The sequence below is a fragment of the Zophobas morio genome, unplaced genomic scaffold (genome assembly GCF_036711695.1).
Source record: "Zophobas morio isolate AGI-343-1 ecotype UQ-CSIRO unplaced genomic scaffold, CSIRO_AGI_Zmor_V1 ptg000012l, whole genome shotgun sequence".
NCBI lineage: Eukaryota > Metazoa > Arthropoda > Insecta > Coleoptera > Tenebrionidae > Zophobas > Zophobas morio.
In genome coordinates this window covers 25,261,439-25,787,761 of record NW_026972117.1, presented here as the reverse complement: position 1 = coordinate 25,787,761, position 526,323 = coordinate 25,261,439, and the positions used below count along the sequence as shown (strand labels likewise).

The 526,323-nt window shown below is 32.8% G+C and overlaps 19 protein-coding genes, 3 long non-coding RNA genes and 2 other non-coding genes across 52 annotated transcripts; 10 read left to right on the top strand and 14 right to left on the bottom strand.

Moving 5' to 3' along the window:
• Window positions 1-18,237: 18,237 nt before the first annotated feature.
• LOC135128116 (tyrosine-protein kinase-like otk) lies at window positions 18,238-151,329 on the bottom strand. The gene is made up of 14 exons (XM_064054974.1): window positions 151,047-151,329; window positions 125,563-125,700; window positions 117,723-117,884; window positions 38,511-38,634; window positions 32,513-32,673; window positions 32,305-32,452; window positions 32,114-32,250; window positions 24,976-25,584; window positions 20,793-21,338; window positions 20,587-20,739; window positions 20,020-20,537; window positions 19,721-19,966; window positions 19,448-19,669; window positions 18,238-19,362 (listed from the first exon to the last, which is right to left on the bottom strand). The coding sequence occupies exons 1-14, from the start codon at window positions 151,084-151,086 to the stop codon at window positions 19,276-19,278; spliced, it is 3,291 nt and encodes a 1,096-aa protein (XP_063911044.1). The 5' UTR covers window positions 151,087-151,329; the 3' UTR covers window positions 18,238-19,275.
• LOC135128117 (uncharacterized) lies at window positions 96,923-100,248 on the top strand. 5 transcript variants are annotated; one of them, XR_010280332.1, is made up of 3 exons: window positions 96,923-97,312; window positions 97,600-97,941; window positions 97,992-100,248. It is a non-coding gene; the product is annotated as an uncharacterized LOC135128117 (long non-coding RNA). The 5 variants fall into 5 exon arrangements; XR_010280334.1 differs by having other exon boundaries at window positions 97,986-100,248; XR_010280333.1 differs by having other exon boundaries at window positions 97,600-98,256; window positions 98,314-100,248.
• Window positions 112,745-112,815, top strand: Trnag-gcc (transfer RNA glycine (anticodon GCC)). The gene has a single exon. It is a non-coding gene; the product is annotated as a tRNA-Gly (tRNA).
• Window positions 151,330-157,737: 6,408 nt separating the features above from the next.
• Window positions 157,738-161,613, top strand: LOC135128115 (uncharacterized protein). 2 transcript variants are annotated; one of them, XM_064054973.1, is made up of 6 exons: window positions 157,738-158,032; window positions 158,089-158,300; window positions 158,356-158,530; window positions 158,588-158,671; window positions 158,728-159,171; window positions 159,360-159,481. In XM_064054973.1, the coding sequence occupies exons 1-6, from the start codon at window positions 158,018-158,020 to the stop codon at window positions 159,381-159,383; spliced, it is 954 nt and encodes a 317-aa protein (XP_063911043.1). In that variant the 5' UTR covers window positions 157,738-158,017; the 3' UTR covers window positions 159,384-159,481. The 2 variants fall into 2 exon arrangements, with proteins under 2 accessions (XP_063911043.1, XP_063911042.1); XM_064054972.1 differs by having other exon boundaries at window positions 158,728-161,613.
• Window positions 161,614-182,840: 21,227 nt separating this feature from the next.
• LOC135128111 (uncharacterized) lies at window positions 182,841-284,598 on the top strand. 5 transcript variants are annotated; one of them, XM_064054962.1, is made up of 10 exons: window positions 182,841-183,060; window positions 256,077-256,768; window positions 264,505-264,688; window positions 271,664-271,779; window positions 276,914-277,011; window positions 277,068-277,335; window positions 277,387-277,698; window positions 282,352-282,580; window positions 282,636-283,299; window positions 283,359-284,598. In XM_064054962.1, the coding sequence occupies exons 1-10, from the start codon at window positions 183,012-183,014 to the stop codon at window positions 284,272-284,274; spliced, it is 3,528 nt and encodes a 1,175-aa protein (XP_063911032.1). In that variant the 5' UTR covers window positions 182,841-183,011; the 3' UTR covers window positions 284,275-284,598. The 5 variants fall into 5 exon arrangements, with proteins under 5 accessions (XP_063911032.1, XP_063911034.1, XP_063911033.1 ...); XM_064054964.1 differs by lacking the exon at window positions 182,841-183,060 and adding an exon at window positions 183,624-183,769; XM_064054963.1 differs by lacking the exon at window positions 182,841-183,060 and adding an exon at window positions 209,851-209,869.
• Window positions 217,411-219,546, bottom strand: LOC135128110 (uncharacterized). 2 transcript variants are annotated; one of them, XR_010280330.1, is made up of 5 exons: window positions 219,078-219,546; window positions 218,847-219,028; window positions 218,447-218,797; window positions 218,100-218,394; window positions 217,411-218,047 (listed from the first exon to the last, which is right to left on the bottom strand). It is a non-coding gene; the product is annotated as an uncharacterized LOC135128110 (long non-coding RNA). The 2 variants fall into 2 exon arrangements; XR_010280329.1 differs by having other exon boundaries at window positions 218,100-218,797.
• LOC135128108 (uncharacterized) lies at window positions 246,006-248,106 on the bottom strand. Of its 3 annotated transcripts, XR_010280328.1 has the most exons (6): window positions 247,978-248,106; window positions 247,637-247,834; window positions 247,406-247,587; window positions 247,006-247,356; window positions 246,659-246,953; window positions 246,006-246,606 (listed from the first exon to the last, which is right to left on the bottom strand). It is a non-coding gene; the product is annotated as an uncharacterized LOC135128108 (long non-coding RNA). The 3 variants fall into 3 exon arrangements; XR_010280326.1 differs by having other exon boundaries at window positions 247,637-248,106; XR_010280327.1 differs by having other exon boundaries at window positions 246,659-246,973; window positions 247,024-247,356; window positions 247,637-248,106.
• LOC135128113 (3-hydroxyacyl-CoA dehydrogenase type-2) lies at window positions 284,589-294,808 on the bottom strand. The gene is made up of 5 exons (XM_064054969.1): window positions 294,717-294,808; window positions 285,430-285,597; window positions 285,209-285,373; window positions 284,904-285,141; window positions 284,589-284,834 (listed from the first exon to the last, which is right to left on the bottom strand). The coding sequence occupies exons 1-5, from the start codon at window positions 294,723-294,725 to the stop codon at window positions 284,644-284,646; spliced, it is 771 nt and encodes a 256-aa protein (XP_063911039.1). The 5' UTR covers window positions 294,726-294,808; the 3' UTR covers window positions 284,589-284,643.
• LOC135128112 (uncharacterized) lies at window positions 291,030-296,191 on the top strand. 4 transcript variants are annotated; one of them, XM_064054968.1, is made up of 2 exons: window positions 291,030-291,106; window positions 295,008-296,191. In XM_064054968.1, the coding sequence occupies exon 2, from the start codon at window positions 295,021-295,023 to the stop codon at window positions 296,122-296,124; it is 1,104 nt and encodes a 367-aa protein (XP_063911038.1). In that variant the 5' UTR covers window positions 291,030-291,106; window positions 295,008-295,020; the 3' UTR covers window positions 296,125-296,191. The 4 variants fall into 4 exon arrangements, with proteins under 4 accessions (XP_063911038.1, XP_063911035.1, XP_063911036.1 ...); XM_064054965.1 differs by lacking the exon at window positions 291,030-291,106 and adding an exon at window positions 294,418-294,575; XM_064054966.1 differs by lacking the exon at window positions 291,030-291,106 and adding an exon at window positions 294,831-294,908.
• LOC135128114 (UDP-N-acetylglucosamine transferase subunit ALG14 homolog) lies at window positions 296,113-297,024 on the bottom strand. The gene is made up of 2 exons (XM_064054970.1): window positions 296,857-297,024; window positions 296,113-296,805 (listed from the first exon to the last, which is right to left on the bottom strand). Exons 1-2 carry the CDS (start codon window positions 296,861-296,863, stop codon window positions 296,156-296,158), a joined length of 657 nt encoding a protein of 218 aa, XP_063911040.1. The 5' UTR covers window positions 296,864-297,024; the 3' UTR covers window positions 296,113-296,155.
• A 167-nt stretch (window positions 297,025-297,191) lies between these two features.
• Trnai-aau (transfer RNA isoleucine (anticodon AAU)) lies at window positions 297,192-297,265 on the bottom strand. The gene has a single exon. It is a non-coding gene; the product is annotated as a tRNA-Ile (tRNA).
• A 5,735-nt stretch (window positions 297,266-303,000) lies between these two features.
• Window positions 303,001-326,626, bottom strand: LOC135128118 (transcription initiation factor TFIID subunit 1). 2 transcript variants are annotated; one of them, XM_064054975.1, is made up of 26 exons: window positions 326,168-326,626; window positions 325,950-326,113; window positions 325,832-325,896; window positions 325,554-325,784; window positions 325,282-325,500; window positions 325,044-325,229; window positions 324,862-324,993; window positions 324,636-324,808; window positions 324,357-324,583; window positions 317,153-317,312; window positions 316,854-317,094; window positions 316,490-316,791; window positions 316,172-316,349; window positions 315,850-316,122; window positions 315,582-315,803; window positions 315,408-315,533; window positions 314,590-315,337; window positions 305,093-305,397; window positions 304,797-305,039; window positions 304,594-304,738; window positions 304,248-304,541; window positions 304,053-304,195; window positions 303,871-303,999; window positions 303,651-303,819; window positions 303,387-303,599; window positions 303,001-303,336 (listed from the first exon to the last, which is right to left on the bottom strand). In XM_064054975.1, exons 1-26 carry the CDS (start codon window positions 326,314-326,316, stop codon window positions 303,107-303,109), a joined length of 5,667 nt encoding a protein of 1,888 aa, XP_063911045.1. In that variant the 5' UTR covers window positions 326,317-326,626; the 3' UTR covers window positions 303,001-303,106. The 2 variants fall into 2 exon arrangements, with proteins under 2 accessions (XP_063911045.1, XP_063911046.1); XM_064054976.1 differs by having other exon boundaries at window positions 324,636-324,796.
• A 274-nt stretch (window positions 326,627-326,900) lies between these two features.
• LOC135128107 (aprataxin) lies at window positions 326,901-327,843 on the top strand. The gene is made up of 2 exons (XM_064054958.1): window positions 326,901-327,522; window positions 327,578-327,843. The coding sequence occupies exons 1-2, from the start codon at window positions 327,072-327,074 to the stop codon at window positions 327,727-327,729; spliced, it is 603 nt and encodes a 200-aa protein (XP_063911028.1). The 5' UTR covers window positions 326,901-327,071; the 3' UTR covers window positions 327,730-327,843.
• LOC135128106 (uncharacterized protein) lies at window positions 327,835-360,590 on the bottom strand. Of its 2 annotated transcripts, XM_064054957.1 has the most exons (5): window positions 360,419-360,590; window positions 357,791-360,338; window positions 345,894-346,120; window positions 345,668-345,750; window positions 329,065-329,156 (listed from the first exon to the last, which is right to left on the bottom strand). In XM_064054957.1, the coding sequence occupies exons 2-4, from the start codon at window positions 360,303-360,305 to the stop codon at window positions 345,712-345,714; spliced, it is 2,781 nt and encodes a 926-aa protein (XP_063911027.1). In that variant the 5' UTR covers window positions 360,306-360,338; window positions 360,419-360,590; the 3' UTR covers window positions 329,065-329,156; window positions 345,668-345,711. The 2 variants fall into 2 exon arrangements, with proteins under 2 accessions (XP_063911026.1, XP_063911027.1); XM_064054956.1 differs by lacking the exon at window positions 345,668-345,750 and having other exon boundaries at window positions 327,835-329,156; window positions 360,419-360,589.
• Window positions 360,591-368,124: 7,534 nt separating this feature from the next.
• LOC135128452 (BTB/POZ domain-containing protein 9-like) lies at window positions 368,125-369,647 on the bottom strand. 2 transcript variants are annotated; one of them, XR_010280406.1, is made up of 6 exons: window positions 369,384-369,647; window positions 369,256-369,315; window positions 369,130-369,196; window positions 368,809-369,085; window positions 368,480-368,750; window positions 368,125-368,272 (listed from the first exon to the last, which is right to left on the bottom strand). XR_010280406.1 is itself a non-coding variant. In XM_064055361.1 (6 exons), exons 1-6 carry the CDS (start codon window positions 369,525-369,527, stop codon window positions 368,178-368,180), a joined length of 900 nt encoding a protein of 299 aa, XP_063911431.1. In that variant the 5' UTR covers window positions 369,528-369,647; the 3' UTR covers window positions 368,125-368,177. The 2 variants fall into 2 exon arrangements, 1 of the variants encoding a protein (XP_063911431.1); XM_064055361.1 differs by having other exon boundaries at window positions 368,809-369,071.
• A 2,312-nt stretch (window positions 369,648-371,959) lies between these two features.
• On the bottom strand, window positions 371,960-430,689 carry LOC135128100 (uncharacterized). Of its 6 annotated transcripts, XM_064054942.1 has the most exons (16): window positions 430,424-430,688; window positions 417,141-417,716; window positions 406,828-406,923; window positions 394,678-394,931; window positions 394,492-394,624; window positions 377,815-378,038; window positions 377,576-377,765; window positions 377,391-377,520; window positions 374,726-374,835; window positions 374,644-374,667; window positions 374,316-374,513; window positions 373,962-374,178; window positions 373,645-373,909; window positions 373,437-373,589; window positions 373,030-373,063; window positions 371,960-372,584 (listed from the first exon to the last, which is right to left on the bottom strand). In XM_064054942.1, the coding sequence occupies exons 2-15, from the start codon at window positions 417,669-417,671 to the stop codon at window positions 373,036-373,038; spliced, it is 2,553 nt and encodes an 850-aa protein (XP_063911012.1). In that variant the 5' UTR covers window positions 417,672-417,716; window positions 430,424-430,688; the 3' UTR covers window positions 371,960-372,584; window positions 373,030-373,035. The 6 variants fall into 6 exon arrangements, with proteins under 6 accessions (XP_063911012.1, XP_063911010.1, XP_063911008.1 ...); XM_064054940.1 differs by lacking the exon at window positions 373,030-373,063 and having other exon boundaries at window positions 373,962-374,175; window positions 430,424-430,689; XM_064054938.1 differs by lacking the exon at window positions 373,030-373,063.
• Window positions 430,690-439,703: 9,014 nt separating this feature from the next.
• LOC135128102 (protein enabled) lies at window positions 439,704-479,501 on the bottom strand. 5 transcript variants are annotated; one of them, XM_064054949.1, is made up of 8 exons: window positions 479,289-479,501; window positions 472,125-472,163; window positions 455,543-455,708; window positions 455,335-455,490; window positions 450,249-450,737; window positions 440,966-441,112; window positions 440,633-440,909; window positions 439,704-440,583 (listed from the first exon to the last, which is right to left on the bottom strand). In XM_064054949.1, the coding sequence occupies exons 1-8, from the start codon at window positions 479,291-479,293 to the stop codon at window positions 440,555-440,557; spliced, it is 1,308 nt and encodes a 435-aa protein (XP_063911019.1). In that variant the 5' UTR covers window positions 479,294-479,501; the 3' UTR covers window positions 439,704-440,554. The 5 variants fall into 5 exon arrangements, with proteins under 5 accessions (XP_063911019.1, XP_063911018.1, XP_063911016.1 ...); XM_064054948.1 differs by lacking the exon at window positions 479,289-479,501 and adding an exon at window positions 478,895-478,968; XM_064054946.1 differs by lacking the exon at window positions 479,289-479,501 and adding an exon at window positions 478,803-478,840.
• Window positions 479,502-479,595: 94 nt separating this feature from the next.
• On the bottom strand, window positions 479,596-481,523 carry LOC135128105 (lysophosphatidylserine lipase ABHD12-like). Its single transcript, XM_064054955.1, has 8 exons — window positions 481,120-481,523; window positions 480,962-481,060; window positions 480,815-480,915; window positions 480,458-480,760; window positions 480,162-480,409; window positions 479,943-480,104; window positions 479,762-479,889; window positions 479,596-479,710 (listed from the first exon to the last, which is right to left on the bottom strand). Exons 2-8 carry the CDS (start codon window positions 481,006-481,008, stop codon window positions 479,650-479,652), a joined length of 1,050 nt encoding a protein of 349 aa, XP_063911025.1. The 5' UTR covers window positions 481,009-481,060; window positions 481,120-481,523; the 3' UTR covers window positions 479,596-479,649.
• Window positions 481,524-481,599: 76 nt separating this feature from the next.
• Window positions 481,600-483,718, bottom strand: LOC135128103 (lysophosphatidylserine lipase ABHD12-like). The gene is made up of 7 exons (XM_064054953.1): window positions 483,147-483,718; window positions 482,996-483,096; window positions 482,634-482,942; window positions 482,328-482,581; window positions 482,113-482,274; window positions 481,934-482,055; window positions 481,600-481,883 (listed from the first exon to the last, which is right to left on the bottom strand). Exons 1-7 carry the CDS (start codon window positions 483,359-483,361, stop codon window positions 481,838-481,840), a joined length of 1,209 nt encoding a protein of 402 aa, XP_063911023.1. The 5' UTR covers window positions 483,362-483,718; the 3' UTR covers window positions 481,600-481,837.
• Window positions 483,719-483,810: 92 nt separating this feature from the next.
• On the top strand, window positions 483,811-497,542 carry LOC135128098 (active breakpoint cluster region-related protein). Of its 2 annotated transcripts, XM_064054937.1 has the most exons (14): window positions 483,815-484,249; window positions 484,371-484,588; window positions 484,638-484,913; window positions 484,963-485,104; window positions 485,156-485,263; window positions 485,317-485,496; window positions 485,549-485,875; window positions 485,924-486,046; window positions 495,503-495,694; window positions 495,745-496,126; window positions 496,180-496,552; window positions 496,602-496,741; window positions 496,791-497,037; window positions 497,083-497,542. In XM_064054937.1, exons 1-14 carry the CDS (start codon window positions 483,971-483,973, stop codon window positions 497,285-497,287), a joined length of 3,192 nt encoding a protein of 1,063 aa, XP_063911007.1. In that variant the 5' UTR covers window positions 483,815-483,970; the 3' UTR covers window positions 497,288-497,542. The 2 variants fall into 2 exon arrangements, with proteins under 2 accessions (XP_063911006.1, XP_063911007.1); XM_064054936.1 differs by having other exon boundaries at window positions 483,811-484,249; window positions 485,549-486,046.
• Window positions 489,932-491,792, top strand: LOC135128097 (uncharacterized). The gene is made up of 2 exons (XM_064054935.1): window positions 489,932-491,146; window positions 491,204-491,792. The coding sequence occupies exons 1-2, from the start codon at window positions 490,694-490,696 to the stop codon at window positions 491,471-491,473; spliced, it is 723 nt and encodes a 240-aa protein (XP_063911005.1). The 5' UTR covers window positions 489,932-490,693; the 3' UTR covers window positions 491,474-491,792.
• A 470-nt stretch (window positions 497,543-498,012) lies between the features above and the next one.
• On the bottom strand, window positions 498,013-515,305 carry LOC135128101 (CCR4-NOT transcription complex subunit 3). Its single transcript, XM_064054945.1, has 10 exons — window positions 515,070-515,305; window positions 514,275-514,507; window positions 514,069-514,224; window positions 513,837-514,016; window positions 513,489-513,785; window positions 512,566-512,803; window positions 512,393-512,511; window positions 512,176-512,337; window positions 498,196-498,708; window positions 498,013-498,144 (listed from the first exon to the last, which is right to left on the bottom strand). Exons 1-10 carry the CDS (start codon window positions 515,092-515,094, stop codon window positions 498,046-498,048), a joined length of 2,022 nt encoding a protein of 673 aa, XP_063911015.1. The 5' UTR covers window positions 515,095-515,305; the 3' UTR covers window positions 498,013-498,045.
• Window positions 515,306-515,537: 232 nt separating this feature from the next.
• LOC135128104 (transmembrane protein 120 homolog) lies at window positions 515,538-517,288 on the top strand. Its single transcript, XM_064054954.1, has 8 exons — window positions 515,538-515,780; window positions 515,839-515,957; window positions 516,037-516,207; window positions 516,263-516,355; window positions 516,411-516,628; window positions 516,681-516,904; window positions 516,961-517,110; window positions 517,163-517,288. The coding sequence occupies exons 1-8, from the start codon at window positions 515,721-515,723 to the stop codon at window positions 517,193-517,195; spliced, it is 1,068 nt and encodes a 355-aa protein (XP_063911024.1). The 5' UTR covers window positions 515,538-515,720; the 3' UTR covers window positions 517,196-517,288.
• A 6,178-nt stretch (window positions 517,289-523,466) lies between these two features.
• LOC135128242 (G2/mitotic-specific cyclin-B3-like) lies at window positions 523,467-525,082 on the top strand. The gene is made up of 6 exons (XM_064055140.1): window positions 523,467-523,986; window positions 524,058-524,107; window positions 524,161-524,280; window positions 524,330-524,485; window positions 524,535-524,696; window positions 524,752-525,082. Exons 1-6 carry the CDS (start codon window positions 523,467-523,469, stop codon window positions 525,064-525,066), a joined length of 1,323 nt encoding a protein of 440 aa, XP_063911210.1. The 3' UTR covers window positions 525,067-525,082.
• The last annotated feature ends 1,241 nt before the right edge of the window (window positions 525,083-526,323 follow it).

Sequence of the window (526,323 nt, the reverse complement as noted above, 5' to 3'; positions counted from 1 at the left end):
ACCTGTTGAGCTGAGATTGTGTTCAGACCATAGTATGGTACTACTATGTCATTATTATTAATCAAAAAACTGGGAATTTTTACCCCCCGAACAAATCCGGGACAATATGTTGATGTTTACTATACATAGCAGATATTTTTTAAAATAAAAACAGACAAGTTTATTAGATCATAGCCCAACAGAGATCTGATGCAGGTAAAGACTTTTTATAGCAGAATATCTATCAACTTGAGGACAAAACAGTTTAACAAATCAGAGTAATAAATTTTGAAGACCTTTTTTAAAACTGTTTTAAAAACATGATAACCCGTCTGGAGGACAAAGTAAGGCTTCTCTTTTTTTTATTTGTGTGTCTTCATCACAATTTGTTTTATTTGCATTCGGCAGTAGTGCTTTCTTTTACTGTTATAGGTATTAACAAAAATACTTCTTACTAAAATTAAGCAACGAATAATTCATATAACGAAAAATGGCTTTTCGAAAAGAACACAAAGATGTGACAATCGTAATATGAATGAAGATACAATAGGTACTTATATTAAACTTGTTCCTAAGAATTATTTAGAAAAAAGTCCTGAAGTTTGCGTTAATGTTTATGTGAATTTATTTAGGTATTATAACGCTAATGGATAACCATTCATTGTCATTAAAACAGAAAAATTTCATAGGATGTGCTATGTTAACACTGGCAAATTTTCTTTATTGAAAACTGTTACAACATATAAAAAGACTACCTATTACTTAAGTATAGGTCATTTTATTTATTTTTCCAAAATAGAGAGAAATAATTTATGAACTTTCTTGAAAAAGTTCCTGACACACTTTCGAAAAATTCTCACCTGTAGGTAAAGCAAAAATAATTTTTTAACTCATGTTACCGAGATTTGACTTTAGACAAAAACGGAAGCAAGAAGAAAACGAAAAAGGCAGTTGTTTCTAATAATATATAGGTATTTATCGATAGAAGGCAATGTCAAGTTTAATCGCTTTAAGTTTAAAGCCAGTTTATAATCTAGTCCAGAAAAAATACTATTTCCACATGTTGCATAATATTTTATCGGTGTTATTTAGAAATCAAATAAGAGTGGTTGAATTGTTTTCAATTTTGTCTATGTTGACAAGGAAATTTTTATGTGATGTCTTTATTTTCTTCACGTTGTTATACCAGTAGCGATAGAAGGAAAGTGGAACATCTGGAAAAGCAGAAACACCAAAGCTATCAATATTTGCTGTGATTTGTTCATGTTTAAAAAGAACTGAATCTATTTTGGATTTAAATAAAAAAAAATTAAAAACTACTATATAGCACATACATTTTAGGTATCAAGTTGTCCAGTTTTCTTAGGTCAGTCTTGATTTAATTAACTAATTAATTAATAATTGATGTAACAAAACCCTGTCCTGGTAAAGAAGAAAAAAAAATGTCTGTTGACGATCTTGAAATCAAAAGTGCAATGTTAATATAAAAGGACAAATAAAATAAGGCACTTCATATTTTTTATACAGAGAGAGTAACAGTGAGCAGTGACAGCCATTGATTTTTAAAGATTTGTCTTTAATAGAATTGTCGTTTCGTCAGATTACTATCAATTGGAGAAAGTGTAACAATCAAAGACAAACTTTCAAAAATCTATGGCTGTTTTTGATTTTGTTCTTTACTATTCTCTCGGTAGATGTTGGTGAAGTAAACAGTATAAGCTTGATTTCGTCTTTTATAAGAACCTATGTTATCTTGCGTCAAAACTTAAATACCGCATTGACGTATCTTTGTGTCCTACAAAAATCGAAAGTGTTTTGTAAGTCTGGTGGACTTCTTTACATTCGAGAAATTCAGAGGTAAAACGAACTAACAACTTAACTATCTTGGGTTATCGAACCTACTTACAAAATAATTATAGGTCAAACTGGGTGGAAATTCCATAAGTGCCTAACACCATGACTGTTGTTGAATATCGGCTACCATTTATATTTTCGGCTGCAACTTAATCATCAATATTACCTACTATGAACAAATTGAAACTTTGTAAAATTACAGTTGGACCAATTGGTATCAATACCGAAAATTTAGATTTTTTATTCGATGACTTTGAGAAGTGGTAATTTTTAAAATAGTCAAATTCGTCATTTGGATGACGTTGCTTTTAATAAGGATTACCACTGAAAGAGTGTGACTACTACGGTTTAGGTAACCGTATTCGTAAATTCATCTTAAGCTGAATTCTTTTATCAAAATGCTGCAACGTAGATCGAGGGACAGCAGATTTTTGCAGACTTCAGTGTTCCCATCTTTTTTTCTCAACTGTACTTTTCACAACTGCCTATACAAATGTGTAGTGTAGCACTTTAACACTTACCGGCATACTTGGTAAGACTTTTTACAACGTTTCCTTCAGTAACATCTTAAACTGTGCGTATACAGGACGTTCCAAAATTATCGCAGAAAAAATGTAGAGCAAGACAAAATGCGCCAACATCAAAAATAATTTTAAATAATAAAACTAATTTTAGCAAATGACATATCCTCTAAGAAAAGAGAGGGCGGGTGGGCGGGGCTAGTACCTGTTAAGATAACACTGACTTTTGGAAATTACATACCCTCTGAAAAAAGAGAGGGTAGCTGGTGGGCAGGGCTAGTACCTACTAAAATAAGACTGATTTTGGCAAATGAGATATGACTTAAATGACGTATCCTAAGGAATTTAATTAAATTATTATAAGGAAAACACTAGAGGCCCCAAAGCACTTTCAAATTCTTTCCAAACAGAAATACTTAGAACTTCAAGATCGTTTTAAATTTTTCAAAAATAAAACAGGGTCCCAAAATCGAGGGAAAAACAGGTCAGCTCAGAATTTTCCAAAAATAGAACTGCGGCAGTCAAGACGTTTTCATATTCATAAAAAATAAAACACTCAAAGCTCAAAAGTTTTTTTCAGTTTCATCCAGCAACAAAACACCAGATTCCTTTAAATTTGTCCGAAAATAGAACACCAAGGGATCTAAAATTAACTGCGAACATTTTAAACGTAGGGCTTTGAAAACTTTGACAATTTTTTATACGTCAAACATTTTTAACTGCTTATTCGATTCTTACTGATTTGTACATACCTTCGGTTTATATCAGGTAAACATTGTTGTCAAATGGAATTTTATCAAATTATTACAAAAACAACACAATCATATCTTTGTACATTCTAACTGAAATGGTAATTAAACATGCTCATGAACCAGGGAAATATGTATTAAACTAAAAGTTTTATTACTAGTTATTGTGATGGTGAATGTGTTATAACTCCACCAAAATGTGAGAAGGAATTTTTTAATTCTTTTTCCCAGACGCACCAATTGATTGTTAAGACGTAGCGGAGAGTTAATCCGCAATTTTCCCCCAGTAGCAACAATCATATATTCAACATTATTTTGTTTGGTCAGAGAGCCCATACAAAATGTTTGCCTACTAAAAATGGGACAACTGAAAAAAAAACACAACAATTTTTAGCTAAGGTTCACACAATGTGTTTGATTTTGTATTCTTTCTGTGGCAAGTTTAGAACATCTGTATATAATATTTCACAGATTCATAACTAAATGGCATATTATGATTCTATAGCTCATATTCGGACCTTTTTCTCAACTAATACGAAATTTGTAATTATTGGAATCCTATTTTCGTTATTACCAGTAATGATGGTGTTGCTATTCCAAACACAACATCAGTACATTATTTTCTGACGTACCTAAATATGTATATGTGTGCATCAACTGTGGCAAATGCGGCTATTAATATTAAAATTTCACATTAATTTAATTTATACTTACTTAAATAAAATTTGTAAACCACTACAAATTGCCTGATACATCTAATGGGATACTTGCTTGAATGAATTCTGTCGGAGAATTATTACTTACCGGTTTCAGAAAAAAATATTTGCCCACCTAACTTTCCCAACTGATATCCAGACAGACAGCATAAATTGGTTGTCTTCACCAAAACAACGTCTTTCGCTAGTAATCTTTAGATGTTTCTAACCGGATGTTCAACGACCAAAGGAGGATGTTCTAAAATTTAAAAAGTAGATGAAGAACAAAAAATATTACAAAAACGTATTCTAAGCAATTGTTACATATCAAGGCAGGCAGAAGCATATTCCTCTGATTCTTTCTGATCGTTTTGCTTAGGTGAGTGCAAATTTCATCTGCATGATCTTGTGAAAATTAATGAGAAGGCTGAAACTGGCACTATAATCAAAAGTATTAATATAGGACCTAAAATAAGTCCTTTCTGAAAGCAAATATAATACGTTTTATGACAACAAGATCGTCAGAGGCGTGATAATATTTCTTTTTCTATTAATTTTACATTCCGTATTCCGTAAATTGAATCTTATTTTGAATAAAATCTTGCGGGGATAAACCTAGACCTCTCAAGGTCTCAGCCATTTGGAAAAAACACATTTATCCCAGTGATGTGTTCTACGAGTGTCCATTACGTGCGGAAAAAATCCAAGATAATTCCTCCGAATTATACCATTCTCCAGAATAAAAACTTAACAAATGTTTTGTAATTACCTATCCTTTTTAGCAGGAATACTTAGTTTAAAACTTCATTACACAATTATAAAAAACACAAATAAAGAAAAAAAACTTTATACGATACGAAAACTAATGACGAAAAAAAAATTAAAAAAATAGTCATTTTAATCCAAATGTTCCAAACTTTGTGCAAGATCTGAAGAAATTGCTCTAACCCTTATGAACATATAATGATATTACAAATATAGGTATGCATAATCAATTAAAAAATAAACTAATAATTTTTTAAATTATATAAATAATATACTGTTTCGTAAGTAAAAAGCTACTAAAAGGTAAAGAAGAGCCAAGCAAATCGACTTTGTTTCCATTAGCCAGCAATGAACTAAATGTAATTTATTTTGAAGATTTAACCCAAAAACGGATGTAGTTTATTCGCCTAAACGATTTTTTTTTTGCGTTTCTAAGACCACAAACAAATATTAAAATTCTCAAATGATTTCAAAAGATGGATTACTCAATTTTGTCTTGGTTTTAAAATCTGTTATCGCCATCTAATATTATTTAATAAATACAAAATGATATTAACATTCCAAATTTCATAAAAACTATTAATATTTAGTTACATATTTAAAAATTAAGTATTGAGAAAAAAAAGTGTACAGAAACGCTCACTAACAGAATGTGGAGTGTAATCTCTAATCACTTAATCAGAATTAAGACAGCAGGATAATCAGCAACTTTTTTAAAAAACTGAAAGTCAAAAACCACGTCATTTTGTTAATTTTCAGTCTTTTATATCATAACAATTATATTGGACGGATCTGAGGCAAACGTAAGACCAATGAATAATTATTAATTAGTATTTTAACATTTGGAATATCTTCGCATTACAGGTATTTATACTGACAGAAATTGTCATCTTTAAGTGTTGAGTACCCTATAGGTATGTATAAAGCGTGGTGCGTGAATAAAGGCCATTTGTTTATTTTTGAACACGAAAATTAACTTTTTGTGCTTTACCTACTTACTAAAAAGTCTGTTTAATTTCTGCATTATTTTTCGTTTACAAGACTACTATTTCCAACTATGATAGTTACAGTCGGTTTGTGACAGTGATGAACTCATGTCATGCGGAGTTAGGTGAAACATTATTATTGACCCCTCGCCCGTGCGCATAGGGTGCAAATTATGGTCACATCAGAAAAGGCCTCAAAGAGGGCACAAGGGCACAAACAACACGCAGCTGCGTGGACCCGGACACTCACAATGTGGAAAATTTAAATAAAACCTTAAAAAAATTAGAAAGGCTAGTAAAAAAATTAGTTGAATTTTTCATGATCGATATATTTTACGACAATCAAAGGCGTTAAACCCACACAAATAGTTATTTTTTGACGAAATGCTATATTACTTTCATCAATTAAGTAAGTATATGATTTTATGTTATGTTATAGATGAATTTTTTACCGAAGAACTTGAAAAGTGTCTGCTCCATCAGCTTAAATTTTCTTATTTTCTTACTTTTGTTGACTACAAAACTAATTAAACCCTACGCTTTCAAATTTTCAAAAATTAAATAAGTAAGTATGTATATATTTAGTTTAAATAACAAGAATTAACACAACTAAATACATGAACTGTAATATAAGTATGTATTTCGTAGTTTTAGTAATAACACTACTTTGGATATATAAATTCTGTACTTCATTCTTTCATTTATTATTATTCTCCTTTCGTATAATGGTCTTAGGTACCTCGGTTATTTTCATGAAAGAACTTTTTTTGGAACAATCAGTTATCAATATTTCATAAAACAGCAAAATTATATGAGTATACATACCACTATTCGTTATCCCACCCAATACGATAATATAATCGCTCAGTTTTCAGAGTCCTTTTTTCTTTTGTGGCAATAGGATATTTTATCCAATTTCGAACCTATAGTATAAAAAAATTTGAAACTGACATGATTTCCTCCAACTGCATTTCTGCAACAATGGATAGCGGTATCAATTGTCACCTCTGTATTTACAATTGGTACGATAATAGCATTTCTGTATACAAACACATCTCATAGCCCGTCCTTATAACAATACCTTTTGGTCGGTCGGTGGATATATCTATTTTCTATTTCTAACATAGTCCAAACGATGTTGATTGACACTAGGGCGAAAACCCCTGTCAGGCCTTGTCTACAAACAATCCACCATTCATTCGTACCTCGACGATATAACTGAGATGTTATACAATAAAACGACATAACTAGGTAGGTGTATTCACAAAAACGTACCTAAAACATCTGAAGATAAACTCGTGTTTTGTCTGGCGTCAGGAAAACATTTTTCCATTATTGCTTTTGTAAATATCTTCATTACATCATTCATTACACGGTATTCATTACTAATTTCAATGAATAATTATATACAAACGCAGAAACAAACACTCACAAACGTGCGTATAATAATAATTAATGGCTTTGTTTAAAAATATCCGCTTAATATTACAACACAATTTAAAAATAATAACCATTCTAATGATCTCACCTTACCGACACTGATCTCAAGTAAGAATTCTTTTATGGTCTCCGTCACTGGCGTGGTGTATGTCGATAGTTCATATTTCATATCTACCTACTTATACCTGCACCACATAAAGAAAAGTAAAGCCTGTGAATGTAGGGCTTGCAATATAAACATAGTCACTGATATTCGATAAACGATCGTACGAACGTGCGAAATTAGCACGAAATTGAATTTTTTTTACTAAATCTGCATAACATATTACATAATAAATATTTTAATAATTCTATGCACTTATATATACGATCTCACCATTCCGATAATAAAAGATTTGAGTAGATATTTTAATAAACTTACTCTTACGTCCACGATTCATAAGGGATAATTTATTTTGTAATTATGTACCTATTTACAAACTAAGACATTTGTAATAAAGGGTGAGAATTCGTTATGTGAAAATGATACAAATTGATGAGGGAAAGAACTGAATATACCGGGTGTCCCATTATATCGTTTTCAGTTATCTCATATTCTACATATTTCACATTTAGAATTGATCGTTAACACAAAGAAATCTGTGAAATGACATCAACTTTTTCCTTTAATCAAAATTTAATGACAGTATTCCTGTTCACGCGTTCCGCTCGAACACTTCATTGTTGGCACTATATCTTATTATGAAATAAAAAATGGGGTATCAATGTTTATTGTCTTGCTGTTTTTTTATCAATATAGGAAGTACAAAAACAAAAATTGAAATAAATGGCACACATAAGGTATATTCCTCGTAAAGTTTATGCAGAATTCATCGAGCAGTGATAAATAACCTGAATTATTTCTTGCTTTAAATGTTGAAATTATATATCTTTTCTATTCTTAAAATTTATAAGCATAATTACTGTATTCTATGTCAATAAAAAAATGTAAAACTATCAATATTTTAGTTGGTTCATAAGCGGTGAAGACTATAAAGAAAGTGGTGCACACCGACCTCTCGTAACTACAACACGAACTCACATCAGAGACCAGGAAGAAATCGCTATATGGTGTACATCAGCGACCACCAAAATGTAAAAGATTGTTTCATCTGCATTTGTAAAATTTATTGATGGACCTACGATAACTAATTAACAAATATTCACATATTATTATAAGTGTAATAATTATAAGAGTGATAAAAACTCAGTCTTCGAAAAAAAAAAAATTGTCCACACTTCGGTGAAATAATGGTGTCGTCAAATGTTCTTGCATATAAATTATAATATCTGGTTGACCGAGTTTCACTCGGCTCGTTTGGTAGTATTAGATCAGATTAGGACAGATAAATATGCGTATAGTATGCATTTTGAAGTACACGCGCTACTTAAAAATACACATTAAAAAAGAAATTCCATAAGCAGTCTTTGTTTTAAACACTGATAAGTGACATGTAGAGATTAAAGAACAGAAAACTGGAATTATTGTTTGACATCTCATTTGTTACCCAAGTTTTCTCTCTGTCGTTTTTTTTTTCCTAGTTCTCTCTCTTAATCTAGAAAAAGGTCACAACCACATTCTTACTGCCAGAAGAGTTTCGCCTCTGGTGTGGTTAACATACTGAGTTACCGTGCTCTTTTGTGTTATTCCTAATTTCTCAATCTCAACCCTGCTCCCGAAGATGCCATTTACGAAAGTGTGCGAAACGTTGAGCCCAAAAACTCAAATAACACGGTCCCATCCCCGAAAACGATCACATGTTGACACTGACCGTGGAACCTCTGAAATGAATGCTTGACAAAATAATCTCAATTCAACACACTTTCGTGTGCCTTTTATCCGCTCACTGTTTAGTTTTTGGTAAATTTTCTCACCTCAGGAGGTGAACTTCAACGTCCTCTATACAGTGGAGTATGTTTCGGTACGTACAATTGAAGATAAAAAGGTACGTCAAACGTACTGTCAGACTGTCACCCAAACTTCTCATATAAAACAATCTCGTGTTCGTGTAGTGTCATCTGATGTTGCCTAGCAACAAATATAATTCACTGCCTGAAAATTGCTGAAAATGCATGAAGCTGTAATTTTCAGAAGTTAAAACTATGATCAATCGATTTCTTGACCCAAAAAACCCCTAACCTGTAAATTTCATCGAAATCGTTAGAGCCGTTTTCGAGAAACCCATTACATATATATATATATATATTAGGGTGATTCAAAAAAAAAAATAATTTTTTTTTTTCGTGCAAAGAGGTTCAAAAGTTTCTTTTCAACGTAAAAAAATACCAGTTAAAATTTGAGCTCTTAATATTAATATTAAGACCGTCCGCATCGCGTTTTTCTATTTCCCATAAGAATAACATGGGAAAATTTTTGTTTGCACCTTCTGATTTTTATTGCTAGCCCGTCGTGTGTCGTGAAAAAAATTCAATCACATATTTTTATAGAGAATTGAACGCTCTACAAAAAGTGTCTCCTATGATTGTGCGAGAAACCTGATAGTTGAAGAGTTATTTTAGGCTAAAGTTAAATTTATCCAAATTTTGACGTTTTTGATGCATTACAATAAATTTGATGGTCTTATTGGAATAAATCACCACAAAAATTTAAACACATTTTAAATTTAATTTTTTAAACAGTAATTGTTTATAATTTTATGCTATAATAAGGCCAGTAAAACTCTTTCCGAACATTTTCAGCATCAGTGGGTTAAAAAATCATAGTCAGGTTTCTCGCAAAATCATAGGAGACACTTTTTGTAGAGCGTTCAATTCTCTATAAAAATATGTGATTGAATTTTTTTCACGACACACGACGGGCTAGCAATAAAAATCAGAAGGTGCAAACAAAAATTTTCCCATGTTATTCTTATGGGAAATAGAAAAACGCGATGCGGACGGTCTTAATATTAATATTAAGAGCTCAACTTTTAACTGGTATTTTTTTACGTTGAAAAGAAACTTTTGAACCTCTTTGACACGAAAAAAAAAATTATTTTTTTTTTTTGAATCACCCTAATATATATATATATATATATACAAACTTTGCTCGTTTAATAGTATTAGATATACCTTTGCACCTTAATAATAACCCACAATACTGAAATAAGGAACAAGGAATACAACAAATTATATTTCTTATTTTTTATTTCTTATTTCTTGCATTGTATTTGGGCCTTAATATGTCATTTGTAAGACACAAAAAAAACAACATTGTTACTGTTAGTGCTTGTATTTATTTTTCACATTTATTTTATATTATACTGATGTTTGGATGAAGAAATCGTTCGACTAGGTGTATTTGTAGACTTCGTTAAAAGCCACGAGATGACGCATCTCTCTTTGTCTACGACAATATCAGTGGGATAACTAAACAACCATATCGTCATTACTCAAGGTATAGAATAGAGACAAATGGAATCATAGACGAAGAAGCCTTTAGTAAGTAATTAAATTACAAACAGTTTTACACATGTCAGTCAACCGTGACAGTACAAAAACAAAATTATAAAGAACACTTGTATTGATTTATAGATTTCGGCAAAACAGTAAATAGTAATTTACGCAACTAGTTCGGGATAGCCTGCTTCCCGCATGAACGCTTGTTTGAGGCACGACCGAAGGGAGTGCCGCATTTGCGTGAATGCGGGAAGCAGGCTCACGAACGTGTTGTGTACAATATTTTTTGCGACGAATAAACCTTTAAACTGAAGAGATTAACTGTGAGTTATTTATAAACAACGCCATTGACAGCGCCGTCAACACGTCACAATGTTGACACTACCCGAGTATTTTAAGGTTACCATGGCAACGGGAAGTTAAATGCACGTGTGCGGGAAGTTCGACCTCCCGCACTCTGGTGAATGCGCGAAAGCTATCAAAAAAGGTCATGAGTGCAAAAAAATAATATGCAGTCATATCTTGGACAATTTCTAGTTTTTAGTGTCTTCGAAAAATTGGGGAAATAAAAGTATGTTACAGATCACTTTAATACTGCTGAAATGTGTATTACGGTAAACAAAGAAAATAAAATTGAAATTTCTTAAAACATGTACTGATCACTACTAGCAAACCGAAACCGTATGAGTCCAAGAACAGTACAGTATTGTTTTCTGCTTTGATTCAGGCTTCAAGTATACTTGTTTTCTTTACAGAGTGATAGGTACTCGGCCGATTTATTGTTTTCACAATGTTCGATTTTTCATAATTATTACTTTTGTAAATTTAAACAGCGCCACTAGTACACTGCTAACGTCTCATGGCCCCTAGAGTTTGAAAAAATAGGTCTCTCGTTTCCGTATGTCTGTCAACTTGACCGGACTGGACCGTTTGTTGTCAAATTTTATATATATTTTGGGAATATCATGTGGATGGTAAAACGCTATTCAAAGTTTGTTTTATCATGGACACTAACAATGGGATAACATCCCCTCAAACTTTTTTATAGTAAATAAGATTTAAATTTTATAAAATAACATACTCCCTGTACTTGTTGTTTATGAATCCGCCTTGAAATCTTTTCCGAGGCATCCAAACTTTCTCAAAAAATCCAAATTGTACAGCAACCTTTTTTTTACACTAGTATAAACAGAGCTCATAGGTTATTCTTTAGCTTATTGGTTCAAATATTCGCCTTCAAACTTGTAACGCGAAAATCGCAGACGTTCGAATGTGGCATGGAATTTATTGTTTCTGTTACTGCTACATTTTTTTATTGATCAGATCTTAAGAACTGTACACCCCATTGTTTTATTATTAGCATTACACTGCACCTATCGCAATTTACAGGTGTTCTTGCTGAAATAATGTTGATCGTAACATTTTCAAATGAAAAAACTCATTAGAAATACAGTCAGTTGGCTTTTATCAATGCATTCATATTTTTGGAGCAATTGCTAATACATTTCGTATCATAGGTGGAGTAGAAGTGCACCCCTGACCAAATACAAGGTGATTGCGAAACATACTGCTTTTACTAAAAACTGCAACATCTATTATGTGTCAAGGGATTTTGTTGAAAGTTTCACAGAAGTACGTGTAATCTAGTATGCAAAGAGAAGAAGCGATAGCTGGATTTTTCCTTATGTCGTTTTTCTGCAAGGTCTGGCTCTCGGTCTGGCTCTGCCACATAGCCAATGAACAACTCTTACCAGATTTTCTGTCAAATTCGTGTCAAACACATCTTTTAAAAGCCTAAAATTCAACAACCTGCCAAGTATCGTCACCTAAATCAGTTTGAACGGGACCAAATCATTGGTATGGGAGAGGCTGCATTTTCATTGCGGGAAATTGCCAATCGTGTGGACCGCAACGTAGCAACGGTACTAAGATGTTGGTGGAGATGGTCTGAAGAAGGACTTCATGAGCGTCGCCGCGGATCTGGACGTCCTAGGACTACTACTGCTCGTGAAGAACGTCTCCTAAGAGCTTTGGCTCTAAGAGACAGGGTTTCCACAACACGTGCTGTGGGAAATCATTGGCTGGAATCTCTAGAAGGAAGACTGTCAATGGCATCCATACATCGCCGAATAAGATCTTATGGACTTCTATCGTACTCGCGCCCGCAGGCTAGAGTGGTGTAATGAACTGGTGAATTGGGTGCAGGAATGGCTTAAGGTGATGTTATCCGTTTAGTTTTCAGTGAATTTACAGTAGATTTTGTTTCACAAATACTAGACAACTAGTTGGAAACTGAACCCATTTTTTTTTTTACAATATCTTTGATATGCTATTAGTGTCCGGAACTTATAAAATTGGAGAAAAAATGACCTGTTTTGCTCTAATAAAATCGCAAATATGCTCAAAATCACACTAATATTAGGTCCGACTGTGCCGACCATAGTTATAAAATTCACATTAAAGTAAGTCATGGACATTCTTTGAAGTGTTTACTATGATATTTCAAAAAAAATAAAAAATTCTCGATTTATAAAACTTCATAATTTTGATTTAAAACTGATCATGGTTGAAGCTTTATTTTATTCGTTCCATTTGCTGTCTCTTGCTGCGGTCTCTCTCGGATTGGGGTATAACACCCACCGAACGTTCTTGGACCGATGGGATAATTTATTACTTCCGACATCTTTTCGGTGACAAATTTAATCTTTGCATAAATTTACTTCAGTGTAGTTAGTGAACTCGTTGTGACCATTGAAATATATAAAGAGTAAATTTTGAAATGGGACAAAAGTCGAAGATTCCACTTTCAAATCCACGAAAAAGTCGAAAAAACTTTTATCAGAATTATTACGTCAAAAACCTACTAAAACTACAAACAAAAAATGCAGTTTAATCATCATTTGATTAGTTTTACTATTATTATGCTTTTATTTCCTAATTTCTGTACATATAAATATTATTGTTTTTTAGACCCGTCGCTGTTTTTATACACTTACATAAAGTGTAAGTCAATGTTACTAATAGAAATTTTATTATTGTTACTTTTTATAATCACCAATCCTATTGCTTCTCGGCTTTTTGTCAAAGATCAAAGTGTATTACCTGAAAGAATTTTATTTTGTTGAATAAAAGATTACCATAAACCTTATAATTAGCCGGATAACCATTCAGTATACACAGGTAGTTTCTATACCTCTTTAGTTTGAACTTAGCCGATACTAACCAGCTAGGGAACCAGTTATAATTGAAATATGTAATCCAAATAATTGAAGTACTTAGTTTTAAGTAAAACAATTGGGTATATTTATAAATACGCATAAATAAAAACGAAACAAATTATTGGCCTCTAGTTTATTTTATAATTTGCATTACATCATGACATATAGGTACGTACTGATGCACAAATTGGTGATTTTCTCGTTGCATTTCAGTATCGGGACACACTCAGTAGAACCATTTGGACACTTAAAATTGATTTTATTTTACTTGCCACAAATCTTTTTAAGTGTTGCGTAAGTGATTGTTTTGTGTCCGAAAAATAACTGCATTTATAATTATTCGGCTGACTGCTTTTTTTGTTGTAAATCAATCAGTTTCCCAATTAGATTATAATTGTTTGGTCTTACTATTTGTTGTCTTAATTTTTCGAAGTTCATTTTTGTACACATTCAGATTTTTATTTCTTATTAATTTCTTGTGGTCATTTTTATAAATTCGTATATGAAAATTGAACTGTTGACGAACGAAAATCGAACAATAATACACGACAAGCGGGTGCCGAACTGTTACCTGAGATTATGGGTGTCATAAATTACACCCCAGCTTTCCTGAGTTTCAACCAGCTTACCAGTACTTCTCGTCTTTATTTTTCTACACGCAAATTTCTTGTGAAGACAATAACACGGCAAAATTAAAAATCCGACAGTTTTCATTTAGCAAACATCCCCTTAACGTGGTGTTCAGTAACGAGTCTCGTTTTTGTTTGTGGGCCCATGAAGGGCGTAGGAGGATCAGACGATTACGTGGAGAATGCAGAAATTTAGATCTTGCTCTTGAACGTCACACTGCCCTTACGCAAGTGGTGATGGTTTGGCGGGTTATTCTTATGGTAGTAGATCACCCCTAGCTTTCATTGAAGGCAATTTAAACGCTGCAGGTTACATAGCAAACGTATTGGAGCCCGTTGCAGTACCATATTTTCGGCGGTTAATTAAACCCATTTTCCAACTAAATAATGCCCGCGCACACACGGCGAGGGTTACAACACAGTATCTGGACGAAGCTATTGTGGTGGTACTCCTATGACCTGCGCGGTCTCCCGATCTGTCTCCAATCGAGTACGTCTAGGATATGCTCGGTAACCGACTGGGTAATTTACCCCATACTCAGGATTCTTTAAATGATCTTCGGCTTCGTCTTCAAGAAGCTTGGCATAAGCTACCACAGGCCTATATTAATCATCTGAATGAAAGTGTACCTCGACGAGTAAATGAGTGCATAATGAATCGCGGTGGGGCAACTCATTATTAAGTAACTTTGTTAATTCTTACCATTTTTTTTTCAAATTGTAATCACTTTCTTGTCGTACTACATTTCAACTTCTGTGAAAATTTCAACAAAATGGGGAATAGCTCACAATAACATTATGTCACTGTGTAAAATTCACGGTCCAAAGTGGTAGAAAAAATTATTTGAAATTAAATATAAATTGTTATACACCCCCGCTGCTAGTGTTTCTTGTCCTACTTCTTTCAATCAATGGCACAAAACGTCTCGGATTAAGAACCAAAAAAGTGACTGATAAGCAACAACGAAAAACACGAAAACGGGCAGTCATGAACTGTTGCTTGCATCGAACGGTCGGAAGGTGGTTTATGGTGCATTTTTCCCATTCAGAGTGTGTCGATATGGTACTCCTTTATGGTGTACGCGAACATTTGCATCAGTGGTACAGCATCTCCGAGATCATGGTACATTCAACCTCAAACTCACGATCGTGGCCGTGATAGGACAGAAAGAATACTGCAAGTTGAAAAACATATTTTGGAATCCGACGAAGAAGAGCCCGACATCAGCATACCCATAAATAACACCCCTTGCCTTTCAGCAGTAGGTAATAGCAATCTGAAGCTTAATTGTTTATTTATGTTCATTCATCGAAAGAATGTCACGTAGAAATTAGTTTAATTGGAATGAGTTTGTCGCCTCAACACTGGATTAAAATTATTAACTAAACCAAAATCGATCAATGTTCTGAATATTGTAATTCGTATTTTATCATTATTATATAAAGACGTGCGTATTCTTTACATTTTCGAGAAAATGGGGTGACTCGTTTATTAATTAAAAGTAGTTACAGCGTTATATCAATGCAAGAAAAAAGAAAGGGCCGAGTTCGGCATCGAACCACAATCGCAGTACCGCAGGTCGCCATTATCTATTATACACCCACTGCGCCACGGAGACGTTCAAACCGTGTCGGGAGTAAAACGTTATTATACCTTGCAAATCTTTTTACGAAAATTTGAACGTTTAGCGGAAAAACTGAAAGTGGATTCGTACACTACAAGTATATGAATGCCTTTAATGCGTATTTTACGAACAATTACAGTAATTGTGCTGTCACCAACATTGACGATTATTTTGATTCTACATCTAATGTGTCTATCGGCCTGTCAGATATATCTGAGTCTGAAGTGTTAGGCGAAAAATGTTGAAATCCAATTTTACAGCTAATTTAAAAACGAAAACGTTCCCTGATATCTGGAAATTATCTACAATAACACCTGTTTTTAAGGGTGGCGCTAAAAATGATGTGGTTAATTATTATAGACCAATATCTTTAATATGTAATTTCGGTAAAATCTTTGAGATGGTATTACATAAATGTTTATTATTTAATATTAGTAGTTGTATTACTGATTCCCAGCATGGTTTTGTCAGTGTCGATCTACTACTACAAACTTATGTTCATTTACTCAATATGTTTCGGATAGCTTTGATGCTAAAACATTCAACAAATTAAACCACAGCATCTTACTGGCTAAATTGCATAATTTAGGCTTCGCTGATTCCTTGTTAACTTTAATATCGTCTTATCTGTCTAATCGATCCCAGTGTCTTAAATATTATGGTCATGCGTCTAATAAGATTTTGGTTCCATCAGTACAGTTCTTGGACCTCTCTTTTTCGCCACAGATATCAATGACATTGTGAAGAATATTAATTATAGCACATTTATATATGCATAAGGAGGAATACTAATTTACTTCCTGCGAATTTAAAGAAATGTTTTGTAATGTCATTTGCCAATAAGAATTTAGAAATATTGTACAATAATTAAACTATTGATGACACTGTACTATCCAGGGTTAATTTATTTCGGGACTTGGGAGTCACCTTTGATTCAAGATTAACCTTCATTAATCATATTAACATTTGTGGACGTGCATATAAATGTCTCGGTTTTATTCTGAGATGTGGCGGTAACTTCCATGATGTTACTTGCTTGCGCACTTTATATTTTACGTATGTGCGCCCCGTGCTTGAGTATGCGAGCCTGGTTTGGGCTCCGTTCTCTCAAATACATATTCACTCTTTCGAAAAGATTTAGCGGTGATTTTTGAAATTCTTGGTTTTTAGAATTGATGGCGTGTACCTATTCCGCAAGGAGCTCATCCCATTGCACACTGTTGGCACGTTTTGGTTTTGACGACTTACAGACTAGACGTATTAGGGCTTTTTTGAATTTTTTGCATAAATTACTTAATACACTGTCAAATTGATTGTCTTAATCTCAGTAAATTGTTATTCTCTGTTCCGAGACGTTCATCCCAATGCCATTACTCATTCTACTAGTATCAACTGCTCCATTTTGACATTGAAAAGCACTCTCCCATATTTGAAATGTGTTCCCTGGACAATCAACATCAAAATACTTTTGACATTTTCATGTGATAACACTGATAACTATTCTCTGCCGTTTCTCCCATCGGTCTAATTGTTCTATTGTCATAATTCAACCTTTCTGGGTCAGGCGGTAATTTATAGCTGCGTGATGAGTTTGACAGTAGTTTTTATTTTCAGTTTAACATCTATACTTTCTGTATATATCTGTTGGTCTGTAGTTGGGACTAGAACCTGTTGACCAACTTACTCTAATAATAATAATAATAATATGAGTATATTTTTGAGTAACATTCACATCATTTTAGAATACCATTCACTGAAATGACGTCATCAAAATTGTTAAAATTTGACAACAATGGGTCCAGCAGTTTCGGAGATTACGTGTCTAATAAAAATGGATACAGCCAGACAGACGGAAACAGGCTTCTACTTTTTTCGTACTGTAGGGGTCATGAAACGTCGAGAAACATAAAAGTGGCGATTCGTCCGATGGACTCGATTAGAATACTTCTTTCGCTTACGCTCGGGAAGTAAAAATATATAGTATTATTAAAATAGGATGTCATTATATGTTAAGTGTGGTCCTTGGGTACCATTTATGAAAAAAAAAAATGAAATTGGGCACTAACTACCGCTGTAACACATTGAATACCACTGTTTTTGTCGCTTATTAAAATTTGAAATGCTTGGGAACACCACTGATATCAAACTGAGCAGTAACTCTAAAATTTAATGGTATGTAATTGCAACATTGACAGGCTGACGGAATTAAACACATGCCTCCTACCATAACGTACCTCTACGAATACAATATCCTTTTAGATATAAGTTTATAGAATGTTATGGCAATTTAACGCGAAATTTTAATTAAACTTAATAAAATCCGGGGTTATTAATACAATTTGTTGGTATATTTTTGTATTTTAGAATACGTATCACAAGAGATGATTATGCATAATTATATAAAAATGGACAATACGGTATAAAATCATTATAAAAAGCTACGTCACTAAAATATATGGACAGATCATGTATCATACAAATGTAATTCATTAATAATAGTCCGCATTACATTTTGATGGGATAATTAACAATATTTTTTAATAATGTACATTTATCATTTAAGTACAAACATGTATAGGTACATTAAAAAAAGTTCGAATATTTTCATAGTCAAAACACTGGTTTTTAATTGTCCACATCTAGTTGAGAAACACTGGTATCAGCAAAGCCTCATTATAACGTGTTAGGCTTTACATTTTTTTCTACATTGACTGCGTATAAAAGCGTTGGATAGACTATAACGTACATCTGATAATGTCATGCTATTACATTAGTACAATGTGAACTTTGAATATTGTAAAAACAAACTACAATAAAATCCTGAAAACTACAAAGACTATGTATAATAGTACCTATATAAAAATGTGCAATATAAAAAGCTATGAGCAAAGAACACTTGTTATTGAAGTTGGAATATGATTGACAAATATTGTTACACTGTATTATTGACAATACCATTATTGTAAAACAGTCTATGTACTCGATTGTATATTACGTTGTCTTCAAGAGTATTTTGGCAGTGCTTCGTGGCTCAAGACAATCAATATACAATAATGTAACTTAAAATTACCTTAATGATATGCTTTATACATTACCTACATACTTAAATAAAAAAATGATATGTACAATTTTATAGACTTCTTTTAGCCAAGTATAATTTGAGATCAAAAATCTTATAAATTTTACAAACTCATAAAACTTAGCTGCTAATATAAATAAAAAAATTACAATAATAGTACACACAAGACACAATTTGCGTTCAATCTTGCAATTAATACTTAATATTTGTTTTCAATAAACTGGAAGCTTATATGATTATTAATTTCATATTCTAAATTTGGTTTATATGACTTTCGTTTTGTAATAAATAAAATATTTACATGGACTTAAGTATGTCTTCGATTTCTTTACCTAATTCGGAGAATGTCGGCCTATTCTGTGGATTAATGTCCCAGCAGTTTTCCTAAAAGACAAAAAAAAATGCTAGTATTGTACAAACGATTAAATAACCTATTTGGTTAATACACTAATTTTAATAAGAAACTTACTTGTAACTTCTGTAAAGATTCTGGGGTTGAGGAATGAGGCTTCCATTCCAGTTTTTTCTCCTTTAGCTTATTGAGAAAGCTTGTATCATTCATTTTAGAGAAAGGTAATTCGCCTTGATTAAATATTTCCCATACAACAACAGCAAAAGAATAAATATCACTCTTAGTAGAATATTCATCTTCATACACTGCCTCATATGGAAGCCACCGCAATGGAATTATCTAAAAATACGAACAACAATAATTTATTTCTTCCTTCATTAAGGTACATACCTGATTCATATGTTTACAGTATTCTTGACTGTAAGGATCTCTAGTAAGTCGTGGAAGACCAACTTTAGCTTTCAAAGCGGAAGTGACTAGACAATTTCTTGCTGCTAAATCTCTATGTATTAAACGAGTAGAAGCCAAATGGTCCAAACCTTGACACAGCTGATGAACTATCCCCACACACTGAACTGGTGTTAACGGAGGTGACGATCCCTTCTGAGTAGCAACTAAAAATTGTTTCAAATCACCCTGAAACAACTTCTGTCAAAGAAAAAGTCAACAGTGTCGTTAAAAAATGTTACCCAATCTGTATGTTCAAGGATCATGTAGTGAGGTTCTGCTTCCCGACATAAACCATACAATTTCGTTACATTGTCGTGCGACATTTTAGTAAACATGTCGAGTTCCCTTTTAAATTCAGACAAAGAATTTTCATCTTTGGTTTGGGTTAGTGCTTTCACCAATACTGTTAATTCTTTGTCCTCAGTCGAACTCGGTGTACTGGCTTGCGAATTCCGTTTCTCAGATGAAAGTGCACTTTTTGAAATTTTGGCTACCATTACATCTCCAAATTCGCCACGACCAATCAACTTTGTCTCTCTGAGGTGACTCCTTGATAAAGCTAATTTATCATAGTTGGATTTAGATTTTTTCGATTGACTTGAGCTTTGAGAGTGTGTAGTTTCTGCTCCGTCACTTTTTTGGCCATCTTTCAAAGATTCAATACCGTTCGTTTCGAGTTTTGACGTGCCAGCACAACGTCCATTCACACCGTCTTTAAGTTCGGCATGATCTAAGTCGCCATTTTCGGTTTTTGCAGCTGAAATTTTCCGTTAGAACATAATAATGTGTATAAATTTTTACTATACCATCAGTGACAGGAACTTTTCTTGATCTTCTTCTGTACCTGCACCACACCATCAAACCGATTACTAAAACAATGTACGCTCCAGCAACAGACATCGTAATTAGCACAGCTTTGGTCACCGTGGAGTCACCTTCTGGTAGGAAACCGTCTCGTGCTAAAAATAATTTTTAATTAGTTTCAAAATTTAATGAAAATTAATACACATACAGTGAACAATTAGTTGTACTTCTTGTCTGTTCAGCCCAGCGCTGTTACCCGCCGTGCATCCATACTTATTCTCATCATCTCTGTGAACTTCACTAATGAATAAAGTACCATTTTCCAAAACAGTAAATCGTGATTGATCGAAATCGTTCATTTTTAAATTTTTGTCCCAGTGGATTGTGGGTTTGGGGTCGCCTTCAACCACGCAGTCTATAGTGACTGACTGACCCTCTGTAGCTTCTGTAGGGTTTTTAGGTTGGACACTGAATTTTGGAGCCACGACAACATCAATGTTGATAGTCATATTAATTGTTCCTTGGCTACTACTAGCCGTACATGTATATTTTCCCTTATCTTCATTTAATACTTTGTTGAATATAAGAGTTCCGTTCATGCTACTAATACGGGAGTCGGAGTATTCGAGCGGGACGCCATCTTTTTCCCATGTGATGATTGGCGGTGGTGTTCCTTGAGCCTTACAGTGAACTCTTGCTACACTTAAAAGTTCCAGTTTCTTATTTACGGGTGGAGGTACAAACTTCAGTTGTTCTGTAAGATTGCCAAGTATAAAAAGATACATATTTTCAAAATATGATAATATATTTTATGAATTTATGATTTATTACTCTTCGTCTTTTAAAAATACAGTATTTAGAGCTGATACAGTCATCAGTATGAAGAGCAAAAGATAAAAGCAACGTTGATGAACAGATATTTAATATGAAATATGAAAATCAGATTAGGAATAAAATGGACACATATTGTGGTGTCCCGATTTGAAAATATTAATACCTGTGTTTGGATACCCATGGGAGCCCATGGTGATTTTTTTTGTAAATTACTTAAGAGAATTTTGGGGGACTTTGGTATGTTTTTGAGTTAATTTTGGGACCTCATTTTGTTTAACTTAAAACAGTCTTGAGGTTCTAGGTATTCCTATTTGGAAAGAATTTGAAAGTGCTTTGGAGCCTCTAGTGTCTTTTCTTATAATAATTTAATTAATTTTCTTAGAGGATACGTCATTTGATGAAATCGGTCTTATCTTAGCCAGTATTAGCCCCGCCCACCCGCCCTCTCTTTTCTTAGAAGGTATGTCATTTGCCAAAATCAGTTTTATCTTAGGAGGTACTAGCCCCGCCCACCCGCCCTCTCTTTTCTTAGAGGGTATCTCATTTGCCAAAATCAGTTTAATCTGAGCAGGTACTAGCTCCACCCATCCGCGAAACTGTATTCGAAAAATTTTAAAAATATTCCAGTAGTGTGAAATAGCGAAAAAATCCTCCATTCTAAGGTGTCTTAAGACAGTGCAGGTAGAATTCTAAAAGGACACTCACTTCTTATTTTTGGCGCGTTACTTCTTGTTTTGGTGTTGTGAGTGAAAACACATGTTAAAATTGACACCTAAAATGTTGTGTATAATTTCACTAAAGAATAATTGTTTAAACAAAAATGAATAGCATTCGACACCGCAGTCCCCTCTCAACAAACGTACCAAGTGAGAGAGACCAGTTAATGATTTCAGTGTTGTGAAATTTTGGGGATTTATCAAAACGTGCACTCTTTTTTTATTGTTTGTAAATTCACAGTTTATTTTAAGGTTTTTAACTGTTCAAGGTCCTAAAATAATTTAACTAATAGAAATGATACTGTAGAGCACGTGACAGGAAATTTACTTATTCACGTTGAACTTATTTTAATAACGATATATCTAAAGTTCTGTTTTTACTAAATTACGTATTAGAAATGCGCACTTCATAAACTTCTCACTCGAAATTTAAAATAGTTCATTAGTAGTGTTTAAGCTAATTTTAAACATTGATCCATTGTGAGACAGGACCCTGAAAGTTTTTTCTGTTAAAATAATATCGGGGACTCGAAAATCAGTTAACATTTTCTTACAGATTTAATATTTTCTTACACCCTGAATTCGAACATTTATTCTCAGATTATTATTTTAATTTTTACCGCATCTGATATGTGCCTGTTGTGTTTATTTCATATGCAGTTTATTTTATGTGATAAGGGAATTCGTTGAGTCTACGATGCAGTTTTTGTGAACTCCTTTTGATAAACTGAATTAATTTAACATCATCCTGCTCACAACTTCGGGAGTTCAAATTTCAGATTAACGTGTTCACCTGTACAAAGAGATGTCTATGCGTAACTGAATGAACCAGTTGAAGTTCATCGGTCAGTTGAAACAATGTTAGTAGGGAGGATTTTAATACAAATGATCCAGATATTATTCTAAATACCGTTACGAACAGGGTAACCCATTCCTCCGTGGAATGCACTTGCCCTTCGACCTGATAGCCCGTGAGGAAATGGATAAGACGGCAACATAACAAAACATAACGCCAAAAACTGAGAGAAGCTCGATCGCCTTGACCAGAGCCATCGATGCTGTAACCGCGATCTATGATTTGGACTACAGATATAATTGTACTTCGTTCATATTTAAATTTGTTGCCTCAGTTTGTGTACATTTCTCAATTCTGGCGGGATGTTTGAGTTATCACAATATATTGTACAGATTTTATCACAGGAATTTAGGAACAAATATGAAATTTAGCGATTAGTATTGTCAAGTTGTCACGTGATTTACAACAGATATTTTAATTACAAACAAAAATTAATTGTCAAACGCAGTAACGCCACAAATAAGGAAAATGGATTTGTAAAAAAAATAGGCAAGAAATTACATTATTTTGTTATTGAAATAAATTGTTCTAAAGGGTTAATCACTTGTGTTAAATTTATTTTTTTTTGAATAACATACATTTTACTTCCCTAGTGAAAGAAGCTAAAGAAGCACTATAACAGGGTCACATTTTATGCTTTCTTGATAATTCACAGCACGTAGAAAAAGAAAATATCAATTTTTCCCTTCCATGGTCTGTCATCTGCCTGCGATTTGATTATACAGATAATCTTCGAAATTAATAAATGATTATTCTGTAATTTTATGTTACTGTAAAAATGTAAAATAGCAGCACACCATATATCTAATAGTACTATTAGATATATGCAGCACACTAACCAAAGTTGATACACACAGTTGCCGCCAAAAAATTTCAGACGTCAATGTCATTCAGTCGTCAGATAGTGTAAAGCAACCTTTAGATGTTTCTAACCTAAATATTTGACGGTCATTTTTAACTTTTACATTTGACACTTACATGAATGTAGCTGTAGCGTAAGATGGAATTTTGCAAGTTTGACATTTCCGCTGTCCGAAATAATGACAATAAAGCATAGACTACATTAAAATTTTTGACATGACAGAAAAGTGATGTTTGAAATTTTTTGTCGGAAACTGTATGTTTATCCCCACCAAAAATTTGTGACGTCATCTCAAAATTTTGCCAAGTAATCCTTATCAGTTTATTAGTACATTTATATTTATAACAACATTTGAAAACTTTCTTTTAAAATTTACGTAAGGAATTTTTTTCAAATTTTTGCCAAAGGCTAACATTGTTGACTTCATGATTACAGAACATCGATCAATATTTGTTTTTTGCTCCACATCATCATACACGTACAATTCCAGAGGAATCGAGTTTACAAAACTATTGACTTCAATGTCTAATAAAACCAAGAGGTATATAGACAGGCAGACGACAGACTAATAAAACAACCGAAAACCTACATTTTCGTATTCTGCGGCCCATTAAAAAGGAAATATCCTAAATTATGAAAAGTATGGTAACTGCAGAATACAATTTTAAATTTAAATTCTGTTCCATTTTTACTTTATTGACACTGCTTTTAAGGCTTAATGTTTTGTTTGTAACATTACTGTAAAAATTTTCAAACAAGGTGGCTCACAATAGGGGGCTTTACTTAAAGATTTTTTTTGTACAAATTTAATAGCGGCTAATTTGCAAAAATTTGTGGCTTTTTTATTCAAAATTTGAAGATGACTTATAAAGACAACAATTAGTGTTTAAGAATAATAAAAGAAACAAATAAGTCGAATTATAAATTAAAAATTCCGGGACACTCTGTATATACTTTTAAACAAGATTTGCTCACTAAAAGCAAACATTTCTCTTCGTTGCATTTTGAAAACCGTACATTGCGTGAACTTTTTACCATATGAAAAACTAAACCCTAAAATAAATTACACCTACACCAGACAACCTACTAAAAAATTAATTCCCTCTACCCCAGAAGTACTCACCAATCACAGATATAGTGGCTGGCTGCGACAGAACGGGCTCAAAACCCTTCGTTACTAATTCACACACATATTCTCCTCGATCCTGCGTTTCAGTTGATCGTATCAGCAGCGTAGCGTTATGTTTAAAAATTTTAATCCTTTGACGATCCAACGGAGACTCATTAAAATCATGCTTCATTGTTTTCCCGTCCTTCCTCCACCTTACTGTCGTGAAATGTGTTCTGGGTTCGTAATCACACGTTAAAACTGACGGATCATTCTCGTCAACAGTTACACTCGAGGGATGTAAGGTAATCACAGGTTTACTTAGGACGATTAATTCAACAGTTTCCTCAGTTTTAGACGCCATATTTTCCGCTACGCAGGTATAGTTTCCAGCCTGGCTCATTTTCACCGAATCTATTATTAATCTGCCATCGTCGTCCACTTTCACTTCGCCGGAATCAGAAATTGTATGCCCTGCTATGTTTAACCACCATTTCTTTGCCGGAGGTAAACTGTCGGGTTCTAAACATGATAACTGGAACAGACTTCCCTCTGCTGCTACTACTTCCCTGGACTCGTCCGGGAATGGAGGCTCAAAGGACTTGGATGTAAAATCTTTCAAATCTGAAAGAAATATTATTTATAGGAAAAGGTCGATGCAGTTTTTCGCTAGGGTTTACACAAAGCTTTTTTATGACCGTACAGTTTGAAGAAAATAAAAAATAGATACTCCTAAGCTAGTATTTTTAATATAATTAATGTAATAAACTGTTTATTTTTACTAAACATACTCCTACTGAAATAAAAGTGATAAATATATAATACTCGTATACTTAACTGAATACGTTCAAACACTACGATTTAAAGTCCCTTATTAAATCAATGTCTTTCTGCACAAAAGAATGGAGTCAGAACAACATACTTAAAAATGATACTTTTTTAATGAAGACTTTAATATTTTTTGTTTAATTTCTTATAGCCAGATCGGGACTACATTTTCGGTTTCTCACGGCGAGGCGTTGCAAGCACATCGTTTTTCCCCAGTTCAATTTATTATTTTACAAACAACGAGTGTACATATATATTTAATACGTTATTTATATACCAAAACATCAAGATGTACGGTTATTGATTTTAAGTTAATAAGATGATCATGATAGCGAATTATGTACAATATTTACACTTGCCACCCATACGTGATAAACGCAAGAGTAACCAGCTTAATGTACCTGTTGGTTAGAAAACAGGTGTCTTAGAACCGGTTTCACAGTTTACTCGAAAATCGCAACTCCAGCTCTCGTCGAGTGTTATATTATAACTCTTGTACATTTATTGTGGCTGCGCGGAAATGCGTGTATTTTTTATAGCTTTAAAGATTTTGAGATATTTTATTCACTTTAAGTAGGGTTTTTCATTATTTTAACAAAATCAACTCTTCAAAACCTTTTTCCTTCATTATTTTGAATATGATGTATATTTTTCCTATTTCTTTTGACTTTAATAGTGTAAACTGGACAAAAATCCTATTATTCAGGTCACTTACTACACCTGAATTACACTAGTAAGATCTTCAGTTTGATGATTTACTTAGGTTGCAATAATAGCTGGTTTTATTATCTTGAAAATTATATATAGCATTTGTTGTAGCCCGAGTATGAGGTCGAATGTGAAAAGTTGTTGATTATTCTCAAATAAAAAGTCCTTGACAAACGACTGAAACGGTGGCTCGTGTATCCAGTCAATAAAAATATTCCAATTAAGATGGCACAAAATTCTTTAATATTAAAAATTTTCATCTGTTGGTTCTTTCGATCTTTATCTGTTTTTATAAATTATTTAATGCTGAAACAAAAACTGATTCGAGTGCTTGCGTGAATGTGATTTTTCAAAAAATATAGTCTGTGAGATCGTTTGAGTTTGTAATTCTACAGAAAAGTATCAACATAATATAATTATTGTAACATCGGACGATAAAATATACTAATAAATCTTTATTAAAATTCAAACGCAACTTTTGGGTTGATTTGTAATTCAGATATGCATTTCGATTGTATGTATTTGTAGGAATTACAAATTTCATTAATACATATACAAATGTCACAGTCGAAACTCCGCGACTTTATCTTTCATTTTTCCAAGTACCTATATAAATTTTATTTTTTTCTCAACTGAAAATGAAATAAATATCTAGGTAAGTCTTGTATATCATTGTAATCGCAATAAAAAAAAAAAATGTAGATTTGCGTCACGACACCGACACCATATGTGCATCATATTTGGAACGTACCAAATTAAGCGTTCCCGTTCAAGCAAAAAACAATGGCGTTTACAGAATTTCAATATCTCTATCCGTTCTTAAGATATAAGGTCGTGAAGGGACACCTGTACACAAAATCACTGATAAGAGTGATAAGTCAAGTCTCCTCGATATTTCCTTAATTATTACTAAACTCAACGACCAAAGTTGCATCGCTTTTTAGGCCGCATAACGTAAACAAATTATAGGGTTATTTACGAAAAACTCCACTTTTAAAAAATTCAAACCGCAACCAACAATACAAATGAATATCAATCTTTGACATTTACAATCATAATTTTCTTTAATTAAAACATCATTTTTGCTATTTGATTTTCATTATTTAGAATTTTTAGATGAAAATCAAACAAATTCAAAACAATACCTCGTCAGAATATGTCCTATAGCCGCATTTTTTCTACAGTCGGAATATATAATATATAATTTTTTGCTTATTTTGAAAACTTTGATGTAGTTTATGCCTTGTTGTCACTTTGGCGTCTGAAGTTTAAAAAATTTGTCACGTAGTAGTCAAAAATGACAAAACTAAAAAATAAGGGTAACCATTAATGATTGAAGTAAATTTTTGTGTTGGTAATTCCGAATTATTGGTATCCATGCTAGTATTATCAGTTCACAGTTGTTAATTTTGACATGACCATGACTAACAAACGAGTTGATTGGTTGAGACGATGGCAGCTGTCATATTTGTCACTTTAACAATCAGGTGTGCCATGATAAAATTTTAAATAGATTGCCAACCTGATAAAAAAATAAGCATTAATAGTCACTTGCTACTTAAAGACGGTTCACACTTTATGACACCTGGACGACATTAACGTATAAGATTTTCTGGCCACGATTGTATAAAAATCATTATGTATATATATATTTTTTTTGGCCATACATTTTCCATTAATTCTGCCGAAACGTCAATTTTAACATGGCAGTTAGTATCTGACCTTAGATCAATGTTCTTATAACAAAACGGATAACTCATTTTTTTGAGATGAAATTTCAGAGATGGTTTTGAAATTGTATTTCTGGTGGCATCCTCATTTTTTTAGGCGTGGAGCTTCTATGACCGAAAAAATACTCCAGTTGGACAATTACAGTCAAATAACTGTCAAATAAAGTGTCAAATAGCTACAATGCCAACATCATTATTTTAAAATTAAATTTCATGGGCTACTAGAAGACTTTTTTCCGATCATATGGTATTTTTTAGTAGAAAACCTATAACGTGTGAGCAACATAATTCATGATCACAGTTGACCTGTTTCAAAAACTTTGTGTCGACTTCTTAACCTGTTTCTCTCTGGCTGTCAAACATTTGAGTTTAAACGTCAAGACTTTGATAACTCAATAATTTTAATACAATTATATTGATTAAGTACAAACTCAAAAATCAAAATTTTGCTTCCAGAACCTTCTGTTGCTCAGCCGTTATATTTTGAGGTGTTCCGATTGGGTTTATCTTAGGCTTTAAGAGGATATTTTATTTTTAAAATTCCGATGTGATGTTGCCAAGTTATTCCTGTTTCCTACATTTTTTTTAACAACGCAGTGGATCACAAAAAAAATTACAGTAAAAAGTTGTTTTTGTGTTGCAATATTTTATCGACGGATAAATAAATTTAATAATAATATCCTAAAATATTATAATCTTCAAGCATTTACATTTTAATAGTGCATCTCACTGTGTGTTTCATTCTTTTATTCACAATCGGTCAGCAATGTGACACTTTAATTTTTTTTTTTTACAGTTTGGATTACCTACTAAGATAAAACTGATTTTGGCAAATGACATACCCTCTAAGAAAAGAGAGGGTGGATGGGCGGGGCTAAGATAAGACTGATTTTGGCAAATGAGATACCCTTGAAGAAAATAAAGGGTGGGTTGGCGGGGCCAATACTTGCCAAGATAAGACTGAGTTCGCCAAATGATATACCCTCTTCCCTTCATTTTCTTTGAGGGTATGTCATTTGGCAAAATCAGTCTTATCTTAGTAAGTTCCAGCCTCGTCCACTCGCCCATTTGCCAAAATCACTCTTATCTTAGCAAATAACATACCCTTTAACAAAATAAAGTCCTGGTGGGTGGGGCTAGTACTTGCCAAAATAAGACTGAATTTGGCAAATGACCCACTCTCTAAGAAAATAAAGAGAGGGTGGGCGGGACTATTATTTGCTAGTATAAAACTGCTATTGCCAAATGGCAGAAAATAAAGGGTGGGCGACCGGGGCCAATACTGACAAAATCAGTCTTATCTTCGTAAGTATCAGCCCCGTCCACTCGCCCTTTATTTTCTTAGAGAGTAGGTCATTTGCCAATATCAGTCTTATTTTAGCAGGTACTAGCCCCGCCCACCCACCCTCTCTTTTCTTAGAGGATATGTCATTTGCCAAAATCGGTCTTATTTTAGAAGGTACTAGCCCCGCCCACCCACCATCTTTTTTCCTAGAGGGATCTCATTTGGAAAATCGATCTTATCTTAGCAGCCACTATCTCCGCCCACTCACCTTCTCTTTCCTTAGAGGGTATGTCATTGCCAAAATCAGTTTTATCTTAGCAAGTACTGATGACTGATTCTTTCTTCACTTCCATCTCAAGGATGGAAAGTGACAGATAAGTGACATAATGATGTCACTTTCTAGCTTTTAGTCAGAAGTGAATGTCACTCTCTAAGCTAAAATATAACAATTGTAATCGCGTTATAAACGTCAATTTCTGCATTATTTTTTAAAAGCTAAATTTTCATTCTTTCTCAAGAAATAGTTCAATCTTTTTTCTCGAAAGTAATGAATGAGACACTGTCCACCTCGATATGATATAATACTAGTACACAATCAGTGAGTAACATACACCTTATTTTTACTTTAAAGTTTGGAAAGTGAGCGATTCCATGGATACACTTTAAAAAGTGCTGAAAGCGGTGAGTAATAACACGTAAGCGGTTAGAAATGAAGCCGTTTCCGACCCGCGGGGGCGTCATTGTCGATTTAAACAATAAATCTTAAATTAAAGTATCTAGAGTATGCAATCAACTTTTCTACCGGACATTTTATTTGTTAAAAAAAATTGAGATAATTTAAGGTTGGTATGAGTTTTTTTAGCTATCAATCGTGCATCGCCTATCAAGTGTTAATATTTTACCGAAATAAACCGTAATACTATAGATGTAGCGTTTTTTTATTATTATAATAATATTCCTAGTTTTATTAAATGATTGCCAATAAAATATTATACAAACCTCGGAAAAAGTACCATTCCTGTATCTCTCGACATGAATGAAATATTTTCCGTCTTTGTCTTTTCTGTATAATAAAACTCAAGTTGATTGACACTACAAAAAATATACCGTGAGGTTTTTTTTTCTCTAAACATAGGATAATTAATGTTAAGTTGGTTGCATACTTGCTTGTAATGGATTGATTTGGCACAGTATAGGTATCAATCAGTAGAGACAACTCGCTATTTTTACTGACCCGTTTTCATGGGTGGTCGTTTGTCTTGTGACCGTATGAGAGCGCGCAACGCAAGGTACTTCTCTTTCTCACACATTGGGACATTGAACTGCGGTACTTTGGTTATCTAGTGACTTTAATGTGAAATATTTGAAATTTGGCAGTTTAGTTGCATCGTTTTTGATGATTTAAGGCTGATTTTCCGGTGTAATTATTGCAGTTAAGTGTAATTTTCACAGACATTTTAAAAAGCGTTGTTCACGTTTTCATAGGACCATTGTTTACTGTTTAATTTTTTTGTAAAAAAATTAAATGTACATATATTAGCGTTTTCTAATAACGTTGAATTTTACAACCATTTACATCCATCATGAAAAAGAAATTAATGAAACGTAAAATCGTAATCAGAGAAGCGGGCCACATCTAAATTTTAACACGGCATCTCTGTTATAGGGTGCCTAATTAATTATTTATTATAATAGACTGTGTGGTTTCTAAAATCAACTAGTTACAAAATGTTATTGTTATTACACTATTTTTAAGTCTTTTCCAAAAATTAATTTGCACAAAGTGTAGTAAACTGTGAACACGAATCAATTTTAAAATGAAGCGTTTGTGATCCTTTTTAAATGGGGTGGCGACATCTAGAAATATTTTGGGCAACGACCACCGATGACGGCTTAAAATTCGGGTCAGAAAGATCAAAGATGCCGACACGAGTTGACCATACTGATTGATTGCTATACTGTGGACTTGGATTATTAAAAACTGAACATAAAATCTAATCGAGATTTAGGATATGTCAAAGATATTGCCATTGACATTTGGCACTACTGTCTTTATGTTAAGGTATTGTAATAAGTACAAGTTTAAAGAACAGAAAATTTACGTTATTGGCCTTCTTAAAAAAATTTCGTCAAAAATTTTACTGTAAATGTCACCGTTGACATGGCCTACTCCTCAATTATTACGAATCTTATGTGATCTTATGTTCAGATTTTAAAAGTCCAAATCAATCCATTAGAGGATGAATATGCAACCCAACATACATGAACTATCCTATGTTCAGAGAAAAAAACCTTCACGGTATACCTTTGTTTATATATCCATAAAATATTCCAAAATATTTATTAAAAATATACCTTTTGCGACTTAGCAATGCAACCTTAGATTTTTAAAAATAAAATATTGCTATAGAATCCAAGAAAAGATTAAGCAAGACACGTAGATAGGATGATGCTTAAAAAACAACGAACTCAAAAACAAAATATTCTGTATAGTCGAAAATAATTTTAGTTTATGTACAAAATTCTATAATGTACTAGGTACTAATTATTTTAGAACCGGTTTTCACAACAACAAAAATAATGGTCAATGGTCTGTACTTACAAGCAATTTTTAATTCAGCAATGTAAGTCTGAGGCACTTCGGTGGACTCGCTGCGGATCCCAACGCAACTATAAACTCCTTTGTCCGTGCCATGAACATCATTGATTTGAAGAGTACCATTAGAATGAATAACATATCTAAAAAAAAACAATATTAGTACCTAATATAGCAAACAATCAAAACCACTATACTTTTTGTTATTTTCTAGTGGTCTCGTATCCTTCTTGAAGTACCACTGAGTCACTTCAGCTTGCGAGTACTGACAATCGAAATACGCCGTCCCACCTTTACGTACTAATTGGTCCTTTGGAACCACTTGGATTAAAGCACTCTGATCACCTACATGAAAAGCATAACGTGAATGTAATGTAACATAATGTAGTGAACTTTACAACGCACCTGCAACCGCAAGAGCGAAATTTACGTTACTGTGACGTGTTCCTGCTGTGTTATTAGCTGAGCACCGGTATATGCCATTATCGGAAGGTCCTACGCTCTTGATGTGAAGTCTCTTTTTCTTGATTTCCACTCTATCGTTCTTTATGAGGCGGTCGGAATTGCTGGAAGAATAAAAACATCGTATTTGCTGATAACATAACTAAAATTATCGCGTTATTCATTAATTAAATCAGAAACTTGCTTATTAGTTTGCAGCAGATTCCACACCTGTTTCCGTTTGAGATAAAGTTTTATAAAACCCGACCGCGTTTAATCAAAAATTGTTGTTCTTTGTCTGATCCGCATTTATATTAGGCGGCAAATAATTGACAATGCAATATTAAAAGTCAGTTGGTTTAATGAGGACTGAGATAAATATCGTAATTATTAATATTGACATTTAAACGCGTTGCAGATTTATAGTGTGCTTTAGAACTTTTCTGATTGGTGAAAATGGATTATTATTTGCATTTAATTAATCAGACGGGTAAAAATTGCTAATAAATTCTATTTTAAAATAGACATTTATCGATTTTATAATTTGTTTCATTAATTGACAAATTCAATGTTTGTATAGATTGTAGAATATATCTTTACACCAGTGTCTCTAATGTTGTAAACATAAATTACATTGAGAGAGATCGTTTAAAATTATGGTCCAACGCAACAAGTATTAAATGTTTACTAACTCACATTTGGCAAAACTGATCCGTTTGTGTTTCAAATTATTTTTCTTCGTTTGCGTTCTCTCTTTCTAACTGTTTACTGCAAACTTAGCTTAACTTGTTTAATTTCTGATAATCAATTTACAATAGGTTGTTACAACGAACATATTCACTTCGCGCAATTTAGTTCTCTAGTGAGACAGTAAATAAAGATAATCACTTGATTATTTTTTATTAATTTATTGTAAAACAACTTATAGAGTGACTTGTAATTATTACATCAAAATAATACACAAACAAGTACTTTTTTATATCCCAGTGACAACAATATTCCTAATAAATTTTTGTCTTTCAGATCATTTAAACAATAATTATAATTTGGGTTATGAATGAGTATTACAAATTCGAGCTACACGAATAAATATAGACTATAGTGACTCTAAATAAAAACTTCAATCGAGTTCTGTCCTTCATGATTTAAAAAATTAAAAAAAAATAAAATCGATATTTCTAAAAATACAATTTCCCCAATTTTTGTTCGCAATCAGCACAAGGTGTTTAAATATCAACAAACGTGGTGTTTATATTTCAACAACCTGTTGATAAAGAAGATCAATTCTAAAACTACAACTATAGTTGTAGTAGTTGCTAGAAATTTTTCTTGACAATCCTCGATAAAAACTAATTTTATAAGTACAAAAATTTAAACAAAAGACTTTCAGAATTTGTTGTTTGCTGTTCTCCACATCAGAAATCATTAGAGCCGGCAGAAACATCATGAAACGAAGGAATACCATATGCGATTTTTGTTTATTATCTTATTTGCTTGCATTTATTTATTTATTGTTGTTATTTTATTAAATTGTCTCCACTTGCAGGTCAACAATCTGTTAAGCTCTAGCTCTTATCGTGTTGTATCTAATACAAACAAGAATTTATCATTTTTGCCAATAATCGGAAAGTGCATACTGTTGCAAGCTATAAAATTTTAATAATAAAGATTTAACGAAGCATAAAGAAGCGTAAATTTATAGATGATTATGATACAATGAAACATGAGAAAATATTTTTATAAATTTTCATAACACACATGTAGGTATTAAATTTACATAAAATACCTCGTCATATAATAATTAATTATAATTACATTTTATATTTCCCATTGGCAAAGGAGGGAAAAAATAAAGATGTGAGTTATTATTCTCGCGATATTTGCATTCTTGTTTATTAATATGATTATTATAGATAAAAATATACCGTTATCTATGATCAATTGTTTTCAAAATTTTGTGTAGTAAATAGGATTTAAAAAATTAAATAATATACACTGTACTGGTGGTTTATGAACCTGCCTTGAGGTTTACTCCGAGGCATCCAAACTGTCTCAAAAAAAAATCGAAAGGTACAGGCGAGGCAAGTTCTGTCGCAATAACTTTCGATTAATTTTTCTACTATTAAATGATTAATATGCGAAATGCGAAACAGCTTTCATTTTTGATGTAACATTGTTTTATGAATTTAGATATTTTCTTCTAATGTTCATTACGTGAAAATCACACATACACCTCTTGAATTTGATTTTTGATGCGATTTGTCTTTATTATTGTTATTATTAATACAAATCTAGAGCAGATTGTAACAAAAAGGTTTTAACGAGTGTTATCAGTTCAAAAGTTTTTAAATTAATCAACGTAACAAAATTAAAACTAGTGTACAGTATGTATACAATACATGAGTTCTCTCAGAAAGTATTAAAATAGTGTTTCAACAAATTAATAAAAACTAGCTTTTATCCACTCTAGGATGGTTATAAGATTTATCCACAATATATTCAACATTGGAACGGGAAATTAAAAACATGTTTTTGAGGATCGTCTTGTTCAAACGCAAAATACAAACTCCGTCCACACATCCCATCTCAATCGTGATGATTTTTTTTATTCTTAGAAACTTAAAACACGTTTAAAATGGTAACTTTTTGTAAGGAAATATGGATTTTGCAATTAGGCTCCGCCCCTAGGTCTGTCAACAAATGAAAACTGCATTACTATTTAGATCAGGACAGGCATGGGTGGGGCTTTAATTTTTTCTTAATATACATAGTATTGTTTGAAGAACACGATGCTCAAAAACATGTATTTAATTTCTCGTAGAGAAATAAGGATTTTGCAGTTATGCTCTGCCCCCTTGGCTCACGGCGAATAAAAAAAATCATTACAATTGAGACAGGGTGGGTGGGCGGGGCTTATATTTTGCCTTGTTTTCTTAATGTACATAGCATTCTTTGAACAACACGATACTCAAACACATGTTTTTAATTTCCCGTAGAGAAATAAGGATTTTGCAGTTAAGCTCCGAACCTTGGCTCACGACGAATAAAAAAAAAATCATTACAATTGAGACCGGGTGGGTGGGCGGGGCTTATATTGTTTTTTTTTTCTTGATATACATAGCCATCTTTTCACAACAAGAAACTAAATCATGGTTAAAATGGTACATTTTTGCAAGAAAATATGGTTTTTGCAATTATGGGGCGGAGCCTAATTCCAAAATTGATATTTTCTTATACAAATTTTACATTTCAAACATATTTTAAGTTTCATGTTGTGAAAAGAAACACTTATTAAAACAAAAAGGCAAAATGTAAACCTGCCCACTCGCCCTATCTCAATTGTGATGATTTTTTTATTCGCCGTGAACCAATGGCGAATTCATTATGTAAAATACTTATTTCTTACCCCGCCCACCCTCCCCACCTCAATTGTGACGATTTTTTTTTATTCTTCCGTTTTTCCTTTTTTTTTTTCATAATATGTGTAGACTTATTTCGGTAAAAAGAAACTTAAAACATGTCCAAAATGGTAAATTTTTTTCGTAATCAAGCTAAATCCTTTTTCTTGACATTTTCTTTACAAAAAAAGTAGGGTTATTTTCAAAATCTCTCACAGCATTTTGTACAAAGATAAAGAAAGGTAGGCGATTTGTTGTGGTATAAATGATATTAAATTTTCATCTACAGGGTGTTTATAAAAATGTTTTAATTATTACAATTTTCAAATACCGACATTTTTTATGTACCAAAATTTAGTTTTTTCAAACAGAACACCTATATTTCATTAGTGACCATCTTACTTTATTTTTTGTTCTCTTTCTTTTTGCTGAGTACTTTCTTTATTTAAAGTTGACGGTAACGACGATGCTTTACTTTTTTAATGGAAACATGGACATATTGGAAGACTGAGGACAAAAACTAGAGTATGATACAGTAATAAAATACACGGTGTTCCACTTGAAAAAACTGAAAAATCGAAATAATTAAAATACATAAAATTTTGAAGCACTTTTTACCAAAAGGGAAGACTTGAATAATTATCTGTCGTACTATACCAAAAGAGCTACCGACAATATAGCACTGTTTACAATTGGGGAAAACCGTATTACTTCATTGAAATAAATATTATTTCAGTCGCCTAACAGTAACAATGCTGTGTCAGAAATACTAGTGTTTTTCTTATACGTAGTTTCAGTTATTACCCTGTCATCGAGAAGTTAACTAATTAGCAATCATAACATCTGCAACGTGTTAGAGCTAGCAAGTATGTGACACGTGCTTGTTTACATACGCGCCGAATCCACGGGTGTCTCGGCGCTACCGAGCTAACGAAATATTGGGTGAGTTCTCAGCCCCCGACAGGATTTCCTCCCAAATTTTATTCTTTTGTGTTTAAAAAAATAAATCAACTTGTTAAATAAAGCTACAAGTTTGAATCCGTTTAGTCACTCCTTTTTTTTTGTACGATTTTTAATTGAATTTGTATTTTATTTAGATTTGAATCATACTAACTACAGAAATCAAAGATGATCATTGCCTAAAAATTTTAAGTGAATCTTCCATTAATAAAAAGACTCTAAATTCAAGATTTAAAAAATTATGAAGACCTGCAACTGAATTTCTTTTTATATACGTACAGCTCGACACAATTTTGTTGTACTCCCTGATTATATTTATTACAGAATGTTCCTTTTCACACACAAATAAACAAGATATACTCAGAATCTTGAAAAATATTAGTGTTCCAAAATTTTATTTTGTAACAAACTACTTTAACGTGGATATTGTGTAAACTTTACATTATTAATAATGACGTTTGGGTGTGATTGAAACATTCATGGCAAACGATTCAACAGAAATTTTGTTATTCAATGGAAGATACTATTTGAGCACTAATAATAATGTAACCAATTACATTCAACTGATAATAATTGTAAAATTTTTGCAATTTTTGCAAAAAGTCTAAAATCGCTAACTTCCCCAAAGCTATTTTAATCTAGCTTAAACTTATCGTGAAGATTTAAAGATCATTTCATTGAACAAATTTTTTACCACTATTTTCTAAAAACCTGTCTACAACATTTCTTTAATAAACTAAATTCGTTTTTTCTTCTAGAACACACAAATCTAAACACCAAAATGATTTTAGTTTGGTTTCGGAAGTTTTTAAACCGATTTTAATTGTTGCTGTCAAATTATTGTGTTATACGTACATTTTTTACTTAGCCTCTTCCTAAGCTTTATAATTATAGTTTATTTTTGAAATTCCGAAGGGACGTTGCCACGTTATTCCAATTTTCTCGAATTTTTGTGATATTTTTAAAACAAACGTTCTTGAGAAATATGTGTGTACCATTTATTAATTGCAGTGAATCTTAATTCATTTGTAATATCATCGTTAAATAGTAAATATTTGGTTTTTGAAATACTGATGATCGCTATATTCATATTTTTTTGTATCTACATATAACTTGAAACGATAAATTTAATTCATCAAGTGGTTGCTTTTTATTATTGTTATCTGTCTATTAAGACGCATAATTGACTGAAATTGTAACGGTTCACTGGTTAATTCAGTATCTAAGAATCTATTATTCTGTTGAACGAACTGACGTACTACAAAAATTATTATTCTTTGTAAGAAGCAATACGATAAATGGAATAAAGTGAATCATCAAATAAAATTAGACGAATTGATTCTGTTTATTCAGTAAAGTTCAATATTGTGTTATCAAACACAATGAACTTCTGAAATCTCTAAAACAAAGAACAGTAATATAAGGATTAAAGAATGAAATTCAATATACCTGGTGTTGTGTCAATAGTGGTATAAAGACCGAATATTGATTGATGAAAACAGTTTTATTTGATGCAGAGACTGCTAATCGAAACTAAGTAGAATAACCCTCGCCAAATTTACCACTCTACGTTATCACATTCTCTAATTGAATTAATTATTTACCGAAACCATTCGTAGTGGACATCTCCGGAAGCATCTGTGTGACACCTGAGCGTTACGTCACTTCCTCGTGATATAAACGAAGCTGATTCGGGTTCTTGCAGTTGTACGGCCACTTCGTCTATCCCTGTAACAATAAATTACACAGTTAAAAAGCGATTATGGCAATAGAAGGTAACGTTTGACATATCCTTTTTACATCCACAATGTGCTTTGGTTTTATAGCTTCCACAATATAGATAGATGTTAGTAACGTAGTGGGTATCTTTATGATAGACGATGAGCGGTACTAGGCCGTATCAGGAGAAAAACGGCAGGAACAGTAATAAAAAGACTGTTAAATTTAAGGAGCGATAAGAAGTCATATAAAATGTTTAGAACTCCTGCATTAACGGCATTAAACCAGTTTCGCAGCGAATTCATCCACAGTTGATGTGGTATTCACAGCGAGTCAGATGAATGTTGATCGTTGGGTGCTGAATTTTTCGTGCGTTAATCTTATGGGCGACCAGTTTAGTACAGGTTTCGGTGTTCTCTCTGATCTCTGTACCTCACCGCTGGTATTCTTACCAGACGGGGTGGATAATTCGCAATTCAATAATTTGCTGACTGATGCATTTACACGCGTTCAATTTAAATAGGAACAAAACCAGCCAACGACCATTGTGTTTCTACATTGTTGCTGCGTTCATTATGAAGAATAAAGGCAATATTTGCTCATGATTTACAACTTCCTCGGTTAAATCATACATTCATATACATATGTATATGCAGAAGGGTTGTCAAGCCAACTCCATTTGTTCATTTTAGAACATTACCGTTAACGTCAATTAAGTAACGTTGTTGTATTGTACGAATGCATTTGCATCAAAATCAGTTTTAATTTAAACACTTTTGATTAGAATTTTTTAGGACGAAGATTAATTAATCATTTTGTCAAAATACATAACCAGCAATGCAAAGATAGACGGTTCGTTTAAATCCACCAATTATTATACATATTATGAAAATTAATAGGTATTGTAGTTAAAATGTGTTTTGTCTATGTCATTGCAGACAGTGATAGGCTATTTATTTCATCAATTCGCCATAGCATATAAACAAGTAGAGGATTTTACTGAAAATACAGCCCTAAAATAACAATTAAATACGTATTTTGATTTTGGCACCAGTGTTTTAGGTATATATCATAAAACAGTTACACGTGACATTTTAAACTCCTGGTGAAATTATATCTTTCTATTTTCTAATATTTAACTTCCGACAAACATCATGTTTTGGCCGCCTGCGAGATAAATTTTAGTAGATGATGAGATACAATTTTAATTGTACATGAATACATATGTTTTTTGAAATAGACAATTAACACACCGGTTGTATACCTACCTATTAGTGGCTTCCGTTTTAAGTTAATACCTTGTTCAATTAAGTTTTTACCGAAATTATTTTCTAATTTTATTTGTTGATTTAGCTATTAAACGAGCGTAACATGGGTTTAAGTTATTTTAATGCTTGCGTTCTTAAATACTCTTTTAATACTTCCGGTGGCTATATTTCATTGTAATATTTCAAGCATGAGAAACTTATATTCTCACAAAGATAGCGATTATGAAAAGAAGCGCCGATTACATAGTAATGACTCATTAAAGCAACGTATCTATAAAAAACATACTCGTTTACTTTACTTACTTATATTTATGCTAACCACAAATGTTTTATAAATATGTAAAACCTATCCGTCGGTTTATACACATTTAAATATATTTAATTCGAATCTTGTACTTTACAACTCAATCCAAGCTGTCAAAAGAGCCATCAAAAATTGTGCTATTTACAAAAATAATGCAGTTATCTCAGTTTTATGTAGTCTTTTACAAAAATAAGGCTGTAATTTATACAGAATTTTTACAATGTATGTAATAAAAAATGTCAAAGTTGTTTCTAAAACTAACTATAGCGACGCGAGTGTTTCTAGAGCTGTATTTTCTTTCAATTTCACTTTCTTCCCTCAGTTATAAATAAAAATAATAATAGAATCTTTGGAACATGTTAAAAAAATATTCGTAAAGTAATAAAGTGCAGCTAGAATTTTATTTTTTTTCCTCCACAAGGTTGACGAGATATTTTTAAAATAAATTTAGTTTGAAATGATAATAGAAAATTTTACAGTCTATATCAGTACTGAATCGATTTCTGTGGAATTTTACGTTTTATGGTTATTGTGTATAGGTTTACACAATTTGTTTCTTTATCATCGACAATAATTTGATTTTAATATCACGACATTGTGTGTTTATTTCTCAAAAGTGATGATGATGTCTTATTTTTGAAAAAAATCGAAACGTTCTGTAGCTTGATGTTTCGTTTCTTTAAAGACTTTTAAGGAATCTTACGATTTCAAGTATTCTTCTAGTGCCTTATTTTTGAAAGGAATGGAAAAGATCTTGGGACTACTGGTGTTTTGTAATTGAAAAGTTTTAAAGAACCTTGTGGGCCACAAGTGTCTATTTTTTTGGAAAATGTGAACAAATCTTAGGAGGTCGTAGTGTCTTATTTATAAAAGAACTGAAAGGTATCTTGGGATTTTCTGGTGTTTTGTTTTTGAAAGAGTTGAGAACAATCTTGGGGCTCCTAATGTCTTTTTTTCAAACGCGAAAAAATCTTAGGGGTCTTCGATGTAAAAATTTCGAAAAGATCTTATGAGCTTCTGGTGTTTTCTTTTTGGAAGAGTTCCATAGAAACTTGGTGGCCCCTAGTACATTTTTTTAAGAGTGTGAAAAAAATCTTCGGGGTCTTGTTTTCCTTTTTTTTAAGGTGCAAGTATCTAGAGGGCCCCAGGTATCTTATTTTTGGAAAAGTTTAAAAAAATCTTGGGGACTCCTGGTGTTTAGTTTTTGGAAGAGTCTGAAAAAATCTTGTTAGTCCTTGGTGTCTTTATTTTTGAAAAAAATCGAAAATATCTTGGGGGTCGTAGTGTTATGTTTTTCAAAGAATTTTAAAGAACGTTGGGGCCCCTAATATTACAATTTCCGTAATAGATTTTGGGTTTTGATTTTTCATATATGGAAATCTTAGTTCTGGAAACATTAATTTTGAATGAATTTGTTTTAGAGTGTACACAATCGATTTATAAACCCTAAACCATGAACTATTCGAAAAATATAAATGATCTATTCAAAAATTTTCGAAATTTTAAATTTTAAATTCTCAAATTTTTAAATCCTATATTTGAAAATTTTCATTTCGAATGAATTTATTGTATAATTTCCACTTCAATTTAGAAACACTTAAGTTCTAACCATGATAGCAGGACCTATTCGTTAAATATATATAAATGATCAAAATTTTGAAATTTCCATAAATTTAAATACAATTCTGGATTTTGAATTCTCAAATTTTGAAATCTTACATCCGAAAACTTTTAATTTTATAGGAATGTATTGTCCGTCACTCACCATTTATAAACACTACATCGCGTTTGCAATTCAGAATTTATATATTATTCAAAACTAGAATTTTAAATTCTAAAATTTTGAAATCTTAATACCTGATTTTGAAAAAATAATTGCGAAATTTTGAACTAAGAAAATGTATTTCTGGAAAAATTGTTTGTCTGAAAGCTGGTGATCTGAACTTCTCGAGTAAGCCCAAGAAATGCTACTGAAACATGTGCAACTAATGAAAACTCGAAATGTAACAGAACTTCTTCTCAATCAAAGATAATAAACACCAGATTTTAAAATTCTAACCAAGTTAATACCGCTATTTCGAAATCCTGAGATTCCTGACTTTTGGTTTTACTTAATTAATTTCTTATTGGTGCGGAATCGAGTATTTACGTGTTTGCAAAAGTCTGCGACATATAAACCAAAAAGTAAAGGTCCGGGAGTACTACCTTGGGGAAACCATTGCCGAAAACGGTTTGGCATAGATTCGTGAGATACTGCTTAAGAAATTTAATATGTTTTCAGTCAAATCCGTATCATCTGTGTACAACCAGATGTAACATTCTCAAATTTATATGAGATATTCAATCTTACGAAGGACCATGATAACCTGCAAGACATCAATCATTTATATTAACAGTAGAAAAAAAAGTGTCCAAATTAGTAGCAAATTTGTAGTTCTGATAAAAATCATACATTCTTAGTTGGAATTTTGAATTTTAGGAATGCTTTTAATAATCTATATATTAAACAACCACTTTTTATTGATTCGTCATTGAATTAACATTAAAGCAACGTATAGAAGGCCAAAATTCTTTGGAGTTCTTTCTTAAATGGATTTTTTTTTCTCAGTCTTAATGCACACATTAATAAAGTTAGTTGATTTGTATTCATTATAGACATTTCTTGTATTTGGTTTAATGATGATTAGTTCTACACTGTCGGTCAACCATTGTTTTTAAGAGACTAATAACTACAACGTAGAACGTTTAGAACAATATTTAAGAAATCTTGCTCAGATAAGGAGCACCAGTTTGGGATCATTAGATCTCGAATGCAGTTATTTAAACGTTAGTAAACCTTCTAAAGACTGGATATTTCGGTAGAATTTTAGATTTTTTAATTCTTAACTCACACAGTCAAGCTTGTGGTCCGAATTACATCTACGTTGATAATTTCGTACCCACTGATCACGTTGAGGTTGTTCGTAACGGAAACATCCAAGAAGGTAGGGCCATCAATTGTAACACGAGTAGGCATCAACAAGTTGCACGAGACCATATTTTTCAAAAAAGCTATGTAGGACCGTCTTTCCGGAATACGAAATAAATCAACCTCCATCAAATAAAACGTAATCATATTCGGGTAATACGCGCCCGCTACCGTTAAATCCAGAACACCTGTAGTCTGAACCGTGATATAAATTGCTGTACCTACAGTTTTTTTTACAGACACATTAAGATGAGTGAATTTTTTTGTACCATTGTCGGACAAAAATAATATGTTAGGCCACGTCCACGAAGTGTCACTTAATCATCTGAACTTCAGATCGGGCGAAAAAATCTCCTTTATGATCTTGTTAGATACACGAATAACTATTTTATAATCATTGAAGCTGCTCAGTTACAAATACTATTACAAATATCGCCGAATAGAATTTATGTTAATGTTTTGTATTAAATATATGTACTTTTTTTGTTAAACCAGGAAATCCCACGAACAGCTTTTATTTTAATGCTAGAATATTAATTTTTCATTTTTTCCAAATCAGGAATGCGACATTATTAAACATTTTACTCGAGTCAGTACGCATAAATTTGACATTTGACTTTTTAAAACTAATCGAATCTGACATAGACATGAAGCTCAAAACACAGTTCACTTGAATTTGTAATTAGTTTGTAAACAGATGTGGAAGTTAACTCTTTTCTACAAATTTATTCTGATATAAATAATATTCTATGTAGATAATGCTTTTCATGTAATTTATTGTTTCAGTTCACATGAGACACTTATATATTTTCAGTTTATCAAGTAATCAGCCGTATTACGTTTCACTATCGGTAAAATACATTCTTAATGATGCTTTTATCCAAACCTTTCGTTTTTGTGAAATTCACTAAAAATTTTAGTAGTGTCCTCAAATAAGCTCGAAGTCACGCTCCATTCTGAATGAGGATAAATTAACTTTAACAAAAGTAAATAATCGAAAAGGAAAACACGTTGAATAAAAGACATGTTTTGTAACGTATCTCATAAGAAATATTCCTCACTAAATGTTGAAAATGTCTCCCTCACCTTAATTTCATTTTAGTCAAGATGGATTAGATATTATTATATTATTATTATTAATGAAAATCTTACGTTTTGCATTTATTACAAAAGGCATAATACAGGAACTTCATTAAACAATAATGATAATAATAAAACTAAAAATATGAAGATGATGGTCAAGGAAGACACATTATAATTTTATGTAGTTAGTCGATGTTGTAAAATTTATTGTAATTGCAAGTAGAGAAATAAAAAATAAGAATGTTGTAACTAGCTATAATCGAGTGTAATTTTAAAAGCATGTTATGCAAATAATAGAAGATTTTCCTCATTAAGTAGCACGTAGCTATGTTATTACTTAAATAATAACCAACGTTCGTAAATTGTACATAGTTAATAGTGAATGTCTCAATTAGACGTTGCAGGAGACATCCGCCCACGTGTATTTTTTTGTTTTCTAAAATTCTAAAAATAGTTGTTTGTTTTAAAGGATTGATTTTGTGGTCGGCACACACAAAAGCCTCCGTGTTGCCTATTGATGGTACTAGCTCGAAGATGATCCAGACTCGCTATGAGAAAGTTAAAGTAAATCCAATTAATGGTTTCCTGTAAATAGAAGACGTACACTGTGTGTATACGAAGCTGAGTAAATATACAAGCTCCGACAGCGTATCTTTAACACGTTGCCTTCAAATTTCATAAACCATAACAGATTCACTTAGCTGCTTTTATCGCCTAATCTTTAACACCTACCCCTGAACGTAAACTTTAACAGTTCTTTTAGGTCTGTACAAACATATCGACGGCAGCATGCACCAGTTTTACTAACCTTTTTATGCCGAAAACTCCACATTGCCTGCGGCACGGCTTTGATGGAGGTTTTAACCCTTCCTTAGTCTGTGTTATCACAATATGGAAGAAACATGTTGTGTTCAACTGTTCCTGTTTAATTTAGCAAACATGACCACCGCGATCCCTCGTCTTTGACGTTAATCAAAACTTCGTCAAGCTTTCCCTTGAATTTTCTTCGGAACTGTTAAGCCGGCGGTTTTACGGAGCAAAGAATTTCGAAACTCCATAAAAGTTCAATTAAGTATGCAAACTTTATTCGCGGCCTAAAGTGGGACAAGAGTGCTTCGTTACATAATAATTTTACATGTCATCAACTTGCATATTCTCTGTGCTGGCGGCGCGATACCAAAGAAAGCACTTTGCTGTATACCAGCCACGCATTACGAATTTTAAGGGCATTCGTAACTTTAAAAAATGATGTAGACTTGACTCACAGTACAGCCAGATAAGCGAATTTATATCAAAGTGCCTTCAGTCAAAGGGAAAGGATGAAGTTGCAAACTCTCTTGGATACAGCTTTAGTTGATAAAATCATGCATTCCTTTAAGAAAACCGGCTGAATCGAACTGAAACTAAAATGGAAAATCTTGTCCCTATGCAGATAATACCCAGTGGAAAGTGGAAGAAAAACTTCCAACAATAGTAATACTCTCGAGGATGAACTCACTTATCATAAACACCGGACTCGGAATCCATGCACAGAATACACAAGAATCTGTCTAACATACGTTTAACCGACTCTTACTCCTTAACTGACTTTCTGAGAAAAGCAATCTTTCTTAAATTACGACTTTTGACAATACGAATGGCGCTAAAGCTCTGGAATAGTAATGATATTCATGAAAAAAATTCCCGAATGTAGCTAGTATGTGACTGGGTTTATTCTCAAAGGTCGCGACGAAACCAAGATTCGAGAGGGAAATATTAAATAATACAGTTATTACTTGTGACAAATTGGATAGGAAGAGAAAGTAAAAGGAAAACGAGAAAATGAAAAATAATAAATAACTCTCGGAAAAGCACGCAGGGCGGCTACAGATGTTGACTTTAGCTATTCGATTTGAACGGCAAACCGTCAAAAGGACAATGTAATTCGTTTTTTCTAGGTCTTCTCTATCTCGGGAGGTCCAGAAGGAATTCTCCTTGGGATTACTGACGCGACGTCATAACTGAAGGGATAAAATATGTCAGAATTCTTGTTCGTTACGCTATGAGAAATATGTTTCGCCACCGGTCTGGACAACATAAATCCGTGCGTTTCTCACAATACCCTGTTACGCTTGATGCTCCATAAAATAATTTTCTCAGAATTTCTTACTTTTTACATTTAAAGGTAACCGCAAATTGCCTCTCAGGTAAAATTCCGCTAAAGCTGCATCATATTTAATAAGCAATATCCAGAACCATAAGTATCACTCTGCGGTAGACATGCGAGACCATTTTATTTCGTATTACACTGTTGTATTAACTTAATATTTGAAAGATGTATGTATATAATACATAAAATGCATACTTAACTACTGCAATATAATTTTTTTCAACACTATTTTATCTGTTAATTTATATTAATAATAATTATACTAATTTATACTGTCTAGAATATGAGTAAGGAACCATTACGAAAACCTTAACTGCCGTTAAAGTTTACTTAAATGCTCTATTATTGATATTCATGTTCCTGAACGTGCGTGCAATATAGTTCGTGTCACATAATTTGTCTAGTTAGTAAACACCCAATAGTTAATAATACTTCACTTAAATCAAGTCATGTACAACTGACGATTTAAAGTAAACGTATTTAGTACTAATATGCATTTGTTTAGTATAATGTTGATTAAAAAATTAGCTAAGTGTAAACTATTTTTTTTTTTATTATTACCAAAATTACGATAATACCACTCTGACAACTGCTTGACAGAACGCGTCGTCTAGTTGGACGATGAAGATGTCTTTGTCGCTGTATAATATTAACATAAAGTATCTGGTGAGGAAGTAAATTATATAAATCCGTATTAAAAAGGTCTTGCTAGCGTTAAATTATAAAGATTGTGTTAGCCAGGGCTACTTGCATGAATTTCTGTTAAGTAATTTAGAAAATATTCAAAATTAGAATTATTCAAATATTGCGCCAAATTATATTATACCAATTAGAACAGAGTCGGTAGAAATAATCACAACAAGGCAACAACGCTTGTCAAAAGGAGGTACTCGCTGTCATTTGGCGGTCACTGTTGTCGGTGTCTTGGTTGAAACTTGAAAACTTTGGAAATGCGGTAGGAAAATTGTTGGGTTATGTTTTTATTTGACAAGCACGTGCACTTTTACGATGTTGTCACATTTCAGTCCGTAGTGTGTAACGTCACAAACCGTACATCCTCGTTTAAAAATGAAATACATTTTAAACACGTGTTAAACAATTATTGTTAACTATTTATACGAAACTATTTGCAAATATCGATTAATGACATCGTATTAAGCCCTGAAGTTTGCAATTCTAAGACTCATGCAAGTAGCCTCCAAACCGCTTCTTTTTAAACACATTGTTGTGGGCTCTTTCCTCAGCTGTTCTAACTGTCTTGAGTGGTGTCATTAAACATCTTTCTATGCGGCAATCACGGCCACCTAATAAGACTGCTGTGTTATTACTTTGTTATTATACCATATGTATGGATCCGTGCCAAGGAGCTTCTAAATTTGTAAAAATTTAATTTGCGTACATAGCGACTTGGCGAGTTAGATTTAATATTTTAAAATCTGGTTCAATCGATAACATATGTGGCCACAGGAAATGTATACTTTGGTATCCACAGTTTCTTAACTTTCTGTGTCGGGTGATTTTTAAAATTCCTGATCTAGTTGCTCATGACGCTTACGTTAGCAGTTTCAATTGCACTGCTGACGTACTTGTCATAGCCAGCTAAAGCAGAAACTTAAAAAATCACTCGGTATTATTTCTTAACCATTCTTTGGAGCATATAACAACGTAAAATATCAACCACTTTTACATATAATTCTGGAAAATGAATCCATATACCATATGATCGAAACCAACGCTTTAATTGTGAAGTCAAATAACAGTAAAAAAAATTAATTGGACAGACTCCTAGAGTTTTTTTTTTTTGGTCATATGGTATTACTTTCCTGTAGTATAACCTCTTGAGCGTAAACTAAGGAAATATTTTAATAGAATCCCCTAGAGTACAAAAAATAGTAAATATTTTTCAAATTTTATAAAATAAGATACTTCTACATTCTTGGTTTATGAATGCGTGTTGAGTTTTCACCCTCTATATCCAGACTTTTGAAAAATAAACATAATAACTGAATAAAATCATTCAATTTTATTTAACTTTGAAAGTGTTAAACCGAATGATGTGAAATCTTGCAAACGTTGTAAATCCAAATTTATCCGTTTATCCCCTCCCGAAAAATTGATAACGTCATCTCATAGTTTTGGCAAATAAATCCTAACTCAAATATATAAAATACATATGAATTTCCACTTGTGGTTTATGAGTGCAATAATATTTTTAAGAATTTCTTATACAGACTGAAGAAGAAAATTAATTGAATGAGGCATATTTAATGCTACTTGTTACTCTCAGTTGATTTACACCTCGTGTTATCTTTGGAAACTGATCCCTGCAATACTAATTTATAGTTAGGTAATTAATAAATTTTAACTAAACATCATCTACAAATTTGTATCTAATAAGTTTCCAACAACAAATTGAAAATACTATAATTTTATTAATATGTGGATCAGCAAGTGCTACGAAAATTGCTACCAAAAGCAAAACGCTACCCTTGTCCGTGTGCACAACAGCGAATTTACAGGAAAGTTACATGATAATTTTTATTTATCCTTCGTTATAATCTTTTTCCAAAACATACGTGTTAGGCAAATTAACAACACAGGAAAGGCAGTTTTTACCTGAGTTTGTTAAATCACAATTGAAGAAGTATTCAACTACTATTCACATTCATTAATTACAAACTTAAATTACTTTTGTAATTTAAGATGAACACTAGTGCTTTAATCTATTTCAAACATAATTCTTTAGTTTAGTGATATTTCAGGAACTACGTTAATATAATTCCAGTTCTGAAATGGTTGACCAAGTATAACTTGGGATAGGTTTTTTTTAGATTCATCAGGACGAAAGATAAGACTTAAATGTTCTGTAAACAGAATTGTAAACTAATCCGAAGACGTTCATTACTTCAAAACTCAAACTATAACTATACTACTACTAAGTTAAATGCGTGAGTCGCTGTAAATAAAAAGCAAAAAGAAATTGTAAATATTTGAATCCAGCTTTGTATGGTAATAAATTACAAACTGTGGGTGCGTTGGCATTAATGAAAAAAGTTCATAAAATTTTATTTGAGATTCAAATAAAACGAACAAATCATATTAGTCCTATTAGTTATATCGCTGATTTTCCCAAACATCTGAAATATTGCCAGCTTTGTATGTGTGTGGACGATTTTCAGTTGTATTTTTTCTCTTCACTTTTTTTTCACCACTATATTAACTCAGAACTGGAAACTTCTCGCAAATCGATCTCTAAACGGCGTGAAAACTCGGACAATCACATTAGACATATGACACGTAATAAAAACCATTTCACTCTAGCAATAATCTTCAAATACATATATGGAACTGTTTTTTCTTCTGTACAGGTAGTTAAGAGTCGCGGCCTCATAACGATATCAGATAAAGTTCATTCACATTCAATAATATTGCCAAGACATTAATACTTTTAAAATGGTTTCTCTTTGCATACTGCTTTGAATACTCGCTTAAAAATTCTACTTTCTGTCGGCTGAACTTTTAATTAAAATTTGGTAGACTGTGGTCATTAACTTATCTAAAATGCACCTGCAGTATCAGATATGTGGTAGGTTCGAAGCTACGTACATCTTTATACTATTGCACGAATCAGGTCATCTGCATGGAAAATTTAATCGTAACGACTCATTGAATATAGCTTTTGCTTGTATCAATAAAGTTTAAGGTTAACTGATGTCTGAGTAATTAGCTTAGTAAAGTTATTGAGATAATGATTATTGCTAGGATAAACAGACACGATCCAAGCCTACGCTAGCTTCTATGGACCCCGTTGGTATTATTGTACCTTTATCGACAAAAGTAAATAGGGACATAAATTGTCGATCGGGTCTCTGAACTTAAATCCGCCACTGGTCATAATGTTTTATATCCTGGAAACACGTAGATTGTCTGATTTTCCTAAACCGTTTGCATCAAACGTTTTTCGCAAATTGTGGGGGCTAGAGAAAATCGATAACTAGGTTTCAAACATGCAAAAGCAGATTAGAATGGTACATTTGATTTTCTGAAAATTAAATAAAGGCGATTTTTACTTTCCAAGCGTATTGCATTTGTCTAATTTTATATTTTTTAGAAATTTTTGTATCTTCTACAGGACCAATTTCCTAAATTTCGGTAATATTAGTTTCAAATCTATTTAAAAAAAGATGTACCTAACACTGCGACCGTCAATATTATATTGTGCGAAACTTAGATTTAACAAACGTGCTGCTGCACTTGCATTTTAAATAAAAACCCTCCACAAATGAATAAAAGTAGATCTCTCTCCCTTCAATACAACTTGGCCAATTTTTTCACCACACGAACAAATAAAAGTCCAAATGTTCTTCCCCGGCAACTTGGTCAACCAAGCAAGCGATCCAACTAACTTCTCGGACCCTCCCAGTAACATCACGAGTTAATTCCTCCCAAGAACTTCTTGCTCTAATAACTTTGTGGCAGTTGTCGCATTCAATAAAACTGCTACACCCAATAACATCCCCTTAGCACTCTTTATCGGAAACATCGCCTTCCCGGCCTTTTGGCACATCGTCTCCATTTCAACAACATCCTCAACTACAACATCGAAAAGTTACAAAGTAGTAAAGCGTCGCGACGCCCCAGCGGCAGCGCCGAGCACTCTGCTGAATTAACGACGCTCGTAAAGTAGTTCGTTATCGCACGGTGCTCGCCGCTGGGTGCTTTTGGGGGCGAACGTAACGGACGCCGCTGTGTTTTACGAGCTTGCAGCAGACATAACGGCGCTGCTACCGACCGTTGAATCACGGCAGCGTCCAGAGAGCGTCGGCACCGTCGCGACGCCGACCGGCTGCGTGCGTCTGCACCGAAGACCATAAAACTTTACGACCGAAACATCGACCCGTTGCCGTGGCAACGCGCACGTGTACAGTACCCGGCAAAAATCCGCAGACTAGCACGTGCTCTGGGGCATCGGCGGCGGTTGCTGTCTCGACTGTACCCACCGTCCAATTGACATGTTCTGAATTTTGATAATGCCGACTCTGCTCTCTGTTTGCTTGCATTCGTCGTTGTGTGGAATTCAGTGGCGTAACTGGATAATTAGTGACCGTCACTGTTACACTCAATTTAGTCTAAGTGCACTGGCGGGCAAAGACGTTGCCATAAAGTGTCTAACTGTAAAGGCTGATTAGTCTTTAGCCACTCCAACAATTAAATATTGACATCTTCTAGTTCTTGTAAGTACAAGGAATTACAAGAAGTATTGCACTTGAACTGTGTCCTCAAAAACTATAGTGATTATTGTTAGCGGTATAAGCGTGGCAAGCAGAGTTTTGCTATTCAACATCTAACAGCAAAATTATGGAAAAATGATTTAAATAAAGTCTCTGATTACAATCACACTTTTATATTCGTGCAAAAACGATCTAGCACTAGTACTTTTACTACTAAATAAAAACATGAACAGGTTATTTTCGACTGAAATTGTAGAAAAACTGTCTGACTAAGTCACGTGAAACTTTAAACGTCGCGCACTTGTACAGAACTCTTATTCGAATATGACTCGCTCCCCATTTTCCCAATTCTCGCTGCGCCTATGTGTGGAATCTTGGCCCGGGTATCGCGAAAAGTCTGCTGCTTAAAGATGTTGGGGTGAGCGGAAAATTTTATAGTTTTATTTGAGGCCAAACCCGGAAAGAATGGAATTTGTAATAAAAGAGCAGGGTTATGGATTCTTTAGGTCTGGACGATGAAAAAAATTTTACGACCGAAATAAAATTCACAAAACAAAGTTGCGCGCGGAAAAGTGGGAACTGTTAAAAGCAATTTCTTTGCCCATTAAACTTTTCGCATTCGATGAAAGAATAAACGCTTTTGTAAAATCAACTTGTTGGGGTTTTTATTTTTCTCCACAAAAACGGCAATTTCCTTGGCAATTTGTGTTAATTCTTTGGAAAAAGGAGTTATTCTTGTGTCAGCAGTTTTGTTATCACTGGAATCACAAAATAAAGGCAAAGACGTCGTTATGTAAAGGATGTATCATTTTTCAACATCGTATGAAACAACATCTTTTTACGACAAAATTATACAACTTTGTTTTTAATAATGACATAATTCTAAGATTCGTTGCTATGACGAGAAGCAACGTCATCAACGAGAACATACTACCTTATGATTTTTACTTCCTGAGCGTAAGCTAAGTCCACTTGACGACTGATTACTTTTATGTTTTTTTGACGTTTCATAATACCTTCCGTTTCCGTCTGTCTGTCTATCCGTCTGGTGTCTGTCCGGATTTTTATTAGACAGATAATCTCATAAACTAGTATGTGTTGAATGTGTTTTGCGAATAATGTGCAGATGGCAAAACGCTAACCAAAATTTAGATGCAGATCTGGTTTGTGAATCCGAGTAGAGTTTTTACCCTAGATTTCCAGATTTTTTGGAAAAATTAAAATTGTATAACAAAATTTTGCAAACGTTTTAAGGTTATAAGAAGCATGCTCATTCGTTAATCAAAATGTATTCGTTGACAAGTCTACTGGATAAATATCTTTTAAATTTTATAAAATAGCATTCTTCTGGATGTATGGTTTATGAATTTGAATTTTTACCCTTGGCATCCAGATTTTTGGGAACAAAAATCAAAATTTCATAACAATATTTTACTATTTAACTTTGAATCTGCAAAAACCGAATGCTATGAAATCTTAGAAGTATTTTAAGGTTATTAGAAGCATGGTAACTTGTCCGTCATCTGACAATTTTGCCGAATAAATGTTCTTCAAATTTACGAGTATTTTTGGGAAAGAACTGAGTGACTATACTTTAAGGGCAAAGGTAGTTCTATCGAAATAACCTTCGACCAATTTTTTTATATGGACATAAGGGGAGGCTCTTGAAACAAAAGATGTGAAAGACGTAGGGCGTAGTTTAATTAGTTTAACCTCAATTTGTCTTACTGAGAGTGACATTTATATAACCAATTTGCCATTGACAGTGACATTTACATAAATAATAATTAAACTGCGCTCTACGTCTTTCTCATCTTTTGTTTTCAGAGCCTTTTCTTACGTTATATTTAAAAAACATACAATATTTCTTGTAGTAATCATTTTGGTGAATGTCTAATTTCATGTTTTCTCAACGTTTCGTAGCCCACAGAATACGACTACGTCGATTTCTCGTTTCAGCCTGTCTATCATCTGTTACCTATTTAATGGGACAAGTAATCCGAAACTACTGGGCTGATTATTGTAGACGCATATAGCTTATAAACTCAATGAAATTACTTTATGCAAAAATACGCTCTAACGTGCAGTGGTTTGCTTTAGAGGCGAGGAAAATTTTGTTAAAACTATTTTAAACCAACTTTTGTTAGTTTGGTGGTGTATGACGGTAAAAATTTACATAAAAAAATCTCTACTGTAACGAAGTTTTGTTACAGCAACATACAATGTATGAAGTAACGTGATTAGTGCCCTTTACGCACAAATATTCTGTGAATTTTACATGACTGTGTATATTAGCTTTATTTTTTATGCATCAAACCCCAAAAAAACCATTGTATGTTTGTTTCTCTTTGATGTACAGCTACCTGCCTCATACAAAAGAGAATTAAAAACCTAAACCCCCTTATAATATTATTAACGAGAACTTTCACCCTTCCCGTCTTGTCGTGAATGGCAGGTAACTTTATTGCTCGGGTCACGTCACTGATATACTCGTATGTACATGCATAACTTTACCAAATACGTTAAATACCTACGGTAATTGGTAATTCCAATCTACTTTTATTATCTCTGTTTTTGTTAATCTAGTTTTGATTAGAAATTGATCATGTTGGTTAATGCATCACAAATCTCTTTTTGCAGAATATATGCAAATATATGAAAATTATTTTTGAATTAGTCTCGCACCACGGATGAAGTAGAATGGAATAAAGTGACATTTCCAACAATATTTACCCCTTTTAGCATTATTCATAGCTTCAAACGTTTGTCGCCATTCCGTATACCATTTTTATGCTACAGAAATAAAACAGTAAAGGTCAAGGCACTCGGCTGTACCGACTAGTTTGATAAAGTTTTTGATAAAATCTTTTAGGTTTTTTCGTAGTGGGTATCTCGGATTTTGTTTCGCAGGTAGTCATTCTTTTATACGATGACGTCAAGCCGGCATTCGCTAAAAACTGAGTTCAATGACAAGTTGAATGTTATACAACAGTAGGTTTTTGGAAACTTTGTCTTATTAAATTTAATAATGTACCTTTGGTAATGCGCATTTTTAGAATTATTCATCGTTAAATAATACACATCATGTACATCAAAATCAAATACAAACATGCCCTATTGTAATTAATTTATTTTGCACTATGCCACTAATCCGTATTAGCGATTACACATATAAACACATTTAGCTTCATTACCATCATCATCGATAGCTTTGTGCTGCGCAAAAATAAACGCCAACAAAATTTTTAACAAACTCGGATAAATCAAATTAAAATTCCTTGATTCAAACACTCTAAAATTCATTTCATTTCAGCGCTTGATTTAACTGCCAGCTTGATTTCACAAAAGGTAGCCAATAGGAAGTTTCATACACCCGTACTCAGTATTTTATATTATGTTTTTTTTTTAACTGTTTTGTATGCAATTAACTCGGCTTCATACACTCAGACCCGCATTTAAAAAGACGGTTTGTTTATGATGTAAATGCACATTACCACATCCCATCCATAAGAACGACGTAGTTTACTACCGTCGATGCCCGATGAGCATAATAAATTTTCGTTGACATTTTTACTCCCTTGGCTGCAATAACGAAAGCGAATTATCAAATTAATTAATGGGCTTTGATTGAGGTTAATGGTCCATTGACACTAAATTACTCCAAGCAGTTTTACCTTAAAAACGTTAAATTCCTGGCAGACTAGTTGTTTAGATTGACGGAATAATAAAAAAGTATTAAATACTTAGTAGGGATAATGTAAAATCACAGTATCGTGCAGTATAAACTCTGGTCCAAATCAATACAGCTAGACGGCACGTTTGTCGTTGAATAACGTAGTTTGTTTATAATTTTCATTCAAGAACAAAGGGTGCAATGCGTAAAACGAAACCGTACATAGAAGAAATATAATTGCTGTTTTCGTTTAAAAAGCGGAGCAACTGGTTAGCCAGCTGGAGATGGAAAGGGATATGAGAATCCCTTGAGGATATTTCTCAGTTAAAACTATACAGAATCAATGCATAGTCAAACAGTGTCTCGTGGACAAATGCAGTGGATTCGTGTCTGCTACCTATACTTCTATAAAATATTTTCTGTGAGAAAACTCGCCAGTGGAACTAGTAGAAGGTGAATTACCGTCAGCCACGAGCTGTTCTTTCAGTAATCTGTTTGAGAGGTTTTCTGGACGAAGTCAAGGCCATTAAAAGACCATTGAGGACTTTCGGTCAATAATCTAGACTAGACTAGAAAATCTCCTATTACAACTCCAAAGAACGTCTGAAATAGTTGCAGCTAGAAGAGCGACTAGTGACTAGTAAAAAATATTTCTCTTGAGGCGAAAAATTAATCGCATACAGACATGTGGTATTCTGTTACGTGGATAATTTACTCTTTGCAGATGGCTTTGTTTTACTTATAAATATTTTAATTAATAAAGAGAATTCTACTTTTTTAGTGAGTTTCCAAAAACTTATTCCAAAAAATGTAGCAACATCGGTAGTCTGAACTTAGTTCTATATTCCACGTTCCAATCTAGTTGCAACAAATACCGGCATATTTCACTTTTTTGGCCAACAAAATTCTCATTTTTCTTCTAAATAATAGAGAAAGATCTGTTCAAAAATGTTTGTGTTCGTCCCCACCAAACGTTTCATGACCTCCTGTCAGAACTTTACAAAGGAAATCTTAGCGAAATTTATGCTACGGGATACTTCTTTATTTTTAGTTTAGCAATATGTCCATATCCAAGCCTGATGTAGACAGATTTAGTTTTCAAAGTGTTATCAAAAAAAGGCGACAAGCAGGGACGGATGGGGTACAGTCTTCCGGCCCGGGAAAATAACAAGTACGGCCCAGACTGAAAAGTATTTTTTTTATTTTTGTTGCGGAGATACCGATATTTGTCAGACATAATTAATCATGAGTAATGTGAAAAAGATATTCACTCTTTACAAAAAAAAATGCATTTCACAAAAAATAAAACCTATATTTCACAAAAAATTAGCAAAATCGAACTCACAACTATGTAATCTAATATATTAAAGCTTTTTTTAACAAACTACTCTCTGCCGCAAGACTGTTAATGACTTCTTCATTATCAACTGTGTTTAAAATGGATTTTTCCATATTCATGATGACGAAAGATTCCAGTCGGTCATCTGTTAATCTATTTCTTAATCTATTTTTAATATATTTCAGAACCGAGAACGATCTCTCACACTCCACTTGAGTTATTGGAAGTGTTAGGAGATACTGATACGCAAGTGCACAATATGCCCCCTGGAACATGTTATATTTCAAAATAACAGTGTAGCAACATATTGCACAGTTTTTGCAACTCTTGCAAATATTTTTTTTCAGTTTAACATCCGTAATTTCGGAAGAATTAGGTAAATTTACAGTATCGATACCATCCTCATCATCATAGTCGTCCTCAATGATATGTAGATCTAGATCGTAATTTGTCTTGTACGTATCCTCCAAAGTTAATTTTAGTTTCTCCCAATTTGAGGCAAAACTTAAAAGCTCCTCTTTTAACTGGGAAGAAGTTGCAGTCGAATTATATTTTATTATTTTCGCGGACAAGTACTTCATGCAGTTATCTGGCAAAATTTTTGTTACAAATTTCTTCAAAATTATTGGGATCTAATATTGCCATATCCCTACATATATCCATATTTTTTAAAAATCGATTATTCATGGCTTCAACCGCAATGTCCATCAACACGTTAAAAGTAGATATCTTAAATCTTTCTTCTGGAGATTGTGGCTGCTCATCAATTGATTTTTCTTCATAAAATTTTTTTACGTATCTTCGACGTACGTTAGTGAAATGTTCCTGTATATCTGCATCTATGTTTTTTGACTCTAACTCTAATTTAGCCCAACGTAAAAATGTGTTTGTAGCCTCCTGGATAGAGATAAAATCTCTCTGTATAGACCTCAGTTGTTCGATAGTCGTCTCTAACATGTGGTTACATTTAAGAAGATCTAATCCTCTAGTTTGCAGATATCTTGACAGAAGACCAGTTATACTAAAAATCTTTAAAAATATTTGCGCAGTGATTATATTTTCGTATTTCAATAAATTATCCTTATGATTTTTAGCTGTAACCCTGGTGTCAGGGTTAATTTTATCATTTTTTTCAATTTTTTCCAAAGTATCAATAACAACAACATATAAACTGTTGTCCGGTTTATTAAAATCTCCAAATATTTTCTTAAGCGCCAGTTCCTTAGCCCACCAACGGGTTGCACCAATACTTTGAATCTTTCTTTGTTTTGAATCAGTAGAATTATTAGACTCCCAAATGTTCATACGTTAATAAGATTCTTTAAAGAAAGAAGATATCGAGTTTAATAAAGAAAGAAGTGAAGCAGCTTTTAAATTTGCATTCAATATATATCACACAGGACTAGATTTAGGATGTGACTGTAACACCAAATGTGCACATGGTCTGAATTGAGGTTTTGCATATTTGCAGAAAAACCATTATATTCACCCTGCATATTTGCCGCGCCGTCTGTCGAATTTGCAATACAGTTTTGAGGATTTAAGCCATTACTTTCCAATACATTTAAGACAAGAGCCTGAAAACCTTTTCCAGTTGTATCGGTACATCGAATTAGCGAAAATAATCGTTCGATAATATTTCCCATGTAAACGTATCTGGCAAAAATACAAAAATGTTAATGTTTAATGCTACATATATAAAAATTTCACTATCTTACCTTATAACAACCGAGCATTGCTCCTTTGTGGAAATATCTTGCGTAGAATCTATTTCAACAGAAAACATTTCGGCTTCTAAAATCTCCACTGACATTTTCTTTTTCATAATTTTAGTTATAATAGAGATTATTGAATTTATTGTAGTCTTTGATAGGAATGTTAAAAAATTTCCAGTTCTTCGGGTGTTACCTTTTTCATGAGCTCTTTTGCTGGCTTTGATGATTACATCCAGATGTTTTTTCAAAATTATGTCATATTTGGATGTTAATAAAACTATTTCAAGAAAATTTCCATGGTCAATATTTTCATTTTCTAATGAATATGCGGCCTCATTTATATTTCCTCTGTAAGAAAGGCCTGTCTTGCCTATAAATTTAATGACGTTGATAATAGTACTTAATATTTGTCGATTGTTGATCACTTCCTGATTGCGCTTGTGTATAATAACTTGTCTATAGTTTTATTCTTCAGGTGCATAAAATATGCATCACAATTTTTCCCGTGTAGAATAGTTCGTTCGTGTTCTTCAATTCGCTGGTAAACATGTTTCCAATCCACCATGCCGCAGTTAGAGTTAAAGCTATTTCTTTCTTTGCTTTCAAAAGCTAAACAAACTGAACAAAATAACGCTTTTTTCGAGAAACTGTAGGTCAACCATACTCTATTAGTTCCATTTTCGCGTTTAAAAGTCTTACCAACTTTAAAAGGCAATCCTATTTGATTTTTTGGGATGACAGGATGATGATTAAAAAACATATTCAGTTCCATAACGTCCGGTCTTTTAAAAAAGTCGTAATCATCCGAATAATTCTCAGTTGGAGTGTTCTCTTTTGCCGCCACATTTTCATCTTTTTCACAACGCAATTCACTAGGAATATAATTGATAATTTTAGCATGTTCTGTCTCATTAGCTTCTTGATGTTCTGCGGTTGTATAATCGCAGAATCGCAGATCTTAGAGGTCGAAGGAAAATTGTATTTTTGATTTTCGGAAGCTGGTGTTTTTAGGAACATGCTTGTTAACGTCCTACAAGTTTTTGCTTCGTCCATCAGTCTTCGCTTTTTTCTCTCTCTTTCTTTTTCAGCGCCGCCCCTTGCTTTGGTTTTGTTGCTGCCTTTATCCAATGAACTATAATTAGGTCTATTTTTGTCAGTCCGCTTGTTGTTGTGATTTTGCAATTGAAGATCAAAGTTTGTATAAGCACTTTTGAGCGAACTGTACCTATATTATCTATAAATAAAAATACTAAATAGGCGGAAAAATAAACTAGAGAAAGGATTTACCTAAATTGATTAATCACTATAAGTAGTCACTAATATCAAATCGACACGTAAATTATTATTTAAACTGAAGTAAAGTATGTTTTTGATCTGAACTAGTAAACTACGAATACTGCGATCACTTTAAAATAAAATATTTGGCAGTGGTAATTATTGCAATGTAGTCAGCTCTATTTTGAATGGAACACTGCTGAAGAAACAAGGGAAGCAGAGATCTGGGGAGTGTTGGTGGTGTGTTTAACACGTGTTAGGGTTTGAGCAATTTATGCGATTTTAAAAGAGCTGACCGCTGCCGAAGATATATTACTGTGCCTGTACCGACTCATTTCCAAGAAATAAGTCATTCCGATTTCCTTGTTCGCAGGCGTGTTTCAAATCAGTTAATTTGGATTTAACCAATTTGACCGGCCCAGACTTGCCCAATTCGATCGGCCCTTCGGGATTTTTCCCGAATTCCCGACCGGCCCATCCGTCCCTGGCGACAAGGATGGGTTTCGAATTCATGCAGGTAGAGCTCCAGCTGCTCAAATTCAACGCCTCAGAGCATTCGACCACTACCCACAGACTGGTTTCTTATACGCAGTAAACATTTTTATTGTGATTAAAAATCAAGGCGGATTCATAAACCACAAGTGTAGGAGAATATTATTTTATAAAATTTCAATAATGTTTAATGTACAAAATTTTGAAGTTGTTACAAAGTATTGGTGTGGCTGACAGACAGACAGATGCTAATGGAAGATCTTTAGGGGTCATAAAGCGTACAGAACACACTTCCTTAGCTTACGCTTAAGAAGTGAAAAATGGAAAATATGTAAAATTTTATTTAACAAACGATTCCACTTAGGAACTCGTTTGATATCTTAATAAGATTTTAAAATTGATCTATTGTAAGAGAACATCAACCAAATTTTATCCCTTTATTATCGTTCAGAAATATAATATACTTGCCAAAATAAGACTGATTTTGGCAAATAACATATCCTCTAAGAAAAGAGAGGGTGGGTCGGCGGGGCTGGTACCTGCTAAGATAAGACTGACTTTGGCAAATGAGATACCTTCCAAGAAAAGAGAGGGTGCGTGGGCGGGGCTAGTACTTGCTAAGATAAAACTGACTTTGCCAAAGACTAAAACCAGGTTCTGATCAGATCCCAAACTTCATAATTAGGGATTGCAAGTTCCAAATTTTTAACCCACTCCTATTAATATTTAATAAATCTCTTGAAACATGGGTTTTACTTACAAAGTGAAAAGAATCAAAGACCTGCCCTGTCTTGAAGTCCGGTGATGCATCTAAAGTTGAAAGTTACAGACCGATTTCCCTCCTTTCAAATTTTTCAAAAATTTTCGAATAAATTCTCCATTCTTATACCTATCCTGTAGTGAAAAGTTATATAACAGAACATCAGAATGGTTTTTAAATTACAGATCAACAACTAAGAACCTTTCTTATTTGAGCAAGTACTAGCCTCACCCACCCGCCCTTTATTTTTCTAGAGAGTATGTCATTTGGCAATATCGTTTTTATTTTAGCAAGTATTAGCCCCGCCCACCCACCCTTTATTTTCTTAAAGGCTGTCATTCGCCACAATCAGCGTTTTCTTCACTAGTACTAGCCCCGCCCACCCACCGTCTTGTTTCTTAGAGGGTATGTCATCTGCCAAAATCAGTTTTATCTTAACAGGTACTAGCCCCGCCCACCCGCCCTCTCGTTTCTTGGAAGGTATCTCATTTGCCAAAGTCAGTCTTATCTTAGCAGGTACCTCCCCCGCCCACCCACCCTCTCTTTTTTTAGAAAATATGTCATTTATTAAAATCAGTCTTATCTTAACAAGTGCTAAGTGAAACGTGAAAGTCCAAGGTTTTCTAAATTTATTTACAAGCTTGAAAAGATAAAAAATCAATCAGGGGCTCCCCGATTCTTTAACATTCTTAAAATATATATATTAATATATATAATGCCATCTCAGAAAACTATTAAATAAATACTTACTAAAAGGTACGTCCTGGATCTAAGGACAACTCTTGGGGTCTTTATTAATAAAATTTAATTTTAGTAAATGAGTTAGTGAAATCAAAATTTACGATTTATCTAAGAAACTTAGTAAACTACCTTGAAGCAAGAAAAATAGTTTTGGAAAACATTAACTAACACTGATCTAGTGCTGACAAAATATTAACATTACTTTGCGCTCCGAAAGTATTATAATTTGGCGAAAGGTTAATTTGAACTTTTCTCGACGTTTCATCACCTCTAGAATATGAAAAAATGGCTCTTCCGTTTCCGTATGTCGCTCGTTTTGTCGATTTTATTAGAATAATCTTCAAAACTACTAGATTTATCATTGTAAAATTTTACTGCTTAACCCCTACTTAAATAATATAAAATAACATGACTCTTTCTATTCTTGTAATTATCAATCAGTCCGCATTTTTACCTTAAATATCTACATTTTTGGGAAAAAAGTCAAAATTTTACAATTTAACTTAAAAAATATAAAAACGAGTGCTCTGAAATCTTGCACACATTTTAACATAGTCGTAAGCATAGTAAATTGCTAATCAGACTTGATTTGTTTATCTCCTCCAAAAACTTGATGACGTCATCTCAAAGTTTTGCTGGATAAATCCCATCTAAAATATCTAAAATATTATCAGTGCTTCTTTATCTGTAGTTCAACGACAAGTTCTAAAAATCTGTAGAACAACATTATCTGAGTATTTGTTTCACAGTTATTCAGAAGTTTTGAATACTCAGTGACAATAAAATCTAAATTGATAAAATATGTCTCGAACAACACTTTATGTGTTTCTTGTGTTTCAGTTTGTTTAATTGTAAAATTCAACTGCATAGAATAAGATTTCTATTTCAGAAAATATTTATGTTGATTTCTAAAACCGATACTTAACTAATTTTCAGTAAATAATTAAAAAAGTTTTTTTTCAACATGTTTCAAAATAAAACGCGACTATTCTAGGACGAATAAATTCATCTTAAGTAGTCATTTCAATGACTTTTTTAAATTATAGTTTATGTAAATCGACTGTAAATAGTCTATAAGTAAAAACAAGGTTAACAGCGCTTCTAATTAACTAAAATAATTAAATTAATTAAAATCAATCGACATTAAAACAAATAACATCTTTTTGCAACAGGTGCTCAATTCGTGGCAGCAATGAAGGCGTTGAATAAATAAGTTTTTTGGGGATCCCCAATTCTACGACGCAGTAAAATTTTGATTAGGGTTATATTCTAGACATCAAACTTAACCAAAAAATTAATGAAAGTTTTTATGAAAAAGCTGCTTTGGTTTTTTTCTCATAAAGATTGCTTCGATAGGAAACCTTTCTAAAAAAAAACAGGCCTTGACATGCACCGATTATAAGTCACGATTCGGAGTACTGGCTACACACTTAGACAAATTTTTCATATTAGAAGTTTAGTTACCACTTTGCTTAAATTATTGCCTAAATGCCTAATGCACATATTTTTTTTTCTTAATAATTAAGAAATAATTGTCCCTAGAATGTTGTTCTATATTAACTCTTCTACCCTTAACCATAAACAGAAAAGAGAGCAAGAGTAAATTATTAAAACTCATCATGGAAAAACAGATGGTAGTGGAATCTCAGCCCACACTTATTTTCCTCAGACCTGATTATGATTTAATTATTTATTCATGAAGACGCAGAATCTTCATCCCCCTGCGTATTTCTCCATGCACTGGCTAAATAGGACGACAGGAGCGTTGTTCGCCTCCTCCACTTGAAATTGGTGAAGGATTTGAAGAGTTTAGCAGCGAACACGTAGCGCTGAAATGTGTATTACGAGCCGTCTGACTTAAAGTTGAATCGTGGCAACATCGACTAAGATTCGCCAGATAGCGCCTTTATCGTGGGGGCTGCTTTTTATTGGTAATAAGTGCCACGAGCTTCTGAAATACGCGGGCACTCGCTTTACTTACGGGGGTTACCACAGCGGCGTGCCGCATAATATTACGCCCGGAACTAATCCGAAAATTTAATAGCAAAAACATTTGAGAAATTTTATCGGAGCTGGGCCAGTATAAAAACGTTATCGTTATTATTTCACAACGACCCCATAACCCGAAAGCGGCGCAGACGAGAATTTTTATTGTCAGGAAAACAGTCGTATTTTCTGATAAGGAATGAGTTCGGGGCTCGTGAAAACCTAAAAAAGCACGTTGACATTAACATTTTATTTTTCACGATATTTTTGCTCGCCGAACTTTGCAACATATACATATTTTAAAACGCTTTCATAAAAACCGAAAGCTGAAAAAACCAGCTCAGCCGACCGTGCAATATTTCGTATCTAACATCAAATGTGGAATACCCACGGAATTCCTATAAAGATAGAACGAAAGTGCCGCGGTATCTTGTTTGCATTCGGATGTACTTGGAACATTAATAATTTTATAAGATCTTAGTCAAACAAAACTTTCGCAGCTTTGTTACTCGTATTAACGGCATTTTTTGGAAATGACTTTTAGTTCCGCCACTGCCTTTATTAGTGTTTCATTTATATTAAGTATATTACCAATTGCATGCAGAAATAGTGTTTTCAAATTCATCCACTTAATCACGCTAGAATCTTAATATTAAATAAACACTATATTTTGCATAATTCAAAAATCTCCATCTATGACAAATAAAAATGTGAACGTGGTTTGATTCATATCATAATAAAAATGCGAGAACAATGTTAAAACGTAGCTTTTGTTTAGCAAATTCTGCCTGAATTTAAATGTAACTCATCGTGTCGTAAATATGTAAGAATTGCTATGTTTTATTTAAACTTGGAACATATTCGTTTATTCTTACTTTTTTTTTTAATAGACGCAGTCTCAAACTACAAATTGTGTCATTTGAAATTTTAGACGCACTACCATGAAGATGATAAATCTAAACTAAATTTTTCTGTCGTCGCCACCATCCATATGTATTCAAGTTGTTTTAACACAATAAGTGTGAAAATAGAATTTTTTGTAGGCATTATAAGTTATGTTGTAATATAGTAAAGTAAGCGTTCTGCTGGACTTAAAAAAGTCATGTTTCACTAATTCAGTGGCTGGATTATACCTTGTTCCTATGAATAAATACAAAGAATAGTATCATACCCACATTAATTGAATGTTTTTTTTTTAAATAAACTTAGAAAATGTTAACCAACTCTAAATGTCAACATACATCCAATTATCTATTCATATCACAGACTGTGGTCAGTCGTGTGTACGTCAACTACTGCGTTATTAAAATCCAAACAAAATTTTCTGTTGAGATTTCTTTGCAACGAATATAACTTGCAGTTATTTTTTTCTGCATAACTTGTCATTCAGACTAACTCAGAGTGATTTATTTTTCGAAATTCAAATATGAGTGTATAATCTATATACTTAATTTTAATTCTGTAGTTTTTGTCAACATTTTTTAACAAATTTATATCTGTGTTAATTAGAAAGTTTAAAAATACTGTTTGCAAAGTACCATAGAGTAACTATTAAGATTTATGCAGAATAATAAATAAGAAAAAGCTTAGCAAAATTCATTTAATTTTAGAAGCGATGTATGCAAAAATGCTTTAAAAGTCCAATAGGATTCGTTACGTGAACAAAATGAGTGAGATTTTACAGTCAGATGACGTTTTGAGTGCAAACATCTCGGGTGGTGTTACGTGACCGGCACATCATAGAACTTTATTTGTTGTTGCCAACAAACACAATTTAATCTAAGTGCGTACCAAATTTGCATACAATATTAATTCTCAAACAAGAAAGACTTCCGAACCGCCGTGGCTTTTAAACTTTTCAATGCCATTTAAACGACAGTGATGTAAGGAGTGCACAAGTACAAACGTTATTTCGGTCTCTCAATCGCCAAAAATTTTAAAATATTTTTTTGGAAATGAATTTTTTCATTGCGACCACTTACATGTAAAAGCTCTATTTTATTAGTTTTTTTTTTTAACTAAGGTGTATTTAAAATTACGGTCATGTTCTTCGTTAAATATTAAATAGGTACACTAAAGTTCAACATAACTGAAAAAGTTACGTCTTCAGTGAACCACACTATACGTGGAAAAATTTTGTAAATCGTTGTTGCTGAAACGCTGTCACTATAAATATCTATGTATGCAGGTGCATGCGTTGCTAATGTATCAGATGAAGACAGAAACAAATACATATGAGACATCGCAATTGGTACAGGTTTACATCTTGCCAAAAAGAATTCTATTGTAGGGATGCCGTGTTGAAATTCAGATAGGACCTAGTTATCCGGTTCCAGTTTCAACAATAAAAATTTCGAACAAAATAATTTGAAGTTATAACTGGTGAACAACTAATAGATTCTTGTAATTTTTTTTAAACGAATATAAAGCTACTTATTTAATTCAGGTCATTAATCATGATCGTAATATAAATTAATGCTTATTGTTATTTTTATCCAATCGGTTTTAATGTTTTAAACTCATTTAGATTTGTAAATTTACAATTTGTGGTTAAAAAATGTAACGTATTAGATACAAATTTTATGATTATTGAAGAGACATTTGTGTCTTCAAATGGAAAAAAAACATCCATATCTTTTTTTCTATGGTATTTCTAAGAGATTTCTTGTTTTCTGTTGATTTTGAATAAACACAAATTAAACAAACAGTTACTTACCCCCCCCCCCTGTGGCGAACTCCAATTAGATACAGTTTACTTCTTATGTGAAAACTCTTGTCATTCGATTGCTTTCAATAAAACTTCCTAACAAAATATAAACCAAAAGATAGCTTACGTCGACTTATGAAAACCTATACTGGCTACTTACCATTTTCTGGGGGATCAGTAGTTTAGCTTTATAACACCCCAGAAAAGATGACATCACTTAGCGATGATTTCGAAACTAAAGTTACAAAAGATCGAAGAATGTGGTGGGAAAAATACGCCAAAACTGTTAAATTATACAAAGATTCTAGTAATTTAGTTATTAATTATGTTGTTTTATACACAGTGAAATATTTTAATAACGTTTTTGACTACTTTTAATAACCTGAATAAAGGTTTAAAACATTATTTTTCTTGTATCTAAACAAAAAATCTCCGAAAAAATGTTAGTGAGAAATCGAAAATTAAATCAACGGAATAAATTAAGTAAGTAATCTAGAAATGATTATTATTATACATATTTGATATTGTTCACATAATATTTATTTCACTGTCTTGGGGTTAATGACCATGGTAATGGTCGCAGGTTAACAAATAAAAATTTGGAAACACAATGGACAATAAAGCAGAAACAATTGAAACTACCGATCATTTCTGCCACTAGTCAGCAGATAATATCGTAAGATCGAATAAAAAAGTCGTCCAGCAACCTTTGAAATTTGTTGCTAAAAAGTGTCAAAATGCCAACAACATTGTTTTAAAAATAAATTTCACGACTTGTTTTTATTAAAATTTATCCAAAAGCGTTGAAAATAAGTTACATTTTTCTATTTCTGGAAATTATTCTGTTTCTTCTTTTGGATTAAAAACACAGTTGAACGAAGTATATTAATACCAGGATATAAAAACTTCAAGAGCAACGCTTATTTAAAAAAGAAGTTACAGTACCCTCTGCATTAAGCTGCTTAATTCCCGGAAATTTAAAATTATAATTTCATTGTTCCAATTAGTCTAATTTACTACTGCTGGGAGATTTAACGTCACGATCTCTAATAACCTATAAAATTGCCATAAAGCTACCATGACACCTAAAATAGCCTTAATTGAGTTTTACGTGTAGTAACTTACAGGATCAGTGCCAAAACCAATGCGACAAAAAGGAAGAGAGTGAATTACCTGTCCATAGCGGAGAGTCAGTAAGTAATTAACTTTTTGTGTTGTATTTTAGCATACTAATAGAGATTTCGTAAATAAATAAGTTATGACACATGCACGCAACCTTCAAAGATTTAAATTTCTCGAACAGCCACATATTCATTTAACAAAAGTGCCGACGAGGGTCGATCGAAACAATCGACTTTGCATAATTCATTCGTGAAATTATTTAATAATAAAATATTGTATCTGAGTGGCTGTATACAAAAACGGACGCCGGGGCTGAAGGGGAATAACTGCTCTTCCCAAGGGTGACTGCAAACCGATTACGCCTAAATAAGATTTCTGGCATTAAATTTCCCCTTATAAAAAAGCCCTACCCCTATCCCGCACATAATGCGCTCAGAGTCATAAATTAACAAAACAAAAATACCCACCATGGGTTTCATCATTTTATTTTTAATTTTGCCGCGCCGGTATAACGAACCGTGGAAGCGAATGACTGGTAAATAACATCCACTTGCCCAGGAATCCCAAGTTAATTCCAAACACGATAGCGCAAGCGATTATTTTTAATGAAACATGGTGTTCCATAAATAGATTGCAATTATTATCCATGTTTATTTTAATTTCATCATCATTAGGCCGACTTCATAGCAGATGGAGAAACATAAAGAGATGCCGCTTATGAATATTCTCGACCAGAAGGGAAGTTACATTTTCCACTGACAACAAATAACACAGGCCTTATTTTCCGCACGTCGCTCTGAAACAAAATACTTAATAAAACGGCTGCTAGCCTTTTGGAGAGGACGATAGCTTTTATGTGGAACCTTTCACGGGTGATCGCCTATGCGTTTTATATTTGCCGATTTAACCTTTTGGACGGAAGAGATAGAAAGGGCTATTCTAGTATTATAAAATAAACTTCACCGATAAATTCTAGTTTACCATCATTCCAAGAATTCAAAGGATCATTGCATTTTCAAAGCTTCGCTATTCTACAGTGAAGTTAGTCAAGGATTAAAGGCTACAACTCATGAATAAGATGTTTGACATAATGGAATGCTTCAAAACGCATATCGATTTACATTACAATTAAAAAAAAAATCTTTCACCAAAAATTAAAAAAAGATTAATAGAGGTATTATACAGAATATGTGAGTAATTAGCCAGAAAGCAGGAAATGGTTTTATCAAAATTATGTACTCCTAGAAAATATTTATGACTCTTGACAACTTTATATATTTTATTCAGGACCGATTTGATGTTTTATAAATTATTATTATTTTTATGCAAATAGTTTGGTTGATATGAAAATAATATCCATTTTCAACCAGTGTAATATTAGAAAGAATTTCTAAATTAACCACACAAGCGTTGGTAGTTTTTTCCACACACGCTTGCGTTTGTTTGGAACGTGTTATTTTAAAGAAACATGTAAAAGGAATAAAAATTTGTAAAAAACAAACAGTTCACCTATAAAAAACATTTTTTTGTGAATCTTTTACTGTATGTAACTACCACTTATAGTGTACATTTATTCATATTTAATTATAGCAAACTCACCCTAAGACCAACAATGTTATATAAAACACCCTATTATCATGTTGTCAACTTGAAGTCCATAATGGACGTGCAGCAGGGATACTTGACACTTATAAGCCCGATGCACCCGCAGAGGTCACACTAACAGAGGCTGTTAGTGGACATACCGCTTACATTGTTTACAAAAGCCCTGTTGCTGAAGATTTGACTGAACTATTCCACATTGTTCATCTCTTGTGTACACAAATACCGCATTTCTGACATCTTCCATCAATTCCCAGAATATTAAGAATTGAAATATTTTTAAATATTTCATCCATGTTAAATCTATCTGTCTAAACAATGGCATAGTTGTGCTCTTCCACTCAAATCAAATCATATTTATGTTTAAGTTCGATGTAACTTATTTATTTCTGTCGACATACGTAGTGTGTCTGTAGTAGCATACACCTGCCAGTTTTCACTCTTCAAGTAATCATATTAAACGTTTGTTTACAGTAGCTTTCAGAACCCATACTAAATTGATTATTTAAAAGAAGAGTGAAACGTTAAATCTTACCTAGCGACTGATAATACCAGAACACTAATTAAGTTTTGTGCCAAGCACTTTAGTAGATTATCTAAGTAGCTAGCTATCTACACGACTGCTTTTGTTCTCGTGCTATATGATGTCGCTTCATTATCAAGAAAGTTTGCTCTATAAACGTCTCGTTAAATAAGACTCCTTTACACAACCCTAAAATATTTTTGAAATGAATAATGCTCGAGTACTTCCTATCCATTGTGTGAAAAAGAAAACCCAACAACTGATTAAGATGCATAGCAGTCCATTGTGGTATGTACAAAGAGAAGGGCTAATTTGTTTGTACAATACCTGGTCTCCCGCTTTGTGTTTAATGAATACCGCTTCAAACGGTCAAGTTCATGGGGTTTAATAGCTGTATCTACAAGCTGTAAAATCTAATAGAAGGCTTTTAATGTCTCTCTTAATTAGTCATTAAAGAAAAATACCATACGCGGACCAAACGAAAAGAACCCAGGTGTTGAATTAATAAAACCATAAATTTCGTGTTGGCTTTCTCACTGGGGTAATATTCTCAAAAATCAAATAAAAGCCTATCTGCTTCACATGTTTGTATACCAAACTCCATAATCTTATTTAAATATCAAGAAGATCTAAATCGATAAGATTATAAAAAATCGCTGTTGTGGATAGTCACAGGGTTAGCATTATCTATCGTTTCATTTTATCACATAATAACCATAAAGTCAATATGGAAATTGATAAGGTGGATCAAGAATGTGAAGTAAAGTAATAAACACGTTATGCCACATGTTTTGAATGTAATATATACATAGACGCCGCTCAATTGAAACAATTAAGAAAACATTTAAGTGAAAAACAACTAACAAAAAGATTAAATTAAGAATTCAAAATAATAAAGTTACCGGATGAAGGAGAGTCTGAACTCCGTTAACACCGCAGACAAAATTAACATATTCATGACTTAAAATGCCAGAATTAATTACTAGCAACAGAACTGTTGTTGTAGTAGTGTGTACGATCAGGATCAGTAAAGTTCGCGTGTTCAAAAAAGAACGACAGAACATCTTCGATTTTTCGTTACAAAAAAATCAGTATTTGTTTTGATTCGTGACGAACTGTTATTTCCAAGCTTGTTTGTGCTAAAACAAGTTAACTTTGGATTTACTCAGTCGGATGTATTTTAATTAAATGTGCTACAGCTTCAAATCGATGCATACATGCCTGTCACTACCCTTTTACACAAATAATCGCAATATATCAAACCGTTAAGAATAGTAGCGATGTTCCCCCATTAATTATAATTAAAGACGTTTAGATAAATTTGTTTACGTACCCTATTAAAAACACGAGCAAAACATACTTAAGTTACAAAGAGTTTGGCACTTAATTTCAATTTGGACCTAACTCAATTGTTTATAACGCAACCCTCTAACTAACACATTTGTTCACCAGATCAATGTTGGGACTTGCATTAGGAAAAGTGAGTAAAGTGCTATTACGGTTAGTTGAAACTGCAAATTAAGTTCTCGCCACCCCTATTTATCGGTAGAGGCAACATTTACCAAGCACGTATAATTCGTTGATTTCATTAGAGAAACATGTCCGGAAAGAGGCTATTTAATTAACGCAAAATGATGACTCAGTCATTACCTGCACACCGTTGCAGTTCTCAAAATTATGTACCCATTAAACTAATTGTGTTCTTGCAGTTCAAAGTAACGATGTTTTTAACTTTTCCAGAGAATTTCTCCAAACAAACAGCACAACATCGTGCTGAAACTCATCGTAATAGTGCTGTTTGGCACGGGACCCTTTTAATACACAGTTTAACGTGTCCAAAACCCTCGCCACCCTAATTCTATATTTCTAATTCTTGACATTTATGGCGGCATTATTTAAGTTACACGTTTCTATTCACGACGTACGTCCAGGATGTGTTTATGATTCACCACCGAAAAGCTCCCTATCTAAATCGACGAGTGAAACTTTATCCCAGATTTAAAACAATGCGCTCGCCCGCAATGTAAATGCTGCAACCGATTTCATCTGATTAAACTTTACAAGAAGAAAAATAACATCCATTACGAAATTGAGAGTCACGCTTACCCCCCAGAGATGGAATTAAAATCTATAAATTCTGAGAAAAGGCACGTTTTTAATGCATTAGTAAACAGATACGTAGAAAAGTGCTTTCCTCGCTTAAACAACACAGAATACACATGGCACTGCTAAAAATGAAATCATGTGTAGGGTTTTTTCTGTTTTGCTTTTAGTAATGTATTAATCTCTCTCAACTCTTTTTGTCTGGTTTTGTTCTAAAACCATTACCTCGGTAAATGAGAAAGATCACTTACACGAGTGCTCTGAAATTATTGATTTTTTATAACACGAAAGCTGACTTAAGTGATTATGAGTGTCAGTTTGACAGTTTAAATTTCCCGACCCAAAGGGGAGGGAAATTTGTCAAACTAACGCGAGTGGTCACTTTTAACCAGCTTGAGTATTACAAAAGGGAATTTTAGAGCTCGAGCTGTAATTCAGTTATTATAAATATTTGATGCTTGGATTCCTGAAACTTCCATTCTTGTGGTGTTAGTGGTTATAGATCAATTTGATGTAGATGTACTATTTTTCATTCATAAGTATAATGTTTTCGTGATGTTGTTCGTCAATTTGAACGTAAGATTAAATGGAATTTGGATGTGTCCAAGTTTTTCCACTGAATTTTTCAATACAGTGAATTTGATTCTATAAGAAAGATCGACGATTCAGATATAATAAGTAATCTTAGCAAAATTATAACTGAAGGTTCAAGATTTACAATCTTGCAAGTACGTTGCCATTTGGACTTTTTATAAGAATCTAACTCTGTATTATATTCAAAAAATAACGACATATTACCATAAATCAAGGGATAGGACATTTTTCAAAATTGGATTCTTAATCAGCTCTTGCTGCTTTGAACAAATTGCAACAAAATATGTATGTGGTGGTAATGGGCAATGCACCGTATCATTTGGTGGAGTTGGCCGAACCGCCACATTTTCTAGCAGAACAAGACAAATGAAAGAGTACTTGGGTAACTACAGTATTGAATTTTTTCAAAATTTTACGAAAAACAACCTTTTAGAACTGATCGCAAAAACGATTTTGACGGGCGAGACATTACGGGAAAGTGATCATGAGGTCCTTAGATTACACACAAACTATTTTCAACTGTTGAAATGGCGTGGAAATTTTATTAATCCGATGTATAACAAAGACATACCCTTCGGCCTTCTTCCAAAAATAGGGTCGAGAATTTATGGCTTAACGGTTTTTTCGCCTGATTATTATAAAATATTGATAATGAGGATTGTGATTTGTATAAAGAAATAATAGGCAGAATCAAATTATTCGTAAGTGAATATAACTAAAATTCGTAATACTTAAATGCGTCTTGCCAGAAAATAGTCGTTTTTTCAAAATTAAAGTACAACAGGTAACATTTACTTTTAGATAATACATTTACCATGAGGAAAAGAAAAAATGCATGATTCTTACGAAAATACACCAGAAAATGGGTTATCAACAGAATTTTTGGCAGCTGAAATGCATTTAACATCAATTTTCTATGAAGGATTACTTATTACACTCACCTTTCAGTTAAAAAATAATTTTGCAAGTTTTAGATTAATTTAAATTCAGTAAAGTTATCAAGTGCTGAATATTTAATTAATGAGTTTAATATTAATGTTTCTTAATGATATTTAAGTTGACAACTATGGTTAGGTTGCTGCGCATGGGTCAGTTGCGCACCACGGTCAGGTAGGTTCATCTTATCAAAAATACAACAATTAGTTGAGAAATCTATAAGAAACATTTTTCACGAAAGCACATCTGCTGATCTTTTTTCCTTGTACTTCTAGACTTATTATGAAATTTATGGAACTGTAATATAGGAGGCTCCTTATGAGCTAGATACCTGTAGGCAGTGACAACTCTTTTAATCCTTTATTTGTGCGCAAGTGTCCTATAACCTTATTGGAGATTAGACTTCCCACATGGGGTAAACTAACCGCGGCTCGCAAGTGACCAACACCTAAATTTCTGGCACAGGTGACTACCCAAAACGACATCAAGTATGCCACTCTTTCTCAACAAACTTTAGCTTAGTAATGTTGATTACCAACCAAGTTACTAAATTTCAGTGGCTTGCTGGGGTCTAAAAAGGTCGCGAATGCATTATAGCTGCTTCGCCTCCTCTCTAAGCAAGTTTGACAGAAGCTATTAAATATATTTTTTTCTCCAAACCGTCTAGGGTGTTTTAATCGCCCAAGGGTATTATCCAGTCAAGCTCTTCCATTTCAGTGCTGTTGAATTCTGCTTTCTTTTTCGGAAATGGCTTGTAATTGTTCCCTTTTTTCTGTGTAACTCTAAATTTTGGACTGTTGAATGGGGTCGATCGTGAAATATTTGCTGAAATTTTTTGCAGCCCAAACCGATCATCTAGAAAATGATCAAAAAAAGAACAATTTGACAGAAATTATCGAATTATCACTGTAATTTGAATAAATGAGCTTTCTTATGGTCGAAAAGTGAATAAAACAATCACAAAAACGTGTGTAGAAGGGTAACTACCACGTTGCTGATTGCGCAGAGTGTGTAAACGGCGTAAAAGCGTGCCGCACTTTATCCCCCTCGAAGTCAACAACGTGACGTTCTATGTTGGTTTGCTAAATTATTTCGATTCAAAAAATGCCTAAAGTTTTAAACAGAAACGTGCTGTTTCCTTTGAGATATTTTAAATTTAAACAAGTCAGAACTTTCGTTTTGTTAACTTTTCATTGTTTAATTGTACAATTCATGTACTTTGCCTTTTCCAGCAAAAGTAACCCTTTCAAAATTACAATTATCCTTCTCGTCAAACCGATCACCACAATAACCATTGGAATAGAAAGGTTTATCCTCTTTATCCTCTCTCTTACGACACATTAAATGCTCAAAAGGTCATAACTGAATGCACACATGTGCAATATCAAGCTGCAGTTGCACAAGACTTGTTAAAATCCAATACCTCAGGGGCCGTAGGCTACGACCGACAATCGAATCAACACGAACCTAATTCGGTAATTGTAATATCCCTCTCTCGGAGATCTGCAGTGTGTGCGTAGACCGCAGAATAAGGGAAAGCAACCCCACAACGCTTGAACTACTAATTAAGACTTACCTAACAAAGCTTTTTTCCTTAATTACAGTAATGTTGAAGTACGATGTCAAACAAAATTATTGTCTTCCATTACTGAAAACATGATGAAATGTACACAAGACAACAAGATTTATGTATCTCTTTGTGGAAGGGCATAATCCACCACCACTCACTGCCGCCCCGAATGACTCATGCCATAACTGATGTGAAGCGATGCTTCGCAGCTCATTTGCTTTTTTTATCGGGTAGCAATATCTGGATTTGGATATGGATATTCTATTCTATGAGACGCCGTCTTATCAACGGCCATTTACCACGTTTCGTCGCCAACCAAACGTGTGATTTGAAAAATTGCGTGGAATGTGTGAGGCACGGTATGTTATTAATTAAAGCCAGTTAATATTCATTTACAACGTATAATTTTCACGAATTACTTGTGCAAAGTATATACCAATGTCAAGACCACAAATAAAAGTCATCCAAGAAAGCATTAACTGGCAGTTTGAGGTAAATTACGTTTGCGGTTATCTTATTTTAGGTTTTTATATTAGCTGTTAAAAATTCACAGCCGAATTAAGCCAAATCAGATTTGTTATCACGTAGCAGTTTTAAAATTATCCTGAATTTTTAATCAGTGACGCAAAATCTAAAATATGGAGACTAGTGCCTTCAGCCGTTTGGACATCTTTTTTAACGACACATTAGAATTAATTAATAACTGTTTTAAAAGAATTTTCAGCCAAATGAACAACGTTTTCACTACTTCATGATAGACTGAACTATTACAACTGTTAAGTGATACGACCTGCTGTAAATGTAGTTAAAATTCCGAGTTTTCTGTCTCAATTTTTTCCTAACCATCTAAAAAAAATCTAGCATTAAACAAAATCGAGTTCAAAATCACTGTCGATGCAAGTGTTCCACGTGGGTTAATTAATTACACTTAAGATAGAGATCTGTGATTCTTTTACGTTTCAAGGAAAACAGTCCCATATATTTCAGGTATAAACAGGTTAGAACAAGTTTTCAAAGGATTGATATGAAAATGGTTTACATCTTCGAGCCGACTCGTCAAAGGTTTCTTGCCAACCGAAGAATACATAAAATAGGGACAAAAGTACTGTCGGCGACTTAGAAAGCTCGAAAAGAGCATGACTCGTGTAAAATTTGCCCAACTGTTTTTGAAAATGGCTACAAAACTGTGAAAATTGTGTAAAATTAATCGTGGAGATCAATAACTGTAAATTTCTGAATGTTTCTGAGACTGTAAAAATAAAATTTAAAAACAACGATATTTTATTTTAGATTGGTTGGAAAAAATACGTCTCCCGTTTCCGTCTGTCTGCTATCTTCCAATGTGATGACGTTTCGTAGTAAATATAATTTAAATGCCACATAAAATAATAGACTCCTGTACTTGTGGTTTATGAATGCGCCTTATCACAGTTGCTTTAAAAATTGTGTGCAATATTTACCATGAGTATCACGTAGGCAATATTAAACATGAGGTTTGCTCGCGTTAGTACGAATCCCATCCTTTGCTACATTTTTTTTTAACACGTTATGTATTTTGATATATGGAAATTCTGTTGTACCTAGTTTTTGTTAAAGCATCACCTGTTACCAAAGTTTGCTTTTCATGCTATTGGCTCAAGCACCTAACATAAATACAATGATTTTTGAAAGTGTATTTGACATTTGAAGATTAATTCTTACGTAGAAAGTGGTGTACGGTTGAACTTATTTTGGATGTTATGATATACAAAAACATTTCGGATGTGCTGCATTTATTCTTATGTGATATTTTCGTAAAATTTGTTACAATAAAAATTTATATTACTCACACTAACTGGTTTTCTAAAATCTTTTGAACTTATGATCAAAAATGTTTTCTAAATTTTGTATTTAACAGTCAATTACTTTGAAAAATGTTTCCTATGATTATCTTTCTGCAGAGAGTCACATGGTTGTTGCAACTGAAATTTAACCGAATATAATTTTTCGCCAATTTAAATGCATTTAAAATTCAGAGATCAATTGTTTATGTTGGATAAAACAATACTTGTACAAATTAAACAAAAACAATACCTCTGAATGAATTTTGCAGTAGTTCACCTACAATGATTGATTTTGAAAGTTTCGTTTATCCATCGATTAAATACATATGGATATATTTAATTGGAAAAATGGAACTGCTGAAAGATGGAATTTAATTTTGCGAATTTTATTTTTTATGATAACTCTTATAAGTTATAAGTTAAAATAAAAATATGTGTGTAATAATGTTCAAGTAAAGTGAGTTTTTCCATTAGAAAATTTTGTGACGACGTGATCAATATTTTTGCAAGGACACGTAATATTAATTTTGATAAATGTAGTGTAAAACTAATAACGGTACTGTATTCCCAAATTTTCGATAAAATAGAGTGAGTCGTTCTTGAATCTCAATAGTACTCATAATTTAAGATTAATAGGGATAACGCTTGCCGAGATTGTACACGTGAGAGTAAAACAAACTAAACTAAACGATATTTTCTATGAATTGCAATAACCAAATCGCAATTCCAGACTCTCAGTTTACATATATCTAGTAAAACTTTACAGCTCCATTATGGCAACAATGGACAGTAATAATGCTTGAGGTTCGGGTCCATAAAGCTTACAATAGTTAGTTTGACTTATAAGGGTGGTTTGGTTTAAGGCGTTTAAGTCAAAAGTTTTACTAGGTGTATGTCAAGTGACTTTAGTTTACACTCAATCAATAAAAATGGCCTCTCAGCATTAATAACAACTTGAAGTGTTTATGTTTATACATCGGAAGAATGGAAGTGAACATGTGGACTCACTCAGGTAACAAAATCATAATTACCTGAAAATTCCGAAGCACTTTTTGCTTCAAAGAGTGCCGGCCTTAAATACTTAGAACCTACATGAATCAGACTAACTTTAAACATTTGAGTTATTAATATTAAAGTTTACATACCTGTATTTATTTTATTTGAAGGTTGCTTTGCAAATATATATTTTTTAAATTGTTTCGAAGATTATCTGTCTAACAAAAATCCACACAGATCTATGTTTCCCATTCTAGAGAAAATGTGAAAGTATTCAGTCGCCGGACTAGGTTAGGCTGGGGAAGTAAACATATAATAAAAAATAAACAAAATTAAGGTCGATTCATAAACCACGGCTATAGAAACACATTATTTTATGAAATTTACATGTCCTGTACTATGCAAATTGTTGAGCCAATTTTAGAATTATTACTCTACCAACGCAACGACATGAAAATGACTACGAAGTATGTGTCATAAAAAATCGGAAATATACAAGCACGTATCAAGCGGATCTAACCCTCTCTTTGTCGAACCACCAACGTCGTTCCAACAACTAAATATTTAGTAATTTTTTACGTCTAAGTTAATACAGGGTGTCCCTTTTGATAAGCAAACGCAGTCGTTATGTGTACAACACGTGACGCATATGCCGCATTACTTTAGGATTCTTACAAAAACAAACTCCGACCCCAGACACAGTGCCGGTTGCGCCTCTTATATCTCGGCACCCTTTTGAAACCTAAACTACTAAACCAAAATAGGCAAGCGGGGATAAATGAGAGAAACAGCATGACTGCAAGTGGGTCGAAAAACTACAATCCATGCGGCTGAACCGAGCCGAATGTTCACGGTCCTTTGGTTCTCGATTAGGTGGGTTACTTATCCTCCCTATACCTTCGGCCGCCCACCCCTGCAAGCCGCCCCATTCCGCATACATCCTATTTAACGAGCCCCAGCTGTACTCCATAAACAAGCAAGTTTTTGTTTTTGTTGTTGTACCGCCATTCAAGATGTTTCATTCGATCGTTTCTAGCTTTTACATTGATTAAGAGGAGGATCGGCCATTGATTAAACCAGAATTTTAGCTTGATTAAAGCTTTTTATATAGCTGCAATTATCGGGGTGCTTCCCTCGTCGTTAACGACAAGTCTGCGATTTACTGATTATTATTATTCGCACAATCAGCATCTGAAGTAGCTATAAAGAGCCCTTTTATTTCGAATAAAGCACAATATCGCCAGTTTTAACATTTGTTCTTATTATCGTGGGAACACCTGCGTATCATTGAGATTTATTTTATTTCTTCTACCTACGTTTTCATGTTTTAATTAAAGTTATGTACCTACTATTGTTGCAACTGTTTTTTACAAAGCTGTATTTGAATTTTACATAATGGGTACACACAGTGTCTGATGGCTCGTTAACTACTGAAAGGTCCCCCTGTCAACGAAGTGCACTAAGGTCCTAACGATTTATTAGATGGTCTGCATCACCATGGTAACCATTCTTCTCATAAGAACCAAATGGGCAACCATTTTTATGTATTTTAAATATTTATCAGAAAATTTTATATTATGTGAATATTTTAAAGTGTCTTAGTTCAAACTGAATTAAGTAAGATGGCCAACAAAACAAGGAGCTTTCGCTATAGATACCTAGATGACTGAAAATCACAATTATGGTTTTGTTATTAAATTTCACTGAAAAGCTCATCAAAGTCGAATGCCAGCAGATGTAACCTATACAAAACGAACTTCAAAAGAACGCACCCAAATACCATATGGCAACTACAGTAAAAGAAATCAGGTCATATTGAATAGCCATCCCAGCTAATACATTCTAATGTTATTTATGTATGTAGTACAGGCTATAACTGTGAGATCAAAGAACAAGAAGGAAAAATATCACTCTTTTTCAGCTAAGGTGCACATTTAAAAATGACTTTTTCGGGTTTTTGCAAATTTTATTAAATTAAAAAAAGCACCAAAATCTAGGTGTATTCATGAATGTACTGTCCTGGAAACTATATTTGCTGGTAGCGCAGAATTGCAATCAAATGTAATATGAAATAGGCGTTATTGCAATTATTAATGCATTAAATAACCTCTAAATGATGATAAACAGTAATTGTGTTTTTATTGCAGTGTCTGACTCCTACTAAAAGCTATTTTTAAATCTGTAGTTGCAGGTATGCGCATTCATACAGATAAAACTCAATGAGTTGTATCATTGTTTCCAAAATGTATACGAAATAAATTAAATAAAATAATATAGTCATAATTTACATAACGTATAATTTTACTAGCATGACAAGCTTGAAAAAATAGAAATAAGGTATAACAGAAAACAGCTACCGTTTACATCCTTACCTTTATAGTAAATCATGATACGAGTTTTATAAGAGGCATTTTGTCGAAGTAAGTGGCACAAAATACCTTATAAACGAGCTATCATGCAGTATTTTTTCTGCTTTGTGCCTTTTTAAACAAAACGATGAAATTTCAAAATCTGGGGAATTTTGCGGCAATTGGCAAGATTTGCAAAATGTTATTATTTTGACTTCCATTCGAGTGGCTTTTTGAGATTACGTATATTAAATTAAGCTTCCCCGTCCAAGCTAGAAACGATGATGTTCACAGAATTTCAATATTTCTCTTCCTTTTCAAGATATAAGGCCGCGGAGTTTTATATGGGACATACTGTATGTAAATGTAATACAAATGTATACATAAATGTTTTTTGTTAAGTGGTTTATCCATATATAAACAAATAATAATTTAATGTAACATTAATGTAACATTAAATTATTATTGCATCAAAATTCAATTATTTATACAGAGTGTTTACTTAACATGCGGCAAAAATTCAGAGGGTTTTCGAAGATGCGGGGGGGAATAAAAATAAAGTAAAACTATGGTGTATTCTATACTAGACCTACGAAGTACAAGAAAAGGGTGTTGGATTTTTATTTATGGTGTCATTTAAAAACTATAATGTACACTGTACACTACTCCACTGAAAAATGAAGATGTGAGAAATTGGATAATTGGGGAATGTATTAATGCAATAATAAACAATCCTGGTATTTTTGAAAAAGTTCGACAGTCAATGAGGAGAAAATTGGATACATGCATCCCAGTTGGCGGTAGTCAGTTTCAGAATTTTTGGTTTTTTTTTCCAAAAATCTCGTATTGCCTTGTACCTCGAAACATAGCGTCTTCCCGAAAATCATCCAAGAATAAAAAGACCTTAACCTGCCCTCCGCATATTTAATAAACACCCTGTATATACAATATCCTTTTTAGTCTGCCAACCTGATCCCAATAATCCAATGATTAATGCTTATTCAAATGTTTTGACGTACTGACTAAACTCACGCGGAATTAAACCTATAATTATTTTTCCGATTATCCATACAGGACGTATCATTATTATTAAATTACATATCCATGTATGGATTAACCATATTTTTGTAGATTTAAAAGCAATACCCAAAAAAACTAAGTATAGGGCAATAAGATTTTATAATCTACGGACCAGTTCATAACAGACATTCAAAACTAAACTAAAGTCACTTGACATACACCTCGTAAAACTTTTGACTTAAACGCCTTAAACCTAACCACCCTTAGAAGTCAAACTGGCTATTGTAAGCTTTATGGACCCGAACCTCAAGGATTATTACTGTCCATTGTTGTCATAATGGAGCTGTAAAGTTTTACTAGGTATATGTCGACTGAGTTAAGTTATGCAGTAGCCAGTTTGACTTATAAGGGTGGTTTGGCTTAAGCCGCTTAAGTCATAAAAGTTTTACTAGGTGTATGTCAAGTGAATTTAGTATACATATACAACTCCGTATCATGTATGAGTCGTGTTTCTACAGTTTTAGTTTTAACCAATAAAGAGAATTTATTTTCATTTACGTTGCTAAGTAGTAATATTGTTATTTATGTTTTCAAAGTTTACACCAAAATTTCTAAAAAATGTTTACCTGTTCTTAAAATAAAAAAAATGGTCTAGGGTAGTAGAGCGAATTTTTCTCGCCCAACAATTATTACAGCTTCTTCAAAAAATTACAAAATTTGATTTGCAAATTTATTATTATTTTTTTTATGATATGACAAGTTTAGAATTATGTATGTTATTTTATAAAATTTAAATACTATTACTATCCAAAATTTTTAGGTGACGTCATTAAATTGTTAGTGGAGATAAATTACGGAATTAAATAAATTCAGTTTCTTCCATAAATTATAAAATTTCGTTGTGCGGATTTTTCTTTTTAGAGTTCCTGTAAGTTAAACTTAAAATAGGTATGAATTGTGAAATTACAGGTAAAGAAGCACGTTATGTGTATGACTCAAATGAGTTTTTCTTTATAATGTAAACTTTTTAATACCGGCAAGTATGTCAATTCGAATAGGTACAGTATAATACCAACAACAACAATACTGTAATCAGAATTTCAGGAAAATGGCTTAAGTCGTTTTTTATTCAACCAATAAAATAAATTTCTGGATAAGCAATGTATTGATAAATCAAATGATGATGACGTCATCTAGTTTGTGGAGGAGATAAACAAATTCTGATTAGCAATTTACTATGCTTACGACAACCTAAGATTTTTTTTTTGTAAGATTTCAGAGCATTCAGTTTTATATTTTCTAAGTTAAATGGATAGAAGCATGTTCTTTTATAAAATTTAAATAGGTTTTACTGTGCAAATTCTGAGATGACCTAATCACATTATTAAACTAAGATGATAAGACAACTTTCAGTCATCGTTTTACCATCTACACGATATTACGGTCCTAACATACAAATAAAACTTGTTGATAAGTCCCATAGTTTAGCTTAATAAAGTCGACACAGACGAGGGACGACAGACAAACAGATGAAAACATTTATTTTTTCATACTCTGGGAGTTATGTAACGTCGAGAAAACAAAAGTTTGCAAAAATCAAAAGAAAATTAGCGTTTTATTTTATTCTAGTCTATGCTCAATTTACTTTAATTTAAACTGCATTTAAAAAGGCCGTAATATGAACTATATTTTCGTAATTTGAAAAAATAAATAAATAAATAAATAAATAAATAAAACTAAGAAGCATTTAAATCAGTGAGTGATTAAAAAAAAACTGCTCTAGTATGACAATTAAACGAATATACAGTGCAAATATCTTAAACTCAGAAGTTCATCAAAATTGGAATCTTAAGCTTAAGTTCATTGTTGCTTATTATCCTTGACCAACTAGCAGTGAGATACTATATACTTGACAGCCATAGAAGTGTCTCTCAGCTACAGTGGTATATTATATATCGAGGTGGAAAATGTTTCATTTCTTTCGAGAGAAAAAAAACTATTTCTCCAGAAAGAACTGGAACTTTCTCCCTGGTTACTATTTTATTTTAAACTAGGATGTTACATGACGGGATTGCAGAATCGATAGAACTTGTTCAGAAGTGCACCTTATGAACACTGAGAGCTAGCTCATTACGTAAATTAAATTGCATATTATTCTATTATGATAAAAGACGGATCCTTGTGATGATGTAACAGGAAAACCTTTCCTTCTTTTTCATGGCTAAAGAATAAACAGTTGTTAGGTTTTTATAAATAACAACCAAAATTAAATCACGATGTCTAAAAAGTCAAGAATAACTTGCTGAAACAAAGGAGTTTTTTCACGAGGCGTCGACGAATTATAAAATAATTCGCGAGCGAGTTGAAAACGTTTCTTCAAATATTGTTCTTTTCCTTTTAATCAAGAAACGTGGAAAGTAGTTGTTCGTACTTTAAAATATGCCCTGAGCTGAAAAAGATTGTAATTTCACAAACGCTGACACGAAAAAAATGTTTTTTTTTTGCAGTTGTAAAACATATTAGAGGGTAATTTGTTAGCTGGAAGAGCTTTTAATTACCTAGTTGTTGATAATAATCGACACAAATCCAACAAATTAATTTTCCGGCCGTGTGCGCATTAATAAATTAGCCGATATGCCTAATAACAATAAAAAAAGCAAACCCACTTTATTATGAGTATCATTAAATCATTTCCTTTGGCCCCGAATGTCTATCCGTAATTTAATACATTGATCATTAAGGTATGGTATCCGTGTTCCGTTGATAGCTTTGAATAAAGACCGAACCCGTTGAAAGAAATTTGAAACCTGTCTGGAAACATAATTAAAAATAAAAAACTCACAGTCGGACCATCAAACAGCGGATATCGCTCTCTCCTTTTCTGTTGCATCCATACATCTCAAGGAGTTACTGCTTATCTCAGACACAAATGACACAAAGCGTATTTAATTAAATCTGAATGCCTACGCGAATGATCCGAAAGTCTGACAGTTGCGCCAAACTTATTTTGCAGCGATGAAACAAAAACTTCATTGTTAAAGAAATTTTAATTTCATAGGAGTTATCGACCGGCGTTGTATAGCGTATTCATCGGGCCAATTTTTCAATAGCGTAAAGTGCAGGATCAAAATTAAATCAAAGAAGATAAAGCGTGTAGAAAATTGATGGGATCGATCACAAAAACGGCGACTGGCCGTCTCGACAGGTTTTTCGACAGGTCCGAATAACTACCATCGTCTGGGCGGGCACTTAGCCATGGTAAATTAACAAAAAATATGTTACAGTCGCGGCCATCCGAACAACAATAGAATTGGCCTTTGTCTAAATTCAGTTTGATACTTTCAGAACTTTGATGCGTCCAGCGCGTCAGCTTTTTATCTCGGACTCTTTCTTTTGGAACATTTCAAGAAAGCAAGTTCTGCCAACGACTGTTTGTTTTTAAGTTTGAGGTGGTTTTTGTAACTCTGCGTCGAGCGTTTTCGTATGAATAAAGTCAATAAAAGTAACAAGAAAAACTAAAAGAATGCTTTATTTTTTACGACTGTTAGTCAATCCTTTTCAATAGAAGCGAATCGATACTGATTTTTTGTAAGTTTTTCAAAAAGTCAACTATAATCATTTCTGGTGCGGAATTTTACTTTTTCCAAGTTATTCATTATTAATACACATAATTTTAAGTTTCTCTAAAACAATACTAAAGACCAAACTTACTAATAATACTATCCAATATAACTCAGCTAATTACGGAAGCTTTTGTAGCCTTAACATTGTATTCATTACAATGCAAACTTATTCGCTTCTTTAATAAAAAATATTTTTAAACTTCATCACTTCATCATTAGATCATTGTAAATCAATAAAATTCATACACTGATCTTGGAAGTGGAGGTGGTTTACTATGCTTTATTAAAATTTAAAAGTAACTATGCCTTAGTTTCCATCCATAAAACTATTTCAGTTCTCCTTTTTTGCTAAACCTCTCATATTGCTCTTCTAGGTGGTAAAACGTTAACTAAAATTTAGCTAGAGATCCCTACCAACAATAGGATGGCGTCATTTCTAAAATTTACATTCGTAAATATTATTTAATTTGTATAAAATATACATATGTGGTTTACGAACTTGTGTCGATTGATTTAAGGATCCGTGTTGAATTTTTACCCTAGACATCCAGATTTTTGAAAAAAAAAATCAAAATTATATAACAATATTTTACAATTCCACTTTCAAATTGTAAAATCGAATGCATTGAAGTATTGCAAACGTCTAAGGTTATCGGAAGCATCGTAAATCGTTAATCAAAATTTATCCGTTCATACCCCCCATGGAACTGATGATGCCATCCTACGGTTTTGTCGAATAAATGTTATTTAAATGTTAGAAGTAACATAGTCCTGAAGCTGTGGTTTATGAATTCATTACGAATTTTTATCCTGGACTTCGAGATTTTTGGAAAAAATCAAATTTGTAGATTGACAATTTTTCGAATTTTGTATTTTTCTGCTTTTCGATTTACGATTTTTCAACTTTTGATATATGAATTCGTCAATATTTCAGTTTTGGGATTTTTTAGTTTTTTTATTCTTCAATTTTTCGATTTTTCAATTTCCAGATTTTGCAGTTTCACAATTTTTCAGTTTTTCGACTCTTCAATTTTTGGAATTTTAAATTTTTCACGTTTCTAAATTTTCACTTTTTCGATTTCTCAATTCTTCGACTAGTCGATGTTTTGATTTTTCCGTTTCTCCATTTCCCGACTTTCCAATGTTTCTATTTTTCAGTTGTTCAATTTTTCAACTTCGCTTTTTCGACTTTTCGATGTTTAGTCTCGTCAACTTCTCAATTTTTTAATCTTCAAGGTTTGGGTTTTTTCAATTTTTCGGTTCTTGGATTTTTCTTCCGTTTATCAGTTTTTCAATATTTCAGTTTTCGGATTTTACAATATTTTAATTATTCAGTTTTTCGATTTCTCGATCTGTAGATCTTTAGATTTTTCGGTTTTTGATTTTAGATTTTTCAATTTTTCCATTTTTAAAATTTTGGATTTTTTGTTTTAAAAATTTTCGATTTTTCAATTTCCCAATTTTCCAGTTTCTCAACATCTTGATTTTCAATTTTTCAATTAGTGAAATTGTCGATTTCTACATTTTTTGATTTCCCAATTTTCCGATTTGTAGTTTTAGTATTGTTCAATTTTTGGGCTCCTCAATTTTTAGATTTTTACATTTTAAAATTTTTCAATTTTTGACATTTCTAACTTTTCAATTATTCGATTTCTCCGTTTGTCGACTAATTTATGTTTTGATTTTCCCATTTCTCGATTTCTCGACTTTTCAATGTTTCAATTTCTCAATTCTTCAATTTTTAGATTTTCACGTTCTTGATTTTTTCCATTTTTCGACTTCAATGCTTGTTTTTTTTGTTTCGACATTTCGATTTCTGTTTTTTACAGTTTTTTAATTTCTCAATTTTTCAATGTTTCAGTTTTGTTTTTGCAATATTTCGATTCCTCAATTTTTTGATTTGTCGATTTTTTACTTTTCGATTTTTCGATGTTTAGAGTTTTAATTTCAGAATTTTCAATTTTTCAATTTCTCGATTTTTCAATTTTTCGAATTTTTAAATGTTAGGTGTTTCAGTTCTTTTTGATGTTTCGGTTTCTCGATGTTCAGATTTTTCGAGTTCTCGGTTTCAGATTTCTGGTTTTTCAGTTTTTCGATTTTTAAAATTTTTGATTTTTCTATTTTAAATTTTTTCGATATTTCAGTTTTTCGATTTTTCAATTGTTAGATTTTTGAATTTTAGAATTTTCAATTTTTCGAATTCTGGATTTTTTAATTTCTCGAGTTTTAAAATTGAAGGTTTTTCAGTTTTTTTGATGTTTCGGTTTCTCGATCTTTGGATTTTTCGAATTTTCGATTTTAAATTTTTCGGTTTTTCAATTTTTCGATTTTCCAAAATTTTAAAAATCGAAAAATTGAAAAACCTAAAAATCTACAGATCGAGAAATTGAAAAACTGAATAATTAAAATATTGAAAAATGCGAAAACTGAAATATTGAAAACTGATAAACGGAAGAAAAATCCAAGAATCGAAAAATTTTTTTTGTTACATTTTTGAATTTTAGAATTTTCAATTTTTCGATTTCTCGATTTTTAAAATTTTAGGTTTTTCAGTTTTTTTGATGTTTCAGTTTCTCGATCTTTAGATTTTTCGAATTCTCGGTTTTAAATTTTTCGGTTTTTCAAATTTTCGATTTTTAAAATTTTGGATTTTTCAATTTTCCGATTTTTCAATTTTACTATTTATCTACTTAACGAGATTTCGCTGTTTTGATTTTTTGATTGTTCAGTTTTTCTATTTTTAGAATTTTCAATTTTTCCATTTGTCGAGTTTTTTAATTTTTCAATTTTTCAGTTATTAACTTTTCGATTTTTCGATTATGGCCTGTTTCGATTTTTTAATTTTTCGATTTTTCGAATTCTTGACTTTTCCATTTCTCGATCTCTAAATTTCTTGATGTTTCGATTTTTCAGTGTTTTAGATATTTAGATTTTTCGCATCTTTCATAGCAACAAAAAAAAAAGCCGTCTTGAAATTTGCCAGTTAGTCAGTATTGAAATAATACTGAATTAACCTTGTTATTAAATTTAGTGCAATTGCAGTAACCCTCTCAAATTCAAGTTAATGTTGTTTATATGACTGAAAACATTTAGCACGTTGTCAGTTTTTTAAAACGTCAAATTTTCAAATCATTCCTGACACCACAAAGAGAAAATTATTAAGGGTAGATATTAAGGAAACCTAACCTTCAGTGACATAATGCTTAACATGGGTATACTAAACTCACTTGACATACACCTAGTAAAACTTTTGACTTAAGCTGCTTAAGCCAAACCATCCTTACAAGTCAAACTGGCTATTGTAAGCTTTATGGATCCGAACCGCAATAATTATTAGTGTCCATTGCTGCCACAATGGAGTTGTAAAGTTTTACTAGGTATATGTCAACTGAGTTAAGTTATACAATAGTCAGTTTTACTTATAAGGGTAGTTTGGCTTAAGCCACTTAAGTCGGTGTATATCAAGTGAGTTTAGTATACTAAATCGACCATTGTTGTTGCGTACACAGGGGAAGCAAACGAGAAGCTGAGAGAGCATCTACTTGACAATATTTTTAATATTATTTTTAGATTGTATAAATTATTATTTACTGCAATAAGGAAGAGACAAATTTTTATTAAAAATTAAGTAACAGATTTTCCAAAACCGTCTAGATGTATGATAAACACCCTGTATTATATGTACTATGTCTATGTATGTTTTCTTTTGAACCAAAAACGCTGTTGCATGGAAGCTACATGTTCTTAAAAAGTGGAATAGAAATTGAATTTTATTTAAGCGTTTTATGACGAACCAAGCGATTTTCATAAAATTTAGTACAGTAATATCCTAAACAAATATCATGTATTATTTTAATAGTATTATTATTTTTAGTTTCTCTGAATGTGTATGTTTTTGTTTCTCAAGCGTAACCTCCTTAGGTTACGCTTGAGAAATAAAAAGGAAGTATTGTATTAGAATCCCTCCGGCGAATAGTTACTTTCATGTTTTGCTCGACGCTTCATAACCCCTGGAATATAAAAAATACGTCCCCCTTTTCCGCCTCTGTTTACAAAATAATAGACTGCGGTACTTGATTTTAATCACAATTTATGGCTACTGAAGAAGTCCGAATGGTTACCAACACCAACTGAGGATTCTAAAACTACCTCTACCGATTAGAGAAAATTTCCGAAAAGTTTCCGGAAAAAAACCTATAAAGCGTTGTAGAGGTGTGTGTACATGTACAGAAGTATCTGTTCTTCATTACAATGAAGGATAATTGGTTTTTAGCCCAGGCTTATACCAAATCTATTCAAACATGATGTACATAATAGTTACAAAGATATCAAAATAAAAAATCTTTTTTTGGACTTCTGTACATTTTATTTCGCAAGCCAAAATCTAAGGAAAATATTGTAAGAGAGTCATTTTCACAAGTATCTGATTTCTGAAATTTCAACTTTTCCTATCATCTTACAGGTAGAAGAAGATAAAATTAGAAATTTTCCGTTTTTGTTGCCAGCCTGTTCGTAATACCATATAATATAGATAATCGAAAAAAAAGTTGTATGGTCAGCTATGGAATTAACTTTTAAAATATTGTGATGGCAGTACGATTGTTTTCCATTGAAGTTAGCTGTCAGTTTGACATTTGTATTGTCAAACTGACAGCTAACTTCAACAAAATTATTAAAACAGGACATACAATTATTATCCACAGTTGTGAATTGTAATTGTAAAGATTTATACAGGATTCGTCATTTTTATCAAAAAATAATACTTATATAGGTTAGTTAGTACTAGTATTGCAAAAGTTTCTGTTACAGCGTCAACATCCAGAATAATTTTATTTATACTAAGCTTTTCCTCTTGAAAAAGTGAAAAATAATTATTCTTGCATAATTAGTTTTGTAATAATGCAATATTATATATTGGAGATTACTGGAAATATCGTTTTTTTTTTCATTTGGTAAATGCCGCTGTTTTGCAGAAGAACCATCACAAACCCAGACGGAGAAGAACTGAGGGCTGGTACCTGATTTTATTATCCCCTACAGTTTGTAGGTTATAAAAATTTACAACATGGACTGGAGCAGATTAACGGGTTAGTGCCCTTACCGAATTGAGTCAAAAAAGAAAATAAACTATGCACAGAAGAATTTCGCGAACAACTTCCCATACTCTTAAAAACGAACAGCTATGACAGTGCAGATTTTGCGAACACGATTAAAAAAAAAATAATTCCATGACTGACTGGAGGACATTTTTTTTTATTAGATGATACAGTGGAGGACAAATCATCATGTTGACGTTTGAAGTTTAAAAGATTTCTCGCAGTGTCAAAAATGACAAAACTAAAGCTATGTGTAAGGTTACAATACACACTTTGTGATGTTGATATTGACGTCCAAGATTTTTTGACCGCAACTGTATATTAAACAAATAATTTATAAATTTACTGAATTGATTACAGTGAATTTTATTTCTACCATAAAATTATCGTAAAACTGAATATACAATCTAATCAAAATTTGTTTACAAAAAAGTGACGCTATCACTGCGTATTTACGGTTTAATTCATCATTCCGATTTTTAACGTTCCACAGTAGAGTTGAGCTAAAAAAAGTTTTACAAACAAATTTTATAATTTATCCCAGAAGCTATAATATATCACGGACTTCTTTAAAATTTTGACAAGACTCATCTTGGGAAAAAAAACAACTAAATCTTGTTCAGCTATCCGATGCTATACCTATTTCACTGATATATTTTCATTTACATATTACGATTGCTTATTCAGGGTGTCACTAAATTATGTATGAATGTATAGATTATCTCAGAAAAGACTAATTAGACTAATTACTAATAAATGATGATCTTACATGTAGTAAGTACTTTTTTGAAGCAAGTATTTCTCTGTTTTTATAGAAGCTTTCTTGCTAGTCTCTTTTTATTTATATAAATCCAGAGATTCACGAACAATATTAAAAGAAAAAAAGTTTCCTTGTCTTCATTCATGCATCCATTTGATTTTCCCAAGTTACAGCCGAGTCACCTTTTTTCACCGCCGTCGCTCTGATTTAAAATCCTAATAAATCGCGATGAAGAACGTCATTAAATAACGACGGAAAAAACAAAACGTTCTCTGCTCAGTATCAAAGTAAAGCACCACAAATCACCGGTGCTCCCTGCGAACTCTCATATTTCACGATTTTAGGGCGATATATTTAAACGGTGTGCAAACAAAAACAAATTAACCTTTTCTTAAGAGCTACGAAGCAGGGTGATGCAGAAATCCGAAAGTAGAGAAAATTGCCAGATAAAAATATCTGCAGTAAACACAAAACATCCACTTGTATTTTCCAGGGTTTAACATGTTGATGATAATTTCCCCCGAATCCTGCAGCGTCGGGAGATAAACCCGGACTTGGACCAAACAAAAAACGTCACGAACACTCGATGCGCAAAAAGAGGAAGAACTCAGCCTCAATGAAGTTTTCTACCTGAACGTGCTTTCCAGCCCGTCGAAATCACGCAAGTTCACTGTCACCGTAGTAAGAAGTTTGTTCTGAAATTTATTATTTATGGTATTAGAAGCCTTATCGTGTTGGCCCGCATTAACCACGAAACTCCGTGTAAATAAATGTAATGGAATGAAAGTCTCTTGCAGCATCTTCCACTCCGGGTTTATAAGTCACGGCAGTGAGGTCACGGTTTAAACATCTTAAACATCTGAAAGTCATTTGAAGCCAATAAGTGAAAATTCACGAATGACACACTAGTGGATAGAGACATAATACTCATTCTACTAAAGCAAACACAACATTATGTATTTGTCACATATGAATTTATGTTGTCATAATGCACACATGCACACCTAATGCGAACGTTATTTGTTATTGGAATGGCGATTTGTAGCCTTCAAAGAGCCGACTAAACTTTTTAAAAACTTGCTTTGTTTGTCAATGTAAAATATCGTTATCCTAAAACACGACATATGGCACAGAATTTTAAAAAAGTAACTACGTACTTTCAGAACCAAAACAATATGCACTCCACCTACACCATAAAATTTCTGCTCTCACTCAACACCAATAGCCAATATTCTCAATTTTACGATTGTGAGACCTACTATTGTGTAAACACACGAACCACCTATAAGAAAATACTTCTGAACACTATTATTTACGATAAGAACTTGAACAATCAGAATACATTATTCTGGGGAGCAAAATTTTAAATTTCTAATAACTTTCTGCAAAAAAAAACTGAAAATAAAGTAGTAGGGTTACAGACGAATCTCCAGAAAATAAAATTCCCACACTTAATATCCTACGTGTTGTAATCAACAAGAATGAAGAGAGTCCCCGAGTCGCACACAACTCTATCAGTTGCTGAGAATAAGCTCGATCAGATTGAAAGAACGTCGGTGTAAGAATATTTTCAAGTTGCATTAGCAGATATGGAACAAGTTTGTATTCTCAAGAATATTGAATATTGATTAGTAAACGTGTAGGTACCTGATAACAAACTGATCGAACAAATTCCTACTTAGTGGAAGAGATTTCACGAATGTGGTTTATACACACTATATAATCGAAAAAAAACGTCGTCAAGCCAACCGTGGAATTAATTTTTTAAAAATCTGTTGTATTTTCAGTTTCAGCTTTTGCCAACACTATTTTTTTTTTAATCAATTCCATAGGCGACTAGTGGACGTTTTTTTTTTTCGATCATATGGTAGTTTACTGTAAAAACAATAAAGTAGGTTGTGATTGCAAATGTAGAATTGACAAATCTGCTTCGCGGTGTTATTTATGCTATCAGCGCTTTGTTAAGGTTAAAATAATGACACATGTAACGTAAATGTCATAGGCATGTGGTTGGACGTCAACGCGTTAGTTAATTTAACGGCATAAAGCATTGATGCCGTGACATTGCACAATCACTGTGTACAACCCGGAGGTGTAGTTTTTTAGTCACGTTCAGTCTATATATTATTTTTTCGAGATGGTACGATATAGCTTTTCCTATTCTCCAGCCTCAGCTGTCTACGAACAAAAATAGTTGTTATACAGACAATATAAATTTTTAAATAAAAATTGTAACAGATTTAATAATTTTAATATTTAAACAATATATGAGGGATTGACGGTGCGTACGTTATAAGTTATAATTTATAATATACTGGTTTGAAAATTTTGAAAAAATTACAGTGGTTGTAACATGATCAGATTAAGTTCAATCTTATCTAGTCCACATGTTGACCCACAAATATAGCAGATCCTTGAGAACCTTGCTTACTTTATTTCTACGACTGTCGCAATGACTTTTATAATATACATCAAAAATGGACTGAAATTCCGGTTTTGTCAAAACAACGAAGGTTTTTCATTCGCAAATAAAACGATATATTTTCTACTATTTTTCTAACTTCTGAATACAGTAAGCAGAACATAAAGCTAAAGTCAAATCAAAATCATTTCATCTTATTGTAAAAAATAATAAGTATAGTCCTCCTAAAATTAAAAGAAATTAATTCTACAATAACGAAAACAACTTCAACAAACCTTTTCATTAGACGAGTCTAAATTAACTTTATTTCCTGAGTAATTATTTAATTAGTAGAGATTTTTGTCTGCAACAAAAAAATTCCGCAGAGAAGCTAATTTTTATTCCCTTTTAATTACATAATAGCGTATTTATCTACACTAAAACCAATCTCCCGTCCGTTTGAATATATTAAACAGTTCAAATGAAAGATTTTTACGTAATTAATTATTATTGTTCTCTACTCGAGCTATTCTCCAAGTACAACTCTAGATTGGCTAGACATTGATAATATTTTCTTAGAATTATACTAAAAAAACTGCTCGCTGCGTGTGATTATAACTTTGCTGACAGTAAGTTTTATGATCCTGTGTTTGCAGGCTAAAATTAAAGCAATATTTTCCAAATTTCTCTTGCTTGAAATTGTTACGTTGTTTCGTAACAACGTGATGACGAAACGACATTGTCGAAGTCGGGTTCCGTATACATGAGATTGCAATTATCGTTATAAGCAAAGGTCTGACCAAAGGACCTAATAAACTCTAACGTTTTAACGGGTGTTTGCAAAGTTGTTGCAAGCAACTTCAAATTAAGGACTCTCGTTTGAAGTTAGTTGCCTTGTGTATCCTCTTCCAGCAACTTTAATCTTTCAAACTATCTAAGTTGCATATAGGCTCAAACAGAAATATTAATTCTGAAATGTTGCAAAAGGTAATTTTGCTAAATCTCAAGACATTATTGTGGGAGCACTCATTTCAGATACAATTTTTCTTCCTTTCAACGGCATTCTTTTGTGTTAAACATATGGTATTGGCAAATCCGTAGTTTTGGCAATGAGCAAATTTTGTGTAAAATCGGAGATAAATCAATACATAAATTCTAAAGAAGAGACAACTGACCTCCAACGTCACTGCTGTTGATTCAAAAGGTTCAAAGGGTCAACAAGCCAATAAAATGATGGAAGGTTTATTAATCATAATTATAAAGGTGCTGAAGCGATTCGATTTATCGTAAATAATTTTGAAATCGCAAAACTGATAGCAAAATTTGTGACCCCGGAAGTGTCCGGAACTATAGGTACGTCGTACGAACATTCCATAGTTATTGGATAATATATTTATTTGTTTTGACAGAAATTTATGTTTTATTGCAACTGAATGCCACACAAGGCGAATGTATTTTGAGAGAATATTTTATTACTCTATTACTCAATGAACGGAAGTCAAAAGACAAAGAACGAGAGAGAAAGATAGCAACTAGCAACTGCTAAGTGGTAGCATTCATGAAAATGTTTACGTTTCCATCAATGTTTGCAAATATGAAACAACGCATTTTCAGTTAAAAAATACTGCTTTTTTAGTAATCTTAACGTTCTAGATTTTTTGTTACGATACCAACATTTCAACGGACACTTACTTAAATAGTTGTACCACTAAATTGAAAGACTTACGTATTATAAGATGACAAAAAATCTCAACAACCAAGGTTTTTTACAAGACATCTCTATTATTCAATTCTGTTTGTGTTTTCATAATATATATTTGTTTTTATTTCCTGGCCCTTAGCTAGGGAAATACTGAAAAGGGTCCATTTAACAAATGGTTAATTTAATGTTTTTCCACGTTTTATGGCATCAATGTCGGTCTCCCGTTTCCGTTTATCTGTCGTCTACCAGTCTGTCTGTTGACGATTTTTTTAGACGTGCAATCTCCGAAACTACTGGACCGATTGCTCTGAAATTGTGGGTGTATTTTAAGACAGTTGAACGCTAACCAGTAGCCAATTATTATTTGTTCCCACTACCAATCTTATGAGTGAAATGATTTCTTTTAAATAATATGCTTGATGTTTTTTAATCCATCCCTATATTTTATCCCATAGAGAACTAATTACTAATTTTTCAAAAAAAAAGCCTAAATTGTACAAAAAAATGTGAAAATTAAATATCTCGGGAAGTACAAAACGACTGCTCGAATATGCAAATCCAGATGAAATCTGTTACCTGTCATTACATTTTGACACTTTAATCTAGTGACCAAAGTTTCAAAATTTTGACAATTTAAGTGTATACTATTCCGAATCCACTTGGTCACTAAGATTTGTCTGTGACTTTAACAAAATTTCACTTAATTAGGGTGCTTGGGACATACAGAGTTTATCTTAAAAATATAAGTTGGCAGAATTAAAATTTATAATTTATCTATGTAATTTTTTTTTTATGAAACACCTTATATATTTTTAGCTATTTTGATTGACTTCTTAGGATTTACAACCACAGTTTATTTTGTAATTCTGACGTTACGACGTTATTTAAATTTTCTTGGAATCTTTTTGTCTATTAAAAAATTGCAGTAGGATGATTTTGAAAATCTGTTATACAATATCTTACATGGAGATAAATAAAAGTACTCGCTTTGTTATAGTATAAATAAAATAAAATTTTCTTATACAGAGTGTTTACAAAATTTTTACTTAAAATTCTCAAATATTCGATTTTTTTTAATAGAGCATCCTGTATTTTATTACTGTATTTTATTTTCTTTCTTTTTTGTAAAGTATTTTCTACATTTAAAATTGATAGTGGAAACGGTTTTTTACTTTTTTAAGAGGCACACTGACACATTAGAAGAATGAGAAAAAATAGAGTAAGACTCAGTAATAAAATACAGGGTGTTCTAGTTGTAGAAACTGAAATATCGATATTTGAAAATTGTATTGTTTTAGAAATTGGAATAACGAGGCAACGTAGCATCGGAATTTTAAATATAAACTGTAGTTATATACAACCTAGGAGGAAGCTAATAAGAATATGTAAAAATATACAAGATATTTCATGAAAAAAACCCTAAGTTGTGTGTTACGCCTTAAAAACAGACCACTGTTAAAAATAAGTTTAGTCGCTAAAGAATCGTATGACTTTGTTCTTTGACTTTTTTAGAAGATAGTGAGGACGTATATTTTTATCACCTCCAAAAAACTGATGACCTCCTCCCCCTTTTTTTGAGTAAATTTGAACAAAAATATGTAATATGACGTGCACTCTAATGTATGTTAGTAATTCACCCTTATTTTTAACTTTACGCAGGTGGATTATTGTAGAATACAATAAAATATACATCTCAGAAAAAGAGTATGCAATGTATTTATTTGAAACCTTCATAGCTCATTGAAACGTATGGATAAACTTTATTAAACGCTTGTACGTTGACTAGAAAAACACAAAAATATAGAATTATGAAATCGTCCTAAATTTTACAGATTTTGCACCATTTAAGATCCATAGCACCTATTTTTTTTTCAAATTATTATCTTCACTAGTTTGTGAGAATTAATGTTAGTGGGTAGTGTCATTTCTTATTTTTACTTTTATTTCAAAAATATGTCTTATCATAAACTAACCGCCTATTTTCAAGTTGTTGTGCTAGCAATTATCAACAATCTGATTGGTCTTACTATATGGCAAATTTAATTTGTGGTGAGGCAAATTTCACTTGAATTTGGGCCAGAAAACTGATAATTGTACTTTTAAATAATTAAGAAATTAAAATTAGACAAAATGTCTAAATAAAGAACAATTTTTACTTTTCGTAGCAATAATGAAGGTACTAAATACAATGTTGTTTTCCGAGGATTCTAAAAAGCAGTAACGTTTCCACTAATAATAGATACATATTATAAATATACAAATGACATTAAGCGTCACTAAAATGTTAATAAATCGAACAGCGAGAGGTGCTATGAAAAAATTAATCTCGGTTTTCGATTTCTTTGACAAAAAAATATGTCCCGACAAGGTATAGGTGAGGCCATGATACAAGTAAATATGGTATGGACATCCCATGAACCAAAACTCGTCTTCTTCTGCGCAACGTTATCTGACGTCATGTGGAGTGAATGACCTTCCACTTCTGTGTTGACATCTGATGTCAAATATCAATTTTAAGGGTTATGAGGCAGTTATGAGTTTTTGTGGTTATGAGGGTTATTGTTTATTGTTACCAAACTGATGCGTAAAAACAAATTGGTGGTTTGCTAGCGACCTAGCGTTGTTAAAAAAATAGCGGGGATGATAGCAAATAATAAGTAAATATGTATATTTCAGCCGAAGATACTCTGCAGAATAAAAATTGTGAAACATTGCAAATTGTTTTTACACTGATTGTGAACAGTAATAATAATTGTACAAAGAATCTCGTACATTTGGTAAGTACAAACCAATAATTTAATACACAACTATTAAGAAAGAAAATGTGATGTTGGAAGCCGAAGATTATATTAAATATTTAAATCAGGGATTTTTTTCATTTTTCTTAAACCCTTGTGTTTTAAGCTGTCTTGATAATGTACCTTGTTCATTTCTCTTATTCTGATATAAGTTCTTGTTCGGACTAAACAAGTAAGCACTTCATCAGGAACACTCATACAGTCTATGTTCATTTTAACTAAATTAACAATATTTTGAATAATTTTTGGCTCTTTTTTTATTTCAGGCCCATGATAGGCCAGAAATAAAGTTTCCATCGCTTTTGCAATTTGTAAAAATTCTGGCGATGGCTGTATTAATTGCCCTTTGGATATAAATTGAATCCAATCAGAAGTAGATGTAGAAGCTACAACATTCTGTGATGAGACACCAAGATGAGAATATTTTGTACGAAAACGATGGGCAACATATCCAGCGAGATACCGGAGACCTTCATCGCTAACAATGGTGGATGGTAAAGAGACATGAATATCAGAGTCATTATCAGTGAACTGCAAATGTGCAAAATCGTCAAAATCTTGATTGCCTGACCATTCGTTTGAAGTACCGATTAATGATGTGAAAAGGGGTACTGTCAAACAAACTTCATTTCCACCTAATGGTTGAACTAAGTTGCAGGCGTTATCTTCCTCGCAATTTTTGTTGTTGCTTAAGGCTCTTGGTGAATGTCTTCCCAGAATATACCATCTTAAGCGATGCATAAAATCTACTGGATTTGGTTGGTCATTGGCAGCACCCATTGCTCTCATGTGAGAAAAGAAATTTTCCAATACATCTTGATTCAAGCGATGGGTCAAAATATATTCCAGATTGTATTGTTCTTTGAGGTGCAAAAACAACTTTTCTAGAGAGCTATTGCTAACAATAATCCCTTTTTGAAATGGTAACAAACATTTATGGCCTTTGACTCTTAGCTTTGTTATAGTTTCAGTCATTTTAGATAAAAGTTGTTGCTGCTTCTGGAGATCTAAACCATAGCCGACAACGCCAGTGCGCGAATATTTAGAATTGGTATTAAATAGATCAAACCAGTCATTAACTAACTCGACAAAGTTGGCAAGTAAATTAAAATTCGGATCATTAATTAAATTATTCTCCCCACAGTACTTAATGACATTTGCTGTGGTGCGAGAAAATAATTTAGCCGCCCATTTCACTTTTTGGCGTTGAGAACGCTTAACATCTATTAGGTGTTGGGTAATTTTATGACCCATTTTTAAATCAGATGTTTCACCCAGAGCTAAAAATTGTTCAACCGCGCTCTTTGTCAAGGTTGAATTTTCGAAAATAAATCCATGATCTAAAAAATGGTTCCTTATCAGTTTTAAAAGATGTGGAACATCTGCAAAAACATAAATGAGCTTTGTTTCATCACTAGGATGGCTAAAACTTGTGTTGCTGGTATTGATATTCAAACATTTCCATAGTCTCATGTTGGTCGTACCCATATCGCTTACTATGGCAGTCACTGTGTACCCACTGTGGTACAACTGTTTTAATGAATTATGTAATAATTCTTTGGTAACAGGAGTATCAAAATTATAAAATATAGGTTGCTTCCAATTGGAACACAAACCCCGGGCCATTATTACTTGGACTGCCTTGTGCGGCCCAAAAACTTGTTCCTTTGTTTTTAGAAAACAAATTTGTTTATTCACAAACATTTCATCGAATGATAAGACAGTGAGTCTTTCTAAAACTGTTAAGTTTTTGGCTTGTTTCTCCATGAGAAGAGCCACGTTTTTTAGCAAACCTGGACTTATATCAAAAGTATGGGCCCATCGTCTGAGAGTTCTCAGATCAGGGAATGGAAACTTGCAGGTTTGCCTCAAATATCGATAAGCTTTTGGACTCACACTTCTTAAAGAAATTGCTGATGCTATGTCATCGGACGACCAACAGACACGTTTCTGTTTAATTAGGCGCCGTATCTGACCAGGGGTAAACAGTTTTTTTGAAGCTGTACCAATCGTCACTAAATCATTTTTTTCATTTAATTTCTTTACGAGTCGTCTATTTTCCTCTTCAATTTTTTCATTTTCACGCTGTATGTCATCATACTTTTTCTGTAATGCATTAAATTTCTTTTCCCACTCGTTTTCATAATTTCTTTGTTTAGTTGTATCCTCAAAGTCATTTAGCGGCTGAATACCATGTTCCGTTTCTTTTGCTACGTCTGTTACACCAAACAAATTAACATGACACTTTTTGCGCGCGTTGATATCAACTTTTCGCACTATTTTTTCCGTTGAGCCGTTTTTATTTGGCGTAAAATTGTGTTCGACAGACACTTCCACTTGATCCGAACTTCCACAAAATCCACTTTTATTTGGAGATAAGGGAATTTTAATTGTGGGAATTGCCGTGGACACTAACCTTCTCCTGTTCTTTGGGCTATAGCCCAATATTATCTGCTGCATAGATTTATAATTAAATTTATCTTCAAAATGAAGAGAACATATTCGAGCTACAAAGAAAACAAATCTGTGTGAATATTCCACTGTTAAATGTAAAATACTTATGCTGTTACCATTTTTTGTATTAACAGGAGGAATCCTACAAAATGCTGACCACTGCTCTGATAGAACAGGATCCTTCGGAAATCTATAAAAGTGAATTCCTTTGGATTTCTTTTGGCTGGTGTTACAACCCATGACTGAACAGTAAGCCATGTTCCAAGATTTGTAATAAACAGGAGATACAATAACACAAAAACGACAAACTTAATTCTTGCATATACCTGCTACCTCAACTGTCACAATGTAGATATGACGTTATATTTTTGTTTTAAGAACGGTATAAAGTAAAAGAACTTTTCACAATATGTTAAATAATTTATTTCTGTCATTAAAACAATTCTATTTCATGATGAAAATGTTTTTTTTTTTGTAGTCCTCCGTTGGTGACTTTAGTTGGGCTCGGTAAATATTTCAATTTCCCGCCTGAATACAGCCAGGTGACGTCAGCAAACCTGCGTATGTCCATACCATATTTACTTGTATCATGGGTGAGGCTCACAGGGAGAGAAAATGCTATCAAAACACTTTACGCCAATTTTTATGTAGAAAAAACGTACACATGGAAATCATATTGACACATGATGTTTCGATAATAGCTTTCCGTGCACCAATTTATAGCAAGAATCTCCGGCTGAAACAGCATTCGGTTTGCGGCATTTTCACCACAATTGACACATTATCCAGACACTAATTTACTACATTTCCTCCGCCAGCACCGACATCGACAACATTTCTCCATCCTCAACAACAACAATAATAATCCACACTGACAAACCCATTAGACATATGTCGCTCGATCGAAGACATCAGATTTCTCTTCATAGCAGCAACAACATCACGAACACATAATGCATCAGACCCAGCCTCTCTGTAAATATTTCAGGTAGTAGATACGTTACCCGTTCGTGACGCGTCAAACAAAGCGCGGTTTGCTGCAATGAAGAGAAAATTGCTCTTCCCAGCCGAATACAAACGTGCTCGCTGGAGAAGTCTTCATTTAATTAGAATTCTTTATATTTCATTCAGCGAGAAAGCCATTTGTCCGCAGCGTCGTCGAAGGAATGTGTCGCGCACTTGAACATCTAGTGCTCTCCGAAGCCGCATCCAGCAGGTATTCAACGATGTGAACGACCGGCCCTAAAGACAAAAGATAGGGCTCTTTTGGTTCCGCTTTGGTGATTCTACTTCCGGTTCGCTAAGAAGATTGCTTCCGTTGCTCTGTTCAAGACGTGCCGCGCTTCTGATTAAATGGTTCGGCTTTTTGTTTTGCTTTGAGCTGGCATGGGTGAGGTGGTAAAAGGAAATGCCGAAGAAATATGTACTTGTTTGCTAACGATCGCGGCAGATGCGGTAATTGCTTGAGAGATATGCGTTTAGTGAAACGAAACCTTGATATTATAAATTGGACGACTTAACGCTAAAAGGGAAAATATGTTGCTCACGAATAAAAAAAAACGAAACTTTAAGTTGTTTGCAGCGAATTTCTCAGACATAATATATATAGCACAATAAATATCGCACAGAGTGCATTTCGTTTAGCGAGAATAAGTCATACTTAGTGTATTTAAGTAAATACCTAAACTGTAGGGAAAGATGTGTAATTTACTAGTCAACATGATTTCTGATAAGTATTTATAAAATTTCTATTCTGATCAGATGTCTTACCTACATTTCCAAAATGAAAATAGTGATCATATTAACAACTGTTTATTGTGTTGATGTAAAAGGGTACATATAAGGCTTAAAAGGGGAAAATAATATAAATCGCAATAATATTTCTGCGCTACAAGACCTAATTCTCACAGTTATCACGTAGCAGTGTGAACATCTCCGAATAGCCTGTCGTGTTCTGCGTTATTTGATCAGTAGAAACAGAAAACTCTCTTGCAATTACGTAAAAATACACATCCAAAAATATTTCTGAAACGAAGACCCCTCCATTCTGGTTATTGTTAAGTGTATTTAAAAGAAAACTTCGGAAACATACTGCCAAATAAAAAAAATCTACTGATTTTTATGAGAATAGTCAACTGATTGAGAAAGAGTATAGCTAAAAAGCGTTTCCTACATTATAATAAATAAGTTACAAAGAAAAACTGAAACTACTAACCTGATTATTGTGAAAATTACTTGTACTAACGTTTGCTATGTAATCCCTCGGGTGAGTTTCTAAATTTTTGCTCTAATTACCCATGGCGCTTATCAGCAGTTTCAATTTCACTCTTGACGTAAGCGCCATGGGTAACTAGAGCAGAAATTTAAAAAATCACCCGGTATTTAAAATGTGTAAAATAATTCGTTTCTACATTTGTGATTGATTGATTTTCGCCTTTATTTTTTTAGAGAATTTCCGAAACTACGTAACTGACTGTCGGAAAACCAATGAATGTGGCTAATCATTCAAATTTTACAATTTAACTTAGAAGAAACTACAAAACCAGTTTTGCAGACACTTTGAGATTTTCGTGAACATGGTAAATCGATATGCAGAATTCATCCCTCCATCCCTTTCAAAAACTTGATAACGTCATAGCCTAATTTTGTTAAGTACCAGTTGTTTAATAATAAAATTAATGGCAATAATAATTTATTCCCAACCACCAATTATTTGTAAGAAATATAAATTAAATTAAACAAAGGACGTAAAAAATATACATATCTAGTAATTTTTATTAATTCAAAACTTAAACAAAATCTCTCATCTCATCAAAAAAATACAATTCTTAAAATTCATACTGTGACATGCTGCTTTGTTTATGGTATAACAATGTATATACATATTTTTTAATGATACGTGTACGAATTAACCTAAAAAAAAAAAAAAATAAATACTACAGGAAACTTTTATATCTTTTTTTTTTATTTTCACAAGCGACCAACACTAATTTTGTGGTTACAGAACAACAATTAAAATGTACTTATGCATCCTCTCTACAAAAGTTAATCACGAAAGTGCGAACATTTTTTAAATAAATATTTGTTAAAAGTATCCTTATAGATGCAAAGTTGATTGCGCTTTAGTGATTTATTTTTATTTTTATTTCCCGAGCATAAACCTTGTAATATACTTATACTGTAATAGGATCCAGTGGCCGAATGATTACTTTGTTTTCTGAACGTTTCATTACCCTGAGAATACGAAAACACAGGTTACCCATTTCTGTCTGTCTGTCTGCCATGCTGTAAATATGACCAATGGAATTTCGTCTGTCATCCCCATCAACAAATTAATGACGTCACTTTTAAATTTTGCAATAGCAAATTTTATTTACATTTTATAAAATGTCCTTAAATACTCCTGCACTTGTGGTTCATGAGTGCGTGTTGAATTGTTAACCTAGATATTCAGATTTTTGGATTTTTGGAAAACAAGTTAAAATTGTATAACAATATTTTTTAATAATTTAATTCTGGAAATTTCGAAACCGAATGCTCTGAAATCTTGCCAACGTTTAAAGGTTATCGTAAGCAAGGTAAATAGTTAACCAAAATTCATCCATTTAATCCCTCCGCCCATGTTCATCACATCATATTTTTATACCAGGAACTAAAAATAGTTCTCTTTGAAGAATTGCTGATATTTTAAAAATCTCTCAAATGAAAACGTTTATATAACATTATCGTTTGAAGTTGAAATACTAAATGATATAATGAAAATTACTCAACAATAAATACAGAAATGAAGCACAAACGAAAATTTTCCTTTTTTGGGGCAAAAAAAAACCTCCAGAATTAGGGCTAACTTTAAAAAAAACTTTGACCAAATTTAATACATACAGCCAAAACGAATAATTTTTGCAACTCGAATCTTTGTGGCAAATTTCTTGTTGCTCATCATCTAAAATATGCAACATATTGTAAGTCTATGCTTGTGCTCTACATGCATTTATATTTTTTTTATTTATAGGGGTTATCACAAAAAAAATTCGCAAAATCAAATTTTTCTAAATTTTTCAAAGTGGGATTTATTACAAAGGGGCGAGGGAAGTTCTGTTCGAAACAGCTTTCCACTTTTTTTAAATTTTTACACAAAATGATAAAAAAAATGGTTTATTGTGGGAATTTTCAGTAGATTCTGGTAAAACAGTAAACTTGTTTGTTTTAATATGGAGACGTTTTCATTAAAATAAAATTTTGCCAAATCAATTTTTCAATCTATCTATCAAACTAGACATATGATTCAAAGGCGAAGGAGGTTCTGTCCAAATTTTTTATCCAGGTGTCCGAGATCAATAGCTAGCGGATAGAGATACTGAAATTCTATAAACGCCATTGTTGTTAGCTTGAATGATGAAGCTTTATTTACTACATTGCAAATATGACGGGTAAATAGCATCAGCGTCGTAACGCGAACCCATGTTTTTTTAAAGCGCAACGTATATATTTTTCAAAAGATTTTGATGCCATTAAATTTCTATTACAATGATATAGTGTTTATTAAAAAAAATAAGTTATAAATAAAAAAAATTACTTGGGTGAAATGAAGTCTAGAACCAGTTTTTTTTTTCCAAACAATTAGTTAAATCTGTTTCAAAAACATTTAAGCATATGTTCGAATTGTCGTCCATCACAATGAACACAGAACTTCTTACTAGTTAGCGATTAATAACGTATTACGCGTTAAGATTGCTCAAATATTCCCAATTCAACTTTTTTTAAATTCTAAATCACGTAAAGGCCGCAAATACGTCAAATCTTTTATGTGTAGCCACAATTAATTTAAGGACTTTAAATCTGGGCTGCGAGCTGGCCATCAAGTAAAGAGGGCATCTTATAACTGTTCCAATTTTCATAATGGATTATTTTTTTAGACTTAAATAATTGAACCAATTTCAACAGCGAGCAAAGAAAGATTACAATAGTCCAAGACTTTAAAACATAAAAGTATTATAATAATGTAACTCTTCATTTAAATATCTTATATTTTTTACATTAAAAACAACGGCGTTTATAGAATTTCAATACTTCTACCCATTCTCAAGATAATGCTGCGGAATTTTGCCTGCTACACCTCGCATACGAAAAATTAAAAATGAGCGCTTTTGTTGGAACTTACGCTGGGTACGGAATTTAAAAGGACCTCTTTAAAAAAATGCAAATTATTTCATAACAGAGAAGACTCAAATTATGAATAAGAAACATGTTGGAGAAATTAAAATTTTGGGCTTATCTAATAATAGTGTGTGAACTTACATTTTCTGCGCACTCGTCTGGACTATTTTTCGGAAAATTTTGGAAAGGTGATATAAAACAGGGTGAACGTTTTCAACAGAATATAAAATAGTGGAAAACAGATACAGAGGTAAAACCAATATCAATATGAGTAACAGCATATTGCTGCTGAATGCTGAAAAGTAACTCAACCAGCGACACTACGTAGCAGCGGACGCCTAAATAACACAGTTAAATTTATTCTAGGGTGAGAGTACGAAAAAAATGCATAGTTTGCTGTTTTATTTATGAAATACTTTTGGCTCAGTGAAACCAGTCGGTCTTTTACAGTCCTCGCGTAAAGTTCTATCTAGTTCACTTACAATAAGTAAGTCACTACATACTACTTTTGTTTTTTCAAATGGTGGTGGTGCTTCTCGATTTCTTGAGGTAGCGTCCTCGACTTTCGGAAGAGGGTTAAAATTAATGCAAAATTAAAAAAAAAATCGTTGTGTGGTTTTTTGCAATCGTATTTATCAAAACTGTTTTGTTGTTTAAATATTGCTAAAGTAAAACTGTAACCCTTTTTACCGTAACACAAAAACTGCAACTTTATTATGTTCAGACCAAATGGTGTCAAGAATGAATATATTTTAACACTAAAATTTCTCATGTAAAAAATCTCCAACTTTTTAATTAAAATATATGTTTCATAATTTACCAATTTATCACACTGCGGAATATTTTATGCGTCTGGGTCTTGATCTTTTGACCAAGCGCTTCTAGAATACGAGACATTTCGACGAAACGATTGCCACTTCAAAAAAATGAATACCGCAAAGGATAGCAAAACACGACATATAGATATATTGTCCCCACAAAAAAGCCGTTTGAGTTTGGCTACTGTGCATTGTATGTGTACAGGATAGCCCGTAGTGTACGTAGGATGCCCGTCATCACGATGTCATCTGTCAGCTACCGGTACACAGTTTATTGTTGCGTTACTTGTAAGCGGGATCATTTGTAAGAAGTAAGGGTCAAGTGGCAATACTGTGTACGTATACCGTGCATAGAGATATAGTGAACTCAATAATGGGTAAAACTTGTGGTTGTTTTATTAATACGCAAACAGTCACAAACAAATATGATTTAGGTAGTTCTGTAACAGTCGACTGACTTGTGACTTGTGACAAATTATTTACGACTCTGTTCCACGACTGAAAGGAACTGAAAAGATACTTTTTATTTTCCGAACATACACTACGGTCATATAATTTTGTGTTTCCTTGACATTTTATAGCTTCTGGAGTATGAAAATGTTTGCTTTCCGTTTCCGTTTGTCTGTCGGCGCTTGTCTGTCCGTTGGCGCTTTTCTGAACAGATTATCTTCAAAACACGAACTGATAACATCATTTAAAATTTTGTTAAGTAGGTCTCGCTTAAAATTTAATTTAATTAAAATTATTAAACATGTATTTAATATTACATATTTCTATATTTTTGTCCTTTAAATAAAATCTAGCATACGTTGTTACCATTTTTCTTGAACTTATACATAACGGACTGCTTTGACGTCTTCACAATGAGATATTAAGATTGCCTAGTGTTGAAAGAAAGTTATCACTTTATTCCCCCCACAAATTTGATAACGTTATCTCAAGAAAATTATTTAATATGTAAATGTTTATTAAAAATATGCCTTGTGATTTTAATGGTGTTTGTGTTTTCATAATAAGTTTTTTTTAATTACCGGATAAAGCAATTTCTTTATCAATTTAATTTCTGAAATTGTGCAAACGTAATATTGTTGTCATTAGTGTAAATTTCACAAACAAAATTTATGTTGCCCCATAAAAAAACTGACATCGGTATAAAATTCACTTTAAACACTCCCATCATGCATGCTGTTTTGATTTTGGTTTAATAATCCACTCTTATTTTTGACAGAGAGGGTTTATATTAAAAAATAAGGTTAACAAAATAAAGATTTTCAATTTATCTTAAAAAAAAAAAATTGATGACGCCACCTCAAAATTTTATTGAGTAGGTACTCCTATTTGAGAAGCATTAAATTAAATACTCATTTATCTGTGATTTAGTCACCTACTCTCAGATTTAACTATGGATGTGTGAGTTGTTGAAAAAAATCATAAGTAACGAGTGATCAAAAAGTTTTCACATTAAGTTAAACTGTGGAAATATTTTTCATTTCTTTGATTGAAAAACATTTGTGAGGTTTACCAATTTTCTCAAAAATCTTATCAAAAAACACGGAATGTTAGTCGTGTGACAATTTTATACGAATACTCGTGTAACTAATTTTAATTTAAGACATCTACCGCCAGCTTTTTTTAGAACTCCAGACGCGAAAAATGCGATAAAGTTGTTTGAAATATGAACGGATACGTCATGAGCAGTAACAATTATTGATTAATCTCACGGTGATTTCCTATGAATAACGTAATTATTAGTTATTACTCTACCAATTAGAATATCGTGGGCAGAGCAATAAATCGCGGTTTTAGAAGTTACCGACGCTCTGTACTAAGCGCGAACATAATGTCACGCTTAACTTTGTAAATTATTGAAACGAAAATGAACACGCATTGATAACTAAGTCACACTTATTACATTTCATGCTACATTTAACACAAAACCTTTGCTATAATTTTCAAAGATCTCCGACTAATAACAGCCAAACTGTAGACGCAGGTAGGTAATAATACCGACCAAACAATTCCGAGACGGATGAGCAATAAACTTTACGATAAACCGGGGAACGTTGGAGAGGTAGAAGAGAGAGTCTATTATTACACGAAGGTGGGTATAAAGTACCGAAAGAAAACATTATTAATACAAAATTGAAAATTTTAAATCAGTCCCCATTTTCAAAACGGCCAATCTTGAAAATTGCTCATCTGAAAAAACACATTTTATGCGTAAAAGTCTTTATATAAATAATGAGATTTTGGGTTAAATCCATCATAAAGTTTATCTAGTTGATCTAAAAATACCTTTTCCTACTTCAAGGTGCGGCTCTTCCCGTTGTAAACTTTTATAATTTAACAACTGCATCAACAAATTCGACGGCCTTTGAAATGTGCCGCCTCTAGTAAAATATTTACGATATGATTCATTCTCATGAAATTATTTACCTCAATGCGGAAACGGAGATTACTCATTTTATAAACCGTTTCCTGAGAGTTGAAATTTAACTTTTATTTAACATTTTCAAAAGTTTGCTGCCAAAGCATTACTTGTACAAATAAGCGAAAAGCTTCACTTTTAATGTTCACAAATGACATATCGTGTATACATAAAGATAGCAGATTTTACGTTTTCCCCACATTAATTACAATGTAGCTTCCAGAAACACGCGTTCTAATATACTTACAGTGTAAATACAATAAGATAAACTTTACAATGTCGTAAATCATGATACAAAATTTTATTTGATGTTATATTGGTGATTAAGTAACACCTTTTGTTGCATTACTGTTTATTAGACTATTAGTCTCTATTGGGTAATTTTAAATTTCTATTAAGGTTGGTGTCTGAGCGGAGAGCAGGTAGATAATTATATGGTGAGGTTACCAAAAAATGTTCACTACAATAGGCATTGGGTTATATATTATCTGCGGCTTGACAGTTTCTCGATTTATCAAAGCAGAAAAAATCAAACAAGAGAAAAACGACTACTTTTAGAATTGACGGTGAATAACAAAACTAATACTGGCACTGAAAATATAAAATAAAAACATACCACATACCAAGGCAAGCAGTGTTAGGTGTAATTTTTTACAAAATTACGCTTGTCATAATTGTCAGTTTTATTTTTACACTAGAGCCGTTTTAATTAGTTTGATGCAAGTTCAGTCTACGCAAATAAGTATTATTCCATGTATAACATATTACAAGCAAAAGTATCATTTCTATAAATAAAAATATGCTGAGATATTATCGACATTATCAATTCTTTACTGAAAACAAATAAACGATTTCAATATCTGTAATACATAATTCACTAAACACAGAATTATTCTCCTGCTAGAATTTTAGAAATATCAAATTAACCGTTTCTGACACAACAGCTAAATAAATTTGGCCCTTATTTTTATTATTTTGACAGAATCATCGTTTTGTAGAAAATGAATACATGGTATTTTCGTTTCTGCTCTACAACGACTAAATTATTGTTAGTGGTCTGCAAATATTAAAGAGTATACTAAACGAAAAGGAATTGTGAATTATTATAAAATTCGCTTGTAAAACATTTTTTAAGATAACCTGTAATAGCGTCTTCTTCTTCAAAACAACTCGTTAAATTAACGCTGTTATTATACTATAACACAATATTTCCGCCAACTATCGCTTGAAAAGTAAAAGTGTTATAGTTTGACTCGAAAAAAAAATCATGACACGTCATTGTCAAAGCGCCAATAGAATTTAATGAAGATCGTTACTCTGATCTATGCTACGAGATAGTTGTTGCTTTTTGACATTGCTTTCACACCTGTTGTTAATCTGAATGAATGTATTTAACTGCTTTAGAGTTTATCTCATTCTGTACTGTTTGCTTTGGAGTAGTGGTAAAAATATGTTGTTTGATAAGAAAAGAAACATTATAAAGTGACTACACAGTCACTGAACTTTTTTATCATAGTTTATTTTATTCGCGCAGTAGTGATTAAACAAATTGATGCGAGATTTCCTCAATAAATGGGTAAAAACTAGCATTGTAGTCACGTCGTACCCTAGGGATCAGTTTTGGGTCTCCTCATGTTTTTACTAGACATAAGCGATTCATTGTATATGTATTTAAATTGCTGTTCTGTTGTGACAACTTCTTATACAATGTAACCATATACGAAAGATTTTATTTATAGTCAATCCTTATTAATCGTTGTTGTCATACACTGAAGGTGTATTTTCTTTATAAATTGATGTTTCATTAGTTCAAAGCATGGTAACTATTATACACAAACTTTGCAATCCTTATCTATTGATATCCTTATCATGGGTCAGTTGCACGCCGCGGTCAAAAAAATTTGCAGGTGGCCAGGCAAGGGTCAGTTCCGCGTTGCAGTCAGAAAGATTCGCATATATTTTTAAAGATTAATACCATAAATACTTTAAAATAAAGTACTCTGAGTAATAATTCACACGTTCAGCGACATAATTGCACACGTATTCATTAAACATTATTTACTTATGTTTGTAAAGTTAAAAATATTTTTATTTTTCTTTAATTTTCTACCAATTGGTACATGTTGCAAAAAATAAAAACGTTTATCCAGAAATTGCTTTATATTTTTATATATCCATACGAAGTACTTTTTACAAAACGAAATCTCCTGATTTTATTGTCTTTTTCTTTTGTTTAAATTACTAATATATCTAATATAGGTAGTAAAGTATAAATTTCTATCAGAAACGCTGAAGACTAATAAGATCATTTTGGAATTTTTACGACTCTCTATTTTACGTTTCCTCGAGCTTTCATGGCATCTACAGTACGAAGAAGTAGGTCTCCCGTTTCCGTCTGTCCGTCTGTCAGCCGTCCCGGACTTTTATTATTCAGATAAGCTCCGAAAGTACTGGGCCGATTGTTGTCAAAATTTGTATTATCATCCCCATCAATAATGTGATGACGTCACTTCAAAATTGTACATAGTAAATGGGTTTTAAATTGTATAAAATAACATACCCCTACACATGTAGTTTATGACGCCGTGTTGAGTTTTTACCCGAAACGTCCAGATTTTTGGATAAAAATCTAAATTATAAAACAAAATTTTGCAACTTAATTTTGAATCTTTAAATCCGAATGCTTTGAAATCTTGCAGATGTTTTAAAGTTATGATAAGCACGATAAATGTTTAATCAAAATATACTTGCTTATCCCGTCCAAAAAATAAAAAAGCTCATCTAAAATATAAAAATATGATAAATCTGTACTTGTGATTTATCACTGCATTAATATTTTTTAAATTTGCTGATACAGGGTGTCTCAAAAAAATTAATGACTGACTCAATTTATTTTATTGATTAAATATAGAATTGCAAAACTAAATACTTTGAAATCTTGCGGACGTTTTGAAGTTATTGTGAGCTATGACACGCCGGAAAAACATGAAATTAATTATTAGTCAAATGTCAAATAAAGTCTAACCAGTGCTTACTTAGAAAGTAAAATCAGTATTATATTGTGACTCCATTTACATGTCGTTGAAATCAATTAAAAAAAAAGTTACTTTGACGTTTTGAATAATTAACAACTCTCAATTACAACTTGTTATAGTTTCCCCAGTTCTAATTCGATTTTATGATAGTACCCCATTGTGTAAAAGTTAACTTCCTTAACAATAGATTACTAGTGCCGGTGATGGGACAGTCATTAATAAGGATTTAACCATGCCGTTACCATTAAGAAATTTAATTTTTATACATCATAAAACCGAATTAGAACTGGGGAAACTATACTGAACAACATTTGTTATTCCATTTACGGCCTACTATGACCGAGAATTTTTTTTATATGTAACGAGCGTTCAAATGAAAACGACGTCAAGTTGACGTTGGAAATGTGACAAATCATTCACTAAGCCCTAAATTCACAAAGCCAGCTTGACGTCGTTTTTATTTGAACGCTGGTGTTGTAAGCGACTTTATTCGATGGTTGTTACACCCCCAACAATACTTAATTAAATGTTGATAACACTAGTTTACAAATTTTAACTTTTTTTCATATCCAAAAATAAAAAACATATTTTCTACTTCTAAATTACTAACTGATAACAAATCCAAAAACGGATAATCTCTATCACGTTAGTGTTACAACTGATTCATGTTAATGTTTATAATATATACTGGGTGTTGCTTTTATTTGATACAACCCCTGTAACTTCTTTATTCTTAAAGATAAACCTGTATTTCTTTGAACATATTTGGATCATTTTAAAAGATCTTTGTGAGGCCAACCTCACATTTTTATTATCAGTTCCCGTAGAAAAATAAAAAGCACCCAATTATTCTAAAATCAATATTTGAAAATTTTTAAATAAAACATTGATGACAATCTAGTAGCTTGAAAAATTGACTCATGTTATTTATTTACGTAAATAAATTTTTACAATGATACAAATTTGCTCAAAGAACTACATATTCATATCTATTTAAAAATAAAAAAAATTACAAGAGTTGTATAAAAGAAGGGAAATACGGGGTATGTTTATATAAATATCTCAAAAATCTGACGTGATGAATTTTTTCTGCTTTCAGATTTGAATTTCCCGAACCCAAATCCTTTAGATTCAACTATTTTTGTCTTTGGATATAAAACCTTGTAAACTGGTGTAATTAATGTTTATAGTCAAATTAGGTTTCTTCTGAGAATTTGCAGCCCATATATTTATTGAATCGTCCATATTTTTACTATTACCTTTATTTTACAAAAACAATATCACTTTTGGCGTCAAATCTGACATTGTACCGCCGATACTCAAAGCATGTTTTATTATATTTTTATAAAAATCCGAAGTAGAATTTTTGGATGTTAGTCAGTGTTATAATAATCGCACATGCTACTTTAAAATGATATTTGAAATTTGGGTTTATACTTTTAAAAATGTACAATTTTGTAGCTATAAAAACGCCTCACTTGATCCCGTATCTTTCTGACACAACCAACAATAAACATCAGCATCGGTGGTTCAGTGGTAGAATGCTCGCCTGCCACGCGGGCGGCCCGGGTTCGATTCCCGGCCGATGCAAGTCTTTTTTTTTGCATTTTGTAGCAACGACAAAACAGAGCAAAACTTAGTTTTAGTTCTTAAAATAAACTTAACCGCACAGCGCAAAGATCAGTGGATATTTACTTTGGAAAGGCCAACAAAAGCTGTTTACCTGTACGACTAGCAAATTAATAAATAAAACGACAGACGGCACGCATGGCTAACATCGCCAATTAGTTCAGCGGAGTGCACTTCCAAAGACATTTGTAAACCATCAACTATTCTTGACTGAAAAAGAAAAACCAGATTTACAACTTCATGTGAAAGCAGCCGCCACGCCGGCGGATGCGTATTGCAGATGATTTGACACGGGATACGCTGAATTTTAAAAAGTTTTTTGTACATTTTGCATTATATTTAAATTTAACCTTACAGGAAACTCGAGACACCGCCATATATTTTACATTTTAACAGGAAATAACCGTCATAACGATCAAAAACGTTCGTAAAGTAGGTAGGAATACAGTTAACTATCTCAGCGTTTTAAAAGGAGTCTTTTTCGGAGGATTTTCAGCTATTTTTAAACTTTTATTTCCGACACATGTAGTGAGTGCTTTTAATGCGTTTTTATGAGCGTGCTTTGGATTAACTGCAGTAATTCAGCGACAGACGCGCTCTTGTTTGATGCAGAGTGTTGACTTTATCTTCCATAAAAGCGAATAGTTCTCGTATTAATAGGCCATTCAGATGTAAAATTCATCTGTTACGTTAACAACCCCGTCAACTCTGCAGCGGCGAACAGTAAATTAAAAAGAACTCTCGTGGAAGAACTCAGTCAAAACATAATGAAGATGAATGGCCCAACACAACGGAATTAACGCATGTTATAAATAAAAATAGTGAATTCAGAATGGAAACACAACTACTCATAAATAATATATGATGCTCCTGGGAGTTCCTTACCCTTTTTTGTCTTCATAAAGCTCTCTCGAAGAACTTCGAACACGCACTCTCATTAGTTAAGGAATTTTTTGTAGCTAATCCTGTCATCCGAATACAGAGAGGCACCGCGTGGACGCAGAATGTTCGACTAATTATGTTCTAAGCATGGTTGTAAAAAATATTAGTAATAATTAATATGTTATTTAAAAATTAAAACCAAACATGAACGTATGTATACCTCTCACTCATTGTTTCTGGAAAAAAAAATACGTGACCACGTGACTACGCACATAAATTCATAGTCATTTACGCCGTTTCAGGACGGCAAATATTATTTTCATGCAGGGTTTATTTATCAATGAAAATTTAATCTATTTTTTTTTTAATGATACGCTTACCATTGCAACAACATTGTTTGCGTTATAGTGTTTAGAGAATTTCAGGAGAATCAAAAGACATTATTGACAAAATATCTCGATTAAATTAAAAATTTTCCCTAAATCAATATTAGTGTCTTATGAACATTTTAAAAATTTGTGTTATGTAGTTACTGAAATGTTATAAAAAGCGATATTATTTTTGTAAATATAATAATCCATATTTTGAAAGTTTAAGTAGGAGTGTATATTACAAGCTCGCTGCTGAAAAAACCAAATCCGTTTTAAAGTACTGAAAAAATAAAAAAATATTTCAGACTCACACATGTCAAGAGAAACGAAATTAAAAATTAGTTTTACTTCTTCAGTATGTACTATCTTTTGAGGTAAGATTTAAAACATTTAAATTTGATGTTCGTCGTAAAACAGCAGTGACGGCGAAGGTAACATAATATAATAATAAATTACATGCCTGCATATTAGGAATCTATATTAATTGAATAATTTTTAAAATTACTTAACAAAAACGGAAGTCGACCATTTAAATACATAATTATATATAACTAAAACATTATTTTTTATTAGCTGATCAGAAGCTATAATTATCATTTTCATTTTACTGTAACTGTAACTAATTTGAGTTTTTTTAGGAAACATTTTGTATCAGTCTCACGTTCAGCAGCTTGGGTAACCTTTGGGAAAATCATTGTAATTACCGTTTTACCTACCCGTAGTTAATGTTGAACTTACAGGCTTAGCTTAATCTAAATTGTTACTACTTACAAAATGGTTTTGCGCACCACTTATGCTTAAAATGTAAGGGTCAATTGTTCTCTATCTTTTTTATATGACAAAAATTACGCACAGATAAATTTTTTTCGAGGATTAATATGTAGAGATTCCCGAAAAGTTTAACGTTTTATTGACTTTAATGCTCCTTGCCTTAGTCAAAAAATGTCCAATGCTAAATTTTACCAAATTTAGTGTTTTTATTTTTAAGATGTTCTGCACCGGTTACTACTACAATTATTAAATATGCAGTATTAACTAAAATCAAAACTGTAAATTACTAACAAAAATTGGAACTGGAACTCTGAAGTACAGAAGCATAGAACTTTAGTCTATGACTTTTTTGTCTATGTTGTAACTCGCCTTACAAAACTCCAAAGAAAATTGATTATCTTTTTGACTTTACAAAAATGAATGAAGAAATGAAGACTCGTTGGACTACAAATCTCTTGAAATACGTTGTCTCAATTTATTAATAACTTCTAAATTTAAGACATTACATACTTAAAAGCAAATTGTTCTAGTAAGTTTATTCAACCTCAAAGTACCATTTTATACTACTCTTTGTCACAATACATTTGTCCGTTACGTGCCCCAAAAATTTAACGTTTTCAAATTTAAATTGAATAGTTAAATACCTGTTAACAGCGCCGAAACAAAATTCTAAATTCTTCATTTTATTTATTTTTTTCAAGTTTTCGATTTTGACTATAAATATATGTTCTTCAGTTGATATTCGCGTTACTCTGTTATTAGTTAAACTAAAATCTATAAATATCACTTTGGGCTTCTGGTGTTTTGTACTAGCCCCGCCCGCCCGCCCTCTATTTTTTTGGAGGGTATAACATTTGCCAAAATCAGTCTTATCTTAGCAAGTACTACCCCCGCCCACCCGCCCTCTATTTTCTTGGAGGGTATATCATTTGCCAAAATCAACCGTTTCTTAGCAAGTACTAGCCCCGCCCACCCACCCTCTTTTTTCTTAGAGTATATATCATTTGCCAAAATCAGTCTTATCTTAGGAAGTGCAGTACTTAACCAGTACTAAGAAAATAAATGGTGGGTGGGCGGGACAGTACTTGTTAAATTAAAACTGATTTTGTCAAATGATATACTTTTTAAAATAATAAGGGGGTGGGTTGGCGGTAGCTAATACTTGCAAGCACTACCCCGCCCACCCGCCCTCTAGTTTTTTAAAGAGTATATCAATGGCCAAAATCAGTAGTATCTTAGGAAGTACGCATATTTCTCGCTACATCCACATATCCAATTACATCATTTCTGCACGGGTGTGGTAAAGATTTTTTTAGATTTTTCTTTTGTAAAAGCCGACCACAGTTTTAAAGTTGTAATCGTCGCTATAAGTTTAACTAATTTTCAGCGTTAAGACATAATATTTCATGAATTACCGCTGACATTCCGAGTTCGTAATAAGAGTGGCAATTCGACCGACAAACTCGGTTACTATACGTCCTTAGCTTACGCTCAGGAAGTAAAAATATGCGCAATGCAGAGTGTTTACCTTCTGTTGAACGTGGTCATTGACCACGTTGCTTCTTATGGGCTATATTTGACTCTGTCTGCTTTGAGCGAAAGTTTATTTCACTTCTACTCAGAGGAAATGTACGTATAATACTCTGCGTGAGGTCAATAATTAAATTGACCAAACGAACCGCGAATGAGAATTGTGTGTGAAATTTTGTCAATGTCATGATACAACATATACGAATACAAAATAGACAGAAGTAATTTTAACAAAAAAATATTTTATTCAGTTTTTATCTTTTAAGAGGTTCTTTGGGAGGGGGGGTCATTGAGCATTTGACCCCATGGACGAGCCGCCACTGAGTATATATGAAAGAAAACAGTCCAGTTGGGCACGAAATATTTTCTTTTGTAAACTGACGACGTAAAATATATTCTTTTTACGTTAATAAATTGTTTATTCTATGATAACTCTGAATCGATCAAGTGTTCAAAAAGTTGCTGTTACAAGAATTTCTAAATAATTTAATATGATGTGTAGAAGTCTTATTTGAGTTAGTAGTTCTAGAAATGGGTGCAAATACCATAGTGAACCACCAGCATCTCCAATACCTTAATGTTTCGAATTGAAGGCACCATCTACTAAATTTTTAACCTTCTAAAATTTTTAATGTAAACTGGCAAGTAAAGACGGGGTTGCGAGAAGTCTCACAATTATTAAATCCAGCTCTGGTTGGAACTAACACAAGTAGCACATTTAAATGTAATTAAGGAAAATGTGTCTGCTCTTAAGGACCTCTTAACGGAGACACTTTTCACGCTCCATTTACGAATGGTAGAAAAAAAATCACAAGTTAATAGAAAATATCACTTTCTGTTATCAATGCAAATACACAATTAGAGCAACACGATCCACCAGTAGAGAACAATTTGTAAGCGACATCCGCTGAACCCACACCCGATAGATTTTTCCTGTTCGCAATTTATTTATTGGTGCCGCATCCACGTTCGCACAAAGCGCTACTGTCCCTTAAAATAACAACAATTGAGAGGTTTTTCATGTTTTTCGCAATTTTATTATACTTATCTAAATCCAATATTGACAAACGTACTCGTAGCAACATCAAAGCGGCTCTTTTTATCAATACACCGCGAAAAACGCACCAGCTGATCGACTCCGCTGCCGTTCATTATTCCGATTCTAAGTTCGGACAATGCTCGCAGATTCGTCTGACAGATTGTGTTTACCAATTGAGATTTCGCGATCGCGAAAAACTCGATCTAGATATGAACCGGCTCTGTTTGCCGTCGCATGCTGCTTGAATGAGAAGAACTAGTCGGATATATACTCACATTGAATGTTGAGCAAGGCCCCTGAACTCGTGATGGAACGGCTGGCTGAAGACTCTTCTGCTATGCAGGTGAACTGACCTGAGTCGCGTTCGCGGTCCACGCGTGTTATGTGGAGGTTGGAACCCTGCTGGTATCGGCGGGTTGTGTTGGCTATTTTAGAACCTGCACGAAACAATTACAACTCATTTACCTGTCAAAACATGAATCAGGGGATGTTATAGCGCAACTGGGTTTCTCTTTTGATTAATTTACTGTTAACGACATGGTCCCGGAGGACAGGGTAGAGGGATTGCGGGGATGAATCCGAACAAAAATGGTTGTACAATTTCTCTACAAACGGTGGAAATAACAACTGACAATATTAGGGGCTTCAAAGAGAAGGATCTGAATACAGCATCGTCTCAGAACTTAAAAAGATACATTTGTTGTATTACATTTGTATAGGCTTTGGAACCGTAGGACTTGGGAAGCTTGTGCTGTATAAAAAAGAAGTTGATAGTTTTATAAACGTAGAATTTAATACATAATAATAAGTTTACAGTGATAAGATACAAGCACTTGCAAATGTCAAAATAAACATCTAAAGAAAATATAACAATTTTCTTGAAAAAAATAACATAACATAAATAGTAAAGGTCTGAAAAAGGAAAAAATAATATTGGAACTGAAATGATGAAAATTATACTACAGACTGGCAAGTGCCATTCGGATAATCGTTGAATGAATGCCCTTTTTAACAAAAAAAAAAAACACCTGACTGGTTACTTTTATGTTTTTTAGACGTGTAATGATCCCTAGAGTATAAAACAAAAGGTTTCCCCTTTCCATCCATGTCTGTTTGTCTGCCGTCTGCAGTCTGTGTCAATTTTTATTAAATAAACCTCGAAAAGTTTATATATATGTTAAGAATGTCGTGTAGATAATAAATAAAACGTTAATCATATGGTTTCTGATCATCCCCACCAGCAGTGCGATGATGTCATTTACGCCACTAGTTCTTATTTTATAGACTGGACTGTACTTCTGGAAAGTTCTATCAAAATATCCCTCGACCAATTTATGTTTATATTTATAATTTCATTTCTGGTTTTCAATGGAAAATATACATATACTTATGACCGGAATAATTAAAATGAGAGCATATTAATAATGCATTTACTTTGAAAATTACGAATTTTAAATAAATTCAGACACTCAGGACTCAGGTTTTCAATTTCATATCATTTTCTCATGTAATGGAAAAATGGTTTTTTAATTCTAATTACATAATAAAAGAGCAAACAAATTCACCTGTTTTCAATATTGTTTCAAACGTTTTTATGTTTGTAGAAAAAATAACGCAGGGCGTAAAATGATATTTTGGTACACGGAGTGATTTTTACTTCCCAAATTATAGGAGTTTTTCAAGCGGAAGGTTATTTTCAAGTTTTTTCGACGTTTCATGGCCCCTAGAGTATGAAAATAGGTGTTACATTTCCGTCTATCTGTTTGTTGTCTGTTCGTTTGTCGTCTGTCGACTGTGTCGATATTTATTAAGCCGAAAATCTCCTGCGAAGCTACTGATCCATTATTACCAAAATACTTATATGTACTCTATGAATATCGTGTAGGTGGTAAAACAATAACCAAAATATATTTAATCATTCCCACCAACATTTTGATGACGCCACCTCAATTATGTATAATAACTGTTATCGTAATTTTATAAATCAACATGCTCCTGTACTTGTGGTTTATGAATTCGCTTTAAGTTTTCCCCTAGGAATCCAGATTTTTAACAAAAAAAAAACACCGGATTTTAGTTAACAAAATTTTGATAGGGAAAGTCCTTTGGTGATTTGGAATTTTGTTATAAAATTTAATAAAATAATAGTTTGTGCCATCTCTGGATTTTGATAATTTAACTTGTAATGATAGATATCTCTAGTACCAGTCTTAACAATCATGGCCAGTGTTTAATTTAAAATAAGATGTGGAATAGGTTGTAACATATTTTAAGTATGACTGGACATCATATGTAATAAAATATGTTTTTGGAAATTTTATTAGCAATAAATTTCCCGTGTGCATTCCAATTTAATTATACATCAATGTATACTTAGCTGATGCAGTGTATTGATCCGAATTAGAAATACTTTTTACCACTTTCTATTTTAAATTGTTCTAATGTAAAGACTGCACTACATTGTGTCATTACTACTCATCAGCATAAAAAAATAAAAATCGTTCATGTAAAATAATAACACAAATGGTCCAAGAAAGGACCCGTGCGGCACACCATGAGCAGTACATACTAGCATTGAGAAAATTTTTAGTTATTGCAGATACACTAAGTATAGTTAACTATGATAAAATTAACTCCGTGGTAGAAGGGCGTAGATTATATATAAGTATACGTATATAATTATTTAAGATCTGCCACCACCAGGACTTGGGGTGTTGTCATTCGGTCGCCATCTTGGAAATAAAGGTGTAATTATTTTTTTCATTTAATTCAGTATCCGAGAGTCTCACAAAATTTTGTGAGAAGGAATTTTATAGATAATATAATGATCTACAGCTCTTATCAATAACTTTTCAAAGTAATTTTAAGAATAAAAAGTTATGAGCAGAAACATGAAAAACCAAGAGATGAAAAAATTTAGGACGATTACTTAAGAACATATTTCACATGGTAAGTAGTTTCTAATTAAGCTCCGCCCCTCGACTTACGACGAATGAAAAAAATTATCAGAATTGAGATGGGGTGGGTGGGCGGTACTTATATTTTTTCACAACAAAAACCTTAAAACATGGTTAAAATGGTACAATTCTGCAAGGAAATATGGATTTTGCAATTATGGGACGGAGCCTAATTGCAAAATCGATATTTCCTTATACTTTTCCATTTTAAATATGTATTAAGTTTCATATTGTGAAAAGAAGTCTACACATATTAAAACAAAAAGGCAAAATGTAAGCCCGCCCACCCACCCTGTCTCTATTGTGATGATTTTTTTTATTCGTCGTTAACCAAGCGGACGAAGCTTAACTGCAAAATACTTATTTCTTTACAAGAAATTAAAAACATGTTTTTGAGTATCGGGTTGTTCAAAGAATACCATGTGTATCAAGAAAAAAGAACAATATTTATATTTATATTTTGCCTTTTTTTTCTTAATATAGATAGTATTCTTTGAACAACACGATACTCAAAAGTATGCTTTTAATCTCTCAAAAAGAAATAATTGTTTTGCAGTTAAGCTCCGGCTGTCAAAATATAAGCCCCGCCCACCCGCCCTGTCTCAATTCTGATGATTTTTTTTTTATTTGTCGTAAGCCGAGGGGCGGAGCTTAATTAAAAAATCCTTATTTTTGTACGAGAAATAACCATGTGAAATATGTTCTTAAGTAAAACTAATTGTATTAATTAAAAAAGGAAACCAAAAAGAAGCGCCACCCATCCGTCTCGATTTCAATCGTGATGAATTTTTCATTCGTCACATGTTAAGAAAAAAAGTTTAATAAAATTTTAGGCTCATATTTTGGCAATTTATGTCTATATTTTTAGAAAAGTAACTCTAGACAAGCGCAGTTCGGTTCTTCCTCTTCCAGAATCATTAAACTCATTTTCAGTCCCACAAAAAATACTTCTTAGTGATTTCAGCGTTTGTGAACTCACGTGCTTTAATTTTAGAACTTAGTGCCGAATAAAACTGTGATGGTAATGATTAAAACTCCAGTAATAAAATTTAGGACTAAAACAAATCCGAGACTTATAAAATGTAAAATGAAAATTTCGAAAATTGTTAATTTGGTGAAAAAAAATATCCCATTCACTTTCCATTCCATATCTTCTATTTTGGAAACTTAAAATTTTTAGAAAAATTCGTCATTAAACTCACGATAAATAAACAATAAATCCAATAAATTTATCTTACACACCTTAAAGTCCCCAGCAAGTTTTCAACGTTAGTATTCACAATACAAGATTAAATCAAACACAGTGAAATTTCTAAATTTCTAGAACTCCCGAGAAACGCGAAACAAATATTAAGGCAGGCAGCATTAAATGCAACTGAAGCTTCTTTCGTCGAAAAACAAAGGAAGATCTCTTGTATATTTCCCCATTTGCCGTCTTACTGTTTGTCCCATTTCCATTCCCCATAAATCGTCTGTGTTCCCCTTTACCTAACTGATTTTTAATTAATTTAATGTTTTACTTTTTTCTTAACTATTGTTTCACCCTCCTACACCGATTTACAACATAAGCGTGGAATCCTATAAGGCCGTCTTCTTTTTGTAGGATTGAAAATATGTCCTAGAGTTATCTCATCATTTTTCATTTCCAAGTTTTTCAATTTTTCGACTCATAACATTTTTATTATTAAGGACAGTCACCACATATTAGCCAAAATTTTGAGACGCTCTCATCAAATTTTTAGAGAGGATAAAAGTATAAATTTGACCATGTTTATGACGGTGGTGCAGTTTTCAAATTACAGTAGAATTCTTTTACTGTACCAATTACAACATCTAGTATGTTTCGGTTTCTGTCTTACTCCGACTTACTGTATTTATGCAGGTAAAAAATGCCCGCAGTTCTTAGAATTTTAGGGACGGAAACGATACCTGCGTGAATACAGTGTGTCGGAACGAAAACATAAACATATCGTTTTACAACACCTTGCAAAAATTAAAAAAATTCTACTATAAATTGTAAAAAGTGTTGTGGGATAATTTTGAATTTTTTTCAAGAAATCTGGTTGACCAAAGTAAAAAATAAAGGATTAGCAAACTACTCTTTTAGAGGAATATCATTTTATAAAATTTTAATAAGAGAAAAACTGACTTTTAGCTGCAACATCCACAACTAAATGAAACTTCGTTTTAATCCAACATTTCAAACCTCTTTATTTCACCACCGTGTCACTTGTAATACGGTAAACATTTATAATAATAATAATCATGTACCAAATACATAGTTCGAAAATAATGCTTTAATTTTAGTACAATACTCGGAACGTTGTACAATTACAAATTTAGAGAATCATTTACATTACTTATTTATGAAAGTGGCCTAATGAGGAAACTTTAGACTATTTTTAATAACTAAAATACATTTAGTAAAATTCTGATTTTATAAATGTACGTGAACACCTCCAACTTTTTTTAGATAAAAACCGACAAATTAATCTGTTTTTATAGAGCTGCAAGCTGTCATCGCTATTGACCGTGTTCCATGAATTTAAGCGCCAGTAAAAGGATTTTATGGACCACTCAACCAAATAATAAAATGGTTATCCGTTTATTATTTATGTTGCACCAACCTATAACAGTTACATCATGGTATTCCGTTAAAAATTAGCTAATGCTAAATATTTTGATAATTTTAGATTCAATTTATTTCATAAAATAAAACTTAAAAATGTTATTTTTGACACTCATTTGATTTATTAATTCTTTAAAACTATCATTAGCTGTCCCGAAAAATAGCTTTTTTACGAAAAATAATAACAGAAGAGATATTTAAAACAGGAAATATTTCACTAAACGGTAGCACGTGGCTTGTTGAAGTTTTCAATTCAACTATCTTTTTTTTTTCGACTTTTTTTTGCAAATCGCACTGCTGGATTATGTAACTACAATGGAGAAACAGGTTTTTTTTTCAAGGTCTTGATACAAATTAACAAGTTTCGGCAATGTGAGAAGTCAAATTTAAAAATTCTTAACGTTTTTAATTACCCTCTATTTTAGTATCCATAGTCGTACAGTCTTTTCAGTGCTGTTACGCTCGTCGATTATTTTCTAGTTGCAAATTAACTTAAGAATTTTATACCATACTTTTAATATGTTGCTTGATTTATTAAATTGTTAGTGTGTTTTAAAAAAAAAGAGTAAATTATAGTTTATTTCACATGATTATGATTTCATGTACTTGAATGAATAAATTTTTAAAATATTACAAAGTTTTTTTATTGTTGTACTGTTGTCTTTACCGTGTATTTCGAGCATTAGTGCTCGATTAACAAAAAATACAAAAATAAAAATTCGAATTTATTTTTAGACAGAGCGACATCGTTTGACACCCAACGTCTACTTGATTTGGAATGTGATGTAGGTATCTACAGTTGGCTGTGATTTTAAAACTTTAATTGGTAAGCATACTCAGTACTATTTTTATGCCTCGTCACGTTGTTTTTACATCTAAATTAATTAACGTAACTGTCAAATGCACATCTTAATATGTCTACGTAGCTATCAAAAGCGTCACCTCGAAACACGCTGATATTCACAAGGCAGATTGCCAACTGAAGATTTAAAATAACAGCCAGTTATAATTCATTTTTTTGTTGCCCCTGAAAGAAGACTACACGTCCTAGAAAACTGATCTGTTAATCTACATCAAACTATTGAACTTGTGTTTATTGATCTACTTGGTGTTTCGTCTGTTATTTATAATTATGATTACTGTTAATCGACAAAGTTTAGTATCACTCATTTACAGCGTTGTGACCTGAGACGTATTTTTTTGAAAAATGCTAAAATATTTCTCAAACATTTTGAATCTCCAAGAGATTTTTAGTTTATAGTCTTGTAGATATAGGTAAACTAAGTCCACAACAATACTTGTACTGTCATTGTTTTGGCACCATTAATTTTTAGACCTGTACAAAGCACAAAATTATATAAAAAATATATTTTACCGTTTACAAAATAAGAATCTCATTCAAACTATAGAACTTCTCACAGGCGAATAATTTGTGCTTACTTAGGAAAAGAAATGCGTTATAATACCGTGAGCAAACGGTCTCTCTTTTACAAGCTATGATTAAAACACGTATCTATACTTTACTGGATACTATCACCATATATTACCCAAAACAAAGCCATTTCACCGATACTTTATTGATCTCAATCTCGTTTTGTTTATTATCCCGACCATATCTGTCTGAACAAGTATGATTGTATCCACAAGGTGAATAACCAGAAACTAAACTATAAAAATAAAAACATTTGATCGGTCTTTGATTTAATTGGTTTGTCAACGAGTTACTTAATGAAACTCCCCCATATAGAGATATAATTCCAAAGAATATAGGTGTAATTTGGCAATTTTTCAAGGAAAACACATAGGTGGTGTTTTTTTTTTTGAACATAAGAATTCACGATGACCAGAATTAGAGGCGTAACCGTCTACTGGCACTTGTTTCCTCACAACTAAATGATAAAACTGACATTTGAATGACAACTGATAAACCATAGTTGCTTTTTTGAGGTACGTTGACATTATGGAGCAAACAAAAATAAACGCATATGTTTTTAATTAAAATCCTGTACTAAATATAGACTTCTTTGAACGGCATAAATTAGCCAACCATTTGGAGCAAATCATTTGAACACCACCTCGGTCCTAAAATATTTGAAAGAAATGAAACCACCATGGATACTAATTGCGGCGTAAACAAACAGTAATTCCAAGAAGGATCGCACAAGCGAGGCGGCATTTGTTTCCCTTTTTAAGTTGCCGCCTGTTGCCTGAGACATGATGACTAACCGGTAGATTCTGGTATGTATTATATCAAAGGATAACACCAGAGCGCTTTGTGAAAGAATGTTGATGTAACAATAACCTCATATATAACAAAACTGTTATGCAATAAACACAGCAGTAGTTGAAAGCACCTGTGAAGTAATTTGATCAAGGGAAAAGAACAAAAGCCTGAGAAACTAGCTGATAAACTGTACTGTGGGAGTATGATGCTACAAGATAATTGCTTATGATGTTAAAAACACATTAAATGTCGTGGAAGTAAAGTTGAGTGTCGTTAGTAGGTATCAAATCTCCAAATCCACTTACCATTGAGCTCCCAATAGTACGTCATCCCTATTCCGGGTGTCACCTTACAAGGTAGAGTAACGGATTCACCCTGCACTACGTCGACATTTTTAGGACTCTCACTGAAGTATGGTTCCTCGTTTGAATAAACCACATGTGCTGGAAAGAATTATAGCATTAAAAAAACGACAATAATAATGTACACACACATCATATGGAAACCCGGTAGAGAATTTACTACAAATGAGGTTTTAATGCAGAAAGTAAGAGACGTTTTTCGGGCCGACTTAAAACAATACAACGCATGTTACAACGTTATACCAAATAATTAATTTACTATAAAATTGGTTCCAAGCTATGCATTCATTTCATTCCAATTGTAACAAAGAGGTAATTTTCATGGCTAAATACGAGTACGTAGGTATACAGTTTATTGTGTATACATTGATCGATGCGGCACAGTTGAAAGTTGAAACTTATCGCGCAAGTAAGAATAGCAACATAACAAGTGCCATTGAAAGTAAGTAGACTTAATAATATTCGATAATAACAAATATTAGTATTACAGAATACTGAAAGGAAAAGCAAGTAAGATATCTTAAAATTACCTACTATTTGCGTGAAAAATACAACTGTGGAGAACCTAAAAAAATCGATTTGATATACATGTCATAAACAAATTGTAGCAGTTATAATTTGACCGGAACTGAATAAATATTTAAAGATATTGTTTGTGTCTTGGATATATCGTTGGTAAGGTCTCGATAAAAACGGACACCTAATCATGACTCATTTAGACTTTTTGTTTACACCGTTGCCATGGAAACCACGCCTCTAGTCGCAGTATTTGGGTGGAATTGCGTCACATTTGACCGTCACACAATTTCGTCAATTTCATCGATCAAATTGTGTCGCCCCCATCTGAAAAGGTCACGAGTCGCCACTGGATTATAGGCTAAAATATTTGAGCATATGAATTCGTTCTTAAAATGCTGGTAATTTTGTCATGTAAAATAATTAGTTTTGGACAATTAACACATCCGCACTTTATAATTTCTGAAAAACCACTGGTATTTCGAATTTACCCAAAAATTAGATATCTATCTAGCCTCTAGTGAATTTTGTCTTTGCAGAAACAAGATGCAGTTTTTCACAAAAAATTAAAAAATCAATAGTGGTACTTTAAAACATTTCATTTCAATTACAGCGAAACTCGAAGTGCGACGTTCGCTCTTTAAGCATACTTTATTGTGTAAATTCTCTTTACTCCCTGTAAAGGGAATAGTTTTTCAGTAATTTGAGCCTTCTATTCAGACAAAACATCCCGCACAGCACAAATATAAAAATTGGTTTAAAGTTCCATGGCACCTGAAGCACACATCAAACTCATTTTATGGTAACGCCAATACAAAATTAGTATTGTGTTTCCAGGGTTTTGGAAAATTACATAATCTGTTTTTTATTAAATCAATAAAATTAATTGATTCAATTCCTGAAGAAAATAACACTGGATCTCGAAAAACATTGTTTAACAAGCATTGGCTAAATAATTTTTTGCAATGACGTCATTAACTTCCTAGAGAAAAGAATTTTATCATTGGCCTGTAACCATTGAATCAATATTAGTTAGTATATTGCCAACTTTTCAAAAAGTATGTAAGACAAACCATAAAATTAGTTTTTTTTTTATTTTTTTTTTCTGCGATAATCTGTAGACAGCATGGATACATTATTAAACCACAAATAAGGGAGAATATTACACTACGAATTTTAAGCAACTTTCACTTGATAAGAATTTAAGGGAGAATGAATAGATAAATTGTATTTAATTAGCGATTAAATATGAAATCAATCGGTGTTTTGTAGTTTCTAAGTTAAATTGTAAAATTCGATTGCATAATTCTATTTTTTTCGAATACCACATTCATAAAATTAATAATAATATTTATAAGTCTAGCCCTTTCTTCGATTACCTGTCTAATACTATTATCTGTAGATGTCAAACGAGAGACCTACTTTTTCACACTCTAATAAGGGGTATGAAACATCGAGAAAACTTAAAGTCAGCCATTTGCCAAGTGGATATTACGACAATACTTCTCAAAGAATTGGTCTAAAATTATTTAGACAGAACTTCCCTTGCTCCTGAAGTGCATTCGAACAAACACAGCTTCTTCGAAATCAAAAAAAAAATATTTGCACAACAGGAGTATTTTATTCTATAAAATTTAGATACCTTTTGTTAACCAAAATGATGGGGGGATGTTATTAAAATGTTCGTGAAAATGATCCGACAAATTTTAGGTAACACGCACAGAGAATTTGACAACAATCGATACAGTAGTTTCCTTAACTTACGCTCGGGAAATACAAATTTAGCGGTTATTTAACTTTTGAAAAAAAAAAATGTAATTAATAAATTTACGCTAAGGCTATATGGAAAACTTCATTTTTCTAGCATTAACTTGTCTTTTTAAACATACACTTTTCAAACTAGTATTAAATTAATTTTTATAGTTTGGTTCATAAATACATACATTCTTCCAAGCAGAAAAGGTCCTATCATAAATTTGCAAGAGATATGTGATTTATGATAGATGTTGAAATTTATACAACACCTAGACATCTTAAAGCTATTGGTACGATATGTACTTTGTAGTGATTAAATTAAAAATTGACTGGTTTTCTATAGTTTGTTCCGAAATGTTGAAACAATAATAAATCAAAGTTTGTATAGGAGAAAAAATAATTTCCGAACTAAAACAATTTTGTATTTTAGTGCAAAATTTTAGAGACATATTTTGAGCATTTTGTTAATTATTAATATTATACAAATATGATATCCTCATTCAAGATCATGAAAAAATGTCAAAGGACAATGCATAACAAAACAAAAATTACTTTTTTACCTTAATTTACTTACTAGACAATCTCCGAAACTACAGGACCGATTGTTGTAAAATTTTATATGTATAGTAGGATGGTAAAACGTTAACCAATTTTATATACTCACTCCCACCAGCAATTTGACGACCCTTCATTATTTTGAGTAATTAAGGTCATCTAAACGTAATGAAATAACATATTCCTGTACTCGTGGTTAACGAATCCGGCTTGTTACATTTTTTTTACATGGTTGATTTTACTTATAGGGGTTATCATAAAATAATTTTTTATTAATAAGACATAGTTCTACCTAATAACCGTTAGAATTAGTCGACGCTACCCCTTGCCAGTTTCAGTATCAATAGCCTTAACTCTGAATCCGCCGATCCAACACTTGAGCAAAAAGAAGAAGCCCCAGTTGAATGATTTGCAAGTGTTTATTAAAAGCTTCTGTGTGGTTCTCGAAGCTTCGAGAGGTGTCGGCAGTTGTTTGGAGCCCTTGTCGAAAACTGCCGAATCACTCTCGGCGTCCATCAGTGTTTTACGAAAAACCCCCGAAGTTGATTACAACTAACATATTTAGTTCAAATAGGTACCGCATATCCACAAAATACCTAATTTTTATTTGGAGGAATGGAAGAATCATCAACTTAAAAAAAAAATCCAACAACAATTTCTTTTTAAATGCTACTTCTGCAAGTTAGCCAAGTATATCGAACCTCAACCTTCTTGATTTATAGCTTAGCATATAATTTATAACGCATAAAATAACTATCGTACAATATGTAATTAATGTAATCATGTAATTTATCAGTGTAACAGGTAATTTATTCGTCAAATTGCTGCTGGCACATTTAGTTATACTAAAACACGATCAAGTGAAAATAAATATACAAAAATTAATGAAACTAACGTAGAAACTAATTCATTCATACAATATGTAGGTACTTTTGAAGATTCACATTTACGTGAACACGTAAACCTATTAAGTGTAGACCATAAACGAAAAATAACAGTGTGCGTCTACCGCAAATTACAAGTTCTGTTTCGTCTGCATCTTCTTTAAAATTTCATCTCCCGAAGTATGCTACTATTACGTTCAGCCAGCGATATGACCATCTCATCCCCACAAATTACATGACTCTGGAATAACAGAACGAGCGAGCTGTTTATGCCATCATTAAAATTTCATCAGATATTAGTCCCACACTGGTAGGTCTTTTATCTTACAGCCTCAGTAGGAATATTAACGCACAGCGCGTAATAATTGAAGAAACAGGAAACCGCATCTGATAATTAATATTTGGAGTTGTATTACAGCCGCAAACATCTCCATTTTAATATATATTATTTAATTTATTCAGTTTCAGATGCGAAGGAAAATGCAGAACCGGGCAAATTCTTTCTCTGACTCACACCCCGCTGAATATTTATAATGGCATGCAAAATGCTAAATTTATTTATTTTTGTACTGAGTTTATTATTATTTATTCGGAAATTATGCGTACCAAGGCTGAAAACGCGATCAAGATACTGCATCTTTCGCTAAATTTGCTGAATTACAATGATATGATTATGAAAAAAGCGAACGTAAATAAACTCATGAAGAATTGCTCACATATTTTAATATTTTTATGTGTTTGTTCGCATTTCAACTTGTATTTTGGCTACGTTGAAGTTATCATATGATAATTTTAAACAACGTGCGACCTCCGAGCGGTTTTTGTTAGTATACAGAAGAAAACACCACTTTGGTAAATTTAGAATTCTGTGTTGGTACAACTTTTTGGCCCAATTTTGACATAAGAATTTTAAACAAAATTAACCTCCGATTGGTGTTTATTATTACAATCAATTGAAAATAATTTGTTTTTTAAACAGCCATCCCAAAATGTTGACACTGCCTAAAAGATCATGTTCAATTCAATCTCAGCTGACTCGCACAGAACACTGGTTAAGCAAATCGATCAAATTAGTTTAACATGACACCAAATTAATGTCAAACGTCAGAAAAAAATGAACGATTACTTCGACACCACGTCAACTTAATTTGGAAGACAAATCTAAAACCTGACCACGAACTTAACACTGGTCTGATTTTGTCCTCGCTAATAAAAAATCCATGGAACAAATTTGAAAACTCTAAAGGCTTGTTAAGCGAAAAGGTCTAATATACGCCGACCATTAAAAATGTTTTAAGCACTTAATCATAAAAATGAATCCCTTGAGAAATCATCCTGCAAACGTTGAAGCGTCATGCAGATGTCGACATACGTGCATGGTTAACATGCCGTCGATTGTTTCGCCTATGGAACCCAGACAAAGCACGGAACACGCTGGACCATGAGAAATGTGCCTGTATTGATTATGCACGCGTGATATGATCACCAGTGGCGTAGATAATAACACAAAGGGTATAACAATAAAACGAGTGGATTGGTCATGGTCTCTGTACGACGCTTGCAAAAGATGCCATTAAATTGTAAATTGCTGTCTTATGTCATTGAAGATCATCTTACATGGGTGCAGGTTCGTTTGGGATCGCCACCACTGTGGTGTGACTAGGTCGTTGAAACCAATGAATGGAAATTAAACGCTGTGAATCAAACGTTTTTTATAAAACAACATTACTGCTTTTATGACAAACATGAGTCTGTAAAAGCGAACTCTCCTCTCTCCGCACTGAACAAGTTTGGCTGGAATTACCCGAAATGAGGCTTACAAAAGATGTAATGCAATAAAATACCGAGATTTTACTAGCAACTTAAGGTAATCTGTCCGAGGTAGTTTTTGTAAACAGTTTAAACTATAACACTGAAACTGATAGCGACAATTCTCTCAGGGTGCCAAGGAATGACAGTCCTTAAGAAGGTTGAAGGCCTTCAGTAAACTAACTTCAAAGAAGAAATTAATGAATTAGTACCAATCCGCGAAGAGCAGCAGGATTTTAGGAAAACCGATCTAAAGTCGTGCAAATATCTCTGTTCAAAACACTTCGGCTGTGACGTTTTTTTAGTGACCAAAAGTATGTGCTTTCTTGTATGTTACGAATAACTTGCTATGATAACATGTCAATGCAAATTACAGAAATCCAAAATTAATTGAATAATTATAAATTTTATTCTTTAATCAGATATGTAATAATTTTTAAGATAAATCTAAATCATCAACACCACTATCATCTTCTTCATTATCACTATCATTTGAAACGAAATTAACATTGATAATGACTTGATTTGTTTCACAATTCTGTGGCAAAAAAGCAAAAGGGTATATCTCACTAAAATCAATTTTATAGGAAACGCAAAAATGTGATTTTTGTTTGTTTTTATTATTTATTCTATTATTACTTTCCAAGCGTAAGCGAAGGAAGTATTGTAATCGACGAATGGCCACTTTTATGTTTTCTCGATGTTTCATGACCCCTACAGTACGAAAAACGCAGTCTTCCATTTCCGTCTGTCTGTCTGTATCCATTTTTATTAGACAAGTAATCTCCGAAAAAAAAATCACTAAGAATAATAAGAAACTCATGCACTTGTGGTGTGTGAATCCGTGTAGAATTTTCACTCTAGACATCCAAAATTTTTGGAAAAAATTCAAAACTGAATAACAATATATTGCAATATAACGTTGAAACTGCAAAACCCATTGGTTTGAAATCTTGTAAATAGTTTAAGGTTATCGTAATCATGATAAATCGTTAGGTAAAATTTATTCGTTTATCCAGTCCAAAAAAAATTGCCGAATAAATCCTATCCAAAATGTGCAAAATTTGATGACTCTATACTTGTAGTTTATCAATGAATTAAGTTTTTAAATTTCTTATATAGGGTGACCCATAAAAATTAATGAATGGTTTACTCCGTTTTCCCAAAAACTTGGAAATACAATACTGTTATCTAAATATTACACTACACCTATCCAAAATGTTATACGTAACTTTGGAAAAATGTTGATGACGTTATCACAAAACTTTGTAACGGGAAAACTCAATTGAAACGTACGCCGAGCACGCTTCTATATATTTACTTTAACGTTACATACACATAAAAAATAAAATTCCCATAATCAAATTCTATAATTTTTTTGCAAAAGCTGGATTTGTTTTATTGTATTTCAGGGGCCAGGGAAGTTCTATTGAAATAACTTTCGACCGATTTTTTTTGCTTTTGAAATCAATGATCTTAAAATCTCCATCGATTAATGATTCTCGATATTAAATTATTCCAAAGTTATAACCACTTAACTGATCTCCAGGAAAATGTTTCTTTTCCGTGGGTCGGAAGCCTCCGAAAGAGCCCTATTTATCGGATTTCATGCCGACAAAGAGATACATCTTTAAATGTAACCTACATTTCATATTATAAGCAGTGGCAGTCAAAGAGATTTAACTTGAGTTCTACCCTTTTGCTTGCATGCAAGACTTTTCAAATTGTTGAGTACCAATGTGATATTTTGAGTTGAACACCGTTTTACAGATTGTAAATTTTTAAATATCTCGAATCATCTGTAGATATATCCTTGTGTATAGCAAACTAAAACATTTAAAGGAATATTATGTAGAGTTACACCCTTATTTATGAAACTTTATAACAAGATATGCCCTTATGCGGCTTAAAAACTTTTTATTGGTGGAAAACGAAATATATCCTTTTGCCATATTAATAAGCACAACTAACCGCATCGAATGGCATAAAAAAACTCATTTTCGTAAAAAATCGAGATATACCCTTTTGCCTTATTGCCACCGACTTGTCCAGAATCTTTTCCGTTTTCCACGCCGAATCTATGATTTTGTCCGTGTGCTTAGTATAATTGTCCCAGTGTATATTGGGAACTTGGTTTATTACATTTTCCCAAGTTTTCAGTACATCAACAGGAGAAGCATTAGTTTTTGAAATACTTTTATCATCCTTTCGTTTACATTCCGACCATACCATTTCAATTGCATTAAAATGACAGTGGTATGACGCAAGTCTTAGGACACAAGGTCTATGTTCTTGAGCATAGTGATCTAAAGATACAATTTTTCGGACAGTCTATTGCGTATAATATTCCAAATCTGATCTTTCACCGCTTTTTAGGATAATCTATCTTTTTTGGGTTTAACCATGCCACAACATGTTTTTCTTTGTCCAACTCTTTAGAGGATTTTTTTCCTACAAATAAAGCAGAAATATAACTATAATGTACTTATCAAAACTAAAAAAACACTATAAGTCTACTAGAAGGAAATAAGCAAGTAATGGTAACAACTGACAATAAATATTAGCTTATACTGTTATACCCAATTCAAGGTAGGCCACGGTACACCCAGAAATGACATGTGGCGTAGAAACGAGACCAGATGCAGCTAAAATCGCACACATGATGCGAAAAGCAGAAATGTTAACAATCAAAACTATAAACGGCAAAATCCAAAAAGATTGCATCCGAAACGAAGACCTATTAAAGCACACTGGTATACAAGACAAAAGAGAATGGATCAGAAAGCGAAAAAAGGCGTGGAAAGAACCCGAATGACTCAAGTCTCGTTAAAAAAGCAAAAGATCTTCAGCTAATCGAAAATCCAAGATCAACTTCCGAAGAACAAGACACTTAAAAATCAAAAAAAGCTGGTAGCCTGCCGACAAATAGAAGAAGAAAAAATTTGCTTTATGCAGCTACTTGTAGAGTTTTTACGAATCCGGCATTTTTTAATTTCGTAGAAGGGTCGGTCGTGAGTGTAAAACTGAATTTTCGGATCTGCTACCATCTTGAAAATAAGCATCTCTATTTTGAGTCTACCAAAAAATTTCCAGGGCGCATTTTTGTATATATTGTAATTCTGACTATAGAAATTTTGACGTCTTCAGTGTTTGTTCAGTGTGTTTGATTAAATCTTGTTCAACTGTGAAGACTAACTTTCAAAATTTACTGAGAAGATGTTTAATGTTTTGGGGAGTTCTAAATTTTTATTTCTCCAGAGCAAGTTAAGAATTGTAATAGGATTCATCTGACCAATGCCAATTTTCATATTTTTTCGACGTTTTATGACCCTTAAAGTACGAAAACATAGGTCTTCCATCCACGTCTGTCGTCAAATCGTAGTGTATGATACGAACACCGTGTAAATGGTACAACGCTCAGTCCAATCATTTCCACCGACAGTTTGATGACATCATCTCAAAAGTTTATACTTAGTTTTTAAATTGTATACAACAATACATATACTCATCCACGTATGGTTTATGAATTCGCTTTGAGTTTTTCGCTAGGCGTCCAAATTTTGGCAAAAAAAATCTAAATTGCATGCAAAGCATTTATAGATACTACTAATACTGGATGTTTATTAATGACTGAAGAAATTTTTGTGTTCGCATTTCTGAATTATTGGCAACCATGCTAATCTGTCAGTTCACAGTTGCCAATCTTTACATGGGCACGCCTAATAAAAGTGTTGATTGGTTGAGACGACAAAAGCTATGATTTGGTGTCATAAATGTCAATATATGACAATTAGATATGCCATTTTAAATATGTTGCCAACCTGACAAAAAAAAAACACAAACATTAATAATCACTTAGTACCTGTAACTGGAGCTGTCAGCTTAGATTGGGCAAATTCGGACGCCAAAGACGCGCGTTCGATCTCCTTATGTGCAGTTTTTTACTTCCCGAGCGTAAACAAAGGAAGTATTGTAATCGAGTCCGTCGGCCGACTCTCTACTTTTACGTTTTCTCGATCTTTCATGACCCCTAGAAGACGAAGAAATAGGTCTCCCATTTCCGTCTGTCTGTCCGTCTGTCCGTCTGTCCGTCTGTTGTCACGGATTTTTATTAGACAGATAATCTCCGAAAGTACTCGACCGATTGTTGTGAAATTTTGTACTTATATTAAGAATATCATGTAGATGGTAAAACGCTAACCAAAATTTGTCGAATCATCCCCACCACTAAAGCGATGACGTCACTTCAAAATTGTACATAGTAAATGGGTTTTCAATTGTATAAAATAACATAGTCCTACACATGTAGTTTACAACTCTGAATCGACTTTTCACCCGAAACGTCCAGATTTTTGGAAAAAAAATCAAAATTATAAAACAACATTTTGAAATTTAATTTTTAATCTGCTAACCAGAATGCTTTGAAATGTTGCAGATGTTTTAAGGCTATAAAGAGCATCATAAATCTTTAGTCAAAAAATATTTGCTTATCCCCTCCAAAAACTTGATGACGTCAGCTCAAAAGTTTGTGGAATAAATCATATCTAAAATGTACAAAATATGATGAGTCTGTACTTGTGAACTATCACTCCATTAATATTTTTTGGATTTGCATATACAGGGTGACTCAAAAAAATTAATGAATGCGTAAATATATTTTATTGATTTAATCAGGAACTACAAAACCGAATGCTCTGAAATCTTGCAGATGTTTTAAGGTCATAAAGAGCATAATAAATGTTTAGTCAAAATATATTTGCTTATCCCCTCCAAAAACTTGATGACGTCAGCTCGAAAGTTTGCCGAATAAATCATATCTAAAATGTACAAAATATGATGAGCCTGTACTTGTCATTTATCACTCCATTCATATTTTTTGGATTTGCATATACAGAGTGACTCAAAAAAATTAATGAATGCGTAAATTTATTTTATTGATTTAATCAGGAACTACAAAACCGAATGCTTTGAAATCTTGCAGATGTTTTAAGGTTATAAAGAGCATAATAAATTTTTAGTCAAAATATATTTGGTTATCTTCTACAAAAAACTGATGACGTCAGCTCAAAAGTTTTCCGAATAAATCGCATCTAAAATGTACAAAATATGATGAGTCTGTACTTGTGATTTATCATTCCATTCATATTTTTGGATTTGCATATGCAGGGTGACTGAAAAAAATTAATGAAGGCGTGAATTTATTTTATCGATTTAATCAGGAATTACAAAACCGAATGCTTTGAAATCTTGGGAATATTTTAAAGTTATTATAAGCATGGTAAACTTTTGTTCAAAATGTATTTGTTCATCCCTCCTAAAAAAATTGATGACGTCACCCTTAAATTTTGCTGAATAAATCCTATCTAAAATGCAAAAAATATGATGAGTTTGTACTTGTGATTTATCATTCCATTCATATTTTTTAGATTTTCTTAAATGGTGGTTCAAAAAAATTAATGAAGTCAATTTATTTTATTGATTAAATTAAAGGCAACACTTATTATTAGTATTACACCCCAACCAACCCAATTTGGTAGACACAAAATTTGTTAAAGGAAAAACTCGGTTGAAACATAAGGGTAGCACGCTTATTTACATCGACTTTAACGTTACAGATCTGCATTTGTTTTATGCGGTCACTTGGTTCCGCGAATGCGAAATAGACATGTTTATAATCAACCAATTGTGAATTTCACCGTCAAGAATTAAAATAAAACCCAATGTTTTATATAATAAGCGGAAGTCGAAGCAATAAAACCGACGGTCGTTTTGTTTACAGTTTCTGTGTTTGGCTCTCACGTATGCTGTTACGCCTGTCATCTTAAATTAACAATGTTTATACATACACGATTTTTAGTTGCCTCTGATACGTAGGTATACGTGAGTAAATTGTTTTGTTATTTTATTGATTATTACAAATCAATATTCAAACGACCCAATTCATTTTCCCGAAAATTTGAGAATATAATAATTTTATTCTTAGTATTGCACTACATCTATCCCAACTGATATACGTGTCCTTGCAAAAATGTTGATGACGTCATCGCAATTTTTTTTTAAATTCCCACTACAAAAATGTAATGAGAAAAAAAACACAATAGGCATGCAGTCGTCAAGTTTCCGACAGCGAGGGAAGTACTGTCTAAACTCTTTAGACCAATTTTTTTTCTTACACGATGATTGGTATTACGTTATATCGGTTTTACCTTATAGAGGGTATCACAAAAACAGTAAAATTTCCCAAAATCAAATTTAATAATTTTTCAAAGAAGTTGGATTTGTTTTCCCAAGTATTTAATGTTTCCAAGCGTACAAGATGTGGATTCTATAACAACAAAATGAAGGTTTTAATAATTTTTTCATAATACTAACAAATGTATTTTCGAAATTTCCTTTACGATTTCAAATACACTAAAAATAAATACACCCTAAATAAAAAAATCTCTGCCTGCCCAAAATACACAGTTGCCTATTTTAACGCCGGATCTACGGAATTAAGCTAATTATTCGTATCACATTTTAGTAGCGTTACTAACTTGCTCCAGTGAGACCTTTTCATTTGACTAAAATAAGACATAGTTATAAAAAATAATTGGCTTGCTTCTTCTTATAAAAAACCATAGCCTGCTCTAATTAAGAAAAAAAACAGTAAGTAATAAAAAAACTTAATAATAATAATGTGAGTGTACGAAGAGTGAAAATATGAATCAAAATATGGCCCGTTATAAACGCTTTATGAACGTATATATAACGGAAGTCCAGTAGACAATTAACAATAAAAATAAAGATAAAAATGTAAATAAGAAAGCAAAATCCCTCACGTAGTTAATCCTTACATGTTTCTTAAATTGCTTTTCACGTAACTTTATCGCTTCGCTTCAAATTCAATTTTCAGGCTTTACAAATTGTATTCTAATCTAGATTAAATAATACTGAGCCTAGCTAACCCTGCATTTTAGTATCAGAACAAAATTCGATTACGTTAAATGTATTGAGCATCGGTGCCTACATTTGGCTTCCTTTATTTTTCAACAGTTACTAGGTATTATTGGAAATCTTAGTTAGGATATCTGAGTATGTATCTTTACATAATTTTATTTTATTAATCCTTACAAAATGACGGTTAACATTCGCCACTCACACCGCCTAATTTTGTCATTTCATGGATCTTTGATAAAATTAAAATAAAATTACCAACGTCTGCCCCTATCTATTTGCACGTACATACCAGGTGTTCTAATAAAACGTTTTTAGAAGTAATAAATTTTTATAACCGAAGATATCACCCGATAGTATAACAATCAAGAACAGCCATCCATTTATCTGACTTTAATTGCTGTTGCCTATTTTATTTAGGTCACACTGATATCATCCGACACACTATGTCCGCAAAATACGGACCAAATTTATATCAAATTCCAAAAAAACATGAAAGCAAGACTCGTATACAAAAAGTATTTTTTGAGCACGCACGTACATGTGAAAATTTTTGCTTAAAACGCCAGTCAAATTCTTCTAATAGCGATCTTCGTTTTAATAAAACAAGCAAAAACTGGATAGTCATGTATATTTATGACATTCTAAAGTTTTTTGGATGTAAAGTTCCAAACTTAATTTACGAAAACAAATTTTAGTATTTTAAATTCCTGAATTTTTTACCAGATTTAATTCATATCTTTTGGATAGAATACATATATACTCTTATCAGAAAGTAAATAAGTGATCATGATTACGTAAATCATTCAAATTATCTGTGATATCGTATCAAAAATACATTATTCTCTATTATGCACTTATCGAACAAATACTATCATTCTCTTATTCACTTTTTGTGGGTAATGATTTCATCGAAAATAGGACGAAGGAAAATTATAAAAAAAATCTAATAACAGCTTCTGCTCTTATGTTTATTTTGCTATTACAAAATTTTAATTGCAAGCTTAAGATTTTCTACAAGAATATGTTGATTATGGCCACGTGTTGTTTACTATGTATGATTTTTCATCGGTATTTACTTTTTGTCATAATCATATACATAGTGCTACGATTTAGGTAAATTAATGTGATTAAAACAGCAAGAATGCGGAATGAGAACATTTCACAACTCTTAATAATATATAGAACTACGCATGGAATTGTATTAAAAATGTTAGAAGAAGTGATTTGAAACATTTCTCAGTGGCATACAACGAAGTGAATAAGATTCCAGCATGGCAAGAAACAAAGGATAAATAGATGACTAACTTTACATCGTCCATACTTGCTCGAGGTTGGGAAAAATACTTCTACCAAATTCTTAATAATGTAAAAACCACAAAACCACGTCTTCAAGTTGGTGTTGGATGCACAAGAGTGGCGAGAAATATAGCTTTAGACCCCAACAGCCAAGATTTAAAAATATAAGATAATAATGTATATTTTAGTGACGTCAGATTGTATCTACGTTTTTTGTCAACTTGGAGTTATTATCAAAATATTTTTAAAAGGCCAAATTTTACTTTTTATTTATTTAATAGGATTCTTATTTGCCACCAAGAAAACTGCCTGAATTCTACATACACATTTTTAATCGCGTGTAGCGAATAGTCCCTGAAATCAATAGAAACTATAATCACTTTCCCCTTTCATAAAGTCAAGTTTATTCGAGGTGCACTTTTTGCAGTTATCGTATATTCACACTCTGGTTTTTAAATTGTTGTTTTTATAGCTATTTGATATTTAATGTCACCAAAAATCTTAAATTTGTCTGAATTATTTTCAGATAAGTTAAATAATTAAGTTTCAGGTCATGCATATAATAACAGTATGAAAATAATAAACAAGTAAAATTTGCAAGTAAATGAAAAGCATACATTTATTGAAACTCAGTAGTCGTATTTTCCCGAGACCTCGCAAGTGGAAAGTACAATTAATGTGCTATTGCACGAGATCTATAAATAGAATCACTAACGCCACCAAAAAGCTACATCTTTTTGAACTAATTCATCTTTTCTGGTGGTACGCAATTTGTAGAATATGAAAATTCTAATTTCCAGTTTTCTGTCGCCTATAATTCAGTGGTAGTTTCCTTAGTAAACGGATGGCATTTGAAAATATAAACGCGATTATGTCGAAATTTTGTGAACTTTAAAATACAGATGTCCCAAATAACAAAACTTTAACTTATGTATTCATGGCTTTCAAAAAATTGCAAGTCATACACTTTTAGCTGTAACTTTAGGATCCATCTGTATTTTAACTTTATATGCACACATTGGTGCAATGCTTGATTTCTTAAAACTTTTTAAAAGTTTATACAAAATTAATTAGGAATTATCTCACAAATAATTTGTTCAATTTGAAATAATTCAAGAATTAAATCAAATGTATGTGTCGATTTTTATTAGAGAGATAATCTCCGAAACTGCTGCTACTATACCGATAGTTATAGTAGCCTGCATAGATATTGTAGCCGTCCATAGAGTCGAGATTTGCGAATAAAAATAAAATAAAACCGGCTCAAACGGAGCCGACGACGGCTTGCAAGTTCTGTCACTACGGCACGCGTCATATCACACAGGGGTGTATTTAAGGCTGTTTGCACAAAATCTTAGGGTCACTGTAATCTTACTATTTTCTATCTACGACAAACGATTTGTCACACAGCTACGAAACCGATGATCTAGAGAAAGATAGAAGTTTGAAAATTTATTTCAACAAATGTAATAACCGTTTGGTGCAACACAATTGGTTCAAGCAAACTAAAATATGACAGGAAACAAACAGTCCACGTGGACTAGTTTATAGGCGTGTTTGTTGCTAAGATGGCTAGGTTTTTCGCTCCACCTGCCTCCGCAACGATGAATATACCATACCACAACTTGTGTACAGTGAACAGAGCTTCGATTTTATTGACGAGATTCAGCTCAGAAATTAAACAGATTATATCATAACGGAAAAAATGACATTTAATAGTAATACGTCTCTGTGCAACGTGTGCCAGAGTGACATCAGACTTTGCAAGCCACCGTCGGCTCCGTTTGAACCGGTTTTATTTTATTTTTATTCGCAAATTTCGACTCTATGGACGGCTACAATATCTATGCAGGCTACTATATCAAATTATATACCTATGTATTTTAGGAATATCGTGTATATGGTAGAACACTAACCAAAATTTGACTATTCATCCCCACCAGCAATGGGATGACGTCATCTCCAAAATTTTTTTTAAATAAGATACTCCTGCACTCGCGGTGGTTTATGAATTCGTGTTGATTTTTAGCCTAAATTTTTGGAAAAAATAAATCAAAATTGTATAATAACATTTTGCAACTGTAAAACCGAATCGTAAATTTATCCGTTTATTACCCGCCAAAAAATTAATGACGTCATCTCAAACTTTTACCGAATAAATCCTGTCTGAAATATGCAAAATATCAAGAATTTATACGTGTAGTTTATCAGTGTATTCATATTTTTTAGAATTATATATACAGACTGACTCAAAAAAATTGATGAATGAGGAGACTTGTTTTACTAATTAAATCAAGAACAGCTCACCCCATTTTTTTGAAAATTTATACAAAGTGATCTGATATTTAAAATATACGTATATGCATCTATAAAAATAATTTAATTAAGAAAAAAAATTAAATAAATCTTCAGGGAAGAGTGCGTTTTGAATATTTAAAAAATATTGTTATATGTAATCAATTAATCATTTACTGTTGAATAAACTGTGGTTACAATTTAGTTTAGAAATTATCTCAGAACAGCTCATCTAATTTGCGTAAATTTTCTTAGTAACCTATGATTAGTGAGTGTTACCCTGTACACGTCCAAAATTAATGTATTTATCGTCACGAAAAAGTAGTCACGAATTTTCAAGGTGTTTAAAACACATGTTTCTAAATTCCACTTTACTTATGATCGAACAATCTGATCAGATATGGACAAAAATTCATATCATCCATGATAAATGATTTTACAAATGTGATTGTAATTATTGGTTCTAGTGAAATTTTGAATATAAAAACATTATTTTTTTAAAGGAAGTCAAATAAATTTATTCCTTTCTCTAAAAATTCGTTTCAAGTGGACAGAAGTTCCCTCACCCCTAAAGTCAGTCAATTTAACTCCAGTTTTTTAGTTAATCACAAAATTTGATTCTCAAAAATTAGATTTTTACTTCCCGAGCGTAAGCAAAGGAAGTATTGTAATCGAGTCCGTCGGCCGACTCTCTACTTTTACGTTTTCTCGATCTTTCATGACCCCTAGAAGACGAAGAAATAGGTCTCCCATTTCCGTCTGTCTGTCCGTCTGTCCGTCTGTCCGTCTGTTGTCACGGATTTTTATTAGACAGATAATCTCCGAAAGTACTCGACCGATTGTTGTGAAATTTTGTACTTATATTAAGAATATCATGTAGATGGTAAAACGCTAACCAAAATTTGTCGAATCATCCCCACCACTAATGCGATGACGTCACTTCAAAATTGTACATAGTAAATGGGTTTTCAATTGTATAAAATAACATAGTCCTACACATGTAGTTTACAACTCTGAATCGACTTTTCACCCGAAACATCCAGATTTTTGGAAAAAAAATCAAAATTATAAAACAACATTTTGAAATTTAATTTTTAATCTGCTAACCAGAATGCTTTGAAATGTTGCAGATGTTTTAAGGCTATAAAGAGCATCATAAATCTTTAGTCAAAAAATATTTGCTTATCCCCTCCAAAAACTTGATGACGTCAGCTCAAAAGTTTGTGGAATAAATCATATCTAAAATGTACAAAATATGATGAGTCTGTACTTGTGATCTATCACTCCATTCATATTTTTTGGATTTGCATATACAGAGTGACTCAAAAAAATTAATGAATGCGTAAATATATTTTATTGATTTAATCAGGAACTACAAAACGGAATGCTCTGACATCTTGCAGATGTTTTAAGGTTATAAAGAGCATAATAAATGTTTAGTCAAAATATATTTGCTTATCCCCTCCAAAAACTTGATGACGTCAGCTCGAAAATTTGCCGAATAAATCATATCTAAAATGTACAAAATATGATCAGTCTGTACTTGTGATCTATCACTCCATTCATATTTTTTGGATTTGCATATACAGGGTGATTCAAGAAAATAAATGAAAGCGTAAATTTATTTTACTGATTTACTCAGGAACTACAAAACCGAATGCTTCGAAATCTTGAAGATATTTTAAAATTATCATAAGCATGGTAAATTTTTGATCAAAACGTATTTGGTCGTCCCCCCTAAAAAATTTATGATGTCACCACAAAATTTTGCTGAAAAAATCCTATCTAAAATATACAAAATATGGTGAGTCTCTTCTTGTGATTTATCATTCCATTCAAATTTTTTCGATTTGCATATACAGGGTGACTCAAAAAAATTAATGAATGCGTAAATTTATTTTATTAATTTCATCAGGAACTACAAAACCGAATGCTTTGAAATCTTGCAGATGTTTTAAGGTTATAAAGAGGATAATAAATTTTTAGTCAAAATATATTTGGTTATCTTCTACAAAAAACTGATGACGTCAGCTCAAAAGTTTGCCGAATAAATCGTATCTAAAATGTACAAATTATGATGAGTCTGTACTTATGATTTATCATTCACCCTGCATAGTGACTCAAAAAAATTAATGAAGGCGTGAATTTATTTTATCGATTTAATCAGGAATTAGAAAACCGAATGCTTTGAAATCTTGGGAATATTTTAAAGTTATTATAAGCATGGTAAACTTTTGTTCAAAATGTATTTGTTCATCCCTCCTAAAAAAATTGATGACGTCACCCTTAAATTTTGCTGAATAAATCCTATCTAAAATGCAAAAAATATGATGAGTTTGTACTTGTGATTTATCATTCCATTCATATTTTTTAGATTTTCTTAAGAGGTGGTTCAAAAAAATTAATGAAGTCAATTTATTTTATTGATTAAATTAAAGGCAACACTTATTATTAGTATTACACCCCAACCAACCCAATTTGGTAGACACAAAATTTGTTAAAGGAAAAACTCGGTTGAAACATAAGGGTAGCACGCTTATTTACATCGACGTTAACATTACAGATCTGCATTTGTTTTATGCGGTCACTTGGTTCCGCGAATGCGAAATAGACATGTTTATAATCAACCAATTGTGAATTTCACCGTCAAGAATTAAAATAAAACCCAATGTTTTATATGATAAGCGGAAGTCGAAGCAATAAAACCGATGGTCGTTTTGTTTACAGTTTCTCTGTTTGACTCTCACGTATGCTGTTACGCCTGTCATCTTAAATTAAGAATGTTCATACATACACGATTTTCAGTTGCCTCTGATACGTATACGTGAGTAAATTGTTTCGTTATTTTATTGATTATTACAAATCAATATTCAAAACGACCCAATTCATTTTCCCGAAAATTTGAGAATATAATAATTTTATTCTTAGTATTACACTACATCTATCCCAACTGATATACGTGTCCTTGCAAAAATGTTGATGACGTCATCGCAATTTTTTTTTAAATTCCCACTACAAAAATGTAATGAGAAAAAAAACACAATAGGCATGCAGTCGTCAAGTTTCCGACAGCGAGGGAAGTACTGTCTAAACTCTTTAGACCAATTTTTTAGAATAACTTATGTATTAAAATAAAAATAGAAGTAGAGGTATAGACAAAGGAGCAAGCTGTGGTATAGGTTTCAAGCGAAATTCTTTCAATAATAACGACAGTAGTTTTTTTTTAAACATGTAGAGGAAGTTTACTAAACATGCGGAAATTCCTTGGGTTATTAAAAAAAGGTTTGTTTGGAAGATTTTCGGAAAAACTCTTCTTCTCAGTAACTGCTGAACTTTCTCAAAAATACCAGGGTTATTTACTGCATTGTATTTTTCAATTATCCAACTTCTCATTTTTTTTACCGGTAGTATAGTGGATGCTAATGTTTTCAAATGGCTCCAGAAATAAAAATCCAAAAGAGTTTAGTGTGGAGATCGAATAGTTTTATTTGATTTTACGAAACACGCGTTTTTCTGAAAATTATTCAAGGACAAAAAAAAACTTAAAATAAACTATAAGAAATAACCATGTCCCTTCTTTCGTAAACATCCTCTTTATAAAGGATTGAAAAACAATGTGGACGTTATTACACCACAAATAAACGAGCATATCACACTATAAATTTCAAATAAAATGAGTTTTTGAGATCACAACATCAATTGTTTGGACGGGATAAAGAGATAAATTGTAATCAACGCTGCATGTTGCTGCAAACTGCCACCGGACAGGGAAGATCATGACAATTAAGCAACCATGAAAACCGCAATCAGGCGGTAGGTAACGACATAACATAAATAAAATCTTCTTTGTTATTACCTTGCAATCGGGGCTTCGCCAAGTCCGTCCGTATTCACCACGTTTCATTGAACTAATGATAAAAACATTTAAACTGGTATAAAAGAATAGCACATTTATTTTACAATCACGTATTTAGCTAACTAGAAATGTAGAAAACGTAACGAGTCCTGTCCTGAGTATCGTTTCTAGAATTTTCTAGGTAAACCGCCCGGTGACCGGCTAAATATAATTTTCGGTACGTAGAAATCCGATTAGGGTTTGTTGCTTAATTTTTATGATCTTCACTGTCCGGTGGTAGTTTGCAAAAACTATGCAGTGTGCAACGATAACTTTAAAGTCTGCGTAAAATTCCAAAGGAATCAAACTTTATAGTTCCTAAATCCATCCTAAATCTTCTCCCCTTTTAATATTTTTTAACTAAAAGTTACTATATCCCTTGTATTTCTGAACATAACCAAAAAGGGTATTAGTGGCGAAAATTTATTGACTGCTTACTAATTTTCATTAATATGACCATTATTATACAGTTTCCACAAAATAATGCATTTATTTACATGTAATCAGTAGACTCCAACTTGAAAGGGTGCATATAAAAATCAATAACACGAGTAGTTAACTGCACATGTAAAGCTGCAAAGTCGCTTTTGGCAAATTTGCTATTTGGTTACAGTCAGTAATTTCTCTGCCTGAAGTTGGCAAGACATTATGTACTTCTGAAAACTTTCTGGCATACCAGTATCTAGAATAGCTTTCATTAGGTACTAACTTTCTTTGAAGATAATAAAATCTTGCCTTGCACTCTTAAACAAAATGTAACCATCAAAAAACAGAAAAACAAATGTCATTGCTAACTATACGACTACAACCCGTGTCACACACAACATGATTTCCTCAAGTGCCCTACTGGTGAATTCGTGTAACGAAAGAAACAGCAAGGCCATTATGGGTGGTATAAACACGGCTTTACAACCCTTCTAACTTAACTCGAGCGGGTATTCACGTTTACAAGCTATATGGACAGCCTCTCTTCAATGTACAGGCAACAACCTGCAAGTCTGAAGCCGGTTGAAAGCCCGACCTGCAAGTACACTCTGAAGAAAACAATAAAGCTACAACTTATTAACATTGAATGACGGGCTTACAAAATTATTACAGACTAGATACCGATCAAAAACCGCTTACACCTATTATACATAAGTGAGCAACTTAATTTTTCGCGAATATTAAACACCAATGCTGAACAAAGACAGCTTAAATTGTCAGCAGCCCACATTTGTCGGTGTAATAACAGGGTACGGCGGGCTGCGTTTCTGTGGTCTCGGATATCATGTGAGATACATATTTCCGAAATTTCAAATTATAAAAATGACAGTTATTTTGTAATAACATGGTGGAGTTTTTTGTCGTATTAGAGGTAATTGACTCGAACGGAGCAGTCTGGAATGCTGAGGGGCTACCTATATATTCATTTTCTTTGTATCGATGCGGAGAAGACAAGACTGAAATATATATTCCGGATGATTAGAGGGATAGAAAATTATTGGCAGAGCCCGATGTAAATTTTTTGCGTGCAAAATTGTATAAATTTATACTCCGAGTATCATTTTGGAATTTAAATTAGATAATTATATTTGAATTGGCTTTTTGATGCTGTCTGGTGGATTTGATTGGGTTAAAATCGTTTTAATTAGCATTTTCATTTTGGGGAAAATTAATATTTTAATTATAGGAATAATAACGACGATTAAATTACAGCATGTATTTTTAAAACGGCAGACAAATTAATTAACAGTCGATGACGATTTCATAAATGTGAAGAAGTGTTTATAATCACAAAAAAACGTATTAGCATTAAGATGCGATTAATTTCTTGGTTTTACGTGACGCGTAAAAACGAAAAACAAGAGTTTGATTACGTTCCATTAACAAATTAAGAAAAACAAGAATTTTATGAATAATGGTAATGGCAGAGCGACATTAAAACGTGCCCCGTGGATAAATTAAGGAAAGATAATAACCAGTACAATGGAATTCTTACGGTCGTAATAATATCTGAAATTTTATAAAGAGTTTCTTTCGAATTTAAACTCGTTTACATTCGGCGAGAGGCAAACTAAACCTTTGATCTTTGTTGTTAAAGAACTAGTTGTCCCTTGTTCGTGTGGTTCGACGAGATCCGACAAGCTGTGAACACATGAACTTGGCATTTCATGAATGGTAAGGCATAGTGGCACCATGCCTCGTGCTGACTAGACGAAAGTAAAACGAACCACGCCGTTACTGTTCACAGAATTTATGCCTTACAGTTGTTTATTAGTCTGTCATCGCCATTTTTAAAGACGCGCATTTTTTGTAATTTTTGTAAAAAAAAATGTTGGCAAAAAAGATATTACTACAATTTTCTAATAATAAAAACTGTTATTCTTAGACATTTCATGGATATGAAAATAATTATCCTGTGATGGCCGAGTATCACTGTTTCCATGGTACGAATCGCATTAGTACGAACTTTAATTTAAATCAGTGGCATGTCAAGCCAACCTTAACAATTGTTAATGTTACCATTTCAAAATGCAATGATCCTATTATTATTGAAATCATACAGATTTCCGATAAAACAGTTAGTATTTTTTAACCAAAGTGACAGAATTGCATAAATTTCATCACCTATTATACTCATTTCCAGACGGAAAATACCACCGTCGAATTTATTAATCATTTTCAAACGTCAATCTTTACACAGTTACCTGTTCACAGCATGGTCTGTGACTCTGATTACCAGTGTTCCCTCGGCCATTAAAAAACTAGGACAAGCTGTTGATGAAGGGTGTCAACCACAAGACTCGTGTCATTTAAATTGACTTAATTGTTATTTTTAATACATACATATAAAACCATTTATTATTGTTACTACGATTACTATTTGTACAATAGCATACCTAAAAGCGGTTCTCTATTTGATATCAAACTTACACCCTTGCTGTTAATGGTTTAGTTTTATAAATCACACTTTATACATTCAATTTTCAATATAATAAGTGTCTCATGCATTTTCAAATAATACATTGTTTTTTCAACAGAATCCATATAATTTTATTTGCAACTATTTATAGCTCTATAATTTAAGAAAATATCTCCAATAGCGATAAAAAATCGCGTCCCTGATCTTAATCGTAGAATGTTGATAAAGTTAAGTAATGAATATAAAGATAGAACAAAATAAATAATGAATTTAAAAACTTTATTATTAAAGAAAAAAAAACAACGACAAGCTCTATAGAATGTTTGTTACTGCAAACTCAAGTAAATATAGTCCAACGAATTAAAAATATGAACTAGTCGTACATAACATTGTTTGTATGATGTATACTAATTCACCTTTGACAAAATCTAGTAGAGAAGTTTTTTTAATTAAAAAATAATCATTTCATACAATATTTTTGTGCACGTCAGAGTTTGAATAACATTTAATTCATGATCTACATTTAATATAATCACTAGTAATTGCTGCGACAACCCAAGACACTAGTTTTTAGTAAATCTTGGCGAAAAACAATACGAAGAGTTCTATATTCCTATATTTAATTTTGTTTTTCAGCTATTACGCGAATTCGTTGCGGATCCACTTCTTATTTTTGAAGCATCTTTTGAAATCGTGTCCATGTTATAATCAAATTTATCACAGAACACCCACGTTGTCATATGTAAAGAACGTATCACATAAATAAAGACTGATTATAAATGTCTGTCCATCTAAGCTGGTTGTGTATACGCTCCATTCTGATGATGAATTCGATTAGTTATAAATCTGCCAAATGTCAAATTTATGTAACACGGTTCGCACACAATGTTTACACGTTCGAATCAATCATTTGGAACATATGAAAAATTTGTTATTTTAATGTAAAGTCATAGCCAACTTGATGAATAACATTTATAACGGGCCTGTAAAATTCGAATGTTAAAGATCTTTTTTTGTTTTAACAACTGTTTTGCACGTTTGTTGTATTGCTAATTCCGAATATGAATTTAATTTTTTGCTATCACGTAAGGTTTATGTTTAATCTTTTTCTCCTTTTATAGACAGAGTACAGAATTTTAATAAATGATCCAAGTGGGCACTGATTTGAGCCGCCTCTTCCGGAATGTGTAACTATAATAGTCGCTTCCAATCATCTCCATAGCAACGAAAGTGCAAATATGTATCATGATTATTCTGCGAGACGGGATATTAACCATATTAATTAAAACTTTCAAAACGTCTTCCAGTACTAAGGTATACAGTACTTTTGCCTACAAAAAATCATTTTTCAAGTCATGTCAACAATATTATCTTATGTTGCAACAAGCACACTTGAGTACAACATAATCGAATTATACTTCAAAAAAATCAAAAAATCTTACGGTATCAATTAATATGAAGCGGCAAGATTATCAATAAATCAATAACATTCGTTTAATACATACTTCAATGGTGAATTAATGTTAATAAATTTATAAAATCAAAAGTACGTATGACGATAAGTGCTTTTAGTTGAAAAAATAGCAGAATTTAATTTAAAAATAAAAAGTTGCAAACAGTAGCTCGAAACAATTACAACTTTGGTAATTTGGCTCCATTATTGTAAATTATTCCAATATACTTTTAAATTCGGCTTCTACCACGTGCTGATATATTTACTAAAAACAGCAGTATCTAAATCAATAAATCTAAAACAATGGGTAGTTCTGGTCATTTAGTATTAACCAAAATCAAGATCATCACATATCACATATACATAGATATATTATCTGGGCTTACTATTAGTTTAAGAAAAATAATGTGTGACAGGAATTAGTTTTTAAGTAATTAATTACGAACCTTTCAACAGTCGTGTTTATTTACCGAAAACCAACATCGTTCCTCTTATTGTTCCCCCTAAATTCACCAGTTTAGTAAAACTAATAAAGGTTTTCTTTCCCTGCTTTGAAATGTGTACATAAACAGTTTGTAATTAGAGTCAACCAATTAGGCAACCCTTCTACTTATTTAGAAGATACATGCACTTTTTATCAAACATCCAATTTATGCAACTACAAGTTATTAAATGTTCTAATTTACCATAATTAGCTTTATTAGAGCAATTCACAGTAATTCTACTTTTTTAAATAACCTGTTCAAGAAAAAAAAAATAAATAACGTTTACATGAATGTTTTCAACCGACTCTGTAGTTTGGAAAATTTAAATTGTGTTGTAAAATTGTATCAACCCTCAACTGCTATAGAAAAAAGTCTGCAGTTTAGTTATTTTTTATTTAACAAAATTACATTGAAAACATTTTTCATGTACTATTTTATCTTACTATTTTTGTGTAAACCTCTGCATTGCATTACGAAGAAAAAGAAAATGTATCTCCGTGTGTACAACTGAATGCTATATTTATCATGTTACGTATTTTTTTTTAAATCGGCCTTAACATTTTAATATGTAAAATTTCGTAACAAACTAAACGATACACAATAATTGAAAAAAATGTTAAAATACTCTTTTTCCACTTACCTAAGACGAACACAAAAAATACAAAATAAAGACCAGACATTTTTAAAAATAAAAAATAAACAATCACAAACAATTATCACGTGTGCACAAATAAACACAAATAAATAAAGTTTAGTTCACATTTCGTGTAAGTCAGTCAATGTAACCGTGAAGCCGTAGTAAACAATAGATAACGTAACGTACACACACACGGAGCCTGTGCACCCCTACGACAGTCATACGAAACTGGCTTTGGCTCTGGTTCTGGTTCGGTCTGATGCCTGATGAGCCAGACAGAAGGGAAAACTTGACAGGCGGCAGCCGGCAAAAGTTTATCCGGTTTATTTGAAAACCCAACAATTCCGACCCTAATCGAACTCGTACGAACTGAATTCGTGAAACAGACACGGCGTTGTAGGCAACCAAGAATGCATGAAAATTTCATGAATTTTTACTGTTCGGGGCATAACTACGTAACTACGCGAAAAATGAAAATACAATCCAAATCAGTTTATTGAACTTCACTTGTAGAATATATTTTGTTACAATTATTTGTATTTACAACAAACTTATCAAAATTCTGTTTATATTAATTTTATCGGTCCTGAAGTTTACAATAAACATACAAGTACCTACACTTAAAAAACACTCCTGTTTCTTTTTAGGTACGTTACTGCTTTGATGATGCCGTTTGCTCGTTTGCTGCTGTTTAGGAACATAAAAATCATATTATAAAAAAATTATCAAGATGTGTATTCTATATAAACTGCACTAAAATGAGTTTTTTTATAAAGATGATGATGATGATGATAATTGATAATACAGTTTTGTTACAACTAAATAAATCAGTCTCTGAATAAACTGTACCTACTTATAAATAAAAACCAATATGTATTAATACAAAGTATTCTGTCCTTTAAATTACTCACTATTTCTGAACTGTGTGCCAGTCTTTGCAACTTATGTTAAGTTAGTGTTTATGTTGGAACTACTGATAGTAAAACCTTTGCTATCATGTACTGGTTTGTATACTTGATAGTTAAGTTCTATTGTTAATTTTCGAAATATAAAGGGGAAGTTAACGCTGACGAAAAATTTGTTAGTAAAGTATTTGACGATTTCACCCAAGAAAAAAGGAACTTGCAGTTTGTTTTCGATTAATTTTATATCTTTCTAAATCATAGTAATAGTAAACAAATATTAACATATTGTTACCGGAAGAAGAAAACGCGAGAAAACTCAGGTGAGTCTCAATCCCGAAACCCGCGTCCCGACCAGATTCCGAACAAAGCACTGAAAAACCTGTCCGAAGACATCATTGTCGAAAAAAAAAATCAGTTTTTCCCCCAAAATTATCCTCCCATCAGTCTTCTGTCTCCTGTGGGGAAGATCGCTGAAAAAGTCATTCCGAAACGGCTTTCCGAGATCGTGAACGCATCCTTCCCGACGAGAAATTTGCCTTTCGACCCCACCACTCCACCTCCGACCAACTTCTTCGGGTCTAGAATTCGCAGCAAAGTCATCTGAATAAAAGCAATTCACAGGCGCAGTCTTTCTCGATGTAGCCAAAGCTTTCGATTGGGATGAGGGACTTGTTTACAAGTTCTACTTTCGAGGCGTGCCCTTGGCGATGGTGCAACTCATCGACTCATTTCTGGACGCCCGCACGTTTTGTGCCCGCATGGGCCACACTCTTATCAGCCCAACATCCAATAAGCGTTGGAGTCCATCTGGAATGAGCGCTCTCTCCTCTGCTGTATGGGAATCTTCACCGGAGATATTCCCAAACGCCTCGAACTAGTCTCGCGATCTATGTAGACTACACCACCATTCTTATACGCTCGAAATAGGGGCACAATTTGACTACCTACTTACAGGCGGCCACTGATGCGTTGGAAGAGTGGTGCAGACGCTGGCTCATCAGTCATCACAGCCTACCTCGATAAAAGCTCGGCAGCCTTCATCACGAAAAGTTGTCAAGGCCCGGTAGGCCAACTCATCCCATGGCAGGACAAAACAAAATATGTAAGTATCTTCATTGACAAAAATCTCAGCTTTTTTCCTCACATTAACCACACTGTAGCCAAGACGAATGGAATCAAAGACGTCCTGGTGCCACTACACCGGCAGACGCAGCAAGATGTCGATCAAAAACAAACTTCTTCTCTATCGAACAATAATTCTCCCTAACATGTCTTATGACTCGCTAGCCTCGAACTACGAGCCTTCCAAAATCCAATTTCATCGTCTGAAAGTCCTCCAAACAAAAATTCTCCGATAAGGTTTCAGGGCCCCCTAGTTTGTCAAAAACAACCAGATTCTTCGGGGGGGCAACATCCCAAAGCTAAAGTAATTTCTGCACGAAATTGCATTTCGCACCTTCAAGAAAACTGAAGAACACCGAGTTCGACAAGAAAGCCTCATCAAAACGCAAGCGGCCCCGCAGGACGTTACTTGACGACAAAATCGGCTTGTGACCCCACACGCTGCTCCCACCAACCGGCCACCCATCATAGGAGGACCGTAAAATTAAGCATGTGATGGGGGGTAACCTCCTAGGCGAATCAATACCTCAACCGAAGTACAGTCTGACAACACTTTTGTGACCACTCAGAAGTCAGGACACAGGTAAAGAGGACAAATTTCTGGCACCTCAGAAGCCAGGCCAGGAAGGCAGCCAGTACAGGCAAAGCAGCCAGACCAGGTAGAGCAGCTAGATCAAGTAGATCAGCCGGTCAGCCGGCCAAGAAAAGTGGGCAGACCAGACAGAGAACCCAGAGTAGGCAGCCGGCCTGACGGCCAGGAAGACCAGCCAGACCAGATAGGCCAGGCAGCCGGCCAACCACCTAGGTAGCCCAGGCAGAGGAGGAAATCAACCAGGCAACCGGCTAGGCAAAGCATCAAAAGCATCCAGAACAGCCAGAACAGGTAGCGGCCAATCGGCCAGGCAGAACAGTTAGACCAGACGGCCGGTCAGCGGGCCAGGCAGACAAACCACACAAGACAAACCAGGCAAGATCAGGCAGCCCGCCAGGCAGAGTAGTCAGAGCAGGCAGGTGGCCAGACAGGTAAAGCAGCGTGGCCAGATTGGGCAGCCGGCCAGTGAGACCAGGCAAACCAGGCAACCGGCCAGGCAGAGCAGGCAGGAACAGTTAGAGCAGGTAGCCATCCAGGCAGAGGACCCAGAGCAAGCAAGCCGGCCAGCGGACAATTCAGATCAGGCAGACCAGGCAGCGGGCCAGCGGGCAATGCAGAGCAGCCAGACCTGGCAGCCGGTCAGCTGACAATGCAGAGCAGCCAGACCAGGCAGCGAGCCAGTGGACAAGGCAGAGTAGCGAGATTGGGCAGCGGGCCAGGCAGAACAGCGAGACCAAGTAGCAGGCCAGCGGGCAAGGCAGAGCAGTCAGATCAGGCAGACCAGGCAGCGGGCCAGCGGGCAATGCAGAGCAGCCAGACCTGGCAGCCGGTCAGCTGACAATGCAGAGCAGCTGAGCAGCCAGACCAGACAGCGACCCAGTGGACAAGGCAGAGTAGCGAGATTAGGCAGCGGGCCAGGCAGAGCAGCGAGACCAGGTAGCAGGCTAGCGGCAAGGCAGAGCAGGCAGATCAGGCAGCCGGGCAGCAAGCTATGCAAAGCAATCAGACGAGGCAGTGGGCCAGCGGACAATGCAGAGCACCCAGACCTGGCAGCAGGATAGCGGGCAAGGCGGCGGGCCAGGACGCCAGGCGGAGCAGCCAGGCCAGGCAGCCCGCCCTGTGCCCTGTGCCCTGTGCCCTGTGCCCTGTGCCCTGTGCCTTGTGCCCTGTGCCTGTATTATCCGAGTATATAATGGGCCACATAATCAGAATAAATGAAAAATCAAGCCCGAATTAAAAAAATATCAAAATAATTAACAAAAGAAACTTCAGAGAACTTAACATCACTCCAGGATCAATTATCAACACTGTGGAAAAGAAAACAAAACAAATAGATATTTATTTTATTAGGAGTTTAAGTGATACTTTATGTGACGGAGTATGGACGATTAAACGCCGAGCAATAGCGAGGCGAATTAAGTCCATACGAGTCACATAAAGTCACTTAAACTCCGAATGAAATACAATATTTTATTTTCAAACGATTATTCTTCTTTTGAAATGATTATTTCCCATCTTCTTGCTTCATTAAGGAATTGCCTTGATTTCACTTACCATGGTTACTATGGTTGACAACCACTATGATTTTCACATATTTATACTCCGGCGGAGTATAAATGCTCTATTTATACGCCGGCGGAGTATAAGCAGTACTTATGCGCAGCTCAAACACGGTGTCATAGAAATGACACTTAAACCCCGGTAAGACCGTCATATAAATGTCAGTTATATGACGTTTGAAAATAAAATCATATACAGGGTTTTTATAAATGATTCTAAAAACCCCGCTTTGCTGAAATCATGCCTCATTATGACTTGCTGACTTGTCACATTAATATATAATGCACCTAATGTCATTTCTAACCTGTCATTTAAAGTCGTCGTTTTTATTGTTTTAGCTCAAAACAACAAAACAGTCGTTTTCAAAACTTTTGGTGGTTGTGCACGAAAATTTTGTTTTTGTGCTAGGAAGCGAAGACTGTGAAAATGGTTTATTTTGTTGAACAAGACACTTTCATCGTTATTGTCTTGTTATCGCAATGGGACTTCGTAAACGAAAAGTGGGTAAGCAAGAATATTACATTAGACATGTAATCAACAAATTTGTTCGAACTGGCAATGTCAACAAAGAGAAATCTCGTGGAAGACCTTGAGTATCTGAGCAAGTTCTAGATGATTTGAGACGACTTGAGCAGAATTGAACAATTGAACAACGGGTCCAAACTATTGACGAAAGGATGTTACAGAAAATTTTTAAAATTAAAAAGAGGGTGAACATGTGCCTTGAACAAAATAATGAACATTGTCAACATTTACTGTGATGTTTAACAGCAATAAATTTGTTTCTTTTTATTGTAATGAATTAGTTTTATTTTTTTAAAAGATATGAAGCATTTCGGCAACCAGTTATGCAAATGCGCGTGGTCTTTATCATGCCTCCTTGGGCATTTAATAAAGTCTAAAACTGAGAGACGGCACGTTTACATAACCTACTGCGACCCTATACTCATTTATAGAAACCCTGTATAATACGATAAGAACTATTCATTTACGCGATAAAATTAAGAGGTTACCTGAGAACATGTTGCTTAGGAAAATTTCACGAGCGCAAACACCAACTTTGACTCGATTTAAAGCCCAAACGTGAAGCTTGAGGATTTTAAGAGGCAGTGGAGGTGTTTGCATGAGGGGCATTTTCAGATGCAACAGTTTGAAGGTAACCTTGCAAATTTAATCGCGTAAATGAATAGCTCGAAGGGTATTCAGATGATTAATACATAAAACCGGAACATCTTGACAACTTTGAGATACTGTCAAAGTGTCAAAATCAATTTAATGTCCGACAATCAGACCACAAAGTTTCAAAAAAATTGTTACGACCCTGTTTTCTGTCGTTTTAACAGATACTTTTGCCGACTTACCCACAGAGGAGGGAGGACTCTTTGTTGTCAATATAATGGGCGCCACCAGTATTGTTTAATGAGATTCAGGGCCAGGACCAACAACTACTGGAAAATGTTCCCGACCCAATACATAATTTAATCAGTTACTAGTTTACAATTAAAATGGCAAAGAACAAATAATTAAAACGAGTTAACAATTAAGAATCACGGTCATAATACCCTTTAAGGGAACCACGCAATTAAAGCTTTAACTTTACAATTTTTACAACTCAACTTCAATTACTCAATAACTACTAACTACACTTCAGGAAAAAAAACAAAAAAAAACTAATATCTCTCTAAGAAAATGGAAAAGGGGGAGTCTTAAGGCTTATCTGACGAAGATGGTTGTCGACAGGTGGTCTTCCGTTAAGCCACAAGAAAGGTATCGGCAGGCTATCGCACTGGGAGACGGAGTCTTGACTCGGGCGAAGATAGGGGTATCGCCGGTCTAACGCACTCCGGAAGCGTAAACCTGGCTCGGCCAAAGAAAGACGACGGTGCCAAAAAAAAAACCTGCTTCCGAGGGTTTCCGCGCACCAAAGGACCTAATTCAGTCGTACTCTTGATTTATCTGTTTTTTTTTTTGTTTTTTTTTAAAGTCCCCATTCAATGTCAAGGAAACCGCCCTTACCTGGAATCCCCGGCACCACGATAAGCCGACTAATGTAACAAAATGTTTCACTGAAAAGTGGCGGAATGTATGTAAATAACGTAACTTAGTACAATAACTAACTATTCTGTTTTAACATTATTATATCTCTAGTAATTAAACACATAAACACATCCTTACCTGAGCTGAATAAACACCAACTTGGTGTTTATTCAGTGTAAAACTGTTGCTATTGGTTAAAATTCAAATTTTCATGCATTTTGATCGGTTGTACGTATGTATTAATCACTACAATTTTTTGTTGTTAGAAAAATTAAAATGAAGCGACACAAACTGCCCTAAGCTCTAAAACGCCTGATAAAATAATTGGAATGATTTAAATTTTAGCGTAGTGGAGTTTAAAAACTCTTGTCCATCTAGCGATCGACACGTTAACTAACTCTGCCGATAAACTACATTTCTTTCCCACATTTTGAAGGCCAATTTCCGATTCGTAAATATTTGACACTGACATTTCTCAAACAGCTGTCGAACCAGTGTTCAGAAAACACTCATCGTTATAATTTTATTGTTAAACAATTAAAGTGTTCATTGTCATTTACCGCTCGCTCTAATTTGCTACGTTGGTGATAAATCGATTTATAAATTTCGCAATAAATACGCGCGAAATTCTTCCGTGGAGAAAGTTGTAAAATTTTCTAGTTTTGTGTTAAATTGTTTCTTATCTGTTAAAGCTTTTTGTTCTCCAACGCATCATTTACACAATCTACGTGTCGCGATTTTAAAAATAAATCTTCAATATGGTAAAGTGTAAAGTAAGTGATACATCAAACTGTGACGGGTTTTTCCAATCTTAAGACGTATTTTCCAGGAATGTGGTTGTACCTGTAATAAGTGTCTTGCAACTGATCATGATGTCCATCTACACGTCGAAATCGAAAATCTCAAGCAAAAGCTTGTCGAACGTGAGACACACATTGTGACAATGGAAACGAATTTTTTAAATGAAGCTAATAAATTTCCTAGTGGAGAGTTGGTTGCACTTCGGGAAGAACTTTTAACGTGGCAAGATAAATACAAGAGGTAAACTTTGAACATTTTTTTGACTGGCAGTATTCTGATTGGCTTGTAATTTTAGACTATATGAAGCTCATAGACGAGTCCAAAGAGTAAACCAAGGATTAGAAGATAAACTTTTGAAATTAGTTGATGTGTGTGAAACTGAAAAAACTACATTGACAAAAGATGTAGCAATATTGTCACAAAAACTTGCTGAAGCTAATTATGCTATTAAGAAACTGACAGATGATAATGTATGTAGCACAATAGAGAGCTTTTTAATTATTTATTAACCATGGTTTTGTATTCAGGAAAGGTACAAGAATGATGTTTCATTAGCAATAGAGTTTCTTCAGTGCAAACAAAGTAATTTTGTGGCCCGTAAATTTGACTCGGTATGTGCAATTTATACATTTTTTTGTAAAACTGATAATAATCATTTTGTTAACAGTTACCTCAAGAAGTACAAGTGCAAGTGTCTTCTCACATGACAAATAAACGAAAACCTGAAGAGAAAAAAGTTTCTTATGAAATGAAGAGTATCAAAGTGCCCATTCCAACATTTCCGCCAACAGCGATGGTTTATTCAGTTCCTAAATCTCCCAAACCTGATAGAATTGCAGAATCTGATGTTGAAACTCCACAAGTAGATATAGTGTCGGCTGCAATAATGGCCAAAGTATTACAAGAAAGACAGAAAGAAAAAGCATATGCAAAGCATTGTGATTCATGTACTTGTTCCAAGAAACTCCACATAGTTCACGAGATAACGCATCATACTACTGGAACCCAAACAGGCGATTACAAAAAAGCGCTGTGTCTTAGATGTAATGAATATCTTACACAGAGTCCGCAGAAAATGAGATTAGTAAAACATGACATGGCATCTAAAAAGGTACAGATATATCCAAGCGAATTCACAGACACTGCTCAAACAAATGGAAATAATATTGTTAAAGTACAGCCAAATAATTTTTTAATTGATGAAACGTCACATGTTAATCCCAGTCGCGTTATTCCCCAGTCTAACAATAATTTATTGAACAATCCAATAAAAACCCATCCTGATATAAATTTTTTCAGTACAAACGAAGCTCCTCGAGTTAAAAATTCAAAATCTCCAAAGTTAGGAGTGAAAATGGAACATCATTATCTGTGTAATGAAACGTCCCCTACTTATGAGGTACCACATAAGGATAAATCCGAATCTGATGCAATTAGTGCCAAAAATGGTTCTTCCGATAATTTAAAGGGTCCTAGATATTGTTCAATGAGATTGCAGAGTGGCACTAGAAATATTCTGCTTGATAATGCTCATAATAATGTAGCTCCAGTATTGTACAAACGCCATCACAAAATTAAACGTGAAGAAACTCCCACAACACATGAAATATCACACACGGAATCGTGCTCTAGTGAAGACTTCAAACATACCTCAGTGATAAGTGATAATTCTATGCATAATCAACAAAGAGTAGCTGAATGGGTTCAAAGTAACTTAGAAAATGAAGTTAGTAGTTCAGATAATTCTCACTCGGAACTGTTAGTTAGTCCAGAAAAAAAAGAACTAGTTAAAGTAAATAGATTGAAATATGCTGAAATGGAAGAGAATGTTAAACGGTTCTTATTTGGGGAAAGTGAGTTTCTAAAGACTGTTGAATTAGGGAAAATGAAATATCAAAATTACAGGGAAAACGAGGGTGGGGATCACACTGATAGTAATAGTACAAGAAGTAACTCGCATACTGAAACAGAAATCTGAATATATATATTAGTGCATTATTTATTTTGTGATTTAGGGTTTGTACAGAATTATTTTTATATTTTTAATGAAATTAGAAATTTGTCAATACCGAGTTTTTAAAACTTTACTTTTGTTAAATAAAATTTACTATAACAATAAGGTAGGCATTATCGCTTTATTTTTTATTTTGTGGAATCACTTGACAAGCCACATAGACACAATGTAGTAATTTAAAAAACAGTATATTTGAATATTATACCAAAGATATTTGACATTGTTTTCGTCTTTGTAGCAATAAGTGAAAGTATCGTTAATTATGTGCAGTATTTATGATCTTCATTGTATTATGAGATCATTTGTAACATGTAACAATCCTTTTCAAACCTTCAAACCGATTCTGGAACGTTGTAAAGATTAAAGTGAGTATTCTCACAATCTACCTCTAACAAAAGTTGTTGTATAAAAAAAAACAATAATGGTTGGAGGGTTGAAAACGGATTCTATATTGCTATGTCTTTGGATCATTTCCATTTATTTACTGGGAGTACAGATTTATTCGTGTTATGACTTTAGATTAGAGTTGTCAAAAATCCAAATTATTGAAATACAAATGAGGTTATGGATGACATTTGCGGTTTAATCAAAGACATGACAAATATTTCCATGGCCAACTCTAATCTAAAAACATTGATCGCCCGTTATTAACAATCTATGGTTTAGTCACTGTACAATACCAAAGTTATTTTAACTGTCTTTTCATTGGAAAATTACATTTTTTCTTTATCTTTAATTTGTTGCTGGCTGTAGATGTCTATTTCTGTTCAAAATGACCAAAACTTAAGTTATTTGATTTAATCCCAAATAAATGAAAGTGATTAAAATCGTCATACCAACGATATTTGAATCTACACTTAATGAAGCTACTTTGTCACGAATAGTGATCAGAATTGTAAACAGTGTAGGTTAAAATACGGAGCTTATATGTTACAGAAAGCCATTTAAGTAAATGCCAAGCTGTTCTATGTAAAAGTTAGCATACTATAAGCCATTTTTTAATTGAACTATTATAATTCAAGTTCGATTCTTTCTCATTGTACCTGCAGAAAATCTCTCCTCCGAATTTTACACCCTAATTTTCTACTACATAATTTTATTTATTTTTATATTCCATAGGTACTAACAGCGATTTTTCCCCAAGTTATACCTATGTTTCCGTCGATAAAATAAAATTTAATAACCATTTTTGAAGGCGATATCAATTAAAAAGTGGAAATTATATGTCGTTTTTAAAAGTATATAATATTTCACAAGCTTTATATCTTTTAGAAGCTTCATTATCTCTTACCGCACTGCTTCCGATTTGTGTAAAACGTATCCTTAACCTCATATTTTTAATGCATTATGTAAATTCCGTACTTGCTTGTTGGTCCAGAATTTCAGTTGAGTGATTGTACCAGTTGCCAAATTTTTTAAAAACATCTAAATGTGGACTGAAACTCTGGACGAACAACGATTAATTTAATTTAGTTTGAAAAAAATCGACGCTGTGATTTATCATGTATGTGAGATTTTAAAATAGAATAGTAGAGGAAACTCTTTTTACATATGAGTTACCTGACCAATTGCTTTAGTTATTTTCATAAGTTTTTTGTGTGATACACATATGAATTGCTAACTGCAGAAAGGGGATATATCACATTTTTCAAAATGTTGAGGAAATGAATAAAACGTCTCAGATTTTTACAACTACTTGTTTCCGATCCCCGTTTTCAATTGTCGGTTCTCTATGTTCTCAGTTATCAACGAGTGTTGGTTAAATGCATGTTTTCTTTTTTGGGTCAATTTGGCTGTCAAATTTGACACTTGGACATATCCCCTTTTTGCAGTAAAATGAAAAAAAAGGTAAAAAAAACACAAAAAACAGCTTTATTTCAGTTATAATTTTACACAAACATGTTATATGTATATCTGACTAAAAAACTTAATCATTATCGCGCTCCTGTTCTACAGTTGGCCAAGTAGCAATCTCCTGCCAAAATGCGTTATAAGCGTCTGGGATAAATCGTAAAGTGTTTGTTATATCCGTCATTTTCTTCTGGCTGATGGCTAGTTATTATACTAATTTTGCACTTAATACACGTAGTCATCTTCTCACAACAAAAATTTAAATCATGTTTAAAACGGTAAATTTTTGTAGGAACTACGAATTTTGCAATTCTGCTCCGCCCCCCAGTCTGGCAACAAATGAAAATTTCACCACTATTGAGTTCGCGGCAGGTGTGGGTGGGGCCTAGTTTAATGATGAATTTTTCATTCATTTCCAGGCCGAAGAGTGAAGCGTCACTGAAAAATCTATATTTCCCTACAAAAATTTACTATTTCAAACATGTTTTAAATTTTTGTTGTGAAAAGATGGCTGCGGAGATTAAGAAAAATTGGCAAAATGTAAGCCCCGCCCACCCACCCTATCTCAATTGTGATGATTTTTTTTATTCGTCGTGAGCCAAGGGCGTAGCTTAATTGCAAAATTCTTATTTCTTTACAAGAAATTACTATGTAAGACATGTTTTTGAGCGTCGTGTTGGATAAGAATAATAATTAAAAAAAATAGAATTTTGCAGTTAAGCTCCGCCCTCTTGGCTCACGACGAATATAAAAATCATCACAATCGAGATAGGGTGGGTGGGCGGGGCTTATACTAATTTTGCACTTGATATACGTAGTCATCTTCTCACAGCAAAAATTTAAAACATGTTTAAAATGGTAAATTTTTGTAGGGAACTACAAATTTTGCAATTATGCTCCGCCCCCCAGTCTGGCAACGAATGAAAATTTCTCCACTATTGAGTTCGCGGCAAATGTGGGTGGGGCTTAGTTTAATGATGAATTTTTCATTCGTTTCCAGGCCGAGGAGTGAAGCGTCACTGAAAAATCTATATTTCCCTACAAAAATTTACCATTTTAAACATGTTTTAAATTTTTGTTGTGAAAAGATGACCGCGGAGATTAAGAAAAAAGGGCAAAATATAAGCCCCGCCCACCCACCCTATCTCAATTGTGATGATTTTTTTATTCGTCGTGAGCCAAGAGGGCGTAGCTTAATTGCAAAATTCTTACTTCTCTACAAGAAATTATCATGTAAGACATGTTTTTGAGTGTCGTGTTGGATAAGAATAACGCAAGACGTTGAGACCACGGTGTTTACTGCAGAAAGTCGATATCTCCTGGACATATCCCTTTTCTGCTGTAACCGTAAATTTCATCCGCTTGTAGCCCCGAGCTAAATCATTAAACATGGCCCGTTTTTGCAGTAAAGATGTGTTTAGACCTCTAGAACACGATTATGTACGAATGTTATTGTGGTAAAAAATGGGACATGTCCCCTTTCTGCAGTTAGCAATTCATATATTGTGACAGTTTGATGTGTTTTGTGAGAATTTTTATTCTAACAAGTAAACAGAGGCGAGTGACATGAAAAAGAATTGGAGTTACGCCGAAACGTTATTTTGTCGTAATGCCTGTCATAATTTTTCTTTGTATTCTTTAAGTACGGATCTGTTTTTCGGTACCATTCTTGTTTAAATTAAGCACCTTCGTGACATTTTTATTTGTATCTCTATGTACTGATGTTTCAGATCTTACGATTTAGTAAGCAAAAAAAGTTTTGTGTAGTGTTCATTTTCATGTCATTCACCATTTAGGGAAGTTCATGTGTAAAAAAAAATCATTAGTCTCATTCTAGTGTGTAGCTACTTAGTTTAAATAAATACAATATTTATCCATATAAGACTGACACGAAGTTTTATTTTACCACATTCTGTGCTTGATTGAGTGTGATGCTGATGATAATCTGCAATATTACATGACAGTTTGTGATTAATTGTAATTAAATATGACTGTGTAAAGTGAGTACATTGTTTCTTCTTTTTGTCTTATTAGACTTCATAAGAATATACGAAGAGATATATTAAGACTTGGAGTGATGATATAATTTCACGAAAATTATGGCAAGTCAATTCGTTATAGGTCAGTAAAGAGACCCCGCTCTAAAAATATTACAATAATGTTACTTATTACTCAGTTAAACAATAATTAGCTCAGTTTCTGCAATTAAGTTCAATTTACATATGAATAAAGTATACTTTTTATGTCTGGAACTGACAGTTATTGTCCAAGTCAGAGTAAGTAATTTCAGAATTATTGGCCAACACCAGTATGTTTATATGGTTAATTACAGGGAGATTTTAGTATATTTTGTAATACATAATTATATTTTCGCCACTATCGTAGAGGTGTTTCTGTAAAAAATTGTTTTAACAGTTTTACTGAAGCAAAAAAAATTACAAGAACTGGTAGGGTTTAAGTTACGTGACAGTGTCCCGCCCAAAACTTCGAAGGATAGTATTTCTCAACAATTTAATTTTCCTCTAAAGGTTGTAACTGTACTTTGAAAGTGTTTTATGACTTATAAGTAGAGAGCGGAAAATATGCAGCAAAATTTTGAGAAATATGATCATATGATATGCACCAAATTTATGCAAATATGCAGTAACTTTCTTAATATATGCAGAGATATGCAGTTGCATATGCTCCAAAAATTAAAAAAAGAAGCTTAATAAGCGAACTAAATTTATTTATAAAATTCAAAAACAGATTTCCCGAGCTTACGTTTTATTACAAAAAATACATAAATCACATTGCAAAGTGTTTAATTACATCTCACTAACACATAAATCACGTTTTTAAAGATAATATTCTTATACTAACAAATAAATATAAACAGATCAAATTAAAAACTAGTACAGTGAAACCTGTCTATGCCGGACTCTGTAGAAGGCGGAAAACTGCTCATCGCGGAAATTTTCCGCAGTCCCTTTTTTCAAATACCTAATTTAATGTATTTTGGTCCGTATAAGCCGGAAACTGCATAACGCGGAAACGGAAAATATTTGTAAGTCCCAAAGTGTCAAAATACATGCACCCAACTCAGTGTAAAACGGAAGCGAGAACAAAATTGATGATTTCTACGAAAAATATGTAATTCAATTGCAGGTGCATTTTTTGTCAACAGAAAATCACTGTTCTCAATTCTCATTTAATTGGTGTCTCTCGTGGTTATATGTGTGTTCGCAATGGCCCAAAAAACGACCAACAATAACAGCAAAACGGATTTAATTAATGTACACGAGCAGCAAAATTTGAGTGTTAAAGAAGTTTGCAAAAGTTCGGTTGCAAAAAACTCAAGTGTATCAAATTATAAAACATATTCCTAAAATAAATTAGAGAATAATGGCAAAGAGGTGAGCGTGTAGCCAACCTTTTGCAGTTGAGAACAAGCATGGAAAATATATCTCAATGGCCGAAAAAGCAAATAACAATAAACAACTATTTCAAATAATTCTTTTATATGTACCTATGTATTCAATTTAATAAAAATTGATTTCCATTTTATAGAGGTTTACTTTCCGTCATAGCCGGGTTTCCTATAAAAGCCGGAACCCTGTTTAAGACGGATAAAAATTTTGGACCCGGGCGATTCGGGCATAGACAGGTTTTACTGTAGTAATCCACTATTTCATTACTACTTTGGCAACAATTTGTTTTTAGATATTTTTTTAAATATTCTAACAAAAAGTTTTTCCGGTGATTCTAAAGTAAATGTATTTGTAAATAGAAAAAATGTGTACTACGTCCACAGATGTAAAAATACTTACCGGTTTAGGGCAGGCGCGACAAAACACAGTTCGTTCTTAAAGAATAACTTCAGGAAAAGATTTAATCCATAAATTAATTTGAGTATCTTCGACATATTGATACACCTGTATCCCTTTAAATGCTTTCAATACAAACTCACGATGAAAAATAATAGTATAACGTCCCTTCGACCACCACTAAACGTGCCATTAATACACTTAACTAACGAACAAAAATATTGGGAATGAACGGTATTTCCAAAAGTAATTAGGGCGCGAATTTACCTGGAAGGATGGCTTAACACACAGTGGTGTCTCCAAACTACCATAAAACCCAAACCTTTTCTAATTATTTGAAGCTCAGGACCTCGCTCAGGACAATATTTGCAATAAGATTCATAAAATTTCGTCTTTCTAGATAAATGCCTGTAATTGTTGTCGTCGAATTACTAACGGAAACGGTTTTAGTACAGGTTTATTTACAATACCAACTACAAAAATGATAACACGGCCCAAGGTTGTATGTGTATGTCCACGTGGAGGTCTTGAAGAGAAGAGGACGTCTGTACACGGTGAGTGGTCGGAGAAGAAGAAGGCGTCTGCACCCGGTGAGTGGTCGGAGAAGAAGAGAGTCTGTTTTACGTTTCCACCGTGGCGTTTCCTCTTTGGGCTTGCGCGTTGTAACTGCCAATCCGGTGGCTGCATTATGTATGTATAACTGGTTGCCTACTTCCAGGCGGCCACAGTAGTCCCCTCCCAGTGACTACGTTTCGTAGTCGCGGAATTTCACTGGTGGCCTGGCTGTTCTTCCTGACCTTGTAGTGGTGCTCGTCGACGCAGGTGTTGTCGGGACCTGTTGCGTTGGGGGCTGTACATGAGGCGGAGTGCAGGACTCTGCCGATATGAAAGCCGGTTTTACTCGGTCCAGGCTCACTGTGGTTTCTCTTCCATTCTTGCTTATCACTATCACCTTGTCTGTACGTCGTAATACGTGGTGTGGTCCGGTGTATGGTGGTTGTAGTGGCTTCCTGACTGAGTCATCTCTGAGGAAGATGTGGGAACAGTCAGACAGCTCTGGGTGGACAAAAGTCTTGTGGTGGCCATGGTGGGTTGCTGGTCTTGGTCGGACGTTGCGCATGTGGAGCCTCAACTTGTCGACGAAATTGCTGGGGTCGACTTCTGGCTCGTCGTTTGCGAAGAAAAATTCCCCCGGGATTCGTAGTTGCGTGCCGTAAGTCAGCTCGGCTGGGGAACACTGAAGGTCATCCTTGATTGTTGTCCTTAAACCTAACAGCACCGTAGGTAGGATGTCGTACCAGTCACTGGTCTCGTGGCACATGATGGCGGCTTTGATCGTTCTGTGCCACCTCTCGATCATCCCGTTGCACTGTGGTCGGTATGGCGTGGTTCGGCAACGTTTAGTGCCCAAAAGGTCTGTGAGGGCAGACATCAGTGTGGCCTCGAACTGCCGGCCTTGGTCAGTTGTAATACGGTGGGGGCAACCGAACCGCGCAACCCAGGTTGCGTAAAAGGTTTTCGCCACCGTCTCCGCCGTCATGTCCGTCATGGGAATTACTTCTGGCCATCGGGTGAACCTGTCTGTCATCGTGAGGCAGTACCGGTGTCCCTGTGATGGTGGTAATGGCCCAACGATGTCCATGTGTACATGTTCGAATCGGCATTCTGTAAGTTCAAAATGTTTTAGGGGTGTTCTAGTGTGCCTACTCACCTTTGACCGCTGGCAAGGAAGGCATTCGCGCGCCCATTTTTTTATGTTGCGTTCCATGTATGGCCACACGAAACTTTTATGTACCGCCTTGAATGTGGCTTTGCCGCCTGGGTGTGATTTCGAATGTACCATGTCGAATACCCTTTTTCGTAAGTGGAGGGGTATGTAGGGGCGAATTCTCCCTGTGGCCGTGTCGCACCAGATCGCCGTATCCGAATTCATGGGTGTGAGATTCTGGAGTTTCAAACTGGTACTGGAATTCAGCAGGTTTCTCAACTCCAGGTCTTGTTCTTGGGCGGAGGCGAGTTCGTCCGGGTCGATCACTGCTGCCGTGTGAACTTCGCTGATTCGGGATAATGTGTCCGCCACCATGTTGTTTTCGCCCGGTATGTGTTCTATCTCCGTGGTGAACTGACTGATGAAGTCGAGTTGGCGTAGCTGCCTCGGGGAAGCTTTCTCTGAGTTCTGTTTGAACACGTAAATCAAAGGCTTGTGGTCCGTTCTAACCGTGAAGACTCTCGCTTCTACCATGTAGCGAAAGAATTTGATGGCTTCGTATATCGCGAGCAGTTCGCGGTCGTACGTGCTGTACCTTCGTTGGGTGTTGGTCAACTTTTTTGAGAAAAATCCCAGGGGTTGCCAGTCGCCTTTAACCTCCTGCTCCAACACAGCCCCCATGGCTGTATCCGAAGCATCGGTGGTCAATCTTAATGAGGCGTTCTCGGAAGGGTGTGCTAGCAGCGCAGCACTGGACAACTCGCTCTTGCACTGGCTGAACGCTTCTTCCGCCTCGTTGGTCCAGCTGATTGGCGTCTTGTCATTTTTTTTCGAATTTCGCAGATACACATGTAGAGGTGCTTGGATAGATGCGGCATTTTTGACGAAGCGACGATAAAAGTTGATCATGCCGAGAAACTTTCGTAAGTCCTTCACAGTTTGCGGCTTAGGAAAATCACTTATCGCCGTCACTTTCGCGGTTGCTGGACGGGTCCCGTGAGTCGAAATGCTATGTCCTAGGTACTCCACTTCGCTTGCCCCGAACACGCACTTTGCTGCATTAACCACGATTTGGTGTTGCTTCAGTCTTTCAAACAGCGTTTTTAAATGTCGCACGTGCTCCTCTGGGTTCGCGGAAAAAACTAAAATATCGTCTATATATGCGAAACAAAAGTCTAAATCGTTGAGCACATTATTGAGGTGTCTTTGAAAAGTTTGCGCGGCATTGCGTAGGCCAAAAGTCATCACTGTGAACTCAAATAAACCGAATGGCGTACACACTGCAGTTTTTGGGATGTCCTCGTCGGCCACTCGAATTTGGTGGTAAGCACGTACCAAATCTATCGTGGAGAACACCGTTTTTCCCTCTAGTCTGGCCGAGAAGTCCTGGATGTGTGGTATGGGGTATCTGTCTGGGATTGTTACCCCGTTCAGCCTCCGATAATCCCCACACGGACGCCATTCCCCAGGATTCTTCTTCTGCACTAGGTGCAGTGGGCTGGCCCATGGACTGCTGGAGGGGCGACACCAACCTTGCTCCAACATGTACTGGATCTCAGCTTTGGCAGCCTTGAGTTTCTCCGGTGGTAGTCTGCGTGGTGTTTCAGCTACAGGAGGGCCTGTTGTGTATATGTGATGCACTACGGAGCTGGATATTTGACTTCCCGGACGTGGTGCTTTCGTCAATTCCGGGTATTCCGCCAGCAGGTTGTGGTAGCTGGAGGTTTTTGCCACCGTCGTAATACGTGGTACGGAGCAGGCCAATACGAAACCAGGGGAAGAGAGATGTGTCAAGGGGTCTACCAGCTTCCGGTTTCTCAGGTCCGGTAGGAGGTGGTAGTACTCGAGAAAATCGGCCCCTATTATTGGTTTCTCGACGTCCGCGAGGATGAAAACCCATTTAAAAGTTCTGCGTAGCTTCAAGTCAACCACCATGAATTTCTGGCCGAACGTGCGGATGGGTGTGTTGTTCGCTGCAAATAGGGCGGGTGTATCTTGTGTCTGTGACTGAGCCTTACCTGAAAACGTTTTCGGCAGGACTGAGACCTCTGCTCCGGTATCGACTAGGTACCTGATACCGGATTTGGGATCCGTGACGAAGAGACGATGATGAGGCGCGTCGTCGTGTACCGCCTCGATACCCGACGGCGCCTCTAGTTTTCCGGCTGTACAAACGTGCAGGGTTTGAAACACTTTCGGGCGTTTACACCGAACTTGGCGTGGTAATAACAAACGCCATTTTGATCCGTGCGTTGCCTGCTGTGTGTCCTTGACCGATTTCGGCTGTCATTTTGCCCTGCTTGTGGACTGCGCCCTCTCGTGTTGGTTAGATGAGTTACGGCTACCGATAAGGCCGCCATCTGTTTCTGGAGGTCTGCAATTACCGTAATGAGGTTAGTTTCCTGCGTTGGTACGATGGTGTTCTGCTGCGTCGTGTCGCTGGTGGCGCCTATCGCGTTGATACTGGAAGCCATAGCGTTGCTTCTGTGTATTTCCGCCAATTTGTCCGCGATTTCTGCCATCTTTTCCAGCGGTACTCCCTCGCTCGCAGACAGCACGAGTTGGACATGTGGTGGAAGTCGCTGTAGCCAGAGCGTTTTTATGACTTCGCTATTCATCTGTTGCCCCGCGAGCGCCTTCATTTCGCGGAATAACTGGGATGGTTGTCGGTCCCCTAGCTCCATCTCGTTTATCAGCTTTCGTAGCTGCTTCTCCTGTGAGTCGGTGTAGGCGGCTATCAGTTTCTTCTTAATTGTGTCGTACCTCTCTTTGTCTGGTGGGTTAGCTACGATGTCTGTGACTGGCTGGAGTGTGCTGCAGTCTAGCGCCGCTACCACGGTGCAATACTTCGTCTGGTCCGAGGTTATCCGTGCGGTGTGAAACTGTGCTTCAACCTGTGCGAACCACAACGCTGGATCGCGTCGCCAAAATGTCGGTAGCTTCAAGTTCGACGATGTGACCTTTACTTCGTCGAGGTTCTTGAGCAGCTCTTCATCTCCCGTGGTTTTGGTTGCTCGAGTATTGGCGAGTTCTTGCTCTAGCTTCCGGATGGCTTCTTGCTGTTTTTCGAGTTGCTGTTGCAGTTCTTCGGCAGTCGGCATGTTCGTACCCGTAGTTCTTCGATCACGTCGGGGTCACCAATTGTGATTGTTGTCGTCGAATTACTAACGGAAACGGTTTTAGTACAGGTTTATTTACAATACCAACTACAAAAATGATAACACGGCCCAAGGTTGTATGTGTATGTCCACGTGGAGGTCTTGAAGAGAAGAGGACGTCTGTACACGGTGAGTGGTCGGAGAAGAAGAAGGCGTCTGCACCCGGTGAGTGGTCGGAGAAGAAGAGAGTCTGTTTTACGTTTCCACCGTGGCGTTTCCTCTTTGGGCTTGCGCGTTGTAACTGCCAATCCGGTGGCTGCATTATGTATGTATAACTGGTTGCCTACTTCCAGGCGGCCACATGCCGATAGAATGACAATATTTTTTTTTTCAAATTAGCACAAAAATTGATAAAAATGCAAAATATGCACCTGTTCCGTGAAATATGCAGCAGAAGGCAAATATATGCAAATATGCAAGTTTTTTATAGCTGTATTCATTTTTAATTAGCATGATTCGTTCACATATTAAATATCAAGACTTATATGCAAAAAATAACGGATATGCAATTTTCATAAAATCCGCTCTCTACTTATAAGTTAACCACTTTTGAACTACTCGGGTATGAACGAATTTTTTGTGGAATAATTATGTGACTCTGTGACTTCTACTTGTTTCACACTTTTAACATAAAAACAGTCCGTCATTGCTTCCTCTGGAAAATAGTTCAGTTTTTACTTCCCCAGGGTAAGGAACAGTGGCGTAACTACCCTGTGTTCAGGGTGTTCGGTGAACACGGGCCCACCAGGATTGAGGGCCCACTGAGATTGAAGAATTAAAAAAAAGTTCAAGACTTTTTTTCATACTATAGTGTTTGGATCTGGCAAAATAATGATTTCCAAACAAAATTAATTTTATCAGTGACAAAAGGATATCAGTTCCCGAAAGTGATTTTAAAATAAACGTGTTTATTTTATCGTTTGACATAATAATTGGACAATTGCCACAAAGATACAGTTTACATAAAATTGCTAATCATTTTAAAGTTGTTACTCCCATTTTTTTCATTACATCTTCAGACGAAAAAACTCAAGTAGCACCTGAACAATTGTCATTGGACTATAATAAAGACCTATCAGAAAAAATTGTTACAGAAATTATGCAATTTAAACATACTTTATAGAAAATTTGTCAAAAATTAGCCAACCTATTGAGATTTTAAAATTATTGTTAATATATTATGATATTTTTTCCTTCCAAGAAGTTACCATATCAATAATTTTATTTTTAGTGTTACCTCTGTTACCGTCGCTTCAGCAGAAAGATCCTTTTCAGAATTAAAAATAATAAAAAACTAAGAAGCACAATGCCACAAAGTCGACTCAGTGCTTTAGCTATATTATTATCAATTGAAAACGAGACTGCCCAAAAAATTAAAACTAATCGATTAATCGAAATATTTGCCTAGATAAAGGCAAAACGGGTGTGCCTGAAATAAGGTTGTACTTTTTTTCTTCAGTTTATAAGTATATAATATTTTATTTTAACGGTTATTTAAAAAAAAAAAAGAATGTTTCATTTGTTTTGTTTAAATTTAGATTTTAGTGTTAAAAATTTGTTTTGTGTTTTGTATGGATTTAGATTTTTATTTTATTGTTGGTCGCTTAGGTAGTAGTAGTTATTAATTATAGTTTTTAAATGTACAATGAGTTTTGTTTGGTTTTTTTGTTTTCAATTTATTTATTTATTTATTTTTTTGAATATAACACTTTGTTGCTTTATGAGTCTTGATCAAGCACCTGCTACTAATCATATATCTCGTATAGAAATTGCATGAAACAAGGGCCCATTTTGTTATCTTGAACCCGGGCTCATTCTTCTGCTGTTACGCCACTGGAAGTTGTACTCAGATATTGTAATATCCGTCTGTCTGTCTATCGTCTGTGTCAATTTTTATTAGGCACAAAATCTCCGAAACTCTAGTGTGGTTTATTGTGAAATTTTATGTAGGTATTTTAGGAAAATGGTGCAGATGGTAAAACGTTAACCAAAATTTGTTTGATAATAATTGATCACCAACAATTTGATGACGCTATCTAAAAATTTTGCAAGGTAAACCTATTTAAATTTTCTAAAATGACGAATAAATGAAATCTGACTAGCAGTTTACCATGTTCATGATAATCTTATTAAGTTTGTTAAAATATGAAAGCAGTCGGTAATCGGCAATCGTAAGTTTTTGTTTTTTTTTCCAAAAACTAATATGTATAAGAGTAAATAGGGATAGATTAATAAATTCACAGATAAATAAAAGCATATTATTTTGCACATTTTAAATGGAATTTACCAGGTAAAATTTTGAGATGACAAATTTTGGTCAAACACCTGTTACAGATAACATTCGCGTTAGCCAAGTACACCAAGTATAATGTACTTTTTATTATTATTTAAATTTTACTGTACTGACTTAGAATCCTGCTAACACATAAATTCAATTATGTTACACTTTTTTTAAGAAAAAATGTTTATCTGCATTTCGTAAGTTGGAATTTTACAAATGATGGACGCTAATAAGATTGAACAAAGTTTACTTGGTTTATTCTTTCAAAAAAAAAAATGCCAACACCATGAACTTGGCTGAATACAATGGCGGCTCTTTACTTTTTGAAATGGGGGGGGGGGAACACAATTTGATTGATGAGTTAAATATGAAGATATAAAACAGAGTGTTAGCACCAATTAATAGATGGTAATAAATACAAAATAAATACAAAAATACATTCAATAAAAGTAAAAAAGAATGTATCCACATACCTTTGGTTTTAACTCATTACTGAAGAAACACACAAAAGAAAACAATTTATTCTTTTTTTCACAACTGTACATTCACAAACATTCATCATACTTGTTATGTCTCTCAAAATATCTGTGAAAATCTCTCGTTTTGCCATGAAAACTTTTTTTATTAATAAATCGGGGGATTTTTTATCAAATATTCAACTGAATTCGTTATTTTTATTTAAAATCAAACAATTTCACTTACGCAGAATGAAAATGAACTCCCGTATTTAAAATTACTACTAACGGTCACTGTTTCAAATGTGACCCGGTTCCAGCCAAATACAGCGACTAGACGCGCGATTTCCATGGCAACGTTGTTAACAAAATATCTAAATGGGTCATGACGATTTGGTTTTGATAATTATGACAGAAATTTCCGGATAATTTTTTAAATATTGAAGATTACTATTTTGCTATGTTGAGTGTGTTAGGAGACGTTGTAATTTTGGAGGGGCACATGCCCTTGTGCCCTCTCGCACCAGTCGCCCCTGGTTACATCCACACTTTTTGCTAAATTTGTCCGTAGAGGTTTTCCTTAAAAACTCAGATTTCACAATTAACTTGGAAAGTATATATTTTATAAAGAACTTTTTCGAAATTTTGTAAAATTCTAATAAGTAAAATAAGTTTTCCACGGTCGTTAGTAGGAGTTATTATTTATTATTAAAAAAAATATTGCTGACAGTCTGAGTCGTCGAAGGATCATTTGCAGATTATTTCCTGAAGAAGACGCAGAGCGTTAAAATGTTATTTTTATTGGTTTTTGAGACGAAGAATTAGAGACGCGATTCTTAAAACCATACATACCACTGTAAACTTGTTCAAGATTTGAATAAAAAATTCAAAAAGGTCTAGACTCAATAGCAACAATTTTCAAAAATGCCTCTAGGGGAAAAAATCAAACATTTTCACGTAATTCGCATCTTAAATAATTAGTATAAGTTCGAACCTTCTTCTCACTATACCATTCTCTATTCTCTTCGAGTTATTGCGACTGGGGAAAAATAGGTATATCGGGAGCAAAATTGCACCTCTGGAATAATCATGTATTTCTCTCATGTATTAGGTGATTTTTTAAAAATGTTTGCTTAAGTTACCCATAACACGTGAGTAGTTTCAACTTCCAGTGGCGTAACAATCAAACTACGGGCCTGTATTCTACAACACTGTGGGGCCCCTAATGAACAGCGAAATAAAAATTATTTAAAAATACGAGTATAATGAGTAAAGTATGAGTGTATTGCAATTAGGGCTTACGATTTATTAAAATCACTCTACCTGAAACACTGAATTAAGAAAACAAAATACAATAACTACCTAAATACATATAATTAAAATATATATTAGAAATAAAAATCCCCATTTTTTTTATCTCAAAATTGTTTTTTTCTTGCTCTCCAATGGGCACAAATTCATACAAGATTTGGCACATCTAAGTTTCTGGCAATTTGATTTTCAATTGAGATAATAGCCAGTGAAGATAATCTGCATGGTGTTTCTGCTGAAGCCACCGAAAGAGGTATTGTAATAAAAGTGAAACATGCTGTGAAAATTTCACTGAAACTAGTGCAGGTACTAGGTACTCATTCTGTAATAATATCGCGGTCCAGTGTTTTGTCTACTTAAAAAATTAGTTGTAACATACACAAAATTAAAATAATTTTTTTGAAAATACGAAAGTTTTCATAAAACACAACTGAAACTGAATTTTTTTTTCACGTCTTATTACAGCATAAAATTTCACTGAAGATCTGAGGACAAAATTTAAGTATTTTGTTGTCCTGAATCATAAATTACAATTAGTCATATTTTTGTCGGCTAAAGGTTGGTAATTTACTAAATGGGGTGTTAGATTTGCCACAATGAAATTGCGACAGTGCGACAGGTTTATTAGAAACAGATGCTGCTGCATTTCTGGCCACCGGTGCAGCAGGTCGCTAAAACCGGAGTTTATTGAGTCTATGATATTGAGATGCCGCTAGAGGTCCAGCCCATAAAAAAAATGTTCGTGTGACCGGACCGGGCCCCTTGAAGAAGCGGGCCCATGTTCCAGCGAACACATGGAACACCGGTAGTTACGCCACTGTCAACTTCACTGCTGACGTAAGCGTCATGAGTTACTAGAGAAGAAATTTAAAAAATCACCCCCTATAATTAGCTATATCGAAAAGTTCATTTGATTTTTCTGAAATTCTACGGACATAATAAAAAAACGACAGTGTTACACAATAAATAAATCTACTGATATGTTGATATGTAGGTATCCCAGTGTTATTCTCTGTTTATGATACAATGATACATGCTGCAGTATCGATTACCACAAATGATGCGCACCTATTGAAAATGCGGACAATCTAAACATCGAGCTTTTTCATGAAAGTATAAAATGTGGTGTTCTCCATTTCGCTCCTTGAAAGAAATACTTCAAGAAAACTGCAATTTGAATGACAGGCGTGTCGGACTTCAATCTATAATTTTTTTCTTCACAAACCTGCTCAATACTTATCACGAGCATGCTTTTGATTTCTTAGTTATTGATTTGCGCTAATTTATGGACATTTTGGTTCATTATACACTCAAGGATTCTTCCCCAAAACGTTGTAAAGTCATCTTTTCTGCACTTTTACAATGCTTTGAAAAATTCTTTCTAAACTTGATTTAAGTAGGTGTACCGACTTAGTTCATTTCACAACTTTAATTATGAAATTTTATAAACGACGTCGCGACATGTAAACATAATAAAGGGAAGGACTAAATGATTCTCAATTATTTGTTGAAATATAATCCTCCATTAACAAGCATCAACCGTAATGATATTGTTGGGGTCACATCATATTATAAACTCATTAATAAGGAAACGGCAATTTGACGCGACCAAGAAAATTAATGAGATTAAGGTGGGTACCCCATTATTTCAAGTGTTCAACTGTGTGCGTCATCCCACACTCGCCAGGGCCGTACCAGTATACAATCTTATCTTCCTGTGACACACTAAGAAAATATGTTTTGCTCCTCTGTCACGTTTGTGCAAATATTGTTCAAACTCCATTTGAGTGCGAAATAAATTCTGTATACATATAGTAGGGTTACACCACATTTTTTTATAATTGTAGGAAGAAGCTTGCTTATTTCTTAGAATATACGGAAAACTAAAAGAAAGTGTTGAAAGTCTGTTTGTCAGCGTCTAAGGAAATAGTAATTTAAAACGAGATCAGATTCGCAAAAAACGAACTTAGAATGTGCATCTGCTTATGTGATCCAGTATTTTAGACGAAAAAGATGAAGATTGGAAGAAAAATTTCGAGTTTCTCAAAAGTTAGGTACCAGAAATGAATAACAACAAATATAGGACCAGAAATAGAATAGCAAATTTAATTTAATAAAATTGAAAATCGCGTGTGATAAACAAAAAGATATTCCAAAATTGAAAAGAATAGCAAAAATAAAAAGGCTGAGATCCATGACAATGCTTCTCCTGAGGTATCTTTCCCGAACTAAGATGTCTTTTTCTAAAACTTTAAAATAATTTTCGAAAGTCTTAAAGGGTTTATCATTATACAGTTGCTTACATTCTGAATTATTTGGTAAAACAAAATAATGTACCATTTTACAGTGCTGAGTTATATGTCAATTTTACCAGTGTCCCATTATAAATGTGAGATAAAATTATTTCAAAATTAAATGCTATTTATCTGCAACAATTAGTCCTGTGTAAAATTGCAAAAATTTGGATGTTACTGTATCCTAGTTGGTTGGTGATTGTTTTATGAAGCGAATTCGGAAATATGGAAAGTGAATGAAATTGAACATACAATATTACAAAAAAAAATAGCTAACTCTATTGACTTATTGGTATGAAATTTTAAATATAACCTGCCCACAACTTTCTCTATATAACTTACAGTTTTTTATTAGTTAATTTATTATCATCTTTAAACAAACCCCATCTTTATGCCGAAGGAGCTGCTTTTACAGTATCTTATTTCCGACGAAAAAAGTCGATAATGTTAATTGTAGTATTTATATAGTTTTGTAATCTGAAAACACTGGTGATAATTGCGAACCAAAATTTCCATAAATAATTGAGAAATTGATTTTTAAAGATACGTCCTAAAAAAGTGTTTATAGAAATAATAATTTGTTTTTATGATTTATTCATTATTTATTCATTTATCTATTCGGTAACCAGAAACTTCGGAGACATAACTAGACGAAATAAAATTTACTTGGTCAGAATCTGAAAAACTCGGATGGGTAGCAAGCAGGCAGTGTTGTAAATTACCCTAATTATTATTATGTCACCCAAGGTTGGACAGTCAATATTACTGACAGCTCTTCCAAGCCCAAGAATTTTATCGTTACTTTTCAAGCTTTTTGTTGTGTTTTCTCTCGTTTCCGACACCCTACGGGCCCGAAAATCGTCTCTTAAATATTCCTGGTGGAAGAAAAAAAAAAATCGAAACAAAGATCACGTCGACTGTACCTTGTTGTTGTGAAAAAAAAAACGGAATTGGTAAAGTTGTAGCATAGAAAATTTTTTCTCATAATGAAAAACCGTAGGTGTTCTTATAAAGCTAGTAATGATTAATTTAGTTTCAGTTTCATTGTTTGTAGATATTTTCATGAAGTTGACATGAAAAATTAATAATTACATGAAGGATAATGTAAATAGTAAAATAGTAGGTAATATCTATTATTTCCATGTTCATTTTACAAACTATTTAAATTATTTATCTCACTTGAACGTAATAGATATTTTCAAATTTTATAAATATACTCTGACTGGGAAAAAAAAACGGTCACCCTGAAAATATACATGGCGCTGACTGCGACCGTCCTCGATCAGAGCGACAATTTGAGAGACGTCTGTAAGAGTTCACGGGATTAATTTCGCGTGAAAACGTTTGTTTGTTTGTTAACTGCCAAACTTATAATCAAATGATGAAAAACACTGTTTACAACAACAGCCTCCTTTATTGTTTTAATTAAGAAAATATCGTACTTCGTCTGTTTTTGTTATTTTGTTAAATTAAATTTAATTCTGCGTTTGTTTGTCTTCTTTTTTTTGCTAATTTGTACATCATGTGTCAATAGTGAATGGTTCTTTAATAAAATAACGATCACTAGTTATATGAATAATTTGTAAAGTGGTTTTGCGAAATTTTTCAGAATGGCCAGTTTTTTGCCGGTCAGTGTATTTTAAAGAGGTACTTCAATATTTCCTGTTCGTCTGTTGAATCAAATTTGATTAGTGCACTCTATAAATATTATATGTTATCTGATAACTTTACGAACACATATGTGCTTATTGTTGACTATTCTTGGAAGTGTTTAATATTGTTCCGATACAATCAGTGTTAAACGTTTGTAGAAACTCGTAGGTATAGTTTTGGAAATTTCATTCTACCCTATAAAATTTTAGTGACAATAACGAGACGGACAGTAGTACAAGGGTAAGAAATATTTATGGCTCACACGAGTTCATCCGAATTTGTCGGAGAACATTTAGCAGGTAGTTGTACTCGTAAAATAATGATCATTTTCGTTCTTGAGTGGCGATGGTCCCTGGATTATTCTGCTTTCTAACATCTGGGGATTATCGGCACACGACAACTTAAGTTGTAAATATCTCTTGCTATTGTACTACTGTCCGCCTCGTTATTAATAAATAAAATTTTATAGGGTGGAATAAAATTTCCAAAACTATACATCTACTTTATTACATTTATATCTTATCTAATCCTAATCTTCCCACCCTCCCCATTACATTATACTGGAGGGTATATGTTATTGTGGCCCAAATAATGTTCTCTTTCTCACTTCATCTAAAAACGTAAATAATATAAAGCAACTATTAATTTAACGCACATTTATTTCAATGCATTTCAGTCCAAACGTTATTATAATTACATTGTTATTACGGATATTTTACTTACTATTACTGAAAGAATACGTGCAGGTGATCATTCGCCCGTGACGTCATTGTTTTGAGCAAGTTTATACTGAATTTTCTAAACTACAAATTTCAGTCAAATAATAAATTTATCAAAACAAACAAAATCAAACTCACCTCAACATCAATCAATACCTTACAACAATTCAGTTCTAAAAAGATTATTAAAAAATAGAAGAAAATAGAGCAGCGAGATAACGTGTAAACGAACTAAAGCGTGTCAAAGCAGCATTGCCAATATTATATAGGGTGATTATATACATTGTTTTTAAGAGAAATATACTATTTTTCAAAGTCAAATACTTTATACTTTCTTTTTATTTAATTACTTTCTTTAATTCTTTCGTTCTTTATACACTTTTTTACTTCCTGAGCGTAAACTAAGGAACTATTGTAATAGGGTCCATCGGACGACTAGTTGCTTTTATGTTTTCGCGACGTTTTATGACCCTGAGGGTGGGAAAAAATAGATCTTCCGTTTCTGTTTGTCTAGCTATCTGCCTGTCTGCCTGTTAGACGCTAACTTCGAAACTATCGCATCGTTGTCAAAGTGTGCAATGTACATTAGGAATATCATGTACACTGTTGGACAAAAGTAGAGCAACCAATCTATTTTTTTAACAAACTTAATTATTGAGTTAGTGTAACTGAAATGTTTTCTTCTATATTCGAGTTGTTTGTTCTATAAATTTAATTAACTTTTCCAACCTTGAATCTACAAAATATTCAACATTTTAAGAATCTAGCAAAGATCTGTATGATAAAAGTGGAGCTAAAAATACAGAACTAATTCTTTATTGATTTATAACAAAACCAATAAAGCAAACGATGATATTAGTTTATTTAAAGCCAGTAGTCGATGGCATATCCATTATTTTGTCTACATTTTTCACATCGGCGTGACACTGAAGAGATTGCATTTTGTATGACCTTAGGGTTGCCCATACTTCTTGGATTTTTGTTAGCAGACCTTGTTAATTTGTAAATACGGAAGTTCTTATTTGTCGCTCCACTTTCTCTCACAAGTTTTCAATTGGATTTAAGTCTGGCTATTATGGCGGCCACTTGAAAACCTAGACGTCGTTTTCCTGAACCACGATTGAACAATAAGTGAAGAATGTTTTGGGGGCAATTCTCACTGTATGTACTTCGGCTTAAATCTACCACTAACTGAGCATCTTACGCGCTTCTTTCCATCAGAATTAAAATTTTTATAGCGAGTTTCATCAGAAAAGAATATTTTTTCCAATCGTCAAATTCTTTTTTACACTTTTAAGTCCAGCAGGTCTGTTTTTCGCAGAAATAAGTGTTTTTTTAGCAAATTGTCTACTAAATAATTTGGGTTAGAGAAAAACTGTTGCTTTACTTTTGTCGCTGCCTCGTATATAAAATTGAACGAAGGAGGTTTTTATTGGTTTCAATCATTTTTTATCTCTGATGAGTTGCTTTACTTTTTTCCAATAGTGTAGATGGTAAAACGCCAACCAAAATTTTTCTAATCATCCCCACGAACAACTGTATGACGTGCTTGTGGTTTATAAATCCGCTTTGATTTTGTTTATTATTAATGTATTTTTTATTGTTTAATTCCTCTTTTACTTTAGATACATCATACGAAGTGCGACCGGCTGGTCACGTGGAGTAGATTTTGAGTCCCAACTTTGCAAATGAAAGTCCTGGTACAAAGTCGATCTCCGGAAATTTCCTATTTTTTATTGATCACTCAAATGTTCGAGTACAATAAGGTCGCGCCCGCCTATATTTAATAAAAATAAAACAATAATTGTCATAATAACAGCTACTTACGCAAAATAATAAATGGACCTTTTTTGTTCCATTTTAGCTTATCTGTCCGAAGTTCTTCCAGTGCCGTATCGGATGTAGAGGGTGTTTTAGACTACTACTGGTGCCCTAAAAAACACATGGTTGTCTGGATTGTTGCAGTTGAGTTGCCCATTACCTACATATTTCTTTGGTCTTTGGTCTTTTTTGACATATACTATATATAACGATTAAAATTATGCAGTAGTTCCTTAAATTATCCTATACATATATCGCTGACACCCACGATTTTAGGCAGAGCAGATAAAATTACGTTACCATTTAAAAGGGTGGCCTCTGAAAAATTAATTCTGAAAAAATCATACTGCTATAGAAAAAATATTTATAAATTAATAATGTGTATGAATAAATTTCACTTAAAGTTGTAATTGTTATTTCTGAGACACATAAAAGATTGTTAGTTGAAATTCACATAGTAGTTTGTTTCTGTTTTTACTACCTACATTTCATCTTTACGTTTTCTCTACTTTTACGCACATTATTCTATTTTTCTAGCTTTCTTTTTGCTTAGATCCAGCATAGTACAAAATGAAGTATCATTTTTTAGTTTTGTTCGTTCTACTTTTGTGGGAAAGCTCAATATATATATATATATATATATAATATACCCGATCCACCCGAAAATTTCTTATATCTATATTTTTTCCTGTTTCATTTTTATATACAACATAGATATTGCATTGACAATAGATAAGCCAAGAATGTACTCATACTTAATCAACAAGATCATCAAATCGATGTAAAATAATGCCGATTATCTGACTCATTTGCGACTGGCATGGTCCTGCGGTTAACAATAAAATGTAAATAACGTAATTTACTGGGCTACGTCAACCACACAGGTGTGACAGAAAAAAAACAGCTTTCTTTGAAAAACTAAACAGAAAGATGACATATGACAAAGGGAGTTCTTTTCCCTCAAATTGGTTTGCCATTGGCAATCAAGGTGTTAATTATTAATATTTGATACTGTCCGCACTTGTGCGGACCGTGTCCCGTTGGAATTTGCGCCCCTGCGGCTGCGCTGGTGTTGGACTGTACTTCAGGGACAGGGAAGTTCCGTCGAAATAATCTCTAGATTTGTAATCAGAAGCACGACTTGATTTCCATTCAAGAACAAAATAATAGAAGTCTGTAAAAAGATTGATTTACAGAAAGTACCGATAAAACGATTAAAACAAATCACACAAAAAACGACAGGAAAGTGAAAACAAGCACAATACGAAGGCGCAAAGAAGAGTAAAGGTTCCAATTGATGCGAACAGAAAGGACAGCTCTATCTGTTCGGGAAACGAGATATAGTGTAGTTGTAGTTAATTCCTACTTAAGTTGAGCTTTGTCCAGATAATGCTAATATGGTTGGCGAAACGCGTCCACAGTTTTTATATTTTTCAGTATTTGTGGGGTAATAACCGTAAGAATCATGTCTATTAATACAGCGCTTTTGGTCCGGGTTACAACAAAAGTGTCACACAGTATGATCAAGAAAAAACAATCAAAAACGTATGATCTTTTTAATCAATTTTGACTTCTACTAGAAACTAACGACACACAAGACTTCAAACAGCGTGTAACACCCTGTATACAGATCTGTGCAGGCGTCCCAGCGGCATGGTAAAGAATGGAACGAGTGCGCGCGCCTTTTCGTCCGCATTTACTTGTGAAACAGACGCAGTGGTGGTCGCTGTACGATCGCGTGCTCGATTGTCCGAGTCACGTTTTGTTCTACAGATCGTAAATGTATACAAAAGCCGATTTCCGTGTTCTGCGATATTACGAGACATTTTTGTTAGAAATGTGACTGTTTACAGTGATTGACATCCTGTCGTTCCCTAAATATGAGTGACTCGGACCGGTGCGACGATGACACCTGGGAAGAATTCTTTGGTGAGTCTTAGAAGATATGTGAGGGTGAAAAGGGTTATTGATAGATCAAGACAACGCAAAAACGAGGGAACGATTTTCGCCGGTAATTGTAATTTGTCGGTAATTTGCAGCCTTGGCCGTTAATCATGTTGAAACGCGCTTTTCTCCGGTAATAATTATTATTTCCTACTTCAGTTTTTTATGTGCGGCCCTATTCACTCGTTTCCTTTTGTATATTCATAGAACATGTAACTGCAAGTACAATGCATTATTGTTTTCTTATTACGTATTTGGTTGCTTGCGATGACAACAACGAGAAACATTTCAAAGTACATGTTTTCGTGTATTCATGCTAAATTTTCAAGAATAATAATTGTTCAGATTGTATTGTTTACGTAAATACAAGATTTTTTAATAACAATGCTGTAAATTTGATTACGCATTGTGTACAGGTTTATCACACGTTTAATTTTAATTTAATAGTGTAATTTAGATAATGGTTTTATGATGGTTTCCTTAAAATTATGATTAATTCAGAACGCATGACTAGTAGAACAGTTTGTATTTGAACAACAAAGTGTCAAAAGTAATAGTGAAGTGAGATAGCTGTATAGAGACAAACTATATTAAAGTACTTTTCGAAAGATGTACAAACACGTGCATTTTATTTCGCAATACGAGAAACATAGGGTGTCTCGTCCAGATGTATAATCAAATTACATACTTGAAGGTTAGTAGATAATTAGTATAAGAATCTTGTATTCATCACGTGACGATCTTAATGACTTGTTATGATAGTTCTGTGGAGCTAACTATAGAACAGAACACCGCCCACGACATTTTTTTAAGTCTATATCTTAAAATGTTCCAAAATGAAAAGCGGCATATGCATAGGAAAATATTCCTTCGTAGTTACGTTACGATTTTTGACCAAGAGTACTATTTCATTAATCATCACGAAATAGTGAATATCAACGAATATAAAATCTTATTAGTTCACAGTAGTCCCGTCGCTCCATTAAAAGGAGTGTGAAACGGGCTTTATGAAACCAAATTAATTCAAAATAACTGCAATTACAGTCAGTACCCTTCATCTTATAGTGTTGGTTCTGAAAGAGTGAATATTGACTAATGATTTTTGATGAACCAACAGAAGTTATTTGGTCAATATGCACCATTTTCAAAACACAAATTATACCTACTTGTGTTATACTTTGTTTATTGTACAACTAAATACAATTTAATATATGTAATAAGATTATCACCTGTGGCAGTAGATTGTGAGAAAATCTCATTGTTAGGATTATTTCTTAACTGGTGATAGCCCATCTGTTTTTAGTTCATGAAGTTTTAACCCACTGCAGGAGACTTAAAAACGTTCCAGTTAATATTTTTTTGCACTAAAACCAAACTGCACTGGAACCTTTTTTTAGAGATTAACGTTCGGGCAGGTGGGATCTACAAGATCTGATGATAACTACCTGCATTTAAATGTGGCCAAAAGGTGCTAATTAATATGTTCGTATAATTTTTGAATTAAATTGATTATTGAACATATTTTCAATGTTGTGATCTGTCAAGATAGACATAATATGATTGTAATTGTGCTAGGAAAAGTCGACGTAAAATTTTTTAACCAGTTTGTTAGTCGTGCAAGATATCACTGTTATTTTTAAAACAGAGTTTTTTGACCTTCATTGTACATTGACATGTTACCCATTTTAATAGAATGCGATATTACGAGCATAGTAGTTATCGGGTACACATAATCCCGGATATTTTTAAATATTCACCAAATTAAGTTATTTCAATATTATTGGAAGTAAAATCTGATCAGGGTGACGTAATCGAATGAACTTTGAATATGCTATCATATGCCTCTTTTAAAATCACCTAATGATTATGAAGTATAGAATTTTTTATCGAAGATTGGTAAATACATATAAATTATCTTGTTCATCTTGGTCATGCGATACCTGCTTAGGAAATACAATGTGATGTACGTGGTTTTTGCAGTGACATTTAATACTCCATGTACGCCACTGTGCCTACACCTGACCCACTTCGATCAGCTGACGTTTTAATCCGTGAATTTTCTTATTAAATTTACATAAAAACTCGTACTGTAGGTCGAATAAGGATGTGAAAGGGTAAAATTAGTCCAGAGATGTGGCGTGTGTGCAATATTAATTATCACGCTTTGAATGGGTGAAATGTCGGCTTATGAAAATAACCGAACTATAGTTTCGTGCACAACTACTAAATTCGGAAAGTATAAAGAAATTAATCATTCGTCATTAGTTTCGATTAAACTTATTTTACGTGAGGCGCATTGAGAACGAGTTGATAACATTTTTATAATTACTCATAATTTTAGAATACTTGTGCCAAACATCACGTAGGTTTTACAAATCTGTAACATTTGAACATTGTAACAGTTTCCAAACAAAATTCACATTCTATTCTAAAAGTTCGTGTTCTATTTAGAGCTCAGGTTATGGATTTTATTGAGAACTTAAGAAAAATAGCACTATTTTACGTGGTTTGTGAAGATATCGTACAATATCAAAATAAAAATGAATAGAGTTTTTTAAACGAAAGTATTCTTATCGTTAACTTATTATTCTTAAGTGGGAATAAGATTGAGTAATGTTTGTCATAATGGAGGTTGGTTGTATGAATTCCCTTTGCTTGTATTTGACTTAGAACACACGCCCACATAGTACATACCATTGCTTGAAAAAGTAGCTACCTTTTTTGGAAAATTCATTTTCGTCCGAAAATGTTACATTATCAATATTTTAAGGTGGTGTCCAGAAATATTTACATACAAGGTGTTTCAACTGGCGTATCAAATTGTTTGGAAACTACTCGTTAAAATATAAAAGAGAGTCTGAATCAGCGTATCATCGTTTTACAGTTTTTACATTGTTTAATAATATGCATTTTAAATAATAATAAAACAACTGCTCTCAATTTTCTGTCGGCGTATTTTACTGTACCATGATTGGCATTTCCTGCTCAACTAATTAAGACATGGATGGAACCCCTTTGATTTCCACTTACTTTATGTTTGATTGGTTACATATTACGGTTAGCTGTTACAACGGGTGCAATGTCATCATCGATAGTTTCAAAGTAATAAACAAGATCCAGTCACTTCCTTTTGTCTATATAGGAAACAATAAGATGTCTATATGAACCATGTGGTTGAGGGACTTACGTGATAAGTAAAATTTCAAATGAAAACATTTATTACATACACAGTGATGCAATAGCCGTCTTTAGAACTCAGTTTATAATAGGTACAAATATTTATTAATAGATTAGTTCTTCAATTATCTCTAAGTTGCACAAGAACGCCTTTTTGTTTAAATATTTTTCAGTCGTACAAATAGAAAGATTAGTTGTTGTTACTTTGAACTGCAAGCAAATATTTTTTAAGTAAGAATAAAAATTTTATTATCGCCGACATGGTTAAAACAGAACACACATGCAAATTTACTTTACAGTTTCTCAACCGTTTTATTATATTCATTACAATATTTTTATTACAACGAAGCGTTGCGTGATTCAGAATCTTTGCACTTTCAACGGACCGATCCGTGCGATTTAAAATTCTTGTACTTGGTATAATGTAGCAATTAAAATGCCAACGGTATGATATTTTGATACACTTACGTATGTTCAACATTTAATACTTGAAGGACAGTTACCTTTTGTTTATAGTTTGTATTTTGTTTAAAAACAGACTTTGAACTGTTCGGGTCAGTCTAACGATATATTAATATTTATAATTTAGTCACAAATATTTTAATGCTGACAACTAAGGAATTGTAGCACTACAGTTAAAAGTAAAAGTGACAATAGCGGAAAAATGTGTAAAGGGCATTGTTGTATTGAGTCGTTATTAAAGTTGTGTAAATTTTGCAGTTTGTTGTGTTTCTTCTAAATTCCAAAATTTCAAAATTTGCGAAAGTGTGCTATCTATGAATCAAAAATTTATTTTTGTTAGAAATGTTTGCAGCAGCTAGTAGAATGCAACAAACAGTTTCGTTTGTTTAAATCAGTTTGCATACGTTCCATTGAACCAGATGTTATAATTAAATAAATATGCTTCTAAAATCGGACCAGTGTCTCTGAATGACTACCCAGGTTATATAACTATTTAGATATAGTATATACCTGTTACAAGTTCCACAAATAAATTGCATAGTTCAGTTGATAATTCTGCCCATTGAATGTTATTATATTTTTAGGTCAAGAATAATTGTCACGTTTTAATGTCTATGTGATAGTTATGTCAAAAATGTTAACTTCAGCGTTAAAACATTAGAGCGAGATAGCCTAATATTTACAAACAAAATATTGTCAAGAATAGAATTGAACATTGGTTAACTACCTTTAGTCAACACAGACAAAAAAAATCCTTCAAGGAAACCACTAGACACTAGGGAGATACGCGAACAGAGAACAGAGGGCGGACGACAATATTTACAAATGGACTCCACGGATACAAATATTTACATGCAGTAATAGACGTACCCCCATAACATACTGAACATTTGCCGTTAAGACACGTATAAATTTACTTCCGTTTCCACACCGCATGATACATAGATCCGGTGGCCTTCTTTCCATAAAGAACTTTTCCATTATTCACGGCACTGACTGATACCCGGGATTTCATTTACATTTAGTGACCATATTGTTCTAGTCTGTTCCAGGAATTTTACGCAGTGTTCAAATGGCAGTTTAATTGTTGTTTAAATTATACAGTCCACACACAAAGGAGAAATGTGGTTTGCAGCACACAAATGCTAATTTAATGTCAACTTATCATACAAAGGGCGTACAAAATATGCCGCAAATTCCAGGGAAAATTCACGAAAGAAAGATTCAGTACACAGTTTAGAGATAATTTTACAAGACAGACAGCTACAGGATGATTTTTGTTGATTCACTTCAACACTATAAAAAAATTGGTTTTAAATTATTTAGATAGAACTTCCCTCGCACCTGAAGTCAAACATTCAGCCTTGAAAAAAAAGCGTAAAGTTCTAGTTGCTCAAATTTAATGTCTTAAATCACTCGGCCATCGACCTGCTTATCTCGTACGTGCGCGAGATATCGGTGTCATAAAACAAATGGCAAATATTGCACAAACATTTTTGTGAAGTAACGGTGATCAAAAATCAAGCCGGATTCATAAACCGCAAGTCCAAGAGTAAGTTACGTTATAAAATTTAAATAGTATTTGCTAAGCAAAATGAAACGTGACGTCATCAAATTGTTGCTGGGGAGTGTTGGACAAATTTTAGTTAGGATTTTACGATCTACATGATTTCATAACGTACATGGAATCTTGTTTTAGAAATAATTAAAAACAAATCTTGGAATACATCATCATGGTGTTTTGTGTTAGAGCGAAGTTAATTGTATCTTGTTGTTTAAGTACATAATTTCATAGAATCGTGGCAGGCCTTCGCGTTTTATTGTAGAAATAATTAGAAAAATCTTGTGTTTGCTTTAGAAAGAATTTGAGACCATTTAGGGGACCCATGGTGTCTTGTGTTTTAAAAAATTTGTTAGACTCTGATTTGAGATTTTGTTTTGTGATAACCCCTATAAATTAAAAACCAGCGGCATAAATAACACCCCGCAGCCCCTGTAAATTCCGAACAAGTATGGACAAAATGTCCTTTCAGTTATAATAATATGCTTAACTTCGAGTGTTTGTGTTTATACAACCAAAGCATGTTAAATTTGGTTGATTTGAAAGAGTTGGTCTTCTCAAAACAGGATTAAAATTATTAATTAAGCCACAATCGAACGAAGGCAGAAACACTACCACTGAACCACGCTAGCTGTAACATGGTTGCGTACTATGTCCGTAAAGAACAAGGCGGATTAAACAGTAAACAAATATAATAGTAATACATAATAACAAACAAAATCATGATAGATTCGTAAACCATAAATACAGGAGTATATTATTTCATAAAATTTTGATAATGCAATATAATGAGCGACGTCATCAAATTGTTGGTGGGGGCCAAGTTTTGGCTAATCAACAAACATACAAAATTTGACAATAATCGGTCCAGTAGTTTCGGAGATATTTTATCTAGTAAAAGTCGACACAGACGACAGACAGATGGACGGACGGACAGGCGGAAACGGGAAACCACTTTTGAAGAATTTTAAGGAATTTTGGTTATTCCTGGTGTTTTGTTTTAGAAAGAATGTGAAATTATGTCTTGTGTTTTAAAGGGTTTTTTTGTTTTATAAATAATTAAGAAATTGTGTTTTAGTTATCGGAATAATTTAATTAGATCTCGGGATCCCCTTGTCTGGTTTTTTAAAAGAATGTACGGAATCTTGGAGAGTTCGTGTATTCCAGAAATAATTAGAATCTTGGTAGTCCCTGGTATTTCATTTTAGAATTTATTTGAAAGCATTTTGTGAGCCTCTTATTAGTGTCTTTGCTTGAAAGAATTTTGGTGGTCTATTTTAGCATAAATTAAAAAAAATTGTTGTATAGTCTCTTCAGTTCTAATTCGGTTTTATGATGTGTAAAAGTTAACAATGGATTACTGGCAGTAGTAATCTATTGTTAAGGAAGTTAACTTTTACACAAAACAGCGAATTAGAAGTTAGAATTGGGGAAACTATATCATTTTTACTTGACTCCAAGAACTTACATGCGCAATGTTAGAAATAAGGTTCGATTGGGAACCTACAAGTCTGGAAGGATATTATTTTGTACATTTTAGATAGGATTTATTTAGCAAAATTTTTGAATGATAAAATATTTTGTTTGGTGGGGACGAATAGAAAAATTTTTGATTAACATTTTAGCATCTACATGTTCTCAAAGAGTTCACAACGTGTTGTAGTTTGGAGCAGTGGCAGCTCGTGACCTTTTGAAATGGGGGGCACACAATTTGATCAATGAGTTAAATATGAAGGTATAAAATAGGCTGTTATTACCAACTGATAGACGAAATTGTGTGATGGAAATAAATAAATACAAAATTACATTCAATAAAAGTAAAAAGTATTTGTCCACATACAAGACAATTTATTTTTTTCACAACCGCACATTCACAAAAATTTATCATACGTGTTATGTCTATTAAAAAATATTTGTGAAAGTCTCTCGTTTTTCCATGAACACTTTTTTATTAATAAATCGGGTACGCTTTTTTATTAAATATTCAACTGAACTAATTGTTTTTATTTAAAATCAAATAATTTCACTCGCGCAGAATGAAAATAAACTCCCATAGTTGAATTACTGCTAGCGGTCATTTTTTCAAATGAGACCAGATTCCACCCAAATACAGCGACTAGAGGCGTGGTTTCCATGGCAACGGTGTAAACAAAAAATCTAAATGAGTCATGATTGGGTTTCCATTTTGATCGAGACCTTACCAACGATACAATATCTTTAGATTTAAGTTTTAGTACTTTTGGTACAAATGGAGCGAGATAAAAAAGATAGTTTTGATACTTGTGACACAAACTTCCGGATATATTTTTTTAAATATTGAAAATTGGTTTCGAGCATTAACCTTCTAATAAAATCGCTAAACGAAAACGGAAGATCTACTTGTTCCTATGAAGAAACTATGTAAACTTGCTGTATGATGCTTCATGACCTAATTTTCATCCAATACATTATTTCGAGTACCAAGTTCCGTTCGCGCAATAAGTATCAAATATAAATTTAAGATTAGAAGCGGTGAATCAGAATTCAAAAATCTGTAAAAAATAAATAATTGTAATCATAGTACCTACCAGAGGTTCAAAAAATATACATTTTTCAAAATAAACAGGTTTAAAGACTTCAAAATGCAGATTTGTGATTTAGAATTTATTCGAAAATAATTGTCTGGATTTTTTAACTATCTGCCAACTTTGAAACCTATTTGCGAGGAACAAATTTACCTATTTGAATTTTGCAAAATGTAAATATTTTTTCTCAAGCCAGTGACATTGCAGAACATTTTTCCTCAACTTTATCATCAGGTTAACACGTTACATTATCCCCCGTCTAAGCAAACACAGATAATATGAAGATTAATCTTTACAAGTGCAGCGTAAATAATAACAAGTGGTGCATCTAGATATCACTCATAATGGCAATATGTTATTCCCCCATATACCAGGAAAATGAAATCAAAGTAGGAAAATACAAATATGTATATTTTTTTACAGACTTGTTTGTAACCTTGGCGTAACTTAGAGGAAAAAAATTGGTACCGTCAATTAGCCGTACTGTCTGTAAAAATATTTGCGGTTACAAATATAATTTACACACAAAACCGCCTCACCGAACGAGTCCTGCATTTATTGCCCCACATTCAATTTCCATTTACGGTGTAGGTAAATGTGAGATGATCAATCAGTTAATTACAATACACGCAAACGCAGCCATTTTTTTAGAGTACACGGGAATATTTAACGAAGATATGTTTGAACAATTTTTTATTAAACTTTCACTTTATTGTGTGTCATTAATTATGCAATAGTTAATGATTTTACCCGTTTGCACTGTTCGTGGTGTAGGCAGTTTTACTTGCACCTCCATAATCGTAACATACTTGCTTCCATATTTTGAAGTGGCAGCACTGTTTGAATTTCGTTTGAAATGAGCAAACAGCGTCCAAGTTTAAACACGAACGTATAAATATCCTTGCAGTATTAGCATACAGGCCTCGTAACGACGAAAGGGTAGACACAACAAAATAAATAAAATGCAGAATAAATCACTTCATTTTGTCGAAAGAATTGTTCATGGCAGGCGCACATGTTAAAAAAAATCAATTAAAACCACTCGAAAACGCGGATTATCTCACGAATTTCATCACTTCGGCATCTTCTGTCATATTATATAACATTATTACGAAGAGTTGGACATTTTGTTCCAATTTTAACGCCGTTACTCTTATCCATAAGTGGGGTAAATGCATAAAGAACGGCATGTGCTATTGTTAGTGTGGGCAGGACATTACTTACAGTGAGACAGGTACGTTTTAAGAACTTGTGCTCGTAGGTTGCTGTGTGGTATTTTCAAAGTTCTCTTGGTCCATATACTTTGTGTTGTTGCGAAAGTCATTTTTCTGCTAATGGTTTGTTGCGGTTTGCTCAAGTTCGCGGGTGTCTTTGTTTTGTGCGATCCAAAGTGTTGGAGGATTACAAATTTGCTCTGTATTAGCAGTTTTGTTTAAGAATTTCTGATGGTGAGTACGTTTCTTTTATCAGGTTAAATCGTGTTCAACGTATTGTTTTAGCAGATTTTCGTGCTAGAATTCCAAGACACGACGAAACGATATTAAATGATTCATTCAATTATGTTAATGTGATCTGTCCAGAGAATTATGTATCTATTTTTATGAGAAAATTTTCAATTTTGGGTTTTTTTGTATTTTTTTTAGCCACGGCAAAAGTTTAATGTGACTATTACAGGGTGAATCTCTCAGAGCGCAGTCCTCGATATTTCAGTATAATTAATATTGACGCCAATAATATCTATCAACTTTAAATACAGAAAATACATATCAAAAGAGAAAGACAACAAAAAGTGGAATAAGATGCATCAATAAAATACAAGATGCATCATTTAAAAAACTCAAATATCGATTTTTGAAGTTTGTAATAAATGTAAATTTCTTTGTAAACACTGTGTTAATATTTAAAATAATAACTTAAGAGGTAGAACAAAAAATTACAGGATTTTTATTAGAGAGAAATTTAATCAATGGCGGCTCGTGATCTTTTGAAATGGGGGGACACAATTTGATTGATGAGTTAAATATAAAGATATAGAACAGGTTGTTATTACCCATTAATAGACGAAATTGTGTGACGGAAATAAATACAAAAATACATCCAATAAAAGTAAAAAAGGATTTCTCCACATACCTTTTTGCCTTCGGTTAAAATTTTACGTTCATGGCATCTAAAAGTTCATTTTGAACAGTTTTAGGCGTTCCTTTAAAAACCGTTGCGTCTTTCAAATGATTTGATAAAGCAGAGTCCAATTCAGCCGTAAAATCAATCAGACCTCGAAATATAACTGAATTTTGTGATTCCCTCCTTTCGTCATGTCCACGTAAAGTAAGTTCAAACACTCCACAAAATTTTATGCACATTATCAACCGGCGTAATATATGGCGATTTTTGTCGACCCTTGCGTTTATGTGCCCGAATATTATTAATATAAGCGGTCTGTAGTTGTTTCCGAATGTCTGTATTACCGAGAAGTCGAGAAGATTATCCAAGAATATTTATCATACGTGTTCGCGTAGAATGAAAATTAAAACCCGCGATAGTAACTCAATCTTCCCGAGCACGGTCGGAAGGAGACCCCAGTCCATTTCTATCAGACGACTACGACGTGTGGTTTTCATGGCAACGATGTAAACAAAACATCTAAATCAGCCATGATTCGGTCTCTGTGCCCAGGGGTGCGATTTTGTTTCTCGATCGAAGTGATACATTATCAAAATTATATAACAACTTTATAGTTTAACTTGGAAATTACAAAACCGAATGTTTTGAAAACTTGCAAACGTTTTAAGGTTATCGTAATCCTCTCTGAGGTATGCAAAATATTATTACTGATTCTATAATTGTGGTTTATCAGTGCACTTATCTAGGCTGATTAAAAAAAAATTGATAAATGAGGCAGTTTATTATATTAATTAAAATCAAGAACGACTCACTCCTTTTAATACAGTACTGTTATCAGCTATCCGAATTGATATACGTGTCCTTGCACAAATGTTGATGACGTCATCACAAAATTTTGTAATGGAAAAACTCACATGAAACAAACGCGTGTCACGCTTCTTGACGTTATTTACTTCAACATTCATTACAAAGCATATAGTTCGAAAAATCTGGATTTATTCACCTTCAACTAGTTTTTTGATGTCACGATTTTTGGTTTTTTTGAAAAAATTGAATCCGAAAAAACAAAAAATTATAAAAGCGGTACATTGAAAAATCGAAAATAAACAAAATTAAAACCGAAACGAAAAATTGAAAATTTAAAGAAATGACAAATTGAAGAATCGAAAAATTGAAAACTCGAGAAATTTGAAGTCGAGAAATTGCAAAATCTAAAAATTGAAGAAACACAATGAAAAATTGAAAAGACGCAAATCGAAACGTTGAAAAATCAAATAATTGAAAAAGTAAAGGAAATAAAAAATAGAAACATTGAAAAATCGAATAATTCAAAAAATGAAGATAATAAAAATCGAAACGAAAAATTATAAGCCGAAAAATTTAAAAATTACAAATTGAAAACTCAAACCCATTGAAAATTCGCAAAATCTAAAAACTGAAAAGTTTAAAAATTGAAAAACTAAAAAATTTGACTTGAAAACTCGAAACATTGCAAATTCAAAAACTGGAGAAAAAAAAGAAAAATGAAAGAATTGAAAAATTCAAGTCTAAAAAAAGCTGCGGGAATATTATTTACGTCACTGATTTTTACTTAATAGAGGTTATCAGAAAACAAAAATCGCGAAAAATTTGTAGGAGCATAATTTTTCAAGGAAGTTCTCTCGAAATAACTTTAACCATTTTAATTTTTTTTTTTGATGTTTATAATTTTTTTTTTAAATATAGCACCTTATATAGTAATAGTAATACTAGTAGTATATATTTTTGTATGTCTCATTAGTACTTCCTACAATTTATAACCATAGTTTATTTTTGAAATTCCAATGCGACGTTGCCATGTTATTCCATTTTTCTTATTTTTTTTTTATATAGAAAATAGTTAACAAAATCGAAAGTCAACTAAAAACAGAATAAGATGCAGCAATAAAATACAGGGTGCTTTTTTTGAAATTTGTAATTACATATTTACATTTCTTTATAAACATTCTGTATAGTAAGATTCGATTACATAACAAAGCCCTTACCTTGATTTGATAGTTAAACATGATTTGAGTTTCTTGTGGAAAAAAAGACTTCGTACGTTAAGAAAGAATGAACAAAATATAAGCCCCGCCCACCCACCCCTTCTCAATTGTGACGAATTTTTTTATTCATCGTGGGCGGGAGGGTGGAGTTTAGTTGCAAAATCCTTATTTCTCTATAAAAAATTACCATATGAAATATGTTTTTAAAAGGGTAGAATTTTCTAGAAAAATTTTGATGTTACAATTAAACTTCGCTTCTTGGTCTGATTAGGAATGAAAAACTCATCACAACTGATATCGGGGCGGGTGGGTGGGGTTTAATCTTTATTTATTTATCTTTTTTTTTTAATAAATAAAGTTTTCTTTCAAAAACAGGATAGTTAAAAACATGTTTTCAGTTTCTTGTTGGGAAATAAAGACTTCGTACGTTAAGAAAAAATCGTCAAAATATAATCTCAAATCGAAAAATTGCAAAATCTAAAAACTGAAAAATTCAAAAGCTCAACAATTGAAAAACTGAAAAATTCAAACCTGAAAACTCGAAAAATTGCAAACTGAGAAACTGGAGAAAAAAAAAGAAAAATTAATGAATTGAAAAATTCAGGTCATAAAAGCTGCTGGAATGTTATTTACGCCACTAGTTTTTATTTATAGAGATTAACAGGAAACGAAAAGATTTTATAATTTTTCAAAGCAGCGGGACTTGTTGGGTTGCACTCCAGGGGCAAGGGAAGTTCTGTCGAAATAACCTTTGATCATTTTGACTTTAAAATAACTCTCTTGCGATTTTTTGTAAAACCATTCCATTGCAAAAAAATTTCAAGAAAACGGAATTTCAAAATTAATCTGGGGTTATAAAGCCAAAAAAGAGGTTATAACACGTAAAAATATATAGGGTTTTCCATTAGAAAAAAATTAAAAACAAAACACTTTGTACAGTTCAAAATAATTTTAGTGTGCGGTTGTCAATGAACCGTACAACTTTAGTTTTTGTCTGTTTTCTATTTCTAATAATTAATGAGGTATCGAGGAGTGACTCACCCTCTATATTTGTACAATAAATTAACAATTTTAACCATTACAATAGACACATCAATTTGACGTAAACAAAGGAAAGTGAATTAATAAACTTACAATGCTTAATACAAATAAAAGCTATTGAATTTCTTAAATTACAAATGTGCCTTGATTGTATGCCAAAAATGTAATTGGGTCAGTAAATCAGAAATTCATAGTCTGTGTATAATTCAATTAGCAGTTATCCATTGAATTGGCTAAATGTTAGCTCTTGAGAGTGGGGTAGGTATATATACATATGTAAAATTTGATAAGTGTTTGAAGTAGGACTTCAGGGGGAAAATAATTACAGTTGGTAATTGGTGTTGATGCTTGTTAAACCTTTTCTATTTAGCTATGGTAATTACTTCATTATTGTTATGGTTAAATATTTAGAACTTTTTACAGTAATATTTGCCTAGTTATTCCGACAAAGGAATCGGCATCGAGTTTCGTGCCAGCGAACAATAAATTGGTTGTTTAGTGTATTGTAATGGTACCGTAATCTAATGCATAAATTTCATAAAGCCGTTAGATTATGTGCGAAAAAATCAAACATTAATACATATTACATACGTATATTTATTTCTTTGCTTGCAATGAAGCGTTCCAGATAGATATATGCAATTTAATAAGAAAAAACATTATTCATAATAATGAATAATAATTCTTTGTCCCGCCGACACGTAGTTCCTTAAGCTAATATGGAGACAGCTTAAGTCAAAATTTTGGTGGGTAAATCCGATTACATTTTATAAAATAGTATACTTTTATACTAGTGAAAAGTGCAGAATTGTACAAGACAATTATATATTGTATCTTAGACAACATAAAAATGACTTTGAGGTTGTTGTAAACATTTTAATTCAGTCATTAAAATTTTAGTGTTTATCTCCGCCAAAAACTTGGTCATCTCAAAATTTTACTTGATACATTGTTTCAGATTGTGGCAAATATTCTGCGTCTTCACTTGTGGTTTCTAAATGTATTCAGATTGACAATATGTGTAGACTTTTGGCAAAAAAAAAAAATCAAAATTTCAATGACCTAACCTCAAAAGTTTGCTAAGTGAATCGTGTTTTTTTATTTTTATTTCAGGAATGGTTGTCAATTTGATTGAGCTTTTCGAAACAAAGTGTGTATAAACTGGTTAAAAAAATTCTATATGGAAAATTTTAGAGGTAAAATTGATTCCATTTTTTTTTGTAAGCGCACTGTACAAGAAACAATACATTTGTTTTGCAAAACTATCATAAACTACAAATTTTACTACGTAGGAAATCAGTCGTAAAAAATAACTGGAAGTGTGTGTTTTTAAAATTAAAGTGATCCTATAAGAAAGACTATTTTATTTTTTGTTCGTACATTGTAGCGCCAGACAATGCTCAGAATTAAACGAATAAAGCGAGATTATTCGAGACAGTAAAAAAACTAATTTCGTTTAAAAGGTTTGATTAGAGCTTTTACAGTGGCCCGTTATTGAAAGCTCATTTTACTAAAATTAATGGGGTTTGGCGATCCGTTCAACTCTCCATTTGCATTTTCTCAACAGCGAACGTAAAGCGAGGTCAATACTCGGAAATTCATTTTCTCAATCTTGTTCCTAATTTTGTGCGTTCGTAAAACAACGCTTACAAATTTTACGAACGAGAATAGCCCGAGTTTAATCATTGGTGTAATGTCCTGCTGAACTATTTTGCAGTCTTCTGCACTTTTCACTCGCCATCAATTCTGAAACTTTTTTCGTGTCATGATTTATTGAAGTCCGCTCTATGTGTTTAAATCGCAATTAAAGTCTTCACATCACAGAGAAAACACAAATAACTCAATAACTGGTTGTAGACTTCCCTGTTGAATGTGATAATAACACTGATGATGATATCCTATCGAAGCCATAGTAATTCATCGTAGAAGCACGCTCAAATTATGTCTGGTCTAGACCCGTTTTTTTCAAATTACTGTATCGTAGCTTGCATCACGTCGGAAGGAAAGACGAATTAAAAATAGGGTGCAGGGATATGTGAGAACCGTTTTAGAAAGCGCTTCAGGTGTTAGATTTCTGTTATGGAGTTTAGTATGAAGAAAAGACTTCTTGCTTGAACGCATCCGACTAAGTAATGTGAAACGAATTGATTGAAACAAGATAGAATTTTGACAACGTTTAGCAGTTTCTTTTTACCATTTAACAACACCGTTATTTTTAGGCGACGCTAACAAAATGTGTTAATATTTACGGTGAATTTATTATCAAAGAAAGGAAATTATCACATAATGCATGTCACTAGTGCAATCAAATCAAGGAAAAATATACCAACGCAAAGATAAACAAACGCGAACTCGTCTAAATTTGTATCTTAGTAAAGCAGTCACTCGTTCCTGGAATAGATCCGTAGTATTTTTATTGGAATTGTAAATGATGATTGAAATTTTTCTCGTCTGGATGGATTCCTGAAGGCACTTGTTCTTAACTGTGCTCTTGAACTTGGTTACCCTTTGGAAAGTAAACAGTTCATCTGAATGTTCAACAGCTGAGTAAAGATAATATCGAGAAGTCTCGTATTGACGCTGGCGGGGACAAGAATGAGGAACGAGGATCTAATAATAACCAACCGGCTACGCCGAGATGTTTCAGTTTTTCAGGTATTCCAGAGGTTGTCATTTATTTTTTCCGATACAAACATGTGTAAGATGTACAGGATAGTCGTGGTGGTAGTGTTACAGTTTCTAATCGATTTACGGTACCTTGCTTCTCGCTATCAAACGGATGTACAATTATATGTTATATAGTTATTGCTGAAAGGTTGATAATCATGATCATTAGGTTTCTTTGACATCATCGCTAGACATACCAAGGAAAAACTATTAATTAGTTACAAAAACGTCTCTGTTATGGTTGCAGACAGCTGTGCGACTGAATGAATGTATAAAAGTTGTGAAAAATTGAAAACACTTGCTATATGTTTACGCAATGATATGGTGACGTTAGTATGAAAATTCTTTTGATTTAAAATTAATATTATTTAGAAAAAAGAAAATACTCGCGCAACATTTTGGCAAAATGGAGCATTTTATAGGGTTTATTGCGTGTATTAAGTACCCTTAAATGAGCTCCTGTTATTTACCGTTTTGTGTCGTAGCACATTTCAAAGATGTCATTGAAATGACGAAAATAACAGAAATACACAACAGGAATTAATTTAAAATATGTCAAAACAACCAAGTCACGTTCAGTGCAATGACAAGGTACAAATATTTCACGACTCAAATTAAGTTTCCTCGTGTGTGCGGTACGAAGTAATATTTATGAATGAAAATTTGATTTAAGTAATCAACTTTCTTAAGGTTATCAAATGGTGGCATCAAAACAAAATGATTTAAACATAATTGAAATGATATAATAAAACAATCACATTTCTATTTACACATATATGAACGAAAAAGTCGTCTAGTAAACGGTGAAATTTTAAACAATAATGTCGTCATTCATTACAGTTAACATTAAATGTCGAAGGTTGCTAGAGGACTTTCTCCGATCATATGGTATTATTTAAGATATACAGGGTGTTCGTCGACACAACATTTTAACTTGTTCATCGTCAGAATTATCGCTGGATTGGTAATAAAGGTTACCGCACTCGAGATGTAACATAATTTTTGTGGTAGGGCTAGAATATGTTAGATAAACAAGAATATGAAGAGAAAGTATTGTGTGTAAAGTAAAATATGAGTAAATAATTAGCTGTCCTATGAGCATACAGTCCGAGCTAGATGCAGAACAAATAATAGATGTTTAACAAAGCAAATTGCTTGCATTAAGTGCCATGTATAAATCAGTTGCGTTTGATTTTAATATCGGAGTGACGTGCGATCAATAAAAATCGTTTTTAAGTACCCGGTGGAATTTTAACCATTTTTCTCGTTTCCCGTTGTTAGTATATTTTCTTCTATGGAATATAAGGTAAGGAACCAGTAGCATGACACAAGATGATTGAAGTAAAAATTACACACATTGAGATTAATACCATACTAGTTTGCGAGCAGAAAAATATTGAGGAAACATTGGCCTAAGATTTAGAGAGTACATTCCTCGCTTTCAGGTTTTTTATGTCCCAAGCCTAAGCTAACGAAATATTGTAACAGCATTCTTCCGTTTCCGTCGGTTTGTCTGTCCACCGTCTGTGTCAATTTTTTTGTAGATAGATAATTTCCGGACCAATTTTATGTGTTTTAGAAATGTCGTGTAGAAGGTAAAACGCCAACTAAAATCTGTCTAGTCATTCCCACCAACAATTCAAATTTTTTCTATAGCAACTCCTATTCGCATTTTATAAAATAGTACACTTGTGGTGTATGAGTCCGCCTTGTGCATCCAAATTTTCGCAGAAAAAAGTCCAAATTGCACGTGTTATACCGGTGTATGAACACCGACGTGTGGTGATCTGCGTGGCTCTGTCCCAACAACACTTGCATTACTAACGCGAAGGTCGCTTATTGGATTGACCTACGGGTCATTGTTTTTTTTATTGATCAAATCAAGAAATATTCACTGCGTTTTCTTGAAAATTTGGGAATACAGTGATGTTGCACCCTCCTATATTTAATAATAATAAAATAAGAATTATGCACGCTACTAACGCAAAATATTATTTAGAATATTTTTGCTCCATTGTAACTTATTAATAATAATTATTATTAATAAATAATTAATTAGCTGTTTTGAGGAAACAAAATCATTCCAGTTTCTCGAAATACATGCTTTTTATTTGTCACTTATTCTCGTCAGCCAGCTTGGTACGTGCTTAATAGTTTCATTCTTTCTATGTAACGTGCGATTCTTTAAGTTTCTAGTCTAGGTAGGCTGGTAGTTTAGAAACAAATGTGCACGTCTGTCAGTATCAAATTGAAGGTGGAACAGTGATATCTAACCTAAACACGTTATCAATGGCATGCATTCTTATTCCAAAAATTAACATAAACAATCGAAGTTAAACATGTTCTTATGTACTGAAAAATTCCTTGGGTTGTTTCAATATTTTGTCTTCGAATGATTTTCGCAAAGATGCTTTGATTTGAAGACCCAGTGCGATAAAAGCTTTTCGAAAAATAAAACTTTATTAATTCATATTACTTGTACAGATTCTTAATCAACAAAAACTGCTGAAAATGACTACCACCAACTAGAATGCTTGAATCCATTTTTCTCCTCATTGACTGCCAAAGTTTTTCAAAAATATCAGGATGGTTTTTAATGATTACGGCCCCCAATTATGCGACTTTTCAATTTTTTTTTATTTTCCATTGAAGGAGTGTTCGTATACTTACTAATGTTTTCAAATGGCGTATAAGTCAAAACCGAAGTGATTTTTATTAATTTTTATTATCTCATATCTTCGAAATAAAGCGTGCTTCCGAAAATCATTCGGGCACAACATTTTGTTTTTTAAATAACCAAGCAATAACCCACTGAATTTTTGCGGCATGTTTAGTAAACACCTTGTATATATTTAATATTGAAATATCTGTGTGAAATGCGCCTTCCTCGATGCAGGAGCTACAGGGGTGTCTCTCTATTTTTACGTTTGTCCGTCTGTCAGATAATCTCCGAAAGTACTGGGCCGATTATTGTCAAATTTTGTATTTATATCAGGAATATCATGTAGATGGTAAAAAGCTAACCAGAAGTTGTCTGATCATTTCCACCAATAATGTGGTGACGATACAAAACCGAATGCTGTGAAATCTCGCAGTTGTTTTAAAGTCATGACAAACAATAATTTTTTAATCAAAATATATTTGCTTATCCCCTCCAAAAAATTGATGACGTCTGCTGAATCTATACTTGAGATTTATCATTGCACTCGATATTTTTTAGATTTGCGTATACAGGGTGATTCAAAAAAATTAATGAATCAGTCAATTTATTTTATTGAGTATGTTTCATTGTCCTTTACGTGCGAGGGTCGAAACAACTTCCGACCATTTTTTTTAACCAGAGAAAGAAAATCCAGATATGGGTGGATTAAAACATTACGCATAGAGGCGCATATTGTTTGACATATTAGGAACAGGGTTTACTTAAAAAAATTTTGGGGCAACATCATCTAAGTTGTATTGGGAATGGATGGACATATATATCTTAGCGATCTTTTAGGCTGGTAATAACCTCAAAACTTGTGCTAAATTTTGGAGTGTTGTGGTTTCTAAGATTTATTGTACAATATTTTTTTTTTTTGAAAATTCAACATGCAAGATTAACAAGATGACTGTATTGATAAGTTAAAAGAATTGACGGATATTTTGCATATTTTAGACAGAATTTATTATCATCAAATTTCTGGAGGGGAAAATTTTTGATGAACGATTTACTGGGTTCATGATAACCACCGGTTTTTCAAATTTTCTTGTACAATTTTGAAAATTGTTACAAAAATTTAGATGTGAGGTACAAATAAGGGCAGATTGATAAACCACAAGTATGGAAACATACGTAGCAAAATTTTGTGTTGACGTCATAAAATTCTTAGCGGGGATAGACAAACAAACTTTGGCTAACATTCAGCCTTGAAGTACATCCACAATTCTGCAGCAGTTAGTCCAATAGTAGAGATTACATATAAATAAAGACAGCTACAGACGACCGTGAAATGTCCAGAAAACCTGAAATTAGACGCTAAAATGCCCTATTACTATACTTTCGTAATTTACACCCGAGAAATAAGAAGAAGTCGTATAATAAACATAAACATTTGCCTGAAAGTCAATTTGTTTAACTTAGTCCCGTGCCCACACACCTATGTCAACAACTGGTTTTAAGCGACTGAAACTTATCAAGAATTTTTTAACACTAGAGCCGTAAAATGCACGGTACGAACACCTTTCCAGAAATTGTGTTTTGCAAACCCTATTTAATTACACTAAGCAGCTTTTTTCTGATTGCACTTTTTTTTTAAATATTTGTACTTGTATTTATTACTTAAAAACCACCCTGCTATGTACATATAGACATAATCGTTTCCTTCCAGTTATCAGTGCAAATATTGAAAAACCTGTCATCTTGTTACAACATCCGTAAAAGAAATAAAGTTGCGAAGTTCACATTTTTGTATTTTATGCAAAATTTTGTATTGGGATGAACTGAAATTTTATCCCTCTCACAATACCTTACTTCGGTCACTTTAACCTTAAGCTATCACTATATATTTCCCTGAGGTTGTTAATGTCCAGTAAATTATAAACTTTAAATCAAGAAAGGCGATAAGATGCCGTGAGCGGTTTAGTTCAAGAAGAATTCTTTTTTATTAGTTTTTGAAGTACAGAAAGTGATGAAAATTTATTACGCTCTCAGCGGTAGAAGATGCTGTACGCTTATTTCCCAGATAGGTTGGACAAAATGACTCTTTTAAGGATCCAGGATGTAGGTGGAACATACTTAATGAGAAGCACGTGTGACTGAAAAGTTAATGTAACGATGAAATAAGCTTCGTATACCTAACTGTCCGTGACTTATGTCATATCTGTTTTCAACCATATGCATAAAAATATAGAGAAGAGTTTGAGGTTTCTGGACAAAAATATTAATGCAATGTTAATGTTGAAATACATTGTGTACTGTATGGATAAAAATTTATTCATTGTTTATGGTAACTAGACAGCAATAAATTTAATGAAACAGTAATCACAAAATTGTAAGTAAAATGAAAGAAAAGAATGCAGCCAATGTTTTACTAAGACAACTGATGATGACATAAAATAAGCAACGATAGTAAAAACCCTGATACCAAAAAGCGGCAAATATTTCAAATCATATATCATCTCTTGAAAAAGGTATGTGGCATTTATTTAAATAGACTTCTAGAACACAGTCGTGAACATGTAATAAATAAATACTATAATTACTTAAAATTAAACCTATGCGGAGGTCAATGTCTTGATAACTGTTACAACATAGTATCTAGATGACACTTTTTAAGTTTGTCGTTTATCCACTTCTTACAGCAAAAACGAAAACTATCCCTGCTTTCATCGACTATTTCAGTAGAAAAAGATCCGTTACGGTTTGGTGCCTCCAACACATAATTGCGTAGAGCAAAGTTCTCGTCCCGGCCACTCCAGCTGAAAAAAATTTGCGTGGCATTCTTTTTCGAGGTCTGGTGTGCGCCAGGCCATTTCCTCGACGGTATCAAGCATTGCCCTTTCTTGAACTGAGTTCATCACGGTTTATTTATATCTTCAATAAAAACTCGGCGTACACGTAGAGATAGAAGGCCGTATTGAATACCGAGCTCCATAAAACAGTCCGACTGCCTCCTGCACCATATTAGGCATAATGTAACATTGTCTTCCTTCCAAGTTCTGTCCTGCGACTCTAACTCCACACCAGTGTGTATGAAGTCTCACGTATATGTACTACGAACTCTGCAACAGAGCTACCTTCTTATATAATATATGGTGTAGGTGGGCAGAAGTTTGTTTTGGACGTCCCAAAAATGGACTTCTTGGGTCAAGTTGAAGGTAATTCTGTATTGTGTTCATTGAGTGGGTGTATGTCTGGTACATGCTGTGGCCGAATGTTTTATGCGTTTGTTAAAAGGGGCGGTAGGTGTTCCGAAAGCTTCCCACATTTTTTTATTACCTGCATACTTAAGCGGTTATTTAACTTGACGTTAGTTATGTTTCAGAGCGTTTTACCACCTAGTAATTTGGGTTTAAATTTCCTTCAAACCTTTATTTTTGTCGCCGGGAAAGTCGTGTTATGACAGGACTGATTACGTGAAGATCGGTTTGGAATTATTTTTGGCACGTAGCAGTTTACGTATCTACAGAAATAACGGTCGCGTAACCAATAGGAAAAATCTACAACTGTCACAAAAATTTATTTTAAACGTCCGCAGACAAATTTTCATGGCGTCTGCTTAGATTATGATTTAATTTCAAATGAAAAACAACAAATTCAACAGTGTCATAGCAGTGGAACAGGTTTTTAATTTTTCTCGACACAAACTTCCCTCTTCCTGCAGCATTTACGCAACTTGTCTCATCCTATAAGCCGCTTTAAGTCTTTATGTTTGTTGTTTAGAATTGTAGTCCTATCAGACATATGGCCTTCGCAACATAATTAAAGGAATAATTATTTTCACTTTACGATAATTATTGTCAGCAGTGTTACGCAATAAAACTAGAACGATTTGTAAAATATGTACTGTCATACTATAACAACAAAATATTTTTTTGTTTTTTTGCACGTAAAAACCTCCATGCTGTTGGAATATCTCAGGAATGAACTCTTGTTTTTCGATATCGAAAGAAAACTTGTCACCTTACCACCTACAACACATTTACATTAACTGTAAATCTGTATCTGTTTAAACACTAGAATTAAGTTTACTTTGAGCTCGTGTCATGTGGAACAAGAAACAAGTGTATAAAACAATGTTCGAACTAATCGTGTCTTCCAGCTACGCCCTTTGCGGTACTCGGAACATGCATGTCAAGTCGAACACACTTTACGACTCTAGCCGGTGTACCTCTGAAGTCGTGCTTTGTCGTTCAGGTGTTAATTAATAATACTGCATTAACGTCAGAACACGTGTACGTAATAAAATAAGAGGTGCTAGAATGTGAAAATACTGTAAGTATATTACAAGTGATAATAGCCAGAGGAAAAGTAGGTGTGGTTGTGACTTTTTCTGTTTTGTGTTTCCCTGTATAAATTTGATTGAAGCTCACCCTAAGTTTGTTGATTGTAGTTTTTATGGATGGTCCCCTATGATGCGGTGACGGGAATGAATAAGAAGAGAGATATTTATGTTACTAGTCGTGTGCCATGTCGAAAGGATCCCCTTCAAAACAGACTAATGTAGCTGCCTTTTATTGAACATATTGGAAATATTTTTTCATTAATGGAGAAGGAGGGTAATGTCGTATATTGTTACTTATCGAGTGTAAGCTGAGGGAAATATTGTAATAGGGTCATTTTAAGAGACGTCTAATTTCATGTTTTTTGACGTGAAACGACTAAAATCGAAAATGTCGATCTCCTGTTTTCGTCTGTCTGTCCGCAGTCTTTCTGTGTGCAATTTTAATATGCATTGTTTTATTACAAATATTGACAAGGTTTAGCCGTGCTTTAATTTTACCCGAAAAGTTCATAACGTAATTCAAAATCTTGATAAATAATTGAAATTTGTAATATCAATAATTATGTAGTAGGAATTTTAATATTAAGTTTATTCATTTTTTTAATTATTTTATTTTAACGTACATTCACAAGTATACAACTCTGTGTCATGTTTGAATCGTGTTTCTCGGTTTTAAGAGAATTTATTTTCATTTACATTGGTAAATATGTACAGGTTGTTATTGAAAGGTACGTACAACAAAATTGACAGTTCTTCACGAAGTCTAAGACGTCTGAGGCGTACAACGAATTTGGACATAAATTTTAATAATTTTTATCTCAAAAAGGAGAACACTTTTACCTGAACTTTTTTTGACTTTTAGCACCCATACTTCGAGACCAATTGCCAATTTTATTTTGTACGTACCTTTCAATAATACGCTGTAGAACTCCTATTCAAATTTTATTGCAATATTTTTAATTAATGTTGTTTTATAGCACCTGAAGACAATTATTCAAACAAATTCAGTGCACTAGAAAAAAAAAGTCGACATGAATGGGATCGAACTAACGCGAGCAGAGCTCAAGTTTTCTAAGAAATTCACAGGTCCACCAGCAGTCGTTATGCACATAACCCAAATATCAGCTATGCGCACAAAAATGTTTGTAAAGTAATTGTGATAAAAATCAAGGCAGACTCATAAACCACAGTAGAGAAAAAATTGCCTGAACATACGCACATAAGGAAAAAAGCGCATAAAAATTAAAACATTAAAATCAAAATATTTAACAAAAAGACTTAAAAAAAATGTCGATAAAACAAAAATAAGACAGAATTACCGATCAAAATAGCATTCATAAAAGATAAAAAAATGTTAAAAAAACAACATGCAATTTAAAATTAATGCAAAATTCTAACCTTTAGGCTTTTCCTTCGTCTGCTACAATTTAGCGAATCCCCTCATCTTCATTTACGATTCCACTGCAACAAAAAACACATGAAATTTTTATTCACTTATTTTAGTGCGTGGAAGAAATTTAATCAATACAAAACTATTTGTTAACCACATTTTTTCTTTTCCACATAAAATGATACAATATAACTATTAGATATACATATATATTTTTTTCTAAAAAAACTGAATTTGTTCGAATGGACTTCCGTAGGGGATGCTCTGTCTAATAACATGAATTTTTTTTTAATGTATCGGATCCCTTAATAAGATGTTGCTCTTGTTTGAATTTTTTTTATTATTAATTCATTTTATTCTGACCGTTAAACTAGAGGAAATATTGGAGTAGGGCTAATAATTCCAAGAATGTGACAAGTAAGTCCAAAAAAGTAATTTTGACATTTCGGTACAAAAAAGTGATGTGAATGGGCACACAAAACGACTATATTTGTGATGATCGCCTATCAAAACAGTATTTTAAAAATATGCAGAAAAAATAGGTACTGTTTCGATATTTGTATTTTATATTAAGTATATTAATGATATTTAAATTTCACACTGAAAGATGGTACGATCCAAAACATTGTGTGAAGTTAAGTTTCACGTTTTTCTTTTTTTGTTTTTCTTGTTGATACACGACTGAATGTTAACAAATCTAAGTATCGGGTGATCAAAAAGTTTTTAGATTAGATGTGGCTATGGAAATATTTGTCATGTTTTTGATTAAACGGCAAACAAACGTCATGCATAATCTCATTTGTATTTGAATAATTTGGATTTTTGACATTTCCATTGCAATCAAAGGCATGCAAATATTTCCATGGCCAACTCGAATCTAACTTTTTAATCACTCATTATCTGTTTTTTTATTTTGTGTGCAAGGAGATATCAAGAAAGAAAGAGCAAAAGATCTTGTATGTAAATGGGATATCGATTAATTTCGAAATCTTTGTAGTTTAATTTAATTAATCTGAATTAGCGGTGTTTTATGAGAAAGAATACAAAATAAGAAACACCTTTTTGACAATACCTTATGTGAAATGTTAGTTTCTTTCGACCTTAACCGGATGTACAAAGATTTGTTTGTCTAAGAAATATTTACTCGAAAATTTCACTGATCAGCTCAATTTTATTCAATTTGGAAGGCTGACTATCCAGGGATCTAAGACGTCTCCCCTCCGGCTGCGAAATGAAGCTTATCAGGTGTGTTATGACTCCTAGCGACACTCGACGCAGTAAAAATTATAATAACACTGTCAAATTTACGATAAACATGTAACAAATGATTTTTAGGTGTTAAGAGACATATGTTTCAGTGGCGGCTTGTGAAATGGGGGACACAGTTTGATTGATGAGTTAAATATGAAGATATAAAACAGCCTGTTATTACCAATTAATAGATGAAATTGTGTGACGGAAGTAAATACATACAAAAATACATTCAATAAAAGTAAAAAAATATTTGCCCGCATACCTTTGGTTTTAACGCATTACTCTAGTAATTTCTGAGGAGACACACAAAACAAAACAATTTATAATTTTTTTTATAACCGCACTTGCGCAAAAATATCATACTTGTTATGTCTATTAAAATCCCTACGAAAGTCTCTCGTTTTGTCATGAATATTTTTTTTATTAAATATTCAACCGAATTCATTATTTTTATTTAAAATCAAACAATTTCACTTGCGCAGAATGAAAGTGAACTCCCGTAATTGAATTACTGCTAGCAGTCACTGTTTCAAATGTGACCCGATTCCAGCCAAATTCAGCGACTAGAGGCATGGTTTCCATGGCAACGATGTAAACAAAACGTTGAATGACTCATGATTGGGTCGCCGTTTTTATCGAGACCTTACCACAACACATAATATATATTTAGACGTAAGTTTTGATACATTTGGTATACGTGCCCCTATTCCCCCTGGCACCACCCGCCCCTGATCTGTTTGTTTTATGGAAGGCGAGAAAATGTGCACCTGAGAACACGAAATTGATACCTAGCACTGACGAAGTGATGACAGATATTTTTGATGTGAATTTAAACAGAGTCTATATGGATTATTTAATGATTTTCATTCCCAGAAATTTTGCAGAATATGTTGTAAGTTGGTGACAAATAGTAAACAGACGGCTGATTTCTTTGAAAACCATATATATATATAGAATAGACGAGATGTAGTTCATAAAGTAAGCTTTTTTGTATATTCAGGTTGTTCTCATAGAAAATGTATCTATTTGTTTCTGTATTAATTTATTAGTTATAATCAAAAGTTGAAATAAATAAAATAAAATATATAAGTCGTTATGTATGTTCATTTTTGAGTAATTTTTCTTTTCAAGAACAGTGAATCAGGTTCAGTGCTACATTTCCATCTCCATTAACTACTGTAATGTTGTTAACTGATAACTTTTTTCTAACTGTACGTAAAACAAATGATGATGCATATTGGATGCTACTATACACCATCTGTCCGTACTCGACTTGAAATCCTGTGGGAGCTTACACATCCGGTAAGAATAATGTGTTGGATTGGATGGAAGTTACACACCAACGACAATGTATGAAATGGCTGATCTGTTTATTTAATAGCATTTACTCTCATGTTCAATTTTTCATGTTCTTCGAACAAGTCTTTCAAGGAAAAAATCAAAAGCCGGCAGTTCTCGCATGTGATGGATAGGGCAAAAAGACGCGGTCACTATTATGGCATTGTGCACTAACCAGTATACATTAAAATAACTTCTAATAAGGAAAGGTGGGTAGCATTTTTCACATCTTTGCTTTGTCTATTTGTACGTGTAAATCTCGGTAGTTGGATAGATCAAATTATGATCGCATTATATCCAATCGGATTGAATACTCGTTGGTGTGGCATATAGTTAGTTGTTAGACTTGGGGCCATATGTTGAGTAGATAATAAAATTAGCTAAAATGCCTTTTTTATAAACAACAAATTTTTGCGGTTAATCTTGCAGACGTAAATTACAAATTTAAAATTTTTTGGTCAACACGTTATGTTGTTTTTTTGTTATTGTGGTGTATAAAATATGCAAATTATACACTAGGATCGAGAAGGAGCTGGATCATAGTTATCTCTGCTTATCACTTATGACTTTGTGTAATCTCTGTAGACCGCTGAAAATTTTATTACTCGAAGGATGTTAAAAGTCATGGAAGAAATGGAATGTAATTCAAATTAAGAAAGTTAAAATTATATGACGTTATTAGAAAAAACTCGAAGCAAATTAACTTGAAAAGATCAAAGGTAATGCAAAGATAGGATTAAGAAGACAATGGTTGGGCTCACGTTGACTTGGGGACATATAAATTCCATTAAACATTCTTTTTATACGAGAGATTGCTGGAGCCCCGGTAGTCGTTCTAATTTTCGAGAGATTTCATGGAAGTCGGCACATGAATCCTTGTATAATTTATCATAAAATCTTTGTTGTTCTACATCTACTGCTGTTCAAAGTTGAATTTTGCTTATCAGACGTTAGTTGTAAATCGTTTTTACTCAGAACGTCGTAATCTTATACATATTTCACAATTTAATAAAGTTTAAAATAGACTCTGAATTATGGCGTTATAAATAACAGAAAAAAATTATTTAAAAATGATGAAAAATCCAAAATGCAATTCGGTAAGAATTTCAATAAATGACACTACCAACAGTAATCTGACATGTGGAATATAGTGGCTTATATAAATGTATTTTGTATGATGAATTCCGCTAGAGCAATTGAGTAAATTTGTCAAACCATCAGGACGAGTTATTTTCTTTTTAGGATTTGAAAGTCGGAGAGGTTCCTCTTACGATTTTTTTGGAAGCACTTCGTCTTTATATGCGAATGCGCAATCCCATTAAGGCCAATTCCTACGTTTTTCTGTTCTGAGGTGCTCAATACGTTTTCATTATGTAATATTTCCATTATTAACGGACTTATTATAAATCAGTATCAGTTTTGTCCAAAAAACATGCCCTTAGTATATCTCGTTTCTGACAAAAAAGTCGATAATGTTACTTGGGTAGTGTCTAGAGTTCTGTAAGTTGAAAACGGTGGCGAAAACGGCGTTCCGAAATTTCCATAAGTAACCGAGATATTGATTTTTTAAAATACCTACGTGATGAAAAATTTCACTAAAATGCTAAAAAGAAGATGATGATAAACAAAAAAAACTGCTCTTGCCTTATATAGCGCAGTTGTGAACAGGTTATATTTAAAATTACACTTCTAAAATGTGCTGAAAATCACGGACTGTAATCATGATCAGTAATAACTAATAAGTAATAACGCGTATTTAGTGCTGCTGGCTGCCGGTTACCGGTTGGTGCAAAATTATTAATTAATTAGTTGTTCAGGAAGTACTAATTATTGCTGTTTGAATATTGTTGATTCAGTAAGATCCGTTAATAGTGTGTTTCGGCTAATATATTTTGCATAAATGAACATTGACACTGCAAAATGAATAGTGTTATTAAATTGAATAATTATATGATATGGTAAATTACTTAAAAAAAATTGAATGTTTTAACAATTAAGTTTTAATAGAGATAATTTATTTGCAGTGTTATTTCCTTTCGGGGAGCTATCACGACACATGAAATATTTCTAAGCAGAATGTTAGAGTGTATTTTTTATGTTTAGATTGTCATTTTTTTTACTTGTCCGGTAAACTAGATTTAACGGCCTTGCCTTTAATAACTTTCAATGTATCTAGACTTACAAAATATACCTAAGTAAAAAAATAATTACCTTGAAGTCTCTATAAGTTTTTAACATTATTTGTTAAAACCATTTTAAGAATTTCTTGTATTCAGAGATGATTTTGTCCCGTCCTAATTCGTGTTGACACTTACTTTTAAAAGCTCTTGCATTGAAGTGCAGTCCAACAAATCCCGTTGTGATATAACCTGCCTAAAGTAAAAACCAATGGAATAAATAACACCACCTCTGCCCGTGTGCCAAGAATTTGCGCTACCAAATACGGACAATATAAAATACATGTATAAAGCAGATAACCAAGGGAAAAATATCCTCTCAATTAACATCGAATGTTTATGTTTATACTTCCAAAAAAAAAAATAACAGCAGTTCCTGCATAGAGCGAGTGCAAATTCCAAAGCGACGTGATACGTACATGTAGGTACGCACAGTGTGCAATATACTTAAAACAGTGATCATCGGGAAAAATGTCTTTTCAGAAATAATAACATGCTTAACTTCAAGTATTTATGTTTATACAGCCAAAAAAATCTATTGGATTTAAATGAGTTTGTTTTGTAACTTAAACAGAGTACTAAATTATTAGTTAATTCATAATCGAACAAAATGTTCTGAATATTATTATTATAATGATTATTGTGGGTAACTCGTTCTTAACTGGATCAATAAAAAAAGAAAGGGCCACCTGTGGCATGCCGCGTACGACTGCAGGTCGGCTTCTCCTAAATTAGCTACAGCTCTAGGAAAGCTTATATCCCGTGTTAGTCAAGTGTTTATAATACTGTGCAATTGTTTTTGCGAAAATTTGGAAGTTTAAAAAAAATTCAAAACGGATTCATACGCCACAAGTGTAAGAGTATATTGTTGTATATCATTTTAAAACAAAATTCTTTGAGATGACGTCATCAAATTGTTGCTGGTAATGATTGGCCAAATTTTAGTTAGCGTTCTACCATGCATACGATATTCTTAATATACATACGAAATTTGACAACAAACGGTCTAGCAGTTTCGGAGATTTGTCTAATAAAAATTGATAGAGACGACACACAGACACATAGACAACCGACATGCAGACGAAAACAGGAGATCACTTTTTTCGTACTCTAGGGGTCATGAAACGTTGAGAAAAGATGAAAGCAGCAAGAGAAGTAAAAATAAAGGACTGGTGCTCGTTTATGTTTGGTATTTTTTTGCTTCCCAATCGTAAACGAAGGAAGTATTGTAATCGAGTCCGTCTACTTTTACTTTTTCTCGACCTTTCATGACCACTAGAGTACAAAAACATAGGGCTCCTGTTTCCGTCTGTCTGTCTGTGGTGTGTCAATCCGTGATACAAAGCAGAGGATTCATAGGGAATCTAAAATTTGAATTCCATGTTTGAGTGCCTCTATCGAAACAATATTTCAGTTAGTAGCTTCAGGGAAAATACAAGATTCACAAACTCATACATATACAATTTATTTGTTTTCTTTTCTTTTCGTTAGACACTAGTCAACAAGCGTTTATTCCACCGTCTTGTATCCACAAAATTAGTTATATGTATTTTGTATATCAGTCGGATTTTTGTTAAGTTAAACTATGTATATTTAAAAATCTACTAATTTAAATGTTTTCATAGATATATATTAGAAAGTGATACCCATAATATTGATGTTACTGACAAAATAAGCTGTTGAACGTTTCATGACTACATTGACAACGCATCATTCGTATCATTCACGGTTTTCTAGTTCACAATAGTGGACGAAAATTTAAACGAGGAACCATCACCCTGTACAATTACCAAAATACTTTTTTGGCTTTATTTTTTTCCAAACATGAGTAAATCTGAAATTTTACTTTTCAAATGAACATTTATTACCTTCAACTGTTATTTTTGTAGTCCTGAGGTCATTTGATAGGTAATCAACCCTATGTGTATCTACATCTTTCTCATATTAAGGAGTGTTCATTTTATTAAACGGACACCTTTAAAGTAACGCCACTTTTCTAATTTTTAATCTAAATTATTCTAGTTTTTATATATGAAAGCTTTAAGTTGTATCTATTAAATGCCATTTTTGTTTTCAAAATAACGTTATTTCTTTTTAAAATGAAGCGAATCGCCATTGGGGCAAGAAAATTATCTTTGCAAAAGTGATGCTAGGAAAAATTTCCATTGGGGGGACTGCCTAAAATAACTAAATGTTCAAAATCAGCTGTGTTCCAAATAATCAAAAAGTTTGGGGAGTTTAATACTTTAGAAGATTTGCTCAAATCCAGACCGAGAAAAGGCCCGCTTAACGAAAATATTGAGGAAAACATCATTAAACTGCTAAAATTAACGAAATGTATGTCTGTGTGGGAAATACCGAAGAAGCAAGGTGTTACCGTAGGTACTGTACAAAATATAAAGACTCGGAATAACATTAGAACGTATTAAAGCAAAAAATCCCAAAAAGAAGCGAAAAGCAGCGCACAAAGTTTCAAAAAAAAAGCAGGAAGTTATAAACAATTTTGGTCAGGAACAAAAATCGTTGTGTTTTGATGGACAACGAAACGAAGGTTAAAATGGACTGCAATACATTACCCGGCTCCCAGTTTTATAATGCAGTCGTAGGGGAAAATGTCCTCAATGACATGAAAACAAAAAAAATTGAAAAGTTTGGGAAAAAAGTCTTAGTGTGGCAACCGATTGGTTCTTGTGGGCTAAAAAGTTTTAGTTTTTTTTACGATTGGAACAATTCGGGCGATGATTACAGGAAAGAATGCGAGTTTGCAATAAACGCGATTATCGCCTGTTTATTGCAAACATCATAACCCTCCATTGTTTTGGCCAGATTTGGCTTCGGTTCATTACGCTGGTGCCACTCAGGAGCTTCTTAATGCCAATAATGTACAGTTTTTAAAAAAGGAAGATACACCACCCAACTGTCCTGAGCTTCGTCCACTTGAGCGATAATGGGTAAATATGAAATCAGTGTTAAGAAAAGATGGCCGAACAACATCATGAGTTAGAGAATTTAAAAAAATGTAGCCTCCTGCTATGAAGAAAATCACAAACAAACCTGTGCAAACAGTGATTCGCGGTATTCGCGCAATAGTTAGAAAATTTTATAGTTTCTGAATATAATTGATTAGAGAATAAGAATAATTATTTCATTTAACATTGTTAAACATTTTTATAACAACAAAAATTAAATTAACCCAAAGTACTCGAATTAGTACCAATTTTTCAGTGTCCGCTTTATAAAATGAACATTCCTTATGACATTATAAGGACAAACAATTTGCGCAAAAACTCGTCGCCATCGATAGTTTCTCCCAGACGGATTGAACCAATTTCTTACTCTAAAGTGTATGCTTATGTGCGGTTTCACTGGTGAGGCTGAGGAGGCATGCATCATGTATGTAAAAGAAAAGCGACGGTTCGTGTTGACATTTTTATGCAAGAAGCAGCATGAGTATGTGAGAAGGCCGCAGCCGCCGAGATGGCGAGACGCGACCACTACTGATTTAAGACTTTTTTTCTTCATGTCGCACCCAAGTGCTGAATTGATGTTAATTAGTTTTTTGACACTGTTCTTGAGCTTGAGAGTCAAGTGGCAGCGACGGTTTCAGGGTGATAATCGGCGTTTGTGCGGAAGCGGATGATACCGACACTTCACTAATATAATATCGATTCTGAAAATGGTTTTGACATAAACCAGACGGAAGACGAACTCGGTCTAAATCCGTGCAGGCATTAATGATAGCGGCTAAGAGCTCGGAAGGCAGTTTATCAGACCACCAAGGCAAGACAAGGAAATTAATGACTTTCTTTCGAGGCTTATCTTTGACCGTGGTGTATGGCGCGGATTAGGTCTCCTACGTGAGGGAAGGTTACGTTATTTTTATTTTCATGTATACAAGCAGTTCTTTGTTGTTGTTAAGGAAGGTACGGTGATAAGTGTGACAAAAAGGAGTAAAACCGAATTAAAATTTACCTGGATGTGGGAGTTTAAATTTAACCAAGTTTCTATAAAGGGTGAGTAGTGTAGTTACATGTTTGACCAGTGTATAAAAACTTGAAAGTTATTATTTAATTATATTACTCAATTATATTAATAGAAATGATGCAGTATTTGTGCGAAAAAGTAGTTGCATTTAATGATGTAGAAAATATTTTTACGATCATCTAAAATCTGTATATACCAGGTGAGTCACTAAGTGCACGCTCCTCAATATTTCATTAATAGAAATAGAAGAAAAAAGCTGAAGAACTAAATTCGTACGGGTTTTTTGAGTAGTAAGTAATACACTAAAATTATTTTCAACTATCAGGGTGTTAAAAATCCGGCCCTTATACGTTGAGAACGGATAGACATATAAAAATCTCCCCTTCAATATAAAAATAATAGCGTTTAAGAATTTTAATATCTATCCGTTCTCAGGATACAAGGTTGCGGAGTAACAACTTATTTTTCTTTTTAATAGAATACCTTGTATTTTGATTGTCTTCTTTATAGCCTTTTTAGTTTATTTTGCAATTACGGTGCAACGTTGTCAAGTTATTCCAATTTTCTTGCAATTTTTTCAATGCAAAGGTTACCTTTAAGACCTTTGTTACAATATTTTATAGACAGATAAACAAAGCTATATGCTTTCGTTTAGTATTAATAATATTCAGTTTTATTAACAGAGTGTTTGTAAATTCTTGTACTACCAAAAAATAAAGTATATAGTCAGGATCACGAAGCAATGCGTACACGTCACGGACTCTGTATGACGTCATGCGTCTACTACGTTTATCATACAAATGAATCGGTTTGAAAACTGTCAACAAACATGTCGGCTTGTTATTGTTTTGGTTTGTTCTATTTATGATTATAGCATGAGAAGACCGTTAGTGTGAAGCAACAGTTTAGAAATAAGCTACACTTGCAGTGTTTCAGCATACAAGGGCATGCTGCAGGCTGCATAGACGCTATGAATTACAAACTCAGGCACAGGAAAGATCACGACTGTAACCCCTTTCACGTGTTCCTAGTCACTGAAGCCTGCCACTCACGTTCCAACGCCGCGGTACAATTGTGTAGGATATGACAAAATTGAAGTGTTTTCGAACATCTGTGTATGCGATCAAGCAAATCGGTTGGATGTGGACGGTTGGTGAACAAGTCTGTCTGGAGCAGTACAATCGTGTTGTATTGGTTGGAAACTTAATCGTGTGGGGACAGTGTATGTTATACAAACCGTGAAAGCAGGTATAAAAGTCCATTTTCTTCGGACATGTTGCCACCACGATCGCAAATTTTTAACTGCAAGGTCGTAACGTGTGTGTACTGCTGCTTTTCAGCAGAATTGTACAGCAGTTGTATCCAATACAATCGTACCCCGGCGTTGGAACGTGAATGACTGGCTTTAAGAACGTTCATTTTTGCATTGACTGCTGGTAAAAACTGCTGACAATTGGGTGTTAAACACATACTTGGAGGGTGGTACAAGGCTTCATACTGTACTTAAAGCTACCAACGAGAATGTTAACATACGTCTCAAACAGACAGCATTGAACAGTTATGACAGGCTTCAAGTTAGAGAAATATGCTTACCGTCTTCAATGCCACAATAGGCACGTCACATCTACAGAATAAGTTACTTTATTGACATGGAATAGATACAAAAGTAAAGTATAAACAATAATAAATATGCATGTTGCACAACGTCGTCGTCTGACCAGTGATTTGTATATTTGGCCAGTGAAGTGATAGTGTGATTATAAAAGACATCAGCAGAACATGCCGCTAGTACAATCAATTAGGATGGTAATGGAAAATAACCTACATGTTACAGTGGCTGAATGCCCTCTGCAGTATTAGAATCTTCACTGTCATAATCACTAAAACTATAATGTGAATCTTCGTTAATGTCGATTATAAACGGCGCAATCTCTTCACGGTCAAATACTAATTCCCGTTCCCACCACTCCCGTATTATTTTATTCATATGGTCAACAGTATTTTTCCACATTGTGGGCGTGACATGTGCTAACGCTTCTTTCCACATTTCCACGGAATTTTTTGACCATAACCATCACGCCCAATGTGTTTGGAATAAAAATTTGTAGTAATTCCCCAAATATTTTCTATAGGGTTAAACACACAATGATATGGCGGCAATCGCAATACTCTATGGCCATTCTGTTGGCCCAATTCACGGCAACATACGTTTTTGGAGGTTTATTTCTGAAAAACATGATATTTTAAATGAAACGATAGAGAATAGTATATGCATTACTGTGCAACCAAATGAAGAAGTTCCGTTTTTAACAGCTGTGAATCTGAACTTATGTCATGTTGTTAAAGCCATTCACGAATTTCTGCTTTTTTCCATGAACCACTGGGACATTTGTTTGCAAAGGTACTGTGGTAGCTTGCATTGTCTATAATAATCTGTGATGGTTCTTCAAGGTTCATGAGCAATTGAAACCACTTGAGAAAATTCTGTTGATTCATTTCGCCATGATAGTCTGGATTTTTGGTATTAGAAGAAAATACTAGCGCTGCTTCATCAATAAATCCATTGCTTGTACCTGCATGTAATACAATATACCTAAAATATAGTGAGAAGAATAAATAACCAACGTGAAACTGACACATTACTAAATTTTCCCTTCTATTTTGAACATCCTGATACTTATGACACTATCGTCTTGCAATGACCTAACTACCGAACCATTTTCAAATATCCATGTTTCATCAAGACATACACATGGCAAAGAATTTGGGTTCTGCTGATTGTGCATGTATTCACGTAAGAATTTGGTTCTTGCATGAACAACATGTTGTAATTCCATAAGACGCTTCCGTACACTGGTTGGCGAATAACGAAACCCAATTGAGAATGTAAAATTTTTCTTAACGAGCTCACAGAACCCTCAAATATATGTTTCTCCTTCAAGCAATCAATTAATGGCGATCGTGTAACATGTATTTCTGTAAAATAGTCGTTAGTATCTATAAGGCGTGCGCATCAAATTCATACTTTCTTCGACCATTCCATATAAGCATTCTCGAATAGCACACTGCTCCGAAGTGCTAATATCACACACTTGCTTTGTTCGGGGGTCTCTATTTCTTGGGAGAATGTACACCTTCTCCGGTTTTTATTTGTTGTACCACGGAGTTCACTGTTCGCACACATACACCCAGAGCAGCAGCAACCCTCTGTACAATGTGACTGCATTAGTAATTGTAATAAAATACACCTACTTACGTCTTGAACAGCTGTTAGTGGTAAAAGAGGTTCCCCGCTATCGCGTTCTTTAGCAAAATAGTCCACTAAATTATCGTCCATTTGCTTTACATCTTTGTGCAAGGGCTTCGGCATGGTGGAATGTTTACGTTCAAGCAAGCGACACGTACCACGGTACAGGACAGTTAACTTGGAGTTCTATAAAGAACTGTTATAGTTCTGAAAAGAACTGATACGATTACACGAGCAGAAAAGTAGAAAAACGCGAAAAATCAAACAATAACACAACATAACCAAAGTTGACACCAATGACACTTGTGAAATCGATAAAACTTTAGCATATGTTTCGCTATCAGTCGTACCAATATAATTTCCCCCAAATTGATCGATTTTGATCCGTATTGCCACGTATTGCGGCGCGTATTTTTGATTTAGTGTTGGTAACGGATCTACGTCATCCATGACGTGTACGCATTGCTTCGTGATCCTGAGTATATTATGATGCGGCCTAAGAAGACGCTAATAAAAATATGTCAAAATGTACAGGATAATCTATTTTAAAGAATAAGTTTTGTGTTACGTCGCTATCTTTTCTAGTTTTAATTATAATGAAATATTAGAAGCGCGCACGCTTAGTGACCCACCCTGTATATTTTTGTTTGTTGTTTGATGTTAATGATAGCGTTATTACTTCCCGATCTTAAGCCACGGAAGTATTGTAATCGAGTCCGTCGACCGACCCTCTACTTTTACGTTTTCTCGACCTTTCATGACCCCCTACAGGACGAAGAAATAGGTCCCCCGTTTCCGTCTGTCTGTCTGTCTGTCTGTCCGTCTGTCTGCCGTTACGGATTTTTATTAGACAGACAATCTCCGAAAGTACTGGGCCGATTGTTGTCAAATTTGTTGCAGATGTTTCAAGGTTATAAAGAGCATGATAAATTTATAGTCAAAATATATTTGCTTATCCTCTCCAAAAAATTGATGACGGCAGCTCTAAAGTTTGCCGAAGAAATCCTATCTATGTACAAAATACAGGCGCGGGTACAGGATTTCGTTTAGGGGGGGGCAATTTTTGTGCGATTTTACCTATCTCCCAGATATTGGTTCTAAACAAAAAAAATTATAAAAGTTTTTATAATTTTAGCTAGTATACTCTTTTCCACATAACATGGGTGACAACTTCATACACAGTTGAAAACAAACTTCAAGAAATAAACCTTAATTTTATTAAACAAAATTAAAGAATTCTTTTTGGAATCAACACGTCGGGATCTATACCCTGAATTTTTTCAGAATTTTTAGATGAATTTTTCAAAAATGAAATTTTCCATTATGTGTTACCACCATTATGCAACTGTCGACCCATTCTTGACAATTTTCGAAATTTAACTGAATACATTTTCTTGTAGATTTTGGGCCTCAGAAGTTACTTCTGGCTTTATTTCTTCGATAACTTAAATCGTTTTTCCAGATTCGTCTAGCTGAAATATCGCAATTTTTAAAAATTTCGAAAAATTCGAATTTCACACCGAATTTTCCGAAAATATTGCTTGGTTACCATTAACATAGCACCTCGGGATATACTTATATCCCCGAATTTTTTTCAGAATTTTGAGGAAACTTTTTCAAAAATGAAATTTCCCTCATGCAAATTTCAAAATACTTTTTCTTGTAGATTTCGGGCCTCATTTCTTCGATAACTTCAACCTTTTTTCCAAAATTAGTTCATTAATTCAATGCAAAATTTCAAAATATTCCATACAACATATTGCACCCATTGCCGCCGCCGCCCCCCCCCCCTGGATCCGCGCCTGAGAAAATATGATGAGTCTGTATTTGTGATTCATCATTCCATTAATATTTTTTGGATTTGCGTATACAAGTGACCCAAAAAAATTATCATTGTATTTTAGGAGCGAGGGAAGTTCTGTCGAAACAACTTTCGACCAATTTTTTTGAACTTTTGGTTGTTTGAATATCTTTTTGTTTTGATCAAAAACAAATAATAAATTTATTTAGATCATTTTGCCCCACTTCTAAAATTTTCATTGTCATTTGTTTTTCAGTAGTAACGTTAATTATTTGACGTTTCACGATATACAGAGTGAGTCAGTAAGGGCTCATTCCTCATTATCTCATTAAAGATATAAACAAATCAAAAACCACAGCTGAGGAGCTTTTGCTAAAGCTTGCTAAGTTAAAACTGATTTTGGCAATTACATATCCTATAAGAAAAGAGAGGGTGGGTGGGCGGGGTTAGTAGCAGCTAAAATAAGACCGATATTGGCAAATGACACCCTCTAAAAAAAGGGAGGGTGGGTGGTCGGGGCTGCCTGCTAAAATAAAACTGATTTTGGTAAATGGCGTCCAATATTTTCTGGCCCCGACTGTATTCATACATGTCCTAATTGGCGTTTTCATATTTTTGAAAATCTGAAGCTAGTTTGATACGTTATGCTAATTTTCTTGAGACTTTAAATAATGTAAAATAACATAAAATAAAATTGCAATACAGAGTTGTCACAAATAATACAATTTATGGAATAAGTAGCTTTCACGCTGTATTTAAAAATAAGGCGGTTTCAGGTGACAGACGTGTAGGAATAATCCATTGTTGTGTAATCATTCTATATCGATTGCTTAATTTAAATATTTAAGTACTTGGGTAACAGTCAGTCGATCAATAGGTAACTGACATTTGCTAAGCTTTTTGAAAGATTGGAAGAAATGACTGTACTTTCTGAGTAATAAATAACCAACGAAGAATTCTCAAAGGGTCATTTTAACGAATGTGTAAGTTAATCTTTCATCATAGTTTTTTAAACATAAAACTGTAAGTTGCCTTCTTGTGGTCATGCCAAATAATTTGAACTTGGAAAGTAACATAAGATTATCATGAGGACCAAAATTGCTATTGTACCACCCAAAAAATGTCTTGACTCAAAATATATATTGTAACATGGTCATTTAGCTGTGATAATAATCCTTCCTTAGTTTTAACTAACGTTTAGAGGTTGTCCTAAAACATAAAGTAGTTCTTTATAACTGTCGCCGCGAAATTATTTCTTACTTATAATAGTATCGAAACTGTGGTTAGTGTTTATTACATCCAAAAAGTTCGTTAATGTAATTTCAAAAAAATTTGGAAAATGGACCCCTATATACGGATATGCAGCATCTTCATTGTGCTTGAGGTGTGACAGTAGTTCTTTTTATATAATAACGTTGTAGATTTGTTTTTGATTGTAAACAAAAAATTCATTACAGTGGTGATGAGTTCTTGAAATTGTTCTTCAGACTACGTAAAATTTTCCGGATGGTTAGCAGACAGTGTAGGAGTAAAATCGTTATAAAAGTTTATTCTCCAGTTAAATTAAGTCAAGTGGTATGCAACCAACAATTCAATTATTTCGGTATGCCACACACATGCCGTAATAAAAATTGATAATGCCAATACGCGAGCGTTGAACATTGGTTCTAATAATAACTAAATGTTTCATAATAGCAATAAACTTCGCGGTAGGTTAAGAACTTTATGATACTGAATGTGTTTGCACTGATATTCTTCTGTTGCGAGTCGCGAGTGTTTATCGTGAATAACCCAATTTATTATTTTAAGGTTTGAGTGAGGAATTTATTGTTTATGCTACAGATCGTGAAATCTACTTAATGAATCAAATTAAAAATGCTATTAAGCGGATTCCACGATGCAGCGGTTTTTAAATAGCAACTGTGTTGCAAATTTTGTTTTTGTTATACCGTCAGATTTATTCCGCCAACTTCGAATACAACATTGTTTTATATTTAAATTAACTTGGTTAGTCATTTATTATTATCACATATCAAGTAACACAAATATTATTAAATAAATTAATAAATAATCAAAAATGTCAGAAGTTTATTTCTCGTAGCAGTTGATGTGAATAATTTTTTGAAATTTTTGTTATAATACACTTTGTTATAGCGGCTATCTTATATGTAAAGCTATCATTATCATTATCAATTTAAATGCTGTTGTATAGAATATTAATTTTGCCAGTTTCATATTTGTACGTCAAAAAACGTAGTCTCTTTGGAACTGACCGTAAATGATGGATGGTCCTTCACAGATCCTAAGCAGATGAGGGATTTGCGTGCCTTTAAATCCGACTGTGACGATCAAGCGACAATTATAATGTCAAAGTCATCTTAGCTTAAGCAGCATACGTTTTTATATTGTGTATTGTGACTATACAATCTTATCTTTTGTAATACAACTTTTGTAAACCTCACTTGAAACATACGCGTATCATGTCCCTTTATTTGTAGTTTAATAATCCACCCCTATTTTTATATTAACTTACAGAAATTAATTGCACATAAAGTATAATGTTTGAATGTATGTGTTCCATCCACGTACTAACCATGATTTTTTTTATTTTAAAACAACTAAATTTGATGTATTTTTTATTAAGCGCGACTGTCCCGAAATAATTGAAAAACTCATAAATTTCATAGTTGGGAACATCGAACATAAATATAAAAAATATAATTAAAAGGAAGTTATTTTATTGTGATTATTTTTACAGCAAATTTTATCGAACCTTAATAAATCTGAAAGATGCTTACGGCATTTTTACGAGGCAATTTATACAGAATGTGTAATCTACTTATCACTTCACTTCTGAAGACGGTAATTAACCGAACATTTCGAGGGTCGTTTCAATTTCGGCTTCGCTTTGAAGGGTGAGACCTTGAACTTTTAGTTCTTTGATACATCCATCATTTTGAGTACCCACCATTTCCTTCCATTACCCGGTGTTCTCCATTTTAGGCATGGTGATTGTTTCGTTACCGGTAAATAAAAATTTCTACTTTACATGTTATCTCGTAACGAGTTACATGAAGGTTTATTGAAATTAGATACGAACACATTGAACCTGTCACGTTTTATCTGGGAGAATGTTGTTTTGGGGACGAAAAGCCTGTTATCGATTGGGATAATGTGGGCCACGTCTTCCTCATATGGAATACAGTTTTCCATAATTTTTTTACCTAGTGGTTGTGGGTACAACGTGGGTAGACGTCGGGTTGTTAGACATCCATCTCAATTTATCCGTTGACATATGTTCCCTATGCATCGCATTCTACTATTAATTAAATATAAATACGTGTATTATCACACTGATGGGTTTAAAACCGAAAAGGAATAGTAATTTAGATAACGTCTGCCAGTTCAGAAACGTCTTTATTTATCGTCGTTATTAATTTTTTCTAGCTGTTCGTGTTGATGTGGTACAGGTGACATGACGTTAAGTCAGTTGATAAACCTAGAGAAACACAAAGTAGATTTATCGAATTCCATTAACGAGATTTGGGTTTGGTAAATTGCTGAACAATACATCACGTAAAATAAATTTTGCCTTTTTTTTTTGAAAAATAGTTGGTCAAATTGCATGTTTATGTACGTGTTTACCATTCTCTTTTGATGTACTGTTTGTATCTTCCGCTATGTCAAATCCAATTGTCGCTATTTGCAGTAAATCAATCATTTCCGGCTAAACTCCCGATGTAGTTATTGTTGTTGGGGCCTCTAAATTGAACAAGTGCAAATTAATTACTTGAAGATTGTTTTTATGAGGAATTATGGTGGTGTACCGAGTCGTAAACATTATCTGCAACATTTACAACCTAAAGATTATAATATTTATTGTTAGATTTTATTGCTCCTGCACTTATCGTGTCAACTATGAATGACAGTGATTTGGCGACAACAATAGTGCTATTGTGTTGTGGCTATATTCGTTTGAAAAACTGCACATTTCGCCATAGTTCTAGCTGTTAATGTAATATTGGTGTTAGTAATAAATCCACCATAGAAAACTACTTTAGACACGTGAAACATGTGTCTCTAGACTGGACCTCATAAACTGTTAGTTTGTTTCGTTTTGATTGAGAAACTGTATCGCAACACCTAATTGTTGGCAACTAGGTTAGGGTGCTAAAAAGTGACTCCAGATTTATGTATCATCGGTATTACTTAAGCGACTCTAATTTTGTTTGAATAGTGTTAATTGGAAAAGTGCGCAGAGAAAGCTGGCGCTAAACCAGTCGGCTTGATAGCAACAATAAAATGTAATTACTGGTTGGTCTGTTGTAATTGTTTAATTAAGTGCCTCGTTCTTAATTCACAAGTGATAAGTATCTATTCTAGGATGTTTATCTCGCAGTTCACTCATTTACAGATGTCGGACAGGGAAAGGTTTTTCGAATTTAAAAGTTGTCGTAGTAGGTGAATTTTAGTAAATTATGGGTTGTGAAGTTGTAATACAAGATTACCGGAAGTAGAAGTGGTATCTTGGAATGTTTACTAATTTTAATTTGCCACATTCGTCAGTGCGCTGTCAGCAGCTGTCAGTTTTGCTTATCTAAATTGTCGTACAAACTCTCGTTGAATTACTTTGTTAATTGTCTTCTGAGTAGTGTCAAGCCTGCCATGAACCGTTTATTGTACAGGTTACATCGAAGTTTCAACAAACTTTTTTTTTAGCACGTTTCCGGATTCTTACTCTAAACAAAAAGTGGACTGATTTGTGTTCCCAAAGCTTGAGTTAGACAAATAAATCGTTATCAAATGTGAATACTTCCGTTGCAGAATTAATTTCATATATGCCTAGCTTTCTTCACCGCTTTAAAGTGACATAGCGCCAAGAATTTACATCAATTTTGGCAATAGCAACGCAAGAAAAGTTTCTAAAAATTAGTTGTTTCTATTGTCAACTCAAAAAAGTATTTGTTGGTCACAATGTAGTTACGTTGTATTTTAGGATAAATACTAATTCGGAGGAACAAATCTTGTATCAGCACGTATTTTAATCAAACTTAATTTTAATTCACTTATTGATACATACACTACTGTGATTACTCGTAATTCATGTATTTGTATCTCCATTGAAGCATCACATTACTTGTGAACTTCGCCATTTATTATATTGTGAATTTACCAAAAGCTACATCGACTGTCCATTCTGCTTCAGATTGTTGTATTACATGTATATGTACAGAGAAGATGTCAGTTGTTTACCTTTCTCTTAATCGATTTTGCATAACGAATTTCTTCAGCTTTCATGTAATTTGATCTTCATTTGAGACGCTCTATAAATTGCTTCATTTAATTTATGAACAGGAACTGTGTTAACAATGTGTTGAAACGTAATGACTTGTGTTTTATTTAAAAGATGAAAAATGATGAAGATTTGCTGTTTTCATTGGTAAATTATATTAATTCAAATTAAATAAGTAAAGAAATAATTTGTGTGAAATTATTCGCAAATGTCTTTGGGTCTTTTGAAAATTTTTTTAACTCACCTTTATTTCGTCAAAAAAAAATTGTCATCGTTTTGGTAGAAATGTTTGTTGTAGTTGGCATTTTGACAACTTCGGAAAAGTTTCTAATAGATTACCAATTAAAAGAAAATACGTTCAAAATTGTGTGTGAAGAAAACGGAACCGTGGTTCTTTTTTACAATTAAACATTAGTAAATTTGTCGTTAAAAACGGAATTTTGCGTTAGTAACGTGTCAAAAGTTCGAATCATTTCAATCTTTGAACCTCCACATTTTTCTATTGTTATTATTTTTTTGTTAATTTTGTGGCGAAAAGTTAGAAGTCGCAGATAAAACTTGTTGACAAAGTGGATTCGCAACACTTAATTTGTAAAAATTTGGAAGCTTTAGCCACTACATTTAAGTGTCAAAATAGAATGTCAGGTGGCAGATTTGATGTGGATATGAATTTATGTTACGTTGAACGGGTATTTAAAATCGGCGTGGGTTAAAGTCAACAATTTATTTCTCAGTAACTCAAATTTACACGACCAATTACAGAGCGATTATGTACAGAGGGATCGAGAACACCGCTTGGCCACCGTCAAGCTTCTAGACTTGTTTGGAGCACCCATTCGCGACTTTCGCTTTCAGGCTCTTCTCCGGCCGTTGTCACCGACAATGAGTCTTCATCGCCATTTACTTTAGATAGTATAAGTAACACTGGTCTTAATCTAAATTGTTGCTATATATATATCACATTAAACCCACGTCTCCGAGTGTAGCTTATCTCAAAGCAAATCTCCTGAAAATTTTGACACAATTGACGTTTCTTTGTCACTAAGTTTGTCTGCCACTTTAGCAAACAAGCAGACTCACAGTTATGAAGATAAGTTAAAAAGTAATTGCATCTTTATTTTTAAGATGGCGGATGAATAGTGTAACACCACCTGCAGTTCCGAAAATTGAATTTTACATCCAGAGCTGACTCACGAAATTAAAAAAAAAAGCGCTACCTACATTCTCATGCCGAACTGAGTGTACTAAAAAGTAATGGTTCCTTTTTTAAAGGAGATAAATAAATACGTTGTTGATTTTTGACGGTTTTCGAAGATTGTTACAAATTGAAGTCTACAATTATACAAACATCATATTATTTTTGGACATTTATGCTATAATGGAAAACGTTTCGTGTAGTCAAGTGTATAATTATAAGCTTTGCACACTACAATATTACCCGACTTAAATCTCAAGGTCAAATTCATTGCATTCCTTGTTGATAAGTGAATAGTAAAATTTCTCATTTTATCATTTTAATTTTTATTAATATAGGAGTAATATTTAATCACATTAGTCTTCACCGAAGAGTTATTATCTTAGAATTCTAAAGCTTAACTAATTCACGAAATTAAAATTGAATTATAATGTTAAATTTATTATATAATTTTTGTGGGATAAAGAAACTAGAAGAAACATATTTAGAACAGCAGAGCAGACCATAACTTCGTGATATTTTGGTTTTCAGCTTAAAATAGCTGTACGTCTGTGCGTGACGTCACGATGTCATTTTACCCTTTTAAAATATGTAATACAAAATTTGCTGCCTTTATCATGTCTAGGATTTTTAGAGGTTTTTCTGTTTTATCCGAATATACAGGGTGAATGACTAAGTGCGCGGTCCTCGATATCTCATTAATTATTATTAGAGATATACAGAAATAAAAGTAAATAACGAAATTTGTATGGTTCTTTGAGGTCTACACTATAAAATTATTTTTAACTCTACAGAGTGTTCTGTGCTAAGGCATAACACACAACTTGGTTTTTTTAAATGAAATGCCCTATGTATTTTGCAAATTCTCATTAGCTTCTTCCTAGGCTTTATAACTACCATTTATTTTTGAATTTCCGATGTGACGTTACCACATTTTTCCAATTTTCTTAAAATTTTTTGGCAATGCAGGTTTACAAAAAAAATTCACTGGGGTTATTTTTAAAATTTGTGTTACAATATTTTCACGCTTTGTTTCAATTCAATCAAATTCTATTATACAGAATGTTCATAAAAAATTCTAAAACTTTATAATTGTCCAATATCAACATTTTCGTTTTTTCAAATAGAAGACCGTATATTACTGCAGTAATAAAATGCAGGGCGTTCTAAATATCTGAAAATATTGAAATATTCATATTTAAGAATTGTAACGTTTACTGGATATAAAATTTTTATTTGATTTATACCTTTAATTATCTTTCCACAAAATATTGTAACACAGGTTTTAAAAATTGTGCCATTGCTAAAAACTTTCAAGAAAACTGGAATAAAGTGGCAACGTTGCATCGAAATTTCATAAATAAACTGTGGTTGTAAAGCCTAAAAAGAGGCCAATTAAAATATGTAAAAATCTATAGGGTGTTTTATTAAAAAAGTTGTGTGTCACACCTTAGAAACAGAAGATTCTGTATACTTAGTTAAAAATAATTTTACAGTATTGTCCTCAAAGAACTATGGTCTTTGACTTTTTTCTATTTCTAATAATTAATGAAATATCGAGGAATGCACGCTTAGTGACTCACCATGTATAAAAAAAAAGAAAAGCTCATTGTTACGTCATTTTGGATTCTTCCACGATAATAGAAACTTACATCAAGCACGTTAATCCAAAGTATTTTGCCCCCAAATGTAGTTTACTATTTGTCACTTGTATGATGCGGATTATCATAATTTGGATATAAATAAGTGCAAAAATATATATCGTAGTTGGAAAATAAAACGAAAATTTGTTGATGGAAAACTTTGTCTCGAAAAATATTCAAAAAAAACATTTGTGTTGAGATAAACCTCTATAAATTAACGCGACTCACCAGTATTAGTATTTTTGAAAACTTCCCCATATCATTTAACAGTGTTATCACTGAAAATACAAATATGTAAATTACCTACCCTTGTTTTGAATTTAAAAATGAAAATTAATAAGATGATGTAAATTTTCGATGCAGTTAAACTTTGTTTCAGATTTTTAACAAATCATTTTATCATATTTTGAAAAAGCAGAACAGCTCTCAGGCGCAATAAATAACACACAGGGGTCTCGCGCCATGTTGACCTGGGATATGTTTGTTCTTTTTTTATTTTTATTTATTTTTTATTTTATTTTATTCGATTACGTTTTTAAGTTATCCTTTGAGCACTTAAGCCTAAATATCAATTCTACATATCGGGTGTCCACTTGAAAAAGTCGCCAAGTTGGTCTTGATTTTTTGCAACTATTGTGGAGAATGTTTACTTACAATAAACTTAAAATTTAACCGATGACAGCTTATACACAACCATATGGATTAATAAAACACGTACGTTTTAGCTATTTTTCAAAAAGGCAACGCCAATTTGATGTCTTTTTCAATTGAACACCCGTTAATTGAAAATATTTACACTTTAGAGGAGATAAATTCACGTGACCTTGCAAAATTGAACTTCATTGAGATTATCCATAGGGAGACAGGCAAACAAAAGTCAGTTGTGTGAACAAACAAAATTATTAACATTGGCGATGCAAGAGATGTCGTGTTTGTTTTTTTATTCGTTTTGTCGTGCTTCTAACTACATCTCCGTGTACTTTAGAGTTAAACATTTTTTTTCAAACTTACCTTCACCCGTAGTAATACTGAATGGTTCAGTAATGAGTGTTAGTCGAGAAAGTTTTCTTCACGCATCATTACAACGATGATCGTTTCCCATAAGAATTTTGGTTAACGAAGAAATGATTAGCACAAAAATTTAACCGCCGGTAAATATTTACATCGTCGTTACTTGCAAGAACATAAAATAGAACTTATGTGCACATTAACATTGGCGCCACTCTTAAACAATGCCCCCACTGTTCCCAGTTTCCATGTTTCCTTTTTTCCATTCAACTGGAAATACCAGTAGAAGAACCTCCTACGCAATGTGACAAAATTTGTACCGGACATTAACATCTTAATTTTATTCATGGTATCAGAGAATTAAGATAACGAAATTAAGAGCCTCGGATTTTTGGTTGTATAGGCGATTGACCTCAAAACTTATTTTTAAACATTTGTGTGTCATTTTTTCATACCGAGTGCTATTACGCACATGACATAACAACTTCCTGTGCAAGATAATTTTAGGAGCGTCCAGCTTAAAATTCAGTTATCAGTCATTCACTTATGTCTATTTTTTGTCAGGACCGTATGACTTAATAAGCTCTATTGAAAGCAGTTGTCTTCTTGTGGCTGCAGGAACTGTTTACCATGATAAACTGAAATGTTAACAGTGCAGGACTTGCCGTCACGGGCCAATAATCACCTCGAGTTACTGCACCGGGTTTTCTGTTCATCCTCGTAAAGAATACGTTGTGGGCAGTATTTGAATAACGTGGTCGCGTTAGTAATGATCTATCGGTAGCATGGTAATGAGACTTGCAATCCTATTAGTGTCTGCGTCTAGTTAAGCGTTATTTGTGAACGCATTTACGTGGCTTTGTATGCACACCGTATTTAATTTAATGAGACAAGGGTGTGCAGGGGCTTGGCCAAAATAATCACAACTCTGCTAATACAGACGGAAGCCCACTCGGGGGAACTCGGTATGTTAGTGGTAATGAAAATTGTACTGGGGATAAGACGAGACGAAAATTGCATGGTTGAACTGTATGTCATGTTGCCTACAATGCCAGGAGCGAATTAGGAATTACGGTATTATATTGCGTGGAGACACTGGTTTAACTCCGGGCTTGACAAGACGGAGCCAAGGGGAGATTACGGGTGGATAAGTCTAGAGGAAATTCTGATCTCCCCTAACAAAGTATGGCTTTTGAAAAATACTTCCTATCACCAGGAATTTTATAAATGTTGTGTAGTTGTTGTAGTTTGTTTAGACATAATGTTATAAGAACGAGTTTGTTTAGAGTAAATGTGAATCACTAAATGTATTTTGGGAAAACACGGAGGAAAAAACTTGGAGGTTTGACAAAAACTATGAAGTGTGCAATTCAGAAGTGGGATTTGGTGTCGGTTAAAGCGTTTAAGCTTCACTGGCGGCGATTGGGTCATCGGTGTTGATGAGTGCTGGTTAGGGATTAACATATTAAAAAATCTGCCAGATTTATTTTTGTACTATAGGTCGTTAAATACCAAGAAATTTAATTAATTTGTGCTTAACTCCGTATGACAAAAAAGTCTAGACTTGAGGTGGCACTTCCTTTGCTCGTTGAAGTGTGACGAATACCAGGTTCATGTTAGCGCAGTTTTTTCACTAACATTAATGCCACAAAAATGTATCAAGTAAAAAATCAGTGCATTTTTTTGATAAAAGTCCGGACACATTTTTTATTATAGTATATATTAGTATAAAATTATGCATGCAACCATTGGATTGAAAAGAAATAACACTTTTTAACAATTTAGAGTAGAGTAACAATTACAGAATTTTGTTATGTGAGTTGAATGCTTTCCGCAATTTTCAGCGGAGTTCATTACGGTTTTTAGTTCCCGAGTGTAAGCTAAGGAAGAATGGTAATGGGATTCATCGGGCAACCGGCTACTTTCAGGTTTCTCAATGTTTCATGACCTCAAGAGTACGAAAAATTAGGTCTCCCGTTTTTGTCTGTTTGTCTCTCTGTCTGCTGTTGTCTGTAGTCTGTGTCGATTTTCATTAGACAGTTGATCGCCGAAACTACTGGACCGTTTGTTGTCGAATTTTATGACGTCAGCTCAATTTTTTGCGCAGTGAAGAATATCTAAATTTTATAAAATCATGCATTTTACTCGTACTGGACTTGTGATTTGTGAATCGACCTTGATTTTGTGTATTATTATTATAATTTTCATTGTTTTATGTTTGCTGTACTTCAAATTAACAATGCGAAGTTTGACAAGCGAGTTTTGTGGAGTAGGTCGCCTGCTTTGTAGATGAAAGGCCCGAGTCCGAACTCGATCCTGGGGTATATCTAAAATTTTTTTTATTGATCAAATCAAGAACAGATAATCATGATAATAAAATAATTATTGTCGTAGTAAATAACAGCTAATCACCCAAAATATGGATCGTTTTGGTCTACTGTACTTTAATGAATTAATTAATCCTCTCCTCTGTTTTTGAGTCATATTTGATTTTCTTTTAAGACAAATACATACTTTGATCTGCCCTTTTGCTGGTTATCTATACGTGTTTAATAGTCGAATTCTTAATATTTCGTATGTCTGCACACAGACGCTGCGGGAGTGTTATGTATACCACTTGATAACATTTTTGTTCATCTGTGCTTTAACGGTCCAGAATTATCTGTATTTTAATTTTAAAAATTATCATAAAAAATTTTATTTGCAATATTCGGCAGCGGGTTACGCACCTCCTCCCCTCTTCGCAATTCCTTCTACGACAAACCGATCACAGAACCGCAATTCCTCTCAACCCAAGATCATAGTATGAAGAGGGCTACAGTTACGGTCATTGCTGCGAAGTGACGCGATTCCTTTTACGACGAGCAGATCACGCAGAGAGCCGCAATTCTCTCCACCCCTGACGAAAAGACTGCCCCGATCGAGCTTTTATCCCCGCCCCGCGAAGGTACAAATTGCGTCAAGTAGTACAATTCGATCCAGACTAAATGTTCTGTCTAAATAACCTTAGACCAATTTTTTTGAAGTATAAATTGTAAATTTTGTTGTACAGTTTTGAATTTGTCACACTAATCCTTGTGTCGCATTGTTAAGTTAAAAATAATAATTGGATACTTAACCACAGACAAAGGAGTGTCGTTACTTTTTTAATAGGGACAAATACAGGATGTTCCAACTGTCTGGCGGCGAGCGAAACGTATTCAGTGTGGACTACCGCGGACTACAAAAATAGTTTAACTCGTGATTAAAATTCATTTGGGCCAGTAATTCAAAATTATTTCTTAATATACAGGGATCTTGTATAAAGATTATCTAATAAAGCTATTTTTTTAACATAACACTTGTAAATTTTACAAAATTAGTTGTCTTACTAAAACTGTTAAGTACACTAGATCTTTGATGGATGTTTTTTTTTATTTCATATTTAAAAATTCTCGCCTCTCCTAGTTTAAAAAATGCGTATAAAAAAGTGAACCGTATTTTGTGTTAATTAAATTTGCAAATTGTCAATTTTTGGCATGTTTTCCAAACGGGACCGTATTTTATGATATTTTCGAGCTTACTTGTTAGGTTAAAGGCCATACCCTGCCACTGATTTTTCTTTACCTTCCCCAGAATAGATTCTGTTTCAAATTTTTATCTTATTACTCAGTTTAGTACTTTATCTTTTTTTAAATTTTCAATTCTTTCCATAAATATTTCATTTCCATTCTTTTGGTTCTGATCTTCTACTTCTTTGTTAAGACTCCACTGTCACATCCGTGTGTAGGTGTTCTACATTTATCTACTACTATTTAGCTGTACATGTATTTAAAATTCTCAGTCTGCCCCAACTTTGTTTCCTTTAATTAACACCATAACTATAATTTTGTCTACGTAGATTTTAAGGCTTTTGCTATTTGTACTTCTACCCAGATCCTTATGCTTTTTTCGAGTGCTTTGCCATTTTGTGCAAAAATCGCTAGGTACTACGTGGTCCGCGCACTCTTTGCCTTGTACCTGTTCTGGGTTCTTCTACCCTACCGTTATTTAAGCTATTCTATCGTTGAATTTCTTTTTTAGCATCATTCGTTACTATTTTAAATAATATTGGACTTAGAATTCATCCTTGTCGTAATCCTTCATTTAGCCCTGATTCATTGTTTGTTCTAAAGGTTCTTCACCTTTAGTTCGTAGACATCGTTCGAGAATTTTTTTGTGAACTTTGACGACTGCTCAACAAGGTAATTCCTATCTTCGAATGCTTGAGTATTTTCCTACCTCCTCATACATTATTTATAATCTCAATTTTTCTTTTCTGTAGCTTCCTCCACCTTAATTTCTGCTTCTGTCAGTTTTGAAAATGCTACTTTATAACACTCTGGTTATATTCTTCTACTACGTTTGGAAATATACTCTGCAATACTCTAATTATGTTTTTGCCGTTTGCCTTTATCTGACCTTTGTTTGCTTAATCTTATGTTGTTTATTTGCCGAAGTCATGTTTTCCTCTACGATCCCTGTTTTGTACTTCCTAGACGTTGTCTCCAATTTCCAAAATTCCTCGTCTACTTTCTTCTGTATTCCTCTGGATTTGCTGCTTCTGCTAACTTTGATGTTCTGACTAGTGGTTTAGTTGGAGGCCACCCACTGCCAATTTTATTTATCGTATGTAAGTTAATAGCTTGTTAAATATTTTATTATGTAGGTCAGTGCAAAGCTATCAAGAAGTCTTGTGTAAATTTCTGGACTCTTAAAAACGATCGAGCTGTGAATTATGTAAATATCGTGAAAACTGTCGGTCACAAAATACTTAGGCCTTGTTTGGCAGATTTTTGAAATTCACTTTTAAATTCTATCCTGAATTGGGTTCTATTAGCAATGTCGAAAGAAACTGGGTCAAAGAATATTTGTGATAGGCCACGGTAAATAGAGAATTTTACTCCTAGAAGTAGGTGTGACATTAAAAATATCATTTTTAAAATTTCAAAGTAAATATTTCCGTAGTTTCGAAGATTATTATGTTCATTTAATAAATTCGTAATCTCAACGGCGACAAACAGATGAGTGACAGACAGACAGACAGACAGATGAAACATGCGGCGTATATTTTCATATTCTACGAGCTGTCACCCTGTTACAATACATACGCTTAGTAACTATGAATGAAACTCGTATGCACACCTCCAGACGACAGCTATATGCTTATTCTGCATTCTTGTAAATATACTTATTTCTTGTTTTTCATTACGTGTTCCAAGTGTGACAAAAGGTTTGTTTTTAAGAAGTTTCGACGCTTTCGTTTGAACTTTTTTGCGTGGTGAGCTTTTTACGGACAGTGTGATGTAACTCTTCTCGCCCAATCCCCTATAATCTATGCTTTTAATGTCTTCCTGGAACACTCTCACTAATTTACCTCTCACATCTAAATATATTCTTTCGCTTCAGGGACATACCCAAAAAACCTGTCAACCCACATCTTTGGGCAAAGGTGTAAAAAAACTCCTTCCTGGTATAGGCGCACCATCAAAAAGAAGGCGTTTTCAGCTAATCCTCAATTCTCCTCAACGACGATGTATGCAAATGAAGATGCTCTGTCGTGTATGTGGGATTTTAGACGCCGGTGTGCCGGTTGATTGGCAGTGTATGGTGATGGTGGCGGAATGCAGGCAGCGAGTGCGAGGCGCCGTGCCGTGCACATATCGGGGTCAATGCTTTGTGGCCGCGCCGTCATCATCCACCACCACTGGGATGGTTATATCCGCTGTACACGCATTCATGAACCCAACAAGACGCCCGCCCAGACACCAACAATGAGGTCCCACCAACGAATTACCATTTTACTATTTAATTACGATCTAAACGCCACGTTTTCAATCGACCAGTTGTGTGTTCTTTCACATGAATGGAGATGTGACAGGATGAATTGCGTCTTGGCGCTTCTTACGTCACCTTTAAACTTCACGGCAGTGGTTCCCAACTTCGGGTCGCGGGTCAAGTTGGAGTGTCAACGGTAGACGAGCGTCGCGAAAGATGGTAGAAAGTAAAATTATAATTCCTGCTTTTGGCGTTAACAATGTAGTAAAGTGAAATTTACTTGTAGTATTTTGATGTGACGTCATCCGTTTTTTTGGAGGGGATGATTAATTGTGGGTTGCCTATTTGTTGCACACATTTGTCGTGGTTCGTAGACCGATTACTGCTGGTTTGAGGTCACGCACAAAAAAGTTTAGAAACCTCTGTTTCGCTGCTTCTGGTAACGCTCTTTGTACACGCGTACTTTCACAATCAAATTCATTATTTACAGTGAGTGTTAAGTATTTATTTAGAAGTTTACTTTGGAATGCGACCCAACTGATAATTTTTTTTCTTTACGATTAAGTAACTGCGTAAAATGTTGTGTAAAACCCGCTTTTAACTGTTTTTAAATGTACTGTGATTTAAGCTTTTGGAGATGACCTTTTGATAATTTTCCTCAGTTTCTACAGTATAGGATATAATGTATCTTTGTAATGGTCAGACGCTGTCTCCTTAAAATACACAAACAATATATTTTTATTATTACACCTGCTGATTTTAGTACCTCGAAATTTCTGGGTAAATTATATTTGTTGTGTTAAAACAGCTATAAATTATTTTCGCATTTTATTTATTACTCCCTCATTTTTTCAAAAGAAAAATTCTTTGTTGCTTATTACTTCCTTTTTGAGCCATCTAGGTCACATTCTTCTAATTGTTATTATGTAATACCTTCGTCAATTTGATATATGTATATTTAAAATTTTGATTTTTTTAAATATGTTCCTTATTTATGTTTAGAATTTAGAAGTCACATTGATCGGGCCAATAAAAGACATCAAAGAACATTAATGGTACTACGCGAATCAATAAATTTCGGGCACTAGTTTACTGTCACGCCAAGAATTTGAATATAGTCGAAGCTTTATTGTCATTAGACAGAACACCTGCCGACATGACATTTAAGACTTAATCTTTAAAAGATGCGTAGGTATTTAGTAAAAATGTCAACTATAAAAAATGAGGTTATTGATAAGTAATGACTGTTTTAGAACTAATGCTAGTGAAATGAATGAAGTGCCTGAACTTTATTGATTGGCATTGTAATACAAAAGGATTTATTTCACATTTTGCTATCTTGGGTTATGAAGAATAAGAATAAAGCTGACCATATCTTTTCAAATATTCATTACAACTGTCCAAGTTCTTAGCACGAAAAATAACTATGAGAATACTTAATTTTTTATTTGCCCAGCGTGAAGCTAAGGAGGCATTGTAATAGAACTCAACCAACGAACGGCCACTTTCATGTTTTCTTGACCGTTCGTCCCTGATAGTATAAAAAAGAAGTTTCGCTTTTCCGGTGTCTGTCAATTTTTATTGGACATTTTAGGCATCTCGTGTAGAAGGTACAACACTAACCAAAATCCATGTCTAATCATCGGCATCAACAATTTCATAACGTCACCTCAACATTTTGCATAGTAAATGTTATTTAAATTTTATAAAATAGTTGTAATTGTGCTTTATGAATCCACTTTGATTTTTTTACGCAAGCCGTCTAATATTTCGAAAAAAAGTAAAAATTGTATAATGTTTTATAGTAAGATAAGCGGACGTTGAGTAACCGCTGTTGGTTCAGAATGTTAAGATGATTAGACGCGTGCTAAAAATGCGAAGATCGCGGATTCGAATCGCTCATAGGTCACTTTTTTCTAAAGGACTGGATTTGTTTGATTATACTTTGAGGGCGAAGGAAGTTCTGTCTAATAACATAAGACCAATTTAGTAGTTCAAAATAATTATTATATTAGGTACGTGTATGCTACCATTACATGCTTTAGTCTTTAATTTTTTTTCTGAGGCTAATAATAATAATAATTAATGAGATATCGAGAACCGCGCATTTAATGGCTTACTCAGTATATATGAAAGGGTACTGATCATTTTGAAAACGGTTTACTTATGATAAATATAATTAAAGTATTTGATAATTTTAGCCGTTTAGCTAAACCGAGTGGACCATGGATTCAGCGAAAATTAGAGGGGATCCATAATTATGCCACACACATTTTGTGGTTTTGACACTCCACCTGTTACAAGTTATCACATTTGTGTGCTACTCATCTTTATTTATATGAAGTAATATACAGTGTGGAAACTTTTTATGGAATAAATTCAATAATTGCAAAAGTAATGGTACTTGTCGAAAACGCTGAATCAGGTCAATTATTTCTAAATATGTACTTCACTTATTTATGACGTCATCCCCTTTTGAACTTTGACGTCAAACTTTTTTTTAATGATTTTTACTTCGATTTTTAAGAGAAGAAAGTACTGTAATGAGTTTATCGGGCGAGTTGCTACTTGCTACTGTCTGCCTGTCTGTCTGTTTGTCTATCTGTCTGCCTGTATCTGCTTTTGTTAGACAGATAATCTCCGAAACCACTGGACCGATTGTTCTGTAAAATAAATAGTCCTAGACGTGTGGTTTATGAACCTGTTGTGTGTTTACTCGAGACATCCAGATTTTTGGAAAAAAAATTGTATAGCAACATTCTGCAATTTAATTTTGAAATTGCAAAACCGAATACGCTGAAATCTTGCAGACGTTTCAAGGTTAAGCATGGTAAATTTTTATTCAAAATACATTTATTTCTCCTCCCTAAAAAATTGATGACGTCATCTCACAATTTTGCCGAACAAATCCTATCGAAAATGTGTAAAATATGACGAGCCTATACTCATTTATCATTGCATTAATATTTTTTAGAATTGCTTCTGCAGGATGACTCAAAAAAAGCTAATCAATGAGTCGGTTTATTTTATTGATTAAATCAAGAATGGCTTGCTCCATTTTCCCGAAAATTTGGGAATACAATACTGTTAATATTAGTATTACACTCCACTAATCCCAACTGATATACGTGTCCTTGTTGACGTATAGCGGTTATCGCAAAGAAATTGTCGCAAAACCAAATTGTATAATTTTTCAAAAAAGCTAGATCTTTTGGACTTTACTTTAAAGGAGAGGGAAGTTCTGTCGTGATAACCTTCGAACAATGTTTTGTTTAAGTTTTGGATAACTATCTTAAGGATCTTTTTAACAAATCCTACATAATATTAATATCTTCAATAGTTTTTGAAATACACATTTTCTCTAAACAATAAAGAATATTATATGTAAATAAACATCATACAAATGTGTAAAATTTTTTAAACAATAAGAAAATGAAGATTAGTCTAATTTTGGTCTTATCATGGAACAATCAGCAACTTTTGACGTATTTCTAACTTTTTTTCTTAAAAACTGTTGAAAGTACGAGCAATCTAAATATCTTCAAAAACTCTTCAAAGGTACTATTTACAAATACCCAATACCACTCCGCGGGAGGAGGGGAGGGGTTATTATTATTCACTTTTGGAGTAAGAGATTATTTAATTCGCAGAGTATTGTGTATGCAGTGTATTGACAAAAAAGTAGTTAATTTTTTCCTCAGCGTATTTCGGTCCACCTAACTTCAAGGCGCCAATAAACCTTATACCATATCGTTATCCAAACCATAAATGCAGTAGATAAATGTAAGAGAATGAAATGAAGGAAACTGAGCCGAATATTCTCCATAAATTGTGGGAACTTTTATAAACATAACATCGTGGTTGGATACCATATGTTTCTACATGTAAACTCAGGGATTTCATGTTTAACCGTGTAATAAAACTGTTTGTACACAATACACTTCTACCTCTTGAGTTAAAGAAAGCATTGTCAAAAATTTTTCCACATGATGTGGTTGTAATCATAACTTTAAATCCACGGCCCGGTATTCAATAATCCAAGCAATAATTGGTTGTAAAGCTCCAGTTGTCACGTTCGTTTATCTTCAAATGGCAGAAATTATAATATGGTCGTTAATTAGGTGCTCATGTCGTTTACTATGTTGTGTCAATAATCATCCGATAGTAATAAATGCCTCAAGAAGTTACACGCAGTGTGACTACAAAGTTACCAAACACCCTATTCAACGTGATCAAAGTGACCGCATTTTACAGCAGCTAATTATTTCTTCTCGCATTCCGACGTATCGTTCAAAAGGAAGATAATAAATCCCACCAACAACACAATATCAATCCATTTCATCCCCGCTTTTTTTATGAATCCACATTAAACCTCTAACAGTTCCTATAATAAAAGCACCTTCAATATGATAAATTCCAGGCTAAATTATACGCCAGAGATTTAATAACACCCCCAAAGGTAGTACCTATTAAAATCAGATATCTTTGTGGTAATAAATCTATTTCCGACACTAAACCCACCTTTCCCGCCGGCGACAAACTGGGGCTGTTGTTTATAACGTGGCTTTTCAATTAAACAGATACAAGAACGACGTAAAACGATAACGAATAATGGCCGTAAAGAATATGATCGGCGATGTAACAGATTTTATTGAACAATGATTGTTTCAGAACAAGTCAGCGGTGAATGCACGCTATAAACTGATACTAGACTTAAAAATTTGATGGAGTCTTCTTGTAGACAGAAAGTCTGACGCCCGGAGCAAGAAGGTTTCTGAATGATTTCCACATTGAGATTGATTATTGCGCCATATATGAGGAGTGGTTGACATTGGGCCACTTTAATTTCTGAACCATATGGTTCAAATAAGTGTTATTAACGTTTAATTAAACACTGCGGTGGCGTTATGTAATGCGAGCTGGTCACCGTCGGTGAAATTTTTTGCTTTTTCTGCCAGTTGTTGCAGATATTTTATTTTATTAAGAAGTGAAGAGTATAGTGGTATTCATTTAAAATGCGTAGTTCAGATACCGTTAAACGTAAAGCAAATCGGACAACAAAAATAATTTAATTGCTTCTTAGGTTACATAATTCTGTCGGTGAGTGACTTCAAGTTGTTAACCTTTATAGGAGGATTCTCAGTTTTAAGTAATATGCCACATGAATAACGGTTAATTAATTAATTGTAGCATTTTTACGTGGATTAACCAATGACCGTGAAGAGGGAATGTAATTCTTTGAAGAAGCCGATTCTTGGTGTTATTTTAATAAATTATAGGATAGAATAGGAGCCAACGTCGCAGATTTATTTAATTTTATTTCGTTGCTATTGCAAAATCTGTTTTGAAATTTAAATCAATATTTTTTTCACACACGTAGATAGAGTTGACTTTTCCGGCTATGCTATCTACTATCTAAATGAAATATTGAGTACTCAATATTGCAATCCGATGAGGTAACATAACTGACAACCATTTTTCTAATCACATTTATTATTTAATCATAGCTGTTTGTTTTCACTTACCAAATTAATATACAAGTTATTACTCAATGTGCTATTTTATTTGGGTTAGTGCAAATATACACATGGAAAATAGATATTTTAGTTGTAAGCAAACGTCCTACAATTGTTACGTTTACGTTACGTATGTGGTGTTCTAAAAAATTTTTCACTCGATTAAGATTTCTGAAATTTTTGACGTTTGTGTTGCCTGCTGTTGTATTTTCTATAAGTTAAACGTCATATTGATTATCTATCAGGCACCACAACGTTTTCCCCAAGAGAAGTAGATATTGAATTTACAAGAATAACGGACGAACTTCCCTTAGGCGCAGGAAATAGAAAAAAGATAAAGTTGTATTCTTCCATCCAACCACTGAACTGAATACCAAATATCTATTAGAAATGACGAAAGTTTCTCTGTTCAAGCAAATGTATATTGTAATATACTATTCAAGAAATTTCTAGTTGAAAATAATAACACAATTTGAAAAATGACACTCTTTTAGAGGATGTTAATTCATTTTTAGCCGAACTGCGAACTTTTAATTGGATCAAAATTGATGTGTCACATTGAAAAATTAATACTAATTATATGTTAAAAATTACTCCCCTAATTGTTTTGAGAATTTAAATGGAATTAAGTGAATTGTGGAAAATTTCAAAGCATAAATAGATTACTGGAAAATTCATGAAACATCTTTTGTTGAATGAAAAGAGGATTTGGTTAAAGTTGAAAGAGGACAATACCAAAATGCAGCGATTTACTTAACGTAATCCTGTTTACGACCAAGTCGCTGTGGGAAGTTTTGTTCTCCTTATTCTCCCCAACATCGATATTGTTGGAAATGTCGCAAAACAGATTGTTTAGAGAAAAATATTTCATTTTTGAATTATTTAAAACGTTTGTTACACGACAGATTACGATAATATAATATTTAAAAAATACATTTACATTTAAAACATGTTTATGGATTGAATAAATTATTTTGTCGCAGCAAGATAATACATAAATGTGAGAACGACTAATTTTTATTTGTTAGTGTTAGCAAATTATGACGCAAGTGGATAAAAACAATTCAAGTGTGATATTTTCAAATTGTGTTCCCGTTTTGAAGAACAATCAACACCGCAATTTGTACGAACCATCGAGTGGTGCTGTCGTTTACAAGACTCATCTTTTTATAATCAAATACTGGTTTTTCAGTGCTATCTTAAACTTTGTTTGTTACCATTATGAATCAGCAGGTAATAAGTGAATCCGCCATATGTGAATAATTTTAATTGTTGACTGCAATAAAACCTTGAATAACATGCAGGTTTTTTTTATTCAATAGTGCGTCTGAAAATTATGTATGAACAAATTTGATAAAGGAGAATCCTCTGCTTGATACTGCCAGAAAGACTTCCTTGAATGTAATAGAATAGTCCAAGTAAGAAACAATCTTGGTACTTGAAATTGATTATCAAGTGATTTTGTTCTATACCTTACGTTATTTTGTGTGTTAGCAGTGTTAGTATGATTTACAGGAAATACCAAAGCAAAATAATGATTAGTTTATACACAAACAGGTGATTCATTTTAGCGGGCGTGATTTTTATCTTTATTTTATGCTTGGAGATTCTAATAAGATCCCAGGAGCCCCATAAAGCGCAGTCGTACAAGATTACGTAGTAATTTTTTTCTTTATGTTGTTCAATAGACAGATGTGAAATATGTGCCTCATTTATTTTACTACTCTCAATTTCTCCAAATAGCCTTGACACTTGACCGTAAAGCACAATTAGATACCGAAACACGAAATTCTAAATCCTGTTAATTTTTTATCAGTTTGATTACTAATATGGTCAATTAGGGTCACGCAAAAATTAAACAAAGGGGAATTACGTTTCATATAACTGATACACTTAACAGTGGAGAAGTATTTTGAAGTTTTGCTCTATAGTATTTTTCCCTGGCGGTTTTTATTTTCCAAAAAAAAAAAAAAATAAATACTTTTTATGATGAAGCAATTATCTTTTGAGTGTCAATAAAAATATCAGTTTTTATATCTACAGTGCAGCATTAATGATGTCGTATTAATGTGTTCTCAGAATTTTAAAAATATTAGAGAAGATATTTGAGGTAAAATAAATAAACGAGTTCATAATTTTTGAAACACTTGCAAAAAATAAACACATTCAGGAGTGTTTTTCAATGAAAATCAATAATTTGCTGGTCCAAATTTATTAATATTATTATTATTATTTTAGTGTACTATCAATTCACAACTAAGTAAATAAACATGTATTGCAAAATTGACGTATTTTGAATTATATCAATTTTTTTATGGGTAGAATAAACAAATTTTTAATCAGCATTAGTCATTTTACGATCATCCTAAAGAACATCTAAAATTCAAAGGAATCGGTTCATTAGTTTCGGAAATTATCTGCGTAATAAAATTCTTATCGTCCGGGAAGTAAATAAACTTGGTTCTTTTATGCAATAGTGGAATCTAGATTTTACCGAATGGGATCACAACAAACGAGTTGGAATCATCCAAAAATTGTCAAATTTGTGTTATTAGTTAAAACGTTGTGACCAATTTTTTTTGTCAAATTCACATTTAATAATTTTCGCATTTTTAGAGCAGTTAGATGTTTAATTTTGTTAAATTGTTTACAAAAATTCGTAATGGTTTTTTTAGGTTTCAAAATGTCAGTAAAGTAATAGGATCCATTTACCCCTTCTAAAAATTTTATTGCTTATACAGGATGTCTCAAAAAAAAATCATGTATGAAGCAACATTTTTTTATGCATTAAATCATCATTTATTCTAATTTATAGGGATTATCATAACAAAAAAATAATTTCGCAAAGTCAAATTTATGATTTATCTAGAGTCTTGAGAAATTAAACACGTTTTATTGTGCTTACGGGGCGAGGGATGCTCTATCTATTTAGAGATATTTAACTGCAGAACAATTTTTGTTTTAATTTTACTAAAATTTACAATATTTTATCTAGTGGTGTATGTGGTGTACATTTGAGGTTAGTAAGCTTCACCATGGAAATAACGATTTCCTGTACACGAACCTAAAGTAGGCAAAACTATACATATTCATAGACTTTTGTGGTTTCGAAAAATATGGGTACTATAGATCGGAAAAACTGGTATGAATTCCCACCGATTAAACCGGGATCACGAAAAAATTATCTTTGTACATAATTCCGGATTATACAGTGTGTATAAATGATTCATACATCGCATTACTTCTGCAAAAGGGTTAGGGCGTGTTTACAGCACAATGGAGACCTGTTTTAACGTCTTTGTGACTTAGTTAAATTTTAATGGCAAAAATAAATTACTAGTTAAGAACATTATTTCTTACAAGCGGCAAAATTTTTTAATTAAAAAAATCTGTTATTTCCATGAAGTCCGGCATGTTATTTGTAAACACTCTGTAAATATAATTTAAAAAAGACAAAATCAATTAATCCGAACGAGCAAAAAAACTAAAGCCAAGCCTACATTTATTTATCGAAATTTTTCAACTTCATTTAATTGTTAACATAAACAAATGACAGATCTAAAATGTAAAGTAAAGTTTAAAAATTTACTTAACATATAAGTGACGCTACAGAGTTAACCTAAATTGTTACAACATTGAATTGTAATTTCTCGACGTTCCATAATCCCTAGAATACGAAAAAATAGGTCTCGTCGTCTGCTCGGATTTTTATTAGACAAATAATAATCAGCGAACTACTGGACCGATTGTTAAAGTTTGTATGTATATTAGGAATATTATGTATAGTCAGGATCACGAAGCAATGCGTACACGTCACGGACTCTGTATGACGTCATGCGTCTACCACGTTTATTATACAAATGAATCGGTTTGAAAACTGTCAACAAACATGTCGGCTTGTTATTGTTTTGGTTTGTTCTATTTATGATTATAGCATGAGAAGACCGTTAGTGTGAAGCAACAGTTTAGAAATAAGCTACACTTGCAGTGTTTCAGCATACAAGGGCATGCTGCAGGCTGCATAGACGCTATGAATTACAAACTCAGGCACAGGAAAGATCACGACTGTAACCTCTTTCACGTGTTCCTAGTCACTGAAGCCTGCCACTCACGTTCCAACGCCGCGGTACAATTGTGTAGGATATGACAAAATTGAAGTGTTTTCGAACATCTGTGTATGCGATCAAGCAAATCGGTTGGATGTGGACGGTTGGTGAACAAGTCTGTCTGCAGCAGTACAATCGTGTTGTATTGGTTGGAAACTTAATCGTGTGGGGACAGTGTATGTTATACAAACCGTGAAAGCAGGTATAAAAGTCCATTTTCTTCGGACATGTTGCCACCACGATCGCAAATTTTTAACTGCAAGGTCGTAACGTGTGTGTACTGCTGCTTTTCAGCAAAATTGTACAGCAGTTGTATCCAATACAATCGTACCCCGGCGTTGGAACGTGAATGACTGGCTTTAAGAACGTTCATTTTTGCATTGACTGCTGGTAAAAACTGCTGACGATTGGGTGTTAAACACATACTTGGAGGGTGGTACAAGGCTTCATACTGTACTTAAAGCTACCAACGAGAATGTTAACATACGTCTCAAACAGACAGCATTGAACAGTTGTGACAGGCTTCAAGTTAGAGAAATATGCTTACCGTCTTCAATGCCACAATAGGCACGTCACATCTACAGAATAAGTTACTTTATTGACATGGAATAGATACAAAAGTAAAGTATAAACAATAATAAGTATGCATGTTGCACAACGTCGTCGTCTGACCAGTGATTTGTATATTTGGCCAGTGAAGTGATAGTGTGATTATAAAAGACATCAGCAGAACATGCCGCTAATACAATCAATTAGGATGGTAATGGAAAATAACCTACATGTTACAGTGGCTGAATGCCCTCTGCAGTATTAGAATCTTCACTGTCATAATCACTAAAACTATAATGTGAATCTTCGTTAATGTCGATTATAAACGGCGCAATCTCTTCACGGTCAAATACTAATTCCCGTTCCCACCACTCCCGTATTATTTTATTCATATGGTCAACAGTATTTTTCCACATTGTGGGCGTGACATGTGCTAACGCTTCTTTCCACATTTCCACGGAATTTTTTGACCATAACCATCACGCCCAATGTGTTTGGAATAAAAATTTGTAGTAATTCCCCAAGTATTTTCTATAGGGTTAAACACACAATGATATGGCGGCAATCGCAATACTCTATGGCCATTCTGTTGGCCCAATTCACGGCAACATACGTTTTTGAAGGTTTATTTCTGAAAAACATGATATTTTAAATGAAATGATAGAGAATAGTATATGCATTACTGTGCAACCAAATGAAGAAGTTCCGTTTTTAACAGCTGTGAATCTGAACTTATGTCATGTTGTTAAAGCCATTCACGAATTTCTGCTTTTTTCCATGAACCACTGGGACATTTGTTTGCAAAGGTACTGTGGTAGCTTGCATTGTCTATAATAATCTGTGATGGTTCTTCAAGGTTCATGAGCAATTGAAACCACTTGAGAAAATTCTGTTGATTCATTTCGCCATGATAGTCTGGATTTTTGGTATTAGAAGAAAATACTAGCGCTGCTTCATCAATAAATCCATTGCTTGTACCTGCATGTAATACAATATACCTAAAATATAGTGAGAAGAATAAACAACTAACGTGAAACTGACACATTACTAAATTTTCCCTTCTATTTTGAACATCCTGATACTTATGACACTATCGTCTTGCAATGACCTAACTACCGAACCATTTTCAAATATCCATGTTTCATCAAGATATACACATGGCAAAGAATTTGGGTTCTGCTGATTGTGCATGTATTCACGTAAGAATTTGGTTCTTGCATGAACAACATGTTGTAATTCCATAAGACGCTTCCGTACACTGGTTGGCGAATAACGAAACCCAATTGAGAATGTAAAATTTTTCCTAACGAGCTCACAGAACCCTCAAATATATGTTTCTCCTTCAAGCAATCAATTAATGGCGATCGTGTAACATGTATTTCTGTAAAATAGTCGTTAGTATCTATAAGGCGTGCGCATCAAATTCATACTTTCTTCGACCATTCCATATAAGCATTCTCGAATAGCACACTGCTCCGAAGTGCTAATATCACACACTTGCTTTGTTCGGGGGTCTCTATTTCTTGGGAGAATGTACACCTTCTCCGGTTTTTATTTGTTGTACCACGGAGTTCACTGTTCGCACACATACACCCAGAGCAGCAGCAATCCTCTGTACAATGTGACTGCATTAGTAATTGTAATAAAATACACCTACTTACGTCTTGAACAGCTGTTAGTGGTAAAAGAGGTTCCCCGCTATCGCGTTCTTTAGCAAAATAGTCCACTAAATTATCGTCCATTTGCTTTACATCTTTGTGCAAGGGCTTCGGCATGGTGGAATGTTTACGTTCAAGCAAGCGACACGTACCACGGTACAGGACAGTTAACTTGGAGTTCTATAAAGAACTGTTATAGTTCTGAAAAGAACTGATACGATTACACGAGCAGCAAAGTAGAAAAACGCGAAAAATCAAACAATAACACAACATAACCAAAGTTGACACCAATGACACTTGTGAAATCGATAAAACTTTAGCATATGTTTCGCTATCAGTCGTACCAATATAATTTCCCCCAAATTGATCGATTTTGATCCGTATTGCCACGTATTGCGGCGCGTATTTTTGATTTAGTGTTGGTAACGGATCTACGTCATCCATGACGTGTACGCATTGCTTCGTGATCCTGAGTATACATGACAAAATGTTCACCAAAATTTGTTTAATCATCCCTAGCAACAACGTGATGACATCCTTTCAAAATTTTGTACAATAAACGAACTTAAATTTCATAAAGTAATATATTCCTGTACTTGTACTTTATTAATCCACCCTGTTTTTCTTTATTATTATTATTGTTGTTTAAAAAAACAACTTAATAGTGGCGGGATATCTGATTTTTAGACGAAAGATCTACAGTTCAATTCCGTAGTTTCATCTTTTTTAGTCAAATCAAGAACGATTCACCCCATTTTTTTGAAAATTACAGTAATGTCCCACGCGCCTATATTAAATGACGATAAAATAATTTTCTTTTCTTATAACACAATTGCATGGGGACGCTGATGCTTGTAATCTGAGCGTGCTTAAGGTCGAATTCTTTTGAAGTATAAACATAAACACTCGAAGTTAAGTATGTTACTAAAAGAGTACATTTTCCGTTGGTTGTCCGCTTTAAATATATGTATTTTATATTGTCCACACTTATGTGGACCGACGTTCGCTACTCGTAAGCCGCGGGGGCGTTATTTTCGTCACTGGCGTTTACTTTATATATGTGTTCCGGTTCGAAGTTTGTTGGATATTTTGTTTTAATTTTGTTTGTTTCTCCCGCGGAATGCTGACAAATGCACTTCGGTCACTTTCCGTTAAGGGCGCCATAGTACCAAGCAAAACCCCAGTACTAGGGGTTTATGTTGTTATCGAGAAACTCTCGTAGAGGTAACATTGAGAAGGTGGACATTAGGTGAACGTAGTTCCATCTTTTGTGACATGATTCATGCAGTGTTGGCGCGAGATTGGACACGTGATTCATAATTGTGCATGCGATCTACGGAACTTTTAAACCGGGGAGGTGAACAGAACAAGGTAGGTGACTTTTTGGTGCATTTGTCAGCTTCGATCCAAATTTTAATTTTCGGAATTGTAAATCGCCCAAAATTATATGAGAAAACAAAAAATCGCAAAATTAAATTTTTAAAGACTTCAATGGTCAGGGAAATTCTGCCGAAATAAACTTTTTTAATATTGGCGCAAGTTGAATACATTATGTACACATCTTTTTACCGATCCGGGAAAAGAGTTAATTTTTACCTTCCTGTTTTTTCGTCCCCACAAATAAATTGATGACGTCCCCTGAGAAAATTTTTAGTGAACGCCATTTAAATTTTGTGAAATAACATACACATCTTGTACTTGTGGTTTATAAATCTGCCTTGAGTTTTTCCATAGGCATCCAGATTTTCGCAAAAAAAATCCAAGTTTTATCATTTTCTTTTACACTCTCCATGACATAGCGGCTAGCGTCCTCTACTTGTTAGAATGGTATTATCTATATGCATATTTTTAATATCTAAAGGTTGTCACAAAAAAAAAACTGCTACAATTTTTAATTAACGGGGTTCCATTGTGCACTCAAGGGCGAGTTCTCGCGAAACAAACTTGGATCAATTTTTTAATACTTATTTTGTCGCATATCAGAGGACGTGATTCGTAGTTTTAAATATCTGTGTAATTTCTTTCACATTGTTGAATTCTCAGATTTAAAGCAATTTTTTTTTGAAAATAAAAAAATCTCCATGGGTTGTCGATCGAACTAATAAATTTTTGCAGCGACGAGAACTCAGTTTCGATACATAAACCTCTTTAAGAGACAAATGCGTAATTCATCTAATGAAACAATGTTCATGATGTTGTGAGTCATTTTTTAAAATTCATTAACATTGACATTTTGCAATAACACCGTTACTTTCTTATTCAAAATCTAAAATTAACTTTTGTAGGCGGATAGACAACTTTTAGGCAGGTTTTTTAGCCTATGATTTTAATTCCATTGGTAATGGAGCAGTTTGTCTTTGTCCAGTTCTTGTTAAATATTACAAAATCTTTTTATCACATAATTGAAAAAATCTGCGAAAATTTGAAATTTTTGCAAAAATGAATTAGTGTTAGTCGCTTTAATCTGCTAATTCGTTACATCCTAAAGGATTTGATTGTGCATCAATAATTAGTTCATACACAAATTGTTTTCTCTAATTTAATTACATACGAAGTTTGTGCACAGAAACTAATTTAATGAATATAGTAGCGTAATGGAACTAGTCGTGTATAGTTTTGTAGTTAATTTAGTGTAAATAATTAAGTCTAAAATTATTATTTCCTAGGGGGGTTTTGACACTAAAGTTATAATTTGTAATGTGATTGGGTTGTTACTAACGCTGTTTATTTGCATCCAAAATACATATTCACTGGATACTTCCTACAGCATTCATAAATACCAAACGTTTTGCCTAATTTATCTGTACTGCACCTGATGCAAGATCACCCACGTAATGAACAATTTGGATATAATATTCACCACTTCTTGAGAAAATCTTTTAATTGTCGTGTTAAAATAGTCGAAAATTAATTTCTGCAAAAAACTACTTAAAACCACCTCAGCATCTAAAGTGGCGCAAAAACAACCTCATTAATCTCAGTTTCGAACCAGCACACACCAGTAATCACACCACGGGGCCCATACGCATTGCAAATGGCCATCAGTAATGCAAAAACTTTGCTCCGAGCCGAACTTCCAATGTCAGACCAATGTGCAATTCGCAGAAGTCTCCACCAAAGCAGAGCCGTTCATCAAAGGCCGCCGTTGGTCCCCGCTCGTGCAGACAAACAAATCAGGAGCTTCCTCGGCAAATACACGCAAGTTGAACAACTCGTGGCCCGACGAGCCGAGAATTGAAGATAATTAGAATCGAGCATTAGTATGATTCATACATGAGTAAAGTTGCTACTGGTAACTGGACACGGACTAGCTGCTGGCAGCTTGGTGCTGGTGGATCAGTTGGTGTTAGCCTTGTACAGTGTTTGGGTGTGATAAAACTGTTGTCTGTTAGACGATGGCGTAGGACGGCGTGTGCGACGATTGATGGTTCGACAACAGGTGGTTGCGATGTATACCAAAATCGAGTCTAATAAGGGTTCAGGTATGGCCAGGGGTTAATGGGAGATTGTTGTTTCCACGAAAATTATGCGAGGGATCTTTACCTAGACTTCTAGGAAAAGAGGTTGTGCTGAGTCAACTTTCAAAATTTTTGCCGCGATTTTGTATTTAGTCTTGACGCAAGCGGAATCCGTGTTTCATTGTGTGAATGCATGCACAGCTTCGGCGGTGATGTTATAGTGCTGGAAGTGTTTATTATTACTTTGTTGCTGTAATCAGTAAAGCAATAAACATTTTACAATTTTACATTTAAATTCAATACCAGTGTGTGCATAATCGCCCATTATTCATAAACACCAATGCGATTACTGGTATGTAGCGGAGAATCTGCAACCAACGTGGATGTCCTTGTTGTTTGTTATTTTACAAGGAAGGTATGGAGTGTGACATGATTTCTTTATTTACTAACAAGTTCATAGTAACAAGTGGTGTTATTTTTTAATTGATACGAGCTTAACTTTTTAATTAATTTGAACTCGATTACCATCGGAAACTACTTTTAATTCGCACAATTAAGTTTTCTAATTCTATTTGACTTCTTAAGTTCTTACATGGTCTAAATTTGATCTTGTTAAGTGTCATTAGCACTTGTAGGCACCAGGGTCACGTTTTCACAAATTATTGCACCATTTTAATGGGAAACCGTGTAAAAATGGCGATTAACTTTAGACAGAACAAGCCGTGGTATTTTACAAGAAAAACAACTAACTCGCCTTTAATGAAGGTTGTAAGTTGATGTTTATGTTTGTTTAAAAATACTTTTTATACAAATGTTGCGCCGCCATGTGTCTCATACCTTTCATGTTTTTAAATGTATTTGTTTATGAACGGTGACGCATTTTCTCAGTTTCAATTATTTTCAATTAGTTTTCTTGTTATTCACAATTATGGAAAAATATTCATCTACAAAAAATTCCATTCAAGTTTAGCAAGTTTACGTTGGTAGAATCATTCATAATTAGAAATTGAGACGAATTATATTGCCAAAATAAAATGATGTATAATTTTATCACTATTTTGGTTTTATTTTTATGCAATTTATGGTACAGTGACATTGATTTTACTAATCACTGAATTAAACTGTAAAATTGGGTGATCTAAAAATATCAGGATTACTATAAAATAATGTATTGCTGCAATTCACTGTGGGATTTATTTAAAAATATTTTGAAATCGATCAGCACATTTTTGGAGGAATAAAAAACCAATTTTAATTAGCATTTACTATGTTTACGGTAATCTTGCTGTATATCTCAAATTTCAAAGGAATCGGTTCATTAGTTTCGGAAATTATGTGTCTAATAAAATTGTTACCGCTCGAGAAGTAAATAAACTTGTTCCCTTTATGCGGTAGTGGAATTTAGATTTCACGATTATGGAAAAATGTTAAACTACAAAAAATTCCAGACGAGTTTATTGAGTTTGGAGTTTGATTTACGTTGATGGAGTCATTCATTAAATTAGAAATTGATACTAAAAATAATTGCCCCGAATTATTTCACAAATATAAAATTATGTATAATCTTATCGCTGTTTTAGTTTTATTTTTATACAATGTAGAGTAGTGTGTTATAAAAAGAGCAAGGCACCAATAACCCTATAAATCCACAATAAAGCGATAAATTGGTGGATTTTTATTTTACGATGAACGAAATCTAAATCAAATGTGGTTTACTTAACTTTTTACTTTTAAACAAATTATATAAGCGTTAATTTCTTATATTCAGTTCATTTAAAAAAATGTAAAAAGATATTTGGTTCAGCTCAGGTGAGGCCACGGTTTGTTTAGATCAGGTTGAGTATACTTTGGAGCGTACTGTCGCTATAGTAACAATTTCGACGATAACATGCGTCATCAGAGCTATGCTAAGAATGTAAAATTTACTTACTCTGTCTGATACATTAATTAGATCCCCCTCTGTTAGATACTTTGCGTGCTGGGAATTCATCACGTCTTGAAAAGTCAATATATAACCTTGCATTGTGTTGTGTTATTGAATAATTTGCGCGGGAAATTCGAAATAATTCATAAATTGTCATTGTTCTATAAGGTTTGAAAAAGTTGCTGGAGTGTTGCACATTTTCTCCTGAAAGATAACAGAATTTCTGTCTAAATAGTGGGTAAGTGGTGGTAGGTTCATAGAATTTTAGAATAAAAAGAAAATACTACTAGTACTACTAGTAATTTTAGGTAGGTGTAATTTTTTTTGCGTTAATATTTATTTTATTAAAGATCAGTTAGAAACATTAAATATGATATATACTATAGAGTCCACACGATGTAAATTCAACATGGTGAGTCATCGTCATCGCAATCTGACAAGTGATTGTCAGTCAGTAGTGTAACGTGCGCACTTGAGGAGGTGGTTTTATTTACTTTGTCATTGAAAATAACTCTTTTTTAAATCGCAAACAATAACAAGGGAACACAACCTTAAGTTAACTTGTCAATAATGAATAAACTATTGAACTGGAAATACCCAAGTAGAAAAATCCAGTATGATTAGAAAACGATGACGGGCGGCTCCGAGGGTGCGCCCATCCCTTAAATTTAAAAATTGTGTTGAATTTAGATCGTGCCCACTCTACTCCACTGTAATTTGGTCTTCACATCAAATGTAAGAGGAACAGTGACAGTTTCAGATTGTTTTGTTGTTGAAGTATTTCAAGACTAAAAAAAACACCAACACTGCATTCTACCATGAACGTAAAACCGACAACACCGTAGTATTAGATTTAAAGTTTGATAGAAAGTTTGGAAGAAAATATTTTGGAAGTATTTTTTTTTATTTTAGGGAAAAACAATTCGTCATATTGAATTTGTTTATTTTTACCTACCATATGGCATACAAAATGGAACTTATATCGAAATATATAAAACTCACTTGACATACACCTTGTAAAACTTTTATGACTTAAGCACCCATAAGTCAAACTGGCTATTGTGAGCTTTATGGACCCGAACCTCAAGGATTATTACTGTCCATTGTTGCCATAATGGACCTGTAAAATTTTACTAGGTATATGTAAACTGAGTTAAGTTTACAAGGTGCATGTCAAGTGAGTTTTGTATACTATATGATTTTTTTAAAGCATGTTAACTGTACCTGCATTTTTTAAACGGTTGGAAGTTCAATTTGAATAGTTTGTGTTGTCTTTTTTATAATAATCGCAGTCCATTGTATTTTTTCATTTATTAATTTCGTTTATAATTCAAAATCTTCATCGTAAACTATGTATGCAGGACATATTCGTTAACTTCTGCCATTCAGTGTATTTGTAGAAAGTGACATAATACTTAACACTGTCGATAATACGACAAATAACCATGACATAATAGTGTAAAATTAAAATATTAGTCGAAGAAATATGCGAAACTTGACCCTATAAATATTCAAACCGGTTACTGATAGTAACACCGACCTATTAAAAAAAAATCTCATTAATGCTAATCCGTAATAATCAATTCATTCTGTATTAAAAATCCAATGATTCGAGTTCAGTTTTGCTAATTTAAAGTAAATTCAAGAGAGTTCACGGTAATTCAGTTCAATTCGACAATTTGAGAATAATTTAAAAAAAACGTAACGGTTCAATTTATGAATAATTAATGAAGTGGATTTTATAAAATGCTAGAGTATCAAAAGTTGAGGAAAATGTTTGTTACAAAATATCTTGGCTTATGAATATAAATGTATAGCGCAAAATATGATAATAAGTAGTAATAAGATCCATCGGACAAATGGCTACTTTTATGTTTTTTTGACGTCTCATGACCCCAATACTACGAAACAATTGGACTGTCATTTCCAATTGTCTTTTGTCTGTCTGTATCGCTTTTTATTAGACATTAAAAACTACTGAACCGATTATTGTCAAATTTTATATGTGATTTAATATTATCCTGTAGATGGTAGAACGCTAACCAAAATTTATCCAATCATTCCCTTCAACAGTTAAATGACAAATGTTTTTTTCATGGTAACTCCCATTTACATTTTATAAAAGAACATATTTTTGTATTTTTGGTTTATGAATCCACCTTGATTTTGACCACAATTACTTCACAAACATTAATGCAATATTTTGCCGCGCCAAGACGTTCTCGTATTGTAAGAGTAATAAATAATCATTTCAATACGGCACATGATCTGTGTAACGCACCATTGTTGTATTTATTGAATTTTATGACAGATCCGCTATAAAATGTTTACGAAGTCAAAGTCGTAAATGAACGATATCTTTGGCCTTTTGTTTGAAAGCTGGTTTAATCGAAATGGTTCTCACCATGTTTGATGATAATCATTTCAACCACTGCAAGAGCATCAACTTATAACACACTTGGTGTACAGGAATCAGCTCGGTTCGCGCGTCGACCGCCGCAGCGAATCTTAACCAATTTCAGATTTTTAAGGATTATTTTTTTGTGTCAGGGGTTTTTAAGTATTAACTCTTATTTATGTCTTGAAAACGTTAAAGGATTTTACTTCTTTTTATTTTAATTTATTCGTTACGATAAACTTAAATTAAACCATAAACATAAAATTGTAATTGGTCGTTTTGTTTTTCTAATGTTATCTATACATACTTCGATTATACACGATTATATTCGTTTATCTAGATAAGGGATTTCCATCCGTATGTATAAGAAAGTAATATACACATTAATTTCGACCTATAAATTGCTTGATAATTTCATGTACTTGCCACCTACAAACAGTTTACGTGACATTTGTTGTCAAACAGAAATACCGATTCTCACTTCCCCACTACGTAAGTTTGATAATAAATACTGCAAGGTTATCTCCCAAATTTCCCGTTCCGTATCAGTGACGTCTATTTTCCTTAGTTTTCGTTTATTTAGTACCTCCTCGTGATTCACACGATAACACTGTTTGCACTACCGATTGCGTCCAAGATGAATAATTCGGGATTTTGTTACAGGAGCGCCTACTGAGCTGATGCCCAGTATTATGGGCGCTTTTGATGCCATCATAGAACATAACAAGAGTCAGAAAGAAGCCGACGTGAAGACGAGCACGCCACGAAGATCCCCTCAAGTAAGCAACTTCGCGAACCTTTCACCTTGCGTACAGAAGATTCTAGCCAACGTTCCAGATCAAGAACTCAACAGGACTTTCAGCTCAGAAGAAACCTTGGGACCAAAACGAACCACACACCGATCTTCCATTTACAGATCATTCCGTTCGCCGGAAAAAAACAAGAGCAACGAATCCTTGGACATCATATCACCAAATGTGCAGAAGATGATCTCGAATTTTCCTGACGCTGAACTGGTCATATCAACCGGCGATAGGAATAAGCCTGTCCGAAATGGCTCGTTTTTACACGCGAGGAACGATTGTTTAACGCCGAAAATTTCGGGTCCAGATGATAACTGTTGCAATGACGGAAGTAAGACGTGTTTTTGTCGTACGAATGGCGTTAACGGAGACAATGTGAATAGTGAGTGTGATAATTCGAGTGTCGGGGAAGCGGACACTTGTGACAGTATGAAAAACAGTGACGATTGTGGTAATTACAGCCCGAAACCTCTTGGTTCTTACTTGCACACTTCGCTTGGAATTGCTTCGAGGACGCCGGTGGGAAGGAAGAACGTGGGCAAGTACCTGCAGGTACGGTACCTTTTTTTTTAATTGCTTGTTTAATTGTGTTTATGTTTCTATTGTTTGTTTTTGTATATCATTACCCCGTTGTTAAAATAATCTGCAACTTGTTTATGATAGTCATTAAAAATAGATTAAAGGGATCTTTGTTGTTGACTATGTTGTCGCCAACTCTAACAAATTGCAGAGGAGGTACTGATAAAAACTTCCTTGGCAAGTAAAGATAATGTGTTTGAGTGACAGTGTGGACGTTTCTCTTTAAATCACTTGAATTAAAAAGTGGGTAGTTTTGTGGAGGTACGTCGCATATGGAGATAGTAATTATTGAGTATTTTTCATCGATGTTAATATTGAATGTAGAAAGTTTGCTGGAATCCGTTTGTTGAACAAGAACAATTACTTTCGAGGTAACATTTTTGCTTGGTTGTGTAACTTTGCTCAGAAAATAAAAGACGGAAATTGATGTCATTGTCTAGTGATGATTCTATACTTTAGTAATGTCTAAGATTTTTTCTTCGTTATTATGTGGGAGACATATAATTAAATTGTTATTTTGGCGGATGTTTTTGATAGAGTAATTTCTGCCATATTCTGTTCAAACAATGTAACCGTTGAAATAAAATTTACCCCTGCGCATTTGAATTTCTATCAAGTTATAAAGAGAGACCAGCAGATGTTCAGCGAGAGTGAGTCTAGGTTATGTCAATGATTTTTTCACCTTTTATTGACTTTTGCATGATTGAAAGTATACTTCTTAACCATATAATCTCAGAGTGTGTTGTGTAAAAGTATTTACTATTTAAAGTAGCGCGCAAATAACTCTAATTAGTCTAATCAGAGTATGTATTATGCAACTCTTAGTTGCAGACATTTAACTTGTAACTGTAGAAAGCAACTTGTGGAAGAGCGATACCGAACTGCGCTGATTAATCTGACTCCAATGACTTAAGTCACCCTGGACATACTCCTTCTGAACATCGGTGTTATCAAAATAATACCAGAGACTAGTTGCGTACAGAAAACTAGTTGATTTTTAAGAATTGAAAGTATAAATGTTACAGTTTTGTCTTTGAAAGTTTAATTAATGTCTAGTATTAATTAATGATATATCAAAAAACTATAATTTAGAAAGAAAGTTTAACGTTGTTCGTTAACTTTTTTGCTACTTTGTAATTGAACACAACTTTTGTAAAAGGTTATTGCAGTTTAGTAAGAAAAATGATTATTTTCGTATAACATTGTCAACTATGTTTCGCCAGCATTTTTCCGTAGTTGTTAAAACGTAACCTCAAAATAAATTTTCATTAATTTTAATATACACTGAAAAAATGTTTGACCTGTCCCAGCGTTTTTTCAATTATACGTACATATTAGTGTCTTTTAAACTTTTGTGTATCTGTGATGGCGAGTAATGAATGTCATTAGTGACCGGTTAACATTAGCGAGATAGGTTTATATTACCCCTGTTATGACCATCTTTATTGAAGAATTTGACTCCATAACAATGGGCTTGTGGACGACTATAAGTTGGTGTAATTGATTTATATTAAAAAACTATGTAAGTGGTGTCATTATTTATTATATAATGTGTCTTTATTGTGCCTTTTTACGTAGCTATGGTAAGGTTACATGAACCATCATTATAAAAATTAGTATTTAAGATGTGAACACAACACGAAAAACTATTAACCAAGTTATTTGAGAGTAACTCAGACTGTACAAAGAACGGGTTGATGTTGCCAACATCATTATTTTAAAAATAAATTGCGCGGCATACTATGGGAGTATTTTTTCGTTCATATGGTCTAATGTAATAACAGAAAAAATTGCACTAAACATGTATGTATCTTACATAAATTATTAGTATCAGTATCTGCTATCTCTACAACGCTGTCATAGATCATTGGTAATTGCTAATTGCACAGCTAAACATTTTTTTACAAATTCTGAATTCAATTAGAAACCGATTATCTCAAATCTCGTTGACCATTCAATAATTTTAAATCCCAGCGAGGTCTCATCTTGGTCATGAGAACCAATATTTCACCTTACGTTACATCACATAAATCTTTGATGTCTGATTAGCCCCATAAAAGGAATAATTCGGATATTATAATCACTGCAAAAATTACATGACTATTTATGGAAATGCGAAAGCGGCTCCTCCTGTAGCACACCGTTACTTAAATTACTTTATTCTGAGCATCAAACATCATTAGCGGTATTCTTTAGACGTTAAAAAATATTCACAATAGCCCTCGATGTTATCAGTGGAGGAGCAACCATCAAAGAGCAATTTGTCTCAAGACCTCAAGAGAAGTTGGCACTCGAAAAGTAATTGTTCAATTTTGTAAGACTTATGAACTCGGTTTGACAGTCTTTTAATTGCGTGTTTCAGTAAATGGCACTTTGATGAGGTTGGGGCAAATTTCCTGTTATGAATCAACATGAGTCATTGACTGAATGTGACTTGTGGACAAATACGTTTATTGATTTCAACCTGAATAATTCATTCATTTTGACTGGAATGCTCGATGCTCCACTCGTTGCTTTGCACATTAAACTGTTACTCTGTTTATATGGGGTAAGCACTTTTATTATCTGGAAGTTACTGATTGTGTGAACAGAAATATTGGCATTAACCACTTTTTAAAACCCTTTTACCATGTACCATGTAGCATATATTTTTTTCTTAATTTTTCACCGGTTTTAACGTTTACAGAAATTGCAAGTGTATGATTTAATTTTCACAGAATATTTCAAGTGATATTAATACTGATGTTGAAAAAGTGTATCAAATGTAGAAATACAGTCACAATAGCATCACTTGTGCAATTACTTTTATGACCCTATTGTCGGTCATGATTATCGACAATTTTTTCTATAATAATAATAATAAATGATAGCAATTTATTGTTTTGTAAGTTTTGTGGAAATCGAATGGGTTACACTCCTCCTATTCAGATAAGAATAATATTTCATTATAATGCGGCAATACTTATCCTCGTGATTCTAATAACAATCGTTTACTTCTAGATCTTTGTCGGATAAAATTTATCAACAAATTGTGATATTAGTTCGACCGCGTTTATGGAAAGCGTGGCGAATATCTAATTGTATCATGTGCATTGGATGGATAATGGACTCAAGCTTTTGCCCGACGTTCGCATTCCGCTATTAATCTTACGCAGTCACGCGTTCTGCAAAAGGAAATTTTATGAGCAAATTAGATTCCATTTGTATCTACCATGAAAGAGTGCCCCATTACCCTTTTGACATTGCTGAACACTTTTTGTTCCTAGTCACAGTCTCACAGTAGTGGAAAAAATTGTTATAGAAACACTTCGTATCGGTTTAAAGAACTTTGGCATTTATTACGAAATTCATGCCGATAGTATTATAAGAATTGTTTATTTTGTGGGCGACAATATGTATTTAATTTAATCGTAGAAAGTGCTGATACAACAAATAATAATTGAATCATCTGTATTTTGTCTTTGAGATTAACACATAATATTTTCGAAATTGATAGGACTAAGTATAGTAAGTGGGTCGGTGTTTTCCACATTCTATAGCTATATCTTTCTTATTATCAAATGTGTTTGAGATGTAGTGTAATGATAAGTTTGTAAGAAATATAGAACTGTTTAAATGATTTACATCCAAATTGTAAAAATATCATACCTACATCTCAATCCAAACCAGTGTGGCAAGATGATGATAAAAACAAATAAGTATTACATTAAATATTGTACTAAGGTTTTCAATAGAAAATAAAAATCAGCTCAAAAAGCACCCGCTATGTTCAAAATTATAACTTTAGATGAACTACATATTACAATAAATTTGACTTTTTGCTCGTTGATTCTCACAATATGCTTAAATTGAATAGAACACCCCAAAATCGCCAATATCACTAAGACACACACCTTCGCGGAACGACAACAAATATACAACAAGAATAAGTCACACTCGATTTTAAAGTATATTGTAACACCATCTTCTAAACACATGTTTCCTAATCAATGGGAACGATACGCCAGTTATTCACGCGCCTTTATTACTACATCTGTTCGGCGATATAAAGTAATCACATCATTTCGTTGCAAAGAATTGTTCAAAAAATTGCTGTTTTATAAAAAAAAAAAAACAAAAGTCAGATATCAGTAATATACCTACGTAGCTATAATTGTATATTTTTTTATCAGTAAAATATATAGAATAAGGGTCATTTCATGTGATTCCATGTTTCGAGTATGTAAAGTCCAGAATAAATTCCAAGGCTGTCATTAGCAATTTCATTTATAGTGAGAGCACGAACTTTATAGTTAAATTATACCTTTGTCCTTTCTCTGTAATTTTCATTTGTTAGTTTGTACACATACATATCATAACTTCCATCTTGTCGCAAAATTGCATGAATAAAATACATATAAGCACATATAAACATAATATCTGAAATAAAAACAGAAATTATTTTCAAAAACAGAAATGTTCTTACTACAATGTAGTTATAAAATAACGTTAGCTTTCCACATTATTAACAAATTTATTGCTATATTATTAAGTTATTTATGGAAATTTCCGACCACGATTTTCGCCACTGTTTTCAGCTTGCAGAACTCTTGCACTTTTTTTCAGCGAAAATGAGCTACGGTGCAAGCAATTTTTTCAACGAAAACTGTCGGTAATGTAGTTTGGGTAGTCTACAATTCTATAAGCTGAACATAAATAACTGAGATGTAGATTTTTAAAAATATGTGATGAAAAATTTCACCGAAATAAAATAAAATGATATTTGTGGAAAAGTTACATTTAAAATTTCAGGTAATTAAGTCTGTTAATAATGGAGATATGCTGAATATGTATTACACACTCCACAATGAAAAAAACGTAGGGACTGCCCTTAATATGCTGCATGATGAAAAATTAATCCAGGTACATATGTATTTCTAGCAGATGCGCCCTTCTCATGGTACAATTCAGTAATACATATTTCTTGGTCAGCACGATAGCCAGATTTAAGTAACCTAGACCATTCCATTTTTGGATACATCAATAAACCATTTCAAGAACAGAATAGAAAAATATTAAAAACAAAGCATGTACTGCGCATCCCATATGCTAATTTACCAATTTTAAATTGGAACACATTTTTTGAACAAATAAGCAAATTCACCCTCTGCATGATCTAAAGTTTGTTCCGCGAAATTGAGCCTGAAATTTTGAAAATGTTAAATAGTTTGCGTCACGTTGTATTTATTTATTAATAAAACAAAAAATTTTAGTTACCATCAAAACCAGTCTATGAATCACAGAGAGCACATAAAATCGAATATTGGATACAATGACCCTCAGCCAGAAAGGAGCTAATATAGAAAGCACAAGTCGTCTTAAATAAGTATTTTTGGTTGAAAAGAATGCTTTTTATTGTAAATTTTGACTTGCTTTATAGGCATTTTAAATGGAAAATTCAAAATGAAATACAACACATATATCATAAAAACGTATAGAAATATTCAATAAAAATCAGTAGAAAAAATTTACGTTGTGATTTAAAAGGTGTAGGTAACCCCTTCAAGGTAAAGACACTGGCGCTTACAGAAATTCAATATCTGTCCCTTTTCAAGATATAAGCCCGCAGAATTTTACCGGAGACACCAGAATTCCGTAGAATTTAGGAAATAATTAACTATATAACGGGTCTTCCATTGAAAAAATCATCAAATTGGCGTTGCTCACTGTTGTGTGATTGACTTTTTCACGTTGTCAGCTCTAATCGATTAAATTTTAGGTTTATTGTATCATCTGTTCAAAAATTAAAAAACCACTCAGATTTTTGGTACCCAAATATGCTGTCAAAAAAATTGAGGTTAGGAATGATCATGGTCTTCATCACGGTGGTATAAGTAAGGTGTAAGGTGTTTCAACTCCATTCATAAATTTTCATAAAACGGGCGCTTAAAAACTGGTATAGTAGTAGGTTGTGGGAGCTTAAGATGACCGCTAAATAGTACAATTAACTACCACCATGTGGTAGTTAATTGTACTATTTGCACTATCAACTGATGTTTGACATGACATTTGACGTATATTCCCCCTCATCTTTCAAAAAGACGTCACAAAACTTAACCTATAAAGCTGACATTTTTGACAACTTGCATTCAAGGACATTTTTACGCAAATTTCAGTCATTATTGCTCGACCTTTGTTTCATCATAGTGTCCAGTAGACGGCGCTAGGAACTTTAAGTTCCCGTGGCCTCCTAGGATCTCGTCGAAAAAAGACCATTTTAAACTGGGAGTTCGCAGACCTGTTATAATAAGTATACGGCCGTGGTCTTCATTCAAAACACGTTATTTTTATTTATTTGATTTTGACATTTTTGTCATGAAATTTCAATTTTAAATAACCCCTAGAGAAGTTTTATATGGTACCAACTTAATTCAACAGGTGGTGGTTTTTTAATTTACTTTAACAGTAGACATACTTCACAATATTTAGAAAAAAGCAAAGCCAACTTGATGACTTTATTCAACTGAACACCCAATATGTTCTCATTTTACAGACGTTAAACACTAGTTCATCATTAACAGCGAAATTATTATTTAATCGAACAACATTGGCATTAATCACTGTGTTTGCATTAGTTGAAAAATTGACGTATTTCGAATCGTTCGGATAAAATGGTGCATACATTTGAGAACAGTGAAAAAATGTTTCCTTAAGGTATAGTTCTTGTTCACAGTTAACAATATCATCAAATATTCATTTTCAAATTTAAAAACAAAGTTGAAGGTGACAGTTTAAAAGGAATGTTTTTTCAAAGTCAAATCAGGTTAGATCTTATTATACGACTATTCAGATAATCCAAAGAATTAAAAATTTCATTTCAGAACTACCTATTTAAATACATATATTTCAGTGATAACTAATTTCAGAAGGATTTTAAACATAAGAAATTCAATATGTATCGGAAATTTTCATTCGAACAAGTAACTTTCGTCGTATGGCTAGAAAATCGAATAGTCTCTTTAAAACATCAATTTTAAGTATCAGAATATCCAGACGTTGGTCTTCAAAAATGCTTGTAGATAATATTCTAGCTAACTAGTGGTTAGAACGATAAAAATTTTCGTACATTTCATAATAATTATTCCAGAGTGAAGGTTGAATTTAGCATATAATATTCAAAATTCTGTTGACTTGATAACGAACCAAAGTGAAATGTTGAAATGTATCGCGAATGTACCCACTTTGTGTAGGTGTGCATTCTTCGTAAATAAAGGGGTAATGATGTCATTACATTTCAAATCCCACTGGAAAGAATACCAGGCAGTCTAGATAAGTTCAACCAGTCGTCTCTGCCAACATAACAGACAGAATACATAATTTTCAACAACACGTTGTTTTTATTTGAATGTTAGTGCCTCCACACTATCTATACACACGATTATGCACACCATAAAACCTAATTTTCCAGCAACTTTATAATTATCCAAAAATAATACTAAGGAAGTAGCGAATTACGAATGTAGACCGAAAACTGTGAAATCTTAATTCGGTGTGTCATTCACATGCAAACAAAATTTTACCTTACTCTTCCAGCTCGACACACTCCATTCCTCGTCCTTTCAGCTCAGTCACAAACAGATGCGAATGCAACAAGCCGAATAAAATTAGATAGAGATAAACGTGTTGAAAACTCCCCGTCGATTTCAATTTTTGCTTCTTTTTGTGTGCAGGTTCCAAGTGAGAGCAGCGTGGGCACGAACAGTACGACGTCGTCTGAGGTTTCCCGTCCTGTTTCGCTCACCAGCTTGGGGTCGTGTTCTTCGAGTGGAAGCAGCGGACCTCATCAACCCAGTTCTGCATACCTCGCATCGGCAGAGAGTCTCGACAGCGACCCCGAACCGACCGGAAGCCAAGGTCAGTTGAAACTTTTTCGTACGTACGAAACAGGTCGTCATTTTTGAAATTTTCCGCATTGGTTTGCGGTGAGTGGTTCTTAAATCATCCGGTTCGTCGGGTTCAAAGGCGCTCTTCCAAGTAGACGCATGGCTGGAATGCCCAAAGAGTGAAATTGACCCAGTGTGTTGTTGTGGTTAGAGCAGTTTTTGTGTGAAATTTGGACGATAGTTGAGAACATTAAATTGAGAAGATCTGTAAAATATCTATTAATTCATTATTAGCGATAATTATTTCTGTAGACTGGTCATTAGCCTGTCTGTGATCGCAAGAAATATTGCTAATAATTGTTTTAATTAACAGGTTGTTAGATTTAGATCTGATAAAGTAAACTTGTGGGTTGTAAATTATCTTTAGAAATTGTAGCAGGTTTAAATCACTTCCGTTTTTTTGGTGTATTGAACATTTTTGGACACAATATTTGTTTACTGTATCTTATTTAATTTCAACATGTAAAAGGACTCCCGTCATTCTTGACTTTTTCTGGGAAGAATTTGAGCTCACTCTGCCCGCAAAAATGAAATCATACACTTCAGACAGTTTGTGCAATAACCTTACCTCGTAAAACGTTTTATAGTGATTAGTTTAACAAAACAATGAACATATATACCGTTTAGGATGTTTTTAGACAAAGGTAGGCCATGTAAATTTAATAATTTGGTTGGCAACCAATTTCGAAAATGCAAAGATCCCCAATGAAAAATAAAATTTCTCAAATTAGGTCAAATTGTTTTTAACGTAGGGTTGGAAAATCTAACAAAAACTTTAACTCTGTTGCCAGTAATTTCACATTTTGTATTTTTTATTCCAATAAATACGATTTAAAGCACTGGAGTAAACAATTAGAAGTATTATTTCAGCATTTAATAAGCATAGTAAATATGCTCTGAAATTTAAAATTCCCCTTGAATAAGTAATAATTAAGTTTTAAGTTTAATAATCCGTACCGAAGTGAGTTTTTCTATTAAAAAATTTTGTGTTGATATCATTCACAATTTTGCAAGGACGCATATATCAGTTTAGATAGATGCATTGTAATACTAATAATAAAAGTATTGTATTATTGTTATTCTTGAATAGTGATTTATAATCAATAAAATAATGAAACAATTTAATCACGTCTGCCGTATGTAATAACAGAAGTGCGACTGAAGACTGAACTGAAAATCATTTATGGTACTCGTAACTTAAGACAAATAATGATAACACTTATCAACCTCTAGACGTGAGAGTAAAACAGAAACTGAACTAAAAGATGTTTTCTACGAATTACAGAAACCGGATCACAATGCCGACGGTCCAGACTTTTTTATTGCTGTGACTTCCGCTAATAATTGAATAAAACACTACATTTTATTTTAATTTTCGATGTTGTAGTTCACATTTGGTTAATTCTAACTTGTCTAGATCTAGGGGGGGCTCGACATCCCCTAGCCTCCCGTTAGCTACGGCCTTATCTGAGGTTATGAAATATCGAGAAAATATGAAAGTACCAAATTGCCCGATGGACTTCGTTACTGTCGTTAAGTTATCCTCGATAAGAAAAACAACTTGAAAGTGTTTATGTTTATGCATCGGAAGAATGTCATGTAGAAATTAGTTTGATTTGAATGAGTTCGTCCCCTCAAAACAGAGGATCAAAACTATAAAGTAGAAAGCTACAATCGACAAAATATTCTAAATATCATTGTTATAATTGTTATTAAATAAAGACGTTTATATTTTCCCATTTTCGGGAAAATGGGGTGACTTGTTCTTAATTTGATCAATAAAAAATGTGAATGCAATGATGAATCGCAAGTAAAACTCAAAATTGACTAATTTATTAATTTTTTCTGATTAAAAAGTTACCATGCTTACAATAAATTCAAAACGTCTGCATGATTTCAAAATATTCAATTTTGCAGTCTTAATTTTTTTAAGGCACATTGGATAAGCAAATCTAAAAAATATTAATGCAACAATCAATCATAAGCATAGACTCATCATACTTTGCACATTTAATATAGGATTTGTTCAGCAAAATTTTGAGGTGACGTCATCAATTTTTTAAGGAGGATGATTAAATACATTTTGATCAAAAATTTACCGTGTTTATGGTAGCTTTAAAACACCTCCAAGATTTCAAAAGCGCATTCGATTTTGTAGTTCCTGATTAAATCAATAAAATAAATTCACGCATTCATTAATTTTTTTTAGTCACCCTATATAAGCAAATCCAAAAAATATTAATGAAATGATAAATCACAAGTACAGACTCATCATATTTTCTACATTTTGGATAGGATTTATTCGGCAAAATTTTGAGCTGACATAATTTTTTATATATTTTGATTAAAATTCAATTCCAGATTCAAAATTAAGTTGCAAAGTGTTACTTTATGATTTAGGTTTTTTTCCAAAAATGTGGACGTTTCGGGTAAAAATTCAACACGGAGTCATAAACTACATGTGCAATACTGTTGTTATCAGTATTGCACTGCATCTATCCAAATTTATATCTGTGTCCTTGCAAAAATGTTGATGACATGACTTTTGTAAAGGAAAAACTCACTTAAAAATATACGTAGCACCTTTTTTACATTTGCTTTATCATTGCTAACATATCTTTATTTTAACTAAAAAAATAAAATTCGCAAAATCAAATTTTATAAGTTTACGAAAAAGCTAGGGAATAATAATGGAAGAGTAAAAAATAGATAATAAATTCCTTCAGTTAACTTATTAACTAATGAAAAAGAATTATCTTTTATTATTATATCTTATTTAAATCTTATTTGGTTCTCGTAATTTTTGAAATAATTAACATTGATAAAAACCTATTAGATATTCCAAATTATTTCGACCAGTTTTAAACACTTTTAACATCCGTATTTTTATATGAATTTAGAAGAAAAGAACTGAAGAAATAAGACACAATGCATTGAATAATAAACCTAATCGTTACCAACTTACCCTTTAAATCCTGATTTCCTTTCCTTCCGTCGCGATCCTTGCAGACTCCTTCGTCATGGGCCCATCATAACACTCAGTTTTCACTTTAATCTTGGAACTAAATTATTTTTGACAAAAATAAACCATTTAAACAAACTCAATAAAGTCAAAATTGACTACGACGGAACTCCTTCGCGTAACACGAAAAATGAACAAAAAAATTGTCACCGATACGATACCAAACATTTCTTGCAATTTTTATTCATCGATGCATCACACAGTAAATGAATATTAATTAAAATAGTGCAACATTATTCATTGGCAGAAGATAATTTTCTCGCAGTTAACGACACAACACAGAATTCAAATTCGATTATTTTCACTATTCTTATCATTAACTCTTCACGCATGAGTTGGGGACTTTCTTTTTTCACTTATAACACCTTTTTATTGAACTTTTTTGTTGTAACAATAATTAAATCTCGCAAATCAGCCCCAAATGAACGTCAGTCTCATGCACTGACAGACAAACCGTTTTGTTAATGAATCAGTTTATCCAACGTGAAGAAAAAATTTCATGGCTCACTTTTGTCTAAAAACAAACACACCGAAAAAAATTAATAAAATTAGGTTATGTTATGATTGACATTGTAACAAACGACTATCAGCCATCACAAGGAGGTGGAAAGCTTACGAATTTTCAAAGTTAAATTGATGTACCATCTTTTATAATCTGAATCACCTTCTAAATTTCAGAAGATCACGTCTATACACAACTTGGCGAGTTTAGCCAAAATATGGTAAAAATTTAGGTTGACACCATAGTGTCACTTACACGTCAAGTGAATGTTCACTTCCAATTTTAAAATATTTTAAAAAGTCAGTTGATAAAAACTTCCTGAGGCATATTAGAAGGTAAATCATTGGTATTAAAAAAAAATACCAATATTTGTCAGTGCTTACTACTTCACAAAAGGAAGTATGGGGTGGTCATTTAAGTTTATCATCAACGTGAAAACCAAGCGGATGTCGCACAATGTACATCCGGCGTTAAGTTAGATCTGTGGCTGAATATCGAAACCTACAATTACTAATAAAACTAAGGTATATATGATACTACATTATGCTATGCGCGCCAAATCAAAATACTCGTTTACCTTGCCTTTCGAAGTCGTCGTTCAATTTATATGGCTTTTAAACTGTGAAAGTGACATTTGATTGACAGTTAAAACTAACCTACGATTGTAACTCTTGTGTAAAATAGGAACGAATTGTTCAGACATACGATTTTTCGTAACGGTCGACTTAAATTACTTGAAAAGTGGTGAAAGTACTAAATAGTTAACTGAATATGTGAAAAATCGGATATCATCCTATTTAAAAAGAATCATGTGACGTCACCTTTCAAAGTTTAAAAAACTCAAATGTCATTTCTTTGCCTTTTATTTCATATCGTATACAGTACCTACATCCCAGCAGCAATTTTTACTGGGTATAGACTTTTAGAGCATCAGGGTAAGGAATGTTTTTATTTTTAAGTAGTGCGAGACGTTATGGTTCTTTACATATCGGTTATATTTAGAACAAATTATGGTATTATTCAGAAAGTTCTACTTTATTCCCACCTAGAGCTTATTACCTAGGTGGGAATAAAGTAGAATTTTCAGAATAATTTACACCTACTTACTATTACTACTTAGTATTAATTGTGCAAATCTGTAGTTCTTGGTTCTCCATTAATTAGGGTTGGAATACGACAAAGTAAGAAATAATGAATAAAATTTACTTCTTACTGCGATACCATTTGTTCTGTTTGTTATAATTATTATTAATTCAAGTGTTAATTAATATTTAATAACATCTTAATTAAGACAGAAATAGGTGTAAACATAAAAGAACATTTTGCAGAGTTAATTTGCTCGAAAATTAATTTTCCTTTATGAATTAATTAAACTCTGATTTTTGACATTAGGAAACTGTTGACAAAAATAGTTCTTTTTTAAAACGTCTGTATTTTATATTTGATTCCATTTTCTATAACAACTTGAACACCATTCTTCCATGTGCAAAAGGGGTATTTGAAGGTCACATTTTTGAAAATTTTCATTAGGATTTGGAGTAGTTCCAGAAACACCGTTTAACTCAAAGTTTGTCTCAAGTTTACATACATTTTCTAACGAGTCTGCATACAACTGCAAGTAACAAATGTATTAAAATCTTTCGGTCATTTTCTTTTTTATATAATTCAACTATGCTGCACACTGACTTAACACACACCAGACCATTGTCATTTGATCGTTTCCTGTCGGAACGATAAAGAGTGTCGGTATTTTAGGAAACCCACTTGCGTTAAAAGTGGCATTTCAATGAATATCTTATCATTTAATAAAAGTACAAGCTTATAAACCGTTCATTATCAATAACATCAGGCCTGCACTTAATTAAATAATTTGAAGTATGCACCACGACAGCTTTGCGTGCGACGCCAAAGGTTCCATTAAATTAGCATGCAACTATCTAAAACGGTGCAGAACCTGCCATAAACAACGCACCCTGAAGCTAAGGAGCATACTTAATAGTTGCTCGATGCATGATATTTGTGCTGTAGTTCAGTTACTTCAGTTTATTCGTTGAAGTGGTGAAATTTGTTAGTTCCAGTTCAGAATTCTTAAATAGAATCACTCAGAACCACTTACATTTGAAAGGTATGACTGTGCGCTACAGTTTGATAAGTGGATTAATGCCTTGATGGTTCTACATTTGCATAATTCCAATAAAGAAGATGGAACTCACATTTAGACAATCGAGAGTGTTGTGTGAGCTCTCAGACAAACTCGAAGTAGTCAATTAATTTATAATTTTGACGGTGTTTGGCTTTTTTATTAATGCATACATCAATTTTAGTTTTTGTGTTTAGTTTTTTAGATTTGACAGATCGTCGTTGATAATCGTGCATTTATTTCTGGTACCTCTATACTATATTTGAATGTTCGCCGAAGTTATCCTCAATATAGTACATAGAAGTGTTACACAATTAAGAAATGAGGATGTACTTTTAATTATGTGCATCGATTTTATGCACAATTAAGATGTTAATTTCGCTTGGCTGGAAACACTCACTTTACATCCTATTAGTTTATGAGTTCACTTGGCAAAAGTTGATTTCTAACGATTGCTATAACTATCAGAAGTTATGGAAAATGTAAAGTATTGAATGTAATTATATTTTCATTTTTACCAAAGTTGAAAGTTTTTGACATCAATCACGGGTTCGTGTTGAAAAATAAACTAATACTGTATGATTTTGTAAATTTGACATAAGGGGGCTCTGGGAACAAAAGATACGAAGGACGTAGGGCGTAGTTTGAATATTTTTTATGTCACCGTCAGTGAAACAAATTGAGGTTAAACTAATTAAACAACGCCTACGTTTTTCACATCTTTTGTTTCCAGAGCGTCCCCTTATGTCTAATTTTCAAAAACCATGGAGTAGTTTTTTTTTTCGATTTTTACTTTTCGAGGGTGGTAATTAAATGTTGTAGTAGGGCCAATTTGTCGACTAATCTCACTTTTTCTCCAAGGTTTGTAGAATATGATAAAGTTGGTATCCCGTTTCTGTCTGTCTGCCTCTTAATGAGGTGCGTACTCTCTTCTATACTTGTGGTTTATTAATCTGCTCTTATTTTGTGCCGTAAAACATTTAGGATTTTGGAAAAATATCAAAATTGTAACCTTTCGACAATTAAAGTTTTTTTTAACACTTGTAACGCATGCATTACAAACAAAAGTTCATTCAGGTTATATTTCTTTCCAACTGCTACAAAAACGCACTAATTAGAATGTCAGAAGTCCACGTAAATAAAATTTTGATATATTATTTCGTGTGGGTATGTTTAGTAATCACAAATCTAGAAAAGGATTCCAGAAATAACGATAACTATGAACTTTATTTTTATGTTTGATTTTGAAGGACGGAATATTAAACGTACAATCCTGTTCCAGGTTCGGCAGATAGTGGTATAGCAGAACAGCCAACGATGAGTCCTGAAGCTCGGGTTCTGCAGGAAGTTCTAGATACCGAAACCGTGTATGTTGCCGACCTCAACGAGGTCATCCAGGTACGTCTGCTACATAATAATAGTTTTCGCTATTGCATGGTCGTCAAGTTGATTGCATGACATAATAAATAAAGATGATGGTGACGTCAGTTTTACAAGTTGTTGAAATAGCTACCTTATAAACGATGTTATGTAAGATAAGTAGTTAAGTGTAACATATGAGCCTTACTATATTTGCAGCGTTGAAATATCTATCTTAATTAGAAAAACCTGTGGCCGATTGCTTACTGTAAATTGCCAGTTTCCGTTTATTAATATTGGAAGTCACAGGCGTCGTATAAGTAGAAGTCAAATACACTATTCTACGTGAGTAAAGTGATCCTGTTAGGCTATAGACGATTCCGAGAAAGCATTGGATGTGTCAACTGTGGAAGTGTGCAGCGGTTTCGTCATCTTCTTTTAATCGATTTGTAAATCAGGTTCTTAAACTTCTTCAAAATGGTTAAAAAATCAATTCGTGGAAAGAATTCTGGTGAAGAACATTAATACAAAGTATTGGAATTTGGAAGATCATAACACTTATCGCCTACGCAACTGCCTGATTACAACAGGTGTATCGACGAACCTTCGTTTATATTCCCATGTGTTATAGTATAGTCAAGAATTGCGATGGACGACGTTAAAAATATATGTAGAGCTGTGCGGTTGAAATTTATTTACCCCCACTATCGGCCCACAGTGCCGATCGCTACACAGCCTTGCCTTGCTCGCTTCTCGCTTTTCAGTTGTGGATTATTTTTGATAATTCACACAAATAGTTTTATTGTCAGCGAGACGGACACCTGAACATTATTAAAATTATGATTACTCTTATTTCGTGAATATGGATTTTAAAATCATCAACTGACATACCGTTAACATTATTTTTCGCGTAATTTTCTTCGCGATACATAACGTCGGATGCAAGCCTCTGGCCTGCCGGAGTGGGGGTCAATTCGCAGCGTTTAAATTTCAACCGCACAGCTCTAATAATTATGTATCGTTCAGTAGATATATAAAATGTTTCGCGTCACCAAGTTGATTTATGCATATGCAAATAACAAATCCTTTCTACTACTTTTCTTTTTTACAACTTTTTATGGCTCTTGTGTCAAAAAAAAAACTATCTGGTGAGTTGCATAAATCATAACCTAAATATTTTTATTAAAACATAAATAAGCACTTGCACAATTAAAAATGTCTGGGAAAGCTATATCTAAATTTGAGAATAGTAATTTATCTTAGTTGTGTAAGTATTAGATCTGTTTAGGAGGTTAGAATTACCTGTACTGTAAAACAACTACAAATGTTATCAACAAAAAAAAAATTGTATTAGAAAAGGTGTTGATCAATTTTAGTGGTATAAAAGGTCGTTGAAACGATTAACTCTAGGTGCAAGTGCACACAATAGATAAAACTAAATGAGTGCTCTGTAGAATGCAAAAACTCAAACATATTGAAAATATTAGGTACTTACACCTGACTTCATTTCATAAGTAAACGTTTCATTCAGAAATGATTTATTTTATGCATACTTTACGGTGCTGGTGCGTTGAGATTTACGTGATTGACATTTTTATTCTGTAAAAGAGACTTTCACGAATTTCAAAAATTATAATTAAGTAAATTACAGTTATTATAAGCTGTAACGAAAGGTTTAGTGAGTGGAGTCTGCAATTATATGCATGGATTTTAGCCAAAAGATGCACGCAGGTATGCCTCAAATGTGTACAAAATATGCTGTAAATATTTGCAGAGAAAATAAGTCAAGTGGTGAATTGCACTCATGCTTGGGGTATTGAACTCACTTGAAGAAAATGCGACCAAAAAGGATTTTAATATTTCCAGTTGAAAAATTTCGTCTAACGCCAACGAGTGTAATTAGTGCTTATTTTAAAGCCGTCTTTAAATCAGCTAGCAGCAATTTAAAATAATTTTTCTCAGTATTATTACAGTTGTATTTCTCAAGTGTTTAGTTTTTGTAGAAACATTCAGAATATTAACTTGTTTTATCTATCAATTAAAAGATTATTGTGGCTACAATAAGTGGGTTTTAAAATCTATTAAAAGCTATATTCATGACTTCATGTTAAGATAAAGTTCGGTGAATGTTTTTGAAAACTGATTGACTTTTCTAAATCGTAGTAGCTATTATTTTCGTCGTCAAAATCCAGATTTGTTTGTATTCTGTTAGTCTAGAAATCGACAGCTCTCAGCTATGTTATAATAAATAATTACAGTGGCAAGAGTATCAAATTAATTTTATTTGGGTGTTATTTAACTCCTGTGGAGATATTAATTTTTTTCACAATGACGTTTTATTAGTGTTTGGACGATTTTGTTGAAGCTATTGCCTCGAGAACATTAGAACTGGCATCAATCGTCTCCTTTTCGTAAACTTAGTACTTTCTATAGCTAATATGTAGATCTGGCAACTCGAAATGCTCAGAACGAGCTCCAAACTACCTCAAATCACATAAATTCCGACAAAAAACATGTTAATAATCACTGCAAGTTATTAAAATTAAAACCGGAAGAATTTATAAGATTTTTTTTTAGATTGAATATTATGATTAAATGAATTCTGCCACTAATTTTTTGACATGTCATTAGCGAAATAAACGACACAGTTTGTAAATTGTTATTCGTTACCATAACTGTTGACGAATGGTTATGTCGGTTTTTAATTATGTTTGATCAAATTATTAGATAACAACCATGTAGTTACCGGCTCTGCGAACTCTTATTAATTACTGAATACGGGTAAAAGTAGGTCACAAATTAAAATGATCTGTGATTAAAATGCCATTATAATCATCTTTTTTTTGCCAATTCTTTGGAATATACACTTGCAACAGAACGGTGCACAAAAATGCATGACCGCAAAACAAAAGTTTTTTATACAGAGAGAGGTTATAATTGTTTATCCCAAAACAGAATTTCCACTTTGAAAATAGTATAGATTTGATAATTGACAGATGTCCGAGTAATCAATTTCTCTGGTTGTTGCACTGGATGACCAGCAGTCTATCATGTAAATAAAATACCAAGTTTTGTAGACTGGAAGCAGTTTATATTGAATAATAATAAATTTGCATAAATAAATGCGGTTAATATTCGTTTCTGTGGGCTGAAAACTGAAAAGTGGTACAAACGCTGTGACGTCAACGAATTATTTGTTATTGGGTTAACAAATGATAAGAGATATAAAAAGTATCGAAGTTAATACGTCACACGGAAAAGTGAGTAGATCATCAAAAACACACACCGAAATTTTCCGTGTAAAGGTTCCTATCAGTTTCAATAACTTCGGAAATTTTTTGCTTCCAATATTTTTCAAAACTTCCTAACCATTGTCAGATAATATTGCAACACCATAATTAAACAATGTACGAGACTAAATAAACAGGACATTTTGTTTAACAACAGGTACTTCAAGGACAGTTTATCTGTCTGCATGTCTGTTTATCTTATAGGAGCAGTGCAAGCAAAATTGCTATGTTTAATTATTGCAAATGTCAATAAAATTAAAAATTAATTATCAGTTACAATAAAATAAAACATGTTCAATTATAATTTATGTGGTACAACTCTATAAAATGTTACATTACTAAACTGAAACGTGTGTATAACGTTAGGTTTGTTCATTTTAGTAGTGCACAAGTCAAATTATCAGAAAAAGTTGTAATGACTTTTGTTTTTACTTATCGTTTGGTAAGGTCAGGCAGATAATAAAATTTTAAGTTGATCGTTAAAACCTCATAATTCAACACATCTGTATATTAAAAATGAAAATGTACATAATTATGATCGTAATATAAACATTCGTCATTACCTCGCCCACATCTCGTTTACGTTTAATGGGAAGTGATTATCAAACCTACATGATTATGATTATTGCATCATTTATTCTTCAAAAGTGCAAATGTGTGGTTAAACACTTTTACATTAAAACGTTATTGCAAATTAACGATCTTTGTCCCATCAAGTAGTTAATCAAGTATATACACTCAAGCAACTACAATGTGCACTTCACCTGGAGTAAATAAATTGTGAAACAAGTAATAATTTTAATCTCGACACAACAAATAGATAATCAGTTGACAATTTCCTTGTATAGTAGTGTACTTGTGTATATTTTATTGTGAAAGCAAATAAGTTATTGGGACCAAACCCGATAAGAATGTGTTCACGTATGATTCAGATCGCTTCGACTATAGATAAAGGAAATCTTGGAGCCGGCGGGGATGACAAATAACATTGCTATCTTGTTAGCAAAGCTGTATTGTTAAGGGTTTATATGGCTGTTGCGGTTTCCTGTTGGTCGACTTTGTGCATGCATTGTTTCGGACACATATTCAAATGTAACCGATGCATTCTGATGTTTATCTTCAAAGCCAAACGAAGAAAGTTGAATAAAATGAGGGTCAAGTTTAAATAAACAATAGTTAACATTCGTAATAATAATAAACCGAGCGATAGTCACGTCTCGTATAATATCGTGGAATGTAAAAGTGAAATAAATATTAAAATTATTACCACTTATTCTATTTTCGTCACTACAAACAAATGAAATCTGTAGCAGCGGTTGTAAATCGCTGCAATAAATAGAACGCACCATCATAGACCGACCTTGACTATATCTTCCGGAGGATACAAAACATGCCAATGACTCATGTCGAGTAACAAATCTTCTCAGAGTTCGATCTCCTACTATTCTTCTTTATTAGCAGTGAGTCGTAGTTACGCAATCATTGTCCATTAAGAGAGCCGCTGTTATTCATCAGGTTTCTCTCGTAGAGACGACAATCTCGCGGTGCTTTCATTAAGACTTTGTTTAATCAGAAAAGTTTGAAAGCGAGAGCGACACACGTGGAACTTCAAAGAAAACCAACCCAACTGTTTATAATTTTTGGACATGTGGACTGAAAAAAAAATGTTTGAACATTCTGCACTGTTCACACGTGTTACCTAATAAGTAAACTTCCTGTGAGGACATATACGAGTTTCCATTTTTGCCACAATGTGCCTCCGGAGTATAGTTTTTCTAGACCACTTTTTGTAACAATGCGAGTCATAAACTGATTTTAATGCTCCTGATGGAATAACAGTGTGGTTGCACATATGTGCTACAAAGGATTCTTTTTGTTTGCAGGGCTATTTGGATCAGTGGAAAGAAGATGCGGATTCTCCGTTGCACGAGCATTTACCCCACCTTTTTAGTAACTTAGAAGAGATCTACAATTTCAATAGGTACCTACTATTCGCACAATATAGGCCTCAATCGCAACTAAAAACTAACGTTGCAGGTGTTTTCTTGATCAACTTCGTGAAGCTGACTTCAACCCGACCAAAATCGCGAACGTTTTCATCCAAAACGATTCAGGGTTCGGGGTGTACAACGAATATTGTACGTACTACCCACGTACGATGGAAGTTCTCGGCGAGCTAACTCGGGATGAAAAGATGACCGCTTTATTCCGCGAGAAACAAATGGCTTTAAGTCACGCTTTACCCCTAGGCTCCTATTTACTCAAACCAGTCCAAAGAATCCTCAAATATCACCTTTTGCTGCAGGTATGGGACAGTACACCTGTAGAGAATTTAATCTAATCGGATTATTTGCAGAGGCTTTCAAAGCAATGTGATACACTTCATAAACCAGCAGTAGACTTGGCTTTAACTACTATGACTTCGGTCGCTTCCAGTATTAACACCATGAAAAGGAAACATGAACATGCCGTTAGAGTGCATGAAATACAGGCGCAACTATATGGATGGACCGGTCCAGATCTCACCACTCTTGGAGAGTTGATCGCTGAAGGCACTTTCAGAGTTAATGGGGCCAGAGGAAGGCGACACGTTTTTCTTTTCGATAAGGTCTTGTTGATGGCGAAGAATAAACAAGATGGAGCGCTGGCCTACAAGTCGCACATTGAGGTAAGTTGTTATTTACTAACATTAAAGACGAGGGCAGATAAACAAGGAGTAAAAAAAACAAACATGCTTAATAGGGAACCCACTTCAAACACCTCCGCCGAGTGCCTACCTACTAAACCTACTTATGCGACCAACATTGTTGGCCGCAAGAATAAGAAACATTTACTTGATCTAAATAACAACATTGGTAATTTGGGTTTAGTTTATGCACGTGGTGTTCTTCAGCGGAACATAACACTTCAGTTCCCGAATATTATTGCAGGCAAACGCGGTAGACAATGAAAATATTGACCGAACTCAAATAAATTTGGGATCCGACATGTTTTTGAGACATTTCATTACGGTTAGAAACATATGAATAGATGCGTTTGCAACACAAGTCCTATTTAATTTCAAGTAGGGAAATACATATTTACCGAAAACAAAACAAGATAAGTACGGTTACACTTTATCACATATTGTTGATATGGTTGCACATTTTAGTGGGAATCCACTGCGGGCGTTTAAATTCTTCAGCTGATACGTTTACCACGTTTACCATCATGCCTGAAGGTGCAACACATTTTTTATCGTATTAAAATTTTGTGTTGGCGTTAACCTTGTTTAAACAACAAACTTAATCAAAACACGGTGTGTTATTTTATGCACGTCGAACAACACAATGAAATGCCTTTAATTGAAGCCTCTCTATACTAAACTACTTGACACTTGGCTACTGTTGAAGTACTGCTGGAACTATGTGAAAATAACTGCAACTTTCGGTATTAATTTTTACTCTATTCAAAATTTGATTAACCGCGAATCCAATAACAGTTTGTACACCGACAAAATTCTTTGCTTGCGAAGAAAACAGTGTCGGTGTACTGAAACGCATTAAAAGAAACGTTGTGTTATATTTTGTTTTTGTAATTATCTACAACTTCAAACAATTTCAAGATAACTAATCTTGTTTGTTTTTTTTTTTTTTACATATTCAGATCTGGATATGTTGTGCACGAGTAAAACGCAAAACAATGATAACTTTTGTGCAATCACTATCTCTGCTATCACTGTCTTTGTTGTCGGATTCTAAATCTGTAAGTTTCGTAACAGGTCGTGAACGGTACTTCTCTTCAATTTTTCTAACACGTTTCACGCAGTTGGGCCATGCCTCCTTTGACACTATCGTGACTTAATTTTTAATTATTTCCATGTCCCTCCCCCCCCCCCCCTAAAATATTTTAATGATTTCTATTGGTTTAAAATGGCAATGGTATGGTGGTTTAATCTGCTGTATACCTCCAACAAAACCGTTTTTTTTTTTATTCTCTTTAAAATATAAGTCATGTTTTACAAAAATTCCATCAGTTCTGGTCCTTGGGAGTTTGTGGATGGAACTTCTTCGGACTGAAAGGACTGATAATCTTGCGTTGAATAAAATCACATTCCGATCCGACAAGTTTTTCAAGAGTTCAATGTTTCCCTTGTTCGAATTATTGCTCGATTGTTGTTTATATATGTGTTAATTTCTTAATTTTCAGGAATGATAACGACATCGATGCGTTCACAATTTTAATTTCAGTTTCAATCTTTTGTCTTCCTATTATTTTTTCGGAATATATGTACCCTAACCAACATTTTATAATCATCCCCCCCAACATTTAAATGGTTTTTAAATTAAAGTATCACACTCCTATACTTGTGGTTTATGAGTTCGTCTTGAGTTTTTACCCTGGTAGGCATCTAAATTTTCCACGAAAAAATCACATTTGAGTATCAACATTCCCAACAGCTGCTGTTTGGAGCTATTTTTTTTTTTTTGTAGGTACTTATTTGGGTCGTTTATTAAAGAAAGAAATTTTCAGAATAGGTTCCAATGGTTTTTAAAATAAAAAAGTACTTTACATAGTAACGCAAGTACAGAGCGAATAAAATGTATATAATAAAATTCAATCAAACTTGTTTTAGTCGGGCGCGGCGATCTAATCCGACCCTGGAAACGAAGCAAGCATACTTGTTTTGATGGACACTTTTACAACGCTTCCTACCAAATATTGCAGTCATTTTTACCAGAGTTGGAAAAATTCAGATTCTTTTTGTTAAAAATAATTAATTAAAAAAAACACGTTTCTGATTTTTTTAGTTTTTCAATAAATTACATCTTTACAATCAAATTTGCAAGAAAAATCAAAAGTAGTTATAAATTTTAGTTATGTTCATGCGGTTTTAATAGCGCATTATATACAGTATGTCCCCGGATTGGGTTCATAAGAGGAACGAACTAAATTAAAAAATGGTTAGAATTGAACTATGTGCTGAAAATGGTTTGAATTAAGGAACAATTTTTATTCCTGTCATTTTTTTGTAAAATTAAAAATAAAAAAGTCCTTCGTTACTTTTGGTTTTTTCGATTATAATAAACAAAAAAGTTTACTCGAATATTTTTAATTAATGTTTTGTTATATGTACCTGTTCTTAAAAATTGTCTGGTTATAGATGGAACTTCCCGATTTTTTTTATGATAATCCGTGTTAAGTTAAAAAGATCAAAACGGATTCATAAATCACAAGTTCAGGATTGTATTATTTTATAAAATTTAAGTAGAGATGCGGTACAGTACTGATTAAAGTCCCAGCGTAGAGATCATGCAAGTTAAGCAACTCTATTTGGAATCCAGACTTGGATGAAAGACACAACTGGGTACAGATTACATGTATGGATGTATAAAATTTAAATCGCATTTACTATGTAAAATTTTTGGGTGACGTTATTAAATTGTTGGTGGAAATGATCAGAGAAATTTTGGTTATCGTTTTACCATCTACCCGATTTTCCTAAAATACAAATAAAACTTGATAACAATCAGTGCAGTTATTTGTCTAATAATAATCTACTAAACACTGACGAAAGACAGACAGACGGAAATGGAGATCTGTTTATTTTCTTACGCTCTGGAAATAAAAAGTCAAAAAAAAATTAACAATTTATTTTGTTGGAAATATTTTCCTCTAGTCAGTATCCATTTTATTTTGATGTTAAATGCATGTTAAAAGGTCATAATATGCATTACATATTTTTAATTTGAAAAGAAAACAAAAAAAGAATTTTTTAAATCGGGCTGACTCTAATTTACACTTAAGGGTGGCGTCTGGTTCGGTTTCGCCCAATACTAAATACATTGAAAACATCGTCGTAGTTTCCGGAATTGCATTTTTAAAATACTGAAATCTCCAACCAAGTCAGAATCTAAGTAAACCTGTATTCTGCTACCGCATCACAGCTCGTTTAATGCCGATTTCTCGTTTCAATAGATTTTGACTTTTCGCGAGTTAGTTACCTCAGTCGTGGATTTTTTAATATTATAAATGGTATCAAAAGAAAGCTGACACTTTTCCCCAGGGGACCTCCTATCTCAGAATGCAAAAAACTTCAGCACTTCGTGAAAAAATGCATCAATGTGCCGGTTAAAATGTGATGTAAAAGTTGTTCAACTTTATAATTTTTTTTTTGTAAAAACTGCATACTAGATATGAAAATAAATATGGAGGTCCCCTGGACTGAAGTTTGTTAATTCGAAATATAATGTTTTTAAAGCGATATATCTCATATTTTTAAAATGCAACTTCGGAAACCGCGACGATGTTTTCAATGTATTTAGTATATGGCTAAACCGAACCAGACGCAAGCCTTAACGCCGAATCGTTCTTTCTTTATTGAAAACATAGGACTATGAGGTAAAAATGTTGGAACCCCTATCCCCTTTTCGTGCTACATCCTGGATTTTTTAAATTACTAGTAAAACGCTGACCGAAATTTGCCTCATCATTCCCACCATCAAATTGATGACGTACCTGCTAAGATAAAACTGATTTTGGCAAATGAGATACCTTCTAAGAAAAGAGAGGGTGGGTGGGCGGGGCTAGTCACTGCTAAGATAAAACTGATTTTGGAAAAAGACATACCCTGTAAGAAAACAGAGGGTGGGTGGGCAGGGCTAGCTGCCATTTTTAAAATCATTATAACTCCACCAAAATATGAGAAGGAATTTTTTTACTATTTTTTCCGGACTCACGAGTTGATTGTTATTAAGAGCGTAGCGGAGAGTTAATCCGCCATTTTCCATACACCCAGTATAAAGAAATATGTAGTATTTTTCAAATTCAAATATTCTATACTGTTTTTTTGTTTGTTTTTTAAATTTAACAAATATTCTCAATTTTTATCCTTTATACTCTTTTTTGCTTCCCGGATGTGTACGCTAAGGAAGTAAAGTATTGTAATAAAACTCTATTACATCCGACGAATGACTACTATCAGGTTTTCTCAACATTTCATGACCCTTTCACGACAAAATAATGAATCAGGATAATTGAAAATACACAGAATTAATCCATTTTATGATTTTTTGGGGAGAAGCCTTGTCTTTAACACTAATATAAAAATATAAATTAGAAAACATAAATTTTGCAGCAGGGTCGTAAATTTTCTGCCTCTTTTTGGTTCATGTAGCAACCAGAACAAATACACGTTGGGATTAAATATCAAACGAACGCGATCGAATTTGATGGCAAACCTAGAAACAAATTGTGGATTAAATTAAAACAGTATTCTGTTATTAAATTTTTGTCAGTATTCAAACGAAAGAACCTCACTATCAACAATTCTTATTTTCAGTGTTCTAATCTCATGTTGGTCGAGCAAGTGCGTGGTGAGCCTCTATCGTTCCAAGTCCTGCCCTTCGACAACCCCCGCCTGCAGGTGACACTCCGCGCAAGGTCGCCCCAAAACAAGCGCGAGTGGACTCTCCAGATCAAAAGGGTCATTTTAGAAAATTACAGCGCAGTCATACCAAACCACGCGCGACAACTGGTATTGCAGCTCGGACAGGATGTTCAAGAAACTGGTCAGTTCACCGCGACACAATAAATTGCCTAGGTACCAATTTATTTCTCTTGCAGAAGACACAACCGAGAAGTGGTCGCCATTAAACAAACACTCAACTCCTCATTATCTCGAGCGCAGATCTAGAGTCAGAAAATCTAGAGACTTGTCGGGGAGACGCGCCTCGTCCCAAGACCGCTCGTTCCCCTCTCTGGGCAGCTGGAGGAGGAAGTCCGAACCCAGCATGGGCATCATACCCCAATACAACGCGAAGACCATACCGAAGAAGATATCCAAACTGAAGAAAGCCAAAGAAAGCGGTGCGAAGTTCTACACGGACTTGTCGGATTCGGAGAATTACGACGTCATCGGCGAATCCGTGGAAAGCTTGGACGTGACTCCGACTGCGGAGACGCCCGATCAGTGTGATAATACCAGTGAAGAGGTAGATAAGAGTCCGGAGAACAACTTAGAGAAAATCGTTTCGGATTTGCTGATGCAGAATCAGGAATTCCACAAGGTTATGAATAGGCAGAGGAGGACCGCCAGGGGCAGCGAACCGGAAACCGGGGCTTGGTTCCAAGAAGAGAGACCCAAATTACCTAGTAAAGCTGACTCGTTGCCCAGGTCTTTCCAGCTGAATGATCAAATCGACGCGGACGGCGAAGAGAAGGACAAAAACGAGCACGTTTTGGATGAGTCATTGAAAGAGAATCCCGATGCGGATGAGCAACACGAAAAGTAAGTTGATCCGAACAAAACGATGCTTATTTGTTTTTATATGTGTTAACTGTTTTCAGCGATCTCTCGTCTCAACTAGATGACAACGAATATCCAGAGCATAAAATTTACAGAAAAACGGCCATCAGGTTCAGTCTGTTGCAACGAATTCGCGCCCTCATGTCGGAAGAGGAGAAACGCACAAGCAAATTTCCTCTACACAAGCAGGGCTCGAAAAGCATGGGCGAAAAAATTGCACATCCTGACTACGTAGATCCCCAGAAGCTTTTCGCTAACTCGTGTAGTTCTAGTAGAACCAATTTAAATGTAGAACTTACGGAATGTGAGATAATGGCAGAGCCTGAACGTTTAGATATGACAATAAATGAAAACGAAGTACTTAACGAATTCGAGAAGCGCCTTACTAGTAGTACAAAACCTGTATCAGACACAGGCCAGGATATGTTGAATAGTTCTAGTCATAGTGAGCACAAGCTAGAACATGAAAATTCTTCTGAAAACGTTATCAATTCTAGTCAAAATTCTGATAGTTATTATGAAAGTATACTTGAGGACAGTTTAGTAGAAGAGTATACGAAAGACGAAAACGGCAAGCTAGTTGCCAAACAAGATAGCTTTAGAAGTCAAGAAAATAGTTTCTATATTCAAAAGTGTAAAGTCTCGGAAAGAGAAACGTCACAAATAAAAACGCTGCGGGAAATAAACAGCAACAGCAATAATACAACTGAAAAGATCAAAAGGCCAACCAAAGCTCCTCCGCCCATTCCCACAAAACCAAGTCGTTTAGTGAGCAGTACAAAAAGCACGTCTAGTGTAGTTATGTCGACTGAGACAATAAAATCCGGTGCAACTAAATGTAAAAAGATATACATAGAGCAAAATAATAGAACAAGTCAGAACTGCAGCCGTGAGTCCAAGAATATTAACGTGAGTGAAAAAAGCTGGGTGAAGACGATGGTAGGGCGGTTTGAATGACACTTTCAAAATTCATAATCTTTCCAATGTGCTATATATGGCTGTTGTAATTTTATTCTTGTTCGTTGCACACAAGAGTGTTTGTTTTTATACTGTGGAATTGATAGATATTTATTTTTTAATACGAATCAATTCAAATTATTTGTACAGTTTTAACTATATTTTTTTTATAGTTAAAGAATGTTATGTATACTAAATATACGTATTTTTACCATAGCAAAGTTAATGTGCCAAATGGATCCTTGATTCAAGGGTCTTTTAAATTATTTGTTAATTTTAGCACTAATGATTTTGTAAAAAATATCAATACAGTGTAAAGCTATATTTTTGTTTTATTTAAAAATGCATAAAAATGACGCTGCTAAACGATTATGGTTGCATACGGAGAGCACCATCTAATCTTATGGTTTCTCCATTCAGCATTGGATTCTCAATGATACTTTGAACCAGCTGCGCGTACTCCGCAGGATCACCCAACCTTGGCGGAAATGGGATAGACTTCTCCAGAAAATGAACCACCTTATCAGGTAAGGCAGAAAAAAGAGGAGTTCTGAACAATCCTAAAATAACGATTTATGAATGAGATAAAGATAATTTAAATAATAAAATGAGGGTATGCAGTTGTTTACCTGGAGCAATAGTGACAACTCTGATTGCCTGACTCGCCAAATCTCTAGCGATGGGCAAAGTCATTCCAACGATGGCACCTTTACTGGCAGAGTACGCGGCTTGGCCCATTTGACCTTCATATGCTGCGACACTCGCCGTATTTATTACCACTCCACGTTCTCCTTTCTCGTTCAATTGATTCTCTCCAATTAGTCCCACTGCAAGTCGTATGACGTTAAAGGTGCCGATCGTGTTAATCTGGAGCATAAATCAAAACTCGCACTTAATATTTATGTAACATTACTCAAACAAAAATCGGGCTTACGTTAATAACTTTGGTGAAGTCCTCTAAACTATGCGCTGTCTTTTTGTTAAAGTTGTAAGTTTTAAATGCCACTCCAATTCCAGCACAGTTGACAACATTATCCAGTTTTCCAAATTTCTGTTTAGTCAGTTCTAAAGCTGCTTTTACATCACTTTCAGAAGTGACCTAAAATGTAAAGTGCTTGTTTTTTTTATGCGCCAAGAGATATATAACAGAATTACATTGGTAGGAGCAAATACGACTTTTTCTTCACCAATTGTTTTCGTAATTTCACTGCCTTTCGACGATGGTAAGTCGCACAGAACAACTCGGTTACCTTGTTGGATGAGTCTTTCCACGGTGGCCTTCCCCAAACCAGAGGCACCACCCGTCACTAACGTAACAGCGTTCTGTAAATGATATATTTTATCTGGGAAATCATAAAAAGTATTGTTTTTCAAGAAAACGGTATTTACTTTACTTCTAGTTCTCATAAAATGCAGATGTCCATAAAAAAACAGGTGCCTGGTTCCGTCTATTGACAATTATAAAATGGTTTACAGACGATAGACGGAAACAGGGACCCACAGACAATCTCCTAAAGTAATATAATAAAATAATCTAGCATAGTAAGTTTTATATTGCTGAAATCTGCTTAAGGGTGCCCAGTAGCAGACCGAAAAATGAGCTAAATAGATTTTCATTTTACGGGCGTAATTTCAACTTTGAAAAAAAGATCGACATTTCAATTGATAGATTATGTCTAAATCTCTGGGGAAGACACAATATTTTTTAAAATAAGTGATTGTTTAGTGTTTAATTAATCGTTCATTCTTCGAAGGAAATTGCATTTTTAGACGAGGAGAGAGCATTTTTCGCTTCAACTTTTATATCAGTGCAATGACAACATTGAGCTCTATGGGGAAGACCCGGTCATTTTTGTTTAGAATTTATATTTATCAAAATATTTGCTTTTTAAAAAAATACTGAATAATGAAAATAAAGTGAAACTAGGCAACCCTATTTACAAAGATCCGTTTCAATAAATGGCTGAGTTTTACACAGCAGGGATTCTTACCAACCGACCCTTTCAGGTAATCAGTTCAGGTACTTTAGGTCATAAAACTCATAAATACTCTTAGCTGATCAACATTGTTGAAACTCTTTTAAAGATTGTCCAGAATTATATGAATTTTATGGACTCCCAACGTTAATTTGTTTCACAGCTCAGGCGTCAATTCTATTGTACAGGTAAAGAGCCTGTCAGGGGAAAGCCGATCTTTTCTGTACCTGAGTTCGCCCCGCTCTTCAGCTAAACAATAAAACTGACAACAGGGCTGTAAAACAAATTAACTTTGGGAGTCCATAAAATTCATATAATTCTGGACAATCTTTACAAGTCTACTTGTTTCATTGCTGACATAATTTGATTTAAAAGTATGCAAATTTTTATAATTTTATACATTCTACTAAAATATTTTCTTTCAAAAAATTATTCAAATATTTTTTATTAATCTGTCATTTTATATATTAATCAATACACAAAACTGACAAGATTTAGATTCTCATCACTTCACTAACCACTTATTTACCTGAACAATCATATTTATTTAAATTTAATTTTTTGATACTCTTTTCAGAGTTTTTTACGTGATATCTCCAGTAAACCTATTCCAATATTACTATTTATTCCTGTGTGTGTTTATACTAGAAGGTCAAAAGATTTATATGAACTGCACATGACGCGAATGCATATAAAAAATTTTAATTGTACAATTTTTTCTTTACAATTTGTCTAATGGGTTGACTTGTTTAATAACGAGAATCTACTCTCTCCGGAAGTAAGGCATATAAATAAAATGTTTCTAGGGCTCTATCATATTATTTTCCCAAAATTGTTGAATTAAGCATTATTTAAATTGGACATTTTATATATGTCTACGATGGCGTTTTTGTTTATTAAGCCATCTGGCGATGCCGCTAAAAATGTACAAACCGCATTGTCTTATTGTCAGTTTGGTGTTACTACAAAATGCTTCAGTTGCCCTTGCTTTATTTTCTATGCAAAGATTTTGGGAGAGTACATGCTGAACTAGATTTGCAGGAATGTAAAATGTTTTTCACAGTACAATAGGATTAGCCGTGTTACTTGTTCTCTCATTTTGCAAATTTTACCAAAATAACGTTCGGTTAGTCTAAAGGATTTTTCTGCGCACCATTCTGGATTATTGCGTTCGCCAATTGTGTTTTGTTCTATTAAAAAGACATCAACGTATGAAAGTTTTTTGAGAAATACTTTTTGCGCTGTGACATTGCCCGAGAACTTGTATGATCCACAGACCGGAGCGCGCTCAGGCCAATGTCGACTCTATAAGTCTCCAGAAATTCTACGGGAAATAGTTATTATTTAGATGCTTTTGTTTACACACATCTCACATGTTTCACTCGATTTTTTTGTTTAACTAAGATTTAATACTTTCATTGCGTTTGATACTAACGTCCTAAATTAGCAATACTAGTGGAACAGTAATCATGCAATAGATTTTTTTGGGAAAGTACAGTTATTTTTATGTTTTAGCAGCAATGAGTTCTACTTTCTATTAATTTTTACATAGTTTTAGTCACAATTTTGGCAGTTATTTTTTACTTTTATTTTTAGCAATAATAAATAGTCCAAACATGAAAAAATAAAAAAAATTAAAATTGGAAAACCTAAAATTTAGAAATCGAGAAATTGAACAATCGTATAATTGAAAAATCGAAACATCGAAAAACTGGAAAATCGAAAAACCAAAAAAAAATGGAAAATCAGAAATTTAATAAATTCCGAAAATTGAAAAACTGAAATATGCATAGAAGAACTGAAAACTCGAGATATCGAAAAATCTAGAATTTTAAAAATTGAAAAATTATAATATCGAAAAGTTGAAAAATTGCGAAATCGTATCATTGAAACATCGGACAATTGAGAAATCGAAAAATAAAAAAATGGAGAAATCGAAAATTTGAAGAATGGAAAAATTGAAAATGTCAAAAATTAAAATACTGAAAAATTGAAACATCAAAAGTTGAAAAATCGAAAAACCGAAAAGTCGAAATATCTCAATAATGTATTTATAAACCACAAGTTCAGGATTATGCTACTAAAACATTGATAACGTCATCTCAAAATTTTGCCGAATAAATTCTACTAAAAATGTGCAAAATATGATGAGTTTTTACTTGTACATAATTTATCATTGCATTCATATTTTTAGATTTGCTTATATACCTAGGTGGCTCAAAAAAATTAATGAATGAATCAATTTATTCTATTGATTAAATCAGGAACGACTCACTCCATTTTCCCAGAAATTTTGGGAATACTGTTATTTTTAGTCTAATCCGCATTGATTTACGTGTCCTTGCAAAATGTTGATGATTTCATCACAAAATTGTGTACCTAAAGTAAAAATTTAACTCGAAAATGCTGGATATGTTTCATTGTAAGTTAACTTCCATGTACCGAGAAGAAATGCTCGTCATTCAGTGACATTTAGTTTTCCAACCTCGCGAACTAATATTCTGAAAAATTCACCACTCTGTCGATTGTGTAAAAATGCCAATGATCATTATGCGGACATATTTTTTCAGAAGAAGTGATGGAGATACAAGTATAATTAATGTTCTCATTATCTTTATATTTTATTTTATTTTAGTTTTAATTGTAAAGTCTGAATTGTATTTATTTTTGTCCTGTTAATGGATTTGTATCTGTTGGGCAAATACATATTATTATTATTATTATTATTATTATTGTATTTTAGGTGCGAGGGAAGTTTTGTCGAAACAACTTTCCACCAATTTTTTTTGCTGTTATAACTGAACATAAACAATTTATTTTATATATTTATTTTATATTAATCAATGAGTCAATTTATTATTATTTTTAGTATTACACTGCACCAAGCCAAGTTGACATACGTGTCTTTGCAAAAATCTTGATGATGTCATCGCAAAATTGTGTAAAGAAAAATCAACACTTCAGCAGCGAGGGAAGATCTGTCGAAACAGCTTTCGACCAAGTTTTTGTCCAATGGCAAAAATACAAATGTTCCTTTCTATTATGTACAATTGGCTTTGCATTTGGCTAATTATATATCTACATGTTCACATGTTCTGTGTATCTGTGTTGATACATGTTTTGCCCTTTTTGTCCATTTTATATATTGGAATTAATTTATCTAAGATATCTTTGTTTGGCGTCATTTCACGTGCACTATAGGGACACTTCACTGCACAAAATTAGTTAAATGATTTCTAGTAAAAGATTATTCTTAATCACAACATAATTGTCCTTTTAACAATAATCCGTTTATTTATGACGGGTGGCGTTAAGTGCTTTCGGCGTACACCTGTTCTCGGGAAAACCCGAATCGTGCCCTTTACCTGAATGCTCCCTTACCGCGTTCTATGTATAATGCAGGTAAAAATTACTGTCCATTAGAAAATCCAGTGCTTTTCGGCATGTGATTTAAAGCTTATTTATTATCCGATTTTGATTTTTCAAAAACAAATCTATTTCAGAATAAATTTACTACAGATGTGCGGAAGTCAAATTTGTAAATTGTCATTATAAGTCATAAAGAATAAAAACACTCAAAACTTCAGGAATTGCAAAGCTTAAAAAGTATGTTTAAATCTAGTTTTTTCAAAAAACGAAAACGCAGATTTATTGAGTTTTTTCAATAGATTCTATACAGTGTGTTATTGAAAGGTACGTACAAAATAAAATCGGCAATTGGTCTTGAAGTATGGGTGCTAAAAGTTAAAAAAAGTTTAGGTAAAAGTGTTCTCCTCTTAGAGATAAAAATGATTAAAATTTATGTCCAAATTCATTGTACGCCTATGATAAAAACATCATCTCTTGTTTCTAAAGCAACATTTAGTCTTGACAAAAGTTTTATTGTTACAGTTGCTAGGATTTACTAAAATAAATTAGTTTTACCTATTTATCCTTCAGTAGCGTCTAAAAAGGTTGGATAAGGGTTAATTTTCCCCTTATAATTTTGATAACACAAAATAAGTTTTTCAGACTTCTTGGACTTCGCGAAGAACTGTCAATTTTGTTGTACGTACCTTTCAATAACACCCCGTATATAAGAAAACTTGGGGTGATTGGACCAACAGTTTTACGTAAAACACGTGCCCCGTTTTACATTATTTTACCTTACGTTATTACGGTTTATATTACGCCAAAATCTACTTCAGCTCCCCCTTAAGTATAACAATATTATTATACACACAACTATACAGTTTTTTGTAAATCTATAATAGAAAATAGCTCACTTATTTATCTAAAATATATGCAGTTTTAAAATTTTTAATTTAATTTTTTAAAAAAACATCAACACTACATGAATTTTGGGGAGAAGAAAACGTCCACATTTTTAAAATATATTTACCTGTTTTTCTAATTATTTACGTCATATCAACTCTTTTCATTTTGACAGTTTTTATTACATGTTTAATGTTTTTAAGTTATAATAAAATTATTGTGACAATTTCTTAGCATGAAAAATAAAAATATTTTCATTTATTTAAATACTAATCTATCGATAATTATCTTGAGCTTTTTGGTGACCATATATTTAGCACTTTTTAGTCTAAAATAGAAAGTTAAAAAAAGATATTGCATGTTCTGCAGTTTTCCAACCCCTACCCCTGTAGTTTCCACCCCCCACTCTACCTGTTGGTATGGTAGGGGAGTTGGAAAAGTTGCGGCCTACACCCACCCTGCCAACCACAGCTGCCACCATATACAAGGCACCCGTGGCAGTGTACACAAGTGTTCTGAGAGAAGTTATAGACAAGCGAGTTGTTAGTTGCGCTGATATATATATATAGTGACAAGTGCACAACACCTACAAGTGTTTAAAGGTATGTCAAATTTTGTTTGTAATTTTGTTAAATATATGTTGTAAGGATCCAATTCGAATTTTTAAATTTCAAACGAATTCCGCGCGCACAAGAAACGGTTAGTGAGAAGAAGGAGAGGTTGGCAACCAACCACCCCAAGGAAACAGACGTGCGCAAAGCGGGTGGTTTTGTCTCGTGTAAAATCGGGCACTTCGCTTTGACCGCTTGGAGAGAACGGTCGACTTTCTTTCGAGCGCTTCGAGCAACAGGTTGTATTTTTGATTGTGAATTATTCTGTGCCTTTTGCTGTTGTTTTTGCGTTTCCAGTGTTGGTCCGTTCCATTGGAAAATCTAGCAGCCCCCGTTGAGCCATTGGGTGTTCCTGATTTCCCATCGTTCTTACGACGAGGTTTTGTGTTCCTGTTGGCGGTAAGCCGTGTCGAAATCTTCGCATCTTTGGAGAGGTATGTTTTGAACACGTTTTGGACTGGATCCTGTTTGGCGGCGAGTTTCAAGTCCCGACGATACTTCTGACCTCGTGACGTAGCGACGCGTGCGCTTGTTTTTCCACTAATCTCGTTTTTTTATCTTTCATTTAAAATCCATCGCAGTAGGGCTTTACAGGAAGTGATTTCTAGTTCGGGCCATACTTTATTTAGTTATATTTGTGAAATCTGTATTTTGGATGGCGGCAAACGAGTTGTTATTCTCACCGTTCTTTGTTCAGGCTGCGGCCATTTTGAAGCGTCCATTTGTTTCTTTTAATCGAGCACATGTTTTAACTGAATCTATTGAACAAAATAACAACATTGTGGGTCATGGGGGGACGTGCCTTTATTCTTTGGATTTAGCACATCGTTTATACAACGCCACAGGATTCATCGTATTTTTGCATCGCATATTTTCGACGCCTATTATTTGGAATGACGAATTCGTCCAACGCCATTTTGGATCTGCAGATTGTCTGCCATGTTTGTTTATGTGTTTTGTTTGGGGAAATGTATGTGTAATAATGGCCCACAATGTAGCTGAATAATTTCACGTTTGAATTTTAACTAATAACTTGACTGGACACGAATTAATATTAATCACATGTAAATCTGTTAACTTTACAATCTTTCACCTCATGCAATTTGTCTTTGTCTCACAATTTTAGCTTCCGTAATTTTCTCTGCTGTATAATTTGAATTGAACGTAAATTTCCATGCTCTGCAGTTCTGACCTAACATGATATTTAATTTGTACAAGCTTATTTCACACCAGATCTTTATTTTATAAATCTTTGCTAAGTTTTGCTCATGTAAATATTTTGTTGATGAATGTCTTTGTCCTGCAAATTATCTGATGTCCAGTTTTGATCTCAATTAAGAATTATTTGTTGTTGAATTTCCGTAAGAGTGTATGGCGAATTTAAATGTTGTTTATTGCTCTTGGTTGAAACTTTAACACTTGTTCGGTTGTAATTTAATATTAGAGTCATAGAGATTGAACATTTAAATGAAATTGAAGTAAACAACACATAACTCGTAGTGTACGTGGGGCGCGCGACTTCTTCTCAAACTGACGGGATCAATCGCGTCACCTGCACAAGTCCGCGGGTTTTGTATAGCTTCAGGGGGCGATCGCGGGTTTTTAACGCTGCCGGTTTCGTGATAGCCGGGACCCCACTACGGATCTGCGATCGTAACCGCCTCGTTTCGCAGGGCACGTTCGTAATGGAGAGATGCGTGTGAGCAGGCGTTGGTGTAGATAGAATCACCGTCGTGGGGGAGAACAGTGACGATCAGGAGTCCCAAACTCTGCTTGCGCTACACGCCCCCTTTGGGTATTTTGCTGTGCTCGTAAATGAAATTGATATATTTTGTTCTATGTTTGTTCGATCGCCACACTCTCATAATGATTCGGTTTCTGCCATCCAATTTACATATGTGTAGGTCTTGTGTTTGTTCGGTTTTCATATGTGTATGTCTGTCAATCCGCGAGTGTTTTTCTTTCAAATATCTTAAGGGTTTTGAAATGTAATAAAATGTCGTCCGGGAATAAAACCAAGGGGGTTTTTGCGCTGAGGGGTAAATCTTCGCAGCGTATTTCCCCCTGTGAGGGTGGTGCCGTTTCCCCCCCTCCAAAACAATTTCTGTTAATTATTTCTTGCGCTCTCGACAGTGTATGCACTTGTATGAAAGAACTTCTTCCCGCCATTTTTCAAAACAAAAAAAAAACACACAACGTAGGTTCTCATTTGTTAGACGATCACAGCCAAGGCCAAACTTTGAATTTTTCGCGGGCCTTTCACTGTTTCAAGGTCAAATTTTAAGGCGGGAAGTTTGGGTTATCACAATGTGTATGAGGGTTTACGAGTAAAACAAAGGGCGCCACAAAAACAAAAGTTTAAATAATTAACAGTCTAATTTTTGAAAGTTATCATTGTTCTTCTAAGATCTTTTGTAAGAACTATCTTATACGTCACAATATTCATAATCAAGTTAAGACATAAAAACTCTTAAACAAATTATAATTTTTAATACACATTTAAAAAAATCGGTAATTCTAAGGTTAAATGAGGTAGAGTAATATCAATATTTTTGGGAACTGTGCTTGTTTTGTATGTTTTTTCTTAGTATAGATAAAAATAGTCGAGATAATGTAAATATTGTCATAGATGAGTAATTTTTGAATTAACAATGAAATTCCTTGTTTTACCTGTGCACCCTTCGAATTAATAAAGCAATTATTACAAATCCTACGAAAATCTTACACCGTCATTCAATTATAATTACATAATATAGGGTTATTTACTAGAAGTTCTTCGCGTAAAAAATTCTTTTTATAATATATTTTTTTAAAGTAAAACATTTGTTAGCCCCGTGGTGGTAGAATATTAGCTCCATGGTTAGCCCCTTGGTTTTGATAATTTGGAAATAAACGTCAATTTTGGGTTACAAAAACAAATAAATTCATGATAGTAATCTTCCATTTCCGTCTGTCTGTCTGCCGTCTGTCCAGATTTCTACCAGACATAAGTAGGATTTAAATTTTATAAAATAACGAATCCGAAATCCTGTCGAAATAACTTTTGATCATGGAGATAGAATTTTTTTAAACTGGTATGAAATTTCAGATGTTTTCAAATTGTATTTCTGGTTGCGTCTTGAGTTTTTTAGGCGCAGAGCTTCTGTGACTTCTCTAGCTTTCACAACTCGGTATAGGCAATTTCAAATTAATCTGTGTACATTGGGTTGTATATACTCAAATTAAAAAATATATCCCGTTTATGCATCAACATGTTATGAAATATAATTTGCAAAGCTCGCTTAGAGCTATATATTTCGAAAGTAAAGATCTTTCCACTTGTAATAAATCACGTAAAGTAAATACAATTACGTAACGATTAACAATAACATAACCTAAAAAATACACAAGAACAGTCAAAAACATTGTTGGTTAATTCCGTTAGAAAGTCCCTTTACTCCTGGAAATATTTAGTACGAAGGTATAGACTTGTCACAAAATTATGTGATTTCAGTTCTTCATATTTGGTCAGTAATTATTAAAAAACCATGCGAACCAATAAATTCTCAAAACAAAATTTTTCAAAAATAGGTTAATATTGCTAAATTTACAGGTAACTCACCTTAATCATGTTGAAGAAGAAATTAAAACGATACTAACTAATGTTTATCGCTTTTGCTGTGTAATTGTATAAATTTAAGAAAGAACAAAGGTCATCATGTTACTTCTTATCAGTTACTTCAATAAGCCCAACAACAAGAATCTAACCTATATATGTCACATATGGTTTTGTTGTCCTCGAAATGTCAATATAGTAAATATTTTTATTTATATGTAGAAAAAAACTGTTAGTAGAAATATTTATTATTAATTCTTATAATTCACTTCAATTAATTCGTATTTTTTTTTATAGGAAGTACCTTACAATGGCTCTGGTGGCATATGATTACGACAGTGGAAGTGAGAACGAAGATGAAGGAAGTGATTCTGCAGTCATTGTTCTTAATAATAAACCCACTGGTTCTGTAAATACACAAAACGGCAATCTCAACGATAAAAACATCACACAAAATGTTGGCGAGAATTTCAGTGACAAGAGTGGTATTAATGAAGATGTAACAACAGAAAAATTACCTGAAATCTTGTCACATCTGCCAGAAACTACCAAGGAAAAAACAGTAAATGTAACAGAGGACAAGCTAGAAGATTTTATACCAAAATATCAACCACCATCTTCAACAAAAGAAAAGAAACCACAAAAAGTCAAAATTACAATACCAGCACTATCTGAATTCGATGATGAAGATGATGATGAACCAGAACAGAAAAGACGAAAAGTCTCTTCGAAGGGTAGCAGCTTATTATCAGTGTTACCTCCAGTAAGGGGTTCACCACTAAGCACCAAGAGTTTTATACCCAATGTTCTGAAGAATAAACCTCCAGTTTCTGATAAGAAAACCAACAGCCTTATTCCACACGCCGTTCGGAAAAAGGCAGAAGAAACAAAAAAGGCTACAATAAAAAAAATAACAAGCGCTACTGCACAAGGCAGTGATGCTGAAAGTGATGATGATATAGAAGTACCAGAGACATTTGATGACGAAGTGTGGCAGAAAGTGTGTGGTCCAAAATCTAAAATAAAACCACAAGTCGTTGAAAGAGTAGAGCCCACTGTCAACACAGAAGCAATAAATATTGCCCCAGAACCAGTTAAACCCTATGATGGTTTAGATAACGCGGCGTTTAAAGAATTAGTTGGTAAAGCCAAACGTCCAGTCAATATAAAACTTATTGACATAAATGAAGAAGAAATTGTGGCAGATAACAACTTTTGGATGACAAAATCCTTGACTGATCCTGATCAAGCCCCAAAGAACGCTGTCGAAGACCCGGTAGATCCAACGCGCAAGAAGAAGCACCACATCACGTATTTAGCTGAACAAGCTAAAGCAAATGAACAAGAATTGCAAACTCAGTGGTCTGCAAATAAATTTGCTCGAAATCAAACACGTGCAAAGTATGGATTTTAGTATTGTTATTTTATTAATAAATAGTTTTTGTTTACATTAATTGTCCAATATATTCTGCTCTTTTTAACCTTTGTTTTAAACTCGGCCATTGAACCAGGAAATTATCTGCAAAATACATTAAAATCTTCCCGCTTAGTGAAAATGTTTGTGTCCTACAAAAACTCTCAATAAAAACTATCCTTGTGTCTAAAATAAAGGCAGCTTTTAATAAAAAACTTATTAAACAAATTGGAATGCATGTCCCTGGCCCGTTACATAAAATTAGCTCCGGTTTAATTTTTAAAATCAACGGAATACAGTATAATATTGAGTAAAGCGTTGTAAAGACTGATGTTAAATATGACTGACCAACCACTCGACTTCGGGGTATTTCAAAAATTTTGTAGGAATCATTTTGTTTCTTAACACTCTCCAGAGTTTTTACTTTTGCGTAACTTGTTGTGTCCGTTTTTGCCATAAAGTAATACCTTGGAGAATATTTTGAGAAAGTGAGAGTATTTAGAAGAGTTAACATTTCTGTGGTGTGCCCACCTGAACCAATACAAACGATTGTTTTACATGGTAAAGTCCTTTTCGATGTGGCTTCTCTGCTAAAACCAGTTGTTATTTTATGAATTAAATACAATATTCTAGCTAGGATTAACACGAAAATTAATATGCCCAGCTCGTATTTCAACTGATCTGCAAGAGAGTTCATCAAAATTAATAAGATAACCTAAATGTTGAATCTACCTTCCATTTCGTTTCCTAGGGGGTTTATTATTTGCAAAATATGGAATGCATTTTACGTTTTCATTTATTTGTTACATTCTATCTAATTTTTGAATTTTTACACCTTTTATGTCACACTGACATGACATTGAAATAAAAGCCCTTGAAAATTAATTTGACAGTTACCGACTGATCTGTCAAAATTGGCAAATTTTAAAACTTTTAATACAAAGATAACTGCTAAAAATTGGTCTAAGCTACAACCCTGGACCGAACTTCCTGAAGTATAGTCAAGCAAAACCTTAAAAAAAATAGATGATATTTACCAGTCAAATTGGAAGACAAAAAAAAAGAATTGGCCCATGAGGGGATCGAACCCGCGACCTTCGCGTTATTAGCACGACGCTCTAACCAACTGAGCTAATGGGCCGATGGTCTCCGATCATCCCGTCTTACAGAAGTTAGGTGGGTGCCATTATAATACATAAAATGATTTTTAATAGTAAAAAATTGGTCTAAAGGCATTTAGAAAGGACTTCCTTCGCACCTGAAGACAAATATTCAAAGAAATTCAATGTACTACAAAAATGTCGACGAGGATGGGATCGAACTAACGCGAGCAGAGCTCAGTTCTCTAAGAAATCCACACGTCCATCGTAAAAATCAAGGCAAACTCATAAGCCATAAATAATATGAGTTGCTAGAAAAAAAGCTAGAGTTTACGTCATTTTATTGATAAAATCAAGAACGACTCACTCCATTTTCTCGAAATTTTGGAAATACAATGTCCTTATTAATCTCTATCCAAATTGATATGCGTAATTGAGAAAATGTTGATGACATATTAATCACAAACTTTTGTAAGGGAAAAACTCACTTAAAACATATACATAGCACCTTTTTCATCACTTCATCCATATCTTTATTTTAACTTATGGGAGTTTTTATAAAAATAAAATTCCTAAAATCAAATTTTAAAAGTTTTCGAAAAAGCTAGGGATGTTTTGTTGTACTTCAGGATATACTGCGTTTCAGGGGAGAGGGATAATAATGAGAGAGGGAAAAAATATATAATAAAATTCCTTCAGTTAATTTATTAACTAAAAAAATAACTATCTTTTATTATTATGAGATCTTATTTATAAAATAAGAATTTTAATTAAAGACAGAAAAGTGTGTTAAAAAATGTGGAAACAAAAATCGGATAAATCAAGAATCGAAAAATTCTGTAAAATTTAAATCCAAAACGAGTTTATCTTGACACAGTCTAATAGATTGACGTTTAAATAAAGAAAATAGAAACGTGTGTCAAGGAAACAGTAGATGAAGTTATCATACATGAAAAAAAATTGATCACTTAGAACAGCGATATTTTAAAAACTTTATATCTGCATATTAATCTAAAAACAGAAGTTAAAATAAAGCTGAATTGATACGCAGCAAAGGTCTTTTGTAGTCGTTTCGTTGGCCGGTGAAAAAACCGGCGAACTTTATTTTACATATAATTTAATGAAATATTTAAAATAGATTGTAAACAGAATCAATATACTTGATAAAATAAAAATAAGACAAAATTACCAATCAAAACAACCTTCATTAAGATAAAAAAAATACAACCCCCAATTTAAAATGAATGCAAAATTCCAACCTTTTCAGGCTTCTTCTTCTGCTACAATGTAGCGAATCCCCTCATCTTCATTTACGAACCCACTGCAATAAAAAACATATGAAATTTGTACACAAAGAAAATTAAGGTAGAAGATATTATCAATTTTATACATACTAATTTTTAATAACGGTGCAATTCGACATTACACAGGTTTAATAAATAGAGAAGATTCAAAAAGTAATAATAATCAGAAACAGTTTTGAAATCACAATATAAATTCTAAGCAAAATTTTACATTTACATCACGCGATTCTTGGTGAAGATGAACAGAAAAAAATCTACAAAACAGACTCAAAATACACCAAAGAAAGAGTTTCGGAGAATATTTGCATAAAAAAACGCTAACAAACAGGTAGACGGAAATGGAAAATCGATGTTTTCACTCCGTAAACTGGGGAATGTTCAGAAAATAAGAAATGAAAGTTTAATAAAAATAACCCTGGTACATTAATAAGTTTCGAAATTAAGAACTTCAACAAATCCTCCCTAATAAACTCAAACATTGAAGACCACTATTTTCAATTTAAATGCTAAACGTAAGCTATTATTAGTGACAACAAAATTTGATACAAAGTCCGTAGTGAGTGAGTTTTGAATTTTAAAATTCCTATCTAAAAATTCAAGGCAGGTAAGTTAAACACTCCTAGTTCGTATAATCAAAATATAATATAATACTGATGACTAATTTATTTTCCTAGTTTACACTCTAGATAATAGGATTTTTTGCGACAATTTTGATGCCCAACAGAAAACTCAAGGCAGATTCATAAACCACAAGAATAGAAGTACGTTATTTTATAAAATTTAATTAACGTTTACTAAAAAAATTGACAACAATCGGCCCAGTAGTTTCGGAGATTATTTATCCAACAATAATCGACACAGATAGTCTAGGGGTATGAAACGTCGATAAAACCTGAAAGTAGCCAGTCGTTTTATGGACCCTATTATAATGCTTTTTTGACTTAGAATCAAGAAGTAAAAATATAGACGATCATAGTTACAATGTACGAAAAAAACCAAAGGGCTATGAGGGATTCGAACAAGTTCGAGGTCGGCACTTTAACAGGTCCTGTTTGGAATTTTTGCGAAAAACTTCAAGACGAATTCATAAACCACAAGTATAGATGTACGTTATTTTGGAAAATTTAATTGACGTTTACTAAAAAAATTTGTCAACAATCGATCTAGTAGTTTTGGAGATTATTTGTCCAATTATAATCGACACAGATACCTACTCTAGGAGCATGAAACGTCAACAACACCTGAAAGTAGCCAGTCGCTCAATGGACTCTATTACAATGTTTTCTTAACTTAGAATGGAGAAGTAAAAATATAGATAATGGCAGTGACAGCGTAAGAAAAAAAGGGCCATGGGGGATTCGAACACGTCCGAGATCGGCACTTTAACTGGTCCTGTTTAGAATTTTTGCGAAAGTGTTGATGCCTAGGGGAAAACTTCAAGACGGATTCATAAACCACAAGCAGTACTTTGCCAAGATAAGACTGATTTTGGCAATGATCTACTTTCTAAGAAAATAAAGGGCGGGTGGGCGGGTCTAGTTCTTGCCAAGATAAGACTGATTTTGGCAAATGACCTACTCCCTAAGAAAATAAAGCACGGGTGGGCGGGTCTAGTATTTGCTAAGATAAGACTGAATTTGGCAAATGAAATGCATATCCTCTAATAAGAAAATAAAGGGTAGACGGTATATCATTTGGCAAAATCAGTCTTATATTGGCAAGTATAAGTTAAAGTGCCGACCTCAAACTTGTTCAAATCCCTCATAGCCTTTGTTTTTTTTCTACATTGTAATAAGATAAAAATCAAAATCGGATTTAATTTTTAAACAATTAACATTGATAAATATTCCAAATTATTTCAGCCAAGAAGGCCAGTTTTAAAGAATAAACAAAGAAAAAAATCTGACGAGATTTTAACGTTTGAGTTCTTGTTGAAATAAACATATTTCTTAGTTATTGAGTAACGGTTTGTACAATACAGCTACTTCTCCCTTAACGTCCGTATTCGTATATGAATTTAGAATAAAAGAACTGGAAGAAATAAGGCACAATGCATTGAATAATACACTGATATACTTATATAAAGCGTAACAGCAACAATTACCCTTTAAATCCTGGTTTCCTTTCCTTTCGCGCCGATCCTCGCAAACTCCTTCCTCATGGGCACATTACAACACTCACCTTTCACTTCAATCCGAAACCAAATTATTTTTAACAAAAATAAACCACTTAAACAAACTTATTTACAGAGCTCACACGCCGTCGACAAAATCAAAACCGACTGCGACTGAACTCCTTTGCGTAACACGAAAAATGAACAAAAAATTCTCGCCGATTCCATATCAGACATTTTTTGCAGAGTTTATTCATTGATGCATCGCACACTAAATGAATATTAGTTAAAATACTGCAACATTATTCATTAGTAGAACACAATTCCTAGGAATATAATGACAGTAAATCAGAAATTTGATAGTTTATTCTCTTTCTTAATATACTCTTATATTAATTATAATTTTTGTTAAAATTAAACACAAAATTACAATGCGAAAATTATAATTTTTGGAACGAAGTACCTTACGGCAGGCTTGGAGGAGATAGGGATTTTGCTGCGCGACCGAACTGAAACAAATGTGATAGTAAAACCGTAAGAAAAAGTCCGTGGAAAAAAGTCCGTGGAATAAAACCGTTAAATGAGACGTGCGCAGGCGCGACAGTCGTATACACAAGCGAGTAGTGGATAATAATACCTTTCTCTTTCTCCCTCTTTCTTTTCGTTCTCTCATCCCTTTTTAAATAATTAAAACAAATTCTCCCTTCAATTCCAAACATTTAAATATATATATATTTTGATAATTCTACCTATTTTACGTAATTTATTATTTCCTAAAATACTGAATTTCCTAAATACTTTCTTGTACTTAAATAAAAACTAATCAGCAAAATTTAAGAGAAAAATCAAGAAAACCTACATAAAATTGAGCACGATTTTTTTTGCAAATTGTGTCGATTCTACATTAGCCGAAGGAACTTCGTTCCTACCTGGTGTCCCACGACACATCTTTTTTTTTATAATACATTAATAGCTTCGTAGTGGTTTGCATTGTTGCCGGAGGCGCTGGAGGACATCGTATTTCAGTACCTAGGTATTTCCGGTGTCGCAAAAGTCCGAGTATCGACAACAGTTTGAGAAATTGACGGTAACGGCGCTTGAAGAACTCTTATTGAAGGTACAGGATTTTTTTTACGTTATCAGGATTTTTCTTGTATTGTATAATATTATATTGGCAACATCTAATTTATTCTTAACTGACTCTGCTACATAATTATCGGCTACTGTAGACGATTTTCAACCGTCATGTCTTTTTAGGTCAAAAATGTCTTCTTCAGAGTCAACCAGTAAAGTGGCGGAGGAACGCCTAAAGCAGTGTCCAGTGTATGAATTGGCGTCTGGTAAATTTAAAAACCGCGCAATAACCGATGGCATCTTTGCGAAAGTATGCTTTCCTACAGGCTGGTTGCAGCATTTTCTTTTTCCGAATTTCGTAATACTTTTTGAAAATTTTTAGATAATCTGCCTTACTTTCAAGATTTTCAACAATCGTGAATTTTCGTATAACCTCATTTTTGGAGTACCGTTATAATTACGTATTTTCCATGGTCAGTAACATTAGCCATTTCCATTTTACAGAATTCGTCTGATCTGCGTGCCCCTGCGATGCCCGCTGACATAACGGTCTAAAACAAATAAAAAATCGAGTTTAATTTTAATAATGAATAAAAAAGAAGACTTACCTTGATTAAAAGATAAGTTTCATCTGCAGTGTCTTCTACGAATTTTAAAATAAGACTTGTACGTAAATTCGTACCTCGCTCTTGATTTATTAGGTAGCAAATTCTTGAGAAGATTAATAGCAGCTTTATTAATATCCATTTTTGGATTTCTGATAACATTTTTTGAATATTTTTGCCTAGTTTGAATTTTTTGTATTTCGCAACATAGAAAAAACGTAAATTTTATGCAGATTTAAGGGAATTTCACCGGCAGTGGGGAAAACAAAATAAGTAACACGGAATCTACAGACTTGTTAACATCCTCGGCAAGCGAGAAGCCTCGACTCGTATTCGCTTACCTCGAATGTTAACACGTCTTTACATTCTTTTACTTAAATAACAATTAACGTGCCATCATTTCGTAATGTCTTAGATAACCTGTATCACGTGTATATTATTAATAGATTACCTTGGAGCGATCCGTCTCGCGTTTTAAATTACCCTTCTCATTACAAGAAGCGGCTCTTCACAGGTGCAGGACCTAAGAGGCAATTTTTGTGACGGTCATCAGCCAAAAACTTATGACATCAAAACTCGAAGATTAAAAATACTATAACAAATTGTAGACAAAAAACTGAATGACAGGCATCTTCGGGACTAGTCGCTGGGTAATACGCCAAATAAATATACAACTATGATTTAAATTTACAATATGTTTAATATCTACAATAAATATTTACTATCAAAAAATGTACATTTACAATCAATAAAATCATTCTCAAATTACATAAAATCATAGCATTTTTAAAACCAAAGATCGCCTCCGTCATCTTCCTCCTGAATAGGCACATCAGTAACATTTGGTCCTTCGTCTTCACTATCACTAACTGCCAGATCATCATGGATTTTCATACCAGAATCCTGACCCTGTAAGACTGTTTCATCTATTTTAATATCATCTTTGTTGTGTAGTGGCAGTCCCGACATTAGAAAATCTGAAGGATCATAATTTGGATCTACATCCATGCTCTCCTCTGCAAACAGACCTTTTATAATAACAAAAAATATAAAATTCAAGTAGTACCTTTGTAAACTAGATCAGCCGCTTCTCCTTCATTCTGTTGGTAATAACCCATCGAACCCAACTGTACCATCGCTTCTGCTGCTTGTTGACTGTCATCGTCAGCGTTAACAGTTTCCATAGGCATTTCAGCGGAAATAACAAGCCCTCCTTTGTTATCTTCAAACTCATGTAAAGGAACTTCATCTAATTCTTCTTCACTCGAGAACTGCAAATCTATAAAAAAAAAAATTACACACTTAGTTTGTGGTTGTTCAAGAATCGCACCTTCTTCCAGTATAGCAGCATCATCTTTTTTGGTTTTTCGTTTTTTGGGTCTTGGCACGGATGCTGCAATATCTTCACTGGTTTGAATGCCTCCTTCAACGTCCACATAATCGTAATCGTCAATGTTGGATTTTATGAAAGAACTCTGATCAGGTGAACTTGCTTGGCTCTAAAAACACATATTTAATTATGTAAACTGCGAAACTCTTGACGTTGTTACAATTCTATCCGGTTCTGCAATTGTGTAATTTTCCTCTTCACCGCCCATCCACGCCTGATCATCATCTTGCATTGCTCTTTCTTGTGCCAGAGATATTTTATTTTCCAGTTGGGTTAAATGCTCGTCATACTATGAATATATTTTTAAATTTTGTAAAATTACAAACGTTAAAATAAACTTACCTCGTCTAACGTAGCTTTACAAATTTTAACCAACTGTTCTGCTTTATCAGTGAAAGATGAGTCCCTGCCATTATACAAGATACAGTTCTGCAGAATTTGTTCGATGTCTATCAAAAACTCATGTCTGCTGTGGTATTTGTGTGCTATACAAAGTCATATTTAATTCTAGTCCGAAAATTAGTGTTAAATACATACCTGCCACTTTTTTCGAGATTGTTTCCAAGTCCATTGGTCGTTTTACAATACTGTAATAGTCCTTCACCAATTTTTTATTGACTGGTTTAAGGAACGGCCAAGACTCAGACATAGCTTTCAATTTTGTATTTATCACATTATCTAAAATAAAGGTCAACGCAACTTGATCATTATCATCCAACAATGGGTTAATAGCCTTTTCTAACTTCATTAGTCTTTCTTCTTTCTCTCCTAAACGTTCGACACACTTATTCAACATACGTTGGGCGGCCACCGTTAAGCTACTTTTAGCTCCTAAAAATCATGTCAGTTATCGTGTTTAATAGACAATGTGTCACTTTCTTACCATTGTACAAAGTTGAATTCTCAACAATCTGATTCACATCAGCCAAAAATTCTTCACGACTCTGATATTTCTTTTGTCGTAAATTTTCTCTGATTGTTTGCAAATCCATAGGTCTATGAACAATTCTATAATAATCCATAACTTTCTACAAGAATTTTTTTTTAACAATAACCCTTTGGATAGTAAAACACATTACTCCTTACCTTGGGGTTGACTGGAAACAAGAATGGCTGCACATCTGGCATATCTCTCATTTCATTCAAAATATTCTCCAGTATAGTGGAAAGAACAACCACTGGATCAGTTCGTCGCCTATTAGCGGGCCTATTATGACGCCTCAGATAATCACAGTGGAGATCAGAAACTCCACGTCGTCTTCTTTTAGCACTCATTGCTTCTTTCGGCACTTTTAGCAGCAACGTACGTCGTTTAATTTCTTCCGCGTGCTGTCAAAGCAAACGTGGTCAGTGTTTACACCGATTCCAAATTAACCACAAACCTTCAACAATTTACTCGATAATTTAACTTTAGTACCATCAATATTGACAAGATCTTCATCATCCGTGTTCAACTGCTTTTCAATTTCTTCTTCTTGTTCTTCAGTCATCGCTACGTTCATCGGAGCGTTTGAACCACTGTTCTGATATAGAGGACACGCTTTGTTTGTCCTCATGTGTCCAACGTTGCCGCAAGCTCCACATTTGAGTTTCAAGTCCGGTTTGAGTTTTGTTTTTCTTCGTGACTTTGGAGGTGATATTAATGCAGACTTATTTGGTGAAGTGTTGATCGATTGATTGGAGGGACCTGTTTGAAATTGATTATTTTGATTTTGAACGTATGAATATGTGCCTGTTTTTATTTTTAATTATCGTACACTTCAACTGGGTTTTGTTTGTCGTCTGTCTTTTACCAGTGGTTATTTTATTAGTCCTAAACTACTGGATTGATTGTTGTAAATTTTTTTATATACATATTTTGAGAACAATTTGATGACGTCACCTTAAAATTTTGTTTAGTAATTATCATTTGAATTTTATAAAATAACATAATATTATGTTTGTGGTTTGGATATCCTGATTTTTGGAGAAACAAATCAAAATTTTATATTAGGTGTTTCAAAAATGACGGAAAAGCTCGACGGTACGGCTTTGAAAAATGGTTAAAAAATCCCTGAACCAAATTTTTGAAAATATTAAACTTCAAAATTGAAGAATTAACTTCGTAATTCTGATATGTTTTAATGCGAAAATGATATGTGCCAACAGTAAAAAAATGACGTGGCCCGCATTCTAGCAAATTATTATTAAACTATTAATAACTAATTACTTAACTGTCTATTAGACGCGCAGTTTATTAAAACAAATCAGAATTACGAAGTTCATTCTTCAAATTTGAAGTTTAATATTAGGAAAAGTTTGATGTAGGGATTTTTTTAACCTTTTTTTTCGAGTTCTCCTGATCTACCTAACAACGTAGCATCGAGTTTTTCCATCATTTTTGGAACAATGTTTAGTAAAAATAATAATAAACTAAGAAAGATATTTATGTATTTAAATAATGGATATGGATGGATACGCATTTGACGATAATAAAAGAAAAAACGATATTAAACAACAGGATGATAGGAGCAAAAAGCTAACAACAATAAGAAGGAATAAGAACGGAAAAATGGGCAAATTGACAGAAAAGATGATGGAGTTGATGAGAAATAAGAGAAATAAAACAAGACCACAAGTGTCAAGAGAAAATCATGACATTGAGAAATGAAAATAAACAGTTAAAAGAAGAATACGTAAGCGGATTGAACAAAGAAGCAAAAAACAGAGAAGAACTAAGAAACGCAATGTAAACTTTCATCATACAAAAACAGGAGTAAAAGTAGAAGTCAAAATAGGACCCAAAAAAGTGCAAGATTGATTAGATGCGGAAGAAATGCGACATAATGGCAAATAACTATAAATAAACCAATTGCAATGCAAAAAACAATATATAATAATGAATATTCAAAGAAGGAAGACAAGAAAAATTGATATTAAGTACCAAAAAATTGGTCGAAGGTTATTTCAACAGAACTTCCCTCGCCCATGAAGTGCAGCCAAATAATTCCCACTTCTCTGAAAAATTATATTTTTTTTGCGATTTTTGTTTTCTAACTTCTATAAAGTAAAAACCAGGGGCGTAAATAACATTCCCGCAGCTGATTTGATTGAATTTTTTTCAATTTTTCATTTTTTTTTCTTCATTTTTCCGAATTTTCAAGTTTAAATTTAATGTTCCAATTTTTCAACTTTTAGATTCAATTTCTAGATTTTGCAATTTTTCGACTTGAGTTTCACGAGTTTTCAATTTTTAATTTTTGCATTTGCAATTTTTCGTTTTAGTTTTTTATTTTCTTTATTTTTACAATTTTTCAATGTTCCGATTTTATAATTTTTTGTATTTTCAATTTTTCGTTTCTTCAGTTTTTCAATTTACAATTTTTTGTTCTTTTTTCTCTAATTTTACGATATCTCTTCGAGTTTGCATTTTTAAATTTTCCAGTTTTCCGATTTTCCAACTTTTGGACATTTCAGTTTTTCGATTTGAAATTTCACGAGTTTTCAATTTTTAATTTTTCAATTTTTAGATTTTTTAGTTTTTCGAGAAAAACGCGAAAGTACACGTATTCTACGGGACTTACATTAGGAGTACAGTCCAAAATTATTGAATAATAGAGTGATTTTATGTTTTCTATTATATCTCTTGTTCTTTGGGACAAAAAATTGTTGAAAGAAAACTATGTATAAAAAAAACAAAGATTAAGCCCCACCCACCTGCCCCGATCTCAGTTGTGAAGAGTTTTTCATTCCTAATCAGACGAGGGGCGAAGTTTAATTGTAACATATTTTATCTCTAGAAAATTCTATCGTTTTAAAAGCATATTTCACATGACAATTTCTTGTGGAGAAATGAGGATTTTGCAACTAAACTCCGCCCTTCAGCTCACGATGAATAAAGCTTTCATCACAATTGAGAAGGGGTGGGCGGGCGGGGCATATATTTGGTCCATTTTTTAATATACGAAGTCTTCTTTTCCCAACAAGAAACTGACAATATGTTTAACCATCCTGTTGTTGCAAGAAAATTTTATATATTAAAAAAAAACAAGATTAAGCCCCACCCACCCGCCCCGATCTCAATTGTGATGAACTTTTCATTCGTTGTTAGGCCGAGGGGCGGAGCGTAATTGCAAAATGCATACTTCTCTATTGATTTGAATGAGTTTGTCTTCTCAAAACAGAGGACTAAAATTATTAAACCACAACCGAACAAAATTATAATTCTTATTTTATTATTATTATACCTATAAAGACGTGCGTTTTTCACAGCACAAAAGAAAAATTGTCACAGCGCATTCCCAGTGCAAGAAAAAACAAGAAAATTGGTCAAAAGTTAATTCGACAGAACTTCTCTCGCTTCTGAAATGCAATGATATTTTTTTTGAGTCACCCTGTACGCAAATCCAAAAAATATTAATGGAATGATAAATCACAACATTTTTTGTACATTTTAGATAGGATTTATTCAGCAAAATTTTGGGGTGACGTCATCAATTTTTTTGGGGGGATGAGCAATACATTTTGATAAAAAATTTACGATGCTTATGATAACTTCAAAACATCTCCAAGATTTCAAAGCATTCGGTTTTGTAGTTCCTGATTAAATCAATAAAATAAATGTACGCATTCATTTTTTTTAGTCACCCTGTAATGCAAATCCAAAAAATATTAATGGAATCATAATCACAAGTACAGACTCATCATTTTTTGTACATGTTAGATATGATTTATTCGGCAAACTTTTGAGCTGACGTCATCAATCTTTTGGAGGGGATAAGTAAATATATTGTTATTAAAATTTTATCATGCTTATCATAATTTTAAACCATCTGCAAGATTTCAAAGCATTCGGTTTTGTAGATTCCATACATCGTGACACGAGATTTTTATATATACAGCGTGTTATTGAAAGGTACGTACAAAATAAAATCGGCAATTGGTCTCGAAGTATGGGGACTAAAAGTAAAAAAAAAGTTCAGGTAAAAGTGTTCTCCTTCTAGAGATAAAAATTATTAAAATTTATGTCCAAATTCGTAGTACGCCTCTGATAAAAAGATCATCTTTCGTTTCTATAGCAACAGTCTTGACAAAAGTTTTATTGTTACAGTTGCTAGGATTTACTAAAATAAATTAATTTTACTTATCTATCCTTCAGTAGCGTCTAAAAAGGTTGGATAAGGGTTAATTTTCCCTTTATAATTTTGATAACACAAAATAAGTTTTTCAAATTTCTTAGACTTCGCGAATAACTGTCAATTTTGTTGTACGTACCTTTCAATAACACCCTGTATGAGAAGAATAAGAAGAAGATATGAACTTCGAATAAGTATAAAAGAAAATGAAGAAAAATTAGTAGAGAAAATAATATAATATAAAGAGATACTAGGAATTGTAGAACAAAAAGAAAGAAAGAATTATGACAAGAATAAATAAACGATATTGGCTGTTCTGATCAGGAGTATATCAAAAAGAAAGTGCTAAGGAAGGGGTAGGATTAATAACAACAGCAGGTAAATTAAAAGGGCATAATTAAAGAAGACTATATACATGAAGGAAGATGACAGATATAAATGAAGAATTTGACGAAGGCAGTGGACAATGATAATAGCATATGCAGAAAACGAAGATGCAACATAAGAAACTAAAGATTTCCGTGGCGAACTGCTAAAAGCAGCATATGAGAGCGAGGAAAGTATGATAACAATGGGAAACCTAAATGGCCGAGTAGGAACAATAATGTAGACATGGAAGAATTTTTATGAATAGAAAAAGAAGAAACGAACAACGGAGAATATAGAAAATGATTTCGTGGGGTTGGTCACTTGCGCGCCGCGGTTAGTTTACCCCATGTGACAGGTCTAGTCACCAAAAAGGCAAGAAGACACTTGCACACAAACAGGGGATTATAAGGATTGTCATTGCCTACAGGTACCTGGCTGATAAGAAGTATAGTCCATGAGTTTCAGTTTAGGAGTACAGAGATAAAAAGGTCAACAGATCTGCCTTGGTAAAAAATCTTTCTTATACGTTTATAAAAAAGGAAGTAATTTCTCAACAAACTGTTTTATTTTCATAAGATGCACCTAATGGTAGGAAATTTAAAAGCAATAAAAATATTTTCCGCTCTGTATACATATTTAATGATTAATAAATACGTGTGTAATTGTATGAAAATTAAATTATTTCTCCCAGAACTTATTTATTTTAATACTAGCTGACCCGGTGAACTTCGTTTCACCTACAATTTAATTTTGAATCTGCAAAATCGAATGCTTTGAAATCTTGCAGATGTTTTAAACATATGATAAGCATAATAAATTTTTATTCAAAATATATTTACTTATCCCTTCCAAAAAATTGATGACGTCAGCCCAAAATTTTGCCAAATGAATCCTATCTAAAATGTCTAAAATAGGATGAGACTGTCCTTGCGATTTATCATTCCATTCATATTTTTTAGTTTTGCTTATAGGGGGTGTCTCAAAAAAATTAATCACTGAGTCAATTTATTTTATTGATTGAATCAAGAATTGCAAAACTGAATTTTGAAATATTGCAGAGGTTTTGAAGTTACTGTTTGACATGGTAGGTTTTCAATCAAAATATATCTGTTTATCAAGCCCAAAAACTTGAAGACGTCATCTCAAGATTTTGCCGAATAAATCCTATCTAAAATGTGGAAAATATCATCAGTATATTTTCGTAATTTATCATTGCATTGATATTTTTTAGATTTGCTTTTACAGTGACTCAAAAAAATATATGGATCAGTCAATTTATTTTACTTCCTCTTGTCTTGTTAAAGCTCGTTTACTGTCGTCTGAACTAACTCGGTAAATTAGCCTTTACACGCACCCTGCCTGTAAAGCGTTACCGTGGCAGCTTTACAGGCACCGTGCCTGTAAAACGTGGTCATGACAGCACCGGAATCAAACACACATTCGCTACGTCGGCCTTTTTGTTAATCTCACTAATACTGTGCTAATACTAACGTTAAAATCACCTTCAAACTCTTCATCTTCATCGAATTCCACAATTAACAGAGCTCAGAAACAAAATTAAACTATTTAAATTATTAATCGAATTTACAAATTGACAGTCCCGTTATTTTCAAACAATTCAATTTTCCATAGTTACCGGAGCAAACTATGAAAAATGACTATAATTTCTATGACTGTAATTTCAAGTAAAATTTCTAGAGATGCCAAAGTTTTTCATTTTCAGGATTTTCAGCAAGAGGAAGTAAAACGTTGTACGCGGCTCGCTTGCAACTAGCCTTTACTGGGGCTCACCGGATTACAGAGCTCGCTCCTACGTCGCTCGCCCTGCAAACATTCCGGCTCGCCCGTAAAGGCTAATTTACTAAGCTTGCCACGTAAATAACTATTACTGAATAACTCAAGAGTTGCAAAAATGAATACTTTGAGATCTTGCAGACGTTTTAAAGTTATTGTAAGCATGGTAAATTGTTAAGTATATTTATTTATTGCCCCCAAAAAATTGATGGAATGGCTCACTCGATTTTCGCAGATAATTTTAGGAATACAATACAGTTATTTTTAGTATTACACTGCACCAATCCAAGGTGGTATACGTGTTGATCGTAAATGTTGATTAGGTCATCACAAAATTGTATGAAGAAAAGACTCAACTCGAAAATGCTGAATATGTTTCATTATGCTTTTGGTGCGAAGGAAGTTCTGTCGAAACAACGTTCGATCAATTTTTTGACGATGGTTGATATAAATAAAACTCAGTAGATGCTCATACTCGAAATACGAATTATCTACTCGAATATCAAATCAAAATAGTTCTAGTTTTTCTAGATGATATTAATACTTCAGTAGGTAACAGTTGATGCTCAAGTAGCATCTCCATAAAACAAAAAAGGACAACAGTAACAGTGTTCAACCATCAAAGCAAAAATCGAGTCACCAAAATATAAGTTAGTATGGGGTAGACACCTTGAGATGGGAATCTGTATGGCCAGTGTTATAAAAAACGCACTGCACAATTTATGCATAAACAAAAGTTAATTACCTGAAAAGTTTTCGATATTCCTGCTCCTAATGTGTTTTTCAAACTGAATGCACCTTTTGACGACGTTCCACGTTCATGAAAGTCGCCGTGTTTAGTTAACATTCACTCTTACAACGATCCTACTCGTTTTCTAAGCTGCTTTACAGACAGTTCAGTTATTTGCCACGCCGATCCTCATTTTTAGATTAAATGCTCACAAAACGCGTAGATGTTCAATTTGTGTCCGGGGAGATACAATGTTTCCAAGTAGGTACTCAGTACATAGAGTAGATGTTCAGGTATATAAGAGTAATGAAGTAGGTACTTCGTACTTCGAATATTAGTTTCTACTCAGTTTTATTCATACCACCCAATGTCTCGCTTCAATGTTTGATTATGTTGATTATGAGCACAACGCTGATCAACTTCCATATCCGAATTACCCATGAAATAAATCATTGCGGTTTGCACCTGAGGTAGTTCGTCGCAAATTTGATTGACTTCGTGGACCTATGTGAGGTTGTCGTCTTCTCGGCATTTTAATAAACTTCATAAAACGACACAGAATTATTTTCACAGTCAATCAAATCTGTAAATTTTGTCTTGAGAATTTTAAAGTATTGAAAACTTCAAATTAAATCCTCGAATAACGGTAAAGTTTGAGGTTTTGTCGAAACCAACAAAGTGAATATAGGTAAATAGAATGGCAGATCAAAATTAATAAGAAACTTTCGCAATGTGTAATTAAATTCATTTTAACCAAGACTTTTCTTAAAATAAACGACGTTTTTTTTACGAAAAAACAAAGAACGATTTGAAATGCAATATACTTTTCACAATTGCATGGAAAAATTAGTTTTGTATGACACGTCAGTTAGACGACAGGTCCGTTAGAAACTAATCTACTATTGAAATTAATTCGAAGTGGCGATTCCCATACAAAAATTTTTAGTTTTTTTTTATTTTTTAACTGTTCTTTTAAGTTTTCCTTATTTTTTTAATTTATAAACCATCCCCGTAATATAAAAAATTCTTCAAATCGGTCAAGCCATTTTTGAGTCTAACAAGAACAGCAATTGATTTTTATTATATAAACGATTAAAAAATGGGGGTTGGTGGTAGAAAGGTGAAAATTTAGGGTTATGTGTATTTTTTGATGCCAATTCTTAAAAAAATAAAAATAAAAAATTTGGTCCAAAAAATAGACAAAAATTTTTTAGGGTGGGCCACCCTTATCACTTAGGGGTTCAAAAAATAGTTTACAACCTATTCTCAGACCTACCAAATATACATAAAAAATTTCATACAAATCGGTCAACCCATTTCGGAGAAGTTCGGTTACAAACACTGTGACGCGAGAATTTTATACATAATGCATTATTATTTTAGAACAAATTTCATTACCATAAAAAAAAGGTTATACTGACTCGACCTTAAAAGATAGACATATGCTGTCGCGGACTTTTCTTTAGAACTTTTAGAGGGGAACAATTTCGTCATACATGATTTTTACGTAACTTTAACCGTTTAAGCAGCGTAAGCAACGGAAGCTGTCAAAGGAGGAATAATTTTCCCGTTTTTCCGAATTTTTCATTGCTACTTCGCTCCTAATGGTCGTAGCGTGATGTTGTATAGCCTATATGTAGATATGATACATAGACTATCCAACACAAAAAGATTTTTTGAATTTGAACCAGTACTTTCTGAGATTAACGTGTTCAAATAAACAAAAGCTTCAGCTTTATTATATAAGTATAGATGACGTCACAGGCAACAACTGTTTAACGTTTATTTCTTATGTGAGTTTTTGGTATGTGATACGGGGTTTACTTTCGGTCTATTACGATGTAATCTGTGAATACATTTCTGATTTAATCAATAACTTGAATTAACATATAATTTAACATCATGTATTCTTTGTTTGAATTTCTTGATAAAATGGGGAATATTAAATTTTTTCCTTGTTTGTAATTACTAATTACACTCATTGCGCTATTGTTAGTTAAAATTCAGGAGATTTAACTTTAACTGAAATAAATGCATGAGATCGGGTGGCGAAGGAGACTAACGGGTCCATACCCGAATGTTTTTTTTCTCATTGTTCATGTGAATGTTTATCTGCGAGACTGGATTTTCGCCTTCGTGAATCAGGCCATCTGTAAGCCGCAGGAATACGAGTGTTATTTGCATGTCTCGTAAGCACCTGTGCAAATAGATCGTTGCATTTTTTTCGAACTAGTACCTAAAATACAATTTTTGCGGACTAATCTTTGCCTTTTTTAGAAACTTTAACCAAAAAATGTTGTTTGTAACACATACATAAAAAAATCTTGCGAACTCATTACTGTAAACTGTATTCTTACAATTAGTACGACATACAATATTTGACAAGTCCAGGTTATATGTATTACACTATCGAACTAAAATTATTAAAGAGTTGCAAAGTTTTAATATGTTACCAATGTAACTGTACCCAGAGTAGACTGCACAACTTCAGTTGAATTTGTATCTTTTATCGTTTCTAAAATTACAAAAATAAATAATGAAAACTTACCACTCACGTAATCCAGAAAAAAAATTGAAACCGATTTTTCGCGATTTTAAATAGTTTTTACGTTTCATCATCTTTTCGCGTATTACGAAATGTAGTACCGGGTGACTATTAATGTTTGAAGCAAATTTTTGTGTTGGCAATCCTGAATTATTGGCAGCCATGCTAAGATGTCAGTTCACAGTTGTCAATTTTGACATGAGCACGCGTACCAAATGTGGATTGAGACCACTTGAGACTATGACAGTTGTAATAAATGTCAATTTGACAATCAGGTATGTCATCATAAAATTTTAAAAGCTGTAAAATATTTTTCTAATAACTTACTGTCATTTAATCCCAGTTTTTCGCCACTTGCCGACGGATTCGAGGAAGACGCAAGCCCCAAAGCCAACCGCTCTTTCTCTTGATTCCTCTTAATCCTTCTCAACTGTTCCTGAATTCTTCGTTTCTCCCTCTTCATTTCTTCCTTCTGCGCTTCATCGAGAGTAGCGAACTGTCGTATGAACGCGTCGTCCTTGGTGGTCCTTATTTTCACGTACGCATCGATCACTGCCGGTTTCCTTACGGTTTCCACACGTGTAAACTCTTTCCCTTCCGCATCTCTGAACGTACGCACAATCTTCAAAACTCGTCCTTGTTGTGCGTAACTCGACTGCTCCTGATTATCGTCTTCATCTTTCTTCTTGTCCTTCCCTTTCTTTTCATCTCCTTCCATAATCATCTTGCGCAATTCTTGACGCTCTTGTTCTTCTCGCTCTAGAGACAATTGCGTGCTCGTTTTCTTGTTCGCCAACATGTTTTCGATATTTTTGCCCATCTCTTCAATGTCTTCATCGCTGTCTTCGTCGGAACTCTCTCCTTCGTCAGTACTCAACACTTCGGCACTAGCTAAAACCCGATTTTGGAGGTCGAAGATTCTTTGGCATTCTTCTTTGTAGCGTTCTTGGTGTTCTGCAATGGAAAAGCGGTTTCCTCTGGAGAATTTATCCATTCCTTCTTCTCCTGCTTTGGCTTTTTCGGTGGAAAGAGTTCGGACAACGTCGATGACTTCCCAACGCGACAGCTTTTTAATCTTAAAAAAAAAACACACATAAACGAGATGAAATAATGTTTCATATACTCGGTATTAAAATTCTACTTACTTCTTCTTCCGGAACTCCGAATTTCCTCAATAAAGCTTTGGCATTATTAAGCGATAAACGCCTCAAATCAGCATCGGTTCCAGTGACAGTGCGCTTTGGTTGCGATTCTTGCTCTTCTTTATTTTGCTACAAGAAATAAAGTCAGTAGGAAGTTAAATTTTCTTTGTAGCTTACAGTCGGTTTGTTTGGCACTCTGACGTAACTGAAACCTTCACCACATCCTGTAGGATCTGCAGGCCCTGTCAACTGAAGCAGGCATTTTCCTTTCATAGCTTGAATGTACGCTCTTGTCGTATTCCAAGGTGCCACTTTCACTTCGTCGTCCATTTTCAGTTGCATTTCTTCATCGTCATCTTCAGCTGGAGTGAAGATGAATTTTTCACCGTAACCGGCATCCTACAAGTACATCGTTTCCTCTTTGTTTTACACGTTATGATCATACCTTCAATCTTTGTTCAGCGGCTACCATGCTGAAATAAGAGCAACACTGTTCCGGTGAGACCATCGCTCGAATTTCTTCCTCGGTTGGAAGACGAAATTCGGGCTTTATCACCCACCAATTTGAGTCCATTCCAGTTCTTTTAAAGTCTGCGCATAACTTAAGTCGCTTTCTGATACTACTTTCAGAATGTGAAGGAAAAGCTTTTTTAATGTCATCCATTTTGATCCTTCTTGGATTGTCTCTGCTTTTCCAGAAAAGTCGATAAATGAAAACCTAAGGCAAGAGTCGTAACTGAAAATCGCCGTTAAATGTCAAATTTTACCTGAAGAAAATCTCGAACAAAGTTATTTGCTCTTTTTGAATTTGGTCCTGGTACTTCGTACAAAGGACACTGTTGTCCCGCCACATAAATTGCATCTAATTCTCTGACGTAATACTGTTGCCTGGTTCTTATTATCAAAAAGTCTGTTGTTGGTATAATATGCTCATAAATAGGGGCTCTAAAATAATAATAAATAAAACAAAATATTAGATAACCTGTTCTTTTTTAGACAAGATTTAAATTGATTTTTTGTTCAAAACTATTAGTACTCCTATAGTTTTCGTCTTATTGTAACGATTATGTCTTCAACAAACTCACCTGTACATGTTATTCTCTATAGCCTGTATGGACTGCCCCGGATGTAAAATTCCCAAAAACGGCGAAGTATGCGCATACGCAGTCTCTCCGTACTTATACGTCGGTGGACCCGAATCTTTAGCTGCCTTCCTCTTATAATAATTTTTAATTTTCGAACACATTCCTACTTGATTCATCAGAGGAGGATGCTCCTCACAGAACTCTACAAGAATAATATCGCCATCTCTTCCAGTCAAATCTTCAGGAGTTCTCATGAAGAACACGTCACCTCCACCAGAAGCCATTCTTTCTGATTCTCTTTGCTAAAAATAAAACATGTACCACAATTACCATTTTCAAAATTATTCACACAATATGCGCTTACTTTCGCTTTCTTCTTGATATGTTTTACCAATGGCATCACAGAATGGGGGCCTGGTTGAGCCAACGGTCCATGTGAGAACCGTTTCATTGGCGGTCTATGGAAGTTTCGTAAACGCATCAAACCCATATGGGTTTGAATAAAGGGAGCTCTCAATTCTACGACCGGCGTTGAATGTTGTATCAGATTACCGCCACCGACTTTCAATCTCATGGTGGTTTCGGACGAACGTGGCATGTAATAACTAGTTGTGAAGATGTTTATTATTTTTACTTGTTTCCCGTACATAATCAAATACTTACACATCGTTTGAAATGTTGAATGGGTCTCTATTGGGTGATTTGGGGGGTGGCGGAGGAGTATCTTCTTGCAATACATTGATTACGCCCGCTTTGCCGAGAAGAATTTTTGATTTTTTCACGTGAGGGTGTGGAATTTTTACTTTCACGGGTGTTGCTTGCCCTTAAAATTTTAGTATGTATTAACAATATGATACATTATGTATAATTAAAAGTATAATGGTTTAGATTACGATGGCAATAGTTTCAATACAAAAAAAAAAAAAACTCCCAAGGAATAACATTTCGAAATTTTTATGGCTGTTAATATTACTGGTTTCTGTATAGATTTATCGCCTTTGTTGTTAATATTATTTTTGAATATGTTGTCTCAAAACATTACTTTTGAGCAATTTTAAATGTTTACTCTTTCATAAAGCCACGTTTGTGCTTATTAAATTTATGATACAAAACTATATTGATTTATAATATGTTAAATAGTGTTTGTTAATAGATAATGTAACCTTCAACATTAAATATACAATTTAAATATTTCATTCTTATACAATGCATCTTTTTTAAAAATGGTCATAGGTAGTGTCCCTAGATATACTTTGGAAAATTAATTAATATTTTCCACAAAATTTGTTTACAATTCATCTGCTTTTTCAGCAAAGGTTCAACAGATTTGCTTAAGATTCTAATAAGATAATAACGCTGTCTATATTAACAATATTAAGAGTGGTCACCAGTGGGCGGTGGACAAGTGATAAAATCTAACATTGAAAACAAAATCAACACTAGCCCCACCCACCCACCCCTACTCCGTTTTGATGACTTTTTTATTGGCTCTCAAACGGACCTTGGATTTTATATTGGCAAATAACAGAATCTAGAACTACAGTTTTTTTTTTAATAACATTTTATTTTTTAATCGAAAAACGACTTTACCGTATCATATGAGGTGCAACTGTCAATGCTATTCCTCTTCTCGGAACCAATGAAATGATTTAATAAGGTGGAGCTTCTACTAGTGGAAGGAACATCGATAATAATACTTTTTAAATATAATTCTCATGTCTGATATGCTTATTTAACACGCGCTTAATATTTTCCAAAAAATTTGTCTAGAATTCATCTACTTTTTCAGCAAAAATTCAACAGATTTGCCTAAGATTCTAATATGATAATAACGTTGTGTATAATTAACAATATTAAGAGGGGTCACTAGAATCAAGAGTGGGGCGGGTGGGTGGGGCAATTGTTTACTTAGACTCTGTAGAAATAAAGATAAAGTTAGCTCCACCCTTCCACCCACTTCCTTCCTTCATTTTAGCAACTTTATATTTTATTTAGTGTAAAATAGAAGTTGAATTCTGAATAGACAAGCGGTAAAATCTAAGATTTAAAAAAAGAGGCAAAACTAGTATTTGTAAAGATAAGACTGATTGTGGCAGACGATATCTTCTCTGAGAAAATAGTGGGCGGGTAGGCGGGGCTAGCACTTCCTAAGATACGACTGATTTTGACAAATGATATACCCTGTAAAGAAAATAGAGGGCGGGTGAGTGGGGATAGTATTTGTAAACATAAGATTGATTTTGGCCAATGATATAGCCTCCATGACAATGGAGGGTGGGTGAGCGGAGCTAGTACTTCCTAAGATACGACTGATTTTGGCAAATGATACATTCTCTAAGAAAATAGAGGGCGGGTGGGCGGGGCTAGTATTTGTATAGGTAAGACTGATTTTGGCAAATGATATCCTCTGTAAGAAAATAGAGAGCGGGTGGGCGGAGCTTGAATTTGCTAAGATAAGACTGATTTTGGAAAATGACATACATGCTAAGAAAATAGAGGGTGGGTGGGCGGGGCTAGTACTTGCTAAGATAAGACTGATTTTGGCAGATGACATACTTTCTAAGAAAATACAGGGCGGGTGAGTGGGGCTTGAATCTGCTAAGATAAGACTGACTTTGGCACATGACTTACCTTCTAAGAAAATAAAGGGGGGGTAGGGTGGGGGGGACTAGTATTTGTAAAGATAAGACTGATTTTGGCATATGATATACCCTCTAAGAAAATAAAGGGCGGGTAGGTGGGGATAGTATTTGTAAACAGTGTCGGATTCTGCCGCCAGGACACCGAGAAATTTCCCGGTGGGCTTTGAAACAGTCTACTTCTTTTTTTATACAATTGTTTACATTTTTCACATATGCAGGATGTTACAACTACAAATGAAATAAATATTCCTAGAAATATAACAGAAACATAAAAAACGATAAATGGAAATATTAAATATGAGCATCTTTTTACTTTCAGAGCGTAAACTCAGTACGAAACAATAAGTCACCCGTTTCCGTTTGTCTGTCTGTCTGTCTAGCGTCTGTCCGGATTTTTATTAAACGGATAATCTCCGAAACTACTCAACTAGTTTATTTTAATTTTATAGAACCACATTTTTCCTATACATATAAGGAATTAAAATCCGTGTTGAGTTTTTACCCTTAGCATCGAGATTTTTGGGAAAAAATTCAAAATTGTATTTTACAATGAATAAAATTAATTAATACGCCTATGTACTAAATGACAATTACAAATTATCAAAACATGACTCAAAAAAGAGCATCCGTAGCCAGCATAGTAAAATAAAATTTACCATTAATTTTGACGTTTCGTATCACAACTCTTCCAAGAAGAAGTATATCTATGTTAACTTTTGTTAGGGTGAAAACCCAGAGATAATTTTTGGAGTGAAAATAGCTTTAGGGTTCTACCTTAATTTCCACCACCACTTTTTGCAGTAAATTGTTAATTTGTGCTTTAAAAAATAATTATTTTCATTAAAAATTTTTGATACATCGTAGAAGCTTTAGACTTATCATTTTAACTTGTCATTTTTGGCAACATTATTTTAATTTGATCATTAACTACATACCTTCATTGCAGATTTTAGAAAAGAAATAGAATGATGGAATTCAAACAAAAATAAAGAAAATAAAAGATAATTCCACTAAAATTGCGTTTTTTAATGTCCACGATCGAGCAAACCTGCGTTTATAAACCTGCCATAAATGTTTTAAATTATGCTATTGCCAGGTAAGGGATGATGTGGGAATGCTGCAGCAAAATTTTGCGCAATTTCTCTGTTGTCGACAAGGCTTTAATGTATACATCAGTGACCATTTCTACTTTTTCTGTACTGCGGCAAGTTGACAGTCACCAAAAAACGGTAATCGAACGAGTAATCAAATTTTAGAAACCTCAGGTAAATGCCTGTTTTTACATGGCTGGCTACAATATTACTGACAAAAACATCCAAATAATTTAATTTTTTTTAAGAAATATCCTTTAATTTAAAGCATAACCTTTAACAAAATCGACAGAAGACGACCCAAATTACATCCAGTAAAAGTTTCAACTCTGAATTTTTACTCAAAACATAAGTTGACATAGGGTATAAAATTTAACATGGGAATCCCTATGGCCACTTTTAAAAAAGATGCACTGTATATTATATTTATTTTATAGACTACTTACTTTCAAGATAAATAAAAATTGAATGGAATGATAAATCATAAGTACAGACTCATATTTTCTACATTTTAGATAGGATTATTTGAAATAAGGAAACAACACCCGTCCACGCATTTCGGACGTTTAATGCAGCGATGATGTTGGTTATTTCAGTTCTCAAAGAATTCTGAAAATATGAACGATGAGCTTCTAGATTTTACATTTAATAAGGCGGTGAATCAGTTATAAATCCCCATCAATTCGAAGAAGTTGGTTTGCATTCTCAAAAATAGGTATTTGGGTGAGGATGTCTCGTGGGTAATTTTAAAACAATTCATAAACTAACTGGACTGTGATCTGCAGCGACAATACTTTCAACAAGATGATGGTGCGGCCAATACGGCCAATGCCACAATCACATATCTTTACGACTATTTTAAGCGTCCTTTGCATTCAGAAAATATTTGAGTTTCAAGAAAGTTAGACAACCCAGTTTACACAGATATGACAACTGTCGGTCAGGTAATTAGAAGGACCAGAGTAGTAAAACTGTCAGACCTGAAAATTACAAAGGTCTACAAAAAAAAAAAAAAAAAAAATCGTAGTCATACGCTTTTTGTCTTTTGGGCATAAATGACTTCCTTGTATCCTAAAACTTCTATAAAAATGATTTTTGCCGTTTGTGCACGTCTAGTTTAATTCTTATTGGAGTCCGAAATACGAAAAAACACGATTTTAACACTTTTCAAAAAAATAATACCTTGCACAATAATAATAATTTTTATGAAATAATTAGCTAAGGATTTGAATAAATGGTTTTAATTAATTTTAGATGCTTAAAATCATTTTCTTTTTGCTTGTCGACTGTAACAATTCGATGAACACTCCCTTTGTACGGTCGTGGACAGTGAATTTCGTTCACCCAATTTCTTTGACAGAAAAAAACTCTAAATTAGCCCTTAGATCTTTCTAACCTTTTTTTGTCATTTTGACAGAAAGGGGCAAACATTTTTTTATACGATAACTAACACTAGTCGGCGGTAAGCCCAAAAGTGTAGCGACATCCCGTCTTGGAAAAGGGAGATTAGTTTACCTTCATTAAAATAACTAATCGATGGCAGGTTCGAAGCTAAATTAAATTTGACAATACTTACGTCAGTCATCATGACAATAAAGCACCGACTACAGTGAATTTTTGTGAATTCGCGTGAATTGTGTGAACGAAATTCACTGTCCGCGACTGTAAGAACCAACAATAATGTCCCATTGTTTATCCTGATCCCTTACTTCGAAACCGAGATATTTGTGATATATCAATTTAACAATATGCGATATATGCAGACGTTGACATTTTATTCCATATTGACCGCAGATGTAACAAAATACATTAGGGTTGTTCTTACACATGTACAATTGGTTTCAAAAAAAAACGGGACAAATGAAAATGACGTAAACGTCATATTCCCATTGCTTTTCGATCTATGAGTACTGATGATTTACTCATCTTGTCCCATTTTTTGTGAAACCAATTGTAAGTGCGACCTTTTTTTAGTATTACATTCATTTTGCAAAATTACACACACCAAGAATTTTGACGTAACTTCTAAATGTCATTTAAATATTGACACATGCCTACTTGACTAAATCAACAAGTCCGATTTTTTGAACTCGTGTAATAAGGGCAGTACAGTTGCACGTTTTATGTGAAAAATGGCAATTTTACGATATAAAATTACGTGTAGCACAAAAATGTGACGTGATGGAAAAATTTGGAGAGCAGATTTGAAATCTACATAAAAAACTGCCTTCAGTGCACACATTTTTATTAAAGGAGTATTTTGGTTGTTGACTAATGTTATTTATGGGTATCATTGTATTGAGGGAACTAATTTAAATATGTTTCTGTGCAAAAAGTGCGGAAAATCGTTTTTTTATTTGTTGGTAACTAAATAATCGAAGTTCTCCAAAAAGTCTGTTATGAATTTTGAAATAATAACATAAGTAATTTATTTCTAAATAAATTAAATTTTAATAAGAATTTTTCATACTTTATTCTAATTCCGTAAAAAAAAAATCTAAAATATTTGAATATGAATAATAATAGTAAATTTTATTTCCAACAGAAAGCATGTTTGTGTCTATAATAGACAAAAAAAAGTACAAATAAGATTTATACAATAATCCCTCGATAAACCGAACCAATTAAAACCAAGCCCATTCGGGTTATCGAAAAATTCGGAGAATCGAAACCATCAAACTACCTAAAATAAACTATATGGATATGAAAGTATAATGCCATTTATTCAGAAACAACAAATTTATTTGAAAAATTCATTAAAAACAAGGAGATTACCTGAAAAACTTTGTAATTTTTAGGTTTTTGCTCAAAACAGCTGTTTACAAATGCTTCAATTTTTGCTTTATTCCGTTTTATATCAGATATTGTCGATTTTCCCACATGATATTTTAGTGCTAACGCTTTTCCATTCACACCTGCTTTTATTTTTTTCAGAATTTCATATTTTTCTTTCAAAGTCAGAGTAACGTGCTTTCGTTTTAAATACATGATTGCAACTGCAAGTGCACACTACACGCCTTGTCTTTGTGCGTATTACACGAAAATTCTAGGAAAAGAAGCAATAAAATATATGTATCACCAGCAGTTCGGATTATACATTCGACGAAAATTCGGACTAGCGAGGAATTAACTGTACTATAAAAAAATTATATATAAAACATAAGAGAGCGGAGTGTACAAATATAAAATCGGCAATTATTAGAAGTAATATATATATAGGGCTAAGTAAATAATTGAAAGTCTAGATAAAAATTTCAATACAAAAAAGTAAAAAAAAAATATAGAAGACAATAAAACATTTTAGTAAACAATAAATAAAATGAAATACAAATAAAAGTTTACAAAAAATGAAAGATAAAATGATTCACGAGCGATTTATCACAGACATCATTATCAAGTAGTGTGTATCCTAAATATAAAAAGGTAAAGTAAAATAGTTTATTATAAATCTTGGACCTTTACATCACGGAGAGGCAAATTTCGTTTTAAACGAGAATCTACTAATTCTGGCAAAATTGCACCAAAATAAAACTTGCGCAGTTGAGGAGCCATATTAGTTTCCCAAAAAAGATTATCTTTTTTATTTGTATACAACAATGATTTTTTTTTTTGGTGTATACAAAAAAATTACAAATATCTCGCCGAGTTATTCGCAGCTGAGCATGTGCCTGATATATAGAGGGATGTTTTAATTTCAATTCTATAATGCCTTTTGTGTTTATAAATAAATACAGAATTACTTTTTTTTCTATTCCTTCTCGAACAGTCATCTCGCGTGCTGCGTATGGGTTTTTACTTCAAGTATTTCTGTATGTCTGGTGACGCAGCGAGGTATGGATATTCATTGTCGACAAAAAGACCGCATTCATCAACTTTTTTTCCAAAGTTGGTTTCAAAACTTTGAACTGCCGTTCTTTCATATCTTTTTCAAAACGTCTTTACTGTTTTTAATTTTAATTGGTTGGCAATATCTCGCAATTTGTTGTCATATTTGCGAAGAATGTGGTTTCTGCATTCTTGTATTGGGAGGAGTAGAAACAGCTCTTTATTAAATAACTACTTTCTTACAACAGTTTTGTAGCTTTTCAAGTTAATGCGTTCTCTAGTTAGATTATACACAAACAAGCAACATACCTGCAATCTGCTTTGAGGGATCTATGTCATCTGGTATTCCCAAAATGATATTTTCATCATTGGGATCCAAAGTGAGAATTGAAGGTTTAGGTATCTGATTCATACATTCAGCATCCCATATAACGTCATCTTCCCATCTTCCATAAACCAGATCTTCATTTTCAACGGGAAAAATGGAGTACCAAGTATCATCTTGTTCAGGATCAGGTCGAGGCTTGGCTGACATACTAAACAAATTCCTTAATGTTTATCAAAAACCAAAAGTAAATAATAACTTACATTTGGGATTTTGCTTTCATACCAGGCAACGGTGGGGCTGGAATCGGTAATCTGACAGAACTTCCAGACAACAGCCCGCCCTTCCCTGGTTGGCTGAATGCTTGCGCTGTTCGGTTGCCACTACTAGGTACCCACCCTGCTGCGTTGGTCTTTGAATTTAACTTTTGCAAAACCTTGAATTATAAATCAATTCTTGTCAAAATTAGCCCCATTTGATCCAAATTACCTTGTGTTTTATATCATTGCCATCCCAGACCACGTCGTCTTCCCAATGAAGTTGCGTTACCATCAAAAAAGCGTCATCTGGGAACTCGTCACCCTCTTTTGGTTCTTCACTCTCAGTTTTTACTTCTTGTGGCTGTTTTACAAGGTATTAATTTCAATTTTACAACATTATTAAAAATATACCTTTTCCTCTGTAAGTTTAAACCCATAATTGAACCCATCGCCAGTTTCAGGTACATCTAACATATCATACCAGATCTGCGCAGGACCAAATCGCCAGTCAGCAACTTTAGGTCCAGTATCATCTTTTGACTGGGTTTCTGTTTTATTATCCACAGTGGTGCTTTCCAGTGGTTTTAAAAATTTTTCCTAAAAATAAAATATGTATCACTGATTATTTCTAAGTTGTTAAATTTAATACCTCGTCGTCACTACGACACTGATCTATAGGGGGCGTCTCAGCATAGTCCAAAAACCAGCCTCTGTGTTTAGGTTTCTCATCTTCTGAATTTGAATCAGAATCATGCTGATTAGCACTATCTTTATGTTTCCTTCTTTTGCGCTTTTTTCTTACATTTCGCCAAATATTTGGCAAACTACTTGGTTTCCCTGGGCCAAAAAGTCTAGAAAATCTTAACACCTACAAGAGATTTTCACTTAATTGAAGTACAGGATAATTTCAGAATGATGTACTTTGCCATGTCTAAAGTCTGGAAATAGTTCAGTTACATCTATATTAGCATATTTTGAGGGTAACATTGCTGCTAATGGTGTTTCCAATTTTTTTTTATCACCATCATCAATATTAATTGTGACTGGTGGCTCTATCACTTCTTTGCTTACAGGAGCTGGTGGAGGTGGCATTAACTTGTTATCCTTTTCATTTACATTCTCATCATCTGCATCATAACTTTCTGGTTTCACCTAAAATAGTTTCGATCAGAGAATGATCATTTCATAACTTTCCTCACCTCCTCCTCTTCTGCCAGCTCATTAATATCAGAAAAGTCCACCGCAGATGGAGATTTTGAGTCAACTAAAAAATAAGTTAACATTCATCTGCAGCAACTGTAAGTAAGAAAGTCTTACAACCACTGTCAGTACTTTGCTGCGAGCTAGCACCACTCTTCTCTTTGCCGTCGTCATCAAATTTACTTTTTTCGGTATCCTGGGTATCATAATCGCTGTCTGAATCATCTTTAGGAATGTTATCGACACCTATCATTTCTTTAAGGGTGGAGCCCAAACCAAGTCTACAACAGTTGCAGATTCGTTTAAACAATTTAAAAATACACTCTCGGACTTACTTTCCGAGGTTTGAGAGCTGCTTTTGAGATTCCGAATCCAAAACATCGCTTTCGAGTTGACCCTGTTCATTTATGTTACCGAACAAGAATCCGGTGAGGTCCACACAGTCTTCGTCTTTGTTGTAGTTATCTTCGTCGCTATCGCTCATTTTGCAAGATTTGTCGTTTTGGTAAATTAATAGTTTGTACGGACTGAATGGGGCAACGCACCGTGATGTCTTCGCTTCGTTGACAATCACTGAAACTGTTGTGAAGTTGGTGTTTACATTTTGAGGTTAGCAAGACGAAATACGTCTTGAAAATTTGTTTGCAACTATATTTCGATGAATATCGCTGTACAGAATTATGTATACTAAATATAAATTGAAATAAATGGTACAACACGTAGAAAATAATATTTCATTTGGAAGCCAGTGAAAGACGCTAACTTCGTTATTAACTGTCAACGAGTCAAGTCAGCTTATGATAACATGATAACATTAAAAAGCAATCACATTTAACGACCTTGTGTCTACTGACAGACCTAATCTTTCTATTGGACATGCGCTGTAACACATCATTTCTACGTGATAAATAAATTAAATTGTTATTTTAATAAACTATTACAACACGAGATATCAGAAAAGGAATTTGATTTTTTGAACTCATTTATTATCTTATTTCTTTTTTTATTAGATTATAGTCACTGAGTTCAAAAAATAACATTTATTAAAAGCGCATACTCGGCAAAAAGTTTCGGGTCTGTCTCTAGAGTCAAGCTCTCAATTTTATTGACAAGTTTATTGATAGAAATATTTCTAGTCAAGTTTAAATTGATATAATCACCATACAGTTAGGTATAATAATCACTGTTAACAGTGCTAAACAATCTAATATTTTTTTGTTCTCAAATTCCGTAATAAACATGAGTAAACGAAGAAGTGGCGACAGAGTAAATGATGGAGAAGCAACACAATCAAAGAGAACTAAAACTACTGGTCACTGGAGTATGGGTCTTCTACAGACCGTTGATGACCCACAGTTTTTTACAAAAGCCGATGAACTGGTGAATGTTATAAAAGATAAATACCCAAAAGCCAAATTTCATTATTTAATAATGCCGAAAGCAAAAATAGCAAGTTTAAAATCAGTCACCAGTGAGCATGTTTCATTATTGAAACACATGGAGGAGGTTGCTTTGGGAATTATAAGTTCCGATGAACATAAACAAAGCACATTTAAACTGGGTTATCATGCAGAACCAAGTATGGCTCGATTACATTTACATGTCATCAGTGATGATATGAATTCAGAATGTCTTAAAACGAAGAAACACTGGAATAGTTTTACAACTGATTTTTTTATAACTTCTGAGGGTATTATTGGGTTTGAGTAGTTATAAGGCTTGTTGTTTGATGTAATATTTTTCAGACATTCGTCACAATTTAGACGAAAATGGCAGAGTTGTGCTACCCTCCAGGGATGTTTGTAAGAGATATATGGAAACGCCCCTGAGATGTCATAAGTGTGATGTAAAACCAAAAAATATGCCGGAACTAAAAAAGCATATTCTGACACATTAAAGAAAAAAAGTTTAACCATGATATTACTACTTGCTATAGGCCTAGTTACCAATATGTCCATTTGTTGAATGAAGAATTTCGAGTTGGTTGTCAATAAAAAAAATGTTTCTATAATTTATAATTTATTTATATAAAGCAGAAATTCTCTGTAAATAAGCAACATATACAAAGGAGCTACCATCAGTAAAAGTAACAGGGAACACACATTAACTCAGTGGTGTAGCTATAAATAATTTTTACATTTGTCTTGAGTTGTAGCATATAAATAACAAGCAATTGTTTAACATTTTGCACAACTTAACTACAGAGAATAATAAAAATATTTGCACATTTAATAATCTCAGATTATAAAATCACAATTGGGTATACTCTATACTTATATACTATGAAATAAAAATAACATATAATTAATGAAAAAGAATCGACCAAAATAAAACATTACACATCTATTCTTGGTTACTTTACTTTGGAAGAGATTCTTAAAGTACGAAAAGTCTCCTCTTAACAATTGTGCTGTTTTCAACTTTCGTTGTTTTATTTTGAGAGATCAACATTCCAGAGTGGTTGTGATATAATTATGTCATTGTTGATTCAGCACAACTGCAAAAGGAGGTAATGACTGAAGATTAATAAATCTAATGAAAAAGTGTAATTAAATAATACAAAGTTATGAAATACTATTTATAAACTAACGTGTTTGGTAGAATAATAATAAATGTGTGCATTAAACAAAACAATCGATGTCAGGTATATAGGTAGGATGATGATATGGTCGTATAAATACTATAATAAATTTAAATGACTTCAAGTACGTAGGTAATGTTTTTATAATTCATTGCAGCAATATTGCTTTTATCACTCAACCTGAATTTTTCATACTTAAAACTAAAGTAATTTTTACCACGAACTAGTTTTAAGATTTTATAAACAATATATCACAGTAAACATGTTTCAAAGTGACGAAAGTTAGCGAATAAATGCAACATTAGGCAGCTGTAAACAGTAAATATTTGGCATATGATTAGATCAATTTGAGCTCTTATTGTGTCAACTGCCACTTCAGTACATAGTTTTTTAGTCTGAAATTGTGCACCGACATCTAAAAGTTTATCCTCTTCTTTTTTCTTACATTACCTACATACAAAAAATAACAAAATATTCACGAATATTCTACAATAATTTACATGATGCATTTCGTTCGAATGTCGTCCCTAACGATAATTTACCTCTAAATAAAATATAAAATCAGAGCAAGTAACCTAATGGAGGACACGATCCTTCCAAGCGTTTCGTAAGCTCGCCCTTGCAGGGCTCAATTCACATGGGCTGGGGGTTGGAGGACTAAAACCCTCGTCAGCGGAGAGAGTCAAGTCTTCTTCTTCTTCTGAACTTATTAGCTGTTCTAAAGCAGCTGTACCGTGAAAGCTCTAAAAACAGATAATAATTGTTAATGAAGAATTTCAACTTTGCTTATTTAAAGTGATACAAAGAAAACAAATGTACACAATATAGGAGCTTTTCATTTTTGCATTTGTTTATTTATTTTTAAGTAGGTAAGTATCTGATTTTAGAAGTGTGAATACGATAATTAGGTGATTAATTAGTACCTATATAAAAATTAAAATAGCATAAAGCACACTGTTATGTTCAGAACTAAATAGTGGGCAAGCGTCCACCTACATATTTACAATTTCTTGTTGTCATCCTATAGAGAGTACAAAGTGATTCACACCCAAAATGCCCCTAGTTTCTGAAGCGCAACCAATTATCCGGTCTATGTCTGATCTCGACAAAAATTTATTTCCTAATTTTTTTTTTCTTGTGACCCTAGAAGCTCAATGAACAGTTTCTGAGCAAATAATTTTTTATAAAACGGTTTCTATCATTTGTATTTTGACATAAATATTTCTTTATAACATGGAAAAATGTAAACAAAACCATCACATTTTTTTCACCAGCGACATCTTCTGGCGATTTCGAATTTGATTAAATTACGATTATTTAGTACTTTGGAAAAAAACTAAAAAATAATACTAACCCAAATATATAAATACAAATTTATGTGCCAGTATCACTTCTAAAAAGTTTTCTGACCAAATCAATCGTTTTGTTTTACTGGAAAAATTGGGATGATTTGGTACTTTATCAACAATTTCAATTCTTATTTAGTAATACATAATAGATAACAGCTTATCAGATCTAGAAATTTTGTTTTCGTTCAATATAGCACTTCTTTTGGTATACCATAAGGCTCAAATATTGACCCTCTGTTATGCTTTTGTACATCAACGATACAATAAAAGTTATCGAATGTCAGAAGCTTTAAAATTGCATATACATAATAAAATGTTTTGTAATAATGAATGAAAATTCATATTGTCAATAGTGTCCAATGTACTCATATAATATTAATACTGACAACATAGTGTTAACATATGTTCTCTGGTTTAAACCAGAGAACATAGAGAAGCGTCGTAGTTTAAATTAAATGATGGTTGAGGACTCCTCGACTTATGTTGGCAATAGTGTTTGTTTCTAACTAGGAATATAACTAACTACAATAGAAAAAATTTGATAATATTTTTAACGACGCGTTTTACTTTCGACAAATTGACACTAGATTTACCGGAAGATTACAAGCTGCTTATTGTTTCTTTCACTTTAATTCATGTCACACGAATTACAGTTCGTCGTCTGAGAACTTGTTTGATCTACAGACCAGAGCGCACTCAGGCCAATGTCGACTCTAAGCGTTCGGAAACGATTTGATTTATAAGCCATGATCCGTGATCTGATACACATCCTAACCGGTTTCGACCATAATTTCTTGCTGTTCCAACTTTCGATTTTTCAACTTCACTTTTTTGATTTTTCGATTTCTCAATTTTTCAAATTTTTAATTTCTCAGTTTTTGGACATTTCAGTTTTAGGATTTTTCAGTTTACTTATTATTCAATTTTTCGATCTTATGATTTTGCAGGTTTTTGATTTTTCAATTTTTCGATTTTTTTAAGGTTGCGATATTTCGACTTCACTTTTTTGATTTTTCGATTCTTTAGGTTCTCAGTTTTTGGATATTTCAGTTTTTCTTTCATTTTTCGATATTTCAGTTTTGGGATTTTTCAATATTTCTGTTTTTCGAGTTCTCCATTTTTGACTTCTGGATTTTTCGATGTGTCGACTTTTTACTTTTTCGATTTTTAAATTTTAGATTTCTCAATTTTTTGGTATTTTAATTTTTCAATATTTAAAATTTTAGATTTTTCGATTTCTCGATTTTTCATTTTAGCTCTTCCATATTTCAATTTTCAATTGTCATTTTTTCAAATTTTCGATTTTTCAATTTTTCAAATTTGACATCCATAATTTTTAATTTTTCGATTTTTCAATTAATCGATGTTTTGGTTTCCCCATTTCGAGGATTTAGAATTCCTGTTCTTCAATTCTTTAATTTTTCGATTTTTCATTTTTTAGTTTTTTTAAAGGTTTCGATTTTTCGACTTCACTTTTTGGATTTTTCGATTGCTCAATTTTTCGACTTTTTAGGTTCTCAGTTTTTGGCTATTTCAGTTTTCGGATTTTTCAGGTTTTCCATTTTTCAGTTTCTCGGTCATTTTTCAGTTTCTCTTTCATTTTTCAGTTTTTCGATATCTCAGTTTTGGGATTTTTCAATATTTCTATTCTTCGACTTTTCGATTTTTGACTCCTAGATTTTTTGGTTTTTAAAATTTTCGATTTTTCAAATTTTTCAAATGTTTCGGTTTCTTAATCTTTTGATTTTTCGACTTCCCGGTTTTAGATTTTCTGTTTTTCAATTGTTATTGTGTCAAATTTTCGATTTTTTAATTTGTCAAATTTGACTTTCATAAACTCTCAATTTTTCGATTTTTCAATTAATCGATGTTTTGATTTTCCCATTTCTTGACCTTCGAGTGTTTCGATTTTCCTGTTCTTCAGTTCTTTAATTTTTTGATTTTTCAGGTTTTTGCTTTTTCAATTTTTCGATTTTTCAGTTTTTAGATATTTTAGTTTTAGAATTTTTCAATATTTCAATTCTTCGGCTTTTCTATTTTTGACTTCTGGATTTTTCGATTTTGACCTATTTTTTCAATTTTTGGATTTTTAAATTTTAGATTTTTCAATCTTTTGATATTTTAATTTTTCAATATTTCTTAATCTTTCGATTTTTCGATTTGTTAATTTTTCATTCCCGATTTATTGAGAATTGATTGTTCAGGTTTTCGATTTATCAGATTTTGAATTTTTTATTTTGGCCTATTTCGGTTTCTCAGTTTTTCCAGTTTTCCATTTTTTCGTTTTTTGATTTTTCCGCTTTTCCAATTTTTCAACTTTTAACTTTTTGTTTGTCGATTTCTCTATTTTTCGACTTCATCACTTTCTCGTTCTTTTGATCTTTCAATCTCTCAATTTTTCAATTTTTCGAATTTTTAAGTTTTTTGATTTCTCGATTTATTGAGATTTGGATTTTACGATATTTTGATTGTCAATTTCTCAATTTATAAATTGTTCAATTTTTAACTTTTCGATTTTTCGATTTTGGTCTATTTCGGTTTCTCAATTGTTCGACTTTTCGACTCCACGATTTAAGGATCTTTTGATTTTTCGATTTCTCGGTTTTTCGATGTTTTGATTTTTCAGTTATCCGATTTTTTAAATTTGGGAGTTTCGATTTCTCGATTTTTCGTTATTCGGTTTTTAAATTTTAGACTTTTGAATTTTACATTTTTTCGATTTTCTGATGTTTCATTTTTCGATTTTCAATTCTTCGATATTTCGATTTTTCAATGTTTCGGTTTTACGATTTTTTAAGGTTTCGATTTTTCGATTATTAGATTTCTCGATTTTTCTAATTTTCGATTATTTTAATTTTTCATTTTTTTTTACTGTTAATATCATACAGTGTATCGAAAACAACCACAAAAATTGTCACTAAAAACATTTAAAAATTCATACAAAATAGAACACACTGTTTCCAAAACATTTTCCCGAAAAAAACCGATTGGGTTATTTATTAGGATTTCAACAATATTCTTAGTTTAAGACGTTTTGCTAGTATAAAACACAAATAAAGAATTAGTAAAGTTAAACAAAATATGTAAAATCATCTAAATATGTACAATGGTGTTTACGAAATTTCAATATCTGTCTGTTCTCAAGATGTACGATTGCGGAGTTTTAATTGGGACACCTCTAACCGTTCAATTTTCTATCCTAAAATCTAAAAAGCCGTTTAAAACAATGGGAAAATTACTGACGACTGATTTTCTTTTGACATTTCTCATTTTTATTCCATACATCGATATGTACGTATTATTATTATTATTATTTATTAGAAACACTTCGTAATTTAGTAATAACTAGTTTTACAGAATTTGTTAAATAACATAACTAGGCTGAAGCTTTTTATTATGTTATGGTGTCCTAATTTTAAATTTAAACTTCTCCCTGAGAAAAAAAGTCTCAAAACAGCACTTGAAAAATTAAAAATCAGAAAATAATCACCAGTGTTTTAGTGTTAAGGACTGGCAAATAGAATTCTGAAAGGTCACACACTTCCTGTTTTTCACCCCTGACTTCTTGTTTAGTGAGCGCAGTGAAAACACGTGTTAAAATTATGGGTATGTCTAATTTAATTTGTAATTTCACTAAACGGAAAGTGTTTAAACAAAAACTGAATCGCATTCGACGCCACGATCTTCTTCCACCGAAAGTAATTAGTGTAATTAACGATTTTCTAATCTGAGATATTGTGAAGGTTTTGATCAAACCGTCAACACGTGTAATTTTTGTTTTATTATTTGTACATTCACAGTTGATGTTAGAGTTTTTAACTGTCCCTGGTTTTAATACAATTTAACAATTACATATGTGTTCACATAAAACACGTGGCGGAAATTCACTTAAAAAATATTTAGGTTTAACCCATTGTTTATAATGATCTATTGTAAGGTTTTGGACGTTTTTACTGACGTTATTATATTATCCACACCTCATATACTCTACTCGCGATTCATAACACTTTATTTTTGGGATTTAAACTAATCTTAAACGTTGATCCATTTTGAGACAAAGAACCTTGCACATTTTCATCGGTCAAATCAATAACATTGTGGACCGAGGGATGTGGGATTTAATTTGTGCTTGTTTTTTTTTAATGTTATTTGAGTACCAGCATTCGACAAGCTGAATTCGGAAATTTTATTGTTGAGCCTTTCTCGTAACGTGGGATGTGCACCAAGCCCGCCCGATTTTGACGTTTTATGTAATGTAGAGTTATACGTCATCTAAATTCAGGTTGTTTGAAATCATTGGGAGAGTGTCGCGTAATTAAGTGTTGTTTGCTTCATTTCTTGTAATTCTAATACTCATTCGGTTATCGTTTTAAATGTGAGAAAAACATAAATAAATAAATAAAAACACAACATCGCGTGGCGTGATGTTTTTAACAATTATTATTCTGTTCTAAGTCATCGAAATCAAATGCTTTAACAATGTCCCCGATAACTACCACGTGTAAACATTTTAATTTAATTTTAAGCCACTGTTATATTAATTTTGACTCGGTGAAACAATTGTTAAGTTGGATTATTAAATTATATTAAAAAGTGTAAGCTCATTTTAAATTTGAAACCCAATTTTCAAATTACTGAGGTACACACACAGGTTTTATTAATTTATCACTGAAAACGTACAGCTAAATTTATCGGTTATCTTACTTACATTATTATATGTATTATTATTATTCATAAACCGGCATGACAAACTTTATTATATTCCTAACTGATAGGTAGCGGAAATATTTGTAATTACAGGCACACTTATCCGCTTAACTATAACACTGAATTAATTTAAAAAATTGAACTTTTGTAATCATCAGACATGAGAATCCACGTTCCTAACCTAATTTTTCTGCTAATTACGAATCTGCTTATTTTATGTTATCGTCATAAGTTCCCGTAATGGGCAATCATTTTGCAGACCCATATTCTGCCACGTGCAAAGTGCGTTTCTACACCTGCATCACGGATCAGTATGAGAACTCCAATTCTGCATTTTTCCTCCTTATAAGCAGTGGCGGCTCGTCAGGGGGGGCCAGTTAGGCCAGGCCGAGTCTGTCACCGAACTTGTCAATTTGCGATATTCATTTTTATTTTAAACGCAAGAATATAATTTAAAGCTATTTTGAAATCACCTGATTTTACTGTTGTTATTATTTTTTTAATTACAAAAAGCGTTATCTCTAATTTATTTACTTTCGTTCGGAAGCACAAATCGTGCCGGGAAGTTTGAATATTTTTACTGCGAGGAGCAGTAGCTGAGGCCGGCCGACTACAAGAATAAACGTCGAATAATGTCATATCTGCTATCGCTCTCTGTTTAGCAGAATTAAAAAGAAATAGCTATAAAGACTGATACGTGGCTGATACACTCTGATTAACGCGCCTGCAGCAGTGATTGGTCAAATGTCTGGTAAAATCGGCCGGCCTTTCGGCAGTACATCAAGTTGTTATAGCGCTATCACCTTCTGTTTGTATAAGTTAGAATGCAATAGCGACGAAACCGTACAATATTCCGTTTCATCAGTGCACTTCTGCCGTGCACTTTTCCATGCGGTTTCCCACTACCAGCACCGGCTGGCCGCTATCTGTATATTGTGAATTTCTGCAGTCTTCACGTGGATGAAATTAACATTTGGTTAAGGTTTGTTTCTAATTTCAGTAACAATGACAACAGTTAGTAAGAGAATTAGTAACTGATTTAAATTTTGATGCTGTTACACATCTATTAAACAATGACTTTGGACTTTAAACGCACGATGATCAATTCCTTCGATATAAAAGAAATGGGCCGTTTGGAGCCGCGCATGCAACATTTAATCGAAGCACGGAGCAATAATAACGTCAGCTCCGGTGCAATAGCATATTAATAATTAATAATTAATACAGCATGGTATAAAAATTATGAATGGCTGACGGGGAGCAAGTCAAAAAACAAACTATTTTGTTGGTATTGTTTAATTTTTGGATATGATGTTGACAATAAATTCAAAAAAACTTCAGAAAAAGAGTTTTGCCTCTGGTCCTCTGGTACGATTGACATATTGAGTTACCGTGCTCTTTTGCCATCTTCCTAATTTCTCAACCCTGCTCCTGATGATGCTACTTACGAAAATGTAGAAGCCTCCGAAATTATTTCTGTCTTTAATTTTAATCATACACCATCCACATCAGCATATGCTGAACGCAGTTTTTCAGCTTTAAAGCGAATTACAAATTTTACTAGAAACTCCATTAGTCAAAATCGATTATCCAAATTATTCGTTTTAGCAATAGAAAAAGAAGTGCTTACAAACTTAACGTAAGATTAAAAGTTCTATAATCAAGTAATTGACCACTTTGCCAATACAAAACAAAGACGCATTTAATTGGTTTATAAAAATTGCTAATTTACTTTTTTAATTTTGTTTTTTACTAATAAATAGTTGTTGACGTTTCATGTTATATTTTTTGGTAGAATGTGTTACTTTATAATTTGAATGTTATTTTCATTTTTATTTGAGTTTATTGTCGTTATTTTATTATTATAGATGGCTTATATTGTATAAGTATATGCTTTATTTTATACCTATTTGAAGAATATTTTTTATTTTGTTTTACCAAGTTGTTAGGACTATATGAATTAACACCATACAGGTAGCAAATTATAGATAATGACTAACTTGAGGTCCCTGGTTCTTGTATTCTATGTCTTAAAACTTTGGGTTACTCACTGCTGGCCGACCCAACCAAAATAGTCACGAGCCGCCACTGCTTATAAGTATATAAGGAACTAAATAAATCATTTTCTAAGTCAGGGCTTAAAAATAAATGCATAAAAAAAGTAGTTTAATAGTATCCCTATAACTGTTAACCGGTCATTCTCCCAATAATTTGTAATCAGTAAATAAGTTAGGTGTTGTGAAGTATATTAAATGATAAATATAATTATGAATAAAAGGCGTTTTTTTTTTAATAAGTTTATTATTTAACCACTTAACTTGCTTTCATATTTTTATAGCACGTACAGTTTTTTTTTTTTAATAATTATTTATAATTTCATGTAATTCGTTGACACATTTTTGGCAAAAAACTGTCATCTTGATAATGTGATGTGCTAAAAAAATGCTTGCAGATTTTGAATCAAGTCCTGTAATTTTTTATTTTATAGCTACTGCAACATCCATAACAGTGAAAATAACAGTTTTTGTACAGGTTTTCATAAATGTTTCTGACATTCTGACATTCGATGACCTGGGAAATTTAATGTTGCATATTTGCCACTTCTTAATAAAAGTAGACATTTTCGAAGAATAAATTGACTCATTCATTAATTTTTTTGAGCCACCTAGGTATATAAGCAAATCTAAAAAATATGAATTCAATGATAAATTACAAGTAAAAACACATCATATTTTGCACATTTTTAGTAGAATTTATTCAGCAAAATTTTGAGATGACGTTATCAATTTTTTAGTAGCATAATCCTGAACTTGTGGTTTATAAATGCATCATTGAGATTTTTCGGCTTTTCGGTTTTTCGATTTTTCAACTTTGGATGTTTCAATTTTTCAGTATTTTAATTTTTGACATTTTCAATTTTTCCATTCTTCAAATTTTCGATTTCTCCATTTTTACTTCCCGAGCGTAAGCAAAGGAAGTATTGTAATCGAGTCCGTCGGCCGACTCTCTACTTTTACGTTTTCTCGATCTTTCATGACCCCTAAAAGACGAAGAAATAGGTCTCCCATTTCCGTCTGTCTGTCCGTCTGTCCGTCCGTCTGTCCGTCCGTCTGTCCGTCTGTCCGTCTGTCCGTCTGTTGTCCCGGATTTTTATTAGACAGATAATCTCCGAAAGTACTCGACCGATTGTTGTGAAATTTTGTACTTATATTAAGAATATCATGTAGATGGTAAAACGCTAACCAAAATTTGTCTAATCATCCCCACCACTAAAGCGATGACGTCACTTCAAAATTGTACATAGTAAATGGGTTTTCAATTGTATAAAATAACATAGTCCTACACATGTAGTTTACAACTCTGAATCGACTTTTCACCCGAAACGTCCAGATTTTTGGAAAAAAAATCAAAATTATAAAACAACATTTTGAAATTTAATTTTTAATCTGCTAACCAGAATGCTTTGAAATGTTGCAGATGTTTTAAGGCTATAAAGAGCATCATAAATCTTTAGTCAAAAAATATTTGCTTATCCCCTCCAAAAACTTGATGACGTCAGCTCAAAAGTTTGTGGAATAAATCATATCTAAAATGTACAAAATATGATGAGTCTGTACTTGTGATCTATCACTCCATTCATATTTTTTGGATTTGCATATACAGGGTGACTCAAAAAAATTAATGAATGCGTAAATATATTTTATTGATTTAATCAGGAACTACAAAACCGAATGCTCTGAAATCTTGCAGATGTTTTAAGGTCATAAAGAGCATAATAAATGTTTAGTCAAAATATATTTGCTTATCCCCTCCAAAAACTTGATGACGTCAGCTCGAAAGTTTGCCGAATAAATCATATCTAAAATGTACAAAATATGATGAGCCTGTACTTGTCATTTATCACTCCATTCATATTTTTTGGATTTGCATATACAGAGTGACTCAAAAAAATTAATGAATGCGCAAATATATTTTATTGATTTAATCAGGAACTACAAAACGGAATGCTCTGACATCTTGCAGATGTTTTAAGGTTATAAAGAGCATAATAAATGTTTAGTCAAAATATATTTGCTTATCCCCTCCAAAAACTTGATGACGTCAGCTCGAAAGTTTGCCGAATAAATCATATCTAAAATGTACAAAATATGATGAGCCTGTACTTGTCATTTATCACTCCATTCATATTTTTTGGATTTGCATATACAGAGTGACTCAAAAAAATTAATGAATGCGTAAATATATTTTATTGATTTAATCAGGAACTACAAAACCGAATTCTTTGAAATCCACTGCGAAAAAAAACATAATAGGCATGCAGTCGTCACATTTCCGACAGCGAGGGAAGTACTGTCTAAACTCTTTAGACCGATTTTTTTATTTTTCGATTTCTCAATTGTCCGATGTTTCACTGATTCGATTTCGCAATTTTTCAACTTTTCGATATTTTAATTTTTCAATTTTTAAACATCTAGATTTTTCGATTTCTCGAGTTTTCAGTTCTTCTATACATATTTCAGTTTTTCAATTTTCGGAATTCATTAAATTTCTGATTTTCCACTCTTTTTTAATTTTTCGATTTTCCAGTTTTTCGATGTTTCGATTTTTCAATTTCTCGATTTCTAAATTTTAGATTTTCCAATTTTAATTTTTGTTAATTTTTTCATGTTTGGACTATTTATTATTGCTAAAAATAAAAATTAAAAATAACTACCAAAATTGTGACTAAAAATATGTAAAAATTAATAGAAAGTAGCACACATTGCTGCTAAAACATAAAAATAACTGTACTTTCCCAAAAAAATCTATTGCATGATTACTGTTCCACTAGTATTGCTAATTTAGGACGTTAGTATCAAACGCAATGAAAGTATTAATTCTTAGTTAAACAAAAAAATAGTTGCATGTCAAAATCGAGTGAAACATGTGAGATGTGTATAAACAAAAGCATCTAAACAACAACTATTTCCCGCAGAATTTCTGGAGGCTTATAGAGTCGACATTGGCCTGAGCGCGCTCCGGTCTGTGGATCATACAAGTTCTCGGGCGACGATGTATCTAACGAGGCAGTTGAAATACCTGATATGTCACAGCGTAAAAAGTATTTCTCAAAAAACTTTCAAACGTCGATGTCTTTTTAATCAAACAAAACACAATTGGCGGACGTAATAATCCAGAATGGTGCGCAGAAAAATCCTTTAGACTAATCGAACGTTATTTTGGTAAAATTTGCAAAATGACAGAACAAGTAACACGGCTATCCTACTGTACTGTGAAGAACATTTTACATCCCTGCGATCAAAATCTTTGCATAGAAAATGAAGCAAGGGCAACTGAAGCATTTTGCAGTAACACCAAACTGACAATAAGACAATGCGGTTTGTACATTTTTAGCGGCATCGCCAGACGGCTTAATAAACAAAAACGCTATCGTAGAAATATATAAAATGTCCAATTTAAATAATGCTTAATTCAACGAGATGATAAATTTTGGGAAAATAATATGATAGAGCCCTAGAAAAATTTTATTTATATGCCTTACTTCCGGAGAGAGTGGATTCTCGTTATTAAACAAGTCAACCCATTAGACAAATTGTAAAGAAAAAATTGTAGAATTAAAATTTTTTATTTTGCCCTTCTAGTATAAACACACACAGGAATAAATAGTAATATTGCAGTAGGTTTACTGGAGATATCACGTAAAAAACGTGCCTATAATACTCTACCTCATAGGTGGTGCGGAAAAGAGTATCAAAAAATTAAATTTAAATAAAAATGATTGTTCAGGTAAATAAGTGGTTAGTGAAGTGATGAGAATCTAAATCTTGTCAGTTTTGTGTATTGATTAATATATAAAATGACAGATTAATAAAAAATATTTGAATAATTTTTTCAAAGAAAATATTTTAGTAGAATGTATAAAATTATATAAATTTGCATACTTTTAAATCAAATTATATCAGCAATGAAAGAAGTCGACTTGTAAAAGAGTTTCAACAATGTTGGTCAGTTTTATGACCTAAAGTACCTGAACTGATTACCTGAAAGAGTCGGTCGGTAAGAATCCCTGCTGTGTAAAACTCAGCCATTTATTGAAACGGATCTTTGTAAATAGGGTTGCCTAGTTTCATTTTATTTTCATTATTCAGTATTTTTTTAAAAAGCAAATATTTTGATAAATATACATTTTAAACAAAAATAACCGGGTCTTCCCCATAGAGCTCAATGTTGTCTTTGCACTGATATAAAAGTTGAAGCGAAAAATGCTCTCTCCTCCTCCAAAAATGCAATTTCCTTCAAAGAATGAACGATTAATTAAACACTAAACAATCACTTATTTTAAAAAATATTGTGTCTTCCCCAGAGATTTAGACATGATCTATCAATTGAAATGTCGACCTTTTTTACTTCCCGAGCGTAAGCAAAGGAAGTATTGTAATCGAGTCCGTCGGCCGACTCTCTACTTTTACGTTTTCTCGATCTTTCATGACCCCTAGAAGACGAAGAAATAGGTCTCCCATTTCCGTCTGTCTGTCCGTCTGTCCGTCTGTCCGTCCGTCTGTCCGTCTGTTGTCCCGGATTTTTATTAGACAGATAATCTCCGAAAGTACTCGACCGATTGTTGTGAAATTTTGTACTTATATTAAGAATATCATGTAGATGGTAAAACGCTAACCAAAATTTGTCTAATCATCCCCACCACTAATGCGATGACGTCACTTCAAAATTGTACATAGTAAATGGGTTTTCAATTGTATAAAATAACATAGTCCTACACATGTAGTTTACAACTCTGAATCGACTTTTCACCCGAAACGCCCAGATTTTTGGAAAAAAAATCAAAATTATAAAACAACATTTTGAAATTTAATTTTTAATCTGCTAACCAGAATGCTTTGAAATGTTGCAGATGTTTTAAGGCTATAAAGAGCATCATAAATCTTTAGTCAAAAAATATTTGCTTATCCCCTCCAAAAACTTGATGACGTCAGCTCAAAAGTTTGTGGAATAAATCATATCTAAAATGTACAAAATATGATGAGTCTGTACTTGTGATCTATCACTCCATTCATACTTTTTGGATTTGCATATACAGAGTGACTCAAAAAAATTAATGAATGCGTAAATATATTTTATTGATTTAATCAGGAACTACAAAACGGAATGCTCTGACATCTTGCAGATGTTTTAAGGTTATAAAGAGCATAATAAATGTTTAGTCAAAATATATTTGCTTATCCCCTCCAAAAACTTGATGACGTCAGCTCGAAAATTTGCCGAATAAATCATATCTAAAATGTACAAAATATGATCAGTCTGTACTTGTGATCTATCACTCCATTCATATTTTTTGGATTTGCATATACAGGGTGATTCAAGAAAATAAATGAAAGCGTACATTTATTTTACTGATTTACTCAGGAACTACAAAACCGAATGCTTCGAAATCTTGAAGATGTTTTAAAATTATCATAAGCATGGTAAATTTTTGATCAAAACGCATTTGGTCGTCCCCCCTAAAAAATTTATGATGTCACCACAAAATTTTGCTGAAAAAATCCTATCTAAAATGTACAAAATATGGTGAGTCTCTTCTTGTGATTTATCATTCCATTCAAATTTTTTCGATTTGCATATACAGGGTGACTCAAAAAAATTAATGAATGCGTAAATTTATTTTATTGATTTAATCAGGAACTACAAAACCGAATGCTTTGAAATCTTGCAGATGTTTTAAGGTTATAAAGAGCATGATAAATTTTTAGTCAAAATATATTTGGTTATCTTCTACAAAAAACTGATGACGTCAGCTCAAAAGTTTGCCGAATAAATCGTATCTAAAATGTACAAAATATGATGAGTCTGTACTTGTGATTTATCATTCCAATCATATTTTTTAGATTTTCTTAAGAGGTGATTCAAAAAAAATTAATGAAGTCAATTTATTTTATTGATTAAATTAAAGGCAACACTTATTATTAGTATTACACCCCAACCAACCCAATTTGGTAGACACAAAATTTGTTAAAGGAAAAACTCGGTTGAAACATAAGGGTAGCACGCTTATTTACATCGACTTTAACATTACAGACCTGCATTTGTTCACTTGGTTCCGCGAATGTGAAATAGACATGTTTATAATCAACCAATTCTGAATTTCACCGTCAAGAATTAAAATAAAACCCAATGTTTTATATAATAAGCGGAAGTCGAAGCAATAAAACCGATGGTCGTTTTGTTTACAGTTTCTCTGTTTGGCTCTCACGTATGCTGTTACGCTTGTCATCTTAAATTAAGAATGTTTATACATAAACGATTTTCAGTTGCCGTATACGTGAGTAAATTGTTTCGTTATTTTATTGATTATAAAAAATCAATATTCAAAACGACCCAATTCATTTTCCCGAAAATTTGGGAATACAATAATTTTATTCTTAGTATTACACTACATCTATCCCAACTGATATACGTGTCCTTGCAAAAATGTTGATGACGTCATCGCAATTTTAAATTCCCACTACAAAAATGTAATGAGAAAAAAACACAATAGCCATGCAGTCGTCAAGTTTCCGACAGCGAGGGAAGTACTGTCTAAACTCTTTAGACCAATTTTTTCAAAGTTGAAATTACGCCCGTAAAATGAAATTCTATTTAGCTCATTTTTCGGTCTGCTACTGGGCACCCTTAACGACAAAGAACGCCATTTGCGTAAAAATTTTCAGGAGATTCGTATATTATAAGGTTTTAGCCACAAGTGAATGTTCATATTTACATTATTTTTGACACTTAAATGTAGTGGCTAAAGCTTCAAAATTTTGACAAGTCAAGTGTGCGCTATTGTCTGAGACTTTAGACACGAATGTTAAATGTTGGCAAATCTACAAATATAAGCAAAATATATTACATTTCTGATAGCCAAGTGCCGTAGCAGATTTATTAAGCTGGCATCGGACGAGCAACCTGTTTTTCTGGTCATCCTATTACTCACAACGGGAAATTAACAAGACAGAAATCCAGCGCCAAGTAGAGGACCATTTTGAGGATCGATTATTTTTATATTAGGTTTTGATCAAACACAATTCTATTCTATTCTCTCACTTCTTTGATAACGTCATGTACGATAAAGTTGGTAATATTTGTTTGCGTGATGCCATTCTCAACGCTAAAATGAATATGTTCACTTAAAGTTGGTAGTAAAAGTTTGTAAACTTCCTTAATTCCACGGAGTGCTTTCGTATGATATTAATATTAATACCAACCACATGATGTATGAAAATATAAATATCAAGTGACGCACAAAGTTTGATAAGAATTTTTGATTTTATAACTATTTACAAATTACAACCACAGTGTAAAAAAACAGTACAAAAATATTAAATTTACCAGGAATAACAGTCAGAATTTTGTCACCTCATTTCTTTGACTGCATTGAATTTAAGTTAAAATTTTACCAAAGCTAAACTGAAAAAAAAACGTACTCGGTATTGCCGCACTGTTGGATACTGCTACCTACTAAACCATTTTAAATGAAAAGCTCCTCTGATTTCTTTGTTCCCACTTTAAAGACACCGCCCTAATTTTCAGATATTTTGTTCTTAGGACATTCTGACATATTTACACACATTACAAGCTCATCTTTTTTGACAATAACTAGACATAAGAACTGAAAAAATTTGATCAACACAAAAAGTCGAGCATGTAACGAAACAACGAAATAAATTAAATACAGGAAACGACAGTAATATTAAAATCACGCTAACAAAAATAATAACTTTTTAATTTTTTTAAATGTAAAATTATGAAAATAAAACTGTCTTTCCAATAGGTTTGAAATGAATTTCATATTATAAATATTGCTGACAGTTACAGTCAGTTAAAAAAATCTATATTCTAAAACAAACAGAGTGGCGATCAAATAATACTCCAAAAGCAATATTTTTTTGCGTAAAAATACTGTTAAAAATAAAGAGCAACTTCACAGTACAAATTAAAAGCTTTACTTTCCTTTGATCTCTGCATCTATATCTGGATTTCTCCGATTATATATCTGGAAGCCTATAATTGAACTGAACACCCAATTTATAAAAGCATTTACTTTAGGTTATGCTGTCTAATGTGTTCGAAAAGTTACTTGCTGAATCAATCAATTTCTTACAACAGTTAGTGAAAAAAACTAAATAAACAACTACCCTTAGTACTATAGAATAGTTATTTCTGTAATGTTGAACTGCAACTCAAAATTTAACCATCGTGATAGCAACGGATGTAGACATTCCTATTACTAAAAATAAAGCTTCCAAATGTGTTATAAGGCTACTTTCTTTTATCGTTATCCTTACGTTATAAATTTTATTACATTTGATGCACTATTTCGTCGCCACTGTGTAAAATTAAAAATGTGTGATTAACATTTAAACGATAATTTATAAACAGAGCATACTCTAACTTAGTGTACATGATGCCTGCGTATATCAAACTTTCTTTTACAAATTTTTCAGGAGAAAATACACTTCACTTAATTAATTAATTAATTAGCTAACTAGTCGTTAGTGGCCCTATATTTAGTGAGGTGATGGTAAAAAACTGGCGACCGGCTATACACAACGTACGTATTGCTCATAGCGAGGTATTATATATAAATAATAAATTACTTAAACCAAATAACATCAATTCTAATTAATTATTAATGATTTTTTTAATGAGTGACATCACTTAATATCAAAATCGGTAAAAAACCGCAGTTTATTACAGAAGGAGGTCCATTATGGTTATGCAGGATGTGACTTACAAACTATGCGCTGTTTATAAATTATTTGTATTGGTATTTTCAATGCTAAAATTATGACTGACGAATTTATATACACAACGTATTTCTATAGTTATCACAACTAGAACGATTTTTTTTACGTTGAATATCTACATACATTCGGAAAAATCATCCCGAGTCACATTTGTTAATGTTAAATAAAAATCTACCTATAAGCAACAACAGGTCTTAATAGTGGGACATTCGTGAGATGCAGTGACACCAGTTCGCCTACAGGTAGTGATAAAATATTGCACAGAATTAGTGTGACTTGTGTAAAAAAAAAACAAAGTTAACTTCAACCCATGGGTGTTAGTGCGTTAGTGGCAAAAAGACAGAAAATCAATGTGAGTGGTTGTTAAGTATAGATTGTGCTTAAAAACAAACTTACGAACAACTAATTAAAAAATGACGATCTACTTGTAGTTTCTCTAGTCAGAAGTTTCCTTCCACCATGTTATTTAGGATAGTAACCTAGCATAGAAATCGAACGTGCACTGTATTCATCAACTGCTTTACTAATTAAAATTCAAAGTGACACAATTTAGTCATCAAGTAGAAAAAGAAAAGCTAATTGTCAAATGTATTCAATTGTTTTATTGTTGACATTTACGTACCTGGGAGCGATGCACTGAACTGGAATGGGACGGGGAACTATCACAGTCTTGATTCTGATTGGCCTCAGTGTATGACTGTGTCATGATGTTTTGTCTTTTGGCCATTTCTTTCTTTTTCCCTTCCGCAGCTGCTTTCATTGGATCGTAGCTTTTTCGCCGCTTCCAATTTTGGAACTCCTTTTCCCTGCTTGATAGAGAGGAATTACTCCGTCCACTGGATTTTTTGCCTGGAATTAAAAAAAAAAATATGTCGAATTAAGACTACAATTATCAGATTTGTTCTACTTTATTACTTATTTTCTAATTTAACTGAGACCTTGTTCTTTGAGTTTACATGTATGTGCTTGAATTTTAAATCTATGAAATAATGTTATCTCAGCATTTAACCGTCGAACAAGTATTTTCCTGAGTACAGCCCTGAAGTTACGCAGATTTCTAAGCAGTCAGCGACGTCTGATGGACGAAGATCCGCACCGAGAAGGTTGTTCAACCATTGTGCTTAAATGACACTAATAAGGCCATAAAATTTTATTAGTAAACAAAAATAATATCTTTAGTATACATACAACAGAATAGATATCAATCTATATCATTTTATATTATAAATTGTGTGTTTAATTTTAGTATTAATAATAAACAATGTACACAAAATTAAATTTTTAAGTACTGACAATCTACGACAATTGCGCGGAAGTAATTACTTTGTTTAATTAAGATAAAAAATTTACGAACATAGACACAGTAGTGTCGTGGAAATGCAAGACGGTAATTGCATGATTTATTATTAATGATAAACCTTGTCCCGAAAGTTCTGAAGGATTTTCATCTTTTATAAAATATAAAATCGAAAATGGAGGCAAATGATGCTCAATGACATGACATCTAGTATAATACTTACCACTGTGTATTATTCAAGCATACCTTCATTTTTCAGTATGTCTGAACAAGTTTTTGTTGTTAATATTTATATTAAGAGAATTTTGTTTCCTTATTTCAAATAAGCCAAATTTTACATCCAGTGTTACATAATTTTAGTAATTATATTAAGGAAATTTTAATTAAGAATATCTCTCGGTTTTGCATATGTCGCAATATGCAGCGCTAATTTATACTTGCAATCATTTTTTATGTTAATATCTACTTATCATTTATAATATTTGCCCAAAAATCAATACCTGTATGTTGCTTTCGTTTCAAACAAAATCTATCTCTTATTATCACTGTTATAAAATGATGTCAATTTATACCGACATGTAACTTGTTTATCAACAACATAAAAATACGATTTTTATCATACTGATAACATTAGTAGCAAAAAAGGAAATAACTACCTCATTACGTGCAAGTAAGACACGTATAAAATAAATCTGCAACTTTCCATAAACTAAAATAAAATTCTAAATGTCATCAGGAAATACGTGGAATATTAAATGCACGATCTTATGATATTTATTAATAGTATATTTAATATCAGTAATAACACAGTTTAATACCGCAAAATTTTTCTCTCACATTCGTAATCACAAAGTGATTTACAGGGCCACTCAAGTAATTAACAACAATACTTTGACTACAACTTAAATCTGATCTTTTTCTACTTTGAATTTAAACAAAACAAATGTTTTGGTTTAAAATCACTGCATATTCAACACAAGTACCAAATCTATAAATGGTTCATCAAATTTAAACATGTACAATGCATAAAAATAAATCATTGGTAGATGTATGTCTGGGATGGACCATTTTATAATTCAATAAATATCAAACGATTCTGTGCCTTGGTACAAAAAGAGCCAACGCAAGACTGACACGTATTGAAGATTTCCTACTTTTATTTATATTCGTACGTAATACGAAATGTTCCCCTTTTCCCATGTCGACAAAATGCATAGTTGTCCATATTTTCTCGGTAAAACTCTGCGTTGTAGATTTTTTTAGCATTATGCCGAGACACAAATTTAAATAAATGCTGCTATAAATTTAGATGACATCCACAGTCATCGAGCAAACACAGTTTAGTCAGTTACGCTTATGTTTCACGACAAAGATGTTTTACTGTATTTGTCATTCGTGAAAATAAATATGTTTTATGTTAATAAATAAAGTACATTGTTTGACGAGCAGCGATAATTTAAATTTTTTTACGAAATGACGAGCTACACGTTTAATTTGCATCCTCATATTGATTATGTTGGTTAGAAATATAGATATTGTAATAATAGACTAGGTATTTACGGAGTAGTGAAGCACTTAACATACATAATTCATTGGTAAAAAGGCAAATAAAATTTATATACAACCTAACTAACCATTCGTCACTAATTAAGACGGGTTTATATCCGTTGATGTGACGGTCTAATGTCCTCATAAAACGGGATTTTCTTTTTTATTGTTTTATTAGGGTCCGAGAAATGTAAACTAATTCTTCATATTATTTACTTTTAGTTTATTCAAGTGTGATATTTTGACAAATTTACTTTTATTAATCACGTATCTAGAAATGGTATGATGCACTCAAAACATTCATATTTCGTTCTAGAATAATTTTCGATTGTGTTTCAAAAATCAGAAAAATTAGATGAAGTGTTTCTGAAATAATTATTGATAAATCAATTGGTTCATACGCCCATCTGTTTTAAGCATCCTTGCAGCACACCACTGAAGTACAATTGCTTCAATTTTTCAGCAGTAAGTGCTGTGTTTATCTCATAGTCCAAACATTTCGGTCTTTGATGTTAATTAATATTTTCAAATTTGTAGACGCCTACAAAAGCAATGGGTTTATTTTTATTATTATATAATCCCAGAAGAATCAAGCAGTTTTCTTAGAAACACATTTGTGGTTAGCTAAGTTAATTCGTACTCTAATAATTACTGACAATAATCTGAAATTACAACACTTCATGAGATTACGATCTTCTCATTTTAAATGTAAAATAAGAAGAAATTCAAGCCGGCACATATGCACCGTCTGAGTGTTTCTACTTATTATAATAACATAAATTACGCAGCTTTCATTGAAAATTGCAGCAGTTGATCAATGTAAAACTTTCTTTAGGAATAGTTATTACGATTTCTATTTTACTGTGTTGTAACCGTTATCGCACAATCACATATTGTTATTATTTATTCATACTGGGTTATTGTTAGTGTGAAAAGTATAATTCAGTACATGACAAATATAAATACATCTTTAAAACGCCGATCAATCTGGAATAAGATGTTTCCGGCAACACCATACGAAAAAAATTGACACATTAATTAAATGTAACAGGCAGCTTAATTGACGCTGTTGTCGCGACAGCCGTTGATTAAGTTATAAATTATACTGTCTGGGAATCTCTAAATGCAAAGAAAAGAAGTTGGAGAAAATTTTAAAATTAGAGTTATATGTTTCGGTTTTTTTGCTGACTTCACTGCACTGGTATAAATAAATAGGATAACAAGTATGGCAACTATTTTAGTTGTTAAAATATAGTACAGCGACACTGCACCTAAAGCATGATCAATGTTGTTAAAACGTATCTTGATTTTATGTATTATCTTTTCTTTATGGATTTTCTTATTCTTGCAATTTGCTCACTTCGAATGCACTGGTTTGTTGACCCAATACATATATTTTTATCCAATTATGTTATTATTAACGAAGAAAAATTACATTAAAATGTTGTATTTTAATATATTTATAATGTTTTCAATAATTGCCTCTATTCGCTGCGAAGGTACAGTTTTAGAGCATTTGGTTTGTTAGTAATGGTAATGGGTATTCATTAAGTTTTACGTTTGCTGTTGCCTACTACCTCGTTGAACATATGTAGTGTTTCATTATCAACATCAAATTAATTTAACAATCACCAAAGAATGCCATATTGTTCACTAAGGCGCGCAGAAATCCACACGTCCACTCGTGATAAATATTGCATAAAAATTTTGTAAAGTAATTGTGATAAAAATTAAGGCGGACTCATAAACTACAAGTGTAGGACTTTGTTCTTATAAAAGTAAATAGAAGTTACTGCAAAAAATAAAAAAAATATGTTTACGACATTTCATTGTTGGCGTGGAAAATTTTATAGCAATCGGTCCAGTAGCTTCGTAGATTGTCTGTCTAATAAAAATCAACACAGATAAACAGACATACAGACAAACGGAAACGGTAAACCTATTTTTGTCCCACTCTACACGTCATGAAACGTTACGGAAACATGAAAGTAGTCATTCGCCGGATGGACCCTATTACAATACATATTTCCTTAGCTTACGCTCGAGAAGTAATAAAATCAAAATCCAAATGTTAATACATACAACTACTATCAAACCATTTTTATTTATTGCTTCATGAAATAAAACCATGGAAAAATATTGCTCCAAAGTTGTTTAGTCGAAGTTCCCTCGGCCCTGAAGCACAACCAATTGAACAAGTTTAGCTTCTTAGATAAACTATAAAATTTGATTTTGAAAATTTTTTTTAGTTATGATCATCCCGCTAAGTTAAAATAATAAAAAAAAAGAGAGGTCGATTATTAAGCTACAAACAAATGAGCAAAATTTTGTAATGAGGTCATCAATTTTTTAATAAACTTCTTACTCTGTGTTACTAGAATTTCAGGAAAATGACATAAGTTTTTTTTTATTTAAACAATATCATAAATTAATTTGTGCATCAATTTGTTGAGAGGTGTGAACACAATTCAAACAAATAAAGAGTGTATGAAGAAACTATAGATATGTATAGAAGCATGCTTTCCTAAACATTGAAAATGATAAGGATTTTGAATAATTTTTAAATGACGTCATCAAATTGTATGGACAGATAAATTCTTATTCGCGATTTACTAGTTTAAAATTTTAAACCTTATTTTGTAATTATATTTATAAGTTAAACTGTATAATGTTGTATTTTTCTGCAGTGTTAAACATAAGGCTGCTTTAATAAACCACCGCTATAAAAGGATATTATTTTGCACACTTCATAATTATCAGTCCAGTAGTTGCGGAAATTACCTATTATGCTAATAAAATCGCCAATAGATGACAGACAGATGAGAATGAGGACCTACTTTTCAAAATCTAGAAGTTATGAAACGTCGAGGAAACGTAACACTAGCGAAATGCTACAACCATTTTAAAATGTTTCTAGATAGACTTTTCTCTAGGTTGTTTCATAATTTATATCCCATATAGTTACAAATTTTTAAGTAACTGGATAGTTCAATAAATATATACCGGGTGATTTACGTCACCAAATTACGTAAGTCGTCGCTTAAAACATACAATTTGTACTTCGTTTTTACTTTCGCAAGTCCAAGTTACGACCGAATTTGTTTTGTCAACAAATTCTTAGGTGACTAGATCAAAAGTTAAAAAAAATCACCCGGTATTTTCATATTTTTTAAGTAATCTAAACGTACCTACATAACTGAATTTGACTTCATTTTAATAGCACCAGTTCCAATCTAATCAGTTATCAGTGTTATCACCGACGATCCTCAAACTGTACATTCTAAATAAAATTTTGCAAATAAAAATAAATATTGTTTTACGTGGTTAAACATTGATAAAACCATCATGATAGACATCGTTAATTTGTTTTTAAGTGAAATATTTATTATTTGAAAATATTTGAATATTTTTACTTCCTGAGCGTAAGCGTAAGTCCATCGGGCGTCTTGCCACTTTCATGCTTTCTCGACGTTTCATGACCCCTAGAGTACGAACAACGTGGTCTCCCATTTTCGTCTGTCTGTCGTCTGTGACAATTGAGAGATAATATCCAAAATTACTGGACCGATTGTCGTCACATTTTATAGGTGTGTTAGGACTATCGTGTAGATGGTAAAACGCTAACCAAAATTTGTCCAAAGTAAATGTTTTTTATTTTACTAGACTAAGATACTCCTGCACTTGTGGTTTATGATCTGTGTTTACATTCAAAATTTTGAGGAAAAATCATTGTGTACAACATTTTGCACAATCGAAATTTATCCTTTCATCCCCTCCCAAAAAATTGCTGACGTCATCTCAAAATTTTTACGAATAAATCATATCTAAAATATAAAACCAACCTGTACGTGTGATTTATGAATGCATTAATATTTTTAAGGATTACTTATACAGGGTAACTCAAAAAAAATAATGAAGGCAATTTATTTTGCTTATCAAATTATGAATGACTCACCTCCTTTTCTCGAAAATTTGAGTATACAGTACTGTTATTATTGATATTACATTGCACCGATTGAAATTAATATATGTGTCCTTGACAAATATGGATGACGTCATCACAAAATTTTCTTACTTTAACAGTTCACATATATCTTTACTTTAACTTATAGGGGTTATAACAATAAAAAAAAAAAATCGCAAAATTAAATATAATAATTTTTCGTTGGATCTTTATTGGGCCATTTTTTTATTAAGAAAGATTCTAATTCAATACTTCAAAAAATAACCAACTATCAATTATAGACTTAGAAATTCAGCGGATACGGTTAATAGTTTTATAGTACTAAAAATCATAATTTGGTAATGAACACTGACAAAAATCTGCAATTATTCTAAAAAATTTTCCTCGCCTTGGCCGTTAACTGCGACACCGATAGTTGGCAACATCAAGAGAAATGGTAATAAATAAGTTTCGGGAACGATTAGTTCACGAACGATAAAAATAGATTCAATTTTAAATATTTGCAGGAAATGCATATCAGTGAACTTACACAGCGACCATTGAACCGACGATACTACAAATAAAAGACAAGAATACAAAAATTGATATAAATAATTACAGCATTTTTTTTACTTAATAGATAAAATTTTAAGATTACTGCACACAATATAATTATTATATCAGTGATGTTACAATTGTTGTGATAAACTATTTTATTTATTTTTTAATAACGTTATCAATGATCCGCATGACACAAATTGATGATTCAAACTTAACTTCATTTACAGGTAAATACGCATTGATTAACTTGCAAAGAGGTCAAGTCAGATCTGTTAAATAATATTTGAAGTGATGTAATCAATCTTTACAGAAAATTTACTTAGTGTTGAATCAACGTTATTGTAAACTTAAAATTTCAAAATTATTGGTTTGGCAGTTTCGTAGATTGTTTGCCTAATAGATTTTCAACAACTAACCACAGGTTGCCAAATGTTAATTCAGTATTTTCCTATTCTATGACCTGTGAAACATCAAATGCCACTGTTTTTTTTTTTAGGAAAAAAATTCGATGTATAATTTACTATTATTACGACTATATTAAGTATTACAGCAAGGATTGTAATAGGGTCCATCCGACCAATGGTTAATTTCAGATTTTCTAGACGTTTTAAGCCCCTAGAATGTAAAATAATTGGTGTCAGTTTCCGTCTATCTGTGTAAATTTTTATTAGTCAGATAATCTCCAAGCTACCGGACCGATTGTTATCAAATTTTATACATATGTGTGTTAGGAATATCGTGTAGATGATAAAACAATACTCGAAATTTGGCAAATCATTCCAAACGACAATTCGATCACATCCCCTCAAATTTTTTTTAGTAAATGCCATTTAAATTTTATAAAATAAAATACTCATATACTTGTGGTTTATGACTCCGTCTTAATTTTTAACCTTTTTTTCACAAAAAAATCCAAATTTCATCATCACATTTTATACCAATACAGGGCGATCAATAAATGACAGATAAGATCGATGGTATGTTGATTAACTTCGTAAATCTGATATGTTTTAATGTGAATTAACTGACAATCAAAAATACGGATAAAATTCGAAAAAATGGCATCTATCAACAGTAAAAAATGACGTGTATCGTATTACAGCAAATTATTAGTAATTTATTAAGAACTAATTATTTAACTATTAGACACGCAGTTCACTTAGTGCACGGATTTTTTTAACCAAAGGTGGCTGGTTTCATTGAATCATGGCTCACAATTTTTATTAGTAATCAAATCAAGACCGATTCACTCCAATTTTTTTTAAATTTGAGAATACAATAAGGTTGCGCTCGTCTATATTTAATAATAATAAAATAACAATTTTCGTAAAGCTATTCACCCAAAATAATACTCACAAAGTTTTGCTTTATTACAGCTTAATTAATAAGTTTAGTTGCTTCCTGTATTTTGAGGAGACAAGGTCCGCGGAGGTGTTCAACTTGTGTGGGTTGTCACAAAAAATATAAATAAAATTCGCAAAATATTTCTTTATTTTTTAAACAAATTCTTAGCAAAAAAAATCAATGAGGATAAGATTTGTACTAAGACATACAGACCTCATTCGAACACAAGCCATTTGTTTCGCAAGTGAATGAAACAAGTAGCGAATATTGCAAACACTTTTTTGTAAAATAATTGTGATTAAAACTCAAAGCGGATTCATAAATCACATGTGTAGTATACTATTAAAAAAAAAGTTCAATGTACAAAACTACAACTAAAATGTACTAAAAAAAAGCTCAGCTGAATATCTACTTAAAATTGAACAAAAACGTAGACTTTTAAAATTCTAAGACCCACAACAAAGTAACGTAATTAGATATTGTCATCTATAATCTTCAACCATGAAATAAAAATTTTACACCCGACTGAAGCTAAAAGTATTCAGTTTTATACCATTAGCCATTCAAAATCCGATAAAACATCTAACATTTAATTTTGACTTTTTAACATTTAATGAATCGCTAATTTTCGATTGTTTCGAAGTTTCATGGCATCTAGAATAGTAAAAAGTGGGTTTCCCGTCTTCGTCTGTCTGTCATTTGTACAAGTAATCCCCAAGAGAAACTACTGGACTGATTGCTGTGAAATTTTAAATATTTATAATTTTAAAATATCGGGTGAAACTTAACCAGTAACTAGTACTTGCTAAGATAAAACTAAACAATATTATGAGTAGTTGCTGGAATGAAGAGGCGGCGCGGATGGGCGAGGCTATTGCTTGCGTATAAAAGGCTCTGAAGGAAAAAGTTAAACTTAGCCCCGCCCACCCACCCGTTCTCTTTTTTTTTCTTCTAAAATTAGAAATAAACCTTAAAGTAAATAGTATAACAAAAAAATACGGTTAGCCTTTTTTCTCCTTTTTTAACAGCCCCACTCTCATTCTACAGAAGAACATATAATTAACCCCGCGCACCCACCCCGCCTCCATTTCAGTGATTCATTTTATCTGGTCTGCTAGAAAGTGGATCTCATACCGAACATAAGTAAAATTATTCCTCAGAATAAGAAGAGCGTGGATAGGTGGGCGGGGTTAGTACTTGCTAAGATAAGGCTGATTTTGGCAAATGATGTACCTTGTAAGAAAATAGGGGGCGGGTGGGCGGAGCTAGTACTTGCTAAGATAATACTGAAAAATATTAAGAGTAGTCCCTAGAATGAATAGGTGGCGCAATGGACGGGGCTATTGCTTGCTTATAAAAGACTCCGGAAAAAAGTAAACTCTAAATCAAAATGTTTACGACTCTTTCAAAAACGAAACAGCTTAAACTCGTCAATCAAAGATTGCTTAAGTCTAACACAGAAATATATTTAGAAACGTTTCCTATTATTTTGTTGTAATTTTACCACATGATTGAGTGTTTTTTATTCTAGTTTGTTTGAACTAATTCCAGCTGGAATTATTAACCATCAATAAAATATGGACGCCTGAAGCAGACACTTCTCAAACCAGTGATGCCGGCCGTAGTATGTTAATCAAAGTCAACTCTAAATCAAAATATTTTCAACTCGTTCAACACGAAGCACCATTAAACTCACTAATCAAAATCTGCTTAAGTGGACGGCAGAAGTATATTTAGAAACATTGTTCCAAATTACTTGCTTGCCATTTTACCATATAATTGTTTTTTTTTTTATTATTCTGAGTTTGGTCAAACTAGCTCCCGCTGAAATTAACATAGGTACCATTAACCATGAGTAAAATACAGACACCTGAAGAAAACATTTTTGAAATCAGTACTGGAGACTGTAGTATGTTAATTGCAGTCAACTCTAAATCAAAATGTTTTCGACTCTTTCAAAAACGAAACACTATTAATTATACTCACTAATCAAAATCTGATTATGTGGATTGCAGAAGTATATTTAGAAACATTGTTTCATGTTATTTACCACATAAATGTTTTTTTTTTTAATTTGCTTGGACTAGTTCGAGCTGGAATTAACAAAACATTTTTGAAATTAGTCAACTCTAAACCAAAAATTTTATGACGTCATCTGAAAATTACTCTAAAGAAATCCTATCTAAAATATGCAGAGTAATGTGCCCCTATACTTGTGGTTTATGAACCCAGTCTTATTTTTAACCTTGCGCTTGCAAATTTTTAGAAAAAAATTTGAATTTTACGACGAAATTTTACAATTTATCTTAAAAACTATAAATTCGAAATCGATTACTCTGGAATTCTGCACACATTTTAACGTTGTAGTGAACATGATGAATCGCTAATCAAAATTTACCTATTCGTCTCTTCCAAAAACCTAATAACGTCATCTCAAAATTTTACAAAACAGATCTCATTTGAATTCCAGAGCGTAAACGTTCCCTAGGGTACGAAAAAGTAATCTCACATTTCCGTCTGTCTGTCTGTATCGTTTTTTATTAGACAGATAATTTCCGTAACTACTGCACCGATTGTTGTGAAATTTTACGTATATGTGTAGATGGTTTGTAGATATTTGTTGTTTGTCTTGTACTGGTGGTTTATGGCCCCGCTTTGAGTTTTAACCTTCGGCATTTAAATTTTCGCAAAAAAAAAACAAAATACATAGTAACCTTTTTTTTCTTCTCATATTGTACCTGATATTTTATATAATTTATATATAAAATAAATTTATAATTAAAAAAAAGCCGGATTTGCGGGCTATATTTTAGGGGCGAGGGAAGTTGTGTAAGTAATCTTAGAAAAACGTTTTAGATTTGTTTATAGAGAATGTCTCAAAAAAATTAATGAACGAAGCAATTTATTTTAATGATTACTTGATGTTCTTGAAATTCTGGCAACGTTCTACGCATAGCATGGTTCATTACTCGTTGTTTAATAAATCACTCCTATTTTTATTTTTATTTATAAGGGGATTACCATAAAAAAAAAACAGTTCCCCAGAATCAAATCAATTCATTTAAGAAATGGACTTATTTAATTGATTGTGCTTCAGGATGGAGGGAAGTTTCATATAAATAAGTTTAGCCCAATTTTTCCACTGCCGCCACAATGTACCCTGAAAATTCTTTGATTTTGTTTCTAACGATTTTCTTCTAGCTTGTCTATTGACACACGAAGCAACAAATCAGCGAATGTTTAAATTGTATAGATATGTCTGTTAATCTTGAAGACGGAAGGCAGTTAGTTCAGGGTAGAAATGGCTGTCCAGGAAGGTGCGTTTTTACGATCAGCAACAATCCTGAATATTTTTATACACCTTAATTAATCCAACAAAATCAAATTTTCTACTTTGACTTCGGAAAACTAGTTTCCGTATAAAATCGTGTCAGCTTACATTAAAAGAGTCTAACGACTTTATATCAGCATAGAAATGAATATGAACTACCTTTTTGGTGATTAGAAAGTGTCGTTTCTGCCTTTATTCCTTTTTAAATATAGAGTCTATTATTAGTGTTATTCTAAACCGTTACTTTTTGAGTACCTTCTTATTATTTCCGTCCTGTGAATAAAAGCGACAGGTGTTTGTTTGTACAACCTTAGATGTCTTTACGCCTACATATTAACGTAGCGGGTCTATTGTACACCTGGTTATTTGTCTAGTCATCAAAACATTTTCAATTACCAAATAATGAACAACACAGGTGTAAGCAGTTTACTGGCACTCTTACTGTGATAAGAGTCAAAACTTCGTAAAATCGCTGTTTTTTTTTTAGCTACTCACCGCTTCCGTCCTTCTTCGTAGTCTTCTGTCCTCCGGTCGTCGGTGGTTTGTTTGTCCTCATACTGAATCTACCACTATCTGTCCTTGAAAACACTTGAGGTTTATTTGAAGCACTTTTATTGGTCGTGCTTGGAACTTTTGGCACATGTTTATTTGGCTCCACCTTGTTAACAACTGGAGGTTTCTTGGTAACATTAAGCAAATACCTGCTCTGAACTTCGTTCGTTTTAAGTGGTTTCCTGTCCACCGAAATCGCCCTCTCCGTCCTCACGTGTTCCGGCTGGAACTTCCGTCGCATTTCTGGAGTATTGGGGCATCTCGGCGGCACGATCGGTTCGTCTAACCTCGCTCTTCGTAAACTAAAAGCTCTATTGTATCTCGTGTTCGTCAAATTCGACAAGTCTTTCTTCTTCGTTAAGTTCTTCTCGAAATCTTCCTCCGAACTAGACTCGGTGTCGCCGAACTGGTTCCTGTCGATCTTCTGATGGTCCGAGCTGATACTCGACCGCCTCAGCTGGATATAATTCGGTTTAATATTGGCCGTAGAAGCCGACCTTTGTATCGACGCGCTCCTAGTGAAACTAGGCGAATTCCGCAAGTTCGATTCCTGCTGAACCAAGTTCGTGTTCTTCGTCGGAATTTGGTTCTTCGTAGAGAAACTGCTAGACCGTCGGATCGGGCTGTTATTTGGCGAATTTTGAATTTTATGAATCACCTTGGTTTGATTGTATTGATTAAACATGTAAGTTTGATCAATACCTTGCAAGTTTTTACTCTGAAAATGTTCCAGTTTGTTGGAAATCTTCATGTTTTTGTCGTCGAGTGAGTTGTGCCTTATATGCGACGCCCTTTGCTTAAGCAAGTGAGGTGAATTGTTTAGTTGTAAACCGTACTTGCCGTCGTAATCGCTGTCTGGGTCACTATCTAACGACAATCTTTGTTGTAACGAATTTATACAGTTTTGGGTTGGTTTTAAGTAAGACTCGGTTTCTAAACTGCTATCTGATAAATCTACGTTGAGGGAGTTAATACTATTCCGGCTTCTCGGCCTCGAGATGGTATGTATAGGAGATGGGATTTTCGTCGGCGATACTTTTCCAGATATTCCTCCAACAGTTGGAGGTAAATTTGATACTTTTCCCAAAACTATACTTCCGCTGACGACTTTGTCTTCAGCAACACCATTGGTATCATTTTTAGTTGAAATACTCTGTACGTTCACTATGTTAGCTGTTAATTTTTTCAAATTGCTTTTACTTGCGGGGGCCACCATCCGAACTGTACTCTCGCTCACCTCCACCTTGTCCCCTACATAAGCCTCAACTTGGACTTCAGATTTCGTCAAACTAAGTTTCCTCACATTAGGTTTTTCCTTCTCACTCTTTGTTCTAAAGGCACCGCTTGAAGTTACAGATATCACACTCCCTTGATCCACCATCTGCTCCAGTCCATTACCATTTTTGGCCTTCGGACTAGGAAACATAATTTTCGTAAAAGTTTTATTCGCCAGATCATCACTATCATTATTCATTTGTTTATCTTCACTTTGAGTGATGGATAAATTCTGGGTTGGCGAAAGAATCGGCGACAACATTTTCGCGTTTCCTTTATGACTAAAGGTTTTGTAATTTGGTGTTTGTTGTACTAATTTATTACTACTTTTTGGAGACTTTGGCGACTGCAAACCCTCCCCAATGTTATTAACGTTTGTCTCTGGCACCGGTTTAGTGACGTCGGTGTCATTTTTCAACTTAAACGTGTTCAAGCTTTTAATATAGTCTTCTGTCTTCTTTAAAACCGAAATCTGTTCTATTTTAAATTCAGTATCTATACTCATCCTCGCTTTCTGCTCTTCTGAATAATTTTCAGCATCTAAAGTGTAAGTACCTGCATCACTAACGGTGTCTGACTTGTCAAAATCAAACTCTGTGCCCTCAACAAAGTTGTCTTCGGCTTCGATGGGCTTCGTTTCGCATTCAGGGCTCGAAAATTGTCGTAAGAAATTAGGTTTGGTCACTTCTTTCACTTGTGGCTTATCCTTGGGGCTGAAAGGGCTGATGGTGTCAAGCTCCGGGCTAGAAACATCCTTCAACTCGATCTCAGGGGTGGTGATGTTGAAAAAGCCGCTATTCGGAAACGACTGACTCATCTTATCAACTGTTACACATTTCAGAGGTAAAGACAGTTCACTACGTTTAGCACTACGGGCGTTCTTGATTCGATCACTTTTCTCATCCGATGAGAAATACCCCTCGGATTGGAAACTCGACTTTCGCGGTAGGTTTCCGGTGTTCGGGTGCTTTTTCGAGGGGAGGCTGAGCGGGGGCTCCTCGATTTTCGACAAGGACTGGCCTCTGCGGTGTTTCTTTTGGAACTTCTCAACCAAAGTTTTATGTCGTTGGGTGTCCACGCTCTTGCCGTCGCCGAAGTCCACAGTAAAGGCGAGGGGTTTCGGTGATTCGGGTATTTTGAATTCGTCGTTATTGGGCGATTCTTGCTCGTTGTTCTTGTCCATGATTCAAGCCGGAAATATTTCGCCAATTTCAACCTAAAAATACAAATAAAGGTCTTGCCAAATTCGGCTCGGTGGCATTTTGCGTGGAATTTTTGCGGTTAAGGGTGGCTTACCGTGGAAAAGAAACGAATTTAAGTTAAAAAATTGCACATTACTTCCACTGTTTTTTCGTATTTGTTGTAAAAAAACTATTCACTTGACATTTCTCTACATTTTTCACAGCTGTAGGCGCGGACGAACTGTCTGACGTTTGACGTTACTCTTTCTTTGACGTTCTCACTCTCTTACTACGTTTACACGAGCGCTTCGGAACGTAGGTGTGTGTGGCGATTGGAGAGATTTCTTTTCAAAATGCTAATTAAGTGACATCATTTTATGCAAATGATGTTGTGTTATTTAATACACTATAAAAAGTGGATGTTTCATGGTAGTTGACCTTGAAGTTTTAAGTAAATTTATAGCAATGTAAAGATGATAAATTTACTTTTTTAATGTCAGACATAAGTAAACGAAGAAAGCAGGGGCGGCGTTAGCCCACTGGCGATGGGTGAGTAATCGTGATGACTTCACATTTTATGTTATTCTCGTGTAAAACTGTTTGCATGCACAGTCCTCACAATGATGCGATTTTTGTGTATAATGCCTGTTCGAACATCGTAAATAATAATAGCAATGTTTTCGTATCGACCAGGTAATATCTTTCACAACAGATTTATTTAATGATTATTGCAAATGAATTGTGAATATTATTAAAATATGTGCATTCATTGTAATGTTACTGACTTACCAGAATTTTTGCGAATGGACTTCTCCCGACGTAATTGGTGCAGTAAATCAGGCCATACATTTATTTTTTGTATATACAGTATATCCCCGGATTGAATTCACAAGAAGAAAAAAAACTTTATTTTCTATTTTACAAAAAAATGACAAAGGAATAATATTTTTTGCTTAACTCAAAATAAATAAATGTACAATTAGAACTTTAATATTATCAGGCTGTTCTTAAAATCGAAAAAACCCAAAAGTAGCGAAGGACTTTTTTATTTTTAATTTTACAAAAAAATGTCAATGGAATAAAAATTGTTCCTTAATTCAAACCAATTTTTACTATTCGATTAACCCACCACCCCTTTCAGCACGTAGTTCAATTCTAACCGGTAATTCTTTAATAAATGATTTCTGTTTTAATAGTTAAAGAAAAGCGAACCATTTTCAGTGCTGTCAGATTTTGACAAAAATGTCAGGGGTGCACAGAATTGAACTCGGCGACGCAGGCAATTGTTTTGCACCGACAGCACTATTAAATTTAAAAAAACAAATTAATTAATTTTTGCGTTTTATTAACGTAATTCTTTTAAACAAAAACAGTAATTTAATTAATTTTTCGCGCACAGTCGTTATTTTAGTTGCTTAAAGTTATAATGCAATTTTGAATAATTTTTAACAACAGGAAGCTGTGTTAAAATTCGTGTTTTGTACGATAAAAGTGTTACGTGGGACACCCGGTATATTTAAACGGACAAAAACTTACATTCTTAATTTTATGTTTTATTTTGCTCTTAAAAATTTTACTATAATTTCTTAAATACTATAAATTGTTGTTTCGAATTTTTTAATGTAAAAGAGAAGCTAAAAAAATGTCATACTGTATCGATTAAAAATAGGGTTGGAAAAAATCGAATTTAAAACAAAAAATCAAAAATCGATGATTTTTTTTAATCACGATTTTTTTTTTGATTCTTTTTGTTTTTTTATATTTTTGATTTTTTTATTTTTCTTTGATTTTTTTTAGTTTTTCGGTTACCCACAATAATCTAAACTTTAAAAGTAGTAATAAAAAAATAACTTTTAGCTTTTAATTAAGACCCACCACTGACCCGGAAATGACCGGCATTCAGGCAAGACTTCTATCATTACTTTTATTCAGTTTTTAAAGGCTCTATATTTTATTTAGTTGTTGTAATTTTCATTTTCTGCGTATTTTCAAACATTCACAAATCACAAAAAATTATGTTTTCGGACGAAATTATACATAGCTAATATAACTCTGCAGTGGTGGATGTCACAAAGAGATATACCAGATGTAGCAAATAATTTACATATACTAAAGCAATTGCTTTGTGCAGTAGTTTCATCTGCAGCTGTAGAGCGCACGTTTTCATCTTTTGGATTAGTACACCTAAAATTAAGACACAAATTAGGAACAGAAAAAGCCGAGTATTATAATGAGAATGAACAAAAATAAAAAATATTTGATTTAAATGAATGATTTAAAAAAAATCAAAGGATTTAACCCAATCCAACCCTGATTAAAAAGAAGTTAAAAATAAACATTGCTGTCATTTCAATTTAGTATAGTTACTACCAAATGAAAAAAAAAATGTTTTCAGTCGATAGTTACTTGAAATTTTCGAAGACCACATGTTTCACTTTTAACTTTTCGAGCGTAAGGTGAGTGGGGCTAGTACCTGATCAGATAAAACTGATTTCGGCCAATGACATATCCTCTAAGAAAAACCGCTCTTTATTTTCTTAGAGGATATGTCATTTGCCAAAATCACTCGTGCTTTAGAAAGTGCTAGTCCCACCCACCTGCCCTCTATTTTTTTAAGGAGTATATCATCTGCCAAAATCAGTCTTTTCTTATCAAGCACTAGCCCCGCCCACCCACCCTCTCTTTTCTTAGAGGATATGTCATTTGCCAAAATCGATCTTAAACTCAAACTGAAGAAAAGAGAGGGTGGGTGGGTGGGGCTAGTACCTTTCAAGGTAAAACTGATTTTGGCAAATGACATACATTCTAAGAAAAGAGAGGGTGGGTGGGCGGGGCTAGGACCTGATAGGATAAAAGTGATTTTGGCAGATGACATACCTTCTAAAAAAATAGAGGGTGGGTGGGTGGGGCTAGTCCTTAGTAAGATAACACTGATTTTGGCAGATGATATACTCTTTAAGAAAAGAGAGGGTGGGTGGGTGGGGCTAGTACCTACTAAGGTAAAACTGATTTTGGCAAATGACATACCTTCTAAGACAAGACAGGGTGGGTGGGTGGGCCTAGTACCTGCTAAGATAAAACTGATTTTGGCAGATGACATACCTTCTAAGAAAAGAGAGGGCGGGTGGGTGGGGCTAGTACTTTCTAAAGTACGACTGATTTTGGCAGATGACATATTCTAAGAAAATAAAGAGCGGCTTTTCTTAGAGGATATGTTATTTGCCAAAATCAGTTCTATCTTAGAAGGGGGTAGCCCCACCCACCCACCCTCTCTTTTCTTAGAAGGTATGTCATCTGCCAAAATCAGTTTTATCTTAGCAGGTACTAGCCCCACCCACCGACCCAAAAGTACGAAAAAATAGGTTTCCGTCTGTCTGTCGCCTGTCTATCTGTTTGTCTGTGTCGATTTTTGACAAATATAATCCTATCATCCCCACTAAGAATGTGGTGACGTTATCTCAACATTTTATATAGTAAATGTAATTTATTTTTTATAAAATAACCTACTCTTACACTTGTGGTTTGTGAATCCGCCTTGAGTTTTTACCCTAGACGTTCAGATTTTCCCGAAAAAATTCAAATTATACAATAATATACATAATGGCCATACATTTTTTTTTTCTTACACTGTGACTGGTATTGCTGTCTACACATTTTTAACTTATATGGATTATTATCATAAAATAAATACAATTGCGCAAAATCAAATTTTATAATTTTTCGAAGAAGTTGGATTTGTTGGACTGTATTTTAGAAGCAAGGGACGTTCTGCCTAAATACCCTTGGAGCATTTTTTTCAGGATAAGCTTGAAATTACAAAAAAAAACCTTCGAAAAATTTTAGTGGGTTCTATACATATATTAATGCAGCTTATTTGTGACCAAAAATTTTCTAGTTTTTGATAAAAGTCATCTTACACCTCTGTTGGTTTAAAACCTTGTAATTTTTTCAAGAATTTTTACTACCAAATGAGGTACTCATCATTATTAGTTTCCCCAATCGACCACGAAATTTTCTTTTTTGAAAAAAAAAATTAGTTAAATATAGAGCTTAAGCTAAGAACAGCTGACAGTTTTTTTCTATTTTACATTTAAAAAAAAAGACAAGGGAAGTTCTATCTTTATACAGGTTTCCGTGTCTGTCTTCTTTGTATTTTACATAAATCTAGATAATTTGCGTTTAAAAAAAATCCAACATTCTTATTGATTTACACTATTACGTAACCTAAAATATGTTGCTACTTATGTATAGAATTATCAAATATTTTTATTTATCTTCTTAACACAAAGCTAATAATATTGTTACGAAATAAACCCATCCGCCGGCCCAGTACGACGCCTATGGGTTTTGTAGTATGTACGGTGATGAAGGTTGGTGATTTATCGGCATCGGTGATGGTGGCGTTCGAATAGAAAAATAGCCTGGGTGCGGTGCCGTAGGTCTCGATAGCGGACTCCAGAACAACCTCAAAGGCGGCGTTCGCGAATTTTCTAGAAGAACCCATCGCGGTTCAAATGGGAGTAGTTGAGTCAAGTCAATGAGAGAATTCAAGTGTAGTCAAATCCTTTGCAGTCGAACTGGAATTATTCTCGGGTTAGTGTAAAATCCCGGAACAATCGAATAACTTTGTTGTTTTAATTTTTTTTTATTTGGTATGGATGTATAAAGCATCCGAGGTTTTTTGTTGGGACACCCAGAATTTTTTTTACATTTTCTGATGCATAATAAAATACCACTCTCAGAAATTATCCAACACCCAACAAGTTTATTTCTACTGATAAAAATGCACATGTTTAAAAAACACTCAAAGTATAAAGTCACGACATTTTTGAAAATAAACTATGAGTGAAACTACAATAAATGTTCAAGTATTCTCCGTTTACAATTTGGCAGCGACGTAGCCGATCAACAAAATATCTCAATTAATTATTATTTATTTTTGTGTGAATTTTTCGATTTTTTTTCTAATCACTAGAAATAAACGCATCGATAATTTCTGACAGTAGTGTAGAAAATGTAAAAAAATCTGGGTGTCCACTACAAAAAATTAAGAAGACTTTTCTCTCAAACTGAAAGCGATAAAAAAAGGGGAAAAGGTTGTAAGTTTTACGATCTTACAGGAAAAGGGTCAATTGGTAACATAGAATTTCCCCAATACATCTAGTAATTTTTGTACAGTGGCAGTGGCAAAACCACTGACAAGACTGTTGATGACGCAAGCGCCAACAAAAGTCAAAATTTAAACATGCCTGCCAAAAAAAAAAATGGTTCTCGCATCAGGACCTGGCTTAATGAAAGTCTTCCAATCAGAGGTTTTAAAGTAAGAAAGCTAGAACGTACCACCTTTACAGATGTTACAAAACAAGTACCTAACTTCATCTAAATTTGTTGTCGTTTTTCACTAAATATTCTCAGTGTATGTAGTTGCTGCTTTCATTACTGGGAAAAATTGCGACTTTTAATAAAAAAAATGTAATTTAAACGACTCATGTTTCTGAGATCTTTTCTCTAATTGTAAGTATTCTCTTCAATGCATTACTAAATCCCTGTATGATGATTGATTATCTTCAAAATGACATTTGAAAATTAACATAAAGTAAACGAGTTCCGTAAATTTACCTTCCAAAGCGAAAGCGTAGATGTTTCACTGGTTCGTAGGTAGGTGGTAGCTTTTATGACGTGCCTGTAGTCTATTATTGGAAATTTATTATACAGAAAAATTTCAAAAATTCCAAACTCTTTACTTTGAAATTTTACGATTATTGTTATACGTTATACGTTAATCGAAATTTATTTATTCATTCTCTTTGAAAAATTGATGACGTCATCGTAGAATACTATCAAGAGTATCAAGTAGATGCCACTTGATAGGTACAGCTGTAGATGTTTCTTTACATGCGGTGTAATAACATACTGCTATTTTTAAATTTACCGAGTCTGTCTCATAGATTTTTTAAATTAATTACTAAAATCAAGTGGAACAACAAAATTATTTTATATTATATACAGAATAACATCAAAACCTTATTTCTTCTTTTAATGTAGCACTTGTTTGTTTCTTTTGGGAACTTAATTAAAAAATTTGGATGAACTACGTCCGAAATTCAGTCATGTTTGGATCATTCGACCGTTTACCAAGTGTGAGTACCTCATTTACATGAAAACAATTGCTTCTTTATAGTCAATTTATTTTGCTAAGCAGACTTTTGTATGCCTTTGTGTAGTTTTCGTGCATTATATTGCAAATTACTAGGCATTAAAAACGCCGAAAACTTAGAAAATTTGCTACACCGAAGATACCGGTAAGTGTATTCTTATTTATTCCTAGCTTGGCTCCTGGAATCTGTGAGGTACCATTTTTCATCCGAAAACGACAATAATTTGCACCACAATGTGATGTTGAAATTTGTAACAGTACACAAATTTTAATAAACATGCTTGAAAACGTTTTAACGGAGATTGCTAAAGACTTAAATTAGTGAAGGAATCAAAGTTGTGGTCTGGTGTTTAGTTACACCTCATTTACTTACATAAAGTGAAGTTTACAATTTTTAAATTCATGACGTTCCGTTCAAATTAAACTATACTTAGATGCTAAAGGTTTACATTAAATTAACAAATTGCAACTGTAATCGCTGTTATTAATCATTCGTTAAATTAATGAAACGTCACTTTATGTAAAGAAGTCTGCTCAAAGTAATTATAAAATTCTAAATTAAAGAAATGTCACTTTATGAAACTGAAAGAACTGTACATTTTTTATTCGTATTAAGATATTATATTAGGTACAACGATACAAACAAAACGGTAGCAGCAGGTGAACGGACCCGCTACAAAATTCAATGCTAATGCCGTAATAACGGGAGTACGATAGAAGCTGAAAGAATCTATAACTGATAAAATAATGACGAATATTCAGTTATACCTACATATTTTTATTCGTGTCATCATTATTGTTAATGAACGAAACATCTGATTCGAATTATTAATTGTTTGATTTTTGCTATTGTAAGTACAACCAACTTACTGAAGATTCACGCTTTGTGCACACCTTTCCATTGTTTTTGTTCAAAAACAGTGTTGCTTAAGAATTAGCAAGTTTGTTAATCAGCGGAATTACGATTTCTCCTTTTACACGTATCTAAGTAGGTATAGCAATGGCGATTTACATCAAGAAAAAACAAAATCAGTTCCGAAAGAAGCGTGATGTAATTACCGAATTCAAAAATGTGTAACAATGATAAGATCTAAATAACCACAAGATTTATCGAGTTTATGTGTTTGAAAAAAAAATCATATTATCTTTGGATAATCGCCGTTTTCGCCTATTGTTATTTAATTTCTGGTGTATTCGTAATGTATGGAATAACCCCACTCCAGTAAATGCACAAGGTATAACAAATGAGCTCGGATAGGTTTTTACGTACGTTTGAAATTTTGGATATTTATAAAATATTTTAACATTTCTAAACATTGCTTCCCACATTAACATAACATATTTACTCGAAAATGCTGGATAATTGTGCAAAAGGTAGTGAAAGTAAAAATATATCTAACTGGCATACAAATGTTAAACCTGAGGGATGCACTCAGCGAGAAAAGAATTCTTTTTTCAGATTCACGCAGAGGAAATAATAGAGCTACATCTTGAAAAGAAGAAGCAGCCAAGTAAGCCATTTAAGAATGGTGATTTCTTTGTTTGATACTCTATAAATAATATCCCAAAATATCGAAAAAATTTAACTTCACTTTCAGCTCCATGAAGAGAGTTAAAAAGATATCAGACCGCAATTCCTATACCGCATTTGAAAAGACGTAAAATACCAATTTTTCCAGATTTATTTTATCGGAATATTTTGTTAAAATGAGTTATATTACATGTTATGGGGAGATATTTGGAAAATTCTTTGAAGGAATAAATCTTCTTCTGATGTCAAGGAAACGGCTATATCGTTGTATACCTTTTTATCTGCAAGATGAAAATATTTTTAGAATCCATACAAAAACAATAATACACATGTTATTTACTATGAAAAACTGACGTTTGCAGGTTTCTATCGAGAACAATTTCTTTTTCTATTCCAGGAAAATTAAAATTTAGACTTGTATCTACATTTTATTTTTATGTTTATATTAGTGAAACGTCAGTTTATAAAAATAAACGAGCTTTACTTACAAAGTTGTAAACTGTGGGATGTTATGGTTGATACTGAAGTATTATTCTCTTCAATATATGCCAGCAACTCTAACAGCTTGTCACTATCTACGAGTTTTGTAGGCCTAACAATATTTAAAATTTCGTGTCTGGTTAAGCGTGAAAATCGAATGCAGTTTATGACCAAATTATTCTCGTCTTTGTGAATATTGCACCAGTGTGACACTATTTTAAAAATTTCAATTTCTGGTAGAGGAAATATATCCCTCTCTAACAGTTTAATCATTGATTTCTACAGTAAATATTAATTTAATTCGTATCTTATCTACTTTTTCTATGAATCAACTTACTTGAGTAAGGGCGTTGAAAAAATTAGGTTCACTCATCAGAATGTCTGAAATATGTTCATCTATAAAAGTATGGCATATTTGTCTAATTTCTTCAAAATCGTAGTTGTTTGCTAGATTTAAAATTAAACAAACATTTTCTGTGGTTAAACTAGATGTTGCTTCCTGGCTCACTGCCGTCACTAATGCTTTTAATGAATAAGCTCGTGCTAGTTTTAGTATTTCAAACAAAAAGTTTAAATCTGAAAAGTTTAAACTAATACATCCTGCAAATTACATACTTATGAGAACGGTCGTTGAAAATCCATAACATCAGTGTTAAACCTGTGTATAAATATTTTATAATCTTCTTGAAGCAGTCAACAGGAACGTTGGTTAACACAATTTCACTCTAAAATAGATAATAGGATGATGTTGTTTTTATCCTGTAAAAGAGTTAAGTAAATATACTTGGTCTGGATTGCTTAGCAGTAGCAATTCAAAAAAAATACATCTGGCAGCCAGAATAAGCTAAAACAGGAACAAAAAATAGTTAGTAGTTGTTTTAGTTTAGTTTAGACTAATAGCGCTAATTTTACCTTGTGGGCTACAATTTTTTCTCCATCTACGTTTAAAATGATGTCGGAAAAGGCCTTATTTAAATAAAATGGAGTCATATCGTCCTTAAATTTCGAAAAATCAATAACAGCAACATTTACATTTTCTTCACTGATTTTGTCCATATCTAAGAAAGTACATAAAATATCAAACAGTTACGGAATTGCTTCTGTGTTTAAATGAAATATGAACAATGAAAGCGAGTGATCCTCGAATAGGTTCTAAAACAGTTACTGACAATTTTGTATCTGTCAAAACCGTCAAAATTCAAAGAAATATAAATTTTTGACTTTGCTGGTGAAAATGAAAACACACTAAAGTGTGTCTAAAAAATGTTCTTTTATTTTCACGAGTGATGATCGAAAGTTTCCAATGTACAAAATGACCAATAATTTCATAATCATGTTTATTAAAAAGTAATAATGGAATAAAGGCTGGGCAGATTGGAAGTAATCCTAACAACCACGAGCGAAGCGGTTAAAAAATAAAATAAGCAGATAGGGCCAATAATTTAAATCATAACAACAAAGCATAAAGGAACAAGTAATCACTGTTAATCATACTAAATTTAGAAATAAATCATATTGTTAAGTTAATGTTGAAAGCGGTTGAAAAAAAAAACAGCATAAAATTGTTAGGAAAATCACATTCAAAAAATTTAATGTAATAATAACGAAATTTATTTTTGTGCACAATTGCACGTCATATTTAATACATTTTACAAAATTCGCCAGTGGAATCACTTTCTAAATTGTCGACAAAACAAATAAGAACAACATTATTTCCTTAAATATATACGTATATGTATATTTAATCTGTTGTCCAAAACATTGCGTTTATAGAGGTGTTAATCCAAAAGTTTATTTATAATGAATCATCGTTATCTATTCACTTCGTCACTTCCTAACTGATAAAGGAAACCATCCATCTGGATATTATCAGAATGTTGGAGTTATCCTACATTATTCAATGCACCCAAGATCATAAATTCCGCCATTAGGAAATCTGGTCTAGAATACTAATCCTCAAACGTCAACACGTGTTATTTTTATTGTATTGTTTTATTCACACGTAACGACTTAAAAATTGAACACTTATTTTTTAAGTCGGCACTTTACATACAGCGAAGAGTTTTCAACACCATCTTATTTTGATTTTGATCGTACTGAAGATGTGTCTATGTTATTTCATAGGAGCTTTCTTTGTATGTGATATGGGGAACATCTGCTTTGCAGTTTAGTGATTCATTTATTAATCATCATGAGAACTCCGGAGGTACACATGTCAGATTAATGTGATCACCTGCATAAAGAGATGCCAACGCGGACAGTTTTCTGACTTGTTCTCAACTTAAAACGTGTCGATCCCGTAACCGTTATATATGATTTGGACTTCAGATATTTAAATTTGCCGCCATACCATCGTAATAACTCATGTATTACCCTCCAGTTACTTTATTTAAGAATTTTCTATTTTTTGTTTTGTATATTTACATTTGTCTAACATTTGATATTATTTTTGAAAGTTGGAAATAGTTGTTGCAGCTGGTTTTACATATTTGCCCTCTCCAGAATGGAGGGATAAACAATTTGCCCGCCGTATTTTACATTTTGAATTAAGGGCGCTTTTCCAACTTTGGGATTCACCACTTCTGCATTTTGAATTTTCGCGGGTTTTAAAATTATGTGCGCATGTTTCAATTTTTGGCGGGATGTTCGGGTTTACAACCTGTTTGACTGTTTTTATTGTTTTAGATAGGAACTCCGAAATTAGTGGCCTGATTACTATTAAATTTCAGGTGTGTCTGTAGAATAATAAGTTATACACATATTTAAGTCCCCCTCAGGTTTATCGATAAAGAAATTAAATTTGACAATTTGTTTTTCTACATATAATGGGTACCTTGGACATTGTAGTAAGAGAATAAGCTTGATTTAATGATTACAGAACACCGTCTAAAATTTATCCATTTATTCTTTCCGGAAATCGATTGCTTCCAAAAAATCAATAAATAAATGGTGTGTGTCTTGATAAAACGTTTCTATTTTTCTTTATATCATCATCGGATAATTCAGAATGTTTGTAATAATTCTTTTCACTGCAACAAGAAAAGAGTAAACAAACGAATCAGTTCTACTTCTTTCCACAGTTTCTTTTATTCTAAGGAGATATACGGTATTCAGCAAGCTTGCTTGGTTTAATCCGGGCTACCTAATTAAATTTCTAGTTCAATGAAAAAACCATCACGAGTCTGTTTTTAGTTTTTATTATTTCATTTTCTAGATACCACTTGTCTTTTGTTACTGCAGTATATTCAGTTATCATGTTTTACGTTACCTCCTAAATATATTACGCTAATAAATATTAACTTGAGATTTAGATTTGGATTTGCATTTTTGATTGATGTGTGGGATTCTTTTTTGAAGATAATTTATTTCAAGTATGACGTTTTTATTACTTAACTGATTACAAAATACGAATCCAAATCCAAAGGCAACTTCAGTCAGACCTTGGGGAAGTAGTAGAGGGAAAATAAAATAAAAGCGTCTTGTAACTGTAGTTAAAATGTATTAATTTATTTTCCATTTATGCTTTTAACAAAAGAAAATATAAATATTGAATACTTACACCTCAGGCTTAACAAAACACCCAATGTTTTCTTAAATAGCATTATATGTATTATGTAGAAATACAAAGATCTTAAATTGTTTAAAGTACAGGCACTTACCGAAACATGTAATAGATTTCATCTGCCAATAACATTTTTTGATACAAAGATATTTGATGCAATAATAATAATTAGTACAACATTGTAAATAGAGTTAAACAGATCATAATATTAACAAATATTTAAGTCAGATCCTTTTTAAGGATTTGAAACAAGTACAAACTTCAAACAAGTATTTACAAATAAATAATAAAAACAAATTCAAACATTTTCCTTTAAAACAATGATTAAATTCAGTTAAAAAAATATATAATAATTGTGTAAATAAAATTAACATAAAAACAAAATGTGTGATTTATAGCTGTATAGCTTAAGAACGTTGTGCTTTATAGGTAGGCTTAACACTAATGTAACACTAAACTACCCGTTTAATTAAAAAAGATGCCTGGTAACCAGAGAGTAGTTTTAAAGCATTCGGATGTTTTTGTCGGTGTATGGATTCGTGATGTAAGACCTGTAAATTAAAAACAAATTAAGAAACTGTTTTACCACTGTTTGTCAGAGCAAAATTCACTTTGTAAACTCGATCCTAATGAACATAGCTGAGCGACCAAATTTTTCGGTAAATAACTGCCAAATCATTTGCTGGTTTTTTACTTTAACCAAGTTAGCGAAAAGTTATATTCATTTGGAATACACATCACTAAGCATTATTATTAGCAGCAATAATCAGTGGAAGATTTGTATATCTTCTGACCATTAATATCCGTATAAGTTTACAGTCGATATTAACATTATTTTAACGTAATTCTCGTAATTATTGTTTTTTGTTTTTAACGAAAAGGCAGATCTACCACTGATTGTAACAATAAATAAAAACATTCTAACAAATCAAAGGTGTATGCACTGCAAGCTTTGCAACTATAGTCGGACACATGCAATTGGTCACAAAATCTTACCAATTATTATTCACTCAGTACAGGAAGCATGGACCCATAGGAAAAAAAGACAGTTTAAATGTTTGTCAAATTTAACATATTAACAAAAAATGCAGTAAATATCATTAAAATCATTTACGGATTTTTTTAAACCATACTTTCACAAGAGAATTAAACATTGTCTCGAATGACCTCAAATTTCGAGCAGAACATTCGAGTGTTTCTAGTATTCAGTCAAATAATCGGTAAGAAGTATTTTCACTTAAAATTTTTCAGGGCCCTAAGTTGACTATGACATTAAGTTGACAACTATTGACACAAATTTCCACATGTGCTATGTGCGTAGCACGTGCACATATAAGATGCCATATTGTGGTATATGAATTTTTTTTTTATACTTAATGCAAAATATTTAATAAAATACTTACAATTCAATGTTGTGAATCGTGGACGTGGGACAGTTGTCATTGACTTTAACGTGACAGTGCTTATGACACTTCAATAAACAGTCACGACATTCATATCCTTGTTTCCCAATTCTCCTAGCTATGCTTTTACCACACACTTGACAAACAGTGCCACTGCAACGAATTAAAAAATGACAACTATGAAAATATTGATAATTTTTTTAAGTACCCAGTCAAGTGCTTAGCAATGAATGTATGATCGTTGAAAATATGGAGTTTTATGCCCTTTTTCCGCCATTTAGATTTCTGTGCTAATGACAGAGGAACCAGATAGTGCTTCTTGATCCCATTTTCGAGAGTTTCAAGCACCAGTGTGCTAGCTTCATTAATGTATGTTCTAGTCGAGGCACTGCTAAGTCCTGAGGCTTCAGAAAGACTGGATCTTCTGGATGTCTCATCCATTGACCTCTGACCCGGCACGTTCAACCGATACCCTGTAAAAAATCGAAACGTAGATATCACGGGCACCCACACGTTTGATCCTACCCTCATCATTTCGGGTTCTATCAGCCGAAACGGATCGGTTCAGAGAATCGTCTCGGGTTGCATCATTCTCAGGTCCCACTGATTTTGAACGAGACTTTCCAAGCTTTCGTTTAATTGTTCCGAAAAAGTCGCGTCTCCTTCGTGGACGTCCACGGTAATCTAAGTCTGAGGGGGCTTGGGATTGAAGGGTTCCGGTGTTTGAGTAATCACCAGGCTGCTGTGAAAAATATATCAATTTTAGGATGAATTGTTTAATTCGCAGGGAGTTTATTCCTTTTGAAGTTAATTGAGGTTAATTACAAAGAAAAGAAGCGGCGGCGGTATACGCTATATCAAGTTATGAAAAAGTCGAACCTTGGATGTGTCAGCCTCTGACGACAGATCTTTGTTATCGGTAGTGCCATTTAATTCGTTGCTTACATTGCCGTTCAAATTTTCAATACTCTCTTCAATCGTTTCTGGTTTCTCTTCTAATTTTTCTTCGTTGATTATTTCATCGTTTACTTTTTCAACTCTTTCAATTTCTTTCCAGGTGCCGTCAGTCAGTGCAACCTTGGTTAGTTAAGTAGATGAAACAAAAATGCACACAAAAACTCATTATTTATTGTTATCAAACATGTGTTAATTATTAAGAAATTGCTAAAACTATAGTTAGCAAACAATTTTTTGTTCGTACACCTACCTTCACGAGCCTTTGGGATGGTTGCTGAAAACACGATAGATTCATGAGTAAATTATTAAATAATGTTAGGAGCAGTACTCACTCGTTGAACACTATGTATAACTAAAGTGTTCTTATTAACACTTGCATTCTGAGCTTGTCTATTTCTATCTAAACTTCTTTCAGCAAAATGGTCGCCATTGGTCAAGTTTTCTGCAAATTAAAATAAACGGATATAGTTTTGCTTTACGAAATTACAGTTGATTCGTGCAGATAATTTATCTCGTTCGCTGAGATTTGTGAACATCTAGTACTTGTATTTATTTTATAACGAAATAATAACACTAGTTAAAAAAATCACAATTTTGAAACAGAATTTACTCAACAAATTTTTGAGGTGACGTCATCAAAATTGTGGTGGGGATGGACAGAGAAATTTTAGTCAACGATCAATAAGACTGATGATAACCACAAAGCATATGTTAAATTTCACAACAATTATTGATTTAATAGTTTTTAGGTCACAACGTAAAATTTTATTGCACAATTTTGTACTTTCCAAAAATCATACACAAGCGGGGTTAAAAATATAAATATAAAAAAAATACTGATAAACCACAATAGTTGACGGGTAAGATTTTGCACACTGGTTTGAATGGTAAAATTTTAAGGCGATATTACTTAAGTTTTTGGATAAATATTGATTAGCAATTTACCATGTCTACACCCTTAATGAGTTTGTAAGATTTTAATTATAATTTAATTTTAATAAAATTTTATGACATGTAAATTGGATTAACTTAGCAAAATTTTGAGATGAGAACATCAAATTGGGGGGGCAGGACCAAACGAATTTTGGTTAGAGTGTAAGCATTTACACGAGAGTCTTAATAAACTGACTGTAAATTCTCTTGAAATTGGTTCAATAATTTCGGAAATTGTGTACCACCAGACAAATATAGGAAACGGGAACCAAGTTTTTCAAACTCTAAAAAACTTAATGAACAATTTTTACGTCGTTGTTTTGTTGATTTTCTGGACCAGTTAAATCCTGATTAAGTCAAATCTTAAGTCCTGTTTATCAAGCTGACAGTAAAATCAGTGCTGTGGTGTCCCAGTTTAAATTAAAATTTCGGTCTGACAGAAAGGAACAAAAAAACAGCAAAAAAATTAACAACATCGTTAGATATAAGCAACCACGTGCAGAGATCTTCAGTTGGGGTGGGAGACCGTCCAGAGAACTAGTAAATGTCGCTTTTTAAGTTGGTAATTGAATAACAATCGAAACAAAAATTAATCTCGTCGACACTACAGTTTTATTGCTATTCGTTTCAAAAACAGATTAGGCATTATAACTTCAAGGGCTTACATTTTGCCCTTTTATCTTAATATGTGTAGTGTAGTCTTCTTTTCGCAACAAAAAAACTAAAACATGTTTTAAATGGTAAATTTTTGTAGAAAAGTATCGATTTTGCAATTAGGCTCCACCCCGTCGGTCTGACAACGAATAAAAAAAATCATCAGAATTGAGATAGGGCGGGTGGGCGGGACTTATATTTTGCCTTTCTTTTTCTTAATATACATAGCCATCTTTTCATAACAAGAAACTTAAAACATGGTTAAAATGGTACATGTTTGCAAAGAAATATGGAGTTTGCAATTATGGCCTGGAACTTTATTGCAAAATCGATCTTTCCTTTACAAATTGTCCATTTTAAACATATTTAAATTTCATGTTATGAAAAGAAGTCTACACATATGTATTAAAACAAAAAGGCAAAATTTATATATTTATATTATATGTGATGTGGGGGTTACCTGGGAAAAGTTACTTACATAAAAACCTTCCCTTAACCGTGTTCTGTGATTTGGACTCCTGATATAGACTTTGGTACTGTTTATATTTAAATGTGTCGCCATACTGGAGTAATAACTTGAGTTTTTGCATCGAGTTACTTTAATTTTGACGTCTACTATTTAGAAATACCAAATTAAAGAAGGAGAAAATCGTGCAATTTCTGATTTTCGTTTTAAAGTAATATTTTTTTAGTCATACGCTCATAAGACATCGCAGAATGTCACGTGGCTACTTACATAACGTTACATAGTTATTTATGATTACCGACGACCTTTTATCAATTAAACAAATGTTGTTTATGTATTATGTGTGTATTTCAATACAGATAATACATACAAACTATAAAAACTCGTCAAGATAGTAAAAATCTAATTTACAGTATGTTTTTGTCGTGGTTTTTAGTCAAGAGGTATTTGTATCGAAAAAAGACTAAAAATCTGTGAATATTTAAGTACAGGAAGACAGGAAATTTTTCCGCAAAAAAATATAGTGCACACAGTTCTTCTATAGCTTTATCCGTCGAACAGACCTTTTTGAGAAAATAATTGTATTGGGAATTTAATATAGTACATACATAAAAAATGATTTATTAATTATTGAATTTAAACAGCCCAGGAATTTCGGGAATTTTCATAACACGAATTACATTTGGTTCATTTAATTTAAGCTACTCCCTTATTTAGTGTATCACGAATATTTTAAAAGGTCTTCCAGTTTGTCGGAGGTCATTAGACCGTATTTATTTTTATTGCTCCAATTTTGAACTGAGTTACAATGCAGTACATTTTTTACTCAAAAGTCTCAGACTTGAAAGTCATTTATGTCAGTTGAGTAAGTAAACATTTCTTTATGTCGTGGACGAAATTACACAACTTTTTAAATATATATCGAATAAGTGTGAATAACTCACCATTTTGGAACGTTGGGCTAGAATTTAGTCTAAGACTATTAGTAGGAGTTATCGGTTTAATGGTTTCTTTAATCTTATACGGTTGACTGCTACCAATGTTTGGAATATCAGCTCCTTCGATAAACAAAAACTACAACAATGTAGTACAATTACTGATGAGTCATCTTCAAGAATAGGTATTATACCTCAATGGTAAGAGTCCCTGAAACGGGATCACTTTCGTACGGTCTACTCTGAAGCGAAATAATCTGCCTCTGCGATGGATTCACGATTAGTTCGTCCACTCCCACGATAGCCAAACCAAGAAATTTAGGCGGCTTGGTTGCATGATCGTAAACTTCGAACAAAACTTCAGCGGTATTGGGAGATAAGTCACTGGAAGAGACGCTTTCATTCTACAAAGTTGATCAGCGGTGACACTTACAATAAGAAGTGTTCGTCCCAGAAGGGAGAGTCGGTATTCTTCTGCACGGAAGTTTGGTTTTTCTGGGGTGGTTCATCCAGTTCTACGACGCAGTAGGGTTGAGCACAGCCTTGCTTTGCCCCCAGTTGTGCTGCACGGACGACCTTCACTAGTAGCCGTTTTTCTCCTGGAACTTGGCCGAGATGTGACGACATGTGATTTGGGGTTGAAGTGTAGGCGTTCGACTGGAAAGAAGGAATTACATTTAAAGTCAAACTGATAGACACAGTCGATTATTCAAGCGCATTCGCTAAATTAATCTTGAATCTGCTATACGGGGTGTTTTATATAGACTGATAAATTATATTGAAGAAAAAACAACTTTCTTTGTTGGGTTACACTTGCTTGTTTTACTCTGCGTTTTAATCAAAGCGACAATTAAAATAAGCCTGGAGAAGGACAAACCGATAAGTTATTGCGCTTTTTCTGATTACGTGTTTGTTAACAGTTTCATTAATCACAGTTTTGTCAGATCTATATCGAAACGTGTCAAAAAAAACGCTATAATAAGGTTAACTAAATGTATTGTTATTGAATTATGACTGAGTCCGATAGACATGCTAGAGCTCTAGGCGCTGCCGAGAGGGCAATAAAAACACGATCATAGACAGCCATAGAATTTTGAAGATTTGTCTTTTAAAAATCCATGACTGTTTTTGATTGTGTCTTTTACTGCCCTCTCGGCATTATATCTCAAGATCTGCGAACGCTTTCGTGAGGTTTGTGGCTTTACACGATTAATTGGAGGAAGTTTGAGGTGGATCTGTAAGTACTTACAAGAACAGCCAAGACCAATTGGCTTATATTTTTATATGCAAGACAATAACATTTTTCTTTTCATAGATAAGTTCAGAATTAGAAATAAACTTCTAAGGCATAGCTATGATATTGATATTGGTTTAATCATAGTCTGTAAAAGCATTATAATAAGTAGAAGCTTGCGATGAGGATGCAGTTACTGCTGACAGGTACAGTGTCGATCTTTTGGCACCACATATAGTGGTGGAAATACCCCAGGTAAAACTTTTATCTTTCTATCTTATGCACTTTGTGCGAGACAAAAAATTACCAAACTTTGAGTTTGTCGTAGAAATTTTGTCAAATTTTGAAATTTGTCATCAGAATTATTTGTCACACTACTCTACTTAATTCTGAACAATGAAAAAAAAATTTTGTGTTGATGTGATATATCAGTTTGGATTGATGCATTGTAATACTAATAATAAAATTATTGTATTAACATGTTTTCTACGAATTGCAACAACCGGATTACAATGCCGACGGTCCAGACTTTTTTATTGCTCTGGCTTCCGCTAATTGAATAAAACATTACATTCTATTTTGATTTTCGATGTTGTAATTCGCATTTGGTTAATTATAACTTGTCTAGATCTAGGGGAGGCTCAGCATCCCCTAGCCTCACCCTAGCTGCGGCCTTGTCTAGGGGTTAAAAAATATCGAAAAAATATTAAAGTACCAAATTGCCCGATGGACTCCATTACTGTACGTCCTTAGGGTATCCTCGATAAAAAAAACAACTTGACAGTGTTTATGTTTATACATCGGAAGAATGTCCCGTAGAAATTAGTTTTATTTAAATGAGTTCGTCCACTCAAAACAGAGGACAAAACTATTAAGTAGTACGCTACAATCGACAAAATGTTCTGAATATCATTATTATAATTCTTATTATATGTATAAAGACGTTTGCATTTTCACATTTTCGGGAAAATGAAGTGACTCGTTCTTAATATGATCAATAAAAAATATGAATGCAATGATAAATCACAAGTAAAAAACATAATTCACACATTTTGGGTAGAATTTATTCGGCAAAATTTTGAGATAACGTCATCAATTTTTTGGGGGGAATAAACAGATATATTTTGATTAACAATTTACCACGCTTACAATGACTTTACAACGTCTGCAAGAGTTGAAAGCATTCAGTTGTGCAATTCTTGATTTATTCAATAAAATAAATTGATTGATTTATTAATGTTTTTGAGTCACCCTGTATAAACAAATCTAAAAAATTTGAATGCAACGATAAATTACACGTATAGACAGATCATATTTTTTGAGATAACGTCATCAATTTTTTGGGGTTGACAAACAGATACATTTTGATTAAAAAGTTACCATGCTTACAAAAACTTCAAAACGTATGCAAGATTTTAAAGCATTCAGTTTTGCAATTCTTGATTTAAACAATAAAATAAAATGACTCATCAGTCATTAATTCTTTTGAGACACCCTGTATAAGCAAATCTAAAAAATATTAATGGAGTGATAAATCACAAGTATCGACTCATCATACTTTGCAAATTTAAGATTGTTAAGCAAAATTTTGAGGTGGCGTCATCAATTTCTTAGGGGGATAAGCAAATACATTTTGATCAAAAATTTACCATGCTTATGATAGCTTTAAAACATCTACAAGATTTCAAAGCATTCGGGTTTTCAGTTCTTAATTAAATTAATAAAATAAATTCATGCATTCATTAATTTTTTTTTTCACCCTATATAAACAAATCCAAAAGATATTTAAACGGAATGATAAATCACAAGTACAGTCTCATCATATTTTCTTCATTTTAGATAGGATTTATTCGGCAAAATTTTTTGGAGGGGAATAAATATATTTTGATTAAAAATTTATAATACCTACCTATCATAACCTTAAAACATCTGCAAGAATTTAAAGCATTCGGTTTTGCAGAATCAAAATTAAATTGCAAAATGTTATTTTATAATTTAGATTTTTTCCAAAAAACTGGACATTTCGAAGAAACTCAACACGGAGTCATAGACTACATGTATGGAACTATGTTATTTTATACAATTTAAAACCCATTTACTATGTACAATTTTGAAGTGATCTCACCACATTATTGGTGGGGATGATTAGACAAATTTTAGTTATCGTTTCAGTATCTACATGACATACTTAATATAAATACAAAATTTGACAACAATCGGCCTAGTACTTTCGAAAATTATCTGTCTAATAAAAATCCGGGATGGCAGACAGACGGACAGATGGACGGAAACGGGGGTTCTATTTTTTTGTACTCTAGGGGTCATGAAAGGTCGAGAAAACGTAAAAGTAGAGAGCCGGCCGACGGACTCGATCACAATGCTTCCTTCGCTTACGCTCAGGAAGTAAAAACAAGTTAAAATTCGGTGAAAAATATAATGCGGTTATGGTTTAACTGCTAGGTACACAACTTGCGGTAATTTTTGGGAGTTCGTCACAATGGGCTATAGGAAATCCGTTTGCCTGGGAAGACCGTCTCCTATTGTAAGAGTAATAAAAAAAAAATATTTCAATAAGATACGTGGCCTCTCTAACTGTCTGTGCTGGTATTTTTTGCATTTTATGAGGCATCCTTTGCAAAATGATTATGAAGTAAAAATCTTAACCTTACTATACATATCTTTAGTCTACCTTTATAGAAGTTACAGAACTGAATTAGATTCGTTAGACCAACAGAAAAACTTTGGGACTATTCAATCTATCTAAACAAGGAATTGTACAAAAGAAATATATTTGAATCAGGCCTTGGAACTATTATTTGCCGTTTATTATTAATTACTTCCGGAGACTAAGTAGACAACCGAATATACTTTATCATGGATGCTTTCATCAATATTATCTTAAATGCAGTCAGGTTGACAGATACTTAATTAACATTTGACTTGACAGTATTTCCCAGACTTACGTACCATCTTTTTGTGGTTTATTACTATTTCGTCTTTTGCTTTGCTTGCGTGATAGAAATCAGTTCTTTTCAGAACTAAGAGTGTGAGCTTTGCTGCTTACGAGCCAAGAATGGCTTTTTTTGAACAACACAAATTATTCATGGTAATGCATGTCTTATTGTTGGAACGGTATAAAAATAGATGGAACTTTTCAATATTCAATTAGATTATGTATGGAACAGTTTCGAGAAGAATTCCCTGATTTTGCTGTAGGATATACGCAGTTTCGACAAACTTTAAATGTAGGCTTAAAAAAATTCCAAGAAAATTGATCTATGGCACAAAAATCTGGAAACGGTCGTCCAAAGAAGCGAACTCCAGAACTTACTGAAGAAGTGAGAGAAGTAATAGGAGAAACCCTGGGTGTTTCTATTCATCATTTATCACAACAACTTGATTTGTCTGTTGTAGGTACCTGTAATACGATTCTAAGATCTTCATTTCCCTTCATTTTCTTATTGTCTAGCTCTGTCTATGAATTACGTTCAACTAATTTTCCCGAAAGAATTCAATACTGCCAATGGTTTCTAAATACTCTAGATCGGGATGACCCATCTCAAAAAAACGTTTTTTTAGTGATGAAGCATAATTTCACCTTAGTGGCTAATGTAAACTTACAAAACAAGAATTTGGACTTTTGAAAATCCACACTTTTTCTTTGAGTCGCCTCATTATTCCCAGAAAGTCGGCGTATGGGCTGCGATTAGCCAACGCAGAATTATTGGTCCGGTTTTTTTAATGGTAAAGAGTTTCTTAGTGTTTTAACAATAAGATATTTCAGGAGACAAATGCTGCAAGAGACCGAGACGAAATTTTAACTCCATTTTCAAATCAAATGGATGATAATGATTTAGTTATGGTTACTTTTAACAAGATAGTGCTACTGCTCGTACAACTGGACGTACAAAGATTTTTTGGTTTAATTTTATGTGATCTGCTCCTTCCGACTTCTTCTTGTGGTCACATATAACGAATTCAATATACGCAACACATTTTAATGACTTGGAAGAATTGGTGAATAGGATGATACACAAAATTAATAAAATTAATAACCATGCAGGTGTTTTAGAAAATGTGGCCAATGTAGTAATTCGAAGGGCAGTCTACAGAATGTTCGAGGGAAATATGTAGAACATATTCTTAAGTATTTGTCTGAGGGGATTCTTGTACCTAATGAATTGATGTTTCTAATAACCATTACGTTGTCACTTGCTTTTTTAAAAATACATGAATTTTGAGGTAGTGCTAGTTATCAAAATGAACTCTTTTTTCATGAACACGTGTTATTTTAAACTGTGCCGCAACGCTGCGCTGGACCTGCAGTCACATGTATCGATTTGAGTAGAGGTTTCCGTTTCGCATAAGACTGTTCTTGATTTAAAAGATTTAAAATATAGAAACATTATTTTGGCTAATGATTACTAACAAAAAATTTAAGTCTCCCCCTCTAAAGATGAAAAATAAAAAATTATGGAACCCACAATAATTTGGTCTACGTACAAAATGCTGAAAACGATACTCCTCGTAAAGGAAAACACCGACATTTTCAAATATATTAAATCAACTGGATTTTGGAGCAAGGAACAAATGGATATACACTAAAAAAGTCGAAAACTTTGTCAAGAAATCGAAATCGAAATTTCTTAAAGAAGCACCAGATCACAAATTTCTAATGATGAAATTAGTTAATTATTTTAAACAGTTTACTCTAAACCCTGACATTATTCTAGATTGCTTTAATCCCTAACATTTCTGAGATTTGTCGTCGGAACATTATAGGCTAGAAGAAAATAATGTTGAAGAAAAAGATTCGGATTTAATCGTCAAAATTTCATACACTACAGGGCAGTGTTGAGAAAAGGCAAATTTGCAGCAGAAAAATGTTTTCAATTTTGGCCGTTTGCCCCAAATAATTGTTACTTATTTAAATTTAGATAATCGTGATTTATTTATGAACCATTGTTTCTGCAGGACTTCGGCGATATCACACACACATCACCTTCCACTTCTATTTTTAAAAAATTGTTAGATTTGATAAAAGTGATGACTCTTGTTGTGTTGACTGACCACAAAGCTGTAGTAATACCAGTAATACCGGTTTGTCCACTTTTGACCAGCAAGGACTAACAATACAAAACTGTTGAAATTTTACCATAAATGTTAGGTGTATTACTTTTTTGTTGCAATCGCAGTCGTAGGAAAATGTAACTACCGTGAAAAATGAAACATTAAGCGCCAGTTCGATTTTTTTCATAAAGAACTATTAATAATGTGAGTGAATTTTCAGTCATTCGAATATAATATTACTTAAATACGTAAACCAAAATTTTATTTATAACCGATTTAGATAAATTTTAACCGTATGCAGTAATCCACCGAAAAAGATACTTTTCTAAATGAAGCTGTGCTTAATTGTGAATTTTATAATCATGTAACTACTGTTTTTTTTTAAAGCGTGCCACTATATCTCATTAGTTCTTGCAGTTGATGTTATTTTTAAGTTTTAAATTGCTAAATTTAACCTATGAGCACAGTATCATGTGTTACGCTTGATGAGGTTTTGACCTGGGTTTTTCAACAATGACCGAAATCCTGAATACTAAAAAAATTATAATTGTAACAATATTGATTACAATTTTTAATAATCCACAGTTTAGTATTCAGCAATGACTCTTCTGTACTGCCGCCAATTACTTGACAAACTATGTATTTCCCACCTCGTCTTTCTTTCAATATTGCTTCTGACAGTCTCGAATATGCCATATCCAAAACGATCCTACGTAATAGTACCATACAAACTGATCATGTTCACTTATTTTTACGATTTAATCATAATAATTTATGTGTAACAGTATAATATAGGTCCAAATTTAAATACGTTAACTTCATCAATTACATCTTCTTTTCTCCTTTTAGGATGAGATATGAGGATACATATAGACAGAGATGTAAGTAGATATAAATTTTGGGAATTCGATCTCAATTGTTCTTCTTTAGAACTGTTTTTGACTTTTTATATACTTTATAAAGTCCTGGAGGTCACTACCTTTTTTTCACTAAACACACAACTGTGTAGTTATTTATTCTTTCTTTAATAGGAAGATATTGGTTAACATCAAGAATTACTTAGCAGTGGACCATTATTTGAGATCATAATGCCGTATAAGGCTGACAGGTTGCTTTGGAAAGCTTTAATTCACAGAAGTAAAATCTAATCAAATCATAACGGTGTTATTGAAGTTGCTTGCGAACACATGTATAGAGAGATAAAATTATAAATTGCTCAGTCTAGATACAAGTTCCATTCACAATCATAAATTAGACTTAAACAAGGCTTTCACACAAGTAGAGCCAATCGGTGCCCATTAGGAGTAATTGTAGCGTTAACGTGAATTCAAGCTTACTTCTAGGTGATTCGGCCTTTTGATTAAATTCCTTAACTAAAGTTGACAGACCTATAGTGATACTCGACCGGTGAAAGCTGTTGTTTTTTCTTGTAGTACGCCATTTTACAAATTGGCACTATGTATGTGTATGACTTAAATGAAATAGTTTGTGCCCGTTCTCACGCTTCAGAAAACTATATAAAATAGAATAAAAAGCAGCCAATGCAAGCATATCTACTAAAACTTCTTTGAAAGTGAAATTGCAACAGGAAATAAAACGACGTTGAAGAACTTGGATATTTACTCGAAAAGAGCTTTACTCTGCCATTGCGGAACACGTTTCAACGACTTTGCCAAATATTTGATTAATGAAAACAAAGAAAAGGTAATTAAAGTTGGTGATTAAAAAGGATTATAATTAATTGTAAGAGAAAACGAAACATGCCAATAAAATTCTAAAATCTCGCTCAAGTTTACTTCTGCTTCGAATTCTTCTTTATTAATCTAAACTGTGGATAATATGTAAAGGATAAGTCAAGTAGCAAACGCGTCATCCTTGAATTAAATATGTCATAATGAAAAAAAATCTGAATCTGAATTTAAAAGAGTCAATTTCATAAAAAAAATAGCGATGATCAATAATAAGTTGTGTTTTTCAAATACACGGTCTTCAACACTGTTTTCAGCTTACAAAATCGTACCAGATATATCGTCGACTTTTTTTGTTAGAAACTACACAGTAAAAAAAAAACCTTGTGTCATAGAAGCTGCTAAAGATTTATTTTTACTATATCTCAGTTCCAACAAATAAAATCGAAAATAGATTTGGTACGATTTCTAAAGTTTTGCAATCTGAAAACAGTGGTGAACACTGCGTTCCAAAAATCTCAACATAATTTAAAAAATAAATGATAATAAACTGTTTAAAAAAACTGCCTTGGCAATTATGTAGTGAAAGTGCGGACAAGTTACATTTAAAATTTCATAACAATAATTAAGTGTGTTAATAATGGAGATATTACATTCTGAAAATATTGTTACGAAAGAAACTCATACGCCGCCCCGGTACCACGCCTATGGGTTCTAATATGTACGGTGACGGACGCCGGAGGAAAGCCTGGAAGCGGAAGTCGCGATGGGCAATCCAGAAAGACCTCGACTGCGGAACTTCTAGAAGGGAAGCATGGCTTCACTTTCGGGAACGATTATTATTCAGCCAGTTCAGTCCACGAGAGTACAGCCAAGTTGCGCCGGATTTAGTTTGTACATAATCGCTGTGTAATCAACCGTGTAAATTTGAGTTATTGAGAAATGAATTGTTGAGTTTAATCCACGACGATTTTAATCACCCGTTCAACGTAACAATATATTGACAAAATCATAAGAGTCAACCATAACGACTCCTCTTAATGTGTCTGAGTTCATTTTTACTTCCCGAGCGTAAGCAAAGGAAGTATTGTAATCGAGTCCGTCGGCCGACTCTCTACTTTTACGTTTTCTCAATCTTTCATGACCCCTAGAAGACGAAGAAATAGGTCTCCCATTTCCGTCTGTCTGTCCGTCTGTCCGTCCGTCTGTTGTCCCGGATTTTTATTAGACAGATAATCTCCGAAAGTACTCGACCGATTGTTGTGAAATTTTGTACTTATATTAAGAATATCATGTAGATGGTAAAACGCTAACCAAAATTTGTCTAATCATCCCCACCACTAAAGCGATGACGTCACTTCAAAGTAAATGGGTTTTCAATTGTATAAAATAACATAGTCCTACACATGTAGTTTACAACTCTGAATCGACTTTTCACCCGAAACGTCCAGATTTTTGGGAAAAAAATCAAAATTATAAAACAACATTTTGAAATTTAATTTTTAATCTGCTAATCAGAATGCTTTGAAATGTTGCAGATGTTTTAAGGCTATAAAGAGCATCATAAATCTTTAGTCAAAAAATATTTGCTTATCCCCTCCAAAAACTTGATGACGTCAGCTCAAAAGTTTGTGGAATAAATCATATCTAAAATGTACAAAATATGATGAGTCTGTACTTGTGATCTATCACTCCATTCATATTTTTTGGATTTGCATATACAGGGTGACTCAAAAAAATTAATGAATGCGTAAATATATGTTATTGATTTAATCAGGAACTACAAAACCGAATGCTCTGAAATCTTGCAGATGTTTTAAGGTCATAAAGAGCATAATAAATGTTTAGTCAAAATATATTTGCTTATCCCCTCCAAAAACTTGATGACGTCAGCTCGAAAGTTTGCCGAATAAATCATATCTAAAATGTACAAAATATGATGAGCCTGTACTTGTCATTTATCACTTCATTCATATTTTTTGGATTTGCATATACAGAGTGACTCAAAAAAATTAATGAATGCGCAAATATGTTTTATTGATTTAATCAGGAACTACAAAACGGAATGCTCTGACATCTTGCAGATGTTTTAAGGTTATAAAGAGCATAATAAATGTTTAGTCAAAATATATTTGCTTATCCCCTCCAAAAACTTGATGACGTCAGCTCGAAAATTTGCCGAATAAATCATATCTAAAATGCACAAAATATGATCAGTCTGTACTTGTGATCTATCACTCCATTCATATTTTTTGGATTTGCATATACAGGGTGATTCAAGAAAATAAATGAAAGCGTAAATTTATTTTACTGATTTACTCAGGAACTACAAAACCGAATGCTTCGAAATCTTGAAGATATTTTAAAATTATCATAAGCATGGTAAATTTTTGATCAAAATGTATTTGGTCGTCCCCCCTAAAAAATTTATGACGTCACCCCAAAATTTTGCTGAAAAAATGCCATCTTCAATGTGTAAAGTATGATGAGTCCATACTTGTGATTTATCACTGCATTAAAATTTTTAATATTTGCTTATACAGGGTGTCTGAAAAAAATTAATGACGGAGTGAATTGATTTTGCAAAACTGAATACTTAGAAATCTTGACGTTTTGAAGTTATTGTAAGCGTGGTAACTGTTTAATCAAAATGTATCTCTTTATCAACCCCAAAAAAAATTCATTACGTCTTCTCACAATTTTGCTGAATAAAGTATATGATCTGACTATACTTGTAAAATTTTTGATATTTGCTTATACAGGGTGTCTGAAAAAAAATAATGACGGAGTGAATTGATTTTGCAAAACTGAATACTTAGAAATCTTGACGTTTTGAAGTTATTGTAAGCATGGTAACTGTTTAATCAAAATGTATCTCTTTATCAACCCCAAAAAAAATTCATTACGTCTTCTCACAATTTTACTGAATAAAGTATATGATCTGACTACACTTGTAACTAATCATTGCATTCAAATTTTTTAACTTGCTTATACAGGGTGACTCAAAAAAAGAAATGAATCAGTCACTTTATTTTAGTGAATAAATCAAGAATTGCTAAACTGAATATTTTGAAATCTTGCAGATGGTTAAAATTGATTGTGAGCATGGTAAATTGTTAATGAAAATATATCTGTTTATTCCCCCGAAAAAATTCATGACGTCATCTACAATTTTTGCCAAAAAAGTTTAACTCAAAATGTGCAAAATATGATGAGTTTTAACATAAGCAACTGTGGCCTGTGGTTTAGTGGAGGTGGAGTGTGCAGTGCAATTAGAAGTTCCGGTAACAGATCCCGGCACTTCCAACTTTTTTCGCCCATCAAATCAAGAACAGCACTTCCGATTTTCGCAACAATAATGTTATAATATTTATTTATTTGTTATTGTGTGTTCGTGAATAGGCACCATAAATAGCAAATGTTGAAATTTTTTTTTGTGATCGGAAGAATATCTCTTAATCATTTTATATATTGTCAATACATGATTAACTTCGACTGTTAATGTTTATACATCGAGAGAAGCAGAGAAAAAGTACATATGCATTTGCTTCAGTTACGCCACTGACCGTGTCATTTCTTTATCGCACGTTGAGACATAGTTTATATAAACAAACTCCCAGCCATAGCAAAAAGCGGAAGTTGGAAAAGACGAGCGGCGCGGGGGGAATCACTTGTTTGGTCGGCGAGACGAAACAGTTGCGATTGCGAAATGCGAAGCCAATTCGAAAAAAACTGTTGAAGAGTGAGTGTCATTGAGGATATATATCTCCAAATTTTAAAAATTGGACCAAGTTACAATAATTGTTGCCAGGTAAGTGCAGATATTTTGGATTTGCATATACGGGGTGATTCAAGAAAATAAATGAAAGCGTAAATTTATTTTACTGATTTACTCAGGAACTACAAAACCGAATGCTTCGAAATCTTGAAGATATTTTAAAATTATCATAAGCATGGTAAATTTTTGATCAAAACGTATTTGGTCGTCCTTCCTAAAAAATTTATGACGTCACCACAAAATTTTGCTGAATAAATCCTACCTAAAATGTACAAAGTATGGTGAGTCTCTTCTTGTAATTTGTCATTCCATTCAAATTTTTTCGATTTGCATATACAGGGTGACTCAAAAAAATTAATGAATGCGTACATTTATTTTATTGATTTAATCAGGAACTACAAAACCGAATGCTTTGAAATCTTGCAGATGTTTTAAGGTTATAAAGAGCATAATAAATTTTTAGTCAAAATATATTTGGTTATCTTCTACAAAAAACTGATGACGTCAGCTCAAAAGTTTGCCGAATAAATCGTATCTAAAATGTACAAAATATGATGAGTCTGTACTTGTGATTTATCATTCCATTCATATTTTTGGATTTGCATATGCAGGGTGACTCAAAAAAATTAATGAAGGCGTGAATTTATTTTATCGATTTAATCAGGAATTACAAAACCGAATGCTTTGAAATCTTGGGAATATTCTAAAGTTATTATAAGCATGGTAAACTTTTGTTCAAAATGTATTTGTTCATCCCTCCTAAAAAAATTGATGACGTCACCCTTAAATTTTGCTGAATAAATCCTATCTAAAATGCAAAAAATATGATGAGTTTCTACTTGTGAATTATCATTCCATTCATATTTTTTAGATTTTCTTAAGAGGTGGTTCAAAAAAATTAATGAAGCCAATTTATTTTATTGATTAAATTAAAGGCAACACTTATTATTAGTATTACACCCCAACCAACCCAATTTGGTAGACAAAAAAATTGTTAAATGAAAAACTCGGTTGAAACATAAGGGTAGCACGCTTATTTACATCGACTTTAACATTACAGACCTGCATTTGTTTTATGCGCTCACTTGGTTCCGCGAATGTGAAATAGACATGTTTATAATCAACCAATTGTGAATTTCACCGTCAAGAATTAAAATAAAACCCAATGTTTTATATAATAAGCGGAAGTCGAAGCAATAAAACCGATGGTCGTTTTGTTTACAGTTTCTCTGTTTGACTCTCAAGTATGCTGTTACGCCTGTCATCTTAAATTAAGAATGTTTATACATACACGATTTTCAGCTGCCTGGGATACGTATACGTGAGTAAATTGTTTCGTTATTTTATTGATTATTACAAATCAATATTCAAAACGACCCAATTCATTTTCCCGAAAATTTGAGAATATAATAATTTTATTCTTAGTATTACACTACATCTATCCCAAACTGATATACGTGTCCTTGCAAAAATGTTGATGACGTCATCGCAATTTTTTTTTAAATTCCCACTACAAAAATGTAATGAGAAAAAACACAATAGGCATGCAGTCGTCAAGTTTCCGACAGCGAGGGAAGTACTGTCTAAACTCTTTAGACCAATTTTTTTTTTTTTTATCGAAAGCAACGACTGTAGCCAAATATTTATTATGTCAACATACAGTCAAACGGATGGCTGCGGTGGTTATAGCTATTATTGAAAAAAAGTTATATTCTAGAATCAGAAGTGTTTAGTTATAATACTGTTACGAAACCGACATAAAATTTTAGATTCTGAAATACGACGTGACAAATAAAAGAAAAAAGTTTAAAAATATCAAAGTTCAAGGAAAGTTACGATTTACGACGAAATTTTAATAAACAAAAATTCAGAATAGATGCGGAATGACAAAGACTTTATAAGAATTGTGTAAACATTCATATAACGACTTTTTCAACAAACGGTACGTTTTTAATTACACCGCCGAAATGAGTTTCAGTTTCAGTTTAATGCTTCCACTAATAAAATAAAAGATAAAACCAGTGCTATTCTTTTATTGTTATTAAGTTATTAAATGATTACCGACTAGTTTCGAAAAACTTCTGTATCTTCAGGACACTCTACGTCACACTTATCAAAACCTAAGAAAATTAGCAAATACATGTGAAAATCTTTCACATAATCCTTCGATCCTTGGAAAATTCGTTTGAACCATTTTTAATTTTCAGAAATAGCAGTTTCTGTTATACCTCAATCTTTCAAGGATTATTATCAGTTGCCGTCTTCAAGAAAAGTTGCGAAATAAAGAAACATAAAGGAGATTCTAGAAAAAAAAAAAAAATACAGAATAGGATTAGATTTAAAAAGTCGGTTCACTTAAGAAAATGGGAATTCCAAAGTTGGTTGTTACACAATTTGGTTGCGAAAATCTAGATAGACGACATACAAAAACTGGAAACCTATTTTTTCGTACTTTAGGGGTCATGAAAGGTCTAGAACTCATAAAAGCATCCGTTCGCTGATGGACATTACAATCCTGCCTTAGTTTACGCTCGGGAAGTACTAAAAATATAACAAGTCTCTACAATCTGGACATCGAAAAAATTGACAAACCACAAGAATATGATTTGGTACAATTACAAAAATTAATTTCAAATAACTAAACCGAAAAAGAAAACAAATTTTCTATTCCTAAGCAAAACCGGATATACCAGAACGGTAGTTCGACACGCCATGTGGATCCACGACGGTGATCAGACGAAAATTCATAAACAAAACTGAGGATCTTAATTGCTGTTTGCTTTTGGACTGTAAAATTGATCATCACGACTACCATAAAATGTGAGTAGAATCGTAAAGTCGTAATGGGCCCAAAACTAGCAGTCTAGTCTCAATCAATAGCCGCCACAAGTCGTGACAGAAATATTATTCTGTGCAAATGGACAAGCCACAATATTTAGTCTGATACTGGATTGCAAGCAAGAAAAAATCAATACAGCTGAATTTTTTTATAACAAAAACATGAAATCTTGTAGCTTCCCGATCCCGACAACGAATTTATTTCTGTAAAAAGTGCTGACATCCTATGTCTGGTATACTTTGAGCAAACAGCCCCTATGGGTTATATAAAAGAAATACTCCAGGGATATGAAGTTGGAAGAAGTGGAAATTGAACCGCAGCACTTGAAAAAAAAAGTCACTGCTGGTGGACGCGAACCCGAAATTTTTATAACCCAGTAAGTGTTATAAAATAATATGCGCACTGCGTTTGTTGTCGCAACTTTACAGGGATACCCAAATCATTACATAAAAGTTATGAGGGGAGCTTTGTGCGTATAGAAAATGTACTGCAGACAAAAGAATATATCTATTATGGTGCAAATTACTGTCACCCTGCCAATAAAAGAAGGAAGTGCAGAGAAATATGATATGGACAAGTACGGAAGATGTTCCAACGGCAACGATAACCATTTCGTTAGAGAAATCAGAGCCACTAAGCCCTAATATAACTCGGATATGAACAGCAGAATGTATATATTTAGTGGGTCTAAAACCAGTGTAAATGATCTGAAAAGCGAGAACGATCTTGATCTGTTTGTAATAAAGACAAGATTTAATAATATCTACTAATATTAAAACGTTTTAATAAATAGAATATATAAATTGAACTTCATATAGGTCATGCTGACCTCTCGTGTCTACGGTATGCTGAATACTTCGTGGCAATTGCCGCGTGGGATTAGTCTAATAAAGATCCTGTATATTGCGTTATCAACAAAAATCAAAATGTAAGCAAATTTCAAGAATCTTCAAGTTGATGTTAAGTAAATTTGAATTAACAAGAATTTGTTAGAATTATTAAAATAAAATTTAATCCGTCTGTTTTACTAATTTGAGTATCTAAAACGTTTTTTTTTTTCGATGGTTGTTCAAAGTAACTGTTTGTCAACACTGCCAAGCTTTCAACGCGTGTGTTTAACATCCTTAATCCTCCAATCATTAATCAGCAACATTTCTTCAAAGGCTCGTTGTTGCCATGAGGCATAGTTTTAGTGCCTTAAGAACAGAGCTGCCACAATCTGAAGCAGACACATTTGCCGCTCAAGTTGATATTAACCTGAGCATTGTAACTGTCACTATTATTGTGTTTATTTTTCTATTTCGCACTCTAAAATACCCATTATTCTAAATCGTTAATGCAAATTTGTTCACTTATGTTACGATATAAGGAAGTATTTCCTACATGCGAGGCCATTTTAGATTTTAAACATTGAGTTTTTAAAGGCTGTTGAACTCTAGTTATATGCATTGTTATATATTTTTTTGTATATTCAAAAGAGCCCTGGAGTAACGTGTAATTTAATTCTGGATTAGGAAGGCATCTTATCAGTGAATCTTCATAAATCTTAGCAGATTATTTTCGTTTGTTTTAGCTTCATCGTACAAAAAGCTTATCTAATTTTCCTATTTACAAGAATGAATCACCACCATATCAATTTTGACGTTCAAAATTTGACACAATAAGTTAAAAATGCAGGGCTTTCATTAATGTTTGATGCCTAGTAAGCCATAGATTTTTAAAATCAGTTGGTACTTCTTGCGCATCACTGCGCATGCTTAACCATAAACGTCATCGTCATGACATCAAACGTCAAATTTCAAATTTAATTTGACAATTTGACTGTCGTACCAACTTACAAACAAAATGCATGGCCTACTAGATATTAAACACTAATGAAAGTCTTGTAAACCATAGTCATAAGCAACACTGTTTGTAGTTCTAATAAAATAAAGGTGACATATGAATCCTTCAAATTTATTACAATTTCTTATAATATTTATGTATTATTCTATTTGATAAAAAAATTCTTTATTTTCTGTCCAAAATAAAATAATTTTTAAATCAGTTACCGGCAAAGACTAACTAATAATAAACTAAAATTATATTTTTGTGTCATATCAATTAAGTACGTTGTATGAGTTTTAAGTTGAATACAAAAAATTCATCCCAGATATTCCCTTCCTTTAAAAATAAATTTAGAGAGTGAATTGCAACTCTGCAGACTACGAACTCCTCAGCAATAAAAAAAAAATCGCTGGGTGAAAATTTTAAAATGTTTCATAATTTCAGGAAATTTTAACGTTCTTATGCTATAAAAATTACGGAGTTAAAATCAGTAGAGCGTGCTTACATACTGCTGTAAAAAACCAAGCCAAAATTATAAATTCATTAAAACCACGGTTGTCGCCTTTCTTTTAACAACTTAACTTTTCATGTTTGCGCTAGTCGATATTAAAATGCATTAATTAATCTCGCTCAAAATTCGGTAGCTGATTAAATTATTATTATTATATGCTTACCATGCTGTCGTAGTGAAGGGGTAACATAAGTCCTGGGGTCGTAGCCACATGTCGAATGAGTCTTGGGCAAGTCGGATACTGCGCCAGATTGAGATGTACTTCGGTGGTTCTGAGGGCATTGATGATAATTTCACTGTAACAGCAAAAAATTAGTTGAAAAGTTTCACAGATGCGGATTTAAATTACTTGATAACTTCTTGAAGATGAGTTTCATCTAAATTATTCTTGATGTTACCAACGGGTGCGAGTGCCACTTTAATTTCAGGCCATCCGTCGCACTTAACGTCGGCTTGCAATTTTTCAGATACACAAAAGATGTTTAACCTTGCCCTAAAGCGATTAATATTAACTCTGTAATGTGATGTTTCGACTTTGTCACCTTTTTGGCGGAAGCTTTTTAATTGAAATGCAGGTGTTGCTTCACAGTCGCATGTGATTGTCTGGAAAGATAAAAGGAAAATTATTAGTAAAAAGGAATGCACCAAGTACTATAATTGTTAGTGATGTTCCTGCACGTGATTTGTCTGTGAATTAAATCTCTGTCAGATTCTTATGTTGACTAGTGCCAACTGCATTACCACCTATGTTATATCTTATTACCAATTCCATGTTTCTATACCTATACTAAAATACACTTAACTATTCGAATTTAATTTTACTTATTTTATCATTAGCGTGAAAATGTATACCGAGGGATACTTCGTTTTTGACATATAATATGACACACGTGAATTTAAATAAATTACAAATTATGTTGCTCGCCCAATACTCCTGTTTCGCCATCAAACTGGTTTGTTATATCCAGATTTTTTTCTACAAACAATTTAAGGAAAAGCAGATTTTGTTCAATAACTATTTTGATATTGAACGTTTTATGGTCATGAAATTAGTCCCAGCTACATTTTTCCGATGTTAAAATAAAGTTCAGGTGTTCCACCCATAAAAATAACGTATAATTTACCGATAATGCTACCGTGTATACCTAAAGTTTTGATAGAAATGCATTACCGATAATAAAAAAGACACGTGCAACTTATGGAATTAAAAACACATCACGTTCGTACTTGAATGCCTCAAAAAGGTGTCAACTAAACATCTACATTATTAAAAAGTTACGGGTAAATGATCAAGTGATCAAATTAATTGTTTAAAATGTCCAGAAAATATGGATTCGATTCAACACAAAACTCATTAGGATAAATTAATAAGGCGCTGGTAAATTTACATAAATTTGAACAATCTAAAGGTCTCCGTTACTATGGAAGATGCTGCGACAGTAGCAGTTGCGATGGCGACGGGAACTTGCGATATCACAAATCCAACTTGAAATTGGCGCGTAAGACCACAACCAAGCTTGATAATATTTTTTGAAATAACCGTATAATATACATTATTCAAATGTTTTTTTAGTAGCGCGCGAGGCAGACAATTACAGATGGGCCACGAAGTCACTTTTCTCCTAATAAAACGTGCTACTTTTTCTTCAAACGTGAAATTGGCTCCAATTTCTTGGACATGAAAATGTTGAAATACAAAAAATTGTGATAAAAATCAATTGGGTAGAACTGATTTATTTTAAATTCTTAAAGTAGTAGTAAGATAACTACCGGGTATTCTAAAGTCTAAAAAATTCAAATAGATTTATTGATCACAAACCGAACAGGTACCCTTCACTTTTTCTGCTGCTGATGAGAGGCAGAAAAAGTGGAGTTACAATACTTTTTATAACTTTGTGATTTTTTTCTTTCAATGTCTATATGGTTTTTTAGTTTGATGTGAAAATGGATCTGCATCAAAATTACTATTAAATTACAAAAGGGTTTTTCTTCTTGTTTCATATTCCAATTCCAGGTATTTGAAACAGCCCTTAAGGACAACTGGTTCATCAAAACTGATCAAAAATAACTGCTACAAATACTATTATTCACAAATTTTAAATGTCGTTCCGTCTTATAACCTCACTTATTTTCACGATATTTTCTACTGATGTCATGAGGATATTGATGAAAAAAATATTATTATAATCTGTACCACTCTGTATATATAAAAGTGCTTAAACTACTGACCCTAAAAACATGAAATTTGGAGAGTAGGTTTCTTTTGTAATGTAAGCACCCACTAAGAAAGAAATTTGGGAAATTACACCGCATGGGCAACAAGTATCTTAGTTAAAAACATAAAATGTTAATCACAGCAAAACTTTCATTGAATTCACAAACTTATAAATTATCTTAATTATTATTAGATGATTGCTTAATTTAGGTTTAAATTTCATTAGCTGTTTTGGCAGCAGCAAAAAACTTTTGCAGCATAGGCAGAAAAATTTTCTTCTGCCAAGACAGTAAAGTGTGACTTTGTATCTATCAATTGAAGTATGCAGTCTCTCGTATTTCTGACGTTTGAAGAAAAATAACTATTTTAATATCTTGTACAAGGATTTTAAAAAAATAAAATTATATTATTTATGTACGCATGTGGATGTGTTATTAATCCAGCAAACAAAAGGGGATTTTCTACAACAATTTTCAACAGGCGAAATCCAGGCAGAAAAAAACGACAAATTTGCAACGGCAAAAAAGCAACCAAAACCTTATACCTTGAATAAAGGAGACATCTTCATGTATTTTATTATTATTGCTTTTTCTTTCGCAATCTTGGATTAATATAAGCATGTTAAAAATTTTGGAATCAAAAAGCAAAAAAAAAAAAAAAATTAAGGGCACTGTTATCCACAATTTTTTTTTCGTTTGTTTAACAGTTGTAAATTTCAGTTAATACAGCTTTCTTTAATTATTAGTTTTCAACAACACATTGATTTAATTCCTTTTACAATTTCATTTAAGCGTATGGAAACGCTCAGAATTATTCTCATTTAAATGAATCAAACTCAGTTAACATCGTTAGCACTTTCTTCTTAGAAACTGTAAGTGTAATACCGTACCAAATCAAATTAACAACTGGACCGTTGACTGAGATCCAGTTGTTAGTACATATCTTCACTCCGCAATCCAGCAAATGATTTGTTTGCCGACTAAAAATAGGGAAAATAAACAGTACTAGCGCAAGTAAAAATATCGATCATACAAATGAAACTTATGACACATCATACAAAAATTTGCTGTGCAGATAATATTTCATTTCATTTGGTAACAGTAATTGGTTTCATGTTTGGAGTTGGCTATGATCAGTGGAACGTATGTCATTTGTTGTAAAATTTCTAAACAAAATAATTTGCTCATTAAATTTTCATCAACATAGAGCACTCACTTAAATGAATAGCTCAAATTAATATCCATACGAGTGTCCAATTCTTGATTTCAATTTTTAAAAAGTTAGAAGAAATTATTATGATTTACGAGTAAAGAAAAAATACGGGGCTGGTTATTTTTAAAACACATTTTCCTGTGTATTTATTGCACAGATGATATCTTAGACTACATGTTTTTTTACTATTTCACCCACATGTGAGGAATGATATAGCATTTAATTATTCGCTATTTTTGCTTTACATATACGTGTTTTTAAAAATATATACCTATTTAAAGCTTGTACAACTATCACCAGAAATCTGTTTAACAAAATTCACTCTCATTGGCTTGGTAATTTCGAATTGTCTGGCCTTAAGTAGTAAAACTAAATTGTCGACGGCCAACTGATAACCAACGCGGCAGACAGGCAGAAAGAAGCTTTTAAACTAAAAGTGGCTGAAAAACCGACAGTGGCAAGTTATCAGTGTTATCACATTTTTCAGGACTTACCAATGAAAAATTAATTTATTTACATTTTGGACAATGGTATAAAAATCTCATTAAAATGTTACATTATAGGTAGTTAATGTAACATTAACACTAAAAAATCAGCTGGGCCGATGGTAAGCGAAAAAATTGAGTTAGATGTTGACTAAAATCTTGATTAAATAGTATTGCCAAACGAACATTATTGAATGAGTTATAACTGTGATAAGATCTCGGCACAGGAAATTAAATGAATACACTCTGAACCTTGCCGTTTCCAATTACACAGTTGACTATTGAACTGTGTTAATGATGACGGCTGATTATGTTTCAACAAGTAAACGCTAGTGTTGAAGTTATACCTACATAGCAATACCCGAAAACATACAATGAGAGTTCATACCACTATATTACGTGAAATGAGCCAGAATGGCGCCCCTTCTGTCTGAATCGTATTTTCGTGGCGCCGTCGCCGTCTGGGAAATCTAAATTCTGGCAGGGGTTGTTGCGACCTATGTCATCGTATAAAAAATTGCGTCTGCATGCTACATAACAAGTAATTATATTAAACAAAGGCGAAATTGCTAGTTTTAATTAAATTTTTGTGTACATTTCATGCAAATTTGTACGCTACATGGATGCACCACTCTAACTTATAATACCTGCTACGCTTGTTTAAAATATGCAAAACGGGTTTCCTTGAAATTTTATAAACAAAAGCCAAGTCAAATATTTACACTGAATAAACCCAGTCGATCTAGTCTAATAATAAAATGTAGCGTTCTTTTTAAAATTTGTTCAGGAAAACAGTTGTGATGCAACTGTACCTAACCTACCATGATTGATGAATGGCGATCGTTAATTATCTACATTAACAAACGTACAATCAGTTAAATATGAATTGCTGGCATTGTCATACAGTAATATTCGGGTCATGGACCCAAAACAGTTGTAGTAAAGCACAAAAAGCCAGTCTGACGAGCACTTCCGTGACTAACAACACAGTCATTATTGATTTAATGAATTTTTTAGAAATGCTAATGATAATGACATTGTTCCGATTGTTCAAATGCCATTTTTGTGTACATTGAAGTATAGATTTTAACCGAATTTATTTAAGAGTATTTTTTTGTGAAATTGGGATTAAAATTCTACTAGCTAAAGAAGGTATAACAATTTTTTCCTTTTTTTTCTATGATAGAACGATATACTTATAGTATTATACGTCAAATTGCAGCTTCTTTTCATGTTTAAAGGCCCCTGTCATATTAAATATTTGTTAGTAACTTAGTAGTACAATTTATTTAAATACTAATGTCTTTATTAAAATAAAAAATACCATTAATTAATTCAAAATACACCCTATGATTTTCATAGGAGTATTACAAAAAAAAAGTGGAAAGTTTGTGATACAATCCTTAGCACAGTTTTTTAACAAAAACGACCAATTATTGAAAAAAATGGGTTTGAATTCAACACGGTTTGAGTGGTTAGTTTAGAGTCTTGCCGCTAGGAGCGCGACTATATTTAAACTTGAGGACCAATCATCCGAAAGAGTGAATGCTGAAACTGGTAGATTTGGGAATTATACAATTATTAACATTTCTAGTCCGTGTTCATACTATTGTATGTATTACAACTACAGATTATTTTTAAAGTATATATATTTTGCGTTGAACAACATTTTAACAACACTGTAGAATCTTAATCTAATAGAAAAGTGAATGATTCAGTGGCTATTTTGAACTGAGTGCTTGTCAAAAAAAGCTGCCTGCTGTAAGAAAGCAATTTAGTTTTTTCAATTATGTCGTATTTAATTTTCTTTGATGAGCTTACGTCATGATGACAATTTAGCTGTCATTCCGAGATTTCTAGTCATCTTTAATTAATATAAAGGATATTCATTATGTTAGAGGCATAAATCAGCATGTGGCTAATCTTTAACATGTGAACACATTATTTTAATGTAACGATGAATGATTTATTACAACTTTCTACAATTATCGGACTTAATAGAGAGAAATACAATAGTTTTCTCCTTTGCGCCTTTGTTTAATAAATATGTAACAAAACGTCCAGATCCACACATGAAAAAGGAAATTTAATAATATCAATAAGAAACTCAAACACCCATTATTCTGTCACTTCAAGTTTTATAAATGTACGAAAAATATTGAATAAAATTCAGTCAACCTTGATTCTTGACAGACAAGTTAATCTGGTCATGCTGTGCAACACGGTTCTCAGAGATTAGTGCCGGAACCGACCAACCAAAAGATAACGATAAAAAAAAATCTAAAAAATGTGGAACTTAAAAGTTATTGATGCTTCGTAAAAATGTACTTTCACCATATGGTCCGAAAAGGGAAAGGGACAATGTGTGTATTATTATCACGGTCGCTTACCTAATGGGGAGACAGCAGGGTGCAATAGAATATAATTTCGACAGGTGGTAGACATGCTTCCAACTCTTAAATAAAGCAAGGGTGAAACAAAAGTTCTCCAATAGAAACTTTAAAACCATGTTAAATATTGCAAAAATTAAAAAAGCGACGTTATATCTGTAACTGAAATCTTGCCTACATGTATTTTTCAACTCGTCTCGCCTGCAGTGGGGTCTGATGTCACGAAATTACCTCCTGCACCCTACTATATGGTCCTGCGTGACCATGTGATGAAAATATATAGCCCCCCCTGCTGTGCGGTCTTCCGGTGGCTGACCTTGTGATGAAAATGTATATGCCCAGCACTTCAAGAACCAAAGCAACAAAATGTGACATTTTGTTGAAAGAACTGCACTAAGCTAAGATTTCTCTTTGTTTACGTCCTGCCCGCAAGACAAAGGAACTTTAATTTTATTTTAAGGAAAAGTAAAACAAGAGTTTGTCCTTTTTATTTTACGAGGATGAAGAAAAATAACTACGAAAATCAAGATTAAATGAGTACGAGTGAAAAAAAATTACTTGATATTCAAGCTTACTTTAATTTTGAAGTTTAGGAGGGAAGTGGCAGGTTGAAAGATCAGAGAACTCGAGAAAATATTAGAAATGTTAGACAGATTGGAGCAGACCATCAATACGACATTTACTACAGCAAATAGAATTCTCGTATGAAACTTGTCGAGCAATATTGCGAAAAGATTTAGCCCTGAATCCTTATCAATTAACATGTTGGTGGTTTTTGGACACACTTGATGATCGGCTGTTTTTTCCAGACGAAGCCTTGTTTCATTTGGCACTATATTCATTCTTAAAATATGAGAATATGGAGCACAGAAAATCCACATGTGTATGTTAAACTACCCTTCACCCTCAAAAAAATAGTGTTTGAGCTGCAATTAATCAACGACGGATAACAGATATAAAACATATTGTCCCACTCAAATTTTTTTTTGAGTCACCTTGTATAATCAATTTAAAAAAATATGAATTCATTGATAAACCATAGCTATTGATTCTTTAATATTGTGCATAATTTAGACTTATTCGGTTAAATTTGACGTCATCGATTTATAAATTTTTATTAAATGATGCTGACGGGATTTCCAAAGCATTCGGTTTCAAAGTTAAATTTCAGAATGCTGTTATGCAATTTTGATTTTTTTTTCCAAAAATCTGCATGTCTAGAGTAACAACTCCTGGATTCGTAAGTCGCACACGTAGGAATACAGTATTTTATAACATTTAAACAACATTTATTCGGCAAAATTGTAAGATTACGTCATTAACTTTTAGGGGGAGGGGGCGTAAACGGTTAAATGTTGATTAACGATTTACCATGCCATAATCTTCACACGTTTGCAGAATTTTAGAGCATTCCATTTTGTAATTTCAAAGTTAAATTTTAAAATATTGTTACAAAATTTTTATTTTTTCCCTAAAAACTGGATGCTTATTATTATTATTATTATTATTAGTTTTGCGTTCGGGCAGAGGCCTAGCCTGTTATGCCCGCGCTACCTAGCTACCTAACTAACAAACAAATCCAATTAATTTTAACCATTATAATTATCAAATTTAATTTTGAAATTTGTCACTGTATCAGCTTCAACAATACTGGCTGGTAAGGCGTTCCACGTCTCGAAAACTCTATTGGAAATAAAATGTTGCCTCACTGTGGAGCGGAATTTATCCTTCACTAGTTTAAAACAATGCCCTCTAGTTCTACTAAGTGTATTGAGGGGAAACAAATGCCTGATGGGCGATTGCGGATCTTTAAGCGCCCGAAAAGTTAAAATTAGGTCACCTCTCTTACGCCGATTGGAAAGCGTTGGAAGACCCATCATTGCAAGTCTGTCAGCATACTGCGGCCGAATTCTACCAAATGGAATTCTTGTGGCCCTTCTTTGCACAGATTCTAATAACTCTATATCCCGTTGAAGACTTATGGTAAAAACTCAACACGGGTTCATAAACTACAAGTGAAGGATTATGTTATTTTATAAAATTTAAATAACATTTAGAATTGTAAAAATTGGAAATGAGTTTTAGCATCTACATGATATTCTTAATATACATACAAAGTTTGACAACAATCGGTACGATAGTTGCGGAGATTATCTGTCCAATAAAAATCGACACAGAGGCGGACAGACGACAGGCAGCAGACAAACAGACGCAAACGAGACACCTATTTTTTCGTATTCTAGGTGTCATGAAATCGAAAAAACATGAAAGTGCCCAGTCAGCCAATTGACTCGATTACAATACTTCCTTAGCTTACGCTCTGCAAGTAAAAACATTAAAAAAATTGTGACGTTATACTATTGCATAGCAACGGATAACAGCTGACTATAGTAGAAAAAGAAATCTTTAGGGCTGTTTTTGTTTTTTACCTTTATTGTTCTATTATACAACATACTTACAACCTTACTACATATATTTTAATTCTTCTGTACTTTATCGTTTCAATTACTATTCCTTTATTATCATTATTTTTTTAGCTTTTGTAAATATAAATTTTATGTACCAAAGGATAAGCTTTTATTTTTTTATTAATTACGCCCATTGTGTTCGTCTAATTTCTCTACAAATCTGAAAAATAGGTAAACTATAATTGGTGTTACACTGTATAAAATTATTAGTTTTAACTACTTCCAAAAGATAATAAACTAGAAGTATAACATTAGTATTTAGTGAGTTTTTAAACAAATTACTACACAGGGTAAGCACATTTTACATTTTTATATTTATTTCTTATTACAAAAAATGGTGATGTTAGACGTAACTTCGAAGTAGACCTGTGATCTCTATTATACGAAACTAGCTTTTCGCCCGTGGCTTCGCTCGCGTAGACGATTCATAGTGTTGAAGAGCATTATTATCAACCTTCAAGTAAAAAATGTGTTGAAGGACATTAATATAATTTCCAGTAAAAATCGACATAAAAAATGTTTGCTCATAAAAATTTTGTCACCCCCTTTCATCTTCTTAAGGATGGAATCTCGAAATAATCTGAAATACGTGTTACATTATTTGTGTAGAAGAGTATTAATACCCTACCAAGTTCCCCGTAAAAATTTAAAGGAGAAATATTTTTCCCAGACAAACTTCGCAACCACTTTTCACCCCCTTAGGGGTTCAATCTCAGAAAATGCTTAAATACGTGCTTCATTATTTGCACTGAAGAGCATTCATACCAAGTTTCACGTAACATTGTTTACCTCCTTAGGGGTTGAATCTCGGAAAATGTTTACATACCTGTTTCATTAAATATTTGTCTCGAAGAGCATTAATACCAATTTTCCGGTAAAAATTTAAATATACAATAGAAATACTTTCCCGTACAACCTTAGGCTCCACATTTCAACCCCTTTGGGGTTGAATTTTAGAAAATGCTTAAAGATGGATTTCATTATTTTTGTTGAAGAACATTAATACGAAGTTTCACGTAAAAATTTCAATTTCTAGCAGAAATATTACTGTTCCTACACAAACTTAGCCGCCCAAACTTGGACACCACTTTTTACCCCTTTAGGGGTCAAATCTCCGAAAATGCTTAAATATGTGTTTCGTTATTTGTATTGAAGAGAATTGAAATGTACCAGGTTTCACGTAACGATGTAAATTTACAGTAGACATATTGGTCCTATACAAATTTTATCACCGCTTTTTAACCCCCTTAGGGGATGAATTTCGAGAAATCCCTTCTTAAACGATGCCTCCAGTATAAAATGAACATTCTCTTCAAATTTCAACTTTCTAGCATTAGCGGTTTGGGCTGGGCGTTGATAGGTCAGTCGGGACATTGCCTTTTATACAGGATGTCCCCGGATTGAGTTCACAAGAGGAAAAAAAACTGTATTTTCTATTTTACAAAAAAATGCATAGGAATAACATGTTTTGCTTAATTCAAAACGAATAAATCCGAAATTAAAATTTTAATATTATCAGGCTCTGTCCTTAAAATCGAAAAAAACTAAAAATAACGAAGAACTTAGAAATATGAAAAAATTAATTTTAAGAGTACAGACCAGGAATATTGAAGTTTTAATTGCAGATTTATTGGTTTTGAATTAAGCAAAAAATGTTATTCCTACGTCATTTTTTTGTAAAATAGAAAATACAGTTTTTTTTTCCTCTTGTGAACTCAATCCGGGGACATACTGTATATAAAGATTAAATGAAATTAAATGACTTTATATTCATTATTAGTTATTAATTATCTTTAGGAAAATTATATCCTGAAGATAGGGTGAGTGTAGAATTGAGAAAAAAAGAATGCATTACGTATTGCTGCACTCAGAAGTTGTGGAAAATGTGACAAAAACGAAAAACTGACACAACTAGTGTTTCTTTTTTAACAGATCCTGAAACAGTTATTCGCAATTTGATGGTTTATAGGCGATTTTTGGTTTCCCCATACTTCTAAATTTATTTCAATGCTGGCGGTAAGGTTTAAGGCAAATTTTGTGAGGAATGATCGTCAACGTAAACTCCCAGCCTTAATATTTGCAGCGCATTACTCCGCAGTGCCTCGTATTATGACAATGCGTATTTTTATACAAAAAACGATCAATATACACTAATTGTTTTCATGTAGTGACGTACTTCGAATATTTTAAATAGAGCTAGAACTTAAATATACTTTTCGGTCATTTTTATTTGAATTGCTGAAACGGTAGTATGAAAATCTTGCAAAAGAATGTTTCCAAGAAATAAATTGAATGTGCGACTATGAAGGATTTAGACATAAAAGAATTCAACGTTTCATGCTCATTCACTATTACCGCATTCATTAAATAAGCAAAAAGTACATGCGTCCAAAGGTATTTTTAATCCATGTTACAAGAGGCTGATCCTGGATTAACAATCAAGTAGATTCCAGAGACAATGTAACTGCAACTGGATCAGCTAACAAAGATTTACCGCATCTCCACCTCATCGTCAAGGGCTCAATATTATCATAAACTTTGATGAGCTACATCCCAAATGAAACAAGTATACACAAATTAGTCTTATTTTAAATTAATAGATTTTTTACTATCATTTTTACACAAAAAATGGTGATTTCTTTAAAAAAGTATCATAACCGAAGTCAAACACATGTATCTACTTCAGTGATTTTGGTAATGAATATTTCTCTAATAATAAAGTCCAGCTTTAAAATTATTATATATTTCAGCTGAGTAACAAGAAAATATCACTGTAGCCATTAAAGAATGGTGAGTAAATAACTATGTATAAATACAATGTTTAACAGCAGCCCGTATTAAACATAAATAAATGTATCTTGAAGATTACAACTACATATGTATTGTAATAAATTAAAAAAGGAAAGTTCAAATTGTTACCTTATTCAGAATGGTCAAGTAGTTATGTGTATCATTTTAACTATGCACAACACTTTCACACGAAGAAAATTTATTAAGCGAATCCCATATAAAAAAACGAAAGTACCTAAGAATGTATTATCTCACTTAAGCAATCAAACTAATTTAAAACTAGATTGTACCTGTACAGAAGTTAAATGAAATATTTAGTATAGATAGAGAATCTACAAAGTCTATTTACGGAAAGTTATTTATTTCCGGCGAAACCGGAAGTACATATAATATAACTAAGTTGTGAGTTCCTAAAAAGTTTTTTTTAATACATTTTTATTGCGTAATTATTTTTTTTACAGGTAATAGATAGCATAGAAATAATTTGACCGATCAATTGAGGTGAAACACCCTCTAGGTATTGGCAGCATAATAGTTTAGTAAAAAAGTAGACTAACTGGTAAACAGAATTGTCTAATATGCGTAAATAATGATGGACTATTACCGTCAATGACATTAGTTGCAACTTATTTTTCCTCGAACTCATTTCTGCAAAACGAAATAATCATCTTGTAACGTTCCACATTTTTTTCTTCAACTCGATTAACCTTTGCCGCTTCAACTTTGCCGGCCGAGCAATGAAATCTCTTATTAATGGTTGGTAAATTACATTACATCACAGCTGCCAAAGATATTTAACATAGGCGACCTTAATCCCTCGACGGAAACAGATTAGTAACATTGATTGCTTTCGTCATAGTTTTAAATGTCGTTGATGTAATTGCGATCGAGAAATGGTGATGTGATGTCATGAAGCTATAAAAAGGTATGTTTACTTACCACATCATCTTTCGAATCGTTCTCGGCAAAAATATTCGATAGAACTGGAGGATGTGTCTCGGGTAAGATGCGAACGAACTCCACTCCGACTCCTTGCTGAAATAAAACAAAATATTTAGACAAACGCTACAAATTTTAATTATCAGTTTTAACAATTATTTTACGCTTTTTTAGTAACTTACTACCGACTAATGAGATCGAGCAGTTAGGAAATGTTTACATATTTCAGTTTGGCCATGCAGTTAGAGTGAACAATAGAAATGCCAAGAAAATATTTTGGCAAAGTTTCATCTGTTCTACTAAATGTTACATAAAACTGTCTAGGTAGCTGCCCCAGAAACAATATCAGCAAACAGCCAAGTTCAAACTGTAAACTTTTTCGTATTATTTTTATATTCTACTCCTCTGTGTATATATTTAATTTAGGTTAGTTTTGTAATATCAGTTCAACTAAATCTGCTGTTGAATTTAGCAGATCCTCATAATGCATATATTTTTTTTTGAATTGTGGGTAGACTTTTTTATAAAGATGGAAATTAAGCAATGATTTTTTTTCAATGTAACCACATTTCTATTGCAGTTGAAATTGAAAAGATCTTTGTTGTCATAATATTTAGATAGGTATTTCAAGATGGTTTGTATACTCTAGGTACATCACGTGAAATTAACGCAACACACATTCAATGTTTGATACTTGCATTTTTCCACTTTTTAATCATTCAGCACAGAAACAATCTATTAAAAGGACAAAGTTATGTAGCCAGAGCTTCTTTCCCAAAAATGGATTTAATAATTTTAATCAATCCCTAAGCCATATTTTGAACAAGTATTGCAATAATTTCCCAAATAAATCGTATAATTTGATGGTCAAATTTTTTTTTATAGTGTTGGTGTTTAAAGTACAGGTTGTTCAGCCACATTTAAGATTACTTGACAATAATTTGAGATGACGTCGTGGGGATTCTGGAGGGGATGAATAAATTATCCATATCCATATATGTATGCACCTGAGATGCTTTCGCTCTTGGAGATAGGAGTTATGACATTTGTTCCATTTCGTGCGCAGCTGGTGTAGTTTAATTAGCTTGCAAAAATACCATGCCATAAAAGGAGTGCATTAAAAAATACATTTTACTGATTGAGGTTAAATCTGATGTCATCGTTATTAACGCATATAAAAGTCAGAATTTGCTCTTAAGGTGTTGAACAGACAAGTTTTGCCGCGCATTCCAAACATTGCAGAACCGGTTGTAATTAATTTAAAGTATGTTAAACGTTAATGCGAAGTATAAATAATTATTATTATTTGTTAATAAATATTATAAAAAACTTGGCATGCATCCATTTGTACTAGAATTTCAATGGGTAAATCTCATTTAGAAGATACAATAAAGTTAGCCTAGGAATGTCATACAAGACACTACAATTTTTTTTGTTTAAACAACAAAACTGAATTATAATTAATTAAATTTATATTCATAATTTTATCAAAACTGGTTATCATAAACCAGTTAGTGTTTTTTTTATAAGACTCAAGAATTCAAATAAGCCGCCATATTATCCATAATTGCTGCTGTTAATGAGTATGTCATTAAAAATATAGCACACTATAATATGAAATATTTCCAACTTTCTCAGTTTATTGATAAACAAGAACACATTTAGATTGACTCTGAGTTGTTAATGGTACTCGAATGGCCAGACATTGATGATCTGAAAATGGATTGCGTAAACAAAGTGTCGTAAGAATCTAAATTTGTTAATATCGGTTTTTATTTTACAAGAAATCAACTTCAGGATTTTACGATCAGAAACGTTGAATGAGTAAATGAAAAAAATTATGAAAGAGATGTGGGAGCAAAAACGATGAAGTAATACACAAAATTCAGAAAAAAATATTTAAAAAGGTGGCACCCCGGCACTATGAATTACTTCATACTTATTTATTAAAAGTAACGGAAACATTTAAATCATGAATACTTTGTCAGTTTAAATCGTTTCTCTACCAAAAAGGTTTTCAAGTTCAATAAGTAAATCAATTAACCTTTGTGGTGAGAAAATGCGTACCGATAGTAGTAGCGTATTTATGTAAATGTTTATTAAATCGCAACAAATGTACAACCTGAGCATCATCACACATTGAACATTAAACAATGACACTAGTCAGTAGTCACTAGGTCAAGTTTTGGAATGAATGAAAACGCTAAGAAGACGATATTCTTGATAATATGTAATAAGACAAAAACATCCTTTGTTAATGTGTTTGCTTGAATATTTTTCGTATATGTCTAGGTGAAAATCGTAGGACTAATTAATTATTATTATTTATCCCTACCAAGAGATCGATCTATTGAAAAGAGACCTTGAGATCTTATACTGATTGTGCTCAAGAGGCGTGGAAATTGCCATGTTAATGATTTAAGGTGGATTAAGCGAAAACTAAATTAAGCCATCGAACAGAAGTTATCGACAACATAATTTGATAACAATGTAAAGAGTTAATACGTGTTCTACTATTTAATCTGTTTATAGTTTTGGCTTCTGAACTAGTCGTTAGTTACATATACAACTTAATTAATTATGAATTATATATTCTTACTTTTAAAAACACGCATTTAGATTACTTAACGAGAATAAATGAAAGTATGTTGCGTTGGTGGGAAAGATTACAGTACATTTAAGGTCAATTAAACTAAAAGCACCGATATTATTTAAACAGCAGCTTGCATTTCATTGTTGGATGATTAATTCCGTAATTGAGACATATTTGTCCACTGCGGTCACGCTTGTAAACATTACCTTAAAAATTCAGTAAGTTGAATTTGAATTGCACTGTAAAAAAATAGCACAGTAATAATGACAAACTTCCATATTTTTAAAAGATTACTAATAGATTAACAAAAATGTGAATCAGACGTACCATTGTTATTATTTAATAGCACACCAGTAGCATACCAATAACACATCGAAATAAATTGGTTCTGGCATATGATGAAGAAACACACCTATTATGCATGTACATATTATTAAATGCATTGTGTCCTCGAAGGTGCAACTTATCATCACCACACCAACAAAAATTACCAGCTGTGGTTAAAAGCACCATTGTTGCATTCGTTGCATAATTTTTTTTCATTTAATTAAGAAATTAGAAGAAATTAAGTTCGCTTCAACCACAACGCGAGCTATCTCGCAGAGATCTTTAATTAATAGATATTATTATTGAGGCACCTAACCATGACAATGTTATCAACATATAATGTTACGTTTTTTAAACAAATATTCATCCGGGGTCGTTCCACGGAAGTAAATATGTACCGGACGCTATAATATCCAAATAATGAAAGCAAATTTGTCTGACTTATATTTAGTAGGGGTATTAGACTCATTTCAACTTAAGAATAATTTATACCTTGAAAAGTCAATATACCTACTCGATAATGTCTGTGTCGACTTTTACAAAATATGAGAATTTTTCTAATCAACATATTAGACTGGTGGACTACAAGAATTTTAACACGAAGTTACATAATTCTACATGAAAACATAGATTAAACAATAGCATGCAACACTAAACTCTATTCCTACACCGTGTGATATCACGCCCTGCTACCAGGGCCAAACACAGTTTTCAGATTCACGTAAATATTGGAAAATGTGTCTGCAAAACATTAGAAGCGCGCTACAGTTTATTTCCAACCAGTTCTGGAATAATGGAACTATACATTATTGGTAATTTAGGAACCTAAAAATTCATCCAAAATACTCGTATCGTAGAAAGTTCTTAAGCTCACATCACATAAAACAACGGTTTACGAGTCTTTAATGTTCATTTAGAAAGTTAAGCTGTTTTCATTATTGAGATAAGTACCAATTGAGCATTTTTAGTACTTCAGCGTAAAATTGTTATTAGCCCTATGAAAATTGTGCATTAAGAGTTTTGCTGTTTTTATACAAAAATAAATAAATATCAATCTTTCAAACATATTGAAACAACTCTTATTTAAAGCAAAAGCAAAATCGTATCAATTTTTCAATAACATATTAATCGTGTAGTGGATGCTCAATTTCATACTGTTTTTGCCATTCGTTCATAAAGGAAGACCAGTCTTATTTTCTATTCTGTTCCTGTTTCGCAGAAGATACGCAGAAGGATCAATAAAGTACAAAAGCTGTCTCCTTTTATAGATTTTAGTAAAGGACACACGTTATGAGTTCCGCAGGTTCTAAGGAGAAATAATCTGCAATCCAGAAGGTTTGACGTGGTTATTTTTGGGAGTGCCACACTTACGGCCTATTTACTCAAAATACATTAAGCAACAAAATTAAATATTTTAAGCAACAAGTATCAAATCTATTGGGTTTAATTTATTGATGCATCAGTAGGTTTCAGAAGTCTTGCACTCATCCAATACTGTCACATCAATGATTCTACTTCTAATTTTGTAGTTGCTGCTGTACATTTTTTTAAAGTCAGTTCTTCTTGAAAATATGCACTACAATTTTTTTATGTATTTTTGTATTGTATATTATTTTAAGTGTAAATTTATTTTGTAAATCAGAACACAATACATATTAATATTATCAATCATTAATGTTAATAATAAAACTTCAAAAATCATGAAGTTGTATATAAAATGACCATCACACATATTAAAGTGTATCTATTCGAAGCCACGTTCATCTTGAATAAATTTGAAAGTATAAATTATTAGATGAAGGGTAAACCATGAAAAATGAATTTCGTGCCAAACAGATGTAAAATTAGAAGGAGTGTAACACAACGATGACGTAAGCGATGAGGTAAGCTTTCAATACCAAACAAAACTATAGTCCACCTTTTGTTTAGTTTCAGCTGAGCAGACACAGGTGGGTGTTTCATCGTCCTCGCTATTTATAGGCAAAATTATGCAACTAGTGCAAAAATGTAGTTTTATCAAGCGCTGATTTTTTTCATGGATAAAACCGGCGCACACCGGAAAAATGCATCAAATGAAAATACACACACGCAAAAAATTAAGAAAAATTTATTAACACTAAAATAAATTATGGCACAGTTTTTTATATTGTAGGTATAACACGTTTGCACATATTGGGACAAACAAATTTGCTTTTTAAATTTAAAAATAAACTAAGGATTCATCTTTTTCCAGTTATGATTTATTTGGCAAGTTTTACACAGTTTGGTAAGTTTTAACGATTTGAATATGAGTAACTTCATGCAATTCTAAGGCAATTTGAAGCATAGTTAATTTCACTCAAAATCTTATTATTACAGAGCCTTTTGTTCTAGACTTAAACTATTTTAATCACACTATGTTTCGAAATGGCTTTTTATAGGTTTTTGACATTTGGATGTAATCGTATTCGTAAGCAAAAAAACCCGATATACCTATCACATTTAAAGATAAACGCCATTTGGTAATTAATTATTATCATTAATACGTAACTTATTTTCTTTAATTTAAACTAATCTATATTTTATTGTTTTTCACCATAGTATTAACAATGATCAAATAAAATTTATTTTTAATGGAGTATTATATATTAGCACCGACCGAAAAAACAAGTTTTAATTCTTGTCAAATTCACGCGGTACGAATAACTATTTAAGAAATAAGTTTAACTTGAAGCTAACCAAAATCATATTTTATATCAACTTTAGTTCAATAAACAACTGTGTAAAACTGTTTTCATTATTTTAAGACTGGTGTACATACTATTTATGAGATTTTTAAGGAATCAGTAAAAATAAACATGTGTCTTCAAAAGGGCATTAATCGACTTATTCCATTCGTAGAAATATATGTTTATATTAAGCTAATTGGTCTAGTTATGCCTCCAACTCGTAGGTTATTGTCACTAAAAAAATTGCTCATTAAGTATAATTCCGTATAGGCTCGTATTCTTGATTATGTGCTACTAAAAGTTTAAATAATCGTGTTTCCTGATCAGAAATGACAAACATTCGTGAAAATACACTGAATTTTAAAGAAACTGGTTTTTATACTGTCCTGATTTATTCATGATTTATTTATTAACGTGCGTAGGTTGGACGGCACCTGAATTTGCATACATTAATACAATTACATATAATACTCTTGTATACAAAGTGGCTAAAAAATATGAAAGCAGTTCTAAACAAAAACAAAAAAGTAATTAAAAGAACTTTCGATGGAATTAAATACTGTTTCAGACAAGTTACCTTATAAAAACAAAGCTGAACATTTTAAGTTGATCTTGACAAAATTACTACTTTTTGGTGAATAGTAACCGAACTCCTTTTATATATTTTTAAATAAATAAAGAAACTTAGTTGTTCTTAAAAAACATTTTACTTCTGTCAGGGTTTCGGTAATTTTTATTTTTTATGTATACAGGTTTATTTTATACTTCTTCCACACTTTTCTTCTAGTCCTTAAAATAAAAAAATGACATTTTCTCCCTTTTTACTCTAAATAAAAGAATTGTTTTTATTTTTATAAGTGAAAATGTACGAACTTAAAACTTGGAAACTTACGAAAAAAATTGCATATAATTTTATGTAAATTTCACCTAATAAACTCAGTTTCAGTTTAATTTATGCAAACATAATAATTAAACAAATTAATAACGCAATATATCCTGTAATGTAAATGTGTTTACCCTGTATACTGTGCTCTGCAACCACATATCGCTACCAAATACCATGTTACGTTTACAGTGAAACTATTCGGAAGCGTTCAATACTGTGTTTCTAGATAATTATTAAATTATGAATTCCGATTCCGACATCGAATCGTCAATGCCAAAAGACAAAAGTTTATTCCAGTTTTAACAAAAGAGTTTTTACGTTATTTTTAGAATTATGTGTAGCATCAGAATGAATGTTCAAAAATTAGCAACGACACCAGACTCATTAGTTTTAAAAATCAATATAACCATAAAGAACACAACTCATTTAAGAGTAAACATATTTAAAAAAATAAAAATTCGCTTTAAAGAAGGTTTAAGAAATCGTGATGGTTAATTCTTTAAACGATGTTCAGGTTACAGTTTCAATTTTTTCACTTTTATTTCTTAAATGTGCATATAAAAAATTATATCGTTAATAATAACTAACAAGCTATAAAAATATCATTATGTATACATCTCCAATACTGAACTTATTACATGCTTGTGTTGTAAAATTTCAACGAAATTTAACGCTATATAAAATATACAGTGTTGTTTTCAGGTCACCCCCCCCCTTCTCTATAATTTTGGCATCGCTGCAGGTACAATTTTAAAATTTAAACATGTGGATAAGAAAATCAATTGAGGATGATCACCGTCAAAGTGAACTTCCCTCGCCCATAAAGTACAGTCAAACAAATACGGCTTCTTAGAAAAATGATAAATTTAATTTTTTTAATGATTAACCCTATAATACAAAATAAAGATATGAGTGGACTGTTATGATATGCGAAAGTTTCAAGTGAGTTCCCGTAACAAAATTTTGTGATGATATCATCAACATTTTATCACGTATCAGTATGAATTGGTGCAGTGTAGCACTAATAATAACAGTACTGTTTACTCACATTGGGGGGAAAATACGGTGACCTATTCTTGATTTGGTAAATAAATATTAAAAACTATGAATCCATTGATAAACCATAAGTAAGGTGTCATAATATTTTGCGTATTTTAGATTGAATTTATTTAGCAAAATTTCGAGATGACGTAATTTTTTTTGGGGGGGTAAAAATTTCAATAAGTTTCATACTAAGATTACTTTAAATGGGAATAAAATTTTATGACATCATTAGGATTATTTGGTTACTAATGTAGAATCGGCTTTTCGCATTACGATCCTTGTAAAATTGTAAGTCATGGCGCGTGCCTACAGAATTTCCTGTGTTGGCCCAAGCAGTTCGTAAAATTTTATTAGTACCTATATATTTAAGTGATCTTACAATACTACTGCAAATCTTGGAGATGACGTCACCCGACTGGTGGTGGAGATGTTTCAACAATTTTTAGTTAGTATTTTACATCTACACGATATTTCTAACACACATATAAAATTTGACAACAATTGATGCAGTGGTTGCGGAATAATAAAAACTGACCCAGACAACAGACAGACAGACGAGCGGAAACGGAATTTCGTACTCTAACGTCGAAAAAATTTGAAAGCAGCGATTCATCCAATGGAGCCTATTAACTTACCCCCAGGAAGTGAAAAGCAACTAGATATCAATTTTATCAATTTAAGGTTATGATTAAAAAGAAACAAAGAAAGAAGTTCGTGATGACAACGACTAAACGGCATGTTTTTATTGTAAAAATTAGTAAAAGAAGCAAATTTAAAACGACGAAGATTACGCCACTGACTGACACGTGTTTCTGACAAGGTCAACAAAGAATTTCATAATTTCAAAATTACTATACTTGATGTACTGCCAACTTTATTTAGAATTTTTACAGCCATAAATAAATAAAAGAAATAAAGAATAGGTACAAAATTTAAAATGTAGAGGGTCGAGTGAGCCATCTTTTGAACTTATTTCATTCGGTACATGACACAAAAGTTTGAAAAGAAAACATTGACTCAAGGAAAGAAAATAAACAATATTTTACCGCTTGACAAAATCGGTATGTTAATAGGACGACCTTTATTATGTTCAAAATGTGATTGTAAAATAAATATATATCGCATAAAAAGTTCTCTAGTAACCCATGAAACTTATAACAATGATATTGGCATTGCAGATATTTGACAGTTACTTGACCGTAACTGTCAAATCGAAAAGGAACACGTGGAATAATTTTTTAATATTAAATTTCAAAGCTTACCAGAGGACCTTTTGTTGATCATATGGTAGATACTTTGTAAAAAGCTAAAAAAAATTCTCATCCACATGTTTTGAACTTCAAAGCTCTACCTGCAAGGGTTCCAAAGTTAGTTAGAGAGGGGGGGACGGCTCACTATAGAGCACTATATGCAGGCTGCCCCAAATAAAATCCCACAGCCTTATATATCTTAAAAACTGAAAGAAATGTTGAAATTCTGTAAATTCCATTTCTTTTAGCTTGAAAGGGGAAGCTTAATTTAGTACACTGCGAATACGAAGCATATTTGGCGTCGGCGCCGCGACTTAAACTTATATAAATTGATATTGATTATTGATTATTAATCATTAAATTATGACTACTTACAATTATGTAAGTGTTTATTTCATTTTGAGTTATAAAAAAATAAATTAATAAATGTATATTAAAAAAATGACTTGAGTGAAGCAAAGAACTGTCACTTGACAACTATTAAAAGTCATAGAAAAAGAGATCATTTAAAGCATATATTCGAACTGTCCTCGACACAAAACTTATTTATTCACAACTTGTCACGTTTAATAGAGTATCACACGTTAAATGGGTACAAACATTCTTAATTAAATTTTTATATATAATAGTTTATCTGTTTCACCACAAAAAAATCTAAGAGGCGTTAAATCTGGACTGCGAGCTGGCCATAGACTCTCTATTACTGATTCCATTTTCATCATAATTTAAATTTTCGACAGACAAGAAAAAAATATTGTTGTAGTTCAATATTTCTGATGCTAAAAGTTAAGAGTACTAGGTAATTTGTAATGTATTAAATTAAGTTTCTCCCGTCAAGCTGAAAACAATTACGTTTAAAGAATTTCAAAATTGTGCAGTTGCACTTTCATTTACACAAAGTTTTAATCTTAACTCTGCCTAGTATTAAATAATGTCAAGGAATTTACAAGAAAACGCCAGTTTCTTTCGTCGTTTTGACATGGAACGCCTGTGGAACATCATCTGAAGCAACTTAAGTGTTGACATTTCAACATATATACAACTCAAAGGATTTTTGTAGCGAAAATCAATAGGTTTTAAAAGCAAGAAAGCAAAAGTTCCAACATCGGAACACACTTAAGTAATTTCTGGTAGCAGATGATGAAATTTTTTTACATAATTTTGAAAACGAAATTTATATCTATTTTTATAAACATTTCAAATTACCTCCTGTTCTAACGTTTCTCTTTTAAACTATGAGATGTAAAATTAATTAACTACCACAAATATTGTAGACTGTACGTTGAACAACATATGAGTATCGAGTTAATCGATCTGTCTGCCCAAGGCAATTACCCTGTATGTAAATATGCTGAGCCGGCTCTTGTCAAAATGATAGCCAATTCTTACAACTTGTAAAACTAGAAACATCACTCTACTGCAGCCAACACTTTCGTACAAAAACATTTCCAACCACATGGCCACACAATTAAAAAGTGAAACAAAAATCTTAATTGGTCACTCACCTCTTCAACAGTCTTCTTGCTGTGCTCGTTCATGGATTGGAGCCACACGGAGAGGAGTTCGTTGACGATGACCAGATCATTGTACAACCACTGGAACACGTCATTAACCCACAAAACACAAACGTTGTCCGGTCCTGTACACTGGGGTGCAGGCACGTATTTGACTTTCCTGACCTCGGGCGTGGGACTCTGCCTCGTCAGCCTCTTCCGCACCGGCGGCGTCGGAGGGACGTAACCGCCGCCGCCTTTGCCGCCACCCCCGCTCTTCGGGGCACTAACAACAGTCTTCTTCACAGCTTTCGTATCAACCGTATCAACACTAACTTCAGCAGCTTTGACCGGTTCGACTTTCGTTTTCGTTTCGTTCGATTTCGCTATAAATCTAGCGTAGATGATCTTCCCCAGCCACAGCACGAACAAAGCGGCGAGGATCCAGCCGAAGACGAACATTGCTAAGGTATCCATGGTAGTATCACCTGTTCCGTCGAATGTGCAGATAAGGTCTTCAACGGCTTCCGCTAAATCGCCCATGTCACAGCCATAGTTCCACTCGCACTACTCCTTTTCCCATTCAACCTGTAAACGTTGGGTTCAGTCAGTTCTGCATTTTCCTCTTTCGAGTGGTCGAGACGCGAATACACTAAAAATAAGCTCTCCCAGATCTATACTTATAAATATAACTCTGCTCCAGTTTTTAGCTATGCACGTATGGGCTCGTATTTACTTGTCCTGCATTGCACAGATGACTCAAATGGTTGTCATGTGTGCTTTCACTCGTGGACATTAACCTTTTTTCCGAAAACGGTAACTCTTTTTCGGTTTGGCGGATCAATAAGGTTACAAGGGAAAGGAAAGGTACCGAGAATCTAAACGCGCAAGTCTTTATTGTGAAATAACGTTATGCAAGATAATAACATACGGAGTGAAATTATAACGAGGATATTTTTGAATAGGCACTAAAGCTCTGCTAGTTATTCTTTAGAAACTGCAGTATCATTTACGCTTTAGTATGATTAATCGGAAATGACAGTCATAACTCTTGATTAATTATAAATAAACTTTTGAATCTATTTCAGTGTGAAAAATTTAACTCAAAACTTGAAATATATCAACATACTAATGATATAATAGATAATAAGTATACTCAAGCTCAGCATATGAAAGAAAAGTATTGTTTATGTATCTTTGTAACGGTCACATTTAAATACACTTCACCTGTGCACTATTCAAAAGTATTTCGACACAATCTGTTACTAAAACTCCGTTGCATCTACATTTAAATTGACAATTTAAAATTTTTCTTTAGTATTTCGTGAGAGTAAGCTAACGAATCTCCACTTTTCTGTTTTCTCGACATTTCATAACAACCTCTAGTGTACGAAAAAAGTGATCTCCCATTTCTGTTTGTCTGTCTGTTGTCTGTTCGATTTTTATTAGGCAGATAATCTCCGCCGTAACTCCGGACCGATTGTTGTCAAATTTTATATCTACTATATATACATACTAGGAATATCATCTACATGGTAAAACGCTAACCAAGAGTTGGTTGAACATTCCCACCAACAATGGGATGACGTCACCTCGAAAATTTACAATAGTAATTTTTTTAAATTTTACAAAATAAGATACTCCTGCACTTGTGGTGTATGAATCTGTGTTGTCACCCTGAACATCCAGATTTTTGTAAAAAAAAAAACAAAATTTTGCAATTTAAGCTTGATACCGCAACGCCGAATGCTCTGAAATCTTGCTAACGTTTTAATGTTATCGTAATCATAGTAAATTGTTAATCAAAATTTATTCGTTTATCCTCTCCCAAAAAAAAAATGACTTCATCTCAAAATTTTACCGAATAAATCCTCTCTGAAATTTGCTAAATATTATGACTCTATATTTACGCTTTATCAATGTTTAGCAAGCGTCTTAACATTATTTTAACTTATAAGGGTTATTATATAAAATAAATAAAATCGCAAAATCAAATCATATAATTTTTCGAAAATTTGGGTTTCTTGTACTGTACTTCAAGAACGAGGGAAGTTCTGTCCAAATAATCTTCAACCAATTTTTTGACATCACTCATCACAATTTGTTACTTACATTTTGATCAGTGGCGTATCATTTGCCTATTAAAATAGGGCCATTCTAAAAAAAATATATTTTGATACATATTTTTTCAAATTAAATTAAATACAGTTTCTTAATCACAAAACAGAATGAGTGACCCATCATTTTTAAGCATATATGCACCTACATAACATAATGTATTAAAAGCTTTTCGGAAACGACTACTTAAAAAAATTGGTGGAAGGTTATTTCGAAAGAACTTTTATCGCCCCTGAACTATATTCCAACAAATCCCGCTTGTTTAGGAAAAAAAAAAGATTTTGCGAACTTTTATATATAACCTCTTTATATTAAAACAAATATAGAAGATGCCAGTAATAAGAGTGCAAGAAGCCAAATTACATCCTATAAATGTGTTTTGGCACCCTATTTTTTGTGTTTGTCTACAACACCAAACTTTTTACTATATATTTTTAGAGATTTTTGTAGGGCTTGTTTTTCTGAATTTATCAATGTATCATATTAATATATGATTAAAGTCACACATATTCCGCCACTGTTTGCGATTCGAAGGCATTATGTTACGAAAACACACTATGTTAATTTGTTTCTATTTGGTTTGCAGTAGACTTCTACTCTACCTATGATAGGAAACAGATTAAGAACTGCTCCAAAAATATGAATATATGTATTTCTAGTGAGTTTTCCGATTTGAAAATATTTCGATTACCACTATTTCAGCAAGGACACGTATGTCAATTCCGACACGGTTCCGTTCTTGAGATTTGATCAATAAAAAAAGTAAGTAATAGCTGTGATAAAATTCCACTAATCAAAAATTTGTGATATAATTTTCCCAAAATTATTTTTTATTTTAATATAAACGCATCACCACATAAAAAAGAAAATTTGCAAAATCTGCTTTTATAATTTACGAGAAAGTCTCGTCTAAATAACTTTACATTAACTTTTTAAACGGAAATATTATGTAATGAACTGACTGTGTTAGATTTGCTCAGTTTGCTTCTAGACACATAAATATACATTTTAATATACATAACAAAATAAGTAATATACATATTAAGAAAAAATCATTAACAATTTTTCCCATAAACTACTAGCACTACTTCTTCTGTTTCAGGGAAATTACTAATTCATCCTGATGAAGTGATTTGACTTCTCATGAAAATATAAAATGCGCAAACTAAGGATCAAGTTTTTTAGAGTTTTGTGTTTTTCTTGTAAAATCTTCAGGCTGGGTATGCGACACAAAAACTAAAATAACAGGTTTACTTCCTCTGCATAAAGGCAACTGGAACCATTAGAGTCAATAATTATTAATTAGACACTATAACTAACCACAACAGATATTTTATGGTTCCGCTGTTCTTTGCGTAACGTTTTAAGTCTGTATTACGGCTTTGTACAGACTGTGCTGATGGTAATAAAAATTTTAGTTATCATCTTGATTACTATACCTTTCAAATGGCCTTTAACGTTTATGCCGCTATCAACATTCTCAGAAAGTTGACACAAGATTTCATACATTATGGTGACGAATGGCAGGTATTTTTTACCACTTCCAAATGTACATAACCATGATAAAACTAGGATACAGTTTGTAATCACTAATCATGTTAATCCCAAATCAAACATGTACTACAAAAAAAAATTAATCGTAATGCGTTTTAGTTTGTTTTCCTTGTGTCGTACACACAGATTACTCATGGATAGATATTATAAATCAAAAATGTATCAGTATGTATTTTCCATCATCTTACCAAACAATCCGGGTAAAGTAAAGAAAAAATTTAACTCTTATTTTATCAACGCAAGTCATAGTTAATAGTCAATATAGTATTTTAAAAAATCAACTCATCTACATCCGAATATAAATTTTATTGTCGGTGCACGGGCTTGTAGGAGCGAAAGTTTGTACGAACCAACCATTTTTATGTTTTAAATTTTACAGTCAGTTTATATCGAAAAATTCTTTACTTATGCCGTGTACTCTATTTTTACCAACGTTTACAGTGACGAGTTGCTAATTAAGTATATGTAACAATAAAAAATTTAATTAAGTTTGCAGGACAAGCATAATATCATATTTCAGTCGCAGATTTACTTTCCGCAACATTATTTATTAACAACGACTTAATTCTATGGTTGGTTAAATTTAACGATTTTTCTCTTTTAATAATTTACCACTCACTTTTTCTGATTTTTTAGCGATTAGAGTTTAAATTATTGCTTAATGTATTGCAGGGTTCGCTTATTCCAACATCTCCTTAAATAAAAATTCCTTAGTGTGGCTCATTTTTATTGCGAAAATATGTTTCACTTTTTTCTAATTGATCAGTAGTATCAAAGTTTAGTAGTATAATATGTGTAACTTTTTAACTCAGATTATTTTGCCTAGTTTTCTTAGTCATTTGCTCATTTTCCTATTTTCTATGCATTTTTTTTTTCAACAAACACCGGTATTTCTACCAAAACATCAAATACAATGTTGAATTTGACTTTTTTACCCTTATTTTTAACCCCTTTCTTCTAACTCGGAGTTTCCTAAAAACATTAATTTTTTAGAAAAATGAGTCGATTTTCAAGTTTTAGTCATTGAAACCCATTGAGGTCTTTTCAAAAACACAAAAAATTGAGAAAATGACCTGTACCCATTTTATCTATTGAAACATCAATTTTTTTATGTAAAATGCCCTATTTTTTATGGCCTTTTTAAGAATGTGAGCCAGATTTTTATGCTAAAAATAAAGAAAACTGTTGTAAAGATATCTTAAAAAATATGAGCCAGACGTAACAACTGAATCTGTGGTTTTTGTTATAAAAAAAAGGCATAGAAAATAGGAAAATGACTAAGAAAACTAGGCATAATGATCTGAGTTAAAAAGTTACACATATTATTAGACTACTAAAGTTGTCGATGGCAGAGGTCCCAAATGGAACCGCTGAGTACTTATCTGTTCATTCATGAACTATTAAACATATTTGTAGAAAATGAAAAAATTTTTTAATAAGTAGGTAGGAACATACATAATTAAAAAATTGTGATATTAATGTCTAGTTACTTTATTAATATTAGACATTAAGGTTTTTCATAAAATCATATAACCTAAAAATTATTATTAAATTATTGTTAAAAATAGTGACGATTAATAAACTGCTTGCAATACTCATTTGCTTGAGTCGCTCGAAAATTGTATCCCATTAGAGCCCTAAACGGTAGGGCCCACAGGGGTTCTTGTGCTAACAAATGTAACTATCTAATCTCTAATCTATGACTCGAACTCCGACTGCTTCGAGAACACAGACTACCTTCGAGAAATAAAAGGCAAATGCAAATGACAGGGCAGACCGGAACCGGACACCCCACTCGCCGAACGATTGATTGATATTGACCGTTGACAGCCAGTGTTGCTGTGTTGCACATGTTATTAATTTCACAGACCTCTTTTTTATTATTCAATATTATTTTTTACATCTTGATATGTATCTTCAGTTTTAATATAAACGAGAAACGAATCTGTATCAGTCATTTATAATTTAATTTTCTTTCCATACTTTGGTTTCAAATAGTTGTAATAGAACTTGATCATTATTAATTTTGACAATTCCAGTACAACAAAGCCACCATACATTGGTTTGTTTAATTAATACGTTTTCCTTATCTATTACATTTCTGCTTTCAAACTCTTTGCATCTTTCAAATTGTTCATATTTATTAAATAATGATACTTGACATCTATTTCTTACATTTTCCATTTGTTTTTTCCATATACAGAGTTGTTCAGTTTTTTCAAATTCGTTTGTAGCTGCTTGTCTCAATTTAGTATTTAAATCAATATATGTTTTCAACCAAGCTCTTTGTTTAAATGAAATTATTTTTTTATTTTTTTCAAAATAACTTCTTGTTTTATACATTCTTGCAACATCCATTCAATTATATAATTTTCTTTTGGTTTCTTATGAGTTTAGTATCTGTTAGGTTATTTCCAATTTTCACTGAAATTAATTCTTTTTGATAAGAAGATAGCTTTTTTCGATTTGAAATCATTTTCATTTTTATATTTAAAAGCACCAATAGGAAGTGGTTCGCTTAAGGCCTTTCCGTACAAATTATTACAATCCAGGTACCAGGTACATTATATAACTCAAATGTTTCTTACTGTTATATATTCCTTTACGTTCTGCTTCTTCTTTTGATGGTTTAACTGTTTTACCCAATTTTTCATCATAAAAGTACCAATTATTTAGCTAACGCATATCTCTGTGGAATCATTGATTGTCCTGCTCGTATTCCAAGTTCAAACAACTCATATAATTTTTTTTTAGTTAGTAATTCTAATTTTTGACCAGTAATTTTTAAAGAATCCGAATTTGACAAGTGAGGAGCAGATATATAATAAACTGGATCCAATCGATAATTTTTAAAACACGTTCTTCTAAAGTTGACCCACACGTCTTGCAAGAGAACTGTATCTATTTTTAAATATAGATTATGATAATCAATAAACTTTTCAAATTTAAAATATTTATATATCTTTTTAGCAAACAGATATTCAGATTTGCTTATTCCCTTTCCATTTAATTTTGTATACCAATATTAGAAATCTGGTAAGTAACTTGCAAATATTTTTTTGTACGAGTCTACCCATTCATATGAATACACGCCTTTTTGTAAAACTAGATGCCAGTCTTGTTTATTAAATCTTTTTTGTATAGTTTCAAATTTTGAATAGTCAACGTAATCAGATAAATGATTATTACAATTTTTACATTCTGAAATCATTTTATTTTATCATTTTCAACTATAGGAAGCAGTTGATGATTTGAAATTTCTTTTCTAGATTGACATTTTGAACAATACATTTCTTTTTTAATTCCAAATAAATTTTTAATCAGAGTTTCCAAACTTGAATCGGTAAATCTCAATTCCATTAATTCGTTATTCATGTCGCCCTTTCGTTTGAAGTTTGTTTTTGAATTACATTTTTCACATTTTGTTACAATTTTATTTTTGTATTCGATTTTACATTTGATACATTTTGAATAATTGTTTCTTTGTTTATACTGATCAACAACTACATTGACTAAGAAGGTTATATAATTTTCTTTTGTATTTAGAATTATATTTATATCCTTCTTTTTATTTTTCTCGTAAATGTTTCTCAATTTTAAAATCCATCTTAGAAATAATTTTGAATCGTATTTTCGATTATGAAGGACTTTAACTTCTTCTTCCTCTTCGTCATCGTATTGAGGTAATTCTTTTAAATCTTTTGATTTATTTTCAATTCCCTGTTTCCTTTCTCTTGGTGGAATTATTAAATTATCATGTTCTTGTATTTGTTTTAATAGCTTAAAATTTGTAATTTTATTTTTAAAAAATATTCTATCCTTAGAGAGTTGACTGTTTATAAAATCAACCAGTTCTTGTTTAGATGCTCTTGAATATCCTTTTACTTTAAATTTTTTTATAAACTCAAGTAATTGAGGTCTGGTTTTATTGTTTATATCTTTTTGAAATTCTTTTATATATCTTTGTCTGCGTTTCAAGCATCTAAGTTGAGCTTCCATTTATATAGGAAAATTTTTTTAAATAATTTTATTAACAAATTTTTTGTTAAAAAATTCCAATTTAAGATGTGCATCCATATGTCTTCTTCCTATTGGTCTTTTACATTTAGGACATGGTCTTTTTTCATTATTTGTAAAATATTCTGCCCAGCACTTCTTACATATCGACTGATATGCGTCATTAAGTTTATTATTAAAAAAAATATTTTCTAATGCCTTTTCAGTTTTACATTTTGTACAAGACTTAAATTGATTATATGATAATATGATGACTAATGATGTCGTTTGTACCTACATACAATACATTCAAATCTACAGGATGTCTCCAAAATATGTCACACCACTGCCTTTTTTTCTTGTTTTTTCTGAAATTCTATCACATGGTAGAGTGCCAAGCAGAACGAAAGGTGACATGGGCGGAGCTTCAGATGCGCGTCTATCTCTTACCAGTGGCGTAACTGATTTGTCATAAAATGTAATTAAAGTAATAAATGCTCTGAGGACCCTATTAAACAAAATTCTTCTTGCTAATAAATACAAAGTGACAAACTAAATAATAATAACTTAAAAAAATAGGAGACACAAAACGTTGGCACTAGACATACGAACACAGTACAAAAGTAAGACAAATTAACGGCGCTACTGCCCTATGTTTCCATCCCCCGAGAGCTATGAGTAGACTCGACCAACGTAACTTGCTTTACTGCGCAACCCACGTGATGGGCCTTTTCGTTTTAATTGTCACTCTACACTTTAATATTGCTATCCATAAATGCAAATATGGTTTTTATATGTTGCAAATACGTACCTACGTATGATTCTGTCTGATAATAAAATGTTTGGTACAGCAGACTGAGTAATTAGTAATTAATTACTATGTCCTCAACCACACTGCACATAATGCCACATGTAAGTGTATGAAAGCTGTCATTAAACTTGGCTTAATTGATTGTCGTTTCCAGTTTCGCCGGATATACACAAAACTTTTTTAGTGGAACACCCACATGTTTTATGCAATTATACTCACATTAAAAATGAAATCTTCAAGTATTAAAATTTTAAATTCGAAATAAAGGTTTGTTTAAGTTTGTTTTTAACTTTGAGTGTGTCGGTAATAAAACAAAAAGTTCTCTGTTTAGAAACAATAGTAAATAAAAAAAAGATAAAATATCGGTTTCTCTACGATGCAACATTAGTCATAATGAAACTGTGTATCCAGAATTCTAGGGAAATTGGATGAGCCATGGCTCAGAGATAACGAATGAACTTAAGCGGTTATACACTAATTTTTTGAAATATAAGGTAAATAGTTATCTCATTTTTCAGTATAGATTTGTTCATCAAATTGTTCAACATTGTTTCATTCACTGTGAAATTAATTATTATCCAAAAATATCCAGAACGTTTCATTTCAAGAAATAAAAACTTACATTGAAAACAATGAGTTTTGAGGGCACTTTATCACTAAATCTGCCTACAATAGTATGTATTATTGCGGTTAACCAAAACTGCATCGTTAATTACTTTAAGCTATTTGGGTTGAACAATAACCTAATTATTTTTTAACAAAAGGAATGTTTTGACGAGGGAGACTTTTTCAACTAATTTTTAGTTTTTGACAACTGGCCTTGACAAAAAATCTGCAATAAATCACTGCAACCCTGTATCAAACCATCCTTTCACAAATTTGTAAAAACTAGAGTTCAAAATTTATTTCTAATTATCTAAATATAAATCCTTGGCACTAAAATGTTTTAGTCTGACTAACTCAATTGAAATGGCAGTGCCATCTTATTATAATCATAATATCAAAGTTTATTTAAATGGTAGGTAAAAGGCTAAAAGGTAAAATGATTCATATATAGTAAGAATGAAAATAGTACCTTTTAAACAATAAAATTAATCCAGATAGTAATTTAGTTTTGAAAGATGGGTACTTTTACTTTTTTCCAATAATACATATATTCTATTTCGAAATGGGCAGATTAACTTGGAAGTGATATCCCTATGTATAACTCTAACTCTAGTTTATGAGAAATGAAGTATATGCCACAGCACAATTAAAAATTGGTCTAAAGAGTTTAGACAGTACTTCCCTCGCTGTCGGAAACTTGACGACTGCATGCCTATTGTGTTTTTTTTCTCATTACATTTTTGTAGTGGGAATTTAAAAAAAAATTGCGATGACGTCATCAACATTTTTGCAAGGACACGTATATCAGTTGGGATAGATGTAGTGTAATACTAAGAATAAAATTATTATATTCTCAAATTTTCGGGAAAATGAATTGGGTCGTTTTGAATATTGATTTGTAATAATCAATAAAATAACGAAACAATTTACTCACGTATACGTATCAGAGGCAACTGAAAATCGTGTATGTATAAACATTCTTAATTTAAGATGACAGGCGTAACAGCATACGTGAGAGTCAAACAGAGAAACTGTAAACAAAACGACCATCGGTTTTATTGCTTCGACTTCCGCTTATTATATAAAACATTGGGTTTTATTTTAATTCTTGACGGTGAAATTCACAATTGGTTGATTATAAACATGTCTATTTCACATTCGCGGAACCAAGTGAGCGCATAAAACAAATGCAGGTCTGTAATGTTAAAGTCGATGTAAATAAGCGTGCTACCCTTATGTTTCAACCGAGTTTTTCCTTTAACAAATTTTGTGTCTACCAAATTGGGTTGGTTGGGGTGTAATACTAATAATAAGTGTTGCCTTTAATTTAATCAATAAAATAAATTGGCTTCATTAATTTTTTTGAACCACCTCTTAAGAAAATCTAAAAAATATGAATGGAATGATAAATCACAAGTAGAAACTCATCATATTTTTTGCATTTTAGATAGGATTTATTCAGCAAAATTTAAGGGTGACGTCATCAATTTTTTTAGGAGGGATGAACAAATACATTTTGAACAAAAGTTTACCATGCTTATAATAACTTTAAAATATTCCCAAGATTTCAAAGCATTCGGTTTTGTAATTCCTGATTAAATCGATAAAATAAATTCACGCCTTCATTAATTTTTTTGAGTCACCCTGCATATGCAAATCCAAAAATATGAATGGAATGATAAATCACAAGTACAGACTCATCATATTTTGTACATTTTAGATACGATTTATTCGGCAAACTTTTGAGCTGACGTCATCAGTTTTTTGTAGAAGATAACCAAATATATTTTGACTAAAAATTTATTATGCTCTTTATAACCTTAAAACATCTGCAAGATTTCAAAGCATTCGGTTTTGTAGTTCCTGATTAAATCAATAAAATAAATTTACGCATTCATTAATTTTTTTGAGTCACCCTGTATATGCAAATCCAAAAAATATGAATGGAGTGATAGATCACAAGTAGAGACTCATCATATTTTGTACCTTTTAGATATGATTTATTCCACAAACTTTTGAGCTGACGTCATCAAGTTTTTGGAGGGGATAAGCAAATATTTTTTGACTAAAGATTTATGATGCTCTTTATAGCCTTAAAACATCTGCAACATGTCGAAGCATTCTGGTTAGCAGATTAAAAATTACATTTCAAAATGTTGTTTTATAATTTTGATTTTTTTTCCAAAAATCTCGACGTTTCGGGTGAAAAGTCGATTCAGAGTTGTAAACTACATGTGTAGGACTATGTTATTTTATACAATTGAAAACCCATTTACTATGTACAATTTTGAAGTGACGTCATCGCATTAGTGGTGGGGATGATTAGACAAATTTTGGTTAGCGTTTTACCATCTACATGATATTCTTAATATAAGTACAAAATTTCACAACAATCGGTCGAGTACTTTCGGAGATTATCTGTCTAATAAAAAGCCGGGACGGCAGACGGACAGACGGACAGACGGACAGACGGACGGACAGACGGACGGACAGACGGACAGACAGACGGAAATGGGAGACCTATTTCTTCGTCTTCTAGGGGTCATGAAAGATCGAGAAAACGTAAAAGTAGAGAGTCGGCCGACGGACTCGATTACAATACTTCCTTTGCTTACGCTTCGGGAAGTAAAAATGGATACATTTTTTACATAAATAAATTCTAATTTCAGTATCCATTCTATTGAGGTTAAATGAGATACAGCAGTCAAGAAATTGATACTAAATTCAGGTCAAATCAAAGAATAGATCACTCATTACTGTTCCAAATTTAAAATAAATATAAACTTTTTCGGGAATACATAGTAGGTATGATTAAAAATATCGATATTTGCAAATAAGGAATTTGACACAGTATATATTTCCAGCGAGATTTACTTAGCAAACTTCTGAAATGACATCATCAAGTTTTTAGAAGGGCGTGTTCCGTATTTCAGAGCAATGGGTTTCATAGGTTGTAAATTAATTTGTAAAAAGAGAGGTGGCTTATTAATCATACGCTTTTGTACATTTTTGCAGAGGTGTTTAAGCTAAGCTACTCAAGTATGAAAATGTTTCGATTTACTTTAAGCGTGACTAACAGTTAAGTTTTTTAGATAATATGTACAAACGAAATTGTTTAACTAAAACTTCCTACGGTTCTTAACGTAATCGTCGTGTTCCCAAAAGTGTTTGTTTTTTAATTCCAAGTGTCTGTTTATTGTAATGAAAATGGTATTGTCTGTTTAGAACAATAACATAAACATTGCTGCCGGTATAAATAAGTGGACTAGATATAATAAACATTGTCATAACGTATAAAAGATTAGAATGTTAATATTTTCACGTTTATTGTGTACATTTTAATTTTTGCACAAAAATGTGTCGAAATGGAGGTGTCGACATCTGTTCCCACAATTGTATGTTTTCACTTTTTCGGTGTATGTAGTTTCACATACGAAACGCCATACAAATTATTGTGATAAAGAGACCTTATACCATTTTTCTTATCATTTTATGATAATTCAACTCTTTTATATCTATCTAGCATAAGTAAGCAGCTAAAAATAACTATTACAAATTTTTAAAATAATAGTAAATTATTAAGTGTCTTGTAATCGTTACAATATTTACACAGTGGAAACTAATTAATCAATAAATTAGTGAAATATAAATAACAAAAGGTCAAACCGCCGTCTAAATAAAAAAATGATATAACTTGTAACGTGTCTAACAGGTGGTACGTAAATCCTGGCCTACCGATACACACAAAGTATGTACACAATAAATGCGTATAAAAATAATTTCTTTGTTAAGAAAAATTAAATTTAACTCGGCAACGGTGATAATGAATGCATTATTCACAACCGAGTGCATAATCATTATTTTACTTTTACCTAGAACACTTAGCTCAACAGCTCAAAATAATGAACGACCTAAGGTCACTTACATATTCAAGTCCCCGGTTTTATTTAAATAGAACACAATAAAAATATTTTTAAATTTAAATTTTGTTCAACAGTGTGGAAATTTTTAAAAGAAGATTTCGTTAATTTTACAGCTTTTACTGCATTTAGGTGACATTTAATGAAATAATTATTTTCAGCAATAATGGAACAGAGTATACCTATATTTACGACTGTAATAATATTGTCTCAGTTTTATTTTATGGTGTACCTAACGTTTACGATATAGCGAATGTAAACTTTGCCTTTATGTAATATCAACTTTTTACCTCAAACAATCGATCACCTTATGGGTTGTGGGAAGGAATGTCACAGTTACTTGAAACTAACACACTTGAAATTTAAAAGCTTAACAACTACTTATTTAATGTCAGTCACTAAAGGTAGTTACGTTTATTTATCGTGGATGTTGTGTCCACATTAACAACACACCTCAACAAAGAACGTTCGATTACTGGCATTGGCACAAAGCTGTGTACGGTTGCCTTGCCATCGCGCCATCACTTGGTTCAAAACGTCGATACGCAATGGGCATTGGGCCATGCTTTCTTCCACCTCTCTTCCCTCTTGGTATATAAGACTGGATATAAAACCGCTACAAAGTAACACTGCTGTGTTTGGGTGTTATACAATCTGATACACTCTTATCTTTTTGTGTGCAGCTGGAAGCGGTATGAATAATTTCCGGTGTTTTATCATCGGCATGTCAAATTAATAATAATATTTCTCTTACATATATTTCTAGGTAATATATAGCATAGTTGCCCAGTAATAAAGAAATCTTTGAATAAAACCACTCTCACCTGTCACTACGAATATGTTTTGTTGAACAATTAAAAAAATGATTTACAGTTTGGGCAGTGCTGCTGTAAAATAAAACTTGTTCTTGGTTTTATGTGGGTTTGAGTTTAATTATTTATTTTAATTAATTGAAAACACAATTAACCGTTTTCTAAAGTTGTTAGCTTAGGGCTTAATTTCAACTAGACTTTATGTCGCCTCCAATTAAATTGACCTCATAGCAACACCAAGAAAATTGCTTATGAATGACCCAGCAATAACACGCCAAAATTCGCCACAGCTTGAAATAGGACCGTTAGATGCTATAATTGAGACAAATTTTTTGATATTGCATAATACATATATACCAGAGAAAATACACTTTTCAATTAAGTTAAATTTATTCCATACATACTAATATTAAAAGAAAAGACATTGACACTGGGAGATAAAACTCAGTATATCGAGTTTTTTCAAATGTTGGGTTCAAATAAAATTTCCCCTTGACCATTTTGTAAAAACTACTAAAACTAGTAGGGATAAGAGCTGGAAAAAAATACGTGTCTATTGTGAACTTTAAATTGTGCAAAGTCTCTGCAAATTTCAGGTAGTTACAGTGAATACTTTTTATACTTTTACCGTATCGTATTTATTTATATATTTTTCTAGTGAAATTAGACGCACTTTAGAATTTATTTGTATGGTCCAGTGAGTAACGTAATTGTACAACTGTAAAATTTTATTACATTTTTAAAATTATTTACATTTTTCACATATGCAGGATGTTACAGTTACAAATGCAATAAATATTCCGAAAAATATAACAGATAACAGACACATAAAAAACGATATATTGAAAACATGAAATAAGAGCATCTTTTTACTTTCAGAGCGTAAATTCAGTACGAAACAATAGATCGCCCGTTTCCGTCTGTCTGTCTGTCTATCGTCTGTCCGGATTTTTATTAGACAAATAATCTGCGAAACTACTGAACCAGTTGTTAAATTTTAGATGTGTATTACGAATATTGTCTAGATGATCAAAAGTTGGCTAATCATCACTACCAACAATTCGTTGACGTCATCTCCAAAATTTACAGTAGTAAACATTCTTTAAATTTTAGAAAATTAGATACTTCTGCACATGTGGTTTATAAATTCTTGTTGAATTTTTATCGAAGATTCCAGATTTCTAGAGAAAAAAATAAAAATTGCAACATCTTGCAATTTAACTTTTAAACTGTTCTGAAATTTTGGAAACGTTTTAGGTTATCGTATGCATGGTAAATCGTTAATCAATTTTTTTTCGTTTATGCCCCTCTAAAACAATAATGACGAGTTTATGGAATGAATTATCATACATTTTAGATGAAATTTCTGTTTTTTCATATATGTTAAGGTACCTACTTCATCATCTTTTTAAGCAAACTTTTTGTCGTCAAGTTTTTTTAATGCATTTTTCACCCCATTTTTAAGGTTATTTTGTCAATTTCCAAAGATTTTGACCATGATTCCAGTGGATCTATGTAGAAACCGCTGACTTTGAGATTTTTATTAAATAAAAAAATGATAAAGCACCTTATAATAAATTAAAAAACAAAATGTGGAGTGAATGGTACGATTTTACTTACTACTAATTTGTTCCTTTTTTTGGTGTTTTATATTTAATTTTATAGGATTGCATACTCCTGTTCCTGCATGTGTGATTCATGAATCCGTGTCGAGTTTTCACTCTAAACATCCAGATTTTTGTGGGGAAACTGTGTAACAGTGTACAACCTAACTTTGAAAGTGTAAAACCGAATGCTTTAAAAACTTACAACAAAATCTTTTCGTTTATGGCCTCGTAAAAAATGATGACGTCATTTTATAATTTTGCAGAACAAAAGTTTCATAAATTTTATAGAACTATTAATTTATACTCCATGTATATGTAATTTAGAATCCCTCTTGAGTTTTTTACCATAGACATCGAGATATTTGGGAAAAAATTCAAAATTATCTTTTACAATTTAACTTGATAATTGCAAAATTGAATGTACTGAAATACTGCAAACGTTTTAAGATCATAGGAAAGATGATAAATCGTTAATCAAAATTTGTTCGTTTAAGGCCTTCCCAAAAAATTATGACGCCATCTTAGAATTCTGCCGAACAAATGTTCTTTAAATTTTATAAAATAACATATTCCTGCATGTGTGATTTATGAATCCGTGTTGAGTTTTTACCCTTAGCACCCAGATTTTTGGAAAAAAATCAACATTATATACAACAATATTTTACAATGTAACTTGAAATAAAGTAAATCGTTAGTCAAAATTTGTCCGTTATCTTACATTTTTGCCGAATTTCTTCAAATTTATGAGTTTTTGGGAAAAAACAGAGTATGAATTAATCAATCAGTCCTTTCCTCTGCGTTGAGGACACAAAATCAACCAAATTTCATTTTATTTTAATCGCTGATGTTTGTGCTAGTAATCGAATTCGGTCGAAGTATAAACATAAACAGTCGAAGTTAGGCATATACTGAGAAATTGAAATTGTCTACATTTTTCCCATTAGTTATCTGCTTTAAATAGATTTCATATTTAAAGACATAGGGATTGCGGGGATGTTAATTACGCCACTTTATAGAGGTTAACAGTTATCAACAAAACGAAAATCGCAGAATCTAATTTTATAAAATTTTAAAGAAGCGGAATTTATCGGACCATACTTCAAAGGCGAGGGAAGTTCTGTCAAAATAACTTTCTACAATGTTTTTACTAGCTTTGTTTTTCTTGGTAGCGGCATCAAAATTCCAAAACCAACATATAAAACTTTGTAATAGCGTCATCAACTTTTCAGTGACGACAAATATCGGGCGAGCAACATAATTTGTAGTCATCATTGGAAAGAATTTAGCATGTCGGTGATTAAACCACACTGATAAAAATGTCAAAAAACAACAAATGTGAAAGAAAAAATGGCGGACACTTTGTAACGAGATTTTTAATCAAATAAGCATGAAGTTGTAAGGAAATGTGGCACAAGGTTAATTAATTTTATTAATAAATTATATTAAATGGCAGTAAATGCCGAACATGTTAGTCTTCATTTTTTTGTAAGCATAAATGAGCTCTTCGTTTAACTTCAAGGATTAGGTACATCTCTGCATTATTGTACCTCTGCAAGTGTAAGAGCTAGTATTTCCACTAGTTGTCAAAAAATTCCCGTAACGTTGGGCCTAGCCGAATGCGCTGTAGCCCGGTCTTGTTGAAAACAACCTATTTCGATTTCACTACCGTGAAGTAGGTTAGAACGGACGTTTCATGCAGCAGTTTTTAAAGTCACAAAGAAATTGATTAATAAACTGACGTAAAATTGAAATCAAAGTTAAAGGCCAGTTGATAAGGACAATTAGTTTTGTGTTTTTATGTGTTTGTTTCAAATATAAGGTTTACAAAATTATCGGCAATTAAAATTAATTTTAATAGACGCAACAGCGTTGAATACATTAATTCAGAGAAGCCATAGTGTATTTAACACTAATATTGGTGGTATGTACCTACTTAGAATTTGGGGAAAATTAGATAAATCGTTTTTGATTTAATTATTAAATTAACCGCTTTATTCATCCTTTTTTAACATGCTGGAAATCAATTCTAAAAATAGGGATACACTATACTACTACCACAAAGTTCTTCAATAAATTTTACTCCTATCTTTTTTTTCAAAAATCTACATGCCTAACCTACTTCCGGTAATAGGGATAATCAAACAAATTTTGGGTTGCGTTTTACATCTACACAATAATTTTTAAATACTTACCTGTAAAATTTCGTAACAGTCAGTTCAGTAGTTTCAAAAATTGTCTGACTCGCCAACAGATGATAGACAAACAAAATAATTTAAACCTATACTCTCATACTTCATAAGTCATAACATAAAATTTTGTTCGTCGTATTTAACTTTTTAGGTAACTCAAAATAAAATAGAGGTGGATATATTTATTTAATAATTTTTGTGACTTTATAAAATTTAAAGAGGGAATAAATATTGCCTTACTAAATTGTTAATGCAATCAATTTTTGTTATTTTTACAAAATTATGCAACTTGTTATTATTCAGCTAGTTGAATCAAGAGAAGTTACGCCGGGATTATTTTGTACATAATCGCTGTGTAATCAGTCTTGTAAATTCGAGTTAGGTATTAAGAAATAAAATTGTTGAGTTTTACCCACGCCGATTTCAATCACCCACCCAACGTAACAGTAATATTATTAAACATAAAAATTCCATTTACTCATTTTAATGATTTCACGTGACAAAAATATATTAACATGCACATTGTAATTCTAAGTTTTTATGTTTATAGAATGTGTGTATGAGGGTGTTTTTTTAAGCGGAACAAAAGTTTTCCATGAAAAATTTGTTCACGTTAAGAGATGTTTTCTAAAGCTAAAGCTTATGTTCCGAATTATATAAAAATATGTAAACAGTTCAAAACCTTCAACAATACAAATAGTTTTGACAGTAAAGGACTTGCATCGCTTGGCATTTTCTTTAACTACATTAAATTAACCACATAGAGAATTTCCTTGTACGTTAATTTTTAAAAATGTCACATTTATTACATTTTAATTGCGACGATTTTTTTATTTTATAATGTCTTTGATAAAAATCTGGGTATGTAATTAATGTGCTGGCCGAGAAAATTCACTTTTTACTATTTTTAGCCATTTAGTAATTTAATTTTTATTAGCATACCTTAGAGAAGTAAAGTGTGATGACCTGATGACGGAATCGACATCCTAAAATTAGCTGGCGGTAATAAATGACTTACAGTTATTTTACTTTAATTACGATGAAGGGAATAAGTTTTACTGCTTCTTTCATTTTCTAGAATTTGATAATAAAAACAAACTCTATTATGAAAAAATAAAATGAATAAAAAAAGATTCTTAAAATAAGTCCCTTACTTGGTCAAAGGTACGAGATAAGCTAAATTATAAAAGTTGTACCGATCAACGATCTAACAAATAAATTGAAATACTGTGATCGTAATTTGTACCTACTGTTTTGGAAATATTAAAACAAAATTTGCAAATTTTTGCAAAACGACGGTTAATAATGTGTTTGCATCAAAAGTTTTTATCATATATTGTCTTTGATTAGTTTAGGTTTTTATTTTCGTCCATCAGAAAATATCAACGTTCAGAGTAAACCATAGGTAACCTACCAAAACAGGTTTCAAATTGTGCTTCCAAGACCTCAACCACAGTTTCAAGAAGCTCTCAACAGAATGAACCCTTTGACTTCTGTTTAATATATTGTTACGAAATAAACCCATACGCCGCCCCGGTACGACGCCTATGGGCCGACCAGAAGGTCTATACGATGACGATGACTCATGTCGCGACGGGTGTTCGAGAATAAGCCTAGAAGAGGTGACGGAGACCTTAGAGAAGGACCGCGTGGCTGTTTAAATGGGAACCACCGTCGGGAGTAGTTTGTGTAGTCCAGAGAACGAGAGCTGAATTCAGTTAACAAGTCCAACGAGTGTTAAGAAAACCCAGTGAAGTTGCGCCAGAATTATTTTGTACATAATCGCTGTGTAATTAGTCGTGTAAATTTGGGGCACTAAGAAATAAGTTGTTGAGTTTTACCCACGCCGATTTTATTCACCAATCGTCGTAACAATATAACGGTTCGGTTAATGCAATTATAGCAACGGACGTTTCCGTAAAGCAAAAATATGCTTCAATCAATAAAACAAATAGGACAGACAAAAATGGAAACCGCTGATATTGGTTTACGTTTTATAACCCTTTGGGGACTGTATTGATCACTTTCTGTTAGCTGATACCAAGGAAAAAATCATAGGTATTCTGAACAGATGTCTCCGGATAATCACCACAGTTTGTTTTTATAATCATTTGAATTTTTTCTAAATTTATCTAATAATTTAATTCTAATGGATATTCTGGAGAAATAGGATTTTCAGGACAACTGAAGTAAATTTTTGTTAAGTAGTAACAACTGTACAACTGTAAATTGTATAATGTGTGGAAGTAAGTACTAGGTGACTTAAACAAATTTTTGTGTTGGTGATTCTGAATTATTGGTAGTAGTGTTAACATATCAGTTCACAATTGTCAATTTTGACAGGAGTTAAGTCACAATCATTAACAGTCACCCAGTATTTCGGTAGTTTAAACTGTTATAAAACATGTCATGCCTAAAACAAGGCCATGGGCGTTTGGTTTAAATAACAAAGACTGGGGAGTGCCCAATTGTTTTGCAAATGTTTTATATACTGAAACTTTGGAAAGACAATGAGAATGACAAGAACTTTTAAATAAACCACAATAAAATCACTCGTCTCATTTAATAGTTTTAAATTAACATCATTTGTTACTTCATAGGATCTCTTGACCTCACTTTTTATTTAATGATGTGAGTACAAGCACGTGTTAAAATTGGCACTTAATTGAATTTGTAATTTCATCAAAGGGTAATTGCTTAAACAAAAATGAATCGCATTCGGCGCCACTGTCTCCTGGAACGAGATTAATTAGTGTAAGTTCAGTTAATTGGTAATTTTCTAATCTGAACCTGAGAATTAGTGAACACGTATTATTTTTATTTTATTGTTTATAATAGTAGTAATCTTTAAATTTCACACGCTTCAAACCTGAAAAACGTTTTTATAACAATTAATGGCAATTTGTTTTGCTTTGTGTAGGTATTCAAATTTATATAGATTTTTTTGAAGAGCTGGTATGGTAAATTTTTAAAACATCAGCAAAGTAAAGGAGACCTTAAAAAAACTTCAAACATTAACAAGTTTTCTGGTAATTTAAAACTATTTCGTTAATAATATATTATTAGGACATAATTATTATCAATTACAGATAATCTGTTTTTTTATGTTTTACACTTAACTGTTTTTAGTATACTGTGCATTAGTGTCTATGTCTAGCTTTAAATATTCATCCGTATTAAGAAGTCTTGTTGTACCAATTAAACTTTATTAGAAATTAAAAAAAGTTGGATATAACTATAGATATAACATTAATCACCCCATAATAACGTGACTTTTTTTTTATTATCCAAACTCCTAGCTTCTACAATTTTTGAAAGCGTAGTAGTGACAATAAATTGACCGTCTTCTACGCGCTACAAAAAATAAGCAAGTATTCACACTAAACTAATAACTGCTTTAAAAAGAGTTTGGTGCAGTTCTTAAAAAATAATTATTTAGAAAGTCTTATGAATAAGAAGTATAAGACAATTCATGGTCTGAAGGTTTTTTCTCCTGGCCTGTGCCACGAGTTATAGCTATAGCTAATCTTGAAATTTATCCTTCACCTTGACCAGTCAGACAGAGCTGTAGAGTTCACCTAGAAGAGTCGGTGGTACTCTGGTGGTCTTGAGGGAGCAGACCGTTTTATTCAGCACACTTGTTTCAGTACGGGGTGAAGTAATATCTAAACCAATGTACGAACAATTGGTACTGTTAGTGCTGATTTTGTTAGTTTTTAACATATTTTTTTATGCAATTTGAAATTTAAAAATTAAGTTCTATTTTCTATAATATTTTATTACGCATATTTTACTTAACATGTTTGAGATTAATTTCATTTAACTCTTTCATAAGACGCCCTTCCTTTAAATGAGTGCAACATTGAGTAGAAACTGCGTCAGTTTTTAAGATTTTTCTAGTTTTTGTGGCGTCGTTTCAAGGGAATGCTACTTCCCGTTAGCTTCCAAGGCTGAATCGCTTAAATTACAAGTTACAATTGTTTACTTGATGTCAACGGAAGTTATCCTTATTTTTTACTCTGAAAAGTTGAAAAATACCTTTCTAATCCTGTCGTTATCGGCGTTTAAATGGGGTGTCAAGGGATAGAAAACAATAGACTTTATTTTTTGTGAGAGGTATATGTCATGGCCAATACAAAAGCGAATGTAATAACACGTAAAAGGATAAACAGCTGAAAAAACTGAAAAATCTCTGTCAATTTTAAATACAGCATTTACTGAAACGGAAGGTCCTATCTAGAAGTTTTACTTCTAAATTAATTGCATTAAATAAAATTATTATTGATAAATTTGTACTTTAAATATGTTTATTTTAAATACATTGTAAATTTTATAACACAAATATAGTTACGAAAAAAAAAACATTTTCGAATAGAAAAATTGTGCTAATTTTGACTTGAGATCACATACAAAATTAAACTAAACAAATCGTATTAAATAATATACAATTATAAATGCACGAATTAAAAATGCAATAATACAATATCACAAAGTTATTACAATATACTCAATATGAAAGAAATAATATGTGTAAAAAATGCCGTCACTGATTATGTCTGAAATACAGTAATTCGCTCATACTTAAATATCATTTAAAAACGTCTTACAAATTTTTCCAATGTGATTTTTACATTCTGCGTTTCGATAACAATACAGATCACTTCACCAACGTGACAGCATCAAACTTTAACCAATGAATCACCTTAAAGAGTAATGTTATGTTTAATGGGAGTACGTTTATGGCGTTCTTGGAAATCATACGTTCTTTATATCGAAACAATAATTCAATTGCATAAACTTCTTTGCTGTCGTTCGCAAAGTTACCAATGTTTCATATAAAATCTGAAGAATGATAAATGGAAACGTTCGATGTATATATGATTTGACACTAATCTAGTAAGCATCTATAACTTATGGATCTATAATATACACACGATCATTGTTTCCTTTTTGAACGTAACAGAATTGGTAGCACAAATGCCTTCACAACAATCTTACTCTTACATTGCATTTACAAGTCAAATGATATTGGCACAATTTTTCTCAATACTTCTTTTATAAAAAGCATAAAATATGACGAAAACACACTTTCCTGAACAAGAGTAAGACTGTTTTTGGACATTTTCTATTCAGCAACAACTAAAACAGCAGTTAATAAATAGGTCATTGGAAGTCCCACGCTATATAAATATTTACAAGAATTGCAACACTGCGTAAAAATGATTTTTCACGAATACCGATTGTGACTTTAAAAATACTGGTAATACTAAAATAATATAAAACTGTGATATTTTTTGTCATGTCGAGATTTTTAAGTCAATTGTGATTTAATTAAACGATTTTTAAACAGTGTTACATAGGAATCATTGAAAAATTTTAAATACCTAATTAAACTTATAATAAAATAAATACTATGTTAAAACTTATAATAAAAGTGCTCTATATCCACGACACCTATATAGCATTACTTTAAAATTCAGCTATTCTGTACTTGACACATGCATTTATGAATTTCTGATCACAAATAAAGCAATGTTAAAAGAGTTGAAAATATTTTCAACTTCATGTGTCTACACAACCCGTCGATTCTCATTTCCTCTTTTCGCTGCTGGCTACTAATAACGTACAGAACAGCAAATAGGAAACATTAAATAACATACTCTTCCCATAAACGTACAGTGTTTACGTTAAGACCGAATAATATTACTATAATATTATAAATTGTCGCATGATTTGATCCAAGTGTAAAAATTATCCATATTAAAAAAATTCACGGTTATAACGTCGCAGTTACAGTATAAGGCAATAATAAATTACCTTCGGTTCAGTTCTGATTTGATTGCTACAACAGAAAAAATTAGCACTTGTAAAAAACTCACTCATTTTCTCACCATCTATAATATCTTGTTTCATTTTCGATATTTCTTTTTTAACTTCTTTTACTATTTCATTCTTGAGGCTCTCTAATTCAGTTGGTCCAAGTGACAGCCCAGAAACTTCGGATAGGCCGTTTACTTTCAATATAGTTTCCTCGGAGGCTGAGCCGAACCTCTTGCGGATACTTTTAGGAGACTCAGAGAATTTGGAAGTATTACTTGGTAGAGTGTTTGTTTTTTCCCATACCGCCTTTTTCTCATCTTCATCTTTATCGGTGTTTTTCTTTTCCACCTAAAAACGAAACAATATTTTCGTTCAATGTTGCTTTAGATGCGAAAATATCGTACCGCTGCTCTTCTCCGAGCTAACGTTTTCGCCATTTCGTCCATCATCGAAGCCATGCTTCCACCTCCTCCCCTACCGAGCGTGCCATAATTACTGCTTCCACCACTACTAGTAGACGAACCGCTGTTTTCAGTTGGTGGTGGTGTATTCTAGAAAAACAATAACAAAATTGTTTGAAAAATATATCGGTTTTCTTTGAATATGATAAAGTAACGCAATAAGATTATCCCTAAAGATAACAACAAAAGACAGAGAATTTGTGGCATACAATTTTACACAGCTCAATGTGTAATGTCGCCGCAAGAGATATATGTAGAAAGCCTCATCACTGGAAAATTAAACTTTTAACTACCTTACTTTATCATTACTTGTGTATTAGATCCTAATGGAAAATAAATATTTATGGTAGTAATGTAAAAATGGAGTTATTTTGTTCCAGGCCTAAAAATCGTCTCGTAAAATGGCGAATTAAAACAAGTTGTATATCTTTTTATCTAACCTACAAAATTCACACGAAGTCTTATGTCGTTTGACCCCATATCTAGTAATACATCTTAGAAAAACGCAATCAGTTGTTGGTTACAGCAAAAGTGGTTGTTTGAAAATGAAGTAGAGTGTTTTTTTTTTTTGCAAGAGGTAGATGGATAAAGTCATAGTATTGGCATGTATCTCTCATAGAAAAGCACTTTTTTTTTAACCTGAAACTTTCAAATATCTCGAAAAATAAGCACTCTACAAAAAATGTCTAGATTCAAAATTTAATCATTCCGTGGGGGAATACTTTAGTGCAAAAAACTAGTCCCCGTCCCCCTCCTTGTAGGCGGGGGTAACTTCGAAATCTTAAATAGGAACCCCGAACTTTTATCACAGATTTTTGTCCAAAACATTTTTTTATATTCATGACAGATGACGCTATAATTAACGAAATTAATTTTTTTTCGATTTGATATGCATACAATTCTGCAGCAAAAATTACGACGTTTTCATTGTAAATAATCAAAAATGAGTCGCCACATTATTGAAGGCAACAATGGTGAAATGTATCGAAGACATTTTGAAAAATGAACTGCCAACATTACTTGAAAATATGTGGTTTCAACATGATGGTTGTCCAGCACACTATTCGATGGAAGCAAACACAGTGTACATTCAACATACATGGAATTTGAAGGCCATCATTTTGAAGACTAACTCGTCCACATCGTTGTTACGCTAAAAGTAGTTTATTCGCCAGCAATTTACATTTCTACAGGCAACAATTTCCAAGTTATTCGAAATATGCAACACAAATAAATTTTTTGACGACGAATTTCCAGCATTTACTTAAAACGTGAAATCTTTATTGCCAACGTATTGCAGAATTTCGTCTATTCAGCGCCATCTATCATCACGAATGGAAAAAAATGTTTCAAACAAATCAGACGTACTTTTAGCCGTACGCAATAAAAAATAGCAGTTCCCATTTAAGGTTTCGAAGTTAACACCTGCCCCATCTACAAAGAGAGGGGGAGGGGGGATATTTTTGGCCGTGATGTATTTCCCCTGTGGCATGATTAAATTTTGATTCTAGACATTTTTTCGCAGAGTGCTTATTTTTCGAGATATTTGAAAGTTTCAGGTTAAAATAAATCACCCTGAATAGTTCTAACCCACCTATCGTGAAGTTTATATGTGCAACGCTTTCATAATAACTGAAGACTGGCGTCATAGGAGATTTAATCAAGTCAACAAGTAATACCTTCGGACTATTTTGAAAAAAATATCTAATGTAGTTTACAGTAATAGTTGTGACGTCAATGCTATGGGTCTTCACCACGTACTATGTAATTATTTAAACATTCACATAAACAGTGTTGTTTGTCGTGAATTTCTCTGACTACTTTTTTAAGTACTAGTTCAATTTTCAATACAGATGTGGAGCTTTTTTAAATTAGTGTTCTAGTGTTAGGTAAATCTTTAATACGATTTTTCTTTGTTCTGCACTGACTCTTCGATCTTGTGATAATTATACTACCATCACCCAACAGATGCAACAATTACATAGAGGGGCATGAACAACACTAAAGCCCAACTGAGTTCACGATATCTGTTGTCTAACCAATAGCACGGCTAGGTTCGTTGTTCAAGTGCTTTTATTACTGCACTGTTTGCAGATTCTAACGGGTGTCCCATAAAAAATATATTTGGACAGACCTTGGAATGATTATTTGGTGCTTATTTATAATTAAGACTAAGTAGGCAACCGAATATAATTTACACCATGGATAGTTTAAGCATTACTATCTTAAGTGCAGTCGAGTTGATAACTGATATTCTACTTGAGGCGTTTCTAATTTGCAGACCACAGTTTATCTTGCAGGCTGGAGGTTAAAAATGCTCCAATCAAGTTAAAACTCGATATTTGCTTATTTCTCAATACCAAGATTGTTGATTCAAAATTTCAATCTGTTCGGAGAAACCGTTAAAAACTACCCCCACAACAAACTTGCAGACTGGAGCCTAAAAATACTCGAATCAAGTCAAAATTTGACATTCGCTAGTTTTTCAAATCGGGGATTATTGATGCAAAATTTCCGCCTATTCGGAGAATAGGGGTTAAAAATACTCCAGTCAAGTCAAAACTCGACATTTGCTTATTTATCAAAACGAGGATTGTTGATACAAAATTTCAATACATTCGGAGAAATCCTTAAAAGAAACAGACTAGGGATTAAAACAGCGTCGGACTGGCTCGCCCGGCTACCCGGCGATCGCCCTAAAAGCTCAGGGTCCCTAACGAATCACTTCAAAACATTATTTTATTATTTAAATTTAATTTAATTTTTTTAATTTATTTTTGTATTATTTTATTGTTAATTATTAATTAATTTATTAATATTTAAATTTAAAAAATATATAAATTACGAATATAGGAGTATTTGTTATAGATACATGAATTGCGATAATTAGAGTTCATGTTTATCACTGTTAGATAATAATAATAATCAGTTGCTACGATGTTAGAATGCATAAGTTCGACATTTTTTCGTCCAGTCTCTCATTTTAGGGTGTGTTTTTACACGTCATTTTTGCTGTTAACTTGGTTCATTCAGTACATACTATATGCTGGTTTTGAGTTCTTTGAGGTATAATTAAACTTTCATCATCAGTCAAAAAATACAAACTGGTGTCCAGAAGAGAAAATTTAAAATTCATAGGAAACAAAATTTTAAAGATATTTTAAAGAAAATTAGAGACATTTTTAATTTCTGAGAAACCTAACGTAAAAAAAAAAGTTTTGAGAGAAAGTTTAAATTAATAATAATAGGAAGCTCAAACTTAGTTTTATTTGAATTTCAAAAAGAACCCAGAAAAGTGCTAATTTCTTAATTAATTATTATTAATGGGAAAACAGATAAAGATCCGTTATATTTAGTACGACTCAAAATTGTCTTCATATGTAGGTTTTACAGCCTTTGGATGGTGTCCACGTCCATTTCTCTAACTTTCTGATAATTTGTTCTTCTAAATTGGCTTCCCAACCGTTGTTGTAAACCTTTCTACTTAGTATTACACAAATTTTGTTTTCTATTGTTCGCACGGGGGGCACTATGGGGGATTATCTTAGGTACAAAATTTATATTATTTCTTTCTAATCAATCCCTGGACATTGCAGTATAATGGCATCTTGCTAAATCTGGCCAAAATGTTACATCTTCGTTATTATGGTGTTCCCATATATTGTTATGTATTGACCGCGTCATTTCCAATAGTGCCAATGAATGGTGCTGAACCGCCAGCCGAAAATATAGCCCTTCAAAACAAAATTTTATCTTCAAACTTTGTCTTCGACTTAATTTTAGTTGTAATTTCTTCTATACTGTGCAGGGTGGGGGTCCACTTGGGAAATTTACAAAGTGGGGCCCTGTGGTATTGTTTGTATAAAATCCATCCTTCCATCTCTGAATAGGCAAACGTAAAATATTTTTCATCGCCCAGCACAACCACACGATTGTCCAAAAAATGATGAATTCTCAATAGCCGGCAACATCTGAGAATTCTCTCTAACTGCGATGCTGTATGTTTTGAACATTTAGCTCTTTTGCTGTCTCTCAAATTGCCGCTCTGTTTCTGTTATTTTGTTAAATTAAATTTAATTCTGTGCTTACTTGACTTCTTTTTTTGCTAATTTATATATCATGTGTCAATAGTGAATAGTTCTTTAATGAAATAACGATCACTAGTTAAATTAATAATTTTTAAAGTTTCGTTTTCGAGCACGCCACTGGAACAAGCAGTTTCTCGGAGGACCTGGAAGAACCATTTATGACCCTAGTAGAAAACGCGGTACCAAGCATTTTTTCAAACTATCTTCCCTCCTCTCATTCTACCTCTATGGTGCACCTACTTTAGAAATATGTTTCTTTATATGTGTCTAAAATTTTTCAGCTACTTGTACTTTAAATGAATGTGAACTATCAATCATTTTTATAAGTTGCTTCAAGGTGACTAAAATTTAACATGATAATTTTTTGTGTAAAGAACTCAGCAAGTGGTAACTTTCGACTCAATTGGAGTATTTTTAAGCTCCATTATGAAAGATTGCTTTGGGGTACTTGTTAAGAGCAGTTTAAAAAAGGCTGTTTTTTTTGCATTATCACTTCTCGTATAGGTAAAAACTAAACACTAAGTTTCGATTTGGTAATAGTATTTTTAAGGCCCAGTCTACAAGGTTGTTTTGGGGGTAGTTTTTGAGGGTTTCTTCAAATAGGCTGAAATTTTGTATCGATAATCCCCGTATTGACAGACTAGCGAATATAAAATTTTGACTTGATTGGAGTATTTTTAAGCCCCAGTCTGCAAGGTTGTTTTGGGGGTAGTTTTTAAGGGTTTCTCTGCACGGGTTGAAATTTTGTATCAACAATCTTCGTATTGAGAAATTAGGAAATATGGAGTTTTGACTTGAATGCAGTATTTTTAACCCCCAGTCTGCAAGATAAACTGTGGTCTGCAAATTAGACAGGCCCTCAAGACGACATTTTCTAGACTTAGTATCAATTTTTTGCTTTATTTGCGTGATAAAAATCAGTCTTAAGAACTAATGTGCATTTTGCTGTTTTTTTTTTTTAACCAAGATTGGCGTTTTCTGAATAACATAAAGTATTCATGGTAATGTTTTACTATCGAAATGGTATAAAAGTAGACGGAATTTAGCATAATTCAATTGGATTATGCATGTAAGAGTTTTGAGAATTCCCTGACCTTGCCGTAGAATACACGCAGTTTCGACAAACTTTAAACGTTTGTTTGAAAAATTTTCAAGAAAATGGATCTGTCACATGAAAACCTGTCATTTATCACAACAACTTGGTTTGTCTATTGGTACCTGTAATACGAGTCTAAGAAAAGATCTTCATTTGTTTCCCTATCGTCTCACATCTATACATGAATTACGTCTAGCTGATTTTCCTTAAAGAGTTCAATATTGTCAATGGTTTCTAAACACTCTAGATCCGGATGATAAACTCACAAAACACAAGAATGTGGACTTCAGAAAATCCATAATTTTTCTTTGAGTTGCCGAAATATTCCAAGAAAGTCGGCGTTTGGGCCCTGATTAACCAACGCAGAATTATTGGTCCGGTCTTTTTATGGTAAAGAGTCTCTAAGACCCGATTTATAGAAAGCGAAGTTAAAGTTAATTCCCGATTAACTTTTAACTGAGGTCCGTTGCGAGGCAACGCGCATATTTTAACCAATCACGGGCTCATATTCCACATTTTAATTCTCTGTTAAACTAATCGAGGATTAAATATTTAACTCGCTGTTCTATAAACCGGCCCTTAGTGTTTTAACAATAAAATAAATTATATTTTCAGGAAACATAAATGCTGCAAGATACCAAGAATAAATTATGGTTACTTTCAACAGAATGGTGCTTACTGCTCATACAAGAAGGTTCCACTTCCAGCATTTGTTGTAATTATATGTTCAAATTGTTTAATAATTCAAAATGTAACAGATATCAGACCCTACAGAATGTTCGACTGTTCTGCAGAATATTTTATTATTTCCAACCCAAGTTTTTCAAAGGCTTGAAGATGGTGTTTCTTACGTTAACGAGAATGTGTCGGCTAGCAGATAATTTGCAACTAAAATTAAATGATATTTTCTAATCTAACATTATTTTGTTGTTGAATTTTTATCGCCGGGTCCAAATATATTTTTCATTGTACACCTGTTACTTCACTATCACATATATATCATGGAGGAGTTGGGAACATCTAGCCTACGCGCCCTGCGTAAACAGTCTAATATATGGCGATCGATCTAACATCTATATAACGAAAATAGAATAGATTGTCAATTGCACCCCACAACTGTAAGGTGTTTTATATGACAGTACTAAAATGTTGAAAATGACCGTTTGAGACGACAATTTTCCATCATCAAACGAAGCTTTAAAAAAGTACTGGGACACACCAATCGGCTGAGTGGTAAGCTCACAGTACGAGTATCTCCACTATACAGGATGAGATTTAATATATGCTAAAAATGTGAGGAACGGTTTCCTGACAAAAATTCATATTAACTTTTCAAGTTATACGGTGCTGAATATACGGGCTTTTCACAGAGGCAACAATGCAAATTAAATAAACCTATAATAATTGTTGAAAACTGTTCACCGTCAACTGTAATTCACATTACCATCCAAGGTGTTTTGAATTGTCTCCACCCCTAAAATGCTAAGGAGTGCGGGCAGTCTTTACCTGCGTACTGTGTATCAGACGAAGACAGAAACAAACATACCAGATGTCCCAATTGTTATAGTTTTACAACATCTTGCCAAAAAAGAATTCTATTGTAGGAATGCCGTGTTGAAATTCAGATGACGTACTAATCCGCTTTCAATAATAAAAATGTCGAATAAAAGAAATTGTAGTCATAATTGTTGCACGGCTAATAAAGATGCTTGTAATTTTCTAAATTAATATAAAGCTATTAAATTTAGGTCATTGATCACAATAATTTCAGTTATTGCAATAGATTAATGTTTATTATTACCTTTATCCAACAGGTTATAATCTTTAAACTCATTTAGATTTGTGCGCAGTAATAAACTTTGCAATTTGTGGTTAAAAAATTGAACTCATTATCTCAGTAACTCAAATGGAAAAAAAACTTATCTTTTCTTTTATGATGTTTCTCGGCGATTTCTTGTTTCCTGTCAACTTCGAAACACAAAGTAAATAAAAATTTAAAAAAGTGAAAACTGTAGTAGAAACAACGGAATAATAAATTCACTTCCATTAAGTTATAGAAATTATTTTAATAACATTTTTACCCTATCAACAATCACTTAAATTACCTCGGATACACAAATAACTGACATTTTGAGTGAGTGAGAATTGAGAGAAAAAAATGCTTCCCCCCTCACTCATCTATAAATAAATCGAGCTCAATAACAAACAACGAAACGAAAATTTGAAAATTTTATATAAAAAGTAATAATTAACTAAAATGAAGTAAAATTGAAAACATTATGTAATATGTATTTCTTTTTAATAGTTATAATAAAAAGGAACGTAGGATTATACCCATGCGAACACATTTGTGGTTCATAAGCATGTGTTTTTATTACCAACAGTTTAAGTTTGAAAACAAAACGGATCGCTAATACCTTAGGATAATACAATGCAGGTACCTCGGCTTTCTTTTTGTAGAACAGTTCGACCTTTATTGATATTTTCAGTACCAAGGGACAGCGCCTTTCGGACCTATAGAATGGACTTTTCTGAAGTGCTAAAATTGGTGCTTACACGCTCCCCTTAAATCTGTAGTTTTTAAAACGTCCATTGGAAATGTATAAGTTTTTGGTTCTATAAAAATATAACTTAAAACTATGCATTTTTGGACATATATTTTTTTGAACATTTATTTTTATGCCAGGAAGACGCCTTAAGTTTTCAACATATAATGTAAATCAGCCTGTATATTTGTTACATTAGGTCATGGTATATGAATGGCAAGCATAGGTGATAAGTTGATAACTAATGATGCTAATACTACTTAAATGAAATAACTAAATAGGTTGCAAGGTTTTGATGAATGTTACCAACATAACTCACTCAGAATGAATTTGTGCATCTTGAATCGTGTTCAGTTTACCTGCAGGAACTGGGGTGTCGCCCATTTTACACCCCACTCCCTCTCTTGTGCAGGACTTAAGTAGAAGTAGCTTTAGTACATACTTGACGAACATAAATCAGCAAGAATATTTTGAAATTAAATAAAATGCATTGAAAAACCGGCAACATATTTATTTACAGCGTGTGCAAATAAAATGTTGACAAGAAAAAACTGAAAACTGACTCCGATTTTCGCGCAACAAACCTAAACTAGGAATCAAATATCTCTATGAAAGTATATAAATAAATGTAAATAACGAACGCTCCTGCAGTAAAAATGAATGTGTTTATAAATTTGGACTCAACTAAAAATTTAATCTAAAACGTCAAAGTAGTTTCACAAGATGGAATTTTAAAAGGTACTACTGCTCGAGAAATCGATAGGGTACATTAGTGACCACAAAGATAAATGAAAGTAGTAGTATACTTTTGAAGTTTGCACGGAAAAAATAACAGCCGGATTTTAAGGTTCAGATAAAACTAAACAGAAGCAAAGGAATGTTAAAAACGTTAAGACTTTTATCATCTTGCTTTGTTTGTTATCTTGTACATGATTAACTACTTGTATGAAAGAGATCAGATGAAGACAATGCTGAAACTAAACGATTAGTGATTCATTTGTTTTGTGTGTTAAAAGTTTCTTTGACGAAACGACTGAAGAAAGGTTAATTAAAAAATGATAAATCAAAGTTTTATTGCTTACAGTTTGATGTGCTCACATTTCACACACTTTTTCACTTAAACTTTGGTTTTAGTTAAATTTTCTTTGCGAGAAGTTATCGTTAAATTTGACAACAGTTCGAGTGACGCCATCTACTCAAGTGTACATCTCTGGTTCCTGAAGCTATAGGCAGAATAGGTACATCAATCATTGATTTTGGTCACAACATACACGTTACATATTTTTTGTGCCAATTTAGAATATATAAAGTGATCAATTAACGTCGAATAGTGAACAAACAGACAAGTGTTGCCATAAAAAAAACATTCGTTAAAAATTACAAGACAGTTAACTTCGAAATTAAAACATTAGGTAAACAGTGTTAAAAAAGCCGCGAATACAAAATTCCGTTCACTATATCGATTACAATCAGCGTTTAAATCCACCAACACTTACCTTGTTATTTCTTTTTAACCTAGCATTCTGCAACTGTGCCGCTAAAGAATTAACTTCGCCACCGTCACTACTTTGCGACCTAGACATGTTCATCGGGGGAGGTGGTGGTGGAGGAGGTGCCAGCCCTCCCGCTGGCGGCATCGGTGGTCCGGCCGGGGGTGGCGGCGGTGCGGGCGGCGCACTCACAGTTCTTTGATGACCAGATTGTGCAGATGGGGGTGAAATAGGGCTAGGGGCGGGGGCGGCGGACATTGGCATTGCCGGCGCTGCAGGCACGTTATTTTGAGGAGTCATCGGTGACGTTTGCTGAGGTGACATCAATGAATTCGATATCCGCCTTTCTTGGATCATTGCGACGTCTTCTCGTGTCATCGTGCGGTAACCCATGTCTTCGTCGTATTGCTGCTGCGGTAACTGCTGTTGCGGTGGTTGCGGTGCTACCGGCGGTGCATACTGGGGGGCTGGTTGTCTAACTATATTACTAAGTACCTATAATGGTTACGATCAATTAAGTCTTTTGGAGTGGTTTACATAGGGTACAGGTTAAAACGCGTTGGTGTTAGTGTCATTATTATTTGAGAGGTTTGTTTTTATTTTTTTTTTTGCGAATTTCACTACGTTGACTTTAGATGTGCATCTAGTTTACAGTTTATATAAATTTATTTTAGAGTGCGAGCTATCACTGTATTCTTTCATCTTCGACACAATCTTTTTTGTATATCTCACTTACGAAAAAAAAAAACTAGTCGAACTTCCCTCGCACCTGAAGTACAGTAAAGTAAATCCAGATTTTTCGAACAATTACAAGATTTGATTTTGTGAATTTTATTTTATTTTTTTATAACCCTTAACTATAAGTTAAAATAAAGATATATAGATAATATTAACGTAAAGGTAAAAAAGCGTGATATGCATTTGTTTCAGGTGAATTTTTGTGTTGACGTCATCAACATTTTTGCAAGGACACGTATATCATGGGATTGTGCAGTGTAATATTAACAATAACAGTACTATATTCCCAAATTTTTGGGAAAATGGTGATATTTTGAGTCACCTGTATAAGTAATTCTAAAAACTATGGGTGCATTGATAAACTACAAGTCATAATATTTAAGAGAGGATTTATTTATTCAGCAGAATTTTGAGATGGCGTCATCAATTTTTAGGATGGCATAAAAATTTTGATTATGTAATGGTTTACCATAATTAAGCTAACCTTAAAACGTTTGCAAGATTTCCATTTTGCCGTTTTAAAGTTAAATTGCAAAATGTTGTTTTTTCATAAATCTGGATATCTAGGGTGAAAACTCAAATTCGTACACCACAACAGAAGTCTTATTATTTTATAAAATTAAAATCAAATTTACTGTTGTAAATTTTGGAAATGACGTCATCCAATTGGCGATGTGATAGTCTTAATATACATACAAAATTTGACAACAATCGATCCGGTAATTTCGGAGATTATCTGCAAATCTCATTATATCAAAAAACCGACACAGACAGACAGATGGACAGACGGACGAAAATGGGAGACCACTTTTTCTATAAGGATCATGAAATGTCAAGAAAACTTGAAAATGGCAAGTTGCCGGATGAATTCGATTACTATACTTCTTTAACATACAATGAAGCAAAAAAAAAAAAAAACTGAAAAATCGAAAAACTTAAAAACCGAAAAATTGAGGATCAAAATTCAAAATATAAAAAAATAAAACATCAAAACAGAAAAATCGAGGAATTGAAAAATTGGGAACTCGAAAAAGTCAAAAAAATCATCAGAGCCAGAAATTGAAAAACCGAAAAATTAAAAAACCTGAAAATAGAAAAATTGAAAAACTAAAAATTTGAGAAATGGAAAATTAAACATCGAAAAATCGATTAATCCAAAAATTGAAAAACCGTAAAACTGAATTCCCGATAAAATTTGAGAAATCGAAAAATAAAAAAATCTAGAAATGAAAGATTTGTAAAATTGAGGAACTGAAGAAGCGAAAAATTGAAAAATCCTAAAACTGAAATACCGAAAAATTTAAAAATAGAAGAATTGAAAAACAGAAAAATCCCAAAACTGACACATCGAAAAATTGAGAAATCGAAAAAATGAAAACTTAAATAATCGAAAAATTAAAGAAAGCAAAAAATCGAAAAATTGAAGTCATGTATTCAAAAATCCTAAAAATAAAATATCGAAAAATTCATAAATGGAAAAATTGAACAATTGAGAATCGGGAAGTCGAAAAATAGAAAAACCGAAAATTTTATAAACTGAAATCGAAAAATTGAAAAATCGAGAAATCGAAAAATTGAAAAACTAACAATTCGAGAAATGGAAAAATCAAACATCGAAAAATCGATTAATCCAAAAATTGAAAAACTGTAAAACTGAAATATCGGGAATTTGGGAAATCAAAAAATAAAAAAATCGAGAAATGAAAGATTTGTAAAACCGCGGAACTGAAAAAGTGAAAAATTTAAAAATCCCAAACCTGAAATATCGAAAAATAGAAAAATAGAAGAAAAATTGAGAAATCGAAAAATTGAAAATTGAAATCAAAAATTTTAAAAATTGAAAAAATCGAAAAATTCATAAATTAAAAATTGAACAATTGAGAATCGATAAATCGCAAAATCGTCAACTCCGAAAATCGAAAAACTGAAAAATCAAACATCGAAAAATTGATTAATCCAAAAATTGAAAAACCGTAAAACTGAATTATCGGGAATTTGAGCAATCGAAAAATAAAAATCTAGAAATGAAAATTTGTAAAATTGAGGAACTGAAGAAGCGAAAAATTGAAAAATCGTAAAACTGAAACACCGAAAAATTGAAAAATAGAAGAATTGAAAAACAGAAAAATCCCAAAACTGACACATCGAAAAATTGAGAAATCGAAAAAATGAAAACTTAAATAATCGAAAAATTAAAGAAAGCAAAAAATCGAAAAATTGAAGTCATGTACATTCAAAAATCCTAAAAATAAAATATCGAAAAATTTAAAAATCGATAAATCCAAAAATTGAAAAAGTGAAAATTCGAGAAACGGAAAAATCAAACCCTGAAAAATCGAGAAATCGAAAAATAAAAAAAATCGAGAAATGAAAGATTTGTAAAATCGAGGAACTGAAGACGCGAAAAATTGAAAAATCCCAAAATTAAAATAGCGACAAATTGAAAAATAGAAGAATCGAAAAATCTCAAAATTAGAGAAATGGAAAAATCAAACATCGAAATATCGATTAATCCAAAAATTGAAAAAGCGTAAAACCAAAGTATCGTAAAATGGAGAAATCGAAAACTTAAATAATCGAAAGATTGAAAAATCAAAAATTTAAAAAAATCTCAAAATTAAAAAAAAAAAAATCGAAGAACTGAAATATGTATTAAAAAATCCTAAAACTGAAATATCGAAAAATTGATAAATCGAAAAATTAAACAATTGAGAATCGAGAAGTCGAAATCAAAAACCTGAAAAATTGAAAAACCGAAAATTTGAGAAACTGAAAAATCAAGAAATGCAAAAATCTGAAAGTCGAAAAATCGAGAAATCGAAAAATCGATTAATCCAGAAATCGAAAAATCGAGAATTTGTAAAATCGAAGAATTGAAGAAGCGAAAGATTGAAAAATGCGAAAGCTGAAGCACCGAAAAATTGAAAAATAGAAGAATCGAAAAATTGAAAAATTCCAAAATTGAAACATCGAAAAATTGAAAATGTAAAAAATCGAAAAACTGGAATATTGAAAAATCCCAAAATTGAAATATCAAAAACTTGAAAAATCGAGAAATCGAAAAATTGATTAATCCAGAAATCGAAAAATTGAAAATTTAGAAACCCTAAAAATTGAAAAAGTGAAAAACTGAAATATCGAGATTTGAGAAATCGAAAAATAAAAAATCGAGAAATCAAAAATTTGTAAGATCGAGAAAGAAGAGAAAAATTGAAAAATTACAAAATAGAAATATCAAAAAATTTAAGAATCGAAAAACTGAAAAATCCCAAAGGTGAAACATCGACAATTAAATAATCATAAAACTGAAAAATCAAAAACCTGAGAAAACTGACAAACGGACAAATTTTGATTAACGATTTACCATGTTCTCCAATTTCAAAGTTAAACTGTTGCTTGACAAGTTTGATTTTTTTTTTTTTAAATCTGGATGTCTAGGAGTATGTAATTTTGTAAAATGACGTTGACGTCATCTTTTTTGAGGGGGTGTAACCGAAAAAAATTTTATTTATTACGATAACCTTAAAACGTTTACATGATTTCAAAGTATTCGACCCTGTAGTTTCAAAATTAAATTACAAACATGTTTTTGTTCTGCGCTTTTTGTGATTCAGTCACTACATAAAATTTGTCAACAATCGGTCCGGTAGTTTCGGAGAATATTTGGCTAAAAAATAGACACAAGCAGGCAGACTGGAACGGGAGACCTACTTTTTCGTAATTTAGAAGCAATGAAACATCAAAAAAACATGAAAATAGCTAGTCGACCGATGGACTCGATTACCACATTTTCATAGCTTATGCTCAGAAAACTGCGTTACGAAATTTCCATAAATAATAGGAGTATATTGATTTTTAAAAACACGTGGTGAAAAATTTCACAAAAATGTTAAAAGTGTGACTATAAACTGTTAAAAAAAGAACTGCTCTTGCATTATACAGCGAAAGATGTGTACAGGTTACATTTAAATAATTTATCTGAGGAAATAAAGAAGTGGCAAATTCTTATTACAAATGCAGATGTACAAATTAAAAAAAAAACTTGTTGCGGTGTTTTATAACCTCAGTCTAAAGTCAACGAGTGATATGAATAAACGCTATGTAAACGTAAAAGCATGTAAAAACTTGTACAGAAAAAGAAATATATAAACTATTACTACTGTTCTAGTACAGAAACGCGTCAAACGAGTAAAAATATTCGCAGTTAACTCACACAACTCAACGAGCGATATTTGTAAACGATAAGCTACTTTCTGAAACGGAAATACGGTAAAAATATTTGATCAAATTTAACTCTATTGTACTTTAAAGGTGATCATTTTATTTAACGCTTTAAATTTAGAGCAGTCCTTACCTCTAACGAATGGAACATCGCCCTTGCAAAAAGGTCCGCATCTTCCTTTGAGCTAAAATTCAACCCGTAAACTTGTTTATTGTCACGCCACTGGTGAAATGTAGCTGTTGCTTGATTATATTTCAGTCCTTTTAAAATGGCACAGTTAATAACAACCTAAAAATAAATTTTTCAACGAAATTATTAAAATTCATGTTTTTTTTGTTACTTCGTGATCCTGGAGTTTTCTTCCGACGACTCTGAATGTTTGTTGTACGGTGTGTTGGTATATGTGAACTTTCGAAAGCCCCGACGATGTTCCTGATGGTATCCACTTTTTATTTACGTCATCGTAGATCATAACACTAGCTCGAGCGCTAGCTATTGATTGTTCACTATAAAATAATAGATAGCGTTAATTAAAATGAGAATTTAATTTTCACATACAATTTAGCAAGCACGCTAAACAGTGAATAATAACAGTAAAATAAACATGCAGTAACATTGCAGTAAATTCACTTGTGGTTGGCTGGCTGAAAAGATGTTTTATGTAGATTTTTGGATAAAGTATTATTGTTATTGACTTGATAAATAAGAAATCAGGCAGCCCAAATAGGATTTTTAAACTATACTTACTCCTCTTCCACACGTCAGTGATATATAAAAGCAAATTGATTATTATTAAGCTCAAGGTTTTTCCGTGATCACAATGCGAAATATACGTCATTTTTAGTAATTTGAATAAAACGTACAATTTATGGTGATTTCTGAACTCTGAAATGATTTCTCACGATAGCATTTGGTATTCTTTTAAAAATGTTTTTGTTCGATGCACATCTAAAACAACTACAAACACCCGAAGATAGCGATCTCTTTTTTCATCGTAATTAATATTCAATTTATGCAACATATTTTGTTAAACTTTAACATGGAATTGTTCTGGATTTGATTCTTAACGACTTTGGCCATAATATTTCTGACTTAATTTTGCGTTTTTTTAATGTTTAATCTTTTTTTATTTTTTATTATGTATAAAATAAAGTACACATTTCGTGTTCATTTGTAATTGTTTTTAGTAAAAACCTGAACGACGTGTGCGCGGTATGTAGATATTTTTCAAATTTGTAGGTTTATTTACTGAAAACTCTGAAAATGTGTCACTAGTTTAAATAAATCGGTCTATGGTTATTTAAACAGAAGCTCCCTCGTTGCTAAAGCCATTAAACTTCTTCGAAAATGAGAAGATTTGTTTTTGCGAGTTTTTTTTTATATACTTAAGTTAAAATGAGTATGTGTGTAGCGTTAAAGCAATGATAAAGAAGCATGCAATGTGTATGTTTCAAGCGAGCTTTTCTATTACAAAATTTTATGAAGACGTCCTCAACGCCTTATAAGATAAGTAATATTTCGGACATTTTAGATGACCGATAACCTTAAAACGTTAGCAACATTTCAGAGGATTCGATTTAGGAGTTTCAAAGTTAAATTGATATTTAGAATTTAAAAAAAATCAAGACGAACTCAAACCACAAGTGTAGGATAGGAGTATGTTATTTCATAAAATTTGAATAACATTACTATGCAACATTTTGAAGTGTCGTCCTCACGTTGTTGGCGGGGATGATTATATCAATTTTGGTTGGAGTTATACCATCTTCACGATATTGCTAAAATACTTACGCAATTTGATAACGATCGGTCTAGTAGTTTCGGAGGCCATAAAAATTGACAGAGACGACAGACAAAAAGAGGGAAACGGAGACCTATTTTCTCGTACTCTAGGGGTCATGAAACGTCGAAAAAACACGAAAGTAACAATCCGCCGGCTGGATCTTTTTACAACACTTCCTCAGTTAAAATATAACAAAATTGGTAGATTACACTAGACGCCGAGGCGGACGGGAAACTTGTTATTATTATTATTATTATTATTATTATTATTACATATAATTATTATAATAGAATATAGGTAGTTTAATAATCAGCACATCAAGAAGTCCATAAAACACTATTTCAAACTATACAATTTTTTTGGGGTAGACATTTATTTATTTTTGGGGAATATACATATTTTCCGTACTGTTAAAATAAACCTAGAGAACGAAACAATAGGTCTCCCGTTTCTACCTGCCTGTCTGTGTCTATTTTTTAGCTAGATAATTTCCGAAATTATCGGATCCATTATTGTTAAATTTTATATACAGACAAAAAGCGCACACTCCTCGACATCCCATTAAATAACACATTTATAAATTATAAACAAAAACAAAACCAACATAAGAAAAATCCATTAAAACAACCAACTAAACAATAGTGAAGATGTTCAAAATTTCTGCCTCGTACATGTAAGTAAGCGCGTAATGTTTCCAAATTTTTATCATTTTTGTGAAAGTTAGGCATCAGTACTTGCTAAGATAAAACTGATTTTGGCAATGACGTACCCTCTAAGAAAAGAGAAGGTGGGTGGGCGGGGTTAGTAGATGTTAAAGTAAGACCGATTTTGGCAAATGACATACCTTCTAAGAAAAGAGAGTGGGTGGGCGGGGCTAGTACCTGATAAGATAAGACTAATTTTCGCAAATACGATACCCTCTAAGAAAAGAGAGGGTGGGTGGGTGGGGCTAGTACCTGATAAGATAAGACTAATTTTCTAACTGAAATGGTAATTAAACATATCCAAAAATATGTAGGGTATTCTAATAAAAAAAAAATAAAATAAAATTTGTCCAATCATCCCCTCTTCATTTTTAGTAGGTAAAGTTATCTAAATTAATACATTTTATAAAATAATATGCTCTTGTACTCGTGGTTTATGTATCCCCCTTGCTTTTTATCACAAGTACGAAAAATTAAAAAAAAATCGGAAAACTGAAACATTTAAAATCGAAAAATTGAAGAAGCAAAATAATGAAAAATCCCAAAACTGAAATATCAATAAATTGAAAAATCGAGAAAGCGAAAAGTGGAAAAACTGAAAATTTGAGAAATCGAAAAATTCAAAAATCAAAAACTATAACAATCAAGAAATCGAAAATTTTGATAAATTGAAACGGTAAAAACTCGATACATTGAAAAATCAAAAAATGAAGAAGGGGTGGATGGCCGGAGTTATTGCTTGTTTATAAAAGACTCTATAACAAGAGGTTAAACTTAACCCCACCCACCCACCGGATTTCTTATTTTTTGTTCTTCTGAAATAAAAAATAAATCTTATAGCACCTAGTTAACAAAAAAATTACGAATTGAGCTCTTTTTTTTTCTTTTTTTAGCAGCCTACGTTTTGTAAGTTCCCATTGCCACTTTAGAAAAGAACACATAATTAACCCCGCCCACCCAATCAGCCTTCATTTTAGTGATTCATTTTATCTAGCCAGAATGAAAGGTGGATCTCAGACTACTCAAGAAATAAGATCGTTAGAATGAAAACAGCGGAGATGGGTGGAGCTAGTACTTGCTAAGAAAAGACTGACTGGCAAATCACATACACTGTAAGAAAATAGAGGGCGGGTGGGCGGGGCTAGTATTTGTTACGATAAGATTAATTTTGGTAAACGACTGTAAAATATTAAGAGTAATCACTGAAATGAAGAGGGGGCGGATGGGCGGAGCTATTGCTTGCTTATAAGACTCTAAAACAAAAAGTTAAACTTATATTTTGCCTTTTGTTTTAATATCTGTAGACTTCTTTTCACACAATATGGATTTTGGAATTATGGGGCGGAACCTAAATGCAAAATCGATATTTCCTTATACAAATTTTCCATTTTAAACATATTTTAAGTTTCATGTTGTGAAAAGAAGTCTACACATATTAAAACAAAAAGGCAAAATGTAAGCCCGCCCACCCGCCTGATCTCAATTGTGATGATTTTTTTATTCGCCCTTAACCAAGAGGGCGGAGCTTAACTGCAAAATACTTATTTCTTTACAAGAAAATAAAAACATGTTTTTGAGTGTCGTGTTGTTCAAAGAATACTACGTTTATTAAGAAAAAAGGCAAAATATAAACCCCGCCCACCCACCCCGTCCCAATTGTGATGATTTTTTTTATTCATAGAAACGTTTAAAATGGTAAATTTTTGTAGGGAAATATGGATTTTGCAATTAGGCTCCACCGCTAGGTCCACCAACGAATGAAAACTTAATTACTGTTTAGATCAGGGCAGGTATGGGTGTGGGGCTTAATCTTTGGCTTTAGTTTTTTCTTAATATACATAGTATTCTTTGAATAACACGATAATCAAAAATATGTCTTACATGGTAATTTCTTGTGGACTTTGTAATTAAATTTCGCACTTTTGGCTCTCGACGCTTAAAAAAACATTGAGATAGGGCCCTTTTTCTTAATATACGCAGTCGTCTTTTCAGAACAAGAAACTTAAACATTGTTAAAGTGGTAAATTCTTCTAGACAAATATGGATCTTGCAATTAAGCCCCGCCCCTCGATATGACAACGAATGAAAAATTCATCACAATTGAGAATTGAGATCGGGGCGGGTACGGGAGGGGCTTAATCTTTGGGTTTATTTTTCGTAATACATACACATGGTATTCTTTGAACAGCACGATACTCAAAAACAATATTTTAATTTCTCGTAGAGAAATAAGGATTTTGCAGTTAAGCTCCGCCTTCTTGGCGCACGACGAATAAAAAAAATCTTCACAATAGAGATAGGGCGGGTGGGCACTAGTATGTGTAGACTTATTTCGGCAACAAGAAACTTAAAACATGTCTAAAATGTGATTTTTTGTAGTAATCAACTTAAATTCTCCACTTTTCCAGCAACTGCAATTGGATCTTCAACGTCAACAGCAAGTTTATAAATCCCACTTAATTTATTTACGTTCACAAGGAGATTTCGAGAATTATTATAATAAAAACCAAGTACCTTTGCTGACCGTACATTCGTCAATTTTTATGACATTATTTTAATTAAAATAGAACAGTCAGAATGCGAGCGCCGCGAGCACGTTCAGGAGTAACTTTATATTTTTTGTGTGCAATATTTTTTACGTCTTTCATGGAGTCAACATCGGACTTCTGTATCAAATGACTCGTAGCCGAGTGGGTTCGAATTCCATCCTCACCAAATGTTTTTTTACAATGTGACTGGTATTATGTGGGACAAAATACGATAATGGGCAAAAACGTGTTCCTACCACATTTATCTGTGTTTTCTTTTAATTTTTTCTTAAATATTGAATTTATCACAAACAATGACTTTATAATTATTAGATATTACACAGTTCACTAATATTAAGTGGTACACAGTTGCAGTTTTCCATAAAACTTTTAAAAAATGTAACGCCGGTCCCCTGTCCCCAGGCGATATTTACAAAAAGCTTCGTATTGTGGGCAACTGCTGCATTCATGTTATTTACGTATAATTTATTTTTGTAAACTCAATACCGTGAACATTTATTTAAACATAATTAAAAGTCTTTTAATTGCTTTATTGTTGTACAAAAAAAATAAATAAATGTGTACCTACAAATGCATCATTTAAGATTTGGTAAGCATTTATGGATATTGTTATCATTGCTTTTAACTGAAGAAGCTGTGACTGCTTCTGACAAGTTGACAAAGTGAGTGAAAAAAATGGCCAAACAGTTAAGTTGTCTGTTGTCGTAGTTTTCACGTTTAATTTACATCATTTATTCGTAATTTGAAAAAATATGTTTTCTAAAGTAACGACGGTCCCCGCTGATATAAACGGTATTTTCAATTTTATAGCGTAAGTATTATGTTTGTCCAATAAAGCATTGAAAACAATTTGATTAAATGGTTATGTGCTAAATTTCAGATTATTGCGAATTACAAAATATATATATTAAACGTATTTTGTGACGACGGTCCCCTGTAACGCCGGTCCCCTTATTTTTAATTTTACCGATAAATTCTTATCTATAGTGGCTAACGGCCATATTATTTTATGTTTAAGAAAACGAAGAAAACTGCAGCTGAAAACGAGAATATAAACGTGAAAAGAAAAAAAAAAAAAACGTGTAAGAATGTCGGACAAAGATGGAAATTTAAAAAGAATGAAAGACACGGAGTACAATCTAAAAAATCGAAAGAAAATAAATGACATGAACAAAAATGAAAAGATGCGAGTAAGACAGCAGGAAAAATTAAGAACTAAGCGTTACAGAGATATTTTTAACATTCCAGGCATTTCGTCGATGCACCAAATTACGTGTAGTATTGAAGCGAAAAAACATATTTTGTAGAGAATTAAGTTATTTTGACTGCTCATTTAAGTGTATTTGTAACCACTTTCCTTTCAACAAAGGCCAAATAAATTTTATTAACGTATTAAAATTTATTATTATTTTATAATTAAAACTGTTCCTCGCTTAGAAAAAAAATCTAGTCCTTCATTTGCTGCCTATTAAAATATTTTCGCGGACATTATTATAAATTGCTTTTTAACATCCTGTAGTGTTAATCTATTAACAAAAAATTACACCTAAAACATGTTAGTTTTTATTTTTTTCTTTTCAGTGATTTTGCCCTTTATCGTATTTTGTCCCATGTATACTTTTTACTTGTAACAACAAATTTTACAATTCTTCGAAAAAAAAAATTGGATTTGTTTGATTGTACCCTGGATCAAAACTTTTGAAATTCCAAAATATGCAATTTCTCTTTTCTCACAATTAAATTTTGTTAAATTCTGTACCATCAAATTTTATTCATAAGCAATAACACAACGCACCGACATAAATTTTGTTTACCCATTCTAATCGGTACAACAATATTGTTAACATACTTTTGGATAACCCTTTTATTTAGAAATGAAATTTGATATTTAAAAAAATTGATGTAAATTACAGTGAATTTTGTTATTTTAAAAATTGTACCTGCCCTTTAACCAAACGTAAATAAATTTAATTAAAAATGAAGTGTTTTGCAAATTTTCAAAAGTGTTGCCAAGAATATCCTGGTGTACAAAAAAATAAGACAATCGGGTTAAAAAAAACACTGCTTCATGCTAATATCATACATTATTTTGTAGGTAATTTCTGAAATCAATCTTTTGTTAAAATTATAATAAAATCGATGGCAATCAATCTGTAATTTGTGGTTTTGCACAGAATTACGTATAAGGTTAATCAGGAGAAGCTCTACGCCTAAAAAACTCAAAATGCATCCAATAACACAATTCGGAAATAAACGTCGATTTTTGGGTTAAAAGCAAATACAATTACATTCAAAACAAGTACTCGTTAGAGTATCTCCATTATAATATTAATAATGTATGGATAATGCTCTCTATACAAACGTGATGCAGTAGCCGCATTTTGTACTTAGGCACCATGTATGTATGAAAATCATATCAGTTTTTTCGTCGTTTGAATACATTTTGTATCAATTCTGTCGAAATGCCATCTGACAACGTTGTTAAAACAAAACAATTACCTACGTTTTATTTGGTTTTAAAACTGTATGAAATTAGATAGAATTGTATTTCTGGTTGCCGCTTGATTTTTTTTAGGAGCAGAGCTTCTCGTGAATAACCCTGTATGAATCTAATCGCTTTAAACTACTGCATATTTTTCCAACAGAACTGATTTTGTATCTCTTTCCGTTTCCGAAATTACAGTAACGTGCAAATTTGCCAACGCACTGATAAGAATTTTGGTCGATTGTGGATCTTGCGTACTATTTTAAAATTTGTTTTGACCTATTGTAAACATGAAAGATTCTCGAATTTAAAAAATACCTACAAAAATCTTTTTATGGCATTTTCGATTACCACAAAAAGTATACACCTTATAATCAAAGCTGAATACTTATTTAGTTGGTGGTTCGCCTACGTAGAAAAATGTAAACATAAAAATGAGGTTCCTTAATTTACATACATTTTATTTTGATGAATAACACTGTTTTTGTCTTGTAATGCATAACCTTCGGTGTTAATGTTAATCACGTATCAACTATGATGAATTTACCGGGGGGATTTATATACAAAAATGTTGCTATATTTTTTGTTTATATGTATCCACAAACACATAAACAAGTCGTAATGTGCTTAGAATTCATGACAGTATTTATCGCGTAGTTAAAAATTAGTGAATGGCACGTTTGTCAAAAAAGAACATTAAAAATCATTAATGGTTGCAAAGTAAGTATGATTACTTGTTTGAGGAGAAAATTTCTGTTGAATGAGTGTATTATCTAAAATTTTGTAACACGTTTTACCACTCAACAAGTGAAAGGAGGACTTTACGGATTGTGTTTGAGACTAATCCATTTAATGGACATTTTTACTGTTGTGAATTTTCCTGATCTGCTCCTGGCATTATCCTTGTTACCACATGGCTTGATTCGATAATTACCACCTATTAAGCGTTTTCACTGACATTTAAAAGATAATTTGTTTAATATCTGTAACTGACATTCATTCAAAGAATATATTTTAAATGTCTAGTTCCATAAAGAAGTTCAACAAACAGTGCTTGTATGCACTTATTGTTCGATTGATTTTTATGGGAACAAAACCCTTTTACAAAAAGGAAATGCGTCAATAAAAATCCGCTTTATCACTGGAAAGGAATGCATGAAGATAAAGGTAACGTTACACCGTGACATATCTTTCGATGAAATGCTGAGAAAAATATGAGTAAACATTGGTTTGTGAAAGTAAATAAAATGAGATGGAATCGGAGAAGTTTTGAATGCACACACAAGTTATCTATTCGTACAAATCAATGTTGGAAAAAGTAACCTTTGCAAACTCCAAACGATGAAAAATAACAGTAGGGTCTACATTTCTAATAACACAAAACGAAGGGTTGGAATTAACATTTTTATAGTACCAATTGTTGCACAAAATTGTCTAAAATATGCCAACTGCCACTTTTTATTTGATTTTCTCACTTATCTAGTTTAAGTAACGCATTTACTTAACTGCCAAAACATTTAAATAAATATTTAATAACTGTCTATATTTAAAATGTACTTAATTTGTTAGTTCATCTTTATCATATAACACTCTCATCTGAAACTGACATTAGGTCTGGATTTTCTCAAACACTTTCAAAGCAAACTTTTAAATGATCCGATATTATTTTTGCAACAAGCCTCAAACTCTTGAACACAACCATAACGAATCTGTTCAATTTATAGTTCAAATGATACAAAGTCAAATTAATTACTAACCAATCCCAGTAGTCCTGCCAGCTTTCCCGTATTTTCTTTCGTAAATTCACATTAAATTCTTCCTCTATTTCTCGACAAAAATGATCCGCGTCGAAATCCATCATACCCGATGAAACTCCACACTTTCTAAATGCACAGGTGCACGGGATATTGCTCACATGAAACGGTGACACACCACAGTTTAACCCAACAAAATTAATAAAGTATTGAAAAAGGCACGTTAAACAAAAGCGTTGTCTACACCGAGTGGAAATGTGCTGACACAAATAGTTATATTATTAATCAGGAAGTTTGGTAGCAAAGTTCAATATTAATATGAAGCAGTAGGGTCGTACGCTTTGTTTACGTTCGTCACGACCCATATACTGAACGAGTCATGAAAAATATCCCTTCCTCATCCTTAATCGATAGTAATAAGGGCCCAAGTTTGTATTGTTAAAATCGTATTACTGTAATGATGGCGTCAGACGACGTTTTAGTGTCGTCAGTGTGCACAAGTGAGTAGTATAATTAAATCTCAAGGCAAGTTACCAGGTAACTTTATGAGTTGGACGCCCCAGGGTTTGGCCATATGAAGAGAGAAATGACCATCTGTCTCCGAACTAGATGACTTCCTAATTGTCATGTCTGTACGGGCAAGTCTGTTTTCTGTAATGGTGATAAATGGTGGTTAATTTTACAAATAATCTGTTATACTAAATGTTCGCTAGTTACTAATAAAGACTAACCATATTAGTAATTTATTATATACCGGTTCCTTTAACATCTCAGTTATTTGAAAAGACTGAAGATGCAAATTTAAAACGGATAATTAAAATCGATTAGATAGATACACGATTACCAATATTGTTTTTCGTTTTTTTTTTCGAAATGTGTTTTATTCTTTCATTGGTGTGATATTTAATTTCAAATTATTTACCACATGTTACCTACGTAGGTACTGATCGAGATCATTTATTGATTGCCAATAAATTATTTCAGCAAAATTGAGCAAAATTTTAAAAATGCGCTGAAGATAAACATTTTATGCGCTATGCGTTAGATTCTGTTTAGTTTTCATAGCAGCAAAATTGTAAAATAATACCCACATTATCGCACTACCTTTGTGACCTGATCATAAAATAAAAATGAAGTCATTGACATTTTTAAAAAACTAAATTACTATGAAGATATTTTTTTAAGTGACATTTATCTGGGTGCGATATAATGTGTAAATATAGTAATAATCAAATATTTAGAAACATAAATGTCAACCGTATACATTCATTGATCATACACACGATATAGTATTCTTTACTTTTATGACATCAATATGTACTTTAGTTAGTACAACTATTTTATAATAGTTTCAGTTTTCCAATTAACTCGTACTGAATTTAAACACCCAAAGTCAATCACAGTTATATGAAAAATAAGCATGATCTGTTATAGTGTAATACTGTAGCCGTCACAAAATTTTAGCTAGTCATCGAAATGGCATTTTATTTTATTATTTACACGAACATTTCCTGTCCACGTCGTTTTAAAACGAAACTAGGATGATAAAAATCGATGGTATTAAGATGACTAAAATTCATTGGCCAGTCAAATTCGTCATATTTTATCTTAAACAAACACTGTCAAATGAAAATGATCCGCTTATGCACAATAGTGACAAAATTTTTAACTTTAGTGGCATGTGATAACGAGTTGGGTTATATTTCCTCGTGATAACGTTATCAAGGAAAACCCTAACAAACAGATACAACGTCACGAGTATGCATAAAAATAAAAAAAATAAAAACAAGGGGGTATACATACACGCACTGATTGCAATTTTAGCATTGAAAAATATTGTGACTGGACTTCTCTGGTATTCTTGATTACACATCTCTCCAGTACACAGTATATTTTTGTTTCATTGTTAAGTTAAATTTGTAAAAAAAGTACTCCAAAGTTATTAGACAGAAGTTCCATCGTCTTTGACGCACAGTCACTTACGCACGTCCAGTTTCAAAGATGTACTTAAATTTAGATTTTATTTTTTGCTTTAATCTTCTAAGTTAAAATAAAAATGGGGATTAATAATTTTTAAAGTACAGATATAAGAGCATAACATGCAGGTGAAGTTTTCTAATAAAATTTTGTGGAATGTTTTTTGCTAATTATTTTGCCGCCTTATTACCACAGTGGGGTATATTTCTGATACCAGAAACATTTATAGACACTGAGATAAGTCGTTTTTTATGAAGAAAAAAAACTACATACTGAGAAACTTGATATTCTACACTCACGGGCAAAAAAAGCGAATCACCCAAAGTTTGTATTGAAAATGGTTCCTTTTTTAAACGTTTGGCTACAGTCAATATCAGTTTTGAAAAAATCACACAAAATATACTAATACTAGGTTTTTGGTTCTTTTTTGTACATGATATGAACCTCAAATCTGAAGATGATAAGTTTTTTCCAACAATGAGATTTGCAGTTGTGACGTTTAGAGGGCATTAACAGACTGTTTGTCATTGTAATTTGATGAAAACTGTGTTTTTGTCAATTAACATGAGTATTGTGGCCATTAATGCAGCACGAGCAATTGCTCTTATTCAGGATGGTCGAAGTTAACGGTACGTTGCCAATACGTTAGGGGTATCACAAGTGAGCATTCACAGAACTGTACGACGGTTTAATGAGACTGGATCATACAGCCGAAGACCTGATTCGGGTCGTCCAAAGAAAACATCGGCTCGGGATGACTGTTTTTTAACGCTGACCGTGTTCCGTAATAGGGATACGACCGCAGTTGAAGCCAGAAATCAACTTGAAGAAACACGAGGAGTTAGTGTAAGTGAAAGAACTGTAAGGAAAAGGTTAACTGCAGCTGAATTGAGGGCCCGTAGACCTGCAAGTGGCCCAGAACTTCTCCCACGCCATAGAGTAGCCCGACTTGCATTTGCTCGAGAACACGTTAACTCGGATCTTGCCCAATGGGGCCAAGTACTCTTTACAGATGAGTCGCGTTTTTGTCTACGTTCTCCTGACGGCCGTCAAAGAGTATGGCGAAGAAGAGGCGAAAGGTAGGCTCAGTGCAATATTGTTTCCAGACTAAGTTTTCATGGAGGTTCTGTGATGGTCTGGGCAGGAATTTCTGCCGAGGCTCGCACGGAACTTGTAGTGGTGGATAGAGGCACAATGAATGCTGATCGATATGTAGCAAATATTCTTCAAGAGCATGTCGTACCTTTTGCTCCTTTTATTGGCGATAATTTTATTCTAATGCATGATAATGCTAGACCACATATCGCTAGACTTGTACAAACCTACCTCGACGAATTCGGGATTTCACGTATGGAATGACCAGCACGCAGTCCCGACCTGAATCCAATTGAGCATGTGTGGGACATGTTAGGTAGACGTATCAGAGCACGTGTGCCGGCCATACAACACATAAGAGATCTTGCAAATGCGCTAGTTGAAGAATTTGACCAATTAGCCCAGGCTGAGATTAGACACCTCACAGATGGTATGGGAAGACGTATGGCAACCGTAATGCAAGCTAGAGGCGGCAATAGTCGTTAATAATGATATGTTAAGTAGTCTTTTGTTGGTTTAATGTAATGGATTTTCTGGTATTTTTTAATAAACTCGTAATTGTTGCAACTTCAGCGAAGGTCCCGTTACCTTCTCATCTCCTTCGTCCTAGATAAACTAATTTGTCTTATAAATGTGACGCACACCAGAATTTATTGAAGATTTCTACAAAAATCCTAATGATTCGATTTTTTTGCCGGTGAGTGTATATACATATAATAATTTTGCAAAATTTTGAGATGATATAAATTTTAGAGAATTGGTTTTGTAGTTTCAAGACGAATTGTCAAATTATACACGATTAAAATAAGAGTGAGAATATTTAACAAAATCTTGAAATGACGTCAGCATATTTTTGGGGGGAATGTAAAGACAAATTTTAATTAGTGTTTTTCCATTTACAAGACATTAAAATACATTGGAAAATTTCACAATAATTTGTCAAATAGTTTCGGCGTTTCCTGATAGACAGACAGACAGACAGGCAGACGGAATACGCTAATATAATTTGCAATAATCAATAATAAACAAAAAGGAAAATAGAGATAATTTTGAATTTAAATTCAAAATTCAAAAACAATTTGATGATAAATTTAAAGCTTTTTCCATATTGCAGTATGAAAAAATACTTACATGATATACTCCACAACACAAAACAAAAGAAAATATTATAACCTCAAATTTCGGACGTTTGAACTGGATTAAAAATATATACACATTCATCCGAAATTTCAAAATAATGAAACTAAAGCCTACCAGTTTCTGTTATCTCCTCATCTTTCGCAAACAGTAGACAGTATCTCAGTTTTCGTGACTTGATAATATCAGTCAAGGAATTTGAACTTTTTGTCGAAAATCGATTATTTTATGTTTGTGTGTTATTGTCCAATGTGTGAACCGATTCTTTTTATGATTTACGGCTTTTCGTAAACATGGAACGAACTAAATTCGAGTTCCGAAATTTTGAAAACGGACCTGCACATATTTTGCATAAACTTCGCAAGTTTTTTTATATTATGAACTTTTTTAAAACTTTTTTTGACAGTGGAAGTTAAGAAATTTGTTCGTTAATTCACAACATCATTAAAAAATTGGTCAAAAGCTCCTTCGCCCCTGAAGTACACTATAACAAAGTCCTCTTCTTAGAAAAATTATAACATTTGATTTTGCGAAATTTTACTGTTTTGTGGTAACCTCTATAAAGTATACAGATAATATAAAATTTGGATGCCCAGGGGAAAACTCAACGCAGATTATAAACCACAAGTGCGGGAGTGTATTATTTTATAAATTTTGGTTAATTTATATTTACAACATGCATTTACAATTTGAAACGTCGATAAAACATGAAAGTAGCCAATACTTCCTTAGCTTATGCCCGGGAATCAAAAACTGTAAAAAAGACGACATTTTGTATTCAGATAAAAGTTTTACTGGTTAAAATATATGAATTGGAGTAATCGTAAATATTTTCGTCCTTGGTAGTAAAACTTTACTAATGAGTGTAATTAATCATGGTGATGCAAAATAGCAACTACTTATCTTTGATTCCAATTTCTTTTTACCCAATCAAAAGCTGGAATTTTTTGATAACAATCCACATAATTACATATTTGTAATGAAAAAAAGCTTCTGCGTCAAATTAAAAACTCGTTTGCATCAAAAATATGAATTTTTGATGCAAACGAAAAATACAAATGCAAAATTGCTGCTGTGCTTTCGATTATTTCCCAGCGTAAGCTAAGAAAGTAATTTAATAAAACTGATCCGGTGGACGGATACTTTCATGTTCTCTCGGCGTTTTATGACCCCTTGACAATGAAAAATAGTCATCAAATTTTATATGTATTTTAGGAAAATCGTGTAGAAGACATGACTTCAAAATTAAGTATAGTAAATGTTATTTAAATTTTATTCACAGGATTTGAGGACCCGGGGTGGGTTAGGTAGCATCGCGCTTGCCTGCCACACCTTGGGTCGTGGGTTCGATTCCCGCCCTGCTCTGGGTGTTGTGTATGTCCCCCGTTACCCTGTAATTGGGCCTCCAGGGCCTGTTGGGTAACGTTAACCAATAAAAAAAAAAAAAAATTAAAAAATATAATAATATACTTCTACATTTTTGGCTTATGGATCCGTTTTGATTTTTACCTTGGTGACCCAGATTTTTGCAAAAAAAGTCAAAATTACATAACATTTTAAATCAACTTTGAAACTACCAAACCAAATTAATGTAATCCTCACCCCAAGAAATAGATAACGTATCTCAAGATTTTGCCGAATAAATCCTAAAATCTGAAAAATATAATGAGTCCATACTTGTTGTTTATCAACGTATTAAGACTTTTTATTCACTTATACAGGATGATTCAAAAAATTAATGAATGAGGAAATTTATTTTTATTCCAGTAGTGTTATTATTAGTACCATTGCAATTTTTTTTTAATGCAAAAATTCACTTGAAACATGCGCTTAGCATGCTTCTTTACCGCTACTTCAACACTATAGCGTAGACGTATATTTATTTTAACTTATGGGGGTTATCATTAAAAAATAAAACTAGCAAAATCGAATTTAATAATATTTCGAAGAAGCTGGATTTGCTGGACTGAGGAAAGTTTTTTCTAAATCATCTTAGACTCATTTTCTTTTGAAATTGAGAAAATGCAAATTGTCTCCTTAAAAAAGCCTATAAAGAAATGTCGGAAAAGTAGTTTTAAATTCACTTTTTGATTTAAATTAGTCAAAAACTCAGAAAAAAAGATACAACAACATATATTTAATTATTATAACATACAGTCAGGTTAAGATTTTTTGATTTTTTTAATAAGATTGATGTCCTGGGACAGCCAAGTGGACTTTGGTCTAAAAATAAGATATTTTATCTGGCACTGGTTTCCTTACTTACAATACGACAATGAGACACTGCTACAAACTTTAGACCACACTTTTATAGCCTCAATTGTTGCTACAATTACAAAATTATACTCCACGACGAGTTTTTGACCTGACGTGAATCACTCAAAGCTAAACTTTCTAATCTAACTTCGTCCAAGGTCTATTTTATTTGGAAAATTGCCCGTTGGTTTGTTTTAAGTCGATGTAAAAATGATTTTAATTACGTTTTAATTTCCGCTGAAATAGGATTAATTTGCTCTTGTGGCGTATCCAAGTTTTTCGGTGATCTACAGGGATAATCTTGTTGCATTTTGGAGGGTAAATAACGACAAAGTTTTCATAGCTACAGATTTTAACCATTTGCATTTAAATTATGAAACGCTTTTAAAGTTTGTTTCACTTTTCAAAGCAATATCGTCTTCCCTTATAATGAGATGAGCAATATGATGATAAACAGAATCGGATATGTTAGTCCAAAATGAGCTAACTGTAAGTATTAAATAACCTAATTGTTATTTCATTGTATCACGTAGTTCTTTGTCCTTTAATGGACTAGCTGCAGACGTTTGTGAAACAAAAGGAACAGAGAAAATTCTAAATAAGTTTTTAAATAATTTATGGTCACCTTTGCTGCAAATCTTAGAAGATATGGCAGAGACTCGTGTTAAAAATTTATAAAATAATGAATCTACCTGTACGTAAAGTGACTCGACCGGTGCATGGTCGCTTTATTGCAGGTAAAGTGAACAGACAGGACACGTATTTTACTTTCACAAAAATGTCGGTATGTAGACTGCTTTTACAAGTTCATATAACTTTAGGAATTATCTCGATCACTTGATGGCGAGTTATTATGGTCCAGTTAACGTGAAATGTGGATATGCATAATTAAAAATAAGGCAAGCAGAAATACACGATAATAAATTACTTTAAACAACACCATACTAGAAACTGGTACGAAGTTATTTTCAGATAAAAATGTTCAAACAAAATGAATCATAATTTGTAAAATTGCAAGGCCAACGAAAATTCCCTATTCTACTGTGTAACAACCTCGATGCGATTCTCATGCGACATTCAAACATGTCATTAATTAAATCATGCATGAATATTACAAAATTTCCATGCAAGAAAAGAATTAACAAAGAAAATACAGGTGACTACATTATGCCAGGACAATACCTTCTACGAACTTCTTGACTGGAACTCATTTCGGCAATACTGAAAACATCCCATAGTTTTAGAGAACATTATATGCGGAAGTCACGTCGACGATGGCTACGCGTTTGTTTTCTGTTTGCAAGTACGATATATTTTCATACAAGGAAACAGGAACTGAGACATGATACGCTAAAAAACAGTTGTTGACGAATTTAGCGGGAATGGGTTACGATGCGGAATGATTTTATTTAAAGCCAGTTTTTTGTGCTGGGAAGTGGGCGACTTCAATTGTCGGAGCACGACCCATTATTTTATCTCTACATGCTAATCAGCGAACGTTTGTCCAACGTAGAACTATTAGTAACCTTTGTTAGATTTTAACGAAAAAAGTTTTTACGTCAGTTATTATGCCAAAATTTGGCAACAATTCTACCGTTCTTTGAAGCAGAATTTGGTGTTTTAGGTATATTACTTAGGATGGTGCACTTTAATGTGATATGCGAGTTTGAGAGGTCAATTATTTTTTTGTTACTCCCACCTTCTTGAATTTTTCAAGTGGGATTGCCCCCCTTGAAATATACTTATCAGTAATTGTAAAATACTGCTGTTATCAAACGTTAGATATCAAAATATTGTATTAATGAACACTTATGATACCGATATTTTCTTAATAAAGCATTTTTTTTCAGAAATAAAAAAGTGAAAAAAGCATATCCATTGTTGCGGATATCTTTACTTAGTAATCACTAATCATGTTGCTAAGTTGTCATAGGATTATAGGAATAATGCGAAAATGGTTTCTACGTAAGTATACATCATATTTCGAACCTCAAAAAAAAACTTATTGTACTTTAAAAAATGTTCTAGAAATGATGCAATTTGATCTTTTCAGAGTGTATTAGCTACTGATTTACGTAACTAGTTATAACAAGACTCATTTTGTGTGACGTGAGTGTAAATGCACACGAGTTACACAAAATGAGGCTTTCATAACCAGTTTGCGCACAAGATTTTTTCTAATTTTTGTTTTTACCAAATTAATTTCAATTTTACGAAATCACCAAAACCAATACCTCTTATTATGGCAACAGAATATATGTATTTTATTACAAAATTGCAATAATTTTGTGATAAAGAGTCATCGTTAAGACCAGGTGCTACGTTTGGTGTACCGAATTTTCAGAATGTAATGTCTCTATTATCAACAGACTCCATGTTATACAATTTTATTTTATTATTATCTTCTTTTTAAAGTTATATTCGAAAATTTATGAAAAAAATCGTCCTTACTTAAAAAAAAAAAAATTAAATTAAGTACAATTAGTAACATGTAATGATTTCATTAAGACTAGATTATTTCTTCATTTGAAAAAATGCAGCCTTACTTAAATAGTGATTTTTTTTTTTTTTCTCAAAACACTTATGAACAGTAGTGTAGCTCATTTCCGAAAAAAAGTCTACAATGTATTTAATAGGCTTTATAGTTTTGTAAGGTAAAAACAGTGGTGAAAACCGCGGTCCAAAATTCCCATGTTAATTCGAAAATTTGGCCTTACTAACATTATAGGTGAATAAATCTACATCTCCCTTCCATCGGCAACAACGATTATTTATTGGTTCTTTTGTCTCTTTACGTCGTGTGTGTAAAGTACAGACAAAGAATTAGTGAAAACTGAATTTCTTTGTTCAAAACTGTTTATTGGAAGTCTTTAATAAATTATAGTTCTGACTTCTCTGACTGCTGCCCTGAAAAGAACAAATGTCCCATGAAGAAGACGTATACATTTTACCCAACAAGCATTAATGTGTTATTATTGTTATATCTCTGAGCTGCTCATAAGGTATACCCCTTTTTTTCACTCCTGGGGTGCGATTTTGTTTCTCGATCGAAGCGATAAATTAAATGTCATTACGTAGGTTCTAAATGCAAAAGTTTGCATTTATTTTTTGCAAATAAGCTTATTAAATGCTCAAAAGTTTACAATTACCTTAATTTTAAGAACTTACAACTCAGAATTACGATTTTGAACTTCTATTTTGACATAAATTTCGAGGTTATGTCTCCAAAATTTATCACTTTACTCAGAGCTATCGAGAAAAGATCGCTCCATGAAGACTTGATTTCGTGACAGAATCGAGAAATGTGACAGAAATGTAGCATCTCAACCAATCAGCGAACGAGATTTTATCCCTAACGGGTTTTTTTCGATCGAAAAACAAAATCGCACCCCTGGACACAGAAAGTCAATGTTCACTAATTCCTGGTCTCTACAATACATAAAACATCTCATTCTTCTGCAGCATTATTTCGCAACTTGAAGTCTCTTACATAAAATTCATTTAGTTCATTATGAGCTGCTGGTTGGTTTATAACTTACTTTGCACATACAAATTAGTGCGAAGGAAGGAAGGGACCTGTGGACACCGTATATTTAAAATTCTATAACAAAAAGTCTGTTATACCTGGTAAGGTATTTTTTACATATTTGGTATATTTTATATTTTAGCACTTTTATATAGAAACGTTATACAGGGTGATTCACAGCACTACTGCATAATTTTAATGGCGAATTATATGGCAAAAACTACGTAAAAAGTTCTCGTAAAACTATGACCATCTCTCAAAAATAGAGATGGTACAGAATTTTTAAAATTTTTACGTTATCAAAACTACTTTCGATTATCACTAATTTTATCAACAAAAAAATTGCTCGAAAGTTGTTTCGGCAGAACTTCCCTCGCTCCTGAATTACAGTGAAAGATATCTAGCATTTTCGAGTTGAGTTTTTTCTTTACACAATTTTCTGATGACGTCATCAACATTTTTGCAAGGACACGTATATCCAGAAAGAGTGAGCCGTGGCCGATTTAATCAATAAAATAAATTGACTCATTCATTAATTTTTATGAGTCACTCTGTATAAAAAAATTAAAAACTCTTAATGCAATGATAAATCACAAATATAGACTGATCATATTTCGCACATTTTGAATAGAATTTATTCGGCAAAATTATGAGATGACGTCAGTTTTTTGAGACGGGGTAAACGAATAATTTTTTCTCAACAATTTAGCATGATTACGACAACTTTAAAATATTTACAAGATTTCAGAGCAATCGATTTTGCAGTTTCAAAAACTTTTGCAAGTTTAACCATCTACATATTCCTAATATACGTACAAAATCTGACAATAATCGGTACAGTAGGTTCGGAGATTACTTGTCTAATAAAAATGGTTAAAGACCTACAGACAGACAGACGGGCAAACAGACGGAAACGGGTGACCACTTTTTTCGTATTCCAGAGGTCATGACACGTCGAGAAAATACGAAAGTGGCAATTCGGCCGATGGACTCGATTACTATACTTCCTTAGCTTACGCTTGGGAAGTAAAAAAATGCTTGAATACCCATAAAAAGACATGGTTTTCTTGATTGTAGCAGCCGAGTTACTTTGGCGATGCCATTATTACGTATTTCTTTGGTAACACCTAAGGTATTACAATAAAAATTGTTTTTCAAGGTGGAATGTAATTTTGATCATTTGCGAAATTTTAAGATTCTTCGATAGCCATATTTTAAAGAATTGACCATGCTTTGAGTAGCATCATTTACTTATTTTTAGCTTGTATAATGCGTCAGTAATGCTCTGAATCAGCCTGTATTTAACATTCGTAGACTTAAAAGCAGGATTTGTTACAGTAAATAGGTAGATAAACAATTGCGCAACAATTTTTTTCCCATTTTATTTTATAAATATATTTTCTTTATTCTTTATCCCTACTACTTTATTTATTATGTTACTGCACCACTAGAAATTATAACGTAGTTACCTCGTAAACAGGCAATAGGTTTCTTTGCTATCACATTGTGCAGTCTGTCGATAACGTATATAAAATCCACAGACAGGTTAAACCTGAAAATTTTTGGCTGGCCTACGTTGTAAGATTTTTTTGTTTTAAACGGTGACCCTACTTTCTATTTATAGTGCTTATTTTACAGATAATAAACAAGTGACTACAAGTACCATTTCAAAAGATAATAAACAAGTTTTACCTACAATGTATGACTGCGTAAAACAAACACTAAAAAAAAATAAAGAAAAAGTGCACAACAATTTAAATAGTTTTTGATAGCACTTAAACATAAAAATTATGCGAGTTGTATTTTCATTTTTATGTGTATTTTTAATAATAAGAAATTTACAAATTTAAAAAAAAATGGTTAGTTCGAAAAACTTATTTTATGTATATCTAGTTTCAAATACTGACATCTTATAGTATAAGGATTGTTGTAAAACTGCAGACCGCTAAATCTGCTTTTTTATAGACATAGAAAAAAATCTTGTCCTTTCGAAAGAGTTAAAACCAGAAAAAAACTAAATACTCCAGATTTTTCTATCTTATTGCTTTTACATTTATTTCATAAATCTGTTGTTAGATTTAAAAATGAAATTTAGTTTTTGTCAGACTATATATTTTATGTTCTTAATACTCTTATGATCAAGTCTTCCGTCGAAAAATATATGCGAAAGAGAAATTAAGTAAAAATAACACTTCTCAGTGAGAAAATTTTGTTTTATTAATATGATCCAATGAAAAATATATCCTTTTGCTTTGCCACGAAATTAACGAGAGACTGCATATAAATAAACATTTTTGCACAATTTCAGCCCACTTGCTTTAATAGTAATTTACACAACTAGTTCGGGATAGCCTGCTTCCCGCATGAACGCTTGTTTGCGGCACGACCGAAGGGAGTGCCGCATTTGCGTGAATGCGGGAAGCAGGCTCACGAACGTGTTGTGTACAATATTTTTTGCAACGAATAAACCTTTAAACTGAAGAAATTAACTGTGAGTTATTTATAAACAATGGCGCCGTCAACACATCACAATGTTGACACTACGCGAGTATTTTAAGGTTACCATGGCAACGGGAAGTTAAAATGCACGTGTGCGGGAAGTTCGAACTCCCGCACCCTGGTGAATGCACGAAAGCCATCAAAAAAGATCATGAGTGCAAAAAAATACTTCCTACACTGATCTTAGAAGGCTAGCTGTGTTAGGAAAATAATGTTTAGACTACCTTTTTATAAATTTAATTAAATTTAAATTTATGTGTGCAAGTTGGAAAGCGAACAAACGCAAATATTACCGTTTTGTGTTTAAAAGAAAATAATGGTAATGGCTAGTACAGGAATTTATTAACATTTTCAAATCACTATTTAATACGAATGCATTATGATTCAGAAAAGAGGTTACAAAAATAAATGAATCACGTATGATGTAATAAAAACCGATGCATTATTCTTATTACAGTTGAAAACGAAGTTAAATACACTAAAAAATGTTTGGAAATTACCACAATTAATTGATATATTATTTGTTGGAGCAATTTTTCTATTGTTCGTTTAAGTCAAGCAACGATAATTTATGAAAAAAACCTAGTACATACTGAAAACCACAAAAATTTAATAATTCGTTTTAAATTAGCCTAGTTAAATTATTCCGTAAATAAAACTAATTGATGCATTATTTATGATCAGAGTTCTTAACGGCTAATGTTCTTATTACGACGAGACAATGACATTCTGAATGTGTCTGCATTTTTAATATATCTTAAAATAATACTTAGAGATAAAGGATCTTCACAGTTGACCATAACATCGGGGCAGTTATTCGCACAGTTCATTTATTTTCATAAACAGGCGTTTCAATAATTCAAACTACGGTAGGCAATTAATTCTAAATAAACGTTGACCTAATTTACGCCTTTATTGCCTTTAATCGAAGAACAATATTCGTTCTTATGGAAATGCAATATTATTGCGCTGATTGTACGACGAATTTGAAATTTATAGACGACTGCTTATCGTAGTAAATGAGTCAAACATACTCTGATTTACTGTTATTTTCAAGTAGACTATTTAGTCTGAGTTTTACAAAAATATTTCGTCTATTAAAAGTTACTCATAACTTATATTAAACAATTAAGCAAACTAGTTCAGACTTATCTACGTTTACGGTTTGTAATAAGTGTTCAAATGAAAATTAACATTAAGAATAATTGTTTCTTCTGATACTTAATTGTATCGGTGAGTGTGCTCGGGGCCTAGGGGCTTCTGACGTTTCGCGTTTATTACCGGAACGCAGATTCACGTTTCTAGAAAAAAAAATCGTATTGGGGTCGTCAGAAATTGTTTTCCGATTTAGGAAATAATTATTTATGGCTTTTACAACCGTTGTGACATGGACCGATCAAATAACCGGGGCAGGTTTCATTTGGCAAGTCACGTATAACCATTTTGATATTATGAGCAAGCATTGGGAGCTGCATTTATCACTCACTTGATCAATGCACAGATTAATCTAATTTGAAAGTATTATACATTGCAAATGCAGTTAAAAATGCAGGAAATGCAAAGCCGCAAACAATGCAAGTCTAGGACTTTTACAGCACGGTTAATTACACTCAGTTATTACTAAAACTAACGATATTAGATTTCTTTGCGGAATTTTCTGAGCTTAACATTAAGATTACAAAGCCAAAGGAGCGTACAGGAGTGTCATCTTTCCAAGCCAAAAGAAAAAAATGTTTAAATCAGCATCTAAAATATCTCTGTAATGTAAACATTCGACCATATGTGGCTCAAAACAAAACAAAAAACTATGCACTCTGCAAAACATATTAACATACCGATGAGGAAATTTTTGCTTCATTTTAAACCAACAACACTTATTCACTGTGACAAATAATATTTGCATTGCAGAAAACGTGTTTCACCTCACCAGGGAAATTTTATCCTTAGGGAAACCTTGATAGGGTGGAAATCAACATTTTTAGTCATCAAGGATGGGTTCAACACACCCAAACTTTTCACGAATCGATAAAAACATCAAAAAACAACATAAAAACTTTAGCAGCTTTCCAAAAGTACGTAAATTTAAAACACAATGATTAAAATAAAAATCGTCAACAAATCCTTTTAACAACTGTCAAAAAGATGTTTTGCCAAACAATAGTTTGAGTCTTGTAGGTAACTCCATTTTTGTATGTTATTTAATAAGAATCGGCTGAATTGTTAGTTTTTTGATAAATATTCTTCTTTCATGGGGAACATTATTGTTTTAGGGTTAATTGCTGACAAAAAAATGGTATTTAATTGAAAAAGCCAATACTTACCTCATTTTGATGTTTTTTTCAATGAAAACTAGCGAATAAGTCGACGATTACGTTGATAACATAACTACACTAACACCTCACACTTTGTGGAATGTTTTTTAGTTTTATCTTTGGAATCTCCATTTACAAATTACCTTTAATTCACGAGTACAAATTTACCCGAAGCAGTAATCTCCGCCATGACATTAAGTTCGACCAGCCCGACACCTGACCAATCACAAAGTGAAGAAAACGCGCGGTTTTCAAAATGGATTCGATGCATGTCACTATCACCCCGATTATACTGTCACTATAATTAAAACAAACATTTAAACGACTGTTTAACAAACATTTATTTTAGAAAAAGATTAAAAATATCACATTACGCTGCTGTTGTGTTATGAGTTTTGTTTTCAAAGTCTATGCAAACTTCAACAAACCTCCTGAAAATCATAAAATAAATAAAAAAATAAGTTCTCAAGGTAGCAACAAACCTTATAACTTTTGGTAATGTAGGTTCTAGGTAAATTAACATATGTCCAAGACCCTTAGCTTCAAATAAATGATAGGTAATATTTCCCTGAGTGGTAAAATTTCTGTTCTTTATGGCAGTGTTATACAACTAAAACATAAGAAAAAATGAAATAATAAGTTATTTTGTCTTGGATTCAGTACCTTGGTTGCTAAATCATATGGTACGATTTCATCATCCTTGGCATGTAGAATCATAATAGGACAATCGACGTCTAATATATATTTAGTGGATTCAAAACCAAAATCGTTGTATATTATGGGGTTTAGCATGGTTGTTCTATACCAAGGGAGCCAAGATATTAACTGCAACAAAAACACACTAGAATTTCACCTATGTACACTTATCTTGAGTTTTCATACTTTTACAAAAAAATGTCTTTCCATTACATCAGTTATAGTTGAAAATGGGGTTTCAAGAACTAAACCACTTGGAATTACATTTTCAGCTTTTAAATTCGAGATGGTATGCGTACTGACGCCAGTACCTAATGAGTGGCCCCAAACAAAAATCCGCGCCTTTGTTTTCGCTTGAATCCATTTGTAAAAATTAACTATATCTCTAACAATGTTGGCTTCAGTTATTTCCTTATTTGTGGAGTCTCCATACCCTAGGGGATGAAGGAAGTTTAATCATAAAATAAATATTTTGTTCATACCTCTATAGTCAATTGCAATAATTTGAAAATATTGCCTCAATACAGTATACAGCTCCAGAGAGGAAGACCGCAACCCACCATTTCCGTGCAGATATATTATTATATTGTAGTTTTTATTTGCTAAAATTTCTTCATAGTTGTAATATTGGTCATCTACAGCATTACTTAAGACCGTGTTAGGTAAAATTTGCCACGCGCCCAAAGTTACGTTGTCTTTGTGATCAACAGTTACATAAAAGTTTCTGACACCTTTTAGGCCAAAACTCTTCGTATCTGAGAAGTCTGTATCTCCGTCAGTCGCCCCTTAAAAATCGCAATTAGTAGTTGATTCAGACATAGGTCTATTTTTATACTTACATGTTGGGAAAATAATGCTCCTTTGTATTTCAATACTGTACTTAAAAACTATAGGAATGATTACAAAAACAACCATAAACAGTAGCAGCAATAATGCAAATCTAAAATTAATGATTTTATAACACAAATGTGCATTCCATAACTTACATGTAAACGAGCGTCCCTAATAAACACTTCCTTGGTTTCCCCATCATTATTTAATCAAAATTTTTGAAAATATATTCATAAATCCATGAACTATGGATCCTGGATGTATTGTAGATGTGGTGACAAAAATAACAACCATTATAGCTATGTTTACTTACCCACATGCTTTGTAAGTTTTTTTTGACTACTTGGCAAGTGTAATTGAAAATATATTACGTAACATCTGTGACCACTGTAACATCAACTTTGAGGACAGAGACTCAGAGATTTTAAATTTCGCGCGTCTCATACAATTTTGGATTTAATTATCCTCACGCTACTGTCTGTTATTGAACAAAGTCACAATGATTCTGAGAGTTGTTAATGTTATGTTTACGCTGTAATAAACACTTTCTTTTCTTTTACGTAAGCAAATTTAAAATAAGTAGGTATTTTAGAAAGTATATTATTAAATTGGTTACGTACGCTGTCTTGCTACGGAACGTCAATAATGAGAGAAAGAGACAGATTCGCATTTTTTTGCATTGAACCTTTTTTTTTTCAAAACAAGTATCACACAAGTAGGATCGGTTCTTTTTTAAACTTGTACTCACCAATTAACTACTCTTGTTATAGGATTTGAACAAAATAAAATAAAATTTATAAAAATAATACTGTATTTCTGTTCTGTACTTACTGTTCTTATATAAAATAATGTTAGAACAGACGTTACGTAAGGTCAGTAAATGATATCCACAGCACTTATGGATATTAATACTGCGTTTCATTGTCATTTTCTTCTTATTGTTAGACTAGCATCACCGTTTTCCAATAGTTAAATAAATATTTCCTAATTTCTAAAGACACATCACAAAGGTTAATGTAAATTTGTTACATTTAAATATCACTGGATCGTCCATCGGTACAAACGAACTGAAAATAGCTAAAAAAAAGAGCGTCACTAAATAAACAGCTATATAATTAACGCATTACTTTATAAAGTAAGGTATAAATGGATCCTGATATATGAAAAAATGATCATAATTTAAATTATAATCAAATTGATAATAAAACGTTGTATTTAGCACACTTCTGTTTTGTGCAATCTCACGTATCTAGAACAAGGGAAAAAGATAAACATTGTACTACTCTAAATCACTTATTAATTCTACCTTTTGTCCAAATTTATATGGTACTATGCTATCATCTTCAGCACACAGTATCATGACAGGACATTCTACATTTAAAATATTTTTGCTAGTATCAAATAAAAATCCGTTTTTCTCTAGAGGCCTCAGAATGGTAGCTTTAAACCATGGTAGCCACGCAAATATCTAAACATATTAATTAAAATAAAAAAATCTTGTTTGATTTTTTAAAAGCTTACTTTACCGTAAGGATGAACATACAATTCTTCACTCATTTTTGTAAAGGCAGCTTCAAGAACTAAACCTACAGGCTGAGTAACATTGGGTTTTGTTTGTAATAATGAAACAGTGTGTGTTGCTAATGCACTCCCCAGTGAATGCCCCCATATAATTATACGTGATTTAGTTTTAGTAGTTAACCATTCATATAATTGCACACAGTCATTAACTACTGCATCTTCAGATAACTCATTTTTTGAAGAATCAGCATAATCTAAGATATACAATTTTATCAGATGTAAAATAAAATGTCTAAATGTACCTACTTCTATAATCAAATGTTATCACATGAAAGAAAAATCTAAAAATGCTATATTTTGATAGTGAAGAGCTTCTGTCTTCACCTGTACCATGAAAATATAGCAAAACACTCATATTACTGTTTAGTAGAGCATCATCATAATCAAAATTTTGATCAGTAATTACATGTTCTTGAAATGTGTAAGGCAACAAATGCCACACACCCAGTGAAATTACATCTTTACTAAGTACGTCCTTTACTGATACATAGAAGTTTCTTAAACCTGGTTTTAATTCATATTTTCTGAAGTGGCTTACTTCACTGGGTAACCCCACTGCATTAAATTAAATATATTTAAAAAAAATCAGTTATCTATGTAATACTTACAGTTGGTGAACATGATAAGCCTTTGAAGCGCAAGCGAATTCATAAAAAATACTGGCAATCCCACAAATGCCAGTAAAAAGACTATTATTAATAGTATAATTCTAAAATTTTATTTTATTAAAATGGGATGAAAATTTAAAATTTCACTTACAAAAATATGCCCGCACATTTTAATCTCTTCTTCGCCTTTTTACTGAGAGATTTTTTTAAATAAACGACGTCATTACTTCTAGTTACTGCACTTGTCTCTTGTTCTTGTTCGATGAATGGCATTGCCAAGTTGCTTTGTGCTCGCAACTGTGGCTCTCTACTTTGCAATAATTGGAGTGTGTTATCATCGTTATCTCTTTTTGTTGATCCTGCCATTATCTGATTTCATTAGTTCCTGGTTCATAAATTGTATCTATATGAATGTATCGATTCTGTCTCCCATTGCAGGTGATTTTGTTTTATTTTAACTATGTAATCCTTTTCATGAAACCAGCAGCATTTTAGTTTGAGAAAGCAAAAATCTAAAACCTTGCTGAAGTAGACATTCAAAACTTTAATTTTCAAAAAACATAACCTCAAACGTTAATAAAATCAAACACCCGGAATACCAACACTATAACAAAGACACTTTGTCTCGTGCTCGGTTCTGCGATTCTTTGGTTTTCGATCAACTTTTATCATTGGTTATGTTTAATAATTAATTAAAGTCAAAATCGACGCTATTTCGCAACTATTTTGCTTCGCTTTTATGATAATTTCAAATTACGCGCTCCTTAACCGAAAAAAGTGTTGCCAATCGTTATATTTTATCAACGTTTCGAGTGTTTTGGGTAGTCCCTGATTGGTTGTTCTGCTGTCACCTGTCAACAGTGTCAACTCCCTTGTTATGTCAGTCAGTTGTGTACTTTTTGTTGAGGGTTTTAATATAATTTGATTAGATTAAATGGAGGAATTAAATAAATAATGTGAAAAAAGTGCATCAAAATGAGTGTGTTTAACGATTTCCAACAAGTGTGGTTGCAAAGATTTCCCGACAATCCACTACCAGGAGCTTGGGAAGAGCATGTCAAATTAAATTTGGCCAAACATAAACAGAAAGTGTCGATGTTCAAGGAAGAAGTCCGGAAGGAGGAAATTTATGTGGAATACTTAGAAAGGCTACTTCTTGATATTCAAAAACACAAGAAGAATGAATCTTCGGAAGATTGTGAACAATCGAAAAGTGAGACTGCTGGTGATGTCATTGCTGATAACGTATCAAATGTAAATAACTTTTTATTTATTTTGAATTAATTTTCACAATATGTTGAGGAAAATCCGTAACAGTGGTTTTAAAATTGATAACGTAATAATAATAATTGTATATTGTTTGTGACTTTTTCAGACCACCACACCAGTTGCCACTGGGATGAATTTAGAGGAATTTGAAACAATTTCTGCAAACATGTGTGTTACAGAAATATCAAATGAACTGTCCAAACTTAATTGTGAACAAACTGATGAGTCTGATGTGTCTCTTCCTGACCCTAGTTCTTTTGTAACAGTAATTGAAGTAAATGGTTTAAAGTCTACAGCAACCACTCAAACCCAAACACCACCAAAGTATGATAAAGTTGCAGTTGGTTTTTCCTTTCTAATGACTCTGTTTCAGGATTCCAGCTAAACCTGACATTTATAGAAATAGCAGCTTTCAAAGAAAACTAGAGCATCGTGACTCAATAGGATCATCATCTGAGCGTGTGTCTACACCTGATGAACCATATTATGATATTGTAGCTACTGAAGAACAAGATTTTAATTTACTTGAAAGTGACAACTCTAGTGCAGAAAATACTTTAAGCTCTGGGGCTTCATTTCTGACAAAACATGATAAAGGTTCACAGTCACCAAGTGCTTCAAATTACGTTAATATTGAATATTTTATAAAGTATGTATTTTTGTGGTTGTTTATATTTCCATTGAAATGATTTTTTAAGGTCAAGTCATCAGAACGATAATGGTCATAGCAGTAGTGATGAAGAAGTCACAGAAATACGTCATCGCGGAAGCAATGGCTCATATGCAAGCTCAAGTTCTTTAGAATCGTCAACTCCGTTTAGTAAACGGAAATTTCAACCTGTAAATTGTTCAATTGTTTTTGTTGAAATTTTGACAACAATTTGTTTTCAGGAGGCTGATAATGACACTGGAAATGAAAATTCCATGTATAAGTGCATATTATTGAATATAATAGGAAGTGAGACAGATTATGTAGAATGGCTTGGTGTTTTAATAAAAGTAAAGTATTTGTGGAAAGCACACACATTTGCATAATTTTACATTTGTTTTAGTATATGAAAGCCATCCAAGCTACCTTAAGTACTTCACAACGAATTGCTACTGAGACTGAACTGAACACTATATTTTATAAGATTCCAGAATTATACACTTTGCATTCAAATTTTTTAGAAGACTTAAAAAGTCATACTGAAAAATGCGACAACAAGATTGGCGAATGCTTCAAAACTTTGGTATATTTTGTAAATTTTTGTAACAATTGCAAAATTAATTCTTTTGTTTTAGGCTTTAAATTTAGAACTATATGGTGCATTTTTAAGCAATTATGGCCGCGCTTTGGATACCGTACGAAAGTGTTGTGAATCTAATATTCAATTTAGCAACATCACCAAAAATATTACTTGTAAGCACTTATCCAAACAACCCGTAAATTTAGAAGATATTCTGCATAAACCCGTCGCTAGAGTCCAAAAGAACGCCTTAGTATTACACGATTTGTTAAATTGCTTACAAGCGACTCATCCTGATTACAACAGTCTTTCTGAGGCTCTACAGCTGACCCAGAATTTTCTCGATCAGTTTAACATGATTCAAACAAAATCCATGTTTCCTGTAAGTTTTGCAATGGGAAGTCTTTGTTTTATTTACTTTATTTTTCAGGCTACTGATAGAGCTCAAAGACGGCTTGTTAAAAATTCATTCATCGTTGAATTCGCTGATGGCCATCGGAAACTTAGGCACTTGTTCTTATTTAATGACGTCATCGCGTGCGCGAAGTATAAGGTAAGTAACTTCGCAATTTGTCATAGTCACGATCGTTAATGATTGGTTCATTTGAAAATTAAATTTTCATGAGTATCATTTTAAATAAACATGAAGTATAAATAAAAGTGAAACTTCTTAATTTAGTGCAGACTTTCATAGTAACTATTTAAAAATGTATTTTTGAATTTACTTTCATGTATTTAATGTTTTACATGTTAAACAATGAATGCAAACATCAATCAGAAAAAATCACCAAAAATATTTAACGCATAAATTGTGGACTATTGAAAAAAAAAACTAACTCATTCAGTCAGAGTTTGTACTATTTGTATATTTGTCACAGAACTGTTGTATAATGCTGTGGAGTTATAGTTAAAAATTTTGCAGAATGATTTGTCTTCAATAAAATTGCAACACATTTTTGGATTTTTTAAGAAATTCATCATCTATTTACATTGCATCTGTTATCAATTTGGCACAAATTTCCATGATAATTTATAGGAAATGATACGGATTATATTTTGTGAGTGTCGCTTTTTCAGTAAGCGACTGGTTGAGAATTAATTCAATTGATAACGTGATATCAGTAGCTTAATTAAATCGACGCACGTATCTAATGATAATACGAAATACATGGACGGAATAATTGCGTTGTAATCAATTAATTTACCGTTGTACAGTTATAACAAAAATATGAAAATAAATATTTTAATGATACTATTAGTGATTAAATATTTAAAAAGAAAAGTATCAAAACGATGTAAAATTTGTGATGTTTTTCTAAATGTGATGTGCTTTAATACATACTTAGAAGAACAATAACAATCACGTAAACTAAATAGACCAAAATTTAGAGAAAAATGTTATAGGTAATATCTACTTCTATAATTGAAAGAAATCGAAAACAATTATTTGACGAATTATTTTTTATTTTTTTACAACCTTGACTCGATTGGTCTCATACGGTGATCAAATTAATGTCCGATATTTCACGATAACTCGAGTTATAGAAGAATGTACCAACGTATGGATCTCCTGATTGGAAAATTCCCGACACTGGCGCATTATGAAATCCAGAGTTTTATTAACTTTATTAACTACATCATTAATATGATACAAGTAATTAAAGTCTAAATTTGTACTGAAGTTAAAGCCCAAATGGTTAATTAGGTTAACGGCTCTCAGCTGTTGACTTTCCATAAATATATGCGAACCGAACAAACGTTTTAACCGAAAACTTCATAATGTTAAGTTTACTAATATTTAATTCTAGTTATAAAGGATAATAAAATAATCATAATTTTTACTAAGGAAGTATTGTAATAATCTCCATCCGGTGAATGACTACTGGACCGATTCTTGTCAAATTTAATATGTGATTTAAGAATATCGAGCAGATGCTAAAACGCTAACCAAAATTTGTCTAATCATTTCTACCAACAATTTCACGACGTCCTCTCAAAATTTTATACATTAAATATTACTTAAATTTTACAAAGTGATAACTTCTACACTTGTGGTTTATGAATCCGCTTTGATTTTTAATCATAATTACTTTACAAAAATGTTGTGCAATATTTAACGCGTGTTTCATATAATTAACTTTTAGTAACTGAGCTCTGTGCGCGTGAGTTCGAATCCCATTCTCGTCAACACTTTTTTATTTTAAACTGGACATAAACCAGTTGTATTGGATCCACTTCTGATTATGTAATGGATGTAGGGAAAAAACATATATACTTTTGTGAAAGAAAGTTTACTATTGTTAAGTTTTATTTTGAAAATAAATAAATGAGAAAAAATAAGATATTTATCTTAATTATAAGTTTCAAAGTATGAGTAGATTCATAAAACAATACAGCTGCATACTAAATACTTCACATATTTTAAATAGGATTTACTTAGCAAACTTTGGAGATAACATCATCAAAATTATCAATCTTTCAGATTGATAACTTAAAACAGGAACTAAATTTCGCGCAATTGGTTAATACTTTCTATAATAAATTCAAAAATCTTTTTGTGTAATTTGGAATCTTTATACAAAACATATGCAAAGTTCATTAATAAATACATATCTAGCAAAATTTTGAGATGACTTCATCAAGTTTTTGGAGAGGATAAAAATGTTTAATTAGTGATTTATCGTGTATAACCTTAAAGCGTTTGAAAGATTTCAGAAGTTTTTTTTTTAATTCGTCGTACAGTTTTTTTTTTCAAAAATTTAAATATCTCTAGAATTGAAATAAAATTTACACATAATTTCACAACAATCAGCCCGGTAGTTTTGATATTACGTGTCTCATAAAATCACAGACAGGTGACAGACACCAGATGCAAGACAATTGGAGACGAGGATTTGCGTTTTCATATTCTAGGAGCTGTGAAAGCTTATGCTCGAAAAGTACAAATTACTAGAAACCTTATCATAGAGTTTTTTCCTTTTAATTTTGTTATTTAAGACATGGGAAATATAATATTTAAGTTTAAAGAAAAAAGAGTCAGAGACCAAAGTTGTAAAATACGTTTTTTTTTTAAGTTGACTAACGTCGCAATTTTTTCCATGAATTTTTAGTGGAAAACGAAACGAAAGTTGGGTTAAGTTATTTGTTTTGTGACATCTGTAAACCTTTTGGTTTTCGTATTTTGAAATCTGTAGTTGGAAGATTTTCATTAACCCAGGTTTTAATACGACAACCATTTTCTTTTTGCGAGGGAGGTTTAGATTTTGAATATTTTTGACTAAGGTATTATCAACAGTCTGTAGTTCTGCCACTGGCATTATGCAAAAATTAGTAGATATCAAAAAAAAAAATCTTATATTATCAACACGAAGCAATACTTTTAATAAAAAACGCACTTTAGGGTTCCTTGAGTAGCATAAATTAATATAGCTAGTACATACTTGTAAAGGTAAGACTGATTTTGGCAAATGATATAACCTTTAAAAAACAATAGGGGGCGGGTGGGCGGGACTTGAACTTGCTAAGATAAGACTGATTTTGGCAAATGATATACCTTCTAAGAAAATAGAGGGTGGGTGGATGGGGCTAGTACGTGTAAAGGTAAGATTGATTTTGGCAAATGATATAACCTTTAAAAAAATAGGGGGCGGGTGGGCGAGACTTGAACTTGCTAAGATAAGACTGATTTTGGCAAATAATATACTTTCTAAGAAAATAAAGAGCGAGTGGGCGGGGCTAGTACTTGTAAAGGTAAGACTGATTTTGGTAAATGATATACCTTTTAAGAAAATAGAGGGCGGATAGGCGGGGCTAATTAAGATAAGACTGATTTTGGCAAATGATATACCTTCTAAGAAAATAGAGGGAGGGTGGGCGGGGCTAATACTCACTAAGATAAGACTGATTTTGGCAAATGATATATCCTCTAAGAAAATAGAGGGTGAACGGGCGGGGCCTATATTTGCTTAGATAAGACTGATTCTGGCAAATGAAGCAATAACTTTACAACTTCCGTCTCCGGCCAATAAAATGAATGATCAAAACCGAATAGGGGCGGGTGGGCGGGACGACTTCTTACTCTGTTTTAAATCTTAGATTGTACCGCTTTTCAAAATAGAATTTAATTCCCATTTTACAGTAAATAAAATAAGTCACTGAAATGGAGAAAAGAGAAGGGGGACCTGGGTTTACTTTTTCTACATCCTTTCTTCATTGTATTGATTACTCTTGATATTGTTCAGCCCTATCTTAACAAATACTAGCCCCGCCCACCAACCCTCCATTTTCATGGAGGATGTATCATTGGCCACAGTCAGTCTTATCTTAGCAAGTACAAATCTAACTAAACAGTGTTTTGTTTTTTTGGCATAACAAATTTTTTTTTATGAAACGCATATTTTTGAAATTCTAATGCGACGTTGCCACGTTATTCCAATTTGCTTATTTTTTTAGCAATGCGAGGGTTCACAAAAATTGTCTCAATGGGGTAAACAAAGGTACGCGCTTTGTTATGATATAAACAATATTGAGTCTTAACATACAGGTTGTTTATGTTTATATACAGGGTGTCCCAGAATTCGCGCCATTCCCGTGAATGACATGTTCCCTGTCCCGAACTGTGCCGTAATTCGCAAAAAGAATTGTCCAGGCTTTAACCGTGTGAGAACTGGAAGGCGATTAAGTTGACCAATAGAGAGGCTGTTTTTATATCCGAACGTTTCTATGTTCAAAGTTACCTATGCCAAGAACAAAAAATCGGGTAATACTAAAGTTGAATGATTTTTTTCCGAATCCCCCTCCGTCAACAAAAGGAAACAGAAGTGTGGTTATAAATTTAATCATTTTGACAATTGTTTGTCATAAACTGTCACGAAGTTCATCACTGACCTGAAGAGACGCTTCTGCGCCAAAGATGACTGATTAATGTACACAAAGACATCAACGTTTACTTTAAGGCAAGTAGCATGGGACAGAAGTTATTTCTGCTGCCATTCTAGTTAAATTGTGTTTAACTGGGCTGTACATGTCATATGAGAAGCTGTTTCATTTCATCGTAGGCAAATAATACATTTATTACTATTCTACATAGAGTAGCTACCGAAGAGCAGGTATTAGAAGTCATTTTCTTAGAGCCCCGTGAATAATCGTCGGCACCCAGACCAACAAGTGTTTCACCGATTGTTACATCGAGCAAGAGAAGATGGATCTTTTCAACCTAGTCGGAAAGGCTGGGGCTCCACGGAATGTACGTGTGGGTGCTGAAGAGCAAGTGTTAGAAAACATGGAAGCGGATCCTAGGAGAAGTGTCCTCTATGTAGCGCAAATGAGTGGATGCTCAAGATCGACCACTCATCGTACCCTTCAAGAGAGAATACTGCATCCTTACCATTACACGAGAGTGCAGCATCTGCGACCAACCGACTACCCGCGACGAGTACATTTTGCTCAATGGTTTTTGCGACAAAATGAACTAAATCCTGATTTTTCACGGCGCATTCTTTTCACCGACGAATGTTCATTTTCCCGAGAAGGAATGTTTAATGCACACAATTGGCACTTCTGGGCACACGAAAATCCACATCTCACTAGGGTGAGAGCGTATCAGGAGCGATTTACTATTAATCTATGGGCTGGAATCATTGGTACTACTGTGGTAAAAATTTTAATGCATCTGATAAAATTATCACTAAACTCCGTTCCTGTTTTTTAGGTGGGGCCGTTTGTGTTACCTGATCACCTTAATGGGGAGGCATATGCTAATTTTCTACGACTAGAGCTTCCGGCGTTGTTGGAAGACGTTCCTTTGAATGTACGGCGGAATATGTGGTTTCAGCACAACGGCGCTCTTCCACATAATTCGATACTTGCACGGCGAACATTGAAAAGAGTCTATCCTCATAGGTGGATTGGGCGTGGCAGTACTAACATTTGGCCTCCTAGATCTCCAGACCTTTCTCCTTTGGACTTTTTTTTTAATTAAATTAAAAATTACGTATATAGAGAACCCCTAGATACGTTAGAAGAACTGGAACAACATAATGCGACGAGCTAGAACTTGCATTGAAGTTAATGGTGATCATTTTGAGCACATTGTTTAATAACGTTACAGTACAACGATTCCGGCCCATAGATTAATAGTATTGCTCTTGATATGCTCTCACGTTAGCTAAATGTGGATTTTCGTTTGCCCAGAAGTGCCAATTGAATAAGACATCAGTGACTTAGTGGTATTGGTACTGATTTGTTTATAGTTTGTATTGTTCTTAAAAAAAAATGCAACTAAACGATTTTTGTTATAATTTTTATTCGTATCTTTTCACTCTCTAGGAAAGTACTCGCAACTTTAAAGAAACTGTTTTAAATCAGCATGTGCAACATCAATATTATTCTTGAATAAGTCTCCGTTTTCAGTATCTCCCCCACATGATTGACACACAGCAGATACCTCTGATCTCAATACACCAGAGAAGTGGAGTCTCGTCTCTTTTTCGTTGCTTAGATTAGGTATCAACAACAAAGCTGTTCAGTAAAAATTGATACCTACTGTTTATTGAAAATTATAAGCACCGATTAATCAAAAGCGATATTTATGTTTTAGTACTCTTAATAACGTTCTTTGAATGGACATGTGGTACTCTTTTTTAGAAATAACGATAAACTTAATATCAGGGACACGATGCATAGTGAATTCTGTAAATGTACTAATTTTCATTTAAAAGAACAACACATTATTCACGAGGCTCTAAGAAAATGACTTCTAATACCTGCTCTTCGGTATCTACACTATGTAGAATAGTAATAAATGTATTATTTGCCTACGATGAAATGAAACAGCTTCTCTTATGGCATGTCCAGCCCAGTTAAACACAATTTAACTAGAATGGCAGCAAAAATAACTTCTGTCCCATGCTACTTGCCTTAAACTAAACCTTGACGTCTTTGTGTACATTAACCAGTCATCTTTGGCGCAGAAGCGTCTCTTCAGGTCAGTGATCAACTTCGTGACAGTTTATGACAAGCAATTGTCAAAATGATTAAATTTATAACCACACTTCTGTTTCCTTTTGTTGACGGAGGGGGATTCGAAAAAAATTCATTCAACTTTAGTATTACCCGATTTTTTGTTCTTGGCATAGGTAACTTTAAACATAGAAACGTTCGAATATAAAAGCAGCCTCTCTATTGGTCAACTTAATCGTCTTCCAGTTCTCACACGGTTAAAGCCTGGACAATTGTTTTTGCGAATTACGGCTCAGTTCGGGACAGGGAACATGTCATTCAGGGGAATGGCGCGAATTCTGGGACACCCTGTATAAAAAAAATAATAATAAAATATTACAGTTTTGAAAAATTAATATTTAAGTTTTTTTACTCTTCGCTTTTTAAAGTGTTTATGGCCAGAACTGGAATTTGTAAAATACTTAATAAAAAAGTTTGTACATTGATGGAAATAATTTTATTGTATATTACTCAAAATGCTGTACAACTTTTGTCCGTAATTTTTTCTTTATTTTCGAATAATTAATGAAATATCAAAGGACGCCTGCTCAGTGACTCACCCTATATATGATACGCATGACAGTATAGTTTCAGATTTTTTTACTTGGTGTTTTTTTAATAATAGTTACATAATATCTAGTAAATTAAGTAAAAAATTTTGTCTGGGGATCTATGCATATTATTATTATTTTTAATCATATTGTGAATTATTCTAATAATAAAAATATACAGGGTGTTCAATTTATCTGTTCACGCCTGACAATTTTTGCATATGCAACATATTATACACCCCAGAGACGACTTCGTCGATTTTAATTATTTCTTTTTAATAAGCAATCAGCAATCGCAGAAAAAAAAATTACAAAGATGTTATTGCCAAATATGTAATTACAAAATTGAAAAAATTAATACTCAATGTATTAATGAATCAGATTACAACGAAAACGAATTTATAATAAATGTTCAAAATTTCTACGAACTCGGTATAACATGTCGGGAGTTATTATAGATCTGCATGTCGCTATTATCCTTTTACGTAAGTGGTTTTCATTTTCGATTGGGACACTATAAACGTCATTTTTCACCTTCAAATTTCGCGTGATGCTGAACATTTTTTTCTTGCCTTTGTAGGATTTTTACTTCCCGAGCGTAAGCAAAGGAAGTATTGTAATCGAGTCCGTCGGCCGACTCTCTACTTTTACGTTTTCTCGATCTTTCATGACCCCTAGAAGACGAAGAAATAGGTCTCCCATTTCCGTCTGTCTGTCCGTCTGTCCGTCTGTCTGTCCGTCCGTCTGTCCGTCCGTCCGTCTGTCCGTCTGCCCCCGGATTTTTATTAGACAGATAATCTCCGAAAGTACTCGACCGATTGTTGTGAAATTTTGTACTTATATTAAGAATATCATGTAGATGGTAAAACGCTAACCAAAATTTGTCTAATCATCCCCACCACTAATGCGATGACGTCACTTCAAAATTGTACATAGTAAATGGGTTTTCAATTGTATAAAATAACATAGTCCTACACATGTAGTTTACAACTCCGAATCGACTTTTCACCCGAAACGTCCAGATTTTTGGAAAAAAAATCAAAATTATAAAACAACATTTTGAAATTTAATTTTTAATCTGCTAACCAGAATGCTTTGAAATGTTGCAGATGTTTTAAGGCTATAAAGAGCATCATAAATCTTTAGTCAAAAAATATTTGCTTACCCCCTCCAAAAACTTGATGACGTCAGCTCAAAAGTTTGTGGAATAAATCATATCTAAAATGTACAAAATATGATGAGTCTGTACTTGTGATCTATCACTCCATTCATATTTTTTGGATTTGCATATACAGGGTGACTCAAAAAAATTAATGAATGCGTAAATATATTTTATTGATTTAATCAGGAACTACAAAACCGAATGCTCTGAAATCTTGCAGATGTTTTAAGGTCATAAAGAGCATAATAAATGTTTAGTCAAAATATATTTGCTTATCCCCTCCAAAAACTTGATGACGTCAGCTCGAAAGTTTGCTGAATAAATCTTATCTAAACTGTACAAAATATGATGAGTCTGTACTTGTAATTTATCACTCCATTCATATTTTTTGGATTTGCATATACAGGGTGACTCAAAAAAATTAATGAATGCGTAAATTTATTTTTTCGATTTAATCATGAACTGCAAAACCGAATGCTTTGAAATCTTGCAGATGTTTTAAGGTTATAAAGAGCATAATAAATGTTTAGTCAAAATACATTTGCTTATCCCCTCCAAAAAATTGATGACGTCAGCTCGAAAGTTTGCCGAATAAATCATATCTAAAATGTACAAAATATGATGAGTCTGTACTTGTGATCTATCACTCCATTCATATTTTTTGGATTTGCATATACAGGGTGACTCAAAAAAATTAATGAATGCGTAAATTTATTTTACTGATTTACTCAGAAACAACAAAACCGAATTCTTTGAAATCCACTGCGAAAAAAAAAACATAATAGGCATGCAGTCGTCACGTTTCCGACAGCGAGGGAAGTACTGTCGAAACTCTTTAGACCAATTTTTTTACATTACATACATTTATTTACTTCATTTATTCCTAAAATAAAGTGTACGTATTTTAACAGTTACCTTAAATTGACTATTCGATATCGATAATCACAAAAAAAATCTCAAAGTTTCTGCCGGACTACTTCGGCATTTTTTTTTAGTAAATACCGGCGGTGTAAAAAGATATAAAATTTGTCTCTCCTATTGCATTTGTAGGTAAGGATGGAGATTATATTCTATTGCATTTTAGACAAAAATGTCGTGTTACATATATTTAAAATAAAAGTATTTAGGGCACTCATTTCTGAGGAAACTCGTCTGACGACTCATTTTCTAATTTTGGGATTAGTACTCTAAAATAACCGCTTATGAAACTATGAAACTTGTTTTTTAATAAACTCGTTGAAAACAAAAACATTAATAAAATTATTATAATAAAAAAACTTATCATTTTCTATTCTAGCCATCTGGGCGGACTGAAAAATACACATTTGAATTAAAATGGTTCATTCCAGTAGAAGACATTATCATTTTCCAAGAAAGCAGTCCTCAACATCACTATGAAAGCTCCATACCAAATATAGTAAGTCTTAAGTCGCAAGCATCAAATGTCAGAGATCAACTTAGACAGGAAGAAAAAGCCCTAGAAGACAAAGTAAGTACGAAGCAACGACTCTTCATAACACATACATTTAATATGTTTAGAAAATAAGAAGTAGCAGAGGTTCTGACAAGTTTAAAAAACGCCTAGTAGAACTAGAAAGTCAGTTGGTATTGGTCTCCCCCAATTTACCATTTCGAATAAAAAATCGCCCAACTGCTCGCTTATACACATTTTTTTTATCGTCGGAGTTTGAACGCACGCAATGGATCGAAGCTATCTTAACCCTACAAAGAACGGGTAAACCTCCAACACCGTCGTCCAATTTTAGCATGCTAGAACTACAGACGTGGATCACGGCTTGTCGAGCTTTTTTGAAAACGAACATGGGCTCGTATCTCCTCAGGAGTGGTCAAGACGAAAGATTGCTCGTTGGAGATCTACATCTTCACATTTTTGAATTAAGCGGCTTGGAATACAGTTGCGGTAAGTAAAATTGAAGTTAATTAAACTAAGACTGTGGACTGTGGAAATTGTAGAAGCTTACGTTGTTTTCGAAGTCGATTTCTACGGGCATTTCTTTCAAAAAGCTAAAACCAAAACCGTCACCAGTTCAAATGTTTTCACGTGGGGAGAAAAGTTTGTTATTGATCTTGAAGGATGTGAAAATCTTCGCGTGCTGGTTTATCGTACTAACCATTCAAATCAGTCGAACGATACTTTGATAGGAAAATATACTCAGAAACTGAGTAGAAGTTGGCTGCGTCGGGAAGCCGTAGAGAAGAAGTTTAATATAAATGGGGCAACGTTGCGGCTTAGTCTCACTTTCGTTCCGTGCATTGTAAGTCTTCGACGACTACCGACAGGTAAAAACGGAGCCCTGTTTGGAGAAAAAATCCAGAATGTTTGCAGGTATGTTATATATCAATACTGACAACAGTAATATAACATAATTTTGTAGGCGTCAGAAGAGAGACATTCCATTTATAATCACTGCATGCATTAGGGAAGTTGAGAGGCGAGGAATGTCAGAAGTTGGGGTTTATCGGGTCTCGGGATCCGCTTCTGATATATCCAAACTAAAGAAGTCCTTTGAAACAAGTAATATCAATTTTTATCAATTTAATAACAACTGACTATTTCGTTTTAGATTCTTACGAGGCTGAGCAGCTACTGAAGGAAGTCGATATTCACTCCGTGACGGGAATTTTAAAACTATATTTAAGAGAATTACCAGAAGCGCTTTTTACCGATCAATTGTATCCATCTCTTTCAGAAGCTTTTAATTCCAGCAATGGAAACTTTACCCGTCGAATAGAACTGCTGAAAGAGTGTTTTTCCAAACTGCCGGAACTAAATCAAAGAATAATTAAATTTATATTGGAGCATTTAATCAGGTAACTCGTTGATTTGCGTTTTCAACGTTCACGTTTGTGTTTCAGGGTGCATAAACACGAAGACGACAACAAAATGTCTCTGCACAATTTGGCAACAGTTTTTGGACCTACTTTGCTAAGGCCAGGAACCAAACTGAATCAAAATAGGCCTAAAGATACCCTTTCAGCTGAAACCGTCGATGTAATGGCACAAGCGGGGATTTTGTATTGTTACCTGCAAGATATGAATTCTACGAACAAAAATTGTTGATTGGGATTTGCATCAAAATATGTATAACTACCTATAGTTGCGCAGTTCAGTTGTATATAGTATATTTATAATATGTAGCAGTATTCTACCTTGTATTGTGTGATTTACAGTCACTTGACTTATGTGAAAAGTATTTTTGTATAGTGGCTTTCAGATTGAATTTTTGTATCCTATTGTATAAGCTTTTGTAAAGCAATTTGGCAAAGCTTTCTTGTACCTTTTTACAAATGAACATAATATAATTATGATATGACATAGTATCGTGGTTACTACGTTCACTAAAATCGTTTTCGTGTTGGGGTTGACTAAAATTTCCATGAGCGTTTCTGATGTTTTATTATTTAACGATCGTTATAAATGCTGCATAAAGTTCATGCAATTTGTGTTTATCGACAGTTGAAAGAGGGGCTACTATGTTACAAGCAAGGAAAGTTTTCTGGATCCAAACTAGGCAACCCAAAAGTCAATCAACACAGTTTTAGGTAGCCTAGCTTCTATTGTTTCTGCAACAATAAGCACTGCCATCTCAAAAACTTATTCTACAGTTGCAGGGTTTCTACCTCTTCGTCCTCTTGCGTATTTTTTTGGCAGCAATAAATCGTGCTTCTTTTAAATTAATATCTATTAATTTTCTATTTTTTTGTATTTAAAAGAAACACCAATTAGGTACCTGCCGCACTTTACATCACTAAGAACAAAGTACTGCCCAAATTATTGTAAAATAAAAATACATACACGATTTTTTTTAAATACTTTATTCAGTTCAGGTCTCTATCCTCTAAGTACTTATATTCAAAGGTAAATCCCTCTTTTTTTCGTTGGCCCCATTTTTCATAATCGAAGTAAATGTATGTTCCCTAAGAAACATAAAATTAAAAATCGTCATTGTTAGTTTCCAGTGCACCTACCTGTTCATATTCTTCATTAATAATCTTGGGTTCTTCGTGCCTCTGAAACCACATCATGTACTTCGTATGAAACCTCCAACTTTGCTTTTTAAGCGCTTTAGCGGCCAAATATTGAGCTTTTGTGCCCTCCATATAATAAAAAACAAAAAATAATGTTTCGTTCGCCAAACGTTGATAAAATTCCACCGTATCGGAATGTGGTAGTGGTGTTTGTATATAGTATGATGGTGTAGGATATGAATTCCTCGGCAAGTAAGTTCTTACTTTTTCAGAATCTGATGGATGTGGCATATGGTAATACGCCGCTTCCATTAATTGAAACTGCGCCTGATGCTCTTTCTGTAGTGGGACTGTGCCAAGAGGGGCAACACCCAGTAAGGGTGGAATATGAGCGTCAGACTTTTCTTGGTTGTGTATTTTGTTCGGTTCTAAAATTACTTGATTGCTTTCAAGTCCAGCTCGATCAATCACTTGTTGGGCCATTGTTTTTAGTGAAGACATTCCATCTGTAATCTAAAAGTAAAACATTATTTTCTCGTTTGGAACGAGCTAGTCACACACCAGCAAATTTTTAAAAATTCGGTTAAAATGATTTTCGTGACATTTAAAAATAGCACAACAAAAACACTTGTTTCCACAATATTTTAACATATTTAAATCATTACGTCAGTTTAAAAATTAATGTGATTAATAAAATTGATTCAACAGAAATTGCTACATTGACAAAGTGCGGACGGATGGTCAAAATTAAATGTGTTAATCATTCAGACAAAGAAACTAAATTTATCGCCGTTGCAAAAAATATTGTATTGTGGTTTTTAGCACGAACTGGTATCTACAACGAACTCAGAGAAGTATTTTAAAATCTTAGTAGTAGTAGTTTGCAAGTATCGAAATTATTTTTTTAAAGAAAAATCTTACATTTTTTGTTTTAACTCCAGTTTTCGAAAAAAATACGTATCACACATAATTGAAAATGTTTTGTTTCCAGCTTACAATCCCACATTTGATTCATAAAAACAATCTTAGGAAGCACGTTTCTTTTACAAACAAAAAATACAGTGGAACTTCCATATAACGAACTCATGATTCATGAAATTATTTATTACTAAATAGTTTTGCAGTCATATTTTAAGGAAGCACGATTTTTCTATCTAGTAAAGGAACTCGTACAAAAAAATTATCATTATTACTATATTTCATGAGATTAATTTAATATAAAGTGGTTTTCAGTCGTAGAATGGTACGCTTCTTCGACATTTGTGTTTTTTTACGTTCTATGACGTTATATTTTTACCGTTTTATAATGTTAACATTAAATCAAGTACAACACGAGTGTATCTACGATAGATCAAATGAAACAGCTACTTTGACACGTTATACAAACAAGCAGATTCAACGAGACATGTAGACGTATTTTTATTTTGAGGTTAGCATTTGATTACATTAATATTAATTTAGTTTTAGACGAATTATAGGAGTGTTGACTTTAATGACAGTAGGGGTCAAATTTAATGTTACTATAGTCACTTGCATATCAAGGTAATGAAGTGTACGTCTAAATCACAAACAACGTTCACACACATATTTGTTTCACGAGGTGTAAATACATTAAATTGCGTAGGATTATACTAGGGTGAATAGCAACAAAATTCACGACAAAGCCTTATCGTAAACTGCAGTTGTAATGCCAATTTAAAAAAGTAAATTCCTGTATCAAAGAAGCGAAGTGTAATTTTTTTATCATTTACTTATGTAGGATTGTTTATGGGCAAAATAAATAATCGTGATTGTGAGTGATACAAAATAACTTCACTGCACCCAAGTTTTTATGAAATCAGCAGATTTTGAAAAATACGCTTTAGTGTTTGATACGACATTGTGTACTCTATCGATTTCTGAAAGGTTGATTGCTGATTTACGCCGTGTATCAAACATATGTTAACACTTTTCAAAAGAATGAGTAGTCTCAAACTACTCAGTATTGCAGAAACTTTAGTGATGCATAATTCAAGTATCTAATTGAACTTACATAATAGATGGTGTGGTGATTGTAACGCAAACCATTATTATCCTGTCTCAGTATTATTTTTAATTTTATTCGTCTATCAAAATTTAGTCCCCTGGTTTTGATGGTTCAATAAAAACTTTTGTAAATTTTGAACATAATTTTTCTTTCAAAATTCGAGCTAAAATTGATGTGATATAATTTTTCGCTTCGACTATGACTTAACCAAAAAAAAAGTACACAGTGGTGTCTAAATACTTCTATGGACGGTACTGTATTAGAATCCAAAAGTTTTAATAATAGATGTGTTATAAATAAAAGTTGCAAAATTTCTAGTTTCGATAATACGAAGAGAAGCAAAGAAAAGCCATACTTCATCATAGTTTACTATAACGCATTTACTAGTATAAATCATATCCATTTTCAAAGAAAACTTAAATTTACAATAAAACTTTCTGTAAAAGAAAACTATGTTTTGATATGTAACTACAGTGGTGTATATTTTATGTAATTATGTAATATTTGTATTTATAATGTTATGATTATCATTTTAAATTTTACAATACACTTCGACAGTAACAATCAGCTGCAAAAAATTTGCACGATATGAAAATTCAAACAAAAATTGTTGTCGCAATTTTGACATGTTTCAAGGGGCGTAAGTACAAAAGACAATAAAGAATGATTATAAATGTTTGTTTAATCAAGTACAGTCGCCTCACCACTTTCAGAAACTTTGACTAAAGTTATAAATCATAACGACAAAGAAACCCGTCGGATTTAAGTACCTTAGTTTACCACAGCAAGTAGGCTAAATACCTCCCTCTGATAACGTTAATGCACCCACTCCAGACAAACCGAAGAAGAAGGGTGCATTAGGCTCCACCTTCTCACCCACCCCATTATTTTGTTTCTTATTCTAAATAATACTAAATAGTCGAAAATAAACCTTCCTAGGACAAGTACGCGTTTTACTGACGCTATAGTGTTAGTTTGAAATCAAGTCCTCCATTGTGACAAAACATTTTTTTGGTTGTGAACTGGTCCTTCATGCAAAACGACCATCAAATTAGGTCACCCATTTATGATCTAACGGATCATAAAATCAGTGCTGGGAGTGGTTTGGTAATCTAGTGATCCAGTGACTCGCAATCAACGCTACCGAGAAACAGCGAGGATCTAAGACATACACGAAGACAAATCGAAAGCACAAAGATGTAAAGGTAATCATTTATATCTATCAACTTTGTTTTGTATTTCCTCATACGCATAGTTAAGCGGTTAAAATTAACTATCAAAACTAACATCCAAAGATGTTGTAAGCTGAGACCCCAGGGGTGGGATTTTGTTTCTGGGGTGGGATTTTGTTTCTATAACGATAAAATATCGGTACCGATAAAATGTGGTCGTCTTTTTCTTTCTCATCTGAAATTTATATTTTCGTCTTAAATGGCAAGGACGAAAATATAAATTTCAGATGCGAAAGAAAAAGACGACCACATGTTATCGGTACCGATAAAATGTGGTCCTCTTTTCCTTTCGCATCTGAAATTTATATTTTCGTCCTTGTCATTTATCGCTTCGTATCGTATCGGTAGAAACAAAATCCCACCCCTGTAACGATAAAATATCGGTACCGATAAAATGTGGTCGTCTTTTTCTCTCGCATCTGAAATTTATATTTCCGTCCTTGTCATTAATCACTTTGTTATCGCTTCATATCGTGTCGGTAGAAACAAAATCCCATCCCTGAGACCGAGACCAAACGATGACTCACTTAGACGTCTTGTTTACGACGTTGCCATGGAAACCCCGCCTCTAGCGCTGTAACTGGCTGGAATCGGATCGCGTTTGAAACGTGACAAATACTTTTCTACTTTTATTGAATGTAGTTTTGTGTTTATTTCCGTCACACAATTTCATCTATTAATTGGTAATAGTCTGCTTTATATCTTCATACTTAATTCATCAATCAAATTGTGCCCCCCTATTTCAAAAGCTCATGAGTCGCCACTGCGAATCTCCAAAATGTATTTAAGGAATTTGATGAAAATGAAGTGAATTATGGTGTAAAAATTTAGGGTTGTCACCAACCATCTCCATGGTGAGATAATGGGGATCAATGACTAGGATGTATTTAAAGAGTCTAAAAGCGTCATTAAATATGCGTGCAATTTAACCCTCATATCTTGCTGGGAGGTTTCTGGTATTCATTTAGAGTAATAATCCCACAATTTTGGGAAAATTCAAGGACAGGGCAATAAAACGATTTTATGGGATTAGAAAGTAAATTCTAATAAGTCTTTAGAATGACTAAACGACCAGGGTTGCCAACCGAAGATTTGTATTTAGCGAGAAAACATGATACAAAAGGCGGAATTTTCGAAATGCTGGTGTTATAAATTAGTATAAATTAATTTATTCATTTTTCTTAGAATTGCAACATATTAATTAGTACAAACAATATTTTAAAAATAAATTCTTTCTTTGGTAAAAAAGTTACAAGTTTAATTTGATTTCTTCGACGTTAACAGAATAAAATTGTAGAATTCTTGACACGTATAATTTTAATTTGAAGCTCAGCTTTTTCATGTTCCAGTAAAAGTCTGTTTCCGTTATTGTTCCAGGATTTATCTGTAGGTATTGATAACATGATCTGGAAAATTGTAACGAAATTTTTAAATTGGGATTGGCCTTAAAAATTGCCGTCCAGTTATCCAGAACAGATTTATCTTGTCCATCACGTACAGCTAATGCTAAAGCTTCTTTTATAACGCAAAATTCGTATAGTTCGTTTAAATAGATATAACAAACTATGTATATATTTTCTTAATGATGTATTTTGAACTATGTTGACTGGGAATATTAATGTTACACCAACTGATTTAAGGCGCCTTGGCATCAAAGCCGCCAAAGCCACAAATTTTCAAACGTTTTTTCTTTGTTATTTTAACAGATGAAAAAAATTGGTCTAAAGAGTTTAGACAGTACTTCCCTCGCTGTCGGAAACGTGACGACTGCATGTCTATTATGCTTTTTTTCGCAGTAGATTTCATTATTTTTTTTGAGTCACCCGGTATATGCAAATTCAAAAAATATGAATGGAATGATAAATTGCAAGTACAGACTCATCATATTTTGTATATTCTAGATAGGATTTATTCGGCAAACTTTTGAGCTGACGTCATCAGTTTTTTGTAGAAGATAACCAAATATATTTTGACTAAAAATTTATTATGCTCTTTATAACCTTAAAACATTTGCAAGATTTCAAAACATTCGGTTCTGGAGTTCCTGATTAAATCAATAAAATACATTTACCAATTCATTAATTTTTTGGGTCACCCTGTATATGCAAAAACTATGAATGGAATGATAAATCACAAGAAAAGACTCATCATATTTTGTACATTTTAGATAGGACTTATTCGGCAAAATTTTGTGGTGACGTCATAAATTTTTTAGGGGGGATGAGCAAATACATTTTGATCAAAAACTTACCATGCTTATAACTTTAAAACACCTTCAAGATTTCAAAGCATTCAGTTTTGTAGTTCCTGAGTAAATCAGTAAAATAAATTTACGCATTCATTATTTTTTTTTAAGTCACCCTGTATATGCAAATCCAAAAAATATGAATGGAGTGATATATCACAAGCACAGACTCATCATATTTTGTACATTTTACATAGGATTTATTTGGCAAACTTTTGAGCTGACGTCATCAAGTTTTTGGAGGGGATAACCAAATATATTTTGAGTAAAGATTTATGATGCTCTTTATGGCCTTAAAACATCTGCAACATTTCAAAACATTCGGATTAGCAGATTCAAAATTAAATTGCAAAATGTTGTTTTATAATTTTGATTTTTTTTCCAAAAATCTGGACGTTTCGGGTAAAAACTCAATTCGGAGTCGTAAACTACATGTTTAGGACTATATTATTTTATACAATTTAAAACCCATTTACTATGTACAATTTTGAAGTTACGTCATCACATTTGTGGTGGGGATGATTAGACAAATTTTGGTTAGCGTTTTACCATCTACATGATATTTCTAATATAGCTACAAAATTTCACAACAATCGGTCCAGTACTTTCGGAGATTATCTGTCTAATAAAAATCCGGGACGGCAGACAGACGGAAATGGGAGACCTATTTCTTCGTCTTCTAGGGGTCATGAAAGATCGAGAAAACGTAAAAGTAGAGAGTCAACCGACGGACTCGATTACAATACTTCCTTTGCTTACGCCCGGGAAGTAAAAATATGGCCATTGTTTCCGATACAGTTTTTTACCCACTACCCCGCTATTCCCATATTTTTGAAAAAAAACCTTTCATTATTTAAAAAAATCCAAAAAACGTTTAAAACTTAGAACGAAATATGATCGTTAATGTTGACCGTTTTAAAAATTTCAAAAAACCATTAAATAGAATATATTTTACACTCGCCGGCTATTCTTTTCGTTTTCGTTCAATTCATCAATTTTTTGTATAAATCCCAAATTAAAAAAATTGGTCTAAAGAGTTTAGACAGTACTTCCCTCGCTGTCGGAAACTTGACGACTGCATGCCTATTGTGTTTTTTTTCTCATTACATTTTTGTAGTGGGAATTTAAAAAAAATTGTGATGACGTCATCAACATTTTTGCAAGGACACGTATATCAGTTGGGATAGATGTAGTGTAATACTAAGAATAAAATTATTGTATTCCCAAATTTTCGGGAAAATGAATTGGGTCGTTTTGAATATTGATTTCTTATAATCAATAAAATAACGAAACAATTTACTCACGTATACGGCGCCGGTGTGTAATATCTAGAGAGCGGATTTCTGTCGGGCTAGGCAAGGCCAAACTCGGTACGGCTCGTACGGGATGCGAATTCATTGCGGTTGCGGACTGCACTTCGTTTATTTGAGATTAGAATAACGCTGTTTCGTTGCACTCTGCTGTTAATTCCCGTTCTCATTTACTTAGCCGTTTGATTAATAAATCGTTAATTATATTTATGGAATTAGTACCGATTAAATTTAGTGATTATCTATCACCCGGCGATCCAGCACGTCCCCTCCCATAATCGTGACGTAGCCCGACACAAATCCGTTGTCTAGTAATATGAGGGGCAACTGAAAATCGTTTATGTATAAACATTCTTAATTTAAGATGACAAGCGTAACAGCATACGTGAGAGTCAAACAGAGAAACTGTAAACAAAACGACCATCGGTTTTATTGCTTCGACTTCCGCTTATTATATAAAACATTGGGTTTTATTTTAATTCTTGACGGTGAAATTCACAATTGGTTGATTATAAACATGTCTGTTCTACATTCGCGGAACCAAGTGAGCGCATAAAACAAATGCAAGTCTGTAATGTTAAAGTCGATGTAAATAAGCGTACTACCCTTATGTTTCAACCGAGTTTTTCCTTTAACAAATTTTGTGTCTACCAAATTGGGTTGGTTGGGGTGTAATACTAATAATAAGTGTTGCCTTTAATTTAATCAATAAAATAAATTGACTTCATTAATTTTTTTGAACCACCTCTTAAGAAAATCTAAAAAATATGAATGGAATGATACATCACAAGTACAAACTCATCATATTTTTTGCATTTTAGATAGGATTTATTCAGCAAAATTTAAGGGTGACGTCATCAATTTTTTTAGGAGGGATGAACAAATACATTTTGAACAAAAGTTTACCATGCTTATAATAACTTTAAAATATTCCCAAGATTTCAAAGCATTCGGTTTTGTAATTCCTGATTAAATCGATAAAATAAATTCACGCCTTCATTAATTTTTTTGAGTCACCCTGCATATGCAAATCCAAAAATATGAATGGAATGATAAATCACAAGTACAGACTCATCATATTTTGTACATTTTAGATACGATTTATTCGGCAAACTTTTGAGCTGACGTCATCAGTTTTTTGTAGAAGATAACCAAATATATTTTGACTAAAAATTTATTATGCTCTTTATAACCTTAAAACATCTGCAATATTTCAAAGCATTCGGTTTTGTAGTTCCTGATTAAATCAATAAAATAAATTTACGCATTCATTAATTTTTTTGAGTCACCCTGTATATGCAAATCGAAAAAATTTTAATGGAATGATAAATCACAAGAAGAGACTCACCATATTTTGTACATTTTAGATAGGATTTATTCAGCAAAATTTTGTGGTGACGTCATAAATTTTTTAGGGACGACGACCAAATACGTTTTGATCAAAAATTTACCATGCTTATGATCATTTTAAAATATCTTCAAGATTTCGAAGCATTCGGTTTTGTAGTTCCTGAGTAAATTAGTAAAATAAATTTACGCTTTCATTTATTTTCTTGAATCACCCTGTATATGCAAATCCAAAAAATATGAATGGAGTGATAGATCACAAGTACAGACTGATCATATTTTGTACATTTTAGATATGATTTATTCGGCAAATTTTCGAGCTGACGTCATCAAGTTTTTGGAGGGGATAAGCAAATATATTTTGACTAAACATTTATTATGCTCTTTATAACCTTAAAACATGTGCAAGATGTCAGAGCATTCCGTTTTGTAGTTCCTGATTAAATCAATAAAATATATTTACGCATTCATTAATTTTTTTGAGTCACTCTGTATATGCAAATCCAAAAAATATGAATGGAGTGATAAATGACAAGTACAGGCTCATCATATTTTGTACATTTTAGATATGATTTATTCGGCAAACTTTCGAGCTGACGTCATCAAGTTTTTGGAGGGGATAAGCAAATATATTTTGACTAAACATTTATTATGCTCTTTATGACCTTAAAACATCTGCAAGATTTCAGAGCATTCGGTTTTGTAGTTCCTGATTAAATCAATAAAATATATTTACGCATTCATTAATTTTTTTGAGTCACCCTGTATATGCAAATCCAAAAAATATGAATGGAGTGATAGATCACAAGTACAGACTCATCATATTTTGTACATTTTAGATATGATTTATTCCACAAACTTTTGAGCTGACGTCATCAAGTTTTTGGAGGGGATAAGCAAATATTTTTTGACTAAAGATTTATGATGCTCTTTATAGCCTTAAAACATCTGCAACATTTCAAAGCATTCTGGTTAGCAGATTAAAAATTAAATTTCAAAATGTTGTTTTATAATTTTGATTTTTTTTCCAAAAATCTGGACGTTTCGGGTGAAAAGTCGATTCAGAGTTGTAAACTACATGTGTAGGACTATGTTATTTTATACAATTGAAAACCCATTTACTATGTACAATTTTGAAGTGACGTCATCGCATTAGTGGTGGGGATGATTAGACAAATTTTGGTTAGCGTTCTACATGATATTCTTAATATAAGTACAAAATTTCACAACAATCGGTCGAGTACTTTCGGAGATTATCTGTCTAATAAAAATCCGGGACGGCAGACGGACAGACGGACAGACAGACGGAAATGGGAGACCTATTTCTTCGTCTTCTAGGGGTCATGAAAGATCGAGAAAACGTAAAAGTAGAGAGTCGGCCGACGGACTCGATTACAATACTTCCTTTGCTTACGCTCGGGAAGTAAAAATGGGACAAAATTGGAAAATGGTGATTTTGATTCATTTTATGTGTTTTAAAAGTAGGTGTTATAATTCTAATTTTAAACTGTCAATTTGACATTTGATAAAAAAGTTTAAATTACGACAAACCGCTTGTCGTGCATGGACAACTTTGATTAAATTCTTTTTCGATCTCGCGGTAGCGGTTAAACGTTTTAGATTTATTTGATCATAGACCTGTTCATGAAAAATAAAATAAGAAATTTATATCGCCAGGTACTCAACTGCAGATAGTTCGGATAAACGTATTATTAGTAAACAGTCCTATTATGAGGATTCTCTTGTTAACTAGTAGCAATGAAACAATAATTACAACCCTTTGTACCTGCAAAGCTTACAAAGGGATTATATTTTCTGTTCTTATTTATTTGTGTTAGTTTAAAGTTAGTCAACTCGTCAAGCGTTTTGAAAATACAAATTAATTGCAAGATTTTTGGCTTCTTTATCCAATGGAATTATTGGGAACAACGTAATAATTGAAGTAAAATGTTGTTATTCGGCCCGCGATTATAGTGTGACACAGACTGTTGAAAAAAAAATTCTTACTGCAAAATAGATAAATTTAACAAAATCAAATTAAAAACAAACCACAAGTAGTATTTTTAAGTACAAGGTCAGTTGCACATTACTGGACAAAATATATGCTATTTTGTATAATTTTGGAAATTTCATTCTACCCTATAAAATTTTATTGACAATAAAAAGACGGACAGTAGTACAATGGTAAAAATATTTACGGCCAACACCAGTTCACACGAATGTGTAGGAGAATATTTAGCAGGTTGTTGTACTCATAAAATTATGGCCATTTTCGTTCGTGAGTAACGATGGTCTCTCTCCGGACCTGGATTATTCTGCTTTCTAATATCTGCGGATTACCGGCACGCGACAACTTTAAGTTGTAAATATCTCTTACTATTGTACTACTGTCCGTCTCGTTATTGCGAAATTTCGCACAGACAAATTTCTGGGAAATCTTATCTTCAAATCTACTTACAAACCCTCCCACTGAACATAATCCACAAGCGAAAAGATGCAGGTAGAAGCATAAAGTATAGAGGGTTGCAGAATCTATAGTACAAACACAGTATAGACATCAATCAGTATGGACAACTCGTGTCGGCGCCTTTGATCTTTCTGACCCGAATTTTAAGCCGTCATCGGTGGTCGTTGCCCAAAATATTTCTATGTGAATGAAATGAATTTTTGGAAAAGACTTAAAAATAGTGTAATAACAATAACATTTTGTAACTAGTTGATCTTAGAATCAATCAATCAACAATCTATTATAATAAATAATTAATTAAGTGCCCTATAACAGAGATGCCGTGTTGAAATTTTATTTTATTAACTTCTTTTTCATAATGGCTGTAAATGGTTGTAAAATTCAACGTTATTAGAAAACGCTAATATATGTACATTTATTTTTTTTACAAAAAAATTAAACAGTAAACAATGGTCCTATGAAAACGTGAACAACGCTTTTTAAAATGTCTGTGAAAATTACACTTAACTGCTTAACTGCAATAATTACACCGGAAGATCAGCCTTAAAACATCAAAACCAATGCAACTAAACTGCCAAATTTCAAATATTTTACATTAAAGTCACTAGATAACCAAAGTACCGCAGTTCAATGTCCCAATGTGTAAGAAAGAGAAGTACCTTGCGTTGCGCGCCCTCATACGGTCACAAGACAAACGACCACCCATGAAAACGGGTCAGTAAAAATAGTGAGTTGTCTCTACTGATTGATATCTATACTGTGGTACAAATTAGTAACACCATGGCCGACTAGTATAAAGATTATGGCCTGTTCAAGAGGTACGATACGTGTTGCCATCTATTAATAATTACACCTAATAATTTAGCAAAATTTTAATTTGACTTGACATTATGGGACTTCAAAACGTGTAATGGTGGTTTGTTTCGGTATGAATGCCTTTGTGCCTTTCAAAAAGTGTTAATAATTCTTTTGTCGTTTTTGAATTATTAATAGATGGCAGCACGTATGGTACCTTTGGCAGTCCTTTAGACAGGCCATAATCTTTATACTAGTCGGCCATGGTAACACTCTAACACTCGAGTGCATTTCCGATCTCACTGCCAAGGCACCTTAATGATTTTAGTTCCCACCCGTGAAGTGGCATTTTTCATTATTTCATTTTATTTTAGTATACAAATAAACCAGGTATAAAAGGATGGGGTGCATTAACGTTATCAGAGGGAGGTATTTAGCCTAAGCTACTCACTGTGGTAAAGTACTTAAATCCAACGGAATTATTTGTCGTTATGATTTATAACTTTAGTCAAAAAGTTTCTTAAAGTGATGAGGCGACTCTATTTAACGAGGGGTTGGAAGAGATAGAAACCCTTGAATGGATCAAACTGGCTATTGTAAGCTTTATGGACCCGAACAGCAAGGATTATTACTAGAGCTGTGCGGTCGAAATTTAAACGCTTCGAATCGACCCCTACTACGGCAGACCAGCGGCTCGCAGCCGATGTTACGTATCGCGAAGAAATTTACGCGAAAAATAATGTTCACTGAAAATCAGTTGATGATTTTAAAATCCATATCCACGAAATAATAAGAATAATAATTTTAATAATGTTCAAGTGTCGGTCTCGTTGACAATAAAACGATTGATGTGAATTATGAAAAATAATACACAATGGGAAGCGAGAAGCGAGGAAGGCAAGACTGCAGCGGCCTGCACTGCTGGCCTGATGGGACGGATAGTGGGGATAAATAAATTTCAACCGCACAGCTCTAATTATTACTGTCCATTGTTGCCACAATGGAGCTGGAAAGTTTTACTACGTATATGTCAAGTGAGTTAAGTTATACAATGGCCAGTTTGCATTATAAGGGTGGTTTGGCTTAAGCTGCTTCAGTCATAAAAGTTTTACTAGGTGTATGTCAAGTGAGTTTAGTATATGGTTTCCCCAGTTCTAATTCGGTTTTACGATAGTACTCCATTATGTAAAAGTTAACTTCCTTAACAATAGATTACTACTGCCGGTAATGAGACAGTCATAAATAAGTATTTAACTATGTTGATACCATTATACTGTATAATGGTTAGATCCTTATTTATGAGTGTCCCAACATCGGCAGTAGTAATCTATTGTTAAGAAAGTTAACTTTTACACATCATAAAATCGAATTAGAACTGCGGAAATTTTTGGCTTTTTTGAATAAATTTTGACAAAGTCGAAGTTTTATTAAATTTGTTTCAATTATATTAACATGCAGCTACTGCTCGAGATTTGTTAAAAATTGATACAGCTGGCATGTCGAACCAATTGATATACATATTTCAAAGTTGATTTGACAGTTTTTTCGAAAATATCAATCATATTGACGCTAAAGGTGCATTTACATTGATATTTTTTGAAATAACAAGAACAGACGGCCCAGAATTCCATGTCCCTCATAGTACAACAAATTTAAAAATATTAAAAACGTTAAAAAGTCATTAATTATAGACTACACATTGGTACCTTTGTAGTAGTGTGGGGGCTGGCAAGTCCCACAAAATTAATTAATTAATGGTATTAATTAATTAATTTGGTAAATTGTATAGCACTTGTATATTTGAATATAATCTGTATTTAATTACTTCCCAGTATCACCCCGAAACTTTCTCTTTGTCAACCTGCATGTCGTAAAACCTATCTTTTGTTCACCCTTCTCAGTAATACTTATCCGTTCCCAGATTTCAAATACCTTCCAAGAACCCTTTAGACACAACTGTTTCCAACGCTTTCTACCGACCTTTATTTTCATTTCAAAATCATACACTAATGGAGTCTTCCTTCAACTGCCGTACCAACAACATCAAAATAAATACGCCAAAACGCAAGTACTGTTCCAATCACCTGATCACCCCACGGTAGCAATGTTTTTATATTTCATATTTTTTTATTTTTCATTTTCGCTCTTTACTCAAATTTTTCATTTGTAAATTTGTAACAATTTTACCTTTTAAAATAAATCGGTGCCAAAAGCCCAAGCTAGATTTTGCTAACAATTACAATTAATGGAATTTGGTAAATTATTTTCGATTATTAATCTTTAAGTTCCAGCTAAGCATACCAGTTTTCTAAAATATAGACTTACAATCAAATTTAGTTTCTGAAATATAACTATGGATTGAAAATGAAGGTAGCTACCGCACAATGTAATACACAATACTACAATATTAAATAACGTTTTATAACTTTTTGTTCAAATCTAATAAAGCAAGGTGGTGATACGTCTACCGTCACGCTATTTTTAACGTACATAAGTTGTCAGTGACCATCTATTGTCCACGAAAAATATTTCCATTGACAATTAAAAAATCCTCCTACCTTGTTCTCCGTCGTTGGTCCGTTCATTAGTTGCTGCATGTGTGTAACATCTGCATTAGTCATCGGCGACGTTCTGCTGCTATTATTAAGTTCAGGACTGATGCTGTTTTGTACATGCTGTTCGTTGAATTTCTGAGATACGTTATTTGAGTTTTGTGAAACCTGCACAGTAAACAACGCAAGTGGAAAATGCAGAAATCAAAAACGTCCCACTTACATGTACACTCGTCGAATTTTGAGTATGCGACGACACGTTTGAAACAACAGCCGTATTATTTTGCGCTTGAACTTGACTATTGTTTGTTATCACAGAAGACATAACAGTTTCCCCATTGGCTAAAGAGAAGAACGCTTGAGTAATGCTCAAAAAGTAAGTTTTGTTTCACTAACTTGCGTTTGCTTTCGGCGTGGTGGCAGTTGCAGCGACTGTGGCAAAGTTTCCAGTTGAATTCAACTGAGACGCCACTGGTGATGTTTCCCTTACTGACTGTTTACTAGGGGTACTACTAACTAGGACAGGTTTGCTGCTAGGTGTAGACGTCGTACTGTTACAACTGTAACTCAAAATGGAATTGTTGTTGGTGCTGTTCATCGCTGACGTCGCTCGGACCGCTGTTGGTTTAACAGGCTGAAATAATAAATATGAACTGTAGTGGATTTTAGCTTGTTCTTTCACTATTTAAATAACCAATGTTGTAATTGATTTTATGTTTTTAAAGTCATTAAAGTCATGTGCATGAAAAAATGTGCTATGAATTTAACACATATTATATGTATAGAGAGAATAAAAAAAAATAAGAAAAAAAAGAGTCCTACGTTTATATTTATTTCTAGTGCACCACAATTAGTAGGCTAATTGGTAACTCGTGGCTAAATAACGATATCAAAATGAAATAATAAAAGCGCAAAAAATATCACATTGTCTTAAAAATTTAGAACTATTAATATGAACTTTTGTAATATCTTGTTGTATTGAATTAAAATATGTTTAAAAATTATCACCATTATTATTTTTTTTATAGTTTTCAAATACATATTAAATTTACAAAATTGACAAATGAATTAATTTACACTTAGCAAACAACGAACATTTTTATCAATTTCTGAAACTTGGAAACATAAATTAAAGACAAAAAGTGTGCAAAACCAAAACAATCTTGTGCAATGACCTTGTATCAGTTGTTTACAATTTAAATTATGATTTGAGCAACACTGAAAAACCGAGTTTTCACTTTTTTGCGTGATTTATTTGCTTAATTTATTGTCGCAAACGACTGCGTAAAAATTGCAACATAATAACTTATAACACTTACTTTAAGAGCGTCTTTGAAAATTGCTTTCTTATCAGCTTCATTTGAACTATCACTGGAATGGTTATAAGGTTGTCCCCCTAACGCCGGCGACGCAATTGGGGATGATCCCGAAATAATAGAAGTTGGTGTTCCGCCAGTTTCGTTGCTGTCAGTTGTGGCTGATGAAGGAAGCCCGACACCTGATAATTCTACTTCATCCAGCCCAATTATATCATCATAGATAAATTCATTATCCTCAAAATCAGGTTCCATTGAAGACTCTATGTAATATTCAACATTGTCTTTTATCCTTCGTATCTGCAACACAATCGCGTGGTAAGTCGTTCGGGGGAATTGGTAAATCAGTACTTGAGAAACTTCAACAGACATATTATCAAGCATTCGTAACAACGTTTCTAATTTTCGTATGTGAAACCTGTGCCTTTCTAACCTTCCTTTTAATTCGTCCATTCTTTCTTGTTTATCTTTATCAAGTTTCTTTTTCTTGTTGGCTAGTAACGACTCAATTTCACTTTCAAAAGCATCCGTCTACAAAGAATTCTTACACATATCTGGGACCACGGCCAAACACTTAACTCACTTGTATATTTAATAAATCAATGGACGCCACTAACCAATGCTGAATTTCCTCTCTTTCCTTCTGCGCTGGATCTAGTTTTTGCGCAGCTCCTAAACCCTCTTTTGAATATGCTTTCGTTTTTGTTTCCCTTTCGACAACTTTAAATCGTTCCATTTGCTGAAACACACAACTGTCACGTCCGAAATCTTCATCTAGTGTACAAATACCGTTTCTATTAGCTTTCTATTATCCATAAGAACACTTTTGTCTTTGATTTCGGCTGAAGCTATCCAACTTTTAATTTGATCTCGAAGCCTCTGGAGCTTTTTGATTTCTTTTTTGAGATCTGCTTCATATTTCTCCTTTTGGTTACTATTCGTAGCATTGTGAACTTTTTGCCAAATATCCTCGAACGTTTCTACACCTTCTGTTACTTTTTTAAGGCAGCGATCGATTTCTCCTAAAAACATAATCAACTTTTATCGTCACTTTTGAACTGAAATCTTCCTAGAATCCACATTTGACCATGTTTATATTTGGGGGTTATCATATGTAACCACATCCTTATTTACCACAATGATTCTAAAATTTACAGAGGAATACTTGTTTGTGGCGATCTGACGCTCGCAATTTCATTTTTTATGAATAAACTTTCGATTTTATTAAAAAAATATTGTTCATAAGTACATCGACACAGTGACAGCTTGACAATTTAGGGCTATGTTGTATGTCAGTTTTGATAAATAAAGTGACTGAAGTAAAGCGGTTACGATTCAACTATTCAAAAACATAATAACATGTAAATAAAAATACATAAAAACAGGACTTCACTTGCTATCAATACAAGCAGGATTTATGTAAATTTTCTGGGGTATTGTGTTTTTCTAGTTTGAAAACAGGTACAAGCATGTTAAAGGTAGACCTCTGTACAACATATTTTAGATGTTGTGGTGTTTCTTTACCAATTAGCAGGTATTATGCGTAAATTAGAATGCAGTTACATAGGCTCTTCACTTCCTCACCTTGTAATTTTCTAGTAGCAGCCATGTCGGAATATAATCAGTTCATAATTAAAATCGACACTAAACCGTTATTTCCAAACACTTAGAAGTACTTCGCCATATAATATCGCTTCGAATAATTAAATATTTATTACATAAATCACTTTATATACAGATAATATTTCCAGCTTTGGAAGTTACTCGAAAAATCTCAACCATAAAACAATTCTGTCTCACTTCACAAAGAATTGTCAATACAGCCAACACAATAGGAACGCCAAGAAACTAAAAATAACCAAACAAATTCTGCCAACATAAAATTTAAAAATTAGCCGCACTTTGTACGCAAGTGCATTTACGTGTCCGTTTTTTTCGCCACAACTTCTCTGTTTTGAAAACAAAAAGCAATTGCTTGTTGAAAACATGTATAGATAAGCTTCATTTTTATCAAGTTAATGCATAACGCGACAATGCCACCACTGTTACCAGACATATGTCACTAAAATAGTTTCACCTTGGTGATTTTTATCGCTCGTAAATGTCAAATTCTGAATGTCAAAGGCAAATAAAAATTTTCACCGAAACCAAGCACAAATCTAGAAAAGAAACACGTATTTTATGTATGAAAATTTGCCATTCAAGTGGTTTTTCTAAATTTTAGTACAGTTAACAATGGAAGACAGTGTATTTGAAGACTGGGATGAATTAAGTTCTGATTTTAAAGAATTGGAGGTTAGAACATTATTAATGTAATGTCTTCAAAAACTATCAAATCGAACTGTTATTGTAGGTAGCAAATAAGACGTACTTAGAAAAGTTAGATGAACTCGACTCCTACCAGAAACAATGCCTCAAACATATAGAACATCAAAATTACAGACTTAACATCATTGAAAATTCTCTGAAGGAGTAAGTGTATCATTATCATCATTAATTGATTTTATTGATAGTAATCAGTCAATATTGTTGTTATAACTGAATTACTTAGCCTTAGTAAACAACCAGAGTGTAAAGAAAAGGTTGATGTTTTGCATGATGGGATTATGAAAAGAAGAGCCCATTTACATGAAATAGAACAAACTCTTCCTAAACAGAATGGCATTTATCTTAAAATTATTTTAGGAAATGTTAATGTTTCTATAATCAACCGGGAGGCAAAGTATGTTTGATAAATTAACAGTCTCCTATAATACCCTGATCAATATAAATTTCAGATTTAGGTACAAAAATGAGTATGAAAAATTTAAACTGGTATTAAGCATCATTGGGTTTGTGATGTCGGTGTTAAATTTGTCAGTTGTTTTTAGGTAAGATTACTTTACACCAATAAGACAAGTTTAATATTTTAATGGGGTATTTTAGACCACTAGAACTCAGCTTCATATTTTTGTTAGTGTGGTATTACTGCACACTGACCATCAGAGAGAGCATTTTAAAAGTTAATGGGTCTCGAATAAAGGGATGGTGGAGGTTGCATCACTTTTTATCGACAGTAGCGGCAGGAATATTGCTAATTTGGCCAGATACACCTACATGGGCACAATTTAGAAATCAATTAATGTGGTTTAGCGCATATATTAGTAATTTTTTAGATGACTAGTTTGTTATCATTTTTTGACATGTTTATTTTAGGTGTCGTTCAGTATTTACAATTTAGATATCAAAGTGGAGTTTTATATCGATTAAAAGCACTAGGTGAAAGACACAATATGGATATCACAATCGAGGGATTTCATTCATGGATGTGGCGAGGATTGAGCTTTTTATTACCATTCTTATTTTTTGGATATGTCATCCAACTCTATAATGCTTATGCTTTATATTTATTAAGTTACTCCCCTACGTCTACGTGGCACGTAAGTAATAATACTTAGGTGTGGTGGTAGTTTTTATCTTTAATAATTTGTTCTAGGTGCCTGTTTTAAGTTTTATGTTCTTTATTTTATTCATTGGTAACACTGCTACCACGATTATGGTCATTCCAGACAAAGTGAAAGAAAAAGTCAAATTACAATATCGTTTTATGAGTCAAAGGTTAAGTGGTAACCTTGTGGTGAAAGAGGTGAATTGATTATTGTTGTTTGTTTTTGGTATACTTTGTTTTCTTTTTGTAGAATGAACATAATTGCTCGAAGAAACAAGAATAAATCAAGCAGGTAACATATACTTATCTGTGTATCTAATTTTTATGTGGTGTATTTATTTTACATAATGTAATAAAATTTTGAATCTCAGCAAAAGTTATGTGTTATGAATTAACAAAAGCTTTTCTAATATTTTGCTTACTTATAAAATAGCTTTTCAGTTTGTTCAAAGTTAATCAATTAACGTTAAGTAAGTTAGATACTTGCAAGAGTTGGACATTTATGCTATTGAGAGCAATAAAAACACTACAAAAGTAATCATAAATTGTTGAAAGTTTGTCTTTGGTTACTCAAATCAAACTTTTATATTGGCGGTGGAAAAAAATCCATATTTTTATTGCTCTCTCGGAACGTCAAAAGTGTTACAAAATAACATAAGGAGGCTGGTAAACAGTGGTGCTGACGTCATCAACTTTTTAGTAGGGGTAAGTAGACCAATTTGAATAGATTCAGTGTAATATCTACTGTGGTAATACTACTATTAACAGCATTCGTGTAATAGAATTACAGGCAAAAATGAGGTAAGCTGTTTAACTGATTTACTGAATGAAATAAATTGCTTCATATATTTTTTTGTGTGTGACATATGTGTAAACTTTTCAATAAAATAGGAGTGTATGAAGAAATTGTATGCACAGAAGGGCGCTTTTCTGAACATTTCAAATGAGCACAGCATACAACAACCTTAAAACACGCCTATAAAATGTTAAAGCAATCGGTTCTGTAGTTTTTTAGATTACATGGTAAAATTCTCTGTTAAAGATTTTTTTTTAAAGACGTACCCGTGTAATATGTATGGTAGTTTTTGAGATCACTTGCCGAATAAAATTGCCAACAGACCGAAAGGTATAAAAAAAATCATATTCTAGCAGATATGGAACGTCGAGAAAATATGAAATTAGCCAGATTGGTCCCATAACAATACTGCCATAGCTTACGCCCGGAAAGCAAAATGTTATTTTGAAGACATACTTATAACACCGAATTAGGACTCCGCAAAAAAATTATAGGTGCGTAAAACTTTAAAACTCGTAAAAAACAGAAGTGTGGCTATAAATTGTAATCGTCAACAAAAGTGGAGGAACTCTTGATATTATGGAGGAAAGAAACTTATTTATTTGTCCATGCTTGGTGTAGTCGGGCCCTAGTAGCAGGGGAGTGCATTTATTACTGCAATAAACTTTTTTACCGACGTAATAAAAAGTTTCTGTCGTTGCCACAACCTCTCTGAAATAATAAAGACAACAATATTTAATAGCTTTTATCCAACAAAAATTGGTGCAGGTTATTTAAACAGAAGATCCCTGACCCGTGGCCCCTGAAGTACAGTACAACTGATACAACATATCAAGCTTTTTCGAAAAATTGTAAAATTTGATTTTGGAAATTTTGTTTTTTTTTTATAATAACCTTTATAAGTTAAAATAGATATTATATGTATGCACTGTCAAGTGAGCAAGAAACATTTGAGAAACATTTCAAATGAAACATAAAGTTTAAAAAATGAAACAATTCTTAGAAATATTTTTGAAGTGTTTATAATAACTTTCGCGAAACACATTTCTTTTACAATGTGTTTGAAGTTCGAAACGTTTCCAGTGAAACACAAGATGCGCACAACCAATGCGCAACCCACTTGGCAGTGTCAGCAGTGTTCGCTACATGTCCAGTAAACTTGTTTTGTGTGTGAATGTGAACTAAATAAACTGAAATTTTGTAGTTATTTTTGTGCAAAATGGTAAGTATTAAACTTTTAATGTAGTTTTTACGATTTGTGATGTGATACATGTACTCATGTCATCATCGTCGATAATTTAGGTTTAAAATTATGACTTAACCACAAACTAATACCAGTGCATTTAAGCGGGGTTTTAGTCTTCGCGGAATGACGTAGGTATATAAGGAATAGTATGTATCTTGATGTGGTTATAATAAATACCTACTTTCGCGCTAATTTTTCAGTTTTATATTAGAAATGAGTACCTGACAGTGTTGGGGACAGATACTTTTAAAATTATCTAGATATAGATATATGGAAGATAAAAGTATCAGACATTTTGCAGAGATATTCCAGCAACGTATAATTTTCCAACATTTCAGTGAAACATTTCTGAATTAAATCAAATGTTTCATGGATCAAATAAGTATACCAAGTCAGAAATGCATCTGAGACGAAATTTTGTTTACGGGAAGTGAGTTTTTCCATTAATAAATTTTGCGATGACGTCATCAGCATTTTAGCAAGAATACGTATATCTCTTTATGTAAGCATTGTTTTAATATATATACCTAGATACTTAAACAATGACAAGTAAGCAATGTAATGCTGATAGTAACAGTACTGTATTCCCGAATTTTCGGGAAAATGGGGTGAGCTGTTCTTAATCTGATTAATTAAATAAATTGCCTGCTCATTCATTAATTTTTTTGACTCACCTTGTATAAGGAAATCTAGAAAATAATCACGGATAAGTAGAATTTATTCGGCAAAATTTTGAAATGACGTTATCAATTTTTTGGGGAGGATAAACAAATAAATTTTGATTAACGATTTACCATGATGCAGTCACCTTAAGATTTCAGAGTAAAGTCGAATGCAGAACGAAAGAGGCTATCACGTGGTCTGCCTATAGTGTCAATTTATATAAACACATATTATTTTTGCCAAATTTAATAAATAATAATAATAGTTTTTAAGAATGTGATTACAGAATTTAGATTTTCTTTAATATTTGAAATTCACAATGATTTTTTGAAAGTAAGACTTATTTTTGGGAAGGGGGTGGAGGGGGTGAACACACCTTCCTTGCTAAAGCGGCTACCCATATTAGAATAAAGTTGTGACAGAGTAAACATTGATTAGTAAAATTTGCTATTCAAACGTACCTATTGATCTAGTGATTCATAATTCCTGCTCAGTCATGTGATTAAGCAAACGAGACCCAGTCATACGACTAATTAAGCAATTATTTCCAAATTTCTCTTCGTTTTCTAATTACATATTATCTTTCAATTAAGCAAACATTAGTTTTTTTTTTAATTTAAATATTAAGAGCTGCCACGGATATATAATTATTAACAAAATACTTTCAGGAACTAGTCGGTTAGTGTGGCACTTTCAGGCTATACTTGCTATGCTGTTTGTGAAAATTAAATTTTAGTGTCAAGTTCTCCACAGATTCTCTTTCATAATAATATAATAATTATATATAAATAATACAGAATGTGATGAAAAAATGACGTATAAGCTCGATGGTACATGTTGTTAAAAGTTCTTCGACTTTTCGATTTTTCGAGTTTTTATTTTTTGGATTGCCAGTTTTTCGTTTTTTAAACTTTAGATTTTTCAATTTTTCGACTGTTTTATATTTCGATTTCTCAATTTTTCAACTATTCGATTTTTCGATTTCCCGAGTTCTCAGTTTTTCTATATTTTAATTTTTCAATTTTTCCATTTTTAACTTTTCGATTTTGGCCTATTTCAGTTTCTTAATTTTTCGATTTGCCGGTTTTTCGATTTTCTACTTTTCGGCTTTTTGATTTTTAGATGTTTCGATTTTTCAGTTTTACATTTTTTTTTTAATTTTCGAGTTTCGATTTCTCGATTTGTTTTTTTTTTTAAATTTTTCGATTTTTAAATTTTAGATTTTCGATTGTTTTTTTAATTTTTTGATGTTTTAAATTCTAGATTTTTCGATTTTTCAGTTCTTGAAAATTTTTGAATTTTTCATACGTTGACGTTTCTGAGTTTTCAATTTTACGATTTCTCAATTAATCTATTTTTTGATTTTCTCATTTCTCGATTGCACAAAGTTTCGATCCTCCAGTTCTTCAGTTCTTCAATTTGTCGATTTCTCAGGTTTTTGATTTTTCAATTTTTTAAGTTTGCGACTTTTCGACTTCGCTTTTTTGACTTTTCGATTTTTCAATTTTTCTCCGATTTTTCTATTTTTCCATATTTGAGTTTTGGGATTTTTTAGTACCTATTTCGAATTTTCGATTTTTCAAGTTCTGGATTTTTCGATTTCTCAACTTTTTACTTTTTGCATTTTCAATTTTTCGTGTTTTAAAATTTTAGGTTTTAGGTTTTTCGATTTCTTAAGTTTTCAGTTCCTTTATATTTCAATTTTTCAATTTTCGGAATTTAAATTTTCGATTTTCCAATTTTTTTTTATTTTTCGATGTTTCGATTTTTCAATTATCCGATTTTTCAGTTTTTCACTATTTCTATTTTTCAATTTTTCGGCATTACATTATCAGTTTTGGTAACTTTTCAATTTCTAGTTTTTAAGATTTTTCGATGTTTAAAATGTTTGATTCTTCGATAATTTCAATTAATAAGCATTTAAAATATACTTTTTTCCGTAAATTAGCAAGTATTTGTCAGGAGTATTTTATAGAGTCAAGGTTTCCTTAAAAATCATCTTTGGATTTAAATGTGATACATTTTTGTAGCTAAAAGCATCTAAATAATAACTATTTTTTGCAGAAATTCTGAACGCTTAATTATTAGAGTGGATATTGGCCTGAGTGCGCTCCGGTCTGTGGATCAAACAAGTTCTTAGGCGACAAGCTATTTCGATATCTCAATTTTTCGACTTCGCGACTTATCGATATTTTGATGTTTCGATTTCGCGTTTTTTTCAATTTTTTGATTTCGATTTCTCAGTTTTTTGATTATTCGTCTTTTCGATTATTCGAGTTTCCAATTTTTCGTTTTAGTTTTGGAATTTATGTATTTAAATTTTTCGATTTTTCAATTTTTGGCGTTTCTAAATTTTTGGATTTTTGGATTTCCCAACTTCTGAATTAATCGATATTTTAAAATTCCGATGTTTCGATTTCTCTGTTTAAGTTTTGGGTTTTTTTCAATTTTGTTTTTTTATGTACTCAATTTTTAAAAGTTAGCGCGTTTTTAAATTTTAGATTTTTCGACATTTTCATCTATGCGATATTTTAATTTTAGGATTTTTTAGATTTTAAAAATTTTTGATTTTTCGGTTTTGACAATATTTTGATTTCTCCTTGAAAAACGAAACATTGCATATTTGAAAAAAAGCCGCTAGGAGCCCTAAAGATTCTGTAAAATTCATTCCAAATAAAGAACTACACCGATCCTCGAAATTTTTAAAAAATATTTTAAAAACAAAACGCAAGAGACCCTAAGATTTTTTTATATTAAAAAAAGATACTAGGCGCCTGCAAGGCTTTCTCTTTTAAATGCAAAAAAATTGTCTAAAATTATTTAGACAGATCTTTCCTCGCCTCTAAAGTAAAAATATATTATCAGTACTTGCTTAACTTCAATCGTTTATGTTTATACATTGAAAGAATGCGACAATTAAGCACGCAGCAAATTATCTCCTCAAAACAGGGGAATGCAGCAAAACGTTCTGAATATTATTTCGGGTAAGTCGATGTTACTATGACAATTTTTATTTTATCATTATAAATGTAGGCGGGCGCAACATTACTGTATTCTAAAATTTCCGAGCCCCGGCGTCCTCCACAAACCAGTGCTTGTATATTGGTATAAAATGTGATCATCTAAAAACGAGAAGGCAAAAAATCGAATAGTTTGTGAGGCTTATAATATTATAATGAAAATCTTTTAAAATAAGGATATAAGTACCGTAAATTGATTTTTTTTAAGTAAATGAACGATTGACAAATTTTCAAAGAACTCCAAAAATATGTACAAATAATTCCACACGGATTTCAGAGAATTCCAAATTGTTTCACTATTAATTTCTTGAAATTGTTAATAATTTATTCAGTCTTTCTTTTGAAAGTAATTTATTCAATTTAAAAAATTAATAAACACAGCAGCTTTGTTTTATGTTTAAGGTGCTTATTAAATTAATTTCGCAAATGGTTCATCCGGTTTGCTCAAAAATTGTATAAACACAATAATGTTGTGGTTAGTGTTTTGTCACATTGTGTACATATATAAAAATTAATGTGTAAATTGTTGTCGATAACTTCATGACATTATATTAAAATGCTTAGAAAATGATTTTTTCGTGAAAAATATACGTCTTAAACTTCATGCGATTTTGATTGTGCTTCAAAAGCTGGGTAACTTCGATATAAATATATATATCTATAGTTATTAAATTAAGGTCACATTAATTTTAAGATTCAACTTTTTTCAACAGATTTTTACAAAAAGTTATCACGCTTTCAACTATCAGTAGTACTACTGAAAAAGAACTACTGTGTAGTGATTTGGTGTATCAAAGAGTGATAATAAGTAGTATAAAATAAAGTAGCAATGAGCAGAAAAAGTCTAAAATCGTTTCCATCAACAAAAGAGAACGGACCCTCCAAAAAAGTATTGGAAAAATATGGCGCTCCTTCTAAAGGACCACGAAATCCACTTCAAGATCTCTGCGACAATATACCTCAGCCAAATAAAGCTTCCAATAATATTAAATTTCGTAAATCCACCAGCAAAGTTCCTAGTGCGAAAACGAGTGAAGTGAAAACTGTGCGCTCGAAGTCATCTAGTGCGGTAGAAACAAGAATAAAATGTTCCTTGGAGCCACAGATTATCACAGAACGCCAACCTGATGACGACGAAATTGTTAGCAACGAAGATGACGTGTTCGTGGAGGAGAAACATCATCTTAACTATTTGTCGGAAAGTAAGGATGTCAATCATATTTCAAATGACGTTCAACCAGTGCCAGTAATAAGAATTACCCGTCCACCTGCTGAAGACATTCAAGTTAGAAAACCAGCACGGAAAGTAACATTGGTTAGAAAGCTTAGTAACAGGTGCAAACGTTGTAGTAAGTGCCGAAACAAAAATTTTCTTGACAAAAACAAAAAACGAATCTAATTATTATTTTTTCATTTATAGCGGAGGAAGACTTGTACAAAGATTGTCTTTACGATGCTAACTATTTTGAGGTAGCAGGTGCAAATTTTTTAAACTGTTCGTTAGAAATTTATGGTCTTTGTAGGAGAATTATGCGTACATGCTTGAAAGGGAGAAATATTTTGTTTTCCGAAAGGATCTTTTAAGTAAAGTATTTGATTTTAACTACAGGGTGACTGTTGTCAACTGGTTAATCAGTGTGCAAGTAAGAACCACAAAATATGTTAATGTTTTACAGTTACCACATTTTTCAGCAAGTACTAAGGTCAACACAACCTACATTTTTTATTGCAATACGTATGTTTGACTGCATGTTACTTTCTACAAAAATTTCTTCAAACTTGTATGAGTTAGTGGCAATTACATGCTTATGGATTGCTAATAAGAGTTTTGATGTTCATTTCATCCAGGTATAAATCAGTTAAAATAACGTCTACAATTTTCTGAACATTTTTTCAGATCCCGAAATTAGTTTCTTTGTGTAATGGAAAATACTCCCGCCAACAGTTTCTTTCTGCTGAAAAACAAGTCTTGAAAGCATTAAAGTTCGACACAAATTTGGGAGAGCCAACTTCTTTTCTGTTCTATTATTTACACAGAGAAAAATTAGAAAATAATCTAGTGAGTTCTTTGTTTAATTACATAAATTTCGCATAACTTTATATATTGTTTTTAGAAAGTTCGATATAGTGCTATGTTTTTGTTAGAACTGTTTACTTTGCTGTTGGATTTTTCGTCATTAAGACCATCACTGCTGGCTTGTGTATCACTGTATTTGGTTCTTGTAAAATACGATTTAGAGAATAGTTCTTTTTTAAATTACGTTAATGGTAATTTAATAGAGAGAGATATATTTTTACGTAAATCTAACCATTTGGAACATTGTGTGAAGCAGTTACTAATGTATAAAGCTGCAACTGAGGAAGTCGTCAAGAAATATTCAACTGCAGGGACTTGTTTTGTTGCTAAAAACTTTGTCCAGAATGAGTGATCTTTATTTTTGTAAATGTTATACATTTAGACCATTTTGTATTAATTAATTATTATTGTTAGTTTTATTTATTTTTAATTGTATTACGAGTTTTTTTTTAATAATATAACTTATCAATTTCTTCTCTAAAATTTTTTTTATTTGGGAAAGGAGTTTGCTCTTTTCCGTCAATAACAGAAATTCATATTTTTACTTTTTGTGCATTTTATGCTTCTGAAAGAAATTCGTTAAACAAAAAATCGACCTAAACTTATTTAGACAGAAATACTTTCGCACCTGAAGCACAATCAATTCTGCATACAACTACAATCTGAACACTTCTCTCCGATTTTGTTGTATTTCTATAATAAATCTATCAATGACCTTCTTTTTGATCGCTTTCACTGTATTTTTATTTTCAGAAGGTACTCCCACATTATTAGGCTGGGTACGATAATTTTCGTGAAAGTACTTCACTGTTGGATAAATACGGGTGCGTAGGTATTCTATATTTGCGACAAATTCGTTCGTTTTTCTAGTCCGAACATTTCAACAGTGCTGTTCTAACCAATTTCCACCATGAAGCACCTTCAGAAGTAAATTTTTTCCGTTGATGCAACTGTTTGCGAAAATCACAGAAGTTAGCATAAAATAAGTAGTATCTTTTTAAATTGTGAAGATTGAGAATTTCAACATCATCTGAAAGCTCGATTTGTGTGCTGATGATGATGGAAGGTATTAACTTTAACTTTAACTTATTAATTACATTCTGCATTAATTCGAGTTACGGATTAAATCAAAATGCATTCGCAAATATCTCTGTGAACCGAAACGTGAATTCAAGTTGCAAAAATATTATTAAACCTGCAAGAGAATAATTAGACATGAAACAAACTATTAAGGTAAGTGTCCACTTGCGAGAAATCGCCTCAAAATCAGCCCTGGAGAGCTCCGAGTCCAGTCGAGTAAAGACGAAACACTGATCGGCTGATCTCGCCGCGAACGATATTCTCTCCAGTGGACAAGCCAAACTGCGTTTACTTGCGAGAGATACTGTCCATGTGAAGAAGCTTCGAATTGGGGAAGTATTCCCCGAGAGTAAGCAGCAGGGGCGGCTCATGACTTGAAAAATTGATGAGGCAAAGCACAAAACCCTCTAAAATATAAATAAATCAAGATTACTTAAATATTTTCTATTTAGTCAAATAAACAAATTTGTAAACTCATTTAACTGTCCACAAAGAACCAACGTGAAGGTGTAAGGAGGTCTTGCAAGGA

Bases quoted from the DNA above. Each gene is read 5' to 3' on its own strand.
- LOC135128116 (XM_064054974.1), bottom strand. From the start codon at position 151,086: ATGTCTGGTCTTTATTTTGTATTTTTTGTGTTCGTCTTAG. The intron at 32,251-32,304 runs GTATAGTGGTTT...GTTTTTTTTTAG, and splicing joins CCACTAGAAAATAACAAAAA to ATATGTTATTCATTCTAATG. The intron at 20,538-20,586 runs GTATAGTAAAAA...GGAAAATTTCAG, and splicing joins AAAAGTTCCTGTCACTGATG to CTGCAAAAACCGAAAATGGC.
- LOC135128115 (XM_064054972.1), top strand. The intron at 158,531-158,587 runs GTATGTAGCACA...TTTTGTATTCAG, and splicing joins AGAAACTGACAGATGATAAT to GAAAGGTACAAGAATGATGT. The intron at 158,672-158,727 runs GTATGTGCAATT...TTTTGTTAACAG, and splicing joins TGGCCCGTAAATTTGACTCG to TTACCTCAAGAAGTACAAGT.
- LOC135128111 (XM_064054959.1), top strand. From the start codon at position 255,830: ATGTACTTGCCACCTACAAACAGTTTACGTGACATTTGTTGTCAAACA. The intron at 264,689-271,663 runs GTCAGTTGAAAC...ATCCTGTTCCAG, and splicing joins CGAACCGACCGGAAGCCAAG to GTTCGGCAGATAGTGGTATA. The intron at 277,336-277,386 runs GTATGGGACAGT...GATTATTTGCAG, and splicing joins AATATCACCTTTTGCTGCAG to AGGCTTTCAAAGCAATGTGA.
- LOC135128113 (XM_064054969.1), bottom strand. The intron at 285,374-285,429 runs GTAATTCTGTTA...TTTACATTTTAG, and splicing joins TCGTATTTGCTCCTACCAAT to GTCACTTCTGAAAGTGATGT. The intron at 285,142-285,208 runs GTAAGCCCGATT...TTTATGCTCCAG, and splicing joins ACTTCACCAAAGTTATTAAC to ATTAACACGATCGGCACCTT.
- LOC135128112 (XM_064054968.1), top strand. From the start codon at position 295,021: ATGGCTCTGGTGGCATATGATTACGACAGTGGAAGTGAGAACGAAGAT.
- LOC135128118 (XM_064054975.1), bottom strand. From the start codon at position 326,316: ATGAGCGATAGCGACGAAGATAACTACAACAAAGACGAAGACTGTGTG. The intron at 305,040-305,092 runs GTTTGTGGTTAA...TTGCTTTGACAG, and splicing joins TATCGAGTAAATTGTTGAAG to CACGCGGAAGAAATTAAACG. The intron at 304,542-304,593 runs GTAAGAAAGTGA...CATGATTTTTAG, and splicing joins GAATTCAACTTTGTACAATG to GAGCTAAAAGTAGCTTAACG.
- LOC135128107 (XM_064054958.1), top strand. From the start codon at position 327,072: ATGAGTAAACGAAGAAGTGGCGACAGAGTAAATGATGGAGAAGCAACA. The intron at 327,523-327,577 runs GTATTATTGGGT...AATATTTTTCAG, and splicing joins TTTTTTTATAACTTCTGAGG to ACATTCGTCACAATTTAGAC.
- LOC135128106 (XM_064054956.1), bottom strand. From the start codon at position 360,305: ATGGACAAGAACAACGAGCAAGAATCGCCCAATAACGACGAATTCAAA. The intron at 346,121-357,790 runs GTGAGTAGCTAA...TTTTAATTCCAG, and splicing joins TACGAAGAAGGACGGAAGCG to GCAAAAAATCCAGTGGACGG. The intron at 329,157-345,893 runs GTACGTAAATGT...ATCTGTTTTTAG, and splicing joins GTTCAGTGCATCGCTCCCAG to AGCTTTCACGGTACAGCTGC.
- LOC135128452 (XM_064055361.1), bottom strand. From the start codon at position 369,527: ATGGACAAAATCAGTGAAGAAAATGTAAATGTTGCTGTTATTGATTTT. The intron at 369,197-369,255 runs GTATATTTACTT...TATCTATTTTAG, and splicing joins TGCTAAGCAATCCAGACCAA to AGTGAAATTGTGTTAACCAA. The intron at 368,273-368,479 runs GTAAGTAAAGCT...TTCATCTTGCAG, and splicing joins ATCCCACAGTTTACAACTTT to ATAAAAAGGTATACAACGAT.
- LOC135128100 (XM_064054938.1), bottom strand. From the start codon at position 417,671: ATGGGCGATTTAGCGGAAGCCGTTGAAGACCTTATCTGCACATTCGAC. The intron at 394,932-406,827 runs GTAAGTAAACAT...TTATCTTTCCAG, and splicing joins ACGATTCGAAAGATGATGTG to ACAATCACATGCGACTGTGA. The intron at 377,766-377,814 runs GTAAGTGTCACC...CGTCTCTTCCAG, and splicing joins TGGGACGAACACTTCTTATT to TGACTTATCTCCCAATACCG.
- LOC135128102 (XM_064054947.1), bottom strand. From the start codon at position 464,584: ATGATGGATTTCGACGCGGATCATTTTTGTCGAGAAATAGAGGAAGAA. The intron at 441,113-450,248 runs GTAAGTGTTGGT...TTGTTTTTCTAG, and splicing joins GGTTAAAAAGAAATAACAAG to AATACACCACCACCAACTGA. The intron at 440,910-440,965 runs GTACGATATTTT...TTTCGTTTTTAG, and splicing joins TAGCTCGGAGAAGAGCAGCG to GTGGAAAAGAAAAACACCGA.
- LOC135128105 (XM_064054955.1), bottom strand. From the start codon at position 481,008: ATGATGGGGAAACCAAGGAAGTGTTTATTAGGGACGCTCGTTTACAT. The intron at 480,916-480,961 runs GTAAGTTATGGA...CATTAATTTTAG, and splicing joins TTAGGGACGCTCGTTTACAT to ATTTGCATTATTGCTGCTAC. The intron at 480,410-480,457 runs GTATGAACAAAA...TTCATCCCCTAG, and splicing joins TATTGCAATTGACTATAGAG to GGTATGGAGACTCCACAAAT.
- LOC135128103 (XM_064054953.1), bottom strand. From the start codon at position 483,361: ATGGCAGGATCAACAAAAAGAGATAACGATGATAACACACTCCAATTA. The intron at 483,097-483,146 runs GTAAGTGAAATT...ATAAAATTTTAG, and splicing joins AAATGTGCGGGCATATTTTT to AATTATACTATTAATAATAG. The intron at 482,056-482,112 runs GTAGAATTAATA...CCCTTGTTCTAG, and splicing joins CATATAAATTTGGACAAAAG to ATACGTGAGATTGCACAAAA.
- LOC135128098 (XM_064054936.1), top strand. From the start codon at position 483,971: ATGAGTGTGTTTAACGATTTCCAACAAGTGTGGTTGCAAAGATTTCCC. The intron at 485,497-485,548 runs GTATATTTTGTA...CTTTTGTTTTAG, and splicing joins GCGAATGCTTCAAAACTTTG to GCTTTAAATTTAGAACTATA. The intron at 496,553-496,601 runs GTATGTTATATA...ATAATTTTGTAG, and splicing joins AAAATCCAGAATGTTTGCAG to GCGTCAGAAGAGAGACATTC.
- LOC135128097 (XM_064054935.1), top strand. From the start codon at position 490,694: ATGGATCTTTTCAACCTAGTCGGAAAGGCTGGGGCTCCACGGAATGTA. The intron at 491,147-491,203 runs GTAAAAATTTTA...CCTGTTTTTTAG, and splicing joins GAATCATTGGTACTACTGTG to GTGGGGCCGTTTGTGTTACC.
- LOC135128101 (XM_064054945.1), bottom strand. From the start codon at position 515,094: ATGGCTGCTACTAGAAAATTACAAG. The intron at 514,225-514,274 runs GTATTTGTACAC...TGTGTGTTTCAG, and splicing joins ATAGAAAGCTAATAGAAACG to CAAATGGAACGATTTAAAGT. The intron at 512,338-512,392 runs GTAAGTGGGACG...TTTACTGTGCAG, and splicing joins AAAATTCGACGAGTGTACAT to GTTTCACAAAACTCAAATAA.
- LOC135128104 (XM_064054954.1), top strand. From the start codon at position 515,721: ATGGAAGACAGTGTATTTGAAGACTGGGATGAATTAAGTTCTGATTTT. The intron at 515,958-516,036 runs GTAAGTGTATCA...TGAATTACTTAG, and splicing joins ATTGAAAATTCTCTGAAGGA to CCTTAGTAAACAACCAGAGT. The intron at 516,905-516,960 runs GTAAGTAATAAT...AATTTGTTCTAG, and splicing joins CCCCTACGTCTACGTGGCAC to GTGCCTGTTTTAAGTTTTAT.
- LOC135128242 (XM_064055140.1), top strand. From the start codon at position 523,467: ATGAGCAGAAAAAGTCTAAAATCGTTTCCATCAACAAAAGAGAACGGA. The intron at 524,281-524,329 runs GTAAGAACCACA...CACATTTTTCAG, and splicing joins ACTGGTTAATCAGTGTGCAA to CAAGTACTAAGGTCAACACA. The intron at 524,486-524,534 runs GTATAAATCAGT...ACATTTTTTCAG, and splicing joins TTGATGTTCATTTCATCCAG to ATCCCGAAATTAGTTTCTTT.